The sequence below is a fragment of the Ambystoma mexicanum genome, chromosome 1p, assembly GCF_040938575.1.
Source record: "Ambystoma mexicanum isolate Mex_15411 chromosome 1p, UKY_AmexF1_1, whole genome shotgun sequence".
Classification (NCBI taxonomy): domain Eukaryota; kingdom Metazoa; phylum Chordata; class Amphibia; order Caudata; family Ambystomatidae; genus Ambystoma; species Ambystoma mexicanum.
The window spans coordinates 151,835,765-152,340,288 of NC_090921.1; the positions used below are offsets into that span (position 1 = coordinate 151,835,765).

The 504,524-nt window shown below is 47.1% G+C and overlaps 1 protein-coding gene across 4 annotated transcripts; it reads right to left on the reverse strand.

The window, feature by feature from the left end:
• Positions 1-92,709: 92,709 nt before the first annotated feature.
• LOC138567400 (monocarboxylate transporter 13-like) lies at positions 92,710-484,378 on the reverse strand. Of its 4 annotated transcripts, none has more exons than XM_069645584.1 (7): positions 387,767-387,984; positions 335,198-335,260; positions 199,435-199,543; positions 108,144-108,361; positions 107,460-107,603; positions 94,823-95,608; positions 92,710-93,632 (listed from the first exon to the last, which is right to left on the reverse strand). In XM_069645584.1, the coding sequence occupies exons 4-7, from the start codon at positions 108,340-108,342 to the stop codon at positions 93,364-93,366; spliced, it is 1,398 nt and encodes a 465-aa protein (XP_069501685.1). In that variant the 5' UTR covers positions 108,343-108,361; positions 199,435-199,543; positions 335,198-335,260; positions 387,767-387,984; the 3' UTR covers positions 92,710-93,363. The 4 variants fall into 4 exon arrangements, with proteins under 4 accessions (XP_069501685.1, XP_069501677.1, XP_069501667.1 ...); XM_069645576.1 differs by lacking the exon at positions 335,198-335,260 and adding an exon at positions 221,852-222,256 and having other exon boundaries at positions 387,738-387,984; XM_069645566.1 differs by lacking the exons at positions 335,198-335,260; positions 387,767-387,984 and adding an exon at positions 484,113-484,378.
• Positions 484,379-504,524: the final 20,146 nt, after the last annotated feature.

Sequence of the window (504,524 nt, forward strand, 5' to 3'; positions counted from 1 at the left end):
TCTTTTTATGCCAAATGAAGGAAATTATCTCCTCTTGTAGGGTTATCATTGTGGCAGGTATGTTTATGGTGAGAGAACTGGTAACATACAACAATTGGGGTACTACTGTAATCTTAACTGCAGCTGTTCTGGCAAACCATGAAAGTTCTTGTGTGTCCCATCTATGCAGGTCGTCTATTAACCCTTTTCAGAGGGGCGGAATATTTGCCCTGTATAAGTAGGTGTATCTTCTTGTTAGCTTTATCCCTTGATATTCTATGTCTTTGTCAGCGGGTGCCGCGCACTCAGTTCTCGGATATCATTCTGGGTCTCAGTTATATTGAGGGCCTTGGACTTGTTTAAAATTGATTGTGAACCTCCGAGACCTCAGCACATTTTTTGTAGTCTGGTCATCACTCTCGGCAGGGTCCGCTTTGTGTCCCTCAGAAAAAGTAAGATATCATCCGCATACAGGGCTAGTTTATGCGTCCATCCTTTGCTTTCTATTCCCAGAATTTTCTGATCTTGCCTAACCGATCTTGCCTGCAAATGGTTCCATTGCCATAGCGAAAACTGAAGGTGTCAGCGGGCAACCCTGTTGTGTTCCCCTCTGGATCTTAACTTGTTCTATGAATCCCCAATCTAAGCTATCAAACGGCCGTCTCGCATCTAATGCTGCTATAGAGAATTTCTGTTATGTTCTTGTGCCTAGATCTATTAGGTCTATCACCCTCCTTATATTGTCCTGTGTGCGCCTCCCCATTATGCATCCCGCCTGGTCTTCGTGTATTATTTCTGGTAGTCTCCCTGCCAAAATCTTTTCTTTTCAGTAAGGACATTGGACAGTAATTAGCGCATTCAGTTTTGCCTTTCCCCGGCTTGGGGATAGTACAGTGGTAGATTTACCAATGTCCTCCATTACCGTCCCTTCCTCCCTAATCCTGTTGAATAGACGTGTCATGGGCCCCAATAGCTGTGTTCTAAAGGTTTTATAATACCCGTTACCAACCCAGTCTGGTCCGGGAGTTTTGTTAGTCGGCAGGGCAGTTATGGCTCATCCGCCATAATGGGTCTATCTAGGTTCTCCCTTTCCTCTTCGGTCAAACGCGGCAAGTCCGCCTTCCCGATACAGGTTGTTTGGAGGAGTGGATCCAGCTCCTCCTGTTTTAACAGGGTCGCGTGGAATCTTTCCCTAATCCTCACTTTATCCTCCTCCCCTACATGTAGGCTGCCCCCTTCATCCTGCAAGCATGTGATATAGTTACAGTTTTTTACTTTCCACAGTTTCGCTGCTAATAGTCGATTAACCTTGCCTCCCTGGGTATAGCAAGTTTGTTTAGTGTTCAAAAAGGTCTTCGCAGAGCACTCTGCCATATGTGCCTCTAGTTGGGCCCACAGCTTTCGCAAGGCTTGTAGCGAGTTATATGATTGTTTGGTTTTGTGCTGCGTTTCTGCCATTTGTATCTCCCTTGCCAGTTTCATTCGGACTCCCTCTCTCCCTATGACATAGGAGGCTGCCTGTGAGATACATTTTCCTCTCATCACCGCTTCCCCTGCATCCCATACCACCCGCCAGTATACCTCTTCGGTATCGTTCTCGGTGAAGTTAGTAGTGATCACGTTTTTCCACGTGAGCTCTAAGAGCGATATCCTTTAGAATTAGTTCATTAAGTCTACATTGCTTCTTGCCCACTTTTTCTATCTAGGTGTGTCTCAATTTATACTATCGCTGGGGCATGGTCCGTGAGATATTTTACTCTCGTCCGTGAGATATTTTACTCTCATATTTATGGATGTTATGTGGGGGATCAGTGTAACTGAAACTAGAACCATATCTATCCTTGAGAAGCCTTTATGTTCCGCTGAGTAGTGTGTGTAATCCCTAGCTGTGCTATGGAAGAGGATCCAGGTTTCTATTAGATCCAGATCACAAAAGAAGTTCCCAAGGGCTTGTCGGTGTCTATGGTCATTGTAAGTAGGGGGTCCAAATTGGGGTCCATAACACAACTGAAATACCCTCCAAATATTACCTGGCCCTCACACCAACTACCTGTTTTCTTTAGCACTGTGTTCATAAAGAGATCCTGCTTCTCATTTGGGCCATACAGTTCTATCAGGGTGAATGTCGGTGCTCTCAATGGGCCTTTGAGGACTAAATATCTCTCTTCTGGGTCTTTATAACAAAACCGTTTCTTAAATATTAGTGGGGCTCCAAGTAAGATTGCCACCCCCTTAGTTTTGGTCCCACTTGTTGCAAAGTATTGATTGGGGAATGCCTGTTGTATCATTCTTTTCTCATCTATGGCTAATAGATGAGCCTCTTGTAAGAATACCACTGATGCATGTAGGTCTCTTCATCGTTTTAGAATGGAGAGGCGTTTCATCAGTGAGTTTAAGCCCTGGGCATTCAAGGATACTATGTTTATGTCAACCATGTTTAAATATGGGCCCATCTCTTACTTGCGTTTGCCCCTTACCGTTTTCCTTTGGTTTTAGTATGTTCTAAGTCATGTCTTTACCCCTTAATCCCCATAAGTAACTCAACCTAATCCCCCCAACATCAACAACTCGTGCTTCATATGTATTTAAAAACGTTCCAACACTTGGTCCATGTGAGTAGACCAACAGGGTTCCTATCCGACCCCGCATCCCCCCCACTTTCCCCCAGAGCAGCCCACATTTTTTTCCCACTCCCCTCCAACTAGGTTTGTTACATTTCTACTCAGTATCCAGTTAAAATGTTTTTTTTTATTTGTATGGTTTTTTGGTTTAGCTAGTAAAAATAAAGTGTAAATAAACGGGGGGTTGGGGGAACCACCCCCATTAGAAAAAATAAAAATAAAAAACAAAAAAATATCATTTTCTTCGACATTTTTTTTCGAAAAAATGTCATTCGAAAAAATGTCATTCGACATATTCACTATAAACCTTTCTACTCCTCTCTCCTCAACAGAAGTTCTATCTTACATATGTGTTATGATATGATATGATATTTTATTTATATCACGCTCATACACAAGTGTTTCAGAGCACGACCAAGCAGATGGAGGGGAACAAGGGAGGATAAAAACAACGATCTTACTAGGCCCAGTGACATTAAGAACAGACAAGTGTATTCACAATCCTGCCTTTGGGACTCTTTCAGGTATCATCCCTATGTTTTTGACAACTTCCCCTCCCTTTTGGATAAGGGCGTCCCTGTCGCCACCCTTCCTTCTTGTTTGTATGACCTGGACGTTGATCTGGGTCTCTCTCCGGTGAAGGGTCTGTTTGGCGTGAGGTGTCGCCCTTACACATCAAGCTATCTCCTCTTCCATTACAATGTGGTATGTCTTGTTGTGGTATTCCAATCGTCAAATCGGCAAAGAAAAGTCAACTTTCTCTACAATTTTCTTTATTAATCTTTATCAATCTTTGTGGTTCTTGGACTCTACAAATTCCTCTGGTCCTCTGACAGGCTCACTCTATCTCGGTCTTGATGGGGCATCAGCGTATTCGGGGTTTGCTGGATTTTCTCCTAACCCTGATGGCTCCACCAGCCTCAAAAGTTATAGTTATGGTAGGATATTTATATCAATGCCTCACCATCATTGTCTGAGAGCCAATGGTGGAATAAACTGATTGTGGATGAAAACCTGGCATTATTAAACCTCTTAAAGGAAGTTTTTCTCCTCTTGGATTTTACGGAATTGAGCACGTCTACGTAACCGAACAGTTTATATATATTGATGTACATGGATGGCAATTAATGCCCACACAATATGAATACCCCTCTCGTTCTTTTTTCTCCTTCTTCTTTGTTGTTGGTCCTTCACTCTTTCTTCTTATCTTGCGCCTCTTCCTCTTCTTTTGATTGGACTGCGTCAGAGAGGTGGAAAAATGGTCACTGGTTCTTTTATCCTGGAATGCTGAATTCTCTTTTTATGATAATGAGCTATTGTTCTGGATTCAGTTGTATTTAGTAAAAGGTTATATTCTTAACCTAACATTAATAAAAAATAATAATAATAATAAACTTACAGTCTATTTGTTCCTCAGGTCTCCCCAAAGTCCTCCGGCTCTCTATTAGCCTTTTTGCTACTTGGTTTAAATATGGCGCTTGCCCACTCAGGTTTATAAGGCTCCCGTAACCATGTCACCGTCCCCCGCCTTGACAGTCACTTAGTTTCTTGGGGTTCTCCAAAGCCCTAAAGCCCTCTGATAGGCTTGTTTTCTTTCTGCTTGGTTTTATTAGGCTCACCTAACTCAGCGGCTTCCCCAGCCTTGACTATCTATAATTGTACCTCTCAATTGTGTTCTTCCCTCTGGAGCATTTGCTTCCCTTCTGTCACTCATTTCAGTGGCAAATGCACCTCTCATGCGCAGCTCAGGGATTTGAGCTCCCCTCTCCAGTCTGGTCGTTGCAACTGGTACCAGGCCTGAGGCTCACCACGACTTCCTTGTGGCCGTGCCACCAGATGAGGTGCTTACTTTCCTTGCTCCATCTCCCTCCCGACCTTTGCTTCCCGGTTGGTAAGGTTAGCGATTTGCTTGCTCTGCACTCCAACACTGGCTATGTAGGAGTCTTCCTCCTCCCTGCATAAGAGTTTCTCTCTGTTTCAAAGTTCCTTGTGGTTTTATATAAGTCATCATAAACAAAAAGGGCATGTACTTCTTTGACTGTGGTATTCAGACGAGCTGCAGTATTACCGGAAGTCAAAGACATAGGCGGGAGTTCCCCCATAGGCAGATAACGTATGCTGGACTAGGAGTGCTGTATTGGAATAGGGGTCCTTGTCCCCGAGAAGGGAGTCACTCCCAGTGAGGTCCCACCTCCGCAGACTACTTTGGAGGGTCTTGTGAGCGGGCTCACCTCCCTAGACTCAAAGGGAGTGGCTCCCCTCTGGGGAGAAGGGACGAATAGTCCAGATTCATCACATACTCCTCCCATTAAATCTGAGGCTCCCTCTTGTTTAGGGTGTGGGAAATTGTTCAAAGAATCTGCCGATTAGCAGATAGCACAGCGAGTAGAGCACATGTTTTGACATCCATGGCGAGCCTGCCGATGCAGGTTTGAATCTTGGCAGGGCCAACCTCAGCTTTTCATCCTTCCGAGGTCAATAAATGAGCACCACACACCATGGGTAATAAGCAGCGCTCAGATGCCTGAGGGTTTGTAGTGCTTTATAAATGCAAATTATTATTAATATTATTATAGTGCTTTGATATTTCCTTTTTTGGTGGTTTTACAAAGAGGTTCCCTTCTTTGTTGCTCTTCTTTGGTGACTGTTCTCCCAGGTCCCCACGGACAACACATTTTACCTCCAAATGATGGTTCTGTATCTAGAGACTTGTGGGCACATGAAATTAGGGAATTATGGGACATTGCACCCTAGGATTAATTGGGCAGGTAGCCTAGGAATTACCCAAGCTTTCATATACTCCTCTTTCCCCAAGATGGTTACAGTGATTTTTTTTCACGGGGTAAGTTTCGGTGTGTCCAAGGATGCACCAAACCTCCTCCTTTGGTGGTCCTCTCCACCCCGAGGGTATTAATCCTGGATGTATGGCACATCCTTTTCTCCACTACAAGCTGAGCCCCAAACCTTCTGTTGTCGAATGCTGGCGGGAACCAAATACATAGTTCAGCTTCCTGAGGACAGACAGTTGTTTTTGTCCGTTCTTCATGATTTTCAACCTTAAGGGAAAGAATAAGATGGACTTTCTTTCCAAAAGTTGGAGGTAGGGTCGATGTCTGGGGTGTAGGGCAGTGACAAACGTCAGCCTGGGAGTTTTTTACTTTGTCTGGATAGTATGTTGGAAGAAGACAAGAAATTGAGGGACAGCATTTTGTGAGATGTCCAAATTCCCTGCACAAATTACATGCGTGTCCCTCGGTGGAAGATAGAGATAGAGGTGGCAATACATAATGCCCCATGATTCCTTCATTGGGAGCATCAGTAGAGGGTTCACTATCTCAGGGAATCTCCTGTGGTTCTACTCCCCCAACTGCTTGGATGACTAAATCCCCTCTGAGCAGTATGTTATATTCTCAGGATTAAAGGGATGGTCTAGTAAACATTTTTATTTAAAAAATAGATAGGCCACATAAAAAAAAAATACTAGCATCCTCCGTTTTAAAACTTCCTATGTAAAATTTTGAGCTATTCAAGCTCAAAATTCGAAAAAGCAAGCACAGGGGGCGCAGCCATTTTTTGAAATGGAGGCCCTCCTGTGCTGGCTTTTGCTTTTGCGGCACTAATGAAGGAAAAGCCAGCCAGCTGTAGTAAACAAAGTCTACCGCTGGGTGGCTTTCCCTTCATTAGTGCCGGGACTCGGAGGACGCGGACATAGACCAGAGCAGGAAAGCTGCAGCTGAATCTCGGTAAGTGCTGGAGGAGCCCGGAAAACTTAGAAATAAAACCGCAGCTTTAAAAACGTTGTATTTATGTTTGCGGTCGCTTTTGAAGCGACCGCAAACATAAATACAACGTTATTGTGTTGGAAAACGCTGCGGTTTTTCTTTCCAAGTTTCTCAGTCTCCTCCGGCTCGGAATGGGAAATGAGCTGCAGGTAGAAACACTACGCAGCGTTTTCCAACACAACCGCGTGTGTTTCTGCCTGCTGTGGCTTTCACTTTGGGTCTCCGGTGCTCCCCTCGGGGAGCACCGGAGACCCAAAGTGATAGCCACAGCAGGCAGAAACACACGCGGTTGTGTTGGAAAACGCTGCGGTTTTTCTTTCCAAGTTTCTCAGGCTTCTCCGAGGAGCCGGAGGAGCCTGAGAAACTTGGAAAGAAAAACCGCAGCGTTTTCCAACACAATAACGTTGTATTTATGTTTGCGGTCGCTTCAAAAGCGAACATAAATACAACGTTTTTAAAGCTGCGGTTTTATTTCTAAGTTTTCCGGGCTCCTCCAGCCCGGAAAACTTAGAAAAAAAAACGCAGCTAGTGCTTCTGGTCTCCGGTCCGCGTCCTCCGAGTCCCGGCACTAATGAAGGGAAAGCCACCCAGCGGTAGACTTTGTTTACTACAACTGGCTGGCTTTTCCTTCATTAGTGCCGCAAAAGCAAAAGCCAGCACAGGAGGGCCTCCATTTCACAAAATGGCTGCGCCCCTGTGCTTGCTTTTTCGAATTTTGAGCTTGAATAGCTCAAAATTTTACATAGGAAGTTTTAAAACGGAGGATGCTAGTATTTTTTTTTTTATGTGGCCTATCTATTTTTTAAATAAAAATTTTTACTAGACCATCCCTTTAAGTTGTTCTTCCTCCTCTTCTTTTTTTCCGCAGAAAATCTATTCCGGCCGGAAGACAGAGAGGATGTGAACTCAAAACTTTCAGGGGTTTCTTTCTCTACTGGGCAGGAGGATTCAATGGGCATTTGGAAATCGGAGGACCCTCTGTTTCCCAGGGAGACGGTAAATCCTGTCTTAACTTTATTAAGACTAGGGTGTAGCTCACTTTTCAACCCAGTTTAAGCTCAAAACAAATCTCAGGGTTTCTCCCTAAAATGCTTTCCCTCAGGGTTCTCTACACCTCTCTCTCACCAGTTTCCAGGTTTGGTAGCTTTTCCAGGAGGACCTCATATAATATATTAAATAACCCACCAAGTCTTTCCTCTGGATCTCAATCGGTTTGGGGGAGTAGTTCAGGATGACAAATGTAAACACTCCCAGGCAAGGCAGACTGGGCAATCTCATTATACCGTTCTTCTGCCAAGATTTTGCTGGCACAACCACATATATCAGGGAACCTTCTGGAAGCTCGCCATGAAGGTCTAAAGAAATAATGTCCTTATCTCTTCCGGGAATTCAGTAGTTACGGGGACCAACGAGTTGATCATTATTCCTCTTTACATTTTTGCTGACTGCTGGAATGGCCTCGGCGGATGTTAAGGGGTGGAAGATAAGGCCCATCCTACTTCTGTCAGTATTTGGTGGAGCACAGGTTTCTGGCCAAGCGGGACGGTGGGGTTCTAACTCTACTTGGGAGTGATCCGACTCCATCTCCGGTGTTAACCTATATATCGGGTTGATGGACTCTTTCTCGTGGGCCAACTCTGTGTCGGTTTATCCATATCTCACTTCTGACAACATATGTGGCGATCCGGAAGAAGGACTCTGACTATTATGCCATTTAAAGGGTTTTTATTTCAATGAAAAGGAAAATGCCTATCTAGCCCTAACGCAAATGTGGGATGTTCCTTACCTAATAACAGTAAAACTAAGGGTGCTTGTCAATGTCAGAAAATAAATAGTCCTGAGTTGCGCGCTTTTTCGAGAAGCGCTGTTCGTAAAGGGCTGTCAGTGGCTGTCTGAGGCGTGCTGAGGTGGATGGGTGAAAAGTTTTGAATGTTATACACCCAATTGTGTTCATTGTATAATTGCATTGTATTGTATTGTTTTGTTTAGTCATTTTCACTTCTAACATTTTTTCTACTCTCCACAGTATAATAACAGACAGATTTATTTTGACCACTGAATAGATCTATTAGATATTACGTTAAGGTTGGTATTGTAAATTGTATTGTGTCACTGCCCTTGAAATGGGCACTAAAAAATGTACTCTAAAAACTGGAATGCCACTCACTATTCCGTCACGTCAACTTACCGAAGGGCAGCAACGAATGGCGGAGGTGAGTGTGTTCAATTTAAGAACAAAACATGTATTTTCTGCTGCGCGAGACGCAAGCTTAATGCCTCGCCGATCAATATCACTCACCTGTGACATTTGCCTGTTCTATGCCAAAGATTCCAGCAAGCATAGCACGGCGAATCTTGAGGCTGAATGCAACGGAAATGAAGTTAATAACAAAGGGTTCCAAGCAATCCACCTATAACCCCGGACAGTGGTCCACCTATAAAATCTATGGCAGCTAGTGTAACGAGTAAGTCAGTCCTGGGTAAGGATGACTCACTGCCAGTCAACTCACTACAAACCAAGATAGTCCAGCTGCCGGGAGAAATCACTGATACTAGAATGGCATCTGCCTCTCTAACAGAAGAATTGTGTCCCTCTAATGTAACAGCACTAATCCCGCCAGATATTGCTGTAAACATAATGAAACCAGTCCGTTGTTCGGTGGCAGCCCAAAAAAGATTACGACAAGCCCACGAACAACTGAGCCTGGTGGGTGAAATTGATGAAAACGCACTGGATTTTATGGAGTTATCCAGTAAATCCAGTCTGTAATCCAGTCTGCAACAAGATGTATTATACATCTGTTCTAATACAGGGGATTTAATTCAACTGCAGGAAAATAATCTTTATGATAAAGTCCCTGCACGTGATGAGCATATATCTTTGGTTAGTCCATCACCATGTAAAAGTATGGCAAAAGAATATCACTGGCGATTCAAGATAATCTTGTGAATGAATCACTCTCTTTTATTTCTCCCACCCCCAGACGCTCTAGATTCCAGGATATGGCACCACAAAGGTCAATCTACACGCTTCTCTTTTCCAGAGGCTCCAGCTTTGAATAATACACTAGGAGCCATGAATACAGCCTTATTAACTATAGCAAAATTGTATGAAACAATAGAGAATAAAATGAGTGGCCAAACCTTAATGATTGAGCAACTTACTGATAAAGTATACAGTATGGAGCTATATCTTAGATCTATTACAACACCTGTCCCACTATTGCACAAGACTCATCCTAGCAATCAAGATACATTTGAAAGAGAAGAGACCTATAACATTGACGAGAGAGTCAGGCGTCAAGAGGATCTTATGCGATCACCCAGAGAAGGAATCGAGTTTATAGAATCCTCACTGCCACTTGTTAATGCCATACCCACGATAGGAATACCAGTGGTGTCATAGAGCTACCACCTTGCGAATTCCCAAATACAGAGCCGCCCATTGTGAATTTAATAAAGGGACCTGTAGCTAGTATCAAACCCAATATATTTGAGTTGTTTGCCCCGATTGAAAGTAATCAGGTAAATCGAGTGGATTCACTAGCCAAATGTGATAAGCGCTCTAAGAAATACTGAAAATCAATGAAAGATTCGCAACAAGTGCATTCTAAGAAAAAGAACATAAGGATTGTTAAAGCAATCAGCCATTTACCCAAGCGAAAAGTCAGTGCCAATAGCAAAGCTTCTGATACGACCACAGAGAATGCTGTGAAATACATAATGACATATAAACCTCTAGACAATCTAGTGGCTCTTTCTGACAGAGTAGCCACTAATGAAGGAGCAAAAAACACTGAGCAACGATTGGGAAATATCACAGATAAGCAATCAGTAGCACCTAATTGCAATAATGAGAATATCGAGGTACCATCTACTAATATATCCAACTCAGCGAGCACAAACTCGGTGCAACTAAGCATTGATAGACTCAGGGAGGAAATACGTGCCTCTATTGAATCTTATGTAATACAAAGCTCCGTAAAGTCACCAAAACCGAAGCTTGCACAGACTACAACAATGTGCCCTTTAAAGACAAATATACATGCTAAACTAGATGAAAGACATTTGAATCCACTTTTCCCCAATTCAAAATCGCAGATTGAAATTTACCAGTTTAGTAACTCAGTCGATATGCCAGTAGAACCGATCCCACCGCCTAGAGTGGAGAAATCTATGCCACAAGAGATAAGAGACATCGTAAAATTATCTATTGATACTTACATTACAGAGAATGAAGGAAAAACAAAAAAAGATGAGGTAAGGCAGAGATCAGCTTTTCCTGATATTACGGCTCTACTACAAGGGCCACAGTGCTTGTCTCAAAGTCATAGACCACCACAAGGAACCTTTACAAATGCTGTAGCACTGACTAGCCATCCAATGACAATTTCTAAAAAATCTTTTCTTAACAACCAAGCATAGACTGGGCGTATAAATAGCTATAAAAATTACAATTCTCTACTGTTGAAATGCCGAGATCTACCTGATGCCCAGTACGTGCTAAATAGAACAAGCATACTGAACATTTGTGCGGAAATCCCAATATTAAAGAACCTGATAACCTCAGACATTGACTTAGTGGAATTCAATAATAATACAAGTTTAGATGAAGCAAAAATGTATGTGAAATCTAGACTAGTATAGCAAGCAAGACTAGATTTATATAATCTGGGCTTTATTCTAACACAGGGAAAACAGTGAATTTGTTCCACCATTGGATGTGCTGCCAGCTCATACAAGTTATGCATCCAAAATAACAATGATCATCAGAGTCATATTCAATCCAAATACAAAATCAATTTCTAGTCAAGCGTGGTTGGATTTTTGCGTGATTTAATTATGTCCGTTTCCAATAGCAGAGTTGCGTGCCAACACGTGTTTCGACCCCACGGGTCTTTCTCAAGGCAGAACTCGAGTAGAAAGTCAAACAAATGGTTATCCGCTTGTGAATACTATGAAAGAATCAACGACAGTGGTACTGCCATCCTATACTCCATATAGAGGTACCTTCACTAATCAATGCCTGAAACTGGTCAGGAAATCAAATTGCAACATACAGCAAGCCGTCAATGGCAAAACCTCTATAAACTGCCATCTGCTAGTACCGTTTCTGCGCCAAGCTAGCCCTCCTCCCACATTACAGATGGAAAAACCAGCAATAAAAATGTATAGGCCCATTCAAAGATCAGGAATGGAACAAACTTATCAGTGCACAAATGAATTCCCAGAGTTACAACTTCCCGGAGAAAGATCATAACATTTTGTGAATAATGAAAATATAAGTGTAATCTCTTTGAATACAAGAGGCCGCAACCACATTATAAACTCATGGGAAGCTGAGATGGGTGCGCACGACATCTTTGCATTACAGGAAACCTGGCTCATGAATACCCCAGTATGGGATTCCCATACAATAATAACTACACCTGCTACCAGACAATCCCTAGGCCATGCTAAAGGTGGCTTCTTCATAGCAGTGAAAAAATCCACAGGATTAACCTGTGTGTTATGCCATTCCTCATCTCCTTGTTTGCTGGTAGCAAAACTCTCAAGAAGCTCCATGGCCATCGCCATTATTAATATTTACTGGAGTAGGCAGGCAGTGCCAGCAAAACTGTTCTTTAAGGACCTATGTATTATTTTGGATCAACTACTTTTAGACCCTCAAATTTTACATACTTTAATTATGGGGGATCTGAATTTACATCTTCTGACTAATGTTAATTCAGACTTCACACACGACGAACTAACTTGATCCTCAATAATGAAAGAAAGAGGTTTTGTAATGTTGAATGGCGCAATAGAAGGTGACACTCCACCCCAACATACATGGAAGAGGGGTCACCAACAATCTATCCTAGATTATATATTTGTAGACAGTCGATTTCTGACACATGCAAGGACTCTAAAAGTCATATCATCAGACCTAAGCAACCACAATTTATTGCATCTATCGTGTAGGCTTCCATTGAACTCCCAGATCACTCAACAAAGTGACCATGTTAGAAATGTATTGGTAAATAACCAGGGTAATCATTTGAGTTGGAATCGATGTAGACTTACCCAAGTTAAGACCAACATTGGAGAAGCCTATGGGTCCCCGCTCACCAATGGCTCAGAGTGTTATGTGCAACTAATGCACATTTTTAAAGATTATACGGTATCGAACCTAAAGAACAAGAGAGAACATCGTCATGTATTTGACTTAGAATTGCAACGTCGTAAGGCGCTGCTACGGAGTGACCTTCAATGTTTAAATAATCAATTTGGTGGAGATAAAGGAGCGGGAAAAAAACAGCTCACAGGTCCTGTAAGGCCAGGTTAAAAACCATACGATTTATCCAACATCAACGCGTTGGTGAGCTGATGCTCAAACAAATCTTGAGTAAATCCACTAGTGAAATTTTGGCCTGCTTAAATAATGCCACTTATAAGACCCAAGGTGTAGCTCAAACTAATCCAATATCTCAAGACGTTTGGCAGAAATATACTGTTCTCCATTTGGAGAATTTAAGCTACACATAGCAATGCCAAGCGATACAGACTCATTTCAGATAGATATTGAAGACATTATGTTTTGCATCAACAACTTGAGCCGTTCTCGAGCTATGGGGCCTGATGGACTACACAATGTATGATGAAAGATCATCCTCGGGAATGGGCAGATATATTACATCAAATCTTCAAGTACATATTCACAAGGGAGCAGGTACCTAAATCATGGAAACAATCATTAATTGTTCCAATTTTTAATAAGGACAACAGGGTCGATCCAAAATCATATCGACCCATCGCATTATTAGATTGCCCGGGGAAAATATTTGCTCGGCTAGTACTGAAGCAATTTAATGCATGGTTGGACACAAATAACTATTGTGACCCGTTTCAAACGGGGTTCATACCGGGCCTCGGAACAGGAGTGAATATTGTTACACTGAATAGCCTTATCCGTCACTCACAACAATGTCGTCAACCGCTGTATACAGCTTTTATAGACTTTCGGATGGCGTTTGATGCAGTCCCACGAGAATTACTATACAAAAAAATAATGAATAAAAATGGCTTGTGGTATATCCTAAAATGGGTGATTGACTTACACTCAGATACTACAATTCAAGTCAAACTGAACACTGATGCCCTGGTAACCAATCCTATTCACACTGCTCGTGGTTTAAAGCAAGACTGCTTATTGGCAGCCGCAATGTTCAATTTTTTCATAAGTGACATTAATGAGTCCTTTATGGACATTAATGCAGACTCTCCGAAAATTAATGGAATGCATGTAAAATTTCTTCTATATGCAGATGATATGGTTTTATTCTCTAAAACTCCAAATGGCCTAAGATCTTTACTTAGTGCCCTTGATAAATACATACTTAAAAACTTTATCGTAATTAATGTTAGGAAAACTAAAGTAGTACAATTTGGAAACATCAGACAATGTAACATCAAACATAAACTACAAAATGTATTATTGTCATCTGAGCCCTATTATATTTATTTGGGCACTCATGTAGCCAGCCAACAAAGCCATGGTTCCTTAGATTTGCACATTAGATGTAAATTGTGTACAGCCATCTCACAAGCTCGCTTAATTAAGATTACATTCTGTACATTTTCTATTGTTCCAATTCTTGTTTATCATAAATAAAAAGTGACCCCTGTAATTACGTATGGATCGGAAGCATGGCCTGAAAGATCCTATAATTACTGGGCAAAATTGGAGGGGGAATACTGGAAACATGTACTCAACCTCCCAAAATCAGAACCTATAAGTATAATAAGACATGAGCTGGGCTTGTTATCGCTATATGCAATATACAAATGTAAATTGTGCTCCTTCTATCGGAAATGTATCATGGCGCATTCTAAAAATGGGCTGTTAAATTTGTTGGCGAATTATCTGTTAAATTCACCAAATACATACCCTCTATCATGGCGTAAAATAACAGAGAAGATTATTCTAAATACAGGAATTTCAGTGAAGCTTCTGATAGAAAATCAGGACAAAACTAAAACTTGTATTTGGAAATATGACTGGATCCAAATGAGAAATGCATGTTTTAAGTACAAATAATTCTGGGCCAATCCTTTTGTTCCTAAAGCCGAAAGTTATTTAAATCAGTTTCTTAGTTCCCGTCATCGGAACGATTACCTGCGCTTTCATTTGAATCTGTGGCCTACGAGTGAATTATACCAACATAGACTAATAACAATAGAAGAGATGAAATGTCGATTTTGCGAGCTTGAGCCTGAAACCATGAGTCATCGGTGTGCAGAATGTTCAATGCTTCACCCTCTGAGAGTGCTGCATTTTAAACATTTATTTGAAGGCCATCGTAGTCTAACTACTGTTAGTTTCTGGGAACTGTTATATCACACTACTAGCAGGAAGGTCAGATATGCAATTCTTAACTTCCTATATGGCTTAGAACTACTGTTAAAGGAAGAGAAGGAGCGGGGGTGTGGCCTAACAGCCATGGACTAGGCTGCTCTCTTAAGAAGCTCTGTGGATCCGTCAAGGCATTTATAGCAGTGTGCTGATCAAAAGCAAGAAACCAACACCAAAAAGACATCAGAGCAGCTTGAATATGATGCGCGAAGCCGTTCGGAAAATGATTGCGGATTGATAGACTTGTGCAACATTGTTGCCCACGGCAGAGGTCACGGCTGGATACAAAACACGGTGAGCAAACAAAGACACAGAGTCCAGTACACTGATGCGAGGGCCTACGAAGACAGAAATAAGGAGCGAGGAACGGCAGCTGCGAAGGGACGGAGCACACTGGTGGGTGCCATTCGTGCGTTTGCCCACATCGCATTAGCGGCCCAGGTGTCCCCGAGGTAGGGGAATGAAAGAAGAAAGTTTGGGGTGTCCCTGCGGGCACCAAGGAGATCCCTCTGGCACCCGGGGCTGGCGGAGGTACGAGAACAGGAGTAGCCTGGCGGCCTGCAGGGAAGCGTGGTGCGCCGCAGGACCCAGGAGCCGGGGGGCAGAGTGCGATATAGCACAATCTTGGAGCGCGAAGCGGGTGCCCGCAGTCACACGGAGGACCCCCCCTCTGCCGCGGGGGGGGAAAGACGGTGGGGGACGATAAGGGCGTACATAAGCCCACGCACAGTAGGAGCTTTAGACTGCGCAGCCCCTCAGTTGGCACGCGGTGCAGTCGTGGTGCCCCCCCACACAGTGAACGCTCCCACGGGAGGAACGGGGAAAACAGCAGAGGAGCGCTATGCCTCAGAGGGACTGAGCGGACATAAATGGATGCATGGACAGGCCACATTGCCCATTATGCTACAATCCTCCCTCAACTGTTAACTAGAAATTGGTGGTTATAAAGACGGAGGAAAGAGGAGAAGGACTAATTACACATAGTGGGGGGAGAAGACAGTCAGGTGGTGCAAGCAGAGCAAGCAGCTCCCCCCTACGAGACAAAACAAGAGGGGCCCAGCGGCAACAGTGGAGCCTCCCCTCGAGGCAAGTGGGGACCAGCAGTAGCAGCTTGCAGTGTACCCAATCAGCACATATTTCATGGAAGAGGCAGGCAAGAGCGGCCCACGACTGAAATTGTGCACAAGAGGACACTGGTGGTCCGGTCAGACTGGAACGACCCAAGGGTGCACTGCGCCAAGCAAGTTGCAACAGTATGAGGCCACACTGAGTGGGAAGGTAAGGCCGAAAGTCGGATCAAGGCACATCATACAGGGTGGCGCATGATGTATGCGGCACGCACAGGAACAGCCAAGGGAGAACCGCGCCATGGTTAAAGTGTTGCGCCAGAGCGCATATTGACCCCATAAACAAGACCCTCAGAAAACAGAAGTTGCAACCCCCCACAAGGCGGACTGGGACAGAGCAAAAGTAAATATAGGCTAGGCAGTGCTACAGTAGGCCGCAACCACGCAGAAGGAGCAGCGGAGGGGCAGGACTCGCACGCTGCAGGAGAGTCAGACCCTGAAGTAAAGGCAGGGTGGTACATTGTCGGTAAGAGGAGGCAAAACCAAGGGCAAGCAGCCCACAATGGCCATTTTTGCCAAGTCGCAACAGACCCCCACCACCCCAGCACAAGGTATGGTAGCCGCACCCATCAGCTTTGCCAAGAGAGGATCACCTGATCTTAACAGCCATCACGGAGTTGAAAACCTTGTGGAGAATAGCGATGGCAGACCTAAGAACCGCTCTGGAAACCAGAATAGATGCAGTAGGGATAGAGATCAACCTGCTGTGATAAGATGTGAGAGCGCTGGCGGAAAGAACAAGCGGCCTAGAGAGTGCGGTGAAAACTAACACGGATACCAGCACAAACAATGCCAAGGAAGTCCACATACTGAAGCAACAGGTGGCCAACCTGGAGAACCATGCGGAGGAGGCCGAGGGGAGAGCGAGACGTAATAACAAACGTGCGGTCGGCCTGCCGGAGGGGGAGGAGGGCCAAGACCCCACGGACTATGTAGAGAATATAATTTTAGAGGAAATATGAGCCAGCAAGCTCTCACAAGGATTTGCAGTTGAACAGGCGGCGCATAGGGCCCTGATGAGGAAACCACAACACGGATTCAAAAACATAGGATGACAATCATGCCCCAAATGTGATGAAGAAAACGCTGGAATGGTGCACATGTTCTGGTCATGTCCAGTAATCGAGAGATTTTGGGGAGAAGTAGCACATAGGCTGGCAGAGAAAGGGATTAAGATAGTGGTGGACACAATGTGGGCCTGCCTGATAGGAGGGTTTCCTAGACCACGTAAACGCAAGTATGTAAGTAAACTAAAAGACCTAGCGTACATACTTGCAAAGAGAAAAATCACTATGGGGTGGAAGGCATGCCATAGACCATGGATAGAAGTATGGTGGAAAGACCTACAGAAATGGGCCGAGGCTGAAACTACAGTATGGTAAGAAGCAAGTAATTCTGGGGGCCGGAGGAGGAGGCTGAGAGCCTGATAGCCTGGAAACAACTAATAGCTGAGTTCTTTGGGCCCACGCAAGACTGGACAAGTGATCGCGATCCAACAGAAACCATGGAAGAGGAATCCCTATTACAAGGCGCAAAAATAGAACATGAAGGAGAGTAGGCACGGAAGGGGGGGAGGGAACGGGAGAAGGAGTGGTCATGGATGAAGCGATGTATATTTGGTTTGTGTTGTTTGTTGGAATAAAATCAATAAAATTGTTTTTAAAAAAAGGAAGAGAAGGAGCTGTGTAAGAGTAAGTTATAAAAACATTGTGGATAGGATGTTGATGGGCAAATAAAAATGTATGCTGATGTAATTGAGATAAACAACACTCTTAGCTAACTGTAAGAATACTTGGAAAGGAAATGATTACAAGCAATGATGGATGTGTCTATGCAGGTTCATTAATGGATCTTATTATATTTTTTATTTTATTTTTCTACTCTTCAAATTTTACTTTATTTATTTAATTCTACACTTTATATTTTTATATCTTTGGTTAGATATTTGGTTATTGTTCAAATTGTATATCAAAGAGTATAGAAATGTATGAATGATTGTGATTCTTTTTCTCTTTTTTTTTCTTCTCTTTTTTTATTAATTGTTTGGTTTATAAAATGTGTATAATGTACTTAAAAATGAATGTATTATCATCAAATGTATTGAATTTTTAAGTTGAAAATTCAAGAATGATCTTGATTAAAACAACTGTTTAATAAAACATTTTAAAAAAATTAAAAATAGCCCTGAGTACAAATCCTAGAGGCTAACTGGCCCTAACACTTAAACAACAGACAGAAGAAGGCCGGAGAAATGGTCTCCGTCTTCGGCTTCTGCCTGGCCCAAACCCTTGGATCTCTTTTCCTTCTGTACAAAGTTAGTCAATGTCCCAAAATAAAATTCAAAGTTCGTCAATGTTCCAAAACAAAGTTCATAACCACTCTGAAGGTTCTGTTGTAAAAGGTTAATAGCTTTCATACAGTTTCCTCTTCCTCTGGAAAATTAACTAAAGTTAAATGTCTTTCATACGGTTTCCTTTTCCTCAGGAAAATTAAGGTTTTTCTCATACAATTTCCCTAGATTCGACTAGGGGTTTGAAACCCTCCAGGCTCTCTTTCTCTACAGTTTTCTTTATTAAACTTCGTCATTCTTGGACTTTCCAAATGTCCATGGTCCTCTGACTGGCTCACTCTCTCTTGACCTCAGCCTTTCTATTAGCCTTGTCACAACTTGGTTTAAATCGGGTGTCTGCCCACTCAGGTTTATCAGGCTCCCGGAACCTCTGCGGCGTCCCCCGCCTTGACAGTATCTTAGTTTCTCTGGGCTCTTCAAAGACCTATGGTGCTCTGATAGGCTTGCTTTACATTTGCTCGTGTTTATCAGGCTCCCGTAACCTTGACAATCAACAATGTTTGCACCTCTCAATTGTGTCCCCTCCTTGGGAGCATTTGCTTCCCTTCAGTCGCCCATCTCAGCGGCCAATGCACCTCTCGTACGGAGCTCAGGTTCTGGGCTCCCCTCTGCAAAATCGTCTCGGTATCGGTTACCGGGCCACAGGCCCACTATGGCTTCCTTCTGGCTGTGCCACCTGTTGTGCCACCTGTTGAGACGGTTACTTTCACATCTCTGTCTCTCTACCGACGTTGGCTTCTCGGTCGAACAGGATGCCAGCATTCAGGCATCGGGCTAGCAATTTGCTTGCTCTGCTGTGCCATCACTTGCTACGCTGTCTAGCGTGGCTCCACCCCTCCAGGACATCTCTAGTCAGAGGCTTGCGTCTGCTTAGGAGTCTTCCTCCTCCATGCGTAGGAGTTTCTAGTTGATTCAAAGTTCCTTGTGCTTTTTATATATACGTCATCACAAACAAAAAGGATGTGCCCTTCTTCTTTGACTGTGGTGTTCAGACAGGCTCCAACACTACCTGAAGTCAAAGAGATAGGAGAGATGTCACTGTATGGTGGTTTCCAAACATAAGTAACAACAGTCTTTCCAGTTTCCACATAGGCAGATAACATATGCTGGACTGGGAGGTCCTTATCAGAATGGGAATCCTTGTCCACGAGAAGGGAGTCACTCCCAGTGAGATCACACTTGTACGGACCCCTAGGGTGTGTCTTGCTGAGCGGGCTCCTCTCCCTAGCCTCAAAGGGTGTCAATCCCCTCCGGGGAGAAGGGACAAATTGTCCAAATTCGTCACAACATGCATAATAGTCCTCTGAGAATTGTGACTTTCATCACTGTCTACATAAGTCTGAGTATGAGGTGCAGACCTGGGAGAATCTAAGTGGCCGTAGGTGTATACAGGAATGCAGGTTTATTCCTTAGCTCTTCAGGTAACACAAGGGAAGAAATAAGGGAAATGCATTCAGGTGCCACATTAAGAAATACCCAATCAGTGTCCATCCAACATCTAAGGCAGGTTGTAATTGTTGCATGATATTCTGGTGTCACCCCTAGTATAAGATGTCATTTATGAACGTTTTTTGGTGCTGGTGTTGCCTGCGCCCCTGATACCATTGCTGTATATGGGTTTAAGGAAGCTCTTGTGTCACCCTGGGTGTGTGATAGACACTAGTGTTGCTCATACTGTAGTCTGCAATGGCTTAATTGTACGGTTTGAGAAATACCCTAGTGTCACCCTTGGTGCCTGATGCTATTGTTGTATGGGTTTAGAGGAACCATGGAGACACCCTTGGCGTGTGATGCCATGGTTACATGGGTTAAAGGAGACCTTGGTATCTAATAGCATTGCTGCATGAGTTGAGAGACACCATGGTGCCACCCTTTGTGTCTAATGCTGTTGTTGTATGGGTTTAGGGAGACCATGGTGACACCCTTGGTCTGAGATGCCATTGATGCATAAATTGAAGGGCCTGGTGCTATTAGTGTATGGGTTGAGGGAGACCATGGCGTCACCCATGGTATTTGATAGCATTGCAGTATCGGTTGAGAGATACCCTGGTGCCACCTTTTGTGTCTAATGCTGTTGTTGTATGGGTTTAAGGAGGGACATGCTGACACCCTTGGTGTGTGGTGCCATTGTTGCATGGATTGAGGGGCCTGGTGCTATTGGGGTATGGGTTGAGGGAGATCCTGGTGTCACCCATCGTATCTGATAGCATTGCTGTATGGATTGAGAGATACCCTGATGCCAGCCTGTGTGTCGAGTGCTCTAGTTGTATGTTTTTTTTTTTAGACCACGGCGAAACCCTTGGTGTGTGATGCCACTGTTGCATGGATTGAGAGGCCTGGTGCTATTGCTGTATGGGTTGGGGGAGACCCTGGTGTCACACTTGGTCTTGGAAGGATAGCTCAGGGGCAACACACTCAACTTGAAAACAAGACGACGCAGAGCAACACAGGTTCAAACCCCGGATCAGCACTTAGAAATCTCTGGGAATTAAGCGCGTTATAAATTATCATTGTTGCATGGATTGAGAGGCCTGGTGCTATATATATATATATATATATATATATATTTTTTAATTATGTTTATTAGTTCATTTTAACCTTAAACATGATTTAAAAAAGAACATTCAAACATTCATTAAATAATCACACATAAAATCTTTCACAATGCAAAAAGTGCTAAATATAAAATCACTGTAAAAAGAAAGTGCCTACAAGTTAATAACAATCCATGTTAGTTCATGGTAAAATCTTAAGAATTTCCTGCAATATTTAAAAAAAAAATTTTTTTTTTTTTTTTTTTTTATTTTACTTGTGTATAATCAAAGAAAAAGAAAAATGATTTTTACAAGAAGTTGATGGTTACAGTAGATGAAAATCAAAAGAGAATCAAAAGAAAGGTTCGCCAAGTTAAAACCCAGCGACTCAGCTGCACAGAAGTTTTCAAAAGTAGCAGAAAACCATCAGTTAAACAGCCATGGTCGGCAGGCCACTAGCTATGCCGCCAATTTTAGTGAAGGCTGCTTCCAATATTTTGGCCGTGACAACCGCCCAACGAGACTTCTCGCCAGATATTAAGCGGCACCACCACGTGTGCTCCTCGATCAAGACCGAGTCTAACCAAAGCGGAGACAGGAATGGGGCGCGAATGTCGTTCAGAGCCGGGCAGATTAGGAGCAGATGGCGGATGTTCTCCACAGAGCCAGGGTCTTCACACAATCTGCATGTAGTTGAAGTGGTCTGCAGTCTTCTTCCCAAGGTTTCGCGGGTGTGGAGCAGATTTAAACGAGCCCTTAGAAAAGTTGAGCGCAGTTTTTTATCTGGAAATCGCAGACAGTACGTCATGGGAGATTTCAGTTTATTGTAGGTTGGAGGAAGATGGTTTAAGCACTTGATGGAAGCTGCTTTGTCCACGGTGGTGATCCAGTCCTGCAGTTTTAGTTTTTCACTTACTCTTTGTGGGTTCGTTATCAGGTCATTGAGTGAACATTGCAGGCCTTCCAATTTGGTTTTTTGAAGATCCACCCACTTTTGGACCGACTTGGTAGTGGTTGATTCAAGTTCCTGCCCAATTGTTTTGAAGATTGGCAGACTGTCTTTAATTAAGGTTTTCCTGAATAGGGCAAGAGCAGCCCCACTGACAGTGGCGCCTAGAGACAGAAGGCCCAGATCTCGTCTGATTGCTTCTATGGGAATAGCGTTCGGCAGGCCTAAAAGGGACTTCCATATGTAGGCCTCTAGTTTTCGCCATAGTTGGGGCGGTATGGTGAACATGGCATCCATGCCTTAGGTCAGAGAGGGTACCATTTTACCCTTGTAGAAATTGATGGCCGGCATTAATGAAAATTTGCCAAACTTCCTGTCGAGTGCTCGTAATTGGGAAGTCAGTTGCCTTGTTTTGGACCAGAGGTGTTGCTGCATTTTGATTTCATGTGGCGACCCGTCTAAGAGCACACCTAGATATTTAAATTGTTGAACCACTTCAATTCTGGTTTCGCAAACTGACCAAGACCCGGTGGTTTTCGGCGGGTGGCGTGGAGAGGACAAGATCATGATTTTGGTTTTGGTCTGGTTTATTTGGAGATTGTTGGTGGTCATGTAGGTTGCCAAATTGTCCAGCTGCCTTTGGAGGCCGATCGGAGTTTGGTCAAACAGGATCATATCATCGGCATATAAGAGGCGGGACAGGGGAAGATTGCCAAACTTTGGGGGGAAGCAACGCACCAGCGCTTCCGAATCTTTGAAGTCCCCCAAAAAAGCCACGAAAAGTGCCGGAGCTAGAGGACAGCCTTGTTTGACACCTCTGAACGCCTGAATATTTCTGGACAGGGCCCCCTGTTTGTTTAGACGGACGTTAAGAGAGGTGTTGGTATGCAGGGCTATTATAGGGTGTAATATGGCCGGTGGACAGTTCCAGTTTGCCAGCTTTCTCCATAGTCTAGGTCGGTCCACTTTGTCGAACGCCTGAGAAAGGTCGATAAAAGCCACGTACACCGCAGGAGCTCCCTGTTTTATTTTGGCTTTTAGAATTGAAAGTATGAAGATGTTCACTGTGGTGCTACCGTTTTTCTTGAAGCCTAGTTGGTAAGGATCGCTGCAGGGAGCTGTTTTCTCCCAGCGGTGGAAATGATCTAGAAGAAGGGAGGCAAATATTTTTCCCATTATGTCCAATAGGGCAATCGGACGATAATTTTCCGGTGCTTCTCTGGTTCCACGTTTGAAGATAGGTATGATGATTGCTTTGCACCATGATGATGGGATCTGTCTGGTGGATCTACAGTGGTCAAACAGAATGCTCATAAAGGCAGCCCATTCCACGTGGTGCTTTTTTAGATCTATGTTCGACAGGCCGTCCGGGCCTGGGGCTCTGGAAGATTTTAACTTTTGGATGGCAGTACTTATGGTTGATGTTAGAGAGAGATCGATCCAGGGTGCTCCGGTGGTGACAAAGGACGAATTCGTATCCAGCGCTAGGCTGGCGAAAAGATCAGTGTAGAACGTAACCCAAACTTGTTCTGGAACAGAATTACTCATGTTATAGGTTGTGGATCCTTGCGAGGCGTTTACCAAGTCCCAGAAATCTGCCGTTTTTTTTGCGTGTAGAACTTTCATCATAGATTCTGCGTCCTGTTGGTATAAAACAGCACGACGTGCTCTAATCCATGATTTGTAGGCTTTTTTTCAGTTCTCCAGCGGTCCCATGCCTCTTCGGTATTGGTGGCCTTTGCACGCCTTCTGAGATTTCTCAGGCCGTTTTTTTTCCCCGCAGTTTCCAGATCATACTGGTGGGTGCAAGATTTGGGGGTAGCTAGGCCCACTGCCGGGTGGCACCTATATTTTAGGAGCATGGGATAGTAGTCCGGCCTGGACGATGGTACGGAAGGTTGGTCGATCCCAAATTCAGCCACGTACTGATCGGTGATAGCTCTAATGTTGGTCAGGGTCAGTCGCAGGCGTGATTGTTTGGGATTTGTTTCAATCGATGGTAAATAGGAAGTTGAATTCCTCGCTAGGGAGCTCCAAGAAGTGGTGAGCATGTTATGGTCGCTGGCGGCTGTTTTAACCACCTTGAAGTCTTGAATTGCAGCACACAAAGCTTGAGACGCAAAAATATAATCCAATGTGGCTGTCAGCCGGCCCCTCTCCCAGGTCGGGAGAAGCGTCTGCCCTTCGCGGATCCAGGCAACATTGTGTAGGTTCCGGGATGCCATGAGGGTCATCCATGCTTGTCCTCTGTGCTCTGCTTCAGTTGCGTCGGATGGTTTTTTTCGGTCTGTCCTCTGCTGGCTGCACTTCGCATTGAGATCACCGCATACCAGTATGAAGGGAGTGTTCCATTCAATAAGGATCTCATCAAGGACCTCTGCCATAGTTTGGCAGAAAAGTTGCGTTGTGGTTCTTTGCGGGTTCCAGTAAGTGGTGATCAAAGCGAGTGGTGGGGATGAAGGTTGCTTTGACCGGCGATTTAGAGGTCCCGAAGCAGGGTTCCAATCAATTAGGACTGCCAATACCCCGTATGATCTAGCTGTGGTCCTGAGCATTTTTAGATTTTGGTCTGACCGTACACCGATGAGCAGACCCGCTGAGGGACGGCCTAGTAGCCCTTTTGTCGCCGGCGAAATCACAATGTCATACCCGTCCATAGAGGGTGTATCTTGGAGCCAGGTTTCTTGCAGACAGAAGATGTCGAAATGGCCCAGGTCAGAGGTATTAGGGTCAGTCAGATGGGCGTGACCTCTGGTATTCCAGGAGGCCAGTGACAAGAGTTTGTCGCATAGGTGGTCATCGGCTTCCTTGGGTAATTGCTATCTGAGGCGGTGGGATGATAGAGCCCCTTTTATCCAGTCCCAAGGGCCAGTTTGAGGAACAGACTTTTTCGGAACTGGCGACGGTGGTGGTTTGGGTTGCCCACCCGATCTATGAGGTGCGAGAGCTCTTCGTGGAGATTGCTCTCTCCAGCTTAGTTTCCTTTGCGCCCTGCGAGGTCGCTGATAAGGGGAGTGCCGCAGACGTTGTCTGGCTTGGTCTTGAGTGTCGATAGACCGCTTGGAAAGTTGTGATGGCCGTAGAAGTGGGTCCGGAGATCCCCCGGCGGGTCTTGTGGGGCGTTCAGGTGAGTCTTGCCTTGGCTTCCGGGTTTTTGATGGATAAAAAAAGTGTGACTTCAGTATATATTTAAAATATAGTAAAATTCATAACCAGACTTTCACCCCTAAAAAAATTAGCCCAAAATTGGTCTGTGTGAATAAAATGTAAATCATGTACCAATTCTGTGTGTCCTTTCATATAAAATTTCGTAAGGGCATTACAATCAGTCAATCAGTGTCTGGCAGTCTCTATATCATTCCTACACAGCCAGCATACTCGATTTTTAAATGGGATATCCAACAGGCACCAATCTTCGATAATGTCGGGAGTTGGTTCAACCTGAGGCACATAATAAATCGTCTCACCTTCCCATTTGGCAGATTTTTTAAATAAGAGCGCAAGGAATGAAACTCTTGCATAGCACACTTTAAATAAGGCTACTTTCTTGCTAAATTTGTAGCACGATGGTTCTGATCCCAAATCGCTGCTTTTTGTTTAATTTCCATAGGTTTTATGGCCAAATTATCTTTGGAGAGGATGGAACATCCTATATCATAAAGGAACGCTGTCATCTCATTATACCAGGGTTTTAAGGCCGGTTGGGTACCTTTAAGAACTTTGTCTTTCAAAAACTATGAATAGATAGACTTATAATTATTCTTATTCATTAAAATGTTCACATATAAAACGCAGGTGGGAATCATGTTCCGTGTGGAGAGAGAAATAATGCCCAATTTGCTACAAATTGCTTCCACGGTTAACAGATTGTGCTACCCCTAGAGCGGATGGATATTCATAATTGACCATCTAGCACACTCAACCATGCCGTTTCTTTTGCAGTGAGAACCTCCAGACCGTACAGATTCCAAGGCACAATGCAAATTTTATACAATTGTATCAGGCCCTCTGTTGTGTGGCCACCTTTTTAAAAAATAAAAGTTCTAAGGGCCTTACATTTTGTATTCGTTTTGTTAATTATGGTTTTGGAGCAAATCCCTCTATCCATATTATTCGTAACAGGCAATCCCAAGTAACAGTAGCTAGCGACTTCTTCGAAGCACGTTTTGAATGGCCCATTTATATCTCTTAATATTTTTCCTATTGACCTAATGGTCATGATGTTTGTTTTAGATACATTTATAATGAAACCTTGGTTATTGGCACACTGTTCCAGAGCCTCAACGCTATGTCGTAAGCCAATTGCAGTTTGGCCAAGGACCACAATGTCGTCTGCATACGACAACCAGGCATTCGGGTGATGAGCGATAGCTTTCTCTAAATCGGCCATAGATATATTAAATAATACTGGTGCCAATGTACACCCTTGTTTTAATCCCTGATTTACCTGAAATTGATCACTTAACATATCACTTAACATACCTTCCTGGATGATTCTAATTTGAAAAACTATTGTCCCTATAAAAATCCTACACATAATATAACGTCTGTGGATGTAAATCCCATTTTTCCATTTTATGCCACGAAACGTGGCTGTCAACCATATCAAAGACTTTAGAAAAATCAATAAAACAGATGTATAAAGTTTTGACTTAAATTTCAAAGTAGTTCTAATAAAATACATTAAAAGCCAAATATTTGATAAACCGCTGTAGCCTTTTCTAAAACCTGCTTGTTGGTTGCCAAAAATCATCTTCTCTTTGACCCAGTCACAGCAGTTGAGAAAAAATGTTTGCACTCGAGTCAATCATGGCTAAAATTCGATAATTTCCTGTAGAGTCTCTTGGCCTTTTTGTTTTTTTTTTTATATAAATGGGAATTAACAAAGACCTATTGCAGGGAATGCACCATGTTGCCACTACCTCTTGAAAGAAGGTGTACAAAATATGAGCCCATACTTTAGGATTCTTTCAAAATAGTATATTTGGAAGGCCATCAGGTCCCATTGCTATATGGATGGGGGGAGACCCTGCTGTCAAACTTGGTATGTGATGCATTGCTGTCTGGGTTGGGAGATACCTTGGTGTCACCCGCATTGTCGATGCTGTTGTGTTATGAGTAGAGGGAGACCCTGGTGCCCCCTGCATGCCTTATTTCATTCTTGCCTGGGTTGAATGGCATCCTAGTGTCAACTATTTATTTATGGATTGGGAGAGGCACTGGGCGAGTGTTACACAGTTTATCCTTGTGAGAAAGATGCCCATATAATGCAGTGGGTGACTGCCGCCATCATATGAGGTGTGTTGCAGAGTAGAGCTCCCCCTTTAAAAAATAAATTTAACCGGTTTCGTTTTGTGTGTACAAGGAGAGGTGTTTTGCAACTTTTGTGTATTTTTTATTTCATCTGGGTTGTTGGTGTCTGTGCATAGGTGTGTTGTGAGTGATCTTGTGCTATATTGTTTGGATGAGTGTTTTGAAGTTTGGAACAGAGAGTCTTCATAAGGGCTGTCCGCCATTTTGGATTCCTTTTAAGTGTTCTCTGCCTCCATGCTCTGACTCATTTGTGGTTTGGCTGCTCCTCTGTTTGATACCCGTGCTCTGAGGCTTTACTGGTGGTGTTTCTGGAATTCATGCTTTCAGAATGTGGTCTATTAGAAGAAAAGGCTTATCTGAGAGATTGCCAGATGGTTGTGGGGAATGTGGTCTATTCGCAGACAAGGCTCCTCTGAGAGATTGCCAGATGGTTTTGGGGAATGTGGTCTATTCAAAGACAAGGCTTCTCTGAGAGATTGCCAGATGGTTGTGGGGAATGTGGTCTATTGGAAGACAAAGCTTCTCTGAGATATTGCCAGATGGTTGTGGGCAATGTGGTCTATTAGAAAACAAGGCTTCTTTGCGAGATTTCCAGATGGTTGTGAGGAATGTGGTCTATTAGAAGGCAAGGCTTCTCTGAGAGATTGCCAGATGGTTGTGGGCAATGTGGTGTATTCGAAGACAAGGCTTTTCTGAGAGATTGTCAGATGATTGTGGGGAATGTGGTCTATTAGAAGACAAAGCTTCTCTGAGAGATTGCCAGATGATTGTGGGGAACGTGGTCTATTCGCAGACAAGGCTCCTCTGAGAGATTGCCAGATGGTTTTGGGGAATGTGGTCTATTCAAAGACAAGGCTTCTCTGAGAGATTGCCAGATGGTTGTGGGGAATGTGGTCTATTGGAAGACAAAGCTTCTCTGAGATATTGACAGATGGTTGTGGGCAATGTGGTCTATTAGAAAACAAGGCTTCTCTGCGAGATTTCCAGATGGTTGTGAGGAATGTGGTCTATTAGAAGGCAAGGCTTCTCTGAGAGATTGCCAGATGGTTGTGGGCAATGTGGTGTATTCGAAGACAAGGCTTTTCAGAGAGATTGTCAGATGGTTGTGGGGAATGTGGTCTATTAGAAGACAAAGCTTCTCTGAGAGATTGCCAGATGGTTGTGGGGAACGTGGTCTATTAGAAGACAAGGCTTCTCTGCGAGATTGCCAGATGATTGTGAGGAATGTGGTCTATTAGAAGGCAAGGCTTCTCTGAGAGATTGCCGGATGGTTCTGACGAATGTGGTCATTAGAAGGCAACCCTTCTCTGAGATATTGCCAGATGGTTGTGAGGAATGTGGTCTATTAGAAGACAGCTTCTCTGAGAGATTGCCAGATGGTTGTGGGGGAGGTGGTCTATTAGAAGACAGGGCTTCTCTGAGAGATTGCCAGATGGTTGTGGGGAATGTGGTCTATTTGAAGGCAAGGCTTCTCTGAGAGATTGCCAGATGGTTGTGGGGAATGTGGTCTATTAGAAGACAAGGCTTCCCTGAGAGATTGCCAGATGGTTGTGGTGAATGTGGTCTATTCGAAGGCAAGGCTTCTCTGAGAGATTGCCAGATGGTTGTGAGGAATGTGGTCTATTAGAAGACAAAGCTTCTCTGAGAGATTGCCAGATGGTTGTGGGGAATGTGGTCTATTAGAAGACAGGGCTTCTCTGAAAGATTGCCAGATGGTTGTGGGGAATGTGGTCTATTCGAAGGCAAGGCTTCTTTGAGAGACTGCCAGATGGTTGTGGGGAATGTGGTCTATTAGAAGACAAGGCTTCTCTGAGAGATTGCCAGATGGCTGTGGGGAATGCAGTCTATTCGAAGGCAAGGCTTCTCTGAAAAAAGTGTGGTCTATTCGAAGGCAAGGCTTCTCTGAGAGATTGCCAGATGGTTGTGGGAATGTGGTCTTGTGGGGAATGTGGTCTATTAGAAGACAAGGCTTCTCTGAGAGATTGCCAGATGGTTGTGGGGAATGTGGTCTTGTGGGGAATGTGGTCTATTAGAAGACAAGGCTTCTCTGAGAGATTGCCAGATGGTTGTGGGGAATGTTAGTGCACATGGTGTCACTTTACAGCAGGACTGCTAATGAGTTAATAGGCTCAATGAGCTCGTTTCCTATAGTGTGAGCGATGTCACTCATGGTGTCGGGATGTCACTGCCAGCTGGTTATAGTTTAGTAAGTGCAGAGTGCCATGTTTTATGGTGGGGAGACGTCCTAGTGCGCTGGTTATTACGTGTAAGGTGCAGAGTTCCGTTTCTTACTGTGCAAGAGATTTCATTGGGCGCAGGTTACCTTATAAATTACACAGGCTCTCTTGTATGGTGTGTGAGGGGGATAAGAAACTATTTGCAGCATGTACCGTGTGTTAAAAGTTTCAGCACATGTTTTCGTGGAATTCGAACGTGTTCAGAGTTGCGTAAGGCAGTCATATCTGCCGCAGCCGTTCGCTCTTCACAGCAGCAGGTGGCGCTCTCTGTTCTCGATTGCGAGGTGAACAGCAGCAATATATTCAGGGACCGATTCATGACATTTTTGCACAGCTGAAAAGTCACTTTGCACCGTGCAAAATATTCCATGAACTAGGCCCTCAGTGTTTCCAGGACATTGCATGGGCTGGGGCCAGGGTCGGACTGGGCCATAGTCTAGGGGGAGATTTCTTTATAAAGTGTAATGCATTTTGGGCATTTTAAAGAATATTTATTCAGCAACACTGGTCAAAACTATTAGCCGCAGAGGGAATTCACACATCAAACTGGCCAAAAAACTGGCCCCCACCAGCAGTTTGTGTTTTTGGTTCGGCCAGACGTGGCAAGCGCCAGCCCTGGCGGGGTCCAAAAATTGCTTTGGTTCTTCTAAATTCCTATTACTAAAAGTCAATGAAAAGGCCAGTGACAATACTGGTCTTGCCCAGTAGATCACGCTATACCCCGTGTTTACAATCACTGCCGTTAGTTACATACATTTGGAGTTAGAATATATGTTATGTGCACTCTGCATAGTAGCTATACCATAGAGCAGTTGTCTTCAACATTTGCCTCTCCAGGTGATTTGGAATACAGTTCCCAGCAGCCCTGGTCAGCATAGTCAATGGTGAAGGATCATGGGAGCAGTTGTTCCAAACATCTAAAGAGCCACAAGATGCAGACGCCTGACCTAAGCGAATACATGGTTTGATTTTTGTAACATATCATCTTCATGGCTTGTCACTAGAATGATTCAGTCAAATCAATCAATACGTCAAGAATTTTCTCTAAAATCAGAGTGATTACCGTCTAAATTGACCTATTTTGATTTGATTTTATATTTGAATATTTTGAGTTGATATTTTTGGCTGCTCATTCATTATATTATATTTGAAACACCTTTTTAAATCGTAAAAAGAAGAGAAAAACTCCAGGACTCTGCGCCAATTAGTGGCAAAAGTTAGTGTATTTATTCCGTACAAGTGCCCTGGATGATAACACGTGTTTCGGCTCAGCTGAGCCTTTCTCAAATCTGGGCTAATATTCACGACTAAAGGTTAACAAATTACCTTGGAACCAATGTAATGTCACGGCTTTTTCGCCAATTCAATTAGTAGTATCCTTTTCAAACTCTAAACTAACGGGTTAGGCTTTATACCGTTACACTCAAGAGAACTGCAACACCTTGTGACATGGTGATATATTACAACATTAACCAATTCCCTTTTTTATAATTGGTATACTCTGATCACCAAGATATCTTCGTGATTAACGAGTCACCCAGCAGACCAGCTGTGTAAAAAGCCGAACTTTCTTACCTTTTAAAATCGACCATTTCTTAAAGGCCTTTGCCTTAGTTACATAGTCTGCACATATGGTCAATGTTGCTTAGGTCCTTGCGATTCTTCGACTTTGCCAGTCACTTCACAGGCATCAACTTCACCTATTGTTTTGTGACTTGTTAAGGCCCCCACTCTTTTTCTAACCCCATTTTTGGACTGAATGTTCCTCAGCTGCCCAGCTGTGCCAGTACAGGAGGCTGTGAGCTGGAATGTGCTGGAAAGATCTAGGACCCATGGACACGCCAGTAGGTTTTTCACCAGCCAGGTCCCTCTATCCTATACTGTTGTTTTGAGGGGCTTCCTGTGAATGGAGGTGCCCTTCCTCTGTATCTGCCGAGTTGTCAGGAAACGCCCTTATCAGAGGTGGTCTTTATGGTACAAGTGGAAAAGGCACATTCGTGCTTCAGATCACTTCTACCTAGATGGCGGCAACCTGCCCCTTCTGCTTGGACTGCACAGCACGGTCTAGTTGTTCCACACGCTACTCACCAATTTCTCTGTTCTTTTCTCTTTTGTTCATGGAACCAGAGCCCGTGCTGCTCCGCTCGCCCTTGTAGTGTCTCTCACCCCAATTTGGGATTCCGAGAATTTCGGACGGCCTTAGCCGCTTTTACCCCTTTTCTTTTCATCTTTTCATCCCTTTGTTATTCTCCAGTTTTCCACCCTATTTCTCTCCATTCTCCTTCTTATTTCTCCTGGCTTTCTGGTGTTGTGCATTTGGTGAAAAGAACGCTTGGCTGCTTTAACGTGTTCTTGGCTTCAGAGTATTTTACTTCACTTCAACAGTTTCAGCATTGCGAGCGCTGCTCTTGCTGAAGTGTATTTTCTTCCTGGAAAGAGGCGGACCCGACTGCGGTCACGTGACACTTCACGTGACTTTGAAGGCTCTCAAAGCTACGGCACAAGCGCCCGAGCGGGGTGTTGTGCATTTGGTGAAAAGAACGCTTGGCTGCTTTAACGTGTTCTTGGCTTCAGAGTATTTTACTTCACTTCAACAGTTTCAGCATTGCGAGCGCTGCTCTTGCTGAAGTGTATTTTCTTCCTGGAAAGAGGCGGACCCGACTGCGGTCACGTGACGCATCACGTGACTTTGAAGGCCCTCAAAGCTACGGCACAAGCACCCTTGCAGCGTTCAGCCCTGGAGGCAGTAAGGGCTGGAGACGCTGTTGTGTTGTTCGGCTGTGACCTGTGATTGTGAGTAACATGAACTGGGGTCTCGATTTGCAAATCCAATTCCCAGTACTGCCTCAGTTCTCAGGGTTTGGGGTGGAGAGTCGGACTCTGGCAGCTCCATAAGCCGTCGGGAGTTCCCTACCCTGAGATTGAGCACTCCTGCTGGGTTTTTGCATTGATATAGAACAGTCAACCCGGCGTGGTGAAAAGGGCGCCGTGCTGACTGTTTGGAGACTGGGGAGCTGAGAGGACCACGCATATTCAAGGTGGTTAAGACTCACTATACAAGAAATCTGCTGCTACTGTGAGAGCAGTTTACACCTGTCCCTTGTTCGGTGGGGACGGAATTAGCTAGCAAAGAGGTCCCGTGAAGAAGAAAAACTCAAGGTAAGGAATTCACATGGGAGACTTTGGGCCTCTAACGCGCTTTAAGCTAAAACAAGTACAGAAGTCATCGACCTTGATACATACTAACACGATGATCAATGATCCGATTTCAGAGAGCGCCAGTAAAACTACTTATGAAATCGAAAGTGACATAAACCATTGTGTTTCTGTGGACGCAGTACAAACATCGGGTGAAAGTGGTGCGCCAGAAGGGACAAAGATTAATATGTCTGTAGTCCCCAATGGTAACTGGTTGTATGACAAAAATCTAGACACGCGAGAAGAGGTGTGCAGTAGATCTACTGAAGACACGGAATCAAGACACAAGGAAGTCGTTATACTGATTGAGGAGAAGCCGGCACAAGAGCAGAGCGTGGATGAGCGATTACTCGTACAAACTAAAGTTCAAGTTCAAGTACATGCGCCAGACGAAGGCAGTGCTGAAATGTCCACAGAAATCACTGATGTTAGACCAAAGCATATTCTGCCGCGAACACATCGGCATGCCGAGGCAGAAACTGGAAATATATGTGTGATTGTTGAAAAGAATGAGGATGAAAAGAGAGAAATAGACAGTAAGGAAAAAGATGCATCTACGATCTATTTTAACACCATGAGGTCGTGTAAAATGACAGCGAATATTGTAAAAAAATAATGCTGAATCAAAAGCAAGCGTAGCCAAGGAGGCAAATCAGTGGTCTGCCAGTTCAAAAAGGGGCGAGTTGGAACCAGAGGTGATTGAAGTAAATGCAGAAGCATTTCAATCTCCCTTTGACGTAACAGACAATGAACTTCTGGCGTTAGAAATACCAAATAAGGCACTGGACTCTACTTTACTATAATTTACTTTCCCGTTGTTGGCTAAGCAGCAAGTAATTCAACAGAAGGAAAGTACTCCAATTAAAAAAAACACTAATGGAGTTAAAATCACAAGTCAATGCAAATCGATACCAGTTGAACAAAACAGCTATGAGATACAATCTACAAACTCATTTAGAAACATACCATCTGGGACCGGAATGAGAGGCCAGACAAATTACTTACAAGAAGGTAATGGAAAAATTCTGGGGCCACAAGAGATTGACTTGGCTGCTCGAGAAGCACGTTTGACAAAGAGGCTTTTGGCAGACTTTGAAGAGATGAAAGAGAAACTAACAGCAAGCTTCTCTCCGGGAATATCAAGGAACAACAGCATCTCGAAGTCAACCACCGATAAAAACACAGAAGGGGAACAAGAGCAAATCCCCAACAGTAGAGAGCCAGGCCTGACAATGACATGTCTGGAAGAGAAACGTTTAGCCAACTTGCTGGATGTAAACCAAAAGACTATAATACCGCTAGGCTCGAAAAACAAAAGAAAATACTCCTGCCCAAAAGAAGACACCAGTCCAGATACAGAAAAAGGAGAAGCTTCGGTCGAATTAATACAAGAACAGTCAAATAGCAGCCTAAAAAGTATACCAGGAACTAACTTGTGCGATCAGACCACACAAAGTAAAGGATACAATGGTAGTCCACAGAAGAAAGATGGAGAGACAAAATCAAACCTATCTGTAGCAGCTGCCATTCAAATTCATAATAATGTTTTAGCTGCGACATCATTAGCCTTAATCCCCTTTATCAAGCTATATGAAAGTTTGAATGAAGCTGTGCAAAACAACGGAGCAATAATGAGGCATCTGGATGAGAAAATTAATAAAATTGAAACTCAATTTGTGTTGTTCCAAGTAAAACAAGAGGCGGAATACACTCAAGCAGTTGGTCACATGAGTGGGCTTTACGAGCAATTGTTAACAGAATACAAAGGAACTAAATTACGGATAGAGGAAATGTTTGATAATATAAAACAAATGTCCGTACTCTCACTAAAAAAGGATGCCTCCACTGAAAAAAAAACCTATGGGGGAATAGATGTAGAGACTCAATGTAAACTGGAAGCAGAAATATCTGGATTAGGGAAGAGGAATGAAAAGGATATTGTAGCTACCAGCTCTGAGAGATTGGTTTCCATTGATTTAACAAAAAACTTTGCTCAAATAGAACAGCAATGCCCAACAAAAGGTTTAAAGATAAATTTAAGTGAAACTGCTAACAGCCCAAAAAATCTTGCTGCACCTGGTAGCAAAGTGGTGGCCGATGTCAGAAATAAAGAGGATGAGGACACAAGGACAGCAGTGGAAAGTTTCGAGAAACCATCATGCTCCAATTCAAAAGCGTCCTATGGCATCTTTAGTGGTCCTGCACAAAAATCTCGAACCTACAGCCAACAACAATAAAAAAAAACAGACTTTGGAGTCAAACAGTAACGTCAAGAAAATGTTGGATAAAAAAAAGAACACGCAGACTGTAACTAAGCACAGAAGCAATACAAAACAGTTTATAAGAAATTTGACAACTCCAGTAAAAACGAAGTTAACCATATCAACCAAATTGCGTACAATAGAAGAGACGACAGAAGAGGCAAAGGAAGTATCGGAAAACAGATCAAAGAGCAAAGATAATGGAAACCCAAAAAAGCGAAGGCGAATTGAATCAGACAAGAGCTCTGTTGATTATGGTGACGTAATGGAAGAATTGTGTAATCTGTCCACCTATTCCGAAAATGAAGTTGACGAAGGATCAAAGGCGATAGAGGCAGACTGCTCAATACAGTCAATAAACAGCCTTGATTCTCCAGAACAATCTAAATCTGTCAATAGATTAACAAAGGAAACAATGGAGCAGAGAACCGGACAAAAAGAGAATCAAGGAATGGAAAAACCTAGTACCAAACACATTGTTGAACAGAAGAGATACATAGCAGATAGCAGTGGAAAGATATCTAGATACACTCGATCCGTCCTGAATCCAAAACAAACAATAGCGCATAGTCGAACCGCTGACTTTTCATATGAGGCCAACAGAGAGACATATAAAGAATCTTCGCGAAAAATTATGATTGAGAACATTTTCAAAAATGAAATGGACGTCAATTTAAATCGCAGAAACACTATGCGTCTATTACACGCAGTTCCGGCGCTAAGGAACATCATATCAGACGACATACGTATTGTCGAATATCTATCGGAAGAACGAGTAGATATTGTTGTACTTCATATTCATTCCCAAGCGGTACGCAGAACGTTACTGTCTGCAAAGCAAGATCTAATGTGCTTGGGTTTTGAAATCTCAATATATGACCCACCAAATTCACGAGGCTCAATGGAGATAACGGACCCAATTAGTCCCAAAGAATCCATGGATGAACGACGAGAAGAATTGAGGAAACACCTGAAACCAGTACTGCTTCTAAAAGTGAAGAATGGGAATGAAGTCATTAACTCAAACAAGCATTAGCTAGAAGAAGTGGGGTCAGATGCCCTTGTAATGGTGATTTCATGGAACACAAGAGGCTTCACTCATTTATATAATGAATTTCCGGTAGATCTACAAACCAACTTCGCTATCTGCCTACAAGAAACATGGCTGCGGGTGTCACCAGTTAAAGACGGCTACACAACACTACTAAATCCAGCTGGAAAAAATAATAAGGGACGTCCTTTTTCTGGATTGCTCACAATGATTAAATCGGGAACAGGCTGGGAAATAATCGAAAAAATCAATCCAAATAAATATGTTCAGGGCACCGTATTGCGATCAACGAATAACCAAAACAACAAAGAACACCTCCTACTGCTGAATGTGTATTGGAATCCGGCAAAAATATCGGCTGAAGCGTTCATTTCTGCGGTAACCAAGATAATAGACAGTCAGCAAAGGAACTGTCTAGATCTCGAATTAATTATATGTGGAGATCTTAACATCTCGTGGTTCGACGATCAAAAAAAACATATCGAGGTTCAAAAAATAGGCGAATGCCCAGGCAATGAAAGACGAATGCAATGGAGTAAAGCTCTGCAGATGCGAGATTGTATGATGGTTAATGGACAGGTGCGAGGTGACATACCACCAAATTACACCTGGGGAAACATGGGATACAAAAAGATCATTGACTATTTCTGGACGTCGCGAAACCTGTTCGTAAAAATAGATAATCTACAAATTATGTCACCGACAAATAGCGACCATCATCCTTTAGTAATGTCTTGGCTGCTAAAGGACAGAAAGAAGTGTACAAACAATAAGCAAGCTCTTGAAGTAAATAATGGGCGTAATCGACTCAGAATCAAAGAACCACAAATCATCAAAATGTCAAAAGAGATACAGGACCTAAATTTTGACAAAACTGTCCAGTTGGATTACATACCACTACTATCAGATCTGAAAACTGGGTCACTACGAAACAACTTGCAAAATATGAATGTCCACCAACATAAATGGAGTAGGAGTCTGATTGACCAAAAGAAGCAGCTCAGGAAAGACGTCAAAAAAATAAAGAAGCAAAATGGACCGAACACCTTCAGTTTATTAAAACAAAGGAAACAACAATATCGGAATTGGGTAAAAGCTTTTGCCTATCAGAGAGACCAAGAGCGCGGCGAAGAAATGTTGGCATTAATTAATAAAAATAACTCAAGGGAAATTTGGAGAAACTTGAATAAAGGATCAGTGAATCAAGAATCTCTACTGTCAAATGGAGTCGCCGAAAACGACTGGGTCTCACACTTCCAAAAGGTGTTTTCTGGAAATGGGCTGTCTCAATCTGTTGACACTAGAAATGATGACACGGCTTGGGATATAATCGAGTCTGGCGATGATATTCTCATGGCTATAGCAAGATTAAAAACGTCAAGAGCTGCCGGACCTGATGGCATCAGTAATACGCTACTAAAAGAGCATAAATATGCATGGGCAATATTCATCAAAAACCTATTTGTGGCAATAGCCGCAAGAAGACAGGTCCCGAAGTCATGGTCTGAGGCAATACTAGTACCAATATACAAGAAGGGCAATCGTGGCGATCCAGTAAACTATCGCCCGATTGCCCTTCTGGATACAATCGGAAAAATACTAGCAACATTTCTACAAAAGAAACTATCAACATGGGCAAAAAAAGTCGATTTGCCGGATATAAGACAAACAGGATTCACAAAGGGCGTAGGAACAGAGAATAATCTCGCCCTAATGAACCTATTAAAATTTGAAGCCCTAAGAAAAAAAGAACAGCTATTCATGGCATTTATTGACTTACAACAAGCATTCGATTCTATAAACCGTGAAAAACTATGGGCAAAGTTAGAAAATAGAAAGTGTCCTAATTCTCTGCTACTCCCTATTAAGGCTCTACATTCTAATACTACAATCAGAATAAGGCTAAACACAGAAGGTGACCTGTCAAAATCAATTACTACAACCAGAGGGGTGAAACAGGGTTGCCCCCTAGCCGCAACCCTGTTTAAATTTTATATTGCCGATATCACAATATTGCAGGTGCCAACTGCTTCCCTCCTAAAGTCAATGGTCAACCAATAAGCTGCATGTTCTATGCCGACGACATAGTGTTGGTTGATAAGACTCGAATAGGGCTACAGCGGCTTTTGTCAGAGCTAGATTCCTACATGACCGATAATGAACTGGTCATTAATGTGGAAAAAACAAAAATTATGAAGTTTAGATGTACGCCTGGCACAAAAAAAAAGATCTTTAAATGGTGGATTGACAAAAAGCAGCTTGAAGAAGTGATAGAAATCTGCTACCTAGGAATAATGATTAATATCTCGATATGCGAAAGGAGCTGGGTGCAGGATATTATCCACCGAACAAGAATGCTCGCCTTACAAGGTGCTAGATTACATGCCCTATATGGAAAATTCTCAATGATACCTTTTTTTTAAAATTATTTATTTAAAGTGCATATTGGTTAATTAAAACCTTATACACTAACAAAATTAATTACATCAGTAACAAAGAACATACATTAATTTCATATTATCCATACATAAGAAGGGAATATCACACATCAAATTATGTAAATCATACAAACAGGATATCACATTTAAGAAAAGATATCACAAGTTTAAAAAGAAATTGCTCACTTCCAAATATAAAAGGCTGCCCCAATAAAAACTTAATTTCACCGTCATAAATTACTGACCAAAATTGATTAGATTCAATCATTTGGAGGTCACCAACTAAATTTGAGTACCCTTTATAAAACCATTCCTTTAATTTAGTACACATAGTTAGAATGTGTCTTACTGTCTCCACCTCTAATTTACAGTGCCTGCACAATCTTTCAGCACGGGGTATATTTGCCCAAGCCCCAGTAGTTTCATTACATGGGAGAGTATTCATACGTAGCTGTAAAATAAATCTCCTCAAAGTCCTATTTCCCGTATTTAACAAATATTGTTTCGGAGTGGCTGGTTTAAGACCTTGAAGAGCATACATTGTGTATCGGGGGATATTATATAAATAGGACTGATTTTCACACAAATCCCAAATACATGCTTTTTCTTTGAGATTTTTCAAGATACGTACAATATTGTCCTTCCCCGGGAGCTCATTAAAACCTAAAATTTCAAGAAAGACTAGTACTGTATTTTGTAAACTAACCATGTAGGAATTCTTAAACCTGCCTTCGCTCTTATTTCTTCCTATGAGACCAAGAAGGCTTTCTTTCCCCCCTTTCCCCAATATTATTTTAAAATAAAGTTTACAACATCCTATTTTCCACCACGTGGAGAGGGAAATTATCCCCAACTCGCATCGTATTGCTTGTATAGGCACAGCTTTGGGCAACCCAAGAACTGGTCTCCAAAGCTTCCCTTCGAGTTGGTCTAATTTACCCAGATATTTACTTTCCACTGTTTCTATAGCGTACATAATTCCTGGAATAATACAACTCTTATATATTTCTAAAAAACCTTCAATGGACTGGCCACCCTTACTAGCCATGTATTTCCTTATCACATTCCATTTCTTTAAAATTTTTAAATTAACTGCCTCTTGGAAAAAATTAATACATGGTTTACTCAGGATGGGCATCCCCAAATAGGGATAGGCATCAACAACTTCTAATTTAATATTATTAATATGCCATCTGGAAATAAGCCTTTTCTTTTCCTGTTTAGTAACTCCAAATGCCATAATTTTTGTTTTATTTATATTAATATTGAGGTTGTTGGCCTCCGAGTAAGCAGATAAACCATTCAACATTCTTTGCAGTCCTATCGGAGTTTTATCCATAAGGATAGTATCATCTGCATACATAAGTCCACATATTGGTTTCCCAGCCACAATAGGTGGGAAGATGTTTAGGGTCTTAAAACTCTCCCACATATCTAATACATATAGATTATACAGTATAGGAGAGGTAACACAACCCTGCTTATGACCGGTGTTAGTTATAATCTCAGATGACAACATCCTTCCTTTACCCAAGCAGATAGTCACTGTAGTATCCCTATACATTTCCTCCAAAAAATGAAGGATTTTTGGGCAAATCTTTTTCACTCTCAATTTCTCCCACAAAAGTCCCCTATTAACACAGTCAAAAGCTTTCGAATAATCTATAAAACATACATATAATTTTTCCCCCTTGTCCTTTGAGTTGGCTATGATGTAGTTCAGCATGGTCAGGTTATCCAGGGTGCTATATCCCTTTCGAAATCCCGTTTGTTGAATAGAGAGTAAACTATTTTCCTCTATCCAATTATTCAAGATGTTTACTAACAAGGAGCAAAAGATCTTGCAACTACTATCCGCCATTGCTAAAAGTCTGTAATTATCCGGCAGTTTTTGGTCCCCTTTTTTAAATATAGGGACGACAATAGCTTTCCTCCAACTTTCCGGTATAATACCTGTTCCCCATATACTCGTGAATAGTTGGAGAAAGATACCTGCCCATTTCTTAGAGTTTTGTTTTATAGCAATGTTAGCCAACCCATCCGGCCCTGGGGCACGAGAGGAATTCATTTTTGATATCACTTTAAGAATATCAATAATATCAAAGGGGATATTAGCCATACCCCATGGATTTAGGCTAGTATTAGCTGATATGTGACTAGTCTTGAAAAAGAGGTTAGTAATATATTGTTTCCAAACCTCCTGACCAACATCATTAATTTCCCTGTTATCTTCATCCATTAAAAATTGGCGATATAGATACCAACTTTTTTTTGAGTCATGAGTTTTACATAACTTATATATACATCTCCAATTTACGTTGTTGGTATTGTATTTATAATCCTTTATCCAATTTTTATAATGTGTCTTTATATTACTTATTCTTCTACTTCTCTCTTTATCATCTAAGTCACATATCTGCTTAAGTTCCCAAATATCGCGTTTCATCTCTTTTTTCCTATCATAGATTGCTTGATCGAACTTATGTGTGTGATTTTTCCCCTTTGTACTTTTCAGAATGACATTACTGTTTGTACGACGTATCATACCCAACAGATTAGTAATAGAGTTAAGTCCATTACAAGCTATGTCGTGACCATCAATGACTAAACGATCAAACAGACCATTAAAGGAGGCTAGGTTTCTATCAGACCAAGTAATCCTATTTCCACTAGCTGAAAATTGTATATTCATCTCCTCGCCCACTCCCCATCTTTGGGTTCCTGGGTCACAGTTAAATTTACCCCGGAGAGGTACATGATCACTCAGCAGGATATCTACATGTTCGAACGAGATGTTTGTGCGTCTTTGATTTTTATTAACGAACATGTAGTCAAGCCTATAAGAAACCTTTCCATTAGACCAGGTGTTCCCATCCCCTGTACCTATATTTGTTTCCAAGTATGTAAGCCCCCAGTCAAACATCAAGTTCATCCATCGACAGCCTAATAGGGTCTGCTGATTTTTTCCCCAAACCCCTAGACAATCCTGTAATTCTATAGATGCAAATATAGCAGTTTCCTCCCACAATTCTTTACACCTATTCATATCCTTTGCGGCTATATTACAATGGGCATTAAAATCTCCCACTATACAAATATCAGAATCAGGAGATTCCAGAGTCCAACTATCAAGGGTTAGGTTGAGATACTCCCCAATCTCCGAAAAGTTGACCCCATCAGGTTGAGAATAGATATTTATAAGTAGAAGTTTCCTTGTATGGCTTCATCTATTTATAGATGCACACATGACATACCGGAGACTCCCATGTTTCTCATATGGTTTACAATTAAAATGATTTTTTATCCCTATACAGAGCCCTCCATATGGGCGACCCTTCTCACCCTTTTCGGCAGGTTTTTGCCATATATTATATCCATCCAATAAGATTTCCCCAGTAATCCAAGTTTCTTGGAGGGCAAAAATGTCACTCTCCAAGAGTAGTTTTATACCATCCTTGTGTAAAAGGGAGTTAGAACCCCTACAGTTCCAAGAGAGAAGGGTATATTCATTAGTGCATACCTCATCTCAATTTGAGCATGGGGTATTTCCTTCCAAAATGTTTGTGTCCTTTAAATTACTTCCAGATTCAATACATGTTTGAGGATACCCCTTCAAACCCCTATTTGCTGTACTGATATTTTTATATGGGGGAGAGTTACATATCACAATTTCATATTCATTCCCCCATATTCCATTGGAGTTTTCACGTATAAGGTCAACAAACACAGCAGATCTAAATCTGGCAATGACCCAGTTTTCCCAACTGCCAATTTCTGGTAGTATAATAGATTCAATGTCCCCTGTATCAATATTTTGTAACTGCGGTATAGATGACAATTTATTCAATAACCATGCCCGGTTTAGAAAGGGGCTTTCATCTGTAGTATCCCTTTCTATAATCTTTATGGTTTTTCCCACTGGAAACAGAGGCTCTTCATTCATTCCAACTAAGTTAGCCATGCCAATTTTATAATTACTATGCATGACCAGACGCTCCATCTCCCTAATATATGTTTCCTGTTCTGTTTTAGTAAGAGTCATATCATTACTATTCCGAGGTATTGTAACATATTTAAAATTATTTCCCATAAGTGCCCTATCCTTGGGTCCAAATTCCTCCAACTCCTGCTTATTTCCTTTTAACCAGTCCTGTAAACCCCTGTTTTTTGTTTTCGTTTTTTTGCCTAAGTCCAATTTCTGCTGATGTTCAATAATTTCAAAGTGGTTCCCCACCTCTACACATTCAGAGTCTGGGGAAGCTGTATCTGCTAGGGCCATCGTGTTCTTTTTAATCTTTTTTGTAGTTATGACTTTAGCCATCGCCACCCTTTTCCGAGTGGGCCTTCTATTTTTCTTTTTACGCCTAGTGCCTCTCTTCAAACCTTGAGATACTGTTACTACAACAACACTCTCATTCAGGGTTATTTCTTCTGGTGTGTTATCCCTAGGATTGGGCAACTCCGGTGGGGGTAGATTAGACAGGGCTTGTTCTTTCTTACTTTCATTTTCAGCCGCTAAGACCAATTTGCTCAAATCTCCAAGATCATCACTTATTTCCAATGGATACTCCCCCCCCCAATATTCTTTTACCCCAATCTCAAGGGATCTAGTATTATCTATATTCTGTTGTACCATTACCTTAATATCCCTTTGTTCTCTAAGCAATTTAGTACAAATGGTCATTAAAACATCCATCATGGTGGTGAGTGCATCAAATTTTTCTCCAACCTCAAGGGGGTTTTCATTAATCCCACTCATATCTCTATTAAGAGAATTATTAAATGAATTCTCTATAGGATTCCATGACACCTCTTCCTCATTTCCAATATCTTCTTCTTGTGCAAATTTAGTCAAATCTGGAGTGTCAGATAGATTAGATCCAATAATATTATTCATTTCAATATCCTCCACTGCAGAAATGTTATGGTCCTTATATATTCCCATGGATTGGCGCCTCAGATTATGCACTAATGTCAATAAAGAATTATTATCAATCATTGAACTGTTAGAGGGGAGAAGGAGGGGTTGTTCAGTGTCAGGTACCGATACTTTTTCTTTAATAGTTAAAAAACTAAGTATTTTGGGTTGACCAGGTACATCTTTAATCTCACCAATGAGCTCTTTCTTTTCTCCCTTCCTATTATTTTTTCCTTTCCCCCCTTTCTTAGGTACTATTGTTATATTAGTTGTTGGTGTACTTTGTTTGCCTTTTTTTGACCTAAGATTATGAGTACATGGGCTTGGGGCCATGATAATAGAGGGTACAGAATGTCTATACGGCACCGCCTTCTAACCTAGCAAACAGTAGGTCACTTTAAAGTTTCACTGGTCTATAAAATCAAACGTCAATTCCAGAGGTAAAATAGTGCTCACAATACACACCTTTCAATATAAATAGAAATGTATAACATAATCTCAATAGATTAAAACCAATAAAAGATCAGTAAAACAAGGTGCCTCAAGCAATATTACCCAAAAACAAAATCAAAATATAAAAACTATTTGTTAAAAGCGAGCAATTTGAGACTCGTATTATATAACAAGATCACTTCTTAGATGGAGTTTAAAACAAGGGTAGCTATCTACCACAACTGCCAAGCAGATATAACACCAATCTCACATCAGTGCGGTGATACAGATGCAATGTTCCACAAAACCACCTTGTATGGGAGCGCCCGGCAATGTAAGGAGCAAGCTTTAAACCGACTCTCCCCCCACCAGGTGGTTATCTTACAGTATGTTTACGAATTTGGTTACATGCACCAAGTCCAAGCCACCTGGGTGAGGATTAGACTATTACTATCTATCTCAACCTTTATCCCAGCGCGCCGAACAGCCGCAGAACAGTCGGCGCCCTTTACACCTATCAGGCTTAACGCCGCGAGGGTGGTTGTCTCGTAGTTAAGAGGCGATCAGGGAGTCACGTGATTGTGACGTGCGTGTCCCCAGCCCCGCCTCCTCCAGGAAGCAACGGGCTCTTAGGCACCAGCAAGAGCGTTTACCAGCTCGCAGTGCTGGCAGAGGTAATCAGGAACCGCCGTTATGGTAAGAGCATATAATTATGTGCAGCAAAGGATTCGCCGCTCTGGCGGCTGTCTTGTAGTTAAGAGGCGATCAGGGAGTCACGTGATCGTGACGTGCGTGTCCCCAGCCCCGCCTCCTCCAGGAAGCAACGGGCTCTTAGGCACCAGCAAGAGCGTTTACCAGCTCGCAGTGCTGGCAGAGGTCATCAGGAACCGCCGTTATGGTAAGAGCATATAATTATGTGCAGCAAAGGATTCACCGCTCGGGCGGCTGTCTCATAGTTAAGAGGCGATCAGGGAGTCACGTGATCGTGACGTGCGTGTCCCCAGCCCCGCCTCCTCCAGGAAGCAACGGGCTCTTAGGCACCAGCAAGAGCGTTTACCAGCTCGCAGTGCTGGCAGAGGTAATCAGGAACCGCCGTTATGGTAAGAGCATATAATTATGTGCAGCAAAGGATTCGCCGCTCGGGCGGCTGTCTCGTAGTTAAGAGGCGATCAGGGAGTCACGTGATCATGACGTGCGTGTCCCCAGCCCCGCCATCTCCAGGAAGCAACGGGCTCTTAGGCACCAGCAAGAGCGTTTACCAGCTCGCAGTGCTGGCAGAGGTAATCAGGAACCGCCGTTATGGTAAGAGCATATAAATATGTGCAGCAAAGGATTCCACTGAGAATTTTCTACCTCCAGAAGGTAATCCCCACAATAACTTACGGTTCAGAAGCAGGTTGGAACATAGACCTAAAAATCTGGTCTAAACTAGAAGGCCTATTTTGGCGATATGCCCTGCGGTTGCCTAAAAACATTTCAATGACCATCTTGCGCCATGACTTAGCATTAGAAAGTCTTTATGGAACAGTATTATGGAAATCCCTGTTACTGTTACGAAAGATTGAAATGTCATAGCCAGAACCGGCTTATAGAATATTAAACCTAGGAGAGACACATCACTATACTGGTCTATTACTAAACTGGTCAGAGAAATTGAAAACCATCATGTTAAATGCGAACATTTCAATGGACACGTTGTTAAATCGGCCGCAGTCTGCGAGAAGACTGTTGAAAGAATGGCAGTGGATCGAAAATTTGGAAAAATATGACATGATGTCGACAGCACTGGAGCTCGGACCTACAAAGAACAAGGTGGATAAAATGCCAAAGTACTTATGCCAATTCCCGTCGAGATATCACAAGGACAGATTTCTTAGACTTAGATTGAATCTCTATAAGACAAATTATATGACAGTAAAAAGGAAATTGGCAGAGAATACTAATGCAGCTTGTCGGCATTGTAAAAGCCAAGATGAGACAGTAAAACACCTGATAACCGAATGTATGGCAATAAAGGAGCTGAGATCAATCCACTTGATCAAATTTAAGCCAGTAAATGAAATGATGGAAGATCTGTGGTATCGAATATTGAGTGGCAGCTCGTTCCATCTAACTTGTTCAGTGATAAACTTTCTTGACAAAGTCTTGCTCTGAGGTATTAAAAAATCTAAACGGTTTTGTAATTATGATAGAAGTGAATTGACGATGTATTGTAACAAATGTTTGTAAGAAACTAGATGTTGCAAATAAAAAAAAAATTAAAAGAAATTCTCCTTGCTTCTCCCTCTCCGTATCCTGTAAGCATTTGCACTGTGCCCAGTGTTCCGGCTCCGTCTTCTACTAACGTCCCGACCATAGGTGCATCAGAATTCATCTTGCCAACACTGAAGTTTCTGCACATCCTGGATCCTTCCACATCAGGGTTTTTTGTAACCCAAGATGGTTTTTCCCTGCTGGCATCCCGGAGGATCCTCCAGGTCACTGTATCATTCAGGACCTCAATGGTTTTTCAGGGCTGTTATGCGCTACTTTCCATGGTAGGGAGAATTCTCAGAAATGTGCTCATTCCCTTCTACCTTACAGACCCCCAGCTCTTTTGCTGGACTTTAGGATTATTATCCTGGAGAAAGTGAGACCTTTTTCCCACTCATATATTTATCTTTGATTTGAACACTGTGTTTCTTTTGGTTTTAGAGTCTGATAAACTCCATAGGCATCATCTGTTTACATTGGGACACACAGCACCTTCAGTACAGTGACACAGGGAAATCTTTCAGGTTTCCCAAAAGTTTAAATACCTTCTTTTGGTTAAACTACTGTTTCCAAGAGCTGGAGGGGTTAGTTAGTATCCCCTTTGTCTACTTTCTCATGTAACATTTTTATGTTACCCTTTCTACAATTAATGGCTGGTGGCAGTGGTTTACTTTTTACTACCATTGAGTGTTTTTACCGCACGCTGAGTTCGCAGCTGCAGTATAGCATCCATGGGTTCCCATTTTGTCAAAATGGCCATGGTCTTCTTTTTTTGCCATTTCTTGTTGTAAAGGTCCTTCTTGAGATTTACTCAGTGCGCCAAACCAGGTCTGGTCCCTTTGTTCATTTTGTGTTTGGCGGGGTTCACTGCTGAAGCCTGCCTCTGGATGAGGAAGACGAGAATGTGTTCTTTCTGTCCAGCAGCAGCACAAGTGGCCATGTGTGCCTTCAGCGGAAGACCGGGGACTGCAGTGTGACTCCCCAGGAAGGACAGTTTGATCCAGGCATATTTTGATACCATAATGGGTCACTGGACCTCAAGTGGTGTGCGGACTGGAATGCACCACAGTTCAATGTGGTTTTCTAGGTGATAGAAGTGGTGTGCGGACTGGAATGCATCATAGTTGTGGGCCTGCGCAGAGGGTTGCTGTTTTGATGTTTGTTTTGCTTTTATTATAATAAAGGAGGAGTGTTGTGTATGGCCCATTTAACTGGGGGTGTGTTGCCCCTTTAAGGATACGAGTCATGACTTTGTCATGACTCATCTTAAAAAAAGGGACTCTGCTGGCACGTGAGAGGCAGTGCAGCAGAGGCCCAGGAAGTGGCAACTCCGACTAGTGTGGTCTTTTGTCTTTGTTCTGCTGTGTGACCATGGCCCACTGTCACAGCCCCGGCCTGCGTGCCCCCAGAGCCAAGATGCCTGTCAGCTGGGTGTCCTCAGCTCCTGTATCCGAGTCCGGTAATCCGGATGCCGCAGGGTGCCCCCTGCCGTCCCCCTGCAATGCATTATACACGGGTACCCCTATGTACAACATCAACAAACTCCAAGTCTTTCAAAATAATGCCATCAGAGCAGCGCTCAACATTCCTAGATCAGCACATCTCAGAAACCAGACTTAAAACCCACTGGTTACCCATCTAAGAACGAATACGCTTCAAAACGCTCACACTGACCCACAAGTGCCTCCACTGGGTAGCCCCCGCCTACCTGGCTGACAAAATTACCAGAGACCCTATCAGTCAGACCCACCAGAGCAGCCTACAAGCAGCTCCTCGTCACCCCTAAGGTCAAGCTCCAAAAAGCTGGCAGCTGTAGCTTCCCTGCGATGGCTAGCAAACTGTGGAACGCCCTATCCATCCACCTCAGAGCCCAGGACTCCTTTTAGATCTTCCACAAACAGCTAAAAACACACCTTTTCACACACTAACCGCACATGTGATAAGGGCGGAAATGTAAAACTGCTATAACTGTAAATAACTGAAAGGGGCTGAAATGTAAAACTGCTATAACTGTAAATAACTGAAAGGGGCTGAAATGTAAAACTGATATAACTGTAAATAACTGAAAGGGGCTGAAATGTAAAACTGCTATAACTGTAAATAACTGAAAAGGGCTGAAATGTAAAACTGCTATAACTGTAAATAACTGAAAAGGGCGGAAATGTAAAACTGCTATAACTGTAAATAACTGAAAGGGGCTGAAATGTAAAACTGCTATAACTGTAAATAACTGAAAAGGGCGGAAATGTAAAACTGCTATAACTGTAAATAACTGAAAAGGGCTGAAATGTAAAACTGCTATAACTGTAAATAACTGTAAATATGTAACCACCGAAAGATGAGTGTATGTGTGTATAATCGTGTATAATCGTCTGGAGGCGTGATGTTGTGGTTGGCAATAAAAAGGCTGTGGTTTTTTATTGCAATCTGTAATATCATAAAACAATTGGGTAAATGTATTTATCCAAACAAACACAATGATAAAACATCTGTTATCTTTTGGGCACCGGGCCAGTGGCATCTAACTGGCCCGTGCCGCCAACTTCTTCCCACGACTTTGTGGGCCCCGTTCGTTGCCCCGCCATCCCTCTCTTCTTCCCTCTGTTAGGGTGGGTGGATTTTAGGAAAAGAAGAAGAGAGTCTTCTGTGTTCTCAGATGAGTGTTGGTACTCAGTGCAGAGTACCAGGGAGAACTGGCTTTCTATCAGCCAGGCCTCTGCTTCTATTCCCTTTCTGAACTGCCTGCAGGCATGCATGTCACCAGAGGCTTCCTGCCCCTATGGCCGGCTAGCGCCAACAGCCATTCACACCTACGTGTGTGGCCTAGTACCTCCATTCCTGCCGTACACCTTGGACCTGATGTTTCCCTTTTGTTGCTTCCCCCTCCCTGCAGTGTAGTAAGTGTTTGGGAGGAGGCAGGGGGTGCTAGGCAATGCAGCGCTGGGCTCCCTTCCCCTGCCTGTTTTTTGCAAGGGCTGCACACCAGCCCTTGCTTGGTGGTGTCCTGTTCCCTTGCCTTGCTCCCCCTGAATTTTCCCCTGTGCCCTTGAGCTCCCTTGGTGCCCAAGCCAGCTGCACATGGACATAATCAACACTGAAAGAAACACAGTGAAAGATAATGCATCTCACCTGCTAGTAGTCATTTCTCCCCACAGCATGCAGTCTTATGAACCCCGCCACTTTCTAATCACCCACCATTCGCACCTCTCAGGGGATAACCCAAAGACCACAGGGATCGAAATGAAGGTTTGTTAAGTAGGAGCGAAAACCAACTTCTGGCTATCCAGCATTAACCAGTGACCAGGAGCTACCACGGCGGCACAAGGAGCTAGCACATAGTGTTGCGAAAATCTAACTTCTACATAATATGAAAAAATATAATTCTGGCCATTATTCATGACCCCTTAAGCTTTAAATGTTTTATGGTTGTGCAATAATGCTTATTTATATATTTATAGATTGAGTTAAATTCACATGGGTGCTCTGCATCAGTTAGCCTAGGGATCCAAAAGTAGCTCCTGGTTGCTGTTGGTGTCAAGCCAACCAGGCTCTTCTAGGCTACAGGTAGGCGCTAAATAGCTCCAAGCTCCCCTCAATTTTGAGCCCATTACACACATATAGCTGTGCCTGCATCGATTTGATGTTAACCAGGCTTAATGTAAAGGACAAATAGAAGTAGAGCGCTTCTGAGCCAGGAAGTTAGTCTTCCAGTGCGGGGAACAGCGGATGACTACAGAGGCAGAGCTGTGCGGTAGTTTGGGAATAGGCTTTATGTCCCAAACCTGTCATTAAAATAAACTGAGGCAGAGCTGTCTTGGCATGATAGCTCAGTGAGTCTAAGACACCCCGCAATCAAAGTGAAAAAATAAAAGTAATTTAACTGAGGAAAGCCACACCTTATCCCACAATTGCACCAAATTCAAAACACAGCTCCACCACTTCACTAAGGTGTGTGTTCAGGGAACATCATTTTCTTTTCTCAGTGCCTTATCGACCAAAATTGGAAGGGATATTTTATAGCGTAGCTATCCATAAAATCCTGAGTCCCTCACAGTTCAATGAGTTGCTCCATAACATATAACATTGGCTGTTCATATAATTGCACATCACAAAATTCAGTGTAGCTTGACTCATAATTTCTATTGTTTTTATTTTATTTATTGGGTATTTGTAAAGCGCCTATACAACAAAGGGTGTTTCATGGCACCACAAGACAAGAAAAACGGGGGAGAGGGGGACAGGGAAGAAAACAACACTAACCATCCTACTAGGCCTTGTGTCATTCGGATTGTGCAAGTGCAGTAATAAGAAGTGCAAGGGGGAGGGGAGTGTGGGGGAGTGCCGGTCGGGGGAAGGGATAATGCTAGCGTGGGAGGGAAGTGCCGGGTAGAGTGGAGGCATACAAGTGCAGGAGGAAGAGGAGGAGGTGAAGAAGAGGGCCCATGGGGCTAAGCAGGTGCTAAGTGGAGGCCAGGTGGGCAAGTGCCATGGGAGGCAGGGAGTGAGGCCCACATGCTAAGTGCAAGGACTGGTGTGGTCCAAGGCTCGGTAGGGATGCACACCATGCCTGGCCAGGGGAAGTGGTCCCAGAAGGGCAAGAACAGGTAAGGGGGTGGGGCCAGGGAGACTGGGGGAGGTGGGGTAGATTGGGCCAGGAGGACCTGGTGCCCTATAGGACACAGAGGACACCAGGGAGGCAATCAATGCAGCAAAGAGGGGCATTAACACGGGAGGGGGAGACGGAAGGAATAAGAGAAAAGAAGGATCTTGAGATGCTTCCAGAATTTAAGGAGATCTGGCGCAAGCCTACGAGGGGCAGGGAGGCCATTGCAGAGGGAGGCTCCTGCCGAAGAGAGAGATATAACCCTCACGCTCTGCTTAGAGAAGCATCTGATCTGCAGAGAGTTGGAGCTAGAAGACCGAAGGGCTAGAGGGGCATTTAGGGAGACAGAGTTGGATGTAGTTGGATCCCAGGCCCCAGAAAGCATTGTGGATGATGCAGAGGGTCTTGAACTTGATCCTCGCAGTGACTGGGAGCCAGTGGAGATATTCTAGGGCTGGAGAGATGAAGTCCCTGGGCTTGAGGCCAAAGATAAGTCTTGTAGTCATATTCTGGATTATTTGAAGGGGATGAGGGAGGAAAAAGGCAGATTGAGGAAAAGGCTGTTGCAGTAGTCCAGCTTAGAGAGGACCAGAGTTTTGGAGAGATTGACTTTCTGGGGGAAGGTGAGGAAAGGGAGATTGCCTCTGAGGAGGTGTAGCTGAAAGTGGCCCTTCTTGGCAAGGTCTGTGATGTGAGGAGAGAAGGAGATAGAGTGGCAAGGTCTGTGATGTGAGGAGAGAAAGAGATAGAGGAGTCAAAGATGACGCCAAGGTTTTTAGCCTCATAAGGGGGTGAGTTAATGTCAGGGCCGCAAACCAATCCTGCGAGCACTCGGAGGTAGAGGAAAAGTGGACTTAAGCCAGAGAACTGTTCACAGGGCCACAAGTGCCTATCAGCAGGTGGCTATGGGAAGGGGACTGAGTGGCGTTCCTGGGAGAGCCAATCAAAATGTACGTTTTATTGTCTCTGGGAGGTGGCCAGCCTTCAGTGTATCCACTACAGGGTTTGCAAAGGGCAATATCTAGCAGTTACCATGTGAATGTCTCCCTTCCCACCAGAAGCAGGGTGTCTCGTGCTCTTTCCTCAATGGACTGACCAATGGCAGTACAATAAAGTTCTGGCACAAATGTTATTTTAATAATCACAAACTGTTCCTGGGAGGGGTGAGAATCGATGTGGCGCCACATGGGAAAGCGGTGAGTTGGGATACTGTTGATCTCTTAGCTCCAATTATCTTCTACTAACATACGTTAGCTCTAAGGATATGACGTAGCCTAGCCAATGATATTCTTGGGAAACATCGAAAATATGAACCTACTAAATTGCAAGTGTTTCTAAGGCCCTGATTCATAGAATTATTTGCGTGTAAAACAGGGATTGGTGTGCCATTCTGCCTGCAAATCCCTGTTTGGTGAATGGGGATTTGCGGGTAGAATGGCAGGCAAATCCCTGTCTTACATGGAAATAATTCCATGAATCAGGGCCTAAGTGTCTTGACCATTGTCCCAGGAGGATAGCTCAGCGGCAACGTGCTCACCTTGGAAGCAAGATGACATGAAGCAACAAATTTTCAATCCCAGGGTCCGTGCTTAGAAACCTCTGGGTATTTAAGTGCATTATAAATTCCTGTAACAGCGCCTCGATGCCCGCCAGCTGTGTGAGCGCTTTAAAAATGCAAAAAATAAATAAATTGTGCTTTTTAGGATAAAACTGTTCTCTGTATGCCCAGATGTCAGCTTTCATCAGTCAGTTCTAGTCCACTGTTCTGTTTGATTTGTGCTTGCCCAGCTGTAATAAACAGCGTTGTTTATTACCCACTGTGTGCTCCTTTTGTGAGTACGAGTTTTTTATGGTGTGATCGGAGGACCCCTGAGTATAATGCTCTCAACCTTGTTTTCTGTCACTGATGCCAACCTAGCTAATATTAAAGCTGACTTCCTGACAAGCAGTGCCCTGCAGCAGCATGGAGGAGTGTCACTGTCAGGGGAGTATCATAACAAAATACAATTTAGAGAGGATGGAGGATACATAGGGCAGGAGGCAGGGAGGAAAGGGGGTATATGAAGTGATCAGGTGTGAGAAAGAAAAGTGAATAGCAGGCATGTGGAAAAGAACTCAGCCATTGGCTGGAAGGGAAATAGATGAAGAAAGGGTGGAAAGGAGGAGAGAGCAGACTTGATAAACTCGTGGAAGGGATAACTAAGTAGAGAGTAACACATCATCCTATCCTTAAACCAATTAATAAAAACAGTATATTATCCCTAGTCTAATCTGCTTGTACTTTCTTTCTCTCACCTCTCTGCAGAACAAAATTCAAATGTGTAGATCAGCCTCCTCCTCATGGATGCGAGCCAACATATAACAACGTATGTGGTCTTTCACATCCAAGGGGAGGGTCCCCATGGATGCGAGCCAAGATATAACAATATTATGTATGTATGCCCGTGTGCAAGAACTGTGTATATGTATTATGTAATGTATGTATGAAGGAGCGCATGATGAATGGGGGTGTGGGTGCGCATGTGAATGATTGAGCGTACAGTGTATGTGGGCCCGAGTGAATGGGGGGGAGAGAGAGAGAGAGAGAGAGAGAGAGAGGGAGGGAGAGAGAGAGAGAGAAAGAGAGGGAGGGAGAGAGAGAGAGAGAGAGAGAAAGAGAGAGAGAGAGAGAGAGAGAGAGAGAGAGAGAGAGCACGCGCAGGCGCGCTTAGGGCTGAGGAGCGCTTTTTGGTGGGTTGAGGGTAGAAGTTGGGGAGGGATAGGGGGTGAGTGGAGAAGGAGATAGAAGGGGGCTGGCACACTGTACTACCGCCTGGCCCCCTGGCATTCGCTTTTGCATAAAGGGTGATGTCTGATCGGATACATGGGTTTTAGATATAAAACTTAACAAAGCAACTAAATGTTATCTTTGAATACAATGACTTGGTAATCCCCACTGGCATATGTTGTTTATTTCTTTGGGCCCCATGCCAGACAACCCTTGGGATTGAACAGAGGGGGTAGAGCCCCTAAGTTTCGTCTGCCCAGTTTCTAAAGTGGCTCTTTGTATCCGATCACCAGTTAGCCCCTCTCCCTGAGCACAAAACACCCCCAGGAATCAGTGTTCTGAAGCAGAGTTATTGCATGCACAAGCAATCTAGGTTGCAACAAGCAGGCAGTTTTCAGAAGAGAGCCTAAACACAGAACAGCCAAACCCTCACATACTTGATGCAGCTGTCCAAACTTGCATATATGTCCTGCAATTTACAGGGAATTTTTGTTAGGGTAAGTATTGTGGCCAATCAAAAAGCAGAGTCCAACTTCCATTATTCGCTCAAAAGGGTTTCGTACTGAATTACTGTAGGAAATGTTTCAAATTTAAAATTGCGGACATTCTTAAGTTCCCATAATGCTCTTTACTTTTATGCAAATACCCAGGATTGGGTTCTATGCGAAGATGTTGGTTGACCTTACCTAGGGCCATGCACCACAGCCCCACCCCTCCAAGGAGGTGCGGGTTCCCCCAGTAATTTCTTTCCATTTCCAGCACTGACCTCACTGTCCCAAGCCCGGCTAAATAGGGTCACCCTGCACACCGACGTAGCCTGTTTGTTGCGGTGCACGACAAAGTAGGTTTCCCAACTACCTCCCTTAAACGAGGCTAAGGCTCAACAGTGGGTTCACATGTCATTACCAGAGAGAGACGGACAGGTCCAGTTGAGACACCTGGCAACACCTACTTCTACGCTGTCGGTAGGCTCCGAGTTAGCTGTCTACTGGAGCAGGCATGATCTAGCATTCGGTGATTGCCAACTCTTACTGTGCCACCTACAAGGGTGTGTCCAGTGAGCCAACCCTCACTCTTATTGTGCAGGTAATGGACCCGGTGAACGAGCTGCGCCAACATAAGTGACAAACAGAACACGAGGTAGGCCGGCCTGGGGGATGCATGACAAACCCAGGAAGTAAGTGGGAGTCACAGCATGGTGACAATCCTCAGGCTCACTTTCAGGCAGCCTCCATCTTAGTGGCTGATGGAAGCAGGGGCAGTATTGTAGGGGGGCGTTAACCCTCAGTAATGACCCTCAAACGTGGGTACTGGCATTCTATTTGAAACCAAAGCAAAGGTTATAAGGCCTCATTACGACCCTGGCGTTAACCAATGGCGCTATTAGAGCAATGGTTAACGCCGGTAATTTACCGGATCCGCTATGGTGACATGGGGAATTACTGCCCCATTACAAGGTTGGCGGGGCGGTAATTCCCCATTTACCATTGGCCCTTCCCCATTCCCATTTTTGCCCCATAGGGCTCACTGGGAATGGGGAAGGCGGTAATTACTGTACCGCAAAATGCGGTACCGTAATCACCTTTAAGGTCCCTTTGCGGGTCCTTACCTTAACGGCTGGTACGTAATCAGGCGTTAAGGGATTACCGGTACCGGTACCCTTACCGGTACCGGTAATCCCTTAACGCCAGGGTCGTAATGAGGGTCATAATGTCTTTCTTGCCTAAGAATCCAATCATTTGTGTGCATAAACAACCAAGTGTGCTTCGGTAATGGGGAAACAGCTCCCTGACTGAAGTCAGGGAGGACCGTGGCCAGCTGTTCCCTCGTTACTCATTACTCAGCTGTTCCCACAATGCACATTGAAGAGACGCGCACAGTACCACGGCCACTGACTGCACAAAGTGCAAGAGCCTATGTGCAAACCCACCATGTCCCTCACCCTGCAAAGTTTGGTGCCTGCCCCTTTACGGGCACACACGCGGAGTAGTGACGCACCTCTGTCGCGTGTGCTTGTAATGAATGGGGCGTTGACACGGGTGCGTCAGAGCAACCATGGAGCCCGGACAGCAAGCACTGTGTGACGTGTGCTCTGTGGATGGGCGAGCTCACGGGGGCCGGAGGCGCATTCCGGCAGCACGCAACACAATGTACACACATACTTCCAGGGTGCAAATCCATGTTTGCATTAAATTGTTATAAAAGTGCTACATAGATCTTTTTTTTTTATAGAAGTTTAGGAGCGATGGAACTACACCATTTGACCACTGATGACACACCTACAGTTCCTGACGGATACAGGTGTGAATCTTTGTAGGTAAGAAACAAAAGTGCCCTTCACCGACCAGTACCAGAAGGATGGATCAATTTTTGTAAATGTAGAGGAACATGGTACTCTCTAGTTCCCACCCTCTCCAACCACTGCATTTACAAGTCCATGCTGTCTCTTCTTACCTCTCATACTCACTGTCCCGGGAGGATAGCTCAGCGGCAATGTGCTCGCCTTGGAAACAAGACGACATGAAACAACACAGGTTTGATCCCCGGGTCTGCGCTAAGAAACCTCTGGGTTATAAATACGCAACTGAAACAAACAACTACGCAACTAAAAACAAAGAATTCCTGTAACAGCGCCTCGATGCCCGTGAGCGCTTTAAAAATGCAAATAAATACGCCACCTCCATTCTTCAGTTTCTTCAATCAGTGCTTTGCAGCACATTAGAGTGACGTAAGCACTGTACACGCAGCCAATACAACATCACTTTTAATTTGCATTACAATGCCCAAGCCACGGTGTGTGCATTACTGTGCCCAAGCCACGGTGTGTGCATTACAATCCCCAAGCCACGGTGTGTGCATTACTGTGCCCAAGCCACGGTGTGTGCATTACAGTGCCCAAGTCACGGTGTGTGCATTACAGTGCCTTGTTATGTGCATTCTGATACCCCTCTCTGTATGTGTTCTCATTACAGTGGTCATGTATGTGAATTACAACGCTGCAGTGTGGTCATTATAACGCCCCTTATGTACATCACAATGCTCAATGCCCCTGTGTGGTCCTTTCAATCCCCCTGTGTGTGCATAACAATGTCCCTGGCTAGTCATTACAATGCCACTGCCTGCATTACAATCCTTGCAACACATGTGTATGTGCGTTACAATACGCCTGTGTTTTCATTTCAGTGCTCATGTATGTGAATTGCAATGTAAGTATGATCATTGTACAGCCCCTGTTTGTGCATTGCAATACCAATGCCCATTGGTGGTATTTGTAATGCCTAAGTATGTGCAATGCATTACCATGTCCCTCTATACTCATTAAAATGCCTGTGGATTTACATACAATACCCCTGTATGATCATCATTGCAATGGTCATATATGTGCATCACAAGGACCCTGTGCGTGGTCATTACAGTGCCTCTCTATGTATGCAGGCCCATATAGTTGTATATAGGCATGTAGAGCCCCTATATTTGTGAATTGGAGTAAATATATATACATATACGCATGTGGTGTGGTGTCACTGTGAGTGTTATGTCAGTGACAGAACACATTTATATTTTGCTCGGTTCTGGAACTAGCCATCTCGAGGTAAGGTTGGGAAGGGATGAGCAGAGGGAAAAACTCACCCCTTGGAAGAGGTCATTCATTAATCTTTGTCTTATAATGCGCTCAATACTGGAGACCACTCACTAAACCCAGAACAGGGATTCGAACCTGTGTTGCTCTGCATTGTCTTGCTTCCTAGAAAGACGCATTTCCCCTGAGCTATCCTCCGGTACATTAACTTTGAATCAGTTAACTGGCCAGGGACCTTCCACCACATGGGTCCTTGTTCTCTGAACCCCCTTCCCACCACTCCAGATATGTGACGGGGGGAACAGTGCCATTGATCCCTCGCAAGCCATGTCCGAATTCTCATTTTGCAAATATAAAGGGCTCAATGATAAAGAGAGCGGAGGGTAGTGCAGAGAGCACCTGTATAAAGATTCTGTCAATTACATTCAGACCCACAGGTCTACTTCTGCCGGTCCCAAATCACAGCTAGAAGCCAAGGTGCCGGATCGGATAATTTGCCCAATAATTCATTGGCTCTGCAAGATCTTAGCCGGCGGTCCCAAAGCACAGCTAAAAGCCAAGGTGCCGGATCGGATAATTTGGCCAAGAATTCATTGGCTCTGCGGGATCTTAGCCAGTGGTCCCAAAGCACAGCTAGAAGCCAAGGTGCCGGATCGGATAATTTGCCCAAGAATTCATTGGCTCTGCAAGATCTTAGCCGGCGGTCCCAAAGCACAGCTAAAAGCCAAGGTGCCGGATCGGATAAGTTGGCCAAGAATTCATTGGCTCTGCGGGATCTTAGCCGGTGGTCCCAAAGCACAGCTAGAAGCCAAGGTGCCGGATCGGATAATTTGCCCAAGAATTCATTGGCTCTGCAGGATCTTAGCCGGCGGTCCCAAAGCACAGCTAAAAGCCAAGGTGCCGGATCGGATAATTTGCCCAAGAATTCATTGACTCGTGGGATCTTAGCTGCCGGACCCAAAGCACAGCTAAAAGCCAAGGTGCCGGATTGGATAATTTGCCCAAAAATTAATTGGCTCTGCGGGATCTTAGCCGGCGGTCCCAAAGCACAGCTAAAAGCCAAGGTGCCGGATCGGATAATTTGTCCAAAAATTCATTGGCTCTGCGGGATCTTAGCCGGTGGTCCCAAAGCACAGCTAAAAACCAAGGTGCCGGATCGGATAATATGCCCAAAAATTCATTGGCTCTGCGGGATCTTAGCCGGTGGTCCCGAAGCACAGCTAAAAACCAAGGTGCCGGATCGGATAATTTTACCAAGAATTCATTGACTCATGGGATCTTAACCGGCGGTCCCAAAGCACAGCTAAAAACCAATGTGCCAGCTCGGATAATTTGCCCAAGAATTCAATGGCTCTGTGGGATCTTAGCTGCCTGTCCCAAAGCACAGCTAAAAACCAAGGTGCCGGATTGGATAATTTGCCCGAGAATTCTATAGCTGTGTGGTATCTTAGCTGCCGGTCCTAAAGCACTGCTAAAAATCAAGGTGGTGGATTGGATAATTTGCCCAAGAATTCAAAGGCTCTGTGGGATCTTAGCTGACTTCTACCACTGCTGCTTCTCGAGTGATATGCTCAAACAGCCTATGGGACTTGGAAAACATATGCTCTTTCCATATGTGCTTAATACTTTCAGTTAGTTCAATAAAAGGTGTCAAAACTTGGATTTTGTTTGATCAATGGTGGCGTAACATCAGGGGTATCCAGGCCGGGTCCACAAGAGTCCCAGTGCCACCAGGTATCCCGGGATAACCGCAGGATATTTAACTAATTGCCATTCAGATTCACTGTACTGAAATGCATTTGGTGTATATTCTACAAAATTGGGACGAAACAAACACGTTCTAACTTACATCTGACTTACAGCTGAAGAGGGCATTAGTATTCACCGAAGAAGTTACATTAGGTAATTTTTACTTAGACCTGACATACTGGCAGTAGTTCAGAGGTTTTTGGATCCCAGGGCACATGTTAGGACAGGAGAAAGTGATCCGGCCAGATCAGTGAACAGGCTGGTGATCTTACTGAAAAGGGCCACGGTACCTTACAGAGTGTATTGAATTTTTGAAACCAAGGTGTGCACCTTAGAAATACGACACAGTCCGAGGCTGTCAAGCTTTTTTCAGACGGTACAGATGGTTGAAAAAAAGGAAAACCTGGAAACTGTATCTACTCCAGAGCCCTGGTTCTCTCTAAGCTGGACTATTGCAACAGCCTCTATCCAAATCTGCCTGCCTCTACTCTCCGCCCTCTGCAACTTATCCAGAACAGGACTGCGAGACTTGTCCTTGGCCTCAAGCCCAGGGATTGTATCTCTCCAGGACTGAAATCTCTGCACTGGCTCCCAGTGGCTGCAAGGATTAAGTTCAAAACCCTCTGCATTATCCACATTATCCCTTCTGGGGCCTAGGACCTCATTACCTTCAACTCTCTCTCCCTAAATACCTTCCTTCTCGGGCTCTTCGCTCATCTGCCTCCAACTCCCTCAGGTTTAGCCGCTTCTCCAAGCAACGAGTTGGTGGTCGATCTCTCTCTCCTCGGCTGGTGCCTCCCTCTGGAACAGCCTTCCTGCCTCCTTGAAACTCGAGGAGAACCATCTCCGGTTCCGGAAACACCTCAAAACCTTCCTCTTGGCTTCTGCTTACTCTGCCTCTCTCCCCTGCTGAAATTCCCTGCCGATTCTGCACCGGTTACTGGCCACCCTTTCTGATCGTGGGGCCAGGTCCCGCCCTTTGCTCACCTGCCCTACCTCCCTGGCAACCCCCTGCACTTGGGGACTGGTTCTGAAATCCCCTTACCAGCACTTATGTCTGCTCTTACCTTGCACTTGCCACCATCAGGCTGTTTTATCGTATTTATTCTTCTTCCCATGTACTGCACTGCACTTTCCCCTTTCCCTTCCCCTTGCACTCTTCCCTTCCCCCCTCCCATGCACTTGCACAATCTCAATGTCACCTGGCCTAATAGGATCGTTGTCCGTCTTCCACTATTTTCCCCTCCCTTGCCTCGTCGCGCCTCGAAACACTTGTGTATAAGCGCGTTATAAATGCCATATATCATATCCTGTTGACCCTGATTTCTTTAAGGAAGCGGGGTGTCTTTGTTATTAAATCAGTCCAATCTGTTGGTCCACTTGCCCCTGAAGCAGGCCTTTACATGGGCAGGAAGGGGCTGAAAATCCTACATTCTCAAATTATCCCAATTATTACCATGCAGCTACTCCAACACAGGCCTTTCAGTGGAGTGGGGTTTAAAAAATAAATCCAAAGTTCCCAAATCATTCAAATATTTCTGTTAGACTTCCCCAACCCAGACCATAGTGGGGGAGAAGGTCTGAAAACCAAACCGCTAAATCACCCTGTGTTTATTTTAAAGTGAAAGTGTGGGAGAAATAATAATTGCCAGATTCATTTGCACAAAGTTGTAAAAAAAAATATATACTGCCTTTTAAACGCACAGGAAAATCAAAATTGCTCAGCACTACGTCTATAAATGTATTCACTGACCAGTGCCAATTATTTCTTGAATTGAAATTTGTTGAAAGTACAGAATTGTGATTTGTGTTCTTTTCACCTCACTTTTGTGATGTATTTATGTTAAGAGAAGTGTACTGTGTTGTGCCACTGATAATGTCGTGTTTGACATGTCAGTGCGAGTTGCATAACATCTAATCCAAATAAACCTAAATATATTTTCTATACACCGCCCCGGTTCTTGGCTCATTGGTAGCTCGGGAGAGATCCAAGGAGTGTTAGATGAATTGGAGATAGGGCCGAATAAAAGAATCCATCCGTTTGTTGCATGACACCTTGAGTGGGGAGGCAATGAACGCCCCATGTTGAGGGTGGCCTTTCAATAAACCGTTACTCAGTCTTCTGCGAGTTAATGACTTAAATGGAGCTGTAAACCCACTGCTTGTGTAATAAAACATTTCTTAACCAGGTCTGCCTTCACCCACTCGACATATAAGCACTATGCGTGTCCTTCACTGAAGTCCTGTTTAAAAAAAGCATTGGCAAAGCCAACAGTTTTGGCTTGTGTAGAAGTGTTAGGCATTTGTCAGGCACTGCTATTGGATGCCCAGTTATTCGCACCATTTTGCACATGCTCCCATCAATGCCCAGTTGATACCACTACGTCAGTGCCTGGCAAGTGCCTTTCCAGTGCCTACACAAAAGCCCAAACTGTTGGCTTTGCCAGGGCTTGTTTTAAGTTTGTAGCGGCAACAAGCCAAAACAATAAAGAGAACAATGAAATCTAGCGTTTCATGTCTTGGATGGTGCACCCCAAAATATTCATGTCGCATAGGAAGTGAATGACCCTGAAATCTCCTGGCACATGCACCGAAATGAAATGGGCCACCCACCAGAAAGGGGGATTTCCGTTAATGAAATCGATGAGGGGTTCTCCACAGGTGTAGTTTCTTCATGGGAGTCAAAAACAAATCAGTCCAGTCCGTTTCTGTGACTCAGAGAGCCCTAGAGAAAACACTAGACTTAATGACCAGCTTGGACTTCAACCTAGAACCCAGAGTTAGAGGAAAGGGGACCTATTCTGGGCAGAACCCCTGTGTGTGTCTTGTAGGGTCCCTGATTTGGGTGCCCTGAGAGCCCATCTTTGTGTTCTGATGCCCCTGTGTGTGTTATGAGCCCCCCATCAATGCCCTGCCAAGCGTCCAGGCGAGGGCTACGGTGGAGCCTCGGTATGAACTATGAGAAGGCACATATATGTTTACTCTGGCCCACAGGAGTCCATGCATGTGTGCCCTGAATCTTGCGCTGGTGTGTGCCTCTGATGCCCCTCTATGGCATGCATGGTGCCCCTGTGTGTCTGCTTTGCAGTGCCTGATTTTTAATTAGGGGAACAGCTATAAGTGTGCTGTATAGTGTCTATACGTGCACTATTGAGATAAAACCTGTACGAACACTTCAGACCCCTCTATATGTATGGCATCCTGCACTCCTATGCAGCACGAGTCCCTCCCTATGTGTGTGCTAAGATTCCACATATGGACCTTATGATGACCCTGCATCTCCACTGTATTGCCCCTATGGGTGCATTATGAAGCTGCTGCAGGGGCCCTGCTAAACCCATGCATTAGAATGCCTCAATGCACTGCACAGACCGTGCAGGAGCAGCATGATCCCTCTGCGCCATGTGGAGAGCTCCTACAAGTGAATTTAAGAACCCCTTTTGGTGCATTATGGCGCCATGCCACGTGTATTATGGAACCCGCGTCTGTGCATTATGAAGCCCCTACAGGTGTGTTATCGAGCTCACATGTGTGTTTTGATGCACCTGGATATTAATTATTATGCTTCTGTATGTGATGTTTGGAGCCCCTATACATACCTTACATTGCCCATATATATATGACATGGGGCATGTGTATGCATGTACCATGGAGCAGTAGAGCATGTGCTGTTGGCCACTGTAGGAGTGTTATAATGTACTTGCATGTACCTCATGCCCTTATATGTGTGCAATGGGGCGCATGGTGTGGTGCTTTAGTTCTTTTTATCAAGCCCCTCTCTGTGTCATGTGTGTTTCCTATATGTAGGCCTTGAAGCTCCAGTGTGTGCATTTTTCCATGCCTTGATGGCTGTTTCTGTCATCCTGCTTTCCCTGTCATATGTGTGTGAAAACTGTCTTATCACCATTCAGAGGTCTGAGGACTACTGAGGACTGGAACAGCCCCATGGTTTATCCAATAGGAAGCAGACCCCCTGACACCGTGTGTGTGTGTGTGTGCGTGTGCGTGTGCGTGTGCGTGTGTGTGTGTGTGTGTGTGAAGCAGCACCCTGTGTGACACCTTGTAGGTCCAGTGCGCAAGGAGCTAGCCACTCAGTCTGGGTGGCCCATGGCAGAGGGTTGCCTGGGCATGGTGAATGATAAAACTGGTGCATCTGAGCTATTGGTAAATGCCTCAACTGGCCGTGCCAGATATTTCTAGGCTGGAAACTACCACTGCGTAGGTGGCCCTGACAGCATGCTGCTGCCTGTCCCCCAGTGGATTCTTCCTGGGACAGCTTTTTCTGTCAACTTCCATTTTAGGACTGCTCTTGAGCTTAATTCTAGCTGCCATTTTGGAGACAGGAAATGGCTCATACATGGGTGACACATTAGATGCCAGGCAGGAAATGGAGGCAACACTCTAGCCAGCAACGCCTCTCTGTCACCGGGTATGCCCTGCCTCAACTTGCTGACGGGAGTAGCTTGCCCAGAGTACCTCTGACCAATAATCATGCCCCCACAGGCACAGCATATAGGCACAGTATATGTAACATGGATACTGACCTGTGGTAGGATCTTAGCAGGGAATACAATGAAATAATTAGGGTGTATATCTTTATCTGATTCAAATGAGATCCAGAGTCTTCTCTAACCCAAAGGAGTCAGTTTATTCTTATTCTGTAGTTAGACAGAGGAGTGAGCTTTAATTTCTTCTAGCCGCTTCCTAATTCCACGGCGTCATCTTCCAGTCGTCATCAAGGACTGCCAGGTGGACTATATCCCTTCTCGGCCTCCACGAAAGCTCACTCCTATGTCTAACTACAGAATAAGAATAGATCGACTCCTTTGGGTTAGAGAAGACTCTGGGTCTCATTTGAATCACATTTTATTGTCCTGATGAAGGCCTATCATATTTTTATCCTGAGGATCGCAACAAATGGGCGAATCCCTGAAGAAAAGGCCGAAATGCTGAGTGTCGACATGACATCATTACCACATTCTGCAATAGAAAAACCAGGGATAGTGTGTTACCAGGAGCCCACAGGGATTCAATGGATGTCATAACAAGCAGAGAGGATAGTGGGAGTCTGGTAAAAATAGAAATAACATGGACCAATTTGTCCTTCGGGACCTCACGACACTGTTTTTATATTAAAGAATTATGCTTGTGGTGAAAGACCTTTGTACGTCCTGAGTTCAATGTTTGTGAAATGGTTGAACATTGCTTTGAATTCTATTTTTGTATATTTGCACAATGTTATGTGGCACTTTAACCCCTTTATTGCACAATTGCACCCATTGCATTTTAAAATATGATATGTGATATATGGTTTTTATAAAAATGTTTTTTTTATATAAAAGGTTCTTAATATAAAAAAGGTTTTTAATATTTTGAGATAAAAAGATGAATATAGGTCATCATGAGTAAAAAATAGTTTCTATAACACACAAAACAGACTAAGGAACAAAAAAACTTCATCAGAGCTATTTATTATATTGTGCGATTAATGCAACCCTAACTCTTTCCCTGCAGGGAGTACACTATGCTACCCCTGCTTGATGTTTCTAACCCTCAAAAAACGCTAATATGCCGACTGCCGGCAAGACATGCATGGGGACTATTCATACCCTATGTTACAAAAATGAGAAAACATATTCACAATGAACTACCACAATACATTTTATACATCTAAATTTCATTAGTCCAAACAATTAAAACCAAGACAGTTACGGGAAAAACCATTTCCCGGCTGCACCCTTGGATGAAACAGACAGGTCACGTGGGACTCGGCGTCACACTCTTCGACAATTTAATTGCCCTCCGTGAGGTGTGTCTGGTTGATCCAGGAGTAATTTATTAAAACATTTTATCAAAATATATATGTGTCGCACAAATTCTCAGCACAAAAATGCACTTTATATTCGACTCATTTCTTTACAAGTGCATGAACCCTTCTCTTGTGCGAGAGTATATAACAACTTTATAATAGGAAACTTGAGTTCTCTGAGATTAATTCAAACAATTTATGTTTAAAAGTGCATAAGTCCACTTGTGTCACTCTAAATAGGGTGACATCTGTATATCTGGTCGACCGGTTTCAATGATGTCTTGCGTGTATCATATTCTTCAGGACCCATTATTGCTTCTTTCGACCCAATCAGCAAACCCCGTAGGGGCGAGATTGCGACATATCCTATGGAAAATGGGAGAATGTCAAAAATGACTTCTCTCATATGTGGGAAAAAGGATACGGCATTTCTTAGTGACTCTTATTGGTGGAATAAAGTAATTTTACTTTCCAAAATGCTCAACTAGTCAATTTGTGACACTAAAAAGAGACTATCTTCACCCTGCCCCATCACCAATGAGTGTACGATGTTATTTCTAAACAGATAAACTCATACCTGTCCAATTATTTTTGTGTGCAAAGAAACAGCACATTCGGTTTCTGTAGTGTTGCCACTTTCAGATAGTGGAGTTGGAAAGCCTGAAATGGTACTTTATCTGCAACATAAGAACAGTCATGTTGCATTGACTGTGTCTATACTCCCCCATTATCACATCACCATATCACCATCACCAATTGGTTTCCCCATATGTGTTTTACCATTCTAATATGGCCGCGGTATACGTTTCCGGTTTACTGACCTAAAATGGCCGACGGAACACGTGACCATGTCGCGGTCCCCCATTGGCTGCTAGTAAGACCATCCTTCCGTGTTCGCGCCGATGGCAGACGCGGATCAGTCTTTTAGCGTTCACCGCGAGGAACGCTATCCGCGACGATCACGAAATAATGAAATAACGCGACGGAAGAAAGCGTGCCAAGGAAATGAGAATCCAACAAGTAAGAACCTGCGGGACTGGCTACTCAGATTGTACGCATGCTCCCATACTGATGAAATTTACATGGGCTCTTGGGGCTATTGCTACATTGCACTATTGCACCTGACATGAGCAGTTGGGCTCAATAAGTACCTATGATGGGGTTCTATGTGGGCTCAATCACTAGGAGCAGGGGGTGAGTTAATGTCAGGGCCGCAAACCAATCCTGCGAGCACTCGGAGGTAGAGGAAAAGTGGACTTAAGCCAGAGAACTGTTCACAGGGCCACAAGTGCCTATCAGCAGGTGGCTATGGGAAGGGGACTGAGTGGCGTTCCTGGGAGAGCCAATCAAAATGTACGTTTTATTGTCTCTGGGAGGTGGCCAGCCTTCAGTGTATCCACTACAGGGTTTGCAAAGGGCAATATCTAGCAGTTACCATGTGAATGTCTCCCTTCCCACCAGAAGCAGGGTGTCTCGTGCTCTTTCCTCAATGGACTGACCAATGGCAGTACAATAAAGTTCTGGCACAAATGTTATTTTAATAATCACAAACTGTTCCTGGGAGGGGTGAGAATCGATGTGGCGCCACATGGGAAAGCGGTGAGTTGGGATACTGTTGATCTCTTAGCTCCAATTATCTTCTACTAACATACGTTAGCTCTAAGGATATGACGTAGCCTAGCCAATGATATTCTTGGGAAACATCGAAAATATGAACCTACTAAATTGCAAGTGTTTCTAAGGCCCTGATTCATAGAATTATTTGCGTGTAAAACAGGGATTGGTGTGCCATTCTGCCTGCAAATCCCTGTTTGGTGAATGGGGATTTGCGGGTAGAATGGCAGGCAAATCCTTGTCTTACATGGAAATAATTCCATGAATCAGGGCCTAAGTGTCTTGACCATTGTCCCAGGAGGATAGCTCAGCGGCAACGTGCTCACCTTGGAAGCAAGATGACATGAAGCAACAAATTTTCAATCCCAGGGTCCGTGCTTAGAAACCTCTGGGTATTTAAGTGCATTATAAATTCCTGTAACAGCGCCTCGATGCCCGCCAGCTGTGTGAGCGCTTTAAAAATGCAAAAAATAAATAAATTGTGCTTTTTAGGATAAAACTGTTCTCTGTATGCCCAGATGTCAGCTTTCATCAGTCAGTTCTAGTCCACTGTTCTGTTTGATTTGTGCTTGCCCAGCTGTAATAAACAGCGTTGTTTATTACCCACTGTGTGCTCCTTTTGTGAGTACGAGTTTTTTATGGTGTGATCGGAGGACCCCTGAGTATAATGCTCTCAACCTTGTTTTCTGTCACTGATGCCAACCTAGCTAATATTAAAGCTGACTTCCTGACAAGCAGTGCCCTGCAGCAGCATGGAGGAGTGTCACTGTCAGGGGAGTATCATAACAAAATACAATTTAGAGAGGATGGAGGATACATAGGGCAGGAGGCAGGGAGGAAAGGGGGTATATGAAGTGATCAGGTGTGAGAAAGAAAAGTGAATAGCAGGCATGTGGAAAAGAACTCAGCCATTGGCTGGAAGGGAAATAGATGAAGAAAGGGTGGAAAGGAGGAGAGAGCAGACTTGATAAACTCGTGGAAGGGATAACTAAGTAGAGAGTAACACATCATCCTATCCTTAAACCAATTAATAAAAACAGTATATTATCCCTAGTCTAATCTGCTTGTACTTTCTTTCTCTCACCTCTCTGCAGAACAAAATTCAAATGTGTAGATCAGCCTCCTCCTCATGGATGCGAGCCAACATATAACAACGTATGTGGTCTTTCACATCCAAGGGGAGGGTCCCCATGGATGCGAGCCAAGATATAACAATATTATGTATGTATGCCCGTGTGCAAGAACTGTGTATATGTATTATGTAATGTATGTATGAAGGAGCGCATGATGAATGGGGGTGTGGGTGCGCATGTGAATGATTGAGCGTACAGTGTATGTGGGCCCGAGTGAATGGGGGGGAGAGAGAGAGAGAGAGAGAGAGAGAGAGGGAGGGAGAGAGAGAGAGAGAAAGAGAGGGAGGGAGAGAGAGAGAGAGAGAGAGAGAAAGAGAGAGAGAGAGAGAGAGAGAGAGCACGCGCAGGCGCGCTTAGGGCTGAGGAGCGCTTTTTGGTGGGTTGAGGGTAGAAGTTGGGGAGGGATAGGGGGTGAGTGGAGAAGGAGATAGAAGGGGGCTGGCACACTGTACTACCGCCTGGCCCCCTGGCATTCGCTTTTGCATAAAGGGTGATGTCTGATCGGATACATGGGTTTTAGATATAAAACTTAACAAAGCAACTAAATGTTATCTTTGAATACAATGACTTGGTAATCCCCACTGGCATATGTTGTTTATTTCTTTAGGCCCCATGCCAGACAACCCTTGGGATTGAACAGAGGGGGTAGAGCCCCTAAGTTTCGTCTGCCCAGTTTCTAAAGTGGCTCTTTGTATCCGATCACCAGTTAGCCCCTCTCCCTGAGCACAAAACACCCCCAGGAATCAGTGTTCTGAAGCAGAGTTATTGCATGCACAAGCAATCTAGGTTGCAACAAGCAGGCAGTTTTCAGAAGAGAGCCTAAACACAGAACAGCCAAACCCTCACATACTTGATGCAGCTGTCCAAACTTGCATATATGTCCTGCAATTTACAGGGAATTTTTGTTAGGGTAAGTATTGTGGCCAATCAAAAAGCAGAGTCCAACTTCCATTATTCGCTCAAAAGGGTTTCGTACTGAATTACTGTAGGAAATGTTTCAAATTTAAAATTGCGGACATTCTTAAGTTCCCATAATGCTCTTTACTTTTATGCAAATACCCAGGATTGGGTTCTATGCGAAGATGTTGGTTGACCTTACCTAGGGCCATGCACCACAGCCCCACCCCTCCAAGGAGGTGCGGGTTCCCCCAGTAATTTCTTTCCATTTCCAGCACTGACCTCACTGTCCCAAGCCCGGCTAAATAGGGTCACCCTGCACACCGACGTAGCCTGTTTGTTGCGGTGCACGACAAAGTAGGTTTCCCAACTACCTCCCTTAAACGAGGCTAAGGCTCAACAGTGGGTTCACATGTCATTACCAGAGAGAGACGGACAGGTCCAGTTGAGACACCTGGCAACACCTACTTCTACGCTGTCGGTAGGCTCCGAGTTAGCTGTCTACTGGAGCAGGCATGATCTAGCATTCGGTGATTGCCAACTCTTACTGTGCCACCTACAAGGGTGTGTCCAGTGAGCCAACCCTCACTCTTATTGTGCAGGTAATGGACCCGGTGAACGAGCTGCGCCAACATAAGTGACAAACAGAACACGAGGTAGGCCGGCCTGGGGGATGCATGACAAACCCAGGAAGTAAGTGGGAGTCACAGCATGGTGACAATCCTCAGGCTCACTTTCAGGCAGCCTCCATCTTAGTGGCTGATGGAAGCAGGGGCAGTATTGTAGGGGGGCGTTAACCCTCAGTAATGACCCTCAAACGTGGGTACTGGCATTCTATTTGAAACCAAAGCAAAGGTTATAAGGCCTCATTACGACCCTGGCGTTAACCAATGGCGCTATTAGAGCAATGGTTAACGCCGGTAATTTACCGGATCCGCTATGGTGACATGGGGAATTACTGCCCCATTACAAGGTTGGCGGGGCGGTAATTCCCCATTTACCATTGGCCCTTCCCCATTCCCATTTTTGCCCCATAGGGCTCACTGGGAATGGGGAAGGCGGTAATTACTGTACCGCAAAATGCGGTACCGTAATCACCTTTAAGGTCCCTTTGCGGGTCCTTACCTTAACGGCTGGTACGTAATCAGGCGTTAAGGGATTACCGGTACCGGTACCCTTACCGGTACCGGTAATCCCTTAACGCCAGGGTCGTAATGAGGGTCATAATGTCTTTCTTGCCTAAGAATCCAATCATTTGTGTGCATAAACAACCAAGTGTGCTTCGGTAATGGGGAAACAGCTCCCTGACTGAAGTCAGGGAGGACCGTGGCCAGCTGTTCCCTCGTTACTCATTACTCAGCTGTTCCCACAATGCACATTGAAGAGACGCGCACAGTACCACGGCCACTGACTGCACAAAGTGCAAGAGCCTATGTGCAAACCCACCATGTCCCTCACCCTGCAAAGTTTGGTGCCTGCCCCTTTACGGGCACACACGCGGAGTAGTGACGCACCTCTGTCGCGTGTGCTTGTAATGAATGGGGCGTTGACACGGGTGCGTCAGAGCAACCATGGAGCCCGGACAGCAAGCACTGTGTGACGTGTGCTCTGTGGATGGGCGAGCTCACGGGGGCCGGAGGCGCATTCCGGCAGCACGCAACACAATGTACACACATACTTCCAGGGTGCAAATCCATGTTTGCATTAAATTGTTATAAAAGTGCTACATAGATCTTTTTTTTTTATAGAAGTTTAGGAGCGATGGAACTACACCATTTGACCACTGATGACACACCTACAGTTCCTGACGGATACAGGTGTGAATCTTTGTAGGTAAGAAACAAAAGTGCCCTTCACCGACCAGTACCAGAAGGATGGATCAATTTTTGTAAATGTAGAGGAACATGGTACTCTCTAGTTCCCACCCTCTCCAACCACTGCATTTACAAGTCCATGCTGTCTCTTCTTACCTCTCATACTCACTGTCCCGGGAGGATAGCTCAGCGGCAATGTGCTCGCCTTGGAAACAAGACGACATGAAACAACACAGGTTTGATCCCCGGGTCTGCGCTAAGAAACCTCTGGGTTATAAATACGCAACTGAAACAAACAACTACGCAACTAAAAACAAAGAATTCCTGTAACAGCGCCTCGATGCCCGTGAGCGCTTTAAAAATGCAAATAAATACGCCACCTCCATTCTTCAGTTTCTTCAATCAGTGCTTTGCAGCACATTAGAGTGACGTAAGCACTGTACACGCAGCCAATACAACATCACTTTTAATTTGCATTACAATGCCCAAGCCACGGTGTGTGCATTACTGTGCCCAAGCCACGGTGTGTGCATTACAATCCCCAAGCCACGGTGTGTGCATTACTGTGCCCAAGCCACGGTGTGTGCATTACAGTGCCCAAGTCACGGTGTGTGCATTACAGTGCCTTGTTATGTGCATTCTGATACCCCTCTCTGTATGTGTTCTCATTACAGTGGTCATGTATGTGAATTACAACGCTGCAGTGTGGTCATTATAACGCCCCTTATGTACATCACAATGCTCAATGCCCCTGTGTGGTCCTTTCAATCCCCCTGTGTGTGCATAACAATGTCCCTGGCTAGTCATTACAATGCCACTGCCTGCATTACAATCCTTGCAACACATGTGTATGTGCGTTACAATACGCCTGTGTTTTCATTTCAGTGCTCATGTATGTGAATTGCAATGTAAGTATGATCATTGTACAGCCCCTGTTTGTGCATTGCAATACCAATGCCCATTGGTGGTATTTGTAATGCCTAAGTATGTGCAATGCATTACCATGTCCCTCTATACTCATTAAAATGCCTGTGGATTTACATACAATACCCCTGTATGATCATCATTGCAATGGTCATATATGTGCATCACAAGGACCCTGTGCGTGGTCATTACAGTGCCTCTCTATGTATGCAGGCCCATATAGTTGTATATAGGCATGTAGAGCCCCTATATTTGTGAATTGGAGTAAATATATATACATATACGCATGTGGTGTGGTGTCACTGTGAGTGTTATGTCAGTGACAGAACACATTTATATTTTGCTCGGTTCTGGAACTAGCCATCTCGAGGTAAGGTTGGGAAGGGATGAGCAGAGGGAAAAACTCACCCCTTGGAAGAGGTCATTCATTAATCTTTGTCTTATAATGCGCTCAATACTGGAGACCACTCACTAAACCCAGAACAGGGATTCGAACCTGTGTTGCTCTGCATTGTCTTGCTTCCTAGAAAGACGCATTTCCCCTGAGCTATCCTCCGGTACATTAACTTTGAATCAGTTAACTGGCCAGGGACCTTCCACCACATGGGTCCTTGTTCTCTGAACCCCCTTCCCACCACTCCAGATATGTGACGGGGGGAACAGTGCCATTGATCCCTCGCAAGCCATGTCCGAATTCTCATTTTGCAAATATAAAGGGCTCAATGATAAAGAGAGCGGAGGGTAGTGCAGAGAGCACCTGTATAAAGATTCTGTCAATTACATTCAGACCCACAGGTCTACTTCTGCCGGTCCCAAATCACAGCTAGAAGCCAAGGTGCCGGATCGGATAATTTGCCCAATAATTCATTGGCTCTGCAAGATCTTAGCCGGCGGTCCCAAAGCACAGCTAAAAGCCAAGGTGCCGGATCGGATAATTTGGCCAAGAATTCATTGGCTCTGCGGGATCTTAGCCAGTGGTCCCAAAGCACAGCTAGAAGCCAAGGTGCCGGATCGGATAATTTGCCCAAGAATTCATTGGCTCTGCAAGATCTTAGCCGGCGGTCCCAAAGCACAGCTAAAAGCCAAGGTGCCGGATCGGATAAGTTGGCCAAGAATTCATTGGCTCTGCGGGATCTTAGCCGGTGGTCCCAAAGCACAGCTAGAAGCCAAGGTGCCGGATCGGATAATTTGCCCAAGAATTCATTGGCTCTGCAGGATCTTAGCCGGCGGTCCCAAAGCACAGCTAAAAGCCAAGGTGCCGGATCGGATAATTTGCCCAAGAATTCATTGACTCGTGGGATCTTAGCTGCCGGACCCAAAGCACAGCTAAAAGCCAAGGTGCCGGATTGGATAATTTGCCCAAAAATTAATTGGCTCTGCGGGATCTTAGCCGGCGGTCCCAAAGCACAGCTAAAAGCCAAGGTGCCGGATCGGATAATTTGTCCAAAAATTCATTGGCTCTGCGGGATCTTAGCCGGTGGTCCCAAAGCACAGCTAAAAACCAAGGTGCCGGATCGGATAATATGCCCAAAAATTCATTGGCTCTGCGGGATCTTAGCCGGTGGTCCCGAAGCACAGCTAAAAACCAAGGTGCCGGATCGGATAATTTTACCAAGAATTCATTGACTCATGGGATCTTAACCGGCGGTCCCAAAGCACAGCTAAAAACCAATGTGCCAGCTCGGATAATTTGCCCAAGAATTCAATGGCTCTGTGGGATCTTAGCTGCCTGTCCCAAAGCACAGCTAAAAACCAAGGTGCCGGATTGGATAATTTGCCCGAGAATTCTATAGCTGTGTGGTATCTTAGCTGCCGGTCCTAAAGCACTGCTAAAAATCAAGGTGGTGGATTGGATAATTTGCCCAAGAATTCAAAGGCTCTGTGGGATCTTAGCTGACTTCTACCACTGCTGCTTCTCGAGTGATATGCTCAAACAGCCTATGGGACTTGGAAAACATATGCTCTTTCCATATGTGCTTAATACTTTCAGTTAGTTCAATAAAAGGTGTCAAAACTTGGATTTTGTTTGATCAATGGTGGCGTAACATCAGGGGTATCCAGGCTGGGTCCACAAGAGTCCCAGTGCCACCAGGTATCCCGGGATAACCGCAGGATATTTAACTAATTGCCATTCAGATTCACTGTACTGAAATGCATTTGGTGTATATTCTACAAAATTGGGACGAAACAAACACGTTCTAACTTACATCTGACTTACAGCTGAAGAGGGCATTAGTATTCACCGAAGAAGTTACATTAGGTAATTTTTACTTAGACCTGACATACTGGCAGTAGTTCAGAGGTTTTTGGATCCCAGGGCACATGTTAGGACAGGAGAAAGTGATCCGGCCAGATCAGTGAACAGGCTGGTGATCTTACTGAAAAGGGCCACGGTACCTTACAGAGTGTATTGAATTTTTGAAACCAAGGTGTGCACCTTAGAAATACGACACAGTCCGAGGCTGTCAAGCTTTTTTCAGACGGTACAGATGGTTGAAAAAAAGGAAAACCTGGAAACTGTATCTACTCCAGAGCCCTGGTTCTCTCTAAGCTGGACTATTGCAACAGCCTCTATCCAAATCTGCCTGCCTCTACTCTCCGCCCTCTGCAACTTATCCAGAACAGGACTGCGAGACTTGTCCTTGGCCTCAAGCCCAGGGATTGTATCTCTCCAGGACTGAAATCTCTGCACTGGCTCCCAGTGGCTGCAAGGATTAAGTTCAAAACCCTCTGCATTATCCACATTATCCCTTCTGGGGCCTAGGACCTCATTACCTTCAACTCTCTCTCCCTAAATACCTTCCTTCTCGGGCTCTTCGCTCATCTGCCTCCAACTCCCTCAGGTTTAGCCGCTTCTCCAAGCAACGAGTTGGTGGTCGATCTCTCTCTCCTCGGCTGGTGCCTCCCTCTGGAACAGCCTTCCTGCCTCCTTGAAACTCGAGGAGAACCATCTCCGGTTCCGGAAACACCTCAAAACCTTCCTCTTGGCTTCTGCTTACTCTGCCTCTCTCCCCTGCTGAAATTCCCTGCCGATTCTGCACCGGTTACTGGCCACCCTTTCTGATCGTGGGGCCAGGTCCCGCCCTTTGCTCACCTGCCCTACCTCCCTGGCAACCCCCTGCACTTGGGGACTGGTTCTGAAATCCCCTTACCAGCACTTATGTCTGCTCTTACCTTGCACTTGCCACCATCAGGCTGTTTTATCGTATTTATTCTTCTTCCCATGTACTGCACTGCACTTTCCCCTTTCCCTTCCCCTTGCACTCTTCCCTTCCCCCCTCCCATGCACTTGCACAATCTCAATGTCACCTGGCCTAATAGGATCGTTGTCCGTCTTCCACTATTTTCCCCTCCCTTGCCTCGTCGCGCCTCGAAACACTTGTGTATAAGCGCGTTATAAATGCCATATATCATATCCTGTTGACCCTGATTTCTTTAAGGAAGCGGGGTGTCTTTGTTATTAAATCAGTCCAATCTGTTGGTCCACTTGCCCCTGAAGCAGGCCTTTACATGGGCAGGAAGGGGCTGAAAATCCTACATTCTCAAATTATCCCAATTATTACCATGCAGCTACTCCAACACAGGCCTTTCAGTGGAGTGGGGTTTAAAAAATAAATCCAAAGTTCCCAAATCATTCAAATATTTCTGTTAGACTTCCCCAACCCAGACCATAGTGGGGGAGAAGGTCTGAAAACCAAACCGCTAAATCACCCTGTGTTTATTTTAAAGTGAAAGTGTGGGAGAAATAATAATTGCCAGATTCATTTGCACAAAGTTGTAAAAAAAAATATATACTGCCTTTTAAACGCACAGGAAAATCAAAATTGCTCAGCACTACGTCTATAAATGTATTCACTGACCAGTGCCAATTATTTCTTGAATTGAAATTTGTTGAAAGTACAGAATTGTGATTTGTGTTCTTTTCACCTCACTTTTGTGATGTATTTATGTTAAGAGAAGTGTACTGTGTTGTGCCACTGATAATGTCGTGTTTGACATGTCAGTGCGAGTTGCATAACATCTAATCCAAATAAACCTAAATATATTTTCTATACACCGCCCCGGTTCTTGGCTCATTGGTAGCTCGGGAGAGATCCAAGGAGTGTTAGATGAATTGGAGATAGGGCCGAATAAAAGAATCCATCCGTTTGTTGCATGACACCTTGAGTGGGGAGGCAATGAACGCCCCATGTTGAGGGTGGCCTTTCAATAAACCGTTACTCAGTCTTCTGCGAGTTAATGACTTAATTGGAGCTGTAAACCCACTGCTTGTGTAATAAAACATTTCTTAACCAGGTCTGCCTTCACCCACTCGACATATAAGCACTATGCGTGTCCTTCACTGAAGTCCTGTTTAAAAAAAGCATTGGCAAAGCCAACAGTTTTGGCTTGTGTAGAAGTGTTAGGCATTTGTCAGGCACTGCTATTGGATGCCCAGTTATTCGCACCATTTTGCACATGCTCCCATCAATGCCCAGTTGATACCACTACGTCAGTGCCTGGCAAGTGCCTTTCCAGTGCCTACACAAAAGCCCAAACTGTTGGCTTTGCCAGGGCTTGTTTTAAGTTTGTAGCGGCAACAAGCCAAAACAATAAAGAGAACAATGAAATCTAGCGTTTCATGTCTTGGATGGTGCACCCCAAAATATTCATGTCGCATAGGAAGTGAATGACCCTGAAATCTCCTGGCACATGCACCGAAATGAAATGGGCCACCCACCAGAAAGGGGGATTTCCGTTAATGAAATCGATGAGGGGTTCTCCACAGGTGTAGTTTCTTCATGGGAGTCAAAAACAAATCAGTCCAGTCCGTTTCTGTGACTCAGAGAGCCCTAGAGAAAACACTAGACTTAATGACCAGCTTGGACTTCAACCTAGAACCCAGAGTTAGAGGAAAGGGGACCTATTCTGGGCAGAACCCCTGTGTGTGTCTTGTAGGGTCCCTGATTTGGGTGCCCTGAGAGCCCATCTTTGTGTTCTGATGCCCCTGTGTGTGTTATGAGCCCCCCATCAATGCCCTGCCAAGCGTCCAGGCGAGGGCTACGGTGGAGCCTCGGTATGAACTATGAGAAGGCACATATATGTTTACTCTGGCCCACAGGAGTCCATGCATGTGTGCCCTGAATCTTGCGCTGGTGTGTGCCTCTGATGCCCCTCTATGGCATGCATGGTGCCCCTGTGTGTCTGCTTTGCAGTGCCTGATTTTTAATTAGGGGAACAGCTATAAGTGTGCTGTATAGTGTCTATACGTGCACTATTGAGATAAAACCTGTACGAACACTTCAGACCCCTCTATATGTATGGCATCCTGCACTCCTATGCAGCACGAGTCCCTCCCTATGTGTGTGCTAAGATTCCACATATGGACCTTATGATGACCCTGCATCTCCACTGTATTGCCCCTATGGGTGCATTATGAAGCTGCTGCAGGGGCCCTGCTAAACCCATGCATTAGAATGCCTCAATGCACTGCACAGACCGTGCAGGAGCAGCATGATCCCTCTGCGCCATGTGGAGAGCTCCTACAAGTGAATTTAAGAACCCCTTTTGGTGCATTATGGCGCCATGCCACGTGTATTATGGAACCCGCGTCTGTGCATTATGAAGCCCCTACAGGTGTGTTATCGAGCTCACATGTGTGTTTTGATGCACCTGGATATTAATTATTATGCTTCTGTATGTGATGTTTGGAGCCCCTATACATACCTTACATTGCCCATATATATATGACATGGGGCATGTGTATGCATGTACCATGGAGCAGTAGAGCATGTGCTGTTGGCCACTGTAGGAGTGTTATAATGTACTTGCATGTACCTCATGCCCTTATATGTGTGCAATGGGGCGCATGGTGTGGTGCTTTAGTTCTTTTTATCAAGCCCCTCTCTGTGTCATGTGTGTTTCCTATATGTAGGCCTTGAAGCTCCAGTGTGTGCATTTTTCCATGCCTTGATGGCTGTTTCTGTCATCCTGCTTTCCCTGTCATATGTGTGTGAAAACTGTCTTATCACCATTCAGAGGTCTGAGGACTACTGAGGACTGGAACAGCCCCATGGTTTATCCAATAGGAAGCAGACCCCCTGACACCGTGTGTGTGTGTGTGTGTGTGTGCGTGTGCGTGTGCGTGTGTGTGTGTGTGTGTGTGAAGCAGCACCCTGTGTGACACCTTGTAGGTCCAGTGCGCAAGGAGCTAGCCACTCAGTCTGGGTGGCCCATGGCAGAGGGTTGCCTGGGCATGGTGAATGATAAAACTGGTGCATCTGAGCTATTGGTAAATGCCTCAACTGGCCGTGCCAGATATTTCTAGGCTGGAAACTACCACTGCGTAGGTGGCCCTGACAGCATGCTGCTGCCTGTCCCCCAGTGGATTCTTCCTGGGACAGCTTTTTCTGTCAACTTCCATTTTAGGACTGCTCTTGAGCTTAATTCTAGCTGCCATTTTGGAGACAGGAAATGGCTCATACATGGGTGACACATTAGATGCCAGGCAGGAAATGGAGGCAACACTCTAGCCAGCAACGCCTCTCTGTCACCGGGTATGCCCTGCCTCAACTTGCTGACGGGAGTAGCTTGCCCAGAGTACCTCTGACCAATAATCATGCCCCCACAGGCACAGCATATAGGCACAGTATATGTAACATGGATACTGACCTGTGGTAGGATCTTAGCAGGGAATACAATGAAATAATTAGGGTGTATATCTTTATCTGATTCAAATGAGATCCAGAGTCTTCTCTAACCCAAAGGAGTCAGTTTATTCTTATTCTGTAGTTAGACAGAGGAGTGAGCTTTAATTTCTTCTAGCCGCTTCCTAATTCCACGGCGTCATCTTCCAGTCGTCATCAAGGACTGCCAGGTGGACTATATCCCTTCTCGGCCTCCACGAAAGCTCACTCCTATGTCTAACTACAGAATAAGAATAGATCGACTCCTTTGGGTTAGAGAAGACTCTGGGTCTCATTTGAATCACATTTTATTGTCCTGATGAAGGCCTATCATATTTTTATCCTGAGGATCGCAACAAATGGGCGAATCCCTGAAGAAAAGGCCGAAATGCTGAGTGTCGACATGACATCATTACCACATTCTGCAATAGAAAAACCAGGGATAGTGTGTTACCAGGAGCCCACAGGGATTCAATGGATGTCATAACAAGCAGAGAGGATAGTGGGAGTCTGGTAAAAATAGAAATAACATGGACCAATTTGTCCTTCGGGACCTCACGACACTGTTTTTATATTAAAGAATTATGCTTGTGGTGAAAGACCTTTGTACGTCCTGAGTTCAATGTTTGTGAAATGGTTGAACATTGCTTTGAATTCTATTTTTGTATATTTGCACAATGTTATGTGGCACTTTAACCCCTTTATTGCACAATTGCACCCATTGCATTTTAAAATATGATATGTGATATATGGTTTTTATAAAAATGTTTTTTTTATATAAAAGGTTCTTAATATAAAAAAGGTTTTTAATATTTTGAGATAAAAAGATGAATATAGGTCATCATGAGTAAAAAATAGTTTCTATAACACACAAAACAGACTAAGGAACAAAAAAACTTCATCAGAGCTATTTATTATATTGTGCGATTAATGCAACCCTAACTCTTTCCCTGCAGGGAGTACACTATGCTACCCCTGCTTGATGTTTCTAACCCTCAAAAAACGCTAATATGCCGACTGCCGGCAAGACATGCATGGGGACTATTCATACCCTATGTTACAAAAATGAGAAAACATATTCACAATGAACTACCACAATACATTTTATACATCTAAATTTCATTAGTCCAAACAATTAAAACCAAGACAGTTACGGGAAAAACCATTTCCCGGCTGCACCCTTGGATGAAACAGACAGGTCACGTGGGACTCGGCGTCACACTCTTCGACAATTTAATTGCCCTCCGTGAGGTGTGTCTGGTTGATCCAGGAGTAATTTATTAAAACATTTTATCAAAATATATATGTGTCGCACAAATTCTCAGCACAAAAATGCACTTTATATTCGACTCATTTCTTTACAAGTGCATGAACCCTTCTCTTGTGCGAGAGTATATAACAACTTTATAATAGGAAACTTGAGTTCTCTGAGATTAATTCAAACAATTTATGTTTAAAAGTGCATAAGTCCACTTGTGTCACTCTAAATAGGGTGACATCTGTATATCTGGTCGACCGGTTTCAATGATGTCTTGCGTGTATCATATTCTTCAGGACCCATTATTGCTTCTTTCGACCCAATCAGCAAACCCCGTAGGGGCGAGATTGCGACATATCCTATGGAAAATGGGAGAATGTCAAAAATGACTTCTCTCATATGTGGGAAAAAGGATACGGCATTTCTTAGTGACTCTTATTGGTGGAATAAAGTAATTTTACTTTCCAAAATGCTCAACTAGTCAATTTGTGACACTAAAAAGAGACTATCTTCACCCTGCCCCATCACCAATGAGTGTACGATGTTATTTCTAAACAGATAAACTCATACCTGTCCAATTATTTTTGTGTGCAAAGAAACAGCACATTCGGTTTCTGTAGTGTTGCCACTTTCAGATAGTGGAGTTGGAAAGCCTGAAATGGTACTTTATCTGCAACATAAGAACAGTCATGTTGCATTGACTGTGTCTATACTCCCCCATTATCACATCACCATATCACCATCACCAATTGGTTTCCCCATATGTGTTTTACCATTCTAATATGGCCGCGGTATACGTTTCCGGTTTACTGACCTAAAATGGCCGACGGAACACGTGACCATGTCGCGGTCCCCCATTGGCTGCTAGTAAGACCATCCTTCCGTGTTCGCGCCGATGGCAGACGCGGATCAGTCTTTTAGCGTTCACCGCGAGGAACGCTATCCGCGACGATCACGAAATAATGAAATAACGCGACGGAAGAAAGCGTGCCAAGGAAATGAGAATCCAACAAGTAAGAACCTGCGGGACTGGCTACTCAGATTGTACGCATGCTCCCATACTGATGAAATTTACATGGGCTCTTGGGGCTATTGCTACATTGCACTATTGCACCTGACATGAGCAGTTGGGCTCAATAAGTACCTATGATGGGGTTCTATGTGGGCTCAATCACTAGGAGCAGAAAATAAGCGGGCCATTTTTTGGTGACTGCACCAATCACCGGGTCTCTGCTATCCAGTATAGATAAATATTTGCAATGGGGAGGCAGATCAGATCGTTTTTTCGTTTCGTTTTTTTGATTAATGGTTTACAATCCTCCCACCTTTTTGCAGGACCCCCTTCGAAAGCGTAATGAACAAAGTTGCGAGACCATAACAAGCTCTCCTCATCGAAGGGACACCTATGAGTAGAAAGGTAAATAAACGTTAGTTCTATAACTGTGGGGACAAGAAAAATATATATCTTCTGGGATATGGTGATGTGATAATGGGGGAGTATAGACACAGTCAATGCAACATGACTGTTCTTATGTTGCAGATAAAGTACCATTTCGGGCTTTCCAACTCCACTATCTGAAAGTGGCAACACTACAGATACCGAATGTGCTGTTTCTTTGCACACAAAAATAATTGGACAGGTATGAGTTTATCTGTTTAGAAATAACATCGTACACTCATTGGTGATGGGGCAGGGTGAAGATAGTCTCTTTTTAGTGTCACAAATTGACTAGTTGAGCATTTTGGAAAGTAAAATTACTTTATTCCACCAATAAGAGTCATTAAGAAATGCCGTATCCTTTTTCCCACATATGAGAGAAGTCATTTTTGACATTCTCCCATTTTCCATAGGATATGTCGCAATCTCGCCCCTACGGGGTTTGCTGATTGGGTCGAAAGAAGCAATAATGGGTCCTGAAGAATATGATACACGCAAGACATCATTGAAACCGGTCGACCAGATATACAGATGTCACCCTATTTAGAGTGACACAAGTGGACTTATGCACTTTTAAACATAAATTGTTTGAATTAATCTCAGAGAACTCAAGTTTCCTATTATAAAGTTGTTATATACTCTCGCACAAGAGAAGGGTTCATGCACTTGTAAAGAAATGAGTCGAATATAAAGTGCATTTTTGTGCTGAGAATTTGTGCGACACATATATATTTTGATAAAATGTTTTAATAAATTACTCCTGGATCAACCAGACACACCTCACGGAGGGCAATTAAATTGTCGAAGAGTGTGACGCCGAGTCCCACGTGACCTGTCTGTTTCATCCAAGGGTGCAGCCGGGAAATGGTTTTTCCCGTAACTGTCTTGGTTTTAATTGTTTGGACTAATGAAATTTAGATGTATAAAATGTATTGTGGTAGTTCATTGTGAATATGTTTTCTCATTTTTGTAACATAGGGTATGAATAGTCCCCATGCATGTCTTGCCGGCAGTCGGCATATTAGCGTTTTTTGAGGGTTAGAAACATCAAGCAGGGGTAGCATAGTGTACTCCCTGCAGGGAATGTCAGGGACTCAGGTAGGCAGAGACAAGGACAGGCTGGCCGCAGGGGTGTTGTGGGTACTGTTGTGGGCACTGGTGGGGAGAGACAAACAAAGCTGCAACCATACAAAAGGCTGCTTTGCCCCATGTGCAGGAGAAAGAGGTTAAAAACTGCATTTCCCAGCAGCCGGCGCCAAAGAACTACAATCCCCAGCATGCCCAGGGACGTTTTGGACCAATCGGGGACCAGGAAGGGAGCGGCCGCCCCATCGCGCATGCGCAGAGCCCCGAGCACGGGGCTTGCGCTTGAGACTCCAAGCCGACAAGACGTTTGGACCGGAGCTCCAGCAAAACTACACGCGAGGGGCCCAGCCCCACCCGAGCAGCAGCCCGGCCCCTCGCCCACACGAGATAAGTACTCCTCCTTGCTAAGAGCCCAAGGGGATCGAGGGGGAAGTGCAGGGGGGATCGCTTGCCCACCCAGAGCCCCTGCACCGCTACGAAAAAGCTAAGTGGCCTAACTTTGGCGCTAAATGCGCCGGCGGCATTCTTTTGGGTTAAATTAACCTGTGCACGGGCGATTTGTCATTTGGGATGTTTCCGCCTCTCGGAGACCATAGTAAACCCGTGAGGTGAAAACACAGCACTAGAAATACCTACCACAGATTTACAGCACCAATTGGTCACGAGGGTCTGCAGGAAGACCGCTTGTGCATTTTATCACGTTTGCAGGGGTCTGCAAGAAGATCGCCTGCGTAGTATAGTGCGAAAGCACTATACAGGTCTTGAGAGGCCATTTTAGTGTGTGTCTGTGTGAGTGGAAGTTGCATGAGGTGAATGCAGACAATGATAATGGGCATGTTTTAATGCTTGTTAATTTCTTTTAGCTTGGACCTTTTGAAAACAACCCTTCAGACGTGCCAAGGACGCGACCGCTCTTCATGGACGAGACACAGAACCAGAGCTAAGTTGCATGCTAACTCCTGTACCGATCTGATGACTTAGGGTTAGGCAGTATAAGAATGTTCTTATGTGTAAAATGGTGCTTATGTATAAGTAGTTAGTAAGGGCTGAGGACACCAGAACAAAAGTGTGCAGCAACCAATCCTTCCCTGCAAAATACCCCAATCCCACCCATAACCTCTACCTCACCCTCAATCCGGTTTACCTAACTCCCCCTACCTATCCAACCATCGAGACCCTAACCCTCCTTCCCCGCTCTGGTCCAGGAAACCCGTGTAAGCCCTGACTTGCGGGCTCCACGACCAAAGTGGGGGTGGTTGGTACTACGTCGCTCCTGCGCCTTGGATTCTGGACTTCGTGACAGAAGCGCAAGCCCACGTAGTATTCAGGCGCCCGAGTGGCGTGGCCGCCCCCCGCCCCCATTGAAACCATGGAAGAAATAGCCAAAGCCCTGCAAGACTTACAAGGTGAACTGGTGGCGTCTAGACAAGACTATGCCACACTGTCCGCACAGGTGCGCAGTTTAGCAGCTCAGACAGCGCCCTTACCTGGCCAACCACCTACCCCGGTGCAGGTACACGTCAGTCCGGAGGCAATAGTTCCGTTGGCCCCTCCAGAGCGCTACGCCGGAGACCCACAAAAGTTTACCACTTTTATTACTCAATGTCGTCTCCATTTTCTGACCAAGACAGCAGCCTTTCGGTCCGTTCAGTCCCGAACGGCGTTTGTAATATCGTACCTCACGGGGGACGCTGCGGCATGGGCAAATCCATTAGTCCAAAAGGACCATGCCATTCTTTATGACTGGGATGAGTTCCTGGCGGAGTTTGAGAAAATATTTAACCGGCGAGCTGCCACCCTTTGCAAGGATCGGGAACTGTTAAGCCTCAAGCAGGGGTCTAGGGAACTAGTGACGTACGTCACTCATTTCAATCGGCTGGTAGCCGAAGCCGACTGGCCTCATGACAAAAGGATGTCTCTCTTTTATCAAGGTTTGAGGGATGACATCAAAGACCTTATTGCCCAGGTTGATCCACAGCCAAGGGAATGCTCAGAGATGATTGACCTGGCCTTACGGCTTGACCATCGAATGGCTGAAAGGCGGGGCGATAGACGAAAAGGAGATTCACGACCTGTGCCTCGATTGGATCTGTATAAGGGATCCCGGGGGGTGGCGGCCAAGTCAGAGGGGGATGAACCAATGCAGATAGGTTCTGTTCGAGGTCCCCTCACTAAAGAGGAAAAAGAACAAAGGAGGAAGGTCGGCCTCTGTATGTACTGTGGCAAGGCTGGACATTTTGTACGTGAATGCCCGAGCAAGCCCAAGACCCAGGGCAACGCTTCGGCTCGTCGGTAGTGGGGGTCACCCGATCGAGCCTGTTGAGTAGCAGGGCCCCAATGGCAGGCATTTCGAACTATGCTACGCATGTCACCTTGACGGGTTGTTTGGAGTTCCAAACACAGAAGAAACAGGTCACTATGTTTGTCGACTCGGGAGCGACAGGTAATTTTATTGATGCCCAGTACGTGGTTACCTTAGGTATCCCAGTACAACAAAAGGCAAACCCGGAACCTGTACGTGCTGTAGACGGCACTCCCCTCAGCTCAGGGCCCATAACGCATAACACCTGTTTGGTGGCCTTACAATGCGGAGTTTGGCATAGAGAAAACATTGCCTTTGATATCATTGCTGCCCCACAATTCGGGCTGATTTTGGGATTACCATGGCTAAAAATGCATAACCCCCAAATTCATTGGACCACAGGTTCAATCAGTCTGGACTCACCGCATTGTCTAGAACATTGCCGGCAAGAAAGTATACCTTCAGTGTGTGCCCTCAACGTCTCGGTTAAGCAAAAGGAAATGCGTCCCGAAAGTATACCTCAAGAATACGCAGATTTCATGGACGTGTTTAACAAACAAGCTGCAGAATCATTGCCCCCACATCGGCCATTTGACTGCAGAATTGATCTGGAGCCTGGGGCTACTCTACCGTGTAGCCGTATATATGCCCTAACGGAGGCTGAAAATAATCACCTCCAGGAGTACATAGCTGCGAATTTAAAGAATGGTTTTATTCGCCACTCTAATTCGCCAGTGTCATCACCTTTGTTCTTCATACCGAAGAAGTCTGGAGAGCTCCGGACTTGTATAGATTACCGCAGAGTGAACCAGATAACCATTAAGAACCGTTATCCGCTTCCTCTCATCCCAGTTCTTCTGGATCAAGTTAGGGACGCGACAATCTACACCAAGTTGGACCTTCGAGGCGCTTACCATCTTGTGTGGGTGCGCGAGGGAGACGAATGGAAAACCGCCTTCCGGACCAAGTTCGGATTGTACAAATATCAGGTTATGCCATTCGGTCTCTGTAACGCCCCCGCAGCCTTCCAACATTTCTTGGATGAGGTCCTTAGAGAATATTTAGACGTATGTGCGGTAGTGTACATAGATGACATCCTAATATATTCTCATAATCTCCAGGAACATGTCCGACATGTACGCGCAGTTTTGCAAAAGCTGCGAGAATACCACCTTTATGCAAAACTGGAGAAGTGCGAATTCCATTGTACCACCGTGGAATTTCTAGGCTACTTCCTGACCCCAACCGGCGTACAAATGGACAAGAAAAAGGTGCAGGCAATCTTGGATTGGGCTCCCCCTACCAGTGTGAAAGAGATACAGTCATTCCTGGGGTTTGCGAACTTCTACAGACGCTTCGTAAAGAACTTTTCTGCATTGGTCATTCCAATCACGAAGCTTCTTCGTAAAGGCTGCCCTTTTGTGTGGGACACATCGGCCGACCAGGGGTTTCAACAGCTCAAAAAGGCCTTCACCGATGCCCCGGTACTGAAACACCCGGATTTGTCCAGACCATTTGTAGTGGAAACGGACGCCTCTAGCTATGCTCTAGGTGCTATCCTGTCCCAGCGGGACCCTCAGACAGGCCTGCTACATCCCGTGGCTTACTTTTCAAGGAAACTGCTCCCAGCTGAACAGAACTATATCATTGCCGATCGGGAATTGTTGGCAATTAAGGCAGCTCTTGGTGAGTGGCGACACTACCTGATGGGGGCACGTCATACCACCACGATCATAACGGATCATCGTAACCTCCAGTTTATAAGAACCGCCAAGACGTTGAGCCCGCGCCAGTTGCGATGGGCTCAATACTTTGCCGAGTTTGATTTCATCATAACATATAGACCCGGAGCCAACAATCGAAAGGCAGATATATTGTCACGATATCCCGAGTCAGCAGAGCGAGAGGCAGGCATTACACCTCAACCTATTATTTCCCCAACACGTATCGTAGGAGCCACTTCTGATTTCTTTGAGGCCGTATTAAAAGACCTCACTATGCAGGATATCCATCAGTGGTGCAAACAGGATCCTCAAAACACATTCGTTGAAGGACTCCCCTACCATGGGTCAGCCTTGTACTTGCCCACCAAGCAACTACGGGAAAAGGCCTTATCATGGTGCCACGATTCGTCATTGGCGGGACACCCGGGAAAGTCGAAAACTCAGGAGTTGGTGGCCAGACATTTCTGGTGGCCCAAGTGGCGGCAAGACGTTCAGCAGCATGTGTCTAAATGCGATGTGTGTGCTCGAAATAAAGCTAGTCACCAAAAGCCCGCTGGGCTCCTTCATCCCCTACCGACTCCTGCGATACCATGGCATACGATCACCATGGACCTTATTGTGGATCTTCCCGAGATTCAGGAATACACTTCTGTATTGGTAATAGTGGATACCTTTTCGAAAATGGCCCACTTCCTCCCATGTAAGGGAGTCCCAACTGCTGGAGCAATTGCCGAATTAGTTCTGCAAAACATAGTCCGCCTCCATGGCCTTCCCTATTGTGTGGTCACCGATAGGGGCCCACAGTTCACCTCTCGCTTTTGGCGTGAGTTTTGCAAGATTCTAGGAATGGAAGTCCGCTTGTCGTCCGGTTACCATCCCGAGACAGATGGCCAGACAGAACGCGTGAATCAATGCCTGGAGCAGTATTTACGGTGTTTTGCCACAAGTAGGGAGACAACCTGGGTCCAGCATACTTGGTTGGCAGAATTGGCATATAATAACGCCACACATGCCTCCACCAAAAAGACTCAGTTCTACTGCCTTTATGGGCGACACCCACGGATTCTCCCAGTGGCCATTCCAGCTTCAGGATTGGAATTGCCAACGTTGGCTGGACAACGGGTGGGCATAGAGCAAGTTTGGAAGGAGGTGCAGGGAAGTCTCACAAAAGCCAAGGACGCATATAAGCGCTATGCAGATAGGCGTCGTCGACCCAGTCCCCTTTACTGTGTAGGAGATAAAGTGTGGCTATCCACCCGCAACCTTCGCATGGATGGGCCCAGGAAATTACAACCCCGATATTTGGGTCCATTCCCAATAGTTAAAATTGTGAACCCTGTTGCAGTAAAATTGACCTTACCTCCCCAAATGAAGATCCATCCCACTTTCCACACCTCCCTCCTGAAACCCGCTCCACATGGGACGATTGCTAGGAAACCACCTCCCGTTATGGTGCAAGGGGAGCCTGAGTATGAGGTTCGAGCAATATTGAATTCTAAACGAGATAAAAAGGGCCAAGTGTTTTACCTCGTTGACTGGGTGGGGTTTGGCCCTGAGGAACGCACTTGGGAACCCTCACAGCATATACATGCCCCCAGGTTGCTGCGTGCTTTTCACAAGACTTACCCTAGTAAACCCAGAAGAACTGCCTTCTGTGGGAGGGGGAGTACTGTCAGGGACTCAGGTAGGCAGAGACAAGGACAGGCTGGCCGCAGGGGTGTTGTGGGTACTGTTGTGGGCACTGGTGGGGAGAGACAAACAAAGCTGCAACCATACAAAAGGCTGCTTTGCCCCATGTGCAGGAGAAAGAGGTTAAAAACTGCATTTCCCAGCAGCCGGCGCCAAAGAACTACAATCCCCAGCATGCCCAGGGACGTTTTGGACCAATCGGGGACCAGGAAGGGAGCGGCCGCCCCATCGCGCATGCGCAGAGCCCCGAGCACGGGGCTTGCGCTTGAGACTCCAAGCCGACAAGACGTTTGGACCGGAGCTCCAGCAAAACTACACGCGAGGGGCCCAGCCCCACCCGAGCAGCAGCCCGGCCCCTCGCCCACACGAGATAAGTACTCCTCCTTGCTAAGAGCCCAAGGGGATCGAGGGGGAAGTGCAGGGGGGATCGCTTGCCCACCCAGAGCCCCTGCACCGCTACGAAAAAGCTAAGTGGCCTAACTTTGGCGCTAAATGCGCCGGCGGCATTCTTTTGGGTTAAATTAACCTGTGCACGGGCGATTTGTCATTTGGGATGTTTCCGCCTCTCGGAGACCATAGTAAACCCGTGAGGTGAACACACAGCACTAGAAATACCTACCACAGATTTACAGCACCAATTGGTCACGAGGGTCTGCAGGAAGACCGCTTGTGCATTTTATCACGTTTGCAGGGGTCTGCAAGAAGATCGCCTGCGTAGTATAGTGCGAAAGCACTATACAGGTCTTGAGAGGCCATTTTAGTGTGTGTCTGTGTGAGTGGAAGTTGCATGAGGTGAATGCAGACAATGATAATGGGAATTTTTTAATGCTTGTTAATTTCTTTTAGCTTGGACCTTTTGAAAACAACCCTTCAGACGTGCCAAGGACGCGACCGCTCTTCATGGACGAGACACAGAACCAGAGCTAAGTTGCATGCTAACTCCTGTACCGATCTGATGACTTAGGGTTAGGCAGTATAAGAATGTTCTTATGTGTAAAATGGTGCTTATGTATAAGTAGTTAGTAAGGGCTGAGGACACCAGAACAAAAGTGCGCAGCAACCAATCCTTCCCTGCAAAATACCCCAATCCCACCCATAACCTCTACCTCACCCTCAATCCGGTTTACCTAACTCCCCCTACCTATCCAACCATCGAGACCCTAACCCTCCTTCCCCGCTCTGGTCCAGGAAACCCGTGTAAGCCCTGACTTGCGGGCTCCATGACCAAAGTGGGGGTGGTTGGTACTACGTCGCTCCTGCGCCTTGGATTCTGGACTTCGTGACAGGGAAAGAGTTAGGGTTGCATTAATCGCACAATATAATAAATAGCTCTGATGACGTTTTTTTGTTCCTTAGTCTGTTTTGTGTGTTATAGTATCCCTCTGGTAACAGAAAGGACACATACCCGCCTCTTGAGGTAATGTGGAATTGAGGAAAATCCCTGTGTGTTAGCTAAAAAATAGTTTCAACATGTTTGTATCAAAAGTGTTATGTATTGTTCCCCACTATACCACTAACCCCCGCGGCTACAAAAAAATGGGGAATAACCTGTTGCGAACATTACTTCGATTACTGCCAGGAATGTTCTGTTCTTGACTGAGGCATGGATTGTAGCTTTGTTCATGATTGTGGTATGGATTACTGCCAGGGATGTTTTGCTCCAGCAGAGGTATGGATTGTTGCCAGGGATATTTTGTTTCCGGATTGAGGTATGGATTGCTGCCAGGGATGTTGTGTTTCTGATTGAGGTATGGATTGCTGCGAGGAATTGTTTTTTCCTGATTGACGTAGGGATTGCTGTCAGGAGTGTTTTGTTCCTGATTGAGGTAAGGATTGCTGGCAGGAATGCTTTGGTCCTGATTGAGGCATTGATTGCTGCCAGGAATTGTTTTGTTCCTGATTGACGTAGGGATTGCTGTCAGGAGTGTTTTGTTCCTGATTGAGGTATGGATTGCTGGTAGGAATGCTTTGGTCCTGATTGAGGCATTGATTGCTGCCAGGAATTGTTTTGTTCCTGATTGACGTAGGGATTGCTGTCAGGAGTGTTTTGTTCCTGATTGAGGTATGGATTGCTGGTAGGAATGCTTTGGTCCTGATTGAGGCATTGATTGCTGCCAGGAATTGTTTTGTTCCTGATTGAGGTATGGATTGCTGATAGGAATGCTTTGGTCCTGATTGAGGTATTGATTGCTGGCAGGCATGTTTTGTTACCAGGGATGTTTTGTTCCTGATTGAGGCATCACAGGAGTTTCCCCAGCATACCCCGCTCCCCATGAATATCTTCTCCTTTGACTGCATATGGTGATGCTCATATTTGTGGATTCCTCACCTAGAACTGCTTGCCACTAACATCACTTCTCACCACACCATAGCACCTGTCATGTATTTTAGCTGAGCTGTAAAAAAATATATTCATGAACTATGACCATTTCCCCCAAACCGCTGTCCTGTTATATATTAGTTCTGTTACATGGTTAGGGTGCACATAGGACTTCAATAGGTAGGCATGTATATTGCAGAAAACATTAGAGTAAAACGAGGCTTGGTTTTGCATTTGAATTGTATTCATCTATTGTGCAGAAATGCATGACAACATGCTCCTTTTCTATCTTTCTTGCGGTCTGGGCTTCGAGCCAGGTTATCATCTGTTTATGGTGCATGAGAGAATACTGTAAGCATATGGTTGGGGCTGGGATCCAGTGGCTGTTTTGTTTATTTCAATAGTCCCCAATAGCCCCGTAAATAATAAACAATGTTCTGATGCTCTCCAAGGCACCAGATGCACTCCTAATGTGACATGCAGGCAAGGCCAGGTATTCTAGGAGCCCTTCGGTCTCATGGCGTGATGCTCGTCGAACATGTTCCTTCGGAGTAAGGTAAACATATTCTTCTGGGATATGTTTGGAAAGACAGTGGAATATGGTAAACTTGTTCTCTGGGAATATATTTTGAATTCCAGAAGTTGTATAAGGAGAGCTTAAGGGAGGAGTTAAGGGGATGCTGTTCGAGAGCATCACAGAGTGCTGTTAGAGGAAAGCTAGGCTTAGGACCCAAGAAAGCTGAATAACTCTCAATTTTGCTTGATGGAGAAGGGAGGGGCTCTCAAAGCTCCTTTTTTTAACCTGGATTTTTGCAGCACTAAATTGGACATTTGATGGCAGAGGCTCCACAAGCTTCTCCTTGATGCTTTTTGAGAAAACAATCCTTTTCCATTGAGCTTTATATGGAAGCACCACCCACCTAACTACAGCAGCTCAAACCCACTGAACTATCTCATTCTGATTTGGCTTATGTTTGCATCATGATCACCTCTATTGACACCGAATCTCTTTTAAGGCGTTTTTTATAGCCATTAGAGCACACAATGGTTTTGGGTGTTTTTTCCATTGGATTCTCAAGATTTCTGGCATTGTACATCTCAAGCCTCCCTCCAGATTCAGATTGTCTGCTCATCTTTCAGCACTCTGGCACAGAAGAGTGGTGGGGGTATGTGAGATAGGTTTTACCTGTTTTAATATCACATTGAAAAAGGAAAGAGGCATTAGAAGAGTTATTAAAGGAGACAATTCAATTGAGGGTTCATTAATATGCATGAGGCCTTTTACTGAGAGCCAATTAGCATTTAAATTGCCTTCAAGGAGCTGTTTTGATTTTTGATTTGATTCATTCATTGTATATAGAGATTTCGGCTAGAAAATGATAGAAGTGTTTCCATTATTAAAGTTTATTAGATTGAGTGTGATATGTATAATCAGTGATAAATGCTATTATTATCCATTACTTTTTTCTGCCGATAACAAGGAATGAACTTTGCAGGAGAGCGTGAGAGCATTCATTGAGTGATCTTTATTTAGAATCATTCAGGAACATATACACATGTGTATAGGTGCATCTAGGGGGCAACTATGTATATTGCAGTAGATTTTCTTACAGAATACTGTGCATGTTTTGATAAGGAATGTGTTGGGAGGAAGTTTAACAGTAGTTCCTATATAAATGCAATGACATTAGTAAATCATGCATGTGTAGATGAGGGTCGCTGTCCACTCTCTCTTTGATGCGCTGTGACAAATATCTGCTTTTCTCTACCTCTAGTCCTACCACAGCCCCCGCGGGGGGGGAGGGGGCTAGCACACTCTCTTTGAAGTGGAGGAAAGGCTCTGGTTGTAGAGGTGATACAAATCACATCACTTCTCACCGAACCACTTAGCACCTTACACCAAATGCAATGACCAGAAGCACCACGCACCACATGCCCAACAGACATAAACTCATGCCGGCCATCACACATAGCCACACTCTAGGCAAAGCCACCGGGCCACGGACCATCTACACAATCATAGCGCTCAAACGCATTACAGCAGACTTCATCCTGATGCACAACATACGTACCTCCGCAGGACACAACCAGGCCACGTCCCAATAAACTACATGCCAAGAACACCTAGAAGCTTACCCCAAGCACAGAGTATCCTTCATGGCAGATATCCTGGGTGCTGATTTCAGGATGTTCAGTCATTACTGTAGGATTTTGAGGAGAGGCTTCCTTTCTTCGGCTTCTGGATTTTTGTTGAAGTGCCTCACTCCTTCTGTTATGGTTTTGCATTCATATGATTGGTTTGGTTTGTTCAAGTCGGAGGTGAGGGATGTTTATGACCAGGGAACCACGAATCAAGGCCCCAGATCCCATGCATGTGGATTTAGATGACCCTTACGCACTATCCAGAGACCCCATGTGCATGTTGTGATGCCCCTGTGTGCCGTATGTCAAATACAGTGCTCTTGTTTGTGCCCTGCAGATCCCATGCATATGCGTTACAGTGCCCTCTGCGTGCTTTCTGGTGCTCCTCTTCAGTATTGTAGAAACCGTGTATGTATGTCACAATGATCTTATGTGTGTGTGGCAGGGTCACTGTGCATCATGGAGCCACAGTGTGTTCATGATAAGTCCTCTCTGTGGTTGTTTGGATGCCGTTGTATGCACATTATGAAGCCCTATATGTTTGTTCTGGAGGACTGGTATGAGCCCATGTATGTGAATTATGAAGTCCTTTTTATTTTATGTTATGGAAAACCTATATGAGAACTATGTAGCCATCTGTGTTCAGATGTCCTTGTAGGGCGTTCAGATGCCATAGAGGTGTATATTGGATTCCCACTATGTGTGCTATGGGCCCCATCTGTGTGCAATATGGTGCCCCCCATGTGTGCCATGGAACCCTGTGCATGCCTTATGAAGCCCGCATACATGTGGTATGATATCCCAGAATGTGCTTATCGAGCTCCCATACGTATGTAATGGAACCTCTGTATGTGCGTTGCGATGACCAGGAAGGATGCACTGTAGCAATCTGCATGTCCTCTGTAGGCCCTAGAATGTGGTCATCACATCCTTCTGCAGCGATCAGGTGTGTTCTTCCACAGTACTGATCAACGCATGGTGGCCAACCGCAATCCGTCATCATTATAGGCTTCACCCCATACCAACGCAATCATGGGCTCTGCATCGGCTAGGTCTAGTAGGTATCAGAACTTTCCCGGACAGTGTGAGGACTCTTGTATATATATAGATTTTATACAGCGCAACTAAGACCCAAGGGCCTCAAGAAGCTAGGACGAAACAAGCAGAAGGACAGTAGAAGACCACAAAAAGGGAGAGGACCATCGCTACAATATAAACAGGAATGTTTTTAAGCACCTATGGAACTAAGCGTGATCGTTTATTTCCCATTCGATTTCCGGCAAGTCATTCCATAAGGTTGGCGCCCAGCAAGAGAAGGGCCGACTGCCTAAGCATACTCTTTGGTAGACTCTTGAAACCCCATGTTCAAAATATTTAATGGCATCACACAAGAAACAAGTACTTTAGTGCAAAATCGCTAGGATATGGCTCATAATTGACTTGGCAGTACCTAGAGCACCATGACCACTCATTGGTTGGGCCTTGTCATAGCTACCTCTGCCTTCTGATAAGGAGGCATGGGAATGGCGAACGCGGGAATGGCGAACGCGGGTCCCCCTAAGTGACCAGGATAGTTGGATATGTGTACTTGCAATAACCAGGCCGCAGTTATACTGAGCAGAACACGTCTATACAAGCAAGCAAGCAACATAACTAGAGTTCTGAAATGACTCAAGGAGCTCAGGGTTGCATGTTCGAGTCAGAAGGTGTGTTGCACCTGGAACACATGCTGCACCTCCGGAATCCCACCACTGAAAATGAGATGGATTGGAGAAAGAAAGTCTTGGTAGGTTAAGAGTCCTCCAACCCACACTCATTCCAAACCAATACAAGTTTTTCTGGTGGGACGTCTCTTCCAGTAGAAGCGCATAGACCCTCGAGACCACGTACCAAGGGTCCTCTGAACCTTCCTCCATGGTGCTGTCTCTCAGGATGGTGGGCTGATAGGTCTGAGTCACATTTAAGGTCAGCAGTTGCTTTAGAAACCAGGGTGTCTATGCCCACAAGGTGGTTAGCACTCTTCGGACATTGTGGAGAGCCGGGTGCTCTGAGACACGTCTAAGGAGTGGTCAGTGGAGGATGGTGTGATCAGAACGCAGGAGACTGGTGGTTCATCTTTGGCAGGTGGGAGCCCAGTTCTGTCCTTCTTCTTCCGACAGGAGGATGTGGCCCCAGAGAAGAACGAGGGGATGCACATCAGAACACAGCTTCCGGCCAGGATGAATCCCCCGCAGACGAGAAACGACACCCGGAAGTCCCCTGTGAGGTCCCTTAGGAGTCCTAAAGGGAAGGCAAGGGGACAACAGTAACATATGGAAGCACAGTGACAATATTCTCCAGTGAAAAGCACCTTCTAAAGCTACTCCCCATCTCCTACCTAGATCTGTCCAACAACTCACATCTCCTTCCAGGATCATCAGATCTGTGTCCAGCCCCTCATTTCCCCCAAGCCCTTACATTCAATGTCCAAGCATCCGATTCTTCTATATTCTTCCTTCCCAGCGCCTTCCCCATCCTGCTCCCATCTCTTCACTGACACTCCCAATCACCTTCTCATCCCTCCCACATCTTTCCATCTCTCGCAGCCCCCTCCAATCGTATTCTCATACCCCATATCTCCATTCAATATATTTCCCAACTCTTTCCCATTTCTCCCCATTTCCTTCCAGGTCACTGTCTTGTACTTCCCACCCCCTCCCCATCTCCTTCTCACACTTCTCACTCTCTTCTCCCTTCTTGTCACCTTCTCATTTACCTCCTAACTTCCCAGGCCATTTCCAACCCCTTCAAGTCCTCTCTTTGTTACCAGAACCCTGAATGTCTTCAAGCTACCGCTTCTCCATCACAAGTCTTCCCTTCTCCTTTCCAAATTACTTCATAGCCCACCAGCCACTTCCTTTCCAGTCCTTTCCCAATCAAATATTCCAGACCACATTGCTCTGCATGTCCATGTCCTTACTGGCCACTTTCCAACCCAGTCCCCCACATCAGTGTTCCTTTCCTCGGATGCCAACTTCAAGACTCCTCTCACCTCCTTCCAGTCCCGTTCGTTCCACTCCTCGCCCTGTCCTACCAGTAGCACAACCATGTGACTCCTTGTCAACATGGAGACCACGTTTCCAGGGCTGGGCTTTGCTTTTAAAAATCAATAGATCGAGTGTAACCAGGACTATTGCCCCAATGCATTAGTGTGCTAAATGTAAACACCAGTTGGGATAAGTAGTGTCACAATAACATGGCGTCTTCTGATCATCTTACCTTTCAGTCTCCTTTCTCTCCCTTGGAACCACAGAACCATGTTCATACCCTTTCCAATCCTGTCCCCAGCCCCTATTATTTGTCAATCTATTTGCTGAGTACTTTCCTTTGCCTTCACCATCCAAGTCCTTACCACATTCCTCTCCCTGTAGACCCTTTCCCTTCTGTTTTTGCTCTTTCCCCTGTTTTTGCTCTTTCCCAATGCCTTTTACCTGAAAGAGGAGGGCCCAGAAGTCCTCCCAAGCTCATGACCATTAGACCGAGCCCCACAGCACTGGTCACCCTCTCGATGGCCACCAAGTCAGGCAGCACGGCGAAGATGAGAGGAGCGAATGCGCCTGCACTCAAGCCGTAGATGAGGCCCAGTGCCATGACACTGGGGAAGGTCTCAGCCAGCGGCAGGAGGAGCAGACTCAGGCCTGTTGTCGAGTTCCACAGCACCAGGAGGTGCGCCGACGTCAGCAGCTTGAGGTCGGCGAAGCAGCCTGAGAAAAGCCGCGAAGCCGCATCGGCCAGAGCCGTCACTGACATGAGGAAGGCTGCCTCGTAGTTGCTGAGGCCCAGGTCTTTGCCGTGCGGCACCAGGTGGACGTAAGGCACAAAGTAGCCGGTACCGATGAGCAGCATGCCAACTGAGTATACCAGAAAGCCTCGGTTCCTGAACAGACTTAGGTCAAACACGGAGGCCAGCTTGCGCAGGAACAAGGCACACTTGGAGGGCTGCTGCAGCTCTTTGAGATGTCGACTGGCATTTTCAAGTGCAGGGATAGGTCTCAGCAGGGCACCACAGATGCATAGGTTTAGAACCACCGCCGAGAGGATGATGAGGGCGCCCCGCCAGCTGTAGGCATCGATGAGAGCTTGAAAGAGCGGCGAGAAGAGGAAGGAGGAGACGCCATTACCAGTGAGCGCCAGGCCCAGTGCCAGGGCACGTCGGCGTAGGAAGTACTTTGGGATGGTACCCATGGTTGGTGCAAAGGCCAGAGCCCAACCGAAGCCTGTGGTGAGGTGAAAACAAACTCCATTATGATCTACTGCAATTATGACACGTTTGCACCATTAATTCCTTCATTCATGGCACTACTACCCTCAATGGACTAGTTCCCGGATCATGTCTTTCCCACTCCCAAAGTGAGTGGGGAATTCACTGCACCTGTGCATATGCTGCTGGCTTGCTCCCATCCCACAAGCACACAAGCCCCTGGTGGATGTCCAGTTACAGATGCTGCCAAAGCAACAGCACTTCTATCATTGTGAACTATTCAGCCACCATTCATGAGCTCTAGCTCTGGACTCTTCGCCTTCCCATCTGTCCCTCTCACCTTTCCTGTGAAAACTCACACTTGAAGTAGTTGTCATCGCCATTAAAAACCTCGGCCAAATTGTGATGCTTTTACTGCTCTTTTTTAATTGATCTAAAACCATTCTTAATTTTTGTAAAACATCATAAAATGGTATCCAGTGATTTTACCGAGGATTCTTTATTCGAGGCATTTTATAACGAAACATCTTTAGCAAATAAATACCGATTTGTAAATGGGAGGTTAGGGGTTAAATCAGATGGGGAGGGGGTTGGGGGTTTAAACATGGGGAAACAGGGTGTTTGGGGGGGATGAGACCCCCTCAAATAAATGATAGATAAATAATTTGGTATTCTGGCATGTAAGGGCCGCAAAGCATCACTAATGTTCTCTCCCGGTATGGTTCAAACTCTCTAACAGCCGAATTAAGCTAGTTGCTTGAAATTGATTTATCCTCGTTTCCTCCTAATATCTAAACAGCTGAGGGACTCAGGGTAGTCCCAGAGACTAGGCAACTGAATCCTTTCAAGCTGGGACCTGATGTGTGGCAACCGGATCTATGACACTTACTTTACCCATTATCTCGAATCCCGTGTCCATGAATTGTTTTGCCGAAGTTTATTGCCAAAAAATGTGGGCGGAGTCCTCCAGCACTCCACCTCAAGCCCCCCAGACCCCACCTTCCTAAATACAGAACCCTAACACCCCACCTACGTGTTTGCGCTAAAACAATTGCGGGGGAACGAGAGTCGAGGAAAGTGGGTGGTACCTGGAAACCAAGATAGTCTCAGCCCTTCAGGCATGTTTCTGGAATCCTGAAGACGATCTTTCTTTCCAGAGGGGCCCGGCTTGGTGCACACCCTTAGCCTCTACAATATCGGCCTAACAGCCAACTCGGCTACTATACATTTTAGTCCCAGCTCCTGGTGCAATAAGCCATTGAGGTGGACCCTGGGAGACTAACAAAGACCCCGGAAACCCATGTTCCAAGCCCTTGGGAGCCCTTGTCTCGGGAGGATAGCTCAGCGGCAATGTACTCGTCTTGGAAGCAAGACAGACAATACTGAGCAACACAGGTTCCATCCCCGGGTCCACGATGAGAAACCTCTGGGTATTAAGCGCATTATAAATAACCATATCATTGCTTACTCAATAAGCACCAACATTCTGATGACATTTTCTCACCCCATCTCCCGTTTTAATCCTAATGAGCTTTTTTTTAGACTTTATTCCTTTTAAAGTTACACACATGAATACCAGAACATTGGTTTATCAAACCAAATTAGGTCAAAATACCTGTGTGAACTGATTTCAGAGCTTACTAAAACAACCATTAAAACTTTAGCCGTAACATCTTTAAACTTAACTGTAATGCACAACGAAGTGAATGGAAGAAACAAACTAAAGAATAAAACAAATATCAAGCGGGTTTTATAGTAGTCCCTGGATTTGAGCAAAAGATTTTAAATCCTGAGGTTTGTGTTGTATGGCTGGCTAATCCGTTTCTTGAGTAAATTGACGCCAAGTATTAAGATATTTTGGCATCTAATTCTCCACTGTGGCTGTGATTCTGACCATAGCCGCGGTGCCCCAAATCCGTGACTACCATTCTCGAATATCAGGGGGGGTTCACGATTTTCAGTTGCGAGTTATAGTGACGCGAGCTTCCACCAGTAGATCTTTTATACGTTTAGAGCTTTTATTCAAAAGCTTATATTGACTATCTGGGGTTTACTCTCCCAAAGCAAGACTCAATGATCAAATAGCAGCTCAATATCCAGTACCTTTTTTGATGTGAGAGAGCACTTTCCCAAATTATTGAATCAGACTACAGCTCTAGCAAGGATCCGTGTGATTTCTTAGAATTTATTTCATCGACAGAGAATTTGTCAAACTTCTTTTTTTCTTAAATTACATTTTACCGCAAATGTATGCAGGGGGAGACCCCCTGCAACTCCCAATCACTGCCTACCTTTATTATACCCCTAGCCCCCACCACATACATTTGAGGTAAAATGCGGCAAACACATTCGAGCAATTCTCCCTCGATCAAATCTACTGTGGCCAAACCTCATGTTACCCATCACCAAATGTGAAATAGTGTTCCTAGGGCTTGCTCACATCGCCAACAACTGGGGGAAGTAATAGTAAGGAACACTCTCATTATCAGTGTATAGACAAGGTACCAATCTATTAGCACTTTATAACTATTCTCACATGCAGAAGATTTCCAGCCTCTCCACTAAATGTTATACCAGGATAATTTGTCTATTGGGGTCTTCTTCCCACTTGAGCGTCTAAGTGTGAGGTGGTTCATTCCATGGAGACTTTCTAGCTGGGGGATCTTCCATAAACAGCTCCTCAAATCTTGTTGTGTCTCTACCTCCTGCCTGCCTGATGACAATCCGCAGTCGGCTACCGGATGCAGTCGAAGTAAAGTTTGGAAGGAAGTGGCAGAGGGGAGAGTGGCAGGCCCCTTCAAGGATCGGCCATGGAAGGATTTGATGGTGTCCTCAATGAGAGTGGTACCGAAGAAGGCAAGCGGGGAGCTCAAGTAAATTTATTATTTATTTTGGCTGAGGGGACTCCTGTCAATTATTTCATTTCGGGAGAGGGGTGTGCAGTAACATGCTGGTGTCGATCAGGTGGAGGTGTTGATAAGGAAATGTGGATGGGGGCATGCCTACCAAAATGCGATATTAAGTCTTCTTCTCGCTTGTTGCCTGTGCCTTGTTTGAACACTTCAGCACAGTCTTTGAATGGTAGTGTTAATTTAAGAAAGGTTTGGACAGGTGCTGCACTACCTGGACAACAGGGGACTCGGGAGGATAGTGCAGGGGCAACGCGCTCGCCTTAGTAGCAAGACGACGCGGAGCAACACAGGTTCCATCTACTGGTCCGCGCTTAAAAACCTCTGGGTATTAAGCGCGTTATAAATAACCAATTACTCTTACTTCTTGATTGTGGAGGGCAAGTGTGAGTATTTCTTGCAGGAGTGCACTGCCTTGATGAGATTGGTGGGGGTTCCGCTAGCATCGGCATCGGAGAAGATGAAGGGGACAGCCACAGTAATGATATTCGTGGCCATAGGACTGGATTCCATGGCAAAGTGCCAATGTATGCCCAAGACTAAGGTGATAAGGCTGGTGAAATTGCTGTAGAGAGTTTCCGTGATGGAAATGTTCGAGGGAGAAAAGACCGAAGATTATTTTTCTAAAAATAACCTTCAGTCTTTTCTCCCCTGAACATTTCCAACTTGGCCCTCGCCACCACCCACCCCCCTTCAACCCCACTTCCCTACTTACCTTTCAGCGGCACACTTCGCTGTTTGCGGCCGACTCACTGGGCCTCATTATGAGTATGGAGGCAGCCATGCCCTTAATAAGGGCATGGCTGCCTCCATACCGGGGTCCAGTACCGGGTTCCTCCAATGAGGACTTACCGGGCTATTCCAACCATGGAGGACCCGGTAAGTCCTCATTGGAAAAACCCATCCCCATTCCCATTTGAGCCCCCATAGGGCTCAATGGGAATGGGGTATTAGCTCCTTGGCCCCCTCGCGGGACCCGGAAAGGACGTCTGGTTTTAGCAGACGTCTGTTCCGGGTCCCGCTAGGGGACCCCGTAATCAGGCATCCCGTAATAAAGGGTGCCGCTCCCGTACCGGCCCCCTTCATTATGGGAGCACCATGGACGTAATGAGGCCCACTGTATCCCTGCAACGCCTTTTCCCTTTCACTTCCCTGATCGGGAACGGCGCCGCAGAGCCCTATCCCTTTTTTTGTTTTCTTCACTTTTTGGGATCGGCCGCGGGGGACACCCCTCAACTCCCGCTCACAATATAGTGAACAAGGGTGCGGGGGACACCCCCGCAGCCTCAGCAGCCCTTACCACCGAATGGGGGATTTGGGCGAACATTTCGGCCGTTCAGAATTTTCGAAACGGCTGAAATTCGGCCAAATCTCCCATTCTGGCTTTTGTCGCTGGATTTTTGGACGTTTCCGGATAATGCATCACATGTTCTTAGGATGTGTCTTCTCTTTTATCTATGTATGATGTGGGTTTATTATTTGGATGGTTTGCCCTGTGCTAAATGACATCTGCGGCTTGATAACGTGTATGGACTGATAAGGTGCACCCTACAAATACCTGTTACTGCTGCCACTACTACTGCTAATGCATCACATGTTCTTAGGATGTGTCTTCTCTTTTATCTATGTATGATGTGGGTTTATTATTTGGATGGTTTGTCCTGTGCTGAATGACATCTGCGGCTTGATGACGTGTATGCACTGATAAGTTGCACCCTACAAATACCTGTTACTGCTGCCACTACTACTGCTACAGGACAAGGAGGAGGATAAACAGAGAGATGAGAGGACATTTTGTGGGATATGGGATGCCAGGATATTAGGCATCCAGGGATCAGGTAGGAGGCAGTCGAAGTACATGTGTACAGGATGTGCAATCCGTAATACACTTTGGACAAGAGGCGATGGAAAAGCTACGCAGGTAGTTGGGGTGGGGCAGATATAACACCTCGCCCGAGAATACAGAAGGGAGCGACTCGTGGTAGGAGGAATGGGTGTCAGGGAGCGAGTGATACAGGCAAAGTTATTAAGCTCTTGGGGAGGGAAAGAGGGAGGGTTTAGAAGAGTGAGGGATAAGGGGAGGATGTCGGGCAACATAGCTATGTTTCATTTGAATAGGGTAGTGTGTAAGGCTTAAACGCCAAGTGTGAAGTTGGTTGTAAGCTCGGGCGTGTCACATTAAAGCGACCTTGCCACCTAAAGTGTGTTTGTGGGTTTTGTACCGTTTGGCCCAAGGTGGGTCTCAGGGGGAAGGTGACACGAGGTTTTGTGCAGGTACTTCTGGCCCAACGAGCTGGTGTAGAGGCTAGCGGTGCTAGCGGTATTTAAGGTGGGCACAGGTTTGGGACGCCTGGTGGTTTTTGGCCATTGGCACGTTCCCCTCCCACCAACCCTTCATGGTTTGGCAGGGCTGGATAAGGGTTGGGGGAGTTAGAAGCATGTTTGCGGTGGCACAGATTTGGGTGATGTGAGAGGCCTGGGGTGCTTATCATTATAATGGTTGTTTCTGGTGTGACAAGTCAGCCTGGTATGGGTGCCTTTCCGGGGGCAGAAGGGAGTTTCTTTTGTCTTGTGGGGCTCGCTAGGATGTGTTGTGGTGGAGGGGGGAGTGCCAGGTGCACTGCAAGTTCGTTAGTGGCTGAGTTAAGCAACGGGGAGATACTAGCGTTGAGAGGGTTTGGTTAGTTCTGCTTGGACGGACAGGCTAGCCTGGGGATACAGAGAAAGAGGAGGAAGTGGCAGGAGCGGACAGGCTAGCCTGGGGATACAGAGAAAGGGGAGTAAGTGGCAGGAGGAGAAGGGACAGGCTAGCCTGGGGATACAGAGAAAGAGGAGGAAGTGGCAGGAGCGGACAGGCTAGCCTGGGGATACAGAGAAAGGGGAGTAAGTGGCAGGAGGAGAAGGGACAGGCTAGCCTGGGGATACAGAGGAAGAGGAGGAAGTGGCAGGAGCGGACAGGCTAGCCTGAGGATACAGAGAAAGGGGAGTAAGTGGCAGGAGGAGAAGGGACAGGCTAGCCTGGGGATACAGAGAAAGAGGAGGAAGTGGCAGGAGCGGACAGGCTAGCCTGGGGATACAGAGAAAGGGGAGTAAGTGGCAGGAGGAGAAGGGACAGGCTAGCCTGGGGATACAGAGGAAGAGGAGGAAGTGGCAGGAGCGGACAGGCTCGCCTGGGGATACAGAGAAAGGGGAGGAAGTGGCAGGAGGAGAAGGGACAGGCTAGCCTGGGGATACAGAGAAAGAGGAGGAAGTGGCAGGAGCGGACAGGCTCGCCTGGGGATACAGAGAAAGGGGAGGAAGTGGCAGGAGGAGAAGGGACAGGCTAGCCTGGGGATACAGAGAAAGGGGAGTAAGTGGCAGGAGCGGACAGGCTAGCCTGGGGATACAGAGAAAGGGGAATAAGTGCCAGGAGCGGACAGGCTAGCCTGGGGATACAGAGAAAGGGGAGGAAGTGGCAGGAGGAGAAGGGACATGCTAGCCTGTGGATACAGAGAAAGGGGAGGAAGTGGCAGGAGCAGACAGGCTCGCCTGGGGATACAGAGAAAGGGGAGGAAGTGGCAGGAGGAGAAGGGACAGGCCAGCCTGGGGATACAGAGAAAGGGGAGTAAGTGGCAGGAGCGGACAGGCTAGTCTGGGGATACAGAGAAAGGGGAGGAAGTGGAAGGAGCGGACAGGCTAGTCTGGGGATACAGAGAAAGAGGAGGAAGTGGCAGGAGCGGACAGGCTCGCCTGGGGAAACAGAGAAAGGGGAGGAAGTGGCAGGAGGAGAAGGGACAGGCTAGCCTAGGGATACAGAGAAAGAGGAGGAAGTGGCAGGAGCGGACAGGCTCGCCTGGGGATATAGAGAAAGGGGAGGAAGTAGCAGGAGGAGAAGGGACAGGCCAGCCTGGGGATACAGAGAAAGGGGAGTAAGTGGCAGGAGCGGACAGGCTACTCTGGGGATACAGAGAAAGGGGAGGAAGTGGCAGGAGGAGAAGGGACAGGCTCGCCTGGGGATACAGAGAAAGGGGAGGAAGTGGTAGGAGGAGGAGCGGACAGGCTAGCCTGGGGATGTAGAGAAAGGTGAGTATGTGGCAGGAGCAGACAGGCTAGCCTGGTGATACAGAGAAAGGGGAGTAAGTGCCAGGAGCGGACATGCTAGCCTGGGGATACGGAGAAAGGGGAGGAAGTGGCAGGAGCGGACAGGCTAGCCTGGGGATACAGAGAAAGGGGAGGAAGTAGCAGGAGCGGACAGGCTAGCCTGGGGATTCAGAGAAAGGGGAGGAAGTGGCAGGAGGAGAAGGGACAGGCTAGCCTGGGGATACAGAGAAAGGGGAGTAAGTGGCAGGAGCGGACAGGCTAGCCTGGGGATACAGAGAAAGGGGAGTAAGTGCCAGGAGCGGACAGGCTAGCTTGGGGATACAGAGAAAGGGGAGTAAGTGGCAGGAGCGGACAGGCTAGCCTGGGGATACAGAGAAAGTGGAGGAAGTGGCAGGAGGAGAAGGGACAGGCTAGCCTGGTGATACAGAGAAAGGGGAGGAAGTGGCAGGAGCGGACAGGCTAGCCTGGGGATACAGAGAAAGGGGAGGAAGTGGTAGGAGGAGGAGCGGACAGGCTAGCCTGGGGATGTAGAGAAAGGTGAGTATGTGGCAGGAGGAGGAGCGGACAGGCTAGCCTGGGGATACAGAGAAAGGGGAGGAAGTGGCAGGAGGAGAAGGGACAGGCTAGCCTAGGGATACAGAGAAAGGGGAGGAAGTGGCAGGAGCGGACAGGCTAGCCTGGGGATACAGAGAAAGGGGAGTAAGTGGCAGGAGGAGAAGGGACAGGCTTGCCTGGGGATACAGAGGAAGAGGAGGAAGTGGCAGGAGCGGACAGGCTCGCCTGGGGATACAGAGAAAGGGGAGGAAGTGGCAGGAGGAGAAGGGACAGGCTAGCCTGGGGATACAGAGAAAGAGGAGGAAGTGGCAGGAGCGGACAGGCTAGCCTGGGGATACAGAGAAGGGGGAGGAAGTGGCAGGAGGAGAAGGGACAGGCTAGCCTGGGGATACAGAGAAAGGGGAGTAAGTGGCAGGAGCGGACAGGCTAGCCTGGGGATAGAGAGAAAGGGGAGTAAGTGCCAGGAGCGGACAGGCTAGCCTGGGGATACAGAGAAAGGGGAGTAAGTGGCAGGAGCGGACAGGCTAGCCTGGGGATACAGAGAAAGTGGAGGAAGTGGCAGGAGGAGAAGGGACAGGCTAGCCTGGGGATACAGAGGAAGGGGAGGAAGTGGCAGGAGCAGACAGGCTAGCCTGGGGATACAGAGAAAGGGGAGGAAGTGGCAGGAGGAGAAGGGACAGGCCAGCCTGGGGATACAGAGAAAGGGGAGTAAGTGGCAGGAGCGGACAGGCTAGTCTGGGGATACAGAGAAAGGGGAGGAAGTGGAAGGAGCGGACAGGCTAGTCTGGGGATACAGAGAAAGAGGAGGAAGTGGCAGGAGGAGAAGGGACAGGCCAGCCTGGGGATACAGAGAAAGGGGAGTAAGTGGCAGGAGCGGACAGGCTAGTCTGGGGATACAGAGAAAGGGGAGGAAGTGGAAGGAGCGGACAGGCTAGTCTGGGGATACAGAGAAAGAGGAGGAAGTGGCAGGAGCGGACAGGCTCGCCTGAGGATACAGAGAAAGGGGAGGAAGTGGCAGGAGGAGAAGGGACAGGCTAGCCTAGGGATACAGAGAAAGAGGAGTAAGTGCCAGGAGCGGACAGGCTAGCCTGGGGATACAGAGAAAGGGGAGGAAGTGGCAGGAGCGGACAGGCTAGCCTGGGGATACAGAGAAAGGGGAGGAAGTGGCAGGAGGAGAAGGGACAGGCTAGCCTGGGGATACAGAGAAAGGGGAGTAAGTGCCAGGAGCGGACAGGCTAGCCTGGGGATACAGAGAAAGGGGAGGAAGTGGCAGGAGCGGACAGGCTAGCCTGGGGATACAGAGAAAGGGGAGGAAGTAGCAGGAGCGGACAGGCTAGCCTGGGGATACAGAGAAAGGGGAGGAAGTGGCAGGAGGAGAAGGGACAGGCTAGCCTGGGGATACAGAGAAAGGGGAGTAAGTGGCAGGAGCGGACAGGCTAGCCTGGGGATACAGAGAAAGGGGAGTAAGTGCCAGGAGCGAACAGGCTAGCTTGGGTATACAGAGAAAGGGGAGGAAGTGGTAGGAGGAGGAGCGGACAGGCTAGCCTGGGGATGTAGAGAAAGGTGAGTATGTGGCAGGAGGAGGGAGGCGCGGACAGGCTAGCCTGGGGATACAGAGAAAGGGGAGGAAGTGGCAGGAGGAGAAGGGACAGGCTAGCCTAGGGATACAGAGAAAGGGGAGGAAGTGGCAGGAGCGGACAGGCTAGCCTGGGGATGTAGAGAAAGGTGAGTATGTACAGGAGGAGGAGGGACAGGCTCGCATGGGGATACAGAGAAAGTGAAGTAAGTGCCAGGAGCGGACAGGCTAGCCTGGGGATACAGAGAAAGGGGAGGAAGTGGCAGGAGCGGACAGGCTAGCCTGGGGATACAGAGACATGGGAGGAAGTGGCAGGAGCGGACAGGCTAGCCTGGGGATACAGAAAAAGGGGAGGAAGTGGCAGGAGGAGAAGGGACAGGCTAGCCTGGGGATACAGAGAAAGGGGAGTAAGTGGCAGGAGCGGACAGGCTAGCCTGGGGATACAGAGAAAGGGGAGTAAGTGCCAGGAGCGGACAGGCTAGCCTGGGGATACAGAGAAATGGGAGGAAGTGGCAGGAGCGGACAGGCTAGCCTGGGGATACAGAGAAAGGGGAGGAAGTGGCAGGAGGAGAAGGGACAGGCTAGCCTGGGGATACAGAGAAAGGGGAGTAAGTGGCAGGAGCGGACAGGCTAGCCTGGGGATACAGAGAAAGGGGAGGAAGTGGTAGGAGGAGTAGCGGACAGGCTAGCCTGAGGATGTAGAGAAAGGTGAGTATGTGGCAGGAGGAGGAGCGGACAGGCTAGCCTGGGGATACAGAGAAAGGGGAGGAAGTGTCAGGTGCAGACAGGCTAGCCTGGGGATACAGAGAAAGGGGAGGAAGTGACAGGATGAGGAGCAGATAGGCTAGTCTAGAGATACAGAGAAAGGGGAGGAAGTGGCAGGAGGAGGAGCAGATAGGCTAGTCTGGAGATACAGAGAAAGGAGAGGAAGTGGCAGGAGGAGGAGCAGATAGGCTAGTCTGGAGATACAGAGAAAGGGGAGGAAGTGGCAGGAGGAGGAGCGGGCAGACTAGTCTGGGGATACAGAGAAAGGGGAGAACGTGGCAGGAGGAGCAGATAGGCTAGTCTAGAGATACAGAGAAAGGGGAGGAAGTTGCAGGAGGGAGGGACAGGCTAGTCTGGGGATACAGAAAAAGGGGAGGAGGTGGCAGGAGGAGCGAGAGTCATCAGAGAGAGTGATAAAGACAGAGGGCCCGATTCATGGAATAATTTGCAAGGAAAATAGGGACTTCAAGCCAAACCGTGCGCAAAACCTTCTTTGTTGATTCATGGAATCGACTGCGCTGTACTTTTTCGTACTATGCAGTGATTTCATGCAGGCTCAGCATGTCTCTGCGAGCAGTCGAGTGCCTTGCGCGAGACACCACGCAGAGTGTGGAAGAGGCCTACGCAGAGGGCAGAGTAGGGGGCGGAATTCGGAAAATGAGGAAGAGCAAGGGAAAAAGTGGGCGTTTGAAGGGACGGGCCGCAGGCAGTCCATAGCACGCCCACAAATGCGCACGACAAATCGTGTTCATGGATGTGACCATGCAACCTCTTGCCTGCGAAATGTCCACGCAAATCCCTCGATCTGTTCGCCACCCGACGGCAGGAGTAAAGACACTTGCTTAGGAATCGCAGCACTGAGGTGGGTTTGCTTGTCGGATTTAGGGGTGTGTGCACGCAGACGGGGATCAGATCAGTCTTAGGGATGCACGTACGCAGCGTAGTGGGGTGCAGGGCCGGTTTATAGGAGTTTGCACTCAGATTGACTGAAATATGGCAACAGTTATGGGAAATGTAATTTATGAAAAGGTTGGTGGCATGGTGGTAGAATTGTAGACGTGTATTCCACCTTTTAGCAATTCAGATCAATAGGGGTTGAACTGAACTTAATAAGTGAAGGCTCTGAAAATGTCAAAGGTGACCCTGTAGAACATTTTGCATGTTTATATCTACTCTGTATGAGGCCTACTTAACGTAGGCGTTGGAAGTCACTGGTTTGACTGAGTAGATAGGAGCGGCTTGAAGATAACGTGGCTGTCAGCATCTTGCTTAGTACGAGCGACGAATAAAGGTTCCCCATAAAACCCGCCCATAAAAGGGGCATAAAAGACCTAGTGACTGTCAATGGCGATGACAACTACTTATTTTTGTACAAATACTTTTTTCTGCTTTGTCTTTATTTCATCCGCTACGTTTGTCTCCTCGTCGGGAACCAAAACCCCAAGCTTTGCCAGATTAATTGCGCGTGTGTATACTCCCTCAAAGTCCCTCTCAGTGTGGAGACTTCCAGGCACGCAGCAGGCAGCCAGTCAAAAGGGGCAAAAGGAAATGGTAGACACTCCCACAGCCCATCGCCCCAGCTATCTCCCAATGCAGGCCCTTACTCGGTCACACGGGTAAGGCCCCTCACTCTCAGACAGAGGCGTTGCTGGGGGGGGGCTGAGGGGGCTATAGCCCCGGGTCTTTTGGTTGTAGCCCCAGATAGAAGCTCAGGGGTTACAATTAAAAAGACTAGCTAGCCCCCAGTCCCGACAGTCCCGATATTAGCTTAGCCCCAGATCTTTTCCAGACCTAGCAACACCCCTGCTCCCAGAGCTTCAAATCTTCCACAGCCCATCCCGTCCTCCTTCACACGTCCCTCACAGCCCATCCACATCTGTTCCCTCCCATCCACAGCGCACCCGAGCCCTCACCCTCACAGCCCAGCCGGCCATCAATCACAGAGCCTTCCCACACCTTAGCTCCCAGTTTCCATCACTCACCTGTCATGGCCCCTAGAGTGAGATAGAGGTGCAGCAGCGAGTTCCCAAATGAGGCCAGCAGAATTCCCAGGAAGGCGAGGACCCCTCCAGCCATCACCACCGCTCGCGCCCCGAAAAGCATGCTGAGGGCACTGCCGACCGGGCCTGAGATGGGAAGCAAGACGCAGTAGGGGGTAAGCATAGATGGGCACATGGGATGGGAAAAGAGTGGTAGATAGACACCAGTCATGGGCTGACCCCTGACCATCCACCCGTGGCCACTTCACCGATTCCTACTAATGACCGGAAAGGGGGGTTTCCTCATCTATCTCATCCTTCACCCTTGGAGCTCTGCTGACCTTTCTCTGAATACAGCCCCATCTGAGCCCTTCTCTCTCTGAGCCATGGTCTCTCTAAGTCCTATGCTCCCATAGTCCTATACACTCATAGTGCTGTCCTCTACTTGCCCTGTTCTCCATTGGCCCCGTTCATGTGGCCACACACTGTCATCGCTCTGCGTATGGTACGGTTTCAGGTGAAGCTTTCAATAACCAATTATCTCCAGCCCGATTAGCTCTCATTGGTTGCGATACTGCCTTTGCACTAGGCTGGTCACTCATTGGCCAGGGTGATGCCCTGCCCCCAGGGGTTACTCACTGCCCACCTCTTAAGATGCCCCTCAATGGCATTCCTCTGGTCACTCACTTGCAAACTGTTGGACGGCAATGGCGATCGATGAGATCCAGGACACTTCGCTGGACGACCTGTTGAATAAGTGGACAAACTCCACGAAGAAGACCCCCACGGAGCGGATGACCCCATACGAGAGTGCGTTCATCATGAAGCCTGAAAGGACAATCATCCATCCCCAACCCCCATCTGGGGGCACGTGGGGACCCGCCATTCGATCCTCGGATTGCCACCTGCGTCAAGAAAAGACAAAAGGGATAGGCAAAGATCAATCCGCATTATCCTCACTTCCCCAAATACTAACCTTGAATCCACACATATGGGGCCTGATCCCCAACATGCAAGTCTTACACTCACACATGTGTGGCAGGCACCCCAGACTATTCCCCATACACGCCCCTATTGACCAGCAGAATGAGGGGCACCTGGCAATGGAAGTGAGAAGGGGGCAGTGAGTGATACACCTAGAACATGGACTGGAGTTGCAACATATGAGGGTCCTTGGCGGGGTTCTATCCCCTCGAGAAGTGCCCTTGAGTCTTATCACTCCCTCTTATAACTGCAGCCACAATCTGTTGCTCACTGAATATGGCAGGCCTCCATCCAGATTTTCTGAAAAACTTAATCAAAATGTTTTTACATTATTTTTTGGGGGGGTTATCCCCTAAATCCCCCCTTTATTTAATTTTGTTTTATTTACCTTCTCCCCCAACCCTTTATTTACCCTTTCCCACCCCCCTAAAAAAAAATATCGATGGGAATTTTCAGAAAAAAAAATCTCATGCTGCAAAACACCCATGGGAAAAACGGGTGTCGGCAAAAAGGGCTTGATACCTCCAGCTTCAGGGAAGCCATCCCTTTGGGGCTGCAATGGTAGGGAGTGTGTGATTGCCTGGGACCCTGCAGAGTGAGCTGAAGGTTGAGCGGGTATGGGAGTGGGCATGTGTGCAGGTACTCCATACGTCAATCACAGGGGAGCCTTGAAATGATTGGTTCCGCCTGCTCCATGAAACCTTCATAGGGCGATTTGATTGGAGTACACTTGTTCTCGAGAAACGTGACTGGCTTCTTCTTGATGCCAGGATATATTTCAAGGTGCCCCACACCCCAAACATACCCTAATACCTTTCAACCTTTCGTGTTCCGCAGGGCGGGTTTGGCGGGTGAGAGCACGTTTAAGTTTACGGACGTGTTAGGGGCTTGGTGGGTGGGTGAACTGGTTTCATGGTGGGCGTCACAGCTGCCAAAAGTGTGTGAGTTGAGAAGTATGTACCTGATATGGTTTCTAAAAGAACTTGTGATTAACTTGTAGGATTTTAGGAACAATTCTAAGAACTGTATAAGAACTTCCATGACACCTATTTTCCTATTGAATTCTTATACAAATCTATATTTTTTTTCAGTAGGAAGATGTTTGTATGGGAAGCTTTGCCAAGGAGTCTGGTTATTTAAAAACACCAAGGTATTTGGTGCAAAAAAACCTCCTGATCTTAGAGGATCAGCGGGGCCTCCAAATTCAGTACCATTTGTGTAGGCGCCCACGTTTGTCATTCCTTCAACTTAACAACATCATCCCCTAGGTGGGGGCTATGCCATGTCATGCAACTCTCTGCTTGTCCCTGATCTCTTCTTCTGGAGAAAATGTAAAACCTACCAGCTGTTTGTGGGATTGTCCTGGGTGTCATTGCTCCGTGAAAGGTTCTCTTTTATGACTCTGCCTTGTATCACCTGCTGTATTTGGTGACATTTTGCCTGCATGCCATTATTTATATACGGGTTGTTGTACGGTCCTTTGGTGCACTTTTCGTTTTTCGGTAGCGTCTTAGAATGTTTGACTCAAAATACCCTCATTACGACCCTGGCGGAGGTCCATGGTGCAAATTGCACCATGGACCATGGCGCAGAGCTGCCAACACCGCCATGGGGGTTGGCGGACTTACCGCCCCATTCCGAGGTTGGCGGGGCGGTAAGTCCCCAATCCCCATTTACCCTTCCCCATTCCCATTCTTGCCCCATAGGGTATAATGGGAGTGGGGAAGGCGTTAATTACGCCACCGTAAATTACGGTGGCGTAATTAACAACAAGTCCCGTAGCGCCATGGATTTTTCCGCCTGCAAAAAGCAGGCGTAAAAATCACCATGGCGCTACGGAATGTCGTAGTCTGGCGGAGAGGTACGCCATGCATTACGCTGGCGTAAACCCCTCTCCGCCAGGGTCGTAATGAGGGCCAATGACAATTATCTCGCATGGTGCAAAACTGCAAGAAGTTAATTTGCATACCATGATGCATTGCTTTGCGGCTCTGATGTGGAAATGCCTCTTCTCCTTACAACAAATAGACATAGCAGCAAACACTTGTATTACCAGATTAATCAAAATGGCCATAGATATCATGTCATCAAATGGGGTTCGGTGAAAAATGATAAAAGCACACTGATTTAGAAATGGGATTGCGAAGACCCAAAGCAATACATTCGCATGAGAGGAAGAAGACCAGCAAGTTGTACAACAAGCAATGACCAGGCCAAGCAAAACACTTGAATCCATCAATCGAGCAACTTTGAGAAATCGGCACCCTGCCAGGCATCGGAAGAGACCTCCTAAGGCCATGGAGTAGGGAGACCTAAAGGCCGTGATAATCCGAGTGACTCCAGAGATGGAAAAGGTCATGGACCTCGGTAAATTGCTGCACTTTGTAATTGTAAACTATAATGCTTTAGATTCCTATTGCCATCAGAAGGGTTTGAAACTGTTAGTTCCCCATTACAGCACTTCCCATTACAAGTGCCTCAACCATTCCCCATTGGCATTGGAAGAGTTGTATACTGTACAGGGGTACAGTGAGGCCATCCCCCACTCCTTTACAGTATCTCCCATTCGTTCATCTTCACCCTGCCCGACCAGATCTACTTTTGCCCCTTCATGGCAACCCTGTGGCAAGACTTAAAAGGTCTATATTATAGACACCATCACTCAAGGCTGGATTATGTACACTTGCTCCCGATGGAGTCAACCTCAGGCCAAGAGGAATCCAACTCCCCACACTACCCTTACCATCCCCCTGGAGCCTCAAGACCTTCCATGCAGCCCGGCCGAGTGCCTTGCTCAACTAAAAGCCACCCTCATTTTGGAGTGCCTGCAGTTCCTCCTACCTTTCCTGTCTACAGAACTTGGCCGTTCACGGGCATGTGAAAACATGGCTCTTTCACTTGCCAACCTAAAAAACAAAGCACAGTCTTAGAGACACACCCAACCTTAATATAAAGAGATACACCGCAAATAATGGGGTCACCTTTTTGGCCTCCTGGATCAACTCAACCAAACCCAGGCAGGACCAGCGAAAGAAAACATAAGATCTCTAACCACTATATAAGTAACTTCAGTCAAAACCAATCTAAGCAACCTCGACTTAAGGAACTTCCCATCCCGATCATTAACCCAACTCTCCATATGCCTGCAATCACACCACACAAATACTAAATACAACACCCATACATGATTACCACAACACCAACTCTAAAATCTTACTGGAGAATGGACACTTCCCAATACTACGCCGCAGGCACACAAAACAAACTGTACAGACTCACATAACAGAACACAGCAGTATTACTGCCAAAAATGGTTTTCTGGTGATAATATCGGCCAGATACGACGGTATTATCATTACTGCCGGCATTACAGTTGGCATTATTACAGACGGAGGCAATAACGTCAACACTGTGAAGGGACTCCCGTCCCCTGAACACACTAAATAGCCCAATATGTGAGCCAAACAGTATTTTCTATTTCTTGGTATTATGTAATACATAATAGGAACAAATCTTTCATCATCCTACTTTATGTTATCGTCAATGAGCATCACCATTCATTACAAGTTTGACATAAAAGAAATGTATATTCTTATTCTGTTTTGTGTGATTTACAACCCATATGCCAGGGTTCATTGTTATCTCCCCTGCACCTGAAGTTCATTCAACTGATTTGTTAACTAATACATTTAATACTTTCCTTAAGTAACATAGTGAAATATAGGAGTGCAAGGTGTGTAAATCCGTTCGATCACCGGAAAGGGAAGCAAGGCGGCGGCCCTCTTAAAAAACTCACTCCTCTCTCCCATTTCCTGTTGACAACCAGACTCCACAGTTAGGCAAAATGTCACAGGAGAAGGGAAAGTCAAGGCTACCAGAAATGAGGCTGCAGAAGCAGAAGTTCACCGATTCTGAACTCAATGTTCTGGTAGAGGAAGTCGTGAGCCACCCACGATGAGGAGCTGTATGGCAGCAGGCAGCGCAAGACCTCTGCCCAGAGGAAGACGGCCACATGGTCCTCCATCAAGGACTAGGCGGTGGCTGTCTGCATCGTTCCATGAGACTCGGAAGACTGTTGAAAACGCTGGAACAAGGCCAGTGTCTGCAGCATCATTTCCCTTCACAGGAGGGAGAGTGCTGCCACAGGAGGTGTCACTGTGGAACCCCTCACACTGTGGGGGGAGAAGGCCAGCTTCCTCCTCCACATGGATGGGATTCAGAGGATTGGGAGCGGAGAGGGAGGAGCAGCAAGCCACAGTGATGGCTGTATCTCAATGTCAACATGTGAATACACTGGGAAAAAGCATGTGTCCCCCAGGATAGATGGCCACAATGGGCAAGGGAATGGGCAAACACATGGCAATCAGTGCAAATGCACAGTGAGTACACTCATGTGCCTGGAGAGGTGGGGAAATGTAGCAATGTACATGCACCATACTTCAAATGTGCACGCCAACACATGGAGGAGCTCATGCGCCATGAGATCGTAACATCAATGAATGGCAAAAAAGCCTTGCGCAAGGCTTTGACGCCATTTATTTACGTCACATATTCATATTGTATGGTGGAGAGAAGGGGCGGAACCAAACTGGCATTTCATCCACCGCCTTCCTCTCCACCATTCAAATGCCAGCGCATCTACGCTAGCATGGATTGCCATGCCAGCTCAGATATTGGCGACCCCCATGGGGTCTATCTGCTTCATGCACATGCATAAAGTAGCAGGTCCCCATAGGGATCTATTGGACATGTTCCCTGCCATGCTAGCATGGCACGCGTGCTCAAAAAGCAAAGTAAATGCTGCATGGCATGCAAGCATGTCAGTCAGCGCCTACTCACTTTGCACTCCGAAGTGCACATGTGAAGGGAAATAGTCGGTATACACGCTTCTATGCTGACATTTGCCCTTTACATGTGCACCCTGCAGTGCAAAAGATAAAAATGTGGAGGCCAGGAGCTACTTGCATCACAATGTAAACTAACCGCTCTCCGCTGCCAAATCACTCATTTGGAGTACATAACCCCGGAAACACGAAATGTATCCATGTAGGCTATAACAGTTCATGTTGGCAAGTGAACGCCCAAGGCCCCCACAACAACAAGCAAGCATGGCAGGACAACAGCTAACCTGCACATGATTGCACCGTGGACACCCTCAGTAGGCAGTACCTCCACCTAGCAATATCTGTACTCATTGACCTATACCCACACATGCCATTCACACAAAATGTGTGTATGCAGAACAAACCCAATGTTGCAATTGTCTTGCAAGCCCACTGACATGTATGCAAGATTACCGACAGCATCTCATTATCCACCAAACAGGTAAACAGTCTACGGATGCCATGGATGATGGACCTTCTACTGCCCTGGACACCTCCACTGCTGCCAAGTTGTCCACATCCACCCCTGCACAGGCCAGACCCGTAGGCAGAGGGAAGAATAGAAGGAGTAAGGCAGAAAGGCCACATGACACCACCACTGTGGCAACTCTGGCAGGGAGGGAGGAAACCACAATCCCACATTGGTGGCCCCTCCACTGGCCATGCAGGTGGCACGGCAGATGCTGATGCTGCTACTGTCACTCCTCAGCTGGCCACTGTGGCATTCCACAGGGTTACAGTCCCTGCCTTGGCAACCACTCATCAGGGCACTAGCAAACCCCTTTTCCCCATCCCCGGAAGTGCGTCACCAGCCCCAACACCATCCTGGCACAGGCAGCGATGGCCTTGCTTTAGCCCCATCCCTACCCACAGTCCACCGCCTGTGCCACAACGCAACATGGCAGCCATTTGGGCACGGCTAGGTAACATCGTGCAACACCAGGCATTACTGGAAACACTAGCGGGTTAGCAGGTGGAACACATGCAGGCCATGAGGGACTGTCTGCAGGGAACAGACTGTAGGATTACCAAGTTCCCTCTGCCAGCCCACCGCTGCCGTCACCACGGTCGGCATGAGGATGAAGGAACATCCAAAGGGCTTGTCAACCTTTGCAGAGTCCCTCAATTTCTGGATGATGCTGACTCTGCAGCCTGTCCAGGGCCAGTCCTCCACCTCAGTCACCTCCCCAGAGGGATCCCAGCCCAATACCCCAAGGTGCCGCTCCCAGCGCCACCTGACACCGAAGGTGCTGGAGCAGGCTACCAAGGCCAAGAGGTATCAGAAGTGACTGTAGTGGCACACATGCCACCAGATATCACAAGAGAGATGGGTGGGAAGGGTGTTTTAGGGACAGGAGGAGTTTTCGGAAGAGGGAGCTGGGTGCAGAGGGTGTTTTGGGGGAGGTCTTTTGGGGAAGTTGTTATGGCAAGGAGGGAGGTGGGTTGGGACAATGCTTTGGGGAGGAGGAAGTGTTTTGGGGATGATGCTTTGAAATTTGCTAAATAGTGTGCGCTTGAAGCAATGCTAGGACATTCCTTATCGTGTGCATGTGTTTAATTCAGTACGTGGCGATATACAGGGGTGCTTAGCAAGTGCATATCAATGTGCTAATAACAAATTGGCCGTCTGTTCTTGCTGACCCAGACGTCCCTATGTACCCTCTTCCCACCCACTGTTTGGCAGCACAGCACCTGCAGATAGTGAGTCCTCTTCAGGGGGTAGCATGTCCTCATCAGGGGCCAGAGGGGCATTCCGCCTGAGGCAAATGTGCAACATCGCACAGGTAAAAACAATGTGTCCGACCTTCTCTGGCCTGTACATTACGGCGCCTCCAGACCACTGGAGGCACCATAGACAAGCCTTCAAAAGCCGAAATGTCTGCTTGATGCAGAGCCTGGTCTGGACGGCTGCCTTGTTGTAGGCCACCTGTGGTGTCTGTGGAATCTTCACAGGTGTTATATCAGCCATGATAGCTGGGGCTATCCAGAGTCACCTGCAAGGGCAAAGGCCATCTTTTACAACGGAATGTTGGTAGACAGTGTGTGCATGCATTTTGCAAGTATTGTTGCACAGCAAGTATTGTTGCACAGCAAGTATTGTTGCACAATATGATTTACCATGACAGTACTTGCAAGTGGAGTCATTCTATTTAGGGGAACATTTTCCCTGTCGTGTAACACCATGCACACAGCCCACGACTAGCACTTGTCACTTTCAGGGTCTGTGATAGGCACCATGACATTCTGCCATGTCAGTGTTGGGCCTGTGCGCTGCTCTCCTGCATGTGTCCTGATGCATGATTAGTTGTACTTGTGCAGGTCTGTGTTGTCTGCGTCTATTCTATCATGGCTTCACATACATGGGTACCAGAGTACATTGCATTACTTCTCCCAGTGTCGCATTCTTTTGGTGCAGTGTTGAACTGTGTTGTTCCATGTACAGGGATGTTTAATGTTGCATTGTGGTTCCTGTAGTCCAATGTGTGTGTGTTGTAAGCCTGTTGGGGCAATATGCATTGGTGACTTACTGCAGTATCGTCAGTCATCTCCAAGTCCTGTGGGTTGTAGGCTGTCATGTGCAGAATGAGAGTGCAGGTTCCGCATGTACAGGGCCTTGACAGGGCATGAATTGTTCAGTTGTCGTGATGTTCCCCCATTCACGTGGCATTTCACTGGTGCTGTGAGATCAGTTTTTGTGATGACACTTGTACTCACCCACTAACCATGTCCGGTGTCTTCTGTGCCTCTCCATGTATTCAGGCAGTGTGCTGTTCCACAGGAACATTGCACCAGGGAAGCTGGCACACCAATGTGTTATGAGGAAGTCAGGATTGCAGGTGACCTGTACACTCAGGGAGGGATACTGCTTCCTGTTGCGGTGTACCTCTTTGGAAGCCTGGTGGGCCTCCAACGCCACATTGGTGCAGTCCAGAGTGGCAATTACGTTGGGCAGGTGGGCTGCTTCATGAAAACGTGCCTTCATGTGCATTCTCCTGTGCCAGGAGACATGGCGCAGGAGTGCGTCCAGCATCTGCACAACCACATTGGAAAATGTGGGCTGGGACATGCCGTGCAGCATGCCCACGGTGCTCTGGAAGGTGCCATTTGCAAAGAAATGCAGTACTGCTACAGGTCTCAGTAGTGGGGGTAAGGCTGCACTGATGGTGATCCTTCTCTCGATGTCATCCTGGATCAGGATGAGCAGCTCAGCTATGGTCTCCCTGTTCTGCTAATACAGGGTGAATAGCTGGTTGTCAATCAAGGTCCAGGGTGAGAGCCTGACCCCGGCTATGGGAGCTTGCCTTACATGGCGTCTCCTCCTCTTCCTCACTGCCCTGTGCCTTGTGCTGCTCTTCCAGCCTTTGCAGCTCAATGTGGAGCTGGAGCGGATGCACAGCCATGTTCACAGAAGCCAGTGCCAACATAATGGAGTTGGGAAGTGTATTTGGGGAAGGTGTCGGCCTTATGTACTCTTCCTGAGTGGATTGGGTGCACCCATGTCTTCATTTCCATTACCTTTATGCATTGGAGGTAACTGCACTGTGTTTTTTGGTGGAATTATTTATTGCCCATTTTTGGTGGTATTTCAGTGGTATTTTCAACTTGTGATACCGCTGGGGCTAATTCCACCCTGTGTTGGTGGTAATTCTGCTGGAGTTAATACCGCTGTGCTAATTCCACAGCTGGAATTACCGGTGACTCTTCATTAGGCAGTGTGGTAAAAGTGGTGGTAATTCTTTTTTTTTACCATATACCGCAAGACTAATGATGAGCCCCATAGTGTCCAATGAGGAATGGGAGAAGGCCATCTGTGAAGACTACACAGGATAAGAGATGGCCTTGGAAGCGATGAATGCAATAAAGTATCTGTAAGGATCCGCCAAACGCATCAAAGCCATGGCACACAAGGGACACCAGGGAATTACCAAAACAAAGTAAAGTGTTTGGAGTGACTACTGATTGCCCCAGATGCAGCATTCAATAGAACGGGTCATAAGAATTACCCATATGTGAGAGTAGTGAGAAAGGGTGCAGGTTCTGAACCAACCCCATGACAGTCATGTCTATTCTGATCTTTCTGTGGGAAATGGCGGGCTTGGATATTGTAGGACCCGTATAGATTGGGGTTACTAGTTCATAATGCATAGTCCTCATTGAGTTACACACCAGGTGGGTAGTGGTAGGGCAACCAAGTAATGTTTGTACCAGGTCATCATTAAGTTCTTTGAGGAGGCATTGAGGAGAGAGGGCTGCACTACCATTCTCCTCACTGCCAATGGAGGCCAACTTCAGTGAGAGGATACGTGCCGTTTTTTAAAGGGAATGGGATAGATCATTACACAAGGCCAGTTTATTACCCTCAGACTAATGGCATGGTGGAGAGGTTTAATAGGTAATAAAACAAAAGATCCAAGGGGCTCTCATGGCAAGGGTAGACTGGAAACCAGGAGGCAAGGAGACGGTGGAGGCACACACGTTTACACCTCACTCTCTGATGGGTAGGTCACTGTTTGAGTTGTTGAGTGGCAGAAAGCCCACTATGAGGGTATGCTAACCATGACACAAAAGGGCCACCAGGGTGTGCACACACGTTTACACATCACTCTCTGATGGGCAGGTCACTGTTTGAGTTGTTGAGTGGCAGAAAGCCCACTATGAGGGTATGCTAACCATGACACAAAAGGGCCACCAGGGGGTGCATGTGGACTCAAAGTCACACACCAAAATATGATGGCTAAAGATTTAAGAAAGAAAATGCGTATGCCAGGCACAAGGCAGTAGGTTTGACCATTTTCGGTTTAGGCGATTGGGTGAGCATTGAACTACCAGCATTGAACTAAGTCGGTCTCCTAACACATAATCAAGATCCACCATACATGGGGCTATCAGAACGGAGGATGGGTGGGTATGGAGTGTGAACAGGGCATGCAAGAGCAAGTGACCCAGTGATGAGAAAAGGAGCCATTTGGGTACAGCGAACAGCTCACTGACTGGTGGTAGGCTGTAGGCTGGGTGCAGGATTGGATGGCACTCACAGACAGACACACCCACACTTACCTTGTAGGATCTGCCACCCCTCTCCCAAAGCCATTGCTGATGAGCCGGCCTGCAGCCTGGCATTGCCTGCTATAGCATTCAGGTTGCAAGGGATTCTGCACCATATCAGCCAACAACTACTGTTTCCTATTCCAATCACCCTAACACCTAACCCCCACTAACAGCCCCACACACCAAGTAACATACCATACCGATCCACTAAGCCTGCAGACCTGGTTTATAAGGTACTGGTCACAACAGCAAGCAATCTGTGACTATGTCACAGAGTTCTACTCTAGAACTCTCTGGGCTATGTATATGTGGATCGCAGATGCGTCCCTCTTTGGTGACATTGTTTGTTTTTCTTGTTCCAATGTTTCAGGATCATACATGCAGAGCAAGCCCTGTAGCTGATGATCCCTGCATGATGCACTCCGTGCTTTACCCCTTCTCATTAGGGCACAGGAGACACTGGCAGCCACTACGGACAGTAGAGGGTCCTATGCCAAGAGGGTGGATGGCCTCACCAACCTTTCAGAAGGGATGCGGTTGAGGCACCACCAGGGATATAGATTCAGGCCTGCCACATTGCCTCACTGTTGATTCACACTCCCTGACCCTCAACAACCTCTACAACACCATCCAAGCCTGGATGGCTGACAACGGACTATGCCTCAACTCTGACAAGACGGAACTCCTCCTGGTAGGTTCCCCCGACACGCTAAAAAACCTAGATGTCCAATTTAGCCACTTCACCATTGACTCCATTAAAATCCCGGTCTCCGATTCTGTCAAAACTCTGGGAGTCTACCTGGACTCCAGCCTATCCATGGATAGACAAGTCAACGCAATAGCATCCGCAGCTGCATATCATGCTAAACTTATCAACGCAATCAGGCCCTTTCTATCCAAAGACAACTGCACCAACATAGCCAGAGCCATCACCGGCTCCAGGCTAGACTACTGCAATGTACTCTTTCTAGGAACCTCCAACAAAAACTTAGTGAGACTACAAGTAATACAGAACAATGCTCTCCGGGCAGCCCAAGGCATTGCTAAAAGAGAACACATCTCTGAAGCCAGAAAACTAGCCCACTGGCTCCAAATAAAGGAAAGGATCATATTCAAAGCCCTGACACTGACCCACAAGTGCATTCACTTCACTGCTCCTGCTTACCTTTCTCAAAGGATCCACCCTGTCTCCACCACCAGGCCAACCAGATCCCCGTACACCAACATGCTCTCTGTGCCACTAGTAAAAAGAGTAAAAGCGGGTGGATCCAGCTTCCCCTACCTCACGCCCACCCTCTGGAATGCCCTACCTCCCACCATCCGTGGCGAGGACTCCCTCACCACCTTCCGCAAAACACTGAAAACTACCCTCTTCACATAAGGACCGACACATCAGCACAAATACTTATCATTTATGTTTGTAATTTACGCCCAAATGCAATATTTGCAACAACAGTATGATTTCCTGTACTACTCATAATGTGTCAACAATCGCTATCATATGTACCATGTAACTAAGTTATTGCAAGTAACAGCGCCTCAATGCCCCTGGGCTGCTTGCGCGCTATATAAATTTAAATAAATAAATAAATATCAAGGGCGGATTTCCACAAATGGTTTCTCCGGGGGGTAAAACAGAAGCACTATGGCAGAGATCTTCTGGGACCAGAAGACATTGGCACCAAGAATAACTATCAGCCAAAAAAGCACAAATAGTGAATGTTAAACCACAAAACTGTATTATTATTTATTTATTATTTATTTTGCATTTTTAAAGCGCTCACACAGCCCGTGGGCATCGAGGCGCTGTTACAGGAATTGTTTGTTCTTTTTTTAAATTTTTTTTTTATCTTAGTTGCTTATTTATAACATGCTTAAACACCCAGAGGTTTCTAAGCGCGGATCCGGGGATCGAACCTGTGTTGCTTCCTGTCGTCTTGCTTCCAAGGCCTGTACGTTGCCGAGCTATCCTCCCGGGACACACCACCAAAAAGGACAATGGTCCCCCTCTTCTCCCCAGATGTTCTCGCATACAAATCCTATCAGCCCGGGACGATAGTTGCCGGGAAACGGCATAAGTGACATTATTTATGGGGATCATTTATGGGGTAAATGGGAGCAGGGGTTGCGGGGTAGTCCCCAGCTCCCTTTAAAAAAAATATGGGGGTTGCAGGGGTGTCGCCCGTAGCTTCCATGGGGTAATATCGTCGGCTAAAAAAAGGCGCCATTTCTTTGCGGGGATATTATCGCATGGAACCCCCGGGACAGCATAGCATAGTCAGTGGCATGGGTTCATGGGAGTTGAGAGCCAAAGCATCAGGAGGGTGACGGATTAGCGACCACTGACCGTGTGCTTGTACAGAGCGATCTCCTACTCTGGTCCTTTGTGATCTATAAGTGAGCCGATGGCTGTTCGCAGGTGGCGCATTCTCTGAAAACTGCACTCTGCCCAGAAGGTCCTAAGCCCCACTGGCAGTACCCCAAAGAGAGTGCACTGGACCAGTCCGAGCCATTGCTGCAGCTTGCAGATGCAGGTGGAGGTGCCAGAAGCAAAGACACAGAGAAAGGGTGGAGCGGCCTCTTCCATCCAGCATTGTGCTGAATTCCTCGGGCATTACACTTGGTTGCCTGGATGCACTCCAAGAGCTTCTCACCCTATGGACGCCTGCCTCCTTCCTGCCAGCTGGGCAACCTGGTCCCCAGAGGGTCTGACTTAAGTATATCCCAAAGGAGAAAAGGTTCCACTGGCAGCGACTGTCGCAAAACCAGTCTGTACTCTGTTCTTGGAGTTTTATAATATCATCCTCTGTAGCCAGGCCCGGACTGCGCCATAGGGCAATAGGGCAATGCCCGAGCCAAAAAACTCAAAATGCTAGTGTGGGTCAGTTTCTTGGGTCAAAGTGGCCCACTTTTTTGACCTAAGTGGGCCCGTTTGATAAGTTTCTCCACCATGCGGCTAGTTGTTTTGACCAGCGTTACTGAATATATATTCTTTAAAATGAACAATTTGCACCACATTGTATCAAAATTCTCCCACTTGGGTACTATTCAAACAGGTTCTCACCAAAGGCATGAATAGCCATTTGCAACCGTAGGCTGCCTTTTTATCGGTGCCCAAGACAATTTTAGGCCCCGGAGCGACCCTGCGCCTACCCTTTCAGTTCATTCAACGTCGATAGCTTAGCTCTCTTGGTTTGGTTGAAGACATTTTGAACTTTTATGAACTGCAGGTCAGGTTCATGCATCAGTCCTTTTTCCCTGCAGCTTAATGTGGCTCTTTCAGTCAATGCGCTAGCTGCTGTGTTCAACCATACCTCCCATGCACTTTTACCACCATAGAGTAGGTGCAGCTCCAGCAACTAAAGTATTGTATCCATAATCCACTGCTACAATCAATGACATTTGATACGTTGATCAGAAACATAGGTTGTCATGTAGCCAGTTAGCTAATTCATTCTTTTTTTTAAACACTTTTTTAAAAGTTTCCTCTATTTTATTTTTGGAGGGTTCTTTTTGCAATAATCAACCACTTCTAAGCCCCTAAGAAGGGGCGCGCCGTAGTCGATAAACGACTAGACGATCATAATCCCCCATTGGAGAAAATGGCAGCCCTCTAAAATATGTCAGGTTGCACGACGGCTCCGCTCTAGACCATGATCTTTCTAGAAGACCTCCCAGGGGTCAAGATGGACAAGCCTCATGGCTCCATGTCATTTCCACAAAGTTAAATACTGTGTGGAAATTTACTTCGTGGAAATTACAGAGAAATATTACGTTGACAATTTTTTAGGGGGGTCTCCCACCAAGACCTTCATCCCCCTTCATTAAAACCCCAACCCGAAACCCGTCCGCCAAACCCCCCTTTCATCCCTTAACCCACAATCACTTAAATTAATAATTTCAAAGTGAATGACCACAAAGTAATTTACCTTATGGAAACAACGGGAGAGCGGCCTTGTGGAAGACCAGACTCAGCGATTGTTGGGGGCTTCCTCTTCTGGCTGGCTAAGGTAAGTCCAAGATGATGAAAGTGGAGCAGATTATGTCACATCCATTTGAAAGCGAACTACAAAAGGTGAGTCTTTAGAGTTCCAGAGAATTCGGTCTCCAAACCATTTGTGTTTTCTAGACAGCAAGGAGGTTGGGGAACACTGCCCTCAAGCCAAATGGCGGCTGGTATTAATGGAAGGCTTGGAAAAGTTAGGAATAGGTGTTTCCAGTGCTGGAAAGTGAAAGAACTTACTCTGGGAACAATCTCCTCCTTGTGGGAGGGGGGAGTAGCAGGGGAGGAGGGGAGAGATAAACGGCCGGGTGCCGACCAGGTCATGCAACACTGTATCTAATACCAAATACCTCCCCTCTCGAGCTCTTCGCTCCTCTACCTCTAACTCCCTCCGGGTCAATCGTTTTTCAAAGAAACGTGCTGGGGGTAGAGCTTTATCTTCGGCTGGGGCCTCCCTCTGGAACAGCCTCCCTGCCACCCCGAAACTTGAGGAGAACCATCTACGGTCCTGGAAGCACCTCAAGACCTTCCTCTTTTCTTCTGCCTTTGCTCCCCCTCTCCCCTGCTGATCTGCTCTCTCTTGGCACTGTGCACCTGGCCACCCTCTGTCCCCTGGGCCCAGGTACCTGCTCACCCTGCCACCCTTCTGGACTGCCTCCCGGCCACCCCTTGCACTGGGGTCTGTATCTGTACCCATATAGCCCCCCGCCCCCCATTATTATTATTTTTTTCTTCTTTTTCTGCACTTATCAGACTACCCAGTCTGCTGCCTTAAAAACAGCACTTGCCGGCTGCACTACCACTGTTTATTGCCTCAATGTTCTATTTATTATTTATTCTGCTCTCCTGAGCTCCGCACCTTCCCCTCTCCCCCTTCCATGCACTTTTTCCATTTTTTCCTTTCCCATGCACTTGGCCTAGTAAGATCGCTGTTGTGTTGTGTTCTCCCCTGTTCCCCTCCCTTGCCTAGTCGCGCTCTGAAACACTTGTGTACGAGCGCGATGCAAATAAAATATCATATCATATCATATCTCTTTATGGAACCCAAGCCTGGCAATTTGCACACAAAAAACACGCATTTTGGGAGCCTAAGAATGGCCACAAATTTAAATGTGAAATATGTCTGCTAGTGATTCACCAAGAAACCCTTTTGAGCGAGTAGTGTAAGTTTAGTATTTTTTTTAAAATTTTATTTGGATTTTATAAAGCACTTTATACCATACATTCGTCAAACGGCACAAAACAAATGATGATTAAAAAAACACCATCTGCAATGTTAACCAGATTGAAGTGAGTGAGATCTCAGAGAATTACGAAATAGGGAATAAAAAGAGCGAAGACAGAGAGGAAGAGCATTCCAATGCAGGGGTGCGAGCAACGAGAATGAACGGGCCTGGGCACACGGAGGATGAGAAACAACAAGAAGGAATTGAAGTAAGAGCCCTGTGAAAAGGATGGGGTATAGAATGAAACTACATATTTTTTATTTTTTTATTTTGGTTGGTTAATTAACCTTTCAAAACAAACATTTTATAGATACAAAAGGATAAAAAAGATGAATAAGTAAAAAGTTGTCACATTGACATGATCACATCACATTATAGCAGTAATATACATATCAAACAACATTCTATTAAAAAAAACAATGAATAAAACATTAATTTCAATGTGACAGGGTTTCCTGAGATGTACACCAATCTCATTCTCTTTAATAGACCCATGCATACTGCTTTACATCCTATGATACTTATAGTATCTAAGTTTCAATCAATTAGAGTTGAAGGGGTAGCATTAGGGCAAGCTAGTTCTCAAAACACGTTGTATAAAGAGCTGTATTTAAAAATTGCATGGTTGCTATTCTTACTGCAATTTTCGATGTAGCAAATAGCTTGTGCCATAGTTCATCATTTGACCGAGTTATATGGTGACATCGTATTAGTTTATTAGTAACCACTTCTCTCTGCTTTTCCAAGGCAACACACTCAATTAATATATGTCTTAGAGTTTCTTCGGTTTCTGGTATTTTGCAGAATCGACAGATCGAGTTTTCCACTTGAATAAGACCTCTTCTCAATAATATTTGGTTAGCCGGACATAAATTCAAACAAAACCGTAATATCTGATTTCTTAAATTAAAAGAAGGATATTTTAATAAGTAATCAGCAGCCTGTCGAAATGTTTTATGTCCAAAGAGTGCTCTATCAAAGTCTTTCAGTTGCAGACATCTTTGTTGAGTAATGTGCCAATCCAATTGATGGAATTTGAGTTTTGCTTTGTTAGGGTTATTAAGCAAAATATCCAACGAGATGTTAGCTTCACTCAGATCTGATATTACAGCAGTTCTCCATTTCGAAGGGAAAGGATGCTCAGATCGCAATAAGTAGTTTGCCAATACTGGGAGCACATTCTTATTAGCTAGACCTAATACACACTTTCGAAAAAGGCAACATCTCTTCCAAGCTACTTGTATATGTATAGATAAATTTCCTAGCTCAAAACGGAGAAGAGCAGTGTCATGATGCCTACCCCGGAGCACCAGGCAAGGCCCAGCACCCCCGGGAGCAGGCATCACGCCCCCGGGTAAAAGCCCAGCGGCCCTTTATAGGGGTTCTTTGGACTCGGTCCTGGCGCCGTTGGCACCAGGCTCATGTTGGACATCAGTCCTGGCGCCATAGGCGCCAGGCTCATAAGGGGAAGTGTTTGGTGCACTTACCTAAAGCAGACCATGCTGCACACTCACCTGATGCAGACCATGCTGCATGAAGAACCAAGCCAAATGAGGCTTAGGAGGGACTATTTTTCTGAAGGAACTATTTTGTTACTTGGGTGGGGCTGTGGAAGAATACTCACCTGGAACTTCTTCCAAGGCTATTTAAGCCATGCCCGGACAGCCACACGTGCTTCGCGTTGTTCTGCATCCCAGCAGCTGAACGCTCACCGTGTCTGCTCCTGCACCTGGACTCCAGCCACGCCCACCTCGAACCTGGAACACCTGTAAGGGAATAAGAGAAGAGAAAGGTGAAAACCAAGAACTATTTCAACCTTCTTACCTGCATCCGGAATCTTCACGCCAGCATTCCTGAAGGAAGTCTTCCATTTAAAAGCACTGCGTTGCTCGCTGCAGCGCCGCGCTTCACTCATCTGTTCCTGAGACGCCGCCCGGCTCCATCGCGGTTCTCAGTGCCGGTCCCCACATCTCTGCACAGCACCTAAGGGAGAGAAGAAGAGACAAAAGGTGAGCAAGGGAACACAAGAGGAAAGCCGAATTTTCAGCCATATTACTTACCGGCTATTGTTGGTGAACCATTCCACATCTCGGGTCGGCGCCACATCTCTGGCAGGTACCGCACCCCGGCCCCTATGGGGAAAGGACAAAAGACATTACTGGGGAATTATAAAGACATTTAGAGGGGTCGCCCTCATCACTAACTCACCTGATTTTACCCCGGCAATTTAACCCCTCAACGCATCGGCTTTGTTCTACACCTGAAATAAAGGACAGAAAAAGACAACATAAAAGGAGGCTCACACTTGAACTTTTGCATCTTCATACTTACGGCGTATCGCTCAGTAAAGTCAAGTGGATTTGCCAGCGCCATTCTGAAAACCAGTGAAGTAACTGGACGAACGCGCGCCCCTGCACCAGAAGCAGGATGGAGAGTTCATCCTTCCAAACCATAAGGTGAGCTTAAACCGGGGGTTTTGGAGGAAGTCAGAGAAGAACGAAGGGGGAAAGGGGGGAGCAAGCACATTATTCAGCAGACAGTTAATCCCCTTTCTCATCTGCAGAAGGATATTCCTACGGGCCAGACAAGCAAGATTTGGGGGTCCTGTTCAATCGGTGGTCTGAATTCTGCGCATCACGCTTGAAGAGGCCACAGCAACCCAGACCAGACCAGCGCCTCCGTGGGAGCCAGGTGAGCGTTACAGAACGCGAAGCCTTCCTACAAATTCTCACCCAGGCGCTATGGAAACTTCCGAGACTGACCAGTTGGCCCAACTACTGGGGGAATTACGGGCCGAAGTACACGCCGCTCGTCAAGAGACTAATGCTCTCAGGAGGGAAGTGATTGTAACAAAGGAAAGAGCTGATGACCTGGCTAGACAGCTTTTGCAAGGTCAAGCTGGACAAACTCCTTTAACCGGTTCCGAAGGGAACCCCGCTCCTGTGCTTTCCAGTAACCCGGTGTGACTTGAACGGTACCCTTGGCTGAGTTCCCCCTGTGCACACGCTCTCCTCACCTGAGCTTTCTGAGTCGATGGTATCTTGCAGGCCTCGACGTGCCAGGTAGTCTCTCTCCTTCTTCTGGTGCGTGGGCTTGTCACGGAGAGAAGCCACTGTGGCCGCTGGGTGAGAACAGCGGCACAGTGACCTCCTTTCCGGAACCAAGCCAGAAAATACAGGGAAAAACCCGCAAGGGGAAAAAAAAACCCTGATAAGAGGTTTCAAGACTTGTCTCAGAAAGCCAGTTGTTCACAGATCAAAGAAGGAAGCGAAGGATCTCCAACACTGAGGGTAGTGGCCGTAAAACGTCCAAGTCCAATGGTAGCACAAGGCCTGAAGGGCAGGCGGAGAAGGCAGCAGCTGAACGGCTGAGGTGGAGGTAGAAATCTTCCAAGAAAGCACTGCGGAGGAGCACGGGAGAAAACCCCACGCTGACTGGACTCAAAGAGCAAGTGAAGAAGAAGGGTGAGAGAAAGAGAAAGAGAGAGAGAGAGAGAGAGAGAGAGAGAGAGGGAGAGAGAGAGAGAGAGAGGGGGAGAGAGAGAGAGAGAGAGCGCCGGAGAAAAAGGCACAGCTAGCACCGCCCAGGGAAGCCAGAGTGGAAAGGTAAGCAACAGAGGGGGTTGCAACGCAACGACCTGCCGGGAGGCGGGGATTTAAATACTCCCGGCAGCGTTGCGTCCCGCGTTTGGAGTGGCGGCTGCGAACACAGAAAAGGGACTAAAGTAACCTCCCTCTGTGTTCTCTCAAACTCCAACGCGGAAGAAATCGCCAGTCACGGCGATGGCCGCGACTGCGAGTGACAGTATGCCCCCCCCTAGAGTGCAACCACCCAGGCTTACCCGGGTGCAAGCGATGGAACCTGGCCAACAGCTGAGGGGCATGTACTTGGGAAGCTGGCTCCCAGGAATCCTCCGATACCGGGTAACCCTTCCATGACAGGAGGTATTCCAACCGACCACGAAGGAATCTAGAATCACGAATGGCAGAAACTTCGTATTCTTCCTGGTCGGCTGGAGTGACAGGAAGAGTCCGGTTGAGAGGCCGGCGATGTGGATCTGAATAGTAGGGTTTAAGAAGAGAGGCGTGAAAAACAGGGTGTATGCGTCTGAGAGATGGAGAGAGTTGTAGACGATAGGCAACGGGATTGACCTTGGAGAGAATGGTGAAAGGTCCCAAGAAACGTGGAGACAGTTTAGACGGTCTTGTCCATCTGGGAAGGAATCTGGTGGACAACCACACCTTGTCCCCAGGTTTCCATGAAGGTGCTTCCCTGCGATGTTTTTTCGGCTTCAACCTTATTCCGCTGTCTACAATCCACCAAACTTAGCAATGCACTGTCCCTGGCCTCCTTGATATTTCTTAGCACCTCTTCCGCAGTCGGAGAGTTAGAGAAACTGGGCATTAAATAACGCGGGTGAACACCGTAGGTACAAAAAAAAGGGGATAGGCCTGTGGCAGTGTGCCTGGAGTTGTTGTAAACAAATTCCGCAGTAGGGAGTAGAGAAACCCAATTATCTTGATGCTGGGAAATAAAGCATCGCAAGTACTGCTCCAAGGTTGCGTTGAGTCGTTCCGTTTGGCCGTTTGTCTGTAGGTGAAATCCAGAGGAAAGGGCCCTTTCCACTCCCAATCGAGTACATAAAGCCGTCCAGAATTTGGAAATGTACTGGCTTCCTCGATCGGATATTATCTTGTCGGGGAGGCCATGAAGCTTGAAGATATCTCAGGCAAATGTTTCTGCCATCTTGGTGGCAGAAGGGAGTCCCGGAAGAAGAGAGAAATGGGCTAGCTTGCTTAGAGAGTCCACCGTAACCATGATACATGTGCATGACTCAGAATCAGGAAGCTCCACTATGAAGTCCGTGGAGATGAGTCCCCACGGGCGAGTCGGCATCTCCACTTGGGTGAGAAGTCCTAGGGGATTCCCCGAGGCATATTTGACTCTGGCACAAGTCGGGCAGGTCTTTATGTAGTTGAACACGTCTCTCCTGATGTTGGGCCAAAGAAACGACCTCGAGATAAGTTCCAACGTACCATTTCCACTTCTGTGTCCGCCTAGACGTGAGTCGTGACACCATTTAAGGACTTTCCGGCGCAGCGACCCTTCAGGGATATACCACCTCTTCTTGTAGAAGACCCAACCGTCCTTGATTTGGAAAGGGGAATCAGCGGAAAAATAGATATGAGGAGCCTCTTGTGCAACAGCAGCCTTGACTTCCTGAAGGAAAGAACTCACTGTGGCTAGGATCCGATTTCTGTGGAACAATGGCTCAGACTTGACAGCTACCGTTTCCAAGTGGGAATCCTTGTGAGACAAAGCGTCAGCCAGACGATTGAGAGACCCAGGGATGTACGTGATCTGGAAGTCGTACTGCGAAAACAGGTAGGCCCATCTGGCCTGTCTGGAGTTCGAACATTCCATGTCCTGTAAAGCCTTTAGGTTCTTATGGTCGGCGTGAATGAGGAACCGATGACGGGCACCCATGAGAAGGTGCCTCCATTCCTCACAAGCCAATTTCATCGCCAACAATTCCTTCTCCAGAACCGAGTAGTTGAGTTGGCTGGGAGAAAGAGTCTTAGAGAGATAGGCAACAGGATGCTCCACCATGTTGAAGGACTGAAGCAACACAGCTCCGACAGCTATAGCGGAGGCGTCCGTCTCCAGAATAAATGGAAGAGTTTGGTTGGGATGCTGCAGAATCGGGGCAGAGCAGAAGAGGGTTTTCGGATGACAGAAACTTCTTTCCGCCTCAGTAGACCAGGAACAAAGATAGGCCGTCTTCTTGAGTAGGTGGGTGATGGGAAACACCACCTCCGAAAAGTTTGGAATGAATCTCCTGTAGTAATTCGAAAGACCCAAGAACCTCTGGACCTCCCGGACGGAGGTCGGGGCCGGCCAGTCAAGAATAACGTGCACCTTGTCAGGATCCATGGCGATCCCTCCTTCTGATAGAACATATCCCAGATAATGTACCGAAGGTACAGCGAATCTGCACTTCTCCTCCTTGACCAGTAGATTGTTCTCCTTAAGACGCTCCAAACTCGTCGTACTTGTACTATGTGTTCTCTCATGTTAGGGGAAAAAACCAAGATATCATCTAAATAGATGATGACAGAGATGGAAAGCATGTCAGAGAACATTCGGTCCATGAACCTCTGGAATACCGCTGGGGCGTTCACCAAACCGAACGGCATAACCTTATACTCAAATAAGCCCAGAGGAGTGCGAAATGCTGTTTTCCATTCGTCACCCTTGGCAATCCGCAACAGATGGTATGCGTTGCGAAGATCCAGTTTGGTAAAGACTCGAGCACCTTGCACTGCCTCAATAATGTCCGTGATTAGGGGCATAGGATACCGGTCACGGACTGTCACTGTATTTAAGCCCCTGTAGTCAATGCAGGGTCTAAGGTCGGCGGAATCTCTTTTCTTAATGAAAAACAAATGGGCTCCTGCTGGAGACTTTGAAGGTTGGATGAGACCATTCTCCATGTTGGTATCCAAGTATCTCCGAAAAATTTGTCTCTCGGTTTGGGTGAGAGCGAACATCCGTCCGAATGGAACCAAGGCATTGGGCTCCAGATCGATGGTGCAGTCCTCTGGCCGAATGGGTGGAAGTCTGGCATGGAGACACTCCTGAAAAACCTCTGAAAACCCAGAGCAGAAATTGGGTAAAGCATGGACACCCACATGGTTGTTGAGAAACACCTTGACTGGCTGAAGATCAGCTCGACCTTCCAGTGAAAAACAGTTGGTTGCGCAATACGGGGAACTGAAACTTATCTGATTCTCGGTCCAGTTAATCAGAGGATTATGTCGACGGAGCCAGGTAATGCCCAGGATGATGGGAAAATGGGCAGCCCTGATAATATCAAAACACAAAACTTCCTTATGTTGGTTGATCGTCAAGGAGAGATCCTCAGTGGTATGGGTGATGGGACCTGAAGACAAAGGCAAACCGTCCACACCTTCCACCTTCTGACCTTCTGCCCGGGGGATCCGACGGAGACCCACCCTGTCTGCCCACAGGGTGTCGACGAAGTTCCCTGCCGCGCCACAGTCCAATAGAGCCAGTGTTTCCACCTGATGGTTTCCGAGGTTGAGTTGTACTGGAATGACCATCAGCCTGGAGTCCTCCTTAGATTCAGAAGAGGTCACTGACAGAGAGACATAGGGACGATGAAGATTGCTCGAAGACCCTCGGTCGCTTGTCCCTACTGACGCCGAGGGTAGTCGTTTCCCGACCTCTTGCTTGACAGTTCTGTACAGTCTCTGAGAAGATGTTGCTCTGATCCGCAGTAGGTACACAGTCCTTTCTCTCTTCTGCGACGTCTTTCAGCTGCGGACAAGGGCACCCTGGTGGCACCGATCTGCATTGGTTCTTCAGTAACAATGTTAGTAGAGCGACCAGGGAGAACGGGTACAGAGGGGTCTGAGGTATAGCCAGGAGTCCTTTGCTTACGACGTTCAACTCGTCTCTCTTGAAGGCGATACTCAATATGAAGGGCAGCAGAAAGCAGATCTGAGAAAGTAGGAGAACGAGGGGATCTGGCCAGCTCGTCTTTAATTTCCTCCTTCAGTCCTCTTCTGAAAATGGCATACTGCGCTGTCTCGGGCCATCCTGCTCCGGCTGCTAATGTCTTGAAAGAGGAGATGTATGACAAAACGTCTAGCGAGCCTTGCCTGACATCCAACAGGTCTTCGCAGGCTGTAAAGGAGAGCTCTGGTCGTTCGAAGGTCTGCTTGAGAAGATTCTGAAACCCCGAATAGTCCTGCAGCATGGCGTTTCCACTAGTCACCAATGGGGTGGCCCAGGACAGAGCGTTTCCAGTCATGTTGGATATTAGGAAACCCACCCGGGCCTGATCTGTAGCAAAGGTACGGGATCTGAATGTGAAATGAACCAAGCATGCTTCAAGAAACTCCTTCACCTTCTTGGGGGAGTCATCAAATTTCCCAGAGGACAGCGCCATGGGTGGCAATTCCGAGGGAGTCGGTTCCCTAGCCGCAACCATTTGTTTAAGCAAAGCGTTCTCAGTCTTGACACCTTGTAGCTCCTGGGACATGGCCTGGAAAGCCTTCCACAGCTCTTGTACCTGTTCCTCAGCTGACATCGTGATACTCTTTGGCATTGCAATCTGTGACTTCAACGGTACCCTTGGCTGAGTTCCCCCTGTGCACACGCTCTCCTCACCTGAGCTTTCCGAGTCGATGGTATCTTGCAGGCTTCGACGTGCCAGGTAGTCTCTCTCCTTCTTCTGGTGCGTGGGCTTGTCACAGAGAGAAGCCACTGTGGCCGCTGGGTGAGAACAGCGGCACAGTGACCTCCTTTCCGGAACCAAGCCAGAAAATACAGGGAAAAACCCGCAAGGGGAAAAAAAACCCTGATAAGAGGTGTCAAGACTTCTCTCAGAAGGCCAGTTGTTCACAGATGAAAGAAGGAAGCGAAGGCTCTCCAACACTGAGGGTAGTGGACGTAAAACGTCCAAGTCCAATGGTAGCACAAGGCCTGAAGGGCAGGGGGAGAAGGCAGCAGCTGCACGGCTGATGTGGAGGTAGAAATCTTCCAAGAAAGCACTGCGGAGGAGCACGGGAGAAAACCCCACGCTGACTGGACTCAAAGAGCAAGTGAAGAAGAAGGGTGAGAGAAAGAGAAAGAGAGAGAGAGAGAGAGAGAGAGAGAGAGAGAGAGAGAGAGAGAGAGAGCGAGCGCCGGAGAAAAAGGCACAGCTAGCGCCGCCCAGGGAAGGCGGCGGAGAGAAATGGAAAACAAAAGTACGGTGTTCCGGGTACCGGGACACCAGAGAAAAGTAACCACGGGGAAAACCCCTGAGTAATTCCAAAGCGAGGTGCAGAGGAAGAGCGAAGGACCCAGAGTCGAAAGGTAAACAACAGAGGGGGTTGCAACACAACGACCTGCCGGGAGGCGGGGATTTAAATACTCCCGGCAGCGTTGCGTCCTGCGTTTGGAGCGGCGGCTGCGAACACAGAAAAGGGACTAAAGTAACCTCCCTCTGTGTCCTCTCAAACTCCAACGCGTAAGAAATTGCCAGTCACGGCGATGGCCGCGACTGCGGGTGACACCCGGTGCAGATTAATCTACCTGGAAACATGCCGCTGGCCCCACCCGAACGCTTTTCTGGGGACCCCAAACGATTCGCCGTATTCATGAATCAGTGTCGTTTGCATTTCCTGTGCAGACCTGGGGCCTTCCCTAATGACCAGACCAAGGTAGCCTTTGTATTGTCATATCTCAGCGGCAGTGCTGCCGATTGGTCAGTTCCACTGGTAACTCAAGATGACCCGATTCTTCGTGATTTTCAAAGATTTCAAGCAAGCATGGAAAGGTTATTTGCTCGTCACTCCCAGGGGCAGGCTCTAGATGACAAACTTCTATCTCTGCGACAGGGCAATCAAGACCTCCTTTCCTACATTGCAACCTTTAATAGACTAATTGTGGAAACTGGGTGGCCAGAGGATAAAAGAATCACGTTATTTTATCGAGGTCTACGCGGAGAACTTAAAGATGTCCTGGCCCAAGTTGTAAATCCACCCCAAGAGTGCTCCGAATATATAGACTTAGTGGTCCAATTGGATCACAGACTGGAAAACAGAAAAGCAGATCGGTCCAAGTTTGAGACCCGGGTGTTAGTCAAGACCCACGCTAACCTAAAGGGTCTGAAGCCTCTGAGCCAATGTAAACCGGAGGAGTTAAAGGACCTTTAACGCAAAAGGAACGTGAAAGAAGACGGCAGATGCACTTATGTCTTTATTGTGGATCCTCTGGACACTTTCTACGAGATTGCCCGGCAAGGCCGCCCAGGAAGGTGGTAGGAGCCGCTGAAAAAATCCATGAAACCTCTGTATCGGGAAAAGACCCCGCCCGACAAGCGTAGGGATCCGCTTGCCGAGCTTGAAACAGAACTCTCAGACCTCGCATTTCACTGTGCCAATGGTCCTCGCAGATCCGGAACAGCCTAAGCGGTTGCATGCAATAAAGGCATACATCGATAGTGGGGCTATAGGAAACTACGTGGATCGTGAATTAACCTCCCCCTGCGTCCTAAAACCAGCAAAGATGTCATCACCACAGTCGATGGAACCGAAATTGCCTCGGGACCGGTAACACATTCCACAGCTGAGGTAACACTTGTAGGTCCGGACGGCCATCGGGAGGCAGTTGCGTTTGATGTAATCAAGGCTCCACAGTTTCAGGTTATACTCGGAATCCCTTGGTTAGAGACACATAATCCTCGAATTGATTTGCGAGCAAAGAGAATAACCTTTCCGGAGTGTGCACAAACCTGCTACCCAGAAAATCTGAAGGTCAGTCTAGCATCAGTAACCTCTGTCTCCATGCAACTACCTCCGGAATACCAAGACTTTCAGGACGTCTTCCAAAAGGAACAGGCCAACACGTTACCTCCTCACAGATCGTACGATTGCCAAATCGATCTGGTGCCCGGTGCACAACCCCCTTGTAGCAGGATTTATGCCCTTACTGAGCCGGAGAATCTGCATTTTAGACAATATTTAGATCAATACCTAGCCAATGGTTTCATTCGCCCGTCAAAGTCTCCGGCATCCTCGGCTTTGTTCTTCGTGCCAAAAAAAGAAGGCGACCTTAGAACTTGTATCGATTACCGCGCATTGAACCAGATAACTGTTAAAAACCGTTACCCTCTGCCTTTGATCCCTGAACTCCTTGACCAGGTGAAGGACGCTTGCATATACACCAAGTTAGATCTCCTGGGGGCTTATCATCTGGTACGAGTAAAAGAAGGCGATGAATGGAAAACGACCTTCCGTACAAAATATGGACTATTCGAATACCAGGTGATGCCTTTCGGGTTGTGCAACGCGCCTGCTGCCTTCCAATTCTTCATGAACGATGTCCTTCGGGAACTCATCGATGTCTGTGTTGTTTTGTATATCGATGACATTCTGGTGTATTCCTCTTCGGAATCTGATCACAGAAAACATGTCAGGGCCGTCCTTGAGAAATTGCGCCAGCACAAACTGTTTGCAAAGCTGGAAAAATGTGTTTTCCATACCACCGAGGTTGAGTTTCTTGGATTCATCCTGACACCTAAAGGGGTCTGAATGGACTCACGGAAAGTGGATGCCATCCTCAAATGGCCATCACCTAGTTCGGTGAAAGGTGTCCAAAGCATGCTTGGTTTTGCCAATTTTTATCGCAGGTTTATCCCAGAATTTTCACGGGTGGTGCAACCCATCACTGCACTCTTGCGGAAGAATAAACGTTTTGAATGGACCGAGGAAGCTGAACAGGCCTTTCAGGAATTAAAAGCTAAATTTACGTCCGCACCTATTTTGAAACATCCGCGTCCTGATCTCCCATATATAGTCGAAACCGATGCATCCAGCTTAGCCATGGGAGCTGTCCTGTCTCAGAGAGACCCCGAAACCAACCAACTGCACCCCGTAGCATTTTGGTCCAGAAAGTTCTCGACGCCGGAGATAAATTATGCAATCACCGATAAGGAATTATTAGCCATTAAGTCCGCCTTTAAGGCTTGGCGGCATTATCTTCTTGGCGCCAGGCATACCATCACCGTGATCACTGATCACCGAAATTTACAATATTTAAAAACTGGCAAGGCTCAGTCTTAACGACAGCTCCGATGGGCTTTATTCTTTGCTGAGTTTGATTTTTGTAATCACCTACCGTCCTGGCTGTAAGAATGCCAAAGCGGACGCGCTATCTCGAATTGGAATGGGAGAAATGGACACAAACTCAGAACCAGTGCCGATAATTCCCGAACAAAGAATCTTGGGGATAACCACTTTACAAACCCTTGAAGACATTCAAGCACGGGTAAAACTATTCCTGGACTCTTCAGCCCTGCAGGATTGGATCAAAAGGGGGTCTGCCTTTTCAATCAACGATGGCTTACCTTTCTTCCAAGGACGTTTATTTTTGCCAGAAAAGGAATTGCAAGAACTGGTTATTTCCCGTCATCATGCTACTCTGATGGAAGGACATCCTGGCATTGCCAAAACAGAGGAAAAAATTAAACCACAATTCTGGTGGCCGTTCTGGCGAAAGGATATTAAATCTTTTGTTATGTCCTGTGGAGTTTGCGCCCAAAACAAAGGTCAAAAAACAAAACCCGCCGGTCTTCTTCAACCCTTAGACATTCCACCAGCACCTTGGCACACCTTGTCACTAGATTTTATCACGGACCTGCCCTCTTGTAATGGATACAATACTATTCTGATTGTGGTGGATTTATTTTCCAAGATGGCCCATTTTATTCTGATGAAAGGATTACCTTCAGCTTTTGTTCTTGCCAAGGAATTCCTCAAAAAAGTCATCCGTCTGCATGGATTCCCGTCCATACTAATCTCCGATCGGGGAAGCCAGTTCATTTCTCATTTTTGGAAAAAGTGTTGTCAACTGGCACAAATCGACGTAAGACTCTCAACCAGCCACCACCCACAGACCGATGGTCTGATGGAGAGAACGAACCAGACCCTTGAACAATATCTACGATGTATGTTGCACCAATCGGAGGGTAATTGGAAGGATATTTTATGGGTGGCTGAATATGCATACAATAACTCGATACACTCTGGAACTGGTCAGAGCCCCTTTTATACCCTATATGGACATCACCCTCATACTTCAGACCTGGACTCACCTTTGAGCCTCGAAATGCCCGCAGTGGACCATTTGCATTCTACGATTACTCAAGCCTTCAAGGATGCTACTGCACACTTACAACATGCGAAAGGGAAATACAAAAAGAATGCGGATCTGCATCGCAAGGAGGCGCCTCCATACCAAATAGGGGATCAAGTATGGTTGGCTACCAAACACTTATCGCTCAAGGGACCTCAGACTTTTAATCCAAGGTATTTAGGCCCTTACTCGATCAAAGCTATAATTAACCCAGTGGCAGTCAAGCTAGATCTACCAGCTAAAATGCAGATTCATCCTGTCTTTCATGTGTCGCTTTTGAAACCAGTGCAACCAGGAACCAGATTAATAAAGCCACCAGAACCAATCCAGATAGATGGGGAGCCTGAATTCGAGGTGAAGAACATTTTGGACTCTAAGATCTCAAAATCAAAATTTTTCTATCTAATTGATTGGAAGGGGTACGGGCCTCAGGAAAGATCTTGGGAACCCAGCGACCACGTACATGCACCTCGGCTAGTAAAAAGGTTCCATCGGAATTTCCCGAACAAACCGAAACCTCCTGGGGAAACGGCCTTGGGAGGGGCCTTGGGGGGGAGTGCTGTCATGATGCCTATCCCCGGAGCACCAGGCCAGGCCCAGCACCCCCGGGAGCAGGCATCACGTCCCCGGGTAAAAGCCCAGCGGCCCTTTATAGGGGCTCTTTGGACTCGGTCCTGGCGCCGTTGGCGCCAGGCTCATGTTGGACATCAGTCCTGGCGCCATAGGCGCCAGGCTCATAAGGGGAAGTGTTTGGTGCACTTACCTAAAGCAGACCATGCTGCACACTCACCTGATGCAGACCATGCTGCATGAAGAACCAAGCCAAATGAGGCTTAGGAGGGACTATTTTTCTGAAGGAACTATTTTGTTACTTGGGTGGGGCTGTGGAAGAATACTCACCTGGAACTTCTTCCAAGGCTATTTAAGCCACGCCCGGACAGCCACACGTGCTTCGCGTTGTTCTGCATCCCAGCAGCTGAAAGCTCACCGTGTCTGCTCCTGCACCTGGACTCCAGCCACACCCGCCTCGAACCTGGAACACCTGTAAGGGAATAAGAGAAGAGAAAGGTGAAAACCAAGAACTATTTCAACCTTCTTACCTGCATCCGGAATCTTCACGCCAGCATTCCTGAAGGAAGACTTCCATTTAAAAGCACTGCGTTGCTCACTGCAGCGCCGCGCCCCACTCATCTGTTCCCGAGACGCCGCCCGGCTCCATCGCGGTTCTCAGTGCTGGTCCCCACATCTCTGCACAGCACCTAAGGGAGAGAAGAAGAGACAAAAGGTGAGCAAGGGAACACAAGAGGAAAGCCGAATTTTCAGCCATATTACTTACCGGCTATTCTTGGTGAACCATTCCACATCTCGGGTCGGCGCCACATCTCTGGCAGGTACCGCACCCCGGCCCCTATGGGGAAAGGACAAAAGACATTACTGGGGAATTATAAAGACATTTAGAGGGGTCGCCCTCATCACTAACTCACCTGATTTTACCCCGGCAATTTAACCCCTCAATGCATCGGCTTTGTTCTACACCTGAAATAAAGGAGAGAAAAAGACAACATAAAAGGAGGCTCACACTTGAACTTTTGCATCTTCATACTTACGGCGTATCGCTCAGTAAAGTCAAGTGGATTTGCCAGCGCCATTCTGAAAACCAGTGAAGTAACTGGACGAACGCGCGCCCCTGCACCAGAAGCAGGATGGAGAGTTCATCCTTCCAAACCAGAAGGTGAGCTTAAACCGGGGGTTTTGGAGAAAGTCAGAGAAGAACGAAGGGGGAAAGGGGGGAGCAAGCACATTATTCAGCAGACAGTTAATCCCCTTTCTCATCTGCAGAAGGATATTCCTATGGGCCAGACAAGCAAGATTTGGGGGTCCTGTTCAATCGGTGGTCCGAATTCTGCGCATCACGCTTGAAGAGGCCACAGCAACCCAGACCAGAGCCTCCGTGGGAGCCAGGTGAGCGTTACAAGCAGTTGGAGTTGAGTTTGGAAGATTCATTACCCTTTTCCAAAACTTTGCTTCTAATTTATTCCAAAAGCTGGAGTTTTGGGGAAGCCAAGCCTCAGCCCCATATGTAATAATGGGTACAACTTTCTGTTGGTAAAATATAAGGATGTGTGCACATGAAAATTTACCATACTTATACTGAAGAATCTTCGCTTGTGAGATTAGAGTAGTCAGTTTGCCATTTATGTTATTTAGCTGAGGTTTGTTCGCAATGGAATTATTGAATGTGACTCCAAGATATTTATATTAATTGACTATAGTCAGTTTTTGCTTTTTCAGAAACCAGTCATAATGCTTTTTTTGTCTCTTTTGACTTTTACCCAATTCCATGATTTGAGTTTTCTCCAGATTTAAGGTTAGATTGTTTTTAACAACATACTGGTCTAATTTATCAAGCATGTTTTGCAAACCACTCGGCGTCTGCGATATGAGGACGAGGTCATCTGCATATAGAAGCCATGCAATGACCTGGTTTCCGAGTTTTGGTGCACCATGCATTACTTCCATGAGATCAATTCCTAAGTCGAATATGAACAAGTTAAAAAGTAGACGCTAGTATGCAGCTTTGTTTCAGGCCACGTTTAGTGTGAATTACTTCAGATAATAACCCGTCCAAGTTCAATTTTACCGGCATATAGGTGTTTGAGTGAAGTAAATATATTAAAGAGACTAGAGAAGATGGACAACCAAATCTTGTTAGTTTTTGGAAAAGTAAGTGTTGATCTACCGAATCAAAAGCAACTCGAAAATCCAAATATGCCAAATAAAGAGGTTGTTTTTTTGACGCATAGAGCTCTTTAATCGCGTTGAGTGTCGTGATGTTGATGGCAGTGCCAAGGCCTGCAACAAATCCAGTTTGGAAAGGATCACAACGGTTCTCATTAAGTGCCCAAATATTGAGATCTCTTATTACAATTCTACTGTAGATCTTCCCCGGGGCGTCAATAAGAGATATCGGATGATAACTAGCCGGATCCGTTCGGTCTCCTTTTTTATATATTGGCACCGTTATAGCTCTGCACCATGATGGCGGAACACTTTGTTTTATTTGTGTTGCTTGAAAAACCGCATATAGAATGGAAGCCCACAATACCGGATTCTGTTTCAGAACGAAATTTGATAAGCCATCAGGGCCAGGCGCTCTTGAAGAGCTGGCCTTATTTATATAGAATAGCACATCTTCTAGGTCGAATTTGATCGTGAAAGCAGTTTTAGCCAAATCATAATATAGTTGTGCATTACTGTTTTGTGGAGAAGCATAAATATTTTTGAAATAACTAACCCAACTCTTTTCAGATACACCATTGAGTTGTGATAACAACTCTGGGCGTGCTGAGCCCACATTTATCAGCTTCCAAATTTGAGATGATTGTTTATTCTTAATTGCTTGAAGCCACTGTTCGCCATCATTTTGGTGCATTACTGCCTTATGCGCACGCATCCAATTTTTGTACTTTGGCTTTAACCTGCGTAAGGACAGCTCACGATATTGCACCGGAAGCAATAAAATCTGCCTTTTCTGCTTCCGGAATACCATTTTTCTGAGTCTATCAGATTGATCAAATATATGGGTGCGCGGAATACTGGGCTTATTGGCACCAGATACAGAAGAGAATGTAAATAAATGTATTTTATCAGTATACTCAGGAGGAGCAAAACCCCTCTCTAGAAGATATTGATCTTCTACTAAGCTACACGCAAAAGCTTCTAGCGCAGGGGTAGTTCAATGGAGTCTATTTTGTTGAGGATTTATAACTAGATTTCTCAATATTCTTTGTTGCGTCCGAGAATCATGGGAAGAGTGGATCACAAATTCGGCCATCAGCATCAAATGATCACTAGAGATAGTTGGCAATACAGAAAACTTGGTGATTTTAGCAAATAGTCCTCTATCCACATACATATAATCAATTGTTGCCCTTTGCGATCCACGTATCCAAGTGTGAGATGGAGAAGTATTTGACGCCAATGCTCCATTTAGCATTATTAAATCCCATGTCTGAACAAACTCAAGCCACTGAGTGACCCGTTCCGAATTTCTCTTTTTCCCTTCTGCCAAAAGATGAATATTCAAGTCGCCAGCTAGAATCACATGGTCAATATTTGGAGTAATGATGATTTCCTCCATAAGAAAATTCAAATATTTAAAAAAGGTATCGGTTACAATTGCCATTGGGTTCCAGTATATGTTAATTATTGCAAATCTTGTATTCTGTATTACTATTGTTGAACATTGTAAAAAGGAATTCGGAGAGGGCCAGTCAGCTATATTGTTTGTAGTGCCAATATTAGAGATGGTAGCAAGGCCAGACATCGGTCTTCCTTTTGGACCTTTTATAGAAGGAAGTAAGTGAACATAATGATTATCCCATGAAAGAGGGACACTTAACCAAGTTTCCTGCAATAGCACTAAATCAAAACTTTGGAGCGAGCAATTGTAATTGTTAAGTAAGTGTTTATGTCCTCTGGTATTCCAACTCACAATGGCTATTTTATGAGTTAGAGGACACAAATCAACAGGTTCTAGTTAGGTTTTCTTACAATTACAAGCTAAGGCCAAAGTACGTTCAGTATTATCCCCTTGTATTCCAGGCTGTTGTAAAGACTCATTAGGACAGCTCTCTATTGTGGTAGGGATTAATAGGAATCCAAGGTCATATAGAGCAGATCTTGCAGACCAGATTGTATTGTAAATAATACGAGACTTTATCCAGAGACAAGATACAGTCGGATCATTATCATCAGGGAATTCAACCTGCTGAATATCTCCTGAGGATACATCTTCTAAGCTGGAAATATCAGAGAATAGCTGTAAGATACTCATTCTGTTCATAGTGTAAGAAGGAAAAGAGCCACCACAGCAACTAAGGAATAGTGAGTACATTTGGGGCAACTGTATGTTCTTAGCGCTCGTCTTAGAGCTTGCCTCTTTTTTGTTGGATTTGGTATCTCTATGCAAACTGCGGTTCTTTTCTTCTATTGGCAGTTTAAAGGATACATTCTTCGAGACCATTTTCTCATCAGGAACACTTAATGAGTCAGGTTTGTTGATGAACAGGGTTTTCAAAGAGGATTTAAGTATCTTCTGTTCAGCAGTTAAGGCTACTAAGCAATCTTTAATTGTGCTTAGAATATTATTTTGGAGATTATCCTGTATATCAGGCAAAGGAGATTTTTCAGGCAATTTTCCATTTGTAACCATAATTGTATTCCTAGATGGTAAACCCATCAAATTTGTTTTGTTTCATTACCCAGACCTAGCTTGTGCTCAATTGAAGAAGTCAGTTGAGCTAGCGGGTGAATCACACTCGGCGCTGGGTGGAATTGACTCATATACTCGTCCACAGCTTCCCTAAGCTCTTGTCTATTAAGTGTAGCTTCATATTTGTCACCTTTGCTCACTGCTTTACTTTTAAGAGTCGGAGCCAGTTGGGTTTCTAACATCAAACTCTCTTGACTATGTTCCATGCCCTCTACAACCTGTACCAACTTATCTAATGGAGAGTGTGTTAGGTCGGCTTGAGGGATGTTATCACCATTCTTTGCATTCCTTTCTCTTTCTAGGGTTTGATTTAGATATTTTTTGGATATGGCATTGGCTGCCAATGTTTAACATTTCACTGGCTTGGACAGTGATTTAAAAAACTGCCTTGTTTGTCCACTCACAATCACACCCTTGGATTTTTGATTTTTAGATTTCTTCATGTTGATCCTAAGTACGGATTTCTGGATTATGGGATTTTTCACGAAAATTGTATACGCTTCTTTGCTAGATTTGGCATTTTTTGACTTGGGCGAGGCCACATCAGGTGCCTTAATCACCAACATTCGACTGCGGAACCTCGGGAATTATGGCAGCCGCATCCAAAGGTAGTTCATGTATAATACCCTCCACACACGGGTCCGCAGAATTTGAGCATTGTAAGTTTTCACCTGCTGTCTGCAATTCCAGTCGCAGATCTAGTCGTTCAGTTAATCTTTTGTACCTTAATGAAATCTCTACAAATTGCTTTGACAAAAGTGCCAAATCTCTGTCATCAGACACTTGTCTCTGAGCCAAGAAATCACTGCATGTTTTTTGCCAACTTGCCATACTTTCTAAATTAGTATGAATTAGATTTACTTTGGAATTTAAGGCTTCAAATAGTTTGGCAAGTGACATTAATGCCGTATTCATGGTTTCAAATGTTATCAGAGAGGGTTCCTTAAATTGGGAGCCCATAATTACAGCTGAATAATTTCTAGTTGGTCTCCTAAGGGTTGGAGGGATATAAGATATAGAAGATTCAGATTCTGAAATATTCCTATTCTGAAACAATGCCAGCGATTTTGAAAGATCGTATTCACCTTCCTTGGCTGCGATGATTCCAAATCAATACCCGCATCATCTATTACAATATCCGATTTTGACTTATTCAACATTGATACAACAATTCCAGAACGAGCATTTTGTAGCATCATGGTATCCGACAAGGAAATGTTACATAGTTGTTTAGCAACCTCATTATCATCATTCACAACCAGTACAGTCGGTGAGCTCATTAAAGGTTGCTGTGCTACTGCACCATCTTGATTATTCGAAAGAGGTTGTGCCTCTGCATTCGAAACTCTTAGATTTACCAGTTCTGCCATTCGTGTCAGAGGACCGGGGGAATGCAATGCAGCAAACCCAAAATTTCGAAGATCACCAGTTAGAATATTGGGATGTGTCCGTTTCCTTGACGGTTGTTTATCCCACGCCGCACTCTTCACACAAGGCCGTGCCGTTTTGGCATAGATGCAGGGCTATCTTTTGAAGTAGAGTCAAAAAGGGCATGTAGCCTTTCAGGACAGGGCATGTACGTGCATAGAGTAAACATCTAAACCCCTTAAATCCACACACTATCTCAGAGTGGGCCAATACTAGGGCTTAGATTCCACCAACACTAGTATTCTGTTCAAGCTAACATTTCCAAGACTGTGGAAAGGGTTAAAAAATATATTCACTCTGCTATGCTATCCGCGATGCCGCGGTGAAGCGGGACTTACCGGGGCTTCACGGGTGCGCGCGCGCGGTGCGCACGCACCACGTATTTATGGCCCCTCCCAGAAGAAAGATAGTAGAGTTCCTGCTGGAAGATGACGTTCGCTCACAATCCACAAAAGCGCTGAAACAGGATCGATCCACAGGAGTCTCCCGTGGCAAAGCAGGACTTACCGGGGCTTCACGGGTGAAACTATAGAAGAAAGATATTCAGGAGTAAGACTAGGAAGATTTAAAAACCAGACACAGAAAGTTGAATTTGAGGCGGGATAGGAAACAGAGCCAGCCAAGATTAGAAAGAAAAGAAGAAATAGAATCGGGAGAAGCCAAAAGAAAAAGTAGACGAATGGAAGCATTAAAACAGATTTCAAGGGGCCAAAATGAATAAGAGGAAGACCAAAGAGCACAGAAGAGCAGTAGAAGAGACGAGAAAAGATTAGAGAAGATATCAAAGGTTTAGTGGTTCCAGAAGTCAGGAATGGATGAGCTTTCTGAATGTTATGCAAGGGAAAATGACAGGCACGTGGGGATAAAGAAATGTGGTGCTTTAAGGATAGCTCAGAGTCTAAATAAAGTCCCAAGTTGCGGGCTGTGGAAAAAATTGGCAATTCGGAAGGTTGAAATGAAATGAAAGAAGGAGTGGAGACAGAATAGTATTAGCAGGAAAGAAAAGTACCTCAGTTTTAGCAGCATTCAGTACCAAAAAAGTGAACCGACATCCAATAGTCGATGGCAAGGAAACAAGTGTAACGTTTGTTGTGGATGTCAGAGAAAAAGATGAAAAAGACAGGATAAGCTGAGTGTCGTTGCCATAAACGTGGTGCGATAGACCAAAAGAAGAAATAATTTCAGGTAGTATAAAGAGAGAAATGAAAAGGACCAAGAACCGAACCTCGAGGAACACCATAGACAAACAGGAGTGTTTCAGAGGAAGACCCTGCCCAGGAGACAGAGAATGTCCCCTGGCACAGGTGTGACCTAAACCAAGAAAGAACAGATCCGATAAAGCCAAAAGAGGAAAGAGAAGCCAGCAGGAGAAAGTGATCGACTGTGTCAAAAGATGCAGATAGATCTAGTAAGATGAGAGAGGAATGTTTAGGATAGCATGCAGGATCTAGTGCCAAAGGAAGAGCACTCTCAGTAGAACGAAAAGAGTGAAACCCTGATTGAAAGCTGGGAAGAATAGAGTTAAGCAAAAAGAAAGTAAAGACTTGAGAGTAGATAATGCGCTCAAGTATTTTAGAAAGATAGGGCAATAATGAAATAGGATTGAAATTAGAAGCTAGTGAAGGATCAGTGGAACGTTTATTTAAGATAGGAATAATTGAGGCATGCTTAAATGAGGAGAGAAAAGTTGAGAGACAGATATTGAACAAGGAAGTGACGTAAGAAACAAGAGAAGGATAGAATCTGGCAGTAAGTGCCGAAGGAGATCAGATGGAGAAGTGGTCGGGTGAGCCCGGGCCAGAAAAAGAGAAGTCTCCTCATTGATAATGCGAGTGAAACAGGAAATAGTTTCTTTTGGAGACAAAATAGGAGAAACAGTAGCTGATGGCAAAGTAGAGGATTTAATAGCAGAGCAAAGAGAAAGCCCCTGAGAGGTAAAAATATGAGGCGAAGTCAGATGCTGATAGAGAAAAATTGATAGAGTAATCAGGAGAAGGGGAGAGAGAATACGCGAAAGAGCTTTAAAGAGATGCCTCGGATTAGTTGACTGGGTGGGCCTCATTAGGACCCTGGCGGAGTGGGTTTCCGCCAGCGCTAATCGCGGCGGACCCGTCCGCCGTACTACGAGTTCCCTTAGCGCCATGGAGGTTTTCTCCGCCTGGTTTTACCGGGCGGAGAAAACCATGGCGCTAAGGGACCTCGTTGTTAATTAGGCCGCCGTACTTTACGGCGGCGTAATTAACTCCTTCCCCACTCCCATTATACCCTATGGGGCAAGAATGGGAATGGGGAAGGGTAAAATGGGGATTGGGGATTTACTGCTCCGCCAAGGTCGGCATGGGGTGGTAAATCCGCCAACCCCCATGGCGCTATCGGCGGCTTTCCGCCATGCTCCGCGGTGCATTTAGCACCGCGGATTCCGCCAGGGTCGTAATGAGGGCCGGTGTGTAAAAGACCAGAAAAGTAAGAGGGTTTAGCTGAGAGAAGTCAATCATCATAGAGAGCATGGTAAGAAGAGTAAGACCTATAGTTTTCCACAGTCTTCACCTGCAGCCAACATCTCTCAAGATGGCAAAGAGCCGGTCGCATGGCGCAAAGCTGAGAGGAGAGCCAGGGTTGTGGGCGCAAGGGGGTTGCCGACACAAGGATAGAAAACAGAGGTAGGGTAAAGAGCATTGAGCGAGGAAGAAAGTGAAGAGGAAAGATTAGACATTGCCTCGTCAGAAGACAGGGTAGCAAAGGATGAGCGGGACAGTAAAGCAAAAATAAATGAGGTGACAGAAATCGGAGTGTTAAAGTTGCGTAAGTCACCCAGAGAATATGAAGAAGGCGTTCAGAGAGAGAGGAAAGAGTAACAGGGGACGTTGGGAAGATTGAGATGGAAAGGAAATGATGATCAGAGAGGTAGACTGGAAGTGATGACACAGAAGATGTGGAAAGGGAAGAAGTGAAAATAAGATCTAAACAAGAGCCAGAAATGTGAGAAGGAGGAGTAGAAAGAGTAACAAGAAAATAAGAATCAACGATTGGAAGTAAAGGAAGAGTAGCATGTACCAGAAAGATGGAGATTAAAGTCTTGTTGGGGACAAACTCCCAGGTAGGTTCAAGGGCTACTAGGAGTTTGCGGACTCTTGGAAGGCCCAACACCTTCCCCCAAAAGGAACGTAGACCCAGCCAGACAGCAAGTTCAAAATGCGGTTTATTACAGCAAAACCAACAGGGATCAGTACAAGGATAGAAGAAATGCAGGAACCACTCAACGTCTCTTGACTCGCAGGCCATATTTGTCCTAACGTTACATCATAGTGATGTCACAACCTGTGCCGCTCTCCATAAAACTTATTGCACTACTGGATTGGGTTCTGAGTAATAGTCCACCTATAGTGGACACTATACATTTGAGTCTACTGGCTGTCGTATGTTAGGTGGCTGGCCTGGTCCATCCCCAAAATTCCTATCTTAACAATGTTGCAGTGTGAGGGTCTTACCATTGGTTCTTGCCCTTTGCTATCCGCCCCTAGGAGCCTGAACTGTGATTGGCTGGAGCTGACCTCTCAAGGCCTGGGATCCAGAAAGGTTCTCAGCTCTTGGTGTACCTTCTCAAGGTAATACGAATGACTATGTGTATGCATTGTAACTTGTGTGTACCACCTTAGACTATGAGAGTGTCCGTTCATCTCGTGCTACACTTGTCTCTCATTACAACATCTTTGTTGCAAGCTTCTTTCTGGCGGTGTGACGTCGACTCTCTTTCCCAGCTCTGGTTTCTGTCCATTGTCATGGTCGTGTTCGGGGACCATGATTTGGAGCTTCTGCAGCTCTGAATTATGAGGAATTATTCAGTTTTATTGCAGTTGGTGTTACTGTTGCTCAGGGAATGGAATGTCATTCATGTCCTTCGTGGCCTTGGCAGAGGCTCCTGTCTCACACGTTTGCTCTCATCCATCCTGAATTCACCTCAGCTCAGCTCTTGCTGAGAGGCTTGTAGCCTGCTGTAATTTTCCTAAACCTTTATGCGGTTCCTGCGGTGTCCATGCTATTCTATATTCTCCATATGTTAGTCACACGTGGCTCTGTCAGGGGCCATAGGTTTTCCTGCAGTTCTACAAGGTTAATGGCATGTAAGCATCTGCAAGCTTCGTTCAGGATTTCTTGCGTCTTGCGGTTTCTGCGTTGCTGTGTTAAGCTAATGACAAAATAATAAAAGCAATAACAGTATGTATATGTATCGGTCCTCTAACTATGGAACTGTACGCTTGTGTTCTTCGTGTATTCAGGCATGTGTGTGTGCCCGATGTGCGGATGGCAAGTGTGGTTCATGTTTAACGCTGCTACGTCGCGGTGTCTCTTAACGACGTCAGTGGATTTGGCTTCTCAGAACTTTAGTCAATACTGTTGATTGAGGTCTCTTTGGTTGCAGCCTGAGGCTCCTCATCCACTCTGGGGAAGATTTGTACCGTTCCTGGTCTGTAGGGCTAGCTGACTGGGTACCGCTCAACATACTTATCAATCATTGGAGCACTGGGAATTGGTCGGAAATAGTATGGGTGTTCACAATATCTTCTGGCCTTGCATCATGTACCTTATAGGAGGGGGAGAAGGGGGTGAATTTCCCCATCCCTCTTCAGTCACCAAGAAGTATGAGAGGGGTTGTGAGAGGTAAAATAGAGGACATAAGTGAGTCAATTATTGGGCCTCATTACAAGTTTGCCGGTCCGGAAACAAGGGTTAAGCTCACCGGCACCCTTGCTTCCGGACTGGCAAACTACGTGTCTGTCTGCCGTGGCCGTTGCGCCAGACTGGTCTGGCCCTGCCGGGCTCAGCTGCCATGCTAGGCAGACCCTTCACGGAAGCACCGGCTCTGTTAACAAAGCTTCTGAGTCCCCACTCCCATATGGAATGGGGACTTACATTTTACCAGCGCCTGACTTCCTGGGCCGCCAGACTTGTAATCTCCTGGTGGCACTGGGAAGTCAGGCGCAAATAAAATATTACGAGTCCTGCAGCAAACCGCCTGTAGCACCGGCAGGGTTACCGCTGGACTCGTAATGAGGCCCAATGTGTTCACGGAATGTACCCGTCAACCTAGCTGCTCGATAAATTAGTACGAATTAAAAGGATATGGTTTAGAAAAAACAGTATAAGAACATTCAAAAGAGGAAAAAAGAATGGAAGAGTATAAATGGAGAACGATAGAGGATGCCAGTACCTCTGCCACAGGCAGAAGCGTGAGGGATATGGCAAAAGGAAGTAAGAGAAATAGAGAGGGAGGCAGGGAGAGAGGTATTAAAAGATGGAATCCAAGTGTCAGTGACACAGAGGAAATGCAAATTCTGTTGTAGAAATAGATCAAGTACAAAGGAGGCTTTGTTACATAGGGATCTGGCATGGCATAGTCCCAAGTTGATAGGAGAAATGTTAGAAGTACGGGGGGATGGATCAGATTGGCATCGTTTCAAGATAAAATAGATTGACTTATAGTCAGGAAACATGCAGACGGCATGAGCTTTGTGTAGGGAGGAACAGATAATATTATAAAAAGGAGAAACAGTGGGCCAAGCACGAAGATGCAACAGTGATAATAACCAGCAGATGAAGTGGCTGGTAGCGCTGGCGTTGGCAGGACTGGCGAAGTGGGTAAGTACTGCATCTGTCCGGTTAACAAACACACCAGTGAAGTACAAATCGCAGCAATAGGCCGCTCCTTTTCAGGACAGCTGCAGACAGCGAGGTCTGACTTGTTCTGACTTCACCCGGGCTCTGACCAGGCTGCATGTTGTAATGACCTCAATGCGATGGATTGGCTGAGCCTGGAGGCGTGGTCTCAGGCGTCACTTGGAAGTTGGATTCGCTCTTTTCATTGGTCACAATACTCACCTTAACAAAAAAGCCTTCAAATTGCAAGACATATATACCAGTGTGGTTTGCTTTTGAGCAGCATGTGAAACTTTGGCTATTTCTGCATTCGCTGCTGAGTCTTCTCAAAATGCAGTTCGGCAGCGCTCCAGCAAGACAAACGTTCCTGGAGCTCCGTTCTTGCCCATTTCCTGCCCAGGCTGTGTACACGCTTCAACTGCAGCGCAGCACAGGCCCAGAGATGCTTCCCTGCCTGTAAGTATTCCCTGTGTATTCTGCAAAGCCTTCCAACATTAATATTAATAGTCTATCCTTCGTATTGCCTCTTATTACTGTATTCCCATTGTTATAAAGCTCTCCAGTGGTTCGCAGCTGGGACTGGGCTGCATAAAAGCAACACACTTCATGCGCACGAGACACAAGGTCTGCATTTAATTCTCTCCTATGCTGTGAACAATTGGGACTGCCATCAGAGTAGGCCGCGTGTGAGTAGTGTATCTAGGTTGACTCCAAGTGGGTGGCATAGTCCTAGTGAATTGTAATAATTGAAGCTGCGCTTTACCACGATGCGCGCACACGTGATTCCATGTGATAACAGTGAAGGGACACTACGTAGAGGAGGGCATGGTAGGATGCATTGTCTGGGACTTGAGTGTTGATAAAACAGAACCCCTCCTTCACCAGCTTGGGGGAGGGTCCTAGTGAGGCTGAGCAGACAGAAGAAATGGGCGTAGACGCCACCTGGCCCATGGGCTGGATTTCAGCTTTCCATCTATGGGGACTGTTAGGGCAGCATGCCATTTTTGGAGGTGTTGCTGTCTCTTTTATGGGGAACCTAAACGTTTACTCTCTTCCCTTCATTATTTTATCATCTCAGACCTCCTTTTATGCTCAGAGAGATTTCGACTGAAATCTCCCTACCACTGTACCCCTTTTTTAGTATATGGTCTTATGGTAGCCCATAGTGCTACTAGGACAGCGGTGCTTTTTAAGCACCCCATTCGTCCATATGGTAATTATAACACCCTATGTTGGTTGTAGAGAGTAGGCTGGTGGCAGCTTTAGTTTAGTTTGCCGTCACCAGTGGTGCAAGTTGATTTACCGCATTAGTGCTCCAATGTAGCCATTGGGGCATTAATGTATTTTTATAAGTACTTCTCTCTCTGCCATTTTGTTTTTTGGACCATTACTTTGTCTTGGGAAACCACAAGGCATACCTACATTGGCCGTTCTGCACTCTTGGGCTCATTGTGAGCCCAGCTCTGCACCCCGTCTTGTAATTTGGTCTGATTTATACCAGCCCCTATCCCTAGACAGGCCATGTACACATCCTGTGTAAATGGACCTGGGTGTATGGTAGTTTTGGGGCCCACCTGATTTGGTGGCTGACAAAGCACCAAATCAGGGGTCATGCGCTGCCCCCACACTCTACAATATTTTCACCCTCCCACTCTTTAAAGATCTGGACAGTCGCGACATTGCCTACACCAATTACGCGGACGATACTCAGGTACTACTCCCCCTATCTGGTACCTATGAACAAGATGCAGCAGCCCTATCCAAAATCTACTCTGCGATACAGACGGGGACGGCTGCAAACGGCCTTTGCCTAAACGGGGACAAAACTGAGATCCTCCTAGTAGGCACGACTGAAAATCTCAATAAGCTCCATCCACAATACAAAACCTTTAACATCGACAACTCCACCATGACAGTGTCCACCGCAGTAAAAACTCTAGGAGTTTACCTCGACTCTTCCATGACCCGCCAGGTCAATGCAATAGCCTCCCACGCCGCACTCACTACGAAGATGATCAATGTGGTCAAGCCTTTTGTCTCTACAAAAAACTGTTTATCTATCGCCAGACCCACAGTAGGTACCAAACTGGACTACTGTAATGTCCTATTCTTAGGCAACTCTACAAAAAACCTCAACAAACTCCAAGTCACGCAAAACAATGCTCTTAGGGCCGCTCTGAGCATACCCAAACGGGAACACATATCGCAAGCCAGGAAAGATGCCCATTGGCTACCAGTAAAAGAGCAAATACTTTCAAATCACTGGCCATTACTCACAAGTGCCTCTCTTCCGACGCACCACCACACCTATATGAAAGAATCACCTTTAACCTTTCCAAAAGTCCCATTGGATCCCACCTAGCCAACAAGATTCACGTTCCCACCTTCAAAAGAACTAAAGCAGGAGGGACCAGCTGTTAGCATCTTGCACCCAAAAGCTGGAATGCATTGCCCACCGCACTTAGGAATGAAACTTCCTACACCACCTTCCGCAAAAAGCTCAAAACAGTACTGTTCTGCTAGCCCTAACAATATGAACTAATACTCTGTCAAGCGGTAATTGGCTTCAATATGTAACTAAAGCCACAGCATAATCTACCGTTACTTACCTCTGTATATTCCACTCTTTAACAATGCATACCCGATTGTACTTGCTTCATTACTGTTTTTACCCCCAAGTGAAGTGTTCTGTAACAGCGCCACAATGCCCCTGGGCCACTTGCGTGCTTTATAAATGCAAATAAATGAAAAAAACAATAATAAACCCATTCTTTGGGTGCCCTGATGTTTATTTGGAGGGCTTTCGTACTCCAACCCATGTGTGTATGGGTTTATCTAAGCGATACCCTGACCCTGTGTTAGCTCTACTAAAATCTTTTTCAATGTCCTGGGTGAGTGGATCCTGTAAACCTCACTTAGTAAAGAAGATCCATACCCACTGGGTTGTTTCCTATTCCTAATGGAACCTTTCGGGAACCCCAATTGAAAATATTTTTCTGTGGGGCCGGGGTTTTTGGGTCATTCCAGATACCTACCCACAGGGATCCCCATGGTCCATGGTTGAAGTTTCTGCAGACCTCCTTCTACCTCATTTTCCATAGACTTCTTTGGCCTGAATCCTGCTTTGCATCTTGTCTTCCAAGGCCTGCTAGCTCTCAAACCTTGCGGTGGAGTTCTCCGGTGCTCCTTGTGTTGGTTACTGTCTTCTCTGCATCTGTGGGTTAGAATTGGAACATACCTTGTTTTCCCCCTAACCGTGGCTGTGGCTACTGACTTTGTCTCGTACATTTCTATGGGCAATATTTGAAATGACCTGAAGCTCTCCTAAAAGGGACTTCTAAGGTACTTGCATGCCTCTGGGATTTTTTTTCTTAGAACTCCTGTGGGTCCATGAAGTTGTAGGCAAAAGACCAGAATTTTAGCAAGAACCACTGGTTTTATTTGTCCGTGTACCTCTGGAGGGGCTGGTCTGTTCCTTCCTTGAGAAGCACTGCCCCACCATTAGGATGGATGGTCACACAGCCCTCCCCGCTCCCCCTAAGCGTGGCAGAGCCAGTTCTGGGGCATACAGTCCTCTACCAGTTTCAGGGATGGCCGCAGGGGGCAATCCTTGAATGAATACAGAGCTCAGTATAAAAGAAATGTATGGGTTTACAGTTTGCCCCTGCGCCTAATTTAGAAGACATTATTGAAATGAAAATTAAGCTTTGTTCCTTGAGCTGCTATAGGTATAGGCCAATTGCATTGAACCCTATGTCATTTCAAGATGTAAGCCCACGAAGATGGCCCCGTGTTGTCCGCCTTTGGCCAATTGCCTTTGTGTCAACTCTTCGTAACACGTCACTAATGCCTGTAGTTACTACAAATAGGCAAGTCATATATTTCAATGGGTTTCATATAGAAAACCTCACATGAAAGTCCCAATATTAGCATGGTGCATCACATCGTAAGCAGCATTTCACTGATGCACTTAGTACAGTCTCATGTTTTTTTCTGGGTTACCGTTTAATCCAACATTATTCTTTAGCATTGAAACATTTTATTGTCAAATCATAGAAGATATACATTTCGCCTGTACGTAAAATCAGGAAATCATATTGCCTAACATCTGGACATCAGATTGTCTTACATCTGGAAAATCCTATTGTATCTGCATCTAAACATCGGATTGTCTAACATCTGTAAAATCATATTGTATTGGCATCTAAACATCATATTGTCTAACATCTGGAAAATCATATTGTATTGTCATCTAAACATCAGATTGTCTAGCATCTGGACATCATGTTGGCCTAGACATCATATTGCCAACAGCACCGCCATGTGTTACGGCCTCTGGGCTTTTTCAGGGCTATCTCAAAGATAGTGATGCTTGCTCAAATTACTGATCTCTGTTATATCGTAAAGCGTTCTGTGCTAAGAGAAGTTCTGATGCCAGTTATACTAAAGGCGTGTAGTACCGCCGCCGGCGTGTGATGATAGCCACAAGTGAAGAAGTATGTATTCTTGTCACCTGATGAGGCGAATGAGCAAGTCTAGTTGATGGACAGATGACAGACAAGAGGGTTGGCGCTGTATTTAGAGTGAGTTGCCCTGGAATTGTATCTAGAGCACCATTTTCCTGGCACTGTCTCTCAACACATTTTGTCCTAGACTTGTAGGTGAGAAATATTTGATCTATCCACTGGCCTGGGACACATTTTATCCAGGCATCATATATAGGACCTCTGTTATCTAGCGCCTTGAAACACTTGTGTATAGGCGCGTTATAAATGCCATTTCATATCATATCGTATCTCTGGACTGTACTTGCACCACATATTATTCTGAAACTGCACCTAGGACACATGTTATTCTGGCAGAGTATACGTTATTCTGGCACTATATCTGGAACACATTGGCCCTCATTACAAGTTCGGCGGTAGCCATGCCGCTATTGGCGGTATGGCTGCCGCCAAAATTGCGTCTGGGTCCGAGTCCTCAGAATGAGGAATAAACGGGCCATTCCGAGTTCGGAAGGCCCGGTAATTCCGCCCTCCAAAGACCCAGACCCGGTCCTTCCCCATTCCCATTTCAGCCCACATAGGGCTGAATGGGAATGGGAGAGGGAGCAAACAACGGGCCATTACGAGTTGGCCCTTTGTTTGCTCCCTCTTCCCCTCGCGGGACCCGGTAAGCACGCCTGGTTTTCCTAGGCGTGCTTACGTGTTACGCGAGGGGACCTCGTAATGAGGCGGTACGGGGTAAACGGCGCCGGCACCTTTTACGGCGCCGTGTACCCCGTACCGCCAGGGTCGTAATGAGGTCCATTATGTCCTAGCATTGTAGGTGAGAAACGTTTTATCTAGCCACTGGTCTGGGACACATTTTTATCGAGGCATCATATATAGGACCTGTGTTGCCCTGGCACTGTATGTGCACCACATATTATCGTGGAACTGTACCTAGGACACCTGTTATTCTGGCACTGTATCTGGAACACATTGGGCCTCATACTCATTACCACCTGGGCGGTATGTGTTTAACAGCGCCGGTAAAGGTGCCGGCACCGTTAAACCCATACCGCCCTATTACAAGGTCCCCTTGCAGGACCCGCTCTGGATGTCTGGTCAGACCAGACATCCTTAGCGGGTCCTGCGAGGGGACAAGGGAGCTAACAACGGGCCCGTTATTGACGGGCCCGTTGTTAGCATGCTCCCCATTCCCATTGAGCCCTATGGGGGCTCGAATGGGAATGGGGATGGTCCAGGTCTGGGTTCGCTGAATGGGGAAATACCGGGCCCTCCAAAGTCGGAATGGCCCGGTATTTCCCCATTCAGGGACCACGTACTCGGACCCGAGTTTGGAGGCAGGCTTCTGAATGTAAAACTCCAAACTCGTAATGAGGCCCATTATGTCCTAGCATTGTAGGTGAGAAACCTTTTATCTAGCCACTATGTCCGGACACATTTTATCTAGGTACTATATCTAGGACTGGTGTTATCATGACACTGTATCTATGACACATGTTATCCTGTCCCTATACTTGGGACACATTTTATCATGACAATGTATCTATGACACATGTTATCCTGTCCATATACCTGGGACACATTTTATCATGACACTGTATCTATGACACATGTTATCCTGTCCCTATACTTGGGACACATTTTATCATGACAATGTATCTATGACACATGTTATCCTGTCCCTATACCTGGGACACATTTTATCATGACACTGTATCTATGACACATGTTATCCTGTCCCTATACCTGGGACACATTTTATCATGACACTGTATTTATGACACATGGTATCCTGTCCCTATACCTGGGACACATTTTATCATGACACTGTATTTATGACACATGTTATCCTGTCCCTATACCTGGGACACATTTTATCATGACACTGTATTTATGACACATTTTATCCTGTCCCTATACCTGGGACGCATTTTATCATGACACTGTATTTATGACACATGTTATCCTGTCCCTATACCTGGGACGCATTTTATCATGACACTGTATTTATGACACATGTTATCCTGTCCCTATACTTGGGACGCATTTTATCATGACAATGTATCTATGACACATGTTATCCTGTCCCTATACCTGGGACACATTTTATCATGACACTGTATTTATGACACATGTTATCCTGTCCCTATACTTGGGACACATTTTATCATGACAATGTATCTATGACACATGTTATCCTGTCCCTATACCTGGGACACATTTTATCATGACAATGTATCTATGACACATGTTATCCTGTCCCTATACTTGGGACACATTTTATCATGACAATGTATCTATGACACATGTTATCCTGTCCCTATACCTGGGACACATTTTATCATGACACTGTATTTATGACACATGTTATCCTGTCCCTATACCTGGGACACATTTTATCATGACAATGTATCTATGACACATGTTATCCTGTCCCTATACTTGGGACACATTTTATCATGACACTGTATCTATGACACATGTTATCCTGTCCCTATACCTGGGACACATTTTATCATGACAATGTATCTATGACACATGTTATCCTGTCCCTATACCTGGGACACATTTTATCATGACAATGTATCTATGACACATGTTATCCTGTCCCTATACCTGGGACACATTTTATCATGACACTGTATCTATGACACATGTTATCCTGTCCCTATACCTGGGACACATTTGATTCTTCCCATCCTTTTATCTGTGACTCATTTCATCCGGCCACTGTTTTTGGTTCACATTTTATTGTGTCTCCGTAGGTGGGACAAAGTGTATTCTGGCACTGTCGCTTGAAAACATGCCATCTAGCAATTTTTCTGAGGCTCATTGTACTTTGTCAATGTGCTTCAACACATAATGGGCCTCATCACGAGTTGTACGATGGAGAAAAAAGTGCTGCATGACCGCATCGCCTAACTCTGATTTTTGCGTAAAGTTGGAGGATTCACCTCCAGCTCTGAGTTGGAGGTAAATCTGCCAACTTTCTGCCCATTTTCGGTGCAATTACTGCAGCAGAATTACCAGTGCGCCGAAAATGCCACATTGAGTCCAATGAACTCCAAAAAAATGGGGACTTACACCGCCAGTGCCACTTGTAATCCAGTGGTAGTATAGCCGGACCAAGTGACAGTAAACGGTAATTGCGTTGGGTGGTATTGTGGTGGGATACCGGCGAACCGGTGATGAGGCCCATCCTGCCACTGTATCTAGCTTCTGGGAATGACAGAAGCCAACTTAAGGAGGAAGGGGCTAGGCCGCAGCGCCCATAGCCTGGAAAGGGTCAGGCAAATGATGTTCTAGGAGGCCCCATGCGGCGCCACAGCTGTGCAAGGTGGTGTGAGGTTGCAGACACTGATGCAATGCCACCTGCACACTGGCAAGGGCGATCTCGGATCCTATGTATTTCCTATCCCTAGGAGCCATTGCCCCGGAACCCCCGCTGCAAGGCATGAGACGGAGACTGTGCGAGGGCCTGGGGCAAATCAAGGGGGGTAGTAACTGTGCATAAAGACCTTCAATCCCACCCTCCATGATCCATGCCAGGTTGTCCTTCACTATGGCATGCTATTTCAAATAGAATGATGCCATGTGCGATTTGCAGCCTACTGCCATGTGTGCAAGGCTTTATGGTTTTAGAGACATCTTGATACATTTGTAACTTTTTGTGATGCTTACGATTATATTGTGTGAATGAAAAAGAATTCCTCATCGTACCTGAACCAACTCCAGGTCTAAAGCAAGAATTACTCTTAACCTCTGGCATTGCTCTGGGCAACCCTCCAGACCATCCTTCTTCTCCTGCCAAGCCATTACAGGAGGGGAAATGCCATATGCAAAGCCAGCGTGCTCCCACCCCATGACACATTTTTGGTAGTCCACTTTGGAGAAAACTCATTGTATTTCCAAGCATTTGTAGCTCTTGTTACTGCAGAACACTACTTTTGAGGTAGCCTTGGTGACTTTTGAGGTAGCCATGGTGGTAACGGTGTTGATGCCAAGAAGCCCATTTACCTTAGGGAGATTGCTTGCATGTTTAGCATGACACTTTAAAGCGTGGGTGCCTGCACTGCTGCTGGTGAGTCCAGTGCCTCACCTGTAAGTCCCCGAGGCTGGTCCTGATGTTGGCGAGGCTCATTTTCTATGGCAGAGGCACATCTGGGCATCACCTCTGCTTGTTTCTTCACTGGTTCCTGAGGTGTTTGCGTCATGGTAACACCACTGCCAGGCACGTGCCAATGCTGCTCTGGCCTTAGGGTGGTACTTCTCAGGTTCTGAGGTCTGGCTTCAGTGCAAATGCCAGCCGAGTCTTCAACGGATTGTAGCTGCATTGCCTGCATATGATGCGGCTCAAGAACGGGGTGGGTGTGTGGGGGGGTCTGGGCTGTGGGTTCCAGCTGTGTTCTATGCAGGTGAACACAATCACAATTGGGAGGCGTGTGCTCAAGTGGTTGTGGCCTGTCCTGAGATGTCAGGGTCTGGTCCTTTCCCTGTCAGTGGGGACTGCCAACAGTCCTCCACCAGGCGCCTGGCATCAACATGTTGACCTCTGATTTTGATTTTATTTGATTTTATTTATACTGCGCACCACTGACCCTGAGGCTTAAGGGCGCCGACATACAAACAAGTACAAAAAAATCAATAGGCCAGAAACTAAACATAAAATCCAACAGCAAACTGAACTCTGCCCTCTTTCCCACACCTGTAATGAACTTCTTACATCAGTGTTGGGCGCACTCATCAAGCCCTGCCAGGTTGCTATTTACCATTTTAGCATAACCGATGGGCATCTTTGTGCCATGAGCCTCTAAATACAGTAAGGTTGGCTTTTTCTGGTGGATATTTTCTTCTGATTATATCAAACTAAAATCTTCTGAGAATTGTACTGGAGTGTGGAATGCTGGAGGCACACAGCAGATGACATTACATTCAGCCTTCCCTCCGAGTGCTGCTAAACATTCATACAGAAAAGGCAGGGAACATGTAGCATGATATGCTGAATGGCTTGGCCTCTTTGGGGACTTCCACCCTCATAGTAGGAGGCAAACGAGGGAATTGCTGGCGCCTACCTAGGGACTCCAAAGGTCAGATCACACGAAACTATAACTTACATGGGAGCCAGGCTCCAGATACAAGAAAAAATGCATCAAGAGTGGGTCCAACTTTCCCTCCCTAACCTTGGTCCCCTGTCTGCACCCTCATTATACCCTCTCTCCATAACCTTCCAAATGTACTCTTACTAGTCTGAAGTGGGAAAAGCGAATAAAAGGCTCCCACCAATCCCCTCTCAACCATGGCCTAGAGGATCACGGCCCAGACACCCGCCACGAGAGGAGTTTGCCCATCTCCCAGACGACCAAATACCCTGGTACAAGAACATACGGATGTGCCCACTCGCATGCCCACCCGCATGCCCACCAGCCTGCCCTGCACATGCCGACACCTGCGGCATGGATGAACTCGACTAGACCATCCAGCACCAAATCAACACATCGTTAGAGATGTCATGACGACCTAGCTAACGGTCAGCACACTCGTGCAACATACACACCGGACACTCCCACATCAATCCACACGAAGAACATACTCAGTGCAATGACGTAGGCGACGGACACACCCACGGACGTGCATCTTTATTATTTTCAACATAGGCTTCTCAAATGCAGAAACGCAAGACGCATAATGAACTTATCTAAAAAGGCTTGCTCACGCTTCTTCTAAAACCATGTACCATAATGAGGAATATAACGGAGACACGATACTGAGGATAGAGCAATATGATACCATAACCTACAGCGCTCTGCATCAAATGGTTCCACCTATGCACCAGGCCCAAGTAGGCCGCAAGCAAGATCTTTCATGAACATTAAATGAGCAAGGGTTCGGTTGCTGACCCTGCAGAATGAGCCCAGCGAAAGCAGACAGTCAAGGGCACAACGTTGCAAACTCTCATTCCGCAAGCCGACGCCAAGGTCGCACCTGCAAGATAAGCCAGGCACACAGTGAGAAATGCAATATTAATTGTACAGAATTCTGCCTCAACCACGGTCCCCACCTCACGTGACCAAGCCGAACTTGATAGGGTGCCAAGCCCAGGAGGAAGAAGGCGTCTGGATCCCCCCGTCTCAAGACACAGGCAGATACAATTAAGAGACTCAACGGACATCTGCGACGGTGGGAGTAGTCGGCCTTCCTGCTTATGAATAAATCCTCACATTGTCTGCACATACCCCTAGTGAAACATTGTTGCAAATGACAGGTGCACCACGAGCTGGGAACAGCGAAGGTCCCAGACTGGGGGGCTCGCGGGTGAACCAATCAGAACATGGGACCCTTATCACTGACGCCATTAACATTGACCAATCCTAAGGGGTCTTCATGTAACAATTTTTATGTATCAAACTGAAGGGACAACCCAAGTATACCACCTGACTGACCCTTAACCAATAACCAAGTCTTCTATATGTATGCTATACTAACCCTACCACTCGGGGAACCAATCCAGAGTGGCGATAGGTTTTTTGCTAATTTTGCTAAGGTGACGCAAGTAGCGCGTCACGCTAAGGTAAAAAGGGCCTGCGAGCCCCACGCTGCTGAGAGAGTGTCAGATCGGACGCGTACGATCCTTGGCCATCCCTGCCATTTTGTTTAATAAACAGCAGAATCACCTTGCTTGCGTGTGTCTCATACTATATCTCTTTGGGATATACGGGAGGAGTTGGGGCCTCCCTGTCCAGAGGTCCGCGGACGGCCCAGCCGGCCCCGGGAGAATTTCCCCCCGACAAGTTGGAGGCACTGCTGAGATCTGTTTAAGGTCCGCTTTTATTTTTATTTTTCCAAGTGCTCCCGTTGCGAGGAGGCCCGGCGGCGCGGCCCCCTCTGCCGCTGCACCCTTTTGAGGACTACAGGACAATCGCGGAACTGTGAGAAGACCGGACAGCGCAATCCGGATAGTGGCCCTCGGGAGCCGGTTGAGAATTATCCCGCCCGCGGTTGGCGAGTGTCCAGACGTAGTCCAGACGAGGGGAGGTGGCGAGCCGCTTGGAGGGGTGCACGCAGTCGAGCGGCCCCGCATCAAGAGAACTTGGTGAGTATGCCACGCCCAACAAGCAATGTGAAATCGTGAGGGAGGGGGGAGGAATTGAATACGGGAGGTGGGAGGTGTTGCACAGGTGCGCGGCGAAGGTTTGATAATTTAGTGTTGGCAATGAAGTGAATGGTAGCCGGACGAGTGCGAGAGCAGTCCGCTACGTTACGGGAGAAAGGGGGCGGAGCACGAAAACATCACGTGCGGCCGCTCGTAGACACTAATTGGCCTAGGTCGCGATCACGTATAAGGGTGTGTGTGTGTGGTTTCCTACGATTTGGCAATTATTGATCAATGAGTAGATGAGGATCCCTATTGTTCGAGCAGGAAACTCGATAGATAGATGACGTTTCCCTGTAGGCGGTAGCTAGCTGGTTGCCTAATACGGAAGATAATTGGCTGGTTAAGCCCTCCTGTCGAGGGGCGTATCACACGCGAGGCGACGCAGAGTGCGCAGTCCGATTATATTATTGATTACCTTGTTCCAGGGGTGACAGGAAGACAGCTGTGGGGTTAACGGGGGTTGATTGCGAGTGTATTTTGGACTTAAAGAATATATGAAGAACTTACCAGTAGTTTGAAGAGATCGGTGACGTCACCAGCAGGGCTTACATAGGACATCTCGAGAACCAGGCATCTTTTATTTTTGAGTGGCGGGGAGGAGAGCTGTGTTAAGGGCGTGGAAACGGAGGTACACGATAATGAGTTGATCGGGGGAAGGCGAAAGGAGGTACGTGGCTGCGCACGGAGAACGCCGGCCACGGCAAGTGCAGAGGAGGGAGGAGGAGCAAGTGAAAATAGGACAGCGGTATAAGAACGTCACAAGGGGCACGCAGCCGCAGGGGGCTGCGTGCGCCCCGGCCGCAGGGGGCCGTAAGGGTGTTGTATAAAGGAAGAAACTAAAGAAAAGAATATACAAATGTAAATATTATATTTTACTAATTTTTCCTTAGCGGACTATCGCAAGTCCCCAAACTTACGGGGCCAGGTAAAGGTACAAGGCTGTATATTGTAAACTGCTAGTGAGATAACCGCTACCAAATAGGGGAAGGATAACAAGTGGAGCGCTACTATGTCATACGGGACAGGATCGGGGGTGTGGGGGAACACCCTCACAACCCCGCTGCAACACATATGTAAAACACTATCACCCCATAGAGAGAAATTGATCAAGTACAGCATAGAATGGACACAGGGGACGGACAACAAAATGACGACACCATGGCCGCCTAATGGTAGCTTCGATCCATATACCCAACACTCACTATTAAACTATCTTCACAATACATACAAGGGGAAGAAGTTAACGCACCACGTGGAGGTGTTCAACTTGTGGAGGATGTTCCAAGGGTCCCGACCAGGACCAAACGGAATGTTCATTGTAGGGGAAACAACGGGAGATAAGGAGATTAAGGAGGAGAGAGAGAATGGGGAAAAGGGAAGTGAAGGAACACAGAACACGGGGAGAGGACAAGAGGGAGGAGAAAAGAGTGACGACTCAACTGAAAATGAAATAAAAAAGGAACAGAGCGACGATATACCTCTAGCGAAGGTAGTGAAAACAGAGGGAGGGGGGTTGTACCCTTTAAGAGAACTAGGAGAAATAGCAAGAGAACCATTAAGGGCGGCTGAGGGGTACTCGAACCCGGCATACAGCCCACCTCCATATACAGCTACAGGTGGCCACACGGGAGGGGAGCGGACTAGTACAACGGGATCAGCTCATGGGAAGATGCTAGCAGGGGAGGGGAGGACTGAAGAAGAGCTGACTACGGACATAGGAAATGATGAGTGGGTAGCTGCGCAGATACTATTAAAATTATGAGGTTCATTAACAGGAGAAGAGAAGGAGGTGGTAAGGAAAATGGACGAGGATAATGCCAGGGAGAGTGAAATGGAAGGGGAAGAGGGGAAAAGAAAGGGGGTAGAGCCGTTAAGGAAAAAGGAAGAGACCTTGGAGGAACGATTAGCAGAATTAAGGGATGAACAGAATGCACTGATCAAGCAGCTCGAGAGGGGGGAAAGAGAGAGAGCACGGGAAAGGAAAGAAGGTAAGAATGAGTTGGGTAAAATGAGAGAACGAACTGAGGAGCAAAGGAGAGAAGCCGAAAGGCTAAAGGCAGCGGCAGAAAGGGTATCAAGAGCAGTACTGCGCGACAGGAAAAAAGAGGAAGAGGAGAAAGAAAAAGAAATGGCAATATGGAAGAAGAGATTACTGTCAGAAACGACAAGGAAATACGAAGAAGGGAGGATGATAGAGAGTATAATAGAAAGGGAGAGGGAGAGATGGGAAAGGAAGAAAGAAGATGAAAAGATATTGGAAAAAATGAGTTGTGAAGTAATGGAAGAATTAAAAAAGAAAAGAGAGGAAATTGGTAGGGGAATAGCGGAGAGAGAAGAAGGGGAAAGAGAAGATAGGAGGGGGGAGAGTGAAGTAAGGAGGCATGTATATAGAGGCACAGAAGTAGCAACAACATCGGCACAAAGAGGAGCGAGTAGTAAAGAAGAAAAGGGAGGAACGGACCTAATAGACTTAAGAACAGTAACGATTGGGGGGAAAAAGACAGTTTGGGGGTTGCCATTTATGAATGACTTTTGTAGTGAGGAAGAGGAAGGAATGGAGAAGGAAGGAAGAAACAGTGAAAGGGAAAACCTAGATAAACTATACCCCACCCGGACAAATAAAGACTCACCATGGATCTGCAGGAGAAAGGAATATCTGCAGAGAAGTGAGGGGGAGGAGCATGGAATGGCGGAGGGGCAGACACGTGAAGCCACGCCGTCACGGTCCCGTCATGCATGCTCCACCACCCCATACTCATTACGTGTAACATGCCCATCTAAACTAGCGCCCTTCACAAGAGAACTGACACCCTATTCAGGAAGGCTTAGAGACCTCCCTGGACGCAGGCAGGGAGAACGAATACACACGCCCACAATAAGTAAAGGAAATGATGAAAGAAGGGGAAGTAGTGGAGGAGAAAGAGTGGAGACCAGGAGAAATATGGACGAAGCTGATGATGTAGAAGAGACGGAAGAAGAGGAGGGGTGTGAGGACTCGATTTTGTGGAACCTAGGGGGTAAAACGGGACACAACTTAATGCCTCTTCTAGAGAGGGGAGGGGTTAGACCACAATACGTCCCTTGGAAGCATGCAGACAAGGAAAATATAAAATGCAGACTCCCATCATTAAGTGGAGGTGCGGGTAAATGGATATATGAAATGGAAAAACACACCGCAGGACAGAAGTTGGCAGTGGGGGATGTAAAGGGCCTTCTCATATCAATATTAGGTGATGCTGTGGATGACATCTGGAAGAGAGCAGGCTTCCCCGGGGTAACAATAACAAACACATCTCACGATGGGGCACCATTCGCAAACTGCAGACATGCATTATGGCAGGCACTGAGGGGACAGTATCCGGACACATCAGACATAGGAGCTATTACCTCGCGCAAGATGCGTGAGAACGAAGATCCTGTTGATTATATCCAGGAAATTCAAGAGAAGTGGCGTATGGAAACTAGAGAACAATGGGACAAAACACCAGCAATATTCTATCAAATACTAGTACAGGGGCTCCCAGAAGCAGTCCAGAAACAACTGAAGAAAGTAGTGGGGATGGAAGCAAAAGCATGGCCAGAAATACAACTGACTATAGTGCATCATTGCAGGACATGGCAAGAAAAAATGAAAAAAAGGAAGAGGATAGGAAAACGGAAGAGGCTAAACTAGTACAGAAGAAACTCACTAAATATACGATGGAAGGCGCACTAATAACTACACCTGCCACAATAACTCAAAGCCCCACACAGGTAGTGGCTGCACAAGACCCCTCCCAAATACAATCATCGCAGCCTGTAACACAACAGATGCCGCCACCCCAACCATACACGACTAACATGGGAGGAGGATACTCAACGCCAGGAGCTGGGTATTATAATTACAACCGGGGAAGGGGAGGAGTAATGAGAGGGAGAGGATACGGATTTAACACACAACAACAGGTGGGGGGCCTTAGGAATTCCTACCCCACCAGGTACCCAACATACCAGGACAACACGGGAAGCTTTCCATGGCAGAACAGGGAACCACCGGTATGTTGGATTTGTCGATTGGTGGGCCACATGTCGCGTACGTGTAGAGTGAGACCAGGCACACCGTTGTGGAATGAACAGGGACAACAAGAGCTCCCACAGGAACAGCAGGGCATCCAGCAACAGCAGACATTGCAACAGGCAAATGGACAGCAACAACTAGTAACACAACAACAGCCACGGACATACCTACCGCCTCAACAACAGGTAGCGATTACACAACAACCCCTAACACAGCAAGTACAGCCACCTACACAAGTCCAAGACCATAACCTAACCTCAACCAATACCCAACTACAGCACACACAACTGGGTAGGGTGACAGTGCTGGGACACAACCCTTACACGGGAAGTGGTCAATCATTATACCCCCAATAGGACAGCCCACAGATGACCTTGGTGTGTCCCATCCTGTCGGTAACACCTAACAGTGCGGAGGAACCACACATAGAGGTAACGATAGGTGACAAAAAATTATCATTCCTTGTCGACACCGGGGCGACCCGGTCTTGCATAAGGGAAGGTAAATTTAAGATGTCAGGTGAAGCCATGAACACCCAAGGATTCTCTGGGGCTAGGGGGTTGGTTCCCTTTACTGATAACATTCCCTTATCAATAGGGGATTATGACATGTCAGTCCCACTTTTATATTCCAGGGCCTCACCAGTAAATATAATGGGGAGGGACATAATGAGCAGGTTGAATATGACGATCTCCTTTACGGAGGATGGCATAATTTGCTCCACTCCAGGAATTAACATGCTCACGGCGCGACAGATCATGCAGGCATACTGTGGACAGACAGTGATTAGGGCTGAGCCAGTAGATGGTGAACTGTTCCAGTACGGGACAGACATGGCATTTGCATGGATGCCAGGGATAGAGGGAAAGATCTGGAGGAGGCCAGCAGCCTACTTGTTTAGACCAGAAACGCCAGCTAACGAACCAGAAGGAAAGGTGATTTCGGTGGACATAGAGAGCATCATAGCTACCGCTGATTACATTGCAGTGCATGCCCAAGACAGAGAAGGAAAAGCGTGGAGGGCAGTGATAGCACTAGCAGAGGGATGTAGACTTACCCAGGTGTCAGATGAGGAGCTCTTCTCAGGTGAAAAGGAAGAAGGTGAAATGGTATTTATGATGAGTGTGGAAATATGGCTAAGGGTGACATACAAGCAAGTGGCACAGAAAATTGCAATGGCACTTGAGGCACCCATGTCCACCCCGGTTCCCTTTTTTGAGGAAGACATGGCAAAAGTACCCACATCACTATGGACTACTAGCCCCTATGACGTGGGGTGCATAAAAAGCATAGGGGGGGTAAGAATAAAACTGAAAAAGGGTGCAATACTCCCCAGAGTAAAACAGTACCCACTATCAAAAGAGGCAGATGAGGGCATATGTGAAACAATAACGGCCCTTATAAATAATGGCATATTGGTCCCATCAGAATCCCCATGCAACACAGCTGTATACCCAGTGCTCAAGGCTAAAGGTGGATCTTGGCGCTTCATACAGGACCTCAGGCCTTTGAACAACATAGTGGAAGCAGAATACCCCATAGCAGCAAACCCGGCCACAATATTGTGGGGCATTCCGGCAGAGGCATCACGGTTTACAGTGATCGACCTTAAAAATGCCTTTTTCTCAATACCACTGCACCCAGACTCACAAGATCTGACAAGCTTCACTTACAGAAACGCAAAGTGGAAACACACCAGATTGCCACAAGGGTACTGCGAGTCACCCTCTATATTCAACAGAGTAATACAGATGGATTTGGGTAACATTGAGGTAGAAAGCACAGTGTTACAATATGTTGACGACATAATCATTTGCAGCATAAACGAAAAAAGATGCAGAGAGGACTCATTAAAGATGCTGACAATATTAGCTGAAAAGGGTTACAAGGTAGACAAGGAAAAGCTACAATACTGTCAGGAACAAATACTTTACATTGGACAGCTCATATCCCAATATGGAAGACAGATTGCACCACAAAGAGCACAGGCAATTTTAAAAACACCATTGCCACAAACAGTGAGAGAACTACAGCAGTTCCTTGGCCTGTGCAACTACTGCAGAGCATGGGTGTTTGATTACAGCTCATACATAGGACCTCTACTTGAGGGGTTAAAAGAAGCTAACAAAGGGGAGAAAAAGTTGGGGTGGACAATGGAAAAGAAAGAGGCTTTTGATGAACTGAAAGATGCAATATCAACCGCTCCAGTACTGGCCACCCCAGATTATGAACGACAATTTTTCATATTTTCACATTGCGACTCAACAGTGATGAAAGCAGTGTTGGCTCAAAAAACAAGCATGGGCTACAAACCAGTAGCGTTTTACAGCGGTCACTTAGATCCTGTGATGCTAGGTCATTTCCCTTGCGAACAAGGTCTCGCCGCAGCTGCCTTTGCGGTAGAGAAAGCATCAGCAATCACCATGGGGTGCCCAACCACACTATTTGTGGAAAATGCACTATTTGCAATATTGAACAAGCCTAAGTCCACACTAACAACGCAAAGGGCGTCAGGGTATGAGATTATATTATCTAGAGCTGAATTGTCAATTGTTAGATGCAGCACAGTCAACCCTGCAAGGTTTATAGCAGAGGCAATTGAGGAAGGAGACTATGCACACGATTGTACAAAGATTACTGAAATATATTCATGCACTAGAAGGGTTAAAGAGAATGCACTAGAGGGAGGTGATCTCTTGTTCATTGATGGGTCATCAACAATTGCCAAAGTGACGGGATTAGGAGAACTGGGGCAGCAGTGGTGAAAATGACAGAGGTGCCGGTGTGTGTGGCGATGAAGTGCGTACAATTACCACAGCATTACTCTGCCCAAGCAGCGGAATTGGTCGCACTGATCTTGGCATTGAAGGAAAGTTTTGACAAGCGAGTGACCATATATTCCGACAGTGCATATGTCACATCTACTGTCCATTCCGGGTTGTCCAAGTGGAGGAGAAGAGGGTTTAGGAGAGCTGACGGCACCCCAGTGCAACATGCCCTCTTATTGGCTGAACTAATTGAAGTAATAAATGACCCCCAAGAATTAGCCTTGGTAAAATGCACCGCACACACTAATGGAGAAGATCATATTTCAAAAGGGAATGCAGCAGCAGATGCACACGCGAAGTATGCTGCATATTTTGGCGAGGTATGGAACCCCCCAGAGTCAGAGAGAGGGAGAGTGAGGGGAATAGCTAAGGAGCTGTTAATAAGAGAAGGGTACACCCATCTCCCAGCCACACAGATAATGGAGCTACAAGCGGCTGCACCAATGGCAGAAAAAGAAATATGGGTAAAAAGAGGATGTACAATGTCACCAACTGACGCACTATGGCGCCAGGGTAGCACTGGAAAGATGGTAATGCCACTGGCACTATTGAACATCGCCCTGAGCCAACTACACCACCCAGCCCACACAGGCAAGGAAGTAACCGCAGCACGAATTAGGGAAGATTGGTTCTGCCCCGAGTTAAATTCCCATGTGTCAAATTTTGTCAGCAATTGTCTCACATGTCAACAGTTCACGGCCGGTCACACGCTGAAGGTGATAAAAGGTACTATACCCCGGCCAGAGGGACCCTTCCGACACATCCATATTGACTATGTTGATATTATCAACGTATGTCAAGGAAATAGGTATATGATTGTAGTTGTGTGCCCATTCTCGAGGTGGATCGAGGCAGGACCCTGCTCACACCCAGATGCATTCCGAGCAGCTAAATTCCTAGTGAGGGAGGTCTTTCCCAGGTGGGGAGTGTGCGAAATATTGCGGTCAGACAATGGGCCGCCTTTCGCCAATGAAATGTTCCAGCATATCACGTCCTTACTGAACATCAAGCATAAATTTGCATGTGCATATCACCCGCAGGCCAACGGTATATGCGAACGCCTGAATGGCCTATTAAAAGAGACAATTGCAAAAATACAGCAAACAACAAAGAAGAGTTGGCTGTATTGCCTTCCGCTAGCCCTATTTGAGTTAAGGAGTAGACCCGGCTCCGACCACCACCTCACCCCTCACGAGGTGGTGACCGGACGCCAAATGCGCCTTCCTCTGACACCAACATCAAGAGCATTTACCGACCACGAGAGTACTGCAAATGTCCTTGGTGATGAAATGTACCAATATGTGTCTTCTCTGATTACTAGTGTGGTGTTTGTGTCTCAACAGCTCGAGCGCACGCGGGGCGGGTCTAAGAGTGATCAACAAGAAGACGCGGATGAAGAATCGGAAAAGGGAAAACTGTGCAAAATTGCCAAAGGCGACCACGTACTACTCCGCAATTTCAATAGAAAGTGGAACAGCCCACGCTTCACTGGCCCCCACCTGGTAGAGGAGGTATCAACGAGAGCAATAAAGCTACAGGACAAACATGCTTGGAATCACCTACACGACGTAAAGATCTGCAAACTCCAGACCCGCCCTAGCGTCACCGACAGGGCCATTGGAAGAGCAGCAACAGCATCGCCAACGGAGGAAGGGACTTCTACCGCAACTAACGGCCAAAGTGTCCCCATACCCTGCCACCCCCCTGATTCTCCAGAGACAACTACCGAAATAAAGAGGGGTAACTACCTTACCGCCCACCCCATGGTCACACGTTCAAAGAGTAAAGAAACCTCTACCAGTTGAACCCCAAACCCTCTGCCCATTGACCCCCTACCCACTGCAATAATAACCCAACTGAAGGACATTGTTTTGCACATACACATGTAAACACGTGAATGTTCTTTTTTTTCTCTCGCACATGCAGGTACGGCGTATTATTGTACTGTTAAGAAAGCAGGTAACTAACAGAGTTCACTGCCCAGGAGGAGTAGATGATACCCTCAGACAATAACTACCCTGAAGAATTATCGCACCAATTTGTCTATTACATAAAAAGGCCAAAGCACCTGAAAAGGAGGAGGGTACGTGTCTACTACACAGCACTTCTCTTGGCCATAGAGCAATCAATGCCCCACATCCAACCATACTTGCCTGTCCTAAGAGATAGGCCTACTTGATAGGGTGAGCTTGAAAACAACAACTAACACTAATAACAAGGATATTGAGAATTTTCAGGCGGGCAACTTTAACGTCGCAAGAATTAGCTGCCGGACTGCAGCAAGGTAAGAGCAAAATGCTGGTGAAACTAGCCTCTGTAATAAAGATGATAGGGATTTTGATGATCACCGGGTTTGTGGCTGCCTCTGTATGGCGGTACAATTATGCTATCAATATTTTTGCTGTACCCAAACCTAATATACCCCCACCCCCAGCTGCAACAGGTGTTACGTCAGGTGGTACTAGCGAAATTCCACACAAGGGTAATAAAGTTAAACGCAGCACATACTCAGAGAATAAAGATATTGACAACTACATACAAAATTCAGCACACGTCTCTAACAACATGTGGTACCAACACATGACCAAAATAGGTAAACAAACAACAGAAGACGGCTGCTACGTCTGCTCATTGATCCCATACGCCATGAGTGCTTCCCGAACTTTTGTTGCCACAGAAATAGATGAAAAAACAGCACGATGTATAATATACCTGGCACTGTTCCAAACAAAAGGGAGATTTCAAGGGAACACGGTACACCTGGTATGGAAATCACGAGACACATACCCGTACGAAAATAACTTCCTTAAGAGTTATTTGAGCTACCACAAGACCAGTTTACATGCCGAAGCATTCAGATACATAACAAGCGGCCCTGAAAAAGGAGAAACGAAGAAAGTTACACTACAGTACCTACCATGTGATTGGTACGCCACTGAAGCTGCTGGTAAACAAGGATGTTGGGAAAGACCACTGATAATAATAACAGGAAAGGTGTACCTGGGTGACAAATGGGACATAGGAGTGGTTGGCAGCAACATGATAACGAGAGAAGATACTACAACTATTGCAGAGCACAACAACAGATGTTGGATGACTTGGGTCAAGTACGTACCCATGCTAACATGGATAGAGAAGGATGAGGACCCAATAACGATACTGCCGATGACTGCACCTAAGATATGCTACCAACACAAAGGAGAAGTGGATGTAGGATACAACACCAACTGTGCAAGTGTGACAGAGCTACCTGAGGGGGGAGCAGGAACATCAGTAGTAATGGACCATTACTGGGCCTGTGGAGACAAGGCATACCACACACTGCCCCCTCTGTGGAATGGTGTATGCACAATAGTACACGTTAATGTACCATCACTAGTGGTGCCCCAGAAACATGTGAATATGGCGAACTTCCCCAAAATGGATGAAGGAAACAAAAGGAAGAAGAGATCTGCACAGCCTCAGAAAGGGCCAGAGAACCGACACAACGGCAACAACACTGTCCTGAACAGAAGGAAAAGACAAGGAGAACCTCTGACAGGAAATTACCTGTGGGGAAGGTCGGAAACAGCACTCACCTCAATCCCGCCAGAACACAGACTATTCAGCAGAGCAGCTATGTTCTTCTCCTCAATAATACATCCTGGACTACAGGCCTACGCAAACGCAAAATGGCTCCAGATAACTAGGTGGGAACTAATGATGACAATTAACTCTACAGTAAATGGATTCAACGCAATAAAAGAGGAATTGCGAGCAGTGAGAATGGTTGCACTACAGAACAGATATGTACTGGACCTCCTCACAGCAATGGAAGGAGGAGTTTGCGCGAAGATAGGACAATCATGCTGCACATTTATTCCTGCTAACGATGCTGACAATGGTACACTGACAGAAGCAGTATCACAATTGGCCCAGATGCACTCCAAAATGATGGATGAAAGTAAAGGTGTAAAAAAGGACGAGAGCTGGTTTTCGACGCTATGGTCATGGATGCCATCTTGGCTGTCAGATGGGCTGAAGATCATAGTTGGATGCATTATTTTGGCTGGAGCTGCACTTATCATAATAAGGTTTTGGAAGGCCCGGAAGGCACGCACCACAGATGAGATGATCGAAATGGTCGGTATGCACCCCTTGATGCCAGCAGATGACGGCCAACATGCAGGCACAATAATAAAAGGGAGAGAGAGGTTGCGCAACCAGATCATCACTAATCACCTGGACCCACCATCTGTGAAGCTCGAAAACCCAAGAAACCCAAGGAGCTACATAGGGAAATGGGTATACTGCACACCTGGAGGAACCTGTGTATATATGTACTGGTCATTTGAAGACCATGTCAACCACTATGGACATTTGGGAGGAGTAACTAAAATATGGAGAGTGAGAGGAGATAAGGAAAAGGATATGTTTGTGGTCGACAAGTCGACCAGAGGGGGGACTGAAGTGGGAAAAGCGAATAAAAGGCTCCCACCAATCCCCTCTCAACCATGGCCTAGAGGATCACGGCCCAGACACCCGCCACGAGAGGAGTTTTCCCATCTCCCAGACGACCAAATACCCTGGTACAAGAACATACGGATGTGCCCACTCGCATGCCCACCCGCATGCCCACCAGCCTGCCCTGCACATGCCGACACCTGCGGCATGGATGAACTCGACTAGACCATCCAGCACCAAATCAACACATCCTTAGAGATGTCATGACGACCTAGCTAACGGTCAGCACACTCGTGCAACATACACACCGGACACTCCCACATCAATCCACACGAAGAACATACTCAGTGCTATGACGTAGGCGACGGACACACCCACGGACGTGCATCTTTATTATTTTCAACATAGGCTTCTCAAATGCAGAAACGCAAGACGCATAATGAACTTATCTAAAAAGGCTTGCTCACGCTTCTTCTAAAACCATGTACCATAATGAGGAATATAACGGAGACACGATACTGAGGATAGAGCAATATGATACCATAACCTACAGCGCTCTGCATCAAATGGTTCCACCTATGCACCAGGCCCAAGTAGGCCGCAAGCAAGAGCTTTCATGAACATTAAATGAGCAAGGGTTCGGTTGCTGACCCTGCAGAATGAGCCCAGCGAAAGCAGACAGTCAAGGGCACAACGTTGCAAACTCTCATTCCGCAAGCCGACGCCAAGGTCGCACCTGCAAGATAAGCCAGGCACACAGTGAGAAATGCAATATTAATTGTACAGAATTCTGCCGCAACCATGGTCCCCACCTCACGTGACCAAGCCGAACTTGATAGGGTGCCAAGCCCAGGAGGAAGAAGGCGTCTGGATCCCCCCGTCTCAAGACACAGGCAGATACAATTAAGCGACTCAATGGACATCTGCGATGGTGGGAGTAGTCGGCCTTCCTGCTTATGAATAAATCCTCACATTGTCTGCACATACCCCTAGTGAAACATTGTTGCAAATGACAGGTGCACCGCGAGCTGGGAACAGCGATGGTCCCAGACTGGGGGGCTCGCGGGTGAACCAATCAGAACATGGGACCCTTATCACTGACGCCATTAACATTGACCAATCCTAAGGGGTCTTCATGTAACAATTTTTATGTATCAAACTGAAGGGACAACCCAAGTATACCACCTGACTGACCCTTAACCAATAACCAAGTCTTCTATATGTATGCTATACTAACCCTACCACTCGGGGAACCAATCCAGAGTGGCGATAGGTTTTTTGCTAATTTTGCTAAGGTGACGCAAGTAGCGCGTCACGCTAAGGTAAAAAGGGCCTGCGAGCCCCACGCTGCTGAGAGAGTGTCAGGACGGACGCGTACGATCCTTGGCCATCCCTGCTGTTTTGTTTAATAAACAGCAGAATCACCTTGCTTCTTGCGTGTGGCTCATACTCTATCTCTTTGGGATATACGGGAGGAGTTGGGGCCTCCCTGCCCGGAGGTACGCGGACGGCCCAGCCGGCCCCGGGAGAATTTCCCCCCGACAAGTCTTTCCTACTCATGTCGATATTAGTGGCTAAAATAGCTGAGTGGGTTGAGAGATTGTTGCTGCGATACATGTGCGATCTGCAGGTCGCAGGTTTGAATTCTGCAAGGCCAACTCAGCCTTTCATCTGTCCGAGGTTGATAAATGAGTACCAACGTTGGCTGGATGATAATTGTATGTAAATATGCTCTATGTATAGTGCTTTGGTGAAAGCACTATATAAATGACACATTATTGTCCTTAGTGTGCCCTATTACTGTCACTCCCTGTTGTACACCACTCTGGTACTTTGCAGCTAGTCTGGCACTATTTATATACCTATGTCACACCTTTTCTTGCTACTGTATCTTTGCGACATTTTATTTTTGTTCCGTGTCTGGAACAATTTTTTCTCCAGAACTGTTTCAGAAACGCTGTGTCTGAAACACATATTATCCTGGTACTGTAATGCTACGTATTTTACACTGGCACTCTAGCTGTAAACACATCATTATGTCTCAGCTCTGTGTCTGGGACACAATCTATCCTATATATTTGTTACACATTTTACACTGGCACTCTAGCTGTGAAACACATTATTTTGTCCCAGCACTGTGTCTGGGACACATTCTATCCTATCTATTTGTAACACATTTCATACTGGCACTGTAGCTGTGAAAACTATTATTAGGTCCCAGCACTGTGTCTGGGACACATTCTATCCTATCTATTTGTAACACATTTCATACTGGCACTGTAGCTGTGAAACCTATTATTAGGTCCGAGCTCTGTGTCTGGGACACATTCTATCCTATCTATTTGTAACACATTTCATACTGGCACTGTAGCTGTGAAAACTATTATTAGGTCCCAGCACTGTGTCTGGGACACATTCTATCTTATCTATTTGTAACACATTTCATACTGGCACTGTAGCTGTGAAACCTATTATTAGGTCCGAGCTCTGTGTCTGGGACACATTCTATCCTATCTATTTGTAACACATTTCATACTGGCACTGTAGCTGTGAAAACTATTATTAGGTCCCAGCACTGTGTCTGGGACACATTCTATCCTATCTATTTGTAACACATTTCATACTGGCACTGTAGCTGTGAAACCTATTATTAGGTCCCAGCACTGTGTCTGGGACACATTCTATCCTATCTATTTGTAACACATTTCATACTGGCACTGTAGCTGTGAAACCTATTATTAGGTCCGAGTACTGTGTCTGGGACACATTCTATCCTATCTATTTGTAACACATTTCATACTGGCACTGTAGCTGTGGAACCTATTATTAGGTCCCAGCACTGTGTCTGGGACACATTCTATCCTATATATTTGTTACACATTTTACACTGGCACTCTAGCTGTGAAACACATTATTATGTCCCAGCTCTGTGTCTAGGACACATTCTATCCTATCTATTTGTAACATATTTCATACTGACACTGTAGCTGTGAAACCTATTGTTAGGTCTGAGCACTGTGTCTGGGACACATTCTATCCTATCTATTTGTAACACATTTCATACCGGCACTGTAGCTGTGGAACCTATTATTAGGTCCCAGCACTGTGTCTGGGACACATTCTATCTTATCTATTTCTAACACATTTCATACCGACACTGTACCTCTGAAACCTATTATTAGGTCCCAGCACTGTGTCTGGGACACATTCTATCCTATCTATTTGTAACACATTTCATACCGGCACTGTAGCTGTGAAACCTATTATTAGGTCCGAGCACTGTGTCTGGGACACATTCTATCCTATCTATTTGTAACACATTTCATACCGGCACTGTACCTGTGAAACCTATTATTAGGTCCCAGCACTGTGTCTGGGACACATTCTATCCTATCTATTTGTAACACATTTCATACCGGCACTGTACCTGTGAAACCTATTATTAGGTCCCACCACTGTGTCTGGGACACATTCTATCCTATCTATTTGTAACACATTTCATACCGGCACTGTACCTGTGAAACCTATTATTAGGTCCCAGCACTGTGTCCGGGACACATTCTTTCCTATCTATCTGTAACACATTTCATACTGCCACTGTACCTGTGAAACCTATTATTAGGTCCCAGCACTGTGTCTGGGACACATTCTATCCTATATATTTATTACACATTTTACACTGGCTCTCTAGCTGTGAACACATTATTTTGTCCCAGCACTGTGTCTGGGACACATTCTATCCTATCTATTTGTAACACATTTCATACCGGCACTGTACCTGTGAAACCTATTATTAGGCCGCAGCACTGTATCTGGGACACATTCTATCCTATCTATTTGAAACACATTTCATACTGGCACTGTAGCTGTGAAACCTATTATTAGGTCCCAGGTCTGTGTCTGGGACACATTCTATCCTATCTATTTGTAACACATTTCATACTGGCTCTGTACCCGTGAAACCTATTATTAGGTCCCAGCACTGTGTCTGGGACACATTCTATCCTATATATTTGTTACATATTTTACACTGGCACTCTACCTGTGAAACACATTATTATGTCCCAGCTCTGTGTCTAGGACACATTCTATCCTATCTATTTGTAACATATTTCATACTGGCACTGTAGCTGTGAAACCTATTATTAGGTCTGAGCACTGTGTCTGGGACACATTCTATCCTATCTATTTGTAACACATTTCATACTGGCACTGTAGCTGTGAAAACTATTATTAGGTCCCAGCACTGTGTCTGGGACACATTCTATCTTATCTATTTGTAACACATTTCATACTGGCACTGTAGCTGTGGAACCTATTATTAGGTCCCTGCACTGTGTCTGGGACACATTCTATCCTATCTATTTGTAACATATTTGATACCGGCACTGTACCTGTGAAACCTATTATTAGGTCCCAGCACTGTGTCTGGGACACATTCTATCCTATCTATTTGTAACACATTTCATACCGGCACTGTACCTGTGAAACCTATCATTAGGTCCCAGCACTGTGTCTGGGACACATTCTATCCTATATATTTGTTACACATTTTACACTGGCACCCTTGCTGTGAAACACATTATTTTGTCCCAGCACAGTGTCTGGGACACATTCTATTCTATGGGCCTCATTACACGGAAGGCGGTAATGGTTAACGGCCACCGTTAATGGTAACGGTGGCCGTTAACCATTACCGCCTTACTACGAGGTCCCTTAGCGGGTTGGTGTTTTAACGCCTGCTTTTTGCAGGCGTTAAAAACCAACCCGCTAAGGGACCTCGGAGCTAATTACGGCACCGCAAAATTGCGGTGCCGTAATTAGCGCCTTCCCCAATCCCATAGAGCCCTATGGGGCAGAAATGGGAATGGGGAAGGGCAATGGCGGAAGGGGGATTTACCGCCCCACCAACCTTGGAATGGGGCGGTAAATCCCCTTTCCGCCAAGGCGGTGCCGGTATTTTACCGGCATGAGCCATGGCGCTAATAGCGCCATGGCTCACCGCCTTCCGTGTAATGAGGCCCTATATATTTGTTACACATTTTACACAGGCACTCTAGCTGTGAAACACATTATTTTGTCCCAGCACTGTGTCTGAGACACATTCTATCCTATCTATTTGTAACACATTTCATACTGGCACTATGGCTGTGAAACCTATTATTAGGTCCCAGGTCTGTGTCTGGGACACATTCTATCCTACATATTTGTTACACATTTCATACTGGCACTGTAGCTGTGAAACCTATTATTAGGTCCCAGCTCTGTGTCTGGGACACATTCTACCCTATATATTTGTAACACATTTCATACCGGCACTGTACCTGTGAAACCTATTATTAGGTCCAAGCACTGTGTCTGGGACACATTCTGTCCTATCTATTTGTACACATTTCATACTGGCACTGTAGCTGTGAAACCTGTTATTAGGTCCCAGGTCTGTGTCTGGGACACATCCTATCCTATATATTTGTTACACATTTTACACAGGCACTCTAGCTGTGAAACACATTATTTTGTCCCAGCACTGTGTCTGGGACACATTCTATCCTATCTATTTGTAACACATTTCATACCGGCACTGTACCTGTGAAACCTATTATTAGGTCCCAGCACTGTGTCTGGGACACATTCTATCCTATCTATTTGTAACACATTTCATACTGGCACTGTAGCTGTGAAACCTATTATTAGGTCCAAGGTCTGTGTCTGGGACACATTCTATCCTATATATTTGTTACACATTTTACACTGGCACTCTAGCTGTGAAACACATTATTTTGTCCCAGCACTGTGTCTGGGACACATTCTATCCTATCTATTTGTAACACATTTCATACCGGCACGGTACCTGTGAAACCTATTATAAGGCACCAGCACTGTGTCTGGGACACATTCTATCCTATCTATTTGTAACACATTTCATACCGGCACGGTACCTGTGAAACCTATTATTAGGCGCCAGCACTGTGTCTGGGACACATTCTATCCTATCTATTTGTTACACATTTTATACTGGCACTGCAGCTGTGAAACCTATTATTTTGTCCCACCACTATGTGTGTGATGAATCCTGCGTATTACTCACTAAAACCCTACCTAAAGTCTCCTCCCAGGTGATATGAATTGATATGATATTTTATCCGTATTGCGCTCATACACAAGGTGGCCAGGGAATGGCAGACGCTTCCTGATCCTGACCCTGATGGTGGTGTTCTCTGGTAAGATCACGTGGCAGAAGAAAGGGTCCAGGGGAATAAGAGGACTCCGCTGGATGAGACGCAGTATTTATCTTCTTCGAGGGAAAATATGCCAGTGATCTCCAAGTCTGTAATGGCGTGTTGCCAGAGAGAGCTTTTTACTTCCCCAGTTGAACATCTTAATGTGGGTGAAACCATTCCTCGACTCTTAGGCTTTGAAAGAAATGAAAACCCCTTTAAAAACAGGGAGACACATAAAATCAAATGCTCCTCTACACCACAAAGGAATAGTGAGGAAAAGTCTAAAAACTAAACCAATTTAGATTTTAAAAATCTTTATTCTTCTCTCTGTAAAGTCAAGTCTGTTAAATTATCCTTGTGATATTCCTTTAAGGAATAGAAAAGGAAAATAAATGAGCATGAAAACAACATGTCACATAGCAAACTGATTTTTGCGATATGGACTTCGTCCCATAATTCCAATGGTACTTGGACGAAGGAGAAGGCCAAAGAGGAACAAAACAGCAAGGTGCCACTTGTTAAGGTAAATGACCCACATCTGAGGGAGACTGGGAGGCTTAAAAGCCCCCCTCAGGTGCAGGCCATTGGAAAGAATAAGGAGAAGAGCAGTAGTCGTAGGTAGAGGAGGTGTGAACTCTCCACGTTGCAGCAGAAGCAGAGACTGGAGGAGAAGGAAGACGCCAGGACCACTGTCAAGTGATGAGCAGTAGCCAGTCCTGAGAGGGTCTTCTGGTCCAGAAGCCTGAATTGCAGAGGTCATACAGTGGGGAGCGTCGGGGAGGGAAGCTTGCCCCCTGGGGACCTGAAGTGCACAGGCTGCACAGTGGGAAGCGAAAGTTTGAAGAGCCATGGTAAGGCTGTCTCCGGTGGCAGGCGAACACTGGAGAACCTTTGGAGGGGAGAAAGCTATGTGTGCAAGTGGAGTGGGTGGCAGCTGACTGGGCGTAGCAGATTGCCTGACCACGAGAAGCCACTGAGGAGGAGGACCTGGGATCAGCGAGGGAAACAGACGCACACTCCATACCCCATGAGTTCACTAGGCAAGTGTGACCCCGCTCCTGAACCGCTTACATGCTCAGAACAGGTTACTTGAATAATAAAAAGCAACCACATAGAGCGGTAACTTTGGAGAAAGGGAATTTTGCCAAAAGTAGAGAAAACATTATTTCGTAAAACAAACCTTAAGCATAAAGGGTTGTGTGAGAGCCAGCAGCAAGACAGACAATAATCCTAGAACCCAATACAAACTATCATTGCCCATGCCAAAAGAAAGTTAAAACAAGGCAATTCAACCTTATTGCCAAAGCCAAGATGGGGCGAATAGGAATCGAAAAGTCTGCAAAGTTTGTTGCCCATGTTTAAATGAGTACATAAACAAAGCAGGTGAATACCCACATTGCCAAAGCCGAAGAACAGATAAAGTGAGACCATATTATTGTCAGTAGTCAGTTAATGAAGAAGTGGGGAAACGAGAGTGGCCAGAAGGCTGCCCCTCTGGTAAAGGAGATTCAGAAGGACTGGAGCGTAACTTGCAAAGGTCTTGGAAATCACAGAAGCATAATAAAGAGCACCAATGTGACTCTTGTCTTCACCGAAGAAGAAATTATCATACATGGTGATATGAAACAAGAGACATTTTGAAGTTGTGTTAAGATGACCTTAACCACAGAAGCAATTGTTCATAATTGCCTGACTTGGCAGGCGAGCATACCAGGTCAGAGGTTGAAGTTGAACACTTCATCCTGTTCTGGCAGGGTAGTATACCCACACAGAGAACCTTAAAGTAGTAAGCCGGGCATGGGAGTAAACCAGGTGTAATTTTTTTTAAATGTTTTAAATTATATTTATTTATAATTTCCATATACAGTAACAAACAAAAGGTAACTCTCCCCCCAACTCCTCCCAACTCTCCCCCACCCCCTCTGGTAGATAGTCTCTGACCCAGCTGGGATCTACTCATGCCGCAAATATGTCCAGTATTCTTATTTTGTGTGGGCACCACTGTTCCATGTAGTCCGATTGAAGGTATTCCATTACCTTCCCCCATCCCTTTACAAAGGAGGCCCCCGCGCCCAGCAAGGTGTGGGATCATTTTTCCATAGTTACCAATGTCCATACCTTCTGTAACCAGCCAAAGATCAGTGGGGGGTCCGGTTGTTTCCAATTCTGGGCTATGGCCACCCAGAACGCTATTAGCAGTCCCATAAAGCACTTCCATTGCGATTTAGATAACTCCTTTGCTGCTTGGTACTTGAGCCCACACATCCACACTCGCTCCCACATTTGAGCCACTCCGGCAACATCCCTTACCATTACCTTGTCCCAGAAGCTCTGAATCCCTTTGCAGTCCCACCAGATATGCCTCCATGTACTTTCGCCCCAACACGCTCTCCAGCACAAATTGGACATATTCAGAAACATTGTATGCAACCGCACTGGGGTCCGGTGCCACCAGGTCATAACCTTTACCCACATTTCACTCATTTTGACCGAGCAGGTTATCCTTGGGACACTGCCCCATAGTTCCTCCCACTGTAGTTTATTGATGGGTTCCCCCAACGTATGCTCCCACTTCACCATTTAATTCCACTTGACCCTTTCCCCCTGCACATTGATAAACTTATAGAGTGTCGACACCAGTTTCCTGGTTCCAGAATAGGATATAGCATACTTTTCAAACTGGGTAAGGTCCTGTGTCGCCGCCTGCTTGATCGTTGGGGTAGCTAACCAGTGTCTGAGTTGCTCATATTTAAACCTGTCTGATTCCCTGAGGTTCAGGCTGCCTTTGCATGTCTCAAACGGGAGCACTTCTTGTTCCTCCATCATTTCCCCAATGTTTGTACACCCTGCCTTTTCCCAAAGCCTATACGCCCCTCTTTCCATGCACGGGGGGAATTGCGGGTTCCCGAACATAGGGGTAAACGGGCTAGTCACTGCAGTATGGAACCGTTCCATGTGACTTTATACCATGCATCCAGTGGGGCCCTCATGACCTCGCTTACCCGTAGGTTTCGGTGCCTGGTCTGGCTCCCCTTCCACAGGAACTCCCTCAGTGGGGTTCTAGCCACCGCCCTATCCTGCACAGCCCAGTCCACCCCCATCCACTCTTTCAAAATCCACAGCTGCGCTGCCTGATAATACCTGTAGAAGTGTGGCAGTGCCATGCCCCCCTCCATAATTGGAACTGTTAATACTGCCCTTGAGACCCTTCCTCTTCCAAATAAATAATGAAACCGCCTTTGCAAGAGCCCTGAAGAAGGATTTGGTGACCCTTATTGGAATAGCTTGGAAGAAGTATAACAGTTTCAGGAGTAAGGTCATCTTTACCGAGGAGACTCGTCCCCACCAAGAAATCGCAAGCGGGTTTCACTTCTCCAAGTCCCTCTTAATTTTCCCCAGCAATTCCGGGAAGTTTCCCCCATATAGCTGATCCACCCTGCTCGTAAGAATTATGCCCAGCTATTTGATCCCTTTGTCTGCAAGCTTTAATCCCAGGGAATCTGCCACCCTCTATTTCCCCTTTATCGCCTGCCAGGAGAAGAATTTCTAATTTATTCCTGTTAATCTTTAAGCCCGAGATTGTCCCAAAGTTCTCTAGTTCCTGGATCACCTCTGGAAGAATTTGTGTCAGATCTGTAATGATCACCAGCAGGTCATCCGCATACGCGACTACCTTATGCTGCCTGCCTGCCATTTCTATCCCCTCAAATGCCCTGGACTCCTTGATCCTGATTAGGAGTGGTTCCAGGAATATTGCGTATAGTAGGGGTGAGAGCGGGCACCCCTGTTTGGTACCCCTTGTTAACTCCACTCTACCTGTGACCTCCCCATTAATGCCAATTCTAATCGAAGGGGAATTGTAATTGGCCCTTATCATGTTCAGAAATGTTCCCCGAACCCTATCCGTGCTAGTATTTCAAACAGGATTGACCATTCCACCCGGTCAAATTCTCTTTCGGCATCGACCGCTAGCATGATTGCGGGGGTTTGCTTGACTTCAACTTTCTCCACCAAGTGTACTATACGCCTCAGATTGTCTTGAGTTTGCCTACCTGGGATAAAACCTGATTGATCTTTGTTGATCAGCTTGGGGAGGAGTGGGGACAGCCTAGAAGCAAGAATTTTTGTGTAGATTTTAGCATCTAAATTTATCAAAGCAATTGGACGGTAGGACCCCGGGTACGACAGATCTTTTCCCGGTTTGTGGAAGACCAGGACCTTCGCTTTGTTCATAGTTGGGGTCACATTTCCCTCCCCTCTGAATGAGTTGTACAGCTTAGTCAGGAATGGGATCAGGGCCTCTGCGTACTTTTTATAGAAGGCCACAGTGAACCCGTCTTGCCCCGGTGCCCTACTCATCTGGAGCCCCTTAATTGCCATCCTCACTTCCTCCTCCCTGATGTCCCCTTCTAACTCCTCCCTGTCCTCTTCCGATATTTGCGGCATTGTGAGAAATTCAAATAACAGTCTTGGTCCGCCCTACTCGGGTTTCCTGTAGCATACAAGTTCCGGTAGTAGTTTCTGAACACCTCCCACATGTCGCTGGTGCGAGTAAGTTTCTCCCCTGCGTGTTTCGAATTTCCCTGATCGTTAACTTTTGTTGCTTGGCTCGTAGTTGCCTCGCTAGTAATTTATCGGCCTTGTTGGCTTTCGTATAACACCAGTGCCTGAGACGTACAAGACTCATCTCTACTTTTTTTGTACGTAGTGCGTCCAACTCACCCTGCACATGTCTCAGAGACCTCTTCAAAGATAGTGTGGGTTTCTTTAGGAGTCCCCCTCGTACATCTGACAATTTACTTTCCAGTTCCCTTTCCCATGCATATCTCTGCTTGTCCTTAGACACCTACATGGCTATGAACGGACCTCTAATAACCGCCTTAAAAGCCTCCCACACCGTTCCCGGCTTTACTTCTCCTGTGTCATTGTTGATAAAGTATTCCTGTATCTTTCCCCTGATGTCTTCCCCCATAATGGGATCTTGGAGAATGCTGTGTGGTAGCCTCCACCTCCACAGACCCTTATTTCCACTGGGGGTCTTCATTTCTAACCAAAGTGGGGCGTGATCAGACAACGACATTTGCCCTATTTCCATTCCTTGAACCTTCCCCAAAAGCCCCACTGAAACCCAAAAGTAATCTATTCTCAACACTGTGTTATATACATGGGAGTAATGGGTATATCCTCTTTGCTGATCTTTTAGCTCCCGCCACACGTCTCTAAGTGTCATGTGGTCCATCATTTGGCAGAGAAGCGTTGAGGGAGCCCCCTGACCCTGATGACCTCCCGAGCTCCTATCTGTTGCCGGGTGCCACGCCATGTTCAAATCCCCCCCAGGATTATTTCCCCTCCTGCAAAACCCTCCAGTTTCCCCATTGCGTCCCGCAAGACGCCATCTTGCCCCGAGTTCGGAGCGTATATGGAGGCTAATGTGAGGCGGAGCCCATCTATTGTGGCACTACAACACCACAAAGCTGCATGTTCCTACTTTGATGGACCGCGGTCAGGAGCCCTGCTTTTTTGTCCACCGCGTTGGATTGACCTATCAGCTTAAATCCCCATAAACGCATCGTTGTCTTGTCTCGCTGTCTGATGTGGGCCTCTTGCATCATTAAGCTATTCCCTCTCTCCCTTCTCAGCATTCCCTCCACTTTCTTCCTTTTTATGGGGTTATTTAACCCCCTGACATTAAATGCTAGGAGTCTCAACTTTCCCAGGAGGTGTGCTTTCCAGTGCATATTGCCTCCCACTTCCAGCTGACCCAGATCCATCCCCCGACCCCCTCTGTCCCCCATCCATCTTCCCCACCCCCCAACCTTGATCTCCACCAACTTTTAATTCTCTTCCTCTGATCTCCCCTTCAGCGGAACCCGCTTCGCCTGCTGTCTCCTTCCACAACGCAGGGGCGGTAGGTGGAAGACCTTCTTCTCTGTACTGGGCCGCAGCCGAGGGGACGGTTGGGGGAGATGCGCTCACTCCGCACCTCTCCTCTGTCGAGCTATGCACCTTAGTTTCCGACCCCCCGCTCTACCATGCTTGCGGGTGTCACAGAGCAGGTGAGAATCGCCTCAGAGTTCTCAATGCCTTATTTTCTGCCTTAATTATTGAGGCCCGGCTGGAGAGTCACCTGAACACGTCTCTCTACGCCGCGACCACCATCTTGGAATCCGCAACCAGGTGTAATTTAAGTAGCAGGCCTGGCATGGAAGTAGACCAGATGGAAGATGCAGATGTGTGCGAAGTGGGGTACACAAATCATCTTGACAAACTTTTATTGATGAAGAAAGTGTTGCATAAACTGCAGCAGAAGAGTATAATTGTTTGTAACAAATATGCGGTAGAAGAATAACTTTGACAAAGACAATCTATGTTCATTTTAGTGAATTCAGAAATTGTTCTGGGTTTATACAAAGAAGACTGGTTCCCACAATATTACAAGTGAGAGAGAAAGAAACCTTGTTGAACGACACTGAACTGTTGGAACGTTTTGTTGCAAAAGAACTGTATTATAAGTTCAATACAAGAAGGAATTGCCTTATTCTTTTGGAACTGTTAAACCGAATCCTGCTTGAATCTGGGGAAGGAGAGACAGTTGTCATATGGTGAATCCAACGGTTATATTTGTTGCTTTTAAATTGTCATATATTACCTTGTGGAGTTTATGTAAGTGTGAGGGACAGAATCCTTTTGTTAGAGTGTTTTCTTTAGTTTATTTTAGGCAGGGAAATCCTTGTCAGGGTAGGGATAGCGTGGCATTTATCCAGCCGTCTAAGTTAAATAAATGGCTTCGTTTGAAAAACCTTCACAAAATTGTCTGCCTCACAGTTCCAACCCTTCATATATGTCTGGGGAACATTCTGTCCTATTTGTTACACATTTTATACTGGCACTGTAGTTGTGAAACCTAATATTCTATCCCAGCTCTGTGTCTGGTACACATTTTAAACTAAACATTTTTTTTACAGATTTATACTAGCACTGTAGCTGTGAAACTTATTATTTTGCCCCAGCTCTGTGTCTGGGACACATTTATAACTCAGGCGGTCCGGAAATAACGGTGGCGGTAAACCCGCCGCCACCGTTGTTTCCGGACCGCCTGATCCCGACTCCTGCAGGCGGGAGGTGATGTTCCCGCCAGGTTTGACCTGGCGGGTTTAACACCGCCCGCCTGCAGGCGGCCGAGGAAACACCGGCAGCATTACGAGATGCTGCCGGTGTTTCCATGATCCCCATTCCCATCGAGTCCCATAGGACTCGATGGGAATGGGGATTAACACCATTCCGCCTCCGTGATTCCCAGAAAACCGGAGTTGTAATGCCCCGGTAATTCCAGGAATCACGGAGGCGGAATGGTAATACGAGTCTGGCGGTAACCAGGCGGTTTTACCGCTGCGGTTACCGCCGGACTCGTAATGAGGCCCATTGTATCCTATCTATTTGTTACACATTTTATACTGACACTGTAGATGTGAAACATTTTCTTTTGTCCCACCACTATCAGCATCATTATAAATTTGGTGGTATTTCTGTGGTATATCTGCTGAGATACCACCAAACTGTATTACCGTTATCAACACTTGATCTGTTGGTATTACCGCCAGAATACAATTGGTGGTAGACAGTGTTAGCCCCCATTAATTGGAATTCATAGGACTCCAAGGTGGGTTTCGGGGGTATTACACAGTTGGTGGTTCTTCTGCCAGATTGGCTGATTTTGGGTGGTCAAGTGGCAGACATATCTCCAGAAACTGGTGGTTTCCTCCACCTTACCCCCAAACTGGTAGTTGAGCGATGCGCCAATACACGCTTAATGGTACTTCTGTTGTATTCTCACTGCCCAACTTGTAATGAGGCTGTATGTCTGGGACACATTCTAACCTAGCTATTTGTTACACATTTTATACTGGCACTGTTGCCGTAAACCCTATTATTTAGTCCCAGCAATGTGTCTGGGACACATTCCATCCTATTTGTTACACATTTCGTTTTATATCTGTGAAACATTGAATCATGGCATTGTTCATAGCCGCCTCATTTATTATCCTATGAGGGGACGTGGTGCCAGGACTTATTTTAGCTTCGCTGATCCTACCTTGGTCGCATTTGTTTCTGTAACCTGTATCCAGTGCCTGTAACCCTATTTATCTCTTCCCCACATGTGTTTCCAAATGTAGCCTTAACATTCCAGCCTTCTGATTGGATCCACTACTGTCTTGCTATCGAGGGTTCCATCTCTTGCAAGCTAGGTCGGTGCTCAGGAAACCCCAATTCATGCATGCATGCATCCTGACATGCACTTTAATGCTACCGTGTCCTGGCACCATGAATCCGGACAATATTAGCCCAGCACTGTATCTCTGACACATTGTATCCGGGATCTGTATATGGGACACAGTTTACATCATGATTGTGTCTTTTCCAGGCACTGCAGTTGGGGACTATGTGATCTTGAGACTCTGAGACACATGTTTACCTCGCTTTGTAGCTGAGGGACCGGAACCCATTCTGCCATTGTGCTGCTTCTGGGGCACATTTCATATAGCCTGGTACTGTGTGAGCCTGGCACTGCCTGATAGGGACAAGTGTAATTGGGGCACTGAGGTAGCAAGCAATGCGAGTCTGGCACTGTATCTGGGGGACAGTGTACATTTGGCACGCAGGCTACAGGCAGTGTGAGTCTGTCACTAAACCTGGTGACAGTGTACATTTGGCACACAGTCTACAGGCAGTGTGAATCTGTCACTGTATCTGGGGACAGTGTACATTTGGAACAGAGTCTACAGGCAGTGTGAATCTGTCATTGTATCTGGGGACAGTGTACATTTGGCACAGAGTCTATAGGCAGTGTGAGTCTGTCACTGTATCTGGTGACAGTGTTCATATGGTACACAGTTTACAGGCAGTGTGAGTCTGGCACTATATCTGGTGACAGTGTACATTTGGCACAGAGTCTACAGGCAGTGTGAGTCTGTCACTGTATCTGGTGACAGTGTACATTTTATTTTATTTTTTCTTTGTCTTTAATTGATTTAACAATGTTTACAAAACTTTTCAAAGCCACGTGATCCATTATTGCTAATTTTGCTGATGTTACTAGTTTATATGTTTGTATTGGTCCGAAATGTTCTGGATTTCTTAATTCAGGATTAGTGATGTTTTTGTCTCCAGCCGAGATAGCATTTCTCTAGTCATTGAGACTTCTGCTATTGTCCATGATGTTTTATTACCGTTCATCAGAGCTCCCCAGATGTCTCCTTCTTCGAGTGTCCTGTAGTTTTCTGTTAACGGTCGCAAGTGTCTTTTTCTTATTTCCTCGACACCCTTGCACATTGTTAAAAGGTGTTTTAGAGTCTCCGGAGTTGTGCTGCTATCACACAATCTGCAATCGTTATTTTTGGATTTCACCCGAATTGCATTTATTTCATCCGTTGCAATTTGATTTAGCCTCATCGTTATAAATGTCGCCCTGTAGGTTCTAGCGGGGAAATTTTAACAAGTAACCTCGTAGTTGCTTCAATTTCATACTGCCCACGAGGCTGCTGACAGAGGCTGTCTCCAAGGTAGTGATCCAGTCCTTTTCCAGGATTTTTGTTTGACTCTTGTCGCGTTCTGAGTCAGGACTTCTTCCGAGCAGCATATAGTTTCCAGAGTCGTTTTCCTGTCCTTTATCCAGTTTGTCAATATCTTATTTTTATGTAGTTTCGCTTCATCGGACAAGATCTTGAAGATATGGTGTGCCTCAAGCATTAGGATTTTCCTGAACAGTGACAGGCGGTTCCATTCTGTTCGCACGGCCAGAGATGAAAGGTTCCATTCTCTTTGAATGTGAGTTATGGGCGTTGTTATTTTGATAGGTTTAAAGTTCTACGCCAGAATGTTCCTTCGACTTTAGCCCATATGTTGGACAGGAGTTTCGGTATTGCTTCCATGCCGTAAATTAGTACTGGTAGGACTTTGCCTTTGTAGAGGTTTACCAGTGGCAACGTGGAACATTTCCCGTATTTTTTGTCCATTATGTTCGCCTGTGTTGAGACTGTCTTTGCCTTTGTCATCAGAGTGTTTTGGATTGGTATCTCTGAGGGGTTATTGTTGACTTGCTCTCCCAGATATTTATATCTGTCAACTTGCTCCATTGTTTCTGTGCCAAATATCCATTTGAAAGTTGTTCTTCTTTTCTGCCGATAAAGTGCCATAATCCTGGTCTAACCGTGGATGATTTCAAGATGATTATGATCGACATATCTTTGAAGTCTGTCCAATTGTCTTTGTAGCCCTATTTCTGTATGATCCAGCAATATTATATCGTCAGCGTGTAGAAGTCTGGGGATCTCGATTTTTCCCACCGATGTGGGGAAGATTCTAAGTAGTGGTTCAAAATCTGCAAAGTCTGAAATGTAAAAGTTGTAAATTGCTGGGGCCAACGGGCACCCTTGTTTTACTACCCGGTAGGTTGGAATTTCTGCATGAAGCCCCTTGTGTTCCAGGATGCGAATGTGATGATTTCCTTTTCCTGCCCTTTAAGTGTTTCCATCTGGGCCTTTTTTAATTTCCTGGAACACATTTATGAACTGCTATGATCTCCTTCGGTTCGTATGGACTCTTGAGGCCCATCTCTGTTCTTCAGAACCTTTGCGTGTTTGTTCTTGCTCTTTGTTTCTTCGATTTATATCTCTGTCTAGTCCAAAGTCCTTCCTCCTTCTTGTTCTTGTTTCTTTTTCTTGTAGGTTCACACGAGATTCCTCTGTGGAGTCTCTTCTAGGTCGGGTGTTTTGCCCCCTATTACCTAGCGATGGTGCTTCTATAGCTCTTTGATTGTTTAGAGGTTTTTGTTTTGGCGGAGGACCCTGAGGTTTTCGATTTCTATCTCTGCCATCAACTGACCAGTCTTCGTCTATCCTTTTTTTATTGTAACTAAACTATCCAAGTACTGTTTTTCTTTATTCTATGTTCTTTTCTTCTCTTTGACCTTCGATTTCTGTTTTTCAATATATTTTCTTTCTAATTGGGTTTGTTGTTCTGTTCTGTTTCTGAGCCCTTTGATACCCCTTTCTTCCGCTGTGGGTTCTCTTAAATCATACCCCCACCTCTGGAGTTTTCCGGCGTTGCTCAATAGTAGATTTTTAATTGTCGGTAAGATTATATGAAAGTATATGCTGTCTGTCCTGTTTATTTGAGCAAATTCGATTATGTTTAGATCTTCAGTGTGAAGAAGCCCCGTGTTCAGAGCATGCCCAAACAAGTTCATTGTGGTTTTCCTATTTAAAACCAGGTTATCCCCTTTGTCTTTCGAGTTTGAGGGTCCTGGTTGCTTTACTTTTATTGCAAAACATTGCAAGTTCTCATGTATGCATAATTTCTTCTCTTTGTTGTCACCTTATCTTTTCTGTTTTGTTTTCTCGCTCACTGACAGTATGTATTCTCCATTTAGGGCGTGGCGTGTTCTCGGCACTCTCCTCATCCGAGGGACAATTTTCTTTTGCTCAGCGTCTTGATCTGAAGTTTTGCCTTTTATAGATTTCCTGATGAAACTTTCTATCTCCTTGGTTTGTTTTATTCTGTTTTACGTCTTCTGAATAAGCTGATCTGTGTTTTATTGTCGTCTCCTTTTCCCTTGAAACTTTTTTTACGTCTTTCGTGTACTGTCTGGTGTGCAGAGGCAACTTCTTTAAACTGTTCTTGTCTCAATATCCTATTCCTTAGCACAGGTGAGTCCTCCACAAAGTATACTGTTCTTTTTTGGTCTACCCCTACTGGTAATTCTGGCTGTGAAGACTCAATTGAGTATTTACTAAGATTCATCATGGTTGTTTATGCTGTTCTCTTCTTCCATGTGTTCTCAAAGTAAGTGGTGCTCTGCATTTTTCTTTTCCTCATCTGTATTCAATCAACAAGTCCCGTTAAATACCTTTCTTCGTTGGAATATTGGCGCTACTTTTTTTCCCTTTTATCAGGTGTTGGCATTCGATCCTTTCTCTTTTGTCGTTTTATAGGGGGTGCCCTTTCAGCGTTTTTTTGTTTTCTTTTTCTTGTGCAATTTTTAGCAATATTTGGCTCGGTTTACTAGACACCCCTTTGTCCTGTACGCGAGAAATTAGTTGGTCAGGCCGAGTACCTTGTTCATGGGTCTTCACAATGCCCAGGGTCTGTGATGTTTCTACTTTATTTTGGCCGCATGTGTTTTGTGTCCCCTCCAGATGGGTTACTTGCCCAGCTTTAGTTGCTTTCATCTCATTAGGCATCCGCATAGTTTGGTTTGCCCCTGCTGTTTTAGCTGGTACTCCTCTTTCTTCTACTCCACCCTCCTTTCTTTTATGGTCTTCCAGTTCGATAGTTCCATCAGTTTGCGTCCCTGTTTTGCTTGTTTTTACATTCTTATTTCCTGTGGATTGAGGCTCTGTCGGTAATGGGGGCATCGTGCTTGAATCTTGTTCTCCTGACTGTATTGTCATTGTCCCTCGGTCTCATGTGTTAGACTTTCATGCTTCTTTTGCTAGTACATAGCCTTCCAAGTGTGTCAGTTTATTGTGCATAAGTGCCATCGTGACAGTGCGATCCTTGAGGGATTTGTTCAAGGACTCATATCGTTTTCCAAAAGGGGCCAGTGCAATTGTGACTGTCGACATAATGGCGAAGAGGTCCAGTTTGTTTGTTGGTGATTGTTTTCCAGACGTCTGTGATGTATCTTTTGCGTTTTGGGTCTGTAAGGGAGTTACTAGGTTATCAGTTTTTCTTTTTTAGGGGTGGAGATCATTCGCTCTCGCTGGTCCTTCAAAATGATTACACTTGTCGGATCGTTTATCTTTTTCTGTGCACCCTGTTGAACTGGTGTTATCAACTCAATTCCTGGTTTTTCTTCCGTTTCCTTCCTCCCCTTGGGCCTCCCTTTGTGGGCCTCATCTCTTTCGTTTTAAGATTTGGCATTTGGTTTTTGATTTTTGTTCTGCTCATCTTCCTTCTGGTGATGTGGTTTTCCTTCAGTGCAACCATTGCCAATCTCTTTTCTCGTGATGGCTTGTGATCTGTTTATTAGCGTCTTTCCCACGTCTTGTCCCCCTGCAGTTGCATTTATAGATGGAACTGCTGTGTTCTTTGGTTTGCCATAATGCCATCTTATTGGAGTTGAAGGGTTCATCTGTGCCACGTGTTCCACTGGTTTGGGGGGGCCTAGAGGATTTGTTGGGGATTTCGATTCCAGCTCTTCCAGGATTTCCGCATCCGATAATTCACTTGTATTTGTCTCTGCTCCCCTTCCCATTTTAGAGAAAAATTTCTCCAGCATTTGGATGTTCAAGTGCTTTGCTGTGAGGGCTTTTCTTAGTTGTGGCCCTTTTATCATTTTTTTCCGGTTTTTGTATATCTTCTCTGCGTGTTATTTTGTTAGATTGTCCGTTGGTTCACTTGGTTGTATGGGTATTTTCGCACTTGTCTCCACTTGTTTCTCTTCCATTTATTCCTTGTGCCCACGCTTTTGGCCCAGTGAGCCTTGAGGTTGTTTATTTTCATTGGTATCCAAGTCTATTTTACAGGGCGTCTTTATAGCTCTCTTTGTGTCCGAGGCTCTTTCGCTTTTTTGATGGCTCTTAAAGCAATCCAGCTTATCATACAGAGCGTTGAGAGAGTCTTCATGCTCATCAACTCTACTACTCTCTGGTGACTCTGTTGGATATTCCTCATATGAGTCATCTGATTTGAATTGGGGGCTTGTTAGGTCCTTTGTGGCTGTAACTGGGTGCACCTCTATTTGGAATTGCACGGTCGAGTTCGCCTTTCCACATGACTCTTGCATGGTCATGTCTCCATTGGGGAGCGTATCGATATGCTCGATATGCTCCATGCTGCTCTTCCTTACTCCTTCTTCTATGGGTGGGAAGCTTTTTTCATAATTTTCAGTTTTTTAATTTTGCATTGTTTTGATGAATATATCTTGCGGTTCCTTTGACTCTAGAGCCCCCTGGTTGAGGAGCTCCCTTTCTTTGGTTGCTCCACCCACTTCAATTTGCGCGGGTGTGTTCCCCATGATCGGGTGTGAAGGGGCGTCACTAGCCATTCTCCACCCGACGCCTGGTCCAGCGCCACTTTCTTCCATTCCTCTGCTGTCAGACCGCCGGTTCCTCCCACCACTGCTCCCCTTGCCCGGGCTCGGTCCATGTTTGCAAAGACGCTCCCGTCGGCGACCATGCCACAAGACACCGGCATTGCCTACGAGGTATGTGGGGAACGCAGCGGAGGGACTGGGGGGAGTTTTTTAGTTCTGTGGAGTGGCACTTACCTTTCCCTTCATTTTCCTTGACGTTCATCAAACTGTCTCGCAGGAATGTCTCTTCCGGAGCGGATTTTGTCCGTGATCTCTGAAGGCTGCTGTATGAGATCGTAGGGCGTTCTTCTCCAAAACTTTGTCCGCTCCACAGGTGTCTTCCGTCTTCTGATTCCCGTGGATGCGGTGGGGCAGCCACAGCAGCCATACTAGCCGGACTGCAGAACTGCTCAACCTCAGCGACAGCTCCGCGGCCACTCCGCGGGCTGGTTGAGTTTTTATAAGATCCGCCCACAAGGCAGTGGAAAGAGCGAAAAGACTCTCTCACACAGCTACGTGCACCTCTCTGCTCACTGGACTGTACGACTGCTCCACCTCAGCGACAGCTCTGTGGCCGCTCCGCGGGCCGGTTGAGTTTTGATAAGATCCGCCCACAAGGCAGTGGAAAGAGCGAAAAGACTCTCTCACACAGCTACGTGCACCTCTCTGCTCACTGGACTGCACGACTGCTCCACCTCAGCGAGAGCGCCGCATTTGGTACACAGTCTACAGGCAGTATGAGGCTGTCACTAATGTAAATTTGGCACACAGTCTACAGGCAGTGTGAGTCTGGCACTGTATCTGGGGGCATGTAAAGTTGGCACAAAGTCCACAGGTACTGTGAGTCTGTCACTAAATCTGGCGACAGTGTACATTTGGCATGCAGTCTACAGACAGTGTGTGTCTGGAACTATATGTGGGGAGAGTGTACATTTAGCACACAGTCTACATGCAGTGTGAGTGTGGCACTGTATCCGGGGGCAGTGGAAAGTTGGCACAGAGTCTACGGGTAGTGTGAGTCTGGCACTGCATCTGGGGACAGTGTACATTTGACACAGTGTACAGGCAGTGTGAGTGTGGCACTATATCTGGGGACAGTGTACATTTAGCACACAGTCTTCAGGCAGTGTGAGTGTGGCACTGTATCTGGGGGCAGTGGAAAGTTGGCACAGAGTCTACAGGCAGTGTGAGTCTGGCACTGTATCTGGGGGCATGTAAAGTTGGCACACAGTCCACAGGTACTGTGAGTCTGTCACTAAATCTGGCGACAGTGTACATTTGGCATGCAGTCTACAGACAGTGTGTGTCTGGAACTATATGTGGGGACAGTGTACATTTAGCACACAGTCTACATGCAGTGCGAGTGTGGCACTGTATCTGGGGGCAGTGGAAAGTTGGCACAGAGTCTACAGGTAGTGTGAGTCTGGCACTGCATCTGGGGACAGTGTACATTTGACACAGTGTACAGGCAGTGTGAGTGTGGCACTGTATTGGGGGGCAGCCTGTCAAGGAAGGAAGGCTGTCCCCTCCTGAACGCAGTGCTAGTGTGTGTAATGGGGGACCCATTGCCCTGCTTACTGAGACGGTGGCATGGAGAGCGTCGCTGGAGCCACACCATAGACAGAGAGGACGTCGAAAGGGCGCAGCATCCGGGTTGCTGCACATCTGCATCGCCGCAAGAGAGAAGAAGAGCCAGAGGGGATGCCACAGGAAGCAACATACGATGCAGCATCAGCTCCAACCACACTAGCCCACCAGGGCTTGTTACTGAAAAAAGGGCCCAAGAGACCTGGGCGTCATCAAGGCCCATACTGGAGTAGAAAAAAGGTGCAGGGGTAACCAGCTCACTTTAAGCCCTTCCAGAGCCTTTCCTATCACACCCATGTAAGCCAGCTAAGTGATTGGACAAGGTAAGTAGCAAATCTTGAGAGAGGCAGGGGTATTTAGGAGTGTGTGTGTGAGTGCAAGGGTGGGTTAGTTGGGTGAGTACAGAAGGCGGTGGAGGACGTCTGAGAGACCAGTGGAGGCAAGAGTGAAAGGAGTGCGGAGGTTAATGTTAAGGAGGGGGTCTGCAGAGTGTTTGTGTGAGAGAGGGAGAGTGTGAGTGTTAGAGGTCGAGTAGGAGTAGTGGTAGTGGAAGTGGAAGTGGGAGCGGTAGAGGTGGTGGTAGTAGTTGGCAGGCAGTGGGAGTAGCAAGTGAAGGAGATAGGTGGTAGTGGGTAGTAGAGGCATGTGCGGACACCATAAGCCTGGGTGTCCCTGAGGAGTTGACCAGGGGCTAGCAAGAGGGGTGAGCAGGGCACGATATCCCTGGAGGTACAGAGAGAGGAAGACGGTGATACAGTGGGATTGGTAGTAAAAGAATAGACGCAGTAGTAGAGGGAGCGTGGTGGGAGTGACAGTGAGTGGGAATAGGAGTAGCTATTGTCATAGAGGGAGAGGAAGGAAGAGACACTAATGGAGGTAAAAGGGTTAGTTGGAGGTATGAGTGACAGTAATACAGGAGTAAGAGAAGAAGTGAGATCGAAGGGTGGAGGTGGAAAGGCGGAATGAGAGATTGGAGGGACAGTGATGGGGTGGCAGGAGAAAAGCACGAGACACCAGTATTGAAAGGGGCAGGTCCGAAAGGGTGTGAAAGGAGTGAGCGTGATGCTGGGCGAAAGCCGGCACCATTTGTTACCCCTGAGACTACTGAGCGGGAACAATAGAGGGAAAGCTAGATGATCCCTAGGGAGTCAGTCATCATATTAGGGATACCCCCATCAGACTTAGAAAGAGAGCCCACAGGTATGTGTTACCGTTGGGAAGGGGGGGGGGCGATCATCCCAGAGCCTCAAGCGGTTTCGGATGAGGCAAAGGCCTGGAAATGTAGATCAGTGCTTGGGGAGGGTAGCAGCGGAGAGAGGTGGCAGCAGGGGCCATCATGCGGAGAGAGTAGTGCATGCTGTGGGTTTAGAACACACTCGGAATCAGACGCCATTTTAGGCAATAGCAGCCATATTGAAATCGAGGCCTAACATTGCAGTGCAGTTGGGACTGCAGGCCTAAGCCACAAGCATGGAAATAAGTGTATGAATGCGAGAGTAGGTTGTATCGCGGGCACTGGTGAGAAATGCCAGAGCTGCAAAGATTCGTAGATCTTTCATTGTCTCATGTTGCCAGCATATCGTATCCTAGGAAGAATGCAGCCTGCAACTCCACGAGGGGGTGAGAGCTCCCTGTGAAAAGCAATCCTATGAGAAGGAGGGCCAAACCTCCGAACTCCCCCATCCCAGCTCTAAGTAATGGGGCCACATTGCCCCGTCCCAAAACGGAGCATTCCAAGGCACCAGTCAGTCCCAGACCACCAACCATAACGCTGTTAAACCCCCCAATCAATCTGAAAAGATCAGAAAGCAGAGGCAGGCTGATTCACCATGAATCACTTGATTTGTGCTGAGAGGTGCTGGGAGGGGCAAAACAACAAACCTAAATCGTGGGTGGAGAGCTTTGGAAGGGCGTGGACATGTCTGGAATCGAGTTAGGGTTTGTCACTTACAATTACCTCAAAGTATCCGCTTAGCCCTTGTCTGCAGTATCATATTCACACTAGGTTAGAGTCAAGGACTGTGTTGCTTTTTATTCACATAACGAGCAATTAACTGTAGCCTCATGCTTGATGATGTACAAGAAGTCCACGTGGAAGAAGAAGAACAGACAGGGCTGGGACCAATGGCCTGGTATCCCTTATGGAGCAGGTAGCCTAATTATAGGGTCATGCCAACCAACATCTCGGATGTGTACTTCATGTAATTTACGTCACTGATGACGCTGTGTGACTTTTTAATGTGTTGCTTGTACTAATTTTGCCAGAATGTTTCGTGGCAGCAGAGTCCTTTGCTGATGCATCTCTTTTTTGGTGGAAATACACCTTGTTCTCTTTGCAAGAGGTGTGCTGGGCCCTTTTCCATAGTGGGCTGCATTTCTTCTGGTCTGAGCGTTGAGGGGTTTCTCTACATTTTTGGTGACCCTGGCATGAGCCCAGCGACCCCCGCGATGAAGGAGGCCTCCAGGCCACATTGCTGGAGGGGCCATGCCCACCTGAAGTGATCAGTCCCAAGCGCGCAACCTGCAGTGGTGTACAGGTGCCATTTTTATCAGAATTCCTGTTTGCTCTTTGGAGCGGGCGTGGTTCCTAGGAGGGTGCAAGCCGTTATTTGGACCCCGTGATGGAGGAGCTCGGATGAACATGCAGATGTAAGTACACCTCTTGCGAGCGACAACAACGGGGGCAGGAGTGAGTGCGGGAGCGTGGTATGTGTGTGTGTGTGTGTGACGAAGGAGCGTGAAGGCCATGTGGCAGGTTTTTTAATTGTTTATTATTACTATTATTGAGAGGATAACAGAAGAGGAAAAATAGGAGTGTGGGATCCTTTCTGAGTAAGGAGAGAAGGTGGCGCCATATTTTTATTGTAATAAGGGGATACAAAAGTAGGATCTCTGAATAATTAAAGAGCTCTCATTCCTGTACCCAATATATTCCGGGTGGTGAAAGGAGACCAAGTAGTGGTTGTTATTTTGGTTTATTGTTTTAAGTTGGTTGTTTTGTTGTGTTGAAATATTGTTGTGTAGTAGGTGGAGGCCGAAGGAGGGCCCTCGGAAGTGGTGTGGGTGTTGGGCATGCAGAGTGGGTGTGTGTGTGTGGGGGAGGTGAGGGTAAAAATATGGGGCGACTGGGAGGTGGGGACGGGGAACTGCACATTTCATGCAGGGAATCCACGCCCGCATCAGTACTCTAATGCCGGTGGAGAGGTGGGAATCCCCACCGACTTTACCTGCATTTTACTGTGTGCTAAAAGCAAGCAGTGTATATAGGTATCTGCTGTAACGGCAGTGATGTGTGTGGGGTCTACCTGTATTACTATGTCTGTTTATCCCCAAAGTTATGTTACAGTACGTTACAATGCTTTTATACAGCACCGAAACATAGCAGAGGGCTCAAGGACGTCATTTGGGGGCCGCCAGGTGTCGCAACCGCGACCCCTGTGGTCTCCCTTTCTACCCCTGCAGTCTCCCTTGCTAGCCCTGTATAAAACAATAAAATGAAACACATTTGTTTTCTTTTTAAATGGCAGCTCATGGGCAGAAGAAATGTGATAGTGTGTGTGTTCAAATGTTCTTGGTGGGTGGGAGCCTGTGTGTAGGATGCAGTGAGAGTGGATGTAAGAGAAGGTGTATGAGTGAGAGACTGGTGAGTGATGAGTAGGAATGTGATAGTGCGGGTTTGCATTTTCAGGGTGGAAACAAGGGTGTTAGACGCATCTGAAGGTCGTGTGCGATCACTTCCTTTTGATGTCACTCAGGGGTGGGTCAAATGACATCACTTCCTTTGGTGTAATCAGAGTTCAAGGGTCATGTGATGGCACTTCCACTAACCCTCGTGTTCTGGTCAAATGACATCCCTGAGAAGGCTCTTAGAGGGCCTAGGCTTGCTTGGAAGTTGCTGTATTTGTCACGGCCAGGATTAACAAGACTGTAGTCTGCAGAGGAAAAGGGATAGGGCTGTAGGGGTAGGAGGGTAGAGGTGAAATGCACTGGGACTCAAGTAGAGACAGGTAAACGGGAGGAGCGTGATGTTTGTGATAGTTTGGGCACATGGTGAAACAGACATAATTGATCTCAGATGTGACTGGAGTGCAGAAAAATATAGGGGGTAAAGAAAATGGCAACAATCTGTCATAGAGGCCCCACACACCGGGAGATGGTAGCCGTGATGCGCTCTATTCCAGGTTCTCCCCTTTGAGAAAAAGAATCCACCAAGAAGTACTCACAACAACGAATTTCAAATTCATGATACAAATCCACCAATCAATTCTTAATTTCAACATAAAATGTCATAAAAGAGACAGCACATACAATAACCACATAATCGTTCAAAGATATCAACTGATTAAACTGCCAGAGCAACTAAATTCATTACATTTATGTTCCAAAGGTTCCCCATCACAATACAGCAATACAGCTCCATAAAATAACGTTCCCCCCTCTTTTGCCTTTCTTTCCCACCCAATTTCCCTTTCTTTTAAAAAAGAAAGGAAAAAAAGTGGCAAGTGCGGATATTATCTCAATTGCAGTTAGGATTTTTTCATTTTTATTTTTTTCCCCTTTTATTTTTTTCCATTCCTGTCTTCCGCATAATATTCCACTTATGTATGGGGATAATGTTGCCTCCTTAAGCTTTAGTAATCTGGACCTCTTGTGCGTGTATGACAGTACAGCCCATCCTTTACACTGTCTCTCCACCATCAATAAATAACATGAAGCCGGTCTGCACTGTCAGATTCCAGACTCTCCAAGGATGGGCAGGAGGTTATTTCTTCTAATTAAGGAATACACTTGACATAATTGAAAGAAATGGAGAAGATCTTTGTACAGTGCCCCACACAATGGGCAAGTGGCATTCCCCTGGTTAGACCATGCCGCGGCAACAACCCCTAACAGCAATCATTTGCTCTTGCACTTGTAATCAGACATCTTTCCTTCATAACTTTGCTCCACAGGAGGTACTCTTGAATAGTGCTGCTGCCAAGGATCACAACGTTCTGATTTGTTTGTAGACTTAGCTCTTTGTACTCGCTTTGTTGTTTTTTAAGTTGTCTTTTACGAGTGATTGCGCAAGTGTTTGTCGCCTGCATGGGGTTGTTAAAGTAATCCCTTGCATCTGTCTTGAATAGATAGAACTTAATGTGAGCAAGCCCCCCATAGGATGTGATGAGTCTGCTCTCAGGATAATCTGTGTTAGACCCACCTCTTAGTCATTCCAGAGTCGGAGCCAATACAAAATAGGCTCTAACTTGAGCTCATCTTCCAGGAAAGAAAGGTTAACTTCCACAAAATTGGACATAGACCCGCGCAAGCCTAATAAGTGTTTTATGAAGTTACTAGTGTAGAAGCCCGTGTACAGAGGCAAAAGTGCAGGTTTACATTAACACAGTAGGACCACTATATCTAAGGCACTATCTCCCTCTACCGGCGACAACAGGCGAAGCTGCTGCATCGGACAGACATACATCTGGCCTTTTATTATATTGTTAGATACTCTATAACTTGAAGACTAGGCATATACTCCAATCATCAAATGGAGGCACCGTATTTGGCAATAGCCACTTGTTTTCACTTATACACCTATGGGCCATAGGTACTGGTTGATGTTTACAAGATCACACAAATCTGGAGATGTCACTTAGCGCCTGTTGCGTTTTTGCGCCTTGCTTTAATATGTAGTTTTTACCAGTAAACTTAGATGACAATCTTACCCCAGATAGTCAGAATCTGTGACCCATGGGATTTTGTGGGAGTTTGTATACATGGCAGGAAGTTTGTTAGCTGGTTTTCCGCTCTGGCAGATCATAATGACAGATTTCCCAGCATTTACCTGAAGGTTGAGAGCATTCATAAAGAGCGTGTATTGGGTAATCGAGTATTGTAAGGCATGCAATACCTCAGTGCTCCACCAGTGGGGTCTTGCCTGGGGGGAAGCTGGGTCTCTCGCAGTGACAGCGGATTTCTCACCCTCTGGTCAGTCGCTCTTCAACATCTCTCCACACATGCTGTCGGAGCAGGAAAAACAAAATACGTTCAGTGATTTTCCAAAATAATACGCATGTCCTGAGGACCACATCAAAAGGCAGTACATGGCCTACATTTAAAACCAAACATTCCCCATTCTGTTGCTGAGTAGATGTGCTCAAAAGTTTATTTGCACAATGTGCAATAGGTTTTTGAAATGGTTAAAATCTTTTTTACAAGGGGCAGTGTTATTTTTGGAAAGTATTTGGAAGGATAGCTTGGGGGCAACATGCTCGCCTTGGAAGCAAGACGACACGGAGCACCACAGGTTCGATCCCCGGGTCCGCGCTTAGAAACCTCTGGGTATTAAGCGTGTTATAAATAAAATATCATACATTCTTAAACAAAGGTCTGCAAAAATCTTCAAGATAAAGCTAAAGCATTCTTTTCATACAAGAGCTAAATTGGTTTCAATTCTGTATGTATTTTGTAATAAAAAAAGTAATAAATATGCCTCTCACGACACCCTCCCCAAGCTTCTCAAATCACAGCCTCAGTGTCTTCTATAGAACTCAAAACCCACATCAGAGAGACAGTGATTTTGGTGGTTGATGCTGGGCTACCTCCCCTGCCATCATCGCTCCCCACCCCAGCTCGTGTCCCCACTCCTACAGATCTCCCTCCGCAGGAGCACCTGAGGCAGTACAGAGGAAGCTGAGTGGGGCAGGGCGGGCAAGTTCTTGATGAAAGAGATTATTTTTTTTTTTCTTTATTTTGGTTGGTTAATTAGATTAACCTTTCAAAACGACATTATTCTTAGAGATCATATGCACAAATATACAAAAGGAGATTCTTTAACAATGATATAAAATTAAACTTAAGCAACTTAACTTAAGTATATTAAATAAAAACAGATAAAAACATCATACTATTTCAACTTATGATTGGTATGACTACTCATCCAAATCAAAATCAAAGGCAACACCTCGAATCCAAATATGATCACACTGTATACTGGTAAGTAGCAAAGCATTAAAAGCATTACGAGTAGTGAGAAGACCATAATTTGCATTCCTTCTCCCGTTCACCAGACATCAAGTTACTCCCTAATTTATGGTGGGCATAGAATCTTATTTAAGAATTGAACAGTAGCTATTCTTACTGTGATCTTTGATGTCGCAAATATCTCATGCCATAGTTCATCATTGGAGCGTCTTATACAATGATGCCTTGTTAATTTTCTAATAATGTCTTTCCTCTGCATTTTTAAAGCAACACATTCTATTAGTAAATGTTTCAGATTTTCTTTAGCTGTTCCATCATTGCAGAAACGACATGATGAAGATTCTGGCTTAATAATTCCCCTCCTTAGCAGGACTTGTTTTGTTGGCCATAGATTTAGGCGAAACCTCAATATTTGATTTCTGAGAGTATGTGAAGGACATTTTAATAGATAATCAGCCGTATGTCGAATTTTTTTATGCCCAAACAGAGCTCTGTCAAAGTCCTTTAATTTGAGACAGTTCTGTTCAGTTAAATTCCAATCCAATTGATATAATTTAGTTTTGGCTTTAGTAGGATTGGATAGTAAAAGATCTAAAGAGATGTTCGCTTCCGCCAAATCCAACAACACAGCCTCTCTCCAAGTTGATGGGAATAAATGGTCAGATCGTAGTAAGTAGTCTGCCAGAATCTTAAGTACACTCTTACTAGATAGACCAAGAACACATTTCCGAAATAAACAGCATCTCTTCCAAGATGCTTGTATGTTAACTGAAAGAATTCCCAATTCAAAGCGAATCAGTGCCATTGGGCTAGAGTTCGGGAGATTCAAAGTTTTCTTCCAAAACCTTGCCTCTAATTTGTTCCAATAACAGGCCTTCAAGGGTAACCATGCCTCGGACCCATAAGTAACAATAGGAATTACCTTTTGCTGATAAAAGATGAGAATGTGCTTGCACGAAAACTTGCCATACTTATGTTGTAAAATCCTCGCCTGTGATATCAAGGTTGACAGTTTACCCTTTATATTGTCTCCTTGAGGCTTGTTTGTAGGACAGTTACTGAATATAACACCTAATTATTTATATTCATTAACTACATTCAACATTTGCTTATTCAAAAACCAACAATACTGTTTCCTTACTCTTGACTTATATCTCCCCAATTCAATTACTTGCGTTTTCTCCAAATTTAGTGTTAAATTATTATTTATCACATACTGACTCAGTTTATCAAGCATATTCTGTAGGCCACTCGGCGTCTGCGAGATAAGAACTAAATCATCTGCATATAAAAGCCAAGCAATTTTCTGGTTCCCAAGTTTAGGAGCATCATTCAATACATTACAAAATTCACTGCCCAGATCAAGTATAAACAAATTGAACAGTGTGGAAGCAAGAATGCAGCCTTGTTTCAGGCCGCGCTTGGTGAGAATCTCTTCAGATAACAGCCCTTCCAAATTCATTTTAACCTTCATTGAGGTGTTAGTGTGAAGTAAATATATTAAGCTTACAAGCGAGGATGGACAACTAAATTTCAACAGTTTTTCAATTAGCAGGTTCCGGTCTACAGAATCAAAGGCTACTCGGAAATCAACATACACCAAATAAATTGGTTGATTTCTTATGGCACCTAACTCTTTAATTGCATTAAGGGTCGTTATGTTAATGCTAGTTCCAAGACCTGCAACAAATCCCGTTTGAAATGGATCTCGCCGATTTTCTTCCGACGCCCAAATGTTAAGATCCCTGAGGATAATTCTACTAAAGATTTTACCAGGAGCGTCAAGAAGTGAAATCGGACGATAAGAGATTATGGCTATGCACACCCAGGGTTGGACTGCCCCACTGGGTCATCCCCCGGTAGGCCTCTGGGCATAGGGCCTCTCTGGTGCGGAAGGATACAAAGCGGGCATCGCGTGATTCCACCTGGGTAATTTTAATTGAGTTGACTGCCTGCCAGCTTCTACCACCGACACAAGGCATGCTGGAGCTGCGCATTTCTTTTCTTCCCAGCAGGGCTGGGCATGAGCAGCTGGGCTAACCTGACCACGCTGGCTCGCGTCTGTGCGTGAGGGCCTGGGCACCGGGGAACTGCACGTGCCCTGCACACACATTGCTCAGGGCAGGTGCAGGGCAGGCTGCAGCAGCCGGGCAGCTAAAGGGCACTGACTGCAGTGGGCAGGCAGCAGCAGCCAGCCAGCCAAATTCCAATTCCAACAATGACGACTCGAGCGACAACCAGACCACTAAGGTAGGTGAGAATTGAGAACGGAGCAGCTGGCTGTTGGTGGTGGAGTCGGACTACTCCGAAACGGGGGGGGTTGAGAAAATGCATTTATTCATTTTATACGTTGATTATCTGAATGTATAGTAAATGCATTTTTTCACACCTTCACAAACATCGAAGATTTAAGAAAATTAAAGATTGCTTGGTTGGTGGGCGGCGGCCAGTGGGTAAAGCCTAATAGACAAGTGGATAGTCCAAAGATTATAAAACTATGGGGAAAAAGGCAGTGAGGGCAAAGTGTTTTGTGGCGTGTAATGAGGCACTCGGTGAGTTGTGGAACGTGTTTCTTTGATGCAGCACACCAGAGCAGGAAGTCGTTACTGTCACTTGATGGGTCCTATGAAGCCAAGAGTCCCAAGACCCAGCGTGAAAGTGTGGGCAAGGTGTTTAGTGTGCTGTGCCACTTTACAATTATTCGGGCACTCACACCCTGAACTCGGACATAGTGAGGAAGAGGCTTTATCGTATTCCCGTGAACTGATCACGTCGCACAGAGCGCTAGGTTGATTCCAGCCCGTTTCTGCTTTTGAAAACAAGGAGTAGTATACAAAAACTTTGCACACGTCGGGCGCTGGCAGGATTATGTAGTGATTGAAGTCTATTGGTGTTTCGAGCCTTTCACTTCACTTTTCTACTCTACATGCAAATTGTCGCTCTTAAAAGTCCAGCTCCGCCTGATGGAGAAGTCCTGTTGTTGCTCTTTGGGGACAGCCTACACGCGCATACAGACTAGACAAATCTAGAGCAGGCCAGCAAGGCGAGGGAGGGCTGCTTCCGAGTGGTGCCCTTTTGCGCCTCCTGCTTGTGTGCCTGCATTGGAGTGGGGCTCCTCTCCCGGCTCCCGCCCGCTCTGACTTTGTGACTGAGCAGTGGTGGGCAGCCTCTGCAGCTACTGGTCCTGGCCCAGTCTCTGCCCTAGTGTTGCAGGTGGTAGTCCACATGATGCAGGGGCCAATCTCTGCTGATTCCGTGGCCTCTCTCTCTCTCCCACCTTTTTGTTGGCCAGTTCCTGGAGCCTTTCCTTTGCTTTTGTTCACCTGGGTGTGACAGGAGCTGTGCGATCTGGCCAGTGGCATTCCTCATCACTAGGTAGTGTGTGCAGGCGAGGGAAGACTACACACACAAACGCACATTAAATCGTAGTGGCCTCGTTCTCTTTCGTACAATTCCAACACAGACTGCATACAGGCCAGTAGCCTGGTTGTTCTCACACACACATCGGGGTTCCTGCATTTGGCTCCCCAACAGCGATCTGTCAGGTGAGCCTTGCCAGGATCAAGCGTTTGTAAGCGCGTGGGCACTTCCCGGGTTTGAATGTAAAAGCAATGTGTGTCTGGTGACTCACGCCGTACCGACTTGAGAGTTGAGGCCCTCTTCAGCAAGGAGGGAATGAAAGAAAGATACAAATCACTGAAACATTAAAATGATTTGTCAAAGTAGGAATAGAAGGAAAGAGGAAGAGGGCTAGATGGTCTTAAGGAGGTTTGGGAGGGGGGTCAGGAATCCAGGAGGTAGAAAAAAGAAGCAAGACACGGAATATGTAAAAGTGTGAAGGAAAGGAGCGGGAGGAAGGGAGGAAGCTAGGAATGGAGGGAGAACAAAGGGGGAGGGAGTGAAAGTGAGCTATGAAGAAATGAAGGGAGACATTTTCAAGGGACAGACAGAAGTCCACTGTAAATGACTGGCCGAGATGTTATGCAAATAACATCAGGCAACACAACTTCCTTCCGTTAGAAGTTCCGAACACTGCAATGCGTGTGAGGCTGCATGCATGCATGTTTGTGTATTTATGCAGCCCCATTAAGCCCACTACATCTTATACGGACATTCTCTGAATCCTGTGACTTGTGTATCAGATGGCCAGTCACCGAAGCTTCCTTCAGGGTTCTCCAACTCCAGGTCTCGAGAGCTAATCAGCATATCCCTCATTAATATTCATTAATATTCACCAATGAAAAAGTGTCCCACTGTTGCAAATGGCAATTCATTCCTTTTGTGACAGACTCTTTGAGTAGTACCCAAGGGGGAGGTTTTTTAATAAAATGTGATGCAAATTGTGCATTTTAAAGAATATTTGTTCAACAACACTCATCAAAACTACTAGCTGTATGGTGAAGTAACTCATCAAACTGGCCCACATGGACCAAAAAAGTGGCCCACTTTTACAAAAAATAGGAAGTTGATAGGCAAAGGTCAAAGTTTGTAGCGACAAACAGCACGGCAATGGACGTCCCACTAATGCTGCACTGCATCAGGTACCCCTCTACCACAGGCCTGAACTACTCATCATAGTCAACTTTTCCAGGCACTGCATGAGAGAGCGTATGGTTTTTATCTTCGTTTGTGCACAGCCGAGAAGTGTGTTGCAGAGTGCAGAGTGTGTGTGAACTGTGACGTCACATAGACAATGGGCCTCATTACGAGCATGGCGAGCAGAACTCGTAATGTGGCGGGACTGTATGAACGGTGCCGGTGCCTTACCGGCACCTTTCATACCGTCACCGCCAGGGTCGTAATGAGGCTCAATGTTTTATAGGGGGTTGGGCCAGTGAACCTTCGTTCATTTTCTTTTTAATTTCTTTGCAGGATTTCGTGCAGCCCTCATTGTCTTCTCCCTTGTGCTTCTCGTTCATCGTTGATGCCCGCAGCCCGAGGTCTGAGGTAACTGCTGGTGGCGCCATTTTCTGATCACGTGCCTGTGTCACAACCGCTCAAACACAGATTGCTGTGTACACCAGTGAACATTTCTGACCGTAAGCCTATATATTTTCCTAACTAAACTTGCTCTTTACTAATCACATTACACTGCCAATTGTTGTCATTTATATTGAACACTAGCATGGCCATGGGTGGGTGTTTTTCTTTGGAAAGCAAACCCCAATATTGCCTTTCGAAAGTGCGATGTTACTCCATAATCATCAAGCAAGCAGCAGAAAAATGTGCTAATTGATAGCATCATGTGTGTGTAGGATCTGACAGCAGACATGGGACAATCATTTGCAGAGAAGTTTAAAGTTATGTTCTAAATTCACTTTTTAAAGTAGCATTTCTAACTGTATGTGGCCACAGCATAAAGAAAACTAAGGATAGTCTGTGTCAGAATGTCCAAATCAAGACTCTGGGCCTCATTACGAGGTGGGCGCAAAGGGATACCGGGCACCGTTTAGGACATCGGTGCCAGTAATCCCTTTGCGCCCTATTCCGAGGTCCCTTTGTGGGTCCATTCCTTAATGCCTGGTTTAACCAGGCATTATGGACGGGGCCTGTTAAGGGACTTCAGAGCTAATAACGGTACCGCAATTTGCGGTACCATTATTAGCGCCTTCCCCCATCCCATTGAGCCCTATGAGGGCTGAAATGGGAATGGGGAATGGCTTTCTCAATGGGGACTCACCGGTCCGGCAAAGGTCGGAATAGACCGGTAAGTCCCCATTGAACGAGGGCGGAGTCAGTACCGGTATTGGAGGTAGTCGTGGCACTAATAGCGCCATGACTACCTCCAACCTCGGAATGAGCCCCTCTGTGTCCAAAACCTGTACTTGCCATCACAACTATCTTCATCCACTGCGTAGGGAAGTCGGCAGCAAAAATAGTGTTCACAAACAAAGTTTCGAGCCCTAAGCTTTCCCTTACCCAAATTCAGAAGAGTATATGTATAAAGCCCAGCCAGGACACCTGTCCCGAGTGACCGACCAATAACAGACTTGATTGTAATACTTGTTTTGTTATAAGTAACCAAAACATGGAAGCTTTTTGATTAGACAAATGTTCTTTTACATTGGTAGATTTCATCATGGATAAAAAAAGCCAATGATGACGGGAAAAGAAAACAAGTTAAAGGAGGAGCTGAGAAAAAACATGAGAACAAAAAGAAAAAACTAGAAAAAGAGGCATGCCAATATCAAAAAGTAAGTGACATATTTATGTCAACAATACGTGTCTATCCTCAGGAAGATCCTACACCAGAAAGCAGCTGTTCTGTCACAATTACCACTGAAACTGAAGTTGGAGGTACAGGACAGGGTGATGAAAGAACTGTAATAGATGCTTCAACTTTTGAAGGTTGCCTAGAAGTACAAGCTGAGGAAGTAGAGCGTGATAATGTTGATATACTGGCTGAAGCTGAGTCAGCTGAAAATGTTGAGGAAGAACAGTGGTCAGGCCATCATCAGAAACCCTACTTGGCTTTTTAAAATTCCATCCATGACAACCAGAAGACCTTCCAATTCATTTCAATACAAAGAAATGATATCAACATAAAGATGGAGAGCAGTGGCAGTGGTTGACTTATTCATGCAAGGCTAGAGCTTTTTTCTGCATGGTGTGTCTTGCGTTTAGCAGAAACACAGACCGAAGTGCTCTCATTGAAGGATGCATTGACGAAAAGCATATATACCAAAGAATTGATGAGCGTGAATGATGCAACCTACACAGCAATAGTTCAACCTCTTTCTTCATGAGATCAAAGAATGCTGATATTTTTAGCTGTCGCTTTCAAACACAAAAAACTGCAAAACAAGAGGAAGTGAAAAGGAAACGGACCATTCCGGAGTGTGTGGTGAAAACAATTAAACTGATTGGCAGTAGCGTTGCAAACTGTCCCTGAATGGAGCCACGTTTCCCCAGCCACCCGGAAGAGCTGCAGGTAGCATCCCATCAACAAAAGGGGGGCAACGAGAACAGTGAGCCCCGCTGCGCAGGCGCCATCTGCCACCAGGAGAGGGTGCTGCCAGTGTCAAATGGTGGGCATGAAGATGGCCAGGTTTAGCCGCATATCAAAGCAGTGGCCATTCAGAAGAGTTATGCCAGCTGGGGTGGGTGAGGGGTCCAAGTGAACATGTGTGACGGCAAGGGGAAGCCATATTGCCCTGTGGCCCCGCAGCAATAAGGGAGAGGGCCATGCTAATTGCGCTGCCCACCAGCCTACAAGGCCCATCAGGGCGGGCATACAAGAGGATGACCCACGGGCCCATCAATCCATCCTTTGCATAACCGGCCCCAAAACCCTGTCACCAGTGTCTCCCTGCCCGCAGCCTCAGAAAAAGGGGGGAAGTGAATGGAGCCCGTGGAGCTGTCATTCCATCAGCACCCTGCAGCAGTGGCCTACCCAGTCTAGGAACGTGCCCCCATGATCTTCCATATGCATGGGTGCACACCCCGAACTGTGTGCTCGCCGGTCATCCGGCTACCACGAGCCAAGGACTGGGTCGATGTGGCCTCTGGCGACCCCAGGTGAGGCCCTACCGCCCCCTGAACGCGTGATGCCTCTGGAGATACCCCAGCAGAGGCCGGAAGAGTACCCGGTGGACCCTTTGGTTGCCCACACACAATGGTTGGGAGTCTCCAGACCAACACTGGCCCAGCCCAAGTGTGGAGTAGGACTGTATTCATATGTTTGGGGTGCCAGGGGTGAAGCGTGGTGGTGTGTCAGTGGAGCTATGCCCACTCACCCAGGTTAATAAAGGGTGTGAAAACTAGTAGGGTTTAGGGTATTAGTGCTAGTGTGTGTATTGTGTTGTGGTTTTGGGATTTTTGTTTTGTTGTTATGAAAAAGGAGGAGTTTTGCAGGTCACCCCTCCTGGGGGACATGGTACCTTCCGGTGTTGGTGTCCTGGTCACATGGGCTAACCATCTGACCATGCAAATGAAAGGGATGAGCTGTTTCCAGCTTGTCAGTCGATCCTATCCTGACTCCTGTGTCTTTGTGCACCATGCTGGTGCGGTGCAGCGTGCCTAAGGACCGCCACGTGGCCCGGTACAAAGACGATGCCCCTGCTGGGCAACACCACCTATGTTGATGGAGGCTGCCATGTGACCACAGCGATTGCGGAGCCCGGGCCAGGGTGCCCAGGACCGGGTCTGATGGGTCTGCAGTTCCGGTGCCAAAGAGCTGCAGAGGCCGCGGGGTGCCCCTTGCGGTCTGCCCGACGCTGAATGTAGCATCCAATGATCCGGATGCTGGAGGGTGCTCCCTCTGGTCCGCCCTGCATGGATGCAGAGTGGGTATGGGGTTTGGTGATCCAGGCCCCCCACAACAAGGAGGAGGACCGGGAACCTGGAATCCAAGGTGGGGATAAGAAGGAGAAAGCACAGAAATAGGGGTTCAGCATAAGCTCCTGAGAAACACATGATTACAGAGGAGTGGCGCGAGGTGATATTTTGGATTAATGCTAATGGTTGGGGCCAACCCACGTACAAAGTATATTGCAATGAATCTCGAGGGCAAGGCAAATGGAGTCTGCGATTATGTTACATGCAGAGTCAGGCATAAAATCAGCAGAAGTCAAGTCATCTATGTTTCATGATACATGTGTATTTGTATTCATTTTTATTTGTATAACGCTTACGTCAAAGAGCTAAGCCACACAATAAGAGGGAAACGGTACAATCAAAATGGGTAATACATTCTAGGCAATAATGAACAATAGAAAAGTACAATCAATTATTGGATAGCGTATATAAAAGCTGTGTTATTAGCATATGGAGTGAAAAAAACGCCTTGAAAAGCAAATAAAAAGACTGCTCAGAGATCGCTGCGAGCAGTCTTTCTAAATCAAACTGCCATACCCCTGCCGCACAGGAGTTTGTGCAGGGACTGACAGGCACAGCAGCATGAGGGAAGTCGCGGGAGTGTGGTGCGCATATTTCCGGTCTTGTGTGTGTGTGTGTGAGTGAGTGTCTCTGTGGGAGAGGAAGGGGGATGTTTGTGGTGGGGAAGGGACGGGGCGGATGAGTAAATGTGTGTTTGCGTGACTGTAGGAGAGGAGAGGGAACGTGTTGTGCTGAGAAGGGAGAGATAGGTGATGAAAGGGGGGTTCATGGGCTAAAAACACCTGATTTTATAGAAAACCCATGGGAGAAGGTGGGGGTGAGGGTGGGGCAGCATGGCCTTCCCAGTAAGTCGGGGTGTTCACAATATAATTTTTAAGCGTTTTAAAGGCCACACAAAATCAGCCAAATAAATCCTTTTTTTTTGTGTTCGCCCTTTACAATGCCGAAATATCACATCAAACGTTATCAGATTGGTTTGGAAGATACGCCGAGAAGACGAGGTACAGATAGACAGAGGTAGAGAGTTCCAGTGCTTGGGGCAAGCAAGACAAAGGAACGGAAATGGAAGAGGCACAAGGGGGTTTCCGGAAAGAAAGAAGGAACTGCTTCTGGGAGTGTAACACACGGGAAGGGGAGTAGATTGATATTAGTGAAGAGAAAAAGAGAGGGGCGAGATCGTGAATACATTTGAAGACAATAGAAAGTAAATGGAAGAGAAGACTTGACTCAAAAGGAAGGAGAGATATAGAAAGCGAGATAAGAAGAAACGGAGAAATGAGGAGGGAGAGAGAAAAGAAGATGAATGATGAGTTATATACGGAGCGCAGAGGGGCACAATGAGAAACAGGGAGTCCAAGATGAAGAGCAGAACAGTAGTCTATACGAGAACAGATCAGGCAGGAAAGAGGAAGCTTAGTAGCATGAAAAGAGAGGTAAGGGCAGGCACAGTGAATATTAAATAGAGCATAACAGCAAGAGCAAGCTGTGGAAGAAACTTACGGGGTAACGAGAGAGAAGGGTTGAATACAACACCAAGGTTCCGTGTTGATGGGGAAAAAGGAAGAGAAGAAGGGGGAAGACAGGGAGGGAGGAGGAAGAGTGGGAGCAGGAAAGAAAATAACTTCCATTTTTTAGGGGTTGAGGTGGGTGAAATGGGACGACATCCAATGTTGAATAGCTGAAAGACAGTTAGAAACAGTGGAGTGCAATGTGTTGGAGAAGGAGAAATAGATTTGGGTGTCGTCAGCGTAAAGATGAAAAGAGAGATTATGTGAGGAAATTAGTGTAGAAAGATGTATATTGAAAACAGAGACCTAGGACAGACCCCTGAGGGATCTCATAAAGGCGGGTACAAGAAGGAATGTTTGGCCAGCCCAAGTGACAGAATAAAAGTGGCTAGAGAGATAAGAGTGAAACCACTTAAGAACAGACCCAGAAAGACTTAGAGAGAGCGAGTAGAAAGAACAAGTAGATTAAAGCACGCGAAAGTCAAGGGCGCTCTCAACGTACACTGTTTGGCTGTTAGCTATGCCGCTGTCCCGCTTCGCTGCAACACTATGGCAACTGACTGATCCTGGCCATGCAAGGTCAGGTAATGAACTGCAATATCACTGACTGACACGCTCTTGCGCACTGTATCACCACTCTGAAAGTAAAACTACTCAATAACTGTTTCCATTAGACTCTTTATCTCTTCATAGCGCCCCGTTGACACTCCTGTATAGGAAACAGCATCAATCCTTTAATCCAACACATCGCTCCCTTTGCTCTGCAAGACCACGATATATTGAACTGCAACTTCAAAATCGAAAAACTTCACCTTATCCCAGCTCTTTGACCGGATGCCTAATTGTCACTTATCTGCATCAACCGACAGGACGCTCCTATTTACTGTAGACACCTTATGTTCATGCCTCATACCTTTCAACTATCATCAGCAGAATAGACTGGTTGAAAAGGGAGAGGCCACTTCTGCATTGTATAACATCTCCGGCTCTGAGGACTGCGGGCAACAGGCTTTGACTCAGTAGCACGGAATATCTGGCAGTCTAAGTTGTGCCACACACTGCCTCTCTCAAATTACTTTTTATGACAGACAGAACTTGCCCAGAACCACTTAGACCTTACACACATAAAGATTCCACTAAATGTTCTGTTTCTACGGTGACAGTGCTTTTTTGTGGAGACTCCTGTTCCCCTGTACTGGATATGATGGAAGAAGACCTCGCACAAACTACACATAACGACTCAAAAAATGGCCCATATACCAGGCAACGTGCTAAGGCGCTGCCCACTATAATCCCTAAAAAAAAATCACGTGGGAAAGTAATGATTCTCAACCAAAAATAGGACAAAGAAATTACAACCTTAATGAAAAAGGAACCACAAACAATTCACTCTCCTACCACACCACAGCATCAACTTTCTGCTACCCTCGGAAAATCCAATATCCAAGTCGATCTAGATACAGAACAAGACAAACCATTACAATTAGGAAAGAATGATTCCAAGAGTGATGACCTTACATATAGACCATCACTTGCTTCAACACTGCAAGAAAGAGACAGATCACCATCTAAAACGAGCAACACAGAGTCAATTTGTGAAAAGACACTTCAAAATTCAGTTCTTGAATTAAACATAACACCACCTCCAACCAGCTGTCTAGCATCAGATGGATTTTTTCAACATGACACATCAAGTCTGCACTCAAACTCCACCCTTCTCCACAAAAAAGAAAGTATGGAAAAGCAAAATAAAGGCGTTACACAACTACATAATAAGATGATCAAGCTTTTGCAGCTTGAGACCCATACTCCATTCCTTCCATTGAACCCTGGATTATCAACTCATGCCGATGCTGCGACAGATGCGAGCAAAGATCAAGCGACACTACTTGCCCTTATTCATGCTAAACAGATCTTTATAGAATCTTTCGTACTTAAAATCCAGGACCGTTTGGACTATGAGGCAGAAACAAGTAAAATGAAGCAATCCCATCTGTCAGACATTGCCAGAAATGATCGAGCAGATAACACGCAGCTTACTACAGCTCTAATTAACATGATGACCGCCATGAATCGACCAAATAACCCGCCATTGATCGAGACTCAGCAAGGACTTTCGCAAACAGTCAAATATACAGCAAGTAAAGCGAGAACCTCCATAAACCTAATTAATAACCTTCAATCGACTGTAAACTTAAACCCCACTGTTTGGCCAGCGGTCTCTAATCTTCAAATTCAAAACAACAAAAATAAATTAACTCCTTCAGCAAGCACTTATGCCATCTTTATGCCCTCAGCACCAAATCTAAAAGGACAAAATAAAACAAAAACCAGAAAAAGGCAAACTGGGACCAGAGCCTTTCACCGAAACCTGACGATGCCTAAACCACCATCACAGAAGCCGTTTATGAAAAACCCAGTAGGGCCATCCATCTCTACATCCCAATCTGCAAATTTGGCTGAAAATAAAACCTTGATGCCCCACGGAAATAAGAAGTCAGAAGAACAAACTGAGGATGCGCAATTAAATGTCCTATAAAATCTAGCGCAACATCTTGTCGATGAACTCGACATCTCAGAGGAAGCACAAATACGCCAAGGGATACTTCACTCATGATTGTGGATAAATACGAGCAACCTGATTCTCGACAGGACTCACAAATGAGTCTATCATGTGAAGACATATCAAACACCACGCTAGACGTAGATCAAGCAAACCCGACCTCTAATGGTCCCGTCGCCCCTCAGACTCAGCTATCACCTCGGTCTAATAACTCGCCAACTGACACAATAACAGAGCCAATCTTTGTTAACCTGCGGAAAATTACAACTTCACAAGCAGTATTTTTAAAAGAATAGAAGCTAACACACATGAACTGGTTCTTAATAGAAGAAATGTTCTGCACCTCTTTAGAGCCATACCGAATCTACATAAAATCACCACACACGAGATTCTGACAGTGGACTTCGTGGATGAAAGTCACTTGGACCAAATTCATTTAATTCTTATATCTTCTAACATGAAACACTTGATTATGAAGGAAAAAAACAATCTAAACCTGCTTGGTATCGAACCACAAAAAGAAGCCCAAATGGAAAAAATTCTAGAAAGAAAAGGCCACTTGACTATCACAAGACTATCGGATGGATAATTACCAGAGCAGAACAAGAGATGAAAACTCACATAAAAGTGGTTGGCATATAGAAAATAATCACCAAGAGCTTCCCATATCTTTCCAAAAACACTCTGATCATAATGACCACCATATACGGAGGATAATGGAATGGTCACAAACAGCATATTCAGAGAGTGTGGATACCACCCAATAACCATCACTGAAAACTCCTGAATCCGAAATGTAATTGTGCTCCTGGAATACGCAAGGATATGGCCACCTCTTCCGCGACCAGACACATGATCTACCTCAATATGACATCATCTGTATCCAAGAATCATGGATTACAATGCAGCCAATCTGCGACCCTCATTAAAGTGACCATTAAAGTGACCAGCAACCTCACAATCATGGAATCAATTAAAGTAAATGAATGGATCCAAATCACAATACTTGGAATATTTAATAACTACTGGAACCCGATGGCCATTGCTGATGACGCATACATCGACAGAATCTTCACCAGTATAGATGAAATCATCCTAAAATATCCAAATATTCACCCAATATTATACAGGGATTTCAACCTGCATTTGTATGATCACACAGGGTTGGAGTTAGAACCAAAAAATCTGTCCACACAAGCTCAATGATGGCTAAAAAAAACGTCTACCAGGGGTCTCGTCAGAGTGCACTTTTTGGATAAACTAACCAACAATCCATTGCATACATGGACTCGAGGCTCCTCTGGTGCCATCATCAATTACATCTTCAAATCCAAACAGATAGAATCAAAGCTTCTACACGTCAGAAATGTGAAATCTGACAACAGTGACCACACCCTAATGACAATCTTGTGGCAAATGTTCAATCGATTGAAAGAAAAATTAAATCTTCCGGTAATAATCCTTAAATTCAGGTTTGAACAGATTGAAGAGCTCTCACCATGATCTGAGAACATTATCTGATGTAATCACTTGCACTTCTATGTCAGACGAAAGACGGTTGAACTATCCACAACTATTGAATCCATTCAAGCTTCTCAGAACATCAAATACTCATAAGAACCATCTTCATATACATGCCTTTTCGACTACAGAAGCAAACAAAAAAGAGGACCTGAGAAGTGAAATCAAAAAGATACAGCGGATGCCGCACATGAACCATGAAAAAATAAGACTACTGAAACAACAGTACAAAAACTGGACAAGATTGAACAGAGCACTACAAAGTCAAAATGACGCGGAAAAAATGCTGCATGCTCTCAACAACTGTAATACAAGAGATTTATGGAAATGATTGAACCCCCAAACAACATTGATAGACAAACTTTCAACAGACATCGACGAACAGGGATGGAAAACACACTTTTTGAAGCTCTATAAGAGTACTACTAACACAGATACTCAAGACACAAACCGACAACAACATCCTTGGACCTTTACTTGGCAGACAGAAGATATTGAGAAAGCCATCACCAACTTAAATCCCTCATGCGCTGCTGGAGCTGATGGCCTCTCAAATGAACTCATTAAAGTGAACAAAACCATGTGGGTAGATATCTGCTCTCACATCTTCAAAACAATTGCCAAAACCAACTCCATTCCACCATCATGGCAAACAGCAATCCCGTTACCAATTTTAAAAAAAGGCGACACAAAAGACCCATGCAATTACAGACCTACCGCCCTCCTAGACACGCTATGAAAGATGTTTGCTAGCATTTTGCTGGACAAACTAAACACCTGGGCCAAAGCCAACCATATATTCGCAACAAGACAAACAGGTTTTGTCAAACATGTCGGAACTAACATCAATCTACTCTTATTGAATCTGCTGAAACAGAAGGCAATTCACAATAAAATATATACAGCATTCATTGATCTTAAACCCGCATTTGACCTAGTTAAAAGAACACAGCTCTGGTCCAAATGCAGCAATGGGGATGCCCAAATGACATTCTGGAACCAATAAAGCTACTCCATGGAAAAACATCTATCAGAGTTAGACTTTCACAAGACGGCACAGTAACTGACACCATCCCCACATATAATGGACTGAAGCAAGGCTGCCCACTCGCAGCAACGCTATTCAATTTATTCACGTCAGATTACGAAACTGAGACCAACTTGCTGCAGTCAAATCCACCAAAATTAAATGCAACAACCATTGCATGAATTATGTACGCAGATGACGTTGTTCTGTGCTCACAGACCCCAAGAGGTCTTCAAGTAGCACTGTTAAAATTAGAGGCCTATGTGAAGGAAAATCAACTAGAAATAAACATGCAAAAATCAAAACTGATGCTGTTTGCTCCATCCCACAAGTCAAAACAGAAAATGAAAACATTATTCTTGAATGACCAACCCCTTGAGCAAGTAACAACTGTCAAATACCTGGGGATTTGGGTAACTCAATCACCCCTGATTGAACTAGCCTTTTACTGGTGAAAACTCCTATCATTAGCCCGTCAAGGTCGCTTTCTACATCGCAAACATGGGAAAGTTTCAGTTCAGCCTATCATAACATTCTATAGGCAAAAAGTTATAGCAATCCTTCTTTATGAAAGTGAATCTATGATTAACACGGATGTATTAATATGGCTGTGTCTAGAAGGCATGTTTTGGAGGAAAGTTCTTTTGTTACCTCAATCCTTCCCGATGGCCCGCCTCTGATATGAACTGGCACTCCAATCACTCAAGTCACTTTACACATGGCGAAAGCTTCATTTTACATAGGAAAATCATCTCTGATTTACATATCCCTGCACTACACATATTCCAACAAAAAGACCGCACAACACAAGCAATTACGCTGTTGATCTGGAAAAAAACACATGAAGCGATTAGAATTTTGGCAAATATATCTATAGAATTGCTAACTCAACGCCCGGGGAAAGCAAAAAAGAAAATTGAACAAAATGACTGGATAGCGACCATCGACGCCAAAGCACATCTCAAACTCAACCAAGAATGTAAATTGGATGATCATCCATTAAACTGCCTCCCATCATATCTGAAACGTTTCCCATCTGCTCTTGCCAGAGACACCTTCCTACGTTTTCGCCTAAATCTGATTCCAACTCAAGAACTACTATTAACTAGGAAACTTGTATCAAAAGACAAGGCCTTTTACCGTTTCTTCAAACAAGCAAACAAACTCGAAACCCTACAGCACATTATCACTTCATGCCCGGCACTGGCTGATACAAAGTCAAGCATTAGAGATATGTATCTATCCTCAACAACCGAACTTTCAACCGAAGATCGATGGGCCACATTTCTCTACGCTACGGTGGTACAAAGGAAGAAATCTTCACAATTATTAGCTTTCTAAACATGATATTTGAAGATAACTGAAAAAAGGAAACAGAATAGCCACATACTTTTTCTTTCCCCTTCTACAGAAAAAAAGGAAACAGAATAACCATAGGTTTTTTTTTCTCCTCTTTTCTTTTTTTGTTTTCAACTATATCTAACCATTGTATGTACAAAAGATGAAAGGTTTAACATGTGAACTATTTCATTTTAAATAAAAATTAAATAAAAAAAACAAGTAGATTATCGACAGTATTGAATGCTGCAGAAAGGTCAAGAAGTATAAGGACAGTGGACAGCTTAAGAGTGTCAGGCAGTGAGAAGAGTCTTGGACACATGCAGAAGGACAGCCTTAGTGGAATGAGAGGGACAGAAACCAGATTGAAGTGGTGGCAGAAGGGAGTGAAGATTGAGACAGAGGTGGCCTGGCTCACCTCGTTCCCCTCTGATCGACCCTGCCAGGTCCAAATTGGGTCCCCAGGGATGTAACATCTCTCCCTGGCTGTTCAACCAGTACCTGGCACCTCTTGCCCACTGCATTGCCGCTCTCTGCCCCAACTTTCAGTGCTATGTGGATGACACTCAGCTCATTTTCAGGCTCCCCTCTGCCACCTCTTCTCCTTCTCTCATCTCTGACTGTCTGTTTGCTATCCAGGAGAGGTGTGCCGCCAATGAGCTCTGCCGTTCTCCTCATCAGCACACCTGCACCCTCCTTTCCTGGCACTCTCTGGTGTGCCTCCCTTAGCCTCCCTTGGCCCTCTTCCTGCTGCAACCTGTGAGGTTAAGAACCTCCTGGTCATCTTCGACTCCACACTCTCCAATCTCTGACATCTCTAAGAAGTCAAACTACCAGCTGCACCTCCTGAGGGGTATTCTTCCTTTCCTCTCCTTCCCCCAGAAGCTCACTGTCTCTAGAGCTCTGGTTCTCTCTGGGCTGGACGACTGCAACAACCTCTTTCTAAATCTGCCCGCTTCTACTCTCCGACCTCAGCAACTCATCCAGAACAAGACTGAGAGACTTGTCCCTGGCCTCAAGCCCAGGGACCGTATCTCTCCAGCACTGAAATCTCTGCATTGGCTCCCAGTGGCTGCAAGGTTTAAGTTCAAGACCCTCTGCATTGTCCACAAGGCCTTATGGGGCATGGGTCCTCACTACCTCCAACTCTCTCGCCGCTAATACCTTCCTACTCAAGCTCTTTGCTTCTCCACCTCCAACTCCCTCAGGATCAGTCGCTTCTCCAAGCAGAAAGTTGGTGGTAGATCTCTTTCTTCGGCTGGGGCCTCCCTCTGGAACAGCCTCCTTGCCTCGTTACGCCTTGAAACACTTGTGTATAGGCACGTTAGAAATGCCATATCATATCATAGGAATTGATCTGGGAGTATACAGCATGCTCTAAGAGCTTGGCGAGAAAGAGAAGAAGAGAAATAGGGCAGACCTTAGCCGGATTAGAAGGATCATGGGAGGGTTTGTCCAGAATAGGAAGGGTGAGCGCATGTTTAAATAAGGAAGGGAAACAAGAATTATTAATGGAGGAATTAAATCAAGTGAAATAAGGAATAGGATGAGGGCAGATTTGAGGAATAAGAGTGAAAGGAAGAGGGACAGAAGGAGAAGCAGTGGGTTGGTCACAAGCAGGAAGGGCAGAAGTATCAAGGTTGGAAAGAGGAGAAAAGGAAGATAATGAACAATTGATGTTGATATTGATATTTTATTTCTATCGCGCTCGTGCACAGTGTTTCAGAGCGCGACAAGGCAAGGGTGGGGAGCAGGGGAGAACAAAACAGCTTATCTTACTAGGCCCAGTGACATTGAGAATGCGCAAGTGCATGGGAGAGGGGGAGGGGAAAGTGCATGGAAGGGGGGAGAAGCGGAAAGTGCGAAGCAGAGGAGAAACAGATAAATAACAATAAATAAATAATAAAGACAACAGACATTGGTAGTGCAGCCAGCAATTTGCAAGTGCTAGGTTTAAGGCAGCAGACAGGGTAGGTCTAATAAGTGCAGGAAGAAAAAGGGGGTGCTGTATGGGTACAGATACAGACCCCAGTGCAAGGGGTGGCCCGGAGGCAGTGCGGGAGGGTGGCAGGGTGAGCAGGTACCTGTTCTGGATTAGTTGCAGAGGGCGAAGAGTAGAGGCAGGTAGATTTAGAAAGAGGCTGTTACAATAGTCCACCCTAGAGAGAACTGGAGCTTGGGATACCATGAGCTTCTGGGGGAAGGAGAGGAAAGGCAGAGTACCTCTGAGGAGGTGCAGTAAGAAATGTGACTTTTTAGAGACCTCAGATGTGGGCGGAGAAGGAAAGTGTGGAGTCAAAGATGACCCCGAGCTGGTTAGCCGCGCAGGTGGGGGTAGGAGGGCGGCCAAGGGAAGCCGGCCATAGAGTGAGAGGCAAGGATGGTGAAGGTGTGCCGATGAGGAGGATCTCAGTCTTGCTGGCATTCAGACAAAGATCATTGGCGGCACACCGGTCCTGGATGGCAGTTAGGCAATCAGAGATGAGAGAAGAAGGAATTGGGAAGAATCGATCAGAAAGAATAGGAGGGGGCAGCAGCAGTTGGGAAAGAAGAGTGAAGAGCGACAACTTTAGAGGTAAAGTAATTAGCAAAGTCGGTGGAGGAAAGAGATGAAAAAATAGAGGGAATCAGGGGGTCGAGGAGAGAGGATTATGTGCAGAAGTTGAAAGAGACGACGGGGGTGATGGGAAAGGAAAAGCGTGAGTTTAGAAAAGCAGCATTTTTTTAGCAGTAAGTAAAGCGTGGTCATAAGCAAAGTGTAGTGAGGAAAGAGCACAGAGGTCAGAATGGGATTGGGACTTCTTCCAGCCCCATTTGGATTTGTGGATACTGTAGTCGAGCGAAGTGAGAGCGGGAGTGAGCCAAGACTGTGGTGGTCCAAAGGAGGGGGAAAAGTAGGGGAAAGGGAAATCACAATCAAGAGAAGACAGAAGAGAATAGTGAAGAGAGTGTGCAATGTCATCAGGATGAATAAGGGAGAAGGAGGGGTTGGAAGTGAGGATGAGTGGAAGGAGAGGGAGTGGGCAAATAAAAGATGATCAGTAGAGTGAATAGGATAAGCAGCAATAGTCCCGCGGAGGGGAGTGAAGAAAAGATAAGGTCAAGGCAGGAGCCTGACTAATGAGAGGGAGGGGAAGGAAGAAGATTTGGATGGTAAGAATCGATGAGTGACAGGAGAGGAGACTGAGTAGAAGCAGTAAGAAGGGGAACATTAAAGTTACCATGAAAAAAAAGGGAGAGGTGGAAGGAAGAAGAAGATATAGCAGAGAATCAAGATGGTCAGGAAAGTCAGTAGAAGAGCCAGGAGGTCGGTAAATAGTACAAAAGGAGACAGGAATAGGTTTGGAAAAAGAAGAGAGATGGTACTCAAAAGATGAGGAAGTAGGGGGCCAGAAGGAGGAGGAGCCAGAGTCCTTGAGATTAAAAGGCTACGATATATTTTACCATGTTTGCCAGAGGTCAAAGTGGGCGGGAGAGGACGGGAGCAGCGCTCCCATACTTTTAAAAAAAATGTTTTTAAGTTTCACCGTTCCTATACTTTTATTTTAAAAAGAAACCGTTCTGGAATGGTTTAGTTTTAAAATAAGTGTAGGAAGAAGTTGAAGCTTGCACTTCATTGCACTTCACTGCACATTCCCATGCGTAGCATGTGTGTTTGTTTGGGGGTTTGGATTCTGTGTGGGAGGGGGCGCAGTGATGGGGTTTGTAGGGAGCGGGACAGACCAGTAGCAAACATAGTCCCACTACTTCTTTTTGTACACTTCGGCCATTGGTGTTTGCTTTCTATGGCTGGCGAGTTGTAGCATAGGAAGTACTGGTTCTCATTGAGTCAGCAACAGTTTGCAAAGAAATGCGCCCAGTTTTACGTGAACATGCTTGCAAATGCTTAGAGCTTTGAACTTAGTTTGCAGCCTAGCAAGATGAAGGAAGCCTGAAAATTCCCAGTAAGGTTGGCTTTTAAAGTACAGAAGGAACAATAAACGCCGGGAACATGCCATATAGTGGATGCACTATATGTATTTTATGAGGTTACTGACACTGTGAAAATTAAGAGACATGCACCTTTTAATCATCAGACTAGTGTTCAGTTGAACCGTAAAGCCAGTTCTTAAGTGTGAGATCAAAAGTGAATCCCATTAACATATTTATATTGTGCACTCACGGGAGGCTTGTGGAAGCTTCCTGGTTACAAAGCCTCTAAACTAGCACATTAGCTCTTGGGATTAATGTGACTGTCACTGGCATACATCTATGTTTAGCACTGGTATTAGCCGAATTGTTCGTTTACAATTGTTCGAATGATACAATTGTTCGAATAACAGGGGTCCGAATTGACCTTCTGCACAATTGACCGTATGGTCATTTTTATATATATAATGGGTTGGGTTGGGGTAATAATAATATAGGGGGATTGGGTGGGGGGTTGGGGTGGAGGTTGGTTTGGGTAGGAGGGTGCGGGGGGTTTCCCCCCGCATATATATCTTAACTGACTTTTTAAATTCGGTCAATTGTCTAGAAGGTCAATTGTTATTCGAAAAATTGTCATGCGTACAATTCGTATACATCCTCAGCACTAGCTCCTCAATTTAAATGCTATCAGGCACAAATTGTTTTTTTTACTGTGAAGTCGTGAGATGGTCATTTATTTTTGCCAATGTTTTTTATAGCCCAAATGCCATCTAAATGTCACTCTGGGGTGCTTTAGCGAAATACGATTCAAAACAATCCATCACGTTTTGCTGTTGTGTTAAACCGAAGTTTGCCCTGGAACACAAACATACGTAAACAGCAGAAACGTGTGTTCCCGCAGCTTAGTAGTAGCAGATTACCCTCTGAGTTTGAGCCGGCATCCGACACTGACAGAGCTTCTCTATTGCTGTTAGACACTTTAAAAAAAAATCTTTTTATCAACTTCTCAGGATATCCCTTTGTAGTGAGTTTCTGAGTTACAATCACTGATTTGTAGCTAAAATGTGATATGGCTACCCACCCCATGAACCTGCAAGACAATGCTTCACATGTAAAAACTGTCATGGCTACCGTCACATACTGTAGCACTGGCTGGGAGCTCAATACCACTTCCTATAGCATTCCATGATTAAGCCTTGGTAGCAACGCTGTCCCAAATGTATACCCCCTCGTGACAAAAAAGCAGTGAAATCTGTTGCAGTTCCATGGGCCTGCATCCATAAATCGGGCCATTCCGTAGACATTGATGACTGAGGTCCATTGAGGAATCAGAGAAGTCAATCTCCATCGTTGAACTGCCCCATCCGTTCGCCCGTGGTGAAGCTCCCCAAAAGCCATTCTGAAACTGCGGCAGACCCCCCATCATTCTTGGGTCTATGTTGCACCAAACTCCATAAATCCATCGGCTACCGGGGGCCGGCTGGTACATTCCACATCCAGAGAGTATGGCTGCTGCATCATCCAGTTGTTGGAAGAGATGGTCTCTCTAAATAAAAAGAAAATAGAATCAGAATAGGACATCTTTTACACAATGAGAATCAGCACATTACAATATTCACCAATAATATTCCAACTGTCGAAACACTCAGCATATTACAATGTCAGCGTCAACATCTTAAACCCTATGTAACAACCAAACACTTAGCCCCAGAGAATTGGGGTTTCAATCCGTTTGTATAAAAGAATCTCGGCTACAGCACTTCATCAAAAGTGTGATCTCTGACACATACTCAAACCCTGTCATGCCCAGCCGGTCAAACCATACATTTACAAAGCCCTGCATTTTAAAAAGCTGTGTCAATATTCTATGAAAGACAGTGAACGTTTAAACTGTATTTTAAATTGCTAGCACCCAATGTCACACATCTGACACGCAATTAATAAAGCACACATTGTAGCTTTCACATGTAAATATTGAGTCCTAACACTCTGTTCTTCCCTGCACACAGAAAATAGGCACAAATGTGTTTTTGGTTTGTACTACTTGTACTGTAATTTATACCACTTTGCATGCTTCAAAAAAATATTTAAGTTGTAGCACATACTTAAAAATACATAATGAGTCCAGCGCAATGTGCAGCATGGACTGAACCATAACTTGAGCTTAAAAGAAGTCAGCTTTTACACCATTCACCTCTTTTAAAAATATTAACTAACCATATTCCAACTGTAGCAACACACAGCATGTTGCAAAGACACTGATCGCGTCCTGATACCAATGCAGCCCCTAGCACTTGGACCATTTTTTTAAAATCAACATTTGCACCCACTTGTGTGAAAACATCGCGGCTACACCATTTTAGCAAATGTGTGAATTCTGTCACATACTCAAACCTTGCCACGCACAGCCGGCCAAACTACAAATTCACAAAGCCCTGCATTTTTTAAAATCTGTGTCAATATTCTATGAAACACAGCAAAAGTTAAAACAGTATTTTAAATTAATAGCCCACAATATCACACATCTAACCAGCAATTAATAAAGCACATATTGCAGCACTCACATGTAGAAATCGAGTCCTAACACTCTAAGCCTCCATAGCACACAGGGTTCTTTGCTTGCACAAAACAAACTTGTCCACGCCCTGAGTCTAAATTGCAAATGTAGCTTTTATATTTTTGTGCTGGTTAATACATCCAAACAGGCTACAACTGCTCTCAACCTCTAGGGTTGCTTAAAACAACCTAGCACTCATTTAAAAGGTATAAGAGCCTTGTGACATCATTTTGCAAAAAAATATTTCTGCATGTCATATATTCAGATCCATATCGCTAACGTGTCAAAATAGACCCCAAGAAACACTAAATATGTCAACCATTACTTGAAAATGCAACTAAGCAATGCCATCACACCCCTGAGCAAGCTGCGAAAACCACGTTATCTAGAATAAGAAGTTGATAAGCCCTGCAGAATGTCCCTGCAGTGAAAAAAATATAAGTATATATTAAAAGCCTTCCTTATCTCTCCCAGCACAGATTTATTTTTTATTTGTTAAGTATTATGCAGTTAAATTAGTAGCTTTGAATGCATACATCGTAAACATCCTAACACACATTAATGGCATTTCATTGTCATTAAAAATTCCATTAAAATCAGTATCATGCCTCGATATCTGCAATTATTTCATAGATTTCCTTCCACAATTTGACATTCCCTCATGATTCCCAGACATGAAGATAGCCCAAAGTTCATTAGGGCAAACGCCCATGTCAAGACCCGAGGCTCTGATAGCTTTTGATCGAAGCATCATCATTGCATAACAGTCACAGTGGAGGTGGCGAACAGATTCTAATGCTGATTCACCACAGAACCGGCAAAGTCTATGTTCTCTGTTGACTTTAAGCCAACAGCCAGTAATCTCAAATGTTTTGGGTTCATTGAATGTGAAGCGTATATGGTCCCAAACGGAAGGATTGCTGATAAAATTCTGTCTATAGGAAGGAGCCAATCATCTTTCCATAATATTTGGGTAGAGGCATTCTGCGGTGGATTTTGAGGCTAAATTAACTACCATTTGGTCTAGGTTGAAAGACTAAAGGGGGACCCTCTTGAACCGGTTGATATTCATTTCAAGGGACGCCCCGTGAGATCTCTAGAGCCATGAATCACAAAGGTGTTTAAGCGATCCCAGAGTGGATGATTTCAGAAAAGCACCTTTAATGGAAAGCATACAACAACACCATAAGAGTATGACGAGGAGCATGAACTGACTTCCAATACAATGTAACGCAAGACAGCATAACTCGCTTGGATATCGGTAGTACACCAAACTCCAAGAAAAGCGTTTCAGAGGAGACATACTGCGGGAGTCTTAATATGCGTTTGAGGGTGGTCAACTCGATTCGAGAGACAGCCTCCAGTGACCCCAATGCCCACTCCTCTGCACCATAACAGATGATAGGAGTGATTTTCAGAGTATAATTTTATCAGGTAACTCACAGAGTATCCGCCACCTTTAGAAACAAATGAGCAGATGGCCCCAATAATTTGGGCACAGCCCACCTTAAGTTTATTCAAGTGGGAGGAGGACACTAGTTTTGTATCAAACACAACACCCAAATAGATGTTTTGGTTGACCACTTTGATCGGAACTCCCATGAGGCTCCAAGCAACTTGAACCACCTGTTTGTGTGGAGGCTTAAACACCATGATTTTAGTTTTGGCTGAGTTCACTTTGAGTGAATTGTCCCTTGAGAATGAGTGAAGGTTGTCCAATGCAATTTGAAGGCCACCTGGAGTGAGATCTACGACAAAAATATCATCAGCATATCCAAACCACTGTGTGGCTTGGTCTCCCAGTTTGGGTTGAGTACATCGTGGGTCGTTCAAGGCCAGCCCCATGTCGGGCAGATACAAGTTGAACAGCAGGGCAACCAGTACGCAGCCCTGCTTAACGCCCATTTTTGTACCAATCCAGCAGGAGGAGCCACTGTTGGTTGCTTTCCAGCCATACCTTGACCCTTGTTATGTCATGCAACAGCATGATCATCTTCAGTAAGCCTTATGGGATCCCCCAGCTGAGCAACTTCCCCCATAGTCTTGCATCAAATGCAGCACTGGAGTCCACGAATACCACATAGATAGGGTTTTGACAGATCTGCCATGACTGTTGGATTATGGCTGTAAGGGCTAGCACATTGACTGAGGTGGAGCAGCCTTTTCTAAACCCAATTTGATTCCAAGGAATGATATTAGCATTCTCTTCTCAGCTAGTTAGTTCCTCGTGCAAGAGCCTAGCAAATTGGCAGACACATCCAACATCGCCAGTAGGCGATAGTTACTGGGGTCCGTTTATGAGCCCTTATTTAGAACCGGGACCAACATGCTATCATGCCACGATCGAGGGAGGGTTTGGGTGACAGCAATGCAGGAAGTCAAATATGCGGGCTAGCACAGAAGTTACAACCACAAATAAGTGATACATCTACATGTTATTAGAGCACAAGTCTTAAAATAGCAGCAAAACATATAGATATAGTTTTTTAAAAAACAACTCACTTTTTACTGTCCTTGAAGTTGGTTGTTGACAATGGCCTCTGTCCTTCACAGCTGAAACTCCCAGATGGATTCTTCTGTCAAAATGTAACTCCAATAAAAAATCCACACGGTTCGCAAACAGCTGTTCCTCCTTTATCACAGTTGACCCTTTCAAGGAATCGCAAAAATAATCACACCCCTCCCCTGCCACCTGCGGCTAACAGAAGCACATGGGGCTGCATGACAAGTTTGTCGGTCCGGAAATAAGGGTGACGATAAGTTCACTGGCACCCTTGTTTCCGGACAGGAAAACTGTGTTTGTCTGCCAGAACCGCTGTGCCCGACAGGCCAGACCCTGCTGGGCGCAGCAGTCGCTAAATCACGGAAGCACCAGCACCGTTAGCAGCGGTGCTGGTGCTTCCTTGTGCCCACTCCCATAGAGTCCTATCGGACTCTATGGGAATGGGGATTAACGCATTTACCGGTGCTTGACTTCCCGTCCGCTGGACTCGTAACAAGCCGGTGGCACCGGGAAGTAAGGCGCCAGTACATTTTTACAGGTCCGGGGAAACCCGCCGGAAGCAACGGCAGTCTGACCGCCAGAACGGTAATGAGGCCCATGTACTGTACAAAAATCACCAATCAGCAGCTATCTACCGTGTAATGGGATTTCTATGACACAGTAAAATGCACGTTATATGGACAGTCCCAAAATGCTACAGCTGTTTTATATTTGCTGCATAGTACCATTGATGCAAAATGCAAACACTTCTTATCAATAGCCACACATGTCTTTTTTGCTGAGGCCTGCAAAATTCAAAATGACTGTCCAACCCACCTGGAGTTCCTAAATACGGTGATCGAATGCATTATATCATCCATTCATAAGCAGCACCAATGCTTACACAGCAAAATACATGGCCCTTCTTATCAATAGCCACACATGTCTTTTTTGCTGAGGCCTGCAAAATTCAAAATGACTGTCCAACCCACCTGGAGTTCCTAAATACGGTGATCGAATGCATTATATCATCCAATCATAAGCAGCACCAATGCTTACACAGCAAAATACATGGCCCTTCTTATCAATAGTCACACGTCTTTTTTGCTGAGGTCTGCAACATGCAAAAATGTCATCCATTCTTGAGCGTTTAAAAGGCAATCACTTTTGCTGTCTAACAAGAGATGGTTCTATCATTGATATTTTCTATCTAACTGCACATGCTGTGTTTTAAAGGAAACAGGCATTGTCCAAGCCAATGGTCTTTTGTATTGCCCCTGTAAACCAGCCATTGTGCTCTCTCATTTTGTATTTTCTTTCTTTCTTTCTTTCTTTCTTTCTTTCTTTCTTTCTTTCTTTCTTTCTTTCTTTCTTTCTTTCTTTCTTTCTTTCTTTCTTTCTTTCTTTCTTTCTTTCACGCTGAAATCCTGCAGGCATCAGAGCGTTAACACAAAACAGAATTGATAAAACATTCAATAAACATAAAAATGACAACATAGCCAAACTCAAAACCTCAAGGTTCCCTCCAGGGTACGGACAAAAAGAACAAAACCCTGGGTTCACCCACTATAAGATTCAGATTTGAAGAGCCCTTAGGCATATATTTCCAAATGCTGAGAAAAGATGGCAATTACTGGCCCCACATCCTACCAAAATTCACTCCCTATGCTCTTGGGAGCACCAGCCATTGATCTCTAGCCTTCGTAAAATCTTCAAGTCGTAACTTCAGACCAGTTCTTTGGTGAAACCAAGCCAAAACCTTGTTCCATAAGGCTTCTCTTCCCACTTGGTCTCTCAGTATCAGTGATGATGGCATTCCTCTTGTCCATAATAAAATCTCTTCTATTCTCGTCCCTAACCATCGGCATCGGCATCGATGACTTCCTTACTCGCAGGTTCCTGAACACGCTTGAAGTAGTGCAGGCTTTCGTCAGTTGACATAGGCCCATGGGCCCTAGTTTAGGGTTCCTTACATTTACCGATGATGAGGTGTTAGAACCTGACAAGGGCCCTCCTACTACTGGCCGAGGGCCAGGGGGCATTACAGTCGCCTGTGTAAATTGTGGGAGCAAAGACACTTTCACAAATTGATGATCAGTTTGGCACCAATTATCCTTTCAACCTGAGTGTGGTTGAGTCAGTAGAATCGGTAGAGGGAGTAAAAGGTCAGTTTGACTATAGTTATCCATTTTAATTATATGATAGTTCCCTACGAGGTCGCGTTATAAATGCCATATCATATCATAAAGAGTCTATCCATACACGGAAATCAGTAAAATTGGTACATTTATTCAAATCCTTGGTTATGTTGTCTTTTACCAATGAACAGTGATCCGAGGAGATGGGCATTTGGGAACTGTCCTCAAAGCCATGCCCTAACACCATTATGAAGGTGGCCTGTAATTCGGAACTACTCTTAGACCCCTTTAAGTCTGATGGGGATGTTGAAAAAAGGGGAAATAACCTTGTTATCCATTGTGTTCTTTTAAAAGGTGTGGGTGCTTTTAGGGTTGTCAAACCCCATAGATAGCGACCTGGCTATCCCACAAAGTGGCTCGCAGTTTCCGCCATACGGCTCAAGATTTTTCTCGACAGAAACAGGCAGTACATCAGCTTTCGCCATACTCACCCTCTGCCTCCTGCGTGAGGTCAACGCCAATACCGCTGGACCCAGGGTTAATCGTTGCCACTTCTGTGGACCAGGCACTCTCAAGGATTATAGAGGGGGTAATGGCCGGGGATTTAACTTCCGGACTTTGCTTAGGGAGAGTTGGGGAAAGTTTGGGATTTGGAGCAGATTAATAATTTTTTGGGAGAATCACTGACTTTTTCTGTACACCAGTTCTCCCATTTTAGCGTACATACATGAAGACAATGCTTACAAAAGGCGTATGCAAGAAGACTTGTACAGCCTGAGAACTGTCTTCTGCTCTCTTATACCTTATTCAGACAGCCACTGCTTGTCTGCCTTCCAAGACGTAGCCCCAGCCGTGCCTGAGCGCAGCACGCCGTGCCGAGATATTTTTTGGACCCAAGAGTATGCCAGGAACCAGTGAAGACTGCGGGACGCAGTCTAAACACCAGCAACATGGATGTAAAACGCTCCCGCTACAGCTGGGCTCGCTCTCGGAACGGCTCATGGGCGGTATCAGGAACATTCGAAAGAAAGGACCTAACGTCCAACCAGATGAGGATTGAGGACGTCAAGCCGTATTGCCGCAGAAGGCACCAGCCGCTCCCGACACTTTCTGAATAAACATATTCGACTGCATCTGACTGCATATGCATTGTTTTTAAAAGAAAACAAGCAATGTCCAAGCCAATGGTCTTTTTGTATTGCCACTGTAAACCTGGCATTGCGCTCTGTCATTTTGTATTTTACCACGGCAATACTTTGGACTTTTTTATAGGCTCTGGTGAAGACACTTTATTTGCAAAGCAAATTGCTTTCATTGTTTAAAAAGAAAACAAGCAGTGACAAAGCCAAAAGTTGGTGTTTTTGTATAGGCATGGTAAAGTTAAATTTTAATGGTGGTGGTGACGCTGTATCAACTTGGTTCAAGAGTCTTCATTCAAAAAAGAAAACAATGATTGACGAAGCCAATAGTTTGGGGTCTTTTATATTAGGACTATAAACCACACTTAACTTATAAGAGATCAACAAATCATTATGGCCTAGAGAAACAGTTTCTATATTTTTAATCGCACGATATAAGATAAGACACAAAGTAGAACTATGTTGTTGATTCACAGCTTATGCTATAAGCTCTTGACACACTCCATACCTACCAACGACCCTTTGCCATATTATATTTCTGACCGCTTCATGCCTGTAAATATTTGCTCCATAACCGCTAAACATACAGACGCAACCATATATTATAAACAACAATGGTTTTCTAACATTTAAAACAGCAATTTTTATTCAGATTTTACTTGCATTAAAATATACTAGAACCGTCCTCGCAAACTCTCTAGCTCATGTCATTACAATTATAACATCATGACGTCATCTATACTACTTATAAAATGTATGTACGCTTATAATCACCTTGGGCGTAACCCCTCTCCCTGCTTCAGCGCTGCAGCACTCTGCAAAACCCTAAGTTCACAGTCTCTGGGCCTCATTCCAAGTTGGGCGGTAAGCGTTAATGGTCACCGGTAAGGAGACTGGTTCCGTTAAACCCTTACCGCCCAATTCCGAGGTCCCTTAGTGGGAGCCGCAAAGAACGTGTGGTCAGATCACACGTCCTTTGCGGGTCCCGCTAAGGGACCAGGGCGCTAATAACGGGCCTGCTATTCGCGGGCCCGTTATTAGCACATTCCCCATTCCCATTGAGCCCTATGGGGGCTTAAATGGGAATGGGAAATGGTTGGTTGAATGGGGATTTACCGGGTCCTCCAGGGTCGGAATGATCCGGTAAGTCCCCATTCAACCAGACCGGACCCGGACCCGGTCAACTCGGAATGAGGCCCTCTGTCTTCAGAGCTCACTTCGCCCTCTATAGTCAGTCAAGCAGCACAATAACCCGCTGCTCCAATGGTTACATCATTTTTATATAACATTTATATTCACTTTGTATCAAATTGATATAAAATTATACAGATTTTATATCAAGTATACATTGTATTTGAAAGCAATATCAAAACATTTTGATATCTTTTTTATATAACATTTATATAAACTTTATATCAAAAACCCCAAAAACCCCATCAAAAGGAAGGGGGGACTAAGGCCGGAAGCAGGTGGGCGTTCCCACCTGACAAATTTAACATGATGAAAAAAGGGGGAAACATTAACTACCAGGGTCATATCCAAGCAGGGATCGAATAAGACACAAAGGGCCAGATCCTCAAAACATTTCACAAATGGAATGATTTGATATGATATGGCATTTATAACACGCCTATACACAAGTGATTCAAGGAATGTTTAATGCACGTTTAATTGCGCCGAAAAGAGGGTCATCCTTGTTGGGAACATGTGCAGAGGGAGGTGCAAATCATGACGGCTGCAGATTAAACCGCAGCTGACATGATAGCATTTCCGTTTCCCAACCAGGCCAGGCATGAAATGCTTTTTTCCTTTCGAGCATTTCACCGAGATGGGCCCTTTAACGGCTCGTCTCTGTGAAGTGAACTCCTGGGCCTATCCTTCATTAATGTCGGATGCATGCACTCGACGATAGTGTATGCAAGGGGGCTAGACAGGGCATATTTGCGCTACTGTCTAGTCCAGGCTTGTCCAACCGTTTTGAATGTGGGGCCGAAGCATTAACTTTTTGTCACCCGGTGGGCCGGCGAGCCAAAAGTGAACAGCCTCACCCAAAGCAGTATATTCAAAAGCCATGTTGTGTGACCTTTGGCACAATAGAATCACAGGCATAGCCATGCAGTCCCAAAGATAGCTTTTGGCATCAGGGGCAGTGATCAAAGATTAGTTTCTTGTGATTTCTTTCAGTGTGTGTGTGTTGATAGTTCTCTGAAATAGTGGGGGCGACTGGGCGTAGCGAGGGAGCTATAACGATCTAGGGAGGGTTTGGGGGGTTCCCCCGCCAAAATTTCTTTTCCAAATATGTCCCTCGTGAAATGCACAGGTCACCTTTGAGAATAAGGTGACCTGAGCATACCTGAGCATTTCTAACAGTAGCGCAAACGAAATTAGTTCTTTCTCTTCGGCTGTTTTATTTTCACTACTTTATGAGAACCTCGCCCAAAACGTTTTTAGTTTCGGAAGAGTAGGTAGAGTAATACCTGAAAGAAGTGAGCCCGTATACATGAGGACTTTTTCAACATGCACGCTCACCTAGTTTCCCTGCGTCCACTCTTTAATGTGAGAGTAGACTTCAGAAAGAAAGTTAGGATCCCTGGGGAGCTTTAGGAACAGCTGGGGATCATCAGCGTGGCAGTGATACCCAACGCCCAGACGAGGGAGCACGTTGGGAAAGGGTTTAGCATATTTGTTGAACAATAGGGGTCCCTCTTTAATCCCATACAATGTAGGTGTTCATTTGTGCTGAATATCATCGTGGCAGAGACCCAAGGTCCAATTAGAATCATGTATCTTATATGCAAAGTTAAGTATAAATGCAAGTGAAGTGCAAATCGTAAATTACTTGCAAAGTCAATCTGAAGCAAGTGAAGTCTAATGGCCAGTTTAAGAGTTTGGCAGAAGTTGTATAGTATCCGATAATTACCACCGCCGATGTTTTACTGCCCGCTAAATGAACCGCCACACACCACATGCGGAGCGAGTGGATGGATAGCGTCCGAAGGTAAAGCATGTGAAATCATGTCAGTGCAAGTCTCCAGGCATCAAATATCGACTGTGAGGAAATACCATTCACGGTTAGGACTACCGATGCCGCGTAAGGTCTGGAAATGACCAACTTGCAAAAAGCAGGCATATATTAGCACCAGGTGAAGGTACTGCAGGCCCGGGTTCCAAGAATCGCCACCCAGGGTACAAAAACCCATTCCTTAAGCACTCCCAATGCACATACCACAATGCCAGCTGGAGAGCACTGTACCTGGTGAAACTGTACAAACAGACTGAGGTCCCGAGGAATGCAGACATCATTCGGCAGAAGGCACTACAAGCTGGGAGGAACCTCCGCGGGCCCAGGGTGTCCTCATGGGACCTAAGGGATCTGCAGATAATGCAAACCTATCACGTTGACGGGTCCACCACCATTCACGTCCTGCAGCTCATTCTTAACAGCATCAACATAAGCTCATCCCCCCCCACCCTTTCCTGAAGTTGTTTGCAGTCCTTCAGGTCCTAGTCACTGTCAGATCCCAAGCACATTTGGTATGGTACATGGGATGGCAAAGCCCACAAGTTCTAAAGTCCCCAAAGAGTGTCCTGATAGCCCTACTATGCCAGTCTGCCACATACACAGACCTGCCAACAAACTCCCAAGCACCCAGCGCCATCATAGGACACTTGTGCGATGTTTCCCAATTCCCCAATATCATTGGGGCCCTGGACAGCACTCCATGTGCCGTTGTTTCCAAACAATGCCACTGTGCAATTGTACCGTAAAAGGAAACTGCAGCACCCACTGAATGTGCAAATGACCAGTGGCCTTGGCATGACCATCACACACTGTTGTGCACCCTTCCCAGGATCAGTACACCACTTGATGTTCCTGCGTCACAGAACCCCACCATCTTACATGACCACGCACAGCCGGGACATAGCATGGCGGTTAGATGAGCAAACACCTGGAATTGACGCAGGGATCCACGGGGAACTGTTAACACCAGGATTACAAGCAAGCATGTCCAGTGGTGATGTGGGACCCATCTACAACATCCTGCATAACAAGAACTACAAACCACAGCATTTACTAATAGTAGAGTGTAACATGGCTGGAACTAACAGCGTGCTAACACCGACACGTAATTCCATGCATGTAGGGTACCACTCTTGCCATGGCTGATGGCTCCGTATCGTAACCCCAAGAAGCCTGAGGAGAGGAGAAACAATGTCACGCATTATGCACACGGGCCATCATTAAGAGAGCCTTAGGAATTTTGAAAAACAGGTTCAGAAGCCTATGGTTTGGCCCTTATGTCTACGCCTCAGAAAGCAGTGATCGCAGTGAGCGGGACCAGTCGGGAGTGGCGTTCCACTACTTCTATTCTTTTCTGTTTACCCATCCTCTACTTTTTATGAGCATATTCACCACTCTACATAGAGGATTTGTCCATTCATGTCCCTGTGGAAGTGGAAAGTTGTAATAGGAGCCTTAGTTACTAGTCACTTAGACTAATTGAATGCCCCGGACGCAACACTTGGCACATGATGCACTAAACTTCCACCTACTCTCTCCCCTGTTGAGACCACAGTTCCACTACTTTTTTCATTTCACTTCTACCACTGTCAGAAAGCTGGTCATATCATCATTGTCTGCTGCATGCTGAGCAACGTGTGCGTAGGCTGCAATGTGCCTCTTCCCCACAACCCTGGCATGCAACCTGAGAGTGGGGGTGTAGAGAAAGGGACCCTGAACAGCAATATTATATGAAAGTACTCTATTTTTTATTTTTTAAATGATATATTTACAGTTTAAACTTTTCATTATTAAAATCTTTTTCATTCCTGTCTTTCGTACAATGCCACTGTTATCTACGACTGTTTACTCGGTTCAACGCTCTTGTTTATAATATTGTTCCAAAAGTGTACTATGGTATAAATCAGTTTCGTGTCTTGGAATCTGTGCCTATTTCGTTTCGGATCTGCATGATTTTTCCGTCGCGGAAAAGTCAGCGATGGAAAAGTATGCATGAGAAATGTGCGAACCACAATACCCACAATATGCCCAGAACACTCCCCCACCCACACCCTCAACACACCCCCACCCCCAACTAAAACAAACCCTACTTACCTTTTTTACACGCTGAGTCCTGCAGCGCCAGTTCCCTTTCACTTCCATGATTGGGAACTGGCACCGCAGGGTCCTTTTATTTTATTTTTTTACGGAGCTGCAGGGGTGTCCCCCGCAATCCCTATTCACTATACCACACAGTATAGTGAGGGGGGTGTTGCAAGGGACACCCCCACAGCCCCTGTTTTTTTTTCTTCGGGTGCGCTGAGGGGTTGTCCCCCGTAACACCCTGCTCACTATACCACACAGTATAGTGAGTTAGGTGTTGCGGGGGACACCCCTGAAGCACCCGCAACCTTTTTTTTTCATACTTACCTACAAGGCTACCACCAAAGGTTCAAACTTTTGGTGTTCGAACCTTTGGTGGTAGCATTTTCCGGACGTTTTGTAAGGTCAGACCTTTTTTTTGGTCCGATCGTACAATTCCCTCGTTTCAGCATCCATCTGGGTGGTCGAGATCTTAAAGTAATCTCTGCACATAGAGATATTAAGTACTTTATATGAAATAAACGCCAAGAAATCAACATAGCAGTACATACGCAATCGTTTATGGACATGTGTACAGAGCCCCACACAAATCAACATTTAATTCAAAAACATCAATCACTTGCACATCAAAACACATGCACACAGAAATCTTTGTTCACCTTTACACAAAATTGATATAACAACCATCTAACATAATTCCAAATAGAAATATGCACAAAAAAAGTGCTCATGTGCAAATGGTCACGTTATTTACTCAGAAACATAAAATATACTCTAGTTACTCTATAGATACACAGTAGACAAAACTCTCTCCTCATAGAAAGTAGGATCTAAATGCGGGTGAATGGCATCAACAAAGTGTCACAGTCGCCCTGTATGCGCAGCCGCTTTTCATTTAGGCAAGTCCATAGTGTCTACCAATACATTTGTTTATCTCCGGTGAAAGGAGCCAACTAGTGTTCACTAGTTTCGATGAATAGCCATAATGGGCAGTTCTCGTCTCCTTCAGGGCCCATTTGGGGTTCAAGGTAGAGTCACACGTCAGTTAATTTCCAAAATGGCGCAGTCTAGTTCATCCAATTCACACGCAGTCAAAAGCGCCTCGCTGGATATCGGCCTGGGGCAACTGCGTCATGCTGTGTGCTCAGTATTCTGTTACAGCCTACTTCCACTTGGCGTCTCAGTCGATTTGAATCCCCTTTGTACGGTCACCATGAGATGGACAAGCAGCAACACGCCAGATTGGGATGTGCGAGAGGGGCTGATTATGAGGCAGCCTGTGCTGCCAGTGCACTTCTGACAGCAAGTGTAGGGCCATTCACACCACCTATGGAAGTGTAGGGCCATTCACACCACCCATGGAAGTGTAGGGCCATTCACACCACCCCTGGAAGTGTAGGGCCATTCACACCACCTGTGGATGTTGACTTTTAGCACATGTGATGGCAGTGCTCTGCTGACAGGAAGTGTAGGGCCATTCACACCACCTATGGAAGTGTAGGGCCATTCACACCACCTTTGGATGTTGACTTTTAGCACATGTGATGGCAGTGCTCTACTGACAGGAAGTGTAGGGCCATTCACACCACCTTTGGAAGTTGACTTTTAGAACATGTGATGGCAGTGCTCTGCTGACAGGAAGTGTAGGGCCATTCACACCACCTATGGAAGTGTAGGGCCATTCACACCACCTTTGGATGTTGACTTTTAGCACATGTGATGGCAGTGCTCTGCTGACAGGAAGTGTAGGGCCATTCACACCACCTTTGGATGTTGACTTTTAGCACATGTGATGGCAGTGCTCTGCTGACAGGAAGTGTAGGGCCATTCACACCACCCATGGATGTTGACATTTAGCACATGTGATGGCAGTGCTCTGCTGACAGGAAGTGTAGGGTGTTGTCAATGTAGTGAAGGCGGCACTAAAATGTTTGTAGATTGCACTTTGGCATTGACATACATCTTGAAAACCGGTCATGGCTTCAGTCACACTTAACATCACCCGTGTATGAACTGACCTCCCTTTTCCACCATAATAACCTCCTCCCTAGTCCACCCTACCAAACCCACCTCCTTCCCTCCCGACAAACCTTCTCTCTTTCTATCTGAACCGCCCCCTTAGCTGTGTCTACACTTTTTTCATCCTCAAACAAGATGCGTAACCACGTTTGTGCAACCTGAATTTTACCTGTAACAGTGTCCATGTGACATAATTGAGCTGTCAAAGGGCAGTGATGCTCCTGGGTTTAGTGTCCTATACAAATGTAAAAATAAATAAATAACCCCTTACTCTTCCACCCAAAAGTATTTCTGTTGCCTGATTTAGTGCCACCTTAGTGCCCAGGCCTCCTGCCATTGCTCTGGCAAGCTGGCAGGTCGATGCCGGGGCGCTCTTCGTGAGCAGTGCGCTAGCCTTGTCATGGGGGCTCATCCATTGTGGAGATAGATGGAATCTGACAGTCTGATCCAATGTCTGCCGGTGCAACAGAGTCCTCTCCATCCTCTCCAAGAATCCAGACAGAGGGGTGAATCCCTGTGTGGATGCCCTGGTCTTTCCAGCATTCATTGACTATGAATGGCAGGTGAATCCCTGTGTGGATGCCTCTGGTCTCTCCAGCGTTCATTGACTATGAATGACAGGTGAATCCCTGCGTGGATGCGTCTGGTCTCTCGAGCATTCATTGACTATGAATGATGGGCGAATCCCTGTGTGGATGCCTCTGGTCTCTCCAGCGTTCATTGACTATGAATGGCAGGTGAATCCCTGTGTGGATGCCTCTGGTCTCTCCAGCGTTCATTGACTATGAATGACAGGTGAATCCCTGCGTGGATGCGTCTGGTCTCTCGAGCATTCATTGACTATGAATGATGGGTGAATCCCTGTGTGGATGTCTCTGGTCTCTCCAGCGTTCATTGACTATGAATGACAGGTGAATCCCTGCGTGGATGCGTCTGGTCTCTCGAGCATTCATTGACTATGAATGATGGGTGAATCCCTGCGTGGATGCCTCTGGTCTCTCCAGCGTTCATTGACTATGAATGACGGGTGAATCCCTGCGTGGATGCGTCTGGTCTCTCGAACATTCATTGACTATGAATGATGGGTGAATCCCTGCGTGGATGCCTCTGGTCTCTCCAGCGTTCATTAACTATGAATGATGGGTGAATCCCTGTGTGGATGCCTCTGGTCTTTCCAGCGTTCATTGACTATGAATGATGGGCGAATCCCTGTGTGGATGCCTCTGGTCTCTCCAGCGTTCATTGACTATGAATGGCAGGTGAATCCCTGTGTGGATGCCTCTGGTCTCTCCAGCGTTCATTGACTATGAATGACAGGTGAATCCCTGCGTGGATGCGTCTGGTCTCTCGAGCATTCATTGACTATGAATGATGGGTGAATCCCTGTGTGGATGTCTCTGGTCTCTCCAGCGTTCATTGACTATGAATGACAGGTGAATCCCTGCGTGGATGCGTCTGGTCTCTCGAGCATTCATTGACTATGAATGATGGGTGAATCCCTGCGTGGATGCCTCTGGTCTCTCCAGCGTTCATTGACTATGAATGACGGGTGAATCCCTGCGTGGATGCGTCTGGTCTCTCGAACATTCATTGACTATGAATGGCAGGTGAATCCCTGCGTGGATGCCTCTGGTCTCTCGAACATTCATTGACTATGAATGATGGGTGAATCCCTGTGTGGATGTCTCTGGTCTCTCCAGCGTTCATTGACTATGAATGACAGGTGAATCCCTGCGTGGATGCGTCTGGTCTCTCGAGCATTCATTGACTATGAATGATGGGTGAATCCCTGTGTGGATGTCTCTGGTCTCTCCAGCGTTCATTGACTATGAATGACAGGTGAATCCCTGCGTGGATGCGTCTGGTCTCTCGAGCATTCATTGACTATGAATGATGGGCGAATCCCTGTGTGGATGCCTCTGGTCTCTCCAATGTTCATTGACTATGAATGATGGGTGAATCCCTGTGTGGATGCCTCTGGTCTTTCCAGCATTCATTGACTATGAATGACAGGTGAATCACTGTGTGGATGCCCTGGTCTCTCCAGCGTTCATTGACTATGAATGACGGGTGAATCCCTGCGCAGATGCGTCTGGTCTCTCGAACATTCATTGACTATGAATGACAGGTGAATCCCTGTGTGGATGCCTCTGGTCTTTCCAGCATTCATTGACTATGAATGATGGGTGAATCCCTGTGTGGATGCCTCTGGTCTCTCCAGCGTTCATTGACTATGAATGACAGGTGAATCACTGTGTGGATGCACTGGTCTTTCCAGCATTCATTGACTATGAATGGCAGGTGAATCCCTGCGTGGATGCCTCTGGTCTCTCAAACATTCATTGACTATGAATGATGGGTGAATCCCTGTGTGGATGCCCTGGTCTCTCCAGCGTTCATTGACTATGAATGACGGGTGAATCCCTGTGTGGATGCCTCTGGTCTCTCCAGCGTTCATTGACTATGAATGATGGGAGAATCCCTGCGTGGATGTCTCTGGTCTCTCCAGTGTTCATTGACTATGAATGATGGGTGAATCCCTGTGTGGATGCGTCTGGTCTCTCGAGCATTCATTGACTATGAATGATGGGTGAATCCCTGTGTGGATGTCTCTGGTCTCTCCAGCGTTCATTGACTATGAATGACAGGTGAATCCCTGCGTGGATGCGTCTGGTCTCTCGAGCATTCATTGACTATGAATGATGGGTGAATCCCTGTGTGGATGCCTCTGGTCTCTCCAGCGTTCATTGACTATGAATGACAGGTGAATCCCTGCGTGGATGCGTCTGGTCTCTCGAGCATTCATTGACTATGAATGATGGGTGAATCTCTGCACGGATGTGGCTGGTCTCTCGAGCATTCATTGACTATGAATGATGGGTGAATCCCTGCATGGATTCGTCAGGTCTCTCGAGCATTCATTGACTATGAATGACGGTTGAATCCCTGTGCGGATGCGCCTGGTCTCTTGAGCATTCATTGACTATGAATGACGGTGGCATCCATCAGATTATCTACTGTCCGTGCCAAATATGCCAGTTGCTGGCCTGCTGTTGTGGCATGCGCTGCTGTTGCCCTATGGATCTCCCTGAGCACTACCGCTGTGGAAAGGTTCTCCTACCACTGCTGTTAGGACACCATCTCATGTAGGTGGAGAGGAGGGCCTGGTCTTGAGCCTGCAGGCTTCAATTAGGTTGGTCTGCTATTTAACCTGCTGCAGGTCCACTGGCAAGTTGGTCACATGGCATGGCATACTTGGCCATGACCGGGTTTGCGGTGTCAGGCTGCACTTAGGTGGACATATGGTCACTGTCCTATTACACAGTTTCTATTATCAATTTCACCACCTGGTGTGGAGGAGTTGTCCAATGCACCTGCATGTGCAGGGTGAATTGCAATGATGTCTGTGGCGGGGATTAGCTGCAGTACTGCCTCGCTGCTATGCAGGGGCTCAGACAGAGACGCTGTAGGAATGGGGGCTCTCTGGTTTACTGGGGTCTCGCTGCACCTGCAACAGGTGACTCAGATGTTGTTGCCTGTAGGGCTCGTAGAGGGGCTATGCTTGCATCTGGGGTGGCCTGGCTTTTTTGGACGGCCTATGCATCCCTTTACCTTTGTTTTGTTGGGAGTCTGGCCCATCTGTTTCTGGACTGTTGGGGTTTCAGTTGTCTTTGTCATGTAGTTCTTCCCAGTAGGCCCATTGCTGCCTGCAATGGGTGCACCTGAGAGACCTGTAGCTAGGGTGCTTGTAGTGTGTGTCCCCAATGTTTCTTCCTCGCCACAGGTGGTGCACGCGGTGGTGTTGCATCCAGGTACTTGTACGTTTTGACGCTGGTGCGTGGGCATGTTGTCACGTGGCATGATTCACATTACAGGCTTGCTTGAGTACAGTGGTGGAGTGTGTGCAGTATAGTGGACTGCCCTGAATAGATATGGGTTGTCCGGTGGGGGATAAAGAGCATGATACATGATGGAGGTTATGTTATGTTAAAAGAGTTTTATAAAGCCCAGCAAATTACCCGACGATGTTTTGGTGCTATAGATTTTGATGTGTTCATTGACACGGCCAACAGGGAGAGTTATATGAATTCAACCAAGAGGTGCGTTCTAAGACGTTCCCAAAGGAGAAGCAGATTGGGTTCTCTACTGAGTGACACTGGGAGTGAGTTCCTAATTTTGGATGCTTAGACAAGGAAAGTGGGCCTCATCACGAGATGGACCGTATACCGGCTGGGATACTGCCCAACTTTATTTGCGTTACTGCCCACCCGCCCGGCGGTACTTCTGCCAGATCACGTGTTGGCCGGTAAACGTTATTCCCCATTCCCCATTGGATTACCGCTGGCGGTAATACTGCGCAGGAATTGTGCCAAAAATCAGCATTTTTCCAGTGGGTTTACCCCCAGCTCTGAGCTGGTGGTAAACATGCCACACTCATGATTGGGCAGATCCTTAAATGTGGTGTTAACCCCATTATCACTGCATTTAAGGGCTACCGCCCAACTCGTGATGAGACCCACTGTATTACTTTCCGGCATCTTGGAATATTGAGTTTCCTATCCATGGTGGATCTTAGCAGCCAGTAGGGAGAGCAGAGGTTGAATTTCGAGGCCAAGGATGTGCTTTAATGCACATATCTTTATAGGCAAGCCTCTTCTGCACAGCATGTCAATGCCAGGAGCGTAATGCAGGCGAGATGTGATTGGTAGCGGTGTTCCCTATTCTCTGTAAGTGCGTTATTGGATATTTCAGGAGTCCTGTGTAGGAGCTGGTACCAAGATCCAGATGAGAGGGAACAAGGGAGTTCCTCACTAGGACCTGATGTGAAAAGGAAAGAAAAGGAGGGATTAGCTTTATTTTCTGTAACATGAAGAAGCATGTTTTGGTCACTGATGTTATTTGACTGTTTATTATAAGCTTATTGTCTATGGTAATGCATGTGTTCTGTATTTCAGGTTTGCAATCAGATAAAAAGGTTTTGCCGGCAAAGTGATGTACAGGTGTTGGGTTTTTCATTTCCGTTTAGTACAGATTTATTTTCAAGAGGTTTAGATCCATCTATTATTTTATGGAGATCAGTTTATTTTTATTTTTCCTGATATGATATTGTCTTCTTCTTTCCGGTCAACCAGTACCTGGGTGTCGTCTACATAGTTTAAAAGGAGTAACACCATATTGATGGAGGATTTTCTTTAGTGAGCAGAAATAGGGATGGAGCAAGATGACCGAGCCGTGTCCACATTTCAAAGAAAGGAGTTGGTAGAAGAATGGACGTGGATGAATGTGTTGAACCCGGTCAGACTAAAAGGACTGAATCCTTTTGAGGACTTTCCCCTTAAATCCAAAGTTCTAAAATCCATCAAGAAGGATCTGATAGTCGATAGTGTCAAATGCTGCCGACAGATCCAATATTATGAATGCACTTGTATCATCTACATCCATATGTCCTCTTTAACGGTCCACAGCAGGAAGTCGTAATTAATTTGGTACTGCATAAATATCTGAGTCCCATTGGAGCTTTGTCTAATAGATTCATGTTTTCTACATGTTCCCGGATCTGACTTACAACCTTCTCTTCTAGCTGTTTTGATAGAAAGGGGAGTTGCAAAATAGGATGGAAATTGTTTAAGTCAGAGGGATAGAGTGAGTATTTTTTAAAGAGTGGCCTGATGGCGGGATGTTTTTAGGCATCCGGGAAGATTCCAGAGAGGAGGGAGTATTAAAAAGGTAAAAGGTGAAGCATGGAGTCCATAAATCACAGTTCTACTGCAACTCAGGGGTTAGTAGATCAAAGGGAGAGAATGAGCATTTAGCCGATGTAAGCTGAGAGTTATCTGGCTTCATAAGAGTGTCAGAAATTTTGTCCGCAGATGCTTTCCTCTCTACCAGCATACGTTGCCGGGGTTGGTTTACATTATTGAGGGGCATGATGTTATTTTTGATCGTTTCAGTTTTATTGTTAAAATGAGGCGTAAACTGTTCAGCAAGATCTTGGGATGTATTATTCTGGTTTTATCTAGTTTTTTGCAGATGTTATTTACGATAGCGAATAGCTTCCTGGAAGAATTTGGAGTGGTGTAATTTCTATCACTGTGATAGCATTTTCTGTCTTTCAAAATCTCTTTTTTGTAGACCAGTTGGTGCAGTTTGAGTATTCCCTTATTTGCTTTGGTAGTTATACATTGCCAATGTCTCTCTAGGTTTCTCACGCCAGAAAAGATTTAGTTCAGAAGTGAACCATTTGTTAGTTGGTTTCTCATTTTAGTCAGAATTAATAGCTGTGTTTAAGGTGGAGGGACAAGGGGTTAGATGTTCTGACATCAAATCTTTAGAGATTCTATTCTCAGACCTGTGAAGCGACCATATAGTTTCGGTTAAGGTATTTTCCCGCTTGTCGTCTAAAAGGGATAACGAAAAGAACACCGAAGTGATCTGTCCAAGATAACATTGTTGGATTAGCAACTGCTCTTACTGGGGACCAGGTAAAGATTTGATCCGGAGAGTAATTAGCTTTGTGTAGGTAAATTTGCCAGGGGACAGGGGCCAAGATCTTGCAGTGAATCCATTTGATTTAAGGCAGAGTTGTCTGTTATAGATTCTGTCCAGATATTAAAATCACCCTGGACTATTAACCTTCTGATTGCCATAAATAACTCAGTGAGGGAGACCGGCAGTTCATTATTAGAGTCATTCTTTGGACATGGTGGTCTATAAAGGAATACGAAGGCGATCTGATCTGAATAGTCAGAGTGTAATTGGAGAGCTAATGATTCTGTGCTCACTTTGAAAAGGGGTGATAGATTTCTCTAGGTTAGATGTAAAGATCACAGCTGGTGCACCCCCATATTTGGTAATGATGGATATAGATAGTAATAGTCAGTTGGAGTAAGGTCAGCTAATATAACCGGATTATAATTTAGGATCCATGTTTCCGTCAGAATCAACAGGTCTAAATCCAGCTCTAAAATGAGATCATGAATTAGGAATCTATTTTTTACTGCAGATCTGGAGTTTCATTTGCCTGACAGGGAATGTATGCTAACGCAGATTCATTTGGCTGCATGTGATGTGCATGGAGGTTGGTACGTATGTTGAATTGGATATGTTGGTGTAGTACTGCGAATCACATGGCCTCTGCATGTTGAATCTTTTCCACAGGGGCTAGTGCTATTCTGGGCAGGGCTGGTTAGTGTGGCACATGCATGCTTGCTGTGACAAGGATCAAGGTGTAATGTTGCAGACAGTGGATCCTGTGCCATGTGGCAGTTACATCCTCCCTTTTCATATGACCATGTCTCCCCTTATCTGTACTTTGGTGGTACTATTATAGACACATTGCATGCAGGACACAGGGACGGTGCACTCACCAGGAGCTACTTGGGGTTCTGCTCCAACCTCTCCATCTCTTGTTCCTGTGCTCCCAGTTATGTCAACAGTGGCTGCCCCCTTCTCTGCCCATGGGTGCATTTATGGGTCAGGTGTGAACTCCAGTGGCTTGGAACTCCGGTCTCTGTTCAGAGACGGTTGTGCACACAGGGTGCTTCAGGTTTTCCCAGCGCTTCTTAATGCCCTTGTTGGGACTTGGATAGGCAGACACTCCCTATTGCGCAAATAGTCGTCACAGTTGTGCCCATTTGGTAGGTGTAGTTTTCGCCATCATTGATGCCTCATTTGCAACCTCTTCAGCAAGCACCGTGAGCTCCTGCTCGGTGAATCTCGGTTTGCTCTGCCTGCGGTCACCTCTCTTTCCTCCGCCAGTGGCACTGCCATCTTCTCTGATGCTCGTTATGGGTGGATGGCTGATTGCGGCGATGATTCAGGTTTTTATTTATTGATTCTTTTCATTTCTAAAGCGCTTCAACAAGAGCCCTGAGGCATGGGAGCGCTGAGACTGACAAACAACACGCAGCATATAGAAACAGGCAAGGGATCAGAGGTCAGGCACAACATGATAGTTCTCTGTGTCCTTCGAAGAGGAATGTTTTCAGTTTCCGTTTGAATCTGGAGAGGCTAGAAGCGCAACCTCAGATCAGTGGGAAGGGTATTCCATAATCATGGTGTAGAGGTTGAAAAGCATCAGTCTTTTACCAGCGATAGTCTTGCCTTCGGGATTTGCAGTAGACCTGTGTTGTTGGATCTAAGGCTGCGGCTCTCAGGTAGCAATTTAAGCTGCGCTGCAAGGTACGATGGACTATTTCCATGAAGACATGAATGTGCAATGCATAGGGTATGAAACATGAGCCTTTTTGCTATACTTCGGAGAGATTGTGTCCCTGTTCAATCTGCCACCTTGTGTGTTGCATTGCGGAGGTACAGGCTTCCCAAACCAGGAATGGTTTTACAGGATGCGGGGGTTGCACCTCGGTATTATTGCATATGATATTATATGATATGGCATTTGTAACGAGCCTATAGACAAGTGTTTATACACGCCTAGTTTATCACAGGAGTTACTATTACTGCAGGCTTGGTGGTAAGGCTGGAATCACCCATTGTGACGAAATGACTTCCGCTCTGCAGGTGTAGAAGGGTGAGTAGTGGCTAAAAGGCCTACTCAGACCCCACACTTCTACAAACCAACAAATATCCCAATCATAAAGGTAAAACAGGCACAGTTAGTTAAAAGATAAATCCCTTTCCCCGTTAGTGGTTATGTGGGCCAAGGGAAGGCTATACTATCAGAATGGGTGTGAAGGCGAGCCAGTAGCAACCCAAACAACAATAGTACAACAGTTCCAAAATAAAATAAATGCCCAACCCAAGTTCTATAAAAATATATACTTTAATTACGCAAATCAGTTGTACACGCAACTATTAAAAATGAAAAACCACCAATGTAGCGTAAAGACAGAGCGATGCAGAATGCAATGATGCAGCCCCCTGGATACTTAGATGGGGGAAAAACAGACAAGAGATACAACAACGAGTTCAAACTGGGGTGACAGGGTCATTTCAAAGTTCCTTATTCCAATGTTTGAATGTTTGACTGTGTTGAACGTGGATTCGAGCTGTACTGCGGATCGAACCAAGCTTCAAGCAGTACTGCATTTCAGGTTCCGGTGCTGTGGGGCGTGCTGGTTCAAGTGGCAAGCTGGGGTCTAGTTGGTCATTCTCCCTAGCTCGGTGCAGCCCGAGCGTGGCATACGGGTCATGCAGTTCAGATGTCTAGCCAAGGTCAATTCGAGTGTTGAGTCGGTTCGAGAGGTTGGTGACTGCTGGTTCTGGTCAATGAGTAACATGATGATCCAGTAGTTCAAGTCAAGGTCCATCGGCGCTCCTCAGTAAGGTCCCTACTCATTCCAAAGTGTAAGACACTGAGGGCCTGATTTACAAAAGCCTTTTACAATGGCGCAATCCCCGCGGGGGAAAGGGCGCAGGGTGTTGTCCTCCCACGGGGGTTTTGACCCTGCTTGTTTTTCTGCAGTGTGCTGCCCTGGTTCCATTGCCTGCCTACAGTGTAGCTAAGCTCCGCCCACATCCAAGGACTAATAACTGCAGAAAACCTCTGCAAGGGCAAAGCCTGCAGGAGGAAGGGCATGAGGTGTTGGGTCTCCCGGAGCAGTGTTGGTGTGTACTACCCGCTGATTCCAAGCTGGTCCCATCGCATTGCTGCCTTTGTAGCATTGAAGGAAGCAGCTGTGAGAGCTGTGCGCTGATTACGGCCACTTCCAGCAACCTTTTAGTAAGCCGAGACAGAACACAAGAGCACACTAGTTGGCAGGCCTCAAGTCGAGGGTACACGCGGGGGGACGCAGTCCACCCACTATTTTCAGAGGGTGGACTCAGTCCCCCCCTGCTAAAATGTGGAAACATTGAATGTCCTCTTTGCATTTATAAATTAAAGCCACCCTCGGGGATCGAACTGCAATCGTCAGGTTTGCAGGCCAGACACTTGATCATTGCACTATATAACATGATGAAAAAAATTAAGAACTAAAGGTGAAATGTCCCATTTCAGTAGTGCCATTTCCAGGGAAAAGATTGCTATTGGTTCTTGGAGTTTAAAACATGCACACCTTTTAATGTTTTCAAAAACACTATGAGAAGAAATATCCTCTCTTGGTTTTGTGTGTGTGTAGATTTTATGAAAGGCAAATGCCATTCGTCCTGTTCAATTTGGGTGGTAATGCACAGTCAATTCAATGAAATGTGCATATTGCATCTTAATATGCTAATTTCTGGCAACATCACATCTCATTGCGTTTGTTGATGAGTCCCCCCACTTTAATTTTTAAGACTTGACCCCTGCTAGTTGGGAAAAGCGGCGAGGCAGAGGAGACTCTTGCCCAGGTGAGAAGCCGCGAGAAGCCGTGAGGCACAGGGACGGTTGGGATTATTCGGTGTACCTGTGTTTATTCCTTTTTTTTCGCAGCAAACATCACGCCCTATATTAATTTCTCAATATGCAAGAATATAGAAACGAGCAAGATACGTTTAAGCGCAAGAAGCTGACAGTCAAACGGAAACTGGCAGTGGGTCTTCTTCTCTATGCAGGTGTACGCACAGGTGCTGGGGAAAAACACCCCCGTAGCCCCACAAGAATCTCGGGGGAGGGGACTACTCTCAAGGGAAATCAATCAGTTTCTTGATGCTACTCAAATGGTTTGCAAGTCGTAAGAACTGGCTAACAAGACAGTGGAGCTCCCGCCTACTGATACTGTAAGCAGAGTGCCTATCCATAGCCTTGAGCGTTGGGAGAGTGTCACTTCTGTCGAAAAAGGTATTGGTGCTAATATTTATTTATTTATTCGTATTTGTAGAGCGCGCTACAGCCCGCACGCATCGTGGCGCTAGTCAAAGCTTAAGGAGGCTTACTTGAGGGTTACAAAAAAGCCGCCCAATAAAAGAAAGAACTTTTTCAGATTAGGTAGTTACATGGTAAAACATATCACAGGTTGAGTAAAATCAAACTATTTATTTATTTATTTATTTGTATTATAATTATAATACAAATATTATAATATTGTGACTGCGACCACAAGGAAAATGGAGGACCTGCCGTCAGGCCGGTCTGGGGACCTACGGGGGTTAAATATAATTGTGAGGGCACCAGAGGGCAACAAGGGAGAAACACCAGCTTCACCGCCCAATGTAGCCATTAACAAACACCCGGAAACTAATCCTACTGCGCAGCACAGCGGCCCAACGGGAGTTGATCTGGGAAAGGAAAATTCGTTTATGAGGGTGTCAACAGGCCAAAACATTGTAATTATTGACCCACCACATTGGCCATCGGGCAGAGGGGTTCAACACAGGCCTAATCGCGACCCTATAAAAATCTCTAATTTCATAGGATCACTATTATGACTATGATTTTGCCATTATTCACAGGCCGAAAATGTTTTGCAGTACCCATGGAAACTATGAAAGATGAGGGCACTGACGCTAATGCATGTGTTGTTTTCAGAATCGCTCTCCTCCAATGAGCTTAGTTTTAAATAAGAGTGACGTGCTCACGTGTGCCGAGATCAGCCCAGCCCCAGGCCTGCTTCATACACCCAGTCCCCATAATACCTCCTCCCTGGACACTGTCTCCCCGGTCCATAGTGGGGCTCCAATAGCGAGTGTTTTCCAGTGTAGCCTTGTTTTATCAGAACTCGCGGACTTAAAGCGGATCCTTGTCCTGGTGGATGCCTAGCAGAGAGGGAGAGAATGGGGGTGGGGGGCTTCACCGATTCAAGTGGAAGTTCAGGGGGCTTTTAAACCCCCAGAGGATCCTATCCAGTTTGATTGTGTTGATTAAACATACAACAGGGGTACTAATGAGAACGGGACCGGATATAACTGCATAATTGGAGAGACTGATCATTCCAATTGTGCCCAGGTTAATAAGGTGCAGCAGATTTTAAATCTTCCGGCCCCCAAGAATTTGCAACAGGTTCACGGATCAAAGTAGTGCAACTGTCACATCAGCCCCAAACCAAGCCTATCCGAGGCCACGTCCTGGGCGAAGTGTGACAACCAATAAGACGAGGGGGGTTCAAACAGGGGGGGGAGGGGGTGGTACAGTATTCCTTTATAAGGTTCCCAAACAGGCCCTGAATCACAGAGAAAATAAGGAAGCACTTATTAACACATGCATCCATTGGCTTCATACGGTATGTGGCTTCTACTAGGTTATTTGCGAAGATATTGCTAACTGTACTAGATGGACCTATCAGGGGGGTAACGTCTTTGATTCTTTGCAGATAGACTTCTGGGACCAGAGAGTGGCCAATTGCATTCTAGCAAGAAATATGAGATGTCACTTGGGACCAAAGAGCATGATCGAAATTAGTGACTCTATTCAGTATGATACTGATAGTCCATCTGAAAGTAGGTCCCAGCGTCCCGTGCTATCCGGTGCAAACATTGTGCCACTGAGAAAAAGGTCAGGGTGTGGGCCTGTTGGTCAGGGGCTTCAGGGGTGACAGTAGACTCGAGGAGCACCTACTTGAGTCATACACCTCATGGGAATTGCAGGGCCTGGTCAGACCTGACGTCCTTGCGGGTCCCGCGAGGGGACCAGGGAGCTAACAACGGGCCCAGTATTAACGGGCCCGTTGTTAGCTCCCTCCCAATTCCCACTGAGCCCTTTGGGGGCTCGAATGGGAATGGGGATGTGTTCCCTGAATGGGGAAATACCGGGTCCTCCAAGATTGGAATGGCCCGGTATTTCCCCATTCAGGGACCACGGACCCGGACCGATTTAAGGGCATGGCTGCCTCGAAACCCGTAATGAGGCCCTGTGTGTTTGTATGCACTTTATGGCTGAATACAGTTACTGACTGACTGGGGCAATCCCATTGAAAAACATTTTGTGAATCAGGACCATCTTACTTGCCTCCTACTGGAGACCTACTTAAGGGGAGGGGCTTTGTCATCCAATGGTTTAAGACAAGGAAGCATCCTTCTGTCAACACTGTCAAAATGACAACACGACAGCATCGAATATTGCCTGATTAAAGCACTGCATTGGGGACCGGATGTCATTCAGATGGGTATGAAATACTTCTAGTGTTCCACTGACATATTTATAACAGCTTGGCCCTTTCATTCCTCAGTATATCTGTCCGAATGGTGTTTTATGACCGTTCTTTTTTCATCGTGGTAAGCGGCCCGCTGATCCGCAGCTGCGTTTACAAGCTGTATATTTTGAAGGTTACAAAGCAAAGGTTGCATTCACACTGCGCACAAATCACAGAAATCCATGTGTGAGTTGCATGTGTTTAATTGATTGTAGGTCAGCCTGACACGTGTTTTGAGCCTTGTGCTCTTCGTCTGAGGCTGTATACAACATATGCAGTTGAATTTATAACCACATCATAATATTTCCATTTAGGCAACACAAACAAAAGGGCAGTTTGGCAAGGCAGAAAAACATTAGCCGTATGATACAACATTATGGTTGGCGCCAGTGGTCGAAGTGTGCGAAAAGAAGTAGTGGAGCTATGTGCCCTGCTGGCCTGCCCCTGCTCCCCACAAACCCCATTGCCAAAACCCCTCCCACACACAATACACCCCCGCAAACACTTGCACCTGCTGTTTAAGGGAACGTTCAGTGCAGTACACTGAAAGTGAAGGTTTCAACTTCTTCCTACACTTTTATTTTAAAACAAAACCATTCCGGAACGGTTTCATTTTAAAATAAAAGTATAGGAGTTGTACAAGCTAATTAAAAAAAGTATAGGAGCACCGCTCCCGACCGCTCCCGCTCACTTCGACCACTGGTTGGCGCAAATACAAAGCAAAGAGAATATCAGAAGAATACATTCACAACAACATAGAATTTTACCCATCCAATTAGGTATTTCAAAAAGTCACAAAAAGGATATCAAACGGCAAGTGTGCATATGGAAACGGGAGGGACGGTTAAGAGAAAAGTAAACACAGAAAATTAGAATTGGTGTTCATGTACAAAGTCTACATGGTTCAATATGTGATAAAGCCAAGTTTCGCAAGAGCCATATTGTGGAATCATAAAAATACAATATTAAGGCTTTTACACCAAGCAAAGGAAAATACACCAACACGGGCTAGAAAAGATTCCCAGAATCTTTATTACAAAACTGAACAGTTACCAAACAAAGTACACAAATAGCTATTTGGCTGTCAATACATCACAGAGACCACCAGCAGGGTTCAATGTGAGCAGTGAACAGGAATTGCTAGCTGGACATCGGCGTATTTATACATTTTAGTTATAACGATGTCCAGCCACTTTCAGGTTAATTATGAACTGGGCTAGGGTCGCGCCAGGTTCGTTTCCTAATTTACATATCTCGTGCATGCGGTTTACTTTTCAACATATTTACTAACATACACTATTATTCTCTAGTTTAACGTTACACTCTTTACACATTGCTTTAATACAGATCAAATAAATGTTTCATATGTCGTATTTGGATAGCGTTATTGTTCTTGTATACTTGTAGGTTAACATCGCCGATTCAAGTAATCCCCTGATCCCGAGGTCAACGAAGGACAAGGTCTACATGACCCTAACATGTAGTCTGAAGGCAGGTTGAACATTAACTCTCTTACAGAGGTTGAAGAGGTTAAGGCAAGTTCAAGAGCACACGAGACAGACATTTTAGACTACAGGGTGGCTTTATACAATAAACTAAAATGGCGGCTTTAACCTAAAATGGAGGCTTGATTCACTTGAGGTCACGAACTTGTAATACAAATTTCCTCGCAAAGCGACTGGGCATAGGCCAACATATACAATGAGGACAAAACGATATTATATCAGTTCTAACAACATAGCATATAGTAATAATAAAAAGAATGCACCTTGTGTAGCCTTGGTATCAATCTATATCATAAAAGAATAGGATTAACCGCTAAGTTACCTGAAGCCATCGCTAATTATGAACAACTCTAACTTAGAAGTGGTGAAATGTAAATACTGCCACTTACCAATTGTCGAATGACCATGGGCGCACTCTTTGTGCAAGTTGTTATCTTAAAATAGAATATAACAACTGACACTAATTAGACTAGATAACCTTTAGACTTAAAATTGTAACCAATCTTATATTGATAAATTAATGGTACACGTACCTATATGATCTGCAGTTGCGTGATTCCAATCAATAGATAATGGTAATTACTGCATTTGAACAGCGTTTGTAAACAATATCCATCCAATATTATGTCTACATGTGTGTGAATCAATTCCATAATTCCTGTGCACGGAGAGGTAAAAGAAAGAGAAATGTGCGCTCAGTTAGCTAAATGAGTTCATCTTATTATTATCAACATCACGTGTGTGATAATAGAACCCACTAAACCTTCAGGGGTCATACACAAAGACACGTTACTCACTCAGCCTTTCGGCGTGTGTTCCCTTCTGAACCAAGTTCCTGGCTGCTTGCTGACTAGCCTATACCCATTGCATAGTGCATGCTGCATAGAACAGAAATGTGGGCTCAAGTAGCCGCCATATTGGATGAGTATTCCTAGTCACATAAGTAATGCCTGTTATATAAACCACTCATTGGTGGTAACGGGTATCTACCCCAAGTTGAAGTATGAGAGATAGTTTGTTCATGTTGTAGTAGGGGCTGAGTTAGCCTGATTCTATTGTGTACAAACGTTGAGCTCAAGGCAAATAAATATATACTCCATTAAGGAACACGTATTGCATCCTAGTTTTGAGCGCATGCCAAGTTAGTTTTGGTACTAGATAGCAACAAGTATGCTTTTACCCTTAAAGTTGATTCTGCTCTTGTAAAAACCTGGTAGAACACAAACACATCCCCAAGTACAGACATTATATTACACTGGCATTAACAATGCTCTATTTATAACAGGGTAATATCTGATGATTATACACATATGATGACATGCATCTCCACAAAACACCAATAGGAATATGCAAAATATCACAAAAATACTAATAATTCATGTTCTGTATTGAGTCCACACAGGGCTGTATGATATTGGCAAATAAATTGTGCTTCCAATTGTCTAAGTTTCAGTACAAGGTTGCCCCCTCTCTGAGGTAGAGTGACTTTTGCTATACCCACAAATGTAATTTGTTTCTTGTCATCCATCTGGTGTACCTTTTGCCAATGTATTGCTAAAGGGTGTTTAGCATCCTGATTTGATATAGTCGACAGGTATTCCCTCATTCTAATTTTGAATGGCTGAATCGTGCTCCCAATGTAGTAAAGTCTGCATAGACATGAAAAGGAATATACACAAAATTTGGAATTGCAATTAATAAAGGAATTCACATGATATGTTCTCAAGATTCCAAAGTCAACTATTTTAGTTTCCAAAGCATGGGCATACATTGAGCAGCCCCTGCATTTATAGAACCCTTTGTTCTGTGCCAATTGCAACCAGGTTTGCTTTGGTTGCAGATTGGACATAACAGACGGGCTGAGTATGTTCTTAAGAGTACTTGCTTTGTTGTAAATGAAATTAGCATATGGGTCTAACCATGTGCTGATATCCTTGTCCAAATGGAGCAAATGCCAGTGTCGCTTCATGATTGAATATATGTTGAAACTGTCTGCATTATAACGTGTAATAAATCTCAATTTGTTACTGTAGGTCATCCTAGTACGTACTTTGGGGATTAGTAGATCCTCTCTCTTCATATTGTTCACTTCATAAATCGCTGTACTGAGGGTGCAAGAATCGTAGCCTCTCAATAGAAATCTCTTGGTTATCAGTTCACATTCTGATTGGTAGCATTATTTGAACAATTCCTTCTAGCCCTAATTAACTCCCCCTTGGGGATATTGGTAATAACCGACTTCCTCTGGCAACTCTCAGCATGCAATACTACATTAACCGAAGTTGACTTGAGGAATGTTTTAGTCACAAAACGTTTATCTGACATTGAAATTGTTAGGTCTAGGAAATTAATGCACGTGTCACTGTATGTGTCTTTGAATTGGATTCCCCAATTGTTGTAGTTAAGGTATTTCACAAAGTCAAGAAAACATTCCACCGTACCAGACCAGACCATGATCACATCATCTATGAACCGTTCCACATATGGATATACTGTAGGAATTGCCCATTTGAAAAAGCAAATTGTTGTTCATATTGATGCATAAATATATTTGCCAGGGCTGGTGCGAAGCTTGCCCCCATAGCGCTCCCAATTAGCTGTTTATAGTAAACATTGTTGAACAAAAACACATTATCAGTGAGTGTACACAGTAATAGATCCTTGAGCATTTCAATGTGTTCAAAATATGAAGCCGAATATTCACAGAAATTGTACTAAACCCTTTCAATCGCTTTATGATGTTCAATAGAAGTATATAGAGCCTTCACATCGAGTGTGACCAACAAAAGGTTAGAAGTAAATGGCAATTCATCAAAAATCTGTAAGATTTGCATTGTGTCTCGCAAAAATGTGAGGGTTTGAGTGGATGGTGCCTGATAGCACCCAGGGGTATTCAGATGAACAAGTCCCATTGTGATATAGTCTCCCTTATTCATAATCACCACATTTCCCCCATTGTCTGCCTCCTTAATTATGAAATCCTGATTGGATGCCAGCTTTTGGATGGCTCTCTTTTCCAGTTTGTTCAAATTAGGATAGTAATGGGAATTGATTTTCTTAGTACTGTCTGTCACATGCAACTCATGCATGGATTTCTGTAAAGATCGAGTTTTAATCAACTTCTGTTTTTGGACAGCCTGGTAAGTATGTTGTTTTTATTACGTTCTGTTTTTCGGACAGCCCGCTAAGCACCTAGTTTTCATCCGGTTCTATTTTTGGACTCTCCAGTAAGGATCTAGTTTTCATCGGGTTCTGTTTTTGGACACTGCAGTAAGGATCTAGTTTTCAACTGGTTCTGTTTTTGGACACCCAAGTAAGGGTATAGTTTTAATTGGGTCCTGTTTTTGGACACCACAATAAGGATTGAGTTTTAATCAACTTCTGTATTTGGACAGCTGGGTAAGCATGAACATTTTATAAGGTTCTGTTTTTTGGACATCCCATTAAGGATCTAGCTTTCATCAAGTTCTGTTTTTGGACACTGCAGTAAGGATCTAGTTTTCAACTGGTTCTGTTTTTGGACACTCAAGTAAGGATCTAGTTTTAATTGGGTCCTGTTTTTGGACACCACAGTAAGGATCGAGTTTTAATCAACTTCTGTATTTGGACAGCCGGGTAAGTATTATGTTTTTATTAGGTTCTGTTTTTCGGACACCCCAGTAAGGATCTAGTTTTAATCTGGTTCTGTTTTTGGACGCTCCATTAAGCATGAAGCTTTTATAAGGCTCTGTTTTTGGACACCCCAGTAAGAATCTAGCTTTCATCAAGTTCTGTTTTCCAACACTGCATTAAGGATCTATGTTTTCATCCGGTTCTGTTTTTGGACACCCAAGTAAAAATCTTTGGACACCGCAGTAAGTATGCAGTTTTGATCAGGTTCTGTTTTTCAGGCTCTGGTTTTTGACACCCTATTAAGGATCTAATTTCCTTCAGGTTCTGTTTTTAGACACCCCAGAAAGGATCTAGTTTTAATCAGCTTCAATTTTTTGACACCACAGTAAGGATCGAGTTTTAATCAACTTCTGTTTTTGGACAGCCGGGTAAGTATGTTGTTTTATTAGGTTCTGTTTTTCGGACACCCCACTAAGCAACTAGTTTTCATCCGGTTCTGTTTTTGGACACTCCAGTAAGGGTCTAGTTTTAATTGGGTTCTGTTTTTGGACGCTCCAGTAAGCATGAAGATTTTATAATATTCTGTTTTTTGGACAACCCAGTAAGGATCTAGCTTTCATCAAGTTCTGTTTTTGGACACTGCAGTAAGGATCTAGTTTTCACCCGGTTCTCTTTTTGGACACCCAAGTAAGGATCTAGTTTTAATTGGGTCCTGTTTTTGTACACTGCAGTAAATATGCAGTTTTGATCAGGTTCTGTTTTTCAGGCTCTGGTTTTTGACACCCTATTAAGGATCTAATTTTCGTCAGGTTCTGTATTTAGACACCCCAGAAAGGATTGAGTTTTTATCAACTTCTGTTTTTGGACAGACAGGTAAGTATGTTGTTTTTATTAGGTTCTGTTTTTCGGGCTCGTGTTTTTGACACCCCATTAAGGGTCTCATTTTCATCAGGTTCTGTTGTTCGGTCACCCCATTAAGCAACTAGTTTTCAACTGGTTCTGTTTTCGGACCCCCCCAGTAACCATCCAGTTTTCATCAGAATCTGTTTTTGGACACCCCAGTAAGGATCTAGTTTTAATCAGGCTATGTTTTTTGACACCCTAGTAAGCATGTTGTTTTTATCAGGTTCTCTTTTTTGCACACCACAATAAGGATCTAGCTTTCATCAGGTTCTGTTTTTCAGACACCTGTTTGGCAGACACCCTAGTAAGCATGTCGTTTTGATCAGGATCTGTTTTACGACAAGCCAGTAAGCAGCTCGTTTTTATCACATTCTGTTTTTTAGACACACCAGGAAGCATCTACCTTTAATGAGGTTCTGGGCTTTGGACACCCCAGTAAGCATCTAGTTTTAATCAGGTTCTCTTTATGGACACCACAGTAAGGATCTAGTTTTGCTAAGGTTCTGTTTTTCACACCCCAATAAGTATCTAGTTTTCATCAGGTTCTGGGTTTCAGACACCGCATTAAGGATCTAGTTTGTATCAGATTCTGTTTTTCAGACTCCCAAGTAAGGATCCAGCATTAATCAGGTTCTGTTTTTCAGACGCCTCAGTAAACATCTAGTTTTTATCAGGTTCATAACATCTACAGTACAATCAGGACTAGCAAGATGGCAAAAGAGAGGGTTCAAGAGAAGTGATGGCTCACAGGAACAACATGCAGCACTTTTGAGTAAATTGTTGGAAATGCTACCGCTCCCAGTATAATTGGCCATAAACAAGTGCAAAGCACATACTGAGGAACAAGATTTTATCTCATTAGGTAATGAAAGAGCAGACAGAGCAGCAAGAGAAGCAGCATATTTGCCAGAAAGGTGAGAAGGAGAAAACACCACTTATTGCATTGATGAAAACAACTAAACAACAGATGCACTGCCAGAGGGCTTTAATGCAACACCTATAGTGCAGATAATAGAATTACAGGGAGAAACACCAAATGATGAAATAGAACCTTGGAAGAAAAGGGGGTGCTCTCTGTCTCCAATCCAGCAATCCAGCAAGGTGCTATTTTCTAGGCAAGACAGCGCCAGAAAGATGATAATGCTAAGAAAATGGTGAAATGTGGTTTTGGAACATCTACACTATCCTGTCCACATATCAAAAGAGCATGCGGCTGCAGGGATAAGTGGGGATTGGTTTGTGCCAAATCTACATGAATATGTGTCTGAATTTGTGAGCAAGTGCATGACATGTCAACCTTTTTTATCTGGTCACACTTTGAAAGTGGTACAAGGAACTTTACTGTGACCGGAATCGCCCTTCTGGCACTTGCATATACACTATGTTGACATGCAAAATAGATGTACCTCTTATAGATAGATGCTTACTGTGGTATGTCAGTTTTCACGTTGGCCTGAGGCTGGTCCCTGTGCCTGTAATGATGTCTGTTCGCTCTGACAAATGATTTGAGTGGGTAAATAATTGCCCTCTGGCAATACGGCACGAGCAATGTACCATTTACCTCCCACAGGCCAACAGTGTGGCTGAGAGAATGAATGGATTATTAAAAGAGCACTTTGCTAACCTAACACTTATGTTTGGTAAGACATGACTATATTGCTTACACCTTGCTCTCTTTGCTTTGCGAAATTCACTTGGAGGAGATCATGACTTGACTGCCCATTAAATTGTTACTGGTTGGAGAATGCATGCGCCTATCTCTCTGGCACATACAATTTCTGATGGTAACTCTTCTTCAAACATTTTGGGGGAGGAGTTCCATATGTCACAGAACATACAAGATCACTTGCCTACATATCCCAACAGACAAACCCAAGAATACAGACAGAGCAAGCAGGTGAAATAAACAGTGGCAAGCAGGCAAGAGAGTTTCCATGAGTAGCACTTCTCTATCCTGGAGACAAAGTGTTTATATGAAAACATGTCAGAAAGTGGAAAGAAGAACATTTTACTGCTCCACATGCAGTGACATAATCAACACCGACAGCTGTAAAGGTCGAGGGTTGTCGAGGATGGGTCCACATCACCAACGTGTGCAGCAAGAAGAGCATCAGCTCCCCCGGAGAAGAAGGGCAGAGCACAACATGATGGGAAGTATTCACCAATGTTCATTAACCCTTTTTTCAGCAATAAGGTTTTATAGATGACCAGCAAGAGAAGAAGGAGATGGTATTTTTCAGGTCAATGTTATCGTAAATAGATGGCAAAACATTTCTATGCTGTGGTGTGTAATAATATTAACATGCATTGGTATAGGACTAATATTTTGATCATATTCATTCCTTAGCGAAAAAAGTGTTATACGTTCAAATATTAGTGTGAACAGAACAAAAAGAAATGTGTTCAATGAAGAGGAGTTCCATCATGACACTGAAAAGGGGCAGGATATAAGATCTGGAAACGTCTGGTATGATGAAATGCAACTTGTGGGAAGAGAACGGGCCACCGGTACATGCTACGTCTGGTCACTCATCCCACATGTTATAGGAGCACCCAAGCTTTTCCTACCTCAGGATGTATCATATGAGGAAGCAGGATGCCTAATGCACCTATCCCTCTGCAAAACTAGGGGTCTATTTCAAGGAATACGTGTTTCTGTCCAATGGGTGGATGAAGGGGAAGAGGTTTACACAGATAATGATGTGCAACGTGACAGGATGGCTGAAAAAAGAGAAACCATAAAGATTATAGTAGAATACATAACAGAAGGGTCTAAAAAGGGGGAGCAGGTAATCAATGAACACAAACTACTGCATTATATAGATAAAGAAGGGCATAGCATTCCATGGTGGCCCACACGACCAATAATGAGAATAAAAGGGGCAGTATGGTATGGCAGCAAATGGGAGGGGGAATAATGCAATGTCGTGCTGAAGGATTGATAGGATTTGAACAAAATGTTGTGTCCAAAGTGAACAATAGCTACAAAGCCATTTGGGGAAAATATGTGCATGTATTGACCTGTTTACATAAGAGCTTTACACAATTCCCTCTGTGTTTCTGATCCAGTGGGTCCACCTATCTGGGAACTAACACCAGCTGTGCAAAGGTGATCAGCAGTGTGGCACTGACGCAGGGGGAAGCTGTCCTGGATTTGTGGTGGGCATGTGGATCGACACTGCACAGCCCTGCCCTGGTGGTGCTCTGAAGCAACAACATGGGGCTCTCATTAAAGGAGCAGTCAGTGGTGCTTAAGGAAAAAGTAGTGCATCAAGACAAGGAGCAAACAATGCGAGGAGTACTAAATAGAAAAAAGGAGGGCAAATAATTATTGGTCTGAGGAGAGCACAGAAAATCTGGCAGCAATTCCTGCTGAGTTTTGACTGTCTTCCAAGGCAACCACTTTTTTCTGTCTTTAGGGCTCCCAGGTGTGCAAACTTCAGCTAATGCCAAGTGGCTAAACATGGTGAATGAAGAGCTGAGAGTGCTATGCTTATTGGCACTCCAGAATAGGTACGTATTAGACCTTCTCACTGCCACAGAGGGAGGAGTTTGTGCCAAGATATGGAGCAGATGTTGTACCGTAGTGACCGATGGAGAAGCATCAAATGGAACATTGAGTGCAGCTATCAGTGAAATATAGACACTCCATGAGAAGATGACAAAAAAGCTAATGGGGTGCAATCGAACAATTGGCGGGGCACCCTTTTTGCATGGGGGCCAGCGTGGCTCTCAGGTGCATTTCAAGTGACTATCCCTGCAGTGGTCCTCATGCTCATCACCTTCAGCATTGGCAAAACTATTTTGAGACTTTATACTAACAAAAGGAGAGAACATTGTATGTTGCCCCTGAATGTTGATGGGGTAAATGATAAAAATAAGCCCAACAAACTAACCAAGGGTGAAAAAGTTGATGATGAAGTTGACTGGTTTACAATACAACCATGTATGCTGATAAAGGGATCATTGGAAGACTGGGAAGAAGATGTATGTGACATGAGCAGACTAATAAGAGTATGGATCTCTAAAAAGAGAGCAGTAGAGTGGGCACTGGGTGAAGTAAAAGAATTAATTATTGATGGATCAAGAAAAGGGAGGAGTAATGTAGTAAAAATGAAAGTTCAGCGTGGTAAAGAGGCGAGAACTTACCAGCTGCGGGAGTAGTCTGCTAATATGGGAGGGGACTTCATTGATAGCTACTCAGTTATATTCTATGCACTAGGCCAGAGAATGCCCTAAATGTTTGTGTTTCGAGGCAAGTAACATATAGGCAATACAAATATGCTGCAGGTAAGTATACTTGGCTTAACATTAGATCGTGGCACTGGAAACAGGCCTCAGAGCATGCTTTTCATTACAAATTCACATTTTACTAATGTGCTTAGTAGCAGCAGAAGCTGACGGCACATTGCAAATTACATGTTCCAGGGATCACGGGTGTAAGAAATGAATAGCTCTTGATACTTTCGAGGTCAGGCAGCTAAGCTCATGGGTGTCGAAGAATGGCAGTGGGCACACAATAATTTTATAATTCGGCAAATTAATTTATGAAACTGGTCTACTGGTGGTTTCGAAGTTTCCCATAGCTGTTTCAAATTGCCCCTTGCCACGTGGGAACCTGAGAAAAGGTTTTAAGCATTCTTAAGATGCAACATTAAATTGGTAATGTGCCAGTGGTTCAAGGCTCCTTCAATGCCATGATCGACTATATTCCTATGAGAAACGGATGTAGATGCCGGTGGCAGATGAATAAAGACCCACTGGTCATCTCAAATGTCTCAATGTTTTGCCACTATTAATGTGGGAATTGTGAGTTGGACTGTGACATTACAGAGTTGGTCGACGGTGGTGTGCTGAGATTTGCAGGACCCAACTACGGTGGGGTAATGTATGCTTTTCCATAAGGGGATGACGTAGCTCTTCCAATCAGCTCCACAGGGAGGACTATCTCAATGTTGCAATATGCTTTGACGCTAATTAGTTTGTATGGTTATAAAAACGTTTGTTTTAGGGGCCTAATTTGACAGCACCTTTCATGCAGTACTGTTCCGCCATCTGTGTGAATTTCACTTTTATCAGCTGCGCCTGGGCCCAGAATAAATTGCGTTACTTCTTGCCTGGTGTACACTCCTTTTGTGGATGACTTGTGTAATTTTATTGGCGAGTTCTGAAGCAACCCGCAGTACAGAAGTATGACACTTTGCATTCGGAGGAAGGAGCCCCACACCCTGGTTAAGTGAAGGGTTCTTTTTTAATTCCGACTTCAGTCTTGGCTATTTCCTTACAAAGCACCTCTTCTTGCACATGCACTTGTTCTCTTGCACTCTTTTCCTTTTCTGCTAAACTTTTTGCCGGTTCTATGTTCATTCATCGACAGTGTTTTTTTCAATGAGCTTTTTGCTGAAATCTAATCGAAAAATCATCCAAAATGTTATTTTTATTTTTGGAGGGCTCCCCCCACTGTCCTCCCCTATTAATTGTACACCATTCCAGACCCCCCAACCCAATTTATACCCTTTCCCACAACCCCCTATATTTTTCTATTAGTTTTTCCCAAAAATAACTTCAACAAAAAAAACAGCCGAAAAAACACTGTAGATAAATTAACGCTGTACCCTTTTTGCCTCCAAGCTCTCACCATGCTTCTCACAACGGTTTTGGGGCTCCTGTACCAATACAGGGTGAGAATAAGGAGTCCCCATGGACCTTCCATTCAGCTCAGTTATGATGCCGCTACTGACGCCTGTTCAATAACATGATACATTCTCAAGGACCAACCATACAGTGATTCTGTGGTTGAGGGCCCTTCTGAGTATTTCATATCAGGTATCACCCTCCAAGAATGGGCCAAATTGGCAATCAAATATCACCTTCTATGCTGGATGGTCAGCCACTCTTTCCTCGAGTCTGGCATGCAACGTTGCATGCAGGGGTGGACTGCGAACCAGAAGAGGCCCTGGAAAATAATGTTCAAAGTGGCCCCATATTACACATTTTCAGCAAGCCCAACCCTTTTCCTATGATAAAATGTGAAAATAAAATAGGTTACCACACAAAAGAGGCCCAGGGTGCAGAGGCCTATCAGGAAATCTCCAAAGTTCCCTGTAGGCCAGTCCACCCCTGGTTACATGTAGGTCTGGTTTGGAACTATTGCTGGAAAGTGGAGGATTATCTGGTTGAATGTCCAGGACAATTAGCAAGAATAAATCAGTGCTTAGTTTGGCCACCAGGGAACATCATTGAGTAATGTGAATAGTGTCATTGGCAATGTGTTTCAAAGTCCACAATTTCCCAGGATCTCTTTACAATATTGGACTGCCTATAAACACCCCCAAAATATTGTCTGTCCTGGCCCCTTAATGTCTTTCCAAGCCAGTTCTTAGCACAGTTCTACCCCTCTCAGATTTTAATAAAAGGCGAGAGCTGAATTCCAGGACTCTATGAAAGTGATCCAAAAAGGCATCAGCACACGTGGGGGTAGGAGGGGGGCGGGGCAGGGCAGGGTCCGTGCACTGTGAAGGGTGGTGACGGTGTAAGACCTGTGCTCACAGTCAGAAGATCTCCCTATTATGGCTCTGGGATTACTATGATTGTGGCCACTCGCCGAGCGTCTTCCCAGGGGCGCACTTCCCTTCTGCAAAGTCTTATTGGGAACAAATGCTGCCATCCTATAAACCTCGTGCATGAGTCCGCATGAGTCCGCATTATCAGCCAGATACCTCAGCCACACTACTGCAGCCTCCTGCACTCGCGCCCATTCCTCCTATTGAACAAATGGGGGGACACAAGCAGTCCATGCAGCACAAAGCAAGCATTCCTCCCCAGCGCTTTGAAACACATTGGGCTTCATTACACGGTAGGCGGTAGGGGATTTCTGGCACCGGTAAGGGCACCGGTGCCGGTAATCCCCTACCGCCCTACTACGAGGTCCCTCAGCAGGTCCCGTCCTTAACGTGTGGTCAGACCACACGTTAAGGAGGGGACCCGCTGATGGACTTGAGAGCAAATAACGGTACTGCTAGTAGCGGTACCATTATTAGCTCTTTCCCCATTCCCATTGAACCCTATGGGGGCACGAATGGGAATGGGGAATGGCAATTGGCATGGGGATTTACCGGGTCCTCAAGGGTCTGAATGACCCGGTAAGTACCCATACCGCCTACCGGACCCAGAAGGCAGTAGGGGGTAGCCATGGCCCACCTACCGTGTAATGAGGCCCATTGTGTGTAGGTGCTATATAAATAAACAATCATCTCATATCATTAGCCAACACATGGTGACCATAATCTCCATCCCGTGCTGTACAAGAGCCTAGGGGAGGGTCGCTGGTCATCTCTAATTGAGTGTTTTGTCACATGCCTGAAAAAAGACTTTATTTGCACTTTTTTACACAAACACATATAGGGGGTTGGGTAAGGGAATAAATTAAGGTAGGTGGGATGTGGGATGTGAGGTTCTACCCCACATTTAAAATAAAAAGTGCAAAAAACGAAAAGGCATTTTGAAAATTCAATTAAAACTCTGCACTTTCAGCCCGGTTATTTTAAATTTGGTATACATTACGTAGAACCATAAAGAACACGGATTCCTTTCTAAAGTGTGAAGACATTCATCAAAAACGTGTGCCGATCTAAAGTATGCAGGATTCATGCGTTAACCATGGCGCTATTAGCGCCATGGTTGACGCCAGTATTTTACCAACTCCGCCACGGTGAATGGCGGAATTACCGCCCATTCCAAGGTTGGCGGGGCGGTAATTCCCCATTCACCATTGGCCATTCCCATTTTTGCCCCCATAGGGCTCAATGGGAATGGGGAAGGTGGTAATTACGGTACCGCAAATTGCGGTACCGTAATTACCTTGAAAGTCCCTTTGCGGGTTCCTTCCTTAACGGCTGGTAAAACCAGCCGTTAAGGTCGGGACCCGCAAAGGGACCTCGTAATTAGGCGGTACGGGTTTAACGGCGCCAACACCTTTTACGGCGCCGTTAACCCCTTACCGCCTGGGTCGTAATGAGGCTCTGTCTGGAAACATTGAACAAAAAGGGTGGAACGTTTTACAAAGTGCACTGATTAAAAGCACATTCTTATTTATTTTGTATAAGAGTTGGGCTCTGCTGTGTCCACACCTCCTCAGTAGGGCACAGGGATGCTGGCTCTGCTTCTCACTGGCAGACTCTCCTAGGTGTCTGAACAGCTTCCACGTCCTTCACGTCCCGGCGGACCACGTTTGGGAAGGGCACTGAGGCCACGACCCTGCCGGTCCGGAAAGAACGGTGGCGGTAAAACCACTGCCACCGTTGTTTCCGGACCGGCTGATTAACAGGCAGGAGGTGTCACTCCCGCCAGATCTGACCAGACGGAACCAGTGTTTCCATTGTCCCCATCCCCATGGAGTCCTATGGGGCTCCAATGGAATGGGGACTTACACAATTCCGCCTCCAGAATTCCCGGGTCTCCGGGGTCATAATGCCCCGGTGATTCCGGGAATCATGGAGGCGGAATGGTAATTCGGGTCTGGCGGTAACCTGCCGTTCTTTCCGGCTCGGTTACCGCCGGCCTCGTAATGAGGCCCCTGGTCTCGAAGAACGACTACCGTTACTAACAAGCCCCACATTGCCATTCTATAAGCACTGCACACTTTTTGGGTGCTTTTGTCAGGTCCAGAAGAAGGCGGGCTAATTAAGCAAACGCTGAAACGTTACAACTAGCATTTGCATCAACGGCGACCTTAGGAAGTAGAGATAGATAAAGGACTCACTAGTAAATGTATTAGATGCACTGAAAAGTTGTTAGTAACATTCTTGCAAATAATAGGAAATTGAAGAATCGTGTTGTCATATGATGAACTCTTAATGACTATGATTTGTGGGTATTGTTGACCTTGAGATGTAGACATTTTTAGGAAATATTTTGGATACATATCTTTATGTGATGTGATCATTTTGTTTTATAATGTTTATTTTATATCTCTATATTTTATATATTGTGATGTCGAATATATGTGTACAGTTTTATTGTAAACTAATCACAATAAAAAAATAACTAAGTAAATGTTAAGCAATTTGCACTTTAGATGTATGCCACTTTGCACTTTGTTTGCACTATATTGCACTTGCTTGAGAGAATTGTTGTAAAAAATGTAAATAATCCGTGGAACTGTGTCATCAATATGATATCCTGTCAAATATGAATGTCCTTTAATGGCCTTGTTTTTTTTAAGTTAAATACATTGGGGCTGATTCATGGAATTATATGCGCCGAAAAACGGGGGTTTGCGGGCAGAATGGCGCACAAATCCCTGTTTTTCGGCGCAAATAATTCCATGAATCATCCCCATTGTGTACAGTAATAACAACAGGAACAATTATGTGTTGGTTAGAATACAGTGCTCAATTCCTGTGAGTACAGAACCCCCCCTTGTATTATATTACAGGATCCACTGCAGCCGGGAAACAATAACAACAGGGGCTGGCGGCACAAAGGGTCTGAGTGCCCGAAGAGGACTGGAAGGGGAGAGCCAAAGACAGACAGGCAAAGTGCAGTCCATGCAATCTCCAGGAAACGGTGACTTGAAGAGGACTGGAAGGGGAGAGCCAAAGACAGACAGGCAAAGTGCAGTCCATGCAATCTCCAGGAAACGGTGACTTGAAGAGGACTGGAAGGGGAGAGCCAAAGACAGACAGGCAAAGTGCAGTCCTTGCAATCTCCAGGAAACGGTGACTTGGAGAGGACTGGAAGGGGAGAGCCAAAGACAGACAGGCAAAGTGCAGTCCATGCAATCTCCAGGAAACGGTGACTTGGAGAGGACTGGAAGGGGAGAGCCAAAGACAGACAGGCAAAGTGCAGTCCATGCAATCTCCAGGAAACGGTGACTTGGAGAGGACTGGAAGGGGAGAGCCAAAGACAGACAGGCAAAGTGCAGTCCATGCAATCTCCAGGAAAGGGTGACTTGAAGAGGACTGGAAGGGGAGAGCCAAAGACAGACAGGCAAAGTGCAGTCCATGCAATCTCCAGGAAACGGTGACTTGAAGAGGACTGGAAGGGGAGAGCCAAAGACAGACAGGCAAAGTGCAGTCCATGCAATCTCCAGGAAATGGTGACTTGGCCCCTCTGGGCCAATTGGATTGAGGGGATTAGCCGGCAGCAAAGTTTGGGAACATTCTATAGGTGAAAAAGAGGTTTTTTGGATGGGTCAAAAGGAATACGTTCGTGTGATTCCATGGTGCAGAGGAGATCCAGTAGATCAGGGATTTACTTTTTATTTTTTTTAAAATTTTATTTATTAAAGTGTGTTTTTGGATGACTAGCATCCTTTTCGCACTAAATACCAGAATACCAAAATACACATTTTACATTCATATTATTAAAAAACATTAAAAGAACAGTTCCTGAAACTGCCTTCATTTGAAAACAGAGTTAAAACATCTTAAAAACTGTCACCATTAATATTCGTTATCTTTTTACATACCACCTCCCATACATGCATTGCTGCTGTGGTTAATACTGATGACTCAGCCCCAAACAGGCCACTCCAAAATACATCAGAAGTCGGGTCATTGTATTGTTCCTACTCCCGCTTCTGTATGACTCCTAATTCTTCACATTATATTAACAAGTGTCTGGCAGACTCTATGGGTTTACATTGTTTGTAATCACCGGTTGCTGGGGTAGCACCAAAGTTTGTTACGGGATGGTACAATTTGGGCTCATCTGCTCCAGTCAAGGAAAACACCTACCCAATGGGAACCAATGTTGTGCCGAGTTCCGGGTTGGCTTTTGTCCTGAATCAGAGGGCACACCTGGCAATTGGGATCAGTACTGAGCTTGGTTCTAGTTCAGGGGCTCCATGTCCTGCCCTTAAGAGTTCATTCTTCTCCATGTTTTCAGGATACCCACACACAAAACATTTGAGCACAGTGACTTTACATGGGAGTTGCTGACGTAGTCAGTGGTGATCGTGGTCGGGGCTCTAGAGGACAGGAGTTGGAGACCATTAATCTAAAGAACTATCAATATAGCATTGATAGTGTCTGGGTTGAAGAAAAGGATCTATGTTGAAATACTACGTCCAACGGTGCAAATGCGAAAATATCGAATTCTGTATAATGAAATTATGCAAAGATAGATGTGGGGGGAGACCCCCCGAAATTCCCTCCCCACATCACCCCACTTTAAAGAATACCCTAACCCAAGCCCCTATCTACATTTTCATATCATGCAATATTTTCACATTTGCCGTGATGGTCTGCACAGGAATACCGAACACAATGTGGCATTCCTGAGTTGTGGTGGGGAGTAGGAGACCTTGACGGGGCAAACATGGTCTTGTGTATCACCTGGGGTTGAGTGTGAGGGGTAATGGTACGTGCCCAGACGGGCAGAGAGGATATTAAAAGGCCTCTGTGGGTAGAGCTTGTTGGAGTCCTCACTGTTTGGAGGTGGTTCAAGGGTTTTCTAAGCATGGGTGGCTTTTAGATGGCTGAACAGGTTCGGGATGGTTTAAAGGGTGACCTTGAAGAAGGGTGGCTGGAGTATGCCCGTACAGTCCAGGAAGGTTTTAGAGAACAGCCATGTATAGGGCAGAGTGGCTGGAGGAGGCCTGAACTCGAAAGTGAAGTGTCTAAGGGTGAATATGGCCGTAGGGGGTGTGCACAGGTTAAATCTATTTTTAGGAGGCACTTGGGTTGGGGATGGCTCTCAGAGACCTGCAATGTTATGTTATGTTGACCTTTGGCAGTCAAGAAGGGCTGGGGTTTCTACAGCTGCACAAGGCAGTTTCTTTCTCCAGGGATTATATCCCCAATATAGTTTAGATATATGATACATGAAGTGAAGTGTGATATTTACCTGCTAAATGTAACAAAGATCCACGCAATGGCCCGACACTAAGAGATGTCTTTGGTGTTTACGGCTTTGAAAGTGTGTAAGCAGACACATTATGATTTTTTTGGATGCTTCAATTTAACTCCACGGTTTTCAAGGCTCAATGAGCCAGACCCATTTGCAGCTCAGAAATGATGAATGGCCTTGATAAAGCCCTTGCAGGGCGAAACTGATGGCCATACAGCCGGTGGCGCAATTTAAGAAAATCACTATCCCATGATACTAACACAAACACATTTAATGATTTCTGATATATTGTATATTTTATGTTTTTTGAGTTTCCTTTTGTCAAATTAAAAAAATGTCAACCATAATGGATGATTATTGGCCTATAATGTGTTAATATCAAAGGGTGCGCAGTTTGGGGTACTTGCTTTTGTTCTACTTTGTACTGGCCATATGGCGTTGGTTAGTCCCTAATAGTGGCAACCCTTTGACCTTCAATATCGGTGATGGCGCAGCCGTATAAAACCCAACCACCCCCTAAAGGTTTAGCAGGTGTGGTATTAGGCGTCACCGGGTGGTGCGGTTGTAAGTCCAGAAGATGGCTGCAGCAATCAGTGACTGCCAGTGCTCTCCAATCTAGAGTGCACCTTTGATCTCTGGTACTCACTTACCTTTAATATAACATTCATACGCTGGTTTAAGGTTGATTGTTCGCCAATGGCCGGGGCGGATAGGTGGCTAATCTTTGAATACGCGTGGAAAGTCTGTGAGTTACTTCTGTGCAAATAGTAAATGAATACATGACATTGATCACATCTGTCAGTCTGCAAGCCTTTCTCATGCAGTGATGCTCTACCAGCTGTCTAGTTTGGGAGTGACAGGGATTCAGGCGTAGGGCGGCAAAGGCAATACTTCATCTCAGGGTTTTCTGCCTGAAGTATGGATCGAGCAAAGTTCAAGTATTGGATGGGCATCAAAAATATGAATGAGCCCTGTTATTGGGGAGCAGCAAGGCTCACACTCTTGAATGGAGGACCTAGCGTCATGGCACTGTCCCTTTTTGTAGCGGTATCTTCCAAAGGCCACAGGACTTGTCTGCATCCAGGGCTTCAGCACCAGAGGCCAGAGGGGTTTCAGAGATCCAAATGGTCCCAGAGGGAAGGTGGCAACTGTGCTCGCCCAGGTGAGGAGCAGGCCTCAGGGTCTGAGAGCTAGGTCAAGGGATCCCAGAGGATAGGTACATACAGGACTATTGAGGGACTGCTCAGATTCCAAAGAGTGGACAGGTGGTGATGTCAACAACTTGCTACTGAGATGGACTACACGGGTCCCAAGGACATGGCCAGGGCAGGAGCTAGACTGGAAGAAAACCAAACAGTGGATAGGGAATGCCACTATCTGTGCTTCCATGCGCTCTAAGACTCTGCAAACACACTGAAATATCTGAACTAAGTGGGGCACAGACCGCAGCAGTAAACAGAGTCACCAGCAGCCTAGGGCCTATGCCTGGGGCCTCAAACCCTAAGTGGAACCTCGTCTTTCCTCTTCTCCCATTCTTTCTACCTCTTCGCTAGAATCGGGTGCCTATGCTGGGCTTTAAGGTGGGCATTGGTGGGTCAGACCCCACCTGCCAGCTCAGCAGTCCCAGTCTCTTTTCTGGAGTATGGCTGGGGGCACCACAAAAGGAATTGGCAGCAGAGAATGTAGTAATTTCTGGGGTAGGCTCAGCCCCTTAGTCACCTGCATGCGTAAGTAAGAGGCAGGGCTACCGAGTGCTGAGCAGCATATGGCTTTGACTATGCTCTCCCTCCATCTTTCCACATCACTTAGAGATTGTTTACTTGGATTATGAACACTCGCAGAACTCATTCCACCCATCTCTATGATCATTCCAATCAGACATTGAAAAGCCCAATCTAACGGCATATTGTGTAAAATCTCAGTCCGATGGCTTGTTGCAAAAAATCACAGCCTGGCGGCATATTGCGGAAAATCACTCTAGGACGGCATATTGTGGAAAATCAGTGTGACAGCATATTGCGGAAAATCACTGTATGACGGCATATTGTGGAAAATCACTTTATGGCAGCATATTGTGGAAAATCACTGTATGATGGCATATTGTGGAAAATCACTGTATGACAGCATATTGTAGAAAATCACTGTGACAGCATATTGTGGAAAATCACTATGACGTCATATTGTGGAAAATCACTGCGACAACATATTGTGGGAAATCACATTTCTGACGGCATATTGTGGAAAATCACTGTGACAGATTATTGCAGAAAATCACTGTATGATGGCATATTGTGGAAAATCACTCTATGGCGGCATATTGTGGAAAATCACTGTGACAGCATATTGCAGAAAATCACTGTATTATGGCATATTGCGGAAAATCACTGTATAACGGCATATTGTGGAAAATCACCTTTGTGACAGCATATTGCGGAAAATCACTGTATGATGGCATATTGTGGAAAATCACTCTATGGCAGCATATTGTGGAACATCACTGGGACAGCATATTTTGCGGAAAATCACTGTATGATGGCATATTGTGGAAAATCACTCTATGGCGGCATATTGTGGAAAATCACCTTTCTGACGACATATTATGGAAAATCACTGTGACAGCATTTTGCAGAAAATCACTATGATGGCATATTGTGGAAAATCACTCTATGGCGGCATATTGTAGAAAATCTCTGTGACAGCATATTGTGGAAAATCACCTTTCAGACGGCATATTGTGGCAAATCACTGTGACAGCATATTGCGGAAAATCAATGCGAGTTGCTTGGTTGTTTCAAGGTTACAGAATTTACAGTGGGTATGGGACCAGAGACTGGACTGTCTCTGTGTTCTGGGTAATTCCCTGCTGTTGCTTAGTAATGCTTTCCACAAGGAGCGAGCCTTTCCATAGCCAACACTTCCATTTAGATCCTGCCTAAATCTTTTGTCTGAACACAAGTCCCTTACTTCTGCCTTCTACAAACCCTGCCCAAAAGTCCACCTAAACTCTTTGAATCCTTTTGACCCCTGCCAAGCCTCTAGTTGAGGAATGTCTACAACATGGTATTGAGTCTTTGTGATGCATTGCTATCTGCAATGGTATGAAAGCCCTGGCTTTTTTGCTTTTTATTCAAATAGAATTATGTGGGTAATTCTGTTTTCAAAAGAGAGGTGTGCTAATTAGACAATTTCAAAATGCACCATGCCACAATTATAGTGCACACAAGTGCCTTGCCATAACCATTCTATTGACATGACAGCACCAGCTCTTCCATGGCACAAAGCAGGTTCAAAGGTCACGTGTGGATCCCTGACAGTTGCTGGGACACAAAGTCACTGCAGGCGGAGGTACCATTTTAACTTCTGCACCTCTGATCGAAAATATTATAAGTGTCAGCCTTAATCAGTCTGGTGGCATGTTAATCTCTGGTGGCATGTGTGAGGAACCTGAGGACGTCCTAAATTCATTCTCCTCAGCATCCTCTACTCAGGTGGCCAGGGAAGGGCCATTGCTTTTGGATCCCAACCCTGGGGGTGGAGATGTGAGGGAGGATCACATGGGTGGAGGAGACTTGTGAGAACCAACCTTAACCCTCCCCCTCCTCTATAGGATGTTGTCAACCCCCTCCCCTCACATTTCCTTATTCAGACCATTATAGTACTGGGATGAGAAAGAGTCGACTAGAAGTCATGAACACTAAAATGTCCTTTCACCACTCTGGTACTGAGACGAGGAAGAGGCAATTAAGAGTAGTGAACACCAACAGGCCATTTCACCACTCTAGTACTGAGACGACAAGGCAGCCTGAGGACTGCTGTAAGGGTCAGGCATGCCCCAATAACTATGGTCAGGCAAATTAAACTAAGTGGTCACGCCTGCCACCTGTTAAATGGTTGCAGGTGCTTAACAAGAGTCAAAAGCAGCAGAGAAATGAACCAGTTGGGCCGGAGAACATGTCCATCCGATGTCGAGCAGGCAGAGTGTAGGCTGGTGAAAAGGACGCCGACAGCAGAGAAGCCAGAAAGACTCAGAGGCTATTGTGTGCCGTGAGTGGGTCTGGAGCTGTGCGAAGTCTGTTGCCTTGTGTTCCTCATTGCGAGTGGGGAACACAAGGACGCCACCGACTGCTGCAGGAAGAACTGGTGAAGGCGAGCGCTGCTCGCTGGAGCTCCTCAGGAGTGAGTAGGAGCGAGTGAGAACCCAGAAGCTAGATCAGAGCACCCGGAGGAGCGGCCACACACCAGTGAGTGACAGGGAAGGTTCATTCAGACCTGTGCTCTCTAGAATATATGATAAAGGGGTCTGAAGACTGAAAAGTGAATTATTGAATACCGAACAAATTGCCAAGCAAGTAATGTGTTTGAATACTGCTAAATGAGTTGGATGACTAAATATGAACTATTGAATACCAAACAAGTCGAAAAGCAATTAACACATTTTGAATGCTGAATTAAAGAAAATAATATGAGCATATTGCATGAATGAAATTGAAAGTGAAGTTCATTTGCAAATGAGAGGAATTTAAAGAAACAGCATTTGCAAGCAAAGTGAAAAGAGAGAGAAACAAAACACTTTTGGACAGTGTGAAAGCAAGGGGATAACCAGGAGAAATACCATGAAGGAAAGTGTGTCGAGAGTCACATGTTGATAAAGGCAAGAAGCCAGTAAAGTGCCAAGGGTTATCGGTTGTGTGACCTGTGATGGATGGACTGTGTGGTCCGCCAACTGCGCCTAGACCGAGGAACCCTTCCTTGGAGTAAACCAAGAGAAGTCAAGAGGCTGAAGCTGGTCGGCCTTTGTTGTTCAAGTGATGAAAAGAAAAGGCAAACTAAACAAGTTGATGGGACTGTGAATTTGAAGCCTAAAGAACTGTCCTGAACTTGGGGAAGGGAACCCGGAGACCATTTTGCGGAACTGTGTTGAACTTGGGGAAGGGAACCCCAAGACCATTTTTGTGGAACTGTGTTGAACCTGGGGAAGGGAATCCTGAGACCTTTTGTGGAACTGTGTTGAACTTGGGGAAGGGACCCCCAAAACCATTTTGTGGAACTGTATCAAACTTGGGGAAAGGAAACCCCAAGACATTTTGTGGAACTATGTTGAACTTGAGGACCCCTTTGTTAGCAAGAATATATGATAAAGGGTTCTGGAGACCGAAAAGTGCATTATTGAATACCGAACGAAGTGTGAAGCAAGTAATGGGTTTTAAATACTGCTAAATGGGTCGGATGAGCAAATATGAACTATTGAATACCGAACAAGTGTGGAACTCTGTTGTACTTGGAGAAGGGAACCCCGAGACCCTTTAGTTGGAACGTTCTTGAACTTGGAGAAGAGAACCAAAAGTAAGCCTGGATCTGGAAGGAGCTTAGAACTTCCATGTGAGCACTGTTACTTTGGTTTCTGACAGCTGTACACATTGTTTATCTTTAGTTGTGAGGGCAAGTATAGGTTTTGTACAGAGATAGACTTTGAAGTTGAACTTACTGACTCAGACTATTCTTAGTGTATTTAGGTTGGGAAACCCCACCTTAAGTATAGGTCAGATTCGGCCTTACACCATCCTGACCTTTAAGTTATAAAGACTTTTTATTTGAACTTTGAATCTGTTGTCTGTGTCTTGCTTCCTGATGCCTTCACACATATTAATCTCTAAAAATAGGCTGTGCTGAGCTGTGTCATGGTGTAGGATAAGAGCGCACAATTTCGAACCCTCTCCAGTTTGATATCAGGACTCAGATGTGGCAGGGCTGATGTCTATCGCCGTATAGGCCGAATGTCTCCCGAGTTACAGTGGAACAATAACCAGCTTACTGCCTCCTTTGATTACCCAGCAGTGATGGACACAACGTTCCCCAAGGGAAAAGAAACCTCCGCCCAGGTGGTCTCCTGGGAACAATGCTTCAGAGGCAGCCTCACACCGGGTGCTGATCACTGGGATTCCTTTGAAGCTAACAGGGACAGGAAGGGGGTTGTGTTAGAGTAGCCAGAACAGAAGTTAGGCCAGGAGGTGTGGTCCACCATCTTCCTTTCTGTTAGAGCTCTCTTCCTTTCCATGTCCCCACCATTTCCTGCAAGGACAGCACTTTGAGTGTGATATCATAAAGCAAACGGTACTTGTTACCAAAACAGGGATTGAAACCCTTACAGCACATAAGCTCCTGACCAATCGCTTGTGACCTTTTCCATTTAAAAAAGAAGACGCGCCCCTTCATTCTTTGATTCATCTTTGGACACCAGGAAGAAGAATGCATGTTTGTATTTCTGTTGGGAGAGGTGTAGACAGAGGGCCTCCAAGGCAAAGGAAAGCTCTGCTCCCTTACCATCCTAGGGCATGGTAGGAGTGAACTGCTGTGGACCAAGGCCAGCCACTTTGCCTGCTGCACTGGAACCAGGGTGCCAACCCAGCTCCCTTGCAGAGCATGAAGCACTCACCATGTCCTGGAGCCCCTGGAGAGGGACTCACAGAAGCCAATGAACATCTGGAATCAAATGTTTGCATCTCAAGACCCCTTTGTGCCACGCTCAATGACTTAGAGCCGACACAGGACTCTTAGTGCTGCCTTTGGCACGCTGAGCAAACTTTGAACCACTCGCTACATCTCAAACCACCCAGACGCCAGTTCAAGCCATTGCCACGGATTGTCTCGAGCAACCCACCTGCAGGCTGGACTTTCCTATGAGCAATTATTTGAGTGCTGACTTCACCTGCTGGAAGCCATCGACTCATCGGGCCTCATTACGACTCAGGCGGTAAGGGGTTTACGCCGGCGTAAACAGCGCCGACCCTTACCGCCTGAGTACGAGGTCCCTTAGCGCCATGGCGGATTTAACACCTGCTAAGGGACCATGGAGTTAATTACGCCACCGTAATTTACGGTGGCGTAATTAACGCCTTCCCCACTCCCATTATGCCCTATGGGGCAAAAATGGGAATGGGGAAGGGTAAATGGGGATTGGGGACTTACCGCCCCGCCAACCTCGGAAAGGGGCGGTAAGTCCGCCAACCACCATGGCGTAAACGTAGTTTACGCCATGGTGGTAAAGTCACGGCCCAGGCGGTAACTTACCGCCTGGGTCGTAATGAGGCCCATCATCATGAATGCCGACAAACCCAGCATAAGCCCACGTTAGGCGAAGGAGGCATAGCCGCCTGCCTGTGTCTTTATTACATCTATGATTGTGATCTGGTGGTTTAGTAATAGTGTGGGGATTAATCTACCATGTACCCACTACTCATCCCTGTACTCCTGCGCAGAGCAGTAGTCCTTTCATTACATTCCTGTTGACACTAACTTTGTGATGCAGTCTGCATAAGAACTTCACTCTAAGTCTAAGGCGGAGCTCCATCCCTATTAATATCTATGGTAACTTAATTTGAAAGGTCTTATCCCAGTCTTTAAGTGTCAAGTGCACCCCGCTCGGCTCAATGCTAGGCTGGTAGATGCGTTGCCCCTCTTGGTCATGCATGTATATTGTGCATTGCACACTTTGTTGTGTTGTGGGACCCATTTCTAGATACAAGAAGATGGTTCTCACGGGGCCAGATCATGAGCTCTGTAGATGAGGGCAGGTAGGTAGGCAGGCAGGGTACTTAATACCCCAGTCCGGTAGTACCGCACCTAGTTGTTGTGTGGCCTTGTTTGGTTTCCCACTCATTGGGTTCTGCGGCTTTAGGCAGTCAAAATAGATGTATTTCAGAAGTAATATATACCAATTGATAACACAAATACTAAAATATGTTAAAATGTACAATGGAAATATTATTATTCGAGGACACAGCATATAAAACTAACGTATTCTCCTGTCTCGGGGGATAGCTCAGGGGCAACAAGCTCACCTTGGAAGCAAGATGACACAGAGCAACACAGGTTCGATCCCCAGCTCCGTGCTTAGAAACCTCTGAGTACTAAGCGCGTTAAAAATAACCTATCATATCTAAATAAATCAGTGAACAATACATGAATACGTCTGTCACTACAATCTTTAGTGTGTCTCAAGCATGTCCATCAAAAACGTTGAATCGCCTCCAGACAATGGGCCTCATTACACGGAAGGCGGTGAGCCATGGCGCTATTAGCGCCACGGCTCATGCCGGTAAAATACCGGCACCGCCTTGGCGGAAAGGGGATTTACCGCCCCATTCCAAGGTTGGAGGGGCGGTAAATCCCCTTTCCGCCATTGCCCTTCCCCATTCCCATTTCTGCCCCATAGGGCTCTATGGAAATGGGGAAGGCGCTAATTACGGCACCGCAATTTTGCGGTGTCGTAATTAGCTCCGAGGTCCCTTAGCGGGTTGGATTTTAACGCCTGCAAGAAGCAGGCGTTAAATCCTCCAACTCGCAAAGGGACCTCGTAGTACGGCGGTAAGGGTTAACGGTGACCGTTAACCCTTACCGCCGTCCGTGTAATGAGGCCCAATATGCCGTCTGACCAGAAAGAAGGGGGGGCGGTTAAGACATATAATGCACATGTGAGCATTTAAAGCCTTTCTTTCTTATGGTTAATGCTGCCCTCTAATAGGACTGTAAAGTTCAGGAAACTAATGAGCAATCTGCCGTGAAAATCAAATCCATAGCACGGCGACTCTGTAAACAAAAAAGAAGAAAGTGCAAGAGATCCTCGGGCCCCCTTCCGTAATTCGCGGCTTACATGGTCCAGTCTGGCCTATGTCCAATGTTGTGTTACCGCCCTCAGGGGGAATTTGTTAAACCGGGTTCTAGTTATGACACACATTACTCTAAGATATGCAGAGAGAACAAGGTTATTTTGCACAGAAATTGAAGTCGGTTCCAGATCTTCTCTCTGGGAGGCCATATACCCCTGTGGCCTGCTCCTGTACACCCAGGCATCCCCACTATTAATAGGGGCTCTGTGTACAAATAGAAATTCAGCCTTTAACATAGTACACCATGTTTTACCGCCTAAGCCAATCTTTTTCTGATTACCTAAGTTGAGTTATCATTTGTTGCGTAAGGAAAGAGTTCTCATTACCCCAAATTCAAGGTCATAGGTACATGGGTTCAAGTACAAGCGCATTCTCCAAAGAAAGTTAAGCCCACTGTTGTATCTTGCCTCCTGCAAGATGTACCTGGATCCGAGATGACATGGAGCAGGAACCAGGCTGACCCAGGTAAGTACAAACAGAAGATGCTTTATTGTTCTTTGTTACATAGATGCAGATCATAAAAGGTAGGAGAGAAGGTCACAAGCATCAGTCCTGGTTCCCTGCCTGCTCCAAGTCCCAACCGTCACCCTGTGCAACTCCCAAGCCTCCAACGCTCCAAGCTCCACCTCACTATTCCATGAGGCCCTGGACTCACACACACACTCACACTGAACATCCAAACTACAACACCCACCTCCTGGTGGGCTGTGAAATATGCTGCAGACAGAGATAGCCCCAGCAACTGCATCAAGATCTTGCTTTCTAGTAACAGGATGAAAGGTGGCAAAGAGCCGTGCCATATCATGCCGTGCCAATCACTTGGGTGATGTACATTTTTGGCATCAGCCCAACAGGAGAACATTCATAAGTTTTGGCAAAATGAAAAACTCCCCTTATCGCCTGGGCCATACTATTAACTTGTTTAATGCATTGACTCGTGGCTAGTAGTGAGGGTGAAAAAGACATGCACAAATATTTATTCAATGAAACTTGCATCAAACAGTACAATTCTGCATCACTGGCCTCCTGTTTATTATGGTTTCAAAACAAGGTCTAAGGTGGCCACCCTCGTGCAGACGAAGAATATATAACCAAGCAGGGAGGAAGTGATCATAATAGTCACCAAACATCTTTCTTTCACATACACAGTCCCTGTGAACACGTAATCAAGTTATGAAAGTTGTTTCAAATATATGTAAGCCCCTGCCACAATGTCTGATATATAGCAAACCAATCACCACTTCGCCTCTGCATTGGCATGAATACAAACAACGCACACAGATAGCACCACACCCCTTCCAGCATTGACAGCAAAGGTTCCTACAATGATTAGGGGGAGCGGCGTGTGCATATCCAGGCTCTGTGTTCTCTACTTTCCTGTGAATAGTAACGTTGTCGCTGCTATCCCAGATCACATCCATTGGTGTCGCACCACTTCCCCGCATTGGCATCTGGTTCTGGACTGATATCACTGTTTGATCAGAGGGGCCACCTGAATCACGTGATGATAAGCCCTGCTCTCTGGTGTCCTGCAGTACTGGGGATACTCACCCAGAGACACTGGCATTGGCCTTCTGCCCCGAAAATACTGACCGCAGCCTGTCTTTTGCCAGAGGCCCAGGACACTGAGAACTGGAACGCAAGCCTATAGATCCTGTAGGAACCCAGAGGACCAGGATACCAAGAACTGGAATGCAAGTCTATAGATTCTCTAAGACCCCAGAGGCCCAGGAGGCTGAGAACAGGAACGCAAGCCTATAGATCCTGTAGGAACCCAGAGGCCCAGGACACTGAGAACTGGAACACACACCTATAGATCCTCTAGGAACCCAGAGGCCCAGGAGCCTGAGAACTGGAATGCAACCATATAGATTCTCTAGGAACCCAAAGGTGAAGAACACTGAGAACTGGAACGCAAGCCTTTAGATCCTCTAGGAACCCAAGAGGCCCAGGAGACTGAGAACTGGAACGCACACCAAGGACACTGATAACTGGAATGCAAGCCTATAGATCCTCTACGAACGCAAAGGCCAAGAACACTGAGAACTAAAATGCAAGCCTATAGATTCTCTAGGAGCCAGTAGGCCCAGGATACTGAGAACTGGAATGCAAGCCTATAGATTCTCTAGGAACCAAGTGTTACGCTCAGCTGGCTCCCACAGGGGCATCGATCTGAACTGGACAGCTGCGGTCTCCACCAATGTGACGCGTAGTGCCGAGATGACGGACTGGACAGGCCCACCTAGCTTCGTTTGCTTGGCCCGTAGGAATATTTTTCTGCAAATGGTTTGGAAAGATGAGCTCTCCATCCTGCATAGAGCGCAGGGGCACGTAGATATCCAGTTGCTTCATTGGTTCGAAGGAATAGGTGAGTTCCAGAACAATATTGACTCTGAGATTCCCGGCAACACGCCGTAAGTATGTAGTTCGTAAGAGTTCAAATGTCTGACTTTCACTCTTGTCCGATTCCTTGCAGGTTGCAGCTTGACCCTAGCGAATAGTTCCTCGTGGCAACCGGTAATATTCAGGTAAGGATTTGTATTATCCAACACAGTTTGATAAAATAATGTCAATATGTAACCTGTTGCTTTCTCCCTTATTCAGGCGCTGAGAGAAAGTATGAAGTCTCTGGGAATAATGCCTCCGGCGGTAAAATCAGGTAAGTCTATTGTGGTGAGGAGGTTTCCCCTTGTTTGTCCCTTTGTTTCACCTTGCTGTCCTTTTGTTTCCCCTTAGGGGCAGGGGTCCGGCGAAGATGCAGTGGAAGCTGCGCCGACCCATGAAGAGGAATAGTACCCCTGGTGGTAAAATCAGGTAAGTCTAGGGGGGGTAACTAATATTACCTCTCTGTATTCCCTTGGCTCACCTTGCTGTTCTTGTCTTCCCCTTAGGTGCCGGAGTGCGGCGGGAACATGCAGGAGGATGCAGTGGAATGTGAAGATGCTGCGAAGGCTGGTGAGTTCAGTGCGGCGCTTCAGCAGGCAAGGCGACGCGCATAAAATAACTTCTTTCTTCCAGCTCGAAGGTGCGATGGATCGGGAATTCAGGTAAGGATCAAAGGTATTGCTAACCTTTTCTCCTTCTTTCTCCCTTTTTCTAGGAGCTCCAGACTCAAGGCGGGCGTGGCAGAAGACTGGATGCAGACTTGCAGGCACGGTGAGCGTTACGCTGCTGGATGCAGAATAACGCGAAACGTGTGCTGCTCTTCGGGCGTGGTTTAAAGAGCCTCCAAAGTAGCCCCAGGTAAGTATTCCTCCCCAGCCCCACCCGAGTAAAAAATAGTCCCTAGGTAAAGTAGTCCCTTCCAAGCCTCTTTTGGCTTGCAGCTCTGGCAGCATGGTCTGCATCAGGTAAGTTTGCAGCATGGTCTGCATCAGGTAAGTTTTAATCTGTGAGCCTGGCTTTTGGAGCCAGGACTGACTCTCCATATGAGCCTGGCGCATTAGACGCCAGGACTGCACCCAAGTAGCCCCTGGCAGGGGTTGTTGGGCTTGCTTGGGATAACTTGATGCCTGCTTCCGGGGTTGCTGGACTTGGTCTGGATCCCCGGAGGTAGGCATCATGACAGCACCCCCCCCCCCCAATACTCCTCCTAAAGTCGTTCTTCCTTGTGGTTTCGGTTTGTCTGGGAAATTTTAGTGGAATTTTTTCTCCAATCGGGGTGCATGAACATGGTCACTAGGTTCCCATGACCTTTCCTGTGGTCCGTAACCTTTCCAGTCGATTAAATAAAAAAGTTTTGACTTTATCAGCTTGGAGTCCAGGATGTTCTTAACTTCAAATTCGGGGTCCCCGTCTACAAGGATGGGGTCTGGTGGCTTGGTTAGTCTTGTCCCTGGTTGCACTGGCTTCAAAAGTGACACATGAAAGACGGGGTGAATTCGCATATTAGCAGGTAAGTCCAACTTGACAGCCACCGGGTTGATAATGGCCTTAATAGAGTAAGGTCCCAAATATCTGGGGTTAAAGGTCCGTGTTCCCTTTAGAGGTATATGTTTCGTGGCTAACCATACTTGGTCCCCTATCTGGTATTGTGGAGTATCATTTCTATGCCGATCAGCATCTTCCTTGTATTTTTCTTTCGCCTGTTTTAAATGTGCAGTTGCTTCCTTAAAGGCTTGTGTAATCGTAGCGTGCAGATGGTCCACTGCGGGCATTTCTAAGTGTTTGGGCGAGTCAAGGTCTGAGGTTCGAGGATGGTGCCCATATAAGGTATAAAAGGGGCTTTGTCCAGTTCCAGAGTGTACTGAATTATTGTATGCATATTCGGCGATTCAAAGAATGTCTTTCCAATTGCTCTCAGTCTGATGTAACATACAACGCAGGTATTGTTCGAGAGTCTGGTTGGTCCTCTCCGTTTGACCATCGGTTTGGGGGTGGTGACTGGTCGGTAACCTCACATCGATTTTCGCCAATTGACAGCATTTTTTCCAAAAATGTGAAATGAATTGACTGCCCCGGTCAGAGACCAATACGGACGGCAATCCGTGTATGCGAACAATGTTTTCGAGGAACTCCTTGGCCAGGATTGAAGCTGAAGCTAATCCCTTTAAAGGAATAAAGTGGGCCATCTTGGAAAAAAGAGTCACAATAACTAGAATGGTGTTAAATCCATTGCATGGGGGTAGATCAGTAATAAAGTCTAGCGATAAACTGTGCCATGGTGTAGGCAGAATGTCTAAAGGTTGTAAGAGTCCAGCTGGTTTTTTCTTTTGACTTTTGTTTTGGGCGCAAATGCCACAAGACATCACAAATGATTTAATATCCTTTCGCCAGGTGGGCCACCAGAATTGTTTTTTAATTTTAGCTTCAGTTTTTGCAATACCTGGGTACACCTCCATTAGGGTATCATGATAACGGGAAATGACTAGCTCTTGTAGTTCCTTGTGTCTCAGAAATAGCCGCCCTTGGTAATAAGGCAGATCATTGGTGACAGAGTAGTCCGGACCTTTCTTTACCCAGTCCTGCAGGGCTGTAGGATCAAAGAGTTGCTGGATCTTTACCTGAATGTCCTCTAATGTCTGTAGAGTAGTCATGCCAAGAATCCTTTGTTCGGAAATTATAGGTACTGGTTCTGGGTTCACTTCTGCCTCTCCCATCCCTATTCGGGATAAGGTTCCTGCTTTACCATTCTTACAACCTGGTCTATAGGATATCACGAAATCGAACTCGGCAAAGAACAATGCCCATCAAAGTTGACGTGACGATTGGGCCTTGGCTGTCTTTAAATACTGTAAGTTCCTGTAACGCTCACCTGATTCCCGCAGAGGCGCCGGTCTTGACTGGGTGAATGCCGTATCTTCAAAGGTGATGTGTAACACACGGTTGGCTCTTTGGGCTGGACCTCTGTGCACTGTATGTCTGACTCGAAGAGTAAGATGTCTGCAGATAGAAAATAGGGATTAATGAACTGGGGTTATTGGGTGCCTCTCTCCTCTTCCCTTTCTCTTCTCCTGTAGAACCCCAAAGGTTAACACCCTCACCTTAGGTAAGTGAACGCCGAGCTCTCCATCTGCCTCGGGGCAGGGTGCCGTAACCAGTTTCTTCACTGGATAAGGGTGCAGGCCTCTTGACCTCAGAGGACTGCTGTCCGTCGTTAACTGCACGAACGGTAAGTTCTGGGCACTTCAAATGTCTAAAAGTCTTTTGTAATGATATCTCTTGTTTTGCAGGGTTCCGGCGATGGCGGATGGCGGGCTGATGAGAGTTGAGGATCGAACCCACGTGAGGAATAGAAGCGCCTGGAAGCACGTAAGTAAGCGCTTGTAGCCTGCTTCACGATGCGCACTAACTGTCCCTTTTATCTTGCAGGTACAAGTTCGGAGCTTTAGAGAAGCTGAAGGGTGCTGGAATACCCACTGGATTCGGCGTGGGAAGGAGTAATGGCACGTGAGTAATAAAGTTGCCCAATGTCTTTAAACGCACCTTCTTTTGTCTTTCAGATGCGGGATGCAGCGCCGAAGGCCTCCGGAGCGTGCGAAGAGCTGGTAAGCTTTTGTCTTTCAGATGCCGGAATGCAGTGCGAAGACCTCCGGAGCATGCGAAGAGTAGGTAAGCCTTTGTCTTTCAGATGCCGGAATGCAGCGCGAGGCGTTGGTGACAGCCGATGGACCAGGTAAGAGATGCGCTGCCACTGAAGACCGTAGTGCTAACCTGTTCTTTCTTTGTCTTTACAGGTGCTGCTGAAGACTGGATTCCAGGATGGTAAGCCTTTGTTCCCTTAGGCCCAGGATCAGAAGCAGAAGACACGATGAGCGTTCTGCTGCAGAGAATGCAGAATAACGCAAAGCAAGATTCATCCATCGGGTGTGGTTTAAATAGCCTCCTGTAGTGCTTAGGTGTCTCCTTCCACAGCCACGCCTAGGTAAGAAAAGAGTTCCTGCTTTCCAGAAGAGTTCCAGTGTTCTGAACCTAGGGAGTGGCTCCTGCCCCACCCAACAGGAAAAGTAGTCCCAAACAGAAGAGGATCAGGGGTTCAACTGGCAGGTAAGTAAGCAGCATGGTCTGCTGCAGGTAAGTCCACCCAAGCATTATGAGCCCGGCGCTTCCAGCGCTGGGACTGGGCATCTTTATGAGCCTGGTGCCACTGGCGCCAGGACAGGGTCCAAAAGGTCCCAATTGGGACTGGCTGGCACTCGGAACCGGGGTTATGGGTCTGCTTCCAAGGGAGTCGGGCAAGTCCTGATCTTTTGGAAGCAGAGATCATGACAGTTCCGGTGATCGGTGATCACAGTAATGGTATGCCTGGCACCGAGAAGATAGTGCCGCCAAGCCTTGAAGGCGGATTTAATGGCTAATAACTCCTTGTCGGTAACCGCATAGTTTAACTCGGGTGCCGAGAACTTTCTGGACCAAAATGCTACTGGGTGAAGCTGGCCAGTTTCAGGGTCCTTTTGAGACAGGACAGCTCCCATGGCTAGACTGGATGCATCAGTTTCCACAATGTATGGAAGTTCAGGGCGCGGGTGCTTTAATACAGGTGCAGACGTGAATTTCGCTTTCAGCTCTTAGAAGGCATTTTCAGCTTCTTCAGTCCACATAAAGCTTTTATTTTTTCGCAAGAGTGCTGTGATGGGATGTACAACATGTGAAAAATCCGGGATGAATCTGCGGTAGAAATTGGCAAAGCCGAGCATGCTTTGTACTCCTTTAACTGAACATGGTGATGGCCACTTAAGGATTGCGTCCACCTTTCGTGAGTCCATTCGGACTCCTCTTGGGGTCAGGATAAACCCAAGGAATTCAACTTCTGTGGCATGAAAAACGCATTTTTCCAGTTTTGCATATAGTTTGTGCTGGCGTAATTTCTCAAGGACTGCTCGGACGTGCTTCACATGGCCAGATTCTGAAGAGGAGTATACTAGAATATCATTGATATATACGACAACACAAACGTCAATGAGTTCACAAAGGACATTGTTCATGAAGTATTGGAAGGCTGCTGGTGCATTGCACAACCCGAAAGGCATCACCTGGTATTCGAATAATCCATACTTAGTGCGAAAAGCAGTCTACCATTCGTCGCCCTCTTTTGCACGTACCAGATGGTATACCCCCGGAGATCTAACTTAGTGTATATGCAAGCGTTCTTCACTTGGTCTAGTAGTTCAGGGATCAGAGGCAATGGGTATCGGTTCTTAACAGTTATCTGGTTCAATGCGCTGTAGTCTATGCACATTCTGAGGTCACCTTCCTTTGTGGGCACGAAGAACAAAGCTGAAGATGCAGGGGACTTGGATGGGCGAATGAAGCCATTGGCAAGGTACTGGTCTAAGTATTGTCGTAGGTGAAGGTTCTCAGGTTCCGTAAGGGCATAGATCCTGCTAAAAGGGGGTTGTGCACCGGGTATGAGATTGATTTGACAATCGTACGATCTGTGAGGTGGTAAGGTGTTTGCCTGTTCTTTTTGGAAGACATCCTGGAATTCTTGGTATTCTGGAGGTAGTTGCATGACTGCTGTGGTTACTGTGGCCAGGCCTGCGTTCAGATTCTTCTTTGGGTAACAGGTTTCTGAACAATCCGGGAAGGTTATTCTCTTCTCCCGCCAATCAATACAAGGATTATGTGTTTCCAACCAAGGAATCCCCAGTATTATTTGGAACTGTGGGGCTTTGAATAGATCAAACACAATAGTCTTTTGATGCCCATCCGGACCCAATAGTGTCATCTCTGCGGTGGAATGAGTTACAGGCCCAGAGGCAATTTCAGTTCCATCGACTGTGGTGATGACATCTGAGGTGGTTTTTCGGCAGAGAGGTAGATTCATCCTGGAAGCCAATTCGTAGTCCACATAGTTCCTATGGCCCCGCTATCAATGTATGCCCTTACTGCGTGCATACGCGATGGCTGCCTTGGATCTACGAGGACCATTGGTATGATGAAATGCGAGGTCTGAGTATCCTTCTTCAAGCTCAGCAAGCGGACCTCTACGCTTGTCGGGCGTGGTCGTTTTCCAAGTCTGACTCCATATGGCTTTAATCAGCAGCTCCTACCACCTTCTTGGGTGGTTTTACAGGGCAATCTCGTAGAAAATGCCTAGAAGTTACACAATATAGACACAATTGCATTTGCCGTCTCCTTTCTCTTTCCTTCTGGGTTAAGGGTCCTTTAACCCCTCCGATTTTCATGGGTTCTGAAGCATCTGCTCCTTTGGGGTTAGCGTGGATTTTGACCAACACCGGATTCTCAAACTTGGCTCGATCAGCCTTTCTGTTCTGAAGTCTGTGATCTAACTGGACCACTAAGTCTATATATTCAGCGCAGTCTTGAGGTGGGTTCACGACTTGAGCCAAGACATCCTTGAGTTCTCCTCGAAGCCCTCGATGAAATAATGTGATTCGTTTTACCTCAGGCCATCCAGTTTCCACTATCAACCTATTAAAGGTCGCGATGTAGGATAGAAGGTTCTGGTTACCCTGTCGTAGGGACAACAGTTTGTTATCCAGGGCCTGTCCTTGGGAGTGCCGGCAAATAGTCTTAACATGCTCATTTCAAACCCCTGAAAATCCCGAAGAATTGGGTCATCCTGAGTAACTTGTGGAATTGACCAATCAGCTGCACTGCCGCTGAGATATGACAATACAAAGGCTACCTTGGCTTGATCGTTTGGGAAGGCTCCAGGTCTGCATAAAAAGTGCAAGTGGCATTGGTTCATAAACACGGCAAACCTTTTGGGATCTCCGGCAAAGCGTTCGGGCGGAGCTAATGGAATATTTCCTGGTAGGTTTATTTGCACAGGGTTACTCGATAACACAGGAGCTGGATTTCCCCCTGACCTGATAGGGGTGCTTGTCCAGCCTGGCTTTGCAGTAGTTGCCCAGCAAGGTCATCAGTTCGCTCCTTTGACAAAATCAGTTCTCTCCTAAGAGCATTGGTTTCTTGGCGGGCGGAATGCACCTCAGCCCTCAGTTCCCCTAGTAATTGGGCCAATTGGTCAGTTTCTGAGGTATCCATAACGCCCGGGTGGGAATTTGTGGGTAGGCTTCGCATTCTTTTACGCTCACCTGGCTCCCACAGGGGCGTCGATCTGAACTGGACAGCTGCGGTCTCCACTAATGTGACGCGTAGTGCCGAGATGACAGACTGGACTGGCCCACCTGGCTTCGTTTGCTTGGCCCGTGGGAATATTCTTCTGCAAACGGAGAAAGGGAATTAACCACCCGTGTAGTTGAGCGTTAACCCCCCCCCCACTCCCGCTGTTCTCCCCACTGATCACCTTTGATGTCCCCTCTTATAGTCTCACCTGATGGTTTGGAAAGATGAGCTCTCCATCCTGCATAGAGCGCAGGGGCGCGTAGATAACCAGTTGCTTCACTGGTTCGAAGGAATTGGTGAGTTCCAGAACAATATTGACTCCGAGATTCTCGGCAAGACGCCGTAAGTATGTAGTTCGTAAGAGTTCAAATGTCTGACTTTCACTCTTGTCCGATTCCTTGCAGGTTCCAGCTTGACCCTAGCGAAGAGTTCCTCGTGGCAACCGGTAATATTCAGGTAAGGATTTGTATTATCCAACACAGTTCGATAAAATAATGTCAATATGTAACCTGTTGCTTTCTCCCTTATTCAGGCGCTGAGAGAAAGTATGAAGTCTCTGGGAATAATGCCTCCGGCGGTAAAATTAGGTAAGTCTATTGTGGTGAGGAGGTTTCCCCCTGTTTGTCCCTTTGTATCACCTTGCTGTCCTTTTGTTTCCCCTTAGGGGCCGGGGTTCGGCAAAGATGCAGTGGAAGCTGTGCCGACCCGTGAAGAGGAATAGTACCCCTGGTGGTAAAATCAGGTAAGTCTATGGGGGGTAACTAATATTACCTCTGTGTATTCCCTTGGCTCACCTTGCTGTTCTTGTCTTCCCCTTAGGTCCCAGAGTGCGGCAGGAACATGCAGGAGGATGCGGTGGAATGTGAAGATGCTGCGAAGGCCGGTGAGTTCAGCAAGCTCTGCAGCAGGCGAGGCGATGCGCATAAAATAACTTCTTTTTTCCAGCTCGAAGACACAATGGATCGGGAATTCAGGTAAGGATCAAAGGTATTGCTCTTGTTCTAACCTTTTCTCCTTCTTTCTCCCTTTTTCTAGGAGCTCCAGACTCGAGGCGGGCATGGCAGAAGACTGGATGCAGACTTGCAGGCACGGTGAGCGTTACGCTGCTGGATGCAGAATAACGCGAAGCGTATGCTGCTCTTTGGGCGTGGTTTAAATAGCCTCCAAAGTAGTCCCAAGTAAGTATTCCTCCCCAGCCCCACCCGAGTAAAAAATAGTCCCTAGGTAAAGTAGTCCCTTACAAGCCTCTTTTGGCTTGGAGCTCTTGCAGCATGGGCTGCATCAGGTAAGTTTGCAGCATGGTCTGCATCAGGCAAGTTTTAATCTATGAGCCTGGCACCATAGATGCCAGGACTGCACCCAAATAGCCCCTAGCAGGGGTTGTTGGGCTTGCTTGGGATAACTTGATGCCTGCTTCTGGGGTTGCTGGACTTGGTCTGGGTCCCCGGGGGTAGGCATCATGACACCAAGAGGCCAGGACACTGATACCTGATACGCAAGCCAATAGAGTCTCTAGGAACCCAGAGGCCCAGCAAACTGAGGACTGGAAGGCTAGCCAAGGATACTGAGAACTGGAATGCAGGCCCATAGATTCTCTAGGAACCCAAAATCCCAGGACACTGAGAACTGGAACGCAAGCAAAGGACACAGAGAACTGGAATGCAAGCCTATAGATTCTCTAGGAACCCAAAGGTCAAGAACACTGAGAACTGGAACGCAAGCCTATATATCCTCTAGGAACCCAAGAGGCACAGGAGACTGAGAACTGGAACGCACGCCACGGACACTGATAACTGGAATGCAAGCCTATAGATCCTCTAGGAACCCAGAGGCCCATAGATTGTTTAGGAACCCAGAGGCAAAGGACACTGAGAACTGGAATGCAAGCAAAGGACACAGAGTACTGGAACGCAAGTCTATAGATTCTCTAGTAAACCAGAGGCCCAGGACACAAGAACTGGAATGCAAGCCTATAGATCCTCTAGGAACCCAGAGGCCATGACACTGAGAACTGGAACACAAGTCTATAGATTATCTAAGAACCCACAGGCCCAGGAGACCGAGAAATGGAATGCAAGCTTATAGATTCTCCAGGAACCCAAAGGCCAAGGACACTGATAACTGAAATGCAAGCCTATAGATTCTCTAGGAACCAGAGGCCCAGGACACCGAGGACTGGAATGCAGGCCCATATATTCTCTAGGAACTCAAAGGCCCAGGACACTGAGAACTGGAACACAAGCAAAGGACACAGAGAACTGGAATGCAAGCCTATAGATTCTCTAGGAAACCAGAGGTCATGGGCACTGAGAACTGGAACGTAACCCTACAGATCCTCTAGGAACCCAGAGGCCTAGGAGACTGAGAACTGGAATGCAGGTCTATAGATTCTCTAAGAACCCAAAGGCCCAAGAGATTGGTAACTGGAATACAAGCCAAGGACACTGAGAACTGGAATGCAAGCCCATAGATTCTCTAGGCGCACAGGACACTGAGAACTGGAACGCAAGCAAAGGACACTGAGAACTGGAACACAAGCCTATAGATCCTCTAGGAACCCAGAGGCCCAGGAGACTGAGAACTGGAACGCAAGTCTATAGATTCTCTAAGAACACAGAGGCCCAGGAGACCGAGAACTGGAATGGAAGCTTATAGATTCTCCAGGAACCCAAAGGCCAAGGACACTGAGAACTGAAATGCAAGCCAATAGATCCTCTAGGAACTCAGAGGCCCAGTAGACTGAGAATTGGAACGCAAGCTTATGGATTCTCTCGGAACGCAAAGGCCAAGGACACTGAGAACTGAAATGCAAGCCTATAGATCCTCTAGGAACCCAGAGGCACAGTAGGCTAAAAAATTGAATGTAAGCCTATATATTCTCTAAGAACCCAGATGCCCAGGACACTGAGAACTGGAACACAATCAAAGGGCACAGAGAACTGGTATGCAAGCCTATAGATTCTCTAGGAAACCAGTGGCCATGGACACTGAGAACTGCAACATAAGCCTATGGATCCTCTAGGAACCCAGAGGCCCAGGAGACTGAAACTGGAATGCAAGCCTATAGATTCTCTAAGAACCCAGAGGTCCAGGAGATTGAGAACTGGAATGCAAGCCAAGGGCACTGAGAACTGGAATGCAAGTCTATAGATTCTCTAAGAACCCAGAGGCCCAGGAGATTGAGAACTGGAACGCAAGCCAAGGGCACTGATAACTGGAATGCAAGCCCATAGATTCTCTAGAAACCCAGAGGCCTAGGACACTGAGAACTGGAACACAAGCAACGGACACTGAGAACTGGAATGCAAGTCTATAGAGTCTCTAGGAACCCAGAGGCACAGTAGGCTGAAAAATGGAATGTAAGCCTATATATTCTCTAAGAACCCAGAGGCCCAGGACACTGAGAACTGGAACGCAAGCAAAGGGCACAGAGAACTGGTATGCAAGCCTATAGATTCTCTAGGAAACCAGAGGCCATGGACACTGAGAAATGGAACGTAAGCCTGTAGATCATCTAGGAACCCAGAGGCCCAGGAGACTGAGAACTGGAATGCAAGTCTATAGATTCTCTAGAAACCCAGAGGCCTAGGACACTGAAAACTGGAACACAAGCAAAGGACACTGAGAACTGGAATGCAAGGCTATAGATTCTCTAAGAACCCAGAGGCTCAGGAGATTGAGAACTGGAACGCAAGCCAAGGGCACTGATAACTGGAATGCAAGCCCATAGATTCTCTAGGAACCCAGAGGCCCAGGACATTGAGAACTGGAACGCAAGCCTATAGATTCTTTAGGGACCCAGAGGCCCGAGACACTGGGAACTGGAACGCAAGCCTATCGATTCTCTAGAAAACAAGAGACCCAGGACACTGAGACCTGATACTCAAGCCAATAGATTCTCTAGGAACCCAGAGGCCCAGGACACTGAGGACTGGAATGCAAGCCAAGGACACTGAGAACTGGAATGCAGGCCCATAGATTCTCTAGGAACCCAAAGGCTCAGGACACTGAGAACTGGAACGCAAGCACAGGACACAGAGAACTGGAATGCAAGCCTATAGATTCTCTAGGAAACCAGAGGCCATGGACACTGAGAACTGGAACGTTAGCCAATAGATCCTCTAGGAACACAGAGGCCCAGGAGACTGAGAACTGGAACGCAAGTCTATAGATTCTCTAAGAACCCAGAGGCCTAGGAGATTGAGAACTGGAACGCAAGCCAAGGACACTGAGAACTGGAATGCAAGCCCATAGATTCTCTAAGAAATCAGAGGCCATGGACACTGAGAACTGAAACACAAGCCTATAGATCCTCTAGCAACCCAGGTCAGCCAAGGAAGCTTAACTGTGTGGTTCTACCTCCACGCTTTTGTGTTCCACTTACATGCACTGTTTCATTTTGAGCATCATTGTTTTACTGTACCCAATAATTTCAGTAGCCTTAGCTAGGTGAGTCAAGAGGTTTTTATAAAGGTTTATACTTTTGGCTGTACATTGATCCATATTCCCTTTGATAACAACCAATGGGCCAGTAAGTGCTCAATGGTCTGATGCATCCATTGTTGAGCTTTGATTGAACGTCACAGGTTCGAATACTGTCAGGTACACTCACTATGCTATCCATCCAAGGTTGATGAAAGGAGTACCATTGAGCTGGCTATTGTAGTGAGGTGGAGTAAGGAGTCAGAGAAAGGAATGGCATGTTTCAGCAAGTTTTATTTTTAGAAATAAAGAAAAGGTCCTACCTCGCCCTATCCCTAAAGGGTCATCCCTACCTAAGGAAATATCAACTCGGATGCTTGTCGTCAGGATGTTTGTCCAAATAAATGTGTCTGTCCTCTGCCCAAAAACGTACTCTAACCCTACCACTAATCTGCAAAAGGGTTCAGCATCCAAATGACAGTAATACCAGGAGAATGACTCCCTTCTCCTGGTGTACTGGCTCAGTCTGTATCTCTTTTCCAACAATCCTTTGCTTCTGTTTCTGATTCAACAAATAGAGTATGGTCAGGAGAATCACTCCCTTCTCCTGATCCACCTCGCACAGCCATGAGGGCTGTTTTAGGATATTCCTTGGCAATAGTCCTAAAAAGTCTCTTCACTTCATTCCAAAGGCTTCTGAAAGTTTGCTTTACTGTTCCACATTATGAAGATTATATCCAGATAGCTCTTGTTATCTAGTATCTGCTTTAATCTTACTTGAATTATCAACGTGACTAGGGAAATTCCTCCTGATGCATTCTGGAGTCTCAGGCTTTTGGATATCACTACTGTGATGATGGTGATTACTCCAGAGGCTCTCTTGACTCTTATTTCTCTGGGTGTCACTACTGTGATGAGGGAGATTACTCCCAAGGCTTTCTTGAATCATGGTTCTCTGGGTGTCACTATTGGGATGAGGGAGGTTACTCCAGAGGATTGGCTCTTGGCTCTTTGCATGTCACTATTGCGATGAGGGAGATTACTCCAGAGGCTTTTTTGCCTCTTGGTTCTCTGGGTGTCACTACTGTGACGAGGGAGATTACTCCTGCAGCTTTCTTGATTCTTAATTCTCTGGGGATCACTACTGTGAAAAGAGAGATCACTCAAGAAGGGCCATCGATTCCCCGACACCGAACGCCAAGTTCCCCGACACCTCTCGATGATCCGTGGCTCCCGCCTGAAAGGGAGGCACTCAAGAAGGATCAGTTGACGCATCGTCGGAGAACTCTACTCCACCAGGTACATTGGGGCGGGGGGGTAAAACCTTAATAGGAAGAAGTGAGACTATTGAACATATGGACTGGGCTTGTGCTATATATCTTATTTTACAGGTTGCCCAGGTGGGGGATGTCCACACAGAACTGTATCTAGGTAACGGGGCCAGCATTCTGCCTATTGTTTCAACCATCTTACGTTCCTGCCTATCTCTATTGCTGGTTTCCTCGTTATTAATCTGTGTGACATTTTAACCGTACAGTTGATGCACTTTAATGAGATTGGATAACATTAGTGGTACCACTTTAGAATTGTATATATTTATCATTATTGACTTCCGAGTACAAAGTGCGTTATTGTGACCGTGTACATATGTGTTTTCAGTAATACAGTGTGTGGACATTCCTTTGTGGGGGTTCGGGGACTACACTGTACTTAAGAACCAGCCCGCATCACCTCCTGAGAAGCTAGGCCTTGATTGCTCGTCCATTGCTACCTTATAGAGAATCTTGGCTGGGGTCTTCTGTGCCTCTTCTCTTCCATATGGAGAGCAGAAGTACGGACACCCCCTACCAGTCTTTACAATGTCACAACTGTGATGGGGGATTACTCATGAGGCTTTCTTGCCTCTTGGTTCTCTGGGTGTCACTACTGTGACGAGGGAGATTACTCCAGAGGCTTTCTTGCCTCTTGGTTCTCTGGGTGTCACTACTGTGACGAGGGAGATTACTCCTGCAGCTTTCTTGATTCTTAATTCTCTGGGGGTCACTACTGTGAAAAGAGAGATTACTCCTGATGCTTTCTTGACTCTTGAGCTGCCGCAAGCCCTTAGTGGGTCTCCCGCTACTCCTGATACCTGTTGCATGACAGGACTGCATTGTCGGTTCTTCCTGGTGTGATGGGCTGACTCACAAAGCTTCAAAGCCTCCTGTTTTCTTACCTCTGCTCCCTGCTTCGTCCTTGTGACTCTGAATTGAGCCATATGGTTCCGGCGCAGTTGCAGGACCACACGGTCCACCTCTCCAATGTCATGCCACTGCCAGCTTCTCTGTCACTCTCCACTGGTCAGCAGCTTGGTTTTCGACTGCAATGCTGCGCTGACCATTTTGGATGTCCTTGCCAACGGCGATCAGCGCTCCTGCATCTTTGTGTTTCCAGGTTTGAACTTCCCAGGCTGGGCTGGCTTCATGACAGCTGCTCTCTCCACTTCCCGCTCTTTTCTTGCTCTTTATTTCCTTTAGCTGGATCCTCCCCAGCCAACACTTTGGGCTCCAACCTTGACTCTAACATCCCTTCTGTCCTCATTCTACTCGATCTCTCTTCTGCCTTTGACAACGTCAACCATACCATCCTGCTCAACCGTCTCCGTGACAATCTGGGTGTCACAAATCTGTTTCTGGCCTGGCTGACCTCCTTCCTCTCTGATCGACCCTCCTAGGTCCAACTAGGGTCCTTCCTTTTTCTTCTATCTCTCTCCCTACCTGCGGTTTTCCCCAGGGGTCTAAACTCTCACCCTGGCTTTTCAACCAATACTTGGCAACCCTCACCCATCACATAGCCACTCTCTACTCCAACTTTCAATTCTATGCGGATGACACAACTCATTTTCAGGCTTCCCTCTGCCACCTCTTCTCCTTCTCTCATCTCGGATTGTCTGTCTGCTTTTCAGGAGTGATGTGCCGCCAACGATCTCTGCCTCAATGCCAGCAAGACAGAGATTCTCCTCATCGGCACACCTGTCCCCTCCTTTCCTGTCACTCTCTGGCCGGCCTCTCTTGGCCTTCCTCCTACCCCCACCTTCAATGCTAAGAACCTCGGGTCTCATCTTTGACTTCACGCTTTCCTTTGTGCCCACATCTCTGATGTCTCTAAAAAGTCAAACTTCCAACTTCACCTCCTCAGAAGTATTCTGCCTTTCCTCTCCTTCCACCAGAAGCTCACTGTCTCTCGAGACCTGGTTCTTTCTAGGTTGGACTACTGCAACAGCCTCTTTCTAAATATACCTGCTTCTACTCTCCGCCCTTTGCAACTCACCCAGAACAGGACTGTGAGACTTGTCCTTGGCCTCAAGCCTGGGATCATATCTCTCCAGCCCTGAAATCTAATCATTGGCTCCCAGAGGCTGCAAGGATTAAATTCAAGACACTTTGCATTGTCCACAATGCTTTCTGGGGCCTGGGCCCAATATACCTACAACTCTCCCTCTGTAAATCCCTCCCCTCTAAAGGTCTTCTCTCCAACTCCCTCAGGGTCAGTCACTTCTCCAAGCAACGAGATCTCTGTCTTCAGCTGACGCTTGCCTCTGAAACAGCCTCCCTGCCACTCTGAAACTTAAGGTGAACCATCTCTGGTTCCGGAAGCATCTCAAGACCTTCCTCTTTGCTTCCACTTTCTCTCCTTCTCTCCCCTGCTGATCTGTTCTTCTTGGCATCTTGCACCTGGTTACCCCCTGATTTAGGGCCCAGGAATTTTCCCACCCTGCCACTCACCTGCACTGCCTCCTGGCAACCCTTGCACTTGGGGCTGTATCTGTTACCCTACAGTCCCCCCTTGTTCTGCACTAACCAGACACCCCCTGTCTCTGCCTTAAACCTAGCACTTGCCACTTGCTGGCTGCACTACCACTTATTTTGTTTTCATCCTTTGCTCAGCACTTTCCACTTCTCCCTCCCCCCCCTGCATTTTCCCCCTTCCCTCTCCCCTGCACTTGTGCATTCTCAATGTCACTCGGCCTAGAAAGTTTGTTGTTTTTAGTTCTCCCTTGTTCCACTCCCCTGCCTCGTCACGCTCTGAAACACTTGTGTATGAGCGCGATTCAAATAAAATATCATTCATTCAACTCTTCTGAGTACTCCGGTATGGCAACCTCTTATTATTCTGCAGGTTTCGTTGGCTCTTCTACGTCTAGGTCATATTAACTTGTGGATCAAAGACGGAAGAGACATTACTATAACAGACAGTAGCATTATTAGGGATTTCAGACAGAGACTTGGTCCCGAGGGAAAAGAGGTCAGGGAGTCCCTTCACGAAACTAGAGTCTGTATCCGCAGGAGGGGAGTCTCTTTCTGTGAGGTCCCGTTTTCCACCACACCTAGCGGGACTATTGGGTAGAGGCCTCCATTCCCCAGCCTCACAGGGAAGGGCTCCCCCATGGGGTGAAGGGACAAGATCCTGTGAATCATCACAATATTAATAACACCTGTTGCCAGCGCCTGGATGTGAGTCAAATCTATATCATTATGGCAATTATTATTGTTAATCTCTGTCTGCAGGCGCCTCAGACAAACCTCATTAAAGCTAGGCCTTGAGTATTTGACTGCTCCCAAAATAAGCCACGGGAACCCTGATGAGCCCAGGATGGCGAGGTGCCACTTGCGGCGGAAGGCCCAGTCGTACTCTAAGATCAGGGCAGCCTAGCAAGCAGACCCTTCCTGCTCATGTGCCGACTGCTCCAGCCATTATATTGATTTCTATCTTTGTGTGGTGTAGTTGTGTTATTACTGTTGTTTGGTTTACTGTGTAGAGGCAATACCAGAGATAGCTATTTGAGGTTAGTTTTTCATGGGAATAGGGATATCAAGGCCATACACATGCTTGCCTCCAGCCCTAGAACATATGGACCGGTTTGTGGGCGTGGGAGGGCCTGTATGTTTCCCAAGTACTGCAGAACCGCATCTCCACACCATGGCTAAAGCTTGAACAGGGCAGAGATGCACAGAGAGGCTTACAGGACAGAGATGAATAGAGAGGCCTACAGGACATGGGAGGTATTTGGGCAGGTAGAAGCTGGGATTGTGGCAATAGGACCCTTTTTGATTGGATTACCAGTAAGACTGTTAGAAGGAATTGGTCATTAGGGATACCCGGGCCATATGGATTCTTTTACTTTTGGCTATTCGGTGTGCTCCAGCACCACCTATGAACCAAAACTATTGGCATACAAAGAGAGGTTACGAGGGAGATGACAAGTGAGGAAGGGCAGCATTGTTTGGCTAAGTACACACACAGCACACAACCATGTGCACGCTAAAGGCAATAGCTATTTCAGCCAACTTGCAGCCCACCTCCGCCGAGACCATCCCTGCAAGGGTATACATTCACAGCAGGCTGTGCAGTGTTCCGATAAGGTCATTGATTTTTAAGCAGTCTTCTGAAAGTTAATGGAGTAGTTGCAGCTGTAAATCATCTCCTGGTATAATATAGATGTCTTCACCAGGAGTTCCTTCAGCCACTTGATTTATAAGCAATGTCTACCTACAAATAGCTTGAACCTCTCAATATGTTTGAAGAACATACGTATCTACCCGCACTTGTGCGCTCAATGCCTGTGGTTTATACTCAATAAAAACGTGCAAAGATGTGTTAGTCTCACTATTAGTGGTTCTAATCGTGTTCAAAAGCTTTGAGAATGCTGTGTGCAATTATCAACAGTCAACAATAACCTTTTGGGGCACGTGCCTTTTGTTTCGCCCAACCAATGGCTTCCTCTAGGCTGGTTGAGACAGTTCCTGGTGTTTAGCAAAATGTTAGTAACCATTATTCATATTGTGATGCAATTTGGCACAGTTATGCAGATATTTACACAACTGTTTATATACAGTTTCCTGAATTTAAGATACAGTATGTTCAGCAAAGAAGAATCTTGTTTAGTGTTGTCTCGGGAGGATACCTCAGGGGCAACATGCTCGTCTTGGGAGCAAGACGAGACTAAGCACCACAGGTTCGATCCCCAGGTCCGTGCTTAGAAACCTCTGGGTATTAAGCGCATTATAAATAACCTACCATATCATATCATGGCCCATTTCAGTTATGACCAAGCGTAATGTCGCCGCCACCTTGGAGGGAATCATTGCTGAATCACAGGACCTAACTAGATAAACCATGTGGAATATAGAACTATTATACTCCAAGGGGTGTTCATTCGCTAAGGAAACAAGGACCTAGCAGTGCTTTTTACAGAACCTAGAATCAATATAGAATTTAACCGCAAACTAACCCTACTGAGGGCAAAACAGCAGCGCATGCCCAACCAGCTGCCGATAACTGTCATGTTTATCTAATAGGCTGTTCAGATGTTACGGTCTTCTCCCTGCCCGATGCTGACTATGCCACACAATTTGGAACCATAGTAATATAAACTGACAATAGGGTTGGCACAGTGACACTTGGTAACACCGACGAACCTTGGAGCCTTTGAATATGTTTGTCCTCACATCGGTTCCTTTCATTGACCTCTAACTTTAAAAAACAAGCATTAGCAGAGCCAAATGTTTTCGCACTTATAAAGGCATTCGATTGAAATATGTCAGGCACTGCCACAATATACCCAGGTATTCCTGCCATTTGCCATCTGTTGTCATTTTATGCCCAATTAGTACCATTAAGGCAGTACCTGGCAAATGTTTATCCGATTACAAAACAAAAGCCCAAACTGTTGGCTTTGCCAATGCTTGTTGTGAAATGGAGCGAGCCTGAAGAATCTTTATTAGGAGTGATTTAAAGGTGACCAACATAAGTAATAATGTGTTATTGATATACCGCCTTTATCCAAAGCACTTTACAGAGCACATATTTTACATACAATATCACCCAACCAAAATTGGTACTCATTTATCGACCTCAGAAGGATGAGAGGCTGAGTTGGCCTTGCCAGGATTCAAACCTGCGAACAGCAGATCACACTCAGATCACACCAGCGAGCGCTCAACCCACTGAGCTATTTTACCGGCAGTAAATAAGTAAGTAAGAGGTGAGATTCACATGCAAAGATATCAGGCGTTTGAAAGAACCAAAGGTGAGCTCAATAACAGTGCCCATATTTGAAATAGCCTGAAATTGAGAGAGGGAGAGAGGGGGGCCTTTGTTGTAAGTAAATACCAGACAGAATGATATACGTGGACACCTGTTGAACACCCCTCATCCCCAGGCTCCCACAATAAGAACACTTTCATCAACCGTCTTGGGTTTGATGCTGACATGATCTGCACACACCGCCTCTTCACCTTACAGCCCACAGCCAGTCCTATATTACATTTTCCCTGTTTGTGCAATGGCATTTTCCTTGTCTGACAACACTTTCGTGTCATGTGATGTGTCTTGTGAAATTATTATTTTTTTCCAAACTTATTAATTCACCAAGTTTTGCCGGAACAACACAGGAAAAATCTTTTAAACAAGTCCTTCTTCACTTAAAATCAACTTCGACTACACAAAAAGAAGAAACAAAATGGGCTGGCATGGGTATCCTGAGGGCGTAGAGGCTCTCAACACAAATGCCAGAAAGGTTTATTGAACCTGAGCCCAGCCTGGCACTCCAGTATTGAAAATGTTTGTAGGGAGGACGCAGGCCCACTGCATCACTCTTCCTACTCTAGGGTCCTGTGAGAAAGACCGTAAAAGAAAGTACAAAGCGCTCCCAGTCACAATTCTTAGAAACTGTGGCTTGTCAATCAGGCTAGAGAAAAGGTGTATGGCCGGCTAACATTTCAGAGGGAAGGCAGAGGGTTGCTTATGACGCTTTAAAGACTTGAGGTATGTAGGCCAAGAACCAGTCGGGCTAGTTTTGCTTCCAAGGACAAAGAATAACACAGGATCTGGTTACCTTTGACACATGTGTAAATGGGTCATATCAGGTGTGGCCAGAACACCTGTTCAGCCCCATGGCAGAATAGAGAAACTGTGACCATCAACTAAAGGATTGGCTGCAAGCTGTGGAATAGACTCTCCTCCATTTTGATTCTAGAGGCCCGCGGAATAGGATTTCAGCTCTCGGAGACACAAAGCTCTGCTGGGTTCAATCATGTGTTTTCCTGAAATGTTTACTATGGGGTGATATGGAAATTGATCATTTGAAATTGTGGGGGGATGGGAAGGAAACGTTCCCTCTTTGGAATGGGAAAGACTACGGATCCAGCCAGGGTTCTATTTAACCTTTATTTGGACCAGCACGAAAAAGTGCCTAGTTTATGTTAATTAGGCTAAAGTTGAACTGCACAGAAAAGCATATCAGACACAACTCAGAGCAGCTGGAGAAAGAGACAGTGGACGCCACGCCACGCCTCGCCCGCCGAGAATATCCAAGCCTAATCTTATTGGTGAAAGGTGATGACATACAGTTTGAAAACATGTATATTTGGAAAACACACTAAACCATTTGCAAAGCTGTTGGAGAGCTGGAATTCGACTCATATTTCAACACAAGCCCTGAGAAAGAGCCCTGGAGCCAGATTACAGAAACGTTGCACTGGTGTTAAGTGCAAGGTTGCATGGTATTAGCACTGGGGCAAAGTCTGCCCTGGCAATTGTTCCCATAATGCTTATAACATGCCTACAGCTAATACTGTGCAACTTTACATTTGCACCGCTGCAAAGCTTCTGTAATCCAATCATGTCACCACAAAACTGATAAAAGGGCTTTTACTGTAATGCACATGTTGGACATAGTTGTTTTTTCTAAGTAGACTGCTAGTAAAGTGCTGCAAATAACCAAAATCAAAGGTAGTTATTGTTTCAGCGCTGCTGCTAGTTAAACATGTTTCCTACAGGTTACACAGGGATACAATGTATAAAAGAAATTAAATAGGGACACCCCCTTGGGAATCCAGCTGCCTGCTCGGCTTGTGTAGATGGGGTCAGGCACTTGGGTGGATTTCAACAAGGCTGGAAATGTACCTGGGCGGCTACCGCATGTGGGACTTCCCAGTGAGCAAGAGATGGGTAGAAGAGCTTAGGGGGGCCAATACATGTGCATAAAGCCCACAGGCAGTGTACGCGGGATGGTAATCTTGACTTCCGCTGCAGCCGATCCACCAAAGATCTGTTCCGATCCTGAGCAGCTTATCACGATTCCTTATTGCATGGCAAGTGTCCATATGTTATTAGAGATTGTCCTCCGTTTCACCTTGCAACAATGATTTGCCCATGTTCTGGTGAATTAATTCCGAAAACAGTGTGTTAGCACCCTGAATAGCACCCATGGATGTTACTATACGGTGGCTATAATAATGGCTTTTCGATTTGTTGTGGTACCGACTTTTGACAAGCACACTCAGAAAGATGTAAAAACCGGGCATTCATTATTATTAGTACCCAACAAAGGGGGGTGGTGACCTCCCAGCCAACCAGGAGGTTCAGAACAGGGGTTTTAACACACCTAAAACCCTTCTACGAGCCTCCTCTGAGCTGGAAGCCACTATCTCCGCTCACCGGGAATCAGGTAAGTGCACCCCCCGCATCCTTATCTCCTCCTTCCCCAAACCCCCAACCACAATATCCACACCCCCAACTCAGCCCCACCCCCTCTCTGCTTACCTTGCACTCCTCCATCACTCCCCGGCGCAGTGACCTCTCAGTGTTCCTGGACCATCTCCTTCCAGGAAATGGTCGCCATGGAAAGCGTGAAGGGACTACATGTAGTTCCATTCTCCACAATCCATGGCGTTCATCTTATTGCGTGTTTTTATTGCGTGTTTTTTTCTCAAGTTGACAAACAGCAAACACGCTATTAGCACCATGGTTGCCACCGGTACCATACAGGTAGCACCATGGAGGAAAGGGGAATTCCCACCCCATTCCAAGGTTGGCGGGGCGGTAATTCCCCCTTTCTCCATGGCCCTTCCCCATTCCTATTTTTGCCCCGTAGGGCATAATGGGAATGGGGAAGTAGCTAATTACGGTACCGCAAATTGCGGTACTGTAATTAGCACCAAGGTCCCTTTGCGGGTCCCAACTTTAACGGCTGGTCTACACCAGCCGTTAAGGTCAAGTCCCGCAAAGGGACCTCGTAGTAAGGCGGTAAGGGTTAACGGTCACCGGTACCCTTACCGGTGACAGTTAACCCTTACCGCCTTCCGTGTAATGAGGCCCAAAGTCTTGTCCAAATAATATATGCCAGCGCTGCCACTGTAAAACATGTTGATTTAGCTTGTGCCCAAGTCCATCATGGGTTTTGCCTCAACAATATATGCCATTGCAAATCATTTGAATGCTGCTATGGATACAAGAGAACATCATAATGCTTGCCTGATCAATGTATGCCACTGTTAAATTATTTCATATTGCTGAGTGCTAGTCACAGAGGGGGAAGAGTGAGGAAGAGATGTATAGTGAGTGAGTGGTGGAGTGATTGCACATGCAACATTTGCTACATTGGAGAACTGCCAATGCTTCTTTAACATGGAGATTTTGCTTAACATCTGTACAGATCAATCTCTTACCCTTAGGCCTGCATTCCTTTTGACACTCTTTCCTATTTTTGGGGTTCCTTATGAAGATATATAGACATTAAAAGAGGTCCATAGCGGTCAAGTGGCCCCATAACATATATGTCACTTTTTCATGCTGGGGCTTGTATTATTGAAGGATTGTTACTTAAACACATGAGACATTGGGAGATTTCTCATTTTTATGATAGTTAACAAACCATGCTTATCAGTGATCGCTCTGTGGTTAGCAACATATGGTCAGACCGTGTGTGTGTGATAGGGGCCAACCTTTTGTCGAAACGTCATATTCTGCTGTGGTGTAGGCAGTTGAGGCAGCTTTTGGTGCGAGGTGGAACGTGGCTAATAAGAGGCCACCTACATTACGAATGACACCTGGTCAGTGGCAGCTGTCGATATTTTCATTGATGCTGAGTTTATGTTTCCCCTGAATTTGTAGGTGCAGCCAAACATAGGGAGGGCGCCTGTACCAGTGTCGGAGGGTCTGAGGTGGGTTAATCCACCTGAGGAATTTGATTAAATAATGTGTGAAAATGGTGCACTTACAGTGCAATTTATGATAGAAAACTTGGTACAAATAAGCCATACAGTTTACAATTGGTTCTATGAAAAAAGCCAGGTCACAAAGTGCACACAGGGCATTGTGCAATTATGGCAGCAATGCCATTATAAAGCACCTATTTATGATGACTATATCTATGGTGTATGCTAGCATTGGCCTATGAAACACTCTTCCTCACTGCCTACGGCAAGATGTATGCCAGTATTGTCACTGTGAAGCACATGTTCATGGTGCCAGCATCAATGAACTATGCCAGCATTGCCTTTAAAACGTTTTTGCATATTATCACTGTGAAACACTTTCACAATGATGTCCAGAATATATGAAAGATTGCCTCTGTAAATCCCATTCAAGGACCAGGCTCTCACAATTCGTGATGCCTGGGCCACACACCCTAACGTTCAGTCACACACACTATTTCAAGTTCTTGCATACATACATGCATACAGTACCAGTACCTCTTCTATGTCGTGGTGCCGGATTCCTTGTACCCTCCAGTCTAAGCCTCCAGTAAGTCCAGACCAGTAATGCAGGTGGTGGAGGCTGCGAGGTGCAGCACAGGGCACACGCTAGAGAGGTCGGGTAGAGGCGGGTGGGTTCAGGGGAGGAATGCCAGAGGGCCTTTATAAAAAAGTAAATGGATAAAGACAAATTTTGCACTTCAGAGGCAACATGCCACAGCCAGTCACTGCTCTCCTCCTTGCTCCCGCCCGAATCAAAGTACAGAGCGTGGGGATTGCCAAAAGCTCTATTGATCTTGTTGCCATACTCAAGTTGCAAAACATGTGCGAAGTCCCGATCGTAACTGCAAAGTACAACGCCTGTGCGAGTCAGGGGCTACGCAAACAGCGAGGGGTTGCACCACAGCACAAGGACTGGACATAAGGGGCAACTGCTGTGCTCAGTCACCCTTCCTCCACCACTGTTCCTCCAGCAGGCCTTACATATCCCTTTTAAGAAGAAAGAAATCGCCCCTCCATCAAAGGTTGCCAATGCCTAAAGATTCCTGCTGCTAGCCCCTGATGCATGGCAAGATGTGTTGTGCCATAACCCCATGTAAACCTGGCGCTGTGGTTGGGGTGTCTTTGAGGTGCCAGTGGGTCATTAAAGGAGGGTCCCGGGCAACTGACAACAAACTTTGGGCCCAGAATCTGTGCCCTGACACAGCGTAGCCTGGCAAAGCATGACTTAACATAAAATTGCACAATACAGCATACCAAGGCATACAAGCTGTAGAAAGAATTATTTATATAGACATAAACAACTAAATGCTCCCTCCTTTGATTGTTCCAGTTCTCGTGTGGACTGCTGGACAAAGTATAGCAACAAGAATCACCTCTAAATCATGACTTCTCCCTCAGCACATCTTAACACATTACTGCGAAACCGAAACAACATATGTTATGTTACGTGTATTTTGTGCCAATCACCACCGCAATCAGTGGAGTAACTTTGCTGAAAATGTTGCGGAGGGGGGGGGGACATGACATCTGAAAAAAAGGTGCCCCGGCCAAATGAATGGGGAAAAAATGGTGTGCCATGAAAGTTGAGGGGACAAACACCCCTGTCCCCCCTAAAATGACGCCCATGACCGCAATGGTCTTGCGGCACTGAGACCGTGTCTGATAAATGGTGGCAGAGATCCCTGGGCCATGGTCTAGCAGAAGTAAGAGTAACAAGGTGAAACAAAGCAAGAGAGACAGAAGTAATGAGGTGAAGAGATACATTGAGCTACAAAGGAATGATCACGATGGGGATGGGGAACAAGGTGGTGTCATTATGTCTATACGGATTTGTATTGTGCGTGGTGGAAAAATGGACATGATGAAAGAAAAGGAAAATGAGATTCTTCCTGGAAACTAGTATTTTGCTATGAAGGCAGTTTTCCAAAACTTCAGAGAGAGGTGTTTTGGGAATTAGTGATGCATGGATGCCTGACGGACCAATGTAGTGCTTGAACGGTCACGATTAATGATAGCACAATGGAACATACACCCCCCCAAAAACACATGTCTCACACATGACACACTAAATCTCCCTAAACACTGCACCAATTGTTAGGACTGATTTTCTATACTCTGGCCAACCTATATTGTGACAGGAACAACTCTGGGAAGCTGGAGCCAAACCAGTTAAGGTAGCAGTGACAGATGGTCTACGCTACGTTCTTCAGAGGGGGTGAGCTTGTAAAGGGTCCACAATGAGGTCACACAATAGGAATCACAGATTACACTTAAACAGGATGTATAAAAATACAGTTATTTATTTATGGCCAAAACACACTATAGAAAAATGACTACTAGCAGGTAGACGTATCACACAAAATGATCAAACTAAATGCATATATACATTTGCTTTGTTATAGAGCATAATACAAATCAGAAACTCCTGCAAAGGAAGGGTTAGACAAGTATTATGCACAAAAAGGTCTACAAAGATGACCCCTAAATAAAATTGTCCATCCGTAAGTTGCCTGGGGACTTGCGCCCAATAGTTCAGGATAAAGTTCCACAGTAATTATGATGCAGGTAGGATCTCTGGGGTCCATTGAAGGGTTCTTAGGGTTAGCGTCCAAGTTAAACTAATGCCCAAACATAGCCCCAACAGTAAGATGTCTTGCACCAGCAAGCAATGGCAAAGCCAAAAGAGTTACAAATAAGCGTTATCAGCCCATAGACTTATAATGGGAGTATAGGGGTAGGTTAGAAACTCTGTAACTTACCCCCCTTACTCCGATTCTTCCCCAGGAATAACAAAGGAAGAGTGTCCGTCGTTGCTTTTCCCACTGAAAGTCGCAGTCCTTGATTCCTAGGGGTTGTAGGTTCGAGCTGATCTCCGGTTGGTGTCTTTTACTGTTGCAAGGACTCTCCTTCGAAGAATGCAGAAAAACCCAATGCAACACCCCTCTCAGGACTGGACTCGGGTTAGGTAAGCAATTTTCGGATGGTGGTCACCGTGCACAGTGATGCAAAAGGACTCAGGAACCGCAGTCAAACTTTCCCTTCTATCTCGGGTCCCCATGATGCTAGGATGCCGAAATTCCGCAGCAGTAGTCTTGCAGGGCCTGCTGCGGATTCCCCAAGTTTCAGCCCGCAACTCGGTACAGTGACGCCAGCAACACGGTAGCCCAAATACGAAGCTGGTCAGCCACAGGATGGTTCCAAGGCACTTCCGAAGGCTTCCTTTGGCAGGGCACTTAGCAGATGTCGGGAATGGATGGTCCCTCCACTCCAAGAGTCGTAGCTCCTTCGCAGGACTACAGGTACAGGTCAGATTCAGAATAAAGATGGAAGGAAAGAAGCAGTAAAGAGAAATGTTTCCTAAGACAAACCCACCACAGAGACACCAAGACAACCCTCCACAATCTCTTTACACAACCCTGTGCCAGGCACCACAGACAATCACACGCAATTCACATTCCCAACCCGTGGCACAAAAATGAACTATTGCTCCAGATTACTTTCGAAAATACCGAAAAGTTAGACACCACACAGATACCTGCACACATCACGCTGCAATAAAGCTGCTGAGTTTATTCCACTACGGCATTAGTGCCCTGCAACGCCCCTTGCGCTTGCAGATACTGAAGTACCATAAGACCATGAAATGGCTAAAGATGTGCAGTTCAAGGCCCAATAATGACATAATTACACAGCAAATAGTGTATCATTCTACTATCAGGCCTCTGTCTTGTTGAAGCTACTCTGGTGACTGGCGGTAGCAGGGGAGGAAAAGAATGTTGCTTCTGCTGCCTCCAGTCCACTCTAGTATACTCTCTGGTGCCTTGACTCACTGGTCAGACTATATATTCCACTGCCAAAGCAAGCGATATCGGACTGAGACAGGCCCAGTGTTACAATAACACAATTCTAGGTGACTGCCCGTAAAACCACTAGCAGAGGAGCACAAAGGGACTCACGTTTTTCTCCTAAAACATTAGATCTGCCTCATTGTAAGGGAGACTTTTTATGAATCAATTCTAGCTACTCTAATTTTTCAAGATAGGACACAGTGGGCCTCATTCCGAGGACCCGGAAACATCAAATCCACCGCTTGACTTCCCGGTGCCACCGGGACATTACAAGTCCAAGCGGCGCGGGAAATCAGGCCGCAGATTCAGTAATGCCCCATTCTCGTGGAGTCCCATAGGAGTCCATGGGAGTGGGAAACGGAAGTACCGGCACCGTTGCTAACACTGCTGGTGCTTCCGTGAAAAGTCTGCCTGCAGGGGCCGTTGCACCCAGCAGGTCTGACCCTGCCGGGCGCAATGGCCCCTGCAGGCAGACTTGTAGTGTGTGCGGCCTGAAAACAAGGGTGCCGGTTAGCTTACCGGCACCCTTGTTTCTGGACTGCCACACTTGGAATGAGGGCCAGTGACATAAAAAAATGTGCTCAGCATCACACTCTGATTAAGCACTGGAGCCACGATGTTACCCTCCCCTGCACTTTAACCACTTCATACAATATATTCAGAGCTCTAGTAGGTACAAATGTTTAGGTTTTGGCGTCCAATACCTACAATAACACTGTCTTGTAAGATATGCTGGCAATGTAAAAAATCACATGGTAAATCACCTAAAAATATATAATTCCTCATAGACCTATATTAAGAGAAATGAGAATGCTTGAAGCTTTATTTTTCACATCCGGAATTTTTGACTAAGGGGGTTGTGTTAATTCTGATGCAAATCAGAAGCAAATGGCGGTAAATGTGTTACTGTTATCTGTTACGCATGCACTTTACCACACCGCATCAACAAACAAACACCACATAAACCACACCAACAGCACACAAGGTCTCGCATCGGTCCAATATCCACACCAAAGCACAGCGCACAGTGAAGACCGAACTGAAGCTGTCAAAAGCACACCACTTCTCACATTCCTATTACCTCTTCACACGACTAACCCATTCCCGCCTACTTGTTTGCAGATCCGCCTGAGCGTATGGGGACCAATTCTGTTGGTGACGGTGCGTGGTACAAATACCTTTTACATTGTAATTTTAATTGTTTATTCATTTATATTGCGTGCCGGGTCTGTGGGCATCTGGGCGCAGAGCAGGTTACAACGTTACATATAACATAAAATATAAACAGATATACAGATTATATACAGTGTGCAGAAATATCCAGGTGAGCATGGATTCAATGTACATATATACAATAGATATATTAGTCAGTTAATGTATCTTATTTAGGTGAAGTCTGCAGATAGAGGTGTATGTGAACAGACCAGGGGTCAATGGTCTAGGGAGTGCAGCCACTTTTTGATGTTAGACTTAAAGCAGAGGAAAGGAGATATGGCTCTTAGCGAGTCTGGGATGGAGTTCCATAGTTGCGCAGCCAGGATTGGAAAGCTGGCGCCTCCTGTTTTTTTAAGCTTGAACTTGGGTATTCTGAGACTGTTGGATTGTGCTATTCTGATAGGTCGTGTAGAGGTGTGTTTAGTGAATCTGTCTGTGAGGTATAGTGGAGCCTTGTTGGACAGACATTTGGGTGTAAGGTTGAGAGATTTAAGCTTGATTCTGTTGTTTATGGATAACCAATTGATATCACGTCTCAGGTGAGAAATGTGTTGAGTTTTGGGTATGCCTAAGGCCGCTCTTAGGGCATTGTTCTGGATTGTCTGTAGTTTAGTGGTGTTGCGTTTGCTGGTGCCTAGATATAGGGCATTGCAGTAATCCACTTTGGAGAGGATTAAGGCTCTTGCAACTGTGGTACAGCTTGTTGTGGATAAAAATGGATCGCATGCAGAAATCAGTTTGCACGTATAGTTGGTGGCAGATGCTATGGCGCTGATTTGTTTATTGAGGTTAAGAGCTGAGTCTAGGTAAAATGCTAGGGTCTTGACCTCCTTAGAGACTTTGATCTTAATTCCATCAATGATGACGGATTTGTACAGGGTAGATAGATTGGTCCATTTTTTGGGGGACCCAACGATTAAGAGCTCCGTTTTTTAATCGTTGAGACGTAAGCCGTGGGTGGCCATCCATGTTTGTATGATCAGATACATTTTGTTATCATGGTTACATCTTTGTCATAGTCACCTAGGATAGGGTTGAGAATCTGGGTGTCTTCTGCATAGTTGGTATCTGAGACCCCCAGATTGTCAAGTATGTCAAACAGCTGCTTTGTAAATATATTGGGGAGATGCAGGAACCTTATGGTACTCCATGAAGTGTCATTTTTCCCCTGTCTGCCTCATTTTGCAAAATTTGCATGGGGCAGTTGGGGGTCAGTGAGAGCATAACAGATCCCCCTCTGCTATACACATGTGGGTGCATTAACACATGGATTTTAAAGTTAGTCTTAATGTAATGGATTCCTTTGGGATCCTGCTGAATTGACACCCGTATAAAAAGCATGTGGATCATCCAGATGAATCCCTTATAAATGCAGTCTGCAAAGCGTATCTTGCAGGTGGCATTTACACTTTTCCACTTATGTGGTGGAAAATTGAGGAGTAAAGGTGATTTGACCTATGTTTTACTCCTCACTCAAAGTTTCCCGTGGCCATGAGTTAGAAGGAACATCCAGTAAGGTTTCTTTACCCTTTTGATTCTGGGACTTTTAGTTTTTCCATTTGAAATTTAAAATTGAGGAAAACTACAAGTCCCAGAATTCAAAACAAAAAAGATGGCCTTCTCACTCATGACCACAGGAAACTTGAGATCTCTTTATTCTGCAGAAAAAAACACATACCTTTGTGTGTGTAAAAATAGCACACATCATGTAAATACACTAAGCTTTACAAAAGGAAATGTTTCTTTTTGATTCACTTTTTCTGTTTGCCAGATTACTGGAGCTCTCCTGCTGCCTTTCAGATGGAAAGGCCCCATTAATGTTTCACTCATGTATTAACTAGGTAAGTGCCAGGGCCTTATTAAGTGCTGCAGCAAGTGTCCCGGGCATTGTAAATCTTGCATAAGAAAGCTCTGAAGGCAGAGAGGTCAATGGCCCGATGAGAGGGGGTGTGGACGAGGAGTCTTAAACACAATGGTGTTGCTGGCCAAACAGAAAGGGTCGCTCAAATACAAGGCGCAACACATATTGCGGGTGTTGCACCTGGAGAGCCGCCAGTGAGTATGATAGGTAACTCTTACTGCTTCTCTCCCTCACCCGCTACCGCTCAGACACCCCCGCGCAGTCTCCTGTACCTCCATGAATTGCAGTAAGGGAAAGACTTTGCAAGAAAGTGTATCCTTGCACTTGCGCGATCTCAACCATGCATTTGCGCGATCTCATTGCCACTTGGCCTAGTAAGATCGTTGTCTCTGTCTTCCCTCTGTACCTCCTCCCTTGCCTCGTCGCGCCTTGAAAGATAGCAGGGTAAGTGAGACAGAGGTACACATCTGGAAATGTAGCTCAGCATTTCAAGTGACTGTTTCTGAGATTTGTGGCTACTGTGATGAATCCGGCGAAACCCTCACTAACTCCCTGCCTGTCTCCTCCCAGGTGGCCAGGGAAAGGCAGAGGCTTCCTGATCCTGATCTTGGGGGTGGTGTTCTGTGGGGGGGGGGTCACCTGGGAGAAGAAATGGCCCAGGGTATTCAGAGGAATCTGTGGGATGAGACATGGGCCCTCATTACGACCCTGGCGTTAACTAATGGCGCTGTTAGCGCCATGGTAAACGCCAGTAATTTACCGGATCCGCCATGGTGACATGGGGAATTACCGCCCCATTCCAAGGTTGGTGGGGCGGTAATTCCCCATTTACCATTGGCCCTTCCCCATTCCCATTTTTGCCCCATAGGGCTCAATGGGAATGGGGAAGGCTGTAATTACAGTACCGCAAAATGCGGTACCGTAATCACCTTCAAGGTCCCTTTGCAGGTCCTTACCTTAACGGCTGGTACAGACCAGCCATTAAGGTCGGGACCCACAAAGGGACCTCGTAATCAGGCGTTAAGGGATTACTGGTACCGGTACCCTTACCGGTACCGGTAATCCCTAACGCCAGGGTCGTAATGAGGGCCATGGTGTTCGTCATCCTTTATAGAGGATGATCCAGCCATGCCAAAGTCTGTGATGGCTTGCTGTAACAGACATCTGGTTGGCCCACGAGATATCCATAAAAATAAGGGCGAACGCCCTCATAGATTCCTGTACTTGGGAAGAAATAAAAATCCTTCTAAAGTTCGGGAATCCTATAGAATGAAGAACCTCCCTTGCACCCAAGGAGGCAGTGAAAACAAAGTCAGGAATAACAACAGTGTAAAAGAATTGTCTTTTCGGAACAATCAGGGTTAATGACTCATTCTTATAAAGTTCCTGTAACAAATTAGGGTTTGAAAGTAGAACAACAGAAGTAAGAAACCCTAGGGCCTGATTCACAGAGCTTTTTCCTATGGGTTTGCACCATAAGTAAACACTTCTCTGAATCAGGCGCCTCATTTTTCCTTTAGGAACTTCAAATCCCAGATTTCCCTAAGTACTGGGACGAGGAAGAGGTCTGAACAGGCACAATGTGGCAGGATTGGTCAGTTTATTAGTGTAGATGACCCACACCTGAGGGAGACTGAGAGGCTTAAAAGGTTGCCTCAGGTGCAGGCCATAGAGAAGGAGCTGACTCTGCTAGTGAAGAGCAGAGGAAGTCAGAAGCAGAAAGCACAGGGTTCGAGTTGGCAGCCCAAACAGAAGTTGGAGGAAGGAGAGGACGCTGGGACCATGGCTGGGCAGATTCCAGCTGATGGTCCTGAGAGGGTCTGTTTCTACAGAAAACTGCTGAAGTGCAGAGGTCGTGCAATGGAAAGCGGGCAGAAAAAGGCTTTCCACTTTGTGACCCGTTCTGTAGAGGCTGTTCAGCAGGAAGCATGGAGGAGGCTGCTTCGGGTGGCTAGCTCGTACCTGTAAGCCTCAAGACTGTATCTGGTGGCTGGCCTGCACCAGTGGGCCTCTGGAGCAAGCGGTGCTCCAATTGGAAGTGGTGCAAACAAAGGAGGGCTTACCAGAGAGGTTTGCTGTATCATGAAGAGCCAGAGCAGCAGACGTCCTGCAGACCGCAAGGGGAGCAGAGGCACACGTCTAGACCGGTGGGTGACCCCGCAGCCCTCTGTGACTGCTCCCAGGCGCAAAGCAGGCGTGTGAGTGAGAGGCACTTACCTAGTAGCAGAATGGGTGCAGAGCTGCACTTGCGTGTGATTAAAATTAACTTGCACACTGATTTTGAATACTGAACTTAAGTTAAACAACAGAAGCAGTACTCACAGAAGAGTAAAAGTGGTTCCCGAGATATTGAAGCATATCGTGCTTGGGAAAAGCAGCTAAGACTTAATGAACAAAAGCCAAATAACTGTAATCTTGAAAGTGGGAGTTTTTGGAAAAACAAACCAACTGTGGGGGCAACTTTATTAAGCGTTGGTGTCAAACTCGGGAGGATAGCTCAACGGCAACGTGCTTGCCTTGGAAGCAAGATGACACGGAGCAACATGGGTCCGATCCCCGGGTCCGCGCTTAGAAACCTCTGGGTATTAAACGCGTTATAAATAACCTATCATATCATATCATATCAATAAGCATTACCCAAGCCAAGAGAGGCTGGAAATCAGATAAATTCAATCTGGCCAATATTACAAACAGCAGAAGCGGGCCAATGCAAGGGATATACACTCTAAAACTAAGTGCCCATATTATATAACATCGGGTACACGTTGGGAGACCCACAGTGTGTCAAAACCAGCGGAAGGGGAAAAGGAGATACTATACCTGGTCAGACTTTGGTTGTTTGTGAAGTAGGAAAACTTGAGTGGCGGAAAGGCTACCCTTCTGGGGGGAAGTATCCAGAAGGAAAGGAGCATCATTTGCAGAAAAGTGTTGAAGAGTATCCATGTGAACGTTGTCTTCCCTAGGGTTCTATTAGCGCTGGCAGAAATCGCATCATTGCCGGAACAAGAAGCATTGCGGCAGACATTTTGGAAAACACAATCCATTAAATATCTCCACTTCCTGCAGCCATCCGGTCCTGTAAAGCAGCAAAAATGTCCCAGGAGAGGACAAGAGGCAAGGGGGCAAAACATCTACTGCAAAAATCTAAATTTAGCAAGGGGGAGCTGGTGGACCTCACTCTTGAGGTAATTGCCCACTGGACCGCCATCTGAAACTCCATCTCCCAGAAGGTGACAGCAGTCTCAAGTGTACCCCGTGATGGAGAGGACCGCCGCAAGCAGTGCAATGACCTGAGGGTCAGGGTGCGGGAACTGCTGTCCCAACACCGCCGGGAGTCCCTGGCGACAGCAGGATGCACCATAGAGCCACTGGTCCTCACCGCCTTGGAGGAGAAATGTAGCATGGTGCTGGACCTCGAGGAGATAGAACCAGTCAGCAGTGCGGAGGAAGGTGACAGCAGCTAGGAGGTGAGTGAACCCCTGCCCACCAACAAATGCATGCACAAATGATAGCCCAGCATAAGATACCCTAGTGTACAGGGACACAAGTCAGCAGACCCAGGAGCTGGGCGTGCAAACAGGGCAGAATGACGGGGTGGCACATCAGCCACCATCCGCAGTAGCCATAAGTCACAGCAGCGGCAAGGGCAGTCAAGTGAACCAAACAAATGCCGCACACCAACCCTTAATGGCACACCCTATGCCAGCGGGAATGAAGTGCATGAGCGAACACAACACTGTGCAGCAGTCGCACAAGCATATTGCAGGCCCAGTAGGTATGCCCCATGATGGCATGGCAGTCAAGCCACTGAGAAGTACACGTCCCACACACTGACATGTGCCCAGCCTGCCAATCACTGTGCACCACAGTACAGCCCTGCTGGCTGCACAACAGTGCCCCATAGAGCCATGACAGTGCAATGGAATAAGCCACCCCACTATGTGAGTGACAACCCGGGAGGGGATGTGGGACCATGAAGGACCACAAGCATGCATGTCAGACATAAGCTGCCCCAGCATGGACACCCTCCCCTACCCAAACACAGGCCAATGGACAACAGGCTATAGGTCACACACCCATCAATACAAGCAACCCCATGACGCTGGGCCCACATGCATCCTCCCATGACCAACCATGCCCATGCCATCCATATGTGTGGGGTCACACTCTGTACCATAGCAGTTGTGTCTTGCATGCCAACACACGTGGGGAAACCATACCTAATGAGATTTCCAGTGTCCCCTACAGGCCCTCACGCATCACCAGAGGCTTCAGAGGATGAGGTGGATGATACAGGCCCATCAGGGAGAAGCGCACCCAGGCCCACAAGATCTGCCACCACCCTACAAAGCCCAACACAGGCCACACCCCAGGATGACCCGGCGCGTAATGCCACTGCAGAGCAGGGCCAAGGCAACGTCCATGCCACAGACAACCAGGATCAGTGCTGAGGAGTGTCTTGCCTAGCCTTTATTTTCATGTGATTTAACTACAGTGGTCTTCATCTTCACGGTGCATCCTTGATGAAGACTGCAGTCCTCATATAATAGCCACGTGGTAAAATATATATATAATACAGTAATAACATTTCTTGGATCAAGGGAAGATGTAAGGACAATGAAAGAGGGGTATTGGGCAATTTACTTTGGAAACTGGTAGAATAAGGAAGAGAAGCATATCACCTGAAACTCGAGATACCTGCATTTCAAATCTCAATCTTAATGTATAGCCATTTATCAAAGTACTCATCGAAAACAGTAATTTGAGGTTTACTGGGGTAAATGAAATATGCAAGGGGGATGAAAGAGGGGGAATGGAATTAGGGGTGCGTGGTACCCTGGGGTTGAAGTTTCTTATAGTTCAGTCGCCGCACTATAGTTCCATAGGAAATCCAAAAATTAAATTGCTAATAACCTTTGATTTGCAGACGGATTTGGCTGATAGTTCTTTCAAACAAGGTGGTTGTCCTGGGCCTCCCCACCACCCGCACCACCCAGACTTAAATTTGGGAAAATATGCATTAAAAAAAGAAAAAGTCATTAAGAAAGCAAAAAAAAATCTGTTTTGGGCCTTCTCCGATGAATTTTCTCATAGAGAAAAAGTCAAAATTTCGGCACAGGGCAAAAACCGCTGGACGGAATTTGGCCAAAATTAATAACAACTTGGGCATGAAGCATTGAATCGATTTCTGGGAGGGGTCTGGGGATATTCCATCCAGTAGTTTTAAAAATATTTGATGGGGAAGGCGGTGCTGAAAATGAAAAGTGCTCACAAAGCTATTTGGAGGAGGAAAAAGAATGAAATTGCATCAGGCTAGAGGTGGGCAGTGGAAGGAGGATACCATTTGAAATTGGAGAGTTAGGGGCGGAGGGGTGGTGTGGGGAATTAGAGTTGGAGTTTTTTCAGATTATCAGATTTCAGATTATCGGGGGAATCTCACTCTAAGCAAAGAGTGAAAGGGAGTAATGAGAGGGGGGTCAGGGAGGTCAAAATCAAGTGGGGTGGATGGGAGGATCTAGGGAAAAGGAAGGAGGAACATGGAAGCACCTGTGAGGATATTTTCATTTTCGTGTGTTATCACAGCAATTACCGCAAGAATATTACTGCAAATTTACTACAATTTTACTGCGAAATTACCTCGAGATTGGAAAAAAAGAAAAGGGGGACATCTGATGTGATCACATCTGCTATGCAGGGAGAAATGGTTCTTTGTGCCGGTGGCCCTGGACTGTGGGCCAAAAAGAAACCTACTTGTGCAACAAGGCCAAAGGCCTGGACTGTTGGTTTCAAAGAAAGCTAGTGTTTTAAAATATACAATGGTCATGGCCAAAGGCCGTGCTCACTGGCCAGGGCTGAAGGCCATGACTTGTGGGTCCCAAGGAAACCTATATGTAGAACATGAGCAGTGGCCACGACTGAAGTCCATGACTAGCGGGATGGAAAGAAATGTAGTGTTTTTAAATATACAGTGGGCATGGCGCAAGGCCATGCTCACTGGCCAGGTCCAAAAGCCATGGCCAGTGGGACCCAAGGAATCCTATAGGTGGAACATGTGCAGTGGCCACAGCCATGCCCCTAAAGAAACCTATTGGTGCAACTTGTACAGTGGCCGCGGCTGAAGGCCATGGCTAATGGGCTCCAAGGAGACCTATATGTAAAGCATGTATATTAGCCACACCTGAAGGCCATGGCTAACGGGCCCTAAAAACAATATTAGCGGAACATGTGCAGTGGCCACGGCTGAAGGCCATGATTAGTGGCCCTTGAATAAACTATAGCAAACCCCTTGAAATTCACTGAAAGAACTTTAGTTAAGGGACAGTTAAGGTGCTCAGATTTAACGAAACAAACCCCTTGAAATTCTGCAGATGTGGGAAGTGATGATCCTCTTAACCCAGCGCCCCCCTTGTTGCAAAGCCCTTGAGCACATACATAACAGATGGGATTCACAAGGACACTGACAATTAGATGCCAGCAAGATAGCTCAGTGGGTTGGGCGCTCGCTGCTGCGATCTGTGTGTGATCTGAAGGTCGCAGGTTCGAATCTTGGCAAGGCTAACTCAGCCTTTCATCCTTCTGAGGTCGATAAATGAGTATCAACTCGGGTTGGTTGATATTGTATGTATATGTGCTCTATGTAAAGTGCCTTGACGTAAGCGTAATATACAAATAACACATCATTAGATCCTAGTGGTCATCAATGGGGATGCTGAGTTAAGAGGCTCAACAGTTGTTCATGAATCATGCCTCTCCCCTCCCTTTATTCTCATAATGTGTTTTTTGTACTATTAATTCAATTATTTATCTTTGCTGTATTTCACTGTCTACCTTCCCCTGTCCCCAGCCTCTCGCCCTGTGAGCGCTTTGAAAGAGTTTTGTTAATTGTATAAGCGCCGAACAAGTGACCAATGAATAAATAAAATAAATGAAAATAAGTGTGTCAAACAAAACCACTACTGATGCAAGACGTTTTACGTCTGTGCGTTCCATGATTATGGCTGTGGTGGATGTCATGTACGAGACACGTTCTAGACTAGAAAGGCAAATTGGTTGGTTACTTGTTCAATGTGGAAAATGTGACTGTAATGTAAGGCCACTTGAAATTGTTCACTTGGAAAGGCCATCACATTGTAAAACCTTCAAATCCTTCCGTTATAAATTCAAGTAAAAATTGGTTTGTCATTGGCTTCTCTACTGAGCCAGTTGTAATTAAAAATCGATGAAAGCCAATCCATTGATGCCAAAATTGCCAGTAGTGTCACAGTCACATAATTTAAAGTAAGATAGGTGGGGTCTTGCAAAGGGATGGACAGGCCTTAAAGTGCTTGACTCAAATGCCAGTTCATACAGTGCTAAGAATGGCTAAATTTAGTGTGAAATGCTCCAGACTCCATCGCGGTGGCTGGCGAGTAGAATCCAGCCAAGTCGGCAAATGTCGAACTCGACTCCTGTGCGACCCAAATAGTTTTCATGTAGTTCTTGCCACTAGATCACTATAATCTGACTTGGGCTTCATTGAGTTCAATCTGCAGAGGCTGTTCCAAACCATAAGAAACTGTCTCTCAGAACCGTGTTGAGACAGCCCGACCTAGTAAGAGAAACCGAATGCAGACACTGGGGCCGATTCATGGAATAAATTGTGCAGAAAATAGACTACTTGCACCCAATCTGCGCACGCAACTGTTTGTTGAACCGAATGCGCTGGACTTGCCTGGATTCCGCCCTGACCTGATCTCTCAATAAAATACTCTTGTACAACAGCAGTTGCGCTGAATTCTTACGTAATTGTAGCGATGGGGACCAGGTAGCTTATCAATCACACTGGGTCTCTGACTTGCATCCTGGCGAGGCACTGGCACCCACCTAGCTCCTGCATTTCTAATGTCTTACTGGGAGACCAAAGCAGCAGAGACAGAGCTGGCGTCTCAGGGGAAGCCACACACATGCACCCTAGGGTAAGTTTCATCCTGCAGGGTCAGGGTGTTCTTCCAGTCAGGGTCATAACAGGTAATACAATCATATTGGTTCTTGCTTTTCAAGTTGTTTGGAGCAATTGTTTTTCAACATGATGGCTTATACTCTGTTTTGTGTGATACGATGTTAGAAAATGACAGAAAGCCCTTTGATATCCCTGGAGGATTGGTTATAGATTTAACTCTGTTTCTCCACCCCTGTATGTGTTTTCCTCCAACATTTCTGGAGATCAACTCAGTGAACATTCTAAGGCATTCCACCAGATAGACAACACAGCACATTCTCTGCCAGGAAAGACCTGGGCCTGAATCCACTTGTATCGGAGCCCATGCAAACATAGGCAACACGCTTGACCGCATCTTTGCAGTCAAGCCATTTGTCTCTGTTTATTTGTCTCTCTGGTTGCCCGACAAGGTCAGACCACCTTGCTTTTACTCTGCAGGTCCCTGCTCCACAGCCAGCACCTGGAGCTAAGCCTACCCTCAAGCATAGCTGGCACACTGTGTCGAGGGAACAGCTGATCATTCAAAGCAAATGCAGCAGCATGGAGTCTGTCGATTTCTCCTTTCTGACCGGCCTGTTTGAGTCGGTAGCCGACCATATGGCCCCTTTAAAACTCAAGTAAGTTTACCGCCCCCCCTCTGACCCATGGTTTAATGAAGCCCTGATATATCTTCGTCTTAAGCAGAGGCCGGTGGGACGGACATGGCGGATAGACTACTCTCTCTGCCAAGCTGAATTTCAGTCACTAAACATTATAGTTTGGCCGTTCGGGAAAAGCTTTCTTTTATGCTGATAAAGTGGCCAAGTCTTTGAATCAGCCTAAGGAGATGTTCTCTCTGGTTCGTTCTCCCTCTTCATATCTCAGCCCCCTGGAGGGGATCTCTCCTTCTCAGACTTTGTGTGACTACTTGTCAGCTTTCTTTATCTAAAACACAGTGTACATTAGAAGTCTCATCTCTCCCGCCGGCATGGTTGCTAACCCCATACCAGTTCCCGCTTCTGGTCAGGGCCAGTCTTGTGCTCCGTCCCTCTTTCTGGTTTTCTGACCGATTACATCCTTACGGCCAGGCTGAGTTTGAAATCCTCTTCACCGTCAGACTCTATATAGTTAGATGTCATCAAAGAGATTAGGCCAACTGTTGCCTCACAGGTCCAATGCGCTGACACTTTCCTGCTCATATGGCTTAATTCCTGCGAAGTTGAAAGACGCACTGGTCACACCTCTTTCTCACTTCTGTCCTATCTCTACTTTGCACTTCTTCATGAAACTGTTAGACGCACCCATTTCTCCCCGTTTCTTGAGGAGTCCAGATTCTTTGACCGGCTTTCAGTCAGGTTTTCACCCGGGCCGTGGGATGGAGAGTGTGCTGGTTTTGGCAAAGGACGATTTTGCGTGGCTGATCGAACAGGGGTGGGTTGGTGCCCTGATTCTCCTTGAACTGTCAGCGGCTTTTGATATGGTTGACCACTCCCTCCTGCTCGGCCGTCTTGCATCCGCCAGCCTCTCTGGCCCGGTCCTGGCTTGGTTTACTTTTTCCTGGCAGACAGGTGCCAAACTCTAGCCCTCTCTTGTTTCTGGTCCCCCCTTCACTCTTTATCTTGTGGTGTTCCCAATGGTTCTGCCTTTTCCCCTATGCTATTCAATATTTGCATCCAACCTCTTGCTTGCCTGATCCGTTCCAGCAGCCTGCGCTGCTACTCCTATGCCAATGACACCCAAATCATTATCCGTCTTGATTCTCTCAGTCGGACACAGCGTCTCGGCTTAGGGGTTGTCTGGTGGCAGTCATGGGGTGGATGGCCAGCAACTGGCTGAAATTCAATGGGGAGAAGGCAGAGGTCTTGGTGGTTGGTTCTTCCTTTGTTTCTTCTTCTCTGTCCCACTTCCTCATTCTGGACTTCAAAACTGGGCCTGTTACCCTCACCTGTTTCTGTGGTGAAACATCTTGGGTTCAAGTTCCTTTCTTCTCTATCTAATGAGGCTTAAGTTAGTACGGTCCGTCAGACCATCAACCTGCAGTTAAGAATCTTGCGGAAAGTACTTCTGTTTCTTCCACCCCATCTTCGGGCGCTGGTCGTTGTGGTTCTCGTTTTGAGCTGCCTCGACTATTGTGATTCCCTCTTTTTAACTCAACCACTCTACCTTATCAAGTGCCTCCTGCTCCTGCAGAACTTGGCAGCTGGTGTGGCTACTGGTACCCCATTATGGGTCTCACATTTCCCCTGTGCTCTGTTCACTTCACTGGTTGACGATATCCAAGCCATTCTCGTTCAAGTCACTTTGTATCCTGCAACTGGCATTCATGGAGTGGGCACATAGTATTGCTGTGACAAGTTTCCACCCTACTGCCCCACTTGTGCCCTTGTTCCCAGACTGCTTGGTTGATTTTTGTTCCCCGGTTTCACCTGGCCAGGTTTGGTGGTCACTCCTTTTCTGTTTCCGCAGCTAGTCTGTGGATCTCCTTACCATCTACGGTTGTGGAAAACCACCTCCAGTTTAGGCCTCTGTTAAAAACCTATCTGTTTCAGCCTTTTCATCTCATGGCTCCTCCTGTCCTGTTAGCATTTTCAGTGCCAAGTTGCCTTCGGTGTTCGTGAGCTATACACACTTATGTAACATAACAGCCATGCAGGTATTGCATGACTTGCACGTTCTGAATGCTAACAAGGCCTAGTAGGACCGCCTCTATCTATCATTGTTATATCTGCATTTCATTCCCAGTTCCCTTCCTGTTGCCTTGTGGGCGTTTTCAAACACAATACTGGGCCTCATTACGAGCATGGCGGTAGCCGTTCCTATATGGCAGGCACAGCTACTGCCATGCTCGCTACCGGCACCGCCACCCGCGATTGGGCAATAACAGGCCCATTACGAGATGAATGGGCCGGTAATTGCCCATTTGCGGATGGCGGTAATGCCAGGCTCCCGACGCCAGTTACTGAGTCAGGAACATAGTGAATGGGTGGGCAACATTTCTTTTTTATTTAATTATGGTCGTTCCCTGGGCAGGTCTTGCAAGTGATCCAATTTCAAATGCAGACTAAACATCCATGTGCTAAGGGTCAACCTGGATCCCGAGCCTACTCTGGCTGGTGGTGAAGAGGCAGCTCCCCACTCACTGCCCACAATGCTGTCTGCCAATCTGCGCCGCAATTTTCGTGGGGTCTTCTGGCTAAATGGAGCGGATTACTAGCTCACCAAAAAATGTGTTGTGCTTAAAACATTTCCAATGCCCAGAAGGGTGAGATTATGTAGGTCCAGATTATGCCAGAGTTGGCGCTATCCCTCAACTTATTTTGCCACCAATCACCAGCAGGCGAGAGCCGGCCAACGAGGTAAGGCCTAGAGAGAAGGCCTACCTCTGACTGAGCTGAGTCCCAGTCCTTCCATCGATCGAGCAGGAGCTCATCCGCCTTGATGCACTCCACAGGAGCAGTACCTGCAGCCCCCGAGATGCCGTGTTGCAGAGGTAAGCTCCAGGCATATTACCAGCTGCCTTAGAGCCCCTCCTGCACATTGTGTTGCTTTCATTCATAAGCCTTCTAAATTCGTTTTAATGCCCAAGCACCCTGCTAAACTGCCCACTTATCTGATTGCAATATCTACGAGCATTCCGTCCCTGTGCAAACTAACTCACACAAGCTGCTACGTGACCGGATTGGCCCTATCCCTCAACTTATTTTGCCACCAACCACCGGCAGACGAGAGCCGGCCAACAAGGTAAGGCCTAGAGAGAAGCCCTACCTCTGACTGAGCTGACCGAGTGTGACTCAGCATATCTGCGTGTCGCGCTAGAAGCCTCCGCACTTGCACAGGCTCCTAAGGTAACATTAGCCCATGCTTTGGTGCAATCCAATCTACCTGCCCACGCAACCGTGCGCATCCCTGGCGGATCTACCTCTGTAAACTGTACTGTACCTAACCCAGCACGACCTAAATGAAAACTGCATATGATCGCTAGCTCTAATGTGCCACATATATGCTAGCATAATGCAAGTTTGTTTCACCTATTCACCCTCCTCTTAATTCCTCTCTACCATGCTAGAGTCTACTGCAATGCTAGACTGTGAGCCATCTGCCCTGCCTGATTGTTAGAGCCTACTGCGGTGCTAGACTGTGAGCCATCTGCCTTGCCTGATTGTTAGAGCCTACTGCAGTGCTAGACTGTGAGCCATCTGCCTTGCCTGATTGTTAGAGCCTACTGCATTGCTAGACTGTGAGCAACCTGCCTTGCCTGATTGTTAGAGCCTACTGCAGTGCTAGACTGTGAGCCACCTGCCTTGCCTGATTGTTAGAGCCTACTGCATTGCTAGACTGTGAGCCACCTGCCTCCCTGATTGTTAGAGCCTACTGCAGTGCTAGACTGTGAGCCACCTGCCTTGCCTGATTGTTAGAGCCTACTGCAGTGCTAGACTGTGAGCCATCTGCCTTGCCTGATTGTTAGAGCCTACTGCAGTGCTAGACTGTGAGCCACCTGCGTTGCCTGATTGTTAGAGCCTACTGCAGTGCTATACTGTGAGCCATCTGCCTTGCCTGATTGTTAGAGCCTACTGCAGTGCTAGACTGTGAGCCATCTGCCGTGCCTGATTGTTAGAGCCCACTGCAGTGCTAGACTGTGAGCCACCTGCCTTGCCTGATTGTTAGAGCCTACTGCAGTGCTAGACTGTGAGCCATCTGCATTGCCTGATTGTTAGAGCCTACAGCAGTGCTAGACTGTGAGCCATCTGCGTTGCCTGATTGTTAGAGCCTACTGCATTGCCTGATTGCTAGAGTGTGAGCCATCTGCCTTGCCTGATTGTTAGAGCCTACTGCAGTGCTAGACTGTGAGCCACCTGCCTTGCCTGATTGTTAGAGCCTATTGCGATGCTAGACTGTGAGCCACCTGCCTTGCCTGATTGTTAGAGCCTACTGCAGTGCTAGACTGTGAGCCATCTGCGTTGCCTGATTGTTAGAGCCTACTGCAGTGCTAGACTGTGAGCCATCTGCCTTGCCGGATTGTTAGAGCCTACTGCATTGCTAGACTGTAAGCCATCTGCCTTGCCTGATTGTTAGAGCCTACTGCAATGCTAGACTGTGAGCCATCTGCCTTGCCTGATTGTTAGAGCCTACTGCATTGCTAGACTGTGAGCCGCCTGCCTTGCCTGATTGTTAGAGCCTACTGCAGTGCTAGACTGTGAGCCATCTGCGTTGCCTGATTGTTAGAGCCTACTGCAGTGCTAGACTGTGAGCCATCTGCCTTGCCGGATTGTTAGAGCCTACTGCATTGCTAGACTGTAAGCCATCTGCCTTGCCTGATTGTTAGAGCCTACTGCATTGCTAGACTGTGAGCCATCTGCCTTGCCTGATTGTTAGAGCCTACTGCATTGCTAGACTGTGAGCCATCTGCCTTGCCTGATTGTGAGCCATCTACCCTGTGAACCATCTGCCTTGCCGGATTGTCAATCTTATTCTGCTTGCATGCAATAAGATAGTAGCTACATATTCTATTACACCTAATGTGTGCGCCATGCATAGCTACTCATCTTTAGACCTGTGTTCCATTCTATGACTTGAGCCTGATAGCTATCTCTAAGTTCCGTCCCCTATCTTGCCGCACGCCAATGATATGCACCTCACACTGCTCTACACGGTCCTACTAAGGTCAATCCTTTATACAATCACTTCACAAGATTTCACTATGTCACCTCTCCCTAAGCAGGACGACATGATCACCAGACCCTGTCCTTTAGCTCAGAGGAATATTAAACAAAGAGCGAGACTCTCAAGACTGCACGACCCCTTAACCAAAAAAATGTCAGTCAACGTTACCTCTGGTCCTTGCAAAACTAGCAATCATCAGCACCCTCTCCAACTGAATAGCAGCCTCTTCCGAGAGCCTACCTCTACCTTGAAATGTAACCTTAAGGCACAGCTATTACCGCCTCAACTAGCACAGTCTGGTATAAAGGGTGCCCTTATAAATGCCCAATCCATGGTTGCCCACGCAACAGATATCGCAGACCTCTTACAAAATGAAAACATAGATTTCTTAGCGATTACTGAATCCTGGCTCCACCCTGCAGTGGGACTAGCAATTATGCGAGTTGGAGGTCTCGCCATAATTGCTAAAACCAACCTTACATTGACAATATCCTCACCTCACGACTCAAAGTCATGTGAAGCCTTAACTGCTAAGTTAACCATATTTAATACGCTGTCTATATCTATCTACTTGATATACCGACCACCAGGCCCGCTAGGCTCCTTTGAGGAAGAGTTAACAAACATATTGTCTAACAACCTTAAATATTCCTCTCAGAGTATCATACTAGGGGACTTCAACCTTGGCTTCAGCGACCCCTTAGACACCAATGCCACTCAAATCAACAATTCCCTAGAGGAACTAGGCTTTACCCAAAAGATCTCAGGTCCTACCCACACTAAAGGTAGAACAGTCCTTTCTCAATAACAGAACAATGCAAGGGTTTTCCCCATTAGCAGCTGCCGACCCAATGCCCATTACTTGCGGGGTGCCTCAGGGCTCATGTGTCTCTCCCACTTTGTACAATATCTTCACAAAGCCCCTTTTCAATGATCTTGATGGTCTGGTATCACCTACACAAATTATGCCGATGATACCCAGATCCTCATCCCGCTGAGTGTGGATTATGACAAGGATTTGGCCTTTGTAACAGAGTATACCTCATCATCCAGGCATGGATGGCATCACATGGTCTATGCCTGAATGATGACAAAACGGAACTCCTCATCTGGGGCACTACTGCTAATCTCAACAAACTTGGCCATAACTACTCCTTGTTTGAAATAGACAACAATACTATTGCCGTGGCTAAGGAGGCCAAAACCTTAGTTTTTTATCTAGACTCCACACTAACATTCAAAAAACAAGTAAACGCTATGGCTTCCGTTACCTCCTACACCTGCAAACTCATCAGAGCAGCCAAACCCTTCCTTTCTCCTAATAACTGTATTTCCCTAGCAAGAGCCTTGATCTTGTCCAAATTGGACTATTGCAACGCTCTATACGTAGGTAGCAATAAATACAACACAGACAAGATACAAATCTTGCAAAACAATGCATTAAGAGCAGCCTTAAGTCTTCTGAAGAAAGCCCATATCTCTGAGACTAGAAGATCCGTCAACTGGATTTCTACGAAAGACAAGATCTTCCTTAAACCGTCTCCTTGACCCACAAATGTCTCCACCATTCTGCCCCTCAATACCTCATAGCAAGATCCACCAGACAACTATCCTGCCGTCCCTGCAGAAAAGCTAATTCCAACCTCCTACTGGTGCCCAGATTCAAACGTACTACCACTGGGGGAAGTAGCTTCTCTGTCAAAGCAGCACAACAGTGGAACTCGCTACTGCCATCCCTAAGGGAAGACTTGCCTTGCTTACAATTCAGATCGAATCTTATTCATTGGATTAAGGAACATGATATCTAATGTATTGGCATCTACCGACCTTTCAGCTATAAATTTGTAAATTATGTATATTATGTATATTATACTTTTCATGTAATTACGACATTGTACCTGTTCTCATTCTGCTGTTGGGTCTAGCACTGTAACCACAGCTGAACTCCACAGTATCTCTTGTAATCTAAGTTATACAATCCTCTTGTTGCTCCTGCGCCCTGCTACCTCCGGGTTAGGTGCGCATTACAATTAATAAAACAAACATGTAAGCATCTTACACCTGAGGAAGGGAAGTTTATAGAGATGGGCGTGAAGTTACTTAGGCAAGGGTCAAGGAGAAGACTAACGTGATCATGGAAAGATTTACAGTACAGCCACGAAAACAAGGAATCTCCGAGACAATTGATGAATATTCGGCTAACCTGAGGAGTCCTGCAGGATATTTTATTATTATTAGTATTATTGTTATTATGGTATTTATTGAGCACAGACCTAGCTTCGAGAAGCAACGTATTCCTTTGAGGGGTATACAACAGTACAGATGCATTACGCAGCGCCTTTCACAGGTAACAATGGAACAGATGTACGCGAGGGTAGGATACAGAGGACGGGTACAGGACTCCTCCCTGCCACCCTAATACATGTGTACTGGGTGGCGGGGAAGAGAGGGGCGGGTGGGCGTCGTCTAGCGAGTCAGGATTAGCGAGGGATGACGTGATGGCCTACGTGTTCAGGAGGAGAGACTCCTTGAATTTCCTTTTTTATTTAAAATTTTTAAAGCGCTCACAAAGCCCGCGGGCATCAAGGCGCTGTTACAGAAATTGTTTTTTTGTTGCGTAATTGGGTTTTTTGTGTCTTAGTTGCATATTTATAACGTGCTTGAACACACAGAGGTTTCTAAGCGCGGACCCGGGGATCGAACCTGTATTGCTTCGTGTCGTCTTGCTTCCAAGGTGCGCACGTTGCCACTGAGCTATCCTCCCAGGACGTGGGTCTTGAGTTATTTTCTGAATTGTAGGAGCGTGGGGACGAGTCTGATGCTGATGGATAGGAGGTTCCATAGTCTTGTTTTCTGGTCTTTTCCTTTTTGCAGCGGTGGATTTCAACTCTGGTTACAATATGATTCTATCCTCAAGGCACCGAAATGCCTGAATATAGCTTGAGAGCGCTCAAGGCAGAATCCCCTGATTGTGTGTGTGTTGTGTGGCAAAGAGAAGAAAGGGCAAAACAAAGTCCACGTGCAATTGGAAAATGATAAGGACAAGGAAGCCAAACCTTCTGGGGCCAGGACGGACTGTTTTTGACATTGACATAGTAGAAACATCCAACTTTATTTCTATTTGTTCCATTTGCAAAAAAGGGGGCAATCTAGGGAAATAGCAACATTTCGACGACAGTTTGCAACAGTGTGGCCCCGGTCATTGATAATGAGGAAACTGATGGTGCAGTTGATGAGAATGTGGTATTAAGGGTGCAGGGTGATAATGAGTGCAATGAGGTGTGCCACAAGTCGTGCTGTGTGGTAAGAATGCGCCGTGTGGATGTGCGGGCCGAGGCTAACTTAGAGTCTAAATTTACTATTTTACCCAACAATGCTTTGAAGAGATGGTGGGTCTTGGAGCAAAGGTGGTCCTATTGACATATCGCCTGGTGAGTACGAGGAAGATTCTCAGCATATGAAAAAAAATGTAAGGTGAATTGTGTGAGAAGGGGGTGCCCCTCAATGTGTGCCCTAAAAATTAGGTTGGTCCCTAGGCTGTTGAATCAGGTGCTCGGGGTATCTGATTGTACAATTAAAAGTTGATTGTAAAGAATAACAAGGTGTTTAGAAAAGAACTAGGATGATTAAAGGCTTTTTCAGCAGGAGATTATCTGCATTACTATCCTTCAAAATGAGAACGCTGTCCATACAGTTCCTACAACAATTGTCAATTACACTGGATGATTTCGCTGACAAACAGATCATCCCAACCAAATCCTAGTGTCTGAACGGGCTTCGCCCCTGGTTTTAACCCAAAAGATCAAAAACAAATTGAGACAATGTGTGGACTTGGGGGAACCCATTCCGAGAGCATTGCCCTAGACGGCTATCCTGTACCTGATTTACGGTATCCAGTTAAAATTTAGAATGAACAATTTTTTCGAATGGCTTTTTGTGGAAAAAAAATGTCGAAAATATATTTTTCAATTTTATGTTTTTTTTGGGTTTAGTTAGTAAAAAAAGGGTCAATAAAAAAGGGGTTTGGGGGAACCCCAGTTAAAATTTAGAATGAACAATTTCGAATGGCTTTTTATGGAAAAAAATGTCAAAAATATTTTTTTCTATTTTATGTTTTTTTTGGGTTTAGTTAGTAAAAAAAGGGTCAATAAAAAAAGCGGGGTTGGGGGAACCCCGCCATTAAACAAAAAAAAATGGACTTTTTTTCTTTCGGCATTTTTCATTCGAGAAAAAAGGCATTCAAAATTGTGACATTCGAAAATGTCACTATAAACCGTGATTTACATGACTTGTTAGACTTGGTGTGGGGCAGGTGGGGGGCAGTTTTTCACAACTCTTTGCCTGACCAGAACATATTCTCAGATGTGATGCCCCCAGACTCATGGGTTCTTGAGGTGGAAGGGAATGCCATCCATGAGGCCGTGCCAGCGCCTCTGCTGTATTCCAAAACCTGATGTCGCACACATTGAACGAGATGGATGGTGTATTGGAATGTTCTAGCTCTCTAGAGGAAGAGTTCAAAATTGTGAATACTGTGTTACATAAATTGGTGAATTCAGGTCTCACATTGGGGGCGGGGAAGTGTCATTTCACAGGAAGGTCTGCGGAGAATCTGGGGATGGAATGAAACCCGAGGCAAGGCTGGTGGTTGCCATTCAGAAAGCTCCTTCAGTTACAAAGAGCAGTTCATGTCATTTCTTGCGCTCGTGGAATGATGCCAAGCGTGTGCAAGCTTCTGCAGGAAAAGCAGAGTATGAAGGAAGTAGTACATAAGGTTACACCAGCGGTATGGAATGCTTTATGCGTTTCCAGGAAACAACATGATAGCCATAACCTACTAACGACCTCCCCCACTCACCACACACTAACCAGAATCTCCACTCGCTAATCTGCTCCAACCCACACCCCTCTCTAACCAACTCTCAAACCACCCCATCAGCCCCACTCACACACACGACAAGTCAAAAACTGGATGCCTCCCATCTGGCAAAAATGCACCTCGAGTGTACACAACAAAAAACATACCTAGAAAACACACATGCGCAGCCAACAGTTACTCCTGGTTCTACACACATCAACAGACGATTACAAGGCCTGTCTTTTCCCTCTCTCTCCTTAACCAACCCACCCCACTTTCCCTTCCAGAACCACGAGAGCACCAGAAGACGATACAAATGGCAAGGGGCGTGTGATAAATCATCGTTAACATAACACAAAACCTGACATTTCTGTGCCCTAGCGTTAAAATCCTTCTGAATACATTCTGTGTGTTGATGCCGGCACCTGAGGCTTGGGTGTTGTTTTATTGCAAATGCATTCTGAGAAAATGTATTCAATAGCCTTTGGGTTATGCATGCTATTTGCAGAAAAGCACATCATGTGTCCTCGATACGGATTCCTTTAGTGGGCTGGTGGCTAGTACAACACTTCGTCATGTTTTTGTGATGCAAAAGTGGCTTATGATTCATACTGATCATAAGCCACTTATAAAAATATTATCAGCGGGAGGCGGACAAATATATCTCTTAGGTTAGCAAGATTAGTGGTGAAATTGCAACCGCACTCATGCATTGCGCAACACGTACCGGGGAAATACCGGTGAGTGCGATGGTCAGGACAATTTCCTGGTTAGGTCACCAGTTGGCGATGAGGAACCGGAAGATGAGAGTGAAGTCGCTTTGGTGTAGGAATGGCTGATTGCAATGACGGATGTGCTGTGTTGGGACCATCGGTCAATAGTGAAGGTGAATGGTGAGCGGCGGCAATACTCAAGCCACACTGAACCTAATACACTGAGGAGATACTGGGCCTCATTACGAGGCTGCCGCCGGTATGAATTTTTTTCCGGCACCCAGAAAAGGGCAATTACTGGGTCATTACGACCTTGCCGGACCCGGTATTTGCCCTTTTCTGGCCGCCGGAAAAAATGTGTCCCCATTCCCATTTGAGCCCGATTGTCCTCAATGGGAATGGGGAAGGTGGTGCTACCGTCATGTTCTGCTCGCGTGTGCTGGTATGGCCACCAGGTCAGACCTGGTGGCTGCAAAGGCACCCGCGACCAGAACTCCTGGTTTGCCGTTATAGTAACAGTAGTACCAGCAAGCTTACCGGTACCGTTGTTAATGCACCGGCAAACTCGTAATGAGGCCCACTGTGTCAAGGTCTACCCAGAGGAAAAATGTCTGCAGAGCAATGTCCAAGTGATTTGGAAAGTATGGGAGGGAATTCATGAAAAGAATGCAAAAATAAGGAGGGTCTATGTCTACATTTTTGGTGACCTCCAAAGGATAGGGAAAATGAGATCTGCATGAGAAAATGTTTCCCGTGCTGCCCCAGAAACAAAGTTCAGTATGCCAATCATTGTTAAAAGTTGTGATGCCATGCAAACCGTTGAAAAAAGGGCTTGTGCTCGCCGCAGGTGGAGACGATGAACGAAGTGGTGGCGGAAAAGAAGGCGCGTATGAAGAAATCCACAGATGATAAAAGGAGGGTACATGAACCTGATGTTAAAGTGGAAGATTGTGGGCCTCAATACACAAAAATGCCGGTAATTCCAGCGCCGGCATTTGAACTCGACCGGCACACTTCAGGTTTGCCGGTGGGGGTCACGGCTCTCCCGGCAGGCCTGGCATGCTGGGTGTTCAGGCCCCTGCTGGCAAACACATGCCTGAATCACCGGCACCGTTACTAACATTGCAGTGATTCAGGATATCCCGTCCCATTGAGTCCTATGGAACCCCATGGGAATGTGAACCTACTGTCACTCCCCCGTCCATAATATCCCAGTAATAACGGGATATCGGACGGCGGGGACAGTAAGGCAGGGTTACCGGTATCCTGACAGAATTACCAGCGGGATACCGGTAGCCCTGTAATGACCCACAATGTGAGCGCAAAAAATATATATAAAGTGATGCAGGGACTCTCCGAGTATTAGGCTCCTCAGAAAATTGCATAGTGTGCTAGGACAGTGATTGGTTGGAAAATGGATCACACCGGCCAATGTTAGCCCGCCGTCTGTGGTGAGTCCAGCTTATGCAAGTCGGGTAGGTGCGCATGGAGCTGTATGTCATTGAGATGTGGAGGATACGCATAGAGGTGTTTCTCTTAGCCAATCTTCCGAGTAGAGACTGCAACCTTTCAACTTCAGAATTCTGGCTCTGATGGAGGGATGCAACCGGGTCCTGAAGATTCCCGTATTACTTGACACATGTGGCACAAAGCGGCCTTTACAGCTCATGCCCAGGTTACCCGCAGATAGCTTCTTAAGCTACAAGCTCAGTTGAACAGCAGCGGAACCTACAATGAGTAGGAGAGGAATCGGCTCCAGTGAGGTGTCTGAGGAACCACGCACAAGCTACACCCAAGTATGGGCCAGGTAATGCAGAAAGCCATATACGCAGGCCTGGAGCCTATTAGCAAACAACTGAGTATAGTGGAGGACTGATTAGCCTTCTCTCAAGGCATCCAAGAATTGAAGGGCAAGGCTATTATCATATGTACATTTACATGGGTTATGTTCTATGATTTTCCACGTGGTATGTATTCTTATAGTTTTTTGTCCTTCTATCCATAAAGAGGTATCTTGTGTCATGTGTATTGCATGCTACATAGTGGAGGCCCACCCGTGCAATTGAAAACACAGAGAAAGCAGACTTTAAAATAAAGGGGCACTTGCTGCAAATTGCCAAAGTTAATGCATATGTCTTATAAAACGTAGAGAAGGGGGCTTTAGTCACTGAGGGCCTCATTACACGGAAGGCGGTAAGGGTTAGCCCTTACCGCCTTACTACGAGGTCCCTTTGCGCGACCCGACCTTAACGGCTTGTGTAGACCAGCCGTTAAAGTAGGGACCCGCAAAGGGACCTGGTGCTAATTACGGCACCGCAATTTGCGGTACCGTAATTAGCGCCTTCCCCATTCCAATTATGCCCTATGGGGCAAAAATGGGAATGGGGAAGGGCCATGGCGACATGGGGACTTACCGCCCCGCCAACCTCGGAATGGGGTGGTAATTCCCCATTCCTCCATGGCGGAATCGGTAAATTACTGGCATGAACCATGGTGCTAATAGCACCATGGTTTAGCACCTACCGTGTAATGAGGCCCTGAGTCTCTTAAGATGGACTAAGGGACGGTACCACTACAAATACTTTTAGTTCAAATTTTTCTGGGCTAAAGTGTCGAGACAAGCCTTTCAGCATCAAACCAACAGGCTGGGCGCTCGCTGGTCTGGGGAGTTCAAATGATGTACTGTTTGGCAGTGGCTATGGCTTGTAGGTCAAAGATGCTGGGGATGGTGGCAGGTCGCTCTGGCTTGGTGGTGCTGGAGGACTCAGTTGCCTCTGCTTCGGTAGCTTGAAGCCCCCTACAGTGTTGAATGGACTCAATTGGCTCAACAAGTTGTAGGGGTACTGCAGTTGTCACAACTTGGAGCTCAAAGAAGCGGCTAACCAGGCAAATGGTGTCTATTTGGGTGCATTAAAAGCCTTGCCAGGACTTGAATTCTGAGTCGGTGGAGTTTCATTGACTGCATCGAGTGAAATTTGGAGCTGCAGAGGTAGTTGAGCATTGAGGTCAAAGATGACTCTGGCCATTCCCTTGCAGCATCTTGGAAGGTGTTGAAGGTGTCCAAACTGACGTCAAAGCAGTTTTGAGATGCAGGCAGTGCCAGGGGTTGCTACCTCAGATCTCCAGTTGCTGTGAGGCCCAGTACAGGGTCTCAGGGCCAAAATGAGTCCTTTCTGCTGTCCTTCATAACCAGAGCATTCTGTAGAAAGCACTTCCACTGTTCTATCATCATAAGTGAGCAGGGGGCTGGGTACCAGTGTCTCAGTTGCAGTAGGCCTTGTCCAGTCAGCTGTCCAGTCAGCTGATCATCCACTTTAGACCCTTGCGATGGTTAGCCTTCCTGACAAAGCACGTTGGAGTAGACTGTACTCCCAATCATGTTCCAGTCAATCCCTCTTCAAGTAGGGTCCAAAGATTCATCAAATAAGTTGAGAGTTTCCATCCCTTATGTAGGCAAAGTACTACAGTGGACTGGTCCAGAGCAGGCCTGGTATTAAGTATCCAATTCAGGCTGCTGTAACAAGCGTCCTCTACCTTCTAATGTCATACCCAGAGTGTTTTGCAGGAAGTAGGGAGGGTGAACAGGAAGTCAGGAGCACTAGCAAAATGTAAAATAGGGTGACCCCTCTGTGACTGAAACTCTCTTCATAGCTTTTCTAATTATTCCCCCTTCCTCTGTCTGCCTACGTTGAAAGGACTCCAGTTATCAGCACCCCTGTGTGAAGTGGCCATTGTAATGGCAGGACTATCTTAGAAGCACCAGTTCCCTGGGACCTACCAGAGAGTGTTCCTATTCCATGGTGGAAAGCAACAACTCTTCTCAGGCAGATCAAAGAGAGGAATTCCCGGGTGAGTCACACATGGTTGCTTTGGGGGAGCCTAAACAAACTGGATACACACCAGGCCTTTCCATGAATTGGTCACTGTGACAAAATGACTTCTGCTCTGCAGAAGTACATGGATGCGTATTGGCTAAACCACCTACTCAGCCCTACACTTCTACAAACTTCTACAAACTAACACTGATCCCAAATCTTGAAAGATAAACAGGCACTAAGAGGTATTGTAGGATAATAACAAAAGGCAGAGTGAGAGGTTCTACAATAGTGCCTTTCCCTGCTTCACTAATAGAATATGTATTCCATTGCTATGAATAGGGTGCACCTGTGGGATGCAGATAGTCACCTATGCAACTAAAACCATTGTAGGAACTGTACTGGTCCTGCGTACATTGCACTCAGAGACTGGCTTTTAATCAGTGTAAAGTGAAAGCAGGAGATCCAGAAAGCACCAGTTGAAAATGGAGCTACATCTCTAAAATGACAAAGCAGCCCGTGTGAGTCAGAAATATGATCAAGCTAGTAAGAGGGCACAGCAGGTGCTCTAGAGACATCATTATAAAATGAAATGAATCAAGTGATAGGATCTTGACAAGTATTCTGAATGGCCCGCTGATGCAGTTCACCCACTATACATTAAGGCAAGCCAAAAGGGACGATCACTGTATCCAATGTTTTCTCTAATGTAACATTTTATTCATTGCTCCAGCCACTGTTGGATCATTGTACAAAGTTATAATAATAGGTGGATTTGAAGTTAAATCTTACAATGAAAATGAAGGCAAAATCAATGTTTTATGTTATTTTCTTGTTTTGTTTTATTAATAGTCATAACTTTATGAATACATATGATACACATTTGAAGAGAGGGTCCCTGGAAGGCCACTCTTGACCCCTATAAACATGACAGCCCGAATAGTCAGAGATGCAAGATGCCAGTCACTGTATGGAAATCCCCCAGGAGGGCCAGTGACAACTACTTATGGGAACAGATATTCTCTCAGACAACCATTCAAACCCTATTCTACTAACGTCATCATGGGTACAGGGGCCCCAACACGGATCATGGATCCAGATGCCTCAATGGACATGATCGACTAATGACACATATCCTGCGGTGCTGACGTCATTAGAGACACCACAGCATAATAACGTTAGCCATGAAGTACACTCGCATCAATGCACATAGTTAAAAGGACACACACGAAGAACATGCTTACACAGTTCTGTAGATAGAGGACATATACATACTGTCAAAAGCTTTTATTATTTTCTTGCATTAGCAAAACGCGGAAACGCAGAAACGGAAGGCAACAAGAGATACAGAGCATGCTTGCAGACAGTTAGTGCAACTAACCATATAGAACTATAGGATTGTATAAGGGACCTGGATGTGCCAAGATACTTCTAACCTATATGAAGAATAGCACAGTATAAACATATAGAAATCATAGCACAACTATAGTAGAATTACATGAAGCCACAGGCCTCAGAACGAGATACGAAGCAAAGCAGAATTAGGCTGCATGGAGCACCAGACCAGGGCTCGCAGCCAAGGTCAGAGATGAGCAGAACATTCCTAAGCTGCAGAGACAGGGAGCCTCCTGCAAAACAACAGAATAAATCCTCAGTAATTGCAGACCAGAACAGCTCAATTTTGCATCGTTTCCCACGTGGTGCAGCCAAGCCGGACAATGGTCATTTATTTGTGGTGAGAAGAGGAGCAGTTCCCAGTGAAACAGACACAAAGCGATACATGTGTTGTTCTACAATGTTGAAACCCTGCAGGCACTCTCAAAGGCAAAGTGATAATACTGATGGCAGCAATGGGGACACATAGGCCCTCATTACAAGTTTGCCGGTCTGGAATTAACGGTGCCGGTACAACTGTACCGGCACTGTTTTCCGGACTGGCAAACTACGAGATCTGCGGGCGGGTGCCGTACAGCCAGCCAGGTCTGACCTGGCGGGCAGAACGGCACCGTCCGCAGATGGATACGGAAACACTGGCACCCTTACGACATGGTGTTGGTGTTTCCACGACCCCGGGCTTAACAGAATTTCTGGTGCCGGATTTACCGGACCACCAGGGTTGTAATGCCCTGGTAAATCCAGCAAGTCCAGCGCTGGTAATTCACTATGGGTCTGGCAGCAGCCTGCTGCTTTTACTGGCACGGCTACCGCCGGACTCATAATGAGGGCAAAGGTCTTTCTCATCACCTTGAGAAGGTGCACTGAGAACAGAGCTGGGTCCCAGGCCTGAGGAGATCAGCTCCAGCCAATCAGGGAACACAAATCCAGGGGTGCATGGCAGAGGACAAGTGCCAACGAAAAATTACCCATACTTCTCCCTCCTCTATTATGGCGAAAGTTCAAAATGCCCCATACTTCTTCCTCCACTATAAAGGGGAAAGTACAAAAGGCCCCATACTTCTCCCTTCGCTATAAAGGGGAAAGTAAAAACTGCCCATTATTATTCCCACCGCTATAAAGGTGAAAGTACACAATGCCCCATACTTTTCCCTCCACTATAAAGCCAAAAGTAAAAAATGCCCCATACTTCTCCCTCCACTATAAAGGTGAAAGTACAAAAGGCCCCATACTTCTACCTTCGCTATAAGGCAAAAGTACAAAATGCCCCATACTTCTTTGTCTGCTATACGGTGAAAGTAAAAAATGCCCCACACTTATCCCTCCGCTATAAAGATGAAAGTACAAAATGACCCATACTTCTCCCTCTGCTATAAATGCAAAAGTGTATAATTCCCCATACTTCTCCCTCTGCTATAAAGGTGACAGTAAAAAATGCCCTATACTTCACCCTCTGCTATTAAGGCGAATGTAAACAATACCCCATACTTCCCCTCTGCTATAAAGGCAAAAGTACAAACTGCCCCATAGGCCTCCCTCCGCTATAAAGGCGAAAGTACAAAATGCCCCATAATTCTCCCTCTGCAAAAAAAGGTGAACGTACAAAAGGCGAATAGAAGAAGAGGAGTGTAGGGGTGCACTGGCTTGTCTGGTCTCAAATTGAGAGACTTGTATATCTCTGTAAATATTTCGGATACTAACATTGAATTAAACGTATGCATTGTACAAAATCCACTTCAGGTGCAGACGGGCTATAGTCCCAAGGCCACTTGGGACAACGAGTAAAACAGAAACAGAACTATGTATCACTACACAGTAGGCCCAAATGCACTCTTAGGGGGGACAATAGTCCCAATATAGTTTGATAGAAATGAGAATAAGTTGCCTCACTATCAGTGAGGAAGATACTTAACATTAGTAACAATGTAGTTTCAATTCGAAACAAGATTAAACTTCAATACACGTTTATCTATAGCTATTCAATAACAAATCACTGTCAGCATTGCAGTGTTGATAACACAATGTACTGTCGATCACACCAGGTTTTGAATGTCCATACCCCCAATTGATCCATCCCATTGGAGTCAAGGGCAATAGGGTATTCATACATTATCAACCATGTACAATGTTATCACAAAATGTCCTTATTCGTGTACAATGTTATCACAAATGTCCTCCTTCGTGATAGGACATAATCTGAAACAACTATTTCATCAAGGTATGTACAGATTCAAGTGTGTCTAGGTATTCACCCATCAACTTTCCACATCATGTCATACAGTCCTTGTAGCTCCTAGCTCCAAAAAAGCTCAATAGCGGTGTTTTCTTTCAGCAACGCATTCCAGATCATAGATTCATCCTCAGGGTGTGAGCTACATGTTCCTGGTCATCATCAATTTCATTCGAGTGGCCCTACAGGGTTATCCAGAATAAAAGTGTTGCATTGGTTGGAGTTATTGGTATCGGGACTCCCTCTCTCCTGCGCACCTCCTCTTTGCTTGTTTCTGAATCTGCCAGCAGCCTAGATCCTGGTTTGTCAGGGAACCAACTCCGAGGTTCCCGATTACTTTGAAGATTTATGGGGATGACAAATCCGTGGATCAGTTGGGCGCTGCTTGGATATGTTAGTCCAACGCGCTTCCCGAGAACCCTCACATATGACCACACGCCGGACCTGGCAAACAAAATAGTTACCCAGCCCCTATGGTGCCCTTACCCGGGAGGACCAGCCTACAGCTCCTCGGAGCCCACCCCCTAACTCAATTGGCCTTGAAAAAGACTTAGGTTGAAACGCGCGCCGGCTGTGTAGCGATTTACCATGTCACAAATTGTCATTCATTGCCACAATGATGTTTTCTTTGGTGCTAACTAACCAAGAAATAAATAACTTATATAATGACAAACACTTGACTGGACCATAAATGTAATCAATTCGCACAAAGGCGACCATTGGACTAACATATCCAACCAGCGCGCAACTGATCCACGGATTTGTCATCCCCACAAATTATCCAGAATAAACACTCAGTCTCGGAATCAGTAAGGTCCTAATCTAGAAAAAAGAAAGGTAACACTAACATCTACAATTCTTTACACAGACCCAACTTCAAAACCTGTAAGGGTAAACAAATATAGTAAAGCCGGGACGGCGCTAAGGTACTACCTGACATTTGCTCAAAGCCAAGGGCAGAGAGAGACTCACCCAATCTTCAGAGAGAGTCAAGAGGGGATGGTGGCCACAGTGGAGGTGCGGTCTCAAGGTACTCTATAACAAAAGAGAGAGGCGCGTGGGTCAGGCGGAGGTTAATAAATGTTAACTATCTCAGAGGTGAAGTGAACTAGGTACCCCTGGCTACAGCTCCGGCCGAGCAGGGGTTCATAGGTATATCTGCGTTACAAAAAGCGTGCTGCTACACATGTAAATACAGTAAAAGTTACCATAGTTTCTTAATCTGGGCGTAATCTCCAAAATTAAGCCAAACCTGGCGAAAGGCTGGATGGAACAATGCATATACGATTTAAAGTGCTGGTCCAGGCGAAAGTAAAAAAAGTATTGGCTCTAATCAATGATGGTGCCCAGAAAAACATGCTTGTCCAAACAAGCGAAGGTATGTGCTGTTGTAACCCTTCACATGGGTGGAAAATATAGCGTCTGAAGGGGATTAGGTTGTGCACAAAGATTTGTGTGTTATTCTAGCGTGAGTCCACCCTTTGCAGACTCACTACAGCAATCATTCTAGGCTACTAGCTACTGTATGGCGAAATGGCTTTTCTGCCCTAATAATGTGCAGAGAGATTCAATTCGGCTACTGTTTTTACTGCATGCAATATTCGTGCAGAGCATAGCGCTTACTCTGTAATGACCCTTATAAGTGTCAATGTTTGGGTCATTACCATTATACGGTCCTATTTGCTTCGCAAAGTCACGCTTGCTAATCTGGGCCAACATTTTATTTCAAGGTAACACAAACGGAATCACAAAATAAACCCGGCTTCCATCTCAAACTCCACCAAGAATGCTTGTTAGACACATCAATAGTGGCTTAATCTACTGTGGAAATGCACAAGAGTCACATGGTATCAGTCTCCTCACCGTGCAGAACTTTCTGTAGATTGCTTATCAAATTACTGCTGCAAAATGCATGGGGTAGGTTTGGGTGAGGTGACAAGAGTTGAGAAATGGTGGCGGGTGAGTGGCGGTGTAGCCGAGATGTGGGCTGGGGTACCCCTGCATTGTGCTGCAATAAAATCATTGAAAAATTGCTGCAAAAAAATCTGTGGCAAAATATTGTGCGGTAAAAACACATTCAACCATTGTATACATCATGCATAAAAACAAGTTAATGCTGTGTGAAAGTGACTAACAACAGGTGACCTTGTCACACATTTTCTTGTATAGTGTTTTTAAGTATTGGACGTACTATAATGAACATAGAGGATATTTTATCGAGATATTGACATATCTGTTGTGAGATGATAAGTCATCTCCATCTTTTTTTAGACTTACATATTTATTTATTTTTCATGCATATAGTTTTATTTATTTTTGTATTCACATATGTATAGTATTTACAACTGTGCCAGCATCAACCACCCTCCCACAACCCACCTCTTTTTGAATTGTGGATCACAGAACTAATACAAATCGAGAAACCTGCTCCTGATGTATTTCTATCTCGGATCTAGTGATGGGTTTTTTCAGCAGTGGGAGGACCCATAATTCTTTGAGTTCTAAGATTCGTGGCAAATGAGGCATTGATGATAAAGGGGACTAGGGCTGTTGAGCAATATTTTATGATTGTTGCTGGGCATGTCTCCTTTGCATTTGGTTGGCTTCAGGTTTTTGAGCATGTTGGCTGTTTCTAGCTCTGTGACTTCTCTAAAGCAGAAGGTGGGTGTAGTGTGAGAAGTGATGGTGGGGGGATGGTTGATAGGACTAGCTGTGGTTCGTTTAGTTTATTGCGCATAGTGTTCTGTGTGTTCGTGCACAATGTTTCGTCTTTGTTGATTGGTGGGGGTTGTGACGCAGGGTTCGCAAGTTCTCTTAGTATTCTGACCAGTTCTTGCAAATTAGAATTCGCCTTGGCTAGTCTGGCATTGTAGATTGCTGCTTTAGCTGCCATGATGGCTTGCTTACATTCTTTTGCAATCTTGTTCAAGGTCAGTTTGGGGTGTTCAGCAAGTTTGTTTTCCAGATAGCTTCTGATTGTCTTTTCTGAGAACAAAGTACTTTGAGCTGGGAGGTGAACCAGGGGTTGTGGTGGTCAGTGGGCTTTGTTTTTCTGGGAAGGAGTGGGCCTACTGAGTCTATGGCTTTGGTTACGGTGATTGTGTAGATCTCAGTTACATTTTTAGGGTTGTTTGAGGCTAGATTTTCGAGAGCTAGGGGCGCGAGTTAGGGGGAGATAGATTCTTTGGAGATTTTCTTTGAGCTTCGGGACCATATTTTCAAATTTTTTCCTTTTCTGCTGTCGATTATATATCACTCGTTCCATATCTACCAGTTTAAGCATTTCATCAAACCATGCATTCTCAGTTGGGGAAATTTTTGATTTCCAGTGCCTTAGGATCAGTCATCTCCATATTTACGGTTCACATCACGTTCCATGCTGAAACTTGTAGTTCACAGCTAAGTACTGTATGGAAACAGACATGCCAACATGACCATGTCGCTTGGGAGGGGCTCCCCCAGTCCTGTTTTGTTACTTTGCCTTCTGGGACTTGCAGACATGAATTTCTTATGATAAAAACAGTCCCAGAATGCATTACTTTAATTCATAAGTAAAAGGCCAGGACTTGCAGAAACACAAAGGCCCTCATTACGACCCTGGCGGAAATCGAAAAACGATGGCGGAAATGCAATACCGCCATCGAATAGCGCTCGGTGCGACTATGACCCGTCACCGCAAAGTACGAAGCCATTAGCGACACCGTAGTGAACGCCAACGCTAACTGCACCAAGCACGCGCGCGCGCGCCATGCCAAACCGCAAACACCACCATGGTGCAACGGTACGCCAATTCCGACCCTAGCGGACATGTACCTAACGCCATCAGGCATGGCGGAATGTACCATTCCGCCATGGCGAGAAGTACGGCATCGCGAATCAACCGTAAACGGCCCCACTGAGTGCCTGTACACCGCTCCCTGCCCACAAAGTACAACTCCCGGTAGGTGCAATGAAGTCACAATGCAACCATTGAAATGTACAAAGCACCCATGCATGCCAACGAACAAAAGCAACACAAGAGGGGCCAATGGGAGCTGCAGGTCACAGATGGCACGAATACAGAAGCCATCCCAATGGACATGACCACAGTCCCCCACCAAGAAACGCACGCAAACACAGGCACCTGTGCCCAGCAATATTCCGAAAATCACATCATTCCACCAGTCCACCTGGCTGACCGGCATCTGTTACACAAAACCCAATCCCCCGCCCCTGAGCATGACAACATTCAAACTGTCATATAGGCAGCCCCCATCCCTGACCTCACGGGCTCAGTAGGCAAACGCGCCCAGTACAGTACCACGCAACTAAACCCCGAAGCTGGAACCCAATGCAGATCTCCTCACAATACATCGCCCCCCAAATAGGCATATGCCACATCACTTGCAAAGAAAAACGCTACACGGGCCAAATCAGAATAGCAATTTATGCACATCAAAGACACCAAGCCCATACAGCCATCAGGCCATGAACTCCAAAACACTAATCACCATTGTGGGCTGCATCCGCAAGAAATGACCAGCCACTACTTGTGTGTCGCCCTGTACCCCCATGGTACACAGAGCCACATTCACGTACGAAAAGGCAACATGGAAGCGCACAGAACCGCAGGGCTGTCCCAATGGGGAGGCACTAGTCCAGCTGAAAGGCCGAAAGCGCCGCCCTTCGAATTCCTCATTTGCAACACCACGTCGGAAAGGCAACAGTGGCCGTTTGAAATCACTAATTATTCCATCGAGTGCGGCTGTGTGTGAAAATGGCAACTGCCTTCACCCACGAATGGGACGCCCCGCCCGTCGTTGCAACTCGGTACAGTGATGCATGAGGGCCCACCGTTACTCGAGTACTACGTTCCACTGACCCTTCACAAGTCTGTTCGCGACTGCACAGATAGAATGGGAAACAATGGGACCATAGCCGAATGAACATAACAACCAATCCAACACGGCCATCGGGTACAAATACATGATAGCAATAGCAAGATACCATTCCCCGAATTGCAGCGTTGTGCGCGTGACGTGCTCGGCCAAAGGGGAGGGCAGTTTGCACAGGTGGAATGAATCACCACAGGTGGAGGCCATACAGCCTGAAAACACATAAATTGCACAGCCAGTCTCCTCCCACAACCACACCGAAATGCTACCGGCAGGACTCGCGATGTTGGCCCTGGGGGACCTGATAGCACTGCAAGTGCTCCAACTCCAAGAGGAAGACGAACACCAACTACAACCGGCCGCACGGAGGAGACGCAGGAGGAGGAGGAGGGCAAGGCAGGGCCAGCAAGGCCCACCAGCACAGCCACTACCACCACGCAGGCAGCCCGCAATACCACGCCTCCGAGCACATCCGTTCAACCTCACTGATGAGCAGATCCACACCCTCTACCGTTTGGACCGGGACACCATAGCCGCCATTGTGGACATGACACAGGCTGACCTTGTCAGCATGATAGATAGCCCAACCGCCATCCCACCCCTACTGAAGGTGGTGTCTGTACTCCACTTCCTGGCCACAGGCACCTACCAGCACACAGTCGGACAGTTGCATGGCATTTCTCAGCCACTGTTCTCACGGACACTATTGCAAGTGCTCGATGCCCTCCTGCAGCACGCAGACGACTACATCTCCCTACCACGCTCGGAGCAGGAAATTACAAACACGAAAGTGGGATTCCATGCACTTGCCGGCATACCGGGTTGCATTGGTGCCATCGACTGCACCCATGTGGAATTGGTCGTCCCACATGCCATGGAGGCCCAGTACCGCAACCGAAAACAATTCCATTCCCTGAATGTACAAATGGTGTGTGACTCCAACAGGATCATTACACATTGTTGCGCCCGATTCCCTGGATCAACCCATGATTCTATGGTCTTGAGGAACTCTACATTACCACGCTACATGGAGCGACACGCAGGGAACAGATCCTGGCTACTCGGTGAGTCTCATTACATGCATGATGATGTGGGGTATGTGAATTGGCAATGACCTGGCAGGAAGGTGGGGGGGGGGTGTGCGTACGTATCAATGGCATTCCACATCATACGTTTCTCGTCCACATACAGGTGATGCTGGATATCCACTGAAGAGATGGCTCCTCACACCAGTCCGGAACCCACGGGACCAGCATGAGGAGGACTACAACCATGCCCACTCACGTACCCGTGTAGTCATAGAACAGGCATTCGGCCTACTGAAGGGCCGTTTCCGCTGCCTCAGCAGGTCTGGCGGGGCACTCCTGTACCGCCATGAGAAGGTTGCAAAGATGGTGATGGCATGTGTCATGCTCCACAACATGTGCGTACGTAGAAATGTGCCCATGCCCCCTGACGCAGAACTGCAAGCACCTGAAGATGGTCATGATGAGGGTGGGGATGTGGCAGCACCTCATGGAGTCTGCGAGGCACCGGAGGCCCGTGACATTCGTCAGCATCTCATTGATGTATGCTTCTAGCACTCACGCCTGGTGGCTGATACATGGACACGGGACTCGTGGCACTGCGTGTGTCTGGGACATGCACAATATGGACTGTACGCCTATGATGGCCTAGTACACAAAGATCAATGTCCACACATCTCATTGGTTGATCGTGCACTTTTTATGGCATATGTGATGTCATGTTGAACACCCTATCGACCCGCCACCCAAGTGAGCCCAACACACCCCCTCCACCCCCCTACCTCCCCCCCGAACACCAGTGTCCAAAGATGCTCATTGTCAGTGGGCTGTCGCTATTGCAAGCCCCCTCTGCGGGTATCAGGGGCACCCCTGCCTGTGGAGCGCAGGTTCCTTCCAGATCTACGTTGGGGGCTGCCCTGGACGGAGCTTGCAACGGATGATGTGTCTGCCTGCTCACGTCCATGCATGTCCCTAAGGGTTTGCGAGAGCTCAGTGAGCACACGGCGCACTGCGGCAAGTTCGGCACATACGTCCTTGGCCGTCGCATGCAGTTCCCCCCTGAGGCTCTCGGTGCTTCTCTCCATTTGGACTCTCAGGCTCTCGGTGCTTCTCTCCATTTGGACTCTCAGGCTCTCGGTGCTACTCTCGATTTGTGCCCTAAGTGTCTCAGTTGATGTTTCTATGTCTGCCTTAGTGCCCCCACATTCATCAGCATGGTCCTTGAGGAGCGTGGCCAGTTGCTGCTGTTGTTCGATCAACTGGTCGAGGGACTGTTGCCTCTGCTGGGCCAAGGCCATTTGCGGGGGTGTCACAGAGGGGCTGTTGTCCTCATGTTGCATTGCCACAGGGCTTGTGGGGGATGGCCAGTCGTCGTCTTGTGGGTGCCCCTGCGTGGTATCCTCATGTTGTACGGGATGGGACAGACAGGGGGATTGGGACAGGTCATGGATGGATCTGACTTCGGCATCCCCGTTTTCTGTGTCGGAGCATGCTGCCATCAATGGGGTGTCACCTATGGTGCTGCTGCCACCGGAGGCAGTGCCTTCTGTGGCATCCATTGGGGGGACCTGTGGTGGTGGTGTTGTGGGCATGCTGGCTGCTGGGGTGCCTGTTGATGTTCCCTCCTCTGTGCTGCCACCTGATTTGTGCTGCTGCCGTGTCTTGATGCGTGCAGCTGAGGTGGAGGGTCTCTGGCCGTTGGTCTTGGCCCTCTTTGCAGGTGTGCTGGTAGGGGTGTCCTGTAGCTCGTCGTTTGGATCGGACCCTGTGGTGGAGTAGAGGAGGGCGAGGGTTATTGGTGGGTCTGTGGGAATTGGAATGGCATTGTATCACATGCATTGGGGTGGTACCTGAGGGTGATTTGGGCCGGGCCCTTGGAGGTGCTTTGATTTGTGTGTGGAGTGAGGGTGCAGTTGTTTGCTAGCCTGCAGTTAGGGTGTGCCTGCTGCACGTGTAGTGCGTGTATTAGGAGTTTTTAATTATTTATGTATTTATTGTGGGTTTTAACGTGCGCTATCAGGCCGATGTGTGTGGACGTTCTCCTGGACATGTGTTTCTGTTGCACTATGTGGACGCATGGTACTTCACATGGATGGACTGTGTGGATTTGGCATTGTTTTTTCTGGCCCACCTACCTGTATCTTCGGATGTCTGCACTCCTTTCTCCATCCCTCCGACTCCCTCTATGCTCTCCATTCCGATGGTGGAGGCACAGATTTCTTCCCAGGGGGTCAACTTGATGGGTGATTCAGGACCTCCCCCGGTGGCTGTGGCAATGTTGCGGTTGGCAGAGAGTATGCTGCGGACGCGTATCCGCAGGTCGTCCCATCGCTTGCGGCATTGCTGTGGGGTGCGGGGTGCGGTCCCCACCGCACTTACCCGCTGTGCCACCAGAGCCCATATGGCCTTCTTGTTTGCAAGTGCCGTCCTGGTCATTTGCGTGCAGAAGACGACGGCAGCATTCTCCTGGAGGGTCTCTGTTAGCACGGTGAGTTCCTCACGGGAGAAGTGGACCTGCCGCTTGCGGTCGCACGCTTTCTTCGCTGCTTTTCCCATTATTCTTGGTTTCGCTAGGGTGGTTGACGGGTTGGGGTGTGTTTCAGGGTAGTGATTTTAGTGGTTGTGTGGTTTTAGTGTATTTATAGGTGTACGCCGGGATGTTTCCCGTTCCGGGCCCATGTTTTAACTTCCGTTTCCGTATATTTCCGGGCACCGTACTTTCCGGTAGGCGCACACTGCGGTGACCGCTAAGAGGGGTGGCGGTATTGCACCTGGGGCGCCGTACGGCGGCGGTGTGGGCCGTTTTGGGGTCATTTCCGCCATCGCGGACTTTGCACTTCCGCCATGCCGTGGTGCTCGTGCCCGATGGGTCGGAATGGGCCGCACTTTGCTCCTTCGTGCAATGGCGGAAACGCTATTTACGCTGTGGCGCTCCGGTCAGTCGCTTTCCGCCAGGGTCGTAATGAGGGCCAAAGTCACTTGGCACCTCTGTATTTGAATATTTTTGAAGTGAGCTTAGGTGTAAAATTTGCCTTTAGTTTGTCTTCGTTACTCATTTCAGAATTTCCTTCCTCAACAGCTGCTTTGCATGCAGATTGCTAATGTGCATCACAAGTGTCACATTTACCCCTGGCAGTGCCGCATGAACACTATGGGGCCGATTCTGCTAATGTGCATCACAAGTGTCACATTTACCCCTGGCAGTGCCGCATGAACACTATGAGGCCGATTCTGCTAATGTGCATCACAAGTGTCACATTTACCCCTGGCAGTGCCGCATGAACACTATGGGGCCGATTCATGGAATTCCACACACAAATCTTGCAAGGGCAGTGCACCGGGAAGAGAAGGACACAGTGCAAGCCTGCGCACATAAAGTAAAATGCGCGCAACGCGTATTCATGGAATTGTTCGTGCAAACTAACTGTATTCGTAAGTCACAGCTGGAACGCCCCAAGCCCACATGCAAAGCACAATACTGCCAGATTAACTACCTTTGCGTGCTCCAGCGGGTGCAAATACACACACCCTTCAAACAGTGCGTGGGGTCCCCCGTATGCAGGCTTGAGACTCGGAAAGCCCGCGCAGGGTCCCCCGTAACTGTATCCGGAACGCCGTATCGAAATTCGTAACTCACCAATAACTCGGGAAATGTAAGTGCGCACCCACGTAAAATGTTCCTGCACCCCTACGCTACATCGGAACCCTGATTGAGTACACGCACCCCGAAATCTGACATGCGATTCCATCTGCGTGCTGAAAATCCTACGTGAAAGCGTGCTTACGCCAGCCTTCGGGTGGCAGATTCTAGGAAGAACTTGCTTTGGCATTTCACAGCTGAGACGTTGCGCAATTGATTCCATGAATATGTCTCTTACCATGCAATAGTGGGCGTGCCGAGGGACTGCCTGCAGGCCTTCCCTCTGAATGCCCTTTTATTCGCAGGTTAGACCCCCTTCCCAGCCCTCTGCGAAGGCCACGCCCACCCTCTGCTCGAAGTCTCGCGCAAGTCCCTCGACGGCTCGCACAGGCATGCCAGGCCTGCACGAAATCCATGCACATCCGGGAAATGTATCCGCACAATTGATGCCCAGAATCGGCAACAGAGTTGCATGTACAGATTGGGTGCAGATTGGCCGCAGGTAGCCTATTTTCTGCATAATAAATTCCATGAATCAGCCCCAATATGCACTAGATGTTCCCACCTATCCTGCAAGGCCTCCTCATCGTGTCAACCTCAGCATCAGTGACCGGGCACCGGATTGGCTGTCCTCTTTCCTCACTAACCACCCTTCCCAGTTACAATTGTGTCCTTTCCCCTCCACCACCTCATTCTCTACCTGTGGCATCCCCCAGGGCTCTATTTTATCGCCATTTCTCTCCAATATCTATCTTGCACCTCTTGCTCACCTGATTTCTTACTTCACTCTTCATGTCCAGTGTTATGCTGTTGAAAATCAACTTTCCTTCAAACTTCCCTCTACTACCTCGTCTTCTTCCCCTCGGATCCCTGACTGTCTGTCCACCATTCAGGCATGGGGGCAGCTAATGATCTTTGCCCTAATGCCAGTAAGACAGAGATCCTTCTGCTCGGGACACCTGCACCCTCTTTTTCTACTACCCTATGGCGACCCTCTTTGGGACCGCTTCCTCCACTATCCTGCAAGGCCAAAAACATCAGGGTCATCTTCGACTCCACTCTCTCCTTCATCCTTCACATCACGGATCTTACTAAGAAGTCTCACTCCCCGCTCCACCTCCTCAGAGGCATTCTTCCTTTCCTCACCTTCCCCCAGAAGCTCGATGTCTCCAGAGCTCTGGTCATCTCTAGGATGGACAACTGCAACAGTCTCATCCTCAATCTCCCTCTTTCCTCCCTACGCGCTCGCCAGCTAATCCAGAATAGGTTTGCAAGACTTATCCTTGGCCTCAAGCCCAGGGACTGTATCTCTCCAGCCCTAAAATCTCTCCATTGGCTGCCGGTGGCTTCAAGGATCAAATCCAAGACTCTCTGCATCATCCACAAGGCCTTCTGGGGCCTGGGACCCTGCTCTCTCCAACTTGCCCTCTCTGAATATTCCCCTGCTAGAGCCCTATGCTCCTCCAACTCCAACTCTTTAACTGGCAAACGCTTCTCCAAGGACAGAGTGGGTGGCAGGTCTCTCTCCTCGACTGGTGCCGCCCTTTGGACAAGCCTCCCTGCCCCCCACAGACTTCAGCCGGACCTCCTCAAGTCCCGTAAATTGCTCAGAACTCTGCTGTTCTCTACCTCTTTTCTTCTTTCCCTTCCCTGCTAATCACCCCACTGCAGCTGTGACTGGTAACCTGATCCTCATGCATCATACAGGATTCTAGTTCATCTTCGCAGTCGATACCAGCACCGTTGCCCACTTCACTGCCCTGGCAGGCCCCTGCCTGGTTGCTCTGCATCCCACCCTTAGGTGTCGCCTGCACTAGCTCTTTGCCAAGGCTCTCCCCATTGGCTCCCCTTAGCACTTCCCTCCCGGGCCCTCCACCAGAACTTGCCCACTCCTCTGCTCGCCCCCTTCTCCCTCCCTATCTCCTGTACTTCTACGCACTGCACTTGCACACCCAAATGCTACAAGGCCTAGTAGGACCATGACTGTATTGTACAAAGCTCTAGTAGCAGCTGTGGGGTGCGCAGAATAAGATATTTAGCAATTGCCAAAAACTAAATGGTTCATCAAGTATTCGGTCATAGCCAAATATGAAGCCGGACAGTCGTTTCCCATGTTTCATTAGTTTGTCTTTATTTTAATCAACATTTCATCCTTATTTGATGCACGCATTCTGGAAAAACACAGATTAACTAATAAGCAGTGATCGTGTAAGCAGAAGGATGCTGCATATGAAAAACAAGTTGCAAGGTAGCTGATGTAGAAAGTGAGTTTCAAGCCTTCAATCCAGCTCCTGCCGTTTCCACCTCTCCTGTACCCTCCCTGTATGGCTTTGGCTTCTCACTTCATCTCTAAAACCCAGGACATCCGGTCCTCGCTCTCCTCTTCCTCTCCCTCTACTTCTCCTGGCCCCCCTTGGCCGCTTCCCCCTCTCCTCCGCCTTTATCCTCTTTCTCTCTGACAACACCCCGACAATGTTTCTAGACAAGTCCGATTTATGAAAGTGTCATCCAAACAGGTGCTCCACTGCTCCTCCAGAACCATCAAGGACCACATTGACACCCTCGCTCCAGCCTTGGCCGATTTCTGCAATCACTCTTTCGCCACTGGGTCCTTCCCCAATCTCCTCAAGCACTCCCTTGTGCATCCCCTCCTTAAAAAGCCTTTGGCTGGCCCTACCTGTCCTGAAAACTATCGCCTGATCTCTAAAACTCCTTTACAGGGAAAACTCTTGGAAAAGCTGGCCATCATCCAGCTTACTCTCCACACTGAATCTGTTGATTGGCTCCATGACCATCAGTCTGGCTTCACTGCAGCCAGGGGCACGGAAACTGCTCTCCTGAACACCCGTGAAAAATGTGCTCTCTAATCTTGATTCCAGCCTTCCTTCTGTCCTCATCCTCCTTGACCTTTCATCTGCTTTTGACACAGTCAATCACACCATCCTGATCAATCGACTCCACAGCACCTGGGCATCACGGATCAGGCCCTGGACCTCCTTCCTCCTAGAATGACTCTCTCAGGTCCAACTTGGTTCCTTTCTCTCCACCACCTCTCTCTACATGTGGTATTCCCCAGGGCTTGATCCTCTCATCCCGGCTTTTCAATGTCTACCTGGCCCTTTTGGCCCACCTGATCTCTACCTTCTCTAACTTTCAGTGTTATGCGGATGACAATCAGCTCTCTTTCAGGCTCCCCTCAGCCTACTCTCCTCTCTCGCTCATTCCTGAATGTCTAGCCGTGATTCAGGATTGGTACGCCTCCAACAATCTCTGCCTTAATGTCAGTAAGACAGAGATCCTTCTCAATGGGTCCATGCTCCCATTTTCTCCTTCTCAGTCTGACCACCCTCCTTGGGGTGCCTATCATTGAGGCAAAAAACCTTGGTGTCATCTTCTCCTCACAACACGGACCTTGCCAAGAAGGCCCATTACCAGCTGCACCTCCTTGAAGGTATTTTCCCTTTTCTTACTTTCCCTCTGAAGCTCACTGTCTCCAGAGCCCTAGTCATCTCTAGGCTGGACCACTGCAAAAAAGCCTCTTTCTCAATATGCCTTCCTCTACTCTCCGCCTTCTGCAACTAATCCAGAACAGGACTGCAAGACTTATCCTTGGCCTCAAGCCCAGGGACCCTATCTCTCCAGCCCTGAAATTTCTCCACTAGCTCCCGTGGCTGAAAGGATCAAGTTCAAGACCCTCCGCATCGTACAAAAGGCTTTCTGGGGCAGGGGCCTGCACTGCATCCAACTCTCTCTTCCAAAATACTGTCCTTCTCAAGTACTTTGCTCAGCTACCTCCAACTCTCTGAGGGTCTGATGCTTCTCCAGGCAGAGAGTGGGGGGTAGATCTCTCTCATCTGCAGGTACCGCCCTCTTGAATGGCCTCCCTGTCCCTCTCAAACTTGAGCTGGACCACCTGAAGCTTTCCCTCTCTCTCTCCTGCTGATTTACCAGCTTGCTGCACTGCCTGGTTTCTTGGCTACCCACAGATTCTCACTGGGTACCAGGCTCCTCCATGATCAGTCTCCCCTGCACTGCCTCAGGGCCTATCCCATACTTAGTGGTTGTAACTGTAACTTCTACAACCCCCTGCTTCCATACACTTACCCAGAGTTGCACTGCCCTGGCTGCACACAATCAGAGCGTTGCTGCCCTGATTGCACTTCCCCTTCCCTCTGCCTGGCACTTCCCCCTCTTCCTTCCCCCTGCACTTTTGTACAAGCACGTTACACATGGCATGTCATATCATATACTCTTTTATGTCTGGTCATGCAGGACACAAGTTGAGGTTACACGTTAGGTGTGTGGATGCCATCCCCCTACTAGTTCTAAAGTGGAGACTCCCTCCCTATACGCCAAACATGGGGGAATACTCTCCCATAGATTCAGATGGGGTTAGAGCGGGGATAATCACACAATGAGCGATCTGACCTATGACCGAATCTGCCCAAACCCAGCAAGCTCTGAGAAGGCACTTGCCTGTTTAGCATTCACTCAATTCCATCAAATCTCAATCCACATCCACGTACCCCACCTCCTTTCCACCACACTAGAGTATGCACAGCTCTTTACCATTTTCTGGGCCTCTCGTTCTTCAACACTCCAACCCTCAACACCAGCAGATATAGTGCTCTCAGCATCACTCGGTCCTCTCTCACACATTTCCTGTTGAGGCAGAAGGGCCTATAATGTCATTCAATAGATTTCCCAATAAGCACGCTCCCCCAAGATGCTAACATGGGCTGAGAAATGGCAGCCGCATCTTGCACAGGCTGGCATGAAACTGAATCGTCCCAAGTCTAATTGACCTGGAAGAGGCAGCATGCCTGTTGGGAAGTTTTCTGATTTCCAAACAGTCGCCGCTCCTACCAATCGCACCAATGGAACCCAGCTCCTTGTCTAGGTCCAATATAGAGCCCTCACACCCATCTCAGAAATGGAGAGATCGCCCAACATGCAGTCCCTCTGAGATGCCTCTTAGGCAGGGACATGTCACTCTGCCTTGAATAGCGCTCTCTGCCTCAGTCCTACTGGTCCCCAATACCTGTTATGATTTCAGGTTCCTCCACATGGATTGCCCATGCGAGCAAACAATACACATCCTCCACTCTCCACTCTCCACCAAAGCCTCTCAATGGATACAGTCCTTCCTCTTCAGGAGAACTATGAGGGTATTTGCCCCAACAGCAGTGCCTGAGCCTGCCCCAGTCTCGTGTGGAGTTCCACAAGGCTCTTGTGTTTCTCCTACACTTTATACAAATTTTACTAAGCCACTTTTTGACCATTTGGACGACTTGGGTGTCATCTACACTAACTACGCAGATGACACCCAAGTCCTCATTCCCATCACAGGATTGTATGACACAGACTCTAAACTACTCAATTACATTTACCAAACTATCCAGGCATGGATAGCCATCCATGCCCTATGTCTTAACAACGATAAAACGGAGTTACTCCTTGTCGGATCACAAAACCGACTGAACAAAGTAGACGACCAATTTAAATCCTTCAACATTGAAAACATCACAATGAAATTATCCATAGAAGTGAAAACGTTAGGCATCTACATTGACTCTGCCCTCACGCTAACAAGACAAGTGAACGCAAAGGCCTCAGTGGCGGCCTACACATCAAAATTCATCAATGTCTGCAGACCGTTCCTCTCAACAGACAGTTGCATCACCCTAGCCAGAGCACTTATACTATCTAGACCAGACTATTGTAATGCTGTGTATGTCGGTACAAACATTCATAACCTGAAAAAACTCCAGATGTTGCAAAATTATGCCTTAAGAGCGGCCCTTCTTCGGGTAGATGGAATGCTCACTGGCTCCCAGTGCAGGACAGAATCTCTTTCGAAACCCTATCACTAACACACAAGTGCCTCTCGAAATCAGTCCCCAAATATCTAACGGGCAAATTCACAAAATACCTAACCAACAGACCGTCTTGGTCCACACATGCACACCTTCGAACGATACTCAGATACAAAGTTAAAAAAGCAGGGGGTAATAGCTTCCCGGTGCTAGATGCTAAACTTTGGAACTCCCTGCCTTTGGCATTAAGAGCTGAACTGTGCTACTGGAACTTCAGAAAAAAGTTGAAAACCTGGCTCTTCGCACATGAGCGGTAATGTACTATTGCCTCTGCAATCTTGCAGCTCCTTTTAGGTTTACTGTATACCAACTACTATGCATCTTTATCATAAGACAACTTCACATGTTTGCTTGTTATCTAAATGTATCTGTACTGTAATGTAATAGCTGAATATCTATTTTTCAGCCGGAATTCGTCTGAACGCTTAGTCAAAGCCAATGTTCGGTACAGCCCTTGCATAAAAATGTGATGTCATCTTTGATGTCATGGGTGTTAGTCTTAGCAGTGCACGGTGGTGGCGTGAGTTATGGTTGCTTAGCTTACCATAACTGGCAAATTTCTGGGGGGTTTCAGTTTTACTTGTACCCATAACGTCCCTTTAACAATGTTTTTTCATTGAATTTCACAAGTTTTTATTAGTGCAACTTAACCATAACATCGCTCTAACAAAGTTTTTCACTGAGTTTCATGGGTTTTTACCAGTGCACCCTAATTTGCTACAACTCCCTAATATCATACTTACCCCTACTATAGCAGCATTTTCAGCCAAAGTAGAAAATTGAAACTTAAAACTGCCATTGCCCATCTCCTAGCAAATTTTGTAACACTTCTATAAAACCTTTGTAACTTTGTAAAATGTTTTTGTGTGCGCTGACGTTCATGAGGTCTGACGTCATCGCAGACTTTTCAGACAGTGTCACATGAACATGTGCGTGCGTGCGTGCGGCATAATGATGTGTTCGCAAACGCGTCTACACTTCGTGAACAGGTCTGTGCTTCGCAAACCATTCGAAGTTGCATTTTCAGCTGAGCTAGAAAGTTTGAAGCTGAAAATTTACCCTTACGCAGCTCCTACACCTATTCTTATTCATCATCCATTAACCATCTTGAACACAGCACATGCCTAGATGAATATTAGCAACACTGATATTTATCTTCAAAAATGGCATCAACTATTTCCATTGAACCGTCACCAGCTGTAGGACCCACATACCAAAGAAAGCGCAGTATTTCCGAAGACAATGAATAGGACCAGGAAGATGAGGTAGAAGAGGTACCTCTACCACCCAGAGAGAATCATGGGCATGGCAGTTCTCTACCACTGTTGGAGGTGTACCAAAGGCTAATGCTACAAAAGTGAAATGCACTGTGTACTCAGTCGCGGACAACTTGGCAAGTACTCCTATGAGACCACCATCATGCACCGCCACACCAAATCTAACCACTGGGATGCTCTGAGAAAGGCTGTTCCTTTCTCAGGTAGTAGTAGGCTGTCTAGCTCTACCTCATATTCCTCAGCAAATACTGCAGCCACAGAGGCTACTTCTGTGGGGCACGAAACTCCACCAGCTGCCTTGCAAGCCATAAAAGATGCTGTTGACCCATATCTATCGAAGACAAAAGTACTCTGTATATACTGCAACACACCACTCTGCACGGGGGAGCAGTTTTAAAGTGCTTTCGAGGCTGCAATCAAGGAGCATGAGAAACACTGCCCCACCTTAGACTTAATGCACGCCCAACATCTTCCCCTGTTCACCTGCCCTTCCATAGCTGTGCTTGCTGCCCCTGCCCTTACTTCCCGCCCCACATTACTTACTGGCATCTCCAGCAAAACAAAAAAAAAAAAAGGAAAGAAAAAAACCCCAAAACAAAACGTTCCTTTGGGAACCACCTTTGCCATTTAAAAATGTGCGTATAGACTGCATCTACTTAACATGTTTCAGTAAAGTAGTTAGACTCAATAAGATTCTCCAACATTCCCATTAGCATTTTCTACTATGCTAATGGGAACAATGGACAATTGTATAGTAGAGAAAAAGAAAAAAGCACAGAAACGTTTCTGTCCAAATACTTTTCTCTAGTATACAGTAGGGACCATAATCCATGGTCCTTCATGACTATCCATAGTCTCTGCAGTCCCCTCTCTAGGCCAACCATCATTAAAAGACCCGGGTGGCATGTGCACACCATCGCACAAGACAGCCCGTTTACCCTTTTTACTCTGATGTTTGTAGCACTCCCTCATTGCCTGCTTCAAAACAGTCCCGCATATATCTACCAATCCGTTTATAAAAACCCTACATCCCTGTCAACATATTAAACTTCCACACACCAACTGCCACTTAAAGGTGTACTACAAATCTTTTTCATGTGCATTTCACTTGCTTATCCAAAGGAAGTGTACACACTGTTGCTATAAATGCACATGTGCATTGTGCAGTAAAAGAACTGCATCAATGGAAAGAGGGGTACGGATTACCAAGTGCCGATAGGAGCCCCGAAGGCAAGTGCCAAGACATGCCAAACTGGGTGGCCTGGGCCCGAGGTGTCCCAAGGGTGTGGTACACAGCCGCCAGGCGGTAGACCCACAAGGGCAGTGCTAGAGGGAAAGGACGTGGGTGTACTGGTGCCGACTAGATATAAGGCCTGGAACCTGTGAGGTTCATGAGGGATCAAGCCACCAGTCTCAGTGGCAGTGGTATGAGTTAGCAGGGAAGGGACTAAGTAAAACAGGAACACAGAAGATGAGTTTTCAGAAGTTACCAGAACTTAAGGAAGTCCAGCTCAAGTATAACAGGAGCAAGAAGGCTGTTCGAAAGACAGGCACAGGCCGAAGACAGAGACATGCATCCCGCTCTCTGTTTTTACAAAGCGGTTGACAAGCAGAGTATTGGATTTATAACAGCGGAGGGCTCCAGCAGGGCAGTATTTAGGGAAACAAAGTTGGACATATTGTACTCCTTGCAGGAGCCAATATGCAGATTTTAGGGCTGCAGCGATACGATCCCTAGGCTTGAGGCCAAGGATAAGTCTTGCAGCCCTATTCTAGATTAGCAATAGGGGGCATCGACAACAAAGGGGGATGTTAAGGAAGAGCCTGTTACAGTAGTCCAGCATACACAGGACCACGGCTCTATAGACGTTGACTGTCTGGGCGAACGTGAGGAACGGTACAATGCCTGTAAGGAGGTCAAGCTGAAAGCATGGGCTTTCTTTACAAGCTCCAAAATGTAAGGAGAGAGAGGACGTACAGATAACCCCAAGGTTTTTGTCTTCAGCGGATGGTGAGAGTAGAGGGTCCAAAGACAGCGGCCAGAGGGTAGGAGAAAAACAGGGCACAGGTGTCACAGTAAGAAGGATCTCTGTCTCACTAGCATTGAGACACCGAATGTTAGCCGCACACAATTCCTCGATAGTGGTCAGACAATATAGAGATATACAATGAGGACAACAAATTTGTTCAGGGAAGTTTAAGGAAACCTATCTGTCATTAACATAACACTGGACAGCAGGTGGGCCAGAGGGACGAAATAGATATGAAAGATACCCAATTATAGGATAAAACCAGAGGGTACTCTGCAGGTACACAATGAGGTGGTGGAGTGCAAACAGATCAGTTGCAGCTGGGAAGGGCAGTTAGTGAGGAAAACCAATCAGTCAGTCCCGCTCCCGCTCCATGATGCTAATGGTATCATCCAACTGTTTTATTGAGGATACAATTGTTGACTGTGTGAAAGGTGGAGGAGACATCCAGAAGCACTGTCCTCTATTGTACTACAATCAGTGCTCCAAGTGAGCGGGAGCATTTGGGGGCGATGTTCCTCTACTTTTTTTAATTAAGTTGTACTGTTCCTATACTTTTATTTTAACAAGAAACCGGTACAGAATGTCTTTGTTTTGAAATGAAAGTGTAGGAAGACGTTGAAACGCACACAGAACGTTCCCTTAAACAGCAGGTGCATGTGTTTGGGTGTTTGTATTGTGTGTGGGAGGGGGAGTGGTGATGGGGTTTGTCGGGAGCGGGTGCAGGCCAGCAGGAAACATGGTTCCACTACTTCTTTTCGTACACTTCGACCACTGACTACAATCATAATTACCATATACACTTTAATTATATCATTCCACCATATTACACATACTGTATACTCCCACTACATTACCTATAATTACTATACACATTACTATTGTGGTAGGTGTAGCCAGTGGGCAGATTCTTGGGTGCATGTTACTCATCAAACATAGTAAATAAAACAGTCTATTTATTTCTGCCCTTGTCAAAACATTTGTAGCTAATAGAAATCGAGGCTACATTGTTTGCTCCATTCCCAATAATCTAAACAGTAAAATCGGTGCTATACTCACCTGCTCCACTTGTTTGCACCAGTGCAAAGCTTTGATCTTCTAGCCCCTGTTGTTTCAGCGTTTAGAAGCAGGAGGAATCAGGAATGACGCACTTCACATAGAAATGTGATATAATATCAGGCATTCCGGATGGATAGTGGAACATCTAGGCCACCGTAACAAGAGGGCAATGTAAAAAAGAACAGTCTACAGGAAAACTCCAGAACCAAGCCGACTTCAGGTAAGTCGACGCAAGTCTGGGGCATTCACGCTGCCTGGCCCATACAGATTAACCCCCTTTACTTTACTTTACTTTAGTACATTTGTATAGCGCGTCCATGAACCCGAGGGCGTGAGGGCACTATAAGACATAACAAACAAAAAACACACAGCCTATTCATACAGCAAGGCAATCGGATATAGTGTGTCAGGGGCATCGGGGTTGACTAATGGAACAAGTAGGTCTTTAATCGTTTCTTAAACAATTCTAAGGAGTCCATGGATCTCAACTCCAGCGGAAGAGCATTCCAAGCTCTGGGTCCATTGGCAAAGAAAGCTGAGTTGGCTACTCTAACAGTGTGGCACTTTGGTTCAGACAGGAGGTGTAGATTATTTGACCTCAATGCTCTTGAATTAGTTCTTGTGGATAGTAGCTGCTGTAAATATCCTGGCAAATTCCCAGCTCTGCACTTATGTACAATGGTCAGAGTGCGGAATAAAAATCTAGTGGCCACAGGTAGCCAATGGAGCTCACGTCTCGCTGGTGTGACATGGTCTCTATATTTAAGTTTCATAACGGCTCTAATAGCCCCATTTTGACAAATTTGAAGCCTACTACAATCAGCCTTATTAATACCCACAAGAAGGCTAGAGCAATAGTCTATTTTGAGCCTATAATAGCTCTTGCAATAGTCTCTGCGTTGTCCTGGGAAATAAGAGGCCTTAGGTGTGCCCCCCGTCTCGAGCTGAGCACTTGCGAAGCTCGGGCATAAAGGCAGGTGAAGCACATGTGAAATAAGGAAAGGTCCTGGCAGGGGGGCAGTGTGGAGGAAGCCATCAGGCAGTCCTCCCCCGCTGGTGGCACTTTACTAAATTCAACCCATGGAGGTCTTACTCTATGGCTTCCTAATTAAGGGCACAGCCCCGGCGGGGCTTAGCTGGCCACCCACTGCAGGACGCCCGCCCCCATCCCCTCCACCGGTTTCTTCTAAGTACTGCGGGTTGCGGTAACAATACCTTTATTAGGGATAACTCTGTGCCTTGGTCTGTCGGAATTCAAGGCCACGTGGGTCTCTTCGTCAGGCAGAAAAAGTGCACGTGAAAAAGAACCTTCATTCCTAGGGAAGGACAGTGTAGCCCGGGTCGCCATTAGACACCGGCCATGGTTTATGGTCATTTAATCTAACACCATTACAACTAATGCCATTCCATCGAAATGTTTCCATCTAAAAAATTTCCATCTAATGCATTATTTATTTATTTATTGCCGGGCCCCGAGCCCCAAACCCCTGTTTTTTCCCTTTAAAATGCACCTGAACAAAAATTAGCCCTTTACCCCCCAAAAACATGCATTAGATGGACATTTTTTAGATGGAAACATTTCAATGGAATGGTATTAGATGGAATGGGTTTAGATGAATTGACTAGACACCCCCACCACGCCAGTTCGGGGGAGGCTGTCAAGGACTAACCCCGAGCTGGCGTGGGGGGAGAAGGCGCGGTAGGCGCCCTATTGAAATTAAATGCACCCGGCTCGCGCGAGCGGGTTTACTAACATTAGGGCGCCGATGCTTTCACATTGGCGCTTATTGAAAAATGTGGTGCCACCCCCCTCTCTGCCGTCCGGGGCGCTGCCGCCGCTAAGGCCAGCACTGAGTGCGCCACACGTGTTTCTTTTTTGTGTGGATGCACCAGACACACGGGTATAAACATGAGAGTGGGAGTAGCCCGTTTCTCTGTCCATTCGCAGGTCACTGAAAAGTGGGCCCTTCTGGAGCTCCTCAATCTGTGCTTAAAACACGTGCACCTCCTAAACCTCTTTTTTTTTATTTACATGATGGGTCTAATCTTTTGACATGAAAACAGTGAGTTGAAAAGTACGTGTGCGCGCACATGCTGTGTGAAAAGTACGTGTGCGCGCACATGCTGTGTGTTGTTATGGGCAACAAGAACGATGCTGGTGTGAGACAATGGCTTCTGTGTACTAGTTATGAAAGGACAGGGCAGGTGAAGGAGGCGTCTGGCTGTCTCAGGTGCCATGTGAAATGATCAGGCCCGCCCCTTCCTGTGTGTAGGCGTGGGTCCCTGTACTCACAAAAAATGTGTCAATAAAAGGAATCAGAAATAGAAATCATGCGCGCCCAGTTCATAGAATTCACTTTTAATAAGAAAGACGCCGGAATCTTGGAGACAAATTGGGGGGAAGCTTCATTCTCAAGCATGGGGCGGTCTGATGGATTTACCAACCCCTTGCTTTCTGATATAAGGGGGAGGGGTTAAATGAAAGTCAGAAACAAAGAAATGAGGTGCTCACAAATAATTGTGTACTTTTAGACAAGTGGTATTCAAACTTTTCCATACCGAGCCCCACTTTAAGTAAAAATATTGTTTCTGTTCCCCCCCCTCACCCCACCTTGGGGTTGGACCTTCCTTGGGGGCCCAAAGGATGTCCAGGGGAGCCCCAGGCTCTTTTATATAAGCAGTTTATCTACTGCGTATATGTTCTATTAAAAACAGTAACCCATAAGAGGTGACAAACAGGACCCACTTAGATTCCAAGACTGGTATGAGGCAGGACTGGAAAGGTTAGAGCAGCTGGTGAAGGGGACGGAATATCTGGAGCTTGGGGTCCTTGAAGAAAGCTTGCATGTCGGGCCAAATACCTGCAGCTGAAGGGGGTGTTGATGTCTCCCAGAGAGACCGAACCGCCACTGAGACCGTGTTTAGCACTGCAGCATCCACAAAGGGCTTAATCTCAAGGCGGTGTCAGTCGTTGCTCGCTGCGTGTGGGGCGCGATCGCACCTTACAAGAGAAGTTGGGAAAGAGACTTGGGAGAGGAGCTAGATGAGAACCAGTGGAAAACGATGAGTCTTTACGCGCACCGCACATCGAAAGCGTGTCAATACAAATTACCTGGTATTAAGCAATTACACAGGTGACAGTTGGATCCCACTCGCCTCTCCAAAATGTACCCGGGGAACACCCACGATGTTGGCGGGAATGCGGGCAGAATTCTGACTATTGGCACGTGTGGTGGGCCTGCCCCAAGATGCAGATCTTCTGCAGGGAGGTCCTGGGCTAGATGAAAAGATGAGATGGTATCGAAAGGAGGCTGGGTGCACTTTGGGTACTCTTTGGTGTGGAAATGTGCGATGACGAATAGAGGCGGCTGTCCCACAAGGTGCACTTCCTTTTATTAGCGGCATGCGCTTGTGCAGTCATAAAGTGGAAACAATTGACGCTGCCAACAGAGCAGCAATGGGTCCTAAAAGCTAGGGACATCTACGACATGGAAAACCTGACTGGTGAATGGCATGACCGCAAACTATCCAGAGGAGCAGAATGGTCCACCTTCCTGCCAGATACAGCAGGTGCATGGCATGACCACAAACTATCCAGAGGAGCAGAATGGTCCACCTTCCTGCCAGATACAGCAGGTGCATGGCATGACCACAAACTACCAGAGGAGCAGAATGGTCCACCTTCCTGCCAGATACAGCAGGTGCATGGCATGACCACATACTATCCAGAGGAGCAGAATGGTCCACCTTCCTGCCAGATACAGCAGGTGCATGGCATGACCACATACTATCCAGAGGATATCTGGCAGGACCACAAACTATCCAGAGGAGCAGAATGGTCCACCTTCCTGCCAGATACAGCAGGTGCATGGCATGACCACAAACTATCCAGAGGAGCAGAATGGTCCACCTTCCTGCCAGATACAGCAGGTGCATGGCATGACCACAAACTATCCAGAGGAGCAGAATGGTCCACCTTCCTGCCAGATACAGCAGGTGCATGGCATGACCACAAACCATCCAGAGGAGCAGAATAGTCCATCTTCCTGGCCAGATAAAACACAAACTATGCAGTGGAGCAGAATGGTCCACCTTCCTGGCCAGATGCAGAAGGTGCATAGCATGACAGTAAACCCTACAGAGGAGCGGAATGGTCCACCTTCCTGCCAGATACAGCAGGTGCATGGCATGACCACAAACTATCCAGAGGGGCAGAATGGTCCACCCTCCTGTCCAGATACAGCAGGTGCATGGCATGACCACAAACTATCCAGAGGAGCAGAATGGTCCACCTTCCTGCCAGATACAGCAGGTGCATGACATGACATCAAACACTCCAGAGGAGCGGAATGGTCCACCTTCCTGGCCAGATACAGCAGGTGCATGGCATGACCACAAACTATCCAGAGGAGCGAAATAGTCCACCTTCCTGCCAGACAGAGCAGGTGCATGGAATGACCACAAACCATGCAGAGGAGCAGAATGGTCCACCTTCCTGCCAGATACAGCAGGAGCATGGCATGATCGCAAACCCTCCAGAGGAGCGGAATGGTCCACCTTCCTGCCAGACACAGCAGGTGCATGGCATGACCACAAACCATCCAGAGGAGCAGAATAGTCCATCTTCCTGGCCAGATAAAACACAAACTATGCAGTGGAGCAGAATGGTCCACCTTCCTGCCAGATACAGCAGGTGCATGACATGACATCAAACACTCCAGAGGAGCGGAATGGTCCACCTTCCTGCCAGATACAGCAGGTGCATGGCATGATAACAAACTATCCAGAGGGGCAGAATGGTCCACCTTCCTGGCCAGATACAGCAGGTGCATGGCATGACCACAAACTATCCAGAGGAGCAGAATGGTCCACCTTACTGCCAGATACAGCAGGTGCATGGCATGACCACAAACTATCCAGAGGAGCGAAATAGTCCACCTTCCTGGCCAGATACAGCAGGTGCATGGCATGACCACAAACTATCCAGAGGAGCAGAATAGTCCATCTTCCTGGCCAGATAAAACACAAACTATCCAGAGGAGCAGAATGGTCCACCCTCCTGGCCAGATACAGAAGGTGCATGGCATGACAGTAAACCCTGCAGAGGCGCGGAATGGTCCACCTTCCTGCCAGATACAGCAGGTGCATGGCATGACCACAAACTATCCAGAGGAGCAGAATGGTCCACCTTCCTGGCCAGATACAGCAGGTGCATGGCATGACCACAAACTATCCAGAGGGGCAGAATGGTCCATCTTCCTGGTCAGATACAGCAGGTGCATGGCATGACCACAAACTATCCAGAGGGGCAGAATGGTCAACCTTCCTGGCCAGATACAGCAGGTGCATGACATGACATCAAACACTCCAGAGGAGCGAAATGGTCCACCTTCCTGGCCAGATACAGGAGGTGCATAGCATGACCGCAAACCTACCAGAGGAGCGGAATGGTCCACCTTCCTGGCCAGATACAGCAGGTGCATGGCATGACAGTAAACCCTGCAGAGGAGCGGAATGGTCCACCTTCCTGCCAGATACAGCAGGTGCATGGCATGACCACAAACTATCCAGAGGAGCAGAATGGTCCACCTTCCTGGCCAGATACAGCAGGTGCATGCAATGACCACAAACTATCCAGAGGGGCAGAATGGTCCACCTTCCTGGCCAGATACAGCAGGTGCATGGCATGACCACAAACTATCCAGAGTAGCGGAATGGTCCACCTTCCTGCCAGATACAGCAGATGCATGGCATGACCGCAAACCCTCCAGAGGAGCGGAATGGTCCACCTTCCTGCCAGACGCAGCAGGTGCATGGCATGACCACAAACCATGCAGAGGAGCAGAATGGTCCACCTTCCTGCCAGATACAGCAGGTGCATGGCATGACCGCAAACCCTTCAGACGAGTGGAATGGTCCACCTTCCTGCCAGACACAGCAGGTGCATGGCATGACCACAAACCATGCAGAGGAGCAGAATGGTCCACCTTCCTGCCAGATAAAGCAGGTGCATGGCATGAGCGCAAAACCTCCAGAGGAGCGGAATGGTCCACCTTCCTGCCAGACACAGCAGGTGCACGGCATGACCACAAACTATCCAGAGGAGCAGAATGGTCCACTCTCCTGGCCAGATACAGAAGGTGCACGGCATGACAGTAAACCCTGCAGAGGAACGGAATGATCCACCTTCCTGCCAGATACAGCAGGTGCATGGCATGACCACAAACTATCCAGAGGAGAAGAATGGTCCACCTTCCTGGCCAGATACAGCAGGTGCATGGTATGACCACAAACTATCCACAGGAGCAGAATGGTCCACCTTCCTCGCCAGATACAGCAGGTGCATGGCATGACCACAAACTATCCAGAGGAGCAGAATGGTCCACCTTCCTGGCCAGATACAGCAGGTGCATGGCATGACCACAAACTATCCAGAGGAGCAGAATGGTCCACCTTCCTGCCAGATACAGCAGGTGCATGACATGACATCAAACACTCCAGAGGAGCGAGATGGTCCACCTTCCTGGCCAGATACAGCAGGTGCATGGCATGACCTCAAACTATGAAGAGGAGCGAAATGGTCCACCTTCCTGGCCAGATACAGCAGGTGCATGGCATGACAGTAAACCCTGCAGAGGAGCGGAATGGTCCACCCTCCTGCCAGATACAGCATGTGCATGGCATGACCACAAACTATCCATAGGAGCAGAATGGTCCACCTTCCTGGCCAGATACAGCAGGTGCATGGCATGACCACAAACTATCCAGAGCAGCAGAATGGTCCACCCTCCTGGCCAGATACAGAAGGAGCATGGCATGACAGTAAACCCTGCAGAGGAGCGGAATGGTCCACCTTCCTGCCAGATACAGCAGGTGCATGGCATGACCGAAAACTATCCAGAGGAGCAGAATGGTCCACCTTCCTGGCCAGATACAGCAGGTGCATGGCATGACCACAAACTATCCAGAGGAGAAGAATTGTCCACCTTCCTGGCCAGATACAGCAGGTGCATGGCATGACCACAAACTATCCAGAGGCACAGAATGGTCCACCTTCCTGGCCAGATACAGCAGGTGGATGGCATGACCACAAACTATCCAGAGGAGCGAAATGGTCCACCTTCCTGGCCAGATAAAGCAGGTGCATAGCATGACCGCAAACCCTCTAGAGGGGCGGAATGGTCCACCTTCCTGGCCAGATACAGCAGGTGCCTGGCATGACCACAAACTATCCAGAGTAGCGGAATGGTCCACCTTCCTGCCAGATACAGCAGGTGCATGGCATGACCGCAAACCCTCTAGAGGAGCGGAATGGTCCACCTTCCTGCCAGACACAGCAGGTGCATGACATGACCACAAACCATGCAGAGGAGCAGAATGGTCCACCTTCCTTTCAGATACAGCAGGTGCATGGCATGACCGCAAACCCTCCAGAGGAGCGGAATGGTCCACCTTCCTGCCAGACTCAGCAGGTGCATGGCATGACCACAAACCATGCAGAGGAGCAGAATGGTCCACCTTCCTGCCAGATACAGCAGGTGCATGGCATGACCGTAAACCATGCAGAGGAGCAGAATGGTCCACCTTCCTGCCAGACACAGCAGGTGCATGGCATGACCACAAACCATGCAGAAGAGCAGAATGGTCCACCTTCCTGCCAGACACAGCAGGTGCATGGCATGACCAAACAACCATGCAGAGGAGCAGAATGGTCCACCTTCCTGCCAGATATAGCAGGTGCATGGCATGACCACAAACCATCCAGAGGAGCAGAATGGGCCACCTTCCTGCCAGATACAGCAGGTGCATGGCATGACAACAAACCATCCAGAGGAGCAGAATGGTCCACCTTCCTGCTGGATACAGCAGGTGCATGGCATGACCAGAAACTATCCAGAGGAGCAGAATGGTCCACCTTCCTGCAGGATACAGCAGGTGCATGGCATGACCACAAACTATCCAGAGGAGCAGAATGGTCCACCTTCCTGTCGGATACAGCAGGTGCATGGCATGACCACACACAGGTGCATGGCATGACCACAAACATCCAGAGTAGCAGAATGGTCCACCTTCCTGCCGGATACAGCAGGTGCATGGCATGACCACAAACTATCCAGAGTAGCAGAATGGTCCACCTTCCTGGCCAGATACAGCAGATGCATGGCATGACCGCAAACTATCCAGAGGAGCAGAATAGTCCATCTTCCTGGCCAGATAAAACACAAACTATCCAGAGGAGCAGAATGGTCCACCCTCCTGGCCAGATACAGCAGGTGCATGGCATGACCACAAACTATCCAGAGTAGCAGAATGGTCCACCTTCCTGGCCAGATACAGCAGATGCATGGCATGACCGCAAACTATCCAGAGGAGCAGAATAGTCCATCTTCCTGGCCAGATAAAACACAAACTATCCAGAGGAGCAGAATGGTCCACCCTCCTGGCCAGATACAGAAGGTGCATGGCATGACAGTAAACCCTGCAGAGGCGCGGAATGGTCCACCTTCCTGCCAGATACAGCAGGTGCATGGCATGACCACAAACTATCCAGAGGAGCAGAATGGTCCACCTTCCTGGCCAGATACAGCAGGTGCATGGCATGACCACAAACTATCCAGAGGGGCAGAATGGTCCATCTTCCTTTCAGATACAGCAGGTGCATGGCATGACCGCAAACCCTCCAGAGGAGCGGAATGGTCCACCTTCCTGCCAGACTCAGCAGGTGCATGGCATGACCACAAACCATGCAGAGGAGCAGAATGGTCCACCTTCCTACCAGATACAGCAGGTGCATGGCATGACCGTAAACCATGCAGAGGAGCAGAATGGTCCACCTTCCTGCCAGACACAGCAGGTGCATGGCATGACCACAAACCATGCAGAAGAGCAGAATGGTCCACCTTCCTGCCAGACACAGCAGGTGCATGGCATGACCAAACAACCATGCAGAGGAGCAGAATGGTCCACCTTCCTGCCAGATATAGCAGGTGCATGGCATGACCACAAACCATCCAGAGGAGCAGAATGGGCCACCTTCCTGCCAGATACAGCAGGTGCATGGCATGACAACAAACCATCCAGAGGAGCAGAATGGTCCACCTTCCTGCTGGATACAGCAGGTGCATGGCATGACCAGAAACTATCCAGAGGAGCAGAATGGTCCACCTTCCTGCAGGATACAGCAGGTGCATGGCATGACCACAAACTATCCAGAGGAGCAGAATGGTCCACCTTCCTGTCGGATACAGCAGGTGCATGGCATGACCACAAACAGGTGCATGGCATGACCACAAACATCCAGAGTAGCAGAATGGTCCACCTTCCTGCCGGATACAGCAGGTGCATGGCATGACCACAAACTATCCAGAGTAGCAGAATGGTCCACCTTCCTGGCCAGATACAGCAGATGCATGGCATGACCGCAAACTATCCAGAGGAGCAGAATAGTCCATCTTCCTGGCCAGATAAAACACAAACTATCCAGAGGAGCAGAATGGTCCACCCTCCTGGCCAGATACAGCAGGTGCATGGCATGACCACAAACTATCCAGAGTAGCAGAATGGTCCACCTTCCTGGCCAGATACAGCAGATGCATGGCATGACCGCAAACTATCCAGAGGAGCAGAATAGTCCATCTTCCTGGCCAGATAAAACACAAACTATCCAGAGGAGCAGAATGGTCCACCCTCCTGGCCAGATACAGAAGGTGCATGGCATGACAGTAAACCCTGCAGAGGCGCGGAATGGTCCACCTTCCTGCCAGATACAGCAGGTGCATGGCATGACCACAAACTATCCAGAGGAGCAGAATGGTCCACCTTCCTGGCCAGATACAGCAGGTGCATGGCATGACCACAAACTATCCAGAGGGGCAGAATGGTCCATCTTCCTGGTCAGATACAGCAGGTGCATGGCATGACCACAAACTATCCAGAGGGGCAGAATGGTCCACCTTCCTGGCCAGATACAGCAGGTGCATGACATGACATCAAACACTCCAGAGGAGCGAAATGGTCCACCTTCCTGGCCAGATACAGGAGGTGCATAGCATGACCGCAAACCCTCTAGAGGGGCGGAATGGTCCACCTTCCTGGCCAGATACAGCAGGTGCCTGGCATGACCACAAACTATCCAGAGTAGCGAAATGGTCCACCTTCCTGCCAGATACAGCAGGTGCATGGCATGACCGCAAACCCTCCAGAGGAGCGGAATGGTCCACCTTCCTGCCGGACACAGCAGGTGCATGACATGACCACAAACCATGCAGAGGAGCAGAATGGTCCACCTTCCTGTCAGATACAGCAGGTGCATGGCATGACCGCAAACCCTCCAGAGGAGCGGAATGGTCCACCTTCCTGCCAGACTCAGCAGGTGCATGGCATGACCGCAAACCATGCAGAGGAGCAGAATGGTCCACCTTCCTGCCAGATACAGCAGGTGCATGGCATGACCGCAAACCATGCAGAGGAGCAGAATGGTCCACCTTCCTGCCAGACACAGCAGGTGCATGGCATGACCACAAACCATGCAGAAGAGCAGAATGGTCCACCTTCCTGCCAGACACAGCAGGTGCATGGCATGACCAAACAACCATGCAGAGGAGCAGAATGGTCCACCTTCCTGCCAGATATAGCAGGTGCATGGCATGACCACAAACCATCCAGAGGAGCAGAATGGGCCACCTTCCTGCCAGATACAGCAGGTGCATGGCATGACAACAAACCATCCAGAGGAGCAGAATGGTCCACCTTCCTGCCGGATACAGCAGGTGCATGGCATGGCCAGAATCTATCCAGAGGAGCAGAATGGTCCACCTTCCTGCAGGATACAGCAGGTGCATGGCATGACCACAAACTATCCAGAGGAGCAGAATGGTCCACCTTCCTGTCGGATACAGCAGGTGCATGGCATGACCACAAACAGGTGCATGGCATGGCCACAAACATCCAGAGTAGCAGAATGGTCCACCTTCCTGCCGGATACAGCAGGTGCATGGCATGACCACAAACTATCCAGAGTAGCAGAATGGTCCACCTTCCTGGCCAGATACAGCAGATGCATGGCATGACCGCAAACTATCCAGAGGAGCAGAATAGTCCATCTTCCTGGCCAGATAAAACACAAACTATCCAGAGGAGCAGAATGGTCCACCCTCCTGGCCAGATACAGAAGGTGCATGGCATGACAGTAAACCCTGCAGAGGCGCGGAATGGTCCACCTTCCTGCCAGATACAGCAGGTGCATGGCATGATCACAAACTATCCAGGGGAGCAGAATGTTCCACCTTCCTGGCCAGATACAGCAGGTGCATGGCATGAACACAAACTATCCAGAGGGGCAGAATGGTCCATCTTCCTGGTCAGATACAGCAGGTGCATGGCATGACCACAAACTATCCAGAGGGGCAGAATGGTCCACCTTCCTGGCCAGATACAGCAGGTGCATGACATGACATCAAACACTCCAGAGGAGCGAAATGGTCCACCTTCCTGGCCAGATACAGGAGGTGCATAGCATGACCGCAAACCTACCAGAGGAGCGGAATGGTCCACCTTCCTGGCCAGATACAGCAGGTGCATGGCATGACAGTAAACCCTGCAGAGGAGCGGAATGGTCCACCTTCCTGCCAGATACAGCAGGTGCATGGCATGACCACAAACTATCCAGAGGAGCAGAATGGTCCACTTTCCTGGCCAGATACAGCAGGTGCATGCAATGACCACAAACTATCCAGAGGGGCAGAATGGTCCACCTTCCTGCCAGATACAGCAGGTGCATGACATGACATCAAACACTCCAGAGGAGCGAAATGGTCCACCTTCCTGGCCAGATACAGCAGGTGCATAGCATGACCGCAAACCCTCCAGAGGAGCGGAATGGTCCACCTTCCTGGCCAGATACAGCAGGTGCATGGCATGACCACAAACTATCCAGAGTAGCGGAATGGTCCACCTTCCTGCCAGATACAGCAGATGCATGGCATGACCGCAAACCCTCCAGAGGAGCGGAATGGTCCACCTTCCTGCCAGACGCAGCAGGTGCATGGCATGACCACAAACCATGCAGAGGAGCAGAATGGTCCACCTTCCTGCCAGATACAGCAGGTGCATGGCATGACCGCAAACCCTCCAGATGAGTGGAATGGTCCACCTTCCTGCCAGACACAGCAGGTGCATGGCATGACTACAAACCATGCAGAGGAGCAGAATGGTCCACCTTCCTGCCAGATAAAGCAGGTGCATGGCATGAGCGCAAAACCTCCAGAGGAGCGGAATGGTCCACCATCCTGCCAGGCACAGCAGGTGCACGGCATGACCACAAACTATCCAGAGGAGCAGAATGGTCCACTCTCCTGGCCAGATACAGAAGGTGCATGGCATGACAGTAAACCCTGCAGAGGAACGGAATGGTCCACCTTCCTGCCAGATACAGCAGGTGCATGGCATGACCACAAACTATCCAGAGGAGAAGAATGGTCCACCTTCCTGGCCAGATACAGCAGGTGCATGGCATGACCACAAACTATCCAGAGTAGCAGAATGGTCCACCTTCCTGCCAGATACAGCAGATGCATGGCATGACCGCAAACCCTCCAGAGGAGCGGAATGGTCCACCTTCCTGCCAGACGCAGCAGGTGCATGGCATGACCACAAACCATGCAGAGGAGCAGAATGGTCCACCTTCCTGCCAGATACAGCAGGTGCATGGCATGACCGCAAACCCTCCAGACGAGTGGAATGGTCCACCTTCCTGCCAGACACAGCAGGTGCATGGCATGACCACAAACCATGCAGAGGAGCAGAATGGTCCACCTTCCTGCCAGATAAAGCAGGTGCATGGCATGAGCGCAAAACCTCCAGAGGAGCGGAATGGTCCACCATCCTGCCAGACACAGCAGGTGCACGGCATGACCACAAACTATCCAGAGGAGCAGAATGGTCCACTCTCCTGGCCAGATACAGAAGGTGCATGGCATGACAGTAAACCCTGCAGAGGAACGGAATGGTCCACCTTCCTGCCAGATACAGCAGGTGCATGGCATGACCACAAACTATCCAGAGGAGAAGAATGGTCCACCTTCCTGGCCAGATACAGCAGGTGCATGGTATGACCACAAACTATCCACAGGAGCAGAATGGTCCACCTTCCTGGCCAGATACAGCAGGTGCATGGCATGACCACAAACTATCCAGAGGAGCAGAATGGTCCACCTTCCTGGCCAGATACAGCAGGTGCATGGCATGACCACAAACTATCCAGAGGAGCAGAATGGTCCACCTTCCTGCCAGATACAGCAGGTGCATGACATGACATCAAACACTCCAGAGGAGCGAGATGGTCCACCTTCCTGGCCAGATACAGCAGGAGCATGGCATGACCTCAAACTATGAAGAGGAGCGAAATGGTCCACCTTCCTGGCCAGATACAGCAGGTGCATGGCATGACAGTAAACCCTGCAGAGGAGCGGAATGGTCCACCCTCCTGCCAGATACAGCAGGTGCATGGCATGACCACAAACTATCCATAGGAGCAGAATGGTCCACCTTCCTGGCCAGATACAGCAGGTGCATAGCATGACCACAAACTATCCAGAGGAGCAGAATGGTCCACCCTCCTGGCCAGATACAGAAGGAGCATGGCATGACAGTAAACCCTGCAGAGGAGCGGAATGGTCCACCTTCCTGCCAGATACAGCAGGTGCATGGCATGACCACAAACTATCCAGAGGAGCAGAATGGTCCACCTTCCTGGCCAGATACAGCAGGTGCATGCAATGACCACAAACTATCCAGAGGAGAAGAATTGTCCACCTTCCTGGCCAGATACAGCAGGTGCATGGCATGACCACAAACTATCCAGAGGCACAGAATGGTCCACCTTCCTGGCCAGATACAGCAGGTGGATGGCATGACCACAAACTATCCAGAGGAGCAGAATGGTCCACCTTCCTGGCCAGATACAGCAGGTGCATGGCATGACCACCAACTATGAAGAGGAGCGAAATGGTCCACCTTCCTGGCCAGATAAAGCAGGTGCACAGCATGACCGCAAACCCTCTAGAGGGGCGGAATGGTCCACCTTCCTGGCCAGATACAGCAGGTGCCTGGCATGACCACAAACTATCCAGAGTAGCGGAATGGTCCACCTTCCTGCCAGATACAGCAGGTGCATGGCATGACCGCAAACCCTCCAGAGGAGCGGAATGGTCCACCTTCCTGCCAGACACAGCAGGTGCATGACATGACCACAAACCATGCAGAGGAGCAGAATGGTCCACCTTCCTGTCAGATACAGCAGGTGCATGGCATGACCGCAAACCCTCCAGAGGAGCGGAATGGTCCACCTTCCTGCCAGACTCAGCAGGTGCATGGCATGACCACAAACCATGCAGAGGAGCAGAATGGTCCACCTTCCTGCCAGATACAGCAGGTGCATGGCATGACCGCAAACCATGCAGAGGAGCAGAATGGTCCACCTTCCTGCCAGACACAGCAGGTGCATGGCATGACCACAAACCATGCAGAAGAGCAGAATGGTCCACCTTCCTGCCAGACACAGCAGGTGCATGGCATGACCAAACAACCATGCAGAGGAGCACAATGGTCCACCTTCCTGCCAGATATAGCAGGTGCATGGCATGACCACAAACCATCCAGAGGAGCAGAATGGGCCACCTTCCTGCCAAATACAGCAGGTGCATGGCATGACAACAAACCATCCAGAGGAGCAGAATGGTCCACCTTCCTGCTGGATACAGCAGGTGCATGGCATGACCAGAAACTATCCAGAGGAGCAGAATGGTCCACCTTCCTGCAGGATACAGCAGGTGCATGGCATGACCACAAACTATCCAGAGGAGCAGAATGGTCCACCTTCCTGTCGGATACAGCAGGTGCATGGCATGACCACAAACAGGTGCATGGCATGGCCACAAACATCCAGAGTAGCAGAATGGTCCACCTTCCTGCCGGATACAGCAGGTGCATGGCATGACCACAAACTATCCAGAGTAGCGGAATGGTCCACCTTCCTGCCAGATACAGCAGGTGCATGGCATGACCGCAAACCCTCCAGAGGAGCGGAATGGTCCACCTTCCTGCCAGATACAGCAGGTGCATGGCATGACCGCAAACCCTCCAGAGGATCAGAATGGTCCACCTTCCTGCCACATACAGCAGGTGCATGGCATGACCACAAACCCTCCAGAGGAGCAGAATGGTCCACCTTCCTGCCAGATACAGCAGGTGCATGGCATGACCACACACTATCCAGAGGAGCGGAATGGTCCACCCTCCTGCCAGATACAGCAGGTGCATGGCATGACCGCAAACCATGCAGAGGAGCGGAATGGTTCACCTTCCTGCCAGATACAGCAGGTGCATGGCATGACCACAAACCATGCAGAGGAGCGGAATGGTCCACCTTCCTGCCAGATACAGCAGGTGCATGGCATGACCACAAACCATCCATAGGAGCAGAATAGTCCACCTTCCTGCCAGATACAGCAGGTGCATGGCATGACCGCAAACCCTCCAGAGGAGCAGAATGGTCCACCTTCCTGCCAGATACAGCAGGTGCATGGCATGACCACACACTATCCAGAGGAGCGGAATGGTCCACCCTCCTGCCAGATACAGCAGGTGCATGGCATGACCGCAAACCATGCAGAGGAGCGGAATGGTCCACCTTCCTGCAAGATACAGCAGGTGCATGGCATGACCACAAACCATGCAGAGGAGCGGAATGGTCCACCTTCCTGCCAGATACAGCAGGTGCATGGCATGACCACAAACCATCCATAGGAGCAGAATAGTCCACCTTCCTGCCAGATACAGCAGGTGCATGGCATGACCGCAAACCCTCCAGAGGAGCGGAATGGTCCACCTTCCTGCCAGACTCAGCAGGTGCATGGCATGACCACAAACCATGCAGAGGAGCAGAATGGTCCACCTTCCTGCCAGATACAGCAGGTGCATGGCATGACCGCAAACCATGCAGAGGAGCAGAATGGTCCACCTTCCTGCCAGACACAGCAGGTGCATGGCATGACCACAAACCATGCAGAAGAGCAGAATGGTCCACCTTCCTGCCAGACACAGCAGGTGCATGGCATGACCAAACAACCATGCAGAGGAGCAGAATGGTCCACCTTCCTGCCAGATATAGCAGGTGCATGGCATGACCACAAACCATCCAGAGGAGCAGAATGGGCCACCTTCCTGCCAAATACAGCAGGTGCATGGCATGACAACAAACCATCCAGAGGAGCAGAATGGTCCACCTTCCTGCTGGATACAGCAGGTGCATGGCATGACCAGAAACTATCCAGAGGAGCAGAATGGTCCACCTTCCTGCAGGATACAGCAGGTGCATGGCATGACCACAAACTATCCAGAGGAGCAGAATGGTCCACCTTCCTGTCGGATACAGCAGGTGCATGGCATGACCACAAACAGGTGCATGGCATGGCCACAAACATCCAGAGTAGCAGAATGGTCCACCTTCCTGCCGGATACAGCAGGTGCATGGCATGACCACAAACTATCCAGAGTAGCGGAATGGTCCACCTTCCTGCCAGATACAGCAGGTGCATGGCATGACCGCAAACCCTCCAGAGGAGCGGAATGGTCCACCTTCCTGCCAGATACAGCAGGTGCATGGCATGACCGCAAACCCTCCAGAGGATCAGAATGGTCCACCTTCCTGCCACATACAGCAGGTGCATGGCATGACCACAAACCCTCCAGAGGAGCAGAATGGTCCACCTTCCTGCCAGATACAGCAGGTGCATGGCATGACCACACACTATCCAGAGGAGCGGAATGGTCCACCCTCCTGCCAGATACAGCAGGTGCATGGCATGACCGCAAACCATGCAGAGGAGCGGAATGGTCCACCTTCCTGCCAGATACAGCAGGTGCATGGCATGACAGCAAACCCTCCAGAGGAGCGGAATGGTCCACCTTCCTGTCAGATACAGCAGGTGCATTGCATGACCCCAAACCCTCCAGAGGAGCAGAATGGTCCACCTTCCTGCCAGATACAGCAGGTGCCTGGCATGACCGCAAACCCTCCAGAAGGGCGGAATGGTCAACCTTCTTGCCAGATACAGCAGGTGTATGGCATGACCGCAAACCATCCAGAGGAGCAGAATGGTCCACCTTCCTGCCAGATACAGCAGGTGAATGGCATGACCACAAACTATCCAGAGGAGCAGAATGGTCCACCTTCCTGCCAGATACAGCAGGTGCATGGCATGACAGCAAACCCAACCAGAGAAGCAGAATGGTCCACCTTCCTGGCAGATACAGCAGGTGCATGGCATGACCACAAACTATCCAGAGGAGCGGAATGGTCCACCCTCCTGCCAGATACAGCAGGTGCATGGCATGACAGCAAACCATGCAGTAGAGCGGAATGGTCCACCTTCCTGCAAGATACAGCAGGTGCATGGCATGACCACACACTATCCAGAGGAGCGGAATGGTCCACCTTCCTGCCAGATACAGCAGGTGCATGGCATGACCACAAACCATCCATAGGAGCAGAATGGTCCACCTTCCTGCCAGACACAGCAGGTGCATGGCATGACCACAAACCATGCAGAAGAGCAGAATGGTCCACCTTCCTGCCAGACACAGCAGGTGCATGGCATGACCAAACAACCATGCAGAGGAGCAGAATGGTCCACCTTCCTGCCAGATATAGCAGGTGCATGGCATGACCACAAACCATCCAGAGGAGCAGAATGGGCCACCTTCCTGCCAGATACAGCAGGTGCATGGCATGACAACAAACCATCCAGAGGAGCAGAATGGTCCACCTTCCTGCCGGATACAGCAGGTGCATGGCATGGCCAGAATCTATCCAGAGGAGCAGAATGGTCCACCTTCCTGCAGGATACAGCAGGTGCATGGCATGACCACAAACTATCCAGAGGAGCAGAATGGTCCACCTTCCTGTCGGATACAGCAGGTGCATGGCATGACCACAAACAGGTGCATGGCATGGCCACAAACATCCAGAGTAGCAGAATGGTCCACCTTCCTGCCGGATACAGCAGGTGCATGGCATGACCACAAACTATCCAGAGTAGCAGAATGGTCCACCTTCCTGGCCAGATACAGCAGATGCATGGCATGACCGCAAACTATCCAGAGGAGCAGAATAGTCCATCTTCCTGGCCAGATAAAACACAAACTATCCAGAGGAGCAGAATGATCCACCCTCCTGGCCAGATACAGAAGGTGCATGGCATGACAGTAAACCCTGCAGAGGCGCGGAATGGTCCACCTTCCTGCCAGATACAGCAGGTGCATGGCATGATCACAAACTATCCAGGGGAGCAGAATGTTCCACCTTCCTGGCCAGATACAGCAGGTGCATGGCATGAACACAAACTATCCAGAGGGGCAGAATGGTCCATCTTCCTGGTCAGATACAGCAGGTGCATGGCATGACCACAAACTATCCAGAGGGGCAGAATGGTCCACCTTCCTGGCCAGATACAGCAGGTGCATGACATGACATCAAACACTCCAGAGGAGCGAAATGGTCCACCTTCCTGGCCAGATACAGGAGGTGCATAGCATGACCGCAAACCTACCAGAGGAGCGGAATGGTCCACCTTCCTGGCCAGATACAGCAGGTGCATGGCATGACAGTAAACCCTGCAGAGGAGCGGAATGGTCCACCTTCCTGCCAGATACAGCAGGTGCATGGCATGACCACAAACTATCCAGAGGAGCAGAATGGTCCACTTTCCTGGCCAGATACAGCAGGTGCATGCAATGACCACAAACTATCCAGAGGGGCAGAATGGTCCACCTTCCTGCCAGATACAGCAGGTGCATGACATGACATCAAACACTCCAGAGGAGCGAAATGGTCCACCTTCCTGGCCAGATACAGCAGGTGCATAGCATGACCGCAAACCCTCCAGAGGAGCGGAATGGTCCACCTTCCTGGCCAGATACAGCAGGTGCATGGCATGACCACAAACTATCCAGAGTAGCGGAATGGTCCACCTTCCTGCCAGATACAGCAGATGCATGGCATGACCGCAAACCCTCCAGAGGAGCGGAATGGTCCACCTTCCTGCCAGACGCAGCAGGTGCATGGCATGACCACAAACCATGCAGAGGGGCAGAATGGTCCACCTTCCTGGCCAGATACAGCAGGTGCATGACATGACATCAAACACTCCAGAGGAGCGAAATGGTCCACCTTCCTGGCCAGATACAGGAGGTGCATAGCATGACCGCAAACCTACCAGAGGAGCGGAATGGTCCACCTTCCTGGCCAGATACAGCAGGTGCATGGCATGACAGTAAACCCTGCAGAGGAGCGGAATGGTCCACCTTCCTGCCAGATACAGCAGGTGCATGGCATGACCACAAACTATCCAGAGGAGCAGAATGGTCCACTTTCCTGGCCAGATACAGCAGGTGCATGCAATGACCACAAACTATCCAGAGGGGCAGAATGGTCCACCTTCCTGCCAGATACAGCAGGTGCATGACATGACATCAAACACTCCAGAGGAGCGAAATGGTCCACCTTCCTGGCCAGATACAGCAGGTGCATAGCATGACCGCAAACCCTCCAGAGGAGCGGAATGGTCCACCTTCCTGGCCAGATACAGCAGGTGCATGGCATGACCACAAACTATCCAGAGTAGCGGAATGGTCCACCTTCCTGCCAGATACAGCAGATGCATGGCATGACCGCAAACCCTCCAGAGGAGCGGAATGGTCCACCTTCCTGCCAGACGCAGCAGGTGCATGGCATGACCACAAACCATGCAGAGGAGCAGAATGGTCCACCTTCCTGCCAGATACAGCAGGTGCATGGCATGACCGCAAACCCTCCAGATGAGTGGAATGGTCCACCTTCCTGCCAGACACAGCAGGTGCATGGCATGACCACAAACCATGCAGAGGTACAGAATGGTCCACCTTCCTGCCAGATAAAGCAGGTGCATGGCATGAGCGCAAAACCTCCAGAGGAGCGGAATGGTCCACCATCCTGCCAGGCACAGCAGGTGCACGGCATGACCACAAACTATCCAGAGGAGCAGAATGGTCCACTCTCCTGGCCAGATACAGAAGGTGCATGGCATGACAGTAAACCCTGCAGAGGAACGGAATGGTCCACCTTCCTGCCAGATACAGCAGGTGCATGGCATGACCACAAACTATCCAGAGGAGAAGAATGGTCCACCTTCCTGGCCAGATACAGCAGGTGCATGGCATGACCACAAACTATCCAGAGTAGCAGAATGGTCCACCTTCCTGCCAGATACAGCAGATGCATGGCATGACCGCAAACCCTCCAGAGGAGCGGAATGGTCCACCTTCCTGCCAGACGCAGCAGGTGCATGGCATGACCACAAACCATGCAGAGGAGCAGAATGGTCCACCTTCCTGCCAGATACAGCAGGTGCATGGCATGACCGCAAACCCTCCAGACGAGTGGAATGGTCCACCTTCCTGCCAGACACAGCAGGTGCATGGCATGACCACAAACCATGCAGAGGAGCAGAATGGTCCACCTTCCTGCCAGATAAAGCAGGTGCATGGCATGAGCGCAAAACCTCCAGAGGAGCGGAATGGTCCACCATCCTGCCAGACACAGCAGGTGCACGGCATGACCACAAACTATCCAGAGGAGCAGAATGGTCCACTCTCCTGGCCAGATACAGAAGGTGCATGGCATGACAGTAAACCCTGCAGAGGAACGGAATGGTCCACCTTCCTGCCAGATACAGCAGGTGCATGGCATGACCACAAACTATCCAGAGGAGAAGAATGGTCCACCTTCCTGGCCAGATACAGCAGGTGCATGGTATGACCACAAACTATCCACAGGAGCAGAATGGTCCACCTTCCTGGCCAGATACAGCAGGTGCATGGCATGACCACAAACTATCCAGAGGAGCAGAATGGTCCACCTTCCTGGCCAGATACAGCAGGTGCATGGCATGACCACAAACTATCCAGAGGAGCAGAATGGTCCACCTTCCTGCCAGATACAGCAGGTGCATGACATGACATCAAACACTCCAGAGGAGCGAGATGGTCCACCTTCCTGGCCAGATACAGCAGGAGCATGGCATGACCTCAAACTATGAAGAGGAGCGAAATGGTCCACCTTCCTGGCCAGATACAGCAGGTGCATGGCATGACAGTAAACCCTGCAGAGGAGCGGAATGGTCCACCCTCCTGCCAGATACAGCAGGTGCATGGCATGACCACAAACTATCCATAGGAGCAGAATGGTCCACCTTCCTGGCCAGATACAGCAGGTGCATGGCATGACCACAAACTATCCAGAGGAGCAGAATGGTCCACCCTCCTGGCCAGATACAGAAGGAGCATGGCATGACAGTAAACCCTGCAGAGGAGCGGAATGGTCCACCTTCCTGCCAGATACAGCAGGTGCATGGCATGACCACAAACTATCCAGAGGAGCAGAATGGTCCACCTTCCTGGCCAGATACAGCAGGTGCATGCAATGACCACAAACTATCCAGAGGAGAAGAATTGTCCACCTTCCTGGCCAGATACAGCAGGTGCATGGCATGACCACAAACTATCCAGAGGCACAGAATGGTCCACCTTCCTGGCCAGATACAGCAGGTGGATGGCATGACCACAAACTATCCAGAGGAGCAGAATGGTCCACCTTCCTGGCCAGATACAGCAGGTGCATGGCATGACCACCAACTATGAAGAGGAGCGAAATGGTCCACCTTCCTGGCCAGATAAAGCAGGTGCACAGCATGACCGCAAACCCTCTAGAGGGGCGGAATGGTCCACCTTCCTGGCCAGATACAGCAGGTGCCTGGCATGACCACAAACTATCCAGAGTAGCGGAATGGTCCACCTTCCTGCCAGATACAGCAGGTGCATGGCATGACCGCAAACCCTCCAGAGGAGCGGAATGGTCCACCTTCCTGCCAGACACAGCAGGTGCATGACATGACCACAAACCATGCAGAGGAGCAGAATGGTCCACCTTCCTGTCAGATACAGCAGGTGCATGGCATGACCGCAAACCCTCCAGAGGAGCGGAATGGTCCACCTTCCTGCCAGACTCAGCAGGTGCATGGCATGACCACAAACCATGCAGAGGAGCAGAATGGTCCACCTTCCTGCCAGATACAGCAGGTGCATGGCATGACCGCAAACCATGCAGAGGAGCAGAATGGTCCACCTTCCTGCCAGACACAGCAGGTGCATGGCATGACCACAAACCATGCAGAAGAGCAGAATGGTCCACCTTCCTGCCAGACACAGCAGGTGCATGGCATGACCAAACAACCATGCAGAGGAGCACAATGGTCCACCTTCCTGCCAGATATAGCAGGTGCATGGCATGACCACAAACCATCCAGAGGAGCAGAATGGGCCACCTTCCTGCCAAATACAGCAGGTGCATGGCATGACAACAAACCATCCAGAGGAGCAGAATGGTCCACCTTCCTGCTGGATACAGCAGGTGCATGGCATGACCAGAAACTATCCAGAGGAGCAGAATGGTCCACCTTCCTGCAGGATACAGCAGGTGCATGGCATGACCACAAACTATCCAGAGGAGCAGAATGGTCCACCTTCCTGTCGGATACAGCAGGTGCATGGCATGACCACAAACAGGTGCATGGCATGGCCACAAACATCCAGAGTAGCAGAATGGTCCACCTTCCTGCCGGATACAGCAGGTGCATGGCATGACCACAAACTATCCAGAGTAGCGGAATGGTCCACCTTCCTGCCAGATACAGCAGGTGCATGGCATGACCGCAAACCCTCCAGAGGAGCGGAATGGTCCACCTTCCTGCCAGATACAGCAGGTGCATGGCATGACCGCAAACCCTCCAGAGGATCAGAATGGTCCACCTTCCTGCCACATACAGCAGGTGCATGGCATGACCACAAACCCTCCAGAGGAGCAGAATGGTCCACCTTCCTGCCAGATACAGCAGGTGCATGGCATGACCACACACTATCCAGAGGAGCGGAATGGTCCACCCTCCTGCCAGATACAGCAGGTGCATGGCATGACCGCAAACCATGCAGAGGAGCGGAATGGTTCACCTTCCTGCCAGATACAGCAGGTGCATGGCATGACCACAAACCATGCAGAGGAGCGGAATGGTCCACCTTCCTGCCAGATACAGCAGGTGCATGGCATGACCACAAACCATCCATAGGAGCAGAATAGTCCACCTTCCTGCCAGATACAGCAGGTGCATGGCATGACCGCAAACCCTCCAGAGGAGCAGAATGGTCCACCTTCCTGCCAGATACAGCAGGTGCATGGCATGACCACACACTATCCAGAGGAGCGGAATGGTCCACCCTCCTGCCAGATACAGCAGGTGCATGGCATGACCGCAAACCATGCAGAGGAGCGGAATGGTCCACCTTCCTGCAAGATACAGCAGGTGCATGGCATGACCACAAACCATGCAGAGGAGCGGAATGGTCCACCTTCCTGCCAGATACAGCAGGTGCATGGCATGACCACAAACCATCCATAGGAGCAGAATAGTCCACCTTCCTGCCAGATACAGCAGGTGCATGGCATGACCGCAAACCCTCCAGAGGAGCGGAATGGTCCACCTTCCTGCCAGACTCAGCAGGTGCATGGCATGACCACAAACCATGCAGAGGAGCAGAATGGTCCACCTTCCTGCCAGATACAGCAGGTGCATGGCATGACCGCAAACCATGCAGAGGAGCAGAATGGTCCACCTTCCTGCCAGACACAGCAGGTGCATGGCATGACCACAAACCATGCAGAAGAGCAGAATGGTCCACCTTCCTGCCAGACACAGCAGGTGCATGGCATGACCAAACAACCATGCAGAGGAGCAGAATGGTCCACCTTCCTGCCAGATATAGCAGGTGCATGGCATGACCACAAACCATCCAGAGGAGCAGAATGGGCCACCTTCCTGCCAAATACAGCAGGTGCATGGCATGACAACAAACCATCCAGAGGAGCAGAATGGTCCACCTTCCTGCTGGATACAGCAGGTGCATGGCATGACCAGAAACTATCCAGAGGAGCAGAATGGTCCACCTTCCTGCAGGATACAGCAGGTGCATGGCATGACCACAAACTATCCAGAGGAGCAGAATGGTCCACCTTCCTGTCGGATACAGCAGGTGCATGGCATGACCACAAACAGGTGCATGGCATGGCCACAAACATCCAGAGTAGCAGAATGGTCCACCTTCCTGCCGGATACAGCAGGTGCATGGCATGACCACAAACTATCCAGAGTAGCGGAATGGTCCACCTTCCTGCCAGATACAGCAGGTGCATGGCATGACCGCAAACCCTCCAGAGGAGCGGAATGGTCCACCTTCCTGCCAGATACAGCAGGTGCATGGCATGACCGCAAACCCTCCAGAGGATCAGAATGGTCCACCTTCCTGCCACATACAGCAGGTGCATGGCATGACCACAAACCCTCCAGAGGAGCAGAATGGTCCACCTTCCTGCCAGATACAGCAGGTGCATGGCATGACCACACACTATCCAGAGGAGCGGAATGGTCCACCCTCCTGCCAGATACAGCAGGTGCATGGCATGACCGCAAACCATGCAGAGGAGCGGAATGGTCCACCTTCCTGCCAGATACAGCAGGTGCATGGCATGACAGCAAACCCTCCAGAGGAGCGGAATGGTCCACCTTCCTGTCAGATACAGCAGGTGCATTGCATGACCCCAAACCCTCCAGAGGAGCAGAATGGTCCACCTTCCTGCCAGATACAGCAGGTGCCTGGCATGACCGCAAACCCTCCAGAAGGGCGGAATGGTCAACCTTCTTGCCAGATACAGCAGGTGTATGGCATGACCGCAAACCATCCAGAGGAGCAGAATGGTCCACCTTCCTGCCAGATACAGCAGGTGAATGGCATGACCACAAACTATCCAGAGGAGCAGAATGGTCCACCTTCCTGCCAGATACAGCAGGTGCATGGCATGACAGCAAACCCAACCAGAGAAGCAGAATGGTCCACCTTCCTGGCAGATACAGCAGGTGCATGGCATGACCACAAACTATCCAGAGGAGCGGAATGGTCCACCCTCCTGCCAGATACAGCAGGTGCATGGCATGACAGCAAACCATGCAGTAGAGCGGAATGGTCCACCTTCCTGCAAGATACAGCAGGTGCATGGCATGACCACACACTATCCAGAGGAGCGGAATGGTCCACCTTCCTGCCAGATACAGCAGGTGCATGGCATGACCACAAACCATCCATAGGAGCAGAATGGTCCACCTTCCTGCCAGATACAGCAGGTGCATGGCATGACCACACACTATCCTGAGGAGCGGAATGTTCCACCCTCCTGCCAGATACAGCAGGTGCATGGCATGACCGCAAACCATGCAGAGGAGCGGAATGGTCCACCTTCATGCCAGATACAGCAGGTGCATGGTATGACCACAGACTATCCAGAGGAGCGGAATGGTCCACCTTCCTGCCAGATACAGCAGGTGCATGGCATGACCACACACTATCCAGAAGAGCGGAATGGTCCACCTTCCTGCCAGATACAGCAGGTCCATGGCATGACCACACACTATCCAGAGGAGCGGAATGGTCCACCTTCCTGCCAGATACAGCAGGTGCATGGAATGACCACACACTATCCAGAGGAGCGGAATGGTCCACCTTCCTGCCAGATACAGCAGGTACATGGCATGACCACACACTATCCAGAGGAGTGGAATGGTCCACCCTCCTGCCAGATACAGCAGGAGCATGGCATGACGGCAAACCATGCAGAGGACCGGAATGGTCCACCTTCCTGCCAGATACAGCAGGTGCATGGCATGTGCATAGCATGACCACAAACTATCCAAAGGAGCGGAATGGTCCACCTTCCTGCCAGATACAGCAGGTGCATGGCATGACCACAAACTATCCAGAGGAGCAGAATGGTCCACCCTCCTGCCAGATACAGCAGGTGCATGGCATGACCGCAAACCATGCAGAGGAGCATAATGGTCCCCCTTCCTGCCAGATACAGCAGGTGCATGGCATGACCACAAACTATCCAGAGGAGCAGAATGGTCCACCCTCCTGCCAGATACAGCAGGTGCATGGCATGACCGCAAACCATGCAGAGGAGCATAATGGTCCCGCTTCCTGCCAGATACAGCAGGTGCATGGCATGACCACAAACTATCCAGAGTAGCAGAATGGTCCACCTTCCTTCCAGATACAGCAGGTGCATGGCATGGCCGCAAACCATGCAGACGAGCGGAATGGTCCACCTTCCTGCCAGATACAGCAGGTGCATGGCATGTGCATGGCATAACCACAAACTATCCAGAGGAGCGGAATGGTCCACCTTCCTGCCAGATACAGCAGGGGCACGGCATGTCCGCAAACCCTCCAGAGGAGCGGAATGGTCCCCCTTACCGGCCAGATACGGCAGGTGCATGGCATGACCACACACTATCCAGAGGAGCAGAATGGTCCCCCTTCCCGGCCAGATACAGCAGGTGCATGGCATGACCACACACCATCCAGAGGAGCAGAATTGTCCCCCTTCCCGCCCAGATACAGCAGGTGCATGGCATGACCACACACCATCCAGAGGAGCAGAATTGTCCCCCTTCCCGCCCAGATACAGCAGGTGCATGGCATGACCACACACCATCCAGAGGAGCAGAATTGTCCCCCTTCCCGGCCAGACACAGCAGGTGCATGGCATGTGCATGGCATGACCACAAACTATCCAGAGGAGCAGAATGGTCCCCCTTCCCGGCCAGATACAGCAGGTGCATGGCATGACCACACACCATCCAGAGGAGCAGAATTGTCCCCTTCCCGGCCAGATACAGCAGGTGCATGGCATGTGCATGGCATGACCACAAACTATCCAGAGGAGCGGAATGGTCCACCTTCCTGACAGATACAGCAGGTGCATGGCATGACCTCAAACCCTCCAGAGGTGCGGAATGGTCCACCTTCCTGCCAGATAGAGCAGGTGCATGGCATGACCACACACCCTCCAGAGGAGTGGAATGGTCCACCTTCCTGCCAGAAACAGCAGGTGCATGGCATGACCGCAAACCATGCAGAGGAGCGGAATGGTCCACCTTCCTGTCAGATACAGCAGGTGCATGGCATGACCGCAAACCCTCCAGAGGAGCAGAATGGTCCACCTTCCCGGCCAGATACTGCACTAGAGCGGGAACACGCGCATGGGAGCCCCAGTTTTCAAAGATACGGGGTGCTTAGTGCAGAGACCGGTCCTGACGTGTACTGATGCCGACCCTGACACATGTATAATGGCTGGCACGGCCCACGCCTGCGCAACGGGCCACTGAGACAATGATGACACCCGGCACTTACCATGGGTGGGGGAGGGGATAGAACTGGTTTTGCATTGCTATATGAGAGCTGTACAGGAAGTGTTGAGTCCTGGAGAAAATGCTAATCGCATGTTAAACTGATTTCTAATGATATTGCACAATAAAAACAATAAAGAGATATTTTTTAAACAATAATCTAAGCATGGTGCTCAGTGCGGCAAGCAGGTGCTCAGTGTGGCAAGCATGGTGCTCAGTGCGGCAAGCATTGTGCTCAGTGTTGCAAGCAGGTGCTCAGTGTGGCAAGCATGGTGCTCAGTGTGGCAAGCATGGTGCTCAGTGTGACAAGCATGGTGCTCAGTGTTGCAAGCAGGTGGTCAGTGCGGCAAGCAGGGGCTCAGTGCGGCAAGCATGGTGCTCAGTGTGGCAAGCATGGTGCTCAGTGTGGCAAGCAGGCAGGGGAGCCGACTTATGATTTTCCTGGGGGGGCCCAAATACAGGAAGTGACATCACTGGCAGTTATATGACCGCAAATTTGCATGTAGTCGCCAACTTGGTGCAACGGCGCGCGGGGGGGGCGGGTGTTGGCGCGCGCAGCGCAGAACAGTGGAGATATTGGCTAGCATGCACTGCATATACTAAAGTCAAGAAAGAAGGAGATTTAAGCCTTCGAGTTGCATTCCAGTAAGACATCACTGCCCCTACTCCACCGTTCTATAATGGTTCAGCAACACAATTAGGATGGGAGAATGAAATACTTGCCACCACCACCAAAAAAGAAAGTTCCCAATTCAAGGGAAACGAGAAGTAAAGACGTTTCGCAATTAAAAAGTACCAAGCAAGACGTGTGTGGTGCCATAGTTCAGTAAGACATCAACAATTCAAACTTACAATAGTGCTGCTGTAGATTGGTCAGCCACAAGTGACATTTGCAAAGATGTTACCTCTGGGTAACCAGATAGAGTTAGGGAGGTAGCTTAATCTTAAACCTTTCAGCGGACAGATCAGATGTGCTGCTGAAGTATAATGCAATCCTGGCTGAAGTATAATGCAATCAAGTGTGGTTTCAGACTTGGGGATAAGAGTGTTAACTGCTTTTAACATTGTAGTTTACCAGAAATTCTGGTAAAGTAGTGTACAATGTTAAAAAGCAGTTACCCAGGCTCACCCTGCACCCAGTTGATGTTTGGGACTGATGGAAGCACTCGCGTCTAAATGTTGTAGCCATGGTTGTCTCCATGTTTTAAAACTCCCACTTTCCGGGTTTTCAACATTCATTTGAAACACTCCTTATTCAAAAAATGAAGGAGTCACTAAAAAAGCCAATGCTGAAAAGCCTATTTCGCACAAGTAGTAAGACCCAAAGGGTAAGAGCGACTGTATAGCAGACCATACCAATGTAGGATACTCCAGAATTACCTTCAGTCAAAATTCACCCACTGCAATGTTCCTAAATTCAGATTGCAGAGTAGTGTCCGACTGAACCTCAATCAGCTCTTCCTGGGCATCAAATGGAAGATGCACCACCTCCTCTGCCAGAAAAGTCTGCATCACCCAGTCATTAATGCCAGCAGTTTCTTCAGGGAAGTATTCATCAAAGCTGGACCTTAATGTTGCTAGGTGGCTTGCCCAGCTCCAACTGTTCTTTTGCAAAGGTCTAGCTTCCTCTTGAAGGCAAATACTTTTTTATTCATTCTTTCCTCTGTGTTCCCATGTCCACAGGAATGCCCCCAAAATGTGGGATTGGGAGTTTCTGGGGTGGTGAGTTCTAGTGGTCTTAGTTTCCTTTATAAAATACACAAATCACATAGTATGCCAACCAGACAATGTATCATTGTGTACAGCTTAAAGGGGGCCACCTGCCCCAAAGCAGCACACTAGGAGATGTATTTTGGAACAATCAACATTGTAAACACACATCTAGTTTAGATTATAAAGAGTGCGTGTGCTGCAATTACAAGCACCCAGTTAATAAAGTCCAGACTTAAAACACTTGATCAGCATTCAGTGAGTAAAATAACCTTATAAAAATAAAATGCAGCTTTGCATAAAATTACAGAGAATTTTGGGATTATCAGGCACTGGCAAGTGGGCTCTGCTGTTGCTGTGGGAGAAGTGAGCCTTGCAATGGCGACAAATTTAAGGTTAATAGCTGACGTTTATCACAAGATGGTAGGCGAGCATAGATCCTAACCACTGAATGCCCACTGAACAGCTATAAACCCTTCTATGTGAGCAGGAGGCTGATGTAGAGGAACCAGTGTTAGAAAGCAATGAGGTAATTATACTGTACCATATCCCGTGGGAGGTGATGCCCCCCCAAGACTCAGTGAAGGCCCCTCGTGTCAAAAGGTTGAAAAGTCCTACCGTCTCAGTCCCCACAGTCCTAACTTCACCCCCGCTTAGAGTGGAAGCAGTCTGTGGCACACAGCTTGTAATGCAAATCGCACATTTTAAGCGTTAGGACAAATAACAGAGAACTGAATACATTGCTGAGGTAAATGAGTTCTGACTGGCAACACTGGTAATACCGTATAGAGCCACATTATCGCACCGCCCAACTATGAGTTTGAGGGCAAAGGTGGAGGAAAATCCTCCAGCAAGAAGCTGGAGGTATTTCCTCCACCATACCGCCCAAAATAGAACAATTTGGGATATTACCACCAGCAAAATTACTACCAGCAGTAATACCGCTGAAATCCACCATGGAATCCTATGGACTCCAATTAATGGGGACTAACACTGCCTACCACCACTTGTAATCCAGCAGTAATACCGCCAGACCAAGTGGCAGTAATGGTAGTACAGTTTGGTGGTATCTCGGCAGATTTACAGGCCACACAGAGACATCACCTCTCTCCATGTTGTCTTTTATTGTAAAGTGGATTACCAGGTTTCAGACCTGTAAGATACCCCTGTCTCCTCAGGTGACTCAGACCCCCACCATTCCATCCTACATAAACTTGATGCCCCCAGGCTGTTCTTCTAGTCTACTTTTATTCTACCCATGTAGATCCAGGAACGTCATACTCCTGTTACTTTCATGGATTATTTTACTTTCTGTTCCTTAAAGCCAGGGGTCTTAAACATGCGGCTCTCCAGATGTTTTGGACTACGACTCCTATGATCCATCACCATTGACTATGCTGGCTGGGGCTGATGAGCATTGTAGTCCAACACATCTGCAGAGCTAAAGGTTGCAGAACCCGGCGTCCAAGCAGAGGCCTGGAACTCCATACTGCCACAAGCACCTTATCATTTGACTCAAACACTGGTTGTTAATATTATACTTTGGAGCTGCACGCGTTAATAGCACTAGTGCAAGAAACAGACGTTCAGGACGGGCGGTAAAAAGACTTCTGTGGGTCGTATGCGGCCTATGAGTTCACAGGGTTTGGTTGACCAGGGAATAGCACACGAGGCATGGAGTTGGGACAGGATGGCAGGATAGCTGCTGGCAACCTTTCAGGTGGCAACCGTAAACCCATGAAGAGGGAGCGGAGATGTGCAGTGCTTCTTTGTCCCCCTGATTCTCTGATTTGTCAGAGCTACATTTTAAAAGCCTCTCTCTGAATGGAGCATGAGTGCATTCATCTCTCACATGACTCACACAATTATTGTTCTGTCTGCGTCTTTCATTTGTTATAAAACAGGACCCAAGGTTGGTGGCTCTCAGGGGGTAGGGAGCCTGGGACGCTCCAAGGACAACGAACAGGCAGCCAGGGGGTTTTAGCAATGCGCTACTTTTGTAAACAAAATGAACCCACAAAAAATCTTTGTTTTGTGACTGCACCAGTAAATCATCAAGAATCGATGACTGGGAGAGAGGCTGCAGGAGAGCGATTCCCCCTTATTTGTATGGGACAGTAGCACAGATAGGAGAAAGAGGTTGGTTGGCTCTCGACTTACCTCTACCTGTTCAGTAGCACACCTGGGAGTGGGGAGTTGAACTGGCTTTGGGGTCCCCGTTTCTCTGTGATAGCATACTCTTGAGGGCATACTTTTTTAATGAACATTTTATTGCAACTGCATGTGTATACCAAGTGCTTAATTTGTAAAACAGTAGGTGCCTGTGCCCAAATATGTTCTAGCACTTCTGTGACACTTGGGCAGTTCCACACCACTGCTGCCACCATCCATAGTGCGACAGTGGCCGGGCCTTTGTGGGGCCTCAGCGGGGTCGGACTGGGACAAGAAATAGGCCCGGTCACCCAAAAAAAAGTGGCCCACCCCTCGCCTCACGACACTTGACCTCTGATGATATCACCGAAAGTGATGTAATTTGACCCCACACCAAAGTGACATCCCGGGAAGCGATGAAACACAACCTTTCACCCCTTGACAAAATAGGAAGTGGCATCAAATAGCATTGTTCCTAAGTAAACTACACTACGAAAAATATGGTTATGATTTCACTAAGGTGATATACATTTCATACAAGAATGGATCACCATATGTATCATTAATATCATCTGTGGGTATAGATGCATATTATCAAATTACTGTGAATGCAAGCAGACGTCCAAGGCCAAATGATAATATGTTATTGTATAGCACTTACCCTTAAGCTCTTTTTTATAGAACAAATATGCATACAACATCACCCAACCTGTGTTGGTACTCATATCGACCCAAGAAGGATGAAAGGTTTTTGAAGAATAAAAAATGAAAAAATAAATTTGAAAAAAATGAATTTTTCCCAAAAAATGTTTTCAAACCGGCCCAAGCATGGCCAGAAACCGACCCTTACTCCCCAGGGACGATTTCAGCCCGGCCAGGGGCCAATCCGACCCTGGCCTTTGTGGGGCCTCAGGCTCCATTAGGAGCCTATTCATGAAGACAAAAAAAGCACACACATTCTTTTGCCGAGATGACCATCATCACGGCAAAAGATGGTGTGCGCTTTTTCTTTTGTCTTTATAAATAGGCTCCTAATGGAGCCTGAGACCTCACAAAGGCCCGGCCCCTGGCGCACTAAGCATGTGTGCCAGGGGCCGTGGATCGGGCTGCTGCTTGTTAATGAAGTCACTTCTCTCCGGCCCTGGGGGGCTCAGCCCCGACTTGATCTTGCCGAGAGGTGAGGGGGGCCTCGGGCCCCGGAGCCCCCCGTACTCGGCGCCCCTGCAAGCAGGTGCTCAGTGCGGCAAGCAGGTGCTCGGTGTGGCAAGCAGGTGCTCAGTGTGGCAAGCAGGTGCTCAGTGCAGCAAGCATGGTGCTCAGTGTAGCAAGCATGGTGCTCAGTGTAGCAAGCAGGTGCTCAGTGCAGCAAGCATGGTGCTCAGTGTAGCAAGCAGGTGCTCGGTGTGGCAAGCAGGTGCTCAGTGTGGCAAGCATGGTGCTCAGTGCAGCAAGCATGGTGCTCAGTGTAGCAAGCATGCTTTTCATGTTCACACTTTCTTCCCCTCTCTATCTAGTTTTGGTGCAGGTTTTGGGAGCGGGGGTCCACAATCCCACCCCCCCCCCACCCTCCATCCCCCCAGCTACGCAGCCATGAACTTCACCCAGTTCCGAGGTAAACTCAATCTTTTGCTTTGGGAGCCCAGCTCTTGCTCCCCAACGCTTTACTGTTTTATTCTCAAAATACATGCAGCTATGCGTATTAGCTGACTTCCTCCCCTAGCGCCATGATGCCCTTGGGTGTCAGTAAGTGCGCTTTATAAATATACTTAACATAACAGTTGTGTCAATGAGGCTTCACTTCCAAGCGCTACTGTATATATTTCGCTTTAATAAACTTGAAAACAGGACACTCTAGTATAGAAAACAGCCGACTCACCTAGAAGCACGCCAGCACACGGCACCCATGAACAGCAATGAAATCTTGAACTCCTCCCTCTGCCCATCTAGACTAGGGTGACCAGATTAAAAAAGTAAAACACCGAGACGGGACAACTAACATAAAGGTAGGACTAACTCTTGAACGTGGCTTTCCAGGCACTTTTTGGATGAGAAGGGGGTTTAAGTGTTACTGTTCAAAGAAACACATATAATTAATTTATCACAAACTAACACGACCTTAAGTTGTAAAATACAGCATTTCTTTTGTGGGAGATTCTGCACTCGTTCCTGGCAGCTATGAAGTCCTACTCCCAAAAACCCGGACCCCTGCAGCTTCCAATGGGAACATAATCTTGAGAAAGGGGGACAGAGCAGCAGAAACCGGGACTGTCCCGGCAAAACCGGGACGTCCGGTCACCCTATATTAGACAAACTACACCGGTTTTTTCTGCAGGTCCCAAAGTGCCAAGAGGTCAAGAAATGGCAACTGTGCGCTATATAAAACCCAATAAGAGAACGTCAGCTATGATTCAAGCATCAAAGCACGGGTCAATTCGTGGGTTCCTGGATATTAAAATCATATTATCATGCATATTACCTACCCACCTTCACTTTCCACCTGGCGTGTCACTTACCGTCCCAAAGGCGGTAGGTACCGAGCACGTCGCCTCAGAGGCAGCAACTGGGCAGGTGTCTCCGCGGAGCCGTGGGGAAATCTGAAGGCTCTGGGGTGCTGGGAAGGGCCCCGCGTGGTGTCTCTGGCGCTGCCCGACCGCCCCTCCCGCAGCTGCACGAGTCCTTCGACACTTCAGTAGCAGAAGAGACAGGCTCCGCGCAGAGACCAAACAAGGCGCCTGCGATTGTTATGGTATGTTATTTACAAAAACAGAGCGAGGTCACACGACAGCGCCTGGCAGCGCAGAGCAGGCGACAGACAGGCCCTGCAAGTGACATTCCCGGCGGCCGAGACAGGAGCCCTGAGACGGCGCCCGTTCAGCGTCGGCAGGAGATATGTCTCTCCTGGGGGTATTGTGTTTTCCTCGGTGGTCAGGGCCTTTCGAGGCTTTCAGGTGAGAGGGGCACGAGCCAGAGGGGGCCACCAGCAACTGCCCGCATCTTGGCAGTCAGCAGTCTTTTGGTATGGAAATATATTCCTTTCTGTGTTACTTTTGCTTACCCGCAGTCTCTGCTGGAGCCCTTCCAGCTGTCACTTCCCTTGGGTTATACGGACAGAAGTGTTATCACCTCGTTGCCTTTTAACACTGGTCCTTCCACGTCAGTCAGTTGCTGACAAAAAGGAGGAATTGCTTTTAGTGTTGCAGCTCCCTGCTGCCCGCTGCGTCATGGTAATCAGCGGCTATTCACCACCCGCCCCCTCCCCCCTCCTGGATTTCTTTCTCTTCATTATCATGTATGCACCCCACAGGCGCCCCACACTATTGTGTTCCACGAAAGAGGTGTCACTCCGTGCTAGCTGTGAGTTACTAGGTGCAGAGGGGCCTGTCTCTTATGGCGTAACAAATGTCCTTCTGAGCTAACTATGAGTTCATAGAAACAGAGGAGTCTGTCTTTCGTGCTGTAAAAGAAGTCATTGTGTGCACACGCCCTATTTACTATGGCATTCAGTGCTGGCTGTACGTGAATAGGTACAAACGGAATAAGTTCCTATATGGAGGAACTCCCGCCCCCTGCACACTATCACAGGCTCCTCTAAAAGAGCCAAATAGTTAGGATATAACTTGTATTCACCCAATGGGTGAATTATGTCTGTTCAATACTCTGTTATTCTAATATTAAGGTAGACAATACATTTAGGATTTCTTAATGACAAGCATCTGTACAATTTTCTTTGTTTTCTTCATCAGTTGTTTTATTTTTCAAAAGTGGCCCAACGCGTTTCGAGAAAAACATCTCTTCTTCAGGGGTATATACATTCAAAATATCAATCCAATCTAAGAAAAAATTACAGAGAACATCAAGTTATTGTCTTTATATGAATTATCCCATTCAATGGGGATTCAAAGTAGATACTTTTTCGTGCACATGCGGACTGAGTCCTAAATCTCCTAAAACATCTACTGTGTTCATTCCTATGTCTAGCTGATACATATAAATGTCACTTTTTCAGATATTAATAATCTTATTGTATTTGTACACCAAAAAGAAATTTCGGAGTTTACATTGTAATTGTTCGCCAAAAAGAAATTTCGAAGTATGTATTGTAATTTGTCTACACACTAAAATAAGGTACTCAAGTGAGTACATTTAGAAGAACAAGAAGTTATCCCTATATAGGTAAGTATATTGACCAGTGCCCGTTATAGTCTCTCAGATTGATGATTGTCAGAAAAAGAATATAGACGTGTAAGCTCAAGATGGACTGAAATCTAAAGTAAATCAAGGTAAGTGTTAAAGAGCCAATAACGAGTTGAATATCAAGGGTGAGAAATCTTACCAGGTGGAGTGGGTGCAAGGTCACATTCTCTGTTTGGGCTGATGCAGGCTAACTGCACGGATACACTTATGGAGGATTGATACCTCACAGCGGGTATCTCAGAAGGGGTAGTGAAAATCTGAAGAACAAGAATGAAGTACTTAAAATGTATGCAACGGGGATCAAGTAGGTTATAGAGCAATTCTATAGTGAAGAGGAGGCACCTAGGTCAAGTGGTCGCTTACCCAAAGTGTGTGGATTAGTGGTGGAGCTCCTTCCTCGCTAGTCCGTGGATGTGGAGGTTTAGAAAATGGCGGTCATTTAAAGTGGCGCCTACTAGTGACGTCATCACGTCGGAAGCGTGCTGTGACGTCACTGGAAACTCATACGAGTGAAAATGAGAAATTAAACGCAAAATGAGGCTATAATGTAGCTAAATGTACATAAAGGTATATGATATAGGGGCTAGTTGTGTATATGAACCCTCGTGAGTGTGTAACTACTTGGGGCTCATGTTTTTGTGTGGCATCATCACGATAATGCGTGTGCTGACGTCACCAATGTTCACTTTTTAGAAAAAATAGTGGTTCGATGTAATTAGCGGGATGCTGCTATCTCGTCTAAATCATAAAAGTGGATTCACTCAATAAACCCTCTGAACAAGGGTAAGGGTGACAGTGAGCAACATTGTACAAGAAGCGGTAACGATTTCTTGAGCATTCCTAGAATAACTTATCTAAATTAGAAAAACTATTAACCTAGGAGTGCATGGTGAAAAAACTGTAGATTTTATATACCTGAATAGGTGCACAGGGACTTGTCTCTTATGGTGGGAGATGTCACTCTGAGCTACCTGTAAGTTAAAAGGTGCAAAATGTCATGTTTCTAATGGTCTAAGAGATGACACTCTGCTGGAATAGGTGCCGATGGTCTGGTTTCTAATGGTGCAAGACATGTCACTCTGTGCTGAGTGCAGGTTGTTAGCTGCAGAATTACTTATTTCTTATGGTGTAAGAGATGTCACTCTGAGATGGCTGTAAGGTAAGCGGTGCAGAAGGGTTTGTTTCTAATGGTGTAAGAGATGTCACTCTGAGATGGCTGTAAGGTAAGCAGTGCAGAAGGTTTTGTTTCTAATGGTGTAAGAGATGTCACTCTGAGATGGCTGTAAGGTAATATGCGCAGAAGATCGTGTTTCTAATGGTGCAAGAGATGTCACTCTGAGATGGCTGTAAGGTAATATGCGCAGAAGAACTTGTTTCTAATGGTGTAAGAGATGAGATGGCTGTAAGGTAAGCGGTGCAGAAGGTTTTGTTTCTAATGGTGTGAGAGATGTCACTCTGAGATGGCTGTAAGGTAAGCGGTGCAGAAGTTCTTGTTTCTAATGGTGTAGGAGACGTCACTCTGAGATGGCTGTAAGGTAAGCGGTGCAGAAGGTTTTGTTTCTAATAGTGCAAGAGGTGTCACTCTGAGATGGCTGTAAGGTAAGCGGTGCAGAAGGTTTTGTTTGTAATGGTGCAAGAGATGTCACTCTGAGATGGCTATAAGGTAAGCGGTGCAGAAGGTTTTGTTTCTAATGGTGCAAGAGATGTCACTGTGAAGAGTGCAGGTTGTTAGTGCAGAAGTTCTTGATTCCTATGGTGTGAGAGATGTCACTCTGAGATGGCTGTAAGGTAAGCGGTGCAGAAGGTTTTGTTTCTAATGGTGCAAGAGATGTCACTCTGAGATGGCTGTAAGGTAATATGCGCAGAAGATCTTGTTTCTAATGGTGCAAGATATGTCACTCTGAGATGGCTGTAAGGTAAGCGGTGCAGAAGATCTTGTTTCTAATGGTGTAAGAGATGAGATGGCTGTAAGGTAAGCGGTGCAGAAGGTTTTGTTTCTAATGGTGTAAGAGATGTCACTCTGAGATGGCTGTAAGGTAATATGCGCAGAAGATCTTGTTTCTAATGGTGTAAGAGATGTCACTGTGAAGAGTGCAGGTTGTTAGTGCAGAAGGTCTTGATTCCTATGGTGTGAGAGATGTCACTCTGAGATGGCTGTAAGGTAAGCGGTGCAGAAGGTTTTGTTTCTAATGGTGCAAGAGATGTCACTCTGAGATGGCTGTAAGGTAAGCGGTGCAGAAGGTTTTGCTTCTAATGGTGTAGGAGATGTCACTCTGAGATGGCTGTAAGGTAATATGCGCAGAAGATCTTGTTTCTAATGGTGTAAGAGATGTCACTCTGAGATGGCTGTAAGTTAAGCGGTGCAGATGGTTTTGTTTCTAATGGTGCAAGAGATGTCACTCTGAGATGGCTGTAAGGTAAGCGGTGCAGAAGATCTTGTTTCTAATGGTGTAAGAGATGAGATGGCTGTAAGGTAAGCGGTGCAGAAGATCTTGTTTCTAATGGTGTAAGATTGGTCACATTGAGATGGCTGTAAGGTAATATGCGCAGAAGATCTTGTTTCTAATGGTGTAAGAGATGTCACTGTGAAGAGTGCAGGTTGTTAGTGCAGAAGGTCTTGATTCCTATGGTGTGAGAGATGTCACTCTGAGATGGCTGTAAGGTAAGCGGTGCAGAAGGTTTTGTTTCTAATGGTGTAAGAGATGTCACTCTGAGATGGCTGTAAGGTAAGCGGTGCAGAAGGTTTTGTTTCTAATGGTGCAAGAGATGTCACTCTGAGATGGCTGTAAGGTAAGCGGTGCAGAAGATCTTGGTTCTAATGATGTAAGAGATGAGATGGTTGTAAGGTAAGCGGTGCAGAAGATCTTGTTTCTGATGGTGTAAGATTGGTCACTCTGAGATGGCTGTAAGGTAATATGCGCAGAAGATCTTGTTTCTAATGGTGTAAGAGATGTCACTGTGAAGAGTGCAGGTTGTTAGTGCAGAAGGTCTTGATTCCTATGGTGTGAGAGATGTCACTCTGAGATGGCTGTAAGGTAAGCGGTGCAGAAGGGTTTGTTTCTAATGGTGTAAGAGATGTCACTCTGAGATGGCTGTAAGGTAAGCAGTGCAGAAGGTTTTGTTTCTAATGGTGTAAGAGATGTCACTCTGAGATGGCTGTAAGGTAATATGCGCAGAAGATCGTGTTTCTAATGGTGCAAGAGATGTCACTCTGAGATGGCTGTAAGGTAATATGCGCAGAAGAACTTGTTTCTAATGGTGTAAGAGATGAGATGGCTGTAAGGTAAGCGGTGCAGAAGGTTTTGTTTCTAATGGTGTGAGAGATGTCACTCTGAGATGGCTGTAAGGTAAGCGGTGCAGAAGTTCTTGTTTCTAATGGTGTAGGAGACGTCACTCTGAGATGGCTGTAAGGTAAGCGGTGCAGAAGGTTTTGTTTCTAATGGTGCAAGAGGTGTCACTCTGAGATGGCTGTAAGGTAAGCGGTGCAGAAGGTTTTGTTTGTAATGGTGCAAGAGATGTCACTCTGAGATGGCTATAAGGTAAGCGGTGCAGAAGGTTTTGTTTCTAATGGTGCAAGAGATGTCACTGTGAAGAGTGCAGGTTGTTAGTGCAGAAGTTCTTGATTCCTATGGTGTGAGAGATGTCACTCTGAGATGGCTGTAAGGTAAGCGGTGCAGAAGGTTTTGTTTCTAATGGTGCAAGAGATGTCACTCTGAGATGGCTGTAAGGTAATATGCGCAGAAGATCTTGTTTCTAATGGTGCAAGATATGTCACTCTGAGATGGCTGTAAGGTAAGCGGTGCAGAAGATCTTGTTTCTAATGGTGTAAGAGATGAGATGGCTGTAAGGTAAGTGGTGCAGAAGGTTTTGTTTCTAATGGTGTAAGAGATGTCACTCTGAGATGGCTGTAAGGTAATATGCGCAGAAGATCTTGTTTCTAATGGTGTAAGAGATGTCACTGTGAAGAGTGCAGGTTGTTAGTGCAGAAGGTCTTGATTCCTATGGTGTGAGAGATGTCACTCTGAGATGGCTGTAAAGTAAGCGGTGCAGAAGGTTTTGTTTCTAATGGTGCAAGAGATGTCACTCTGAGATGGCTGTAAGGTAAGCGGTGCAGAAGGTTTTGCTTCTAATGGTGTAGGAGATGTCACTCTGAGATGGCTGTAAGGTAATATGCGCAGAAGATCTTGTTTCTAATGGTGTAAGAGATGTCACTCTGAGATGGCTGTAAGTTAAGCGGTGCAGATGGTTTTGTTTCTAATGGTGCAAGAGATGTCACTCTGAGATGGCTGTAAGGTAAGCGGTGCAGAAGATCTTGTTTCTAATGGTGTAAGAGATGAGATGGCTGTAAGGTAAGCGGTGCAGAAGATCTTGTTTCTAATGGTGTAAGATTGGTCACATTGAGATGGCTGTAAGGTAATATGCGCAGAAGATCTTGTTTCTAATGGTGTAAGAGATGTCACTGTGAAGAGTGCAGGTTGTTAGTGCAGAAGGTCTTGATTCCTATGGTGTGAGAGATGTCACTCTGAGATGGCTGTAAGGTAAGCGGTGCAGAAGGTTTTGTTTCTAATGGTGTAAGAGATGTCACTCTGAGATGGCTGTAAGGTAAGCGGTGCAGAAGGTTTTGTTTCTAATGGTGCAAGAGATGTCACTCTGAGATGGCTGTAAGGTAAGCGGTGCAGAAGATCTTGTTTCTAATGATGTAAGAGATGAGATGGTTGTAAGGTAAGCGGTGCAGAAGATCTTGTTTCTAATGGTGTAAGATTGGTCACTCTGAGATGGCTGTAAGGTAATATGCGCAGAAGATCTTGTTTCTAATGGTGTAAGAGATGTCACTGTGAAGAGTGCAGGTTGTTAGTGCAGAAGGTCTTGATTCCTATGGTGTGAGAGATGTCACTTTGAGATGGCTGTAAGGTAAGCGGTGCAGAAGGTTTTGTTTCTAATGGTGCAAGAGATGTCACTCTGAGATGGCTGTAAGGTAAGCGGTGCAGAAGGTTTTGCTTCTAATGGTGTAGGAGATGTCACTCTGAGATGGCTGTACGGTAATATGCGCAGAAGATCTTGTTTCTAATGGTGTAAGAGATGTCACTCTGAGATGGTTGTAAGGTAAGCGGTGCAGAAGGTTTTGTTTCTAATGGTGCAAGAGATGTCACTCTGAGATGGCTGTAAGGTAAGCAGTGCAGAAGGGTTTGCTTCTAATGGTGTAGGAGATGTCACTGTGAGATGGCTGTAAGGTAATATGCGCAGAAGATCTTGTTTCTAATGGTGCAAGAGATGTCACTCTGAGATGGCTGTAAGGTAATATGCGCAGAAGAACTTGTTTCTAATGGTGTACCTACTAATCAAACTCATCAAAAAACACGGCCTCAAATGCTACAACTACGCCGATGATACTCAAATAATCTTCAACATACAAGACACCCGAGAAGAAAACACTTCACTAGAGAATTGCCTTGGTGAGATATTCAACTGGATGAACCTCAACCACCTAAAAATCAACCCAGGCAAAACAGAGAAAATGATTGTTTCAAAAAAGGGAGGAGACATCAGCTAACCACACCAGAACCATCATCAGCTGTAAAAAACCTAGGGGTCCTGATGGATAACAACCTCACTCTCTACTCAAGAAATGCAGAAGGAAGAAAGGGCGAAGGCAATGTCACCCTTGCTGTTCATAGAGCCCAGCAGCAGCGAAGGAGAAGACGAGGTACCGCAAGAACAGAAGAGGGGGAGAAAGGAGTCGAAGAGATTGGAGGAACAGACAGAGGCACCTACCAAGAGGAAGAAAAGAAAAGATAAAAACAAAGGTACTGTGAATAATAATGTGGGGAATAAAATCGTAAAAATGTTTAAAAATTGCGTCACGGTTTCGGGTAAGTCGCCCAGAACCAATGGCAAGAAGAGCAGACGTGATAAGGGATCCAGGGAGGAGCAGCAGGGGAATTCTTCAACTGAAGAAAGCAGTGATGACGAAGAAAGGGATCATTTAAGGGCTTCGGTAAAATGGAGAGGAGTGGTGAGCAGGGAGAAACAGAGAGGGGCAGGGGGGACAGGGGCAGAACCCAGGGAAACCCCGGTCCCGGCGCCACAAGGGGCACCAATAGTCCCAGCGCCACAAGGGGCACCAATAGTCCCGGCGCCACAAGGTGCACCAGTAGGGCCAAACACAGGGGGAGCACCGCAAGGACCCAACCCACAACCGGTGGTGCCAACGGGGACACCAGCGGCACCAGTGGCAGGGGACCCACCGCCGGGGGCCGTACCGCCAGTGGCAGCGGCGGAAGTTGGGGGACCACTCATGACGAAATATGGCAGACCAACCATGGGTAAAGATGCACAGGGCAGGTCAATGAAGGCAATGGCTTCGTATATAAATGACAAAGTAAAGGAGAAAATATGGAGGAAGGAATTGATCGATATTTTCACATTGTTAGATTGTCAAAAGAGGGGGATGAATGTGGCACTAGAGGACATTAAGGAGGATGAGAAAAGCTTACCAAAAAAGCTTACCGAAAAAGGGGCCAGTAGTAAGGAATTTTGACAACTGGATGGCGGCCTTCACCATAATGTCTACAATTATATTACAGAAATTCCCAGAAGACGGGGTAGCATTAGTGGCGTATCAGCAGAGGGTGCTGAATGTACACGCAGCGTTTGGGGGAGACGCATGGCTGGAGTACAATCACGAGTTCAGAAAGGAGATGGACTGCTTTCCGGATATGGGATGGGATGAGGAGAATTTTTTTTTTTTTTTTTTTTTTTTAACTTTGGTTTTATTAGTAGTTTTTAGAAGGAAAAAACAAACGGCAACGCTGGGAGCGTTGTTATCATCACTTTTAACATTGACATAAAACCCCCAGATTCCCTCCCCCCCCTCCCCCCCTCCCCAACTCCTCCCCTCCCCCCAGATCAGAGTCACTTCGAAAGTCGGACAGCTGGGGCTGCCATCGTAGCTCATTGTACGTTGCCACAGAGGTATGCTATGCTCTCACGTCCAAATTGGCTGGATGAGATCCGCTGTCTCCCGGGTCCTGGGCTACTCCTACATCCTTGGTTGAAGCATTCCAAACCTACCCCCCGCCAACTCGCCAGAGTGTTCTCATGTTGTCAGTGGGGGTCCCAACCCCATGCCCCATAGACCCCATACCAGTTAACCTGAAAGGAGCCCAGTTCATTATTTACCATGGCCGTCAGTTTATCCATTAAGAACATGTTTTTGAGTTTCTTAAGCCAGTCTTCTTTGGATGGGGTCTCTGGGCTCTTCCACCTTTGTGCAAGGGCCACTCTACCCGCCCGTAACATCGTCTCCCACATTCTTGGGTACCTATACAGTTCAGTGTCCTCCGGGGGGAGGCCCAGCAACATCGTTAGGGGGTTGAGTGGGATTAGTTCCTCGGTGACCTCGGCCATCCACCCCCGTACTTTCTCCCAGAACTCCTGCACCTTGGGGCAGGACCACCACATATGCCCCCTCGACCCCACTTGGCCACAGCCCCTTGGACACCTGGGGGACACTCCCGAAAACATCCTGGACAGTTTCAACGGGTCCCTGTGCCAGCCCTGTAAGATTTTGAAGTTGTGCTCCATGTCCGATGTAAATAGGTTCCCATGGAATGCTATCTTAAAGACTTTGGACCACGCCTCCTCTGTAAGTGGTTCTCCCGCCAGGTCATCCCAAAACCCTCGGAACCCTCTTCTCCCCTCCAAGTTAACGGTGTTCAGTATTCGGTACATTTTGGAGACCGCCCCCTTCCTTGATGTGGCCGTGTCCAGAAATTTTTCGAAGGGGGTCAGCTGTCTCCGTAGGTTCTGGCCCCATGATTGGTCGCAAAGGATGCCTTTCAGGCGCAGATATTCAAAGATTGAAAGGGACTCCCGCCCCAGTGCGTCTCGCAGGGCCTCGTATTCGAGGAACTCGCCCTCTTTGAACAGTTGTCCCGCCCATTCCAGACCCCCGTCCGACCAGGACTGGGCACTCCTGAAACCTCTGCTACCTAGTTTGAGCGGGTGGCCCCAAAGCGATGACATTGGAGAGGGCCATGTCGTGAGGTATGAGGTTGTGGGTCCCTCTTTCCAGAGTGTCCAAAGTATTCCCAGGGTTGGGTGGGCTTTCAGTTTGCTAGGGATGAGTCTGCGCGGCAGCCACAGGAGGTCGCGCACTTTCAGAGGGTGGGCATCCATATCCTCAAGGTATGACCAGTAGGTGCCCATCCCCTCCTTCATGTGCTCCAGCAAGACCCGCAGCTGGGCGGCCCGGTAGTAAAGGAGAAAATCCGGTAGCCCGAACCCGCCCTCCTCTCTGGGTAGTGTTAGAGTGGCCTTTCCTATCCTCGGGGCCCGCCCTTGCCATATAAACTCGCGGATTGCTTTTTGTAGATCGCGGAGCAGCTGGGTGGGGACCTCCGTTGGGAGTGCGGTGAATAAATATAGTAATCTCGGCAGAACGTTCATCTTTATCGCTGTCATGCGCCCATACCAGGACAGAATCATACCACCCCATCTCCTCAGATCTGACGCAACCCCCGCCAAGGTAGGCCCATAGTTCACCGGGGCCAGTCTCGAGAGGTCTCTGGTCAGGGTTACCCCCAGGTACCTGATGGAATCCTTCCCCACCGCAATCCCCGCACACCTGTCCCGGGGGTCCAACCTCGGGTCCTGGACCCTCATGGGTAGGAGCTTTGATTTTGCTGCATTTATTTTTAGTCCCGAGAACTGCCCGAAGGCTGTCATCAGACGCAGTAGGGGGGGGAGCGAGGAGCTGGGCTCCACCAAGTACGCTAGGATGTCGTCAGCGAACAGGGAGAGCTTGAACTCTACTTCTCCCCTTTTGATCCCTTTGATGTCGGGGTGGGCCCGGACCGCTATGGCCAGAGGTTCCATCGTCAAGACGTATATTAACGGAGAGAGTGGGCACCCCTGTCGTGTTCCCCTCGTGAGGGGGAATGAGTCAGAGAGTTCCCCGTTCACCTGCACTCTCGCTGTTGGGGCTTCATAGAGGGCGGAGACCCAGGTCCTGACGTGAGGCCCGAAGCCCATTCGACGGAGGAGGAGTTGCATGTACCTCCACTCGACCCTGTCGAATGCCTTCTCGGAGTCCAAGGAAAGCAAACTAGCCTCTAGGTCTGATTCCTGGGCATAGTGGATTAGGTCAATAGTCTTCCTGATATTATCTGAGCCCTGCCTGCCCTTCACGAACCCCACTTGATCCCCGTGTACTAATTTGGGCATTATCCCCTCTAACCGTGTACCCATCACCTTGGCTAGGATCTTTACATCTATATTTAAGAGGGAGATCGGGCGGTAGGAGGAGCAGTCAGTGGGGTCCTTTCCTTCCTTGGGCAGTACCACTATGATGGCTCTCATCATCGTTTCCGGCAGGGTGCCCCCCTCCAGTACTGCATTGAACACCCTCGCCAGGTGTGTGGCCAAAATAGACCGGAACCTCTTATAGAAGAGTACTGAGAACCCATCTTCCCCCGGGGACGTTCCCGCCTTCATCCCACCGATTGCATTCTCCACCTCCTCCTCTGTGACCCCTCCCTCTAGACCTTCTGCCATTTCGCCTGTCAGGGACGGGATCTGAATGGAGTCCAGGAACTCCTCAATCTGAGTGTCTTCCCCGGCATATTCTGACGAATATAGTTGTTCATAGTAGCGTCGGAAAGCCGCTCCTATGACTGGGGTGCTATGGTCTAGTGAGCCCTGTTCGTTTCTGATCGCCCTCACCATTCTGCTTCGCTGGACCTCTCTGAGTTTCCAGGCCAGGATTTTATCGGCTCTATCCCCCTTCTCATAGTATTTTTGTTTCACTAGCTGGAGGTTGCGCTCAGTTTTATGCAACAAGAGATCTTTCAATTGAAATTTGTAATTTTCTAGGGCCGTGATCTGTTCCATAGCCAAGGGTGCCTCCGGGGGGCCTCCCGGCTGGATCTGTGCGATCTTTTCCCTAAGGGATTTTTCTTGGGCCTCCCTTTCCCTTTTTTTCTGAGCCCCCATTCTTATGAGAACCCCGCGTAAGGTCGCCTTGAAGGCGTCCCACAGCACGTGCGCACCCACCTCGCCATTGTCGTTCAGCTTAAAGTATTCCACAATGGCGTCCTGCACTTCCTGCACCAGGACGTCGTCCTTCAGCAGGGAATCGTTGCACTTCCATCGCCCTTTTCTGCCACCTCGCCATTCCCCTATAATGGTGGTACGGACCAGGTCATGGTCGGACCAGGGGACCGGGTCAACCTCATAGCCAGAGACATATGGGCGCAGGGACTCGTCTACCAGGATGTAGTCTATACGGGAGTATGATGTGTGGATTGCAGAATAGTATGTGAAGGAGGGGTGTTCTGCCCTAGGGGTCGGGATGGTGTCCACTAGGCCCAGCTCTGTGTTCGCCCTTTGGAAGGAGCGGGCCATCATTTCGTCTGCAGCCCTGGTGGGTTGGGATTCCAAGCGTTTCCTATCAATTTTCGGGTCCAGGACCATGTTAAAGTCCCCCCCCACCACCATTAGCCCGCGTACGAATAGTTTCAGTCTGTCCTTCACTCCCTCCCAAAATTGCGCCTGGCCTTCATTGGGGCTGTACACAACTGCAAGTGTTAAAGGGGAGCCCCGCAGGGAGCCCCTCGTCAGCAGGAATCGTCCCTCTGGGTCTTTCAGTGAGGCTTCTACTTCAAAGCCAATGTCCCTCACTAGCACTATGGCCACCCCCCTTTTCTTGGTCTTGTGGGAGGCGCTGAGGACTTCTCCAATCCCCCCCCCTCGTAGCTTTGGTTCTTTCCCCTTCGCCCAGTGCGTCTCCTGAAGGAAAAGCACGTCTAGTTTAGCCCTCCTGAATTCCCTGCAGACCAGGGATCTTTTGGTGGGGGTGTTCAGTCCCCTCACATTAAGGGAGCCCACGCCCAGGGTAGGCAGATCCTCAGCCATTTTCTAAGAATAACCAGCTACCGGATAGCTGACTCGTGGCACTTTCCATGTCCGGCTCATTTCGTGTTATCCTCTGATCTCCCATTTCCCTTCTCCCCCCTCCCCCCCAGGTGGTCCTGTAACCTTTCCCCAACTGACCCCTGGTCCCCCCTGTGAACGTAACAATATCAACAAACCCCCTACCCCCCTCCCCCCACCCCGGCGTCCAGCCAAATAGTTCTACCATTGTTGGTAACTGGCCGGACCACCAGCCTACCGCCTCCTGCTGGGTGAATATCCAAATTAGAGCCTCCATGAGCCCCCCCCTACCCCCTCTCCCCCCCCTCAATGTAACTCTCATACTTGCTGTTCCGGGAGGATCCACAAAAGTTCGGACCCCATGGTCCTGGAGCCCGGCCTGTCTGCAGGCCGGAACAGATGGTGAGTCCCCGTGATGAATTCTTTACACAGTTCCCCCGAGGCTGATGACGCCTGCCGTGAGATGCCTCAGCTCCCTTCCTCGCCCGGGTCCGACAGTCCCGCTCCACCCTGGCCGGGATCCGTGTCATTCCTGTCCGTCGATGGGGACGGAGGGTTCAATTTTTTAAATTTCCGTGGGCCAGTCTTTTTTCTCCTCTCTCCTCGTGACCGGCGCGCTCTTGCTTCATCCGCGGCGAACCCGGAGGGTTCCCTTCGCGGGGTCGGGTCCGTTGTGTATTCCTGTATTGCTCCCCTTATATCTTCCTCTGTAATCAGGTTCACTCGTTGGCCTTCGTATTCGAACATGAGGGAGAAGGGGAACCCCCATCTGTAGCGTACCCCCTTTGTTTTCAGCATCTGGGTCAGTGGGCGGCACATCCTCCGTTTGGCCAGCGTGTATGATGAGAGGTCCTGGAAGATGGCCACCTGAGCGTTGTTATAGGTTATCTCCCTGGATTTCCTGGCCTCCTCTAGGACCTTCGCTTTTTCAGTGTAGTAGTGGAAGCGGACCAGAATTGACCGGGGGCCCCCAGCTCTTCCCCCCGCTCTATGGATCCGATCAAACGTCGGTTCGGTTGTCATCTCATCCGAGAAGAGGAGGGTAATGATGTCCCTCACCACCCTGGTTAAGTCTCTTTCCGTCTCCCCCTCCGACTCCGGCACCCCGAAAATTCTGAGGTTGTTCCTCCGCTCTCTATTTTCAAAGTCGTCCATTTGTCTTGCCCTCTCCTCATCTCTCTTTTCCAGGGCCGTTAGTCTCAGGGGCGTGTCCAGCTCCTGGGTCGCTGCTGAGGACTGGTTGGACTCTAGTTGTGACAGTCTATCCTCGACTTTGTCCACTCTGCGGTCCATGTTTTCCATTTTTTGGGCGATGTCTGCCCGCATGTCCCTGATCTCCTGCAAGACCGAGGCAAAGCCCTTTTCCATGGTGAGGGTGGGCAGGGGTGGGGTCTCGGAATGAGACATGCCGGCCCGTTGGTCTGGGTCGCTGTTCTCCCTGCTGGTGCCTTGGTAGCGGTACTCCTGGAGGGTATGGCGCCAACTCATTCGGTCCTCCTGCTTCTCCCCTCCGCTGATGCGTCCCTAGGGGCAAGGGACAGAGCCCGGTCGGGGAACGCGCTCTCTCACCTTCTGGTGTGGCCCTCTTTGGGGGGCCTCTCGTGGGCGGGCACTCGCCCCACCGACCTCCGGTGGGGGCCTCACACCCCCTCCCCCCCTTGTGTCCTCTGTCTTTGGTGGCAGTTCTTAGGGTGGGGGGGAGCGGCTATGGTCGTCCAATCGCGGTTTGTTGGGGGGCTCTCAGGCGCGACTCCTTCAGCGAGAGCCCCCAGGCGGGCACTCGCCCTGGGGTTGAGCCCAGGGGCCTCCACCTAAGAAAGTGATGGGCTCGAGGGTACTCTCCTCCAAAAGATTTGTGTCCCCTCCAGGGCTGGGGGCGTTTCCCCCGCGTCTTCCTGACCTTTTTTTTAAATTTTATTTATTTATTTTTTTTATTTTTTTTTTTTGGGGGGGCTCGCGAGGGGGGGGCGGGGCCGACTCGCCCCTCCGAGCCCACCGATGCGTCCCGCAGCTGGTCCCCCGGGGTCCTTGAGGGTTGCGTGGGGGCTGGGATGGGCTTCCCCCACCTACCTCGGCGCCGAGTTCGGGAGCGCGGGCAGGCCGCCTCTCCCTACGCGGGTCGCGGCCCGCGTTTCTCCCAGCTCCTCAGCGGGGGACTTCCCCTCCGCGACGGCTCCTCGGCAGGGTGCTATGGGGGTGTCGCCGGTGGGTCTTCTGCCGGGGCGCCGGCGCGCTCCGTGTTCGGGGGGTGAGGGGATCGCGCGCGCCTCCGAATACAGGCCGCCGCTTCCCCTCTCGATGGATGCGATGCTGCCTGGAGCTCCCCGGGGCTCCTCCCCTCGGGCCGCGGAGCTCGTTCTCGGGCCCCCGGGGGTCCCCAGATGCCGCTCCTTCGCCTCGGGGGGCACCCGAGGTTCACGGGCCGCGTGAGCCGTAGATCTCTCGTGGGGGGTCGCGGGGGGGGGCTCAATCCCTCTTCGTGTCCCAGTTACGGCGGGAGCGGCGTGTTCAGGCTGCCATTGCCTGTGCGCCCCCTGGTGGCCTCCATGAGGAGAATTTTAATCTCTACATATTTAATGTGTTGAAGTAGAAATGGTATTCCAAGGAGCGAAGCGCAGGAGGGCAGCAGAGAAGGCAATATTGGCAGAATGATTACAAAGCTGATTATAGATACAATAACAGAAGATATGAATACAGCTATGACAGAAATAGAGACCAACATTTTCGGAGCAGGAAATATGGGTCACAGAGAGGGTGGCAGAGCAGCCTGCCCCCAACAACGCAGGGGGGGGGGCAGTGGGAGCACGGGGACAACAAGGGCAGAACCAGGACAATGTCGGAATTTTGAGAAGGGAGTACCCTGTAGCTGGGGATTGAAGTGCAAGTTCAGCCACAAGTGCGAGAGATATAAGGGTGACCACAGCAGCTCCAAGTGCACAAGGGCCGCAGCTCCAAGCGGCAGAAGCGATGAGACGCGAAAATAAGAGCAAGGGCGGGAGGGGGGCCACGCCAGTAAAAATTGAGAGGATGGAAGTGTGGCTCCAGAAATACCCAGACCAAAAAACAGCAGATGAGATCAGGCAAGGCTTTAGAGAAGGTTTTAACATCCCGTTTACCGGGCAGGGAGCGCAGGACATTCCTAGAAACCTGAAGTCTGCAACCAAGAACAGAGATATAGTGACCAGTAAAATCCGAAAAGAAGTAGAACTGGGTAGGGTAGAGGGCTCCTTTACAGCCTTACCATTTGAAGAATTTATATGCTCTCCACTGGGGCTGGTGCCGAAAAAGGATGAAGGGGAATACAGGCTGATACACCACCTATCCTACCCCCCGGGGGCCTCGGTGAACGACGGCATCGCCCAGAGCGATGCAACAGTATCATATTCAGACTTCCAGGAGGCAGTAGAACTGGTCAGGAAAGCAGGAAAAGGGGCATGGATGGCGAAAGCAGACATTACATCTGCATTCCAGCTGTTGCCAGTCAACAGCAGAACTCAAAGATGGTTGTATATGCATTGGGAGGGGGAATACTTCATCGACAAATGTCTCCCGATGGGGTGCGCCATCTCATGTGCATATCTTGAGAGGGTAAGTTCATTTTTGCAGTGGGCAGTCACAGAAGAGATGAGGGAGGCCATGATGGTACATTACCTGGACGACTTTTTATTCGTAGGGCCCAAAGGTTCAAAGCTATGCAAGGCAACCCTGGATAAATTTGTGGAAATAACGAGCGAGTGGGGTTTTCCACTGGCGGGGGAGAAAACGATGGGCCCAACGCAGATTATCCAATTCCTAGGCATAGAAATTGACTCAAGCAGGGGAGTGTGCCGGATTCCAGATGACAAGGTGACAGATCTGCTGAAGACAATAAAGGAACTACAAGGAAGAAACAAAGTGACAGTGAGAGAATTGCAAGCGCTGGCAGGAAAGCTGAACTTCGCAGGAAGAGTCATACCACAGGGGAGGGTGTTCCAGAGAAGCATTGAGCTGAAAACAAGAGGGGCTACAATGGGGCACCACAGAGTCAGGCTAGGAGGAGGAATCAAGAGAGATCTGGAAGTGTGGGCAGAATTTCTGAAGTACTTCAATGGGTCGGTGATATGGCACTCACCGGTAAATGAGGAAGGGAAAAGGGTGTTGTTCACCGATGCAGCAGGTGGCCTTGGGTTTGGCGCAATACAGGGGAAGCAGTGGTGTGCAGGCAAGTGGCCAAAAACATGGCAGGTGGCGGAATGGAGAAAAAATATAACGCTGCTGGAGCTCTTCCCAATATGGGTCGCGTTATGCACATGGGGGGAAGAGCTAGGAAACAAGGAGTTGGCAGTATGGTCGGATAACATGGCGGTGGTGCACGTGTTAAATAAAGGAAGTGCGTCATGCATAATAGTGTTGGAATTAATGTGGGCAATCACTCTGGAAAGCCTAAAAATGAATACATGCATAAGGGCGAGGCACATCGCTGGGGAAGCAAACGTGGTGGCTGATGCAATCTCTCGCTTTCAGTGGGAGAGATTCAGGGAGCTGAGACCGGACGCCGACAAGGAAAGAACGCCCACGCCACGGAAGGCATGGGTCCTGTTGGAGGCACTGGAAAGGAAAGCACAGTTGGCTACAAGGTCGACTCTAAAGAAGTGGGAGAAGAACGGAGAACGGAACGGGTCATTGACAAACTGACCAGGAACGCCCTAACGTACAAAACGGGTAAGCAGTACGAAAAGCATGTGTTGGTGGAAACAGGTGTACAAGAGGTGAAAAAAATTTCAACCGAAAAAATGTGTGAATTTCTCGAAGGGGCATTTGCCAAAGGGAAAAAGAAAAGCTGGGCGGCAGCGCACCTAGCGACGGTGGCATATACCACAAAAGTGGCAGGCATACCGGACCCAACCGACAGCGCTAGAATAAAATATGCTATGAGAGGATGGGCTAAATTAGAGGGGAAGAAACCAGATAACAGAAGGCCGGTAAACTTTGGGAAGTTGATAATTCTGTTAAAAGTGTTACGAGATACATGCAGCAGCACGTACGAAACCGCGCTGTTCAGGGCAGCATTTGCGCTGGCATAATACGGGGCTTTCGGGGTAGGGGAACTGGTGGCCAGTAATACGGTGGCAGGAGACGGCATGGCAAGGAGGGTTATTAGTATGGGAAACAAGGGGATGTCTATAATGCTAAAGAAATCTAAAACAGACCAAACAGGGAAGGGGAGAGCAATAGACCTCAATTGCATCACAGAGAAGGACCACTGTCCCAGATGCATCACTCAGGAATTCCTAGATCTCCGACCAGAGGTCGACGGGCAGCTATTAATACATAGGGACGGCAGCGCACTCAGCAGGTACCAGTTTCAGGCGGTATTAAAACAGGCGGTGGCAAAAGAAGGATGGGATCCAGCCGATTTTGGAACACACTCATTCAGGATAGGGGCGGCAACCTCTGCATGGGCGGGGAGCCTGGGAGCAAAGGGAGTGAAAAGAATTGGGGGATGGAAGTCGCAATGTTTTAAAAAATACATAAGGGAGGAACTGATATAAACGCTTATCTCCCCCGTTTCCATAGAGGCTGGACCCTACAAATCGGCATGGATAGTGGGGCACTCTTTCGTGACCCGGGCAGGCAGGTGGCTGGAAGAAGTGAAGCAAGGACTACATTTCAAAAACACAATTACATCCTGGTGGGGCCTCCCGGGGATGCACTGGGAGGACATTCACGACAGGCTGTCGGACCTGATAGGTTTCAGGGACCCCCCCCCCCCCCGAGTACCTGGTTATACACCTCGGAGGGAACGACCTGGTGAGCACAAATAGGGGTAAATTACAGAGGAACATTTGCGAGTCGCTGCATAGCATAGCCCGCAGTTGGTGGAAAACCGAGATTTTCATGTCAGAAATAATACCAAGAAGGGTCTGGTATGGGGCACAGAGGAGGCACGCAATCGAAATAGCCAGAAAGAAACTAAATAAATCAGTAGAAAAGTACTGCAAGAGCACAGGGCTACACTTCATAAAACATGGGCTACACCGGAACAATCCGGACATGTTTCACCAGGATGGGGTACACCTATCAAGGAAGGGGATGGGGTTTTTTCCGACAACATTTTTAGGGCACTCCAGGAACCAGGTTGTAGGTAGGGTGCTTTTGGGGGGGACCTGAACGGGCGCGAATAATACCCGCTCAGGTGTGGTGGCATGTGCACAGGAACGAAGGTCCAGGGATAACAAGGACTCAGGAGGAGCCTTGGGTAACTTCGGGACTGGACACAAGGTGCCCAAAAGCATATGGCAGTTTATTGATTTTTGTTGTTTTGTATTTTCTGTAAGAAAATAAAATGCCTACGGCCTACAACTTTTCCATAAACATAATTGGTCTGTGATTTATTATTTAGGTAGGGATCTGGTAAGAAGAGCAAAGCGAGCCCGCACTACTTAGCCTATGCCCCAGGCCCCGGGCAGCTTGAAATGCGGGACGATGGAGGGCCTGGGAGTTTAGGCGCGGGGTGGGGGAAACGGCGCGAAAGCAGTAGGGAGGGGCGTCCGAACGGCGCCACAAGAAACAAAAGCCCAGGAAAGGGCAGGAAACAGCACCTGGGGAAGGTATGAAATATAACAGCGAGGGGCCAGGGGGGGGAAGCCCAGCCCCCAAGAAGGAACAAAAGGCCTGGGGTGTATAAGTAAGCCAGGAAAAGGAGAGGCGGCACAAACCAGGTAAAGAGCTCACCTCTCTCGGGTAGGCTCTTAGTGCCTGGATAAGGGGAAGGAAAAACGTTTGCCACCCAACCCACCCTACAAGAATAACGGAAGAAGAGAGCAGGCAGGAGCCGGAAGGCCGAGTACTCTTTCGGTACACGGTCCAAAGCATGTCGTAGGCGGCATGTGCCCAGGAACAAAGGCCCAGGGATAATAAGGACTCAGGAGGAGCCTTGGGCAACTTCGGGACTGGACACAAGGTGCCCAAAAGCATATGGCAGTGTATTGATTTTTGTTGTTTTGTATTTTCTGTAAGAAAATAAAATGCCTACGGCCTACAACTTTTCCATAAACATAATTGGTCTGTGATTTATTATTTAGGTAGGGATCTGGTAAGAAGAGCAAAGCGAGCCCGCACTACTCACCCTAGGAGAAGAGGGAGGTCTTGAGTGTTTACAGAACTTGAGGTGATGTTAATGTTAATGTTAAAGTATATTTGTACCGTGCACTATCACCACCAGAGTTGTCCCCTGGTGCTCTGGTGGCTCTGAAAAGGGAAGGGAGGTGAGTTAGTGGGAACGAGCGGGAAAAGTGCAAGAGAGCAGTGATGTGTCCTTGGCAGCCTCAACACGGTTAACACCGCTCGCTGGGCTTGGGGTGCTTTCCGGTCGGTAGCCGTTGTTTGCTGTTGTGCGAGTCTATGTGTGGTTTGTTGTTGCGGTGTAGTGAAGTTTGTGCGGTTTGTTGTGCTATAGGGTTGTGGTTGCGTTTGGTTAGAGTTTGAGAGGTGTATGCAGAGAGGTGAAGTTTTTAGTGGATTGCTTATTGGCATCGCTGCCTAGAAGTGATGTGCTAAATTCCACGTTCTTTCTAGATGTGGCGAGTGAATATCTCTGCATTTCTCTCTAGATCCGGTATTGGCTAATATTCATAGTCCTTTCTATATATGACGTCCACCAATATTCAGCAACTGTATCCAAATGTGGCGCTGGTCCACCTTAGAAAATCCTGTCTATGTGTGAAGCAGGCTCGTATTCACAGTACTATCTAAATCTGGTCTTGATAGTGTTCCCGATGCAGTCTAGACGGGGCACTGGCTAACAATCGCTATTATATCTAGATGTGGCACTGGCCGACATTCACAATCCTATCTCGTTGTGACGCAGGCTATTTTTCACAATCTTATCTGAGTATGGCATATGTTAATATTCGTAATTCTGTCTAGGTGCGGTACTTGCTATCATTCACTATTCCATTCAAGGGTGGCACTTGCTGACATTCATAATCCTATCTAGATGCGACACAGACTGATGTTCATGGTTCCATCTAAGTGAGGCACATGCTATCAGTCACAATTCCATCTAAGTGTGGGACATGCTAACATTCGTAATCCTATCTAGATGCGACGCAGGCTAATGTTCACGATTCCATCTAAGTTTGACATAGGCTATAATTCTAAGTTTCATCTAAGTGTGGCGCATGCTAACATTCACATTTCTATCTAGATGCAAGGAAAGGCAAAAATTACAATCCTGTCTCAGATATACGTAGGCTGCTGATAACAATTCTATCTAAGTACGAGTGTTGTAAGTGATGTAGGCCTAGCAGTCCATGTTTTGGTAAGGTAATGTAGAGTGGCAGGGCTTTCTGGAGTAGAGTGATTGCTTTACTCCCCACCCATGCTACACTTACTTTTTTAGTTGCTGACGGGTGACGGCCGGTTTCACTGGCTTCCCATGCTGACACCTGCAGACACGATATGGAGCCGTCTCTGTTGGAGCCGCCCTTTGCCTTGGGGCCCTTAGCCACAGGGGTTGCCGGGCAGAGGGCTGCCCTGGGAAGGTTGGTTAAGAGCACTTGACCAACCAATCAGGGGGCGTGGGCGGGCTGTGAGGCGGGAAGAAGAGGGAAGCAGGAAGGGACCTAAGCGGTGAGATGCGGGCACACAGGGGCTTGGGGAACCATTATTTTAAAACAGAAAATACAGATTTTCACAAAGGGGCCAAGGGCTACAGCACTCACCTGCTCAAGCCTTGGATGGCGATCCGGTTCAAGAGAGCAAAAGAGAGGGAGACGGTTAGAGAGGTGTGAGCCAACCGAAGAGAGAGATCTGCCTCCAGCTCTCTGCTTGGAGAAACATTTGACCAGCAGAGAATTGGAGCCAGAAGTTCCTAGGGATCTGGAGGGAGAGTATTTAGTGAGAGAGAGTTGCAGGTAAGGTGGTCCCAGGCCCCAGACAACCTTATGGATGATGCAAAGGCTCTTGATATTTGATTCTTGCGGCAACCAGGTTGGATTCGACCACCATTTAACGCCACATGAGGTAGGTTGAGAAAGAGGCTGTTGCAGTAATCCAGCCTGGAGAGGATCAGAGCTCTAGTGACATTGAGATTCTGGGGAAGGTGAGGTAAAGGAGAGTGCCTCTAAGGAGGTGTAGCCAAAAGTGGACTTTCTTGGCAAGGTCCAAGATGTGAGGAGGCCCTTGTGATCCCCACATGACTCTCAGTCCAGAGATGCAAGGTAGATATTGAAGAGCCAGGGCAAGAGGATAGAGCCCTGGGCAACACCGCATGTAGAGAGAGTGGTGGTTGAGAAGAAGCCCAGAAGAACCTGAGAGGGGCGGTCAGTGAGGAAGGAGGTCAACCAGTCCAGTGCCCGGTCTGAGATACCAAGAGTATCTTGGAGCAGCTTTATAAGGATAGAATGGTTGACCGTGTCAAAGGCGGTAGAGAGGTCAAAGAGAATGAGAACAGCAGGAGAGTTAGAGTCAAGATTTGTGAGCAGTTCTTCATGGGTGTTCAGGAGAGCAGTTTCCATGCCATCAATTGTAAACATTGCCTGTCATTCATAAATGGCGGGCAATGTCTACTCATTTTGCATGACAGAGTGCAAAAGGGTGATGTGCAAGTCACTATATCACCATATGAGGATTTTAAACAGAATCCCTTGCAGGTGTGTTATCGTCTTGGTAAACTGGAAACTTTCCATCTCTGCTTGTCTTTGGCTAGGATGTGTACTTTGTCTGCGCTGGAAGCTCTGTCTGCCCACCTTCAGCTGAATCAGGCTGTAAGCCCTTCCATGTGTTCTCCTTCCCCATTTACTTCAGTGCACCCATAGCTTCCATCTTTGTTCTTATGTCTCTCCATGTTAGTCGCAATCTAGCATATGTGATCTGGATATATGTATGTATTTTAGGCATCTTCTTGTTTCTGCTTTAGCAAAGGATATGTGTGTCAGTCATCTATCTGCATGAGTCATACGCATTTGTTTTGTGTCTATCCGTGAGAAACTGATGTATGTTTGTGTAGCTTCATGCATTGATGCCTATATGCTTCATGTCTACGTGCACCTACATTGTGAATTCAGTGATGACATCCTCAGTTTTCACAGTTGCAGTCAGCAAACTTGTTCAATCAACGGCAACTCTATCTCCTCCATATCGTCAATCGGTATGGCTTGAATGGCTGTCTGAGCGAGTAACGTTTCTCAAATCTGCGATACATTGACGATGGTGATGAAGGGCCCTAGAGTGATGCACATCTATCATTTCTCTGCTTTTGGACTGCGAGTCATGTGGGGATCACGAGGGCCACAGTTGGACCGCCGTCTTCAATTGCCCCTCTGGTCGATGAGTCGATCACACTACTTAGACAACTGTCTCTATTCATTTACAGTTTCGGGAGTCAAGCCTTTGTTATTCCTCCGAGGTGCCCATGATACTTTGCATTGTCATAAAACTCCAGGTCAAAACACTGCAATCTCCACTAGGGTTGCACCATACACATTTTCCCCAATAGTCACGTGTGTTGAAGGCAAACTCGAACACTGTTCCTGCCAGGAACAGAGGGCACTGTGTCAGCTGTGATTTCAGTACATTACGTGTCTTTGTTTCCTCGTCGTCTTCAGTCTCTCGGTCTAGTACTACTTTCACCCCTATAGTCTTTTTAGTAGTCTTCCTGCATTGTGATATTGCTACTCTGATGACACAGAAGACAAATAACACTAGTACAAGTGCTGCTACCAGTACTTTCAGTCCGTTGGCCATCCATGATGGTATCCCGGTATGACAACCAGTCATCATCCTTTCCTACAGCGTTTGTCTCTGCCACCATTTTAGCATGCATTTCGGATAGTTGGGTGATAGCCTCTGTCAGTGTCCCATTCTCTTCATCATGGGCAGGTGTGAATGTACAACAAGAATGACTGATCTTGGCGCAAATGCCTCCTTCCATTGCTGTTAGAAGGTCCAGAAAGTATCGGTTCAGTAGGTACATATACCCAACAGCTCTCAATGTTTCCTTGATAGCATTGAAGCCCTTAATGGCCAAATGTATCATCTGCATCAGCTCCCATTCTGTGATCTGGAGCCATTTGGCATTCACATTTGCTTAAATTGCTGGAACGGTGGACGCGTAGAAAATCTCATTCCTGCTGAACAGCCTATGTTCTGGTGGTATTGCGTCCAGTGCTTTTTCCATTTTTGATGATGCATAGTCCCCTCTCTTCACTCTTGTGAGCTCTACAGATCTCTTCTTTCTTTGATGAGCATCCATTCTAGGGAACCCCTATACTTGTATGGCTTTCGGAGTTACTACTAATGCTGGTGTGTTCAGCTGTACTAGAGAGCATATTCCTCCCCAGTTAGGTGGCAGTTGCATGTATGCCTTGGACCGGCAGGCCCACTAGTGGTCCATTAGTACAGCGCTACCAAACTTCATGCCTGGTATCTTCGAGATCTGCTTGCATCCTTTATTCTCTCCAACCTTCACTGGTCCATCGTTCTGGAAACACAATGAAGCACTCTCGAGTGGTAGAATTAGCATAGGCCATGCTTTATTGTCCACCCATGAGAACAACTTTGCACTTGCTTCCCATTCCTTGAGGCAGTTGTCATTCTCCTTTTGCACTATTTCTACTTGAACTGTTAGGCGCATGTGTGCATTGCTCACAACCATTCCCTCCTTCCACCACTCCGCTGTGTAGATTTGTCCATATACTAAAAGCTGTGGCCTTTCCCAGCCTCCTGGCATTCCTCCTATCTCCCTTTGTCCTGTCTTGGAGCATTGTAATTCCTGTTGTGCCACTATCTTTGCTTCTCCTTTATGTGGGCCATCAGAGGTGTAGTCTATTGTCTTGTCAGTGCTCCAATAATCATCTATCATGTCTTAAGTCTTGATCTAACTGTCTTCATACGGGAACTTCTTCTGCGGCATCCGCTTAATGTAGCCCATCTCTCTTGAAATCAGCATTTGGTGGTGCAGAGTGACAAATGCATGAGGCTTTGTGCTCTCAAAGTTGGAATTTCAGTTGCTACAAATGTTCTAGATTTACTCATGGCATAGGGGCTGAGAGAGCATACATAAAAGCTCTCCTTCATAGTTTATTTCCCCACCTTGGTCATGTGCTTGTACCACATGTTATTAGAGATATGGGTTGAATCATTTAGATATGAATTTACCTGGTCAAAGTCTACGTCTGCACTGTGTTTAAGTCTTTTTACCTCTTTGGCAGTGCTTGTCATTTGCCCAGATATGGCTTCCATAAAAGCATGGACGGGGTTGTGTTAGTAGAGGTCAAAGCCTGTGCATGCGAAAATAAAATCCTTTGTAGTGCAAAGAGGGTAAAGAGGTAGAGACAACAGAAGGAAAAAAAACATCAATACAGCAGTTCGAATCACAGGGCCCATTTTGTAATACAGAACGTCTTCTTGTGTTGCTCTGAAGATCCGTAAGGCTCACCTGAAGAGCCTCACAAATGCATGACTATTGTTTAGTGTGTTAGGTTTAAGCTCTTAAAGTATGGGGAGAGCGCTGCATAGAACATCTCCCACCCTAAACGGATCCTAATATCACTCAGCAACGTTATGACAGAGGGGTCTCCGTGGGTCAGACGTGGATAGGTTTATGCCACGTAGAGCAAAAAAGAATGAAAGAACAATCTAGGCATGATCATCTGTCGGTCTCAGATTAAATTACAAATCTTATAAAGTGCTCCTCAAAGGTTATGCGCTGGTACGGAATCATGTATTTAAAGCCGTCCTTTCAGGATGAATACCTAGTGTGAAGAAAAGATAGTGTACCTAATCTAAGTGTGTGTTTTGTCCTTCCCCAACTCTAGCCATGGACCTAGTCAGTCTTTGTGGTAGTGCTTCCTCTTAGTCTTGTTCTTCTTCTTCTTCTTGCCTCAAATCCTCTTCGTTCTGGCAGGAGAAGGTCTCAACTCGACAGGGCTTAAGATCTCCAATATAAATCCAGCATGTTCAGTGGCCTGCTCAACAAGATAGGGTCCCTCAAACCTTGGCTTGAACCAAGGCTGCACAAAAAGTTGCAAAAGGACAGTATCTCCTGGATAAAGTAGTGGTGGTTTCAAATGTTCTTGGTTCGTTTCGGGTGTGTTGTCTTCCTCACTCTTCTTCGACCTCTCCCGCCGGGATTGAAGTTGTCGAGAGATAAAAGAGGCACTAGCCATCATGGAAGTGATGTAATCATGCATTTCATCTCCCAAAACTACAGCAGAACTGTGGGCATCCATCAGTGCTCTAGTGGGAGGAGCAAGTGGGAGTCACATGCGGCGCCCCGTCACCACCTCATGTGGCTTTAATTATGGTTGGATCCAAGCTGATTGCGCAATGCGAACAAGGCTAGACGCAGGCAATGGAACCATCCCTTTTTCAACGTGGCTTTATTTTGGCTATTTTCCCTTTCAGCAGGCCATTGAGGCACTTGCATATTCCATTCACTTGCGGTGATAAGCACAGGAGAACTTGTGCCTGATCCCCAGTACAGCTGTTGTATGTTCAAAGGTCTCATTTACGAAGTGAGGTCCATTGTTAGACCGCAGTACCTTGCACACCGCCCATCATGGGAATACCACTTTAACAAGAAATTTAGCAGCGCTGAGAGCATCAGCATCACTGAGAGGAGACTCAGCCAGCAAACACAGAGCCCTTGTCTCTACCACCTCCACCCCCACGGCAGCGGGGAAAGGAGCGCTCTCTTACCATCCAGAAACGTGCTGGGGAAGGTCTCAGAAGCAACACCCCAAGAGGAACATTGATTGTGTGAGACCTACCATTGAAGCGAGAATGCAGAGTTCCCAATGGTGCCACCGATTGACATGAGTAAATGAGCTGGACAGAGCTCCCAACTCAAGCACAGATGCGCAGACGCGTCGAGGACACTCTTGGACACATCCCCTCTTTGGGCCTATCTTCCTAGAGAAACTCACTCCCTGCCAGTGCATACAGAGCACCTGACTCCCAGGTGTTGGGGTTTTGCCTCAGAACTCACTCCCTCTGCAGAGTTCCCACCATTTGGAAAACGGCAACAGCTGGCAGGGGGACCACTAAAGAATGGGAGATGAAAGGTAATTTGCTTCCTGGCACCCTGAAAGGACTAGTGACCAGCATTCCTAGCACCAATGGCACTTAACCACCTACTCCTGGAACGCCTCCCTGAAAATTGCAAAAGACATTAAAACATTTCAAGGAAGGCATTACTCAGCATGTGATCGGAGCTGGAAAACGGGTGTGCTCCACAGCCTCCTGGGCAAACACACTACTTTGGAGATTAGGGGCCTGATTCATGGAATAATTTGCATGGAAAACAGGGTACTTGCACACCAAACTGCACGCAAATGCCCATGCCTCGATAAATGGAATCGAATGCGCTGTACTTTTCCTGGACTTGCGTGGATTTTGCGCAGGCTCGGCACTTCTCTGCGAGCCGTCAAGTGCGTTGTGCAAAATTCCACACAGAGCGTGGGTGTGGCTTGCGCAGAGGTCTGGGAAGGCGGCGAAACATCAAAAATGGGAAAGAACTTGAGAAAATGTGGGCGTTCCGAGGGACAGCCTGCACTCAGTCCCTCGCACACCCATAATTGCACGGCACAAGATGTATTCATGGATTTGATCGTGCAATCTCCATACTATCCGCCACCTGAAGGCAGGCGTAAGTACACTTGTGCATTGGAATGGCAGCGCAGAGGTGGGCTTGCATGTCGGATTTCGGGGTGCGTGTACGCAACAAGTGTTCCGATCAAATTTAGGGTTGCGCGTACACCGTGTAGCGGGGTTCAGGGACGATTTACGAGGGTTCATACGCAGATTTTTCGAGATTTCAACTGAGTTCCGATTTTTCATACACATGTTTTCAGGGTGCCAGATACGGTTACAGGGGACCTTGCGCAGGGTCCCCGAAATGCGGGCCTGCTTGCGTGGGATACCACGCTCTGTTTGAAGGGTGTGTGTATTCGTGCTTTGGGGATTACGCAAAGGTAGCTCTCCTGGCTGTTTTTGCTTTTCGTGGGGGGCGTGTCAGGGGCGTTCCGGGCAAGACTTGTGAATAGGGTTACTTAGCGCAGTAAATTCCATGAATATGCGGGGCACATATTTTTTAATCTACAGGCAGGTTCGTGCTGTGTCCTTCTCGTCACGGCCCCTGTGGGTTTTCTTCGCACATTTTCAAGAATCGGGCACTTAAGGCCCGATTCATGGAATTTTTTGCATGCTTCAAAGTGACTTTTCACTGCTGAATAGTGACTTTGTGCTGCTGAAAAGTGACTTTGCACTACCGACACAAACCCTGATTCATGGAACTGTGCAAAGTGTATTTTTGCAGAGCAAAGTCAGTGCATAGTCATTTTGTACTAAAAAAATAACTATGAACTGACTTTGCACTGACTTTGCACTTTTCCATGAATCAGGGTTTGTGTCGACAATGCAAAGTCACTTTTCAGCAGTGCAAAGTCACTTTGAACCGTGCAAAAAAGTCCATGAATCGGGCCCTTAGTCTCCAGGGGGACATTGGAGTTACATGCACCACTAAGGAGTGCCAGACTGCTGACATTCTCCACCATCTCTAGGCTAACCTCCAAGGACTAGGGGCAGAGATGGTTCCTGGCGCCCACAAAGGACTACAGTGACATACGTTTGTAGGAGGGCATTACAGGATAGGTAACTAGAGCTGGAGACCAACCAGTCAAAGATACCACACATCATTGCGGCAGCGGAGGCACCCCCGGCTGCCCTCCCCCTCCCAAAGAGTCGTCGTTGCAAGTAGCAAGCGCGTGAGTCTCTAATGCGGCCGCTCCAGAGGAGTCGTCCTCGCAGCACCAGAGACCCCACATTTGCATCTACTAATGCAGTGCAGCTGCTTGCAGCGGCCGCATCAGAGAGACAGCGAAGGCAAGGCCGCCTCTTCTCTGCTGTCTCCCGCCTATCAACCATCGACCTCTCTTCAGGATATAACTTTCCCCGCTCGGCCTTTGCTGCCCGCCGTCCTGCCTGTACCCCCTTGCGCCATGCGTCCCCTCTCAAGGCCTGTGCAGCCGCCCCCTCGCCCTGCCCCCTGCCCTATCTGCACCATAGCTCTCACTCGAACTGCACAGGAATGTGCCCCCGCCGCCTCTCATTCCTGCAGTTACCGTGGCCTAGCTCCGCCAGCGCGGTAACACCGGCCCTGCTGGGGAATGCGAGTTCCGCTGACGTCGAATCCGACCGCCGACTGCTGTGGGGCGCAGAGGCCAGAGCGGGGGCACTGCCGGTGGCCTGCAGTGCTTCTGTTTACAGGGGTCTTTCCAATGGTTGGAAACACGTTTCCTTTAAGCCTGTGCGGAGCTAGCGAGGGAGGCGCTGGCGCGGAGATGTCTGCGAGTAGCTCAGCGAGTGAGGCGCTGGCAGGGATGTGTGCAGTACAGCCTGCAGTCACGTGTTCGAATACTCAGCAAGCCCGATTAGCCCTTCATTCTTCCAAGTTCACTGCATAGTGGGGTCTATAGATTCTACCAGGTGAGGGTGGAACATTCACATTCTGTCCTGCATGTGGGGTCCCTCAAGGGTCGGCCATCACCCCTGAGTTCTTTCACTTTTTTTACGTTTATTAAAAAAAAACTAATTTCCAAACTGCACGCCTCCCCCTTCCCGTTCAAATGTGCTACATAGACCTTCAAATCCTCATCCGGCTGGATTTTAACAGCCTCCACTCCACCGACATAACAACCCAGATTTCATAGACATTCAAATGCATGTCAGAAAGCAGCCTGGCCTTAATGGATACCCATCGGAGACTCTGATGTTTGGGCAGACCACTGGCAAGCTTTCCCAGTCACCTTGAGATGCACCCACCTCTCCCAAAAAGACCACAAACATATGCCTCATTTTAGACTCAAACATGTCCTTCGAAACACAGATCAATGCACTTGCAAGAAGGCAACCTACCAACTCTACCCTCTGCAAGAAGGCAGCCTACAAACTCCACCCTCTGCAAGAAGGCAACCTACCAACGCCACCATCTGCAAAAAGGCAACCTACCAACGCTACCATCTGCAAGAAGGCAACCTACAAACGCCACCATCTGCAAGAAGGCAACCTACCAACACCACCATCTGCAAAAAGACAATCTACCAACTCCAACATCTACAAGAAGGCAACCTACCAACTCTACCCTCTGCAAAAAGGCAACCTACCAACTCCACCATCTGCAAGAAGGCAACCTACAAACTCCACCATCTACAAAAAGCAACCTACCAAATCCACCATCCGCAAGAAGGCAACCTACAAACTTACCATCTATAAAAAAGCAACCTACCAACTCCATCTGCAAAAAGGCAACCTACCAACTCTACCATCTGCAAAAAGGCAACCTACCAACTCCACCAAGGCAACCTACCAACTCTACCATCTGCAAAAAGGCAACCTGCCAACTCCACCATCTGCAAAAAGTCAACCTACCAACACCACCATCTGCAAAAAGGCAACCTACCAACGCTACCATCTGCAAGAAGGCAGCCTACTAACTCCACCCTCTGCAAGAAGGCAACCTACCAACACCACCATCTGCAAAAAGGCAACCTACCAACGCTACCATCTGCAAGAAGGCAACCTACAAACGCCACCATCTGCAAGAAGGCAACCTACCAACACCACCATCTGCAAAAAGACAATCTACCAACTCCAACATCTACAAGAAGGCAACCTACCAACTCTACCCTCTGCAAAAAGGCAACCTACCAACTCCACCGTCTGCAAGAAGGCAACCTACAAACTCCACCATCTACAAAAAGCAACCTACCAACTCCACCATCCGCAAGAAGGCAACCTACAAACTTACCATCTATAAAAAAGCAACCTACCAACTCCATCTGCAAAAAGGCAACCTACCAACTCTACCATCTGCAAAAAGGCAACCTACCAACTCCACCAAGGCAACCTACCAACTCTACCATCTGCAAAAAGGCAACCTGCCAACTCCACCATCTGCAAAAAGTCAACCTACCAACACCACCATCTGCAAAAAGGCAACCTACCAACGCTACCATCTGCAAGAAGGCAGCCTACAAACTCCACCCTCTGCAAGAAGGCAACCTACCAACACCACCATCTGCAAAAAGGCAACCTACCAACGCTACCATCTGCAAGAAGGCAACCTACAAAGCCACCATCTGCAAGAAGGCAACCTACCAACACCACCATCTGCAAAAAGACAATCTACCAACTCCAACATCTACAAGAAGGCAACCTACCAACTCTACCCTCTGCAAAAAGGCAACCTACCAACTCCACCGTCTGCAAGAAGGCAACCTACAAACTCCACCATCTACAAAAAGCAACCTACCAAATCCACCATCCGAAAGAAGGCAACCTACAAACTTACCATCTATAAAAAAGCAACCTACCAACTCCATCTGCAAAAAGGCAACCTACCAACTCTACCATCTGCAAAAAGGCAACCTACCAACTCCACCAAGGCAACCTACCAACTGTACCATCTGCAAAAAGGCAACCTGCCAACTCCACCATCTGCAAAAAGTCAACCTACCAACACCACCATCTGCAAAAAGTCAACCTACCAACGCTACCATCTGCAAGAAGGCAACCTACAAACGCCACCATCTGAAAGAAGGCAACCTACCAACACCACCATCTGCAAAAAGACAATCTACCAACTCCAACATCTGCAAGAAGGCAACCTACCAACTCTACCCTCTGCAAAAAGGCAACCTACCAACTCCACCATCTGCAAGAAGGCAACCTACAAACTCCACCATCTACAAAAAGCAACCTACCAACTCCACCATCCGCAAGAAGGCAACCTACCAACTCCACCAAGGCAACCTACCAACTCTACCATCTGCAAAAAGGCAACCTGCCAACTCCACCATCTGCAAAAAGTCAACCTACCAACTCCACCATCTACAAGAAGAGAATCTACCAGATCCACCATCTGCAAGAAGGCAACATGCAAAAGCCACCATCTGCAAAAAGACAACCTACCAACGGCAGCACCTGCAAAAAGGCAACCTACTGGTTCCACCATCTGCAAAAAGGCAACCTGCCAGATCCACCATCTGCAAAAAGGCAACCTACCGACTCCAGCATCTGCAAAAAGGCAACCTACCAACTTCATCTGCAAAAAGGCAACCTACTCCCACAGGCCTGCATTGTATTCCCGCTAAACACAAATACTCCAACTGTCTTAGTTAGGGCACTATGTATTACTTTATATGTGTGGTTGTTTATCGCTACTCCACTCAAAGGCACCACGCGTTGCCATGCCAGTTAGTAGCGCCCACATTGTGAGCTGAATTGTCTCTAGGCGCATGCCTCAGGAAGGGACACAGAGCAAATGTCGGGAAAAGAGGCAAGCCCTTATAACGAGTTTGAAGTCAAAAGGTTTTACAAAGGTAGCGGGCGCCCCTCTCTCGCAAGAACAGACATGATAACCTGTTCAGTGGTTATTAACCACTTGAGAGTTCGCAGCCACTGCTTTTACTCACTGTGCCTTTCACAGATGGGAAATATCCATTTGCATATCAGTCTTTGTCCTGCCCAGGGGCAGTCCAGCACCGAAATACAATGGCAATTCCAATCTGAACGAGAGTACCACCAGCAACCCCATACACGTGTTTCACCCTTGTTGGGGATCATCAGTGAGGTGAAGCTGATGCCTCTCTAAGCACAGTGAGAGGGAGACCACGTCTGGTTGCCCCCAGGAGACCTAGGGTTACCAATCCCAGGTTCCTTAACCAATAGTTTTACAAAGGTAGCGGGCGCCCCTCTCTCGCAAGAACAGACATGATAACCTGTTCAGTGGTTATTAACCACTTGAGAGTTCGCAGCCACTGCTTTTACTCACTGTGCCTTTCACAGATGGGAAATATCCATTTGCATATCAGTCTTTGTCCTGCCCAGGGGCAGTCCAGCACCGAAATACAATGGCAATTCCAATCTGAACGAGAGTACCACCAGCAACCCCATACACGTGTTTCACCCTTGTTGGGGATCATCAGTGAGGTGAAGCTGATGCCTCTCTAAGCACAGTGAGAGGGAGACCACGTCTGGTTGCCCCCAGGAGACCTAGGGTTACCAATCCCAGGTTCCTTAACAAATAGTTTTACAAAGGTAGCGGGCGCCCCTCTCTCGCAAGAACAGACATGATAACCTGTTCAGTGGTTATTAACCACTTGAGAGTTTGCAGCCACTGCTTTTACTCACTGTGCCTTTCACAGATGGGAAATATCCATTTGCATATCAGTCTTTGTCCTGCCCAGGGGCAGTCCAGCACCGAAATACAATGGCAATTCCAATCTGAACGAGAGTACCACCAGCAACCCCATACACGTGTTTCACCCTTGTTGGGGATCATCAGTGAGGTGAAGCTGATGCCTCTCTAAGCACAGTGAGAGGGAGACCACGTCTGGTTGCCCCCAGGAGACCTAGGGTTACCAATCCCAGGTCCCTAACAAATAGTTTTACAAAGGTAGCGGGCGCCCCTCTCTCGCAAGAACAGACATGATAACCTGTTCAGTGGTTATTAACCACTTGAGAGTTCGCAGCCACTGCTTTTACTCACTGTGCCTTTCACAGATGGGAAATATCCATTTGCATATCAGTCTTTGTCCTGCCCAGGGGCAGTCCAGCACCGAAATACAATGGCAATTCCAATCTGAACGAGAGTACCACCAGCAACCCCATACACGTGTTTCACCCTTGTTGGGGATCATCAGTGAGGTGAAGCTGATGCCTCTCTAAGCACAGTGAGAGGGAGACCACGTCTGGTTGCCCCCAGGAGACCTAGGGTTACCAATCCCAGGTTCCTTAACAAATAGTTTTACAAAGGTAGCGGGCGCCCCTCTCTCGCAAGAACAGACATGATAACCTGTTCAGTGGTTATTAACCACTTGAGAGTTCGCAGCCACTGCTTTTACTCACTGTGCCTTTCACAGATGGGAAATATCCATTTGCATATCAGTCTTTGTCCTGCCCAGGGGCAGTCCAGCACCGAAATACAATGGCAATTCCAATCTGAACGAGAGTACCACCAGCAACCCCATACACGTGTTTCACCCTTGTTGGGGATCATCAGTGAGGTGAAGCCGATGCCTCTCTAAGCACAGTGAGAGGGAGACCACGTCTGGTTGCCCCCAGGAGACCTAGGGTTACCAATCCCAGGTTCCTTAACAAATAGTTTTACAAAGGTAGCGGGCGCCCCTCTCTCGCAAGAACAGACATGATAACCTGTTCAGTGATTATTAACCACTTGAGAGTTCGCAGCCACTGCTTTTACTCACTGTGCCTTTCACAGATGGGAAATATCCATTTGCATATCAGTCTTTGTCCTGCCCAGGGGCAGTCCAGCACCGAAATACAATGGCAATTCCAATCTGAACGAGAGTACCACCAGCAACCCCATACACGTGTTTCACCCTTGTTGGGGATCATCAGTGAGGTGAAGCTGATGCCTCTCTAAGCACAGTGAGAGGGAGACCACGTCTGGTTGCCCCCAGGAGACCTAGGGTTACCAATCCCAGGTTCCTTAACAAATAGTTTTACAAAGGTAGCGGGCGCCCCTCTCTCGCAAGAACAGACATGATAACCTGTTCAGTGGTTATTAACCACTTGAGAGTTCGCAGCCACTGCTTTTACTCACTGTGCCTTTCACAGATGGGAAATATCCATTTGCATATCAGTCTTTGTCCTGCCCAGGGGCAGTCCAGCACCGAAATACAATGGCAATTCCAATCTGAACGAGAGTACCACCAGCAACCCCATACACGTGTTTCACCCTTGTTGGGGATCATCAGTGAGGTGAAGCTGATGCCTCTCTAAGCACAGTGAGAGGGAGACCAAGACCAGGAACCTGGGATTGGTAACCCTAGGTCTCCTGGGGGCAACCAGACGTGGTCTCCCTCTCACTGTGCTTAGAGAGGCATCAGCTTCACCTCACTGATGATCCCCAACAAGGGTGAAACACGTGTATGGGGTTGCTGGTGGTACTCTCGTTCAGATTGGAATTGCCATTGTATTTCGGTGCTGGACTGCCCCTGGGCAGGACAAAGACTGATATGCAAATGGATATTTCCCATCTGTGAAAGGCACAGTGAGTAAAAGCAGTGGCTGCGAACTCTCAAGTGGTTAATAACCACCGAACAGGTTATCATGTCTGTTCTTGCGAGAGAGGGGCGCCCGCTACCTTTGTTAAACTATTTGTTAAGGAACCTGGGATTGGTAACCCTAGGTCTCCTGGGGGCAACCAGACGTGGTCTCCCTCTCACTGTGCTTAGAGAGGCATCAGCTTCACCTCACTGATGATCCCCAACAAGGGTGAAACACGTGTATGGGGTTGCTGGTGGTACTCTCGTTCAGATTGGAATTGCCATTGTATTTCGGTGCTGGACTGCCCCTGGGCAGGACAAAGACTGATATGCAAATGGATATTTCCCATCTGTGAAAGGCACAGTGAGTAAAAGCAGTGGCTGCGAACTTTCAAGTGGTTAATAACCACCGAACAGGTTATCATGTCTGTTCTTGCCAGAGAGGGGCGCCCGCTACCTTTGTTAAACTGAAGTCAAAAGGTGACAGTGAGAGTGATAGCAGGGAGGGGGCAGATTTGGAGAGAGGGGCGTAAAGGGGTGGATAGAAGTACATATTTATTTATTTATGCTTTATAGCACCAAAGTATTATAGCCAGCACTGAGACTGAAGAGAGAGAGAGCGAGAGAGGGGGGGGGAGAGAAAGAGAGAGAAGGGGACGGAGAGAGGGAGAAAGAAGGAAAGGTAGAGAGAGAGAGAGAGAGAGAGAGAGGGAGAGAGATGGGAGAGGGGGAGCAGAGAGAGAGAGATAGACAGAGAGAGAGAGAGAGACGAGGGCATGCCGAGGGAGGGAGCTACCAACATGCAATGGACGAGAAGAGCACCAGGGCCATTTAAAGGAATGTTGGGCCTGAGGTTTTGGCCTTGGGCCCCGCCTGAAACCAAAGGAAAGAAGGGGTCCTAGAATCTCTGGTCATCTGGCCATGCCCTCCCAGCCCCTCTGCGATTGGTCCCGATCACAACCCATAGCTCCTGCCTCGATCAAAATAAGCATGGCGACTATCTCCAAGGGCACTCACCCTCTTCCTCCTCGCTGGGAACAGAATAATACAGCAGTGGCCTTTCAAGGGCACATGGGCTGTGCACTGTGACGGTGCTTATGTTCCACCATAGGTACAGAGGACATTGTAAAGCGCACTAATCGCCTTAGAGGAGGCATCAAGCAGGGGTGGAATAGCAACCAAAAGAGGCCCTGGAAATAATGTTCAAAGTGGCCCCATATCACACATTTTCTGCAGGCCCAAACCCTTTTCCTATGGGAAAATGTGGAAATACCACACAAAAGAGGCCCAGGGTGCAGAGGCCCACCTGGAAATCTCCAGAGTTCCCTATAGGCCAGTCCACCCCTGGCACCAAGACGCGAACACACCCACCGTCAGATCTCACGCAGCCCCTTGTCTAGGGAACACGAAGGTCAGGTAGAAGTGCAGGGACCTGGAAGTCAGTTTGGAAGCAGCAAGGAAAGTGCACATCCCGAAGCATCGATAGAGGACAGACATTAGAAGTTATCAGGATGGGGCACATACATAGCCAAGCACACAGAGAATCAACAAGGTCCATGGTGCTCACGTGGTGTTCCAATGAGTGAGCAAAGAAACAAATGATTGTGTGGTGTGCAATATATCAATGATCACTGTTATTAGCACCCTATGGGGCGAGGGGGCAATCGATCAGGAGGCTAAGAACGCCGGCTGAAACTGGCGATCACAGCCCGCGTTCCAAGCCGCCTGATGACTTGTTTGCCCACCCGCCATCTCCCTCCCCACACACTCCGGTCCCTTTTATTTTAAATTCCCGCTCCCCACTTGCCTGATTGCTGCTGAAACAGTTGCTGTTGTGCCTTCCGCTCTGTTTCTGTTTGACTGCCATGAAAATGTAAGAGGTGTTCCATACAGAGCCCCGCTTTCCTATTCCATGGCAGACATCTTTGAACGTCTTTTCAGTCTAGCGAACGGGACGCTGTGAGGGGATCTGTTTGGAAGAACCAAGCTCTGGTTCTGCACCATATTTATTCTATATTAGTTGTAATAACTAGCGCTTTATGGCGCAGGTACGTCCTTTTCTAGCATAGTCGGTGTTCAGGGACGTCATTTCACCGAAATGCCAGGGGTAGCGGAAGTGACATCACACGGCCCTTGACCTCTGATGGCATCACAGGAAGCGATATCATTTGAGCCCCACCCGAAGTGACATCATGGGAAGCCATGGAACACAACCTGTCACCCCTCGGCAAAACAGGAAGTTGCATCACATAGCATTGTTTCCAAGTACACTACGAAAGATATGGTTATGATATCACGTTAAGGTGACAGACATTTCATTCAAGAATGGATAACCATATGTATCGTTAAAATCAGCACATCTAGGCTCATATTACCAAATTACTGTGAATGCAAGCAGATGTACAAGGCCAAATGATAATATGTTATTATATAGCACTTATGCTTAAGTGCTTCATATAAAACAAATACAATATCACCCAACCTGTGTTGTTTCTCATTTATCAACATCAGCAGGATGAAAGGCTGAGTTGACCTTACCAGGAGTCGAACCTGCAACCTGCAGGTCACACACACATTGCAGAAGTGAGCGCTCAACCCACTGAGATATCTTATCAGCGATAGCGATCAGAAAATCAGCCACTCCAGAAACAAAGAGCCACATGCTGTTCGCAACTGCCCAGGAGCCTCAATTTATTAAAAAAAAGATAATTTATTCTTTTTTAAGGGTAGCAAGGGTGACCCCAGGGGTAGCAAGAGACACCTCAGGGGTCTCAGGTGCGACCCATGGTGACCCCTAAATGATAGCCTTGTTGGTGTTACTATAACAAAAGGTTACATCGACAAGTTTCACAACCTCAGAGAGAAGAAAGTCTGATTCAGGCTTACTGGGTTTTGTACTGTTACCTGGCACATGAGCACAGATCTCTACAACAAATCCAAAACACACTGAGCTATTTTGTGAACCAATGCAGCGATCAAACTCATTAATATGCATTTCAGCTTTGAGGAATGTATTGATTGTGTGCAACAACCAAAGAAAGGTGAGCACCAGGGCTTTTAGTGGGCCAGCAGTCTCCAGAAAGTGCACCAGAGTCGTGTCCTGCCGTGGCCCAGACCCGACTAGCCCCAGTCACTCCTGCTCCTCAGGCAGCGTGTGTAACCGAAGTGCTGCATGGTTTCACGGACTACCTTTTTTTTTTCTAACCCAAAGTACTGTCACCTCCAGGCAGCCTGACTAACCGTGGCTTCTGCATGTAGCGGGGTTAATGGTCTTTCATGCTGCGTGATCACTCTTTACTCAGAAACAATAGGTGAGACAGGACCTCCAGTCCTCCTCCTGTTTCTGAGTAAAGCATCATATGCAGCAGACAGGCCCTTCACCCAAGAAGTCCTTGAATGAAAGAGCTGCCTGCTGCATCTGATAGCTAGGGCGCACTGGTGTCACACAACTTTTGTGAGCCCAACCCCTCCTTTTGTGGGCTGGGCGGCACAAAAGGTAATAATGCTAATGCTCCCCTGCTTACGCCAGTCCCCCCTTAGGTGGGGGGAGGTTCTTGTTAGGGGTGTGGCCTAAGTACACACATACTTAAGCCACACCCCTAATGAGTCCCCCCACTCAATTTTGTATCCCACTTAAAGCACTGGTGAGCACGCTACACAAGTTGTGCTATGGTGAGCTCACGCACTGCATGCATTTCAGGATTAATCGATCAGATCTGACCTTAGTTGTAAACAACAAGCAGCCCTCAGGATCAGAGCCTCAGCAGTGCACTAGACAATATATTGGCATCTGTCATTAATGTTTTAAAAAAAATGTGCACTCACTTTGTAGAGGAGAAGCTGAATGCCTCTGCAGAACGTCCTGCCCCATCCTTCCTATATGTTGGAAGCCAGAAATTGCACCATGCACCCCGCCAGTGATTGTGCCTATTACGCGAAGAGCCTTCGAGAAAAGGTATCCATTAAGAAAACCCTATAAAATAGAATGGCCTGAGGAGATGGAGGAAGGGTTTGAGGAGTTGAAGAAAGGAATTTGTACAGCTCCCATTTTAAGAATTCCCAATTATGCTGAGGAGTTTTACTTATTTTCGCACACAAATGGGACAGTCATGACAGTAGTGCTTACACAGAGGACTACATTGGGGTATAAACCTCTAGCATATTACAGTGGGATATTAGACCCAGTTATGAAAGGGCACTTTCCTTGTGAACAATCATTTGCAGCCGTCGCATTCACAATTGAGAAGTCTACAAGTATTGTAATGGGCTGCTGTATGCCATTTTTAGTAGAGCATGCTTTGTTTGCCATTTTAGAGAAACCCAAAGGTACATTGACATCCCAGAGAGCTTCTGCTTATGAAGTAATGATTTCGAATCCAACGATAAAAATTGTTAGATGTAAAATAGTGAATCCTGCCACATTTGTAGCTGAGCCAGTGGCAGAGGGTGAGTATGTGCATGACCACGTGAATTATGTTGAGTTTTATGATGATATACCACGCGTAAAATAAAACACGTTGTCAGGAGGGAAAATTCTCTTTATTGACGGTTCTTCGAAAATTGATCAAACAAATTGATAAAGGCATTCAGCTGTAGTGAGGCATAGAGAAAATGTTGAGTTTGAGGTTGTAGCAAGTGCACAACTACAGTCTCACTATTCAGCGCAAGCAGCAGAATTAGTAGCATTTATTGTCGCAATCGAGAATCATAAAGGGCAGATAGTGATAGTTTATAGTGACTCTGCCTACATGATGTAAAACGTACACACAGGACTAGCACGTTGGAAAAGGAGGGGCTTCCTCCGAGTGGATGGCACTCCAGTGCAGCACACATCCCTATTGGACCAGCTTATTAAGGCACTACAACTCCCAGTAGCCATAGCGGTCGTTAAGTGCACTGCTCATACGAAGCAAACAGACTTTATTTCTAGTGAAAACGAAGCTGCAGATGCAGAAGCCAAAAGGGTTGCATATTCACCAGATGTTTCAGGTTTTGATACTGCAGATGTCAAAGAGAAAGAAGTCACAATTATGGTAGTGAAAGAAGGGATTAATCATTTGCCAAAAACCCAATTAATGGAGATTCAAGGCAGAGCACGGCAGGAAGAGCAGGAGTTATGGAAGCAAAGAGGGTGTACTTTATCCCCCAATGAAGCATTATGGCGACATGACAGCACTGGAAAGTCAGTAGCATTGTTAAATGTGGCGCTTGAACAGCTGCACTACCCTGCACATGTAACTAGGGAGTCTTTCTGCAACGATTGCGGAAGACTGGTTTATCTAAATTTGTTAGAACACATTGGCCCTCATTACGACCCTGGCGGAAAGTGACTGACCGGACCGCCACAGCGTAAATAGCGTTTCCGCCATTGCACGATGGAGCAAAGTGCGGCCCATTCCGACCCATCGGGCACGAGCACCACGGCATGGCGGAAGTGCAAAGTCCGCGATGGCGGAAATGACCCCAAAACGGCCCACACCGCCGCCGTACGGCGACCTAGGTGCAATACCGCCACCCATCACAGCGGACACCGCAGTGTGCGCCTACCGGAAAGTACGGTGACCGTAAATATACGGAAACGGAAGTAAAAACATGGGCCCGGAACGGGAAACATCCCGCCGTACACCTATAAAACCACTAAAACCACACAACCACCAAAAACACTACCCTGAGACACACCCCAACCCGTCATCCACCCTAGCAAAACCAAGAAAAATGGGAAAAGTAGCGAAGAAAGCGTGCGACCGCAAGCGGCAGGTCCACTTCTCCCGTGAGGAACTCACCGTGCTAACAGAGACCCTCCAGGAGAATGCTGCCGTCGTCTTCTCCACGCAAATGACCAGGACGGCACTTGCAAACAAGAAGGCCATATGGGCTCTGGTGGCACAGCGGGTAAGTGCGGTGGGGACCGCACCCCGCAACCCACAGCAATGCCGAAAGCGATGGGACGACCTGCGGATACGCGTCCGCAGCATACTCTCTGCCAACCGCAACATTGCCACAGCCACCGGGGGAGGTCCTGAATCACCCATCAAGTTGACCCCCTGGGAAGAAATCTGTGCCTCCACCATCGGAATGGAGAGCATAGAGGGAGTCGGAGGGATGGAGAAAGGAGTGCAGACATCCGAAGATTCAGGTAGGTGGGCCAGATAAAACAATGCCAAATCCACAAAGTCCATCCATGTGAAGTACCATGTGTCCACATAGTGCAACAGAAACACATGTCCAGGAGAACGTCCACACACATCGGCCTGATAGCGCACGTTAAAACCCACAACAAATACATAATTAATTAAAAACCCCTAAAACACGCACTACACGTGCAGCAGGCACACCCTAACTGCAGGCTGCCAAACAACTGCACCCTCACTCCACACACAAATGAAAGCACCTCCAAGGCCCCGACCCAAATCACCCTCAGGTACCACCCCAATGCATGTGATACAATGCCATTCCAATTCCCACAGACCCATTAATAACCCTCGCCCTCCTTTACTCCACCACAGGGTCCGATCCAAACGACGAGCATCAGGACACCCCTACCAGCACACCTGCAAAGAGGGCCAAGACCGACGGCCAAAGACCCTCCACCTCAGCTGCACGCATCAAGACACGGCAGCAGCACAAATCAGGTGGCAGCACAGAGGAGGGAACATCAACAGGCACCCCAGCAGCCAGCATGCCCACACCACCACCACCACAGGTCCCCCCAACGGATGCCACAGAAGGCACTGCCTCTGGTGGCAGCAGCACCATAGGTGACACCCCATTGATGGCAGCATGCTCCGACACAGAAGACGGGGATGTCGAAGTCAGATCCATCCATGACCTGTCCCAATCCCCCTGTCTGTCCCATCCCGTACAACATGAGGATACCACGCAGGGGCACCCACAAGACGACGACTGGCCATCCCCCACAAGCCCTGTGGCAAGGCAACATGAGGTCAACAGCCCCTCTGTGACACCCCCGCAAATGGCCATGGCCCAGCAGAGGCAACAGTCCCTCGACCAGTTAATCGTGCAACAGCAGCAACTGGCCACGCTCCTCAAGGACCATGCCGATGAATGTGGGGGCACTAAGGCAGACATAGAAACATCAACTGAGACACTCAGGGCAGAAATGGAGAGAGGTACAGAGACACTAAGGGCACAAATGGAGAGAAGCACCGAGAGCCTGAGGAGGGAACTGCATGCGACGTCCAAGGACGTATGTGCCGAACTTGCCGCAGTGCGCCGTGTGCTCACTGAGCTCTCGCAAACCCTTAGGGACATGCATGGACGTGAGCAGGCCGAGACATCATCCGTTGCAAGTTCCGTCCAGGGCAGCCCCCAACGTAGATCTGGGAGGAACCTGCGCTCCACAGGCAGGGGTGCCCCTGATACCCGCAGAGGGGGCTTGCAATAGCGACTGCCCACTGACAATGAGCATCTTTGGACACTGGTGTTCGGGGGGGAGGTAGGAGGGTGGAGGGGGTGTGTTGGGCTCACTTGGGTGGCGGGTCGATAGGGTGTACAACATGATATCACATATGCCATAAACAGTGCACGATCAACCAATGAGATGTGTGGACATTGATCTTTGTGTACTAGGCCATCATAGGCGTACAGTCCATATTGTGCATGTCCCAGACACACACAGTGCCACGAGTCCCGTGTCCATGTATCAGCCACCAGGCGTGAGTGCTAGAAGCATGCATCAATGAGATGCTGACGAATGTCACGGCCCTCCGGTGCCTCGCAGACTCCTTGAGGTGCTGCCACATCCCCACCCTCATCATGACCATCATCAGGTGCTTGCATTTCTGCGTCAGGGGGCATGGGCACATTTCTACGTACGCACATGTTGTGGAGCATGACACATGCCATCACCATCTTTGCAACCTTCTCATGGCGGTACAGGAGTGCCCCGCCAGACCTGCTGTGGCAGCGGAAACGACCCTTCAGTAGGCCGAATGCCTGTTCAATGACTACACGGGTACGTGAGTGGGCATGGTTGTAGTCCTCCTCATGCTGGTCCCGTGGGTTCCGGACTGGTGTGAGGAGCCATCTCTTCAGTGGATATCCAGCATCACCTGTATGTGGACGATAAACGTATGATGTGGAATGCCATTGCTACGTACGCACACCCCTCTCCCCCTCCTTCCTGCCAGGTCATTGCCGAATCACATACCCCACAATATCATGCATGTAATGAGACTCACCGAGTAGCCAGGATCTGTTCCCTGCGTGTCGCTCCATGTAGCGTGGTATTGTAGAGTTCCTCAAGACCATAGAATCATGGGTTGATCCAGGGAATCGGGCACAACAATGTGTAATGATCCTGTTGGAGTCACACACCATTTGTACATTCAGGGAATGAAATTGTTTTCGGTTGCGGTACTGGGCCTCCATGGCATGTGGGACGACCAATTCCACATGGGTGCAGTCGATGGCACCAATGCAACCCGGTATGCCGGCAAGTGCATGGAATCCCACTTTTGTGTTGGTAATTTCCTGCTCCGAGCGTGGTAGAGAGATGTAGTCGTCTGCGTGCTGCAGGAGGGCATCGAGCACTTGCAATAGTGTCCGTGAGAACAGTGGCTGAGAAATGCCATGCAACTGTCCGACTGTGTGCTGGTAGGTGCCTGTGGCCAGGAAGTGGAGTACAGACACCACCTTCAGTAGGGGTGGGATGGCGGTTGGGCTATCTATCATGCTGACAAGGTCAGCCTGTGTCATGTCCACAATGGCGGCTATGGTGTCCCGGTCCAGACGGTAGAGGGTGTGGATCTGCTCATCAGTGAGGTTGAACGGATGTGCTCGGAGGCGTGGGATTGCGGGCTGCCTGCGTGGTGGTAGTGGCTGTGCTGGCGGCCCTTGCTGGCCCTGCCTTGGCCTCCTCCTCCTCCTGCGTCTCCTCCGTGCGGCCGGTTGTAGTTGGTGTTCGTCTTCTTCTTGGAGTTGGAGTACTTGCAGTGCTATCAGGTCCCCCAGGGCCAACATCGCGAGTCCTGCCGGTAGCATTTCGGTGTGGTTGTGGGAGGAGACTGGGTGTGCAATTTATGTGTTTTCAGGCTGTATGGCCTCCACCTGTGGTGATTCATTCCACCTGTGCAAACTGCTCTCCCCTTTGGCCGAGCACGTCCCGCACACAACGCTGCAATTCGAGGAATGGCATCTTGCTATTGCAATCATGTATTTGTACCCGATGGCCGTGTAACATTGGTTGATATGTTCATTCTGCTGTGGTCCCATTGTTTCACATACTATCTGTGCAGTCGCGAACAGACTTGTGAAGGGTCAGTGGTACGTAGTACTCGAGTAACGGTGGGCCCTCATGCATCACTGTACCGAGTTGCAACGACGGGCGGGGCGTCCCATTTGTGGGTGAAGGCAGTTGCCATTTTCACACACAGCCGCACTAGATGGATTAATTTGTGATTTCAAACGGCCACAGATGCCTCTTCGACGTGATGTTGCAAATGAGGAATTCGAAGGGCGGCGCTTTCGGTTTTCAGCTAGCGGCGAGGAAATGCCCACAGGTCTGACTGCAAATATAACGTTCTATTGTTCAATGTCCTTGAGACAGGGGCCATGGCGAGGATGCAATGATTGATATGAATGGTTTGGGATGCGCAATAGCGACGTGGGCGATGAGGCCGGACGTTCCCAAATACATGTTACTTCACTACACTGGAATTACGGGCTGGGGCACTGTGGATTTTGCAGGCTGCATAACGCACAGACTCAATGGATATTTCTAATGTTATGTGAGTAAATATTCAGGCGTTTTAATCCCGGGATGAGGGAATGATGAATGGATGCATGGGCAGGTGATTTGATACAGAGTTTGCCATGTACAGGGCTTCTTGGAATCTATCCGCCTCCCCTGCGCTATGTGATGCAGGGCTGCCATAGTGGGACCATCGTCTATCTGGCCTTGTTGAGCCCTCCCTGTCTCGACGCGCCCTCAGACACTTGTGTCCATGCACGTTACCAATCCCATCTGATGGATTCTGTTTTGACAGACGCATGCACAGGTACACTCGTTTGTGATGGTGTTTACACCTCGATATAGATAGTTATGAGTCGCAAGTGGTTTTTGGGTGGTGATGATCCTTTGGAGTGGGCTAGCATGCATATGGCTGTGGATTTAGTGTGATCATTGAAGTGAGTTGTTCGAATGTAGTTCTGATGGGCATTCTATTCTTTTTCTTTTCTTTTGGTTGACAGGTATCTCCTCCCCTTTTGCCACTGCCATCTGTATGCCACTCCTGCAGATGGCTTTTACTCCCGACACCTGCTGCTTCGTGTTAATCAGTGGAGCAGCATTACGATCTTATGGGACGATCGCCAATGGGCCACATGCCCTTACGCAGTACTAGTGGCTCGGAGCAACATTTGGGCCTTTCAGCTGGACTAGTGCCTCCCCATTGGGACGGCCCTGCGGTTCTGTGCACTTCCATGTTGCCTTTTCGTACGTGAATGTGGCTCTGTGTACCATGATGGAACAGGGCATCACACAAGTAGTGGCTGGTCATTTCTTGCGGATGCAGCCCACAATGGTGAAATGTGTTTTGGAGTTCATGGCCTAATGGCTGTATGGGCTTGGTGATTTTGTTGTGCATTAAATTTCTATTCTGATTTGGCCCGTGTAGCGTTCTTCTTTGCAAGTGATGTGGCATATTCCTATTTGGGGAGCGATGTATTGTGAGGAGATCTGCATTGGGTTCCAGCTTCGGAGTTTAGTTGCGTGGTACTGTACTGGGCGCGTTTGCCTACGAAGCCCAGTGAGGTCAGGGATGGGGGCTGCCAATATGACTGTTTGAATGTTGTCATGCTCAGGGGCGGGGGATTGGGTTTTGTGTAACAGATGCCGGTCAGCCAGGTGGACTGGTGGAATGATGTGATTTTCGGAATGTTGCTGGTCACAGGTGCCTGTGTTTGCGTGCGTTTCGGGGGGGGGGACTGTGGTCATGTCCATTGGATTGGCTTCTGTTTTCGTGCCATCTGTGCCCTGCAGCTCCCATTGGCCCCTCTTGTGTTTCTTTTGTTCGTTGGCATGCATGGGTGACTTGTACATTTCACTGGTTGCATTGTGACTTCATTGCACCTACGGAGAGTTGTACTTTGTGGCCAGGGAGCGGTGTACAGGCACTCAGTGGGGCCGTTTACGGTTGATTCGCGATGCCGTACTTCTCACCATGGCGGAATGGTACATTCCGCCATGCTTGATGGCGTTAGGTACATGTCCGCTAGGGTCGGAATTGGCGTACCCTTGCGCCATGGTGGTGTTTACGGTTTGGCATGGCGCGCGCGCGCGTGCTTGGTGCAGTTAGCGTTGGCGTTCACTACGGTGTCGCTAATGGCTTCGTACTTTGCGGTGACGGGTCATAGTCGCACCGAGCGCTATTCGATGGCGGTATTGCATTTCCGCCATCGTTTTCCGAATTCCGCCAGGGTCGTAATGAGGGCCATTGCATTTTATGTAGTAAACTGCATCGTATGTCAAAAGTTTACCGCTGGGCATACACTGAGAATGATTAGAGGAGTAATTCCTCGACCGGATGGTCCTTTTCAGCGTTTACATATTGACTATGTTGATATGCTTCAAGTGTGTAATGGATACAGGTATCTGATAGTGGTGTGTCCCTTCTCCCGATGGATTGAAGCAGGTTTGTGTACACACCCTAATGCCACTTGTGCAGTAAAGAGTTTAGTATGAGAAGTTGTTCCAAGATGGGGAGTCTGTGAAGTGCTGAGATACGATAATGGGCCACATTTTGTCAATTAAGTATTTGAACAGATAGGACTATGATTCAATGTTAAGCACATGTTTTCTTCTGCTTATCACCCGCAAGCGAACGGGATATGCAAGAGACTCAACAGCCTCCTTAAAGAAAGGATTGCCAAGCTCAAGCTAACGTTGAAAAAGGGATGCATGCCCTTAGCTTTATATGCCCTTAGGAATCAGCCTGGTTCAGACCATCACCTCACACCCATGAACTAGTGACAGGAAGGTGAATGAGAACGCTTCTTACACCTCCATCGAGGAGCGTAGGTGATGCCCAGAGTACAGCAAAACTGTTAGGAAATGATTTACATGAATATTTGACATGTATGGCCTCTAGCATCTCTTTCATTTCAGATCAACTCAATCGCCAGGGGGGCCGGTCTCAGAACACAGATGAAAACCATTCAGCAACCAGATCAAGTTAATTATTATCAGCACCTAGACTATTTGCTGGTGACACAATGCTAAGTAAAAACTTCACTAGGAAGTGGCATGAGCCGAGATCAAATGGTCCCTTTGTTGTTGAAAATGTCACTCCCTCAGCAGTAAAAGTCCAATGCAGACGAGCGTGGATACATCTGAACGACGTAAAACTGTATGCCGACAAGAATGCTGCACCCCCAAATTTTGATTCAGAAGCAAGACAAGAAGAAAAATGTTAGCGTGTGCAGACTCAATCGATGACAAGGAAGAAGAATGATAAAGCAACAAACTGATAAATGAAGATTTTGCATTTGGACTGTGGCTCACTTGGACACTCCTTATAGATATTATAGCAGGCGTGCAAATCTTTGCTCATAGTCACAGGAATCTCTTGAAAATGAAATTTAGAATGATATTGATGTATCGCGAATATGCCTGATCTAGAATTTGAGTTGGACAACTGGAAACGTGAACAGTACCCTGATTCGTTTCTTACTGCATACCTGTTTAGTTGAATCTATGGTATTGTCAGAGGGAGATGCCAATAGACTCATACTTGCTGTTTTTGTGTTTATCCTTCAAGCTTATCCTGCTCTTGTCAGAAGAGACATTGACATACATACATTTTTTTTTGCTGGATCCTAAGAATGGCCCTGTAATCAGAAGACTGCTCGTAGCAATAGTAGAGGAATTATTGCAGTTGCCGGATCTATTGCAGCTGCCAGAGTAAAAGTGTTTTTCCTACCTTAAATTTATTGCAGTTAAGATGAGGAATGTTGAGACTGATACGTTTCCGGGGAATGAGCAAGCCCAACCAATACCAGAATGGCACAAATGGTGGGGATTAATATGTTGGTTCGTTATATAAAAATGTACAATTATGCTTTGAGTTTTTCTGTTTCTTCTGATTCGCCTTTTGTGTCTCATGGATCCAAATAAGACAGATGTCCCTTTGATCCTCCCCACTCCAGGAACTCTTGTTGATTTACCCATTACTGATGAGCCAAAGCCCCTTATGTTGTCTCCCCAGAGTAAACCTGCTTTAGAGTTGTTTTCATGGGTTGCAAACATTCTGTTAGGGAGACACAGGAGGAGTGCAGAGGAAGACAATGATGCAATAAATACTTATCTAGGTAGTACAGCACACCTGGTAATAACATGGTACCACCACATGAAAAAGGTGGGAGAGAGAACATCTAAAAAAAGTTGCTACGTCTGCATTCTCATAATCCCATAACACTTATGCCATGGAAACTTCCAAATTATTCATTGCTACAGAAGTACCAGTGAAAAAAGCCTATTGCCTAACGCATCTTACACTCTGCCAGGCAAGAGGATAGTTCCAGGGTCGAACACCTCTAGTGTGGATGAATAAAGTGACAAATCAAAGAGAAGGTAATTATGTGCAAGATTTGAAGACAAGAGAAAGGCCAGAAACACGGCATCAAGTAATACAATATGAACAGCCTGGAATAAGCGGAGCAGGAATCAGGATTGAAGAAAACAAGATGCTAAATTGCCATGGCAAGAATAAGGAACAGATATGGATATGTTGGAAAAGAGGACAATTACAAATTAAAGGAACAGTGCTTACTCCCGAAAGATGGGCTGAAGGATTAGTTGCGTGAAAAGTAGCAGCGAGAACCGGACAGTGGGAAGGAGTTGTGTTAACTGCAGAAAAAGAATGCAAGGGTCAATGGCCAAAGATTACAACATTGTTGACATGGGTCAACGATAAAGGAGGACCATTTCAGATATTACCTCTAGAGAGTGTGTCCTTATGTTTCAGAAATAATGGTACAAGGAAAGTTGGAGAAAATTGCCAGTGTGGCTGCATTTTTGATGTACCAGGCATGAAAGATGGAACAGTCGTCCTGATGGATCATTACTGGGCTTGTGGGTCTAGAGCCTACATGAAGTTGCCCAAACACTGGGGAGAGATGCACTCTATAGTACTTATCCATGTTACTGATTCATAAGAGTGACCTCAATATTGGAGAGTTTCCAAAAGCAGATGCCCATTTGAGAAGGAGAAGATCACTCAAATTTCTCAACCGAACAAAGAGGGAGACTTACTTTTCAGCTAACTCAATAGAAGCCTTTGAAGCTGTTCCATATGGGTACAGGTTGTTCATCCTGACTTCAGCGATATGTACGACTATCTTTATGCCTGGAATCCAGACGATGGCCGATGCCAAGTGGTTGCAAATCACTCACTTCACTGGGAGCTCCTGCAGACGGTCCTACTAGGCCTTGTGAACATTCAGAGTGTGCAAGTGAAGAGTGGGAGAAAGGACAGGGAGTGGGATAAGTACTCGAGGTTCCACAGGTGAGGGAAGTGACAGAGAGCCAGTTTAAGGGAAACCGGTAAGTGCATGGCAGTGCCCATTAGGTAGAACACTGGTCACCTGCAGGTACAATAAGTGCAGCTTGTGAGACAAAACAGGCCAGCGGGTGCCCAAAGGCAAGTGCAGAGGGAGGGTGTATGCTGCAAGCGATTGGACACAAGGCTAGGGCCCAGAGGACACAATCTCAGCAACTGCGTGTTAGCACATCAGATAGAGAGGGAAGGGGGAGAAGGGGAAAGTCTTGAGGACCTTGTGGAATTTGAGGAGATTCGGCTCGAGACGGAGTGGAAGGGGGAGTCTGTTCCAGAGGAGGGAGCCAGCCAAGGAAAAAGATTGTCCACCAGCTCGCTGCTTAGAGAAGCACTTGAAAAGCAGAGAGTTGGAGCCAGAGGTCGGAGAGATCTGGAGGGAGAGTATTTGGTGAGAACAAGTTGTAGATAGCATGGTCCCAGTGCCCAGACAGCCTTATGGATTATGTAGAGGGATTTGAATTTGATCCTTGCAGAAACCGGGAGCCAGTGGAGAGATTTTAGGGCTGGAGAGATGCAGCCCCTGGGCTTGAGGCCAAGGATAAGTCTTGCAGCTCTATTCTGGATTACCCGAAGGAGGCAGAGAGATAAAGAGGGTATATTACGGAAGAGGTTGTTGCAATAGTCCATCCTAGAGAGTACCAGAGTCCTAGAGACATTGAGTTCGTCGGGAAAGGTAAGGAAAGGCAGCATACCTCTGAAAATGTGGAGTTGGAAATTGACCTTCTTGGCAAGGTCCAGGATGTGAGGAAGGAAAGAGGGAGAAGAGTCAAAGATGACTCCAAAGTTTCTGGCTTCAGATGAAGGAGAGTGGGGAGAGCCCATAGAGGGGGCCACAGTGAAGGGAGGAAAGAAGGAACAGGAGTCCCAATAGGAAGGATCTCAGTCTTGCTGGCATTGAGACAGAGATCATTAGAGGCGAACCAAGACTGGATAGAAGACAAACAGTCAGGAATGGTAGAGGAAGTGGGAAGAGGTTCAGAAGGAAGTTTGAAAAAGAGTTGTGTATGATCTGCAAAACACTGGAAGTACAGTGAGAAAGTGCAGATAAGGTGAGCAAGCGGTGCAAGATAGATGTTAAAGAACCACAGTGAAAGGATAGAGGCTTGGGGAACACCACAGGTGGAGATAGAGTAGGGGAGGAGAAATAACCCAGAATAACCTGGGAGGGACGGTTAGTGAGGGAGGAGGTCAGCCAGTCTAGTGCCCGCACCGAGATACCCAGGGTATTATGGAGTCACCTTATGACGATAGAGTGGTTGACTGTATCGAATGCAGAGGAGAGGTCAAGTAGAAGGAGCACAGTGGGTGAGTTAAAGTCAAGAGATGCGAGCGGAGTGTTCAGAAGAACAGTTTCTGTGCCTCTGGATGCTCGGAATCCAGATTGATGGTCGTGTAGGCAACCAACGTGCTCAGTATGCTGGGTTAGTTGGGGGAAGACCAACTTCTCCAGAAGTTTTCCCAGGAAGGGAGTGATAGAGATGGGGTGGTAGTTAGCCAGACACAAGGGGACCTCAGAAGTCTTTTTCAGGAGGGTGTCCACAAGGGAGTGCTTGAAGGAAGAGGGAAAATACCCTGCAGCAAGTGAATGGTTACATAAATCAGCGAGTGCAGGGGCAAGGGAGTCGATGTTGTCCTTAATAGTTCTGGAAGAACAGGGGGAGACCTGTTTGGAGGAGACTTTTATAGAGCGGACAACTTTAGTGACCTCTTCCGATGTGATAGGAGAAAGGGGGGTGAGGGAGGATGAGAGGCCAGAAGCGGCTGGGAGATGGGTGGAAGGAAGGGGAAAGGGAAGAATAAAGAGTACTCATGATGTCCTGAGTTTTTTCAGTGAAGTGGGTGGCCAGTGCATTGCAGAGGGCCTGGGAGGGAAGAGGTGAGGTGGAGAAGGTGACAGGCCAGTTTGTCAGAGGATGAGCTTGAGGTCTGCCACTTCCATTCAGCAGCTTTGCACTCGCTTTCCATGGCTGCTAGCTCAGAGTGGTACCAAGTTTTACGCTTGGAGTCAGGTTTCAAGCGTATCCTCATGACAGGGGTAAGAATGTCGAGAGTGTTAGTGATGGCTAGATCCGAGTCAGAAGTAGAGACAGCAGTGGGATGAGGGCGGTGAGGGGTGGTGGTGCTAGCAAAGGCAGCAAATGACACTCGTTTCATCGTACGAATGCCCGTGAACGAGACTGGCAGAGCTGGGGAGGTGTGTCAGAGGGCCGAGAGGACCCAGGTGGGAGGAGAGGAGGGAGTGGTCTGACCAGGAGAGCGGGGTGGTGAGTGTAGCAGAGAGCAAGAGATCGGTGTGGATGAAAGCATCAAGAGTGTGTCCAGATGAGTGGGTTCGACCAGAGGGGAGAATAGAGAGGGAGAGAGAGGTGCATATGTCACGGAAGAGAGTGGAAGTCGAGACTGAGGAGTCAAGGTGGATGCTGAAGTCACCCAGGAGTAGTTTAGAGGTAGATGTCAGGAGAGAGGAGGAGAAATCGGCCCATTCTAAGATGAAGGGGGAGATAGGGCCAGGTGGCCTGTAGATAGTGGCAATGGTCAGAGAGGAAGTAGGAGAGATGCCAAGCTTGTAGATGAGGCTTTCGAGTAGGGTTGTGTGTGTACGAGGGAAGAAGGGCCCCACTCAGGGAAAATCAAGTCAACCCAACCGACAACACAGTTAGGGCGAGGCTTAGAGATGATTGTGTAGCCATCAGGGAGAAGGGAGTCAAAAGCAGTGACTGAGCTGGCATTGAACCACGTCTCGATGAAAGCGAGGACGTCCAGATCAAAGTCTTCAAGGAGGAGGTAGATGTTAGAAGAATGTTTGATAGCAGAGTGAGTGTTAAGCGTGGCTAAGTGGAGCCGGTCATCAACTTTGAAGGTTTTCCGAGGTGGGGTACAGCAGGGTGGTACACCAGTTGGAGGTGGTGAAGGAGGTGCAGAGAGAGAGGCAGGAAGGGAAGCAGGAGTGGGAAGGACGTTGACGGGAGACGACAGGCGCTGATCAAAGAGGAGGAGATTGGGTTGAGGACCCTGAGCCATAATAGTGCTATTGCGATAGACATTAATGATGCACCTGGAGAATGAGAAGCCAGCCAAGAGCACATCCCATCTAGTGCCACCATTAATGGGTGAGGAGGAGAAAGGGGAGAGAGTGGAGATCAGATGTGGAGTCCATAGGTCTGGAGAGGGGACAGAAATGAGGACGATCTGTCTGGACGTAGCTCTGACACATGTGTCTGCAATAGGTAAGACAGGATTACAATAAAGGAGTTCTTTTTTTTAACTTTTTCCTTCCAGACATTGAGGGAGGATAATTGATATAATATCAGATGGAATAGATAGGAGAGATGGAGGGAGCCATAGTGGTGGTATGGAGGGGAGTAAAGAGATAGGAGTAGATACTGCACAGGCACAAGATGAAACACCATGCAGCCTAGCAGCCGAAAGTAGTGGGTGATTTAAAAAGTACACCTAGGTTTGACTTTGCCAAAGAGCACTAAAATAGTCCACAATGGAGGATGCAACAATTTAAAAAGCACACCTAGATTTGACTTTGCCAAAGAGCACTAAAATAGCACAAAATTGAGGATGCAACAATTTAAAAAGGACACCTAGATTTAACTTTGTCAAAGATGATGATCGCTCAGTGTCATAGATGATGATTGTTCAGTGCCTTAGATGATGATCGCTCAGTGTTGACAGCTGAGCTGGAAATAGCAGTACTTTGCCTCAGTACTAAAACCATTGAAAATATTGTGATATCTAGCTTATCGCTTGGTGACCATGAGGCGGCTTTCATTACAAATAACCCCTAGCGGCTAGGAAGTGTAAAGAAGGAATTGTTCATTTAATCAAAATAAACCATTATCCATGTTGAACCTAAAGTATATGTGGAGGACACTGAACCGCGCAGTCATCCCAATGGATCATCTGATAGAGGTACTGACTTCCACCGTATTCCACACCTACACGTTCTCCAAACGTCGTCACCTGTTCTTAATGAGTGCTGTCAGGGTCAGACTGGGCCATAAAATTGTCTTGGACACCAATGAAAAAGTGGCCCAAAGTTGCAAATGGATATTAATTCCTTTTGTGAAACTGTGTGCATTTTAAAGAATATTTATTCAGCAGCGCTGGTCAAAACTATTAGCCGCATGGTGAAGTAACTCATCAAACTGGCCCACATTGGCCAAACAAGTTGCCCACTTTGACCATAAACACTGGCCAACACTAGCAGTTTGCGTTTTTGGTTCGGCCCTGGGCCTATTGCCCTATAAGCCAGTCCGAGCCTGAGTGCTGTTTAGGTCCAACTAACAATGTAATTCATTCTGCAGGTTAAGCCGGTCTAGCAGGAGTGGTGGGGGGGAGGGGGTTAATGAGGGTAACTTACCCGAAAGCAGTTGCTTCAGCCTGGAAACCAGTGAAAGATGTCCTTCAGCTGAAATGTTGGGTGGGTTTGAATATCTATTCGCTACACTGGTGGCAAAGAGTGACAGCTTGAAGGAGAAACTAACATCACAAGCGGAGATACTTGTCTGGCTTGCTTGACATTGTGACTGTGTCACTTACAGACCTCTGATATTACATCAATTGTTTAACTGTTGACCCTAGAGGGTCATCAAACTAGGAAGGTGGTGGTTATTGAGATGTGTCACATTTGAGGGGATGAGGTGAAAAGAAGTGTAAATGTAAAGAATGATTGGCCAGGCCTTCATGTATGCAAAAAACAAGACAATCAAGCATTTACTCAAACCTCATAGTAACTCCCAGCTACAAAGCACAGTAAAAATAAAGGAAAGGGTGGAAGCACAAACACACAGTGAGATCACATCACTGTCCCACCCTATCTGTCTAATAGGAAAGGATTTAATCGCGCAACATAGCAAAGAGACACGAATGGCAGGAAGTGTAACCAGCATCTCCTTTACCATAGCAGATGGAAATAATATTAATCTAAGGAGTTGTACCACAGTTCAAGGGGCTAACGCCAAGGGCCATGCCAAAGTGCCTCCTCACGTTTCCGCTCATTCCAACTCTTGGCCCCCCTCCACTGGAACTCCCTACCTCTCCCCATCCGCTCCTCCCCCACCTACTCATCTTTCCGCTCCTCCCTGAGGCCCTTCTTCTTCACTCCCCTCCCTGACTCTCCTTCCCTACCTCTGCCCACTCACACCCCTGCCCCCCATTTCCTCCCCCCTCCTCCCTATGACCTCAAATTGGATACTTCAACCACCATAGCGAGTAGGAGGTCACCTGCGGGCTCCCCCCACCCCTCCTTTCCCCCCTCCCTCCTCTGAGTAATTTGTTCTAAATTCTGTACCACCGGATTGTTTCATGTTGTACATTTATGCTTCATTCATTACTGTACCTGTTGTTATTCTGTAAAGCGCTTTGGTGTAAAGCGCTATATAAGCTCAATAAACATAAACATAAACAAAGGCATAGCGAAACATGGGCGAAGCCCAAACGGAGAAAGATAAGAACTGTAATGTGGCAACTGCGAGAGCGGCACAAATGCATGCATTCATTGGGCACCCAGACAAAAAAAGAAGCAGCCTGATAAAAAAAAGTGAGTGGCGAAGAGATATTAACAGATTTAGAGGGTTTGCTCCAACACCCCGACACTAATGAATCTAACAAAACAACTAATGCCTTCTCACAAACTCCCCCTTATGCGAGAAGCCACATGTTGCAAAACAAAAAGAAACCCTAGGTAAGGACTGCGGGCCCGATTAGTGGAATTATTTGCGCAAAAAATAGGATATTTGTGAGCATAACTGTGCGCAAATCCAGATTCGTCGATTCATGGAATTGGATGCACAGTCCTTTTCCTGCACTTGCGTGGAGTTTGTGCTGGCTCAGAACTTTTGTGTGGGCCATTGAGGGCCTTGCGCGAGATTCCACGCACAGCATGGGCGTGCCGTGCGCAGAGGGCTGGGAAGTTGGGTGGAACACCAAAAATGGGGAAGAGCTTGTGAAAAAGTGGCAGTCCCTCACTGGCCCACTATTGCACGGCACGAGACACATTCATGAATTCGATCACGCAACCTCTTGGCCAGGAAATGGCCACGCAACTCCTTCAGACGATACACCACCAGATGGCGGCGTAAGTACACTTGCGCGCAGTATTTGCAGCACGGAGATGGGGTTGCATGTTGGAGTTTGGGGTGCATGTACACAACCAACCAGGGATCCAATGTAACTATTTTTTTTTCATATGCAGGTTGTTGGGGTGCCGGAATAGGTTACGGGGGACCCTGCGCTGGGTCCTTGAGATGTAGATCTGCTTGCAGGGGACCCCACAAACTGTTTGAAGGGTGTGTGGGTTTGTGCCCGTGGAGCGTGCACAGGTAGCTGGTAGCTGATCTGGTTGTTTATGCTTGGCATGTGGGCATGTTGGGGTGTTCCGGCCGCGACTTGCATATACGGTTACTTTGCACAAACAATTCCATGAATATGTGGGGCACAAATATTTTATTTTGCACGCAGGCTCAGGCAGTGTCCTTCTCATCGCGCGGCTAGATTTCTGCAGACATTTCCATGAATCAGGCCCTTAGAGTCAGATGTCTGTTTGGGATTAGACAGGAAGACTACATTAATAGAATAAAGTTCCTTGACCTGGATTATGAAGTAATTCCTTTACAGTGTATAAATAATAAAGACATAAGAATAGTGAACATCAGGGAAAATGTAAATACAGCTACATCATACATAAACCTCAAAACAAATGACATCATTGACTGTATTACTCAGCATGAGACCGCTCTCTTGAAACTGGAATATGAATGTACTGTCATTGAGGTTGAAGATATTGTTGACAAAGGGAAAGATAACTCGACCAAACAAAGTTTGAGATGGGGTGAGCAGAAGGCACCGTGTGGTGGGAGGAAATTAAGGGAAATCTTGCCAGCACCATCACAGTTACGAGGTAGCCCAACTAGACACATGAGCTGCGAACAACAACAGGATAAGGATGAGGAGGGTTGGGAATGGTTAATTAATACTTTAAAGGTCTATGATTGCCTCATCCAAGCAAGTAAGTGGACCCTTGCCCTTCCAAAACCATCAAGGACAACATTGACTCCTTCGCCCCAGGCTTGGCTGACCTTTGCAACCTCTCCTTTTCCACTGGAGGTTTCCCAACTGCTCTAAGGTGCTCCCTTGTGCACCCTCTGCTCAAGAAAGCCTCTGCTGACCCCTCCATTCCATCAAACTACCGCCCAATCTCTATCACTCCTTTCCTGGGAAAACTCCTGGAGAAGTTGGCTATCTCTCAGCTAAACCTTCATATGGAATCAATTAGTTGTTTCCACGACCATCAGTCTGGTTTTAGAGCTTCCAGAAGCACAGAAACCGCTTTTCTGAACACCTGTGCAGACCTGCTCTCAAATCTTGACACTAACACTCCCTCTGTCTTCATTCTCCTTGATCTCTCCTCCGCCTTTGACACGGTTAACCACAACATCCTGATCTCACGGCATCGTGACATCCTAGGAATCATAGGGCAGGCTCTGGCTTTCTTAACCTCTTTTCTCTCTGACCGCCGGTCCCAGGTCGTACTTGGCCTTTCTCTCGACTATCACCCTCTCAAACTGCAGCGTTCCCCAGGGTTCTAACCTATCCCCCTGGTTCTTCAACATCTACATGGCTACCCTGGCACATGTGATTGCCACTTTCGCCTCTAATTTCCAGTGTTATGCGGATGACATGCAACTATCCTTCAGGCTACCCTCAGCCGCCTCCTCTTCCTCACTCATACCTGACAGTCTGTCCGCTATTCATTCTTGGTGTGCTGCAGACGACCTCTGTCTCAATGCCAGTAAAATGGAGATAGTTTGCATTGGGACCCCTGCTCCCGCTTTCCCCCTCTCACTCTGGCCGGCCTCCCTTGGTCCTGCACCCAACCCCACCTGTGAGGCCAAAAACCTTGCGGTCATCTTTCACTCCACTCTCTCCTTCTCTTACTTCTGACATCTCAAAAAAATCTAACTACAACTACACCTACTCAGAGGCACTCTACAGAGCCCTGGTTCTCTCGAGCCTGGACTGCTGCAACAGCCTCTTTGTCAACCTCCCTGCTTCTGCCCTGTGCCATCTGCAACTCATCCAGAACAGAACCACAAGACATATCCTGCCCTCAAGCCCAGAGACTGCATCTCTCCAGCACTGAAATCCCTCCACGGCTCCCTGTGGCTGCAAGGATCAAATTCAAGACCCTCTGCATTGTCCACAAGGCTTTCTGGGGCCTGGGACCTACTTACCTTCAACTTTGCCTACCTAAATACTGTTCATCTCGAGCATTTTGCTCATCTACCTCCAGCCTTATGGGAGTGAGCCGGTTCTCCAAGCAGAGATTTGTAGGGTGATCCCTTTCCTCAGCAGGCGTCTCCTTCTGGAACAGCCTCCCTGCCACCCTCCATCTTGAGCCTGATATTCTTAAGTTCTGGAAACTCCTCAAGACCTTTCTCTTCTCCTCCTCCTTCTTTCTCACCCTACCCTGCTAACCTAGCTCTCTGCTCTTCCTACCCTTCCTCCTCTCCCATACAGCTTAACGACTGGCCGCCTGGTGTACCTCAGAGTCTCACAGATCCCAGGCACTCCTGCCAGTCCTTCCTGCACATTCCTCAGGTCTCTGCACTTGTAATAAATCCTAGACAGCATCTCTCTCCGTGCTTCCCCAGTCTCTACCGACTGGGTGCACTTGGACCCTTGCCCCTCCCTTGCCCGACCTACACTTGCACGATCTGTACAGCTCTGCCTGTAGATCCTTTGTCTGTTCTCCCTTGTCTTCACCCCTTAAATGCGCACTTGAATAAAAACGCAGAATCGCTGTCAGGCTATTTGCTGTAGTAAACTGTTTAATGTATCATATTCACTTTCTCTGCCTGTTATCGTCTCAGAAATTCAAGGGCTCTGAGCGACTGCTGTTTTTTCCCTGTGTTCCCACCCTCCTTGAGCGCTTGGAAACACTTGCCTGTGTATATGCGCTTTATAAATAAATATTACCATACCATAACAGCGCTGTACTGCCTACTCCTAATGAAACGCCCTTCCTGTTATCATGGAATACTAGGGGCTTCAAACATCTATTTGCAACAGGGGGGGTGGGGCAATTGGAGTCAATTGATACCTTTAGCATTATTGCCATGCAGGAAACCTGGGTAGTCGCCCGCGCATCGTGATGGATGGAGATTCAATACCAAAGAAGCTATTCAGGGCCCTAGAGGAAGACCCAAGGGTATTGGGGGTCTGGCGTCGGGAGCTAAGCGCCCCTTCCAACTACTTCAAGTAGAAATCAACTCAAATTATCTTCTGGCAGGTAAAATATCACCCCATGGTAAAGAGGTTTGTGGTATGGCTGGGCATTAGTTAACGATTTTTACAATTTATGACCCGCAAAGTGCAAAATAGTACTCGGATATCAGAGTATTAGAAGCTTTTTCACTAAACAACATGGGAGTTGAACCGGTAGTTGTATGTGGTGACCTCAATGCCCAGAATCCCTAGAGACTGCCTGACTGAAGAAAGGAAGCAACACAGTGCTCTCTACCAGAGGCGTTGCTAGAGGGGGTGGGGGCTGAGGTGGCTACAGCCCTGGGTCTTTTGGTTCTAGCCCCAGATACAAATTTAGGGGCTACAACTAAAAGGCTAGGTAGCCCCGAGCCCCGATGGTCCTGGCTTTAGTGTAGCCCCAGATCTTTTCCAGACCTAGCAACACCCCTGCTCTCTACCATGCCCTAACGGGAGATTAGATACAGGATGTAAACGAGGCATGAGCTGGCCTAGGTTACTCTACTCTCTAGGCCTACCTGTGGCAAATGGAATTTGCCCCTCTGATTCCCCGCCTCATTTCACCTGAGCTTCTGCCTTTGGCTCAAGCGCTGTAGACTACGTCTTCAGTACTAATCTGTCTACATTGGTGGTAGGCATGTGCGTATTACACAGAGAGTAGAGTGATCATGTACCTCTCCCATGCGCTCTAAACTGGGTAATATCCGCTGTTAATTGTAGGGCGCTTGGTGTGCTTGCTACTAATTCACAGAACAATCGTATCACTTGGACGTCTAGTCATTTGCGGGTGAGGTGGCGAGTGATTTACCTACCAGTTTCACTATTGAGTGTGCATGGACGTATCACCATGGAGACGGCCAATCAGAGTTATGTAACAAAGATCAGTACAACTATCAAGACAGACAAGAAAAGGCTTAGTAATCAGGGAGCTAGTAAGGTACGGTGGGTCCATCGCCATTGCTTTGGTGTTGCTTTGAGGGACAGAAAGAGGCAATGAAGGACAGAACTCAGGGCCATTGCACGTGACACGCGTAAGCCAAAGAAACATGCGCAATTGGTAGGCAAATATTACGCACTCTACAGACTGTAGTTAAAACAGCACAAATGCGCCTTAGAATGTTAGAAGTGGTGAAAGTGGGTACACTGTGGCATGAAAAATGATACACACAGGTTTTGGAGGATTATCAACTCACACAAAGAATACAGCCCTTTGATTTGTCTCAGGAGGATAGCTCAGGGGCAACGGGCATGCCTTGGAAGCAAGACGCCACGGAGCAACACAGGTTCGACCCCCGGGTCCGCGCATAGAAACCTCTGGGTATTAAGCAACCTATATCATATTTGTGATGTGCTGGAAGTGGACTGGGTATCGCACATTGAAGCTCCCATGGGTGTCATCTCCACTATAACGGATCCCAACACTATTGCAACGGAAGTGCAATGGGAATACTGCTTGGAACAGTCAGACATCAAACAAAGTACAGGTACCTTGTAATCAGTTAATAGAAAAATGATCCGAAGACATGGGCCTGTGCATCACATTGGTTGTTTACTTTGATTGGCAGCCCCCCTGCTACTCCCGACTACATGGAAAGAAAGCACCATAGTCCCCATCTATAAAAAAGGCACTAGACAGGGTCCATGTAGTTACAGGGTGTTGGCAATGCTCGATGCCCCTGCAAAAATCTTTGCTACGGTACTGCTTGGGGAATTAAATAACTGAATCCTGGAAAATAACATCATTCCTCCAAATCAAACAGGGTTCAGGAGGGGCTCTGGCACTGCTCACCACAGCCTGTCTTTGATCACCATCATCGAGCAGGCAGGGTTAACTCGGAAGTTGCCTTTCTATGTAGCTTGTGTTGATTACAGTGCGTCTTTCGATACTCTTGACAGGAGTAGGCTGTGGATGAAACTGACCAAATGGAACATATCGAGGAGGTTGCTTAGTATGATCATTGCCATGCAGAAGGACACACAAGTAAGAATGAGAATGAACCATCTTGGGGTAATAAGTAAATGGATTGATACCTGCTGTGGCCTTAACCAAGGCTGCATACTAGCCCGACAGTTTAACTTATACTTGGCCATCTTGGGTGATGGTATCATGAATTCCACCTTGATATGGCCAAAGTTGGGCAGGGAAAGCATACAGTGGCTTGCATATGCCGATGACCTGGCACTGCTGGACTTAACACCACAAGCTTTGTTGGACCACTTACATGAATACGCGGGGATAAATTCCCTAAAGATCAACACCAGCAAGACAAAAATCATGGTGTTTACTCAGCGACAAAAAACACTCTTTGAAAGTGCGTAAACTTCGGAACTGAACATTAGATGGAGATAGAATGTTGATGTTAATGTTAAAGGACATTTATACCGTGCACTATCACCACTGGAGTGGTCTCCTAGCGCTCTGGCGAATCTGAAAGGTAAGAGGGTAGGGAGGGTTAGTAGAGTGTAGCAGGATAAAGGTAGAGCGAGATTTGTGATGTCTTGTTGGCAGCTCCAGTTCGGTTAGCACCGTTCGCTGAGCATGGGCGTGGTATAAGGATCGGTAGTCTCCCATGTGCTGTTGTGCGCGACTATGTGTGGTTTGTTTTGTTGTTGCAGTGTGGTGACGTTTGTGCGGTTTACTATGCAAGAAAGTGGTTTGTTTGTTTAGGGTGTGAGAGGTGTAAGCAGAGACTTGAGGATTTTTAGCAGATGGGTCAGTGGGGTTGCCACGTTGCTTTGGACATCTGTGTTGGGTGTCGCTGCCCTAGCTGTCAGCAGGAGCGTTCCTTTGGCGGTTCATTCGTTTGGTTCTGCGCAAGGCAGTGGCATGTCTCTGTGACTGTCTACTGATTTGTGGCTGGGAATATGGTGAGGGCCTTTCTTTCCCCAGGGTTGAGATCGCTAAGGTTGTGGGTTGCTCCTTGGTAGTCAGTGGGGTCTGCCTTCCCTTTTCTCCCTGAGCTCCTGGGGTGCGGTCTCCTCCATCCGAATCTTAATGGCCCCATGTTCGGTTGGGTGCTAGTTAATGATTAGTGCTCCTTCATCTCCAGCTACAGTCGCTCTCCCTTGGGCTTTGCTTAGCGCAGGGGTTTGGCTTGGGAGAGGGTGAATCCTGTGTTTCCTCCCTCACTCGCTACTTCTTGTTGCATGCATTTGTTTCTGGTGTGTTCTATTCCCATTGGTGTCTGTTAGTTAATTCCATCCGGTTCTGAGGGGAAGAGCCATGTTTTGAGCAGTTTCCAAAATTTTAGGTGGTCTTTTGTATTGCGTATTTCTTTTGGAAGTGTGTTCCAAGTTTTTGCTGCCAGTTGGGAGAATGAGGAACCCCCAAGTGTTTTTCTTGTGTATGGTTTTGTAAGAGGATTCAATTCAGCACTACAGCCAAGTCAGCGCCTAGTCTAGAATACTGAATGAAAACCCTTATTGATATATCTTTATGTCCAGTTCATGCGTTCTGGATGACTACCCCTATATAACAGCCCTCTCTTGGAATCCTCCTGACCCCACTGAGCCAAGAAGTAGTTCTGTTTTGCAAGTTAAAAGGTTTATTTGATAATTTAAACAATAGATTTATATATCACACTTTATGATAAATTAATAATTGAATATCACACTTAATCTGAGCAGTAATCAATAATGGATAGTCTGGCACTAGCACACTTGTGAATAGGAACAGAAGAATAAGGTGGTAGAGAATACTTAATCTAAGTTCAGATGGATGTAATGTTGAATGAAAATGCAATACAGAAAATACTCAATATGATTTCAACAAAACAATGTAATCACTTTTCTCTGGCAATCCCCTCCCCCCTTTATGCAATGCAAGGAAATGGAAGGAAAGCACAAAGTTCTCAGAAATGCAATCAACTGTAATTCAGTTCACCCCAGCAAGCTTAGACTACAGAAGTTGGAAACACAGGCCCAAAATGCTTTTATATGTGCTGGCAATGAAGTGAAAAATATGCTAAAATGCTTTTAATTCCCTCTAGAGGTTCAGGGTGAGTGGTATCAAGTTAATATTAGTCCAGGCTCACTTTAGCAAGGATCTAGGGTGTAACTAGCAGGTTAAACGAATTTTTGGCAACTGAAAGCAAGAAAACTGCTGTTTTCACACGTTGAGAAATTTGCAAATCGCGGTAAATTCGCGAGTGCGTTTTCCATGATTGCGGCAAAACTATAGGGGGTAGGAATGCGGTTCTAGGTTCGCAGAAAAGCCACGATTCTCAGCTTTCAGGGGAAAGTTACTGCAAGTCTCTAGCACAAACGGTCGCGGAGATATGAGCGATTAAATAAAAGTCTTTTTTCAGATTTGAAATTTTAAAGTTCAAAAAGACAAGTGCAGCTTGCAACTAGAAAATGACAGGTGACAGCTTTACAAATGACAGGTGACAGTTAGGAGACAGTTCTACTTAGATTAAAATAGATTGAATTATATTATTTTAACTAAGAGATTGGTTCTGCACAGTCTTGCTAGGTACTCACACTATATTCTTGAATTAAATGGGCCTCGCCACGGATCTGGTCAGGTTTTAGACTGGACTCTGGTCTCTGCACTTCACAGTGATCTGGGTCAGCTCTCTCTCTCTCTGGATTCTGGAGATTGATGGATTTGAAGTCTGGATCTTTCTGCACAGCTTTCTCTAGAGATTGATGGAGGTAAAGTATGGATTTTCCCGGCAGAGCGTCCCGCAGCAAATGGATTTGAAGGTCTCTATCTGTCCTGACTGTCTGCTTTTATGTGTTTTGAAAATGGGTGTGTGTGCAGCATCACTAAGCTCTACCCCTCTCCACTTGTCATTGGCCACTTCATCCGCTTCCCCTTGATTGGGGGAATGAAATGAAGTGTCATCATGATGAGGTCTGTTTATGGTACAGAGAACCCACCCCTGTCAACTTTACACACAATCTATATTTGCTCAAAAAACATATTTCATAGCTACACAGTGGTTTGAAATTACATGCACCCATCATGCATTACAGGAGGTATACCCTGTCCAAATCTGCTCTTCCTGAGAGCTTGCATTCAGAAATGGCAATATTTTGCACTTTTTAACTGGTTTGCAATACCGGACATTAACCCAAATTTACACACATGTGCGCAAGGAGTATGGACATTAGTTGATGAAGTGTCAGATTTTTAACATGCATACATTTTGAGTAATATCCTCTTTTCCGCTAAAACCCCCCTGAACATACCACCGGGTCCTAACACGTCTTCAAACGTGCACCGAAGAATCACAAGAATTATGGTATCATTTAAATAATTTTCACAAGTCCGTACTATGAGTTATTCATCTTTTTCTAAAACCATATTCTGGCTATAGAGGTGTGTCTTTTCAGGTCACATGGTACAGAAACCAGTCTTTCCAGTTTCTGCCAAGCTCAGAGACCCTGCCCCTCCCAGCTTCTGCCAAGAGGAAGCTGTTTTACGACATCTGCAATAAACCATCTGCCTGGGTGAAGGGGGTTGCATTGTTCAGAGCTCCTGTATTCTGCGGGGGCTCCCCTTAATTCAATTATCAGAGAGATGGCATATCCTTAGTGTGGCCAGCAAAAGGCAGATAGGCCTGGGAACACAGCTGTGACTCAAGTTTCACTCCTAATGGGGGGTAGTTGCCAGGCAAAATTGGAATCTCTTTAAGCCAGTTTTTAGCTACATGTCATTTCTGTTCCCCAGTTTTCTGCATTCAAATAAAACTAAACATTTTTACATATGCAGCTAGAATGCTGATTCTAAGTTTAAAACTATGACATTTAAGCAATTGAAACCTATGTGACACTCAAAAGTAGGTCACTCAGTCAATTTAAACATTTAGATTTTTAGTGTCTTTCAGTCCAAATTTACTTAAACTGCTGAAATCCACAGCTCAGCCAGTCTTGTTATAAACCTTCAAGTCACTTCAGAATATAACTTTACATTGGATCCTCCTCTCAGTAAGTCTTTCTTTGGCATGTTTTGGGTTCATTTATTCAGTTTTCTACAAAAACTGGTGGCTTTAAAACGCCGGCTTTCTGATAGTGGTGAGTACTGGTACTGCACCCCTTTTTGGGATTTAAGAAAATGAATTCTCCACAGTTATGGGTTTGCTTTTGGCAATCAGCATTGCCATTCCCAATGGTTTCAGACTACTGTGTGGGTAGTCCAATGGTGGTTTTAGGCAGTGTCCTTCTGTGCCCATAACACCGGCAAAAATGAGCGGCAGCCTATTCTTCATGCATTTCCCTGTGCATTTTCTGGGAAGCTCTGGCCATCATGATGTTTTCCATGTCAGTACTGCACAGTTTTGAGGTAGGGCTTGGATGCGTGGATAAAAACATCCCACAAGCCCCCCTCTTGCGATGGCCATTCTATTTCACTAATGGGACTCGCAAGACCTGGGATGTTTCCTCATCTTCTTCCAATAGATGGCACAGTTCAGCATCTTTTCCTCCATCCGGTACTGATCGATCGGTTCTCCTCGCCGGTCCAGATGGGAATATTGGGCGGTACTCTGGGCCCCTTGCGTCTCTGCTCCCGGTCTCTGGATCGTCCTCCTTGGTCATTCTCCATGGTTTCATCTCTCCTAGGATGATAAAGCAAAAGCGGCAATACCTACTCATAGACGTTTTTCCACAACTGTTGAGATAGTGTGGCAGCATATACATTTCACAATAACCTAACATTACATTCTTATTTTTAAAAAAGAAAGGATAACTAAGAGACAGTTTCATGCAAATCACAATATTTTAGAGACTAGATGTGGTATGTTTTATGGTTGGAACTGAATTAATCTGAGACAGTACCCGCTAGGATTCCAGAGGATTCCTCCAGTTGTTGCAGAGTGTGCCTGGGATGGCAACATTTCAACTGGTTTATGTGGACCCACTTGTCTTCCCCCTCTGCCAAATGACCTTTGGGGATGTGGATTTTGTAGGCCACAGGGGAGATTTTGTCTATAACCTCAAAGGGTCCCTTCCATGTAGGCAAGAATTTCCGCTGTTTTGCCTGGTTTCTTTGGAAGTTGTATAGATAGACCCGGTCCCCCACCTGATATTCCTTCCTGGAAATCTTCAGGTCATAGTGGGTCTTCATGCTATCAGCCGATCTTTCTAGATTCCGCTGAGCGTAAGAAAAAGCATGTTGAAGGTGTTTCCTTAAATTCTCCACATACTCATGAGTTGTGGAGGCATTTATCAGTGTCTGCTCTTGGGTCCTGTAGAGCAAATGCTGAGGAAGCACCATCTTGCGTCCAGTCATCAACTCAAATGGTGACATTTTGGTTGCAGATGAAGGGGTAGATCTGATGGCCATTAGGACCAGAGGTAATCGGATATCCCAACTTGGCCCAGAATCTGCCACAAACATCTTTAATATGCTCACAATGGTTCGGTTATATCTCTCTACTGCCCCAGAAGAAGCTGGCCTGTAAGCAATATGTAACTTCCTTTTGACCCCCAGTATCTCCCACATCTTTGTCATCACTTCACTGGTGAAGTGGCTACCCCTGTCTGACTCAATCCTTTGAGGTAGACCAAAACGGGAAAAGATGTGGTTAATCATCAAGGCAGCTGCGGTTTCTGCCTTGCAATTTGGGGCTGGGAGACATTCCACCCACTTGGTAAACAAGCATGTCACAGTCAACATGTACTTATTCCCCCTAGCAGAGCGAATCACAGGGCCTACAAAGTCGATTTGTAAATCTGACCATGGCAGTGTCATCCCCCTCTTTTGGAGAGGCGCACGGTGCGTGAGGGATGATGGCTGAAATTGTGCACACACAATACACCCCTTCAAGTATTGGTCAAGGTCCTGCCCCATGTGTGGCCAGTATGCAACCTCTCTTAAGATTTCCAATGTTGTGTGAAACCCCCTATGACCGGCGGTGGCCGCATCATGGGCGTGACTTAACATCAGGCTTCAGAATGAGGTAGGAACCACCCACTGATCGTGGCCAGCTTTGGATTTCCTTACCAGCAGACCGTCTTGGATTCGGAACATTTTTGGACATTTCATCAACACTCTTAGGTCCTCTTTCCCAGTGTAATCGGTATCCGTCAGGGGAAAGTTCTCAGGGTCCTCAAGGTGTTGGTAAAATTTACCAATTATTGGATCCCCCTTCTGAGCGGTAATCAAATCAGCATCAGGGGTCTCCTTACTCCATTGTGCAATTGAAAGGTCGTTGTGAGCATTTGTCTGGGACCTAGTGATAGCAGTGATCTGGATTTCCCCCAACAGAGACTCAATCTCAATTAGATCCCCTTGGATGGCCCCAGTTTTGGCCAGCTGATCAGCTTAGTCATTTCCAGTTTTGTCTGGTCCCTCTACTTTCGAATGACCCTTGATCTTTTTCCAATAGATGGTCATCCCATTCGATGTGACCAGATCATCAATGTTTTGGATCAACTTCCCATGTTTCAAGGGTTTGTTGTTAGCACATAATATGCCTCTGGTTTTCCAATTAACCAGGTGCTCCACGAACCCGTTCCGTAGATAATCCGAATCTGTGATTATGACCAGTTCGCGGAGTTGATGCTGGACAGCAGTGAGGATGGCCTGATGCACAGCCATCAATTCTGCCACCTGACTACTTCGGGGACCAATTTTGTATCCAGCGGAGGGTTCTGGGGACTCATTCACCCATGCATTCCCTACGCCGGCCACCAGTTCTTTCTCCCCGTTGTTGTCAACATGGTACGAGCATCCATCCACATAGACAGTGGGCATTCCCTCACACTTGTCCTCTTCAAAGACTTTGTGTGGGGAATTAAGGTATGCCTCCGTGTTGTCCTTGATTTTTAGACTTTCGTCCTCGAGACAGTTTTCTCTGGCACAATCATGCAAGTCAGCCAGACCTTGCGCGAGGGGACTCTTCTTGTTTTGGCCATATCTGACCTCCACCGGAAAGCCTTGCATTGACAGAATCCAGGAAGTAATTCGGGAATTACTCACATTTCCGGCCCGGATTCTGTCACTTTGGAGATATTGCAGAGGCTGGTGTGGAGTCTCCACTATGATGTGTTCCCCCTGGATAAACGGGCGGTAATTCTTCAATGCCCACACCGTCGCCAGGAGTGCCTTCTCACAATCGTTGAATTTTTCCTCCAAAGAGGATAAAGTTTTGCTCGCATAGGAGATTACTTTATTGACCTTGTCATGCTTTTGGTATAATACTGCCGTCAAGCACGTATTAGAGAACCCCGTCTCCAGGAAGAACTCCTTGTTTCTGACAGGGTAAGCTAGGCAAGGCGCTTGTGAGAGGCTTCTTTTGAGTTGTCTTACTGCCTCGGCTTGTTCTGGACCCCATTCCCACTTGACCCCCCCCTTCAGGAGATGAATCAGGGGTCTGGTGATCTCTGCGTAGCCCTCAATGAACTTTCTGCTGTAATTAGTCAGTCCAAGGAGGCTCCTTAGTTCCCGCAGAGTTGTGGGGTCTTTCAGTTTCTGAAGTGCTTCCACTTTCTTTTCCTGGGGACAGAGACCCTGAGGAGTAATCTCATGCCCCAAGAAATTAACATGGGTTCTACACCACTGTGCTTTCTGAAAGGAAAGTTTTGCTCCGGCGGCCCTCAACTGGGTCAGAACATAACGGATCTCTGCTATGTGTTCCTCCACAGATGAACTTTTGATGAGGACATCATCTACATAAGCCAGGTTACCCCTCGCACCCAGGTCGGGCATGGCCTTATGTAGGAAAATGTTGAATTCATTGCCGGAGTTGAGGTATCCGAAGGGAGTCCGGGTCCATGTGTATTGCTGGCCTCCAAAGGTAAAAGCCAGCTTGTATTGGTCCTCCCTACTGACAGGCACAGTCCAGTATCCATTGGTCAGGTCTATTGCAGTGAATACCTGTGACCCCTGGATCTGGGCCAGCCCTTGGTCAATGTAGGGCAGAGGCCATCGGGAAGTATGGACCCGTTTGTTGAGCTCCCTAAGGTCAGCGCAGAGTCTCCACTGGCCGTTTGGCTTTAATATTCCCAGCACCGGATTATTGAAGGTGCTGTGGATGGGACGGATTATTCCCCTGGACTCAAGGTTCTTAATTATTTCAGTAAGGGACTCCATTGATGCGAGAGGCAAGCGATATTGCTTCACAAACACTGGAGTCATGCCAGGGTCCGTGGGGATGGTTGTTGTGTGGATGTCAGTGCGACCACAGTCATATGAGTCTACCGCAAAGAGATCTTGGAAATCCAAGAAAACTTGTTTCAACTTTTGCTTTTGTTCCAGAGTCACACAGGCATCAGCTAGGTTGACTCTCTCTTCCACCATCTGCCTGAAGCCTGGAAAGACTTCTGGTTTGGCTATCTCAGCGGCCTCCTCCAGCTGGGTGGAGAAGTCCCTGGTCAGAGTGCTGATTTGGACTGGAGGCTTCAGGTGGGACAGGCAGCCCTCATGGACCTAGAAAATCACCTCATCCCTCCTGAAGTCACAAGTCACATCTTCCTTACCATAGGGGCAGGAAGTGTACACCAGGAAGTTCCCCCCATGCCGGGTAAAAATCCTGTCTGGTGTTGTATTGTCATCACTATCACTGTCAAAGCAATCCTTGGGGATTGGCCCTAACAGTTCATTACCTAAATCTATGGCAAAATGTCGGTCATCAACCGCCATTCCAATAATGGTGCCTGCGACTAGAGTAATACTCTTTAAGTCGCTGTTATCCACCTCTATTGGAATGGTGTCATGTTCTATGTTGACTAATGGAGTTGGGTTTACCCCTAACCCTTGCAGTTGGAGAGAAGCATTTAGATGTATATACGCATCAGGGTTTTGCAAATATTGTCCTCTTTTAACTTTCACTTCCAGGGAGAATTGTCGGGTCCTTTCTGGGATGGTGACTTCCTCTTTGATCTGAATTTCAACTGCATAAGGTAGCAATTGAGCTGACCTAAATGCTTTTTCTGGATCATCAAAGCCCATGGGATTATCCGCTAATCGGGACCAAGCTTTGAAGTTTATTAGGTCCAAACTAATGGCAAAGCGATTGAGAATGTCACTGCCTAAGTAAAAGGCGGCAGGGACGTCTCGCACGACCCAACAATTGTGGACTATGCTCTTGTTGCCAATGGAGATTTTGAGCATACACCTGCTTGGCAGGAGATGTTTGGAATTAGGTGCTTCCAGGTCCATTTCCCATTTGTCTATCAGTTTGAATGTGGGAATGGCTGGATCTTTTGGGAGTTGGCGGAACATGGCTTCGCTGATGAAGCTCTTACCGTTGTTCACACACACTCGAGCGAGAACAGAGTCCTTCCCATCATTTAATTGGACAGGGATGAACAACTGCTCTCCAATTTGCTGAAGATCAGCCAGGCTCTGAGCTGATTTCACATCTTTCTGGACTATTGGAGTGGGAGTTTCTGATTGTGGATTAGTATAGAATCTCAGAGTGTTTCCTTCCAGCGTGGAGTACCACTTTAGACTGGAAGGAAGGTTGATTTTCAGAAATAGAGAGGACCCTCCATCACCAGTCTGTTGTCCTACTGCTATTACTGTCACGTCTGGAATCTGGTTATTCTGGAAGTGAAATTCTACTTGGTCAGATTTTTGTTCAACCATGTGGCAGGTGCCGTTTAAACTAACATGGTTGACACTCTGTTTTAATTTTATTGGTTGGCTAGTCTGGGTCCAGAGGACCTTGTTTACGCAATCTATTAAGGGTGACAACCTCCTCAGGAGGTCATTCCCCAGTAAACAAGGGGTGCCCTCTGGAGTCACAACTATGACTGGGTGTTTCAACTTGTGTCGCCCGATCTTAATGTCCAAGTCTGCAGTCCCCTCAACGGGAATTTCCTTCCCGTCAAAGTTCTGGAGTTGTCCAGGAAGTGAGGTGAGAGGAATTTGGTAATTCCCTCCCCTTCCTGCATTCAGTTCATCAAAGGCCCTTCTGGACAGAAGGGTAGCTTGAGATCCCGTGTCCACCAGCGCCAAAATTGTACCCTGCCCCTGTACTTGTACCGGGCATAGTATCTTCCCTCCTTCTCCTCAAGGGGGCACAGATAATGCACATTTTTGGACAACTGGTGGGCTAACTTTCTGGTTTTGGACATCGCTAGCGAAGAGATTTGGGCAGAATTCTGTGGAGAGCCTTGGGAATCTGAAAGAAAAAATTGGCAACTGGAGATCAGAGCCATTGTGGGTTCCCCTGGCTCCGGTTCCGGGCCGCCCCCCCCTTTTTGGAGGCAGTCACCAGGATGGGTTTGAACCAGGGGATTTTCTTGCTGTTGGTTCTGGGATGAGATGGTGGGCGGCGGTAGCTCAGTCTCCACATCTCCCCAGTCTGGATTTGCATCCCTAGGGACCCATTTTTCTTTGGGAAGAGTTCCCCCCTCTCTGAAGGAGAAGATCCTTTTCCCAGGATCCTCTGAGGATCCCTCTCCCTCAAATTGGAAGATCTGTACCTCCTCCTCAAACTGAGTCTGTTTGGGTCTTTTGTTTCTCCTACCCCCCCTCTGCTCCTTAGGAGGCAGACTTTCAGGGGCAAGAGATTTTGTTTCCGGTTCCTGGGTTTCCAGGGGCTGTTTACAAGTGAGGAAGGAAGCTTCCTCCAAGGCTTTACACCCCCCTTCCCTTTGTGCCTCCTCCCTGGGAACCAGTGAGTTATCGGGGTGCTGCCCCCGTCATTGTTCTGGGGCACCAGGTCCAGAGTTGGGTGCGTTCTGCGCCGGCATGCCGATCTGAGGGTTCTGCTGAGCCCTCAGTATGTGACCCAGATCCCGCGCCATGTTTTGAACCTGGCGCTCTAACTGGGAAACCCGCTCAGGCTGATACGGGGCCCTGTTTTCTCCCCTGGGCTGATCCCGGGAAGGGTAGCTGTCCCTCCTCTGGTAATACCCCGGGTTGGGAAGATTTGGATACCCCTCCACCCTTGGCCTCCCCTCTCCCGGATTAGGTTGTCTGGGCTCAGGGAATTGGGGAAAGAAGGATGGATGATTTTGGGGTTGGAAATTGGGTGGATACCTGGGGAAAAAGTTCTGCCCAGGATTTGGAGAATTTCTGCCCTCCTGTGGGAAGTTGGGAGGGAAGTTCCCTGGGTTAGGTGCTTGGCTGGATCCCCCCCCTTGGGCTGGAGGAGTCCACACATAACCCAGGATGGGTCTGTTTCCCTTGTAACGGGGGCTTACATAATCAGGAGAGCGAGGGACCCCATTTGTGGGGCTGCTTCCCTGGCTACCTGTCTGTGACTGGCCCGAGGACCTTCTGGGTCTAGCATTATTAGGTGCAGGTAGGTTTTTAGGCCCCCCCATCTCCAACTCTAAAACGGGGGTGACCTTTACCTCTGCCACCTTGGCAGCAGCAGGGGTGTTGTTGGCTTTGGGGTTTTTGGGCGCATTATTTTTATTTTCTATTGGCTTCTGCACCTCATAGATCCGTGTCGCCTGTTCAATGACCCATTGTAAAGATCTTTTCTCATGATAATCTCTCACGAGCTGGGTCATTATGTATTTGGGCAAGGCATGGAAAAAAGTATTAACAAATTCTCTGCTGTCTGTGCGCACCCTTCTGGTGGTCTGCGCAAAGGCACGTTTCAGTTCTTGCACGAATTCTTGTGGGGCCTGATCCTCCCCACATTGCAAATTGTAGGCTGCCTTGCGAGCCTCTTGAGGATTTCGGTGCACAGAGAAATGTTTCAAGATGGCCGCCTTATAGGTGGACCATCTTAAATGATTTTGGTCCTCCAGCCCCGCAAAGAAACTGGAGTATTCTGGGGAGAATGTCCATTTGACGTACTGGATGCAGCTACTGCTGTCCTTCAAATGGAAAGTCTCCATCATTTGCTCATAGAGCTCCAAGTGTTCCCAAACAGAGTACTTGGCGTTCTTATGATAAGGCGTGATGACACTCCTGATTGCCTTAATCTGCTTCAATGGGTCCTTAAGCAAGGCCCTTTTTGCCTTATTGGCCTTTTTGGTCCGGGTAACCCTGGTCCATTCATCCTCTGACTCAGAGGCACTGCTCCCAGAGGTTCCTGTCTGATCTTCCAGGTTTTCCCGGATTCTGCGAGCCTGGGAATGGCTGGCAGAATGTGGGGACCTGGTCTCCTGTGTCCTGTACCATTTAGAGGAGTCTTCAGATTCCTCTTTGCTGCCAGGATTTGATGGGTACCCCCCCCACTGACCTAACTGGGCAGAGGTTTTCAGGATGCCCTTAATGGGCCTACTCTCCTGGGGTTCCCCACTAAATTGCACTGTGCTTGGGTGCCCATACCCGGATGCCCGCCCCTTCATTCCTGGGTGGTACTGGCCTATGAGCCCCATGCTTCTGGCTGGATAGTAATCTGCCATCCCTGTGGCCCTGTGCTCATGTGCGCCAGGGGACATGGGGGTGGCAGAGTCCAGGGACTGAGAGAAATAAAGGCCTCTGGTACTAGGGCTCCTAGGGTTATGCTCAGGAGTTTCTCTTTCCCAGCGAACCTCATCTCTATCCGCCCCTGCTCCCTGTTGCAATGCAAGAGCCTGCGCCTTCAGTTCCTCAGTTAAGGCCTTACTAGACTCTATCAGTCTCTCCTGCATCGCTACCTGTTGTTGGAGCCTATCAATGTGCTGGCAGAGAGCCTCATTCTCTCTCTGCGTTTCCTGATTGGTCCTGGAGCACTGGGCCAGTCTTTGCTGCAGGAGGGTTACCTCCTGAGCTGTGTCCCTATTGGCCTGCTCCTTTCTTGCCAGAGCATCCTCCACCTTCCTGGTGTGCTCTAACAAGTTATGGTGTTCTTTTTGGAGGTCACCCAGTCCCTGGAGGGCCAGGTGATTTTCTTCCATTTTCCTTTTTAAGTGGCAGACTTCCTGGCCTAAGGTATCCCTTTCCTGACTAAGAGCCTGCATCTGTGCCGCCAGGTCGTCCCTTTGCCTTTGGAAGGCACCAGCTTTCTGGCGCTCCTGGTCAAATTCTGCCTGGGTATCCAGGTCTTTCAAAATCATTTTATTGCTCTCTGCCTTCTCCCTATCTAGGTGGCTTTGCAGGGTGACTACCTGCTCAGCACATGCCCTATTGAAGTCTAACTGTTGCTCCAGCTTTTTCTGGCTCTGCAGTAGGGAGTCCAAACCTTCTTGGTACTCCTTCTGCAAGGCCAGAAATCTGGTATCCTGGTCAGCCTTTTCCTGTTGCAGGATGTCCATATCCCTCTTTATTTTAATGATGTGCTGTCTACTCTCATTTTCTGACTCCTGGCTCCCCTGCAGCCTCTGCTCAGAAGAGACCAGGTCAGATTGGACCTTCTCTAACGCCATCTGTCGCTTATTCGCCAGATCTTGGCTTTCAGTACATTTATCCTGCATGTCTCCCATATATAGGTACAGGTATGCCGCTATCCTAACCATCTTGTCTTGTTCATCCTTAGCTTTAGGAGCCATGTATAGTTCACTCAGGGCCACATGTAAGGGACCCTGATCTCTCCAGATATCTGACCCTGTTTCCGTGACCTGTTGCGTGATGGCCTGCAACCAGACCATGCGGTCCTGGTGAGTCCACTCACCTCTCACAAATAACTTATGTAAGAAGTGCTCTCTGGCTATTTTCATATCTACCAAGGTCGTCATTCTAGAGATTGGTCTCTGTCCTGACTTACAGAAATTAGTATTTTATTTTTTGCAAAACAAACCTTTTTCTTAGAGCGTTCCTTTGAGGAGTGATTTACAGCGTAACACAGCGTGTGATCCGACCGGATATGTGTATCTGGTCAGCTGGCACGCTGTATTAATCTGCACAAGTGATAGATCTAATCCAAACATCCCGGACGAGCCCCCAATTTGTAAGAGGATTCAATTCAGCACTACAGCCAAGTCAACGCCTAGTCTAGAATACTGAATGAAAACCCTTATTGATATATCTTTATGTCCAGTTCATGCGTTCTGGATGACTACCCCTATATAACACCCCTCTCTTGGAATCCTCCTGACCCCACTGAGCCAAGAAGTAGTTCTGTTTTGCAAGTTAAAAGGTTTATTTGATAATTTAAACAATAGAGATATATATCACACTTTATGATAAATTAATAATTGAATATCACACTTAATCTGAGCAGTAATCAATAATGGATAGCCTGGCACTAGCACACTTGTGAATAGGAACAGAAGAATAAGGTGGTAGAGAATACTTAATCTAAGTTCAGATGGATGTAATGTTGAATGAAAATGCAATACAGAAAATACTCAATATGATTTCAACAAAACAATGTAATCACTTTTCTCTGGCAATCCCCTCCCCCCTTTATGCAATGCAAGGAAATGGAAGGAAAGCACAAAGTTCTCAGAAATGCAATCAACTGTAATTCAGTTCACCCCAGCAAGCTTAGACTACAGAAGTTGGAAACACAGGCCCAAAATGCTTTTATATGTGCTGGCAATGAAGTGAAAAATATGCTAAAATGCTTTTAATTCCCTCTAGAGGTTCAGGGTGAGTGGTATCAAGTTAATATTAGTCCAGGCTCACTTTAGCAAGGATCTAGGGTGTAACTAGCAGGTTAAACGAATTTTTGGCAACTGAAAGCAAGAAAACTGCTGTTTTCACACGTTGAGAAATTTGCAAATCGCGGTAAATTCGCGAGTGCGTTTTCCGCAATTGCGGCAAAACTATAGGGGGTAGGAATGCGGTTCTAGGTTCGCGGAAAAGCCACGATTCTCAGCTTTCAGGGGAAAGTTACTGCAAGTCTCTAGCACAAACGGTCACGGAGATATGAGCGATTAAATAAAGGTCGTTTTTCAGATTTGAAATTTTAAAGTTCAAAAAGACAAGTGCAGCTTGCAACTAGAAAATGACAGGTGACAGCTTTACAAATGACAGGTGACAGTTAGGAGACAGTTCTACTTAGATTAAAATAGATTGAATTATATTATTTTAACTAAGAGATTGGTTCTGCACAGTCTTGCTAGGTACTCACACTATATTCTTGAATTAAATGGGCCTCGCCACGGATCTGGTCAGGTTTTAGACTGGACTCTGGTCTCTGCACTTCACAGTGATCTGGGTCAGCTCTCTCTCTCTCTGGATTCTGGAGATTGATGGATTTGAAGTCTGGATCTTTCTGCACAGCTTTCTCTAGAGATTGATGGAGGTAAAGTATGGATTTTCCCGGCAGAGCGTCCCCCAGCAAATGGATTTGAAGGTCTCTATCTGTCCTGACTGTCTGCTTTTATGTGTTTTGAAAATGGGTGTGTGTGCAGCATCACTAAGCTCTACCCCTCTCCACTTGTCATTGGCCACTTCATCCGCTTCCCCTTGATTGGGGGAATGAAATGAAGTGCCATCATGATGAGGTCTGTTTATGGTACAGAGAACCCACCCCTGTCAACTTTACACACAATCTATATTTGCTCAAAAAACATATTTCATAGCTACACAGTGGTTTGAAATTACATGCACCCATCATGCATTACAGGAGGTATACCCTGTCCAAATCTGCTCTTCCTGAGAGCTTGCATTCAGAAATGGCAATATTTTGCACTTTTTAACTGGTTTGCAATACCGGACATTAACCCAAATTTACACACATGTGCGCAAGGAGTATGGACATTAGTTGATGAAGTGTCAGATTTTTAACATGCATACATTTTGAGTAATATCCTCTTTTCCGCTAAAACCCCCCTGAACATACCACCGGGTCCTAACACGTCTTCAAACGTGCACCGAAAAATCACAAGAATTATGGTATCATTTAAATAATTTTCACAAGTCCGTACTATGAGTTATTCATCTTTTTCTAAAACCATATTCTGGCTATAGAGGTGTGTCTTTTCAGGTCACATGGTACAGAAACCAGTCTTTCCAGTTTCTGCCAAGCTCAGAGACCCTGCCCCTCCCAGCTTCTGCCAAGAGGAAGCTGTTTTACGACATCTGCAATAAACCATCTGCCTGGGTGAAGGGGGTTGCATTGTTCAGAGCTCCTGTATTCTGCGGGGGCTCCCCTTAATTCAATTATCAGAGAGATGGCATATCCTTAGTGTGGCCAGCAAAAGGCAGATAGACCTGGGAACACAGCTGTGACTCAAGTTTCACTCCTGATGGGGGGTAGTTGCCAGGCAAAATTGGAATCTCTTTAAGCCAGTTTTTAGCTACATGTCATTTCTGTTCCCCAGTTTTCTGCATTCAAATAAAACTAAACATTTTTACATATGCAGCTAGAATGCTGATTCTAAGTTTAAAACTATGACATTTAAGCAATTGAAACCTATGTGACACTCAAAAGTAGGTCAGTCAATTTAAACATTTAGATTTTTAGTGTCTTTCAGTCCAAATTTACTTAAACTGCTGAAATCCACAGCTCAGCCAGTCTTGTTATAAACCTTCAAGTCTCTTCAGAATATAACTTTACATTGGATCCACCTCTCAGTAAGTCTTTCTTTGGCATGTTTTGGGTTCATTTATTCAGTTTTCTACAAAAACTGGTGGTTTTAAAACGCCGGCTTTCTGATAGTGGTGAGTACTGGTACTGCACCCCTTTTTGGGATTTAAGAAAATGAATTCTCCACAGTTATGGGTTTGCTTTTGGCAATCAGCATTGCCATTCCCAATGGTTTCAGACTACTGTGTGGGTAGTCCAATGGTGGTTTTAGGCAGTGTCCTTCTGTGCCCATAACATCGGCAAAAATGAGCGGCAGCCTATTCTTCATGCATTTCCCTGTGCATTTTCTGGGAAGCTCTGGCCATCATGATGTTTTCCATGTCAGTACTGCACAGTTTTGAGGTAGGGCTTGGATGCGTGGATAAAAACATCCCACAGTTTCGGTTCCAAGTGGATGTCATTGTTGATCTGAGTGTTCTTGTTGGTTGGTAAATGGTTATTTTCTTTTGTAGGAATTATTTTCCTTGGCCGTGAATTGCTCTGGGTGTTATGCACATCGTTTTGAACGTGATTCTTTGTTTGATTGGCAGCCAGTGTAGCATTTTTAGCACTGCAGTGATGTGGCCTCTTTGTGATAGTTTAAGGAGGCGTCTGGCTGCTGTGTTTTGCATTTGTTGCAGTTTCTTCAGCAGGTGTTCCGGCATTCCGAGGTAGAGGATGTTTGCGTAGTCAATTCTTGACATGACGAGGGTGATGATTGGCAGTGTTTTATGAGTGAAGAACAGGAACAGTAGGATTCTTTTTATCGAGTGTAGGAGGAAGAAGCATTTCTTGATGATTGCATTTACTTGTGGTTCTAATGTTAGCACGTTGTCCATTAGGATTCTGAGGTTTTTTACTATTTTCGATGGTGTTGGTTCTGTTCCTAGTTCTGTGGGCCATGGGGCATAGATAATATTTTCCATGTTTTTGGATATAACCATGATTTCTTTCTTGCCTGGGTTGAGCTTGAGGCTGTTTGTGTTCATCCAGTCGTAGAGTTCTTTGAGACATGTTCTTTGTGTTCTCTTCTTGTCCTTCTTTGGAGAGTTGCTGGCCCTGCCTTTAGCCCGCCGCTGCCTCGCCACAATAGGCTACCTGCCTTTGATGATGCAGGGCTCCCTAGAGGCTGGCAGGCTTTGCTGGGCCCCCACCAAAGGCCCACACGTAAGGCCCAAGGTGCACCCTGTCTGGCCCTGTCTGGGTCCTGGCTGTGTAATGGCGGTTCCCTGGGTCTCACTGTATGCAGGAAGCCCTGTGTTCTCTTTCTGCCTATCCGTTCCCTCCATACTACCACCCAATAACTCTATCCCTCCATCACTCTTTCTACCCAATGCCATGCAATTCTGCACCAGCTCCACTCCCACCCCCATTGTTGTTTGTTCACCGCCATCCTTGCACAAGACACCGGCATCCCACTATATCCAGCTGCGCAACGTATGCCTCTCGAGTCGCTCCACCATCTCTCTCTGTCACCGAGCGAAACCTAGCTCAACAACTGCCAGCAACACTTGCATCTGCTCCAGAACCACCATGCACAGTAAGCCCCTCTCACAGTGCCGCCTTGGTCACGCCTGTGGCTACCATAACCCCAGCAGACTCCTGAACACTGACAGATCTAAGCTTAGTTCGAGCCTCACCAATACAGGGATCTCTCCCCCCGCCGGTAGACTACTATCAGGAACGCTCACCTCCCCAGCCTTCCTACTTGAACCTGGTCGCCTCACAGGGCCGATGGCTCACAAAGTCCCATCCATGCTCGCATACTGAACTTGAGCTATAGCCTCAAACCTAATCAGAGAAATGTTCACTCAGCACTTTATGTATGCTAAATGTTAGCAAGATTTCCATGCAAAAGGTTAGTATTGCCTCACTGTCTAATCTGTGTATTGCTCCACAGCCAAATGTTAGCAACATTTCTTTGCAAAATGTTAGCACTGCCTCACTGTCTAATCTGTGTACTGCTCCACTAACAAATGTTAGCAAAAGTTCCATGCAAAAGGTTAGCATTGCCTCACTGTCTAATGTGTGTACTGCTCCACTGCCAATTGCCAGCACTGTATCCATACCTATTGTCAGCAATGTTCCTCTGCCAACTTCTAGCAACATGAGCCCCGCTCGCCCTAGCAATATCACTGCTCCTGCACAAAGTCCACCTTCTACCCCCACTCACGATCTTGGTCTAGCGCTCATCATTGCCCGCTCTCTGACTGCACATGCCTTAGACATCCACAACCTCTTATTCTTGAATAACCTAGATGCCCCTGCCATCACCGAAACTTGGCTACACTCAGCATCTAGACCATCACTATCTCTCGCCCTCCCCACAGGCTATTCCATCTATAGAAGTTGCAGACCAAACTCAAGAGGAGGTGACCTGGCCTTTATTGCTATGGTCCATCAGATCATCAGACAAGTACCCTCTGCTCTCAATAACAACTGTGACATCCTCTCTCTCAAATGGACAACATCCCCCACTAACACAATCAACATTCACCTCGTCTTTCGCCCATCAGATCCTGCCCCCACATCCAAAGAGGACTTACTCCTTCTAAGTTACAACCCTCGCCCCTCACCCAGGCTCCCACTTACCTATCAACACCCAGTGTCCTTCACTCCTGTACCTGTGCTTGCGTTGGCCCTTCTGGTGGCGGACGCCTCATCCCAGCACCAGGAGCTGCATCACCATGGGCACTGATTTAAATATTAGGGCACCTAGCAAAACCCTGAAAGACCCAGGTAGGTATACTTTTCAGGGTGAGAGGTCCCTCAACTCCCAAATATCAAAATGTATACATGTCACTGCACATACATTCTTTCACATTGGTGTATTTTAATAATCTTCAGATAGAATACCTAGGGGTATTTTGGAGAGACAATACAAATGGGTATGAACCGTAACAAGAGAGGATCTTAATGTACAAAACATACAACAGCAAAAGATTATTGTCGGTGCAGTTGTGCAATGAAGACAGAAATCAACAATCATTGACATAACAGAAAGAAGTCACAATAACAACAGTGTTTGAGCTGTACACTGTTCATGTGATATTTAGTCGTCGACACAACAGTGTTTCGGCCTAGAAAAGCTGTAAAGTGCAGCTAGGTGAGGAGTCCTTCATCAGGACATGTGGTGAAATGATAGTAGTCCTGGGGTATCTATCAAGGGTTAATCCACTGCCAAGGTAAGACGGGTCCATTCTGAGTACAGGAGCCCAGCGGCCATTTTGCTGCACCGTAAAGAACCACCCAGTATGTATCTGTGGAGCATCAAGTGGTAACAAGTATCTTCTACGAGACACTGGCGGAAACGAATCTTGCGTGAGTTTCCCTCCTGGTGTGTCTGTGGTAGACACGACCTGTGTGTGCAAAACACGACATGTTTTGCACACAGGTCGTGTCTACCACAGACACACCAGTGTCTCGTAGAAGATACTTGTTACCAAGCCTTGATAGAACTGGTTCTACGTATTGATCACCGCCTCATGGAGCAGAGAAATGAGCGCAAGAAATCAGAACGGTTCCCTTTTTCTCATCCTACAATGAAGACACCAGAGACTCCCGTGTCAAGTGGCAACACACCAGAACCTATGCAGTTGGGGGTTAATGCACGGGCCCCTAACCGAAGCAGAATGGAGATGGCAAAAAATATGTATGTGTTGTGGGGGTACTGGCCATTTCCTTGGGACTTATCCTCTGAGACCTCCTAAACCCGTGGAAAACTAGCTGGCCTGTTGTCTATTGAGAGGGTGTCAACAGGCCCCGCTAGCCAACAATCCCTCCAGAAAAAGAGACCCATGCCGGCTGCTCCTCTATTTGTCTTGAGGGTATTCTTGACATGGAATGCCAAATCCTTTCCCACGGAAGCACTTGTGAACTGCACGGCATCCGGAAACTACATCGACCAAAAAATGGCTGAAGGAGTAGGAATACTGATCATTGATAAAAACATTGCCACACCTGTGGAAGTTATCAACGCAACACCCCTGGCTTCAGAGCCCATCAAGAAACATACCCAACCAATACAATTGCATATTGCAGACCATCAGGAACGTGTTTCTTTGAACATAATTCAATCCCCGTCCTATCCTGTGGTGCTGGGTCTGCCTTGGTTAACCATACACAACCCCTACATCAAATGGGAAACACGCACAATCATTTTCTGCTCCAATCTGTGTAACACAGCCTGGTCCAAACCAGCCACTGAGCAAGTCCACGCCCGTACCGAGGAATCCCAGTCCATCAGGTTCATGCAGTCTGTTCACTTTCCTTGATTACCGCTGTTTACCAGGATTTAGTTGTCTTTTCTGAACCCGAAGACATACCATTGCTGCCTCACAGGCCATACCATTGCAAGATCGTGTTGATACCCAACAGGCGAATATCCCATGGTCGGATTTACTCTCTAAAACTGCATGAAAAAGATGTGTTACGAACGTACATCCGGGATAGGTTGGACAAAGGATACATCCTACCACCCAAATCTCTGGCAGGGGTTCCCCTTTTCTTCTTCCCCAGAAAGAAGGAACCCTACAACCATGTGTGGACTATCATGACATCAATGAGCTAACCAAGAAGGACCGCTATCCATTACCATTGATCCGTGATATTATGAAATCCCTACAGAAGGCAAGCATTTCACCAAACTAGACCTAAAAAGTGCGTATCATCTTGTCCGGATCAAAGAAAGCGATGAGTGGAAGAGGGCATTCAAGTCACCTCTGGGCCATTTCGAGTATAGGGTAATGCCCTTCGGCCTGACTAACGCCCCGGCCATGTTCCTGCGGTTCATGGATCATGTGTTCTCGAACCTGATCGAAGTCACTATGTGGGTATATTTGGATGACATCCTCATCTTTACCACCTCTCTTGGGCAACATGTACTACATGTTCGCGACATTTTACAGCAGTTGATCGACCATCACCTGTATGCCAAGGCAGAAAAGTGTCAGTTCAACCAGTCACAGATAGAGTTTCTGGGCTACCGCATCAATCAAGACGGAATCCAGATGGACCTGCAGAAAATCCAGGCAATCCAGAACTGGATATTAAAGCCATCCAGCGGTTTCTAGGGTTTCGCTAATTTTTACAGGCGCTTCATAACAGGATTTGCCCGTCTCACTCTGCACCTAACCCATTTGTTGAGTCCTGAAAACAAATTCCTGTGGCACATTTAAGCAGAACAGGCTCTTCAACATCTCAAGCAAATCTTCACTGCGGCTCCCTTATTGCATCATCCCAACTACACTCGTTCATTCATCGTACATTCCGATGCTTCTTACAGAGCGCTCAGAACTGTGCTTCTTCAAACTGCACAAGACACCAAATAAGAACACCTGGTTTCCCATTTCTCCAGACAATTGACCTGTAGTGCACAGAACTACTCGGTCACAGTAAAAGAACTGCTAACAATAAAGGAGGCTTTTGACGAGTGGCGCCACCATTTACTAGGAGGTCCATTTCCGGTGGAAGTAAGAACCGATCACAAAAACCTGCAGTATCTCCGTTCATTACAATGTCGCAACAGCAGGCGGGCCAGGTGGGCTTTTTTCTTCTCCCATACGAATTCCACATCACTTACATTCCAGGCACTCAGAACCAGAAAGCCATTGCCCTCTTCCGGTCTTTCGACAACCAGCCCGGGGATGGAGTTTTCAGCACATCGAGTCTGCTTGATCTGGTTAAACACTTTGTGGGAGCAATAATACCATACCTCTAGCACATACATCAAGATCTGGCTCTCGAACCCCAGATGAATGAACTAATTGGAACCCCTGCGATCGAAATCAGTGATGGCCTTATTTTCCATTACAGCAAGTTGTACGTTCCTACCAATGATCTCTGTACTACTGTAATGGCGTGTTTCCACGACTCCTGGTTAGGGGTCACCGGGGAAGAACGCCACATTAGAACTGATGTCCAGACAATTTTGGTGGCCCAAGATGGCGCAACACGATCAATCATACACCTCGAGCTGCCCAGTATGTGCTCAAATCAAGGACAGTAGAACCAAACCAGTCAGTTTGCTGCAACCGCTTGAACAACCTCCTTACCCCTGGCATACAATTTCCACTGATTTCACCTGCATTATGGTTGTGGTGGACTGCTTTAGTAAAATGGCCCACTTCATTCCTTTGCCCAAACTCCCTACAGCTACTCATATGGCAAATGTTTTTCTGCATGAAATTTACCGATTACACAGACTCTGGGAGAAAATAATTTCGGCAGAGGATCGCAACACATTTCACTCTTTTGGAAAGCCCTATGCCACCCTCTGCAGATTCACCATGCCCCCAGTTCCAGCTACCACCCACAGACAAACGGTCAATCCGAACCCACCAACCAAACCCTGGAACACTACCTGCGTTGTTACACAATTGAGAAATAGTCATGTCTGAGAACGATGATGTATGTATATTTTATCTAACAACACTATGATTTATTAATTCTTGATATTAATACTGCTAATGACTTATTTATTTTCTTTATTTTCCTTTTAAATGTGATGGAGAATAGCATTTAAAGTTGACTATATGTTACACTGAATAATAATCCAATAAATCTTTTAGAAAAGTGCAGTTGTCACTCACACACAGAACAAGTGCAGCGTCGACAGGAGCAGCACTCGCTTCCCTCAAACACAGAAAATGTACATCTGAGGCCGCAACAGTGGAAACAGGGCAAGGAGTCACAAAACAGGGGCAGCACGGGCGGCAGCAGTGCAAGCTTCTCTCCCACAATGAACGTGTACAAACTGGGGAGCAGCTGTGGGAGCTTCTCTCACACAGAACAGGCGCGGCATGTGAAGCAGCGCGCGTGGCATGGGAAGCTGCGCATGCGTCCTGGCACATGCAACAGGCAGCAGCTGGGCTAGATTCAAAAACACATAAGCAGGTAATGGACAGGCATTATCTGTGCAAACCGAAGCTTCTCGCCAACACGCCCAAGTACAGCACGGCCAGCAGTGGTGCAAGCGTCCTCTGCTGTACCGGTACAAGGTGGTGAGCAGCAGTGGAAGGACCCCCTCATATAGACCAGGAGCAATACTGGTGCAAGCTTCCCTCACACTGAGGGTCAAGGTGGGGAGCAGCAGCGGCAGGCCCCCCTCACATAGACCAGGAGCAGTACTGGTGCTCGCTTCCCTCACACTGAGGGTCAAGGTGGGGAGCAGCGGCGGAAGGCCCCCTCTCACATAGACCAGGAGCAGTACTGGTGCAATCTTCCCTCACAATGAGGGTCAAGGTGGGGAGCAGCGGAGGAAGGCCCCCTCTCACATAGACCAGGAGCAGTACTGGTGCAAGCTTCCCTCACACTGAGGATCAAGGTGTAGAGAAGCGGCAGAAGTCCCCCTCTCACATAGACCAGGAGCAGTACTGGTGCTAGCTTCCCTCAAACTGAGTGTCAAGGTGGAGAGCATCGGCAGAAGGCACCCTCAGCCCCCTCTCATATGGAACAGGAGCAGCAGTGGTGCAAACATCCCTCACACGCTAATCAGGTTCAAGGTGGAGAGCAGCAGCGGCAGAAGGCCCCCTCTCACATGGACCAGGAGCAGTACTGGTGCAAGCTTCCCTCACAATGAGGGTCAAGGAGGGGAGCAGCAGTGGAAGGCCCGCTCTCACATAGACCAGGAGCAGTACTGGTGCAAGCTTCCCTCACACTGAGGGTCAAGGTGGAGAACAGCGGCAGAAGGCCTCCTCTCACATAGACCATAAGCAGTACTGGTGCAAGCTTCCCTCACACTGAGGGTCAAAGTGGAGAGCAGCGGCAGAAGGCTCCCTTTGCCCCAGCTCATATGGAACAGGAGCAGCTGTGGTGCAAGCTTCCCTCACACACTGAACAGGTTCAAGGTGGGGAGCAGCAGTGGAAGGCCCCCTCTCACATAGACCAGGAGCAGTACTGATGCTAGCTTCCCTCACACTGAGGGTCAAGGTGGAGAGCAGCAGCAGAAGGCTCTCTCACATAGACCAGGAGCAGTACTGGTGCTAGCTTCACTCACACTGAGGGTCAAGGTAGAGAGCAGTGGCGGAAGGCCCCCTCACATAGACCAGGAGCAGTACTGGTGCTAGCTTCACTCACACTGAGGGTCACAGTGGAGAGCAGCGACGAAGGCCCCCTCTCACATAGACCAGGAGCAGTACTGGTGCTAGCTTCCCTCACACTGAGTGTCAAGGTGGAGAGCAGCGGCAGAGGGCCCACTCGGCCCCCTCTCATATGGAACAGGAGCAGCAGTGGTGCAAGCATCCCTCACATCCTGAACAGGTTCAAGGTGGGGAGCAGCAACGGCAGAAGGCCCCCTCTCACATAGACCAGGAGCAGTACTAGTGAAAGCTTCCTTCACACTGAGGGTCAAGGAGGAGAGCAGCGGTAGAAGGCCCCCTCTGCCCCCTCTCATATGGAACAGGAGCAGCTGGGGTGCATGCTTCCCTTACACACTGAACAGGTTCAAGGTGGGGAGCAGCGGCGGAAGGCCCCCTCTCACATTGACCAGGAGCAGTACTGGTGGAAGCTTCCCTCACACTGAGGGTCAAGGTGGGGAGCAGCGGCGGAAGGCCCCCTCTCACATAGACCAGGAGCAGTACTGGTGCAAGCTTCCCTCACACTGAGGGTCAAGGTGGGGAGCAGCAGCGGAAGGCCCCCTCTCACATAGACCAGGAGCAGACACTGGTGCAAGCTTCCCTCACACTGAGGGTCAAGGTGGGGAGCAGCGGCGGAAGGCCCCCTCTCACATAGACCAGGAGCAGTACTGGTGCAAGCTTCCCTCACACTGAGGGTCAAGGTGGGGAGCAGCAGCGGAAGGCCCCCTCTCACATAGACCAGGAGCAGTACTGGTGCAAGCTTCCCTCACAATGAGGGTCAAGGTGGGGAGCAGCAGCGGAAGGCCCCCTCTCACATAGACCAGGAGCAGTACTGGTGCAAGCTTCCCTCACACTGAGGGTTAAGGTGCGGAGCAGCAGCGGAAGGCCCCCTCTCACATAGACAAGGGGCAGTACTGGTGCAAGCTTCCCTCACACTGAGGGTCAAGGTGGAGAGCAGCGTCAGAAAGCCCGTTCCCACTACACACGGAACAGGAGCAGCGGGGGTACACGCTTCCCTCACACACTGAACCGGTGCAAGGTGTCCAGAAGCAGTGGAAACCGTCGTGCCCCCTCCCACCACACACGGAGCAGGAGCAGCAGCAGTGTTGGCCAGTGCTACAGAGGTTGGCACCCCGGCAGCTATAAAGCGCGGGAGTGTAATCATAGGGGCAAGGTGACAGAGGTACAGAAGACATGGTGCCACACGCAGCATAAGCAACATGAGGCCGCAAAGCACTGCAGAGCCCCCGCCCTCGCTTATTAGTATAGGACACATGCAGGCTCATGGCAGCACACCAGGGTGCTAAGGCACTAGCAAGTGGTGCACCCTCAGGCAGGAAAGACAGGAAGACGGGCAATCGGGGGACAAAGGAGCACAACAAGGTGCAAACGGACATCAGCGCCAGCCAGTCGGGGGGACAACAAAAGCCCCACAAGCATATGCACACCTACACCCTCTTTCCTGTCCCGACCTCACTTGGCCCTCTTCCTGCTCCCACCTGTGAGGCTAAAAACCTCAAGGTCATCTTTGACTCCACACTCTCCTTCTCTCCTCATATATCTGACGTCTCTAAGAAGTCACACTACCAGCTGCACCTCCTCATAGGTATTTTGCCTTTCCTCTCCTTTCCCCAGAAGCTCACTGTCTCTAGAGCTCTGGTTCTCTCTAGGCTGGACTACTGCAAAAGCCTCCATCTAAATCTGCCTGCTTCTACTCTCCGCCCTCTTCAGAACAGGACTGCAAGACTTTTCCTTGGCCTCAAGCCCAGGGATCATAACTCTCCAGGACTGAAATCTCTGCACTGGCTCCCAGTGGCGGCGAGGATTAAGTTCAAAACCCTCTGCATTGTCCACAAGGCCTTCTGGGGCCTGGGACCAAAATACCTTCAACTCTCTCTTCCTAAATATCTTCCTTCTTGAGCTCTTCGCTCATCCGCCTCCAACTCCCTCAGGGTCAGTCGCTTCTCCAAGCAGCAAGTTGGTGGTAGATCTCTTTCCTCTGCTGAGGCCTTCCTCTGGAACAGCCTCCCTGCCTCTCTGAAACTTGAGGAGAGCCATCTCCGGTTCCGGAAGCACCTCAAGACCTTCCTCTTTGCTTCTGCTTTCTCTCCTCCTCTCCCCTGCTGATCTCCTGGCTGATTATGCAACTGCACTGGTTACCCGGCTATCCTCTGATCTCGAGCCCAGGTCCCCTCCCTGCCAGTTGCACACCTGCACTGCCCCCCTGGCAACCCTTGCACACAGGTGCTGTTTCTGTATCTCTGAAGTCCCCACCAGCACTTCACACTTGATGTCTACCCTTACCCATGCACTTGCCACCAACTGGCTGTGCTTTTTAGTTATTGTTTTTATTTATTTTTTGTTTATTTTACTGTTGATCCCATGTATTGCTGTGCCCCCTCCCGCTTTCCCCTCACACTTTTCTCCTCCCCCATCCCCTGCAATTGCGCGATCTCAATGTCACCTGGCCTAGTAAGATCGTGGTCTCTGTCTTCCCTCTGTTCCCCCGCCTTTGCCTCGTTGCGCCTTGAAACACTAGTGTATAGTGCAAAGCAGGCGCGTGACGACCGACCAGGACACGGGGTGGATTCAGCGCGGTCCAGGCGACAGAACAGCAGGAGAAGTACTACGTTGGCGCAGGACAATCAGGGAAAAGTAAACCCGGGGAAAGCAAAGGATTCAGCGGCTAAAGAGTTCCGCCCAGAACGAAACAGAAGAAAGAGCCTGGCCGGGGTTGCCGTGACAACACTGCACCACAAGCGGGCGCACCAGGCAATTTCACTATGGCTAACTGAACAACGAGCAGTGGCAATTTGTCAATTTCACAGAAAGAAGGCAAACAAATCGTTTTCATAGCACAGCGCACGCAGTACAGACAGACTTAAAGCGAACAAGGCAATTTCACTGCGGCTATCTGTACAAGGATCAGTGTCAAGTTCACAGAACGAAGGCAAAACAAACATAACGGTTCATAGCACAGCGCACGGAGTGCAGCCAAATTTAAGGCCCAAAATTTTACGACACAGACACAAAAGAAGACATTTGAGCACAAGTCTGGGCACGCAGTACAAAAAATGGCAAGCAAGAAGGGCTCAAAGCTGGTGTAGTGGGCAACGGCAGCCTGGAAAGTGCATGGCTGTGCATGGGTACGGAAAAGGCTAGGGGAAGATTCCGAGGATGAAGGGGAAGAGAGTATAGAGCTCGAGGAGGCTTAAGAACCCCTGAAAAAGAAAGCCAAAGAGAACAAGAATCCAGCTACAAAAGAGAAGCAAGTGACAGCAGACACCGGGGGAAAAAGAACACAAAGAAAGGTAAAAAAGAAGCACACATTAATGAAATGATGGATCATTTTGCAAATAAGTATTTCATGCAACAAGAGGTATTAGTGAATATGAAATTTGATAGGTTAGAAAAGATGGTGACTGACCTAGGGGTACATCAGCTAAAGAGCACAGGGTCAAACAGTAATGATGAACAAGGGGAAAGAGATGTTGTTCATTTAAGGGCATAGGTAGGAGGTCCCAGGGCCGCCCAAAGTGATACAGTATGTCCTACCACAGTTGGGGCCATAATTGCAGCACCTTCTGCAGAAGGCGCAGGTCCAACACTAGACAGCAACACAAGGACGCTGTTTCAAATGCCCCGCAGGAGCAAAGACCCGTGGTGACAACGCCACAGTTATTGGAGACATTAAAAGATCTGGATAAAGAGATATTAAACAGATTGAAGAGATGTTTAGCCTGGAATATTGAGCAGGTGGCTAAAGAAACAATATGGAGGAAAAAATACATAGAAATGTTCTCACTACTAGAGGATCAACAAAAAGGTTACGATGTGTTTAGGGATCCCCAAAAAATCGAACAGACAATATTGGCAAGAAAATCACAGGTCGAACACAAATGGCATAACTGGTTAAAGGCATTTAACATAATTGCAACAGTCATTTTGTAGAAAAAAAACAAATGAAGGTAGGGTGCTATTTGCTTACGTAGATAAAATACAGGGTGTTAGGGAAATGTTTGGCGGTGAAACCTGTCTCACCTACAACGAGCAATTTATGAGGGCAATGGCAGTACACCCAGAAATAGAATGGGATGAGGTACAGAATAGTCTTTACATTCAGGAGGTTCTGAAGACGAAAACCCCATGCTGCGCAGAGAAGAGTACGAGTCATACAAAAGACCCACAGGCGAACAACGGGAACGCATAGATTCATAACCCAGAACAAGAGCCAGCAGCCCTTTCGGAAAAAGCAGCCGTGAGTGGCTAGGTCAAATACCCGCAGCCAGGTTTCAAGCAAACCACAAAACACCAACAGGAGCAACATTAATTGTTAGAAATTTGAGAAAGGTCACTGCTCCTGGGGTAAGGAGAGCAGATGTAAGCATTCTTGCAAAAAAATATGGGGGGGAACACAGCAGCAACGGTTGCACCAGATTACCAAGCAAAGGTCCCAAAAAAGAAGGACAATGAGAGCCCAGGTACACAGGCTAGTGTGTTACAAAAAAAGTGTTAACAAGGGTAGTCAAGGGGAATTAAGAGTTTTTTAAGGCTCCGAAACACCAGGGAGAACACCTATTAGAGTCACACCATTCATGCATGACCATCATAACTCTTAACAGAAACAAAGAAATAAGAGCAAAGCACATCACTGGCACAGACAATAACACTGCGGATGCATTATGTCAATTTCAGTGGAGTACATTTCGTCAAATGAGCCAAGAGACAGACAAATACATGACAGAAGTTCCAAGAGAATGCTTGGAGGTACTGACAGAGAAATGAAGGCAGCATCTATTCTACGCCAACGCCGGGTGGCCGGGGCCCAGATCCATCATCAGCACTTACACACACCTCAGAGACGGGTGGCAGCAGGAGCAAGCCTCCTGCAGACAACACAGACCCGGCAACAGGGTTATTATTGGGTCTCGCAAAGAAGGCATTGGTGAGCAACACCACAGCACCATATAGTAAGTGTCTGAAAATGGTACTAAATGTCACAGGTTTATCACATGTAGAATCAATAACAACAAAGGAGAGTGACACATTTCTGGAATGGGCATACCACCAGGGATAGAAAAAAGAGTGGGCAATAAGTCACTGAACAGCGGTAAACTATTTTGCTATAATTCAAGGAGGGGCTGACCCAACCCGCAGCGTATTAATACCATAAGCACTGAAAGGTTGGGGGAAGTTGGAGGGCCCCCAGAAGGACAAAAGACGCCCTCTAAATTTTGAAAAAGTGGTAACTCAAATAGGTTTGCTAGGCAAAGTGTTCCATATGAACCACAGCTGTTTAGAGCAGCATTGTCCATGGCATATTTTGGGACTTTCAGGCTAAGCAAACGCATCTCCTCAAGTACTAAAGCCAGCAATGGTTTGTGCATATTGGATATTCAGGTAAAACAAGACAGTATTGCAATAGAAGTGCAACTATCCAAGACAGGTTGCAAAAGAGAAATTAATATGTACTGCCTAGAGGACAAAGCAAACTGCCCAGTGTGTATCACCAACCAGTACATAAAGAGCCACCTGCACGCGGTGGGTCGTTTCTTGGTCCACAGAAAAAGCAGCGCTTTAAGTCAATTTCAATTTAAAGCTATGCTCATGAAAACCATTGTAAAAGCAGGTTGGGACAGCAGGGAGTGCAGTACTCACTCCTTCAGAATAGGGGCAGCAACAACCGCCTGGCAAGGGAGGCGGGGGGCCCAAAAAGTCAAAACAATTGGTGGTTGGAAATCGGATTGTTACCAACGTTATATAAAACTAGAATTAATATGATGTTTTTCTCGTAAACAGATCAAGATGCCCCTTTCAAGTCGGCGTGGATAATAGGACACGCATCCATATTCAGGACAAGGAGATGGTTCGGAAGACACCGGCATCCCGAAGCACATTCACATCATGGTGGGAGTACAGGGACATGAAATGGTCTGAGATACACGACCAACTCGCAGATTTAGTCGCTTTTAGGGATCAACCAGAATTTTTTATCATACACCTAGGGGGCAACGATCTGGTGGAACAAGGAAGACAACATTTGCTAGCCGATACGTGCGCATCCTTGGAAGGCATTGCACACAACTGGAAAGAGACCGAGACATTCTACTCAGCAATGCTGCCCAGAAAAGTATGGTTGGGCACAAATTCATACAAGGCTATAGACATAGCAAGGAAAAAGTTCAATAGAGCGGTGGAAACATTCTGCAAAAGTAGAGGAATCCTCTTCATCGAGCCCTGTGCCATTTCATTGGCAAACCTCGAGCTGTTCCACAAGGATGGGACGCATTTATCAGACAAAGGGGTCGACAATTTCCATTCAGAAACGGCAAACCGTCTGGCCCGGGGGCATAATGGAGCTGTTACAGAAGGCTTTGCTTACCTGCAGATGGTACAATCAAGTAAGGGTACATACATTTGTCATTTGCACAGGTGCAGGTAGATATTTGAAATTACAGAGACGACCAGGGGGTACACACAATGCTTGTTCTAGGATTGCTGTCAGTTCTGGGTTAGGTATCGGCATGGCTAGTTGAAAAGTTTGGTTTTGAGCGCTCTGCAGAACATGTGAGGGAAGTCTCCTTTCTGAGCGAAAGTGGTAGGGCGTTCGAGTTCTTTGGAGCCAGGAAGGGAAAGCTAGCACTCCCTGCTTTGGTTCTTTTAATGGTGGGGATTACAAGCTGGTGAGAGTGTTGAGTCCGCTTGAGCCTGTTTGATTTGCTGCATTGAATTCCTTCTGACAGGTAAGGGGGCGCAGAGTGCAAGAGGCACATATGGATGATGGACATGGTCTTGAAGAATATCCGCCCTCTGACTGGGAGCCAGTGGGATGTAGATAAGTAACTTTTGGGGGTAACCTGGACAGCCGATAACCCATCCAGGTGTGGCGGCACGGGCCAGGGACACAACCCTGTACCTCATGCCCAAAAGTCTACATTCATTTAGTATCGTGTGATGTTGTTATACTTTACAAAATACGTTTTCACAATGATGTTATGTGCAATAAAAACCACAGAATTTGATTGCCAAGACTGACACAATGTTTCGGTCATCAGTGGGTAATCATATAATTGGGGAAGAGCCACGGTCTCTTGGCTCCACTGATTAACTTCCCTCACACACTGAACAGGGTCCAGGTGGAGAGCAGCGGCAGAAGGCCCCCCTCTGCCCTTTCACATGGAAAAGGACTCTCACATGTAACAGGAGCAGCAGTGGTGCAAGCTTCCCTCACACACTGAACAGGGTCAAGGTGGAGAGCAGCGGCAGAAGGCCCCCCTCTGCCCTTTCACATGGAACAGGACTCTCACATGCAACAGGAGCAGCAGTGGGGCAGCAGTGGTGCAAGCTTCCCTCACACACTGAACAGGGTCCAGGTGGAGAGCAGCGGCAGATGGCCCCCTCTGCCCTCTCACATGGAACAGGACCAGCAGTGGTGCAAGCTTCCCTCACACACTGGACAGGGTCCAGGCGGAGAGCAGCGGCAGAAGCCCCCCTCTGCCCTCTCACATGGAACAGGAGCAGCAGTGGTGCAAGCTTCCCTCACACACTGAACAGGTTCAAGGCGGAGAGCAGCGGCAGAAGGCCCCACTCTGCCCTCTCACATGGAACAGGAGCAGCAGTGGTGCAAGCTTCCCTCACACACTGAACAGGGTCCAGGTGGAGAGTAGCGGCAGAAGGCCCCCCTCTGCCCTCTCACATGGAACAGGATCAGCAGTGGTGCAAGCTTCCCTCACACACTGAACAGGGTCCAGGTGGAGAGCAGCGGCAGATGGCCCCCCTCTGCCCTTTCACATGGAACAGGAGCAGCAGTGGTGCAAGCTTCCCTCACACACTGAGCAGGGTCCAGGTGGAGAGCAGCGACAGAAGGCCCCCCTCTGCCCTCTCACATGGAACAGCAGCAGTGGTGCAAGCTTCCCTCACACACTGAACAGGGTCCAAGTGGAGAGCAGCGGCAGAAGGCCCCCCTCTGCCCTTTCACATGTAACAGGAGCAGCAGTGGTGCAAGCTTCCCTCACACACTGAACAGGGTCCAGGTGGAGAGCAGCGGCAGAAGGCCCCCCTCTGCCCTTTCACATGGAACAGGAGCAGCAGTGGTGCAAGCTTCCCTCAGACACTGAACAGGGTCCAGGTGGAGAGCAGCGGCAGAAGGCCCCCCTCTGCCCTCTCACATGGAACAGCAGCAGTGGTGCAAGCGTCCCTCACACACTGAACAGGTTCAAGGTGGAGAGCAGCGGCAGATGGCCCCCTCTGCCCTCTCACATGGAACAGGAGCAGCAGTGGTGCAAGCTTCCCTCACACACTGAACAGGGTCAAGGTGGAGAGCAGCGCGGAAGGCCCCCCCCGCCCTCTCACATGGAACAGGAGCAGCAGTGGTGTAAGCTTCCCTCACACACTGAACAGGGTCAAGGTGGAGAGCAGTGGCAGAATGCCCCCCTCTGCCCTCTCACATGGAACAGGAGCAGCAGTGGTGCAAGCTTCCCTCACACACTGAACAGGGTCAAGGTGGAGAGCAGCGCGGAAGGCCCCCCTCTGCCCTCTCACATGGAACAGGACTCTCACATGGAACAGGAGCAGCAGCGGTGCATGCTTCCCTCACACACTGAACATGGTCAAGGTGGAGAGCATCAGCAGAAGGCTCCCCTCTGCCCTCTCACATGGAACAGCAGCAGTGGTGCAAGCTTCCCTCACACACTGAACAGGGTCCAGGTGGAGAGCAGTGGCAGAATGCCCCCCTCTGCCCTCTCACATGGAACAGGAGCAGCAGTGGTGCAAGCTTCCCTCACACACTGAACAGGTTCAAGGTGGAGAGCAGCGGCAGAAGCCCCCCTCTGCCCTCTCACATGGAACAGGAGCAGCAGTGGTGCAAGCTTCCCTCACACACTGGACAGGGTCCAGTCGGAGAGCAGCGGCAGAAGCCCCCCTCTCTGCCCTCTCACATGGAACAGCAGCAGTGGTGCAAGCTTCCCTCACACACTGAACAGGTTCAAGGTGGAGAGCAGCAGCAGAAGGCCCCCCTCTGCCCTTTCACATGGAACAGGAGCAGCAGTGGTGCAAGCTTCCCTCACACACTGAACAGGGTCCAGGTGGAGAGCAGCAGCAGAAGGCCCCCCTCTGCCCTCTCACATGGAACAGGAGCAGCACTGGTGCAAGCTTCCAGGAGCAGCAGTGGTGCAAACTTCCCTCACACACTGACAGGGTCAAGGTGGAGAGCAGCGGCAGAAAGCCCCCCTCTGCCCTTTCACATGGAACAGGACTCTCACATGGAACAGGAGCAGCAGTGGTGCAAGCTTCCAGGCGCAGCAGTGGTGCAAGCTTCCCTCACACACTGAACAGGGTCCAGGTGGAGAGCAGCGGCAGAAGCCCCCCCTCTGCCCTCTCACATGGAACAGGAGCAGCAGTGGTGCAAGCTTCCCTCACACACTGAACAGGGTCCAGGTGGAGAGCAGCGGCAGAAGCCCCCCTCTGCCCTCTCACATGGAACAGGAGCAGCAGTGGTGCAAGCTTCCCTCACACACTGAACAGGGTCCAGGTGGAGAGCAGCGGCAGAAGCCCCCCTCTGCCCTCTCACATGGAACAGGAGCAGCAGTGGTGCAAGCTTCCAGGAGCAGCAGTGGTGCAAGCTTCCCTCACACACTGAACAGGGTCAAGGTGGAGAGCAGCGGCAGAAAGCCCCCCTCTGCCCTTTCACATGGAACAGGACTCTCACATGGAACAGGAGAGGCAGTGGTGCAAGATTCCCTCACACACTGAACAGGGTCCAGGTGGAGAGCAGCGGCAGAAGCCCCCCTCTGCCCTCTCACATGGAACAGGAGCAGCAGTGGTGCAAGCTTCCCTCACACACTGAACAGGGTCAAGGTGGAGAGCATCAGCAGAAGGCTCCCCTCTGCCCTCTCACATGGAACAGCAGCAGTGGTGCAAGCTTCCCTCACACACTGAACAGGGTCCAGGTGGAGAGCAGTGGCAGAATGCCCCCCTCTGCCCTCTCACATGGAACAGGACTCTCACATGCAACAGGAGCAGCAGTGGTGCAAGCTTCCCTCACACACTGAACAGGGTCCCGGTGGAGAGCAGCGGCAGATGGCCCCCCTCTGCCCTCTCACATGGAACAGGAGCAGCAGTGGTGCAAGCTTCCCTCACACACTGAACAGGTTCAAGGTGGAGAGCAGCGGCAGAAGCCCCCCTCTGCCCTCTCACATGGAACAGGAGCAGCAGTGGTGCAAGCTTCCCTCACACACTGGACAGGGTCCAGTCGGAGAGCAGCGGCAGAAGCCCCCCTCTCTGCCCTCTCACATGGAACAGAAGCAGCAGTGGTACAAGCTTCCCTCACACACTGAACAGGTTCCAGGTGGAGAGCAGCGGCAGAAGCTCCCCTCTGCCCTCTCACATGGAACAGGAGCAGCAGTGGTGCAAGCTTCCCTCACACACTGAACAGGGACCAGGTGGAGAGCAGCAGCAGAAGGCCCCCCTCTGCCCTCTCACATGGAACAGGAGCAGCACTGGTGCAAGCTTCCAGGAGCAGCAGTGGTGCAAACTTCCCTCACACACTGACAGGGTCAAGGTGGAGAGCAGCGGCAGAAAGCCCCCCTCTGCCCTTTCACATGGAACAGGACTCTCACATGCAACAGGAGCTGCAGTGGTGCAAGTTTCCCTCACACACTGAACAGGTTCAAGGTGGAGAGCAGCGGTAGAAGCCCCCCCCGCCCTCTCACATCGAACAGGAGCAGCAGTGGTGCAAGCTTCCAGGCGCAGCAGTGGTGCAAGCTTCTCTCACACACTGAACAGGGTCCAGGTGGAGAGCAGCGGCAGAAGCCCCCCTCTGCCCTCTCACATGGAACAGGAGCAGCAGTGGTGTAAGCTTCCCTCACACACTGAACAGGTTCAAGGTGGAGAGCAGCGGCAGAAGCCCCCCTCTGCCCTCTCACATGGAACAGGAGCAGCAGTGGTGCAAGCTTCCCTCACACACTGAACAGGGTCCAGGTGGAGAGCAGCGGCAGAAGCCCCCCTCTGCCCTCTCACATGGAACAGGAGCAGCAGTGGTGCAAGCTTCCCTCACACACTGAACAGGGTCCAGGTGGAGAGCAGCGGCAGAAGCCCCCCTCTGCCCTCTCACATGGAACAGGAGCAGCAGTGGTGCAAGCTTCCAGGAGCAGCAGTGGTGCAAGCTTCCCTCACACACTGAACAGGGTCAAGGTGTCCCCAGCAGAAGCAGTGGACGCCGCCGCCCCACCACCCCCACACCACACACGGAACAGTGGTGCACGCTCCCTGCATGTACGTTTCTGTCACGCTCTCTGTCACGGGCGCGACACACCGTCTCCAGTAGCAGGCGTGAGGTTTTTAGCCGGTCCTGCCAGAACCATGCCCACTGACCGCATGTCCCCAAACTCTGCAATGGTGCCAGCCACCCGTCCCAGAATGTATAGGGAAACGGGCATCCCCAGGAGGTGCCCCCACTTACCTGCACTTCCTTCAGCAGCACGGTTGCGCCTTCGGCCGTCGGCCGCTGCTGGCACCTCCCTGACATCCGAGCATCCGAGCGGCTGTTGTTTTGCACGGTCAGGTGTGCAGGAAGAACACACCTGGTTACCCTGGTGATAAAAGCCCTCCCCAGGCACAGGGCGAAGACGAAGCGCCTAGCGGGAGGCTGGTGGCTCTCCATGGACATGTGTGTCAAGCTGGCACAGGCGACTCCCCTGGAGGGGCGCGGCGGGGAGGGCGAAGGACGCAATTATTCATTAGAATGTTGCATAGCATCAGAAAGGGCACGGCGGCAGAGACTTGCCCCACACCCTGAAAAGGTACAGCCCGTGCTCCCTCAGGCGCTGAGCAAGCGCGGCATGGGCAGCAAAGCTGCAAGCTTCCTTCAGACTAAGAACAGGTGCAGCAACGCTGCAAGCGTCATTCATATAAAGAACAGGTGCAGCATGGGCAGCAACGGTGCAAGCTTCCTTCACGCAACGAACAGGTGCAGCATGGGCAGCAACACTGCAAGCTTCCTTCAGACTAAGAACAGGTGCAGCATGGGCAGCAACACTGCAAGCTTCCTTCAGACTAAGAACAGGTGCAGCAACGCTGCAAGCGTCCTTCATATAAAGAAAGGGTGCAGCATGGGCAGCAACGGTGCAAGCTTCCTTCACGCAACGAACAGGTGCAGCATGGGCAGCAACACTGCAAGCTTCCTTCAGACTAAGAACAGGTGCAGCATGGGCAGCAACACTGCAAGCTTCCTTCAGACTAAGAACAGGTGCAGCAATGGCAGAAACACTGCAAGCTTCCTTCAGACTAAGAACAGGTGCAGCATGGGTGGCAACACTGCAAGCTTCCTTCAGACTAAGAACAGGTGCAGCATGCGAGGCAATACTGCAAGCATCCTTCAGACTAAGAACAGGTGCAGCATGGGCAGCAACACTGCAAGCTTCCTTCAGACTAAGAACAGGTGCAGCAATGGCAGCAACACTGCAAGCTTACTTCAGACTAAGAACAGGTGCAGCATGGGCAGCAACACTGCAAGCTTCCTTCAGACTAAGAACAGGTGCAGCATTGGCAGCAACACTGCAAGCTTCCTTCAGACTAAGAACAGGTGCAGCATGGGCAGCAACACTGCAAGCATCCTTCAGACTAAGAACAGGTGCAGCATGGGCAGCAACACTGCAAGCTTCCTTCAGACTAAGAACAGGTGCAGCATGGGCAGCAACACTGCAAGCTTCCTTCACACAAAGAACAGGTGCAGCATGGGCAGCAACACTGCAAGCTTCCCTCACACAAAGAACAGGTGCAGCATGGGCAGCAACACTGCAAGCATCCTTCAGACTAAGAACAGGTGCAGCATGGGCGGCAACACTGCAAGCTTCCTTCAGACTAAGAACAGGTGCAGCATGGGCAGCAACACTGCAAGCTTCCTTCAGACTAAGAACAGGTGCAGCATGGGCAGCAACACTGCAAGCTTCCTTCACACAAAGAACAGGTGCAGCATGGGCAGCAACACTGCAAGCTTCCCTCACACAAAGAACAGGTGCAGCATGGGCAGCAACACTGCAAGCTTCCTTCAGACTAAGAACAGGTGCAGCATGGGCAGCAACACTGCAAGCTTCCTTCACACAAAGAACAGGTGCAGCATGGGCAGCAACACTGCAAGCTTCCCTCACACAAAGAACAGGTGCAGCATGGGCAGCAACACTGCAAGCTTCCTTCAGACTAAGAACAGGTGCAGCATGGGCAGCAACACTGCAAGCTTCCTTCACACAAAGAACAGGTGCAGCATGCGAGGCAATACTGCAAGCTTCCTTCAGACTAAGAACAGGTGCAGCATGGGCAGCAACACTGCGAGCTTCCTTCAGACTAAGAACAGGTGCAGCATGGGCAGCAACACTGCAAGCTTCCTTCAGACTAAGAACAGGTGCAGCATTGGCAGGAACACTGCAAGCTTCCTTCAGACTAAGAACAGGTGCAGCATGGGTGGCAACACTGCAAGCTTCCTTCACACAAAGAACAGGTGCAGCATGCGAGGCAATACTGCAAGCTTCCTTCAGACTAAGAACAGGTGCAGCATGGGCAGCAACACTGCGAGCTTCCTTCAGACTAAGAACAGGTGCAGCATGGGCAGCAACACTGCAAGCTTCCTTCAGACTAAGAACAGGTGCAGCATTGGCAGGAACACTGCAAGCTTCCTTCAGACTAAGAACAGGTGCAGCATGGGTGGCAGTAGTGCAAGCTTCCCTCACACAAAGAACAAGTGCAGCCTTGGTGTCAAAAGTGTGAGCTTCCATCACTCAATAAACAGGTGCAGCATGGGTGGTAATAGGGCAAGCTTCCATCACTCAATGAACAGGTGCAGCATGGTTGGCAATAGTGCAAGCTTCCATCACTCAATGCACGGGGGCAACATGGGCAGAAACACAGCAAGCTTCCTTAGCAAAAAGAACACGTACAGCATGGGTGATAATAACACAGGCTTCCATCACTCAATGAACAGGTGCAGAATGGGTGGCAATAGTGCATGCTTCCATCACTCAATGCACAGGTGCAGCATGGGCAGCAACACTGCAAGCTTTCTTCAGACTAAGAACAGGTGCAGCATTGGCAGCAACACTGCAAGCTTCCTTCAGACTAAGAATAGGTGCAGCATGGGTGGCAGCAGTGCAAGCTTCCCTCACACAAAGAACAGGTGCAGCCCGGGTGTCAAAAGTGTGAGCTTCCATCACTCAATGAACAGGTGCAGCATGGTTGGCAATAGTGCAAGCTTCCATCACTCAATGCACGGGGGCAACATGGGCAGAAACACAGCAAGCTTCCTTACCAAAAAGAACACGTACAGCATGGGTGATAATAACACAGGCTTCCATCACTCAATGAACAGGTGCAGCATGGGAGGCAATAGTGCAAGCTACCCTCACACAATGAACAGGTACAGCATGGGTGGCAATAGTGCAAGCTTCCACCACTCAATGCACAGGTGCAGCATGGGCAGCAACACTGCAAGCTTCCTTCACAAAAAGAACAGGTGCAGCATGGGCAGCAACACTGCAAGCTTCCTTCACAAAAAGAACAGGTGCAGCATGGGCAGCAACACTGCAAGCTTCCTTCACAAAAAGAACAGGTGCAGCATGGGCAGCAACACTGCAAGCTTCCTTCAGACTAAGAACAGGTGCAGCATGGGCAGCAACACTGCAAGCTTCCTTCACAAAAAGAACAGGTGCAGCATGGGTGATAATAGTGCAAGCTTCCCTCATGCGCTGAGCAAGAACGGCATGGGCAGCAACACTGCAAGCTTCCTTCAGACAAAAAACAGGTGCAGCATGGGTGGCAATAGTGCAAGCTTCCATCACTCAATGCACAGGGACAGCATGGGCAGCAAAACGGCAAGCTTCCTTAGCAAAAAGACCACGTACAGCATGGGTGATAATAGTGCAAGCTTCCATCACTCAATGCACAGGGGCAGCATGGGCAGCAAAACTGCAAGCTTCCTTAGCAAAAAGAACAGGTGCAGCATTTGTGGCAATAGAGCAAGCTTCCCTCACACAATGAACAGGTACAGCAATAGTGCAAGCTTACATCAATCAATGCACAGGTGCAGCATGGGTGGCAATAGTGCAAGCACCCATCACTCAATGCACAGGTGCAGCATGGGTGGCAATAGTGCAAGCTTCCATCACTCAATGAACAGGCTCAGCATGGGTGGCAATAGTGCAAGCGTCCCTCGCACATGAACAGGTACAGCATAGTTTGAACTAGTGCAACCTTCACTCACTGAAAGAACAGGTACAGCTTGGGGGATAATAGTGCAAGCTTCCCTCATGCGCTGAGCAAGTACGGCATGGGCAGCAACGCTGCAAGCTTCCTTCACTCAATGAACAGGTAGAGCAGGAGGAGCAATAGTGCAAGCATCCCTTACACAAATGGGTGATAATAGTGCAAGCTTCACTCACTGAAAGAACAGGTACTGCTTCGGTGATAATAGTGCAAGCATCCCCCATGCGCTGAGCAAGTACGGCATGGGCAGTACGGCATGGTCAGCAATGCTGCCAGCTTCCTTCAGACAAAGACCATGTACAGCATGGTTGATAATAGTGCAAGCGTCCATCACTCAATAAACATGTGCAGCATGGGTGACAAGAGTGCAAGCTTCCCTCATGCACTGACTTAGTACAGTACAGTATGAGCAGCAGAAGTGGAAGCTTATCTCACAAAGTCGGTAGTTAAGCGGACCAAGCGCCTCTTGGAATCAGAAAGCTATTGTAGAATGTGTGGGTTGCGCACTGAGCTTGAAACCGCTTGCCATGTATTAACTAAATGTCGGGAGTTGAGCAGCTGTCGAGGGAAACATCTTGGGAACTTTGTCCATAACTTGGAACACCTGGAGCAAATTGACTTCTGGCATCAATGTGTTAATACCTTAAACTCTTCTTTGCATATGGCGCTCTTCCAAGTCTGGCGAGAAGCCTCTATTCTTATGCATTGCTCTGCTAGAATTAGCAGTGTACCCAGACGATTTCTTTAGAAAAATAATCATACATATGGGAAATGAAGGTTCATACTCCAGCTGATCAGTCATTCATTTTGTACGCATGGAGGAGGCACCAGATTGCATGTGTACCTCTTGCACTGAACAGGTACAGCATAGGAAGCGGCAGTGCAGGCTTCCCTCACACACTGACCCGCAGGGGAGGTACCAGCATTGCATGTGTACCTCTTGCACTGAACAGGTACAGCATAGGAAGCAGCAGTGCAGGCTTCACTCACACACTGACCCGCAGAGGAGGCACCAGCATTGCATGTGTACCACTTGCACTGAACAGGTACAGCATAGGAAGCGGCAGTGCAGGGTTCCCTCACACACTAACCCGCAGAGGAGGCACCAGCATTACATGTGTACCTCATGCACTGACCAGGTACAGTATAGGAAGCGGCAGTGCAGGCTTCCCTCACACACTGAACCAGACAGAGGAGGCACCAGCATTGCATGTGTACCTCTTGCACTGAACAGGTACAGCATAGGAAGCGGCAGTGCAGGCTTTGCTCACACACTGACCCGCACAGAGGAGGCACCAGCATTGCATGATATGATATGATATGATATGGTATTTGTAACGCGCCTATACACAAGTGTTTCAAGGCGCGACGAGGCAGGGAGGGAGGGAAACAAGGGGAAAACAGACAAACGATCCTACTAGGCCAGGTGTCATTCAGATCGCGCAAGTGCAGAGGTAAGGGGAAAAGGAGGAAGTGCAGGGGGGAGGAGGTGGGGGGGAAGTGCAGTACAAGGTAAGTAGCGTAAAAAAAAAAAAAATAAAATAAAATAAAATAATAATAAATAATAAATAGAAAGGGCCAGCTGGTGGCAAGTGCGAGGTAAGTGCAGAGCAAGTGCTGGGAAAGGGGCTGTAGGGATACAGTGACAGTCCCACAGTGCAGGGGGAGCCGGGGAGGCAGTGCAGGTGGAGAGTGGCTGGGCCCTGGACCGAGGTTGCATGTGTACCTCTTGCACTGAACAGGTACAGCATAGGAAGCGGCAGCGCAGGCTTCGCTCACACACTGAACCACACGCAGGAGGCACCAGCATTGCATGTGTACCTCTTGCACTGAACAGGTACAGCATAGGAAGCGGCAGTGCAGACTTCCCTCAAACACTGAACCAGACAGAGGAGGCACCAGCATTGCATGTGTACCTCTTGCACTGAACAGGTACAGCATAGGAAGCGGCAGTGCAGGTTTACCTCACACACTGACCCGCAGAGGAGGCACCAGCATTGCATGTGTACCTCATGCACTGAACAGGTACAGCATAGGAAGCGGCAGTGCAGGCTTCCCTCACACACTGACCCGCAGAGGAGGTACCAGCATTGCATGTGTACCTCTTGCACTGAACAGGTACAGCATAGGAAGCGGCAGTGCAGGCTTCACTCACACACTGACCCGCAGAGGAGGCACCAGCATTGCATGTGTACCTCTTGCACTGAACAGGTACAGCATAGGAAGCGGCAGTGCAGGCTTCCCTCACACACTGACCCGCAGAGGAGGTACCAGCATTGCATGTGTACCTCTTGCACTGAACAGGTACAGCATAGGAAGTGGCAGTGCAGGCTTCCCTCACACACTGACCCGCAGAGGAGGCACCACCATTGCATGTGTACCTCTTGCACTGAACAGGTACAGCATAGGAAGCGGCAGTGCAGGCTTCCCTCACACACTGACCCGCAGAGGAGGCACCAGCATTGCATGTGTACCTCTTGCACTGAACAGGTACAGCATAGGAAGCAGCAGCGCAGGCTTCCCTCACACACTGACCTGCATGGAGGAGGCACCAGCATTGCATGTGCACCTCATGCACTGAACAGGTACAGCATAGGAAGCGGCAGTGCAGGCTTCGCTCACACACTGACCCGCAGAGAAGGCACCAGCATTGCATGTGTACCTCTTGCACTGAACAGGTACAGCATAGGAAGCAGCAGTGCAGGCTTCCCTTGCACACTAAACCCGCAGAGGAGGTACCAGCATTGCATGTGTACCTCATGCACTGAACAGGTACAGCATAGGAAGCGGCAGTGCGGGCTTCGCTCACACACTGACCCGCAGAGGAGGCACCAGCATTACATGTGTACCGCTTGCACTGAACAGGTACAGCATAGGAAGCGGCAGCGCAGGCTTCCCTCACACACTGACCCGCAGAGGAGGTACCAGCATTGCATGTGTACCTCTTGAACTGAACAGGTACAGCATAGGAAGCGGCAGCGCAGGCTTCCCTCACACACTGACCCGCAGAGGAGGTACCAGCATTGCATGTGTACCTCTTGCACTGAACAGGTACAGCATAGGAAGCGGCAGTGCAGGCTTCACTCACACACTGATCCGCATTGGAGGAGGCACCAGCATTGCATGTGTACCTCTTGCACTGAACAGGTACAGCATAGGAAGCAACAGTGCAGGCTTCCCTCACACACTGACTCGCAGAGGAGGTACCAGCATTGCATGTGTACCTCCTGCACTGAACAGTTACAGCATAGGAAGCGGCAGTGCAGGCTTCCCTCACACACTGAACCAGACAGAGGAGAGGAGGCACTAGCATTGCATGTGTACCGCTTGCACTGAACAGGTACAGCATAGGAAGCGGCAGTGCAGGCTTCGCTCACACACTGACCCGCAGAGGAGGCACCAGCATTGCATGTGTACCTCTTGCACTGAACAGGTACAGCATAGTAAGCCGCAGTGCAGGCTTCGCTCACACACTGACCTGCAGAGGATGTACCAGCATTTCATGTGTACCTCATGCACTGAACAGGTACAGCATAGGAAGCGGCAGTGCAGACTTCCCTCAAACACTGAACCAGCCAGAGGAGGTACCAGCATTGCATGTGTACCTCTTGCACTGAACAGGTACAGCATAGGAAGCAGCAGTGCAGGCTTCGCTCACACACTGAACCGCAGAGGATGTACCAGCATTGCATGTGTACCTCTTGCACTGAACAGGTACAGCATAGGAAGTGGCAGTGCAGGCTTCGCTCACACACTGACCTGCAGAGGAGGCACCAGCATTGCATGTGTACCTCTTGCACTGAACAGGTACAGCATAGGAAGCGGCAGTGCAGGTTTACCTCACACACTGACCCGCCAGGATTAGGAAACATCTGCCTTTCTCTTGCCACCTGGGAGAAGACTTTAGGCAGGTTCTTTGTGAGGACTCCAGTAGGATTCATCACATACCCTTCCCTTAAAGATCTGACCTCACGGTCCAGGTTCTTTTACCCCTTCAAAGCCTTCCCCACATTTATAGAAGGTTCACATGCTTTCCAGTCCCCTACTGGATCTGATCAAAATATTTCCTTTTTAGCCCAAGAACTTTGGGAAGAGCAACAAGATATTTTATCTGTTTGTTGCTAAAAACATTTAACTGGCTTCAATGTTATCTGTGCCACGCGAAAAACCCATTGATCAAAATGGGGAGTTTCACTACCTAAGATCATTGGGGTAGGAATATTAGGTATTACTGCCACTAATACCAACATGGGTTTTCCCAAAATGGTAATGTCAAACTTAGTCAAGGGATGTCCTTCTGCCTCTCCATGAGCACAACCTATAGTCTTTTTACCTATGCGTTTCCAATGTGATGAAAGAATGCCAGATTGTACTGCAGAACATCTGCCCCCGGTATCTAACTGAGCCCAGATTGTTTTCCCATGCAATTCTACAAGGACATTATAACTATTCTTTTCTCCGGTACTATTCTTTTCTCCGGTACAAAACACTGGGTTTTCAACCAAATGGATCTTTTTAAAATGAGAAGAGGTGGTACTTTAACTAGAATGGATATACATCATGTTGCCATAGGAAAATATGGGGTGCGGTTTGCCTTTCCATTCTAATTTATGCTCTAATGGTAAGGGAGAGCTTTCTAGTTTATTAAATGGACGTTCGGTGAGATGACACACTTTTCCACAAGAAAAAATACTCCTGTTCTGGGAGTTGTAAGGAACTCATGGTGGCAACAGTAAAGACAGACACAAGTGATCACAGTTCAAGGGTGTTTATTAAACTGTATATGCAAGTTGGAAAAACACCTAATCTAAACCTAAATCTAAGATGGGAGCAAGCTGCAACCATCACATAATAATAAGGCAGTCCTAGTGGCGTCTTGTCAAATAAAAGGGCCTATACTAAGAAAAACCTATTGCCAATCCTTACGCTAAATACAAATAATGAGCATGGGTTAAAGAAGAAAGAAAGCAGTGTTCACAAATGATAAGTCAGGGTGTGTTAGTAGGGGGTCTCCCTTCTGCACGCTTTCAATACGGGACAAGGCGGGATTCCGGAGCACAGCCCACACTCGAGCTTTCCCAGCACGAGCCAACAGTGTTAGGCAGAGTCCTGTGCAGTACCCTTTGGGACCACTACACACAATTAAGACTACAAATGTAAGCACAATTTCAGCTTTGGTACAAGCCTGTACTACACAGTAAAGTGGTAGAGATGGCTGAGCAGCCAGACTTATCTCAAGAGTAAAGTGAGCAGCATCAGAAGTTACACAAAGGACAACAATTACTATGGCTCAAACAAACACTGATTCAAGGTTTCCGAGTAAAAGAATATACATTTGTTTACACCATCATTTATAAAACAGTTCACTATCATAAAGCAGCAGAAAATCGCAAGTCTTAATATACTACAACAACCCCCAATCAATTCTGGATAGGTTAGGCTCAAAATGAAGTGTGAGCAAAATGGCACTCCAGTAATTTAAAAAGGGAGAAAAGACAAGGTTATTCAAAATCAATACCACCAACAAGTTATAGTCAGGGCAATCTAGAAAAGGCTACTACAACTAACATTCAAGTCAATAGGTCTGGGCCAATGTTAATGGTTCAGAGTCTTTGCAGAGGATCACACAGTTCAAAGTAGTTTGCGGTTAAAGCAATGGTTCGGTCAGGAAATATTATTGGCCAAAAAGATGGCCAATAATAAAACAAATATCTAAAATATATATATTTTTAAGTCCCTATGGAAAGTTTTGAGCAAATGAAGCTCAAACTTTAAAATTGCAAGCACTAGGGGGCATCCATTTTGTGAACTGGATGCCATCTGCGCTTGCGTTTGCGGCGCTAATGAAGCAAAAGCCAGTCAGCTGTAGTAAACAAAAATCTACCGCTGAGTGGCTTTTGCTTCATTCTTGCTGGACTCGTCGGACAGGGACCAGAGACTACAGGCAGGAAAGCTGCAGCTGCATCTCGGTAAGTGCTATTTTTTTCTTTTTAAATAAGCACTAGCTGCGTTTGTTTTCTAAGTTTTCCGGGCTGGAGGAGAAATAAAACTGCAGCTTTTAAAACGTTGTATTTATGTTTGCGGTAGCTTCAGCTTGGAGCCCTCTGGAAGCCCTCCAAAGTGAGCTCCAAAGTGAAAGCTGCTGTAGGCAGAAACACAACGGGGTTGTGTTTCCATGCCACAGTGTTTAGAAATACAACGTTTTTGGATTTGTAAATACTGCAGTATTTACAAATCCAAAAACTTTGTTATTCTGAATGCGGCAGCTTTCGCTGGGAGTCTCCTGGACTCCCTCAGGGTTGGGGGAGCCCAGGAGACTCCACACGAAAGCTGCCGCTGTCAGAATAACGTTGTTGTATTTGTGATTTCCGTGGTTTTCGGCAATCACAAATACAACAGCATTATATTTTTAATTGGAGCGCCTCAGCTTTTTGCCTTCATTTTACATTTTCTGTGCTTCCCTGGGTTTGGGGAGCACAGAAAACGTAAAATGAAAGTGAAGGCAGCCTCCTCAGCTCTTCTCAGGCTGCAGTAAGCAAAAGCTCCCAGTAGGGGGCTTTTGCAGCTTGTTTAGTGCCACAAAGACAGAGCCGAGGAGGCTGCCTGAAATCCCAAAACGGATGCCCCCTAGTGTTTCCAATTTTAAAGTTTGAGCTTCATTTGTTTGAAACTTTCCTTAGGGACTTAAAAAATATATATATTTTAGATATTTGTTTTATTATTGGCCATCTTTTTGGCCAATAATATTTTCTGACCGCCAGGAGTTCAAAACGAAGTTGGTCGGAGGAAAAGTTATTCAAAGGAGAAGAGAAGGACAAGCCTTCGGAGAGGTGAAAGATTTCCTGCGCTTTCACTGCGGTCGGACGAAACGGGCAACCGAATTTGCACAGTACTTTTAAAGAAGAAGAATGCTGTAGCTGAGGCAGTTGTTCCTGGTAGTTCCTGCAGGTTCACGGTTCCTGAAGCTTCCATTGTGGTGACTAGAAGGAGGATGGCTGGAGGGTCCTGCACTGCCCAGGGAAGAAGCCAGCAGCGGAACAAAAGGACTAATAAAAGGTGCACTCCTTAAAACCCAAACTGGTTCTCTTCCCACTGGCTATCCGATCTACTGCAGCGATGCACAGTAAATTCAACCAGGATGAGGACCAGTGTCTGGCGTTTGGCGAGCTGGTTGTTCCCACCAGGCTCAAGGGAAGAAGATTCCTTGCAGATCTCCTCTGTCGTCGAAGTTTCAGGCGATTCAGACCTACAGCAGAGCTTCACCGGGTGTCCAGTAGTTGCAGCAGTCGTCTTCCTTCAGCTTCTAGTTGGTTCTCTCGTTCCAGTGGCGACTCTGCCTTCCAGTCCCAGAGACTGGCTTTTTATGCACCAAATCCCCCATTCACACAGCTTGGCTGTCAATCACACAGCAGGGTGGCTGTCCTGGCAGGGCAGCCACCTAACCAATCAAACAAGAGTGTGACTTGGATCTCCAAGGAGACCCTTTGCAAGGGGCCTCAAACCCCTCCCTCACATCCTGCCCACCCAGACACTCAGGCGCCTAAGGAGGGCTTCTGTGCAGAAGCCCGCCAAAGGACAGCGAACAAAGGAACCAAACCTGGTTTGGCGCGCAGAGTAAACCACTAGAAGGACCTTTACAAAAAGATATGGTGAAAGAACTCGACTGGAAAAAAGTAAAATTAAAAGTGGATTACTGGGTTTGAGTTTGAGGCTTCCACCATAGCCTCTAATGGTACCAAAGGCTATTTTCATAGTCTGCGCTATAATAAAAATGGAAGATACCACTGCCACCAGCCATATCTTAGAGAAAGGGGAACATACTAATGTTCCATGAGAATCAGACAAAAGGGGATAACTATTAACCCCTCCAGTACTCTATGGGAAGATAGGGTGTACTGGCTCTTCACATTTAAAAAGACTAGTAAAATCAGAGTGGGAAGTCTGAAAAGACAACCCTGTGTCACTGCACTAAAGGTGCTGGGTGACACACAGTAAAAAGATGATGCCTATGGGGTGGGTGAGACTCCATAGTCCATGAGCATAAAAATCAACAACACACAGCAAAACACATGTGAGAGTGGGAGAAAAGGGTTGCACTCTTACCAGGTGAAAATATGAAACCTTAGAAATCCAGCGAAGCTGCTGAGGGACTCAAAAGGTAAGGGAAATTAGCCATTCTGGAGAATTCTCCTTAACAAACAGTTCTGCTATCAGTTATCAGAGCCTTTGGTGGTTAAGTCTCTTTTCTACAAAAAGTCTCTTGCGTCTGAGAGCCGGATGTGTTCCACAAATAAATAAAGTTCCTTTCTGCTTGGACGTTCGGTGATGCCCATCACTCCTCGATCCCCCTTTTCCGGGCTCAGATCCTTCTCGAATGTTAGCCTCCCTCCATTGGGTTCACTACGGCTTTCAACACAATCTCCTCTGTGACATTCACTGATCTTAATGTCTTCTTAAACAGTTCACTGTGGACATCCCTCTGCCGGATTCACTCTTGTTAACACACTATTTACCGGGACTTCAGACTTCGCCCCCTTTTCATCGGCATCCCTCTGTCGGATTCACACTTGCCAACTTTGCCAATTTACACAATTTCTTGAACAGTTCTTATGATGCAGGATTCACTTCCCTTAGCTTCACAATCATCTGCCGGCCAAAGACTTTCGACTGTACAGAGGATTTTACCAGACCCCTGTAGGACCACTCTGACCCCTTTCTCAAGGCCTTCTGGTAATGGGAGTTTCAACCATAGAGTAATCGCCCGGTGTCTCCTGAGTGAGCACCCACGTGGTGCCTGACTCCTTTGCAGCTGGTTTTCCCCTCTCGTATAATTTTATTTTCGTACTTTCTTCAATTAGCCATTTGCTACTTTTTTTCAACACAGTTCGGTTTATTCTCGGCTCGCCCCTTGACTCACTGGTTGTGATGAACCGCTTGGCTTTGCTGGTCTCTGGAGTCAAGGTCGGTACCACAGTGGCAAGCATCTCTCCCCCGCTTGGTTATCAGCGGAGGAGGGTCCCTTGTACCGTTGACATCTGTTGCAACACACGCTGGCTATTGTTCGCAGGCTTACGGTTCCTTCTGCAGAGGTTTCATGGGCCTTGGTCGGAAAGGGAAAGGTCGCTTCTCTCCTTGTCACCCTCTCAATGCACACCGTCTTTCTCCTCCTCTTGAACTGCCGTGCTGAGTTAGCTCTCTCGTGCGGTCTGCCTAAATCGTATTGTGCTCTCGTGCTCCACCTTTTATCCCTGTGGGGAATGGAAAGGGCTGTCAGGTGTGTGTGATTCTGGTGAATTGCCTGACTTTACCTTATCCTTGTATTGGGACATGTCAGGTAAACGCCTCTGGTGGTTGTCTGTCGTCTTTCGTGAAGTGCAAAAATGTTTGTGTCGGAAAAGGGTGGGGTAGAGTATTTGAGTATCCTACAACGTAGGATAGGGAAAAGGTATTACAAGAAGGGGGATACTGCATATCGCCCATCGGTGACCCACTTCCACTCCCAGAGGACCCCCCCTAACCCCCATAAAGGTGATCCTACCTCACTGGTCCACCCCTAGGAACTGGATCCAATAGCAATGGCTGTGTCTTGGACACCTTCATGTTTCTCACAGGGTCGTTATTCGACAGGAACACAAATTGCTGCCATGAGGGATCAAGTTCATCTTCACTTTCCTCTTCTGTCAAAGAAGTCTCTACATCTTCTCCTCCTACTTCAAGGGTTTCCTCTTGACAGGGAGGGTATTTTCTGAAGCAATGACTATCATTTTGGGGCTGAGAGAATCAGGAAAGCTGTTATTTCCCTTGCCAGGCATCCCGAATAACATGACATCTGCTAACTGTTTATATGTTCTAACATTCTCAGAACAATATAAGGGGATTACCATAGTCTCCAGAGTATTACAATTTCCTATTTCCTGAGAAAAGGGATCTCCTGTATTATTAGGATAGCTGGAGCTTTGCTCTCTTCCCTTAGTGGTCTTGACTCGGTCTGTTTGTAACTAGAGTCAGAGTTTTTCTCTGTCTCCCACTTCGAGTCATGTAAAAATGTCTAGGTCCTACCTCCCACCAAGTTGCTTTGCCATGTTAGCTTCATCTCCCTGCCTAAAGTCAGACTGTGATAAAATATTCCCATGAGGTTTCATGTACCAAGACTCCTACCAACTCACCAAAACTCAGAAGGGCGATCTTTATTTCTTTTCCACTGAACAGGACAGGCACCATCTTTAACCTCCCTTTTTGTCTATTTCCTCCCAGCCGCAGAAGATAGACAACCGAGCCGGATAGAACCTGTACCTTAAGCTCTAAAGAGATTATTATTTTGTCCCTATTTGTTATTTGGTAAAATTGGAGAAAGAAAAGGTTATACGTGTTATTCTCGACCTGTTTCTTAGTGGCGAGAATGGCTTGGTTAATTAGTGGCTTAAAAATAACCTCCATCCTAAAAGGTAAATAAGTAAAGGCCACATGAAGCCAACTGGTAGAAGATTTGACCTGTCTACATCTCCACGCATTTACAAATGTTATGGGATTGGACCCTACAATGGGAGAGGTGTTGTTATTCCACTTATTCCCAGATAGAACAAGTGTGGTGCTAAAATTGACTACATTCATCTGGAGAGGCTACAGATTAAGGTGCTCCCTTATCCTCCCGGTTCTTGTGGAAAGAGGATTATAATTCACCTCCTCCCCATTGATAGAGTTGGGAGAGGTAGGGCCTAAGGAAGAGGAATATGATCTAAGAAGGGGATGTATATGCATATCAATCTTCTTCTGTCTCACCCTCTACCTGATCAGAATCTGCCGTATTTATATTGGATCCCCAGTTTGTATCAACTGATTCCGATCCCACCTCTGACACTAAATGTGAGGGGTCATAAATGTGAGGCGGACAACTTTGAAGGTTTTTCAGAAGATGCCATTTTATTAACTAAAAAGGTTGGCTACATGCCTCACTATCTCTCATCTGATGAGGATTTCCCTGCCTAAAATAAACTAAAGGAAACACTCTGACAAAAGTTTTCTGCTCCTCACAATTATACATACAACAGCTCAGAAAGGTAACATATGGCAGTTCAAAAGCAACAAATATAACCGTTAAATTCATAGTATGATAACTGTCTCACCTTATAACATGGGTTAATGCTCCTTCCCCCAGATTCAAGCATGATTCTGTTCCAAATGAATAAGGGTATCCAGTCTTGTACCAAAGATCCAATGCAGTTTGTTTTGATTACAATTTGACCACAACAGTTCCAACACTTCTGAATTGTTCAACAAGGTTTCTTTCTCTTCCACTTGTGATATTAAGAACTTAAACAACCTTCTTTGCATAAACCAAGAACACTTCCTTAGTTCATCAGTATTAACATAAATTGTTCTCTGTTCTGGTGTAATCTCCTTCCAGAACAGCATAAAGTGTTACAACAACCTCTGACCTGGTGTACTCTTCTTCCAGGCCAGAATAAACTCCAAACTGCAAGTACTTATGTGGTAAAGATCAGCTTCCAACAACTTAGCAATGTCTCTTGCTTCACAACACCACATTTAAGAATTTCTTCAGGGAAAACTAAATTCACATTGTATTATACACTTATGATTTTCACACACTCTGCAAGTTATGCTCCACTCCTTCTGCATATCCGTTACAAGACGTGCAGCTCAGAAAACCCCAATGGTCTTTTCCCCCTTTCGCCGAAGCTGAGTGAAACGCTCAGGGAAGAATACCAAAAGAGGAGAACACCATTCCTCTATGTCCTTGCCCGATGTCCCCTCAGCTTTTGTAGGATGCTGTCGTTCAACCTCAACCTCATCCCAATCCTGTCCTTCTCTGAAATATAGAACCATCCTTACCAGACCTCTTGACAATAATCTACCCCACCTCTAACCTTTGAAATTAACATCCACTGGAAGGCAGGGAAGACGATCAAGGCAAGGGAGAAAAACATGAAACCCCTCTCTTTCATAATATACCTTCCCTTGTCTCCCTGATGCAACTACTTTTCTGCCTACTCAGGAATACTATAACACCCACCATCCCAGTCATACTTCTCCCCGTTACTCTGACTATTATTTTCTGAACTCCCAGTCTGCTTTATAAAACACTACATTTCCCACAATCCCACCTATTCATTTCACAAGCCAGATACAAAACCCTGAGACAAAGCAAAAAGAAATACCTCTGGCTTTTTCCTGCAAGCCTGTCCCGCTAATGAGATCAGTTAGATTCAGACACTGCACCTTAACAACACACACCTGAACTCCATTTCTCTTCCCCATAGGGATAAAAGGCGGAGCACGGAAGAACACAGAGCAAGGCAAAACACACCAGGAAGCAGCAGTTCCAAGATAGCAGTTTAATACGAGGTAAAAGACAGCAAGACCAGAGAGGGTTGCAAGGAGGAAGTGCCCTTGACCTTTTCAGAGGAAAACCGCTACTTCCACAAGCCCTCGAGAATAAGAAACATAAGACCCGGAATTAAAGCGGAACAAAAGGTGCAATGTGTGTCGGAGGTACCTGGGGCTCTCTTGTGTCGATAGCCAAGGTGGGGAGGAGCGATTGCCGCTGTGGTACTGTCCTTGGCTCCTACAACAAAGAAGCGCCAGTAAAGTCATCACAACCGATGAGTCAGGGAGACTGAAAGCAGACCGGTCTGTGTTAGAACCAAGGTTGCAAGTGGCAACTGTGTGAGAAGCAATCAGAAGAAACAGTGTGTGAAGCATATGTGATGTAACAACGTGAATATAATTGAACATCCAAGGAGTGACTGAAATTTTGAAGCCAAGATAGATACCCTATACAGGATGGTCCGGCACCACATGCATGCTCATTCAAAGGTCTCCGTTAGGTATCCAACTGAGAAGTGGCAATGTGAAATTTGAATTGTGAAATCAAAGTGGTCCTGCCATGGGTCAAGCTAAATCCCATGCACATTCAAATGTCTTTGATAGCTAATACAAACTGCAATTGATCCGAGCCCTGCTGAGGAAGACTGGTTGTGTGAGAGGAAAGATCTGAATCGTGAGTCACTTGAGAAAGGATATTCTCTGAACATTGGAGAAGGGGATCTGAGCCCGGAAGAGGGGATCCAAAGTAATAATTGCGGTATAAAAGGGATCTGAGCCCGAGTGAGGGGGATCCAAGATGAAGAGTGAATCACCTAACTTGAGTGCTTGTAAGAGGGAAGTAACTTTTTGTTTGTTTTGGTACATCAGGACCTCTGCATCAAGAGACTTTGATAACTTAAGAGACTTGGGCACAGAAGGCCCTGATGTTGGTAATGGGACTGTGTCCTCGTTCCGAAGAAGCCCAAGAGTGTGATATGTTCTAGTGAACCGCCTCGTCCTGTGCTGAAAACATGGGAAAGAGAGGCCAACGGCCTGAACATTCTGCATATCATTTTGTGAACACTTCTTTCTTTTTCATACACACTACCCTACACTATTTGTATTTAGCGGTAAGGATTGGCAATAGGTTTTATTTAAGTATAGGCTCTTTTATTTTGACAAGACTCCAATAGGACTGCATCATTATTATTGGATGGTCGTAGCTTGCTCCCATCTGTAGATTTAGGTTTCTATAGGCGTTTATCACACCCTTGTTAAAGTTCAATAAACACCTTTGAACTGTGGTCACTCGTGTCTGTCTTACTATTGATGCCATGCCTTCCTTACACAGCTTTCTTGCTACTCTTGTTTCCTCAAAAGGTATTAACCAAATACTGACAATAATTCTGTGTCACCCCTGACTCTTCAGTGTCTTTGGCAATGGACTTCCTCAAATATGTGCAATACGTTTTAAAAACATTTGGATTCTCATTTGCCACCACTTGACTTTGGCAATGATTGTTATTTTTGATTGGTTTAGTTCTAACTCTCTTTGAGCTTTGGCAATGACCGCTTGAATTGGATTCTTGAATTATTGGCTCATCTTGGACCAGGTGACCAGTCAGCGATCGGAGCAGGTTGGGGTAGAGAACGAAGGAGGGAGGTAGGAGAGAAGAGAAAGGAGGTTAGCAAGGGAGAGGGAGAGAAAGAGGAAGAGAAGAGGGTCTTGAGGAGTTTCTGGAATTTAAGGAGGTCCGACACAAGATGGAGAGAGGCAGATAGGCTGTTTCAGAGGGAAGCAACTACAGTGGATAAGGATCTACCCCCAAAACTTTGTTTGGAAAATCGATTCACCTGCAGAGAGATGGAGGCCGCCGAGCGGGGGGCTCTGAAAGGAAAGAATTTAGGAAGAGAGCGTTGTAGATAGTAAGGGTCCCGGACCCAGAGAGCCTTGTGGACTATGCAGAGGGACTTTAACTTGATCCTTGCAGCCATGGGGAGCCAGTGGAGAGATTTGAGCGTCGGAGAGATACAGTCCCTGGGCTTGAGGCCAAGGATAAGTATTGCGGTTCTGTTCTGGATAAGTTGAAGAGGTCGGAGAGAAGAAGTAGGAAGATTGAGGAAGAGACTGTTGCAGTAGTCCAGTCAGGAAGAACTAGGGCTCTTGAGACAGTGAGCCTTTGGGGGACGGTGCGAAAAGGTAGAATGGGGAAGGGAGGCCAACCGCCTAAACATCCTGACTTCTCATTTTGTGAACACTTCTTTCTTTTTGTGAACATTATCCCACACTATTTTGTAGAATAGTGGTAAGGATTGGCAATATTTATTTTTAGTATAGGCTCGTTTCATTTGACTAGACTCCACTAGGACTGTATTATTGTTATTTGATGGTCGAAGCTTGCTCCCTTCAAAGATTTAGGTTTAGATAGGTGTTTTTCACACCCCTGATCAAGTTCAACAAACACCCTTGAACTGTGATCACTTTTGTCTGTTTTACTTTGATAACATGCCTTCCTTACAACGCCGATATGTTCACACGTATGGCTCACTTTTATCTTTTCCCAAAGGTCCCCACTGCAGCAGAAATAGCAACAGTGTTTTTCATTTGCATGGGCTTCCCACAACAATTATATCAGATAGAGTCAGTGGGCTTCATTACAAGGTTTGTTTGTTTAGAATTTATTGTGCGCGCCAGACCCGAGGGTATATGGGCGCAAGAGCATAAGAAAACGTACAGCTTAGTGACAAGGTTACAAAGTACAGGAGTGTCAGTAGTGAGCAAGATTAAACAATACAACAGTTTAAGTTAACAATATGGACATGACAATGGTAAGCAGGATTGGAAGTATATACAGTAGGGGTAGATTTGTACATTTGTCATTAGTTTCTATTAACCAGCTGATCAGGTTTTGCCTAAATTTGGTGAAAGATTGTTCCATTCTCATTGAGGTGGATAACTCGTTCCATAGTTGGGCAGCTTTGACAGGGAAGCTGGAACATCCAATGGTGGAGCGTTTGAATCGGGGTACCTGAAGGCGATTAGTGTTTGCTAATCTAGTTAGTCTGGAGTATGCTATTCTAGAGAATCTGTCTGTTAGGTATTGTGGGGCTTTGTTATTTAGACTTTTGTGTGTGAGGGAGGCCGTTTTGAGTCTGATTTTCTCACGTGTGGAGAGCCATTTGTACTTCCTTCTTGTTTCAGAGATGTGTTCTCTCTTGGGGATATTCAGTGCAGCTCGAAGGGCATTATTTTGCTGTATCTGTATTTTATTGATAGTGGATTTGGTCGCTCCAATGTAAAGGGCATTGCAATTGTCTAATTTAGAGATAATCAAGGCTCTGGCTAAGGTCATTCAACTATTCGGGGATAAGAATTGTTTACCTGCTCTGATAAGTTTACAAGTATAAGCTGTTGATGAAGCTAGAGAATGTACCTGTTTGGTGAATGGTAGTGTAGAGTCTAGGTATACGCCTAGCGTTTTTACTTCCTTAGCTACTTGAATTAGGTTCTCATCGATGATGAAGGCCGAATAGCCTATGCCTAATTTGTTGAGAAGGGTCGTAGTACCCAAGATGAGAAGCTCTGAACAATACTGTAGATTCTGTTCATCATTGCTAGGTCCTTGCTGTAGTCTTCTGTAAGTGGCAGGAGGATCTGGGTATCATCTGCATATTTAGTGTAGGCGATACCCAGATGATCCAAGTCATCAAACAGGGGTTTAGTGAAGATATTATATAGTGTTGGTGATACACAGGAGCCCTGTGGCACTCCACAGGTTATGGGGATAGGGTCAGCAGCCGCAGAGGGCGAGAAGACCCTCATGGTGCGGTCACTAAGAAATTATTGAATCCACGCTATTGCCTCACTAGAGAAGTGGGCAGCTGAGCCCAAGTGATTACATAAGACTTTGTGATCCACTAGGTCGAATGCCGCAGATAAATCTAGTAGGATGAGCAATGCAGGTTTTCCATTGTCTCTTAGTTTATCTATTTGGGCTTTGAGGTCAAAGAGTGCGGTTTCGTGCCAAGTAGGGGACGGAAGCCAGATTGACGGGAGCCTAATAGCTGGTTAGCTTCAAGGAAGTTCTGGATTTGTATGTAGGCTACCTTATCCAGAATCTTCAGCAAGAATGGCACAGTTGTAATTGGTCTGTAATTGGTAGGTACAGCTGGGTCTAGAGTTTGCTTTTTGAGGAGTGAGAGTACCCATGATTCCTTTAAGTTCCTGGGAATAATGCCAGTGGTGAAGGAGGCATTGATCAGCTTGGTGATAAATGGGGTTAGATCCCTAGCAGCA

Excerpts from the sequence above, each read along its gene's own strand:
- LOC138567400 (XM_069645566.1), bottom strand. The coding sequence starts at position 108,342 with ATGGCGGGTCCCCACGTGCCCCCAGATGGGGGTTGGGGATGGATGATT. Across the intron at positions 95,609-107,459 it reads CACTCTAGGGGCCATGACAG|GCTTCGGTTGGGCTCTGGCC; the intron begins GTGAGTGATGGA and ends ACCTCACCACAG. Across the intron at positions 93,633-94,822 it reads TCTGGGCCCTCCTCTTTCAG|GACTCCTAAGGGACCTCACA; the intron begins GTAAAAGGCATT and ends CCTTCCCTTTAG.